Raw genomic sequence first — 576716 nt, 5'->3', positions numbered from 1 at the left:
CAACAGTGGCACAACATACACAGGTCTTCACTGACATCATACAGAGATCCTCATACGAAATTTGAGAGGACCTCTGTATGATGTCTGTGAAACCGCACCTCTCCAAATAAAAATGCCATATCCTCATAAGAAAGCAGAGATGTTGTACTAGGACCTCTGTATGTTGTCAGTGGTGGAGCACATTGGCCAAAACTTATGTTTGTACTGCAATGCAAGCGTTATTTTTTTGAGAAGGTGCAGTACTACTGACAACATACAGAGGTCCTCATAATAATTCTGAGAGGACCTTTGTATGTTGCATGTGGTACTGCACTTCTCCAAAAATAATGCCATACTGAGATCCTCAGAAGAAATCTGAGATTTCTTATGAAGACCTCTGTATGTTGTTATTGGTAGTGAAAATACAAGAGACACCAGGAACAATACTAATGTAGTGTCAACCTGAAGTGACCAAAATGTATGAACAAAAATACCCTAAATACTTAGCACTAGTTAAGTAAGTGGCTAGATACTACCTCCAGATTCACCAGAGGTTTAAACTAATAAAAACTCGTACTTCAAACAGCAATCAATAAGTCAATAATGAAACTATCGAAAGAGCTGAATTTTTATAAACAATGTTTAACTAATATACAATATACATTCAAAACAGCTGTACCAAAACATGTAAATCATCTTCATCACAATACAAGAATTCATCATCATAAAGTGACCAGTGCAACCAAAGAAAGTGACAAGTGCGAAGTACATTGGACAAATAGGTACAATTATCTAAAATTAAAACTGAAACAGAAAGTAATAGCTTGCTAATATCTGCTACCCAACATAAAGGATCTAAATTTAGAGACCCATTCAGATCTGTACATCGGGTCAGTAAGGAAAGGTTTCAACTACACCGAGAGCTACCAATATATAGCCTCCTAAAACATTTAGCGCCCGATTCATTGAATTTTATGCACGGTTCAGAATGACTTTGCACTGCTGAAAAATGACTTTGCATTGCCGAAACAAAAATGACTTTGCATTGCTCCATGAAGCTGTGCAAAGTGTATTTTTTCAGTGCAAAGTCATTTTTAAGTCATTTTTGCAGTACAAAATTACTTTGCACTGACTTTGCACTGCAAAAATACACTTTGCACAGTTCCATGAATCAGGGTTTGTGTCAGCAGTGCAAAGTCACTTTTCAGCAGTGCAAAGTCATTCTGAACTGTACAAAAAAATCCATGAATCGGATCCTCAATGTATAAATAGTAGGATTGTTCATTGAGCACAGTACAATAATGCCAGACATGTTTCGTTCTTCCAAACACTCTGATAACAGTTGAAGAACTTCTTCAGGGGATGAAACTTCTTTGGCAGTAGAATAGCTTTCCATAATAACTCTTCAGGGTCAAAAGTATACATAATAACACTCAACAACACGGAGTCTGGACTCCAGGCGTCAATAGTCACCATAGTGCAAAAACAGCCATTATAAGCGCTGTTCTATATAATCAGTATATTTGGAAATTAAATTTAAAAAAGTGTGTGCTCTGCTAGTGTTGTGTATGTCGTTCAAGCATTTCTATCTCTGTTGGAGGGATAGAAATTAAAAATTGCATAACTGGCTCATGAATGACCACGATTGAAACATAATTTATGGGCATTTCAAAGTCCATCCTGTTTCTGAATTCGAGATGCACTTTGAAATGGGTATGTATCACTTTCAAAGCAGGGGTCCTGGAGTGACCTTTCTTTTCTGATGAGCCAGAGAGAGTTGGGCTACATTTGCACTACTTTCCTGGCCCTGTTGGGCTACAGATAGGTTTCCCTTTCTGGATACTGTCACAATACAAGCATTATTTTTTGGCGGGGTGCAGTACCACTGACAACGTACAAAGGTCCTCATAAGAAATCTGAGAGGACCTCTGTATGTTGTGAGTGATACTGCAACTCCTCCAAAAATAATGCCTGTAATACAATGTCATGCTCAGTTCCAAGGGTTTTCATATCTGCCTTACGTTTTCATTGTTGAAAAAAACGTTGTGCTCTTAGGGCCTGATTCATGGAATTATTTGCTTTGGAAATAGGGGACTTGCGTGCCAAATCCACATTCGTTGAATCATGGAACTAACTGCACTGGACTTTTGGGACTTGTGTAGAGTTCCTGCAGGCCCAGAACGTCTGCATGAGCCATCGAGCAGCTTGCATGAGACACCACGCAGAGCATGGGCGTGTCTTGCGCAGAGGGCTAGGAAGGGGGTGGAACTCAGAAAATGGGGAGAACAGGGGAAAATGTAGGTGTTATGAGGTATGGCCCCTAGGCAGTCCCTCGCACGCCCACATTTGCGCTAAACGACACGTATTCATGAAAACACCCACGTAGCCTCTCGGCATAGGAATGGCAATGCAAATCCCTCGATCACTATGCCACCCAAAGGCAGGGGTAGGTACACTTGCGCATAGGATTCGCAGTGTGAAGGTGGGTTTGCATGTCATATTTAGGGGTTCGTGTATACAACCAGAGTTCTGATCTAACTTAGTCGTGCACATAAGCATTGTAGCGGGGTGCAGGATCGGGTTACAGGGGTTTGCACGCAGATTTTCCGAGATTAGACGAGTTACGATTTTCCATATGCATGTGGTTGGGGTGCCAGCACAGTAAGGGGGGACCCTGCACAGGGTCTCTGAGATGCAGACCTGCTTGCAGGTGACCCCACGCAATGTTTGAAGGTTGCATGGATTCGCGCACAGGTGAGAAACAAGCGTGAAAAAAGGTAGCTGTTCTGACTGTTAGTGATTTGCGTGTGGGTGTGTCGGGGGCATTCTGGGTGCGACTAGCGAATACTGTTACTTTGCGCAGTAAATTCCATTAATACTCAGGGCGCACATTTTTTATTCTGCACGCAGGCTCTTGCAGTGTCCTTCTTGGCATGCAGCCCTTGTGGGATTTCTGCGCACATTTCCATGAATCAGGCCCACAGTGTGTTGAATACGTCGTTCAAGCATTTCTAACTCTGTTGGAGGGATAGAAATAGCATCACAGGGTCATGTATGACCTGTATATGCATTGTGCGTTTCTCATCTCCGGATCGAAACATGATTTAAGCGCATTTCAAAGCACATCCCATTTCGGAATTTTGGATGCACATTGAAATGGGTAGAAATGCCATTTGACCTACTGCTTTGAGCAATTGCATAAAACGTGGTCAAAAGTGTATCAAATGTTTTCATCTAGGACTATGAAGAAATGTCAGATTTCTTTTGAGGACACATGAACCGGGCTGAAAATGAGCTGAATTGAGAGCAAAATCACAACATGGGAGAACTACCACCAGGCTGAAATTATGCATACAACCAACAGATATACTCCCCACTTGCACTGTTGTTCCTTCCCCCTTGTGCTGTCCCTGCTCACCCTTTGCACTGTCCCTGCTCCCCCTTTGCGTTGTCCCACCTTCCCTTTTGTGCTGTTCCTTCGCCCTCACTTTCACTGTCCCTGCTCCCCCCTTGCACTGTCGCTCTGTCCCTTTTGTGCTGTCACTTCTTCCCTGTGCCCTGGTGCTCCTTCCGCTGTGCGCTAGTGCTCCTTCGCTGGTGTGCTGTCCCTCCTCGCCCTGTGCGCTGTAACTCCTACCCCTGTTGTTATTTCCTCCATTGCGCTGTTGCTCCTTCTCCCATTACGCTGTTGCTCCTTCACCCCATGATGCTGTCGCTCCTCCCCCTTGTTCTGTTGCTCCATCCCCTTGCTCTGTCATTCCTTCCCTTTCATGCTGTCGCTCCTTCCCCCTTGTACTGTTGCTGCTTCCCCGTTGTCCTGTCTCTCCTCCCTTGTGCTGTCGCTCCTTCTGTCTTGTGCTGTCAATCCTTCCAACCCATTTGAGCTGTCACTCTTCTCCCCATTTTCACTGCCACTCCTTTCTTCAAATATAGTACAATACTTCTGTGTACTGTGGCTGGCCTAGCTTTCATTGATTGGATTTTGTTTTCGGCCTTGTGTTGCCATTTATTTCTTATTCCTCCTCCCACAGTGCTTCCCTCACCAACCTGGCACTGCCCTTCATTCCTCATTGCTTCCCTCCATGCTAAATGTAAAATGCAATAAACAACTTCAAACGCCAAAACTATTGCCACTGCCAAAACTTGTTTGATTTGGAACACTAATTAGGTATTATCGAGGCACCTATCCATGAGAGTCAATACGTGCACAATTACTGCTGTATGTAGTTGATGTCTATTGATTTAAAACGAAGATGTTGCAACATTAATGGCCTAATTCACAGAAGCATTTTTATGGAAAGCCCCATTAGAAAATGCTCTGTGAAGAAGGACCTAAGGTCCCAATTCATGGAATTATTCATGTGGAAAATAGGGTACATGGAATCGAATGTGTGTTACTTTCCTGGTTTTACATGGAGTTTGCGCAGGCTCTGCACGTCTCTGTGAGCCGTCGAGGGCCTTGCACGAGACTCCACACAGAGCGTGGGCGTGGCTTGCGCAGAGGGCTGGGAAGAATGGGGAAGAACTTGCTAAGAAATGGACACGCCCACAATTGCACGGCACAAGGCGTTTTCATGGATTCGATCGTTCAGCCTCTCAGCAATGGCCACGCAAGTCCTTCATACTATCCGCCACCCGAAGGCAGGAGTAAGTACACTTGAGTGTAGAAATCGCAGAATGGAGGTGGGGTCGCATGTCGGATATAGGGGTGCGCGTGCACAACCGGGTTTCCACTCTAACTTAGGGGTGCACATATGCAGTTTAGCGGGGTGCAGGAACGGTTTATGGGGGTTCATTCGCAGATTTCCCAAGTAATTACTGAGTTACTTTTTTTTACACGCATGTTGTTGGGGTGCCGGATACAGTTACGGGGGACCCCACGGAGGGTCTCGAGATGCAGGCCTGCTTGCGGGGGGCACCACACAGTATTTGAAGGGTGCATGTTTTCGCACCCAGCGGAGCGTGCAAAAGTAGCTGTTCTGGCTCTTTATGCTTTGTGTGTGGGCGTGTCAGCCGGTACTTGCGATAGTGGTTACTTGCGCTGTAAATTCCATGAATACGCGAGGTGCGCATTTTTCATTCTGCACGCAGGCTCGCCCAGTTTCCTTCTTGGCGCGTGGCCCTTGCAGGATTTCTCAAATTGAATACAATTGTACGCTTATGTAACAGGTAGTTATTTAAAATGTGTCTGCATTTCATTAAATCCACATGCAATCTTTAACAAACTTTTTTTTAACGCACATGGGATTACAAGGTGGGCATTAGAGGTGTCCACGTTATCTCCTTTGTGGGAACCCAAGGAGAAGTGTGTCTCTTGCTCTGAAGATAAGTGCATTTGATTTACTTTACTGCAAGAACAATTATTTTAAGACCTTCATGGAACCCTCTACAAAATGTGATCACTACCTTTGATTGCACAGTGGAATACCACCAAGTAGCATGTAATATTGCCAATATGTACCTTCCTCTCTAGGGTGGAGGTGAAAGGATTACCCCTAGACTGCAATATGCAGCGTGCCAAAACAGTAATTGTTTGTATAATAGTGTCTTTTTAAAGTTACCACCAAAGCTTCAACTAGGAAGTATGAGTGAACCTTGTGAAAACCTAACTACTAATCTCAACGGGCCCAACTGTTGGATTCTGGTGTGTACATGGGAGCCCACAGGTGAGTTGGAGTACTTTCGAGGATTCAGATGAGATTGTGATGTTCACATGGGATTTTGGTACTCATGCCAGGATTCTGGCGAGTTACTCAGCTTAAAACAGGTGGGAAACGTATAGAAGAAACTTGAAACGTCCTTATTCCTCTGCGGGCTATGTTTTGCTGCAGGAAGGCGATGTCAGGCTCATACACACCACAGAATAGGAGGAACTGGAGAGATTTTGTTAGCTTGAGACATGCTGCCAAGTGTGAGGGCACAGTATTAGCTGGGGAGAACTGGTAGGGGAGATGAAATTGGACAGTGGGCTTCAGCCTTCTCTGATGCAGGAAAAGTACCGCTCATTTGATTCCATGAATCGACGAAGGCGGATTTGCACGCAGTGCACATGCAAGTACCCTATTTTCCGTGCAAATAATTCCATAAATCAAGCCCCTACTTGTGAATAGTTGCCATAAATCCCGCTACTCAGTCTCCTGGTGTTGCAAGGGCATGGAATGCTAATTGGGAAACCCATCACCAGCAAAAGCTGGGTTCCACCTGGTGCGATGGCTGATGGAGTAAAAATGGGCACATTCTACCGTCGAACCAGAATGTCAAAACATATTTTAAAAACCTCCACGATTTTCACACAAGCAGTTGAGTGGTATCTCCAAAATGCTGATGCTGGCTGATTTTAAAACTATAAAGGAAACGCAACCTTTCTTTGCAACTCCTAAAAATGGAAGATATCCTTGCCTCATGTGTTTCTGTTGTACTAACATCATCAATAGTGACCATCTAAAACAGGGTATTACCTATCCCAGGTACTGAAATCACACTAAAGATCTTGCACTTTCTGACATTTAATGCCCCTGTGGGCTGGTGTGCAAAAAGCTACATGTAAAATCAAATAGATATTAGCGGAACATCAAAGTGATGTTCACGCTTTCAACACCATGTCCAGTGTGGGAAGGCACTTAAATGTGCATAGATATAATGTCAGTCAAATGCAAGCTTTAGGAGCGCGAACAATAAAATAACATCAGCAATGTTGTGATAGAGAACTGAAACTTCTCAAGAGTAAAATGTTATCAATCCATTATTTAAAAACTGGATCTCAAGAAGGCCTGAGGAGTCATCTAACTGGCAAATATGTTTCAGATATAGGTTTATTTGTTTATTTTTCAATTTATTGATTGTACCCTTCAGTCCTTTTTAGCCTTCATCATACTGCATGTAACGTTTTAGCCCTTTCTTTATTTTCAATACAAAAACATCACGTGACTGTGACTCAAGCAGTGTATTGAGCATCATCAGGATTGTTACATTGTTACAACAGTGAGAGCAACATGTTCTAGTTTCAGTTGCTTCAAGATGGACCAGTGAGGCTCATTACGGGTTTGACTGTAATCCACCCACGATTCTGGTGGGTAGCCGGCCAACCTGCCTTAACGTTACCCGCACCCGATATCTCAGTATTTATAGGAAAGTCAATTTTCATACATACAACAAATGAAAAAAAAAAGAAAAGGGAATGCAATTGTAAATCCGTTATCAGAAGACAGTAGGCGAAGAGGAATGGACCAGGAAAAAAATGGTTATAAATCGTTAGAAAAACAAAAATGTAAATCACACTCAATTTTCTAAGGCAAGCTCTAGGCAATGGAAAAGAAAGGAAAAGCAGGAAAAGCAATTGAAATCGTGATCAAAAGATGGTAGGGCAGGATGGATATATTAGGAAAGATGGTTTTTAAAGGATGAAGCAAAATATTTTGAGAAAGGAAAATGTAAATCACACTCGTTTTGGCTGAGGCTGAAAATGACAGGCACGATTGGAACAATGGGGAAGGGACATAGGAAAAACGATTTTCAGTTAAAATGACAGGGGGACATAACAGGTAGACTCAGGGAAAAGGGATTACTCGCAATAATAAAATCGGTTTTGGTTGCAAATGACAGATGCAAATTGAAGTTTGTTTGGTAACACACATTTTACACACACGAGCAAACTCGTTTTAGCCCATACTTACTTAAATTCTTTGGGGAAGGCACTTTAAGACTTTATAATAACTCACGAGGCGCTGGGAAGGGATAGTTAGTTTTGAATGCCAACTGTCCTGATGGCGTGAAATAATGTGGGAATTAATAGATTTACTGATCAAAATATACTAGGGATCTACACATGCAAGAGAGGATCTTTCCTCTTAAAGTGACTGAATTGCACGGACGTGCAAGGGATTCTTGAACAGGAAAATTACTTCAATATGCAGTCAAACAAAGGACTTTTCAAGTGGAAAAGGACTACAGTCAACAGGCAAACGTGAGATGATTTTGTTCAATGGAAAAATGACTTAAATGCATGGGCAAACAAAAGGATTTGTCAATGGGAGAGTTACCACAATACACAGACAAGTCAAATATTTTTCAATAGGGAAATGACTGAATTTCACAAACAAATAAAATAGAGTATTTTTCCATGGGGAATCTCTATGGTAGTGCTAAAGATGATAGGGCTTGTTTAATCTATTGCGGTGGATGTCTATACTTACAGGAGAGGGTTGTGTGGGGCAGCAGGAAGCATCATGTCATCACTGCTGAGACAGCTAAGGTCAGTCAAGGATTCTCTCTGTCCACCAAAGGGTCCCAAGTCAGCTTACTCCAGATCCTGGCTTCACTGCAAGGTATAGGCCTCACTCTGTAAGGACGGTTCCCATTTTTGACACCTGCACACCTCAGGATTTAGAAGAAGAGTCCTCTTTTGAGGCAGAGTGACCTATTTATAAGCCAAATGACATCACAAATGTGCCATCTTTCTCGCAGGATGGATTGGACAATTTTCAGAGGTTCACTCCCATATGCCCATCAATAGGTCCAGAGAATGGGGAAGTGCTTTGAGAAGCCAGGGAAGGAAACCTCATCCATCATATGACTTGGACAGTGGTCTGGGTCTGGATTTTACACATGGAAATCTCACTGCCTGACAAATGGCCTTTCTCATCATATTTGGACAGCCCGATACATAGACTGTGGCACAGAAAAAGGGTGCAAGCGTCACGCGCTGAGAAGGAGGGTGCACCAGCCGTGGTGCAGAGAAATGATTGCGCGGCACACATATTCATGGATTTCTCAAGACATCAGTAGCCGTGGCATAAGGAACAGCAAGCTGTGCCAGTAATGCCCCCAACACGCCCCCACACGCAGTAAAAAGCAAAATAAACACCAAACAAGGGCAAGGCTTCGTGCCATCGCTGGGCCAGCATAAAGCCCCCCTAGCAAAATTGTGTTAAAACTCAGCGCGATCCCCGGCCGCACCCCAGCCAAATTGCATGAAAACTCTGTGCGATCCCTGGCCGCACCTCAGCCAAACCGCGTGGAAACCTGCGAGTTCCATTGCCGCCCCCCAGCCAAATCGCATCAAAACTCTGCATGTCCCCCGGCCGCACCCCAGCCAAACCACATGAAAACTCAGCTGGATCCTCAGCCGCACCACAGACAAATAGCGCATCTGCACCTTGCAATCCTCGGGAAGCAGATCCCTCCTGACGCGACACCCTCATCCGGCCCCTATCACCCGTGACCCCCACCCTGCAGGCAGCCCCCTCCACCTGGGACACCCCAGCCCTATCACACATCACCAAACCCTGCAGGCAGCTCCCTCCACATGGAACACCCCCACCCCAGCCTCCATCACCCCACCCTGTAGGCAGCCCCCTCCACATGGGAATGGGACACCCCCACCCCAGCCCACATCACCTGTGACCCCACCTTGCAGGTATTCCCCCTTCACAACGGATACCCAAGCCCCCATCACCCATCACCCTACCCTGCAGGCAGCCCCCTCCACATGGGACACCCCAGCCCCCATCACCCATCACCCCATCCTGCAGGCATCCCCCTCCACATGGGATACCCCAGCTTGCATCACCCATCACCCCACCCTGCAGGCAGCCCCCCCACATGGGACACCCCAGCCCCCATCACTGTCACCCCACCCTGCAGGCATCCCCCTCCACATGGGATACCCCAGCCCCATCACCCGTCACCCCACCCTGCAGACAGCCCCTGCCACATGGGACATCCAGCCCCCATCACCCTTCACCCCAATCTGCAGGCATCCCCCTCCACATGGAATACCCCAACCCCATCACCCGTCACCCCACCTTGCAGGCATCCCCCCTCCACATGGGATATCTCAGCCCCCATCACCCATGACCCCACCGTGCAGGCAGCCCCCTCCACATGGGACACCCCAGCCCCCATCACCCGTCACCCCACCCTGAAGGTAGCCCCCTCCACATGGGACACCCCAGACCCCATCACACATCACCCGAGCCTGCAGGCAGCCCCCTCCACATGGGACACCCCCACCCCACCGACCATCACCTGTGACCCCACCCTGCAGGCAGCCCCCTTCCACATGGCATACCCCAGCCCCATCACCCATCACCCCACCCTGAAGGCATCCCCTTCCACATGGAATACCCCAGCCCCATCACCCATCACCCCACACTGCAGGCACCCCCCTCCACATGGGATACCCCCACCCCAGCCCCTGGCACCCGAGACCCCGCCCTGCAGGCATCCCCCTCCACATGGGATACCCCAGCCCCATCACCCCACCCTGCAGGCATTCCTCCTCCACATGGGATACCTGAGCCCCCATTACCTATGACCCCACCGTGCAGTCAGCCCCCTCCACATGGGACACCCCAGCCCCCATCACCCGTCACCCCACCCTGCAGGCAGCCCCCTCCACATGGGACACCCCAGCCCCCATCACCCATCACCCCAGCCTGCAGGCAGCCCCCTCCACATGGGACACCCCTCCCCAGCCACCATCACCCGTGACCCCACCCTGCAGGCATCCCCCTTCCACATGGGATACCTCAGCCCCCATCACCCGTCACCTCACCCTGCAGGCAGCCCCCTCCAACTGGGACACCCCAGCCCCCATCACCCATAACCCCAGCCTGCAGGCAGCCCCCTCCACATGGGACACCCCCACCCTAGCCACCATCACCCGTGACCCCACCCTGCAGGCAGCCCCCTTCCACATGGGATACCCCAGCCCCCAGCACCCATCACCCCACCCTGCAGGCAGCCCCCTCCACATGGGACACCCCCACCCCAGCCCGCATCACCTGTGACCCTACCCTGTAGGCATCCCCCTCCACACGGGATACCCCAGACCCCATCACCCCATACTGCAGGCACCCTCCGCCCCATGGGACACCCCCACCCAACCCCCATCACCTGTGACCCCATCCTGCAGACATCCCCCTCCACATGGGATACCCCAGCCCCCATCATCCGTCACCCCACCCTGCAGGCAGCCCCCTCCACATGGGACAACCCAGCCCCCATCACCTGTCCCCTCACCCTGCAGGCAGCCCCCTCCACATGGGACACCCCAGCCCCCATCCCCGGTGACCTCACCCTGCAGGCAGTCCCCTCCAGACCGGCCATCACCTGCATGCTGGACGATCCATCAATGGTGTGTTCTGCACCTTGGCTGCTGTGTTGTGACACCACCCTGAATATCCACTGCAAACACAAATAAATACATACACCTGGCCCTCATCCTTGAGTGTGGCAGCTACTCAAACACAATTGCTGTCCGCAACCATCTCCCAACATATACATGTAACAGGTTCATCGTAAAGTGAGGCCCTGCTGGCCATGTGAAATGTCATGTCGAAAACCCCATGGAGAAATAGCCAGACAATGACATACTAAAAAGCAGCCTCAATCTGTGCCACATGAACAGACACTGTCCAGGCGTGTCATGGCCTGACCCTCAATGAGCTGCTATTACCAGAACAGATTTCCCAGTAAACACATCACTGTACCTCCCATGTGTGAAGGATATGATATGAAATCAAAGACAATGATATAGCATTCATAATGCACCTATACACAAGTGTTTGAAGGTGCAACGAGTCAGGGGAGGGGGAACAGAGTGAAGACAGAAACAGCGATCTTGCTAGGCCAGGTGACATTGAGATGGCGCAGGGGCATGGGACGTGGGGAAGGTGAGAATTGCAGGGGAAGGTGGATGGGGCAGTGCAGGACATGGGAAGGACATCATAAGAAATACAATAACAATTAAAAGCATCAACGTGCGGGCAGCTGGTGGCAAGTGCAAGCCTAAGTGCAGACATCAGGTGTCAAGTGCAGGTAGGGGGCTGTAGGAAATCAGAAAAACAGTCCAAGTGCGGGGGATGCAGGGAGGCTGTGCGGGTGTGCAAGAGGCGGGCGAGGGGACCTTGCCCGAGGTCAGAGGGTAGCCAGGTGACCAGTGCAGATTCAGACAGTTCAGCAGAGTAGAGGAGGACAGAAAGCACAAGCAAAGAGGAATGACTTGAGTCCTGATTGAGTACATGGCAATAAGACAATGTGCCATGCACCAAGACTGCTGCATTGGTCTGCCAATGTGTAAATCCAAACGAATGCCAATATTGCATGGCAGTGTAAGAGGCAGACCAACACCAGAGACAATGATAACTGCGCAAACACATGCTGGTAAAGGGGAAGGCACGACATGTGTGTTACACAGCATCAAGCAAATCATGTGCCAATATCCTGAACATGTAACACTACCACAGTCACCCCACCCACCTCCCTCACAAACACAGTGAGGGCCAATACACAGTGATGCTGCACATGTGAAAGCAAATGGCATTGTACAGTGCACACAAAAACTCACCCTTCACACTCCTCCACCGGTCAGCCACGTTTGTATATTCACCACGTAAATGGATAGCAAACATGACACATGCATGCAAGCAACCACACACATGAACAACGATGGTCAGAACCAGGGACACTAAACAGACTAACAAACCAGCGCACTGCTAAAAAGAATATGAGAAACAATGGGCCTCATTACGGGTCGGGCGGTCTGGAAATAACAGTGGCGGTAAACCCACCACCACTGTTAATTCTGGACTGCCCGATCTTGAGTCCTGCAGGCGGGAGGTGGCCTTCCCGCCAAGTCTGACCTGGCGGGTTTAACACTGCCCGCCTGCAGGCGGACGTGGAAACACCAGCACCATCACGAGATGGTGCAGTGTTTCCACTTCCCCATTCCCATTGAGTCCTATGGGACTCAATGGAAATGGGGATTTACCGAATTCCACCTCCGGAATTCCCAGGACACCAGGGTCGTAATGCGTCATAGGACATACACATGTCATGCACACACATCACCTGACAGTCCTGAAGCATTGCACTGAGCTATCACATCAGAGTCCCCTCAACCGGTCAATCAGGCAGAAAGAGTAGGGCACACACTGAAATGCACAAATTACATCCATCTAGGAGTGATGGCCAGTCACACAGTCACATCTCAGATACATACACATGTACACCATGCCTGTTCATGATGTTGACAACACCCATGTGTCACACCTCTCACACAGGCACGTCTCTGACACATGTAAGAAACCATGTGCATTTCGTAATATGCTGCAGTACAACACACATTGCAAAAGTAAAACAGTTGGAATCATACATGCTTCATTGAACACATGTGCAGCACTGTCTGGGACATGCACACAGACATCCATACAAGAGGCATACTTGCCATAAGGCCAAGGTGCACACTCCCACCATACATCAACATGCACATACACAGTGGAGGACAGCAACACATGCACACTCACCTGACGACTGCAGACGGTGCTGCAAATCGCTCACCTGGGTGTGCAGCGCCGGATAAAACCTCTCCAGGACCTGCATGTCCATGGTGTTCAGCCGGCCCCAGCGCCACCCTTGGTTGTCACCAGCCTGGAGGAAGCGTTGGGCCTTGTTGTGGGTCCTGGACTTCAGGTCCTCCCAGCGCTTGTGCACATGGTGGTAGTCATGATGTGCCACACCCTCTGCATTGAAGGCACCCAAGTTCTGATCCCAGATCATTTTCTGTCCTTCCTTGCTGCGTTGCATCTGGGGATTGAAGAGGGCATCATAATGCCCCAGGACATGCTCCTCCAGGATGTCAACTTCCCTGGCTGTGAAGTTGACAGCCCTCTGCCTCGCTGCCATGGGTTGCCACTGACCTCTGAAGATGTTGGTTGAGACATGGCAACCCCCGAGGCAGGTGTGGGTGGGCAAGGTGGTCCTGGGGCTGGGCTGTGGAGTGGTGGTGATCTTCTGGCACGTTGGGAGTCTTCTGAATCAGCTGAGGTGGTCACAGGGCCAAGGACAGGAGCACTGGCAATGGCTTGACAGCAAGCACTGAAAATGCAGGCAGGTGGGCAGCAGGCACACACAGTAGGCAGGCAGCAGCAGATGGCTCGTAGGAGGCAGCTCAGGGCAGTAGGAGGCAGGTAAAATGGCTCACAAGTAGGTACGTGGGTCTTCCGTGTTACTTGAGTGGGCAGCTGGAAACAGAGCCACGGTTACTTTGCGCATGTACAATTAGTGTATACATGTGAAATCAGAGGAAAGGGCCTAATCGCATAAATTACATGACACGCGCTGGCCGTTGGGCGTTGACACGTGCTGGTCGTTGGGCGTTGGCATTCAGATTCAGGATGAAGGAGTGCGTAGGAGAATATCACACAGCTTGTGCGAGTTGAAGAGGACGGGCGTGTGGATTTCAGAGATTTTTGGGGTGCCACGTATTTTGTTCACTACTGTGACAGTGCAAACTTCTTATTTTGGCGGGGGATTTGCCTCTGCGAACACGTGTGTGTATTTTTATTTTTTTTAGGCTAACAGTGAGTCGCTTCCACATTAGTCATACTCTGGCTGCCCCATTGTTAACATCACAGTAGCTTTCGTGGGCTTTGCGTACGCATTTTCTGTGTTGCAGGGTGCCACAGAGTACCGTGTAACACTTTTTCTTTTCACGTGAGCTACTGAGGGGTCACGTACACGCTTCTTTGATATTTGGGGTGCCTGTGCATTACGTGTCACATTTATTTTTTAACCAGGGGTAATATTTAGCCTTGCCTGTCCATACTAGTATGTTTTACATTACGTGCCTTGCCCCCTCACTGCAATTGCCCAGGTCAATTGCTTGTTGGGCCTCCCATTGTACTAATCCATCTGTACCATGGTTGGGAATGCTCCAAGAGGAAAAGGTGGCAGAGGTGGCCGAGGTGGCCATGGTCGGGGTGGTGCAGGGAGAGTTGTGTACCACCCCCAACAGGATCAGGGAGCTGCAGATGATGCTGCTTTCCCCAGCACCCTGGGTCAGGGAGCTGCAGGGTCACCTTCTCTCCCCTGCTCCCTGGATGATCCACCTGCAGGGGCAGCTCCTATCCCCAACAACCAGGGTCAGGGAGCAACAGCAGTATCTGTTGTCTCCCGTCCCCAGGGACACAGACACGCAGGAGCAGCTGATACCCGTGTGTCCAAGGGTAAGGGAAGGCAACGCAAAACACCTGGACCCAGCTCTCACGTTGAGGAACATGCAGGGGCAGCTCCTGTCCCCAACAACCAGGGTCAGGGAGCAACAACAGTATTTGTTGTCTCCCCCCCAGAGACACGGACACGTAGGGGCAGCTGATGCCTGTGTGTCCAAGGGTAAGGGAAGGCAACGCAAAACACCTGGACCCAGCTCTCAGGTTGAGGGACCTGCAGGGGCAGCTCATGTCCCCAACAACCAGTGTCAGGGAGCAACAGCAGTATCTGTTGTCATCCCGCCCCCCCAAGGACACAGACACACAGGGACAGCAGATGCCCATGTGTCCAAGGGGAAGGTCAGAAAGGCAAAACACCTGACCTCAGCACCCTGGGTCAGGGACCTGCAGGGCCAGTAAATGACCCAACATCTGTGGGTGATGCCATGGCCCAGGCCACTAGTGGTCCAGCCCCTAATGCCCTGAGTGGTCCCAGCCACACAGGGTCGGCACCACCTTCCAAGAGGCAGAAGCGTGCAGAACAGGGAAAGGCTCAATCCCATAACAACGGCAAAGGAGACTGCCTCAGAGAGGAAGAGGAGCTTCAATGATGATGAACTCAAGATTCTCGTGGACTATGTGCGTGACCACCACCGTGACATTTGCATGGGGCCAGGGAGCACCCATACGCCTGCTCAGCGTATGGTCCACTGGCAGCGAATCCTGGATGACATCAACTCCTTGGGGAATGAGAGGTGCACTGCTCGTGAGGTCATGAAGCGGTGGAATGACCTCCACCGCCAAACCAAAGGGAAGCTGGGTGCCAACCTTGCTTCTGCTATGGTGACTGTAGGTGGGTCACCACAGGAGGAGGAGCTCACTCCACATGAAGAGGCCATGTGCAAGTTGATTCATGTGGATCAGATCCAAGGTGTGGGAGGCCTGCCAGAATACGAGGAACCATCCGGTGAGAGAAGAAACGTGTGCATCCAGAATATGTGTATGTAGATTGAATGAATTGGTATGATTGTGTGTCACTTCTGCATGCATTTGTATGACTACCATGGGTGAACCATGTCATGGTCTACTGACTCGAGCTTAGTGTACTGCAGAGTGCATACAACACATGTGCTGCACATCGGTTGAACATGGCTTTGTGACAGTAGTCATCCACAACCGTCAGATACTAATACACATTTCCAGCATGCCAACACAACATGGCATCTGGCTATGTACAGTGATGTTAGTGACTCAGCTATGTCAGTCAAGTGCTTGTGCCTGAAGCATGTGATATTCATCATGCACTGCATGTAGTAGAGGTTCCATTCACACATGTCCATAGGTGGCTTCATGCTACACATACCTTCCATGCACACTGTCAGCGTGCAGGACATTGCGCCATGAGTGTCCGAGCATTTTGCTACACCGTGCAAATCCCTGTCGCAGGTATGGCACTGAGCCCCTTTTAAGAAATCAGTCTGGTGTCAGCCATGTTGACCTTACTTTCACTTAACTTTAATATACTTGTAACGCGCATCCATGAACCCTGAGGCGTGAGGGCGCAGACAAAGACAGACAGGAACGAAGAACACGAAGATGGCCCAAGCAGAAGCAGGAGGCTTAAGAGCTAGAATGTACCGGTTAGAACTCCCTAGCCTGATCAATGGAATAAATGGAAGCCAGTGCAGTGAACATCTAGCCTCAGTGACGTGAGCTTGATGGACAAGCCCAGTAACGACTCTTACTGCACCATTTTGTACTACTTGAAGTCAATTCATTGCTGCTTTACTGACTCCTGCAAGAAGACTGCTGCAGTAGTCGATTTTTTTGTTCCTATTATGGCTCGTGCAATTGTTTCAGCATTAGCTTGGGAAATAAACGGCCCATGATGTTCCAGTAATTTGACATAATATGTAGCAGCTGATACTGTGTTTCCCACGTAGGATTTCATGTTTAGCAGCTGATCAAGAGTTACGCAGAGAATTTTAACTTTGGACCCCAAGTTAAAAGAGCTTATGAGTTGGATCTAACTTGGCCAGAGTCCCTGGCGAGCCTAGAATCATAAACTCTGTTTTCCCTCTGTTTAGTGCAAGATTGTTGTGCTTCATCCAGGTCTAAATGATGGTGAAAATTATGTTGAGTTCAAGTTCGTCTTGACTGTCAGAACCTGTGAGGGGGATAATACACTGGGTGTCTTCAGCATAGTTGGAGAATATGACTCCTTCCTGTTTCAGATGGGCAAGAAACGGGGCCATGAAGACATTGTAAATGCACGGAGAGGTGCTGGCTCCCTGCGGGGCCCCATCCTGGATTAGGATGGGGGCCATAGTTTTGTTAGCACAAACTCTACTAATCCCGTTAGTAAGAAAGGAGTCAACCCAACTCACTGCGGAAGGCGAGAAGTTTGCAACTTCTGGTAGTCAGTCTGCAAGAACAGCATGATCCACAAGATCGAATGCTGCAGATTGATCCAGAGAGATGAGAAAAGATGTAAGACCATTATCTATGCATCCCAATAACCTGGACTTCAGCTCCAGCAAAGACGTTTCTGTACCGAAACCCTGTCCAAATCCAGATTGAAGAGGATTCAGAATAGGATGTTGATTAAGATGCTGGGCTATCTGCAGATAGGCAACCCAATCTAGAATTTTAAGGAGGAAGGGGGTATTAGTTATGGGTCTGTAGTTTAGTGGGTTATCTTGGACCTGACCTGGTTTTTTCAGGATAGGGGTGTTCCATGCTTGCTTCAGATCGTCTGGGATGATGCCAAAGGATGTGTTAATGAATTTACGAATCCCCTCCAAAAGTAAAGGTGGACAAGTCTTAATAATACTGCTCGTCTCTTTGTTAGCCTGGTGAGGCAGATGAGTTTTGGCCTCTGAAGACCCTCCTGGGCCATATTTTCATCTTTTGTGCCCTGGTTAGCCCCGTACCGCTCCTGTTTCTTTCTCTGTTGCCTCCCGCTTCCCTCTTCCTGATTCCCCCCTCCTCCCTCCTCCTTCCCCGCCTCCCGCTCTGATTGGCCGCTTGACCTGCTGTGTCTGGTACTATGTTGGGCTAACTCCCTGCTTGCCTCTTTGTTAGCCTGGCGAGGCAGGTGAGTGTTGGCCTCTGAAGACCCTCCTGGGCCGTATTTTTATCTTTTGTGCCCTGGTTAGCCCTGTGCTGCTCCTGTTTCCTTCTCCGTTGCCTCCCGCTTCCCTCTTCCTGATTCCCCCTCCTCCCTCCTCCTTCCCCGCCTCCCACTCTGATTGGCCACTTGGCCTGCTGTGTCTGGTACTACATTGAGCTCACTCCTTGCTTGCCTCTTTGTTAGTCTGGTGAGGCAGGTGAGTGTTGGCCTCTGAAGACCCTCCTGGGCCGTATTATAATCTCTTGTGTCCTGGTTATCCCCGTGCCGCGCCTGTTTCTTACTCTGTTGCCTCCCTCTTCCTTCTTCCTGATTCCCCCCTCCTCCCTCCTCCTTCCCCGCCTCCCGCTCTGATTGGCTGCTTGGCCTGCTCTGTCTGGTACTTCGTTGAGCTCACTCCCTGCTCCCTTTAAATGTAAAATGCAATAAACAACTTCAAACGCCAAAACTATTGCCACTGCCAAAACTTGTTTGATTTGGAACACTAATTAGGTATTATCGAGGCACCTATCCATGAGAGTCAATACGTGCACAATTACTGCTGTATGTAGTTGATGTCTATTGATTTAAAACGAAGATGTTGCAACATTAATGGCCTAATTCACAGAAGCATTTTTATGGAAAGCCCCATTAGAAAATGCTCTGTGAAGAAGGACCTAAGGTCCCAATTCATGGAATTATTCATGTGGAAAATAGGGTACATGGAATCGAATGTGTGTTACTTTCCTGGTTTTACATGGAGTTTGCGCAGGCTCTGCACGTCTCTGTGAGCCGTCGAGGGCCTTGCACGAGACTCCACACAGAGCGTGGGCGTGGCTTGCGCAGAGGGCTGGGAAGAATGGGGAAGAACTTGCTAAGAAATGGACACGCCCACAATTGCACGGCACAAGGCGTTTTCATGGATTCGATCGTTCAGCCTCTCAGCAATGGCCACGCAAGTCCTTCATACTATCCGCCACCCGAAGGCAGGAGTAAGTACACTTGAGTGTAGAAATCGCAGAATGGAGGTGGGGTCGCATGTCGGATATAGGGGTGCGCGTGCACAACCGGGTTTCCACTCTAACTTAGGGGTGCACATATGCAGTTTAGCGGGGTGCAGGAACGGTTTATGGGGGTTCATTCGCAGATTTCCCAAGTAATTACTGAGTTACTTTTTTTTACACGCATGTTGTTGGGGTGCCGGATACAGTTACGGGGGACCCCACGGAGGGTCTCGAGATGCAGGCCTGCTTGCGGGGGGCACCACACAGTATTTGAAGGGTGCATGTTTTCGCACCCAGCGGAGCGTGCAAAAGTAGCTGTTCTGGCTCTTTATGCTTTGTGTGTGGGCGTGTCAGCCGGTACTTGCGATAGTGGTTACTTGCGCTGTAAATTCCATGAATACGCGAGGTGCGCATTTTTCATTCTGCACGCAGGCTCGCCCAGTGTCCTTCTTGGCGCGTGGCCCTTGCAGGATTTCTCAAATTGAATACAATTGTACGCTTATGTAACAGGTAGTTATTTAAAATGTGTCTGCATTTCATTAAATCCACATGCAATCTTTAACAAACTTTTTTTTAACGCACATGGGATTACAAGGTGGGCATTAGAGGTGTCCACGTTATCTCCTTTGTGGGAACCCAAGGAGAAGTGTGTCTCTTGCTCTGAAGATAAGTGCATTTGATTTACTTTACTGCAAGAACAATTATTTTAAGACCTTCATGGAACCCTCTACAAAATGTGATCACTACCTTTGATTGCACAGTGGAATACCACCAAGTAGCATGTAATATTGCCAATATGTACCTTCCTCTCTAGGGTGGAGGTGAAAGGATTACCCCTAGACTGCAATATGCAGCGTGCCAAAACAGTAATTGTTTGTATAATAGTGTCTTTTTAAAGTTACCACCAAAGCTTCAACTAGGAAGTATGAGTGAACCTTGTGAAAACCTAACTACTAATCTCAACGGGCCCAACTGTTGGATTCTGGTGTGTACATGGGAGCCCACAGGTGAGTTGGAGTACTTTCGAGGATTCAGATGAGATTATTATTGTGATGTTCACATGGGATTTTGGTACTCATGCCAGGATTCTGGCGAGTTACTCAGCTTAAAACAGGTGGGAAACGTATAGAAGAAACTTGAAACGTCCTTATTCCTCTGCGGGCTATGTTTTGCTGCAGGAAGGCGATGTCAGGCTCATACACACCACAGAATAGGAGGAACTGGAGAGATTTTGTTAGCTTGAGACATGCTGCCAAGTGTGAGGGCACAGTATTAGCTGGGGAGAACTGGTAGGGGAGATGAAATTGGACAGTGGGCTTCAGCCTTCTCTGATGCAGGAAAAGTACCGCTCATTTGATTCCATGAATCGACGAAGGCGGATTTGCACGCAGTGCACATGCAAGTACCCTATTTTCCGTGCAAATAATTCCATAAATCAAGCCCCTACTTGTGAATAGTTGCCATAAATCCCGCTACTCAGTCTCCTGGTGTTGCAAGGGCATGGAATGCTAATTGGGAAACCCATCACCAGCAAAAGCTGGGTTCCACCTGGTGCGATGGCTGATGGAGTAAAAATGGGCACATTCTACCGTCGAACCAGAATGTCAAAACATATTTTAAAAACCTCCACGATTTTCACACAAGCAGTTGAGTGGTATCTCCAAAATGCTGATGCTGGCTGATTTTAAAACTATAAAGGAAACGCAACCTTTCTTTGCAACTCCTAAAAATGGAAGATATCCTTGCCTCATGTGTTTCTGTTGTACTAACATCATCAATAGTGACCATCTAAAACAGGGTATTACCTATCCCAGGTACTGAAATCACACTAAAGATCTTGCACTTTCTGACATTTAATGCCCCTGTGGGCTGGTGTGCAAAAAGCTACATGTAAAATCAAATAGATATTAGCGGAACATCAAAGTGATGTTCACGCTTTCAACACCATGTCCAGTGTGGGAAGGCACTTAAATGTGCATAGATATAATGTCAGTCAAATGCAAGCTTTAGGAGCGCGAACAATAAAATAACATCAGCAATGTTGTGATAGAGAACTGAAACTTCTCAAGAGTAAAATGTTATCAATCCATTATTTAAAAACTGGATCTCAAGAAGGCCTGAGGATTCATCTAACTGGCAAATATGTTTCAGATATAGGTTTATTTGTTTATTTTTCAATTTATTGATTGTACCCTTCAGTCCTTTTTAGCCTTCATCATACTGCATGTAACGTTTTAGCCCTTTCTTTATTTTCAATACAAAAACATCACGTGACTGTGACTCAAGCAGTGTATTGAGCATCATCAGGATTGTTACATTGTTACAACAGTGAGAGCAACATGTTCTAGTTTCAGTTGCTTCAAGATGGACCAGTGAGGCTCATTACGGGTTTGACTGTAATCCACCCACGATTCTGGTGGGTAGCCGGCCAACCTGCCTTAACGTTACCCGCACCCGATATCTCAGTATTTATAGGAAAGTCAATTTTCATACATACAACAAATGAAAAAAAAAAGAAAAGGGAATGCAATTGTAAATCCGTTATCAGAAGACAGTAGGCGAAGAGGAATGGACCAGGAAAAAAATGGTTATAAATCGTTAGAAAAACAAAAATGTAAATCACACTCAATTTTCTAAGGCAAGCTCTAGGCAATGGAAAAGAAAGGAAAAGCAGGAAAAGCAATTGAAATCGTGATCAAAAGATGGTAGGGCAGGATGGATATATTAGGAAAGATGGTTTTTAAAGGATGAAGCAAAATATTTTGAGAAAGGAAAATGTAAATCACACTCGTTTTGGCTGAGGCTGAAAATGACAGGCACGATTGGAACAATGGGGAAGGGACATAGGAAAAACGATTTTCAGTTAAAATGACAGGGGGACATAACAGGTAGACTCAGGGAAAAGGGATTACTCGCAATAATAAAATCGGTTTTGGTTGCAAATGACAGATGCAAATTGAAGTTTGTTTGGTAACACACATTTTACACACACGAGCAAACTCGTTTTAGCCCATACTTACTTAAATTCTTTGGGGAAGGCACTTTAAGACTTTATAATAACTCACGAGGCGCTGGGAAGGGATAGTTAGTTTTGAATGCCAACTGTCCTGATCGCGTGAAATAATGTGGGAATTAATAGATTTACTGATCAAAATATACTAGGGATCTACACATGCAAGAGAGGATCTTTCCTCTTAAAGTGACTGAATTGCACGGACGTGCAAGGGATTCTTGAACAGGAAAATTACTTAAATATGCAGTCAAACAAAGGACTTTTCAAGTGGAAAAGGACTACAGTCAACAGGCAAACGTGAGATGATTTTGTTCAATGGAAAAATGACTTAAATGCATGGGCAAACAAAAGGATTTGTCAATGGGAGAGTTACCACAATACACAGACAAGTCAAATATTTTTCAATAGGGAAATGACTGAATTTCACAAACAAATAAAATAGAGTATTTTTCCATGGGGAATCTCTATGGTAGTGCTAAAGATGATAGGGCTTGTTTAATCTATTGCCGTGGATGTCTATACTTACAGGAGAGGGTTGTGTGGGGCAGCAGGAAGCATCATGTCATCACTGCTGAGACAGCTAAGGTCAGTCAAGGATTCTCTCTGTCCACCAAAGGGTCCCAAGTCAGCTTACTCCAGATCCTGGCTTCACTGCAAGGTATAGGCCTCACTCTGTAAGGACGGTTCCAATTTTTGTCACCTGCACACCTCAGGATTTAGAAGAAGAGTCCTCTTTTGAGGCAGAGTGACCTATTTATAAGCCAAATGACATCACAAATGTGCCATCTTTCTCGCAGGATGGATTGGACAATTTTCAGAGGTTCACTCCCATATGCCCATCAATAGGTCCAGAGAATGGGGAAGTGCTTTGAGAAGCCAGGGAAGGAAACCTCATCCATCATATGACTTGGACAGTGGTCTGGGTCTGGATTTTACACATGGAAATCTCACTGCCTGACAAATGGCCTTTCTCATCATATTTGGACAGCCCGATACATAGACTGTGGCACAGAAAAAGGGTGCAAGCGTCACGCCCTGAGAAGGAGGGTGCACCAGCCGTGGTGCAGAGAAATGATTGCGCGGCACACATATTCATGGATTTCTCAAGACATCAGTAGCCGTGGCATAAGGAACAGCAAGCTGTGCCAGTAATGCCCCCAACACGCCCCCACACGCAGTAAAAAGCAAAATAAACACCAAACAAGGGCAAGGCTTCGTGCCATCGCTGGGCCAGCATAAAGCCCCCCTAGCAAAATTGTGTGAAAACTCAGCGCGATCCCCGGCCGCACCCCAGCCAAATTGCATGAAAACTCTGTGCGATCCCTGGCCGCACCTCAGCCAAACCGCGTGGAAACCTGCGAGTTCCATTGCCGCCCCCCAGCCAAATCGCATCAAAACTCTGCATGTCCCCCGGCCGCACCCCAGCCAAACCACATGAAAACCCAGCTGGATACTCAGCCGCACCACAGACAAATAGCGCATCTGCACCTTGCAATCCTCGGGAAGCAGATCCCTCCTGACGCGACACCCCCATCCGGCCCCTATCACCCGTGACCCCCACCCTGCAGGCAGCTCCCTCCACCTGGGACACCCGAGCCCTATCAAACATCACCAAACCCTGCAGGCAGCTCCCTCCACATGGAACACCCCCACCCCAGCCTCCATCACCCCACCCTGTAGGCAGCCCCCTCCACATGGGAATGGGACACCCCCACCCCAGCCCACATCACCTGTGACCCCACCTTGCAGGTATTCCCCCTTCACAACGGATACCCAAGCCCCCATCACCCATCACCCCACCCTGCAGGCAGCCCCCTCCACATGGGACACCCCAGCCCCCATCACCCATCACCCCATCCTGCAGGCATCCCCCTCCACATGGGATACCCCAGCTTGCATCACCCATCACCCCACCCTGCAGGCAGCCCCCCCACATGGGACACCCCAGCCCCCATCACTGTCACCCCACCCTGCAGGCATCCCCCTCCACATGGGATACCCCAGCCCCATCACCCGTCACCCCACCCTGCAGACAGCCCCTGCCACATGGGACATCCAGCCCCCATCACCCGTCACCCCAATCTGCAGGCATCCCCCTCCACATGGAATACCCCAACCCCATCACCCGTCACCCCACCTTGCAGGCATCCCCCCTCCACATGGGATATCTCAGCCCCCATCACCCATGACCCCACCGTGCAGGCAGCCCCCTCCACATGGGACACCCCAGCCCCCATCACCCGTCACCCCACCCTGAAGGTAGCCCCCTCCACATGGGACACCCCAGACCCCATCACACATCACCCGAGCCTGCAGGCAGCCCCCTCCACATGGGACACCCCCACCCCACCGACCATCACCTGTGACCCCACCCTGCAGGCAGCCCCCTTCCACATGGCATACCCCAGCCCCATCACCCATCACCCCACCCTGAAGGCATCCCCTTCCACATGGAATACCCCAGCCCCATCACCCATCACCCCACACTGCAGGCACCCCCCTCCACATGGGATACCCCCACCCCAGCCCCTGGCACCCGAGACCCCGCCCTGCAGGCATCCCCCTCCACATGGGATACCCCAGCCCCATCACCCCACCCTGCAGGCATTCCCCCTCCACATGGGATACCTCAGCCCCCATTACCTATGACCCCACCGTGCAGTCAGCCCCCTCCACATGGGACACCCCAGCCCCCATCACCCGTCACCCCACCCTGCAGGCAGCCCCCTCCACATGGGACACCCCAGCCCCCATCACCCATCACCCCAGCCTGCAGGCAGCCCCCTCCACATGGGACACCCCTCCCCAGCCACCATCACCCGTGACCCCACCCTGCAGGCATCCCCCTTCCACATGGGATACCTCAGCCCCCATCACCCGTCACCTCACCCTGCAGGCAGCCCCCTCCAACTGGGACACCCCAGCCCCCATCACCCATAACCCCAGCCTGCAGGCAGCCCCCTCCACATGGGACACCCCCACCCTAGCCACCATCACCCGTGACCCCACCCTGCAGGCAGCCCCCTTCCACATGGGATACCCCAGCCCCCAGCACCCATCACCCCACCCTGCAGGCAGCCCCCTCCACATGGGACACCCCCACCCCAGCCCGCATCATCTGTGACCCTACCCTGTAGGCATCCCCCTCCACACGGGATACCCCAGACCCCATCACCCCATACTGCAGGCACCCTCCGCCCCATGGGACACCCCCACCCAACCCCCATCACCTGTGACCCCATCCTGCAGACATCCCCCTCCACATGGGATACCCCAGCCCCCATCATCCGTCACCCCACCCTGCAGGCAGCCCCCTCCACATGGGACAACCCAGCCCCCATCACCTGTCCCCTCACCTTGCAGGCAGCCCCCTCCACATGGGACACCCCAGCCCCCATCCCCGGTGACCTCACCCTGCAGGCAGTCCCCTCCAGACCGGCCATCACCTGCATGCTGGACGATCCATCAATGGTGTGTTCTGCACCTTGGCTGCTGTGTTGTGACACCACCCTGAATATCCACTGCAAACACAAATAAATACATACACCTGGCCCTCATCCTTGAGTGTGGCAGCTACTCAAACACAATTGCTGTCCGCAACCATCTCCCAACATATACATGTAACAGGTTCATCGTAAAGTGAGGCCCTGCTGGCCATGTGAAATGTCATGTCGAAAACCCCATGGAGAAATAGCCAGACAATGACATACTATAAAGCAGCCTCAATCTGTGCCACATGAACAGACACTGTCCAGGCGTGTCATGGCCTGACCCTCAATGAGCTGCTATTACCAGAACAGATTTCCCAGTAAACACATCACTGTACCTCCCATGTGTGAAGGATATGATATGAAATCAAAGAAAATGATATAGCATTCATAATGCACCTATACACAAGTGTTTGAAGGTGCAACGAGTCAGGGGAGGGGGAACAGAGTGAAGACAGAAACAGCGATCTTGCTAGGCCAGGTGACATTGAGATGGCGCAGGGGCATGGGACGTGTGGAAGGTGAGAATTGCAGGGGAAGGTGGATGGGGCAGTGCAGGACATGGGAAGGACATCATAAGAAATACAATAACAATTAAAAGCATCAACGTGCGGGCAGCTGGTGGCAAGTGCAAGCCTAAGTGCAGACATCAGGTGTCAAGTGCAGGTAGGGGGCTGTAGGAAATCAGAAAAACAGTCCAAGTGCGGGGGATGCAGGGAGGCTGTGCGGGTGTGCAAGAGGCGGGCGAGGGGACCTTGCCCGAGGTCAGAGGGTAGCCAGGTGACCAGTGCAGATTCAGACAGTTCAGCAGAGTAGAGGAGGACAGAAAGCACAAGCAAAGAGGAATGACTTGAGTCCTGATTGAGTACATGGCAATAAGACAATGTGCCATGCACCAAGACTGCTGCATTGGTCTGCCAATGTGTAAATCCAAACGAATGCCAATATTGCATGGCAGTGTAAGAGGCAGACCAACACCAGAGACAATGATAACTGCGCAAACACATGCTGGTAAAGGGGAAGGCACGACATGTGTGTTACACAGCATCAAGCAAATCATGTGCCAATATCCTGAACATGTAACACTACCACAGTCACCCCACCCACCTCCCTCACAAACACAGTGAGGGCCAATACACAGTGATGCTGCACATGTGAAAGCAAATGGCATTGTACGGTGCACACAAAAACTCACCCTTCACACTCCTCCACCGGTCAGCCACGTTTGTATATTCACCACGTAAATGGATAGCAAACATGACACATGAATGCAAGCAACCACACACATGAACAACGATGGTCAGAACCAGGGACACTAAACAGACTAACAAACCAGCGCACTGCTAAAAAGAATATGAGAAACAATGGGCCTCATTACGGGTCGGGCGGTCTGGAAATAACAGTGGCGGTAAACCCACCACCACTGTTAATTCTGGACTGCCCGATCTTGAGTCCTGCAGGCGGGAGGTGGCCTTCCCGCCAGGTCTGACCTGGTGGGTTTAACACTGCCCGCCTGCAGGCGGACGTGGAAACACCAGCACCATCACGAGATGGTGCAGTGTTTCCACTTCCCCATTCCCATTGAGTCCTATGGGACTCAATGGAAATGGGGATTTACCGAATTCCACCTCCGGAATTCCCAGGACACCAGGGTCGTAATGCGTCATAGGACATACACATGTCATGCACACACATCACCTGACAGTCCTGAAGCATTGCACTGAGCTATCACATCAGAGTCCCCTCAACCGGTCAATCAGGCAGAAAGAGTAGGGCACACACTGAAATGCACAAATTACATCCATCTAGGAGTGATGGCCAGTCACACAGTCACATCTCAGATACATACACATGTACACCATGCCTGTTCATGATGTTGACAACACCCATGTGTCACACCTCTCACACAGGCACGTCTCTGACACATGTAAGAAACCATGTGCATTTCGTAATATGCTGCAGTACAACACACATTGCAAAAGTAAAACAGTTGGAATCATACATGCTTCATTGAACACATGTGCAGCACTGTCTGGGACATGCACACAGACATCCATACAAGAGGCATACTTGCCATAAGGCCAAGGTGCACACTCCCACCATACATCAACATGCACATACACAGTGGAGGACAGCAACACATGCACACTCACCTGACGACTGCAGACGGTGCTGCAAATCGCTCACCTGGGTGTGCAGCGCCGGATAAAACCTCTCCAGGACCTGCATGTCCATGGTGTTCAGCCGGCCCCAGCGCCACCCTTGGTTGTCACCAGCCTGGAGGAAGCGTTGGGCCTTGTTGTGGGTCCTGGACTTCAGGTCCTCCCAGCGCTTGTGCACATGGTGGTAGTCATGATGTGCCACACCCTCTGCATTGAAGGCACCCAAGTTCTGATCCCAGATCATTTTCTGTCCTTCCTTGCTGCATTGCATCTGGGGATTGAAGAGGGCATCATAATGCCCCAGGACATGCTCCTCCAGGATGTCAACTTCCCTGGCTGTGAAGTTGACAGCCCTCTGCCTCGCTGCCATGGGTTGCCACTGACCTCTGAAGATGTTGGTTGAGACATGGCAACCCCCGAGGCAGGTGTGGGTGGGCAAGGTGGTCCTGGGGCTGGGCTGTGGAGTGGTGGTGATCTTCTGGCACGTTGGGAGTCTTCTGAATCAGCTGAGGTGGTCACAGGGCCAAGGACAGGAGCACTGGCAATGGCTTGACAGCAAGCACAGAAAATGCAGGCAGGTGGGCATGAGGCACACACAGTAGGCAGGCAGCAGCAGATGGCTCGTAGGAGGCAGCTCAGGGCAGTAGGAGGCAGGTAAAATGGCTCACAAGTAGGTACGTGGGTCTTCCGTGTTACTTGAGTGGGCAGCTGGAAACAGAGCCACGGTTACTTTGCGCATGTACAATTAGTGTATACATGTGAAATCAGAGGAAAGGGCCTAATCGCATAAATTACATGACACGCGCTGGCCGTTGGGCGTTGACACGTGCTGGCCGTTGGGCGTTGGCATTCAGATTCAGGATGAAGGAGTGCGTAGGAGAATATCACACAGCTTGTGCGAGTTGAAGAGGACGGGCGTGTGGATTTCAGAGATTTTTGGGGTGCCACGTATTTTGTTCACTACTGTGACAGTGCAAACTTCTTATTTTGGCGGGGGATCTGCCTCTGCGAACACGTGTGTGTATTTTTATTTTTTTTAGGCTAACAGTGAGTCGCTTCCACATTAGTCATACTCTGGCTGCCCCATTGTTAACATCATAGTAGCTTTCGTGGGCTTTGCGTACGCATTTTCTGTGTTGCAGGGTGCCACAGAGTACCGTGTAACACTTTTTCTTTTCACGTGAGCTACTGAGGGGTCACGTACACGCTTCTTTGATATTTGGGGTGCCTGTGCATTACGTGTCACATTTATTTTTTAACCAGGGGTAATATTTAGCCTTGCCTGTCCATACTAGTATGTTTTACATTACGTGCCTTGCCCCCTCACTGCAATTGCCCAGGTCAATTGCTTGTTGGGCCTCCCATTGTACTAATCCATCTGTACCATGGTTGGGAATGCTCCAAGAGGAAAAGGTGGCAGAGGTGGCCGAGGTGGCCATGGTCGGGGTGGTGCAGGGAGAGTTGTGTACCACCCCCAACAGGATCAGGGAGCTGCAGATGATGCTGCTTTCCCCAGCACCCTGGGTCAGGGAGCTGCAGGGTCACCTTCTCTCCCCTGCTCCCTGGATGATCCACCTGCAGGGGCAGCTCCTATCCCCAACAACCAGGGTCAGGGAGCAACAGCAGTATCTGTTGTCTCCCGTCCCCAGGGACACAGACACGCAGGAGCAGCTGATACCCGTGTGTCCAAGGGTAAGGGAAGGCAACGCAAAACACCTGGACCCAGCTCTCACGTTGAGGAACATGCAGGGGCAGCTCCTGTCCCCAACAACCAGGGTCAGGGAGCAACAACAGTATTTGTTGTCTCCCCCCCAGAGACACGGACACGTAGGGGCAGCTGATGCCTGTGTGTCCAAGGGTAAGGGAAGGCAACGCAAAACACCTGGACCCAGCTCTCAGGTTGAGGGACCTGCAGGGGCAGCTCATGTCCCCAACAACCAGTGTCAGGGAGCAACAGCAGTATCTGTTGTCATCCCGCCCCCCCAAGGACACAGACACACAGGGACAGCAGATGCCCATGTGTCCAAGGGGAAGGTCAGAAAGGCAAAACACCTGACCTCAGCACCCTGGGTCAGGGACCTGCAGGGCCAGTAAATGACCCAACATCTGTGGGTGATGCCATGGCCCAGGCCACTAGTGGTCCAGCCCCTAATGCCCTGAGTGGTCCCAGCCACACAGGGTCGGCACCACCTTCCAAGAGGCAGAAGCGTGCAGAACAGGGAAAGGCTCAATCCCATAACAACGGCAAAGGAGACTGCCTCAGAGAGGAAGAGGAGCTTCAATGATGATGAACTCAAGATTCTCGTGGACTATGTGCGTGACCACCACCGTGACATTTGCATGGGGCCAGGGAGCACCCATACGCCTGCTCAGCGTATGGTCCACTGGCAGCGAATCCTGGATGACATCAACTCCTTGGGGAATGAGAGGTGCACTGCTCGTGAGGTCATGAAGCGGTGGAATGACCTCCACCGCCAAACCAAAGGGAAGCTGGGTGCCAACCTTGCTTCTGCTATGGTGACTGTAGGTGGGTCACCACAGGAGGAGGAGCTCACTCCACATGAAGAGGCCATGTGCAAGTTGATTCATGTGGATCAGATCCAAGGTGTGGGAGGCCTGCCAGAATACGAGGAACCATCCGGTGAGAGAAGAAACGTGAGCATCCAGAATATGTGTATGAAGATTGAATGAATTGGTATGATTGTGTGTCACTTCTGCATGCATTTGTATGACTACCATGGGTGAACCATGTCATGGTCTACTGACTCGAGCTTAGTGTACTGCAGAGTGCATACAACACATGTGCTGCACATCGGTTGAACATGGCTTTGTGACAGTAGTCATCCACAACCGTCAGATACTAATACACATTTCCAGCATGCCAACACAACATGGCATCTGGCTATGTACAGTGATGTTAGTGACTCAGCTATGTCAGTCAAGTGCTTGTGCCTGAAGCATGTGATATTCATCATGCACTGCATGTAGTAGAGGTTCCATTCACACATGTCCATAGGTGGCTTCATGCTACACATACCTTCCATGCACACTGTCAGCGTGCAGGACATTGCGCCATGAGTGTCCGAGCATTTTGCTACACCGTGCAAATCCCTGTCGCAGGTATGGCACTGAGCCCCTTTTAAGAAATCAGTCTGGAGTCAGCCATGTTGACCTTACTTTTACTTAACTTTAATATACTTGTAACGCGCATCCATGAACCCTGAGGCGTGAGGGCGCAGACAAAGACAGACAGGAACGAAGAACACGAAGATGGCCCAAGCAGAAGCAGGAGGCTTAAGAGCTAGAATGTACCAGTTAGAACTCCCTAGCCTGATCAATGGAATAAATGGAAGCCAGTGCAGTGAACATCTAGCCTCAGTGATGTGAGCTTGATGGACAAGCCCAGTAACGACTCTTACTGCACCATTTTGTACTACTTGAAGTCAATTCATTGCTGCTTTACTGACTCCTGCAAGAAGACTGCTGCAGTAGTCGATTTTTTTGTTCCTATTATGGCTCGTGCAATTGTTTCAGCATTAGCTTGGGAAATAAACGGCCCAAGATGTTCCAGTAATTTGACATAATATGTAGCAGCTGATACTGTGAATCCCACGTAGGATTTCATGTTTAGCAGCTGATCAAGAGTTACGCAGAGAATTTTAACTTTGGACCCCAAGTTAAAAGAGCTTATGAGTTGGATCTAACTTGGCCAGAGTCCCTGGCGAGCCTAGAATCATAAACTCTGTTTTCCCTCTGTTTAGTGCAAGATTGTTGTGCTTCATCCAGGTCTAAATGATGGTGAAAATTATGTTGAGTTCAAGTTCGTCTTGACTGTCAGAACCTGTGAGGGGGATAATACACTGGGTGTCTTCAGCATAGTTGGAGAATATGACTCCTTCCTGTTTCAGATGGGCAAGAAACGGGGCCATGAAGACATTGTAAATGCACGGAGAGGTGCTGGCTCCCTGCGGGGCCCCATCCTGGATTAGGATGGGGGCCATAGTTTTGTTAGCACAAACTCTACTAATCCCGTTAGTAAGAAAGGAGTCAACCCAACTCACTGCGGAAGGCGAGAAGTTTGCAACTTCTGGTAGTCAGTCTGCAAGAACAGCATGATCCACAAGATCGAATGCTGCAGATTGATCCAGAGAGATGAGAAAAGATGTAAAACCATTATCTATGCATCCCAATAACCTGGACTTCAGCTCCAGCAAAGACGTTTCTGTACCGAAACCCTGTCCAAATCCAGATTGAAGAGGATTCAGAATAGGATGTTGATTAAGATGCTGGGCTATCTGCAGATAGGCAACCCAATCTAGAATTTTAAGGAGGAAGGGGGTATTAGTTATGGGTCTGTAGTTTAGTGGGTTATCTTGGACCTGACCTGGTTTTTTCAGGATAGGGGTGTTCCATGCTTGCTTCAGATCGTCTGGGATGATGCCAAAGGATGTGTTAATGAATTTACGAATCCCCTCCAAAAGTAAAGGTGGACAAGTCTTAATAATACTGCTCGTCTCTTTGTTAGCCTGGTGAGGCAGATGAGTTTTGGCCTCTGAAGACCCTCCTGGGCCATATTTTCATCTTTTGTGCCCTGGTTAGCCCCGTACCACTCCTGTTTCTTTCTCTGTTGCCTCCCGCTTCCCTCTTCCTGATTCCCCCCTCCTCCCTCCTCCTTCCCCGCCTCCCGCTCTGATTGGCCGCTTGACCTGCTGTGTCTGGTACTATGTTGGGCTAACTCCCTGCTTGCCTCTTTGTTAGCCTGGCGAGGCAGGTGAGTGTTGGCCTCTGAAGACCCTCCTGGGCCGTATTTCTATCTTTTGTGCCCTGGTTAGCCCTGTGCTGCTCCTGTTTCCTTCTCCGTTGCCTCCCGCTTCCCTCTTCCTGATTCCCCCTCCTCCCTCCTCCTTCCCCGCCTCCCACTCTGATTGGCCACTTGGCCTGCTGTGTCTGGTACTACATTGAGCTCACTCCTTGCTTGCCTCTTTGTTAGTCTGGTGAGGCAGGTGAGTGTTGGCCTCTGAAGACCCTCCTGGGCCGTATTATAATCTCTTGTGTCCTGGTTATCCCCGTGCCGCGCCTGTTTCTTTCTCTGTTGCCTCCCTCTTCCTTCTTCCTGATTCCCCCCTCCTCCCTCCTCCTTCCCCGCCTCCCGCTCTGATTGGCTGCTTGGCCTGCTCTGTCTGGTACTTCGTTGAGCTCACTCCCTGCTCGCCTCTTTGTTAGCCTAGCGAGGCAGGTGAGTGTTGGCCTCTGAAGACTCTCCAGGGCCATATTTTCATCTTTTGTGCCCTGGTTAGCCTGTGCCACTCCTGTTTCTTTCTCCGTTGCCTCCCGCTTCCCTCTTCCTGATTCCCCCCTCCTCCCTCTTCCTTCCCCGCCTCCCGCTCTGATTGCCCTCTTGTTGGTCTTCACTAACCTTCCCAGGGCAGCCCTCTGCCCGGCAGCCCCTGCAGCTTAGGGCCCATTGGTAAAGGGCGGCTCCAACTGAGGCGGCTCCATCCAGTGTCTGCAGGTGTCCGCAGGGGAAGCCAGTTGCTAGCCGTCAACCATCTGCTACTATTGCAGGTAAGTTTGGCCCGGTTTAGGCTTAGAACTGCACCCACCCTTCAGACTTGACCATCTATCATACACTCAGACTTAGACATATTTTTTCCTGTTCAAATTGCATTGTGAAGTAGTTAAAATTGCACTGTGAAACCTAGGCCTTTTTCCAACTATTCAGGACTCTCAAACTTAAGCGTGTTTTTCCTGTTCGAATTGCATTGTGAAAGTAGTTAAAATTGCACTGTGAAACCTAGGCCTTTTTCCCACCATTCAGGATTCTCAAACTTAGGCATGTTTTTCCTGTTCGAATTGCATCGTGAAAGTAGTTAAAATTGCACTGTGAAACCTAGGCCTTTTACTCACTACTCAGGACTCTCAAACTTAGGTGGACCCTTTTCTCCTATCCTAATATTGCATTGTGATAGTCCTTTAAATCGGAATATCTTTCGTCCTGTCCAATTGTTCAACTTGTGTCACGTCTGCCTGCACCCTGCCTTGTGTCCTTCCCCAGTGTTCTCCCTTTCCTCTTCTCTCCCCTACCTACTCTATGCTGCTCTCTGTCTCTCCTATTTTCTCTAACTGCTTCTCTATCGACTATCCTGCTCTCTTCACTAAATCTGGTAGGAAGAAGTTTAAAAAGGACATCCTGGTCTCCAACCCAGGCCTCCTGATCGCTGACACCTATACCAGTGCCTCCTCCAGGCAAACTTTCACCGACATCCTCTTTGTCGTTTCCTCTCCAGACCTATGGACCCTACATTTGGTCTCTGTGCTCTCTCCTTTCTCTTCTTCACCCATTAAAGGTGGCACCTGGTGGGAGGCCCTCCTGTCCTCCTTCCCCTCCTCTAAGGTCATCATGAATGTTTATCTGAATGGCACCGTCTTGGTCCAAGGCCCCCAGGCCAGATTCCTCCTCTTCAATAGATGCTTCCTGTGCTTCTTCAACTTCCTTTCTTCTCCTGCTGTCCCCTCTCCCCCCTCCACAGCCTCCTTGGCTCCCCCTGCTGCTTCCTCCTTGGCTACCTTGCCCTCTCCTCCTTCCCTGTCTGACCCCTCTCGGGCCTCTTCTACACCTCCGCAGGGCATACATCTGATGTGTGCCCCTCCCCTTCTCAATATTGCCACTCTTAACTTCTCCATATTGCCACTCTTAACTCTTGCTCAGCTGTCAAACACTCCTCCAACATCTGCCGCCTTCTTGAGGAACTTGACCTTGATGTCTTCGGTCTCACCGAGACATGGTTCACGGTCAGCTCTGTCACAAGCTTTGACACTCTCCTCCCTGATGGCTACAAGATCCTCTACGTGCCCAGGTACTACCCCTCCGGAGGGTGTGTAGCCCTGATCTTCCCTGAGTGGATTCCTCTCTCTGTCATTCCTACGCAGGCCTGCTCCTCCTTCGATTGCCTCGTTGCAGGCTCTCTCTCTCTCCTAGCCACTCCCTTATTGTGGCAAAAAACTGTCGGCCACCTGGTCAGATCTCCTCCTTCCTCTCTGAGTGGGCAGACCTCTCCTCTTCCCTCCTAGCCTCGACAACTCAACTCCTCCTTCTGAGAGACTTCAACATCCACCTGGATGCTTCCTGTCCTTCCTCAGGACTCTTTCGTGACCTCTGCGACTCTCTCTCACTCTCTATTCTCCCCTCTGGCCCAACTCACTCTGCAGGGCATACTCTGGATGTTCTGATCTCCTCAGACCTTCCCCTCTCTATCCCTCTCACCACTCCTCTCTCCTAGAGTGATCACTTTCTCCTTTCCTCCCAGCTCACCCTCTCTTCCCCTCAGGCCAAGCCTACTCCATCACTGCTTCCCACCTTCTCGGTCATTCGACCCATGAAGCACGTGTCTGTTGAGGCTTTCGCCACCACTTTCTCACCTCCCCCTCCTCCTTTGGCTGGCTCACACCCAGACACAGCCCTTCCATGCTCCATTCTGCCATATCTGACACTCTCGATGTTCTTGCCCCTGTCATGAGGATCCGTCTGAAGCCCAAAACCAAGTGCAACTCCTGGTACGACTCAGACCTCGTCACCCTTAAACGCAAGTGCAGGGTGGCGAAGATGAAATAGCTTTCTTCATGCACATCCTCTGACCTGCCGCCTGCTCCAAAGGTAATACCGGCTCTCTGTCTGCACTAAGAAGAGAGCCCACATCCAATCCCGCGCCTCTGCGGCATCCAACAACTCGGCTGAACTCTTTAAAAACTGCAAGAAATTGCCCAATCCTGCCACAGCCTCTACCTCTCCTGTCCCTTCCCAGGCCCCCTGCACGGCACTGGCTTCTCATTTTATCTCTAAAACTCAGGACATCCTGTCCTCTCTCTCCTCCTCTCCCCTTCCTTCCTCTACTCCATGCTCTTCCTCTGGCCCTTCTTCTGCCTAATCTCCTCCCCCTTTCTCAGCCTTTCCCCTGTTCTCCACAGGTGAGGTCTCTAGACAAGTCCAATCTATGAAAGTCTCGTCAAAACAGGTGCACCCCTGTTCCTCCAAATCTATCAAGGACCACATTGACTCCCTGACCCCTGCCCTGGCCGACTTCTGCAACCACTCTTTCACCACTGGAGTCTTCCCTTCCCCTCTGAAGCACTCCTTTGTGGCCCCCTTCTTAAGAAACCCTCTGCCGGCCTATCCTCTCCGATTAACTATTGCCCAATCTCCATTACTCCTTTCCTGGACAAACTCTTAGAAAAGCTGGCCATCTCCCAGCTCAATCTTCATACTGAATCTGTTTGTTGTCTCCATGATCATCAGTCTGGCTTCAGAGCTGCCAGGAGCACAGAAACTGCTCTCCTGAACATCCGTGAAGACCTGCTCTCTTACCTTGATTCCAACACCCCTTGTGTCCTCATCTTACTTGATCTCTCTTCTGCCTTCGACACGGTCAACCATGCCATCCTGCTCAACCGTCTCCATGATAACCTGGGGATCACTGGTCAGGCCCTAGTGTGGCTGACTTCTTTTCTCTCTGATCGACCCTCCCAGGTTCAACTTGGGTCCTTCCTCTCTTCTATCTCTATCTCTACCTGTGGTGTCCCCCAGGGGTCTAACCTCTCTCCCTGGCTGTTCAACTAATACCTGGCACTTCTTGCCTACTGCATTGCCGTGCTCTGCCCCAACTTCCAGTGCTATGCGGATGACAGCTCATTTTCAGACTACCCTCAGCCACCTCTTCTCAATCTCTCATTTCTGACTGTCTAACATCCAGGAGTGGTGTGCCACCAATGATCTCTGCCTTAATGCCAGTAAGACTGCGATTCTCCTCATCGGCACACCCACACCCTCCTTTCCTGTCACTCTCTGGCCAGCCTCTCTTGGCCCTCTTCCTCCTCCCACCTGTGAGGCAAAAAACCTCTGGGTAATCTTAGACTCCACACTCTCCTTCTCTCCTCACATCTCTGACGTCTCTAAGAAGTCACACTACCAGCTGCACCTACTTAGAGGTATTCTTCCTTTTCTCTCCTTCCCCCAGAAACTCACTGTCTCCAGAGCCCTGGTTCTCTCTGGGCAGGACTATTGCAACAGCCTTTTTCTAAATCTGCCTGCTTCCACCCTCCGCCCTCTGCAACTCATCCAGAACAGGACTGCGAGACTTGCCCTTGGCCTCAGGCCCAGGGATCGTATCTCTCCAGGACTGAAATCTCTGCACTGGCTCCCAGTGGCTGCAAGGATGAAGTTCAAAACCCTTTGCATTGTCCACAAGGCCTTCTGGGGCCTGGGGCCTCAATACCTTCAACTCTCTCTTCCTAAAATCTTCCTTCTCGAGCTCTTTGATCTTCCGCCTCCAACTCCCTCAGGGTCAGTCGCTTCTCCAAGTAACAAGTTGGTGGTAGATCTCTTTCTTTGGCTGGTGCCTCCCTCTGGAACAGCCTTCCTGCCCCCCCTGGAACTTGAGGAAAAACATCTCCAGTTCCGGAAGCACCTCAAAACCTTTCTCTTTGCTTCCGCTTTCTCTCCTCCTCTCCCCTGCTGATTTCCTGGCTGAAACTGACACTGCACTGGCTACCTAGCCATCCTCTGATCTCGGGCCCAGGTCCCCTCCCCTACCAGTTGCACACCTGCACTGCCTTCCTGCAACCCCGCACTTGGGGACTGTTTTTCTGTGTCCCGACAGTCCCTTTACCAGCACTTGACATTTGATGCCTGCACTTATCCTTTATCCCTGCACTTGCCAGCTGCTGGCCGTACTTTTCTTATTGTTATTTATTCTATTATCCCTTGTACTGCACTTCCCCTTCCCCTTCCTATGCACTTGCGTGATCTGAATGACACCTGGCCTAGTAGGACCGTTGATTGTCTTCCCTCTGTACTCTCGTCCTTGCCTCATCACGCCTTGAAACACTTGTGTATAGGCACGTTATGAATGCCATATCATATCATATCATATCAATAAGAGAAGAGCATGGATCACTCTTGCATTTAATGGCCATAAGTTGTGTAATGAACTTCTTAAGTTCCTTCAATAAAATAGAGCACAAATTGAAGACAGGGATGGCAGGGTCTCTAGCGAACGTTTTAGGATCACCCATGCTGATATTATCAGCCAGGAGGTTTTTGCGGTTATACCCTCTCGAATATCCGCACGTAACATGGCCTTTTGGATTTGCAGACACCAATTTGAGTCTTTTATAATAGTAGAGGCTAGGGGGTATGGGGTAATCTCTTCCTCTTTCAGAATTTTAAACAACTCTTTTGAGTCTGAGGTTGCGTGGGAGATAATTAAGTTGTGGAAGTTATTTTTTGCTACTACTATAGTGGCTTTGTAATTTTTGGCGTCTCTTTTATAAGCCTCCAAGGCGATGGGATTTGTGTTTGCTTTCCAGACATAAAATAATTTGACAGGATTTCAGGTTTTGAAGTTCAGGGGAGGACCAAGGTTTGCTTTTTTTCCCTCAAATTGTTTCTTTTTCAGCTTCAGGGGAGCCAGTGCGTTTGCCACATACTCAAAAGTGGCTGTAAAACCAGAAGATATGGAATCTGGTGAGTCTAATTCGGCTAAATTGGGTATGTGCTCCAGGAGGGATTCAATGTTCTATACGGTCAGCTGTTTCAAGTTCCGTGATAGGAAAGCTTGAGGGCTCTTAAGCTTATCTTTAATTGGAAATGGTACTGTGAAGTAGAAATGCACAAAGGCATGATCTGACCAAGGCCAAGGGTAGATCAGAATATAGTGGCAATGGATTTTAATAGTGGAAATCCAATACAGACTATGACCCAATATGTGGGTTGGAGCATGGATAATTAGGAACAGTTCCAATTCTGAGAGCTACTGTTGTATCTCAGCAGCTGAAGAGTCGTCAGGGGGGTCTAACCAGAAATTAAAGTCACCAAGCAGTATGACGCGAGATGATGGCTTTAGAAGGGGGAATAGAAGTTAGAAATGGATGAGATAAAGTTATCGGATGATGCGGGAGGGCGATAGATCAATAGGATGTTAACAGTAGTTTCAGCGTTCATGCCTACTTTGACATAAATTCATAAATTCAGTACCCTCGATTATATGTCCTTGTATTTCCCAAGCTGATAGTGGGTCTTTTATTTCATTTAATTTATTTTTTTATTTGAATTTAATTGTTAATTCACAATTTTTACAAAACTTGAGTTGGTTCACCCTATTCTCCTTAATGTTCCTTGTATTCTATTCTCAATTTGTCCTTTAATATGGTCCTTTTTATCTCTTGGCCTCGTATCCTGTTTCTTGTTTCAGGCTGATACACTGCAAGATTTTTAAATGAAAAAATGGTGTGTCTTTAAGTATCATTACGACACCTCCTCCCACAACCTGTGAGTCTATCTTGTCTTAACATAGTATATCCTACTGGAATAGAGAGGTTAAGAGCTGGGCCCGTGGAGCTAGAACCCCACGGTTCCATCAGCAAACAGATGTCACACTGCCACACTAGACCCCCCCCCCCTCCATGGTGTATGTCACTATCCCCTCTTCCTATCTCCAAGCACATGTCCTCACTCTCTCCACATGTGGTAGCAAGTGCACAGACAACATGATTTCAGGGATTTTTGTAGTACATAGTGTATGAAAGCAAATTATGGCATGTTAACATGTATGTAAATGTGTTTCAGGATAGAATTGTAGTATATGCAATTAACATGATTCTTTATGCCTTTATGTGTCCATATGCAGGTGATGAGCCACCAGATTCAGGGGAGGAGGTAGAGGAGGAATGGGAGGCTGCGCCCCATCAGTGCACCAGTGGAGGACGTGTTGTGGCAGCCCCAGAGAATCCACTTGGGCTACAGTCCATCCGGGGCACGGCTCAGTATGAGTCCACCTCCAAGGCTACCAGTGGCTCTGGTGCTGAGCCGGGCATTCATTCCCCTATGCTGTCGGAGGTGAGTGCATCAAGTGATGGTGCTCATGTAGCCCGTGCATCTGCAGGGGGTAACGTCCCCCCACAGGGCCAGTCAGTGTTGCCATGTCAGTCTGCTGTGGTTACGGCTGCAAGGCCACACTCCACTCTACAGGCTTCCGGTCCTGGGAAGGATGCAGTCCAGCAGCCACAGACAGCGGCTTCACATCAAGGGACACGCTCCCTTGGGTCCAGCAGCGGGGGGGCAAGCACACGTGGCAGATGTGTAGTGGCTGGGGATAATGTTTGGGAGCAGTCAATGTTGCGTGTTGCACAGCAACAGGTCGCTTCCTATGAGGTGTTGGCTCAGGGCATGGATAGGGTGGCCAATTTCACGTTCTCACGAGAAACACAGGTAGCGCGCCAGCTGCAGGCATTTCGGCCCACATGCCACTCACACTGGCTGTACATGGTGGCCTGCAACAGGAGTCGACAGGCCAACCTGAGGTCTGTGCAGGCAGCCCTGGTTGTAGAGGGTAGGGGCCCACAGGGCAGCCCTGAGGTTAGAGTTACTGGCTGTCAGAGCTTCAATGGAAGTACGAGAGGCAGCCTGCAGTACACAGTGTCAACAGCAGATGGAACTGTTGAGTCATACCAACTCGGAGGACCTCCGTGCATCCCGTGAGGTGTTCCATGCGGACCTCTGAGGCTTCATGTTCCAGATGCATTCAACTGGGTCCTGCCTGGCCGCTGCCATGGAGGACCAGTCCAGCGCCTTACGCGGTCAACCTCCCTTACCACCACCACCTTCACATTCTACACAGGAAGATGGCGACAGCAGTGACAGCCCTTCCAATCCATGATAGCCGTGTGGTCCATGTACCCATGGAGCAAATTGTTTTTTCAACTTCCACATGTGGGTGTTGACATACACCCTGCCCCCTCCTGGGTGGACCCGCCCAGGTGCAGGATGGACATTTTTTATTTTTTCCACCCCACCCCCCGGCCAGATGATGGCATGTCATATTTTGTTTTGCCCTTTCCTGGTAGTGGTCTTTGTTATTTTTGCATTCATTGCCCTTGAGGTATGCCATTAACTCCTCAGGGACTATACATGTGCAGTGGTGTGCGTGCAGGCATGCCTGGTGAACTAATCTAGCATGTTTGCATGGGGGTGCACCGAGTGGCATGTGCAGGAAATCATAGCTTTGTTTTTCCATGGCATTTGTGTGCTGTGTCAATTATACTGAACAATGTCTGTTCTGATATGTTCGCCCATGTTGTTCAAGTAATCCGTGATGTGGCGGTGACTGATGTCCCGGGTGAGACATCCTGCACCATTCGATGTCCCACTCCTAATGCCCTCCACCAGACACTGTTCTTCCATTATCAAATTAAGAAACAAACTTACTGGTGAAGGTCAGGTGGGATTTACAGCATACAGACGCCGTTATTTGGTAAGCATTTGCACTGTCTTGCATGTTGTGCATGCTTCATTGTTGGCTATCGTTGATTCATGTGTCTGTTCTCTTATGTGTCCTTTGCATGCTCACATGGCATTAAGGTAATTTCATTGGAGCTCATGTCACTGTGCTACCTACCTATGTGGATACCTGAATGGGCACACCGACAGTGATGTGCAGCATGTCATTGTACATTGGTGAACCGGGCCATGGACTCTTTGATCTGTCATTTCCTTGTTATTCATTCTCTGTGCCACTCTCTCTCTCCCTCCCTCTCTCTCTGGTGTGGTACACTGTACTCCTGTACATATCAATGTCAATGGATATCCACAGTGTTGCTCCTGCACTCTGTGTGTATGCATATTTTCTTTCTGGTGTCAACTGTGATAATGTATGCCCATGTATTTTGTACTGTTACTTTGCATTTCATTCCATGTAGGTGGAGCGTCTCACAATGGTATGCATCATATGGGTGTCCAGGTAAAGTCTCGAAAACAAAAGGATTGAATGCAAAAGGTGAGAGTGCATTTGACCGAAAACCAAAGGATCGAAAAAAAATTTAAAAATGTCTTTTTTTTTTTGTTGCTCTAGTTTAGCTTTAAAAGGCTGTTTTTACAGCAAAACGGGGGTTTGGGGAGGCGGCCCCCCACCCAAAAATAAATAAATAAATAAATAAATATTCAATCCTTTTTTTTGGTCAAATTGACTCGACCCTTTTGTCATTCGATCCTTTTGATTCGGTACTATGACCTACAACCCATCATTTGCAAGGGAGGTGCGTTTCACGGACAGGTCAGTGCATGGCATTTGCTGACATTTTGGTGGTGTTTGCATGGGAACGGGGTGAATGCCCCCCCCACACCTCCCCCAGTCACCTGTGATGTTGTGTATGCCCCCACCCTCCATGGTCACCTGTGGTGGTATGTATGCCCCCCCCCGGTCGCCTGTGATGTTGTGTATGCCCCCCCTTGTCACCTGTGATGTTGTGTATGCCTCCCCCCTGGTCACCTGTGATGTTGTGTATGCCCCCACCCCCCCCCATGGTCGCCTGTGATGGTGTGTATGCCCCCTGGTTGCCTGTGATATTGTGTATGCCCCCCACCGTCCCCATGGTTGCCTGTGATGTTGTGTATGCCCTCCCTGGTTACCTGTGATGTTGTGTATGCCCCCACTCCCCCATGGTTGCCTGTGATGTTGTGTATGCCCCCCTGGTCACCTGTGATGTTGTGTATACCCCGCCTGGGTCACCTGTGATGTTGTGTATGCCCCCGGTCTCCTGTGATGTTGTGTATGCCCCCACCCCCCGGTCGCCTGTGATGTGTTGTATGCCCCCCCATGGTCGCCTGTGTTGTTGTGTACCACTGCAAATTATGTCGAAAATAAAAATGGGACAGTTTATGTGACACACAGGACATTGGATGTCCAGTTTGGCATGGTGGTAGTGGCATAGTCCCTCATCTATGTGTTTCTTTTGGAAAGCCAAAAAAATAATTAGTTTTAGTTCTAAGGGATGCACACAATGTAGCACTTCCAAGGACACAATCTCAGGGTGGTTTGGTGGGCCCAGATGATTGGCCTTTTGTCATCATTGAATGGCACCAGGAATGTGCCAGGGCTGTGTGCACTCCACAGGGGTTGGATTTTAGGAGAAAAATTGTGCCACAAGCTGGCTACGGGCAGCCTCATCACGTGCCCTTTGCCCTACCAAGCACAAGCGGCGTGCATGTGGTTGGGGATGTGGGGGCACACCTTGTCCACTGGTATACCGCGCCGTGTTGCAACATTGTGCAGGACACGTGCTGCCACAATGATCCTGCACACTTAAAAACTTGCTCTACCTACTTTGATGCACACCTAGAAAGTGCACACTGTGATATTCTGTTATGTTTTGCCTCTACCGCTCACTTAGAATTAATTCCTGTTACATCCACTGTGACCTTACATCTTTCCTGTTAAACTAACACACACTAGAAAGTCACATCGACTCTCACCTAGAAATTCCCACTGAGCTAGTACTGTGACCTAATTGCCTGAACCACATATCTGAAACTTCTCTTGCCCATCCAATTCACTTCTTGAACGTGCCCACTGTGATAGTATTGTGATCCGTCACCTGTGCCTCTCTCGTAGAAATTGTTCTTGTTAGATCGAAATAACATCTATAAAACTAGTAGAAAGCTGCTTTGTTTCTCACCTTGAAAGTGCCCTCTGAGATAGCACTATGATTCGCTTGCTCTCATTCACCCTGATGGTACTGTGATTTATTTGCCTTTCCCACACTCCTAGGATTTGTTCTTGCTCTTGTTAGATCGAATCACACTGAGAAAGCTAACAGAAAGCTACTCTAGTTCTCTCCTTGAATGTACCCCTGAGATGGCACTCTGATTTACTTGCCTACGTTACAGAATTGAATTGCCCTCACTCGTTCGACTTACTTCTAGAAAGTGCCGCCTGACATAGTACTGTAATTTACTTGCCTATGTTTTAGGCGCCGCCGCTTCATCTAGACCTCCACCCTACCTCTACCCTCTTTGGCCCACTACCACTGCCCTGGTGTCCAGAACCTAGACACAGGTTGTACATCTTAGGCCTCCACAACTACTACCACTAGCTCATCAATCTCTAGGTCCAGCCCTGACCCCTGGGATGGTGACCCCAGCTCATCTGAATCCCCCTCTCCGACCCGTCCTGATCCCCAACCTCCCCTCACCACACACCCCCACACCACTCATCCCTCGTGGCGCAAGGCACACGATCTAGCACCCACCTTCATGACCCACCTTTTATTCCTTTTAATCACAACCCATGACCCCTCCCCTCATACATCATTAAACCCTGACGCTGCCCGCCCACACTCCTACTATCACTCTGCATACAAATCTAAACTCAGAGGAGCTCTCTGGTGCACCAAACACCTGCCTCCTCAAGCGCCTATTCCTGACCCCCCACCCTAACACATCGACTCCCACCCTCCCTCTGACATCTATTGAGAACACCCTCATACCCCCCGCCCATACTCCACGCCTTTTATCGAACTCCCAAGCAAGGGGATACCTTTGGCGCTCCAAACAGCAGAAATCATCCTCCTCTTCCACTCCATCCTTGTGCTCTCCGAGGAACTCCCCTCCCTCCCTTCCGACCTCCCTTGTCACCCAAGCCCTCCCCATTAGCCCACCGGAGAACTCACCACCCTCTCGGCCATCCTCCCTTGCCACCTTCTCCCTCCCCCTTAACTCCTACTCGACCCCTGCCAACCAACCCCCTTCATATCCTTTCCCCTCTCTGAAAGCAGCGCGTCTCGCTCTTGCTAGAACGGTAGCTTCATCTCCCTCCCCCTCTGACCCTCCCACCCTCTCCCACACCTCTATAGCACCAAAACCCTCGAAATTCAGAAAACGTGGCTAGTCCTCTCCCTCGACCCTCTACTCCTCACCACTTCTACTTCAGCCCATTCTCCCAGTCTCTCCTCCCCCACCCCCACACACTCCCCTTGCCCAGTTTCCGCCCCCACTCTCTTGACTTCTCTCCCTGTACACCAGAACCCCGAGCACCCTCCAGACTCACTCCAAAAGCTACCCGCCTAAACCCCCACCCACCAACTGATCCACCCACCACCCTCCCATCCCCCCTCAACCCTCCCCACGCTTCTCACTTACCCTCCTCCGCCCACCTAGTCTTCCCGGCCTGCATTAACCTAACCCTCTCACCCGTCACTCAAAATCCACAGGCACCCTGCCCCTCCTGTACCCCACCTCAACCTATCTCAACCACCCTCAATGTTCCACCCTCACCCACCACCCTGCCAAGCACCCATGCTCCTCATGCCCCTGCTCCCATGATCTCCACGAAGACCACATCCCCTCACAAAATAACCTGCATCCTTTGTAATGCCCGCTCCGTAGCAAGAAACAGACACAGCAACTTTGACCTCCTCTCCTCACAAGACCGACCTCATCTTTATCACCGAAACCTGGTTTTCTGATGACTTTGCCCCTGTTGCACATTAAGCCTTCCCTCCTGGCTACTCGCTCATCACCCACAATAGAGCCTCCAGAGGAGGTGGAGTGGCAGTCCTCTTTAATCCTCCTTTCGCCATCTCACTCGTCGAATCTCAGACTTGCATTCCCTCCTGCAAATCCCTTCTAGTCAAAACTCTTGCTACCACCGACTTTCTTCCACAGCTTCTTACTCATCTACAGACACAATAGCTACCATTCAAGTAAATCACCCATCTCTCACACTCTTAGGAGACTTCAATATCTAGTTAGATATTCCCAACAACCCCATGACTGTAAGAGGATTCAATTCAGCACTACAGCCAAGTTAACGCCTAGTCTAGAATACTGAATGAAAACCCTTATTGATATATCTTTAGGTCCAGTTCATGCGTTCTGGATGACTACCCTTGTATAACACCCCTCTCTTGGAATCCCCCTGACCCCACTGAGCCAAGAAGTAATTCTGTTTTGCAAGTTTAAAAGGTTTATTTGATAAATTAAAATATATATCACACTTTTTAATAAATTAATAATTGAATATCACACTTAATCTGATATGGTAAATATTAACAACGGAGAATCTGGCACTAGCACACTTCTTTAATCACTAATGAGTTGACATGAAATGGATAAGGTAGCACACTGGTAAATAGGAACAAAAGTGTAATGTGGTAGAGGATGCTTTATGTAGGCTCAGGTGGATGCAATATTCAATGAATGCAGTACAGAAAATACTCAATATGATTTCAACCAAACAATGTAATCACTTTTCTCTGGCTATTCACTCCCCCCCTCTTTATGCAATGCAAGGAAATGGGAGGAAAGCACACAGTTCTCAGAAATGCAATCAATGTAATCAGTTCAATCCAGCAAGCTTAGACAACGGAAAACAGATAGGAGTTTTGAAATCACAGGCCCAAATTGCTTTGATATGTGCTGGCAATGAATGAGAAATATGCTGGAAACGCTTTTAATTCCCTTTCAGAGGTTCGGGGTGAGTGGTATCTAGTTAATATTAGTCCAGGCTCACACTAGCAATGATGCAGGGATAGTTAGCAGGTTAAACGAATTTCTGGCAAATGGAAGGCAAGCAGCAGCTGATTTTACATGTGGAGAAATTTGCAAATCGCGGTAAAATTCGCGGATGCGTGTTCCGCGATTGCGGTAAAACTATAGGGGGTAGGAATGCGGTTCTAGGTTCGTAGGAAAGCCACGATTCTAAGCTCTCAAATAAAAGTTATTGCAAGTCTCTAGCACAAACGGTTGCGGAGATATGAGCGATTTTGTGAAGGTCGTTTTTCAGATTTGAAATTTTAAAGTTCAAAAAGACAAGTGCAGCTTGCAACTAGAAATGACAGGTGACAGCTAGGAGGCAGTTCTACTTAGGTTAAATAGATTGAATTAGATGAATTTAAACTAAGAGATTGGTTCTACACAGTTCTGCTGGGTACTCACACTGTATTCTTGAGTGAAATGGGCCTCGCCATGGATCTGGTCAGGGTTTTGGACTGGGCTCGGGTCTCTCTCTGGGCACAGCACTGCTTTCTCTCTGGGTACAGCACTGCTTTCTCCCTCTGGTCTGGTCTCTAGTTCGGGATAGATTGAAGTCTCTAGTTTGGCTCTCTGGAGGATGGATGGAGGTAAAGTCTGGATTTTTCCGGCAGAGCGTCCCGCTGCAGATGGATTTGGAAGGCCCCTATCTGTCCTGTCTGTCTGCTTTTATGTGTTTAGAATGTGGGTGTGTTCTAGCATCACTGACCCTACCTCTCTCTCAGCTTCTAATTGGTCAAACTTCCATTTATCATTTGATTGGGGAATGAACTGTGAGTCAGCGTGATGTCATTTTACAGCCTGCAGAAAGTCCACTCCTCCTGTCAACTTACACACAAATCTAGATTTGAAACAAATACATATTTGCAGAGGTACATATTGTTTTAAAATCATATGCACCCATCATGCATTACAGGAGGTATCCCCTGTTCAAACTCTGCTCTTCCTGGGAGCTTGCATTCAGAACTGGCACATATTTCACTTTTTAACTGATTTTGCAATTTCTGACATTGACCCAACTTTACATACATGTGTGCAGGGAGTAGGGACATTAACTGATGAAGTTTCAGATTTTTAACATGCATACATTTAGAGTAATATCCACTTTTCCGCTAAAACCCCCCTGAACATGCCACCGGGTCGAAAAACCTCTTAAAATGTGGGCAGAAAAATCACAAGAATTATGGTATCATTTATAAAATTTTCACATGTCCGCTCTATGAGTTATTCATCTTTTTAAAGTTATGTTCTGGCTCCAAAGGGGTGTGGTTTCCCAGGTCACATGGTATAGAAACCAGTCTTTCCAGTTTCTGCCAAGCCAGCTTGCTCTCACAGGCAGTGCTCCTCCCAGCTCCTGCCAAGAGGAAGCTACAATTTACGACTGCGGTAATAAAAACCTTTGCCTGAGTGAAGAGGGCTTTGTTCACTCTCTTGCAGAGCACAGATAATTCAATTATCAGATAGATGGCATATCCTTAGTGTGGGCAGCAAAAGGAAGGTTGGCCTGGGAACACAGCTGTGACTCAAGTTTCCTCCTGATGGGGGTAGTTGCCAGGCAGAATTCAAGTTCCTTAAGCCAAGTTTCAGATAAAATGTCACTTTTTGTTCCCCAGTTTCTGCATTCAAATAAAACTAAACATTTTCACATATGCAGCTAGAAGGCTGATTCTAAGTTTAAAACTATGACATTTAAACAGTTACAACCTATGTGACACTCAAAAGTAGGTCACTCAGTCAATTTAAACATTTAGATTTTAGTGTCTTTAAATCCAGTGCAACTTAAACTGCTGAAATCCACAGCGCAGCCAGTCTTGTTATAAACCTTGTCTTATGATCTTCATTTCCCAGATTTTGTAGGCACACAACACTCCATTCTACCAAATGTCTGCTGGTGTCCAGTGAGTTTTTAGATGTGTTGCAATGTTTAAAATAGACAGTTTGAGCCTGCCTTCAGAGAAACACAGGGTGGTTTTAAACTGCCGGCTTTTGGATAGTGGTGAGTACTGGTACTGCACCCATTTTTGGGATTTAAGAAAATGAATTCCCAACAGTTATGGGTTTGCTTTTGGCAATCAGCATTGCCACTCCCAATGGTTTCAGACTACTGTGCGGGTAGTCCAATGGTGGTTTTAAAGCGCTTTGAAGCTAACCGGCGCTACTGTTTTTCCTTTGGCAACCCATTTCCCTCATGGCAACCCAGCCTTTCATTCTCGCACTGGTGGGTGGCAAGTGAGGCAACCATTTTAGTGTGCGCACAAACTGCGCAGCTTTCCTGGATTTCAGCGCACATGTGGGTTTTCCGCCATCTTGAATTTTCTAAGCCCACAGCACCAAATGTTGCAGCATGATAGCTTAAACGTGGGTCAGGACACCCAACATGACTCATCCACTGGTTGACAGTCTTGATGTGCACAACCTCTCCCATCATACAACTGGTCCACCCCACTCAGGGGGGCACACCCTGGATGCAATTTTCAGCTCCCATGACCTGGTTCATATATCCCGTCCCAAACCACTCATCTGGACCGACCACTATGTCATCCCCTTCTCTATCCACACCCCTGCCCCATCTCCTACAGCTCCCCCTCGTCCCCCGGATCATAAATGCTGGAACAAAGTTAAAATCCTTCCCGACCTAGCCAAGCTTCTTCGACCCCCTGCAATGCCCACCCACCCCCCGATAGAGCCTTTACTTTCGACTTTTTCGACTCTTGGCTTAATGACTCTCTAATTCCTCTCGCCCCCTCGAGCCCCATTTCCTCCCACAATTGTCCATCCCCCAAATGGTTCACGCCCCTCCTGAGGAACGCCAAAAAACAAAATAACTCTCTTGAATGCAAATGGCAAGCATCTAAAACCGATCTCAGATGATCCATGTTCGCCCTGCACCACTAAAACTACAAAGCTGAAAACTGAAAGGCCGAAAAAAAGCCTATTACAATAGATGAATTGTCAACTGTGGCAACCGCAGCAAAGAACTCCACATGATCATAGCAGAATTCCTCAAACCCACTTGCACTTCTACCCATTCCACTCCATCTCATTCACTCTGCGACTCCCTCTCCCTACACTTCTACACCACCACACTTGACAGAACGACATCCCTTAAAACCAAACTGTCCTTCCTCTCCCCTCTCCCACCATCGACCTCCCCTCATCTCATTTTCCCGACACCCAATTCCCCAACCTGCGACTCCTTCAAACCCATCTCCAGAAAGGAGTTCCTTGACCTACTATCCACCAGCAAACCATCCGGGTCGCCGAAAGACCCCTGCCTCACTTCTGTTCTGAAAGAAATATTCTCATCTACCTGCACAGGAGAACATGCAAGAGGCATACTAAATGACTCCCTCACCTCAGGCATCTTCCCTGATGCCTTCAAAATAGTGCATGTCAAGCCTCTTCTTAAAAAGGCATCCCTCCACCTGCTTGACCCCAAAAACTGCAGACCAATATCCAACACCAGATTTCTTGCAAAACTCATTGGCCCTCATTACGACCCTGGCGGAGTGGGTTTACACCAGCGGTAATCGCGGCGGACCCGTCCGCCTTACTACGAGTTCCCGTAGCGCCATGGAGCCTTTTTCCGCCTGGTTTTTCCGGGCGGAGTAATCCATGGCGCTACGGGACCCTGATGTTAATTACGCCACCGTAATTTACGGTGGCGTAATTAACGCCTTCCCCACTCCCATTATACCCTATGGGGCAAAAATGGGAATGGGGAAGGGTAAAATGGGGATTGGGGATTTACCGCCCCGCCAAGGTCGGAATGGGGCGGTAAATCCGCCAACCCCCATGGCGGTATCGGCAGCTTTCCGCCATGCTCCGTGGTGCATATTGCACCATGATCTCCGCCAGGGTCGTAATGAGGGCCATTGACTGATCAGAATACTCCCAGCTCAATGCCTTTGTAGAATCAAACGGTTGGCTCGACCCCACACAATCAGGCTTCAGACCACGACATGGAACTGAAACCACTCTGACCTCGATCTGGGATGATCTCAAGATCACTGCAGACTCCGATGGATGCGCTGCACTAATTCTCCTTGATCTCTCTGCAGCCTTTGACATGGTTAACCACTCAATCTTCCTTGACCGCCTCCACTCCCTAGCAATCCGTGGCGCTGCTCTCAAGGGGATTTCCTCCTTCCTCAGCAACAGGAAACAAATAACCCTCCTCTCCCCTTTTGTCTAAGCTGCTCGCTCTGTGAACACTGGAGTACCGCAAGGCGCATGCCTATCTGCTCTCCTGTTCTCTATATGACTACCCTTACTGGAATCATCTGCATTCACACCATCTCGTGCTACAACTACTCTGATTGTACCCAAATTATTCTAAGAATTCCCAAATCAGGCACCAACCCCCCCCCGACCTTGAAGCCTGTCTTCGCTATATTGATCAATAGAAGATATTAAACCACCTCCTCTTTAACCCTACTAAAACAGAAATCATGGTGTGTAGCAATACTACCCTTCTACCTCATCCGCTCCCATTGCCTCCGTCCCACGGCCCACCTCCGCCCCCCTCTGACACTGTAAAAAAACTAGGCTGCATCAGGGACTCAGGCCTAACCCTCTCCCGTCAGATCAACGATGTGTCAAAATCCTGTCACTACCACCTCAAATTTCTCAGACGCATCTTTCCCTACCTCTCCTTCCCAAACAGACTTGCAGAAGTTATGCCAATTGTGATGTTGCGGCTGGACTATGCTAACTCCCTATACCTAGGATCCCCGGCATACCAAATCAACAAACTCCAAAGAGCCCAAAACGCTGCTGCAAAACTGCTTCTTGCCCTGGGTCCTAGTGTCATGATGCCTACCCCCGGAGCACCAGGCCAGGCCCAGCACCCCCGGGAGCAGGCATCATGCCCCCGGGTAAAAGCCCAGCGGCCCCTTATAGGGGCTCTTTGGACTCTGTCCTGGCGCCTTTGGCGCCAGGCTCATGTTGGACATCAGTCCTGGCGCCATAGGTGCCAGGCTCATAAAGGAAGGTGTTTTGTGCACTTACCTGATGCAGACCATGCTGCAAGATTCAGGCCTCCCTGAGACCTGAAAGGGACTATTTTTTCATTGGGACTATTTTGCCACTCGGGCGTGGCCAGGGAAGGATACTTACCTGGAACTACTTTGGGGGCTATTTAAGCCACGCCCAGACAGTAGCTCACGCTTCGCGTTGTTCTGCATCCAAGCAGCTGAACGCTCACTGTGTCTGCTCCTGCATCTGGTCTCCAGCCACGCCCGCCTCGATCCTGGAACACCTGTACGGAAAGAAGAGAAGAGAAAAGTGAAAACCAAGAATTTTATCAAACTTCTTACCTGCATCCGGAACCTTCACGCCAGCGTTCCTGAGAAAAGACTTTCATTTAAAAGCACCGCGTTGCTCGCTGCAGCGCCGCGCTTCACTCACCTGTCCTCGGGAGTTCTTCTGGCTCAACCGCGACTGTCTGCACCGGTCGCCACATCTCTGCGCCTAGGGGAGAGAAGAAGAGACAAAAGGTGAGCAGAAGGAACATATGAGGAAAGCCTAATTTTCCGCCATAACACTTACCGGTCTTCTGTTGGTGGACCATTCCTCATTTCGGGTCGGCGCCGCTTAGTTGGCAGGTACCGCACCCCGGCCCCTATGGGGAAAGGACAAAAGACATTACTGGAGGAATATAAAGACATTAAGAGGGATCGCCCCCATCGCTAACTCACCTGAGTTTACCATCGGCAATTCAATCCCACAACGCATCGCCTTCATTCTGCACCTGAAATAAAGGACAGATCACAGGTTAGGAAGGCAACAGAAAAGGAGGCTCTACACTTGAACTTTTGTAATCTTCATACTTACGGCGTTCCGCTCGGAAAAGTCAAGTGGATTTTGCCAGCGCCATTCTGAAAACCAGTGAAGTAACTGGACAAACACGCGCCCCTGCACCAGAAGCAGGATGGAGAGTTCATCCTTTCAAACCATAAGGTGAGCTTCAACCGGGGATTTCGGAGAAAGTTAGAGAAGAACGAAGAGGGGAAGGGGGGAGCAAGCACACTATTCTGCAGACTGTTAATCCCCTTTCTCATCTGCAGAAGGATATTCCTACGGGCCAGACAAGCAGGATTTGAGGGTCCTGTTCAGTCGGTGTTCCGAGTTCTGCGCATCACGCTCGAAGAGGCCACAGCAACCCAGACTAGACCAGTGCCTCCGTGGGAGACAGGTGAGCGTTACAGAACGCAAAGCCTTCCTACAAATTCCCACCCAGGCGCTATGGAAACTTCTGAGACTGAGCAGTTGGCCCAACTACTGGGTGAATTACGGGCCGAAGTACACGCCGCTCGTCATGAGACAAATGCTCTCAGGAGGGAAGTGATTGTATCAAAGAAAAGAACTAATGAACTGGCTAGACAGTTTTTGCAAGGTCAAGCTGGACCCACTCCTCTACCCGGTTCCGGGGAGAACCCCGCTCCAGTGGTTCCCAGTAACCCTGTGCAAATTAATCTACCTGGAAACATGCCGCTGGCCCCACCCGAACGCTTTGCTGGGGACCCCAAACGATTCGCCGTATTCATGAATCAGTGTCGTTTGCACTTCCTATGCAGACCTGGGGCCTTCCCTAATGACCAGACCAAGGTAGCCTTTGTATTGTCAAATCTCAGCGGCTGTGCTGCCAATTGGTCAGTTCCACTGGTTACTCAAGATGACCCGATTCTCCGTGATTTTCAAGGATTTCAAGCAAGCATGGAAAGGTTATTTGCTCGACACTCTCAGGGGCAGGCTCTGAATGACGAACTCCTATCCCTGTGACAGGGCAATCAGGACCTCCAATCCTACATTGCAACCTTTAATAGACTAATTGTGGAAACTGGGTGGCCAGAGGATAAAAGAATCACGTTATTTTATCGAGGTCTATGCGGAGAACTTAAAGATGTCCTGGCCCAAGTTGTAAATCCGCCCCAAGAATGCACAGAATATATAGAATTAGTGGTCCAATTGGATCACAGACTTCAAAACAGAAAAGCAGCTCGGTCCAAGTTTGAGACCCGGGTGTTGGTAAAGACCCACGCTAACCCCAAGGGTGCTGATGTCTCTGAGCCTATGCAAATCAGAGGGGTTAAAGGACCTTTAACTCAAAAAGAACGTGAAAGAAGACGGCAGATGCAATTATGTCTTTATTGTGGGTCCTCTGGACACTTTCTACGAGATTGCCCGGCAAAACCGCCCAAGAAGGTGGTAGGAGCCGCTGATAAAAACCATGAAGACTCTGTTTCGGGAAACGACCACGCCCGACAAGCGTAGGGGTCCGCTTGCCGAGCTTGAAAACTAACTCTCAGACCTCGCATTTCATTGTGCCAATGGTCCTCGTAGATCCGGAACAGCCTAAGCGGTTGCATGCAATAAAGGCATACATCGATAGTGGGGCTATAGGAAATTATGTGGATCGTGAATTGGTCTCTAGGATTAACCTCCCTCTGCGTCCTAAAACCAGCAAAGATGTCATCACCACAGTCGATGGAACCGAAATTGCCTCTGGACCGGTAACACATTCCACTGCTGAGGTAACACTTATAGGTCCGGACGGCCATCGGGAGGCAGTTGTGTTTGATGTAATCAAGGCTCCACAGTTTCAGGTTATTCTCGGAATCCCTTGGTTAGAGACACATAATCCTCGAATTGATTGGCAAGCGAAGAGAATAACCTTCCCGGATTGTGCACAAACCTGCTACCCAGAAAATCTGAAGATTAGTCTAGCGTCTGTAACCTTTGTCTCCATGCAACTACCTCCGGAATACCAAGACTTTCAGGACGTCTTCCAAAAGGAACAGGCCAACACGTTACCTCCCCACAGATCGTACGATTGCCAAATCGATCTGGTGCCCAGTGCAAAACCCCCTTGTAGCAGGATTTATGCCCTTACTGAACCTGAGAATCTGCATTTGAGACAATATTTAGATCAATACCTAGCCAATGGTTTCATTCACCCGTCAAAGTCTCCGGCATCCTCGGCTTTGTTCTTCGTGCCCAAAAAAGAAGGCAACCTTAGAACTTGTATCGACTACCGCGCATTGAACCAGATAACTGTTCAAAACCGTTACCCTCTGCCTCTGATCCCTGAACTCCTTGACCAGGTGAAGGACGCTTGCGTATACACCAAGTTAGATCTCCGGGGGGCTTATCATCTGGTGCGAGTAAAAGAAGGCGACGAATGGAAAATGGCCTTCCGTACAAAATATGGATTATTCGAATACCAGGTGATGCCTTTCGGGTTGTGCAACGCGCCTGCTGCCTTCCAATTCTTCATGAACGATGTCCTTCGGGAACTCATCGATGTTTGTGTTGTTGTATATTTCGATGACATTCTTGTGTACTCCTCTTTGGAATCTGCTCACAGAAACCATGTCAGGGCCGTCCTTGAGAAATTGTGCCAGCACAAACTGTTTGCAAAGCTGGAAAAGTGCGTTTTCCATACCACCGAGGTTGAGTTTCTTGGATTCATCCTGACACCTAAAGGGGTCCGAATGGACTCACGAAAAGTGGATGCCATCCTCAAATGGCCATCACGTAGTTCGGTGAAAGGTGTCCAAAGCATGCTTGGTTTTGCTAATTTTTATCGCAGATTTATCCCGGAATTTTCACGTGTGGTACAAACCATCACTGCACTCTTGAAAAAAAATAAACGCTTCGAATGGACCGAGGAAGCCGAACAGGCCTTTCAGGAATTGAAAGCTAAATTCATGTCTGCACCTATTTTGAAGCACCCGCGTCCCGATCTCCCATATATAGTCGAAACCGACGCGTCCAGCTTAGCCATGGAGCTGTCCTGTCTCAGAGAGACCCTGAATCCAACCAACTGCACCCCGTAGCATTTTGGTCCAGAAAGTTCTCGCCGCCTGAGGTAAATTATGCAATCACCGACAAGGAATTATTAGCCATTAAGTCCGCCTTTAAGGCTTGGCGGCATTATCTTCTTGGTGCCAGGCATACCATCACCGTGATCACTGATGACCGAAACTTACAATATTTAAAAACTGCCAAGGCTCAATTGTCACGTCAGCTCCGATGGGCTTTGTTCTTTGCTGAGTTCGATTTTGTAATCACTTACCGCCCCGGCTATAAGATTGGCAAAGCGGACGCGCTATCTCGAATAGGAATGGGAGAAATAGACACAAACTAAGAACCTGTTCCGATAATTCCCGAACAAAGAATTTTGGGGATAACCTCTTTACAAACCCTTGAAGACATTCAAGCACGGGTAAAACAACTCCTGGACTCTACAGCCTTGCAGGATTGGATCCAACGGGGGTCTTACTTTTCGGTCACCGATGGCCTACCTTACTTCCAAGGATGCTTATTTCTGCCAGAAAAGGAATTGCAAGAACTAGTTATTTCCCGTCATCATGATATCCTGATGGAAGGACATCCTGGCATTGCCAAAACTGAGGAAAACATTAAACGACAATTCTGGTGGCCTTCCTGGCGAAAGGATATTAAATCTTTTGTGATGTCCTGTGGAGTTTGCGCCCAAACCAAAGGCCAAAAGACAAAACCCGCCGGTTTTCTTCAGCCTTTAGACATTTCACCAGCACCTTGGCACACCTTGTCACTAGATTTTATCACGGACCTGCCCCCTTGTAATGGATACCATACTATTCTGGTTGTGGTGGATTTATTTTCCAAGATGGCCCATTTTATTCAGTTGAAAGGATTACCTTCAGCTTCTGTCCTAGCCAAGGAATTCCTCGAAAATATCATCCGCTTGCATGGATTCCCATCCATACTAGTCTCCGACCGGGGAAGCCAGTTTATTTCTCATTTTTGGAGAAAGTGTTGTCAACTGGCACAAATCGACGTAAGACTCTCAACCAGCCACCACCCACAGACCGATGGTCAGACGGAGAGAACGAACCAGACCCTTGAACAATACCTACGATGTATGTTGCACCAATCGGAGGGTAATTGGAAGGATATTTTATGGGTGGCCGAATATGCATACAATAACTCGGTACACTCTGGACCTGGACAAAGCCCCTTTTATACCCTATATGGACATCACCCTTGTACTTCAGACCTGGACTCACCTCTGAGCCTTGAAATGCCTGCAGTGGACCATTTGCATTCCACGATAACTCAAGCCTTCAAGGATGCAACTGCACATTTGCAACAAGCGAAAGGGAAATACAAAAAAGAATGCGAATCTGCATCGGAGTGAGGCGCCTCCATACCAAATAGGGGATCAAGTATGGTTGGCTACCAAACACTTATTGCTCAAGGGACCTCAAACTTTTAATCCAAGGTATTTGGGCCCTTACTCGATCAAAGCTATAATTAACCCAGTGGCAGTCAAGCTCGATCTACCAGCTAACATGCGGATTCACCCCGTTTTTCATGTGTCACTTTTGAAACCAGTGCAACCAGGAACCAGATTAATAAAGCCACCAGAATCAATCCAGATAGATGGGGAGCCTGTATTCGAGGTGAAGAACATTTTGGATTCTAAGATCTCAAAATCAAAACTTTTCTATCTAATTGATTGGAAAGGGTACGGGCCTCAGGAAAGGTCTTGGGAACCCAGCAACCACGTACATGCACCTCGGCTGGTAAAAAGGTTCCATCGGAATTTCCCAAACAAACCGAAACCTCCAGAGGGAACGACCTTGGGAGGGGCCTTGGGGGGGGAGTGCTGTCATGATGCCTACCCCCGGAGCACCAGGCCTGGCCCAGCACCCCGGGAGCAGGCATAATGCCCCGGGTAAAAGCCCAGCGGCCCCTTATAGGGGCTCTTTGGACTCTGTCCTGGCGCCGTTGGCGCCAGGCTCATGTTGGACATCAGTCCTGGCGCCATAGGCGCCAGGCTCACAAAGGAAGGTGTTTTGTGCACTTACCTGATGCAGACCATGCTGCAAGATTCAGGCCTCCCTGAGACCTGAAAGGGACTATTTTTTCATTGGGACTATTTTGCCACTCGGGTGTGGCCAGGGAAGGATCCTTACCTGGAACTACTTTGGGGGCTATTTAAGCCACGCCCAGACAGTAGCTCACGCTTCGCGTTGTTCTGCATCCAAGCAGCTGAACGCTCACTGTGTCTGCTCCTGCATCTGGTCTTCAGCCACGCCCGCCTCGATCCTGGAACACCTGTAAGGAAAGAAGAGAAGAGAAAAGTGAAAACCAAGAATTTTATCAAACTTCTTACCTGCACCCGGAACCTTCACGCCAGCGTTGCTGAGAAAAGACTTGCATTTAAAAACACTGTGTTGCTCGCTGCAGCGCCGCGCTTCACTCACCTGTCCTCGGGAGTTCTTCTGGCGCCACGCGACTGTCTGCACTGGCGCCACATCTCTGCGCATAGGGGAGAGAAGAAGAGACAAAAGGTGAGCAGAAGGAACATATGAGGAAAGCCTAATTTTCCGCCATAACACTTACCGGTCTTCTGTTGGTGGACCATTCCTCATTTCGGGTCGGCGCCGCTTCGTTGGCAGGTACCGCACCCCGGCCCCTATGGGGAAAGGACAAAAGACATTACTGGAGGAATATAAAGACATTAAGAGGGATCGCCCCCATCGCTAACTCACCTGAGTTTACCATCGGCAATTCAATCCCTCAACGCATCGCCTTCATTCTGCACCTGAAATAAAGGACAGATCACAGGTTAGGAAGGCAACAGAAAAGGAGGCTCTACACTTGAACTTTTGTAATCTTCATACTTACGGCGTTCTGCTCGGAAAAGTCAAGTGGATTTTGCCAGCGCCATTCTGAAAACCAGTGAAGTAACTGGACAAACATGCGCCCCTGCACCAGAAGCAGGTTGGAGAGTTCATCCTTTCAAACCATAAGGTGAGCTTTAACCGGGGATTTCGGAGGAAGTTAGAGAAGAACGAAGGGGGGAAGGGGGAAGCAAGCACACTATTCTGCAGACTGTTAATCCCCTTTCTCATCTGCAGAAGGATATTCCTACGGGCCAGACAAGCAAGATTTGAGGGTCCTGTTCAGTCGGTATTCCGAGTTCTGCGCATCACGCTCGAAGAGGCCACAGCAACCCAGACTAGACCAGCGCCTCCGTGGGAGTCAGGTGAGCGTTACACCTAGAGACCACATCTCACCAGCTCTCTGAACCCTCCACTGGCTCGCTGTCGGACAAAGGGCCACCTTCAAGACCCTATGCATCACTCACCGAGCAGTTCACAAGCCTGGCCAATTATACCTACATAAAAGATAAAACCATACCACCCATCTCGCACCCTAAGATCAAGCACTGGCCACCTTCTAGTAATTCCAACCTCTAACTCTGTCCGGATCGGAGGGTCCGCCTTCTCAACCATGGCCCCAACTCTGTGGAACTCGCTTCCCCCACATATTCGACACACCCAAGACTATATGATGTTCCGCAAAGTTCTAAAGACGTGGCTCTTTTCCGTAATACCACCCACGACCATCTGAAGCGACTGAACCCTAGCAACCGATGACTAATGACTAATTGCTCAATGAGATCTCGAGCAATGTCACCACCGAATACACCTGATAATTTGCTACAAGCGACCCAATCCCGAAATCCGGAATATCGATCCCCTTAGATCAAAACTCCACCCAAACACTCCCCTACGCATATCACTATGCTTACTCTCTGCTCTACACCATCACTATATCCCATGACAAAACGGCCTAGCTGCTCACATAAGCGTCCTCAAGCCTAACGCAGCCAGAACCCGGTCTGGATGTCTACCCGCCAGACTGCACACATTCAACTGATATCAAAACCACCACACCTAATGCTGGAATGCAGCTACCATCAGGCAATTACATCAGCTCTCAATTGTCCTGCACTACAGTCACCGAGGGCGTTCAACGTACCAGCGCTTTGAGGCCATACCAATGATATATAGAGAACTATATAAATGCCAAATAACATAACATAACATAACATAACATAACATAAGATATTGTCTCAGTAGGAGCCTGCCGCGGTTTGTGTGGCACAGTTGTGAGATCCAGGTAAGTCCCGAACCTTCTATCTGCTCTTTTTTGTCTTAATAGTATTTCTTTAGCTTTTGATGTTACTATTGTTTTTGATTTTAGCACCTGAAAAAGAGGAACAATTCCACAAACTATGTTGTGCATTTTCTGGTGAAATGATGTTAAATGATAACTACATTATTTATTAACTACAGATTATTTGTTCTCTGAAAACACGGTGTGCAGGACTTGGGTTTAAAAAACATTTACCAGTTTGTTTAATACTGATGTTGATTTCAGTATCAATGTCACAGAGCAAAAAGACAGTGGACCTCATTATGACCCAGGCGCTAATGGGTTAACGGCACCGTAAAAGGCTGCGGCGCCGTTAACCTATTAGCGCCTAATTACGAGGTCCCTTTGCGGTACCCGACCTTAACGGCTGGTGTAGACCGAAAGTCCAGAAGGAGGTGCAGGTCAAAGGGAGCACATACAGTTGCCCCTCAAAAGCTCAGTTTAGAGATGATTAAGGTTCAGCATCCAACACATTCACCAGCCAGAGTTCCTGACACGGTGGCAGAAAAAACAAAACTAATGCATGATGGTGACTGGGAGGCTAATGAATTCATTAAAGACATTAAAAAATATATGTTTACTAGCAAAGCCTTGAAAAGTATACAAATCACATAATAAAGTTACCTGACAGTGTATACATTGTAATAGAACCAGATCAAGCACAAAAATGTAATTATATATTTATTTCCCCAATCCTGGATGCAAGGTTTTCATATGTAAGCCAAGAGAATTTTGTGGTGTGCAATGTATTATTATGTAACAGTTCTATAGTTTAGTCACACTCCTTTAATTACATCTGTGACATTCAATTATATTTCGGGTGTGTGGGGTAAGGACAGTGGGGCCATGCATAAAATGGATCTGCATGCTATATGAATTATCCCGTGCTATCACCTCCTGTGATGTCTCTTCCCATTTCCCATGTTAATAATCCCCCTTTTATCGTTCTTTTTTATTTTAAGACTTCATCCTGCCTCTTGCTTATGTATGTCATGAACTTCAGATCACGCCTTTTTTGGACCTCCTGGTCCTTGTCTCAACGGGGCTTACATTCCGTACTACTTCCAACATGGCCGTTCAGAGCTGTAGCCCTTGCTCGCTCCATGCGCTGAGCGCGGCGTGATCCATTTATAGACCACGCCTTCCGCGGCTCTGCGGGTCTCAATGCTATTGCAGAGTAGCCCAGACGTGTGTTCGTAGCTCGCGGTATTGTTTCCTTTGTCCCAGTGCTATTACCCACTCCTGTCCATTTCCCCCTTTCCCCCTTCCTGGTTCCGGGCATTTCTAGCCTTTCCCAGTCTCCCAGATTCCTGGACTCCGCGATCCCGGAACTAAACGCAACCTGGAACCAGACGAGACTCGAGCAGCGCTGTTCAAGACCAGGAGCGTTCGCAAGAAGGCAGCGATTGAAGACTCCGGCAAACACCGGACCCAGGTGAAAAGGGGGTAACTCCTTGACAGTTTGAGACGCCACCCAATCAAACCTAAAAACGAGATGGAAGCCGCCGTGCAGGACTTAATGCGACGCATGCAAGAATTATCAACCGAGGTTCAAAATCTTAAGGCGGAAAACGCAGCGCTCAAACAATTGGTCTTGTCCCGGGATTCTGCTACAAAGGAGGGTGCCCTGTCGGGTGGTATTGTTGACAAGTATGATGGTTCGGCAAAATCACTTTGCGGATTCCTGGATTCATGCCTGGTCCACTTTACCTTTAAGCCCTATTATTTCTCGACTCCTAGGGCTAAGGTGGGTTTCATCATATCCCACCTTTCCGGCACCCCTTAACTTGGGCAACACCCCTTGTTAACTCCGGCGATGCCCTCCTAGACGACTACGATGGGTTCATACAGGCCCTTAAAGGCATGTTTGACCGTCCAGAGCAGGTCTATACTGCCCAAGAACGCTTGCTGGATTTTCAACAGGGCTCCCAAGATATGCTCACTTATGTGACCAGATTTAAACAATTGGCTAAGGAAGCAGACTGGTCCTCTGAGGCTAGTTTTAACCTGTTCAGGAGAGGCCTAAACGATGAGATCAAGGATGAACTGGCCAGGATGGCCAGACCAAATTCATTCCAAGCACTAATGGACCTTGCCTTGCAAATAGACTTTCGCATCCAGGAAAGGAAGGCTGAAAGGAAGAAATCCAAGGGAAACCCACCCAAGACGTCCTTTGAGAGCACAGCCAGCACGGATGCAAACCCAAGTCCAGTCCCTGAAGCTGAACACATGAAAATTGGAGCCTTTCGTGGACCCATATCGCCTCAAGAAAAATTGAGAAGGATCCATACAGGTTTGTTTATGTATTGTGCTTCAGACAAACATTTGGTCAGGGAATGTCCTCTGGCACCCCCTCGGCGTTCGGGAAACGCCAGCTCCTGATCTTAAATGGAGCAGAGATTCGGGAGAGAGATGTTTGCTCCACATCAATTCCATCCTTGAACTCTCCTGGACAAAACAGTTTGGTGATACTACAGGCCTTCCTGTCGCCCTCCAAAGACAAGACCTATCCCATTCTGGCCTTGGTGGACTGCGGAGCTATGGGAATTTTCATTGATCAAGACTGGGTTGTTAGTCATCATATTCCGTATGAGACACGAAACACCATGCAGCCGGTGGAAGAAATTGACGGAAGACCCCTCTCTTCAGGACCCATAAGCCTGCAGACTAAAGAGATCCAACTTTCCATAAACCATCATCAAGAGCGGATTACATTCGACATCATTAAGTCAGCCCATTACCCCATGGTTTTGGGTATGCCCTGGTTACAAAAGCAAAATCTGTATATAAAGTGGACAGCAGGATCATTATTCCTGGGTTCAGAGTTCTGTATGTCCCACTCTCTATCCCTGGATCCCTCCTCGGTAACTCCTAAAGAACTACCAAGAAACCAAGAAACACCACTCATGGTTTCCAATGTCATACAAGTTCCAGAGGCCTATCAGGGATATGCTGATGTATTTTCTACTGCCATAGTCCAGGCCTTACCCCCTCACAGGCCCGAAGACTGTGCCATAGATACGGATCCCTCAGCTGTAATTCCTTTCGGCAGAATGTTCATTCTTTCCGAACCCGAGAAAAAGGCCCTTCGGGAATACCTAGACACTAATCTTGAAAACAGCACCATAAGACCCTCGAAATCTCCAGCGGGTGCTTCATTGTTCTTCGTTCCCAAGAAGGATACCAAGGAACTCAGACCTTGCCTCGACTATAGAGGCTTAAATCAATGCACCCTCAAGGATCAGTACCCTCTGCCCCTGATCTCGGATATCCTGGAAGCTGTGAGAGGAGCCGTAATATTCACCAAATTGGATCTCAGGGGTGCCTACCATTTGATCCATATCCAGGAAGGAGACGAGTGGAAGACCGCCTTTAGAACACCCATTGGTCACTACGAATACCTGGTCATGCCCTTTGGACTAGCCAATGCCCCAGCAGTATTCCAACATTTTATGGATAGGGTGGCCTCTGATATGTTGTTCCTCTTCGTCATTGTCTATCTGGACGACATATTGATTTTTTCCAAAGACCCTCTGAAGCATGAAGGACATGTTAAGGTAGTAGTTCTACAAAGACTTCGGGAACATCACCTCTTAGCCAAGCCTGAAAAATGTTTGTTTCACGTTACCTCTGTGCACTATCTGGGATTTATCCTTAGTCCAGAGGGGATTGGCATGGCCCCTTCAAAAGTAAAGGCCATTCTCGCCTGGCCTACTCCCACATCCGTGAAACAAATCCAATCCTTCCTAGGACTAGCCAATTTCTACCGGACGTTCATAGCCACCTTTTCCGAGATTGTACAACCCATAGTGGCTCTGCTAAAGAAGGACACCCCATTTGTCTGGTCAACATTACAAGAAACTGCATTTTAGCGTTTAAATACTGAGTTCACACAAGCTCCCATTTTGGCTCAACCCGATACAAGTTGACCCTTTTTAGTGGAAACGGATGCCTCTAATTACGCTATAGGAGCAGTGTTGAAGCAGAAGATGGAGGACGATTTGGAACACCCCGTTGCTTATCTGTCAAGAACCTTAACTCCTAGTGAAACGCACTACTCCGTCCTAGAAAAGGTACTCTTAGCCATTCGCCAAGCCTTCACTGAATGGCGACACCTACTTCTGGGAGCCAGACATCCTGTCCAAGTCCGTACTGATCATCGAAACCTTCAGATTCTACAGTCACTGGAGTGCAGGAACAGTCGTCAGGCACGTTGGGCCTACTTTTTTGCCCAGTATCAGTTCCACATTACCCATGTCCCTGGATCACAGAACCTGATCGCTGACGCCTTGTCTCGCCGTCCTGACTACGTGACCACTGAAGATAAGGCATTTCCTAAAATGTTCTCTCCCACGATCTTCGTAGCCCAAGCAGTTGATCACCTGGAAGAAGTCCGATCGCAAACTCAATCCTCGGAATTATGGAAGGATATTTCAACAAGAAATCTCTGGAAATTAAGAGCCAAGGAAGGCTACTTATTCAAGGACAATGCACTACTCATTCCAACACGGAAGTTACAGCAAAAAATAATAACCCTTTGTCATGACACACTCCATTCCGGGCACCGAGGTATCACCAACACCCTCCGTCTTACACAGAGACAGTTCTGGTGGCCTAAAATGAAGTCTGACGTACAGCAATACATCCAGGCGTGTATAACCTGTGCCCAAAATAAACATGATAACAAAAGACCAGCGGATATACTACCATCATGGTCACCATAGATTTGTTTACCCATATGGCCCATTTTACACCACTGATGAAACTACCCTCCTCTTCAGAGCTAGCTGGAATATTTCTGGAACACATATTCCGACTACATGGGCTTCCTTCCAAGATCATATCTGACCGGGGTCCCCAATACATTTCACAATTCTGGAAACACCTCTGTCGGGTACTAGGAATCCAACGTGCCCTCTCTTCAGGATATCACCCCCAAACCAACGGAGCCACAGAACGTGCAAATCAGACCCTGGAACAATATCTCTGATGTTTCTCCACCAAGGTCCAGGATGACTGGTCTCTCCTGATATCCGTTGCGGAATTCGCTTACAACAACTCCGAACACTCAGCGCTACAGACCAGCCCCTTTTATTGTAGCCAGGGGTTCCATCCATCGGTCTTACCCTCGGTTCTTCCTTACCCTACACCAGAACCTACTGTTGACTCCTGGATCGAAACTCTTATCAACATTCACCGGGAGGCCAAAGAACACTTAGAGAAAACCAGATCACAGACCAAGAGGTATGCGGATTCCAAGAGAAGACCAGGTCCTTCCTATACGGTCGGTGACCGAGTGTGGTTGTCATCAAAACTACTTCCCCGACACTTACGACCAAACAAGCTGGCTCCCCGCTACTATGGTCCATTTCCCATCAAGGAGATTATCAATCCTGTCTCATATCGAATCAAGCTACCTGACTCCTGGAAAAGAATTCATCCAGTTTTTCACACATCCCTATTGAACCCCAACATCCAATCCTCTCGAAAATCCAGCAGACCACCTCCTCTACTGGTTGACAACCAACTGGAATATGAGGTGTCCCGGATTTGTGACTCCAGGTATAAGCGGGGCCATCTTCAATACCTAGTAGAGTGGAAAGGATATCCTCCTAGCGAAAGGACCTGGGAACCTATTTCAAATATCAAGGCTCCTCGGTTGCTCAGAAGATTTCACCTAATACACCCGGGTAAACCTGGAGGGAAAGGCCTTCCGAGGAGGCATGCTGTCATGAACTTCAGATCACGCCCCTTTTGGACCTCCTGGTCCTTGTCTCAATGGGGCTTACATTCCGTACTACTTCCAACATGGCCGTTCAGAGCTGTAGCCCTTGCTCGCTCCATGCGCTGAGCGCGGCGTGATCCATTTATAGACCACGCCTTCCGCGGCTCTGTGCGTCTCAATGCTATTGCAGAGTAGCCCAGACGTGTGTTCGTAGCTCGCGGTATTGTTTCCTTTGTCCCAGTGCTATTACCCACTCCTGTCCCTTTCCCCCTTCCTGGTTCCGGGCATTTCTAGCCTTTCCCAGTCTCCCGGATTCCTGGACTCCGCGATCCCGGAACTAAACGCAACCTGGAACCAGACGAGACTCGAGCAGCGCTGTTCAAGACCAGGAGCGTTTGCAAGAAGGCAGCAATCGAAGACACCGGCAAGCACCGGACCCAGGTGAGAAGGGGGGAACTCCTTGACAATGTAGGCTAGTCACCAGCTACAAGATATGTCAGGAAATAGCTGGTCAACAACAACTCAAGATATGAAAGAAAGAGGCTGTTGAGGGGGTTGCTGGGACTGCATTTTTTTAATGATTTGCATCACTATAAATACAAATGTATTATTCTAACCCAATTTGTGTTCCTCTTAATTTATCATCCTTGAAAGAACGGTTAATTCAGCCCTGCTAGAAATGTGCACATGTGATTGCAGGCTTGATGTAGCACTCTGCAAAGCAAGTGTTTAACTCCTCAGGCTATCAGACCACATTTTGAATGCTTTGAAACAAATATACATTTAATTTTCAAATGTAGCACTTGTTCTTAGTAAGAAAGCATATCTTATCCCAGGTGTCTTATCTGTTTTGCATCTGACAGACAGTACCTTGTGAAAGGGTTTGCCTTTTGAAATGTGTCATTATTTCCATGTGTTTGCAATGCCTATTGGTGTACCTGTAAGAATATTGGGAGACCATATCTATACTTCTAACATACACTGCCCTGCTCACCAAATTGACTTGATTCTGGTTCATGTAGCAGAGAACAGAGCCAGCCTAACCACTAAACGTTTCTTTTCTGTCAAACAATCAATGCACACTTAGTTTGCCTTTTCCAATCGCTGCTGGGCTCTTTTATTGACAACACACCTTATTTCTGTTGCCCGAGAAAGTGACTCACTAGCTGCAACAGTATAAGCCCATCTGGATGACATTTGTAACTTTGATGCTCCACCAGACAGCAATGGATTTCAACAAGAGGAATCCTCCAGGACAGTGGAAAATGACAAAAAACAATTTGATGCCATGTGTAGTTCGAGAGTATGGATAAGTACAGCCTTCAACAGCACCTGGCGAGTCACTGGTGTTTGTTGGTTGAGTAGTATATATGTTTTCGGCTGCAATCTTAGATCCACTTTGGCCTGAGGCTGTCCAGGACCCTAATTCTAATAAGACGATGCTCAAATGGATCTTCCTGTGTTGCGCCAAAATGAAAGGTTGTTCAATGATGATAAAACATGATTGTACTTCTTGATCAAAGTAGGTTTATTTTAATCAACATTATTTTTCATATAAATACCTTGTTGTACAATTAGATTGAATTTGATTCTTTCAATATTGTTTTTTTTTGTCAGTTAGATGAGATGAATTATTTGTACCAAGTTCTTTCAAATACTTTATAAATTGTTTTCCTTGATCCTAAATTTGTCTCTTTTTGGAAAAAACAAATTTTCTTCATTTGATACATACCACTTTTAGTTACTTCTGACCTCGCTTCTAACCTCAACACGTGTTTCCCCTTCTTTAAGTTTGACGGTTCATCAGGAGGTTTGATGCTTCTTGAATTAGATTTGTTGCCAGTATCTGGTGTGATACGTGAAATTCACACTTGTGAGTAGTGGTTGGATTCAAATTAGTGCAAATAACCTATGAGAAATTAATTATATCAATAATTGTTATGATCAATATTTTGGATTATGTGCAATTATCAGATTTGTGCTGTCGTACTTACTTATCTGGTGTTTTATTGCCTTGCTTGTGATTAAAGGCTTGTATGGCTGATTTGCAATTCCATATTTCGATTATTAGCTCAATGTTTGTCAGATTTACCTGCATTATAGAAAAATAAATTGCTTATCAGATTCTATGACATCCTGCCATTTTGCAAAATAGTAAGCCTTGGAGTCATTTGGACATATTTGTCTTAGCTGTAATATTAAAGTTGTTTTGCTTTGTACCCTCTTAAATCATCATACTCGAAGTATTGTTTATTTAGATTGATCATTCCAATTTTCATTGTGTTAGGCAACGGGATACATTTTGTACTGTTACCTACAATATATTTAATGCAACTATTAAGATGATTTCTTCCTCTCTTTTGCTTTTACAAAGACTCAAAATTATGAATCTAAGCAGGTTGTTAGTGTTGACAACATGTTGATTCACTTACCTAAATGTTTGTATTTGTCTTGCTCTCTTGATTCCTGTTTGTTGTCCTCGCTGTACGATTGCCGCGGGACAAGTAGTAAAATGGACGGGATTTATACTTACGTGATGACGCGCACGTTGTGCGCGGTCGCGTCAACACATTCCTGCCATTTTAGTTTGGGCTCTATCTAGCTTACTTGCCCACTTGTGCGAATTTCTAAGATTTCAAGAAAAACATATTTTTTTTTTACTTTATTTTATTTTATTTATTCTTAATTTAAGCACACAGTTATGGTGTCTTATTTTCCCCAAAATGTGTACTTTGTTGGGTCACTTAGCTACTTGGTATTTTGTGAAAACATAATTTCTTGTAGTGTTGGACCCAATACCTAGAATTAGAATGCTCATGGTCACTTGCTGAATTTTGCTTTAAAATAAGCTAGTTCAACAAGCAAAGAATTAAAAAAAACCTTGCCATGTGCGATAGCACTGAAAAGCCCTGAGTGAAACTCTTTGGTTTGCTCATTTGAAGGTATTTGATTCCATGATCGAAAACCTTGTGAATATACTTGAGTGCCTTGAGGATGAAACCCATTCCCCAAGGAAGCAATTGAGAGGTTTTAATGAAGGCAAGATCACACCTCTTATAAATGGATTGTGTGTTTTATCTGAACTTGTTGTGGTGGCAGAACGTCCTGGCTGTTGTGGATGCTGTGGCACACATCTTACAGAGTCAATGGACCTATTGTTGGTTGTTAAAACATTCAAAGTGACCATATAAAACCTTCACACTTTAAGGTCAGATGTGGCATACTTTGATTTTATTAAACGCACCAAAGAAGATTGGGACATAATGGGGTTTAAACGTAAGTGTCCCAAGATGTGATGGTGAAACTTTAAGGGAAGTTGCACTTTTAGCTTTTAAAAAACACAAACTAGGATGCTTTGAAGTGTTGGATAATATGTTTGGTGAAATGAGAGAGCAATGCAATAGGTCCAAGAGGTGAGTCAACTGTTTGGCTTCCTATGACCCCAAAGAATATCTGGCTTGAACAGAGTTCATCTAGTGAAACAAATTGAAGTCCTCCTAAAGAAACATTGGGCCTCATTACGGGTCAGGTGGTAACCCTGCCGGTGCTACCGGTGGGTTGCCGCTGGACCTGTAATATTTTACCGGCATCTGACTTTCTAGTGCCACTGGGAAATTACAACTCTGGCAGCCTGGGAAGTCAGGCGCAGTCCCAGAAGCAACGGCACTGTTGCTAGCGGTGCTGGTGCTTCCGTGACCGGTCTGCCGACCAAGGCCGCGGCGCCCGGCAGGGTCAGACTTGTCGGGCACAGCGGCTCCGGCAGGCAGACTTGAGTTTGCCGATCCAGAAACAAGGGTACTGGTGAGTTTACAAGCACTCTTGTTTCTGGACCGGCAAGCTTCTAATGAGGCCCATTCTGTCTTCAGTCAGGAGCTACTGGACAACCTGCTGTTATTCCAGACCTACTACCTTGGTGTTCAAAATAATATAAAAGTGGACGTGCAGTGCCCACGAGTGCAATGCTAGACTAGCTGCAGTTTATAGTCTCCTCTTCTCTGGGAGATGTCTTACCAGCGATGACTGTGCTGTGCAGGACATTTTGGACCCTGCCAATGGGCATTGCAAGCGCAGAGAGGCGTACGAGTACAATAAAGCGCATGAAAAGCTACATACGGTGTACCATGACACAGAAGCGCCTAAGTGACTTGACGCTTCTGGCCACTGCAAAAGATACTGCATATCATTTAAACTACTTGAAACGGATAGAAACATTTGAAAAGACAAAGGCGCAAAGAGGCAGTACATTCCTGTAAAATGGGAAGACCTTTGGTTGGTGCTGGCAATGTTTTTCACTTCTAACATTGCACTTAATTTTTCTATTTATGCATTGGGCAGTGTTTTAAAACCCTTGAAGCTTAGCTGGCAATTGTGTTTTCCCTTTCCTGATTTCACAAAGAATATTGATATCAAGGAGCTATTTTTTGCACAATACTGAATTTATAGTACTGTGAAATGTGTACGTATTAAGAAACATATGTCTACAAGATTTTGTAGTTTTGTGAAACAATTCTTCATTTGTAATTACAAAGGTTGGATCCAAATAGTCTTCTTATAGCCGCTTTTTAGGAAGTTGTGTGATCTTGAAAAGCTGCAAGTAATTCTCTATTGCCCTTGGCCTTGAAACATGTACATTTCCATTTAGTTCCAGGCTTGATCATCCAAGATCACCATTGATAACAAAACCTGCTGAGTTAGGCCCAGCTGTTTCCAACTAGAGTGAGGTCCCTAAACACAGATAACTGATATAAGTACAACTTTTATTTAAAAAGTAGCTTTTGTCCCTAAAGTTCTCCCTTGTGCACTCGGCAGCACACTGAACTCTGCCTCCATGATCTACTCACTTGGGCCCTGCATCAGGTCCTGCCCACGGGGCCCGTTGCCTTAAATCTGCCACGGCCACACTCACTCGCGTCTTAAAAACAAATAAAACAGAGCCACCCTGAATAAGACTCCCTCCATGAAAATGTCACATGTACCTTTGCTAAAGAAACATTTTGTAATGATCTTGGAATTCATAATAAGCATCACAAAAAGAACTTAAAGGACCTAACCAAAAGAAAACCAAAAAACAGGCAACCAAGTGCAAAGCTAACGGCTCCAGAGCCTTCCTAAGAAACATTAAATTGCCTACAGAGGAGGTTGTAGAACCTGTCCCTAAAAAGCCCAGGAGAGAAATAAACCTGTTGAGTGCACTGAAGGAGAAAGCTGTAAACAAACAGAATACACCTCAAGACGGGGAATTGAATACACAGAATGAAAACGATCTGAACACAAGTGACTGTTTGAGTGACCTCATAGAAACAATCGAGGAAATCAAAGAGGACAAACAGTGGGATAATATTAGCTTATCTGAGTGACAAGCAATAGATAAGCAGCTAGATCGTGTCCCGACAGGAAAAAAACAAAAAGAAACAAAAACAAAGGAAGACCCACATACAAAGAAATCTAAGGAAAAAATAACGAAAAACGAAGTGGGCATACAGGGACAAGATCGGTCCCAGCACCCGAAAGAGGAACGTTGGAACGTTAAAAGGAGTCCAAGGGATAGGTACCGAGAAAAAAAGACTCCATTGGAGATTAAAATCTCGAGACCACTTGCCAAAAGATCTTAAAGAAAAAAAGAGAGATGTCAAGAACCAAGACTCAAGAACAACATCTCCGGATGGCAGAAGAAGCACCCACAGTGCAACAAAGAGTCTAGATCTACTAAAACAGCTGGAAGCCAGAAGGAGATCACGACTCAAGATGAGTGTAGGCAACCAGCCGAGCTCGCAAGGGTGCAAGAACTCAAGACACAGGAACTCAGAAAAGCCAACGACAAAACATCAGCAAGGGGAGAGTCGGGGTGTAATGGAGCTGTCCGGATGCTTCCATACACTAAAAATGGAACGAATTTGGAGAGACAAAAAAAGAATAGTGTTGAACAGGACTAGACTGATGGCGATACTTAACGATCTACCACGAACCCTAAGAATCTACAGTGACAATGTGGTAATCGTTGAGTTAATCGATGAACAAAAGCCGGATGTGATTTTATTGCATCTGAGGACAAGCAAACTTAAAGAAAGATTGTGGGGCACATGGAGCAGGCTGGAGGCTAGGGGCAATAGACTTGCGCATCCTGAGCGCAAAAGAGACCGGCGTGAGGCCAAGGTCCCCAGACCCGTAGAAGAGAGGGTTGAAAAAATAATGAAAACATTTGAAAGGAAATCTATTAAGACCTGGCAGGATGAGAGGTGAAACCAAAATTCAAGAACCATACAATACCAGGACGATACAATAGACCCCAGCTTAGGCCAAGCAAACAAAATAAATGGATACCGAAAATCGACGGATAACCTGCTAGCAAAGCTGAGATTTACGATCGACAATTCGAGTCAGAAGGCCAGGGGCAGGCGACATCGATGTGACACAGAAGAAAAGTGAAATGCGACCACGTACCCCAAGTATTATATCGGAGAAAAAGAGACTATAGGTCACTTACAGTGGAGAGGGGAATAAACCTCTCCTGGCCTCATGGAATACACGGGGATTTGGCCACCTATCCTCGGGAGAAAGCAACTTTCTAGGAAAATATGAACTAATCTGCCTACAAGAGAGCTAGATCAGAACAACTCTTGTGTGCGAAGGTTATCAGGTCTACATAAATCCGGCGCAGAAAGGATCCTTAGGGAGACCTTGTGCGGGGCTTGTAACCCTAGTGAAAGATGACTGCCAATTCCAAGTCCTAGAAGATCTGACTCCAAACCCTCTTCTACAGGTTATTAAAATTGTGAAAAACAGAGGAAGGCATGAAAAGAGACTACTCCTATTAAATACATACTGGAGTACCCCGGAATAAGAAACAAGTAAATATCTAGCGGATATCATGGCGGCTATTGATACCTCAATACTAGAGGATGATGAACAACTAATCATCATATGTGGTGATTTGAACATTAAACTGCTGGATAAAAAGGGCCTGCTGAAAAGAAGAAATACCCTGGCATCTAATGGAAAACGTTGGCTATTTGAAATGGACACTAGAGAGTTGTCGATGTTAAACGGTCAAACAACAGGTGATATCCCAGGGTCCGACACTTGGTCTGCGAACTTAACAAGTGCCTGCCTGGATTACTGTTTTGTTGCTAGAAATACTCTGCCATGGATCAGTTCCTTGAAAGTAATTCCTCAGAAAGCTAGCGATCATGCTCTACTAGAAATAGAACTCCTTTGGAAGACAGATGAGCTGAAGTATCGTAATGTCCCCGAAATGGAAGTATCATGGGGAAGAAATAGGCTAAAAATAAAAGCACGGGCAATTCCCGAACTGGCAGAGCGGCTCACTCACAACTTCAAAGAGAACCACGAAACAGTAGAATACGGCTGGTTACTGAAGGAGTTCGAAATCAAGAGAGGAACAATCAAAAACAATGTCCTTGTAAGGAAACACGCATATAGCAAAGCCCTGGTGGAAAAGCGAAGGGAATATCGTTTAGCACTAAGACGCCTTCAGAAAAGAACCCACCCTAATAAAGAGGACTACATAAGACACTGTAAGCCGTCTTACAAAAACTGGTTGAGATCCTCTAGGGTGTGGAGAACACAAGCAGATGCTGAAAAAATGATGGCAGCAATAAGTACATCTAATTCAAAGTCCTTATGGGAGATAATTAACAAAGGTGACGACCTCCAGACAGCCCTATCATCTAGTAATGAGTAAAAGGTGCAATGGGTAACATTTTACACGGACCTCTTCCAGGAGAAAGTGGCAATTAAGACCAAGCAAAGACCTGGGAATGAGTGGCGTATTGACATTGACAAGGAAGACATATTATTAAGGATACAAAAGCTGAGCTCATCAAGAGCAGCCGGCCCGGACGGCATCTCAAACTGTATGTTGAAGAAAAACAAGGAAGAATGGACAGACTATATTTTAGTATTACTTCATCAGATACTAAAAACTAGAACAATCCCACAGTCCTGGAAAGAGGCTCTTATCGTGCCGATATATAAAAAAGGGGACCGTAATAACCCAAGGAATTATAGGCCAATTGCCCTCCTAGACTCCATAGGAAAACTGTTCTGTTCCATCTTGCCGAGAGATTTAAAGAGCTGGGCAATAAGGACGGGAATCCTAGACAAGCGACAAACAGCATTCATGAGTGGTGTCGGAACATCTTTGAATTTATTAATCCTGAATATGCTAAAACTACGGGCACTAAAGCAAAAAAAGAACATATACCTGGGCTTCATCGACCTCGAACAGGCCTTTGATGGGATCTGTAGAGAACTGCTCTGGACGAAACTAAGAAAATGGAAATGTCCGGAGGATTTGCTGAGGCCATCCAAGAACTCTATACAAACACCTCAGTTCAATTACTGGTCTCCAAAGGCGGTGACCTGACAGAAAAGATCCTGACGTCCAAAGGCATAAAGCAAGGCTGTGCCTTGGCACCTTTTCTGTTCGTTCTGTATTTAGCAGACATGAAGGAATCCCAGGAACAAATTCGAGCATTTCCCCCAGTATTCCAGGATGAGGACCTCTCATAGATCTTATATGCAGATGATGTCGTATTTATAGACCAAACCCCAATAGGTTTACAAAGACGAATGGTGGAATTCAAGACCTATTTAAGTAAAAATCACTTGAAGGTCAATGTGAAAAAATCTATGGTCCTAATAATGCAGTCGGCTCGAGGATCCAAAACCAAAAAAAGGATTCACTTGGTCATTGGACAAGCAACCTCTCGAAATAGTCGACTCAACAGTTTATTTTGGAGTCCAAATCAACAAAAATATCAATGAGCAGGCACAACTGAATTGTATCAAAGAAAAACTCACTAAACTATCTAACCAAGCCCGCGCCCTTCATCGACGCTACGTAACCTTTTCAATGATGCCACTAATTCTATTTTATAAACAAAAGGTCATGGCGATTTTGACCTATGGAGCTGAATCCTTGCTAAATCTGCATTGGAAGACGAAGGGGGGTGCTTGAGGCATTCTTCTGGAGGAAGGTACTTAGGCTTCCAAACTGTCTCTCCGTATCTACAATAAGGCATGAACTGAGACTGCAATCGATGGAGTCAGTAGTGTTGTGGAAGACACTCTTGTTATTTCGGAAGTGTATCCTAGACAAACCCCCTATTTCGTTTGAATTGTTGGCAAATAATGAGGTAAGAAATGCAGATCCCAATTTCAACACTTGGAAACAGAATTGCTTTGAAATTCTGGATTACTACAATATCAAAACTGATACCCTCAAAGAAAACCCGGATAAAGCAAAGAATAATCCACGGGAAAAAGACTGGGAAGTAACAGACAATCTAAAGAGGCAAAATACAAACTGTCATAACATCATCTGGGAACGAAAGGCCTTGAATGACCCCCCGCCGTACCTGCGAAGGTTTTCCTCACCGAAATACAGGGACCTCCTGATAAGATGCAGGCTAAACATCTTGCCAACCAGGGAGGTTCAATACTTAAGGAAACAAATCCCAGTGGAAGAGGCTAGTTGTGGATTCTGCAATGACCCAGAGATGCTGGAATCAATAAAACACTGGATGCTTTCTTGTCCTGCATTAAACACCCAAAGGAACCTATATTTAGGAGAGTGGGTGGTTAATATAAATATGTCAACGGACGAGGAATACTGGGAAAGAATTTTGACGGTTTAAAAAATTGGACCCACCATGGAAGCCTTAAGATTCATGGGGCCTCATTACGACCCTGGCTCTAAGGGATTACTGGTACCGGTAAGGGTACCCGTACCGGTAATCCCTTAGCGCCTGATTACGAGGTCCCTTTGCGGGTTGGGGAATTTAACGCCTGCTTTTTGCAGGCGTTAAAAACCAACCCGCAAAGGGACTTTGGTGCTAAGTACGGTGCCGCAAATTTAGCGCCTTCCCCATTCCCATTGAGCCCTATGGGGCAAAAATGGGAATGGGGAAGGGCCATGGCGGCATGGGGAATTACCGCCCCGCCAACCTCGGAATGGGGCGGTAATTCCCCATTCCACCATGGCGGAGTCGGTAAGTTACCGGCATGGACCATGGTGCTATTAACACCATGGTCCAACGCCAGGGTCGTAATGAGGCCCATAGAATCGATTCTAAAGGGACTAAAAGAGGGCAACAATGAATTCTGAGAGCAGGGAGATGTCCTGTAAGAAGGGGGGGCAATGGGAAAGGACACTGACTGAGTTGTTAAAGGTTGAAAATTTGTATTTAACCAATAAAACAAAAGAAACAAAAAAATAACGCTTAGGAGCGGATCCCAATCTCAAGCACTGCACTGGAAAACAAGCTTCTGTGACTGCTGTTACCTAACTGGGGATTTGTGGTTGGTCGACCTACACATCATTTCTTTTTAACTATCGCCCAATCTCCATCACACCCTTCCTGGGCAAGCTCCTGGAGAAACTGGACATCTCCCAGCTCAATCTCCACACTGAATCTGTTGGTTGTCTTCATGAGCATCAGTCTGGTTTCAGAGCTGCCAGAAGCACGGAAACTGCTCTCCTGAACATCCGTGAAGACCAGCTCTCCAACCTTGACTCTAACACCCCTTGTGTTCTCACATTACTTGATCTCTCCTCTGCCCTTGACACTGTTAACCATGTCATCCTGCTCAACCGTCTACCTGATAACCTCAGTATCACTGGTCAGACTCTGGCGTGGCTGACTTCCTTCCTCTCTGACTGACCCTCCCAGGTCCAACTTGGGTCTTTCCTCTCCGATATCTTTGTCTCTACCTGTGGTGTCCCCCAGGGATCTAACCTCTCTCCCTGGTTGTTCAACCAATACCTGGCACTCCTTGCCCACCGCATTGCCGCTCTCTGCCCCAACTTTCAGTGCTATGCCGATGATACTCAGCTCATTTTCAGGCTACCCTTGGCCTCCGCCTCTCCTTCCCTCATCTCTGACTATCTGTCTGCCATCCAGGAGTGGTGTGCCGCCAATGACCTCTTCCTTAATGCCAGTAAGACTGAGATTCTGCACATCGGCACACCCACTCCCTCCTTCCCTGCAGCTCTCTGGGCGGCCTCTCTTGGCCCTCTTCCCGCTCCCACCTGCATGGCTAAAAACCTTGGGGTCATCTTCGATTCCGCACTCTCCTTCTCTCCTCACATCTCTGATGTCTCTAAAAAGTCACATTACCAGCTGCACCTCCTCAGAGGTATTCTTCCCTTCCTCTCCTTCCCCCAGAAGCTCATTGTCTCCAGAGCCCTGGTTCTCTCCAAGCTGGACTATTGTAACAGCCTCTATCTAAATCTGCCTGCCTCTACTCTCCGCCCTCTGCAACTTATCCAGAACAGGACTGCAATACTTGTCCTTGGCCTCAAGCCAAGGGATCGTATCTCGCCAGGACTGAAATCTCTGCACTGGCTCCCAGTGGCTGCGAGGATTAAGTTCAAAACCCTCTGCATTGTCCACAAGGCCTTCTGGGGCCTGGGGCCGAAATACCTTCAACTCTCCCTTCCTAAATGTCTTCCTTCTCGACCTCTCCGCTCTTCCTGCTCTAACTCCCTCTGGGTCAGTCGCTTCTCCAAGCAACAAGTTGGTGGTAGATCTCTCTCTTCGTCAGGGGCCTCCCTCTGGAACAGCCTTCCTGCCTCCCTGAAACTTGAGGAGAACCATCTCCGGTTCCGGCAACACCTCAAAACCTTCCTCTTTGCTTCTGCTTTCACTCCCCCTCTCCCCTCCTGATTCTCCTGACAGTTACGGATACCTGGCCTCCCTTCTGATCTTGGGCCCAGGCACGCCAGTTGCCACCTGCACTGCCTCCCTGGCAACCCCTGCACGTGGGGACTGTTTTTCTGTATCCTTACAGCCCCCCTACCAGCACTTATGTTCTGCACTTACCATACACTGCCACCTGCTGGCCGTTTTTATTTATCTTATTTATTGTACTATCCCTTGTGCTGCACTTCCTCCCTCTTCCTCCCCCCCGCACTTTTCCCCTTCCCCTTCCCATTCACTTGCGCGATCTGAATCTCACCTGGCCTAGTACAATTGTTGTCTGTCTTCCCTTTGTCCCCCCAATGCCTCGTCGCGCCTTGAAACACTTGTGTACAGGCGCGTTATAAATGCCATATCATATCATATCATATCAATTGATGCAACACAAAGACAAGACTGATTTTCAGACTAACTTAAAGAAAGACCCTTTATCGAGCACGTCACACGCCAACGCAGTGGTATACAAACGTGTTTATGCTCAGCCCCTCCTTGAGTACCCCCTAGTTTGAAGACCACTGCCCTAATGGACTGGCTGTCCTTTTGCTGGAGTTCTTATCGGGGAGTCACCACTGGGTGGAAACACTGCGACTACTAACCACCTGACCTTTCGGCCTGCCTTGAAGACTCTTCTCTTTTAAACTGGGTGTACCTCACCTCCTCCTCCTAGCGCCAAAATGTCTTTGGGCATACGTGCGCTTTATAAGATCATATAACATAACATAACAAACAAACTGGACAGGGCTTATGTTTCCTAACGAGAAAAATCACATGTGCTAATAACCCACTACCTGGATGTGCCGCTAGGGGGCGAGTAGGAAAGGGCGTTCACTGGCGTTTTTTTGTAAGGTGTCTACACTGCGCCAAACTTCATGAAGAGCACGCCAGATCTCAAAGGACTGACTGCAGGGACGATATTTCTATTCGGGAGTACGCAGGAGCCGCTGATTTAAATCCCTAAAATAAATAAAGCAAGAATCACAGACGGCCAGCGTAGGTGACCTGATCCCAGTTTAATAGCTTTAAGTGAATACGTTTGCAGTGTTCGACATTAATTCCCGCCTGAAAATCTGTGGTGATTACCCAACGTCTTAAATGTAATCTTTTCGAGAATTTGACCAGATGATCCGGTTTGCCTGAAAAGGTCCATAATAAAATATGTTTCTTTTTCCTGTCTCGGGGTGGCTGCTCTGACTCCCCACCGTGACGTTTAATCCGCTAGTCCAATTTGGCTGGAGCCATTAAGCTCTCCCGTGTACGTTCGCTGGCCCGGCAGGCCGAATGTTCAAAAAATGGGCTCACATCGGCACTCATAAGCAGTATGAGACTCTCTTGCGAATGCATACAAAATAATTCCGAAGGAGGGGTGAGGCAATGGAGATTATTCCTAGCTCATGGTACGCGGCCTTCACTCAAATAATGAAACCACGCCACCAGAATATTTGTTTGTTTAACATTCAGTGTAATTAAGGGGGATTTCAAGAATGTTGCTCACTTTTTGGACCACAGTTTCAATTAATTACACCCCCCCCCCCCACACACACACACACACACGCCGCGACCGTGTCTTGCTTTTGGGGTGACGAGCGCTACTTTGTGGGGTTTGGGATCTCTGTTGTCTGCACGCGGCCACTCTCTGCTCTGCGCGTTACAGCCGAGGTTTTTGGCCTATTTTCGTTGCATCATTACAGGAGTTGGTATGTGAGACTGCAATTCCCATAGATACCAATAGATGGCGCCACGCCGCCTAATAAAAGCAGCAATAATTAATACAATCGCTGAAACGAACAGAAGGGCCCACGTTTAGGATCCGCGCTGTGCAGCCGACAGACATCCATGCGCAGCCGTTGCCTAATATGTGCTTTCCGGAAACCAGTCTTTTGAAAGCCCTTTATTTGTTGTGTTTGGTGGTTGTATCAGGGGGTCAGGGTCGACTCAATTCGAGTTCCTATCAAAAACTCACACAATCGTCATTTACAAACAATCAATGCGAATTACCACCCCAACGAGCAGGTACGGCGCAGGTGGCATGCGGCATCTGTCTGCTGCAGTGCAGGTGGGGAGTGTAAATAGTAGGCGGATCTGGGCTCGTGTAGGCACCGCCTAGTAAACTCGCTCAGGTTTCCAAAACATACACAATGGGCCTCATTCCGAGTTTGGAGGTATTCATGGCGCTATTAGCGCCATGAATACCTCCAAAACCGGTACGGAGTCCGCCCTGGTTCAATGGGGACTTACCGGTCATTTCCGACCTTTGCTGGACCGGTAAGTCTCCTTTGAAAAAGCCATTCCCCTTTCCCATTTGAGCCCCCATAGGGCTCAACGGGAAGGGGGGAGGCGCTAATAACGGTACCGCAAATTGCGGTACCGTTATTAGCTGTAAAGTCCCTTAATGGGTCCCGTCCTTAACGCCTTGAAAAACCAGGCATTAAGGAAGGGACCCGCTAAGGGAACTCGGAATAGGGCGCAAAGGGATTACCGGCAACGATGTCCTTACCGGTGCCCGGTATCCCTTTACGCCAAACTCGGAATGAGGCCCAATGAATGTGTGTGCGCGCAGTTTACGTGCATTTCAGTGGATGCTATTTGCGTACCAGTGTCTTATTTAAGGTGTTTGAATCCGCTTTAGGAGCGCTCTACAGGGAGCGTTTTATAGTACAAGCTGTATCTCGAACGCAAGCCACGTTGCCGTCTGCAGTGATAAAATCACAGCAAAAATGTTGACTGAACAAAAAATCACGGCAAAAATCCTGTGGTTTGACCCGTTAAAGGTGTAACCCATTACAGGGGTGGCGGGGTGGCCCCCGCTCACCTTAAATGGTATGTGGTCCTTTACATGGATTGCGGCGGCAAAAACACTGCCTTTTTGCCACGATATTTTGTGTTCAAGGCCATTTTTGCCGCGATTTTAACACATGGAACCACGTTGCCTGCTGTCTGGTGGAAACCTGGGGATGATGGGCTGGGGTTCGGGTGACCCGATGTCCTGGTTTTGTCAGGACTGTCCTGGAATTTGGGGCTCTGTCCCCCCTTTGTCAAGATTATGTTTCCATTGGAAACTGCAATGGTCCCGGTTTTTGGTGGTAGGTCTTAATAGCTGGCAGGCACAGCTCTTACAGAAACAATACTGCATTTTACAGCTTAAGATAGTGTTCGTTTGTGATAAATTAATTATTATATGTGTTTATTTGAACAGTAACACTTAAACCCTTTCTCCTCCAACTGCTACTGAAGTGTAAGTAGTGCCTAGACAGCCACTTTCAAGAGTTAGTCCTACTCTTTTGTTAGTTTCCCAGCTTTACTTTTTTAACCTGGTCACCCTAGCTGGGGTCCGGGACATCCCCCAAACTCCCTTGAGAAAATATTCGGGCATCTGAAGGAATCCCCGGGCATCTCCAGATTTGCTCGTTTTCAGTGTGGCAAATCACGTGTGCAAGGGAGCAGCAGAAAATAAAGCCAGCTCCGGGCTATTTCCTGGCAGGCTCCAGTGTAAATCTTTGTGAATTAGGGCCCGATTCATTTAGCACAAGTCACTTTGCCCTGCCAACAAATACTCTGATTCACAGAGCCGTGCAAAGTGTATTTTTGTAGTGCAAAGGCACCACTTTTCCACCAATGCAAAAATCACTTGGCACGGCTCTGTGAATCAGGGTGTTTGTTGGCAGTGCAAAGTGACTTTGCACCGGGCTGAACGGCCCATGAATTGGGCCCTGTGTGTGCTTTGGTGGAGTGCTGATGGAGGGTGGATTAGAACCCAGGCTGCGGGGATCCAAAGTCAGCAAACTAGCCAGCGGTGCAGGGTAAACAGCTGTCCAGTCCTACAAACAACAACACTGGAGGAAGCCAGCTCGAATACTTGCTGAGTGTCACACGCTGGCAGCGACCCTCATACATGATCATGCTGCCACATACATAATAATAGTCTTGATAGGATTAAGACATTGACCTTGGTTTTCATTAACACACATAAATATGTCCGGTTGGTTATGGGAATGTTGAGACCGTGGAATCAATATTTGTCTGGGCAACTTCATTATCTGCTGCAGTATTTTCTCAATGGCACAGGTGCACCATTTTGCCTCATTTTGCTTCTTTGTGCCGCAATCAAAACATTTGCCAAGGAAGCCTGACTTCAACACATTGCACATAAATGAGGGCACGATTTTAATTCATTCTCCCCAAGTGGCTTGAATTCATCTAATTTCTTTCCTTCCAGGTATCTGTGACCTTTTTCTATTTCCACATGACTGCTAAAGATTTTTGATATTGGGTGCAACAGGGGGCCGGACTTCATGAATTGTTTGTATGCCGGTCAATTTTTCACCGGTGCCAGGAACTTAAGCACTGAAAAGTGCAATTACCAATGGGTGCAAATTATCTCTGCAGTGGCCAATCTGTATACAATGGTAATTATTGTGAGGGTCCGTTGCTGAAAAAAAAAGTGCCTGAACTAGTGCAACATTGCCCGGCACAAGTGCACAAATTGCACAGCACTGGTGCACTTTGTTTAAGGTGTTGTCACTGATGTTCATTTTACACATGCACCTCACTTTTAGGCTTAATGCAAATATCTCCTCTTCATTGTATACTTCATATTGAGCACTAGCCGTCCTTCTTTGCTCTCTCTTCATGATTCACAAAGCTAAGTGTTTTTCTTTTAAGATGGAGGAGAGGGCATTAATGTGAAATAATGTGATAGATAGCTCAGTGTGTAGTGCAGTGTCCACCAGGCTCTGCTTTGCCTCCTGAAGCCCCAACTACAATCAAACCCCAATGTATTTTGTCATTAGAAAACAGGAGAGCAGTTCCCCTCTGGAATATCAAATGCTCTGATGGGCATTGTGTGGTGCCATTTCCGGTGCGCCAGGTGGACATCATTTCCATGGCGCCCTGCGCGTGCAAATGTGCTTCCCCTGCCAACAGCACCTTTCCTATCTCGGCAAATGCACCCGTGAACCTGCTGAAGACCACGGGGTGCAATTTCCTGAACCATTGACATTTTATTGAAACTACTGTGCCAGAAAAATCTGAAATATAGAATGGCGCCATTTGGAAATACTGCTCTCATCAAATACTGCCCCTCAAACATAGCGCCAAATAATTTTGTTATGCATACCTTGTGTGTCCTTAAACATCTAGTGCCATTTGCACAGAGAGCGAGAATTCAATTAATAATCTTAAACTTTTGTTCGAAAAATAAATTAAGCATTGTGATATAAAAAAAAATCAAGCTTCATGGTGCTAAGCTAATGTGCTCATCAATTCAGACGCAATTTCATAGTATTAACAGATGATCACTCTTTTTACTTTGTAACTAAATTTACATAGTCATCGCCTAGCTACATGTCTGGTCTGCCTTAGCTACTCATCTGCCTTGGGGTCGAAAACACGATCTCATTTTTCAATCCTATCTTGACACATTTGCTGTTAATCAGCCCTTGAGCAGATATGCCATGTTTCAGTCCATCCTCACTCCGGGGCCTTCTTCAGGGCTGTATTCAAACTCTGTTTGATTAGTTCAAACCTGGTATTCTAAAAGATCTTCCCCTATCTGCTCCCCACTTCTTCCATATTGTTCTTGGGTTCCAGAGATGTGTTCTAGTTAACTTCTAAAGGGTTGCTCCTTACTCCATACTGAGTGCACCCAAGCACTTTAATACTCCCCCACTGATCTGGACTACGGTCCCTGAGGGCGTTCAACCCACAGCGCTTTCAGATCATACCAATGGTACATAAGGCGCTATACAAATGCACAATAACATAAGATATCTTCAGTGGCTATGTGCTATAGGGAATCTTATCATACCACTCTATGGAGGTTATTTAGAGTGTGTCGGATTGCGAAATCCTCCAGCTTTCCTTCGGCGTAATGACAGCTATTTAAAGCTAGCTCCCATCAGCGTTACACTGAGGTTCTGCCGGCAGAAAGCTGGTGGAAAATCCGCCAGTCCCCATTACAATGCATGGAGACTGGCAGATCTTCCCAGGGTAGATTCAGTGCTATTTTTAAATAGCCTTCATTCCGCCGACGGAAAGCTGGCGTGTTTCGGAATCCGACATACTCTAAATCAACTCCTAAATGTACAGGTGAAGCCCTTCTTGTAATCTGCTACGCTCTTTATTTTTTAAGCCTTTATTAAGCTCATTACTACTCTTAATCATTTGATCTCTCCATTGACCTGATTCACATGTAGTGAAGATTGAGATTTAAAGTGTAGTTCACATTTTTACCATCAAACCCTTTATTTTCTTGGAGACATTACTCCTTTAAAAGTGATTTGGCATCGGGCGGTTCCCTTAAGCGCATGCTGAGGGTAAAACACATACAGGAATGCCTGTCACATATCTGGCCACGAAATGTCCATCAGTACTTTGGGACAGAGAAATAACTGTTAGTCAATAAATACAAATACAAACAATACAAATGTGGATAGCGAGTGTCCATTTGAAATGACCAATTAATTACATCTGCACAATGAAGGTCCCCTCACATGCTGTACCATAAAATCCCCATCCCATTCTGTGCATTGAAACATTGACATCCTCACGAGGTGCTGGCCATGAAATACTCTGCTGCAAGGTGATGTCATCCGTGTACCCAAAAGCTGTTCAACTGCGAGTTAAACAAATATATGATGTCTTTTTTAACTGTGCTTCTGTACAGTCTGAATAGTGAATCGGGCCACAGCGACACAAAATCATTATTTAATTTGTAGTTTGGTCTATAAGGTGTCACTTGCAACACCTATAAGTCAAAAATATGTATTGGTGTAGAGATATGAGGAGGGACACAGAGTCTGTAGGTGTTGTTTGGTTACTTGCCCGCTCATTGCCTGCCCCTGGCCATGCTCTTCCCTAGGGCGCTTCCCAACCAGTCCTGCCTTTGCCTGCCCAAAACACCCCCTGATGGGAACTCTTTGAGCTCAATTTAATAAAGCCATACCATCATGCTTTGCATTCACAATGTCTGCCAGTGTTTATTTAAAGCAGTCTTCTGAGCATTCATAATGTAATTGTAGTTGTAAACACGTTATTGGTGTCATGTTCAATGCAATTTATGTTAATAGATACACAAATTATAAAGGTTCTTTCTCCTTTTATGTGGACGACAAGTATCCTAAAACAAAACCTCACAGAATCCCTTGCAAGCTTAACATAGTACATACAGCCAATTGTTGTATATGCTCCTCATTGTCTTGGATTCCACTTACATGATGTGGATTCAAGTATATAATGTTGAGGGATGTCAGAGTGGTGCAATTCACGTGCAGCATGATTCGAAGTAGACATGAGATCAAAAAATAAAGTAAATTGAAGTCAAATACATTTTTAAATGTACATGTAGAATATCATTGATATAATAATACATACCAAGAAATATTACAATGAATCATTACATAATACACAAGTACATTAAAAAATAATTTATTTTGTTAGAGAAATAGTGCTTAATCAAATGAAGTTCTGTTTATATGTTTTTTTAATGTATATATATTTTCTTAGTGCATGCAACTGTTAAAGTGGTATCTGGTATCCCTGTCTTGGGCCTTTTCTGCAGCTAATTGTATGTTATCCTTGTTGAAATACACATTTTGTTTGCCTGGAAGATAAACTTGAAGTCTTATTATTGTATAAGTAAGGCCATAGCTCCCTCTAGGGGTTATAACATGAAATACACATTATGTTTACCTGGAAGATGAACTTGAAGTCTTATTGTTGTATATGTAGGGCAACTGCTCCCTCTAGCTGTGATAACAGGCAAAGCAGGCAGGAAGACATCAGACAAACATACATCTGGCCATTTATTATATAGTATGATATGGTGCAAAGAAAGGCTCAGACTTGCACAGCTAATGTGCCAGTCCTATGTTTCACCACCGGGGATGTGTGATACCTAGAAGGTATTGGTTGCTTGGTGTTCTGGCTATCAGAGTTTTTTGGTTTCTGGGGATCCTGGAAGGAGTTTGACTGGGACAAACCAAAGGCCTGTATGTAAAGAAGTGAAGCCGGAAAAAAAGACTATGTACATGTAGTCCTGCATTAGACCTTGTTCTGTGGTGATCTTCCAGTCCAGGACTCATTCTGATGCAGCAAATCTTTTCCCTCTTTCCGCTGTTGGAGGGTGACAGAACTCTGCTTAGTAATAGCGTCCATGGCACACTTTCCTACCCAACCCACAAGAAAGAGTGCAGACGTGCTTTGCTGCAGGGAAGACCAAATGTGCTTGGGGGTGTGGAGGAAGCTCTTGATTGGGTGGGAGAAGACAAAAAGGGACATGTTTGAGCAGTGGTATTGGAAAATGCCCTGGAATCAAGGGCATGAGAGGAAATGACCAACACTAGGAAATGCGGTTAGACTTTTCCATAAACGGGGTGGAGGAGTGTGGAGAAGGCACATTCAGCAGAGGATGTTAGGGTCCATGCTTGGGAAGGCCACACTACCAAGAGGGACATTAATCTGCACTATAGGCCTGTTCCGGAACAGCAGAACATAAGCTTGAGTAAGCCTCACTCAACACATAGCGCAGCAGCTCAACATTATAGGACCCACTTTTTACTGTCCATTGGGGCTCAACCCCACCAATCTTTCATTCCTCAGCACTTGAGGAGCTCATGGGTAAGCTTCACATTCAACAAAGTTAAAGCGCCAGAGCACATGTGATTTACTACAGAATCCTAATTGCACGGCTTGTTCACAGGCAGTTCCTATGTGTTTGCAGAAGGTGAGCTACAAGCGATAGAGAGCACAATACAACCTGCCTTTTCCAAGTTGTCACACTTTGTGCTTGAGTGTGATTGACTGGTGTGTCTGCCCTTTGTGATCCCCCTCAGGTGCAGGCTAATTTTACCTATTGGATGGGAAAGCCGCCATCCCAGCATTCTGGAGAGCTGTGGGGGGAGGGATGCAATTTGCACTCGGTAGTGGGCGGATCACAATGCGGTCGAGTGGTCATGGGAGAACTATTTTGAGCTCTTCTGTTCTAAACAAATCCGTTCCCTGGAATGCTCTAGAATTACTGATCACTAGCCTTACAGTACATGACACTCTAAACTTAAAAGACTTGCAGATAGGTGTCTGACAAGACAATTTGAGTTATTGGATAAAAGGGGTCCTAGCCTTTCAGCCAGCAGAGGTTTAAAGGAGATAGTGCCCACTTACAGGCCTAATACCCTGCAAGTGTTGAAGCAGTGTGTTTCAGACAGAAAGTTGGGTTAGCTTCTGAAGATGCTCTACTATGATCCAACCCCCACCAGTCCAATCCCAAGGAACCTTTCCCGGCGATGCAGACCTTTCAAGTTAGGTTTGTTCAGATTCAGGATAAAAGGAAAGATTGCAGGAAACTGCAGAAAGCCCGTTTCACAATTGCAGATTTCATAAGAGCCTGCGAATCGCTTTCAAAGGATGCCATCCCAGGCCTATCCTTGACACAATCTGCTCTACCATATCTTTGTGTTTCTTGCTGTCCAATTCCAACAGGCCCTCCATCTTGTTTTTTTGTGTCTATGCACGTGCCCCCTTTCCCTCCTGCCTTGCTTCTGTCCAGCTCAGTCTATTAATTGTACAGGTGAAGTGTATCACATGTCTGTCATCTCCGTGTGTGGTGTGTGGACAAACATCAGTGACATTATCAAGCCACTGTGTGGGGCATCAGTGACACAGGTCAGCACAGGATCCTGGATCCACCCCTCACTATTGATAGATGTCCGCTTTCCTGTCACAGGCGTCAACATCTCAATAACCATTGTCTGTTTTCTATCCTGAGTGGAGGCTCTTACCGCCACCCGCAGGGGAAATAGTAAATACTTCCAAATGGAGAATTTTCAAAGACAATGGGTCTGATTTACAAACATGTTTTAACATGGGAAAGTCCCATTGAGAAAGGCCCAATGAAGGCTATAACTGTGCTCAACTGCCCAGCCTTTAGGGAAAAAAAGGTAAACTACTAGGTCGGACGCAAAAACAGTTTTTTGCTAAATACCCCACAGGAAGGTGCGAAAACATAATGCCAATTTAACTGTAATGAGCAGAATAGACATTAAGGTCCTAATTCATGGGAGCGTTTTATAATGGCAAAACCCCACTGGAAAACATTCTGTGAATAAGGGCCTTAGACTGTAATGTAAACACAGAATATTCTAAGGCCTCACATGCTCAGGATCATGGTTTATTTCAGACAAAGCTGTTTAATATGCTTGGCCATGTTTCAGACACACTAAAACGGGATTGGCTGAGGCGGCTGTGATTGCTGCGAAATAAATGCAAAGTTCAAATATTTTTAAGTCCGCTGTTTTGCTGCAGAGTGATTTTGCCTGCTGAAAACAGGGCTGAGTCCGCCGAACATCCGAATATTAAATCCAGCCAGGTTTCCAAGATTTCCACAATGAATATGGATAGGGAAGATTTACATATAGTTATTTTCACAGAAGCTTATTTAGATACTTGTTGGTCATACAGAAATCCTGCCCGGATCTTGGCATTGTGTGGCACGACAAAACCAGCGCTAGGTGAATCTCCGGCCAAACATGTGTCACGCCTCTGTGCACAGTATTGCCCATTACAAATTTGTTGTAAAGGAATCACTCCCATTGGGGGAAATACTCCCCTGATCTGGCGGGTTTCCGAACCAGGTGTGTGAAAAGTTAGACTATGCATGGGTATTTAGCGTCTGATTCATGGAATTTTTCGGCGTGGTGCAGACTTTGCACTGGTGCAAAGTCACTTTACAGGGCCAACAAACACCCCCCCGATTCACAGAGTGGTGCAAAGTGTATTTTTGCGGAAATTGAAATTGAAAACGTCTGGAAAAGAGAATCTAAAAAAATCCCCCCAAAAGCGGTCAGATTTCTTCTCATGAACGCAGCTGCGTCAGAAGATGTTAGTGTGAGCTCCACTCACACCATGCAAGAGAGAGCCCACCACAGTCTGGCATTACAGGCAGTGTTACGTCATGTAATGCTATTGTGATTTGTACCGCGCACTGCCGCCCTTGGTCTCCAGGTGCTTTGGCAGAGTAAGATCATTCTCTTTATTTAGATTCACACATGCGTGGAGATTTGGGGGATCTGAGGGCGCCAACCCAGAGTTCCAAGTTTCCCAGACCAGAGTTCCTCCCTACTATGCTGCGCATCACTTTGACCACTTCCACCCCCGCCTTTCATGCCAGAAAATCCCAGCATTCTTTAAACCCTGATGAATTTCAATCCGCTAGACTAGTCACTAGAACAAATTGGCCTGCCTCTGTGTTCTTCACAGCTGCACGTTTCTTAAGAGTAGGCAGCCTGACCCCTACAATAGCCATCCTGTTAGACAATAGGAGGTCGCCTTCCATTGATTTTATGGGGTACAAGCAGCAGCTTTATTTTTCATGATAATGCCCTACCGGGGATATTTTGGTGCCCCTCTTCCTGACTGGAGCAGTGATGCAGAGCTAGGTGGAATTAGCGGAATGCTGGAAGGTTCTGGAATCTGTCAATGAAAACCTGCAGCCATCTGGAGCAAGACTGAGAAATGTGTAGTGCATCAATATGACCCGAGCATGTAGGCAGCCTTCACACTTTTATATTCGAAGGGCATGGAAAGACCACCTCTTTTGCCTCAGTTGCACATCTTGGCCAATATTGCAGAAACCTTGCACCAGTGCAAGTGCAATTGTTTAAGTTACTAGCAGCAGGACAAATACTGCCCCAGTGGACACAAAACAAATATTCTTTCATTGTATTACTTACTGTGCCGGGGTCAAGGGATTAGCACTGACGCAAACTTTGCTCACTTGCTGCAGTGCTAATACCATGTAAAATTGCACTTGGACTGGTGCACATTTTTGTGCGAAAAGCTGGCATCATTGGTGAATTTAAGTAAAAGCAAAGTATTGCTCTTGGCATCAGTCAGAACTGCACATCCCATTTCAGTATGAATCTACTCACATGATTTTCATTCTAGAAATACTGGAAAAAGTGATTGGCTTTTTTGCGTAGATGATCTATGGAACATTTTTGGAAAGACTCTGCGATCCAACTCTTTGAGAATGCATGCCTGTTTTGCAGTTATCCCTACACAAGTCAAAACACAAGCCATACACTGAGTGCTCAAAACATGTGTGTGTCAGACGTTAAGCGCTGCTAAATATATATATATATATATATATATATATACATAGATATCATTTAACTTTCGTCCACAAAGCCACAGGTGAATAGACGGTGCTCTGCCACAAAGTCATGCATGGGCCTGATTCTCAGAGGAGTTTTTATAATGGCACAATCCCATTAGAACACGCTCGGTGAATCAGGCCTGTGATGTGGAGGGAGCCTTTTTTCCAGCAGAAACTATTGGTTATAAGTGATCTTACCGACCACAAAACACAATTACAAGGTGGTACCTTTCATCGCAGACAAAATACCTGAATTGGTGTTTTTAATTTATTTGGGGGAGGAGGGGGTCCTCACAAGCCCCCTGTTTTTTACCCTCATAATGCCACCCCAACCCCATCCCGACCCATTTTAACCCCTCTACCCCCACTACCCTTTATTTATTTAATTAATGTTTGCAGTTTTGTTCAGCATTATGTTCCACTCTGAAATGTTCCACTCTGAAATGTTCCACTCTGTAATGTTTCAGATATATTGACTGGGTACCAAGCTATTGTTTCAAGGTAAACAGAATTAGCGACATCAAGAAATCAGCCTGTCCCGTTGGAGCTCTCCTCCTCCCATGTAATAGTGAACGTGGCGGCCGGTCCAGGCGCACGCGAGCATGTGATTTAGCCCATTGGATACCTGTAACTCCGCGTAGCCAGAGAAGGCTGGCGAGTTAGCACCCAGCGATCACACATTGGGAGCACTCCCTTAAAGGGAGCTCTGTGCAGAGGGCCTGCTCCTTGATGTGGTATCTGTGGCTCCACAGCCTTGTCCTATAGAATGACGCCCCTGCGTCCCATGCATTCACTTTAAGGCGTGGCCTGGTGCGGCCCTGTGGGCTTTGGGACACATTCCCATCAGTGGTAAAGCATCTACTTCTTCTGGCCTGGCAAACCACTTCTATCAAGGGGTAGAGATGCGTTTTGCTTTCCAACGTGAACACAAATACGTTTTATTGAACTAAAGGTTTGTGACTACAGTTTTTCAAAACTCTTTTCCATCTATGAATATCCTTGAATACATGGGATGATCGATTTGTTACTGTGACCAGAAGTAGGGACTATGCCCAAAATACCATCAAGCCAAGCAGGCTGGTTCAATGTCCCTGTATTTACATATTTATGAATTTGCATCGGATGATTTTGCATATGTACCTTTTTATTTATCTTTTGTTTAAAAAAGCAGGGCGCAAACCCCTATACAAGCCCACCTCTTTATATTGTATTTTTTCTAGACCCATTTATCCCTTTTTGCATCTGTTGTCTGAAAAATAAATAAGACTGATGTAAAAATAGTAGTTGCAAACGCATAAAGATGCAAAGACTATTCGCCAACTGGGCATAAGATCATTTCACAAACGGACCCCGTTATTTGTCAGGCGTGTTCGAGCCGTGAATCGAAGCTCTGGACTCCACAGAAGTGCGGAGTTCAGCTCAACAGAAAGCTCTCTCGTGCCCCCCCCCCCCCCCTCCCTGGAAATCAATTTGCGAGGCGAGGGGTGCATTCAGCGGCACAGGACCTAGGGGGCGATGGGGGCACTGCCAGCTTCCACCCAGCAGCCTTCCAAACAATGAGCTCAAGGCAGAAGACAAGGGCTCTTTTGTTTTAACTCGGTGTTGTGGCCTGGCTGCGTGTATGCCCGCTCCCATGGCGCAGAAACACATTTAGTCATGTCACGGCCTTTATCTCTTTGTGTTCCTAGCATTGGCCGGAAATGTAATAGTCACAACATGCTTGTCGAATTGCAATGACAACAAAAAATGGTTGGCAAGCAGTCCGCAACCCAACATGTGTGAGACACACTAGCTTAGCCGGGTGCAGGAAGCACGACTCAATTCTGTGCTTTGTAACTGAAATAGCAAAGTACAAATACACGATGCGTCCTTTCCGTGCAAACTCCACTTCACCAACTCCTCTGGACGCAAATGGCATTTCCCTCGCGCAAATAACCATGGCACGAGCAACATGTTTCTTGTTAGCCCGCTTCCAGGCATCTGGTTGGCAAGTGGTGACTTTGAAAAAAATGATATTTTCAAACAGGATATTTCCAAAATAGGATTGTTTTAGCCCAAATAACGGTTCTTTGGTTCATGTTATATGTTCCGCTTTATTTACAACAGTTTAATTTGATGACAACTTTTTTTACAGAAGGAAGTAAAAAAAAAAACATTCCCTTTTACTGATTACTTGGTGACTTGCAATAAAGTAGCAAGAGGTGGCTCCCATTTTTGTGCCTCGGGAAACGCAAGGGTAAGTTTAAGAATGTTAAGTTCGGCTTTCACAGAGAATTATGCCAAAAAAATGATGAATCGGCATTAACACAAACATATAGTCCACCCAAAGCACTGCATCCTCAAACCTTCCAATGTCCACCTAACTCATTGTAAACCTCATATAGCCCTATCTCCCAAAGGCTGCAGACACTGTCGCTTCCTCACTCTACTTCACTGAGCCGACATCCATTGCACTGACTAAGATGTGACCGGCCCTGCCTTAAAACTTGAATATGCACGATGATGCTAGCGTGACATCTTTCAATCACCGAAACACTGAAATCATTTGAAATCAAGACCTGCACACCATTCATATACAAACACGAACATCCATTGAAACAACCTGTTTGCTTTGGACTTTACAGTTTAATCCTGAACAATACTGAAATACTATTCTTACCAAATGACACATCCCCAACTTTGACATTTCTATAGCGTTGTCATGCACCTTTTCTTCTTTGTCCACCATGTCAGCAGCCATTGTCTAATTCTCGGTTACAGGTGTGTATTAATGTGGAACTCCTTTCTCATAGAAACAACACAAAGTTGGGCGCGCTGACAGGTGTGCGCGGACACACGCATGCACACTTATTTGCCATACACGCCATTTCCAGCCTAACAACCACAAATCCAAAATAACGAGCAGTTCTACTTGTAGAAAAGGTGAACACAGCACCAAACACACCGAGAGGGCTGAAGTAATAATAATCCTTAGCCATTCAAATCCACAAATCACTTAATAAATAGAGTAGGACAAACATGAATGCTTCTTTCCCATTTGTGAACTGTACATCTTGTTGACTTTCCATGGATCAAGCAAAAGAGTTGGAGAAACCCTTTTAGAAGTACATAATAGTCTTATGTTTTTTGCAAGCAAAGTACAAACATTGGTCATTCAGGAAAGGAGATGTAAGAGACAACTATTGCTGCAGGTAGCAGAACATTGGAAGAAGCGGAGAATAGAAAACTACCATCACCCAAACAGGCATCATCACCGAGGCAAACTCTCTTTGAAGTCTGTGGCTCTTGATTATCCTCCAACTGACGAGAAGCGCTGATATTAGGAAACTGGGATTTCACAGAAGATTAAATACAGCTGCTGGATGGAGGGCAATATGAAATAATACAAAAAAGTGCCTCTACTCACTGTTTGGTGATTCTGCCTCCATATTTCTCTCCATGCCAGGAAAATACAATAAAAAGTATTGATCAGCAGGGAGCATGAAGTCAGGGTCTTTCCAGCCTGCTGCTTTTGGCATAACCCGCCATCCGTTGGTGCTGCCCACAGGAACATAAGAGGCTTAACTGATGGCTACACCCAGTTTAATTGAATTTTACACTGGTTTAACACACTCGGTGTCACTGTCAGAAAGCCAATAAGTTAAAGTTACCCCCCTTTCACAGAACCTCCGTTCCCCCAGACCTCCCAGCCCCCCCTTACTGCATTAGTTAAAAGTTTGAGGCCTGGCTGATCTGATATTGAACTTGTCTCAATGAGTGAATATAATCATTTAAAAAAAAAAACTCTTAAAGCACAGTGAAGTTTCTTTTAAAATCCTCTTTGATGTGTATACATTGATTGGAGATTGTATGTTTTCCTGTAGAGAGCTCTGTCAGTATGATGTTAATTCTGTAAAAAAAAAAACTAACAAACTTCACAAATGATAAATGATGCTAAACTCATGAACAGTATTTTTTCCTTTTTCATTGTTTAACAATCACACATTCTAGCATTTTTACTTTTTCACTTTCTAACATGCAAACATTGTACTCTTTTCACTTCTGGCATTGAAATGTTTTTTGCGATGTTTGCAATATCGTTTTTGCAAAAGCGTTCGATGATTTTGCACTGAAGCGATGCAAGGATGCACACGTGTCCAACATTCATTGAAAGTGGGAACAGGCACAGTTATGAGGACAGCTTTCCACGGCTCCAGATCCTTCGAACTTTGCATCACATAGAGAAAAAAAATAAGATTTAAAACGACCTGTTTGTTTTCTTTGCTAAGGAAGCAAAACCGCATTTGCAAAAAAGGGGAAGTACGTGAATACGAATACACTCAACAATGCAATTTACTTCACAAAAGAATTTCAAAGCAAATGTCATCAGCCGGCCGGTGTGGGGACATGAATGGGGATGAAAATGTGCACTGTATGCATTAAATTGCACACAACACATTTCCTTAGTGGGGACCATTCACATTTTGTTTACCAAACTTTTTTTTTTTATCAGTACTTTTGGCAGAAATACAAAAGTCTTCGATTGTTTTCAATGTAATATATCAACACGTGTACACTAAAATGTTTACAACTGAGCAAAACCAAATTTGTACACTGTTTACAATTGAATTGTGAACAAATGTTTTAACTAATTGAAATGCATGGGACCCTTTATCATAAACGCACATGCCACTTTTGTATTATTTAAGATGCTCAAATAATTATTTTAAAACAAGGATAATAATTCCTTTATACTCTGTGAAATGTTTTGCTTAGCACTGTAGTGTACAGCGTGCTGAAAAAGAGCCGCATTCCATGTGTGATACCAAGGCCTTGAGACAAACAGCCTGGCAACAGGCCTGTTACATTGTGGTAAACTGTCACAATTGCGTTTACTTGTAGCGTCATAGTGTCCACAAAGATCAAATGCTCATGCTGCCATTATTGTTGACTCATCTGTATGTTTTATGATGTTATAATTAGGAACAGCGTGAGGGAATACATAATTTAGAACATCAAATGTTAGAGTAAGTGTATTCCTGGCTCCACAAATTCTGTTACACGTATTTCATTAAACAGCATATTTTGTAACATGTTTGTTACCTTTTAGATATGACATGTTTTAAGTGATACATCGATCAGGTCCAGAAGATAGGCGTGACACATAACATGAGTGAGGCCTACTTCATAGAACATAGGTGTTTACATAGTTCACCTGCAAAAGTGTTTTCTCATTTCCGAACCCCCAGCAGTGAGAATTGATATCATTTGTGAGGGTTTACCTTAGTGTGGCAATCTCTTATTTATACATTAGTTAAGTGTAGTTTAAGATTACCAGAAATTCCTCTGAATAATATGGTTGAAAAATAAAAAAAAAACACAATTCCATGTCATATGCTGGCACCATGACACTAACCAGGAGACTTGTTTCTTGCCGGATATCAATTTAATGAAACATTTTAGCATAAAGCATTGGTATGGGAAGTGTATTCAGGTCATAATGTTTGCGGATATATTAACCACATACACGTCCAATCTAGGAATAACACTCTCTCACACACACTCTCTCTCTCGTGTCTGATCTGGATATGACAGTTCCTTCCACGCATGGAATGACACACACACACACACACGCACACGCACACGCACACGCTCCTGTGCAGTGCACCTAGAAATAAAACACAATGTAGAATGTATGACTGAAGCAATGGGGGAAAGAATAACTTCCCTTTCTTTATTCTGAATTCGACAGTCACGCCATGCTATTGTTTGTTTTATTAAGTAGTGCTGCTTCAGCCATTTTCGTTGCCCCTTTTAAGCCATGGACTATCATGTCCATTTAAGCCCCTTGCACTTTTAGGTAGATAACTACATGTAAAGAAAACACAAACACAATCCCCAGCCAACACATGATTGCTTCAGAAAAGCCCCAGATGGGTTAACACACAACGTGCCATAAAGACCACAGAAACAATACACATGTACACTGCTCTTACTGTTCAGACTATACCTGACACACGGCCATTGCTTTTAGGATAAAATCCTAAGTATGCATCGAGCAGTTTCCTCATTTACACGTCTTTTGATCTATGATATGATTTTGTATTGGTAGTTCATCCGCAATATCTCCGATTGAACAGAGAAGTTATATCCACAGTGGAGACAGACTTCTTTGTGGCTTGATGGCATATCTACGCTTTACACCTCGCTTGCTGTCGCTCTGCAGGATACACATCCATACTTATAATGATGGTTTCGCCCCTGATCGGGAGGATATATGAATCGTGCATGCGTGCCTTGTGGAATTGCTGTATTCCCTCCCACCAGTGAGGCACCAACACTTTTAACACGTGTGTTCGCGAACACCATTACTTCCTCTCGCTTGCTCCCACACTCCATTTTATAGAAAGTGACAACGGGCTAAACTAAACAGGTATGCCGTCCCTTTCTAATTCTAGGCTAGTGACAGCCCCCTGGGTCATTTAGACACTATCACACAAAAGGTATCTGCTCTCATAATCGTGCCACGTAAATTCCGGGCACATATAAAAGCAGACTTTTCAAATGCCCTTCAACCCATCTGTGCAACTTTATACAAATCCTGTACGACAAGGCTTCCCGTACCCCAATATAATTCTCGCCTTTTTGTTGTCACGAGGCACCACAAATGAATACTCCGAGTTGGTTAGTATTCATAAAAGACAACAGAAAACATCTTAGGAACCCAAATTGGCCAGGCCAGATGAATCAGAACGTGATTTGCGTCTGTCCTCCCATATTGAATTCTATCGGGCGCTAATTGTTTTTTTTTCTGTTTCGTTAAGGAGAATAACATTTTAGAGCATCTGTTGTTTAATTCCCACTCCCCCGTTCTCGAATGTGTACATCAAAGGAAATGAAACACTCAGACCTAAACAGCCCCTGACAGCAGCCCGAGACTCGAGTGCTCAATAGAAAAGGCTCTTGCCACCAGTTCTCCTATTTCCACAACAGTGAGCAAACACAAAAACCAGCGCTAAGCGGCCTTTCCTCTCCCCCAGCTCCCCTCGGCCAGTCGTCTGCCTTGTACTGGAGAGAACCCTTGTACACAACTCTGCTGGGAACACAGCACAGGGGGAAGGATTAGCCTCACGAACATGCTGGTATTTGCAAAAAGTGAAGGGGCTGGAGAAAAAAAAGAAAGAGCGGCCCTGTATTTGGTATATGAATAACCAAAATGCATGAGCTGACAGGAGACTACAACAGGGCCCCAGGCTCCCTGGGAGAAAATGTAGCGGTGATGAGTGACAGGGCTTTCAGGAAATATGTTCGCAATCGCAGACAGTGAAGGCCACGACCTGGATGGTTTAAGAGCTTGTCTTGTCAAATTATCAAAAGCTCCTTCGTCTCTGAATAAAGAGTGACATAAGTGAGTGTCAGAAAGCTACGGGCTGACAAGCCAAGCATACAATAGCAATATGCACGTCACATTCTCGCCAAACAACGCCACCGCTCTAGGCAAATCTTAATGAGAGCGCGGGCTGGCCCAGGAGACCCGGGTCCCCCGCTGGCGCAGCTACTCATCTCGCGCGCGCGCAAAAAAAAAAAAAAAAAAAATCGTCAGCTCCAAGTCGGTTATGGTCTGACACGACAGCGACAATTACTAAACACAACTTTTTAACGGAATCCTCTGGTGCTTTGTCAAAGCTGCTGCTGCTGCCGTGGCTTGAGCCGGCCCGCTGCAAGCCACTTGCAGCAAAACAAAGGGTTTAATAAAAACAAGTCGTATTCATTAGCTTTGTATAATATAAAAGCAGCAGAAGAAAGGGAATAATTGCTTTTTTTCCGAGGACTTTAATTAAAGAAAAGATACAGCATGCGCTTACCTTCTGCAACTCACACAAAAGAATTAAAGTGTTTAATCAAAGGGATTAAAAGAGGGTGGGGGTGGGTTGGGGTTGTCTGATGGGTTCATAGCCGTTCTGCAATTTGAGTTAGGAAACTATTGAGGACCAACAAGCATTGGCAAAGTCAATAGGTTTGACGTTGTAAATGGGGACGGTAACATTTTGTTGTAATACACCCACAGGACACAAAGGGCCTAATTCATGGAACGCTCAGCGTGGTGCAAAGTAACCTTGCACTACCAACAAACACGTTGAACCGGGCCTCATTCACAGAGTGGTGCAAAGTGTATTTTTGTTGAGCAAAGTCACTTTGCTCTGCAAATGTACTCTTTGCGCCACGCTAAATGGGCCTAATAAAAAAAAGAGCACTAAGTAGCACATACTTAGTGCTTTTTTGTGTGAAGTAGGTCCATTTAGCGAGATGCAAAGAGTTCTTTTGCAGTGCCAAGTGCATTTGCGGCACAAACATACACTTTGTTTGTTTGTTTTATTATTTATAATGCGCGGATATACCCGGGGGTATCAAGGCGCAGCATTTACAAGAATATGCGAAGCTTAGTTACAGATATAAAATGTACACGTTAGCAATGGAAGTATATACAGAGCATAATGAGGAGAACAGGCAATATGTACAATATAAACACGAGTACAAAGTGGGTGCACAAGGTTTGCACCGCTCTGTGAATTTAGCCTGGTTCAAGGTGTTGGTTGGCAACGCAAAGTCACTTTGCAACCCGCTAAATGATCCATGAATTAAGCCCAAGCCCTCCCCCTCTACAGTCAGACCTGTGGGCTTTAATAATGCTTATTGTTGTAGATTTGCACCTGACTAACATTACCAGTGCCTCCACTTGACAGCATCTGCCCAATGTGATGCAGGTGCTCCTGGGTCCCTTCTCCTCCTCCGCCACTCTCTCTACTTGTGGTGTTCCCGAGAGCTCTAGCCACTCTCCCTGACTTTTTGACATCTACCTAGCTCCTCTTGCTCACCTGATCTTTGCCTTCTCTCCTAATTTCCAGTGGCACGTTGATGACACACAACTCTTCCTCAAGCTCCCCTCTTCCTCCTCCTCCTCCTTTCATCATCCCGACTGCCTGTCTGCTATTCAGTCTTGGAGCACCTCCAATGATCTCTGCCTTAATGCCAGTAAGATCGAGATCCTGCCTATCGGGACACCTGCTCCCCGCTTCCCTCCTGCACTCTGGCCGCCCTCTATGGGGTCACCTCCCTCTCCTTCCACTGAGGCCGGAAATCTCTGGGCCATCTTCGACTCCTCTCTCTCCTTTACCCCTGACATCTTGGACCCTACCAAGTAGGCCCACTTTCAACTTCACCTCCTTTAAGGTATTCTTTCAAGGCTGTCTGGGGCCTGGGACCATGCTGCCTGCATCTCTCTCTTATTAAATACTCTCCTTCCAGATCCCTTCAATGTGCTGGCTCCAACTCTCTGCTGACCAAATGCTTCTCCAAGCAGAGAGCTTGGGGTAGATCTCTCTCCTCAGCTGGCTCCCTCCTATGGAACAGTCTCTCTCTCTCTCTCCATGTTTAACCTGAATAGCGCAAGTTCCGCAAAAAACTCAAGACCTTTCTCTTCCCTCTCCCCTTCCTGTTGTAACGGTTCTATGAGACGGCACACTCCAGCCGGGGACTTCTTCCACTGACAATGAATGTGGCGCACAATAAAAACGTTATTTTAATTTGAACTATGAGTTCTGGGTTTGAGTAGGCACCCAGCCCATCTCACACCCACCTTAACAAATATCCTGTGTCGCAATGGACTATGAACCAGGCCGGTGTGTAACAATGAAATATTTATTAATTTTTATAATTTAATGGAAATCAGGCAAAATCAAATAATAGCGCAGCAGTCACCACTTTGGTGGCAATGCAAATGCAACAATCTTACAACACAGTTAATTCAAATTCCTAACATCACCTACATAAACCTTTAATGGAAAACAGAAGCAACATTGTTTGTTTTTCAGAATGCCAGGGTACACACAGGTTAAGCAACCCCCCTGCAACACTTCCCGAAACATCTAGTAACTAAATTCTTTGCGGATGGTTTATAGTGGCAAGGAGTCAGTAGGAAGAGGGACAAATTGATTTTGGAATCCAGCCCACCACCCCAGGATGGGAGCAAGAAATAAAATTGAAAAACTTCAAAAGGAGCAAAACGGCATACTCAGATTTTACTTGTGATTGGTTCATCAGTTTACAATTGCAGTGGGAAAGCTAGCACAGAAATTTGTGTGGCTGCCCTTAAATAATAAGGAAGCTTACAGACTACTGAACAGGTCACCAATGCAATGTGATCATAGGTAAGAAAATCGACTTTGGGACGAAAACAATGCAGAAGAAAACACACGAAGCAGGATTGCAATTTGTTTTTCACACGGGCTTTAAATGACAATCAGCTAAGAAAAGGGGCTTAGCTGTCAGAAACATAAGCACCGACAGATAGGATTCTGAGGTCAAGGGGTTACTCTTAATAGGATGATAGTGCGGGTTTTTCTATGGAAAATGCAAATTAGAGTTTATAGAAAAGCGCAATACACGGGTAATTTCGGTTTGGTTAGCACAATGACTAGTTCTACTGAGGCTATATTTTAATGGCTATATTATTAAAGACACTGCAAAAAAAGGGGGATCATTTCGAATACTAGCCACCTTGTACTGTGAACCTCTTTATAGGGGGAATTAATAAATATTTTCAAAATGGTACCAAGGACTTACACAGATAACTGAAATAATTATAAAAGGAATATACTAACGATATGGACTAACACAGATTCTTCTAAGGAAAGTTGGACAGATGGTACTGGAAATGTGGGATTCTGTATGGGATTTTAATAGGATTTGAATAGGATGCAAGGGTAAACGAGTGGTATATGCAGTTTTAGGGCACTGGGTGATATGATACTTACAAGATAAGATTGAGTTTGGGAATTTGGACAGCCAGCAAGGTCTCTGGACAGCGGGCCAAGGATCTGGTCACTGGGACAGCAGGGTCAAGGATCTGGTCACTGGGACAGCAGGGTCAACACAATTGGTCACTGGTACAGCTGAGCTCTCCTGGATGGAATGCGGGACAGCTAAGCAAGGTCTGGTTACTGTGGACAGCTGGGCACTCCTGGATGAGACCAGCTGTGCAAGGTCTGGTCACTGGGTTCTCCTAGATGGGATCAGCTGCCTTTCCTCCTTTCTCCCTGGATTATTGGGTATGCCTGGATCTGGATGGTTGTTTCTGCCCGGATGGAAACAGCTGCCTCTGGATCTGGTTTTTGAGTTTTGAATTCCTTGTGTTTCTCTGTCTCCTGCTTATATCGCCAGAGTGAAATCATAGAATTTTACAATCTGGGGGGGAAGTACTTTGAAGTTACTCCTATCCTAGGAGAGGCCAGGCTACTGGTGTTCCCTCCTGCCCCTGAGCTGATTGGTTCAGGGGAAATTACATGATTTTATGTGTGTGCATTTATGGCTTCCTTTGTTTTCCCAAAGTTACTTTTGATAAAAATAAATGTATAGAGCAAAACTTCAAATCTATACTAGTCCCCATCATAAGAAACAAATATGCAGATTCCATATTTCACAGGGAATTGGACAGTTTGATCGCCAACTCTGTGTGATGTTGCATCGCCCTTTGGCACAATTTCATCATTTTAAGGAAAAGTATAATAATTAAAATTCTGCAAATAGCTACACATGTGCCCACTACTATTATGCATATCTTCACCAAGTTTGATGTCTATGAGCCTCATTACACGGACAGCGGTGGACCAAGGTGCTATTAGGACCTTGGTCCATGCCGGTACAATACCGGCACTGCCTTGGTTGAAAGGGGAATTACCGCCCTATTCCAAGGTTGGTGGGGCGGTAATTCCCCATTGCCCTTCCCCATTCCCATTTTTGCCCCATAGGGCATAATGGGAATGGGGAAGATGCTAATTACGGCACCGCAAATTGCGGTACCGTAATTAGCTCCCTGGTCCCTTTGCGGGTTGGTTTTTAACGCCTGCAAAAAGCAGGCGTTAAATTCTCCAACCCGCAAAGGGACCTCGTAGTAAGGCGGTAAGGGTTTACCGGTACCGGTAAAATACTGGTACCAGTAAACTCTTACCGCCTACCGTGTAATGAGGCCCTATGTCATTTATACTTCACCCAGAAATGCATTTTTCCTGACATTCCTGTTCCCCAGGTGATAACAACATGCACTGGGTCTCATTTTGCTTGTTTAAAAATCATGTGAAATACTGGCATAATATCGAATTATTGTTTATTTAGGGGGCTGAAACAAATGTCTTAATGTGCAACAGTTCTTTTAAATTCAATGGGCTGGATTATCCAATGTGTGGGCGATCCTGCCACTCCCACAACCAAATTGTCTTCCCCTGGGTCAGCCTAAACAAAGGGTTTCCATGACACCCTTTGAAGCCATGCAATTTGGGCTGGAAATGGGTTTACGAGGAACTCACACCTCTGTGTCAAAGCACAGGGCCCAGTCACTTCCTTTGTATTTTCTGCCGGCCAGTCTCGCAGAACTAGTAATTATCACACTGTCATTCCCAGCACATGTTCTTGCAGCATCAGTTTACTGGTAGGAGCGAAAAGTGGTAGGCAAGCCTTCCTGCCAAACTGGTGTGGGGGAAGAGCAAAGGATCCATTGCTTTGCAGCCCCACCCACATATACAACAACATTCCTGTGCTGGCAACAGTTGGCATTTGACTTTAAATGTTATTTTTCCTTCGGTTTGCAAATAACAAAACAACACGTGTGCAAAATTTACATTTCCTCTTACCAATGCGGTTTCTGTATACTATAGTTTCATTTCACTTAATCTTCTGGGGGTTTTACATATACAGTTGATTTATGGCCCAAAAGGATGCTGCCCATGCTGTCTTCGATATTGACATGAGAAAAAGAAACACAGCACGACGGTTCATAGCAAAAGAAAACAAAAGCCGTGTTAAGTGGAAAATAGCATTCTTTGCCTTTCAAGTGATTTCCCAGAACATCAGCTGTTCTGGAAATATATTGGGCCTCATTTCACGGATGGCGGTAAGGATTTACCGGTACCGGTAAAATACCGGTACCGGTAAATCCTTACCGCCTTACTACGAGGTCCCTTTGCGGGTTGGGGGATTTGACGCCTGCTTTTTGCAGGTGTTAAAAACCAACCCGCAAAGGGACCCAGGGAGCTAATTACGGTACCGCAATTTACGGTACCGTAATTAGCGCCTTCCCCATTCCCATTGAGCCCTATGGGGCAAAAATGGGAATGGGGAAGGGCCATGGTGGAAGGGGGAATTAACGCCCCGCCAACCTTGGAATGGGGCGGTAATTCCCCTTTCCGCCAAGGCGGTGCCGGTATTTTACCGGCATGAACCATGGCGCTAATAGCGCCATGGTTCTCCGCCATCCGTGTAATGAGGCCCATTGTCTCACTTCTTGGTAATCAGCAGAAATAAAGCATGCAAGGGTGTGTTTCCATGAAGGGCACAATTTTGTGATGTTTTAAAATGAAATCAAGAACACACGCAAAGCCATCTTGGATGTCATGTGTGCAGCTTTAGTATTCAGAAAACAGAACAGTAAATGCGGTGCTGTTCTGCATATAGGTCATTTTCAGATGATTTAAATGGAGGTAAAACAATGCAGAGCACTTCTTTTGGTGGCATTCTTGTGTTTAGTGCTCACCACACATATGCACCATGGAACGAAAATCGCAGCTGTTTATCCAAATTTTTTCTATGTGGTTTTTGTTTGAAGGGAATTTCTGCAAGGGCCTTAAAATGTACCCCACAGGCCCCCTTGCCCCCCCGCTCTGCCGTGACTTTTTGTTGAGGGAGAGTAGAGCAAAGTGGGGATCATTTGGCAGAGCTCTGCTTTACCGGGCAGCGGCACTACAGGATTTCCTTCCATCTTTTGGTTGGATGGTATGAAGCGGCACCCTCTTTCCTTCCTTCCCTATCCAGGTCCCCGGGGAGGTCTTCACCAGGTTAGGAGGTAAATCATCTAATAGAAGATAGATAAAAGACAAGTTTTAGGATTTTTCAATGACAGTATTCCTGGAAGATTTACAAATGTGGGACCATAATTACCGTTTACAATTTTTCTTATCAGGATCTTTCTAATTAATGTGAATGTTATGGTTCCGTTTACCACTGGGGGCACTCTTGGGCTACTCTTCATGGAGTCTTTTGGCTTATTGTTGTCCTGCATCTGCCTTACAAAGTCTGGTTGTTCATTTAACTAATCTAAGAATATATGGCTTGCTTCTTGGGAATCATTATCTTGTGCCTCCACTGCAACATTCCTATCCTCCTTTTTCATGATAAACCCGGGTTGGGTTACTAGCTAATGCCTGGGCTCTGCACAGATCTGTAGTTTGTTATATCAGCATTTTGAGTTTGCGTGAAGTCTTGAGGCCTCTCATTTACTTCGAAGCATGTTGCGACTTCCATTTTGGAAAAGATGGCTGCCCATTACTCTCTTGTTTCTATGTTAGTGAGCTATATTTGTGTATCGTTCAGGTTGCATTCAGTTTATACATTGCTAATGTTAGTATTCTTCATGTCTTTATGGATGCTATGTTAATATTCTTCATGTATAAATGCATATTTTACCTAGTGTTTGCGTTCTTCATGTTGAGTGCACATTTGCTTCATTCTAATGAATGCACATGTGTTGTTTCATTGTTGGTTTGTTTATTCTTGCCATTTTTAGCTTAGATCATGCCCATCTTCTGTTGTACCTTCCTGGGATATGGGCGGGATGGTTGCCTTAATGAGGAATGCTTCTCACCTATGCAGTATTGTGCTGTGTTAGGGACAGTAGCTATGGATGACGCAATCATCTGCATCCCAACACATAAATACTATAGCACACTATCTATCATCAGTGGGATAGGTTGGGTCATGGAGAACATATATAAATACATAGATATGGCTATCAGAAACAAAGTATATGAATTACAATCTTACTTAAGGGAGTCTACGCATATAGTACACATTTTGGAAACTTTCACATGGGAGGAAGACTATACACTGATCACTTTAGATGTGAAGGCACTCTATACCTCCATCAGACATGGCTTAGCAACGAAAACATTACATTTTACATATGCTAAGTCATATGCCTAGCCTATTCAATTCATATGCATAGCCTATTCAAATGTTCAATAAAACCATGTATGAACCGCCCGCCTTGCTACAATTGAAATTGAATGTTTTAAACTATCTGTTTTAAATGAACTGTAATGTTTTATATAACTTTTGATAACCTTTAAGAACCTAATTTCTGAACAATGAGGTGAATTTCAAAGTTGAAATGTGTGGCTATACAGGAATGTGTTGTTGATTTTATGTAATTAAACCATATAAATGAATTGATTGATTGTATGTTTATTGAAGATGAATTATTTGGATTGAATTATTTGATTGACAAAACTATTTGTGTACTGTTGAATTTGAACTAATCACAGGAACGATTATTATTATTATTATTATTATTATTATTATTATTATTATTATGATATGCTAATGATTAAAGAATTGCTTAGATTTACTTTAGGTAACAACCTCTTTGCATTCAATGAGATGCTATACAGATAAACAAAAGGCATAGCGATGGGCGCCAACTATGCTTCATTCTTGGCCAATTTAATTATGGGTCAATTTGAGAGAACTCATGCACTAGATAACAATGAATCTGTATCAAAGTAAGTGCCTGGTACAGATACAGATGAGATATTTATGATCTGGCAGGCCACAGAGTTGAAATTACAGGAATATGTGACGTTTCTCAATAACAATTTATTTTAAATTCAATTAAGTACCACATCCAGCAGAATAGGTATTTGTTTTCTTGTTCTGCATATTTGTGTGTTTTGGGAATAGATTAGAAAGCAGAACATACTGCAAAACAACTGAAGTCAACTCAATAGTGCATGCCACTAGTAGCCACCGTAAACTATCATTAAAACATTTCAATGGGTGAATATATTAGGGCAAGGAGGACTTGCAGCCAACCTACCCATTATAATGAAGAGAGTGACTTATTGCCACAGAGATTTAGGGAAAGAGGACATGCACGGGCTGACCTCTAAAAAGCCAAGCAAAGGACATGTGTAAAGGACAGAGGAGATCTCCTAACTCCCAAAGAGAAAGCAACAAAGGCTAACAGAGGGGATATTAGACTTATCACTAGATATAGAAAAAACAGCAATATATTATTTAAGTATCTAAGGAAGCACTGGCACATGCTTATGATGGTCCAAGTACTCATGCAATTTATCAGTACTAAACCACTATTAACTTATAGTAGATTATCTACACTAAGAACTACCATGTACCCCTCATTCATGAAAAATAGACAGATTCAAAAAGATGAACAAGTGGTTTGGTGGAAATCAGAGAGGAAAGGATTTTACAAATGTGGGCAATGCTCAATGAGTGATTATGTTTGGATGAATACTAAAAAAGCTCACGCTAAGAATGATTTGACAATTGACATACAACAATGTATTCACTGTAAGAATACATTTGTTGTGTCTGCAATAATTTGTGTTTGGGAAGAAATCTACACTGGGAGCACAATTAGAGAGCTAAGAACAAGAATTTGGCAACACCTCAATATGATCGGAAGCCAGGATCCCAAATTGCCATTAGAATCCCATTGGCATAAATGCCACCAGAATGACAACAAGATCAACATTAGTTTTGTTGGACTATACAGAGAAATGACTGATATGATAATGATAACCATGTGTTATTCATATAGCATTCCAGAGACTCAGGGACATGCAAGGTCCTTGTGCTCAAGTTTCCAAAACATGGGGAGGCTGGTACACAGCTGTAGGGGTCTTCCAACATGTTACAGTCTTGGGTACTGCTGTGGCTGGCAGAGAGGCATATTCTGTTCCATCACCAGATGTCAAGATCTGAGGTCCATGTAGATTAGTATACCTCCGTCCCAAAGCACCAGTCAGAGAAGTACAACCAACTCGATGACCGGTTATTGAGGCCACAGGTGGCAGGAACAGAGAACACCGGATCCCAGGTGGCTAAAAGAAAAGCACTGGGTTAGGGAAGCAATGTACAGTGACTATGATAGTGCATGATAAAGTAGTCAGAAGGCACCTACCCGTGGGATGACCGAGGATGACTCTACACCTAACTGTTCCCCCTGAGAGTGTAGAAGAAGGTAAATACAGTAGGTGGAAGTACCTCTAACAGGGTCCACCTGAAGGACGTACTTGAAAGATGCACTTGGTGTCAAAACAGGGTTCTTGATTCGTGATTTAACACAAAAAAAAACAAACAAGGAGAAGACACAATCCGTGAAACGAAATCCAAAAGGTAGCAGCAGTTCAGGTAGGCAGTCCTCATTTACCAAATCCGACAAGGGCAAATCCAACAACAATCCAGAATCCACGAATTCCAGAGGGTAGCAGCAGTTCAGGTAGGCAGTCCTAGGTTTACCAAATCCGATAAGGGCAAATCCAACAACAATCCAAAATCCAAAAAAAAAAACAAGGTTTAGAAATCCCGAGTCCAAGATAGCACAGAATTCAGGAGTTGCCACACGCTGTCAGGACAGCTGAGAAGCGTTTGAATAGGAAAAACAAGTTCCTTTTATGCCTTGACTTCCTGGTCAAGTGATTACTAATTTTTTGTCCCATGATTGCTGGGCTCACCTCACGTGACCCACGCGTGAACACGGTTTGTGTTTTGAAGCGTCACGCGCGCGGTCACGTGAGCAGCCGGGTAGCGTGGAGGTCCATCATGACAACAAGCGCCATGGCCGCCCCAACTAGGTTGGGACCAGCAGCACCATGGATGGTGCAACGGCGGGAGGTCAAGAGGGTGCTGAGCCGCCGAGGACAAGCGCGGCCCACGGCTAGACGTGGTGGAAACTGAAGGTAAGCGCAAACCCCGCCAGCGCCGGGTCGGGCCCCCAGCATGCTGCCGCACTGAGGTACTTGTGACTGGGACCATGACAGAGTCCCCCCCCAAGCGCCCATGTCCCAGTGGGCTAAGAGGGATAACCCTGTGAAAACGAGATACCAGGAGCAGAGCACGAACCTCGCTAGGAGGTTCCCAGGACCTTTCCTCTGGACCATACCCCAACCAATCCATCAGGTAGTAAAGGCGACCCCTGCAAACACGAGATCCAAGGATACCACTAACTTCGTATTCCACAGAGGAACCCTTCAATACCAGAGACGGGGCAGGATGATGCGCATAGAAGCAGGACAAGGTTTAAGGAGAGATGTGTGGAATACCGGATGGATAGGCCATGTACTAGGCAGAGAGACACCATAAGCTACAGGATTGATGAATTTCGTCACTCGATGGGAGACAACAAAATGGGGCAGCAGCTTCCGACAACCCGGTATGGGCAGATGTCTTGTAGAGAGCCACACTCTGTCCCCAACAGCATATAAGGGAGCCGTTGTACACTTCTTATCGGCCGTCTGTCGCATTGAGTACTGTGCCTCTCTAAGGTGCATCAATGTTTGATTGTGGATTGTCTTCATGTCCCTTATACAAGTGGTAATGGCAGGCAGATGAGTGGTGGAGAGTTCTGGGAAGTGCAGGGCTCGAGGGTGTTGGCCATACAGGGAGTAGAAGGGCGAAGAACCTGTGGATGAGTGTGGTGCATTGTTATAGGCAAACTCGGCAATGTGTAGAACCTGATGCCAGGAATGTTGATGTTGCAAGGAGAGACAATGGAAATACTGCTCCATAGTCTGGTTGACCCGTTCGGTCTGCCCGTCTGTTTCAGGATGATATGATGAGGAGTAGCGGGAGTCTATGGCTAGCAGCTTTGTGAGGGATAGCCAGTAACAAGAAGTAAACTGCGAACCCCGATCCGAAATCACGATTGAAGGCAGACCAAAGAGACAGAACACATGACAAAAGAATATTTCAGCTAAGACAGCTGCAGTGGGGATACCGGTACATGGGACGAAACGTGCCATCTTTGTGAATGAATCGACCACAACCCATAGGGTGTCAAATCCCCCCCACCCTGGGCATGTCAGTAACAAAATCCATGGTAATGGTGTGCCATGGTCTGGTCGGGAGTGGTAATGGTTGCAGTAATCCCGTAGGCCGGCTCTTCTTGTTCTTGCATTGTGCACACTCTGAGCAAGAGGCCACGTAAGACACCGTATCTTTGTACATGGAGGGCCACCAACACCATCGGCGGAGCAGAGCCACTGTATGGGTTTGACCAGGATGTCCGTTAATGACTGCATCGTAGGACTATTCAAGAGCAATCGAACGTGTGTCAGGTGTGGGTAGATAAAACTTGTTCTGAATAAATGGTAAACCATCGAGTATGACTCTGTCCCATTCCCTTAGCTGTTCGGGATGTGTGGTAACCCATTGGCGGATCATGGATAAGAGATTGATGGGTGGTGTGCATAGATATATTACGTGCTTATTTTCCAGTAGTGTCTCAGGAAAGACCGGAAGGGAATCAACCCCAGGAATACGGGAGAGAGCATCCGCTTTGCCATGAGCGGTTCCCGGACGATGTGAAATCATAGGCAGAAAAAAAACAAATGCCGTCGGACCTGCCGGCTGTTGGTACGCTTGAACGCGGCCAGGTCCTGGAGGTTACGGTGATCAGTGTAAACTACAACCTGGCATTTGGCCCCGAGTAAGTGGTGTCCCCAGATCTGAAAGGCGTCCTTTACTGCCATGAGCTACTTTTCGGTGATGGTATAATGGCTTTCTGCTGGGGCGAACTTCCAAGAGTGGAAGGCTACAGGGTGCAGTAGCAAACCAATGGACGGACAAGATGGAGACAGTATGGCTCCTAGAGCATATGATGAGGCATCTGCCTCGAGAACATTGGGAAGGTCGGAGTTAGGGTGCTGTAGGATAGGAGCAGTGGTAAACGCTGTTTTGAGAGCCATAAATGCACCCTGTTGTAGCGGCGTCCAGACAAAGGGGACATGAGGGCTCGTGAGTTTAGTCAGTGGTGTAGCGATGTCCGAAAAGCCCGTAATGAATCGCCTATAAAAGTTGGACTGCAATTCTTTGATAGTGTTGGGAACAGGCTAATCGAGAACGGCACGAACCTTAGCGATGTTCGTTGCTAGACCACCAGCAGTGATATGCAAACCCAGAAATTCTACTTACTGGACATGGAACAGGCATTTTTTGGGTTTGGCGTAGAGACAATGGGAACGAAGCTGACTAAGGACTTCCCGTACATGCATGATGTGTTCCTGCAGTGACTGTGAGAAAACAAGTATATCATCGAGATATACCACAACATAAGCGTCAATGATGTCATGGAATATCTCATTCATAAACCTTTGAAATGTAGCAGGGGCGTTGCACAACACGAATGTCATGACAGTGTATTCAAATAAGCCGTATCGGGTACAGAAAGCCATTTTCCACTTGTCGCCCTTTTAGATGCCTATAAGATTATATGCACCCCTTAGATCCAATTTGGTATAGATCGTGGCATGTGTCAACCGGTCCAGTAGAGGTGTGATAAGCGGAATAGGATATCGATTCTTGATAGTGGCCTGATTAAGCCGTTGGTAGTCTATACATGGGTGAAGGTCACCTTCCCTCTTTGGTACAAAGAATATGGGACTGGCAGCAAGGGGTTGGGATGTTCTTATGTGACCAAACCGGACTGAATGTTGCAAATACTCCTTCAGTATGTAATCCTCTGATGTAGATGCGTCCACATGAGATTGAAGCCCCTGGGACTAGATCAATTGGGCAGTCATATGGGGGATGTGGGGGCAAATGTTATGCAGACTTTTTGACGAATACTTCAGAAAAGTCATGATATTCAGGTGGCAACTCGGTAGTAACGAGACCCACCACATGTCCTGGGGCATTGACGTCCATTGCTTGTGGTTCATGTATTGATAAGTGCGCCAGGGCCCCCAGAGCCTGAGCAGGAGTGGTTGCTACTTCCGGGTCTAGAAGACAATGTTCCTGACAAAACAAGGAATCAAAGGCGATGGACCCCAGAATCCAATTGGTGACAAGGTTGTGAGTCCGCAACCATGGGATACAGAGAATAAGGCCATATTGCGGGGTGGTAATCAAGTCAAAAGTGATGGTCTCTTGGTGTGTGTCTTGAATCATGGTTAGAGGAGCAGTTTGTTGTCTGATGGGGCCGAAAACTAGAGGAGACCCATCCGCTGCCTGTACCGGTTCGGTTTGTCTTTTATTTTGTTGGGGTAGATTTAGGGAAGCAGCCAGGGATATGTCTAAATAATTCCCTGTGGCTCTGGAGTCAATGACTAGATGTACATGGTGTTTGATGTTGTCCATGGAAAACAGATATGCCTGTAGATACAAAGGCCTGGTGGCTTCAGGTAATGAGGGGGGACCATAGGATTATGCAGATTCACTCGTGCATGCCCCTTGTCCTAGCGACGAGCCTTCTGAAAACCCGCTGACTTCATTTTGGGCCTTCTGGGACATTCCTTGACAAAATGACCAATGGTTCCGCAGTAAAAACAAGCGTTGGCTTGTCTACGGCGTTCCCGCTCTGTGGGTGTAATGGGACTGCGGATACCCCCAATCTGCATGGGTTCGCTGGTTTCCGTGGATGTTGGGCCTGTTGTGAACAAGGGGGTTGTTTTCCTGGTCTCGGTCTTTCGTTCCGTGTGTCTGGCATCTACCTGGAGGGCGAGATCCACTAAATCGGGGCACTGGGTAGGTAGTGCTGGTACTACCGCAAGGGCGTCTTTCATTTGATCATTAAGACCCCTGTAGAACACCTCTGGCCAAGCTGTTTCAACAGATATCTGATTAAAACGTGTGATGTATTCAATTAGCAGGGTTTTCCCTTGTGTTAACTCAAGCAGCTCTAGGTCACTAGCTTGGGCTTTGTGACGTGTATCAAACACTCGGGTCATTTCGGCTACCAGCCGGTCAAAGTCATAAAGAACAGGACTGTCACCTTCCAATAACGGGTTTGCCCAGGTGGCGGCGATACCGCTTAGATGGGACAAAGTAAAGGCAGCTTTGGTTGTGGAGTCAGGGAAGGCCTGAGGGCAACACAAGAAATGTAACTTACATTGATTCAAAAAGGTGCGGAATTTACGTGGATCACCTTGGAATTTCTCTGGTGTCGCCAAAGCGAAAGTGGTGGGTGCATATACCGGGGCTGGAGCAACCGGCACGGTAGGTGGCTCTGGTTGGACAGGAACATCCCCAAACTCCATGTCGGGTGTTATGCGTGTCTCTCGCTCTGTATGGCGTCTAAGCCTTGGTGTATTCCTGCTGTGGCAGCCGTCATATCTTGCCTAAGGACTGTGATAGCCTGTACCAGAGCAGCCATCGGGTCCCCAGAGGAGGTATCCATAATCCAGTGGAATAAGGCTTCTCAGTCTGTCAAGATCTGAGGTCCACGTAGATTAGTATACCTCCGTCCCCAAGCAAAAGTCAGAGAAGTACAACCAACTCGCTGACCGGTTATTGAGGCCACAGGCGGCAGGAACAGAGAACACCGGATCCCAGGTGGCTGAAAGAAAAGTACTGAGTTAGGGATGCAATGTACAGTGACTATGATCGCGTATGATAAAGTAGTCAAAAGGCACCTACCCGTGGGATGACCAAGGATGACTCTACACCTAACTGTTCCCCCTGAGAGTGTAGAAGAAGATAAATAGAGGAGATGGAAGTACCTCTAACAGGGTCAACCTGAAGGGCGCACTTGTAAGATGCACTTGGTGTCAAAACAGGGTTCTTGGTTAATGATTCTTGATTTAACAAAAAAAATAAAACAAACAAGGAGAAGACACAATCCGTGAAGCGAAATCCAAAAGGTAGCAGCAGTTCAAGTAGGCAGTACTAAATTACCAAATCCGACAAGGGCAAATCCAGCAACAATCCGGAATCCGCAAAGTCCAGAGGGACGCAGCAGTTCAGGTACGCAGTCCTAGGTTTACCAAATCCGATAAGAGCAAATCCAACAGCAATCCAAAAGACAAAAAAAAAACAAGGTTCAGAAATCCAGAGTTGAAGATAGCACAGAATTCAAGAGTTGCCACACGCTGTCAGGACAGCTGAGAAGCATTTGAATAGGAAAAACGAGTTACTTTTATGCCGTGACTTCCTGGTCACGTGATTACCCATTTCTTGTCCCCTGATTGCGGGGCTCGCATCACGTGACCGACACGTGAACACGGTTTGCGTTTTGAAGCGTCATGTGCGTGGTCACGTGAGCGGCTGGGTAGCGTGGAGGTCCATCGTGACAAGCGCTATGGCCGCCCCCAACCAGGTTGGGACCAGCAGCGCAATGGATGCCGCAACGGCGGGAGGTCAAGCGCGGGCCGCGGCTATGCCTGGTGGAAACTGAAGGTAAGCGCAACACGCACCATTACTGAATTGGTTTTAATACATTCTCTAATACGTACTAATATTATACAATTGGTATTCTTTTTATATTTTTTCAGTAATTACAGTATAGGAACACTTAAAGGATATATATACGTTCAAATAGAAAAGTAATATAGAATTAAAGGAGTTATCAACCTCATTTAAGAGGTGAGCAAAATTGCTTATTATACTTGTAACTAAATAACAGTATTCTACAATTCTAATGCAACTTTTAGATCAATCAATTACATGAAATTATTACATAACTTCACTATATTTTCAAATCAGACACGTAATGATTTTAAGTTCATATTTGGTAAGACCTTTGGATGCTTGTTTCAGAAATGAATTTCAATTGAAGTGTGATCTTAAAATTATTTCAAATATTATATAATGATGTTTTACTTCTTCACCCTACGTCTCCTTCCCTTTCCCTTTCTTTCAATAATAATTTTTCTATGCAATTAATGTTCATGACTTTGTTCTTATGCATATGGTTCAAACATGTATGTAATCAAGTATGCTAATTCTGCAGATGCAATAATTCAACAAATCAAATTTTTATTGAAATTTGTCTGTGTACATTATGCAAATTGTATTTGATTGTTACATAATTAGCCTTCAAAAAGACGCTAATGTTCGAAACATGTGTTCAATGCTGAACACATCAGGGATTTAAGTACCCCGCTGAAAAATAAGCATCTACAATATTGGAACACTTAAAGGATATATATGTTCAAAGGGAAAAGGAATATAGGAGTTATCCAACCTCATTCCCGTCATCAATAAATGAGATGAAAGTGTAATATAAATGCACTATATTTTCATCTCAGACACAGAATGAATGTAAGACCATATTAGTTTACTAATTCTGAGGATGGATCAATTCAACAATCAATTATTTCTTTAAATGTGTCTGTATTCACTATAAATATTGCATTTGAATGCACCATGATTAGCCTTGAGAAAGACCCAAATAGCCGAAATACATGGGCTAGGCTTGAGATTATTCAGGTCCATGTTTTCTGCATATAATGCCTCAGGATTTATCATATAAATAATAACATGTACCTCATCAATCTTGAGCTCATCCTCAGGGCTTTGATTTAGTGTTTTCATTCTCTGGTTAGGTTCATGATTGACCAGTTTCCTGATTTCTTTATGAAATGCCATAGGGCTTCGAATGAGTGGTTTGCTTAATTGCTTTAAAGGTGGCGTGCACACTAACATGACTCAGGACATTTAAGAAAATGTTCAAATATAAATGCTCTTAAAATCAAATGCATTGTGTTTGGACTTTCAATAATAAGTTAAGGAATAAAAATACTTAAAATTAAATACATTGGTTGCTGATCAATCAAAAAACATACAGGGCAGCGCGTTGAGCATAGAAACATTGTACACTTTGGTATAACTGAAATCATTGGATTGCTGCCTGTGTGTCTCACTTCTGTCCTAGACCACTCTGGAAACCCTCCTGAGTCTAAGCCTTACTGCTCTGAAAGTCTGCCTTGGAAGAACAGATTTGACTAGACACCAGTGTCTTTCCTGTTCACCAACATAGGTTGGCGTCTCGGAATCCACCGCCAGGGTTGAGTCTGAAAAAACATCTTAACAGTAATAAAGGAAAAACATTTTGAAGCAAAGGGTTGTTTATTATTGCTGGCTTTGGTGTGTCCTGGGATGGAAGATTACATTTCAACATCTGCGGCTTTGAAGATATAAGTGGCATAATACACACTTAACTACCCTTCAAAAATCTGCTGATTGTAAATCTGACAACTGTTTTCAACAATCAATCACTGGAAAGGGTAGCAGGGCAAGTTTCTTTCAATTTGGACACCATCCACTGAGCAGCATTTCTCTTATTTAGCCTGACATTCGATTTACATATGTTTTCCTGCTTGAGTTTAGAGAATTTGTATGATTCTTTTATCACACTTCACAGAGAGGAAAAGGAATACCTCTGATAACAAATGGAGCTTTGGGTATTTCACATTAAACTTAAAGCACCTTTGAATTTATTTCTAATAAAGAATTTGAAACTCTGCCCGTTGACTAGAACTATGGGCCTCATTACGAGTCTGGAGGTAACCGAGGCGGTAAAACCGCCTGCTTACCACCGGACTCGTATTACCATTCTGCCTCCATAACTCCCGGAAATACCAGGCATTACGACCCTGGTGTCCCGGGAATTCAGGAGGTGGAATTCGGTAAATCCCCATTCCCATTGAGTCCAATAGGACTCAATGGGAATGGGGAAGTGGAAACGCCAGCACCCTCTCGTGATGGTGCTGGTGTTTCCACGTCTGCCTGCAGGCGGGCCGACCTGGCGGTAACATCACCTCCCGCCTGCAGGACTTGGGATCGAGCGGTCCAGAATTAACAGTGGCGGCGGGTTTGCCGCCACTGTTATTTCCGGACCGCCCGACCTGTAATGAGGCCCTATGTCTTTTGCTCTTGGGGCACAATAACAGAGATTAACTAGTTTGCCAGTTTCAAGACCAAACTGAATGTAGCCTTCTAAACCCCACCAAAGCTTAACACTTAAGGGCCTGATTCATGGAACTATTTGCACAGAAAATAGGGTACTTGCACATGAAACTATGAGCAAACCCACTTTTGTGAATTGAATGCACAGTACTTTTCCTGGACTTGCGTGGAGTTTGAGCTGGCTCAGCTTGTCTGTGTGTATCACCCTGGTCATGCTGCCACATAATTTAGGCCTTGAGGCTCTGCTGGTACCTGACAAATCAGGTTTCCCAACTTAACCATAATGGGTGATTTTAATATCAGGTATAATGCCCCTCTTGTCCCTATTTTGGCTCAGTTCTTCGATTCCATGATGGACTTTATTCCACACCATATATAGGGCTGCTATCACTGCTCCAACCATTGTTATGAAGCGCAATTGGCGCTCTGCAAATCTCTCTCTTATGGCAGCCTTTATCAATAGAGAATGTCAGAACTCCACACAAATTGACCTTTTCTCCCTATCGAAGGTCATGCATGAAGCCGCAGATTTGGTAGTGCCCCTAAAAAACCTTCTTCTCCATGGTTCTCAGAAGAACCTAGAGCAGTCTGTCTGAACATAAGACAGATGGAGCGTAAATGGTGCTCTGCCTCCAATTCTGAGGATAAACTGGCCTATCGCCACCTCACCAGCAAGTACCATCTTCTTATTTGGGTTGCCAAACTAGCCTTTTTTACCTCCAAAGTGGAGTTGGCACTTTGCCAATCTAAATACTTATTTTCAGTATTTAAGTCATTCTCATCATCCACCGGCTTCTCACCAATAGTGACCCCTAGCCAACAGCTGTGTAACTCGTTCAGCAGACATCTGCATTGTTATTGCCTCAAGTGCCCCGAGTGGGCCAGGCATCATGGAGGCTGATCTGCCAGACTCTGACCATTCTCTTTGGTACCACCTTCCTCATTACTCGGCAGAAGGGGTGTCTAGGGCAGCAACCTCACTGAAGTCAGCTGCCCTGTCGGACTCTGTGCCATTAAAAGTTCTAAATGAAATTCTACCCGTGATCTCTCCTTGGGCTATGGCAGCAGTTAATTTATCTATCCAATTGGGCATCATCCCCACCAACTTTAAGCAAGCATTGCTTATAACGCTGCTTAATAAAAGCATCATTGGACGCTTCAGTTCTGGCTAACTACCGGACCCTCTCACTCCTTCCTTTTTTTAATGAAACTGCTAGAGTTCTTGGTGTCACTTTTGCTTTCCTCCTTCTTGGAGTCGTCTTCTTTCTCTCAGGGGACAGAGAGTGTCCTGGTTTCGGTGGTTGACAACCTTACCATGCTGGTTGACCATGGAGGAGTGGGTGTGCTAATCCTATTAGACCTATCGGCAGTCTTCGACACGGTCGACTACTCCCTCCTTGTGTCCCACATGGCATCAGCAGGTCTCTCTGGCCCTGTCTCAGCCTGGTTTTCATCTTTTCTGTCTGATAGGGGTCAAGCTCTTTCTCTTCCACCTTTTTTCTCTTCTGTTTGTTCACTTTATTGTGGTGTTCCCAAGGGCTCTGCCTCGTCCCCAATGATTTTTAACATCTGTATTCAGCCACTGATTCGCCTTATCCGCTCCCACGGCTTCCTGTGCTACTCCCATGCCGATGACACCCAGATCCTGGTCCATCTAGATCTTGGCCAGGCTGAGATGTCCTCCCGGCTGTGTGAGTGCCTGCTGGCCATGAGGGGCTGGATGGGCAGAAACTGGCTGAAACTAAATGGGGACAAAATGGAGATCCTGGAGGTGGGTTCTCCTACTGATCCTCCTCTCTGGTCTTCATCTTTCTGGCCCTCTGACTTCAGGTTTTACCCATTCCAGTTACGGTGGTCAAGAACTTGGTGGTCCACCTCACCTCATCACTCTCCATGATGGCCCAGATGAGCGCAGTGTGTAAGTCAGGACACTTCTTCTTGCGGGTATTCTGTGGGGTACTACCGTATCTTCTCATCAATCGTTGCCCTGGGTTGTTGCTGCAGTGGCCATTAGACGTATTGACTACTGCAATGCCCGTTTTCTGGTCCAACCATTGGGTGTGATCTCTTAGCTGCAACATGGTCAGAAAGTGGCTGCCAGGGTGGCCATTTGTACTCCTGATAGTCTGGTACTTCATGCCCTCCACTGGCGTACAGTGGTAAGAAGGATTGAGTTAAAATTCATGTGCATGGTGCAAAAGGCATACTTCCAGCAGGCGGCCGAGAATTTTCAGGACAAGTCCAAGCCCTATGTGCCAGGGCGCTCTCTATGACAGGTGATGCTCTCCTCGTGACCATTCCCGAGTATTGTCATCAGAGAATTGGGGGGCGTGCCTTCTCAGCAGCTAAGCTTTGTAATGGTCTGCCTATTCCCCTTAGACAGGTTGAGAACCATCTGAGCTTTCATAAGCTTCTTAAAACCGGACTCTTTTTTAAAAAAATCCTGCCGCTGACCTGATCCCTTGTGTTTTCGGGCGACCGTGCGCGTTACAAGTATTTCTAACAGAGCATAACATAACATAACATAACATAACATAACATAACATATAACATAACATAGCATAACATAACATCTTCACAAGCAGCATACTTCTATTAAACCACTTATTCAAATTTCAATATGAAAATTTAAGAAAATGCTGACTCTGCAACCTTGGACCTTGGTGATGAAAGTTTATTAAATTAGGCAAGCAAGTGGACTGGCGAAATCCAAACAGTCACAGCAAATCTGGTGAAGTTTCATGAATGTTTTCATGCTCTGAAGAAGACAAATTTAAAGGGGTGATTGTGGGGATAGGGGAGGGGCAGCGGACTCTGTGGACGAGTGGATGCCACTTGCTGTGATGCAGCCCCTGGAAATGGCATATGTAGGATCCCCCTTTGTCCTTCTATGTTTCTCAAGATCCGGATGGATTGTAAGAGAGTCCTTCTACAACAGAATCAGTATCCAATGAAGACAACCTCAATTGCTTCTATGGAAATCTCCCTACTGATTCTGGGGAACAAGGGGCAATGTACCCAGACCAGGGTCTTCAGTCATGACAGGATTTACCATTCCCCCATCAGGTGGCAGTCTAAGCCCCATACTCTGTAGGTGGTCTTGTGTAGTGCCCTTCTGTCACTATTGGTTGCCTCCTGCACATCGAAAATAGAGTGGTGGGGTTCATAAGTGGAACGGAGTAGGCAGATGCGAAAGCTGTGGTTTTTATGGGTGCAGGTCAGATTTACTTGGCTTACATGGCTTCTGTGTTTCACTTTGCTTTCTATGGGTTTGGTAGAGAAAATTCTGAGGTTGTTATCTATAAGGAACAGCACAAGATCCGGTAGACAACAGCGATTTGGATCTAGTTAGCCGTTGATGTGGGAGAGTGTGATCATAGGGCTAATGAGGAGACTTTAGTTATGGTTCGGGTAGTGTTGATGTGCTAATGGCTAGATCTATGATCACAGTCTGTGGGGCATTTGTGTGTGTAGTGTAAGGCAGTTTGAGATTTTAGAGGGGAGCTGGCTTGTCATGACTGTATTATCCAGCCAGGAGACACAACTTCACTTTAAGTGGAACCACTAGCCATGCTCTCAGAGCACAGCAGTGAGGTACACCAAACTCCAGGCAGGGGGGAAAGGAAATTACATCTTGATCCTCCAGACATACACAAACAGTACCTCTACCTAACTCAACTAGGAAAGCCAAAGTGGGAAAACCTCCCGCTAGCCATTCCGCAGCAGGGCTTTTCAATACAAGACACTTATTTCCCCTTACCACCGAATGGGAAACACCAATTTGAAATTCCCAAAGAAAATGGAAGTAAGCACATCCCAACAAATTCCTGAGGTTTATACGATGTACCTGCATATAAGGCAGAACAACAAGGAGAGTGGGGATACAGCTACTCTACCCAATAAATTATTCATGAATATTATACATTTTGAGGATGGTGGCCATTCTGAAAATGAGCTCCCAGCCAAATGGTACTAAAAGGGCACAATTGGAAAGGGGAGCAAGGTTTCAATTGCCCCTTAGACTAGCAGGGCTGTAATATATAAACATCAAAAAGAGAACATCCTCCAGAATTCAGTATGTAGTGTTGCAAGGCTTGTTCGACTTTTGTGTAGATGTGGTAAGACACTTACATTGAGTGAGAGGGAGAAGAGCCTCAGTGGCAAGTTCACGTTTATACCACCCACAGCCAATGTGCGTATTTGAATGACAGACTCTGTGATCTTGGATGATAATATTGGCACTGCTTGAGCCCATACACCAATGGTATGTTGCAGTCTTCAGCAGCTTATCTTGATGCCTTGGTGCGAGGAAGTAAGTGCCCAGATCTTATTAGAGTTTGTCTTCAGTTTTAACTTGTATTAGCACCCGGGGCGGGTGACGCAACCAATCAGGTTGCTTGGATCGTGGGTTGAATCTTCTGATCCAAACCCGCGTTTCAAGCAACCCGATGGCTGCTTCCTAGGCACCACAATCTACCCTCCACTCTACATTCCCTTCCCTACTTATTTTCAGTCACAGAGTCCCACTTACCTGATTACTGCAGCAGCGGTGCCCTTCGCTTCCGTTGTTCCTGCTGAGCATTATGGAAATGAAGAGGGGATCCGTATGGAGCCAAGCCTTCCTGATTCATGGTGGCCAAGCCTTCCTTATTCATGGTGGCCATCTGTTGCAGCGTCCCGTTCGTTGAAACAAAATACTCTTCTCTTAGCACCCCAGGTTTCCGGATTGGAAATCTGGGGTGCTAATAGCCATAAGCACCCGTTCCGTGGGCTCGAACGTGTGGTAACGGCACCGGACCCTTGTTAAAAGCCCTCGCTATGCTTGGGCCTTTTAATTCGGGCCCCGGGGTCATACCACCCTTTCTATCCTGTGGAACGGGTGCTTATGGCTAAAAGAATGATCCTCTATGTTGTGGCATATCTCTTGATCATTGGTGAGTTCATTATGAAAAGAGTTTCATAGCACTCAAGTAGCACCCATGGATCGTATTTATATGGTGGTTAGAATAACAGCTGTAGGATTGTTTGTGGTGCAGTGTGGTGCAGACATTCAGGCACAGTTGACAAATACACAGAAAGATGTAAAATGCAGGCTTTAACTATGAATAGACTATACAGTGGGTCTCTGGTAGTTGTTAATTGCATTCTCCATCTAGAACTCTCATGTGAACAGCAGAAGATGCAGATACATTATAAACAACATATACATATGTATAGATTAGGTATGTACCAAATAGCATATTTAGTATTTGTACGAATACCGAATAGTTTGTCAAATATGTGGCTTAAGCCAAACACTAAACTGAATAGTTGTTTAATTTAATAAATCATGCTCCAAACTTGAAAAATACACTTTTAACAAACAGTGATAGCACTGTTTGAAATGTGTTCCCTTGATTCGTGTATTTGTCTTTATTTAAATCATCTCATCCTTATTTAATGCACTCAAACCAGCAAAGAACAAAATAGCAAAACATGTGGGCATGATGTTGGCAGGCTTCACAAATGCAAAGTTCTAGGTTGCAGAGAACAAAATGGATACTGCAAATTAAAACTGGCATTGTGAATCACACACATTGCAATCTACTGCAAGTTAGCTTACATTGAAAGTGAATTTCAAACCATCCTTCCAGCTCAGACATTTATATGTGGTTTAGGTTTGCTCATGCAGGACACAAGTTGAGGGCACATGTGAGGTAAGTGGACTCATCTCTGCACCATTTTAAAGACGGGACTGCCTCCATTATACGATAATAAGTAAACCAAACGAAGGTAATACAGTGCATGTCACAAAGTCTTATGTCATCAAAACTGGGAGGATAGCTCTGGGACAACACACTTGCCTTGGAAGCAAGACAATGCAGAGTAACACAGGTTAAATGCTCAGATCCATTCTTAGAAATCTCTGGGTATTAAGCATGTTATAAATAACCAATTATATTTAAAAAAAAATGGTACCAATCATAATTTGGACCATTGAACACGGCACCATTTTTACCATAAACAAATATATTCAGTTGTATTATACATTTTCACAGACAAAAATATAATGGGCCTCATTACACGGTAGGCCGGTACCGGTAAATCCTTACCGCCTTACTACGAGGTCCCTTTGCGGGTTGGGGAATTTAACGCCTGCTTTTTGCAGGCATTAAAAATTCAACCCACAAAGGGACCAGGGTGCTAATTACGGTACCGCAATTTGCAGTACCATAATTGGCGCCTTCCCCATTCCCATTATGCCCTATGGGGCAAAAAATGGGAATGCGGAAGGGCAATGGATGAAGGAGGAATTACCGCCCCGCCAACCTTGGAATAGGGGGGTAATTCCCCTTTCCTCCAAGGCGGTACCGGTAAATTACCGGCATGAACCATGGCGCTAATAGCGCGATGGTTTACCGCCTACCGTGTAATGAGGCCCAATGTCATAAAACATTACAAATAATGGGTACAACCATAATATGATGCACAGATCTATCCAGAGATCATAAAATATGAAACCACAGTATGATAGTACACATAATTTCAACAGCATGGACGTATGAATCACACTTTTTCCCGTTGCACAAAAAAGCCCATCTCGTACAAGTTTCTGTTATGTGGGTACAATTACTGGCGGACATTCATCAGTGGCACACATGTTCACCTGTGTGTGCCGTGTAAAGACAGATCTGTGTATCTTATTATGATTGGCACCAAACCCATGTCTTGACGAGATAAGACTTTGTGACGCGCCCTGTATCACCTTCCTTTGGTGTATTTTTTGTTGATTACCCACGTGGTAGGAAGGTGATTCCCCCGCCGTGGGGTGAGCTGTTGTGAGAGGAGTCCACTATATGATAATCATAGAACAGGGTTAAGAGTCTGATGACATTGAAGCAGAGGTAACCACACATAGTAAATTCTGACATGCAACTGAATCTGCCCAAACCCTACAAGCTCTAGGAAAGCACTTGCCTGTTGGGCAGTCATTAATTTCCACCACACCTCAGTCAGATGAAGGCTCTACAGCTTTTACTACGCCACTCACTCTTCAACCATCCAGCCCATAGCATCCGCAGATACAATGCTTTCTATTACTGTCCTCTACAATGTTATTTGAGAGATGTCCCATTTAGCAAGTTCTCCCAAGAGGCCACTATGGGTTGCAAAATGTCGGGCACATCTTGCGCTGCCAGACCTGTAATTGACTCGCCCCAGCCCTTGTTGATGTAGAAGTGGCAGCCACCTGTTGGCAGCCTTTGATTTCCAAACATCCTGCCCCTGTATCAATTTCACCAAAGGAGCATGACTCTTTGACTATGTCCCATACATAGTCCTCACTCCTCTCACTCCTGACCCAAAGGGAATCTGGAGAGATTTCCAAACATGACATTTCTCAGAGGCTTCTTAGGCGGGGTGTCACTCTGCATGGCATATAACTGACTGGGTCCTACTGGTCTCCTCTACCCCTTATGAATTTAATTTTCTCCATAGGCATTTCCCAGAAGAACCAACCATGCTCACCTCTCACTCATCCTCATCTCCGCTCTTCAATACACAAGCGTGTGCACCGTAGTCTTATATTTAAACAGGGAAGCTTTCAGTGTTTCATTGGATTCCCTTTTGCAATCTGCACTCCATATTTGCATCTCTGACTTGCTACACTTCATTCAAATGAGAAGACACAAGTATTCGGCTGGAGCCAAATGCCAAAAGATTATTCGTCAGGAGCTGACTAGCTATTTTTCAGCCGGAATTCGTCCAAATACTTACTCGAAGCCGAAGTGCGGTACACCCCTTTTTGCTGCCAGTGGTACAACTTTAGTAATGGAAAAGCAGTCCCACAAACATTTACATTGAGCCACATAAACACTTTGGATTGGCTGATGTATTCAATGGAAACTTTAGAACCTGCAAATGTATTTTACAGTACTGAACATGTATGTGTGTGGTACTCTGCCGGAAATCCCTGACAGCACTCAAAACGGTGCTACTCGTCACTAAATTTGCTCTAACGTTTTCCCCAAGGATATTTGTTTTGTCTCGCAGTGAAACGGCAGTTCTATTTGGAAGTAGGCCGGGCGCAGCATGTATTTCCTGTGACTTTATCATGTGCGCAGGGCATATCCGCAGGGAGAGGGTGAGTCACAGTGAAACTAAAACATATACTTTCCGACCTTCCTCTGACTGCATGTTGTTGAGACTGTAGCTGGTTAATGAGCGACACTGACTTGAATCTACATCTCTCTTGATAATATCAATCCAAGTTTGGTTTGCTCTTGTTCCTTTGCCTGGACAGAATAGAGCGCTTATTGTGAGCGATAGGTCTGTCAGGACCAGCCTCGATATCTTTATTGGTGTGGTTTGCACTATCACAGGTTGAAACAGCACCTTTTTTCACTGAATGTGGCGTGTGTTCTTCAAAGTCGATACTGTCATAATGTATACTCTTAGAAGACCCACAACTGCCGTACTGCAGTTTTTTCTTTGTTTCTTTTAAATGTATTTTTCTGGTTTCTTCAAAAATCGGATTTCAATTGTCTGAGACGTACATTGAACATTTCCATTCAGCGCCCTGGTTATTTTATTTATTTATTTATTTATTTATTTAATGCATTTATAAAGCGCTCCAAGCCCAGAGGCAACTAGGCGCTGTTACAAAAAACTTCGAATTTTTTTACAGGTTATTAGGCAAACTTAGTGGTTACAGGTTACACATTTTGCAAGATAGATACATACACGTATATGGCATTTGAGCAATTAGTACTTGTAGGTCATACGGATGGTAATCCTAGGCCATAGTAGTTACTGCATAAGGTCAGTGTTGAACAGAAATGTTTTTAGGCTTTTTCTGAAGGAACAGAACGAGGTGTCATTTCTGAGGTTGGTAGGGAGGGCATTTGGTTATGTTGGCCTAATGCAGTGATTCCAAAAACCCTTTTGTAAACTCTCCACAGCTTTAAGGCCCCTGCAGGAGCATAGCCATTGGAGCCTGACACCCACTACTGGCTGTTCTTCCTAGTTTGTGTATTGCACAGAGGGCGCTCAGTCAAGGTGACTGGGCATAGAGCCCCTGCAGGGAAGCTTTGCTCATGGCCTTCTGCTGTGGTTCCATCTGGGCTGTAGCTTAGTGTGTTTCAGGACGCACAGTCGTCAGGAGCCAAGTACGACTCAATGACACCGTTGTAGATTACTTTTCTGAGTTCTTTATTGGCTCTTGTCACTCGGGTACAGACTGGCACCCACCAGACCACCGGTGCCTACCACCCAGACTGGACCTCCAGACCACCCGTGCCTACGACCAAGACTGGCCCTCCAGACCACCCTTTCCTAACCCCCAGACTGGCCCTCTCTCGCTAACTGCCACTACTGGGACCTGTATACAAAATATGCCACTAAGGATCCAACTGTGACATCAACTGTGACGTCATGCACCCTGTCACCACTACACATCTTCCCTCTTAAGGGACTTTATCAGGGGACAAATGAGTGATCACTCTTTGCACTCAGTCACTTACCACTACACCTTCCTCGGCCCATTCTTTATGACAGGAAGCTGCTCTGCGCCACACAGAGAGTAATATGGGCGGGGTCGGTGACAGCTGTGCTTACCCCTTTGACCCCAGTTTGCTGGCATTCTCACTGGAACTAAATGATGGAACCCGTGCTGTGTTTCACGAGACTCATGTCAGTGTCGTTGATACCACAGTTTCTAGCTTCTCTGCGTGCACTGCTTACTTGGTTTTCTAAAGGTACCAATGGTAAGGCTTTTCTTTTGGCACAGATCCAGGCAGTGTTTGGTGCTATCCACTCTGTGGGCAGCTAGTGGCAATAATTCTAGAGGTATCTACTGGAAACCAATATTCTGGGTCTCTGGCAGCAATGGTTCTTGGGTGCCAGATGTCACTGAGTCAGACGATGTCAATGGGCACTGGCATTGACACTGTCGCTGCCCGATGGCAGGGATTCAGGGCGTCTGTAACAGCAATGACAGAGTGTAGTGCAGGGTGGCAGTTTCCTGGATGTCACTTAAGGTCCGGGAGCGCTAGAAATGTTAAATATGACTTTCTGGATCAATATGAAATACGAGCCTTGTAAATAATATTACTAATTCATCCTGATTTTCTACCCAACAAAAAAAGCAATTATTATTGATGCTGGACGTCTGGCTGATCTGGATGCTGTAGAATATTCATCAGAGAAAGGTACAAGGCGCGTTGCTATGGTTTCTGGTTATGATTATGAATGTCTGATATGTTTTTGTTCGACTAATTAATCATTTCGAAATATGTATCATTTACTATTTCTGGCACTCGTATATATTATTCATTGATACTTCTTTGAAGACAATGTTGCAAAAAATAGTTGAACACCTCGTCCAAAGTAGATTTGGAAGGCACACGTGAGGTTAAAACCAAGGGCGTGTACGAACGACAAATGCATATCCATAACTGAAGGTCACCGAGCCAGAGAAGATCCTTGAGTTGACACCTCCCAAGGTCATGTGAAAATAATGAATGAAGATGCATTTGACCAACCGATGGAGAGGACTAGAGAAGAAGTCACAAGTGAAGGAGCTTCCAAGGTTTACTGGGCTACAGCAACCGGAAGAGGCTCTTCTTGCTTCCTGCTGAAACAAAAAGCCAATGGAAATTGATCACAAGGTTGACCAAAGCAATCTGGGAAAATGCACTTATGAAGGTTGCACCCAGAAATAATAACAGAAAATTCGATGTACATAGGAAGGGTCTTGCACAGCACCTGCCACGGCAGGCCGGCTGCCACCCCCACGCATGGTACCTGGAGGGCGCACAAGACATTACTATTTGTTTGGTGGAGGACAGAGAGGAAATGTGCAAGAAGGAAACCTCGTAGCTTCTTGAATCGTAATCACACCTGCATAAGTGGGTGCTTCTCCTGAGAATGCCCTGGAGGTTTTACCGCCTGCCCCATCAGATACACAAGAAGAATTAAGTGCTAATGGCATGGTGCTCATCGAAACAGACTTCAGGAGTAAGGGCAACGAATATAAAATAGCATTTAATGATACTCAGGGAGTGCAACACACTCATTCCAGAAATAGTGCAGACAGGAACCACTGCAGAAGCAATGGAAATATTACTGCATTGTAGGTGCGCTATTTTACCTCTTACTGTGCACTAATTCTTCAGATGGTTTGGTAACAAATATGACCATTTTTTTGTGTTTATTGTTATTGTTTGTGTGATTATGCCTTCAAAGCAAAGAAATGCCCGGTGGAATTGGATACATTTGGTTTTACGGCTTTAGTGTTGAAGCCTGTCCTTTTGCTTGATTTATGAACACGAGAGATACAATGATGCTGTTGATGTCTTCGGTCATTGTGCCACAAGCACGATTTGCACTTTTTCTATGTTTACCAAAGAGTTCCCCAATTTGGCAAAGTAAACAAACGTAGGCCAGTTCTCAAAGTTTTATTATTTTATACAGGTTTTACATGCAACCAATTTGGAATTTTAATTTCGTACATGCTCGTTTTTATAGTACTGACATATTTCATTTTCTCAAAAAGTTTGTGCATAAATAAGCATTGTTAAAAGAGTCTTAATTTGCCATGGTGTATTTTTGTAATGGATCCCACCCATTTCTAATGCCACTGCTGGCAACACAATAATGTCCCCAAACTGCACCACCATCGTGACTTCATCAAAGTGTTGAATTTGTTGATGTGAAGCATGACACACTTTTACAATCCTACATACCTTTTCGGTGCAGTGCATGTAATCCAACTTTTATATCAAGACAATTGAAGCAGCTCTTCAAAATGTCAAAAGTACACCTGATGGTATTTCCTTTTCCTGCATTGTATTGTAGTTGTCATTTATATAGCGCCCTTTACCATTATTATAGTCTCAATGTGCTGGTGGTCAGAACAGCCTCAGGGACCGATGTCCAGTGTGTTGGAGGTCAGAGAGCAAGATTAGAATGCGTGTGTTCATTTGGCCGAATAAGGCTTAGCAGGGCTGGCCAGGCTCCGGTAGAGAGCAAACCATGAGGTTAGACATGTGGATGGGTGCTGAGAGGAGTCAGGAGATGGCATGAGTGCTAGAGACTCGCTATGTGTTCAGTGTGGCCGAATTTGTCGTAGGTCTTCTCTGCACACTGATGTCAGAGATGCTGAGGTGTAGTCTGGTGTGAGTAGGTGGAACATTATGTGACCAGCACGACCACATTTGTCATAGTCTTTGCTGTATTCTGAGGTGTGTGGGAAGCCATGCATGTGGCCGGTGTCCACCAGAGTGGTGCGTTATACGCCCCTAGCAGATTCGATGGTGATTTGGTGTATGTGCGCCCGATCGGGTAGTGGCTCCCGATGTTGATTTGTGTGACAATAAGTGGCTCATTTCGATCAGGGTCATTAATGAAATCTTTTACGCTGTATGAGGAGCACTGGGATTCTATTTAATTTTCCGCGGCTACAGTATGTGGATGAAGCAATGATAGCAGAAGCCATTGCTTCATTTGATAAATACAGTCTCCTCTCCAGTGAAGAGATGGGGATTGGTCGCTACCACAGCATAAACACACAACACGGCCCAAACCCAATACCACATGTAGTTTGCAACAAATTAGACTTTTACTGTATCGGAAGTACACACTATTGCTTAGGAACAATGAGATAAATGGATATACACTTAACAGACTAACTCAGGTTCAATAATGTGTTGAGAAAGATGACAGTATCAACACATCAATGTCGGGTAAACATCCAGGGTCATGATATCCTTTTCTCTCCACACTTACAACTGTGAGGCACCACATATGTCAAATACATTGCTCACCAAATAAACAACCAAGGCTATGTTCCAATGATGTCATACTTTTCCAATACTACTACTGCTCATGATAAATGCATTTTGTGCCAAACCTTCAAATAAAAAATAAAATAAAATTGGAATCTGATATTGCACTTCATGCCAGACTTCAGTCCCCAAGCACGGCACCCGATATGAAACCCATGCTGCTCTGCATAGTCTTGGTCCCAAGACCAGCATGTTGCCCCCGAGCTATGCCCCAATTACGATGAAGTTTGTATTACAAGACACATGCACAGTGATGGAATTGGTCAACCTTTTATTCCTCAAGATGTGCTCTTCTGCCTTTGGTGGAACCAGATGCATTAGAGTGATATCACGTGACTCAACCATGTATTGAAATTCTGTAATTTGGGAAAAGCTAACTTTCACCTTCTTGTGGTCCACCCAATCAAGAGGGAAATGTATGTGTTCTTCAATATGTAGAATGAAGTCAAAGTAATTTGTATGATGCTTTGGAAAATATTGATAAGAAAATGCAACTGGTCATTTCACCGGCACAATGAAATGACCCTGTTGCATAGAATGTAATACTGACAACAATTTTATTATTTGGGACACAGCACTGCAAACATCTTATATTTGAGAATGTATTATATGAATATACCCAGAAGTGATTGGTTGCAAAAATAGTACAGTTTCAAGATGAACTCGTCTCACATCGCAAATAAACAATCCCTGGGCCTTTACATATGTGGACTTTGGAAAAGAAAGATATTTTTGTACTGTTGAATAACGTTTTCATCCTTGCAATAGCTTGAAAGTGCCTGCATAACATTTTCAACTTTCCATGCCCTGCAGAAATTAGGCTATCACAGCTACTGTAAAGTTTGCCATCTGTTTAATCTGGCTAATGAGGCATACCTTTATCTTTCAGAATATTGACAGGTGTAACTGCTTGCTAATGTACATCACTCCATTAAATAAAAGGAAAACAAAAACAGCAGATTACTGTGGATAATGAACATGTATTATCTTGTAGTGCTAGTTGCACGCCTCAGCTCTTAAAAGCCAGGGCAACTTTGGAAAAAACGAGTGGGGCCTTGAAAAGGTACTACTTAGAGGATGGAGGAGGAGCAATTAAACTGGCCTTGCTGGTATAACACACGAAGAGGGGGGCATCAGCTCTGTTCGGGTCCAAAGTCTGGGGCTACATGAATACTGCTTCACTCAAAGTAGTAGAAAGTAAGTACCTCAAGCACACCGCAATAAACTTTACTCCTCTGAAGAAAAATAATACTTCTACCCACTAAATATCTCACGAATGTCGGCAGCTTTCGCAAAGGCACTCCACAACAAACTTTGGCCCTCACAGTTGTCCTCCCTCTCTCCTACTGTCCTCCTCATCATCCACGCCCTACCCCCTCCAGGACTTGCCGCGCTGCTCATACTTTCGCTCCAGAGAGGCCACGAATAACGAGACCATTCCGCCCACATTGTACAAAGGAAAAGAACTTTGCAGCCGAACTTCATCAAAGCATACAGTACATATACCTTGCACCACGTCTATGGACACAGACGGAAGGTACGGCCATCCATCCATGCACCAAAGAATGTAGCTCTGGCTATGCCATTGCGGTCTAGCAGCGCACATAGCCATCCACACTGAACCCCCTGACGTACCTCAACACTTCTGCCACTAGCATACAGCGACTGCCAACAAATAAAATTTGGTATCGCTGGGGGCACATCGAATCTTCAGCAATAGCAATCTATCCTAAACCACCATCAGCACCGTGTGTCACTGAAAGAGAACTAAAGGGAGATGTGACTCTCCAAGCTTGCATTACCCCGGACATGTGGCGCAAGCACTTTGAGGCCTTGTACCAGCCCTCACGTAGCACCAGGAAAGATGAGCTGGCACCTGTCCCCATGCTAGATACACATGACAACTTGGGGGGCTGGGAGTCCACACCTGGTACTCACTGTGAGGGAGGTGGATGAGCTAATCAGGTCACAGGTAGGAGGGAAAGCCAGACAAAATCCATGTTGATCTCTTAAAAAGTGAGCCTACGATATGGGCCCCAGTCCTACCATGTGTTTTGCAACAATGCTATCTTGGCCACAAATAGAATCCATGAGACTTGGAATAGTACTGAGACAGTTCCAATCTTTAAAAAGGGAGAAAGGGCGTAACCTTCCAACTACTGCCTGATCTCCCTTTTAGATGCAGCAGGCAAAACATTTGCCAGGACGGTCCTGAAACACCTCCATACTTCGTTAAAACTACAAGTCTGCTAAATCACCTGCAAGCAGGCTTTCAAGCTGGGATGAGTACCATAGACCAGAGTTTCCGTCTGCACCTGATTATACAAAAGCCCCTAACAGTAATGAAGACCAAACTGTATGTGTGTTTGTCAATTTGAAGACAGCATTTGACAGCGGACCAAGAGGCTTACTGTGCTGGAGGCACTTCGGGCTAAAAACATTTCTGAAAAACTTCTAAACCTGATAGAGCTTCTTTGTACTAACAAGACTGCAGGGGTCTGCTGGAGTTTAGTGGGGGATTTCACAAAGCCTTTGGTAGTGGCAAGGGGGGCAGGGGAATCCGACAAGGTTGTGTCTTGGCCCCCTTGCTATTCTGCTTATATATAAATGTGATCATTGACCAACTTCTCATGATCAGTTCAGACCCTTCAAGGATGGGAAATGATTGAATTCCTGCCCTCTTCTTTGTGGACGATGCAGTGTTGCTGTCTAAAACTCCCACAGGGCTGCGTGTGGCCATATCCTGTTTTGCAAATAAGTGCAATAAGTGTAATGATCTCAGACTGGAGATCAATGTCAGCAAGACCATGGGCCTCGTTACGGGTCTGGCGGTAACCCTGCTGGTGCTGCCGGTGGGTTGACACCAGACCCATAATATTTTACTGGTGTCTGACTTCCCGGTGCCACTGGCTCATTACGAGTCCGATGGTCCGGGAAGTCAGGTACAGCAAATTGTAAGACTCCATTCCTCCATTCCGTTAGCAATGGTGCCGGTGCTTCCATGACCAGTCTGCCTACTATTGCCACTGAGCCCGGCAGGGTCAGACCTGTTGGGCACAGCAGCCATGGCAGGCAGACTGAGAGTTTGCCAATCCAGAAACAAGGGTGCTGGTAAGCTTACTGGCACCCTTGTTTCCGGACCGGCACATTCGTAATGAAGCCCCATGTCTATGGTCTTTAGCCCAAGAAACTCAAGATGCAAAGCCCTGAACCTAAGTGTGGGGGGCACTATGCTAGAACAAGTGCTTTGCTATGACTACTTGGGCATACCCTTTGCAAGTGATGCAAGTTGGGATAACCAACTGTTAAAGGCCAAGGCCACTTTGGAGAAGAAAAGTGTCACCCTAAAAAACTATTATTTTAAGCATGGTGGGGGCAATACCAAACCAGTTTTCTCAAAGGCAAAGGCATTAGCCCTTCATGGGTCAGAAAGATGCTGAGCACTGTCTTTGAGAAGATTAAATTTAGAAAGAGACAAGCAGGATGATAGTCAGACCAGTTGGGGTCTAGCAATGTCAGCCGAAGAGAGAGAGTCAGGTTGTGAGACAGAGGGAGAGGGTACGTGCATCCCCTTGGGAAGTCAACAGATAGATAAAGAAGTAAGATGGTCAGATCTGGAACACCTTAAGGAAAGGACACCAGATCCTATACCATATCCTGAGCTTCTCCGAAGATGATCAAGTAGTGAGAGAGGAGAATCTCTACCTTATGTGAGTAGGCTACGGTTGTTACAAGCACGAAGACCAATAGGGATGATTACCCCTGCATTAGGTAAATGAATAAAGGGATCCGAGTATGGGATGGTGTTCTCACAGTTTCCCTTGCTAGAGAAGGGGGGAGAAAGACCGCAATATATTCCATTGCCTCAGATGGATAAGAATATCCTAAAAAATCCAAGCTCCCTAGTTTGACTTCGGGGGCTGGGAAATGGATATACAAACTAGAGAAAATGACTGGCGGAAACACGGTGGCTATAGGAGACATTAAAGGTCTATTGGAAGCAGCCATTGTTGGAGAGAGAGCTGACTACATTTGGAGATGAGCAGGATATGCGGGTGTGACAGCACAAAACACAGTGCATGATGGAGCACCATTTAATAATTGCAGGGCAAATATTTGGAGAGCTCTCAGGGAACATTATCCTGATGCATCAGATATGGGTGCAATTATCACATGTAAAATGAAAGAAGATGAAGACCCTATTGCTTATATTCAGGATATTCAAAAGAAATGGCAGCTTGAAACAAGTGAACCATGGTAAAAAACAGTGGCCCTATTTTATCATATTCTGTGTCAAGGATTGAAAGAACTGGTACAGATACAAATGAAAAAACAAGTAGGGATAGAAGCGAAAAAAATGGGTGAGATACAGTTAACTATTGTGCATCATTGTTGGTTATTGCAAGAGAAGAACAAAAAGAAAGATGAGAACAGAAAGATTGAGGAAGCTAATTTAGTTCAGTAGAAATTGTCAAAGTTTGCTATAGAAGGGGCAGTATTGACAAGTGGAGAGGGAGTAGGAACGCAAGAAATAATGGGTACATCACAGGTGAATACTGCACACCAAATGTATCATAGTCGGTTTGTGCTTTGCACAAAAGATAGAGATGTAGGCTTCAGAGAAAGAGGAGGTGGATTTCAGAACGCCCAAGGTGGATTTCAAAATGCCCAGAATGGATGTCAGAATATTCCAGAGGGCCACCTCCAGTATGTTGGAATTGTTGGATGACAGAGCATATTGCGCGTGTATGTAGAAGCAGAGGAAACGCGCAACAAAATGGACAACTTAAAGAGGGGGGGAAGCTCATCCACCACCATACAGCACACAAACACGAACGGGCTTTGCCCAGGATCACACATTCTATCAAGCACAGGTGCCGCAAGTACAGCAGGCACAACAGTGGTCAGTGCAAATGCACCCACCGCAAGGACAATCGCAACAAGCACCTATGTAAACACAACAGAATGCAAACATAGTGCAAATACTAATGGCTAGGATAGGGGGTGTCACTGTGGTAGGAGGGAACATGTTCAGGGGGACAGGGATACATTTGTACCCTCAGTAGGACAGCTCACAGGGCACCTTGATGTCTTCAGTACTATCAGTAACACCAGACCCCCAAGAGGAACCAAAGGTCGATGTGACGATAGGAGGCACAGCCTTTTCTTTTCTTGTGGGCACTGGAGCGACTTGCTCTTGTATAAGTAAGGGAACATTTCCAACATCAGGTATTGCCATGAATGCTCAGGTGTTATCTGGAGCTACAAATCGAGTTCAATTACTGATAAATTACCTATTTTTATAGGGGAATGTGATATGTCTGTCCCCTTGTTATATTCTCGACAGGAAAACTTTGTGGTGTCGACCCCAGTGGGTGAATGCCGATTTAACGGCAGACTTGGATCCGAACAGGTTTTTTGGCAGCATGGATGACTGCCTCCAGTAGGCTTCGATTACTCGATTGAAACCATAACCACTTGTGCCGAGTTAACACTAATACCGGCCACAGTTGTCCGAATACTGGAATAATTCCAGCTCATCTTCGAGATTCTTGGAATTTGGTTGATTGTCCCTGAGCCACACCTTGTGGTCTTTGATCTTTTGGAGCATATGACATTGGGAGCCCATGGTAATATTGTATCAATTATTTGTCCTGATGAAGACGTTATTTCAATCATTCCACAAAACGTTGAAACCGGTAGAGAAGAAAATCCAGGGATGGAATTTATCATTTATTGCTGAAACTACCCACTCCGTGGAATAGAGCACATTCTCTGGTTAATGGTTGTGCTGCTACACATTACATGTGGATAAAATGAAATATTAAAGACTCACTCTGTGGGGCTAATTTATGAAATGCTACCACTTATGAATTGTACTAAATGTTTTAGTTCAAATGTTTTTCCTCTGAGTGAATGAGGCTGATTGATTTGTGTTGCAAATGATGGTGTGACTGTTGATGAATGATGGTGATGTTAGGATTGTATTAACTGGTGTTTTATGCTCTCCTGCAATGGTAATGTAATTTAATATGTGTGCATTAATTAATGATTAATTCATTATTTGTAAATTATGCATCTCAATAAATACATTTTTGATACCTTTAAAACTAAGAAACAACCTCTGGATAAATGTGTTCAGTATACTATATTCTCGACAGATGCCAGTTAACATACTTGGAAGAGATGTAATGACAAAACTTAACATAATGATTTCATTCACTGATCAAGAAATAGTGTGCCCCACTCCAGGAGTACACTATTTAAATGCAGGATTGTTTATACTGGCATTTACAGGGCAAGTGGCTCTACAAGAAGTCCCGGTAGATCCGCAGGTCTTCATCTATGGAGTGAGCATTGTATTAACATGGCTAGCTTGATTAGTAGGGAAGGTTGTGAGGAAACCTGATGAGTTCCTATTCAGACCACAAGTACCTATGGATGAGGGAGAAGGATAGACTATTCCTATAGAATTGGAAGCAGCTATAGTAAAAGGAGAAATAGCAATGCTTGAAGGAGTAGATGATGAAGGCAGAGCATGGAGGACAGTGATAGCTCTTGGGAATGGGTATACAGATTGACTGACATAACAGATGAAGATATGTTTAGAGATGAACATACAGATGATGAGGTCGTGTTTTTATAAGCATTACGTACTGAATAAAGATTGAGAAAAGGGAAGTCCCACAGCAAATGGCGATAATGCGACAACAACCAGCATTCTATCAGGAAGACCTAGAAAAGGTGCCAAGCTTCCTTTGGACTATGGGCCCATATGACCTAGGCCTATTGAAGGGAATAGGAGAGGTTAAAATAAAACTCAAGCCAGGAGAAATTTTACCACAAGCAAAACAGTACCCTATATCTCGAGAACCTGATGAAGCCATATTTAAGACTATTTCTGCAATGATGAATCAGGGAATTCTAGTGCCATCGGAATTCTCATGCAATACTGAAGTGTATCCGATAAAAAAAATTAACAGAGGGTCATGGAGATTTATCCAGGACTTGGGCCCTCTTAATAAGATTGTATAAACTGAGTTTCCATTAGTTCCTAATCCTGCGACAATATTATGTAGCATCTCAGTTGAAGATAAAGATTTCACGATGATCTATTTGAAGAATTCCTTTTTCTCAATCCCATTGCACAAGGGCTCACTAGACCTTACTTCCTTTACATCCAGACAAAAGAGACTAGTCTTACAGATGGATCTAGGTAACATTGAACTCAAGAGTGTGGTAATTTAGTATGCAGATAACATAATAATTTGCAGTTAAACAAAGGATGTATGTAGACAAGACTCTGTCCAGTTAATGACTATATTAGCAGACAAGGGATGCAAGGTAGACACCGAGAAATTACAGTATTGTCAAGAAAAGGTCAGTTAATTTCACATGAAGGAAAGAAAGTGACACCTGAAAGAGCTGAGGGTATTATGAAAACACCAAAGCCAAACACAGTGAGGCAAATGCAACAGTTTCTGGGTTTATGCAATTATTGCAGGGCCTGGGTGTTGTTTCATTTTTTATTGTTCAGTGTGAAAAGCTCTATCAGCTTAATGTGAAACCATATTTTTTAATATGCATTAAAATATGCAAATTACACAAATGTGGCTATCAATGATTCATTTATCATAGATTCGAGGGCAGCACGCCATCAGGTCTGGATTCTGCATTAACACAGGGATCCCTATCGGAGTTACAGGACTTGAAGGAATTTATCCCAACGTATTGTCACACACAGTGAACCCAGTCCTCTGAGTGACAGGACTACACAAGATTAAATGCCCTGTTTTGATAAAGACCAGCATTGGTCAAAACAGATGTTAACAAAAGGGCACATTTGGAATAAAGGCTCTTTCTTTCAGACTCATATATTATACCTCATTATCTAATATTATAGGACCGGCTATAAACAGAATTCTAGCAGAAAAGCGCTTTACAAAGGCACCAAACTGTACAATTAACAACTAAACTAAGGTTTGGGTAAACCTTATGGTACCTTAGTAAGCAAGTCTTCACCCCAAAATGATCAGCTGATTAGGGCAGATTGAGCATATTTAACCCCCTTCTTTTGCTTTTCATTGATCATATTCTCCGTGCTGGCAAACTGGTTATTCTGATATTGAAAAATATTCTTTGCATAAAAGTATCAGAGTATTAAATGTAAAACTCTGTAACTCACACATAAGATAATGTGCCGAGATTAGAATCACATGATAGGATTCACCTGACTCAGAGTAATGTGATTAACTGATTGGTAACATGATGTTTCAGATAATTACGATTGTTTGATGTAGAAATCTCCAAGATGTTATCACATCAAGAGGGAGGCAAACTGGGTGTAGAAGTTACTCCCATTAGACTGCCCGCTTCATTAATATGCCCAATGAGTTCAAATGGAATGGTTTAGTGTTAGATCAGAGAAAGTATACCCACTTCTAAACGGGGTGGTTTCTGATCTATAAAAGTCCAAACCCATAGATTCTGGGAATGCTCACTCACGGACTGACAGGCTGATGGATTGATCGGAAGAAGGAGAGAATTGAGAACTGATAACAACAGGAAGGAGAATTGAATAGATTGCTTTCCTTTTGGACCCATTTTTGGATTAACAACAGTGCACTGTAAGAGAGGTCAATCTGGTGTTAAAGCCCCAGGCCTTCTTCAATTAACATGTCCACACAAATCAAAACACAAATAGAATACAGAATAGTTATACTACAATATTTTTCTATACACAAACAGAAAATGATGTATCCTTAGCATCAGAAAGATATGGCTAGATTAACTGTCCACTGATGTCAAAATATGAAGTTGCATAATAATAAATGTCAATTTGCAACATGTAGTGAAGTCCCTTTAACCTCAAGGAGATCAAATTAAATGAGATGTCCATAGATAGTATTAGATGTCTACAGATGATAATAATAATAGCCTATTATGTTTCAGTGTAAAATCATTTGCACACCTTCATTAGGACATATTGTTGTGCTTTACACCTATTTAATTTCATAATAAAAAATATAACAAACTATAGTAATTGTTATACCACGCTGTCTAGCTAAAATATATTCCAAAGACATACTGTTTACTATGTACAACAATCATATGTTAAAATTAGAATCATAAGGAGACCACCAAAGTTAGCAATATAGCAAAGGCATGCCATTATTACTTGTTGAGTATGAAAACCTAATAGGAGAGCCCCTATTGGTAAGGAGAAATTAAATGCCACATACCTCATTCTTGTAGGGGATGCCAAAAATCCAACAAGTCAAAAATGAATAATGACTTAGTTAAGGTTACTGACAATTAAATATTGAGTGTCCATTTAAAACTAAATTAATAAATATGTCATTTATCATATAATACAAACAGCAAATATTATGAAAGTGGATTCATATTTATAGAAATGATGTTGTCAAAACAAGACATTTCTCATCATGTTTGAAGGATGTTTGTATACATAGAGGCATCCAAAAATCATCCAAGTAAAGCGGCACCATGTCTTTTCCAGTCCTGCACTGGACAAACATACCAAGAATTTTATTAAACCTACAAACACTAAGCGTGACATCAAGTAATCCGTCGGCAAGACCATGTCCATGTCCAGATACAGTTCAATTTGAAACTGCATGGCCAGCAGCCAGAAATCAATCAAATGTACCAGCAGCAACTGAAGGTGTGGCATCACATTTTACTTCTCTATCTCCATCCACAGTTAGGTACAGTTGCTCAGAATGATCAATAGTGGCATAGGCAACATGTCTGTCCTCCTTATCTATCCAGTCATTTAATGATGGCCTTGTGGGCTAAGTGATGTAACTACCCAAACTCACCCACCTTCTGCTTCAGCACCCCCTCGAGGGATAGCTTTCTATTTACATATTTCAATGTCCAAGCAAGACATGGGCACACACCCTCCATGTGCTCCTTTCTCCAATTTAGCCCCCCCATTCTCTGAACATCTCCTTTGCCGAACCTCAAATTCTCAACACAATACAACAGCTGTAGTCTCTTGCATCTTATTTAACACTTCTCTTGAAATCCTCCCCCAAACAACCATGGGCCATCCCTGACCAAAATGAACAGCAGCCACCTCATCAGTACCTCCACCTTAATTGTTGTAGGTGCACATTCCCACAATTCGCCTATGAGGTGCCACCTCTGCACGTGTTACATTCATGACTGAACTGACAATATGGAGTTCTGCACACCTGTTCTACACCTAAAGAACCACATTTGCTGTGGACCTCCATCCCTCATGGTTGTGATGCCATTAAAAGTGCCTGAAATCCAGCGGGAGGTCTCTGGTCATGAGCAACGATGGTGCAGATCTAGTGGGAGCATAAGCTTGAACTACAAGTAAATTTGCCTCTTGTCTCAAACCATTGTCTCATCCTATCGATCCTAGATCACAACTCATCAACACATGAGCCAGAAGGATAGCTCAGAGGGCAACGTGCTCATCTTGCAAACAAGAGAATGCTGTACAGCAAGGGTTTGCTACCCAGTCCCCTGCTTAGAGGCTAGAGTCTGGCATTAAGCATGGAAAAAAAATAGATTTTTTAAAAATATGTACTACCTGAGGCCAGATCCCAGATTGCACCTGTGTGATCCAGATCACGTCCTGGATAATGTCCATTTCTACAGTCCATTAATGCATAGAAAGTACTATAGATCTACCTGGAAAGCATTCACAGTGCACACTAGCATCAATTAAAAAATCGGAAATTCATTTCTCAGTCATTACTGGGCCTTTAGTTCTCTTACCAGTTCCTTCTTTTACTTCTTGGACTTCTCTTGAGAGCGAACCTCCCTCTGCAGCATTTTAAAGTTCTTGACAAATTCCTTTCTTTCATGGCAGCCTTGAAGTGATGCAGTAATACTCAGATAGACAAATATCTTCACTTTGTTATCACCATTCTCTTTAACAAAAGTCCACCCTTTTGCACCTTTTGCTTCTCTTCTCCCCTCACTCAATTTTCCACCTGCCTCCAAAGTTCCAACAGCCCACTCAGCAACAGGCCATTCTATCCCACTCTGCGGAAGCTAAGTGCCATCTGTCTCACTCCATTATCTACCTTGGCCATGTCAGTGTTAACCCCCTTCAAGAAACTCTTTCCACTTTCCTATATCTTCCCAAAACATCCTCATACTTACCTCCCCCTCTGTTTGCTTCCAACCCCCTTCCAAACGATTAACCAACCGTTTCTGTGCTCACTTATAGACAGCCTGTGACATCCCTCAGCCACCTTCTGCCCTACCATTTGCACCCATTGTTCTGGGCCTCACTTGCTCGCCAATTTGGATCTAGTGGCTCCATCCTTCAGAGTTGCGCCCTCCACTCTCATGTGATGTGGGTTTTTACTGTAGGCAACAACTACTCCCCTTTGCTTGTTTGCACACAGTGCTGGGCTATGCAACCTTCTCATGCTTATAGACACTAGCAAGACCAGCCTCCCTCTCCTTATTTTTCCACCTGACCTCCACTCTAGACGTCTTGCACCAAAGCATTCTTGGAACAAATCTGAACTTCCAACAAAGCACTAGCTCCCACCATACCACCCCCTCTGTACACTCCCCTTGCACAGCCACTGGACCCACGCTCAAGTGCTCCTGAATCTGGCATCTACTGATCATTAGCAAACGAGCCACCGTTCAAGTTCCATTTCTTCAGATGGTTTAGGTGGGTTCCTCCCTACATCCCCCTTTCCCCACATGGCTACCCAGGGCCTTCCCACACCTCATTGCAAATCAAGATCGTTTAGATCATGGACCGCTCCATCCCACATTTCTCTCCAGGCTAATAGGAGAGCCCAATTCTGTTTATATGTATGTATGTTTTAAACATTGTTAGTTTGGATTATAAGCCAAAACTCCTGCATTAGACTACAGAAAGGGAGAAATGGCATATGAGGAGGGACACAAAGTGTGGCGGTGTTGTTTGGTTATTTGCCCACCCATAGACTGCCATTGGCCATACTAATCCATATGGCCTTCCCACCTAGTTCTTGCCCCTTCCCGCCCAAAACACCCCATTATGGGAACTCTTTGAGCTTGCTTTAATCAAGCCCCACCATCAAACTTTGCACTCAAAGCAGTCTTTTGAGAATGAATGACTTAATTGGAGTTGTAAAAGCCCTACTGGTGTAGTAAAAATGTCTAAACAAGGCACTCGATTTATAAGCACTATGAGTGTCATTCACTGAAGTCCTGATAAAAAAGAAGCATTGGCAAAACCAAGAGTTTTGGCTTATGTAGAAGCAGAAGGAGCTGCTATTAGGTGCCCAGATAGTCACAACATTTTGCAGCTACTACCATCGAGGGTCCATTAATATCACTATAGCAGTGCTTGCAAGTACCTTTCCCGCCTCTACAGAAAATCACAAATTGTTGGCATTGCCAATGCTTGTTTACAGTCTGGAGGGGAGGGGGAGTATTGGCAGGATCGACAGGGTTGAACACACTGATTGTCCTTTGCCCTTGTGGGGGTTCCTGCTCTGGCAAGAAAGAGGAGGCAGTGGGAGAACGTGTGCCCCCAATCTCCAACGCCGTGCAAGGAACACAGGGAAGCCATCAGACTAATTTCCTGTGTGGGACTCGTATGACAGGGAGATGTTGCCAGCTCACCCCCCCACACTCATTTTCCACCACTTTGAGCCCTGCAACAGCATAGAGAACTATGCACCTCTGTCCTCTCTGCTATTACCACGCCACGCAACACTGCAGTGCTGCCTGCTGCGTATGTCTTCCAGCCCGCGTGGTAGTTTGCACTGCGTTCAATTTTACACGTGAGCTCCTAGGCGGACGCCAGCAGATGTACTTCATTTCATGGTTTGCAGTGCTTCTTCCGAAGGTGCTGTTTGAACACAAGCATATTGGGGAGGAATGGAGTGATGAATATGAAGGGCTTTGTACCAAAGGCAAGACCCGTTACAACAAATGCAACGGCAGGCCCTGGTCGAGGGGCAAGTTAATAAAACGTGCTTATCTTTTTGCAGAAAGGTCATGGGCGATACACGGGTGCCACTGACTTAATCTCCTTTAATGTAAATATCCTGTTTTTAGAGCTGCGTCACTCAAATTGAACGTTAAACTTAAACTCCACTTTCTCGCTTCTACGGGTGGCACTCCTTCCTTCCTGGCTACATTACAGAACATTTTCACGGATAAAGTGCAATTTTTCACGGAGGCTAAAATTGACCCTGTGCAAGAAAACATTTTACGAATCCATATTTGTGCATGGATAATTTGCTCCATAATAGAGAGCAGGTTCTATGACATGGACCATGGGTTAAACATGTAACTATTAACTGATTAGGAGAAGCCAGAGAAAAGAGTCTGTACAATGCCCAAAAAGAAGAAGACATCCCCGTAAGAGGGTGCTGCCATAAAGGTCGAAGGCATAAAAGAAATATAATCAAAATGTGGTAATTCCAGCCACATCTGATATTTTAGCCTCAAACACATTTCGAATAATCTTAAGAGATCTGCTAATTCGCCAAAGCAGCACTCCCTATCGTCGGACTTTTTCAACAAAAACAGACGTTCGAGTAGCAATTCAAATTATTTTTTCACAATACGGCTTTTTTAAAAATGGGAAAAAATGCTTCCATCAATTGCCAAGAATTGATTTGTCTTCACAATTTGTCTGAGTGAAACTTTGATCAAAGCGTGGGGCTTGAGGGTTGTCTGCAGGTTGAGTAAAAAGGCAAATCTAAAACAATATGCCTATTAATTTTTGAACTGCAAAACAATCTCCTCGCTTTAAAATTCATTGTGGAAAAAATTATTGAGGAGAGCCAAACTGCAGAATTCTTTTTGGAGCTGGCCAGAAAGAATTAAACAGGGTCTCTGCGCAGGCATTGTCTAAGGCGTAGTATTCAATATCGCTTTCTGGGTTTGCTTATTTTTCCTTCCAGTGCTTATTGCTTTGCAGTCCTGGCCACTCATGCTTCCTACGGTGAATTCACAAAGCTAAACGGCTGTTGGGTTTCAAAGCTTAGTGCAACATTTGCAGGACAAAGTATTCTTCTCTCTTCCCCTCCTCCACACCCCTTGCACTCTTTTTGTTGGTCGGCCCAGCTACTGGGACCACAGGAACAGCTCCATCCTGTGCATGCTTGGCCTACCTCACAGTCGGGGGAATTCTTTAACTAAGAGCCTGTCACTCTTTTTTCCTCATCAATGGGATTTCCTTCCCAAACTGCCGATTCATTCAGGTACACCACAGAGGAAATTTCAGTTAACCTTTGTTTCACCCCAGGGGGTGAAAAATTCTGTCGGAAAGTAGAAAATGAATAGATTTAAAAAAAAAAACAGTGTTTAGCCGCAGGGGCTGTTCCGTTCTAGCTCTGCAAGCCGCCAGAGTTTAACGCACTACAGGAAACGCTCTGAAACAGGCACATTCCCAGCTGAGAATAAATGTACTGTACAAAATAGGATTTAGGAATACAGATATCTAACTTTGATTTCCAGGTTAGCGGAGCATAGCCAAAGCGTAACTGTTTCAACACTCCCTGCGCAGAAAGCACCTACCCATGCTTGTATTCACAACAGGGGCATTTTATGTAGAGCTGCCAAGGAATTGCTATATGTATATATTTATATATATACAACAAATATATATATATATATATATGTACGTATATATATATATATATATATACGTATATATATATATATATATATATATATATATATATATATATATATATACGTATAGTTATATATACGTATATATATATATATTCAGTTAAAATATTTTGTTAAAGGAATGTTATGGTTATGGTTAAATTGCAAACAGCATTGTTAAAGGCACCTACATATTGGAATGGATCATGTTGCAAGTGTGCATGTACTGCCAACATATCAAACTTCCACAAGTGCCACTTAAACATTTTCTTCAAATCTTTTCCATCTGCTTTTCATTTCTTTTACAAAAGAGTTACACTCAGAGCTCCTATAAATGCACAATATGCATTTTTTTACTTCATGAAAATGCTCTTAAATTATTTTTTTTTAAATGCTCAGCATTTTCCATCTTTCATTCCATATAAACGTCACACTTTCCAACCTCACTCATTACATCCCTTTCACTACTGCCATTCTCCACCTGCTCACACATACGTGTATACTGCCAAAGAATTTATATAAAACACTTCACATTACATATAAAGTACTCTTCTTTCCCAACCTCTACTATAAGACTCCAACCACTGCTGCAACAACAATCTGCCATTGAATTACCACTACGACACAGTTTCCCTATTCTTTAAGAAAACTGCAACGCATTACAAATACATTGCACCACACACACAGCACTTCTTTTATTAAATTCAGCAGCACAAAAATAACCTAGATATGCACCTTTTTTCACGTCCATTTTTACCCTGTTCCTTCTAATGTCCCAAGCAGCACTACTCATACTCCAGTTGTTCAAACAACATAGTTAACATACTTTAGTACACCACCCAAAAACACAACTTTATTAACTCTTTTTCCCAGCAACTCCTCCTACCTTCACGAATAACAATCTTTCTTACTAAAAATACTTCACCATTACCACATGTACAGACTAACTTTCTTTTACAATTACAGGAAAGAAGAAGATTACCAAAGACAGCTTCCAACAAAATAACACTCTTCACATCCTACGAACTAAGTACATTAATATAACATGTATATATCTCTAATTGTAACAATGTACTTTCACTATATATTAGCCTAGAGAATTCTTTTCGAATCAACATTTATTTCACTCTTACTCATTATATTGCAACATTCACACTCTTTCTAGTCCCATCTAAACACCACCATCATGACAACCACTGTTCTTCTCAAAACATCATAATGTCCTTACTTATTCAATCACAGCAACACTCCCTTACTCACTAACCCAAGCCCATCACACCTGCAACGGCTCTTACTCTTACAAGCTTCCCAACCACACCTCTCATCCCACTACATAATCACACGGCACTCTATTCATCTCTACAATCACACCCACACACCCATGCCTATACGTTCCATAACTTTCAAGCCAAAACTTTCTTTTTTCGCAACAGACTGAACAAAATGCCTATTAAAAACCAACTCTGTAGAAAACAAAGAATAAATAGAGCAGATAAGTATAAAGGCAAGCCATAAAGGTATCCACCTCTAAAACAATGAATAGAAAACATTAAAACAAAACAGCTAGTAACCTCACTGTATAAAACAAAACCAGCCACCACTCAAAAGTAAGGCCTATCTTGCAAAAACTAAAAGTAAAGCAACATGTACAAACAAAAGCAGACCTACCAATGACCCTAACACTATATCTACCAATGTTAACCTAGCCAAAGAAAGGCATTCCAAAACATTTATTTTACAAAACAATGTCCACCGCATAATTTTTCACAATTCTATAAAGAAAGCTAAAAAGTCACGATCCACCCTTAAAAAATACTGCAGAAGACTAATCCTTGAAGGTCTAACTGACAGCGCATTTCTATTAAAGAGAAAGTTGTTTATATTGATTTTAAAGAGAATGAAACCACTAACTAAATTAATCAGTAAATTACAAAAGTACTTCTAATCATGCACAATTTCAATATAGATACCTTTTCAAACTTCTGAGAAGGTGAATGGATTCAAATAAGCGGCCCTGAACTATATTTCAATAAAGGGGCTTAGGAACAAGAACAAAAAAAAACAATTGCCATATACAATAATGGCTGAGGGTATGAAATGGTAGGAGACACTATTATGAGAAAAGAAACCCTTATAGAAAAAACTTCTCCAACAAATTTCCAACCAAATGTTCCTTTTGCCCAAACCATCTATTTTACAAATGGACTTGCAGCTCAAAATGTAACATACGCCAACAATCCTTCAAATCTTTATGACAATTCCTCAATTAATATGTGAAACTAAAAGACAGAAGTAGAATGAAATCTTTACAATCCATATACTCCTGCCCAGTGCACAGCCACACTGGACTGTGAGGACATTCATTAGCTTGCATTTCACGAACTGCTTGCAAAATCACCTTCCACCACATGAAAATGTTAGCAATACTCCATTTTGTAATACAAAATCTTGTGTATAGACTGTACTATGCAAACAGTTCTGCTCTAGAACTCCAAAATGTCAATAACATTCTACTACATGGAACAGCCAACTAACTCCTTTGAGAAATAGAGCACATCCAAAGTAAATATTTTGGAACTGACGTTGACTTACAAAATTCAGTAACTTGAGAATACATTAGTGAAAGCCTCACAAACTCCAACCTCCTGACAAACAATTACAAATAAGCAATGGCTAAGTTTCAAAACATATCTGCTGAAATACCAGACCAAGTATGTGTTTGTTGTTGCAGAACCTATTTTATAAAAAGAGCACACAGGTAGGAGATATGGTCTACAAATTAGAGGTAAATGAGGAATCCCAAGGGTTCCAATTAGCTTTATGTCTAAAAACAGAAAATAAATACAAAATAACTAACCCCTAAATAGTTTGCACAAACTGCAACCAAAGGTTGACAATAACCAAATGCCATCACATGCTATTACTAGCAACTTAGTAATCTTCCCACTTCCAAAAGCTCTCCAACATCTTAACTTGTATGTGAGCATTATAATCCAAAGAGTACACCATTTCAAGCTATAATATGCCATTAACCGAAAATGGCTAAATTGCCTCCATATGAGTACTAAAAGGCATTCATGGCAAAGTAGTATATTTGCCATTAGATCTTAAAGAAAATGTAGAAACTCTAGTAGTACAATGTCCAATAGATCTATCATTGATTGTACTAGTTAATGGTGTACCAACAAAAGACAAAAACATGTGGCAAGAACTAGTCGACTTAAACCAAGTTAGACAAGCCCTGCAGTATCTCAAAGAAAACAATGCATACTACAAAGATATAAACATAGCGGAAAACGTAAGAGAAACCACCCAAATAATTCAAGATTCACCACCAACTGGCTAATTTGAATGTATAGATCATGTTACTCAAGCCAACATTTTAGACCAGTATACAATTCAACCACTACACCCCAAAGACACCATAGAAGATGCATTAGAAACATATCAAATTTGTCAAGCCAAAGGATCGACAATTAGCATATGGGAGAAAAGTATAGAAGCATGTTCTTTTCCTCTACTCTTTCCTACAGGAAAAGGAGGAGGATATAATGAAAGATCCAAACAAATTACTGCATCAGAATATCGCTCTTTACAAATCCATTCTGAAGACCCCAGATTCAGACAAAATGTAGAATACATTTTCCACCCCCTGTTCAAAAGTGAACTAATAGCTGTATGTTATGGAGTTGGACACACATTAAAAACAGGCTCTAATTTTTTAAACATGTCCGCTACCCAACAGCTTCAAAAGATAAAGGACAAAGATTAAGTTTTGCAGTCAAATATCACAAATCTCCTGGCAAACATGCATGGTACAAAAAGGATACTGGTTCCATAACCACGCTGATGTACGTTATATGCTAAGGAACCTAGGCCCACCCACATGGTTTGTTACTTTAAGTTGTGCATAATATACATGGGATGACTTGCACGACTTCTTACACACTGCATACCAAAATAAAGAGGGAATACATATTTTTAAAAAGGAGAACTCTTTTCTTTTGACCCTGTCAATTTGTAAAGGTACTTTCACCATCTCTTCATTGCCATGCTGCACTTCATCTGCAATAAAACTACCCTTCCACTCAGAGAAGTGGAACACTTCTTTTGGAGAAAATAATATAAATCCAAAGATGTACCACACATCCACATGCTTTTGTGGATAAATGATGCTTCCAAATTTGGCCAGGACAGTGATGCCACTGTTTTACAGTTTATTGAAAAATACATTAGCTGTGACATCCCTTCAGAAACCACACATAGTGACCTACGTACACAAATCGTACGCTTCCAAAAACATAAGTGTGTCAAATACTGCCCGCGTAGATATAAAAACAAAGGTAAACACCATATCAAATGTTACTTTGGCTTCCCTAGACCAGTTTGCGCAAAAGGACAAGTAAATAGCCTGTTGTCTTCTGTTAGACAGAGTGTAAAAGACAAATCCACTACAAACACATACAGCATCAAACAGGATGAAGAATTCAAGTACATCAGTGCGTACAATGCAATCATTGCCTTCTTGTTGTATGCAAATATAGACATACAATACATTTTAGATAATTCTACTGCAGTTGGTAGATATGTCAAAGCCTATCTCACCAAAGCTGAGACAACAGAACTAAAAGACCTCTAGGATGACATATCATTTGATAAAACATGGTCACAAAAATTGTACAGCTTCGGTATAAAAATGCTTTACCATAGAGAATGCGGGTGCTATGAAGCTGCAGACCATTTGACAGGTACAGCTTTATACGGCAAATCTGAACATATTGTCTGGCTAAACCTTGGTTCAGCTTCATCCCGAAAAAGATTACTAAAATCCTACCAAGAGATAGAAACAATAGCCACAAATGATCCCAACAGCCAGGACTTTTTAAAAAACTATTTAATTGACACATACTATCTAAACAGAAGTACTGCTTTGGAAAACATGTAGCTGTTCAACATAGCCCAAAACAACCCCTACAAAAACAATGTCACACCAGATGAGACAACTGGAAAATATTCAGTATCAACCTGTGAAGGAAACCTAGCGAAACTTACCCAACCCAGCCTAGTTCATCATATAAAGTTATCATTGAAGTCTCTGCAACATAGAGACCTTTATTGCATGGCCCTACCTCAACTTCTTAAACCTTGGAGAAAAGAAAAATAATTTTTAGTTGACAATGACTCATTTGAAGCTGCATTCAAAGCAAATGAAAGCAGTATAACACATGTCAATTTCAAACAATAAAAAGAAAATTTGGACAATGAACACCAACAAGAGGAAGACATTGAAACTCTATTAGACAAAGACAACCCTGAGGGCAGTCAATCTTTCCTCACAGGAAGCCACAAACCACTTGGAGAACCACTCATTCTAAATGAAGCAGAAATAGCCACGACTGAGGTAGAAAATACCATGTTTCAATCTAAACAATATGAAGATGACTAGTCAGTGCTCAAATGACAGCTAAATGATGAACAACTCACCATTTATCTTGAATGCACTGAAGAAATTGAACATGGTTTTAAACATGCAACTAAAACTTGTAGCTGTACACATTATAAACCTCTGCTGCTGTATGTAATTGGTGAAGCTGGTTCTGGTAAAACTTTCTTATTTAAAATAATGAGCACATTTCTACAAGACTTAACAAACAACCTTTCTTCTGTTGTAACAGCCCCACAGGTTTAGCTGCCTACAGCATAGCAGGTGTATCTTTACACCGACTACTGCTCTTCACAGTAGAACACCAAAACAGATTAGAATACTACACATTATCCACAGAAGCTGCTACTGAAGTGTGCATAATTCTGAAACTAATGAAAGTGATCCAGATGGAGGAAGTAAGCATGGTTTCCAACCTCATGTTGGCTTTAATTCATCTCAGAATACAAAAAGTCCTAAAAACCTACTACGAAGAACTGTTTGGAAGAAAACATGTTATCGTTTTCGGATTCCTTCTACAGTTAACACCAGTAAAAGTTCAATCTATTTTCAAAACATCAGGACACAAACAATTCCATAACATACTCATCAGCTGTCAGAATCCAGTTGCCCACGTCGTGTAGCCGAAGAGTTCTTCCTCCTGATGGAACCCTCTGGCCCCAGGAATGGACAGCCAGAGCGATCAATCAGAGGAAAGAACGGATACCTGATGAGACCCAGAGGACGCAGGAGTTGTAATGTAGATGACGCAAAAGTTGTAATGCAGAAGTCAGGGTGGTACGAGTAGCCGAGGACAGGCGTTGGATCTGTAAGTGAGAAGTTAACACAATACAGATAATATAACAACCGCCCTTCTGACCAAACCCGAACACAACAGAAAGAATACAATACGTTGATCCCAATTCTGATAACAACCCCTAGGCTTACCGTTACTCCGGGGAGAACCAGATGGAACCAGGAAGAGAAGAACTCCGAAGTCCACAATGCAGAATACCAGCAAGGCCCAACCACCTATCCCGCCGGCACGAGGATGCCTACTACACACTAGATAGTGTGCGTCACAAGGAAACCCCAGGTTGGAAGTTCATAAGTTCCAAGTTCAACAATCCAAAAGTTCAAGAGTTCCAAGGTCAACAATCCAAAGTCCAAGAAAAGTTCCAAAGTTCCTCAAAATACCCAGATGCAGTCCAGATGATTGATGATCCAGAAGACAACCGAAGAACAACCAAAACAAATGGGCGAAGGCTAGGAAATCCGTGAGCGGTCCGAGGTCGAAGAATGATGCGGGCAGCAAACAAGAACAAGGCAGTCCAAAATCCAAAGCCAGGTAAACGGTCCGGGTCGGGGCAACGAGGTAATCAGAAATGCTGGAGGGAAGGGGAAGGGAAAGGGACAGAACCGGGATGATAAGGAAAACTGGATACAAGGTACAAGATACGAGGCGCCACCAATTCTCAATCAGAAGCACCGATCTGGAGTGTAGGCGGAGAATATAAAGGTGAGGTCACATGACAGCGTTCCGCGGCTTCCAGCGTCGACCGTGGGAAACGCTGAGAGGACGCCAGCGTTGCCATGCCAACTTCCAAGCCCCTGGTTGTAGTGTTCTTAAAGGGCTATGCATCCGTTTCTTGACACTGCTTACACGCCGGTACATGACATCAGCATTGGAAATGTAAATGTCTGGCAACATTTTTGCTACAGAGAACTAACTCAGCTAACTAACAAGCCACAAATGTCAGGCATTCATAATTAAAAAAAAACCTAAGGCTCATAGCCGTCCCAGTGCAGCGCCTATCTCACACCTTATTGCTAATACAATCAGCGCTAAAGAACTGTCCATCTCTACCTCAACCCAGCCAATAGCACAGACAGCAGAAGCTAATCACCTTGTAGAAGCTCACCTCATCACCAAGGTCCCAGACGCTACCAATGACACCTTATTAAAAGGAGTGCTAATCAACGCCAGATCTATCACTGCCCATGCACTGGACATTGCTGATGTCATTAAAACTAATGACCTGGATATCATAGCAGTCACCGAAACATGGCTTCACACTGCCTCAGGCCCTCTTCTCTCACTAGCCATCCCTGAGGGGTAGTCCATATTTAGGAAGGACAAAATAAAATTGAAAGGAGGCAGAGTAGCCTTAATAGCTAACAAAGCTTTGAACCTAAGAGTCACGCCCGAACTACCCTTCACTGCAGGAGAAATCCTCACACTAAAAATCACCCTTACATATACTGTCACAATCACTCTGCACATCATCTATAGGCCACCTGGCGCCTTGTCCACATTCGAAGATGACATCACATCCCTTCTGGCACATAGAGCCTCATCACGAGTTGGGCGGTAACGCCGGCGCTATTACCACCGGCGCTATTAGCCCTACCGCCAAACCCCCTGGCGCTATTAGCGCCGGATCACAGGCTTGGCGGAACGGTTAGTGCCCATTCCCCATTGGGCCCATTCGGGAATTCCTAATTCCCCATTGGGCCCAATGGGGAAAATTTGCACGATTACCGCCGGCGGGGTAATAGCGCGGAAAATCAGCAAATTTGCTGTGGATTTCCCCCCAGCTCAGCTCAGAGCTGAGGGGAAATCCGCCAAGGCCATGATCTGGTGGACCCTTCAATGCGGCGGTAATAGCGCTAATGCCGCATTTAAGGGTTGTGATGAGGCCCATAATATGAAACCTCTCTCCAAAGTCATCATTATGGGCGATTTCAACCTTGGTTTGAACAACCCATTGGACACCCAGGTAGGCCTCTTGGCCAATTCTATGAAAGCCCAAGGCTTTACTCAAAGAATCTGCTCACCCACTCACGAAAAGGGATGCATCCTAGGTTGTATAGCAGATCCAGCTGTATCACTGACATCCTTTCTAACACCCCTTAACCTTGGTCTGACCACAACACCATCATTTTTACCTCTACTATCACCACTAGAATAGCCAAACACCCTACAACAGTACCGGCGCTACCAACTAGAACAATGAAAAATATCAACTGAGACAACATGCTACCACTCCTAACACCCATGCTGGACCTGCCGCATTCTGACCTTGACCCCTCGATACTGTTCAGCAACTACAATAGAATTATGCTGGCTGCTATTGAAAAAGTAGTCTCTCTGAAAATTGGGAAAGCCAAACCTACTGCACCCATTAACTCTTGGTTCACCCCTGAACTCCACACTATGCGTACAACCAAAAGATTCGCAGAAAACACCTGGCTTAAGTCTCTAAAACCTACGAACAAAGCCCTCTTCCAAACCCTAGCGAACAACTATAAAAAAGAAATAATTAAAGCTAAAAGTGAAGTCTATAACCAAAGAATCTCAAATGCGCAATCTAATACCAGAGAATTATTTATAATTCTCTGTGAATTAGAATAAGCAGCACCCACCCCAGACCACGCCATCAAAAATGAACAATGGTGTTCCAACATCTAAAACGCCTTAGCAGACTTGGGCCTGACCACGACTTTGGCGGTAACGCCAGCGGTATTACCGCTAGTGGAATTAGCCCTACTGCCGAACTCCCCGGCGCTAATAGCGCCGGATCACGAGTTAGGCAGTGATGTTAATCCCCATTCCCCATTGAGCCCATTCGGGAATGACCCATTCTCCATTGGGCTCAATGGGGAATTTTGTGCTCTTACCGCTTTGTGGTGATTGGACCCAAAATGTGGAATGCACTCCCTTCGCAACTTAGAAATGACACATCGTATTGGTCCTTTAGAAAAAACCTAAAAACCTTACTATTTAGGTCAGACCTCCCTGTGCAGTCACCTTGCCACGTTGCCACTAGCACCAATACTGACGACCCCACTACCACTATGACAAACACTAAAGTTATTCAACCAATTCAACAACCATTATCTTCTGAATGTATGTTCCTGAATGTGCAACTGTTGAATTCACTACTATGCAAATGTAATTCTTTTCCTTTAGAACCTTAATTAATTGTAACCAACTTCTTAAGTGCCAGTGCCTAGTTGCCTTTCGGCTTTGAGCGCTTTACAAATGTACAAATAAATAAATAAATAAACTCAAAACATGTATCAGTCTACAGATTTCACCTATGCTAACATTTTAAAAAGCATCATAGCTGGTCTGCTTACTAAAGATGCAAAATCCATATTAAATACTATACTAATCCATGAGCTGTATGGGCAAAACACATCTGCTCCTGATGTCATGGAAAAATGAACTCAAGCAACTATAAAATGCATGTCCTTAATGCCAACCCTTGCAAGCTGTAATCAATTCAATGATTTTAATGTTGAAAAAAGAAATGCAACCCATACGGCATATCAGAGCCACAGGCAATTTAGATTTGCACAGCATGACTCTCCCTGTGTGTCAACAAGCAACAGCATGACAAAATAGCTTAGAAAATGTATCTCCTACACAGATGGATTAGAAAAAGGATTAACTCTGTGTCTAAACTGCAGAGTAATTCTAAAACGTAACCTTGACATAGAACAAGGTTTAGTCAATGGAGCAATTGTTACAATTGTTGGCTTTCAAACATATCCACATGACAACAACATTCAGTTTGTCAACATCCACTTTGACAAACTTGCAGAAGTTAAAAAAATAGGCTGCACAATAACACATTTCCTATTTTTCAAAAAAATGTACGTACACAGAGAACAATTCTATCTCTTGCAGAAGCTGTCACTATTCACAAATTGCAAGGTCTAACACAAGGTCTACATCAGGCTTGATTGTCACTGGCAGCACAGTCTTTAAAGAAGGTAGGAGTTACGTAGCACTTTCGCGTCTGCATACACTTAATAGTCTATTCCTAGTTAACTTTGATGCAAACAAAGTCAACGCTGATATTCCTTGCATCCTAACATACAACAGGCTATGTGCGCAGTACACGCCATCTAGATATGTACCCGGTACCTCAAAATAGAAAGCCTTTAAAAAGAAAATGAATACAAACAGAACCTATAACAGATCTACCAACAATACCACTAAAGAAACAAAGCGTCAACCATTAAATGCAAATAAGGCAATCGCAGTGGCGTTGTGTCAAAATAAAGGGACCTATACTAAGAAAAACCTATTGCCAATTCCTTATGCTAAATACAAAAGAGTGTGGGATAGGCTATTCACAATAAAGAAGAAAGGTGTTCACAAATAATACATCCGGATGTGATTGGCTCGAGGTCTCCCTTCCCCACGTTTTTTGCATGGGGCAAGATAGGACTTTGGAGCACAGCACACACTTGAGCCTTCCCAGCACGAGTGAACAGTTCCATATCAGCTATCAGGTTCTTTGATGGTTAAGACTATTTGTAATGAAAAGTCTCTTGCATTCATGGCCTGATGCTCTCACAAACAAACACAAAGGGCCTCATTACACGATAGGCGGTGAGCCATGGCGCTATTAGCGCCATGGCTCATGCCGGTAAAATACCGGCACCGCCTTGGTGGAAAGGGGATTTACCGCCCCATTCCAAGGTTGGAGGGGCGGTAAATCCCCCTTCCCCCATTGCCCTTCCCCATTCCCATTTCTGTCCCATAGGGCTCTATGGGAATGAGGAAGGCGCTAATTACGGCACCGCAATTTAGCGGTGCCGTAATTAGCTCCGAGGTCCCTTTGCGGGTTGGATTTTAACGCCTGCAAAAAGCAGCCGTTAAATCCCCTAACCCCCAAAGGGACCTCGTAGTAAGGCGGTAAGGATTTACTGGTACCTGTATTTTACCGGTACCGGTAAATCCCTACCGCCATCCGTGTAATGAGGCCCAAAGTCCTTGTTCTATGCACACGTTGGGTGATGGCTTCACCCCTGGGTCAACCTCTTTTGGGCGCAGACACCTTACAAGTTGAGTTCAACAACTTTATCAAAACAGTTCTTTTCTCAATGAGCTTTGGGTGGTAACTTTCCACCCCTGGATCTCTCTCGACCAGGCTCGGACTGTAAATAACAAAGGGGACACTTTGCTTCCCCTTGTGTTGCAATGCTTATTAATTTCACAAATCTTCACCAACAATTCCTCCTGGGCCTCTTAGACTTTGTCACTTTCTATTAGCATCCCTCGGCCTGGTTCACTCTTGCTAATCTTCATGAAACACAGTTCATGTGCTAATTTGTCACCATGCAGGATTCACTTCCGTTAACTTTCACAATCATCTGTCGGTCAAAGACTTTCAACGGTACCTAGGATTTTACAAGACCCCTGTATGACAACTTTGACCTATCTTTGCCTCTTCCCAAGGCCTGCTGGTTACGGTAGTCTTTTACCGTGGGGTAATCACCCAGGGATTCTTGAGTGAGCACCCACGTGGTGCTGGACTCCTCTACTACTGGTTTTCCCCCTTCAAAATATAAACAGTTCTTTGTTCACAGTTCAAATAGCCACTTGCCACTTTTCATTCAACACAGTTCAGTTTCTTTATCGGTTCTCCCCTCGATTCACCAGCTGTGATGAACTGCTTAGCGTTCTTTCTCCTTGGAGTCAAGGTTGGTACTACCAAGACAAGTGTCTCTCCCCGGCTTTGTAATCAGCGGAGGAGAGTCTTGCGTACCATAGATATCTGCTGCAATACACATTGTCTATTGTTGGTGGACTTATCATTCGGTAAGGCTTCATGGGCCTTGGTCGGAAAGGACAAGGTCGACTCTCATCCTTGTCACCCTTTTGCTCTGCACTGTCCTTCTCCTCCTCTTGAACTGGCATGCTGAATTAGCTCTAACATCATGTCGCCTGCCTTGCTCATCCTGTGCTCTTGTGCTCCATCCTTTATCCCTGTGGGGAAGGAAAAGGGCCGTCAAGTATGTGTGATTCTGGTCAATTGCCTGACTTTGCCTGACCCGGGTATTGGGACATGTCAGGTAAACGGCTTTGGTGTTAGTCCATGTTCTTTCATGTTGTGCGATAGTGTTTGTGTAAGAAAAGGTGGGGGCAGTGTTTTGGAATATCCTACGTGGTAGGGTGGGAAAAGGTGTTTAAAGAAGGGGGATATCGCGTCTAACACTTTGGTGTCTCACACCTACTACCCAAAGACCCCCCCCCATTCAGGTGATCCTCCCGCACTAGTCCACCCCCAGGAACTGGATCCAAAAGCGATGGTCAGTCCTGGCCACCTGGATGACGGATCCCCGGGGACTATACAGGGAGACACCTTCAGGTTTCTCACATACCCTTCCTCCATGCGATGCAGCCACATTTGTTTCACAGTGGAACCGGGGAAGAAAATCTACATTTCCTTGATATTTTCCTTTTCATTGTTCCACCGTGAAACAATAGGGTTTTAGGTCTAGAAACCATTGCATGACCCGAGGGTTGGACTCTTTACATTGGCTAATCCAAACTAGAGGTGAGTGGTTGGTGACAAGTGTGAACTTTTGTCCTAATATGTAGTACCTGAGATGGATAATAGCCTATTTGATGGCTAGGGCCTCTAGTTCTAACACTGAGTCATTTTTTTCACATGGGAATAACATGTGGCTGGCATATAATATGGGATGTTCTAGTCCGTCACAAATTTGGGACAGGACGGCTCCTAACCCTGTAAGGGAGGCATCTGTCTGTAACACAAACTTGTTTGAGAAGTCAACTGCCTTCAGGATTGGATTCTGACATAAAGTTTGCTTCAGGATGTTATAGCATATCTCGTCTTCGACATTCCAATGGAGTTTCAGGTGTTCAGTATTTTTAAGTTTATTGGTCAGCCAAGCTGTTTTGTCCAAAAAGTTAGGGATAAACCTACAGCAATACCCTATTAATCCGAAGAAAGCTCTAAGGTCTCTTTTGGACTTAGGTGTTGGTGTATCTAAGACAGATTTTACCTTTTTATGTTGGGGTTGTACGTTCCCATTCCCTACAAAGAAGCCAAGATATTTTAATGCTGATTGGGCCAATCTACACTTAGCCGGATTAGCAGTTAGGCCAGCATTTCTGAGGACTTTCATGATGGTATAAAGGTGGAACAGGTGGTCTTCCCAAGTCTTACTATAAATGACAATATTGTCAATATAGGCTCCACAGAAATCACAGTAGGGCTGTAGGATCCTATCCATGAGGCATTGGAAAGTGGCTGGTGCACTGTGTAGGCTGAAGGGGAGGACTTTAAACTGGAATAGTCCTAAAGGCCCTTGAGAACACGTTTCTTTCCTTATCTGGCCCATATACAGGAACTTGCCAGTACCCTTTGGTTAAATCTAAGGTGGATAAATAGGTGGCTGTTCCGAGTTTATCAATTAGGTCATCGATGCGTGGCATGGGATAGGCTTATAAAGTCCGAGATGGTATTGACTTGACAGAAGTCTATGCAGAATCTCCAGGAACGGTCAGGGTTAGTGACTAACAGAGGACCATGAACCATGGACTTGAAGAGGGCTCAATGATATTGGCTTTCAACGTTAAGTTGACTTCCTCAATCACTATCTGTTTATGGGCTTCTGGTAGTCGATATGGTTTTAGATGAACCACTTTACCTTAGGTGTTCTGATATAATGGGCTGTACCTTTTACTCTTCCTGGTTTCTCAGATAATACATGAGGAAATGAGATCACTACATATTTTAGATCTTCTTGCTGTTGGACTGACAACTCGGATGGAATTAAGTCAGAGTTTTCTATGTCCTCAGGAACCAGACAGGCTAGTACCTTGGCATGGGTGGCTGACGGGTTCTCCTTCCATTCTTTCAAGAGGTTTATATGGTATAAGTGGACTTTCTGTTTTCTGTCTGGTTGGGCTATTTTATGCATACATGTTCCTGTCCGTTCTATTATCTCATAATGTCTGTGCCACTTGGAGACAATTATGTTTTCTGAGGTGGGCAAGAGGACCAGTACTTTCTATCCTATGGAGAATTATCTTAAATATACCTTTTTATCATAAGCTGCCTTTTGTTGACTTTGGGTCTTCCCCATATGTGTACAAACCAAATCTTTGACCATTTTCTTGTTTTCTCGCATTAGAGTAGCGGTTTGTGAAATTGGAATGGGGGCGTTCTCTCGTTCTTTCCAAGTTTATCGGAGCATGTCCAAGACATCCCTGGGTTCTCTTCCATAGAGCAATTCAAAGGGAGAGAACCCTGTGGAAGCTTGGGGGTTTTTCCTTACAGAGAATAAGGCCCATGGGATCATCCAGTCTCAGTCCTTCCCGTCCTTGTCAACTATTTTCCGTAAAATTTGTTTTAAGGTGTTATTGAATTTTCCTACCAGGCCATTGGTTTGTGGCTGGTACACAAACGTTCACAAGGTGGTGATGTGGAGTATCTCTTTGACTTCAGCCATAAGCTTATTCATAAAATGTTAACCTTGGCCTGTAAGTATTTCTTTGGGAAAACCAATCCTTTAGAAATACGGTAGAAGATGCTTAAGCATCTGCTGGGTGGTGTTATTTCGCACTGAGAATGCCTCGGGATATCGGGTTGCATAGTCTACGGTCACTCGGACATATTTGTTGCCCTAATTTAGATGTCTAAAAAAAGGTAGCAGGCGCTCCTCTCCATAAAGAACATGGCATGATAACCTGCTCTGAGGTGAGAGTTTGCTGCACACGCTTTTTGCTCACTGTACCTTTCACAGATGGGAAATATCCATTTGCATATCAGTCTTTGTTCCGCCCACATGGGCAGTCCAGCACCGAAATTCTTTGGCAATTCCTCTCTGAACAAGAGTACTAACAGCAACCCCATACACATGTTTCAGCCTTGTTGGGCCTCATCAGTGAGGTGAAGCTGCGCCTCTCTGAGCACAGTGAGCAGGGAGTCCATGTCTGGTTGCCCCCAGTTAACTTAGGGTGACCAACCCCAAGTTCCTTGTAAATATTTAAGGTCTGCTACCTTTGTTGAATTCTTTGAAGGACCTTGGGGTTGGTCACCCTAGGTTACCTGGGGCAACCAGACGTGGACTCCCTGCTCAATGTGCTTAGAGAGGCTCAGCTTCACCTCACTGATGATGCCCAACAAAGCTGAAACACATGTATAGGGTTGCTGTTGGTTCTCTTGTTCAGAGGGGAATTGCCATAGCATTTCGGTGCTGGACTGCCCATGTGGGCGGGACAAAGACTGATATGCAAATGGATATTTCCCATCTGTGAAAGGTACAGTGAGCAAAAAGCAGATGGCTGCGAACTCTCAATCTGGTTAACAACCACTGAACAGGTTATCATGCCTTGTTCTTCTGAGAGAGGGGCGCCTGCTACCTTTGTTGAATTCTAATTTAGATGTCTCTAGAGGTCCTATTATGTCCATGCCAATTCTAGAAAAGGGGACTTCTTTGATCAGTTACAGCTTCAGAGGGGCTAGTAATGGGATGTGCGTGCTGGTCTTTTGGCATATTTAGCATGTATGGATCCCCGGACAATAATATTTCCCACTAATGTGCGCCTGTGTTTTAATTTGTCATGAATGCCCTCCAGTAAGATGGTAATGCACGACCTCTAGCACAACCTTTCGATGATTCTTAGGTATTACTAGTTGAGTTTTTACCAAACCTTTGGTGGAGGTTTCTCTCCTGTAAAGGAACCCTTGTTTAAAGAAGAAAAAGGGACTTCCCTTTTCTTTGCCTTCCCCTTCTGGAATTGCTTGTAAATAAGTATCAGCAAAGGCTGGATCATTTCGCTGGTCAAAGGCAGGTCAGGGCTCGTCTCCCTTCGTTTTTTCGATGTCAAGAGATTTATCAACTCCCCAAAGCCTAAGTTATCTCTTTCTGTTTTATCTGGCTCCATTTCTTGGAATAGAGCTCTTTCCAAAATTCCCTGGCCAATCTGATCTCCTCAAAGTACCTCAAAAAGGACTTCTCCATGATTCCGTAAGAGAACCTTCACATCTCTCCTGAAGTCGGGATCAATAACGCCTGCTAAGACATCTATTCTGAACTTCAATTCTAAGCCAGATTTTGGGGCTAGTCAGATGTAGCACCCTAGAGGGAGTATCAAGTCTAAATCCATAAGAATCATTCCTGTTTTCCCAGGGGGAATAATAGCTTGCCTACTGCTACAGATATCAAACCCTATTGATTCCTTGGTGGCAATGGAAGGGTTAGAGACTCTCTAACTAGGTTTTTGAAATTGTAGGGTTCCCTAATTCGTTTCAATTGAGTCAAATCCCACTACTGACACCATATTTAAGGAACTCATGGTGGCAACAGTAAAGACAGACACACGTGATCACAGTTCAAGGGTGTTTATTAAATTGTTAATGCAGTGTGGAAAAATGCCTAAACTAAACCTAAATCTAAGATGGGAGAAAGCGTCAACCATCAAATGAAATTAAGGCAGTCCCAGTGGCGTTGTGTCAAAATAAAGAGGGCCTACAGTAAGAAAAAACCTAAAGACAAAAGAGTGTGGGATAGGGTATTAAAAATAAAGAAGAAAAGTGTTCACAAATAATAAATCAGGATGTGATTGCCTTGAGGTCTCCCTTCCCCACCTTTTTACCAAGGGACAAGGTGGAACTTTGGAGCATAGCACATGCTTGAACATTCCCAGCATGAGCTAACAGTTCTGTATCAGCTATCAGGTTCTTTGATGGTTAAGTCTCTTTGTAATGAGAAGTCTCTTGCCTTCGAGGTTTGATGCTCTCATAAACAAACACAAAGTTCTTGTTCTATACACAGGTTGGGTGATAGCTTCACCCCTGGGTTCCTCTCATCTGGGCGCAGACCCCTCGCAAGTCAAGTTCAACAACTTTATCAAAACAGTTCATTTCTCAATGAGCTTTGGGTGGTGACTTTCTACCCCTGCAACTCCCTTGCCCGAGCTCAGACCCCAAATAATAAGGGGGGCGCTTTCCTTCCCCTTGTTTTGCAATGCTTCTTGCTTTCACAAATCTTCACCTTCCTCATGGGCCTTTTATATTTCACCCCTTTCTATTAGCATCCTTTGGCCGGGTTCATTCTTGCTAATCTTCACAAAACACAGTCCATTTGCTAATTTCTCACCATGCGGGATTAACTTCCCTTAACTTTCATAATCATCTGTCGGTCAAAGACTTTCGACAGTACAGAGGATTTTACAAGACCCCTCTATGACCACTTTGATCTATCTTCTCCTCTTCCCAAGGCCACCTGGTTACAGTAGTCTTTTACCGTGGGGTATTAGCCTAGGGATTCTTGAGTGAGCACCCACGTGGTGCTGGACTCCTCTACTATTGGTTTTCCCCCTTCAAAATCATTAACAGTTCTTTGTTTATTCAAAGTTAAAATAGCCACTTGTCACTTCTCATTCAACACAGTTCTGTTTCTTTATCGGTTGTCCCCTCAACTCACTGACTGTGATGAACCGCTTAGCTTTCTTTCCCCTTGGAGTCAAGGTTGGTACCAACGAGACAAGTGTCTCTCCCCGGCTTGGCAATCAGCAGAGGAGGGTCTTGCATACCGTAGACATCAACGCAACACACTTTGGCTTTTGTTTGCAGACTTATCATTCGGTCTGCTGAGGCTTCACAGGCCTTGGTCAGAAAGGACAAGTTTGACTTTACCCTTGTCACCCTTTCGCTCTGCGCCGTCTTTCTCCTCCGCTTGAACTGCCATGCTAAATTAACTCTTACTTAGAAAAAAGAGAGGGTGAGGCATGCACTCTAGTTCCCAGCTTTGTGTACCTTCTGCAGTTCAGTTGCTCATCTCCTCCAAACGCTTTCATGCCTCTTGAAATCTTCAGGGAGGCAGTCTGTTCAGATGTTGCTGATTAGTGCCGATTTTGTCCTCAGGGAATTCTGGTAGCTGTAGTCAATGTTGGTAGCCAGGAACCAACTCCCCTCCAATTGCACAGTATAATTCCCATGGTGGGGGCAAGGGGGCAAAACCAGCATTATGGCTCTCCTAAGTGGGGCATGGGTCACCCCGGTGCTGCACCTCTGGAGCCTGCGACTCCCAAATCAATATTTAGAAAAAAGAGAGGGTGAGGCACTCACTCTAGTTCCCAGCTTTGTGTACCTTCTGCAGTTCAGTTGCTCTTCTCCTCCAAGCGCTTTCATGCCTCTTGCAATCTTCAGGGAGGCAGTCTGTTCAGATGTTGCTGATAAGTGCCAATTTTGGCCTCAGGGGATTCTGGTAGCTGTAGTCAATGTTGGTAGCCAGGAACCAACTCCCCTCCAATTGCACAGTATAAATACCACGGTGGGGCGAGGGGGGAAAACCAGCATTATGGCTCTCCTAAGTGGGGCATGGGTCACCTCAGTGCTGCGCCTCTGGAGCCCAGGACTCCTGAATCAATATTTAGAAAAAAGAGAGGGTGAGGCACGCACTCTAGTTCCCAGATTTGTGTACCTTCTGCAGTGCAGTTGCTCTTCTCCTTCAAGTGCTTTCATGCCTCTTGCAATGTTCAGGGAATGCAGTCTGTTCGGATGTTGCAGATTAGTGCCAATTTTGGTCTCAGGGAATTCCGGTAGCTGTAGTCAATTTTGGTAGCCAGGAAACAACTCCCCTCCAATTGCACAGTATAAATCCCACGGTGGGGGGAGAGGAGGACCAGCATTATGGCTCTCCTAAGTGGGGCATGGGTCACCCTGGTGCTGCGCCTCTGGAGCCTGGGTCACCCGAATCAATATTTAGAAAAAAGAGAGGGTGAGGCGCACACTCTAGTTCCCAGCTTTGTGTACCTTCTGCAGTTCAGTTGCTCTTCTCCTCCAAGTGCTTTCTGCAGCAGGTATACAAAGCTGGGAACTAGAGTGCACACCACACCCCCTCTTTTTTCTACATATTGGTTCGAGAGTCCCGGGCTCCAGAGGCAGTGGCACCGGGGTCACCAGGCCCTACCTAGGAGAACCACATTGATGGTTTTCTCCCCTCCCCCCACCATGGGAAAATAAATTGTGCTATTGGAGGGGAGTTGGTTCCTGGTTACCAGAATTGACTACAGCTACCAGAATTCCCTGAGACCAAAATTGAGACTAATCAGTAACACCTGAAAGACTGCCTCCCTGAAGATTGTAAGAGACATGAAAGCACTTGGAGGAGAAGAGCAACTGAACTGCAGCAGGTATACAAAGTTGGGAACTAGAGTGCACGCCTCACCCTCTCTTTTTTCTAAATTAACTCTTACATCATGCAGTCTGCCTTGCTTGTCCTGTGCTCTTGTGCTCCACCTTTTATCTGTGTGGGGAAGGGAAAGGGTCGCCAAGTGTGTGTGTGATTCTGGTCAATTGCCTTACTTTGCCTGACCCTGGTATTGGGACACATCAGGTAAATGGCTCTGGTGTTAGTCCATTGTCTTTCATGTTGTGTGAAAGTGTTCATGTAAGAACATGGGGGTAGTGTTTTGGAATATCCTATGTGGTAGGATGGGGAAAAGGTGTTTAAAGAAGGGGTATTCCATGTCTCACCAGTCGGTGTCCCGCTCCCACTCCCACTCCCCAAGGACCCCTCATCCAGGTGATCCTCCCGCAGTGGTCCACCCCCAGGAACTGGATCTAAAAGCGATGGCTGTGTCCTGGCCATCTGTATGACATTTACCAAAGAACTAGACAGGGAGACACCTTAAAGTATCTCACAATATAGAGTTTATATACGTCATCTATGATGTCATCCTATGTGGCATTTGGCAAAACCTACTACCGGGAGGGATTGGGTTAGGGGAACATATCTACTTATGGAATCATATAAGTGTTAATATCTCATTGGCTGCCCCTTGTCTGTAGGACACGCCCTGAGCTACTTATACACACGTATTATACTGATTGTAGCAGAGAATATTGCAGCGGATTGCTAACTGCAACATTGTATCTGAAAATGTGTGGAAGACTTTATGATTGGTTAGCAACCCCATCCAACCTTGGATTTTAAGCTTGTTTAGCAGCACGTGAGTAGAAACGAAACCTAGGTGCTCGAGATGCTTCAATTCCTTTCTTGGTTTTCCCAATTAGTCCATTGTATGTCATCAACCTGATCCTTAGCCAAGGTCTTCTGTTTGTAGTTGACCTTGTAGTCTACTCAGTGTTCTGGAACATTGAGGAGGTATAAACAGACCACTATCTCCATCTGGGTATAATGAATAGCCTTTGTTTTCGACTTCTGAGTCGCGTGTTAGGAGGCCACGATTTTGTCCATTTCAGCCTCTTATTTAGGACTATATGATTTTATTAAACGGGTTGCCATTACTCTCTCTGGACTTTAGAAACTTGCTAACTCCACCTCATGTAGGCGTTTGCCCTTGTGATTGTTCAGTACTTGGCACTTGCAAATGTCCTTGTCTCTCCTAATCTTAGCAGAAATATGTCTTAGGCACGTGGTTCATTCCTTCAACTCCCTTTGTGCCTTGCACCCATCTCCTGAAATAGCCTTCTTGATCCTCTGCCAAGGTACTTGCATGCGAAAACAGCATGTTAACCAGTTCTTCGATTTGCAATCCTAGGCTCATCTTTTGAGGCAACAGGTTTGATTCTTAACACAAGCTGCCATTTTCTTCCAATGGCCATCCTAAACGTTGTATGTATACCTCCATTTAGCAAGCTTCCACGTATCTTTTCTACCTTGCATTACAGGGTCTTTACAGTTATTGGTCAGCACGTTATTTCATCTTCTTACATTCACAATTACCTTGTCTTTAGGTACATGTTTCTCTTTGTGATTCAGTTACATTGTCCGTTTTAAGTATTTTCATATTGTTTTGGCATAAGTTTATACATCTCCTTCTGTCGTCTTCAGGCTTTATTTAGAGTTCATCCATATTACTCATAACCGCATTCTGACATCTTGATAGTGGACACCCTTCCTGGTAGAATCCTTCTTCTGCTTCTATATCATCTTTCATACACTCGACACAATATAGGAATGTTACATGGATTTATGCATGAGTTCCTAACTGTAGCTCTTCATCTGCTTCTCCAATACGATGGTGGTGAGGGGGCAGGGACCAGAGTAGAGGCATCACCTGCTCCTCTACATGTATATGTATATATTATATATATATTTATTGAAAAAACTTTACTTAAGGGACAGTTACAAAACACTTGAAATTCAGCAGATGTGGGAAGTGACGATCATCTTTGTGGCCGCTGCACATATTGCACCAATAGGTTTCTTTGTGGTCCACTGACCACGGCCACTGGCATAAAGACCCATTTCACTCTGCCTAGTAGATGTGATCACAACAGATGTCTGCCTATTTTTTTCTTTCTTCTCATTTTCCGTTCCCCCGATAATTGCTATGGTAATCTTTCAGTAATTACTGCAATAACTCTAGAAAATTAAAAGTCCACTTACATCCCTCCTTCCTTTTCCCTAGGTCCCACCCCCTACCTCAGATGATTTTGAACTCCCTGGCCCCCTCCCATTACTCCATATATCTCTCGAGATTCCCCTGGAATTCCCCCAATAATGCGAAAACATTCAAAGTGTAACTGGTTCCCCAGACCACCCTCTTTTCCTCAACTTCACATGATGTCCTCTTTACCCCTCCCCACCTGTAGCCTTATGCGATTTGAACCGTTTTCCTCATCGAAATAGCTTTAGTTCACACTTAGTTTTTCCCTTCCCCCTATGTTACTACAGTAATTGCTCGCATCGAGCAAAATAAAATGGGAACTTTTCATTTCTGAAAAGTCTCTATGCTGCAAAGCACCATGGGAGATATAGCTATATTTTTGTGTGAAGGGGGCACCCCTTACCCTGCCAAATAGTTTAAAAACTACTGAATGGAATAACCCCAAACCTGTAATGGAAAGTAAGTCAACGCTTCGTGCCCATTTTGTTTCTTATTTGGTCCAATTCCCTCCAGCGGATTTTGTGCTTCAGCTTGATAAACTGTGAACTTTTTCTCTATGGAAAATGAATGGGAGTAGGCCAAAAACAGTGTTTTTTTGTTTTATTAATAATCTTTTCATTTTTTAACAAATCTTTGCCATCATTTCCTGTCTGGGCATGGGGGACGTGCCAAACATTTTGTTTTGAAAATGTCAACCAAATCCGCCATGCAAGTCAAACGTTATTAACAATAGATTTCCAATGGCTCATGTAACTCACCTTAACTATAGTGGGGAACTGCCACACTATAATAAAAATATATAATATATATATCACATGTGTAGTTATGGTTACGTTGCTAAACCCATAGTAAGAGCACTTTTTGGGTGGCTTATAACTTTGCTCCCCCAGGACGGATCCTCACCAAACTTTGCAAACTCAAAGTTTGGCGAGGTTTCTTCTGGGGGCATGGGGAGGGGCAGAGTACAGGGGGAGGGTGATGGGGGCAAAGTGATAGGGTGGTCTCAAAACATTTCTTTTTCCATAGACTGAATGGAGAAAATCTTTGCTCACGCCTACAGCCCAAACCGCTGGACAGCTTTTCATCAAATTTGTGGCAGGAGCGGTGGCTTGGTCCCGAAAGCATGCTTTTGCAAATTTGCTGGAAATCTGTCAAGTAGTTTTTTTTTAAAACAACCAAAAAGTAGGTCCAAAACAATGTGTGATATCTGGGTCCTGTCTGCGTTCACACTTCCCATGTTCGCTCTGCGGACATGACTCCGATTGGCTTAGAAGGTGCTGACATGTCCGCAGACACACAACGTGTTCCTTGATTGGTTGGAGTGAAGCGTGAGGTGCGTCTCATTTTCTTGATGCGCCTGCTATGTTGGATCCACGGATATCGGTGGACAGCGCGGCGTGGAACAGAGCAGAAATCAAATTTTGGGGAGTTTTTTGGTGTGGAAAAGGGGTTGGAGAGGGTGGGAGAGTCAGAATGGGTCAAATGCTGTATTTGTTTAGGTGGAAGAAGCCTGTGCTGTGATTGCGCTGTCCGCGGTCACTGCAGCAGTCCGCGGACATACTAAACACTGGCCAGACCATTGGGCATTTTACTATGCTCTGATGTATAGGTGTTGGGTAGTTAGTAGAATTTTGGGTGAAGAGGGCATGTATTGAAGAGTTTGTGCATTGGCTGTAATTAATGTTGTAGTATGTTAACTGAAGTGGATAGGTCTTGAGATGGTTGTGTTATGTTTTTGGATTGTGGTCAGTGGGCAGGTGTTTGTTTGCATGGGTGTGTTATGCTGCGATGGTTGTGGCCAGGGCCTAGAGTCTTGGGTGCATGGCCGAAGACCATAGGCCAAAGGCCATGCACAGAAGACTATAGGCCATGGCCACAACCACTGCAGCATAACACACCCATGCAAGCAAACAGTTTGGGTTGTGGTCAGTGGGCAGGTGTTTGCTTGCATGGGTGTGTTATGTTGCTGTGGTTGTGACTCCAATCATTGTATACTTACTGTTTGCATTTTTGAGGCTGTATGCAGTTTTTTGCATGGCATGGAAAAACGTAGCAGACATTGTTATTTCATTCTCTGTGATAAAAGAAAATATCACATGTTAGGGTAGGTAGTTTGTAATGAGTTATTGCATTGCATAGCAGACATTTCTGTACTTTGTGGACCATCTGTTATGCAATACTAGAACCTTAGGCTAGTTACAATAACTCCCGATTGAATAGGTTTGGAGGTCTTACCTGAGCAGACTGATATGTTCAACGGGAAAGCAAATGCTGAGCTCAAGAATCTCCCCGACCAATGCGTCAACCTCTCAACCGGTAGGGAAACTCAGCGTGAGAGGTACGCACCAGTCAGGGAAACCCTCTGGGGAAGAAAACCCTGGTCGAGCGCAGGATCCGAAGATTGGAGTGTGGTTTGAGTGTGGTTCGCAGGCTGATGACTCCTATTCGATCATGGCGTTGAGTATCGGAAGACTGCTTCTGGAGAGGGGAGAGATGAGAAGCGAAGAGATGAATAGTAGCAGTACAGGAAGGGAAATGGGTAAAAACAGGCAGGAGACTGATTTCCCTGACCTCTTAACCAGCCGGATTAGAAATACCAGGAGAGAAGCCGAGAATACGGGACACAGAGAGTGGTAACTGGAACACTAGTCTGTAAGAAGAAAGTAAAGGTAAGTAGAATCAGATCCTAAAATACTCGAAGAAGGAAGGGACTTGGACGAGAGTTTTTGTTAATACCCAGAATGCAGTAACTCGAGAACTCTGAGGCAGCGTATCAGAATGAGACGCTAGATGAATCCGGGGAATATGTATCTGCCAAGAATGCTGGATAGAGGATCTGGAAGGTCAAGAGAAGAGGGGTTAGTAACGGTAGAGGTAGAGGCTTTACGAAGGATTGAGATTGCCTAGTTGCGAACTCACGGAGCATCCGCTAGCACAGTAGCGACGCGAAGAGCTGGAAGTCTCCATGGCCTATGAAGAGTCACGTGAGCGGTACGCCGTACCTCTGGCGAACGTGAGAGGACTGGAACGGCAATAGCGGAACCGTTCGTACTGCGATCCACCATCTTGGTGGTACCATTCCGAACGGAACCGCAGAGCCGGCTTCTAGACCAAAGGGACCAGCGCTTCGTGAGTGTAACACCATCATAGTTATTACATTTCAAGTACTATGCTTCAAACCAGTGTACGGTGCAATTTGCTCAGTTCCAGTGTTTGTTCGTATAATCATTGGGTCTGTGGGGAAAAAAATACATGTAGGATTTAAAAAAATCTTTCTACATCATGGTACAATCTTTTTTGGTGGTTGATTGTAGTAGGAGGAATTGAATAGGTGTATGGTTTTTGGTTTGGAAGTGGTGGTGCTATTGTTGCATTTAGATACCAGTTGGCATATTCTAATTGTTTATTTCTTGTTGCATTTTAGCATTATTCATTTATCTGTTTGGTTGTTGCAGAATTCTAGGGCAGCTAGATACCTGTTGGCATATTCTATCTCTTGATAGCTTTGAAGTTGTTGAGGGTCTTTTATATGTAATAAGAGTTGCAGGGTTTCCTTAGAAAAATGTATATTGCAGTATTCTGGTTGTAATTAGATACCAGTTGGCGTATTCTAACTGTTTGCAGTTTTTCACTTCTGAAGGGTATGTTTTCAAGCATGTTTTCTCTTGTTGATGAATGTATACTTTCACTGTTAGATAGCTGTTGCCTTATTCTATTAGTTTGTGGATTTAAAGGTTATTGAGGACATTTTGTAGATGCTCATACTCAGATTAGTGAACACATTTTGTTTTTAAGAATATTAAGTACACGTTTAGAAGATTTGCTGGTAATCTCTGTTTTAGAGTAATGGAAGTATCATTACATTCAAACCTTCCACATTTCATTTTTATGTATGCAGTGTAGTGCCCTGCATTGGTTGTGGCTCCTGCGTGGTAGATTATGCCTACTGTTGTGAAGGTTTTCTGCCAAGTGATTCTTGTCCATGTGCGAATACAGTCAGTTTGCAGTTGTTTTTGGTACCATCTGCATTGTAACACCAGAGCATTACTATTACGTATTCCCTATGTGACTGTATTTGTAAGGTGGAACGATTATCCGAATTGTAAGTAGTACATATTAGGTCATCACTGTCCTGACCAAATTTAGGAGCATCTTTAATCCACAAAATCATGTGATGTGTGGTGCGCCTCTGGCTTGGTATTCCTTTCTCCAAAAGAAGTGTTGCACTTCTCTGAGGGGAGGAACTGTTTTATTACAAATGAAGTGTAGCATGGCAATAAAGCGATGATGGAAGTATCTTGATACATTTACAGGTTCAAGAGAGCAGAGTTCTCCTGGTGTTTTCATGTCTATACCTGTTTTGTTTATGCTTGCTATGCGTAGGAAATCGTGCAAATCTTCCCATGCATACTCTGCACAACTTAATGTCACAATGTCACAAACTATGTGGGTGGCTTCTTATCACAAAGCGTACTTCTGCGTGTTGTCGGAACCAGTATTCTTTTGTACCATGCATGTTTGCTAAAAGATTTGTAATGCTTGACTGTAAAACTTCATCTTTTCTTGCACCTTTTGTAGTAATTGCGTACCAGACATATTTTGAAAATTGGTACCTGATTTCAATGTGTGTGCAAGTCCATAGCATAGAGTTGCTGGTTCACTTTCAAAGGGAAGGTGGTATATGTAGTCAATGTTTTGTCTGAGTCTGAGGTCTTCAGAATACATTTGTAAAGAGCTGTATTCTGATGCTGTTATTTGTGTGGGTCTTTCATCGTACCTTCATCCTTTTTCAGTAGGAAAGAGTAGAGGAAAGACTCATGCTTCTATACTTTTTCTCATATGCTGATTGGAGATCCATTGGCTTGCCGCATTTAGTACGTTTCCAGTGCATCATCTATGGTGTCTTTGGAGTGCAGTGGGTGAATTGTACAATGGTCTAAAATATTGGATGCTGTAGTAGGATCTAGAAGTTGAAACTTGCCAGTGCATGACGAGTCTTGAATTATTTCGGTGGTTTCCCTCAGGTTTTCTTCAATGTTTATTTATTTGTAGTATTCATTGTTGTCTTTTAGAGATTGTAGGGCTTCTCTAACTTTATGTAAGTCCACTAATTGCTCCCATTTATTTTGGTCTTTTGTAGGTATGCCATTAACTAGGATAATCAAAGATTGATCTATTGGCCGTTGCACTCTAAGAAGTGTCTACATTTTCTTTGAGATCTAATGGCAAATAAACTACTTTGCCACGAATGCCTTTTAGTAATTCAGAGGGAGGTAGTTTTGCTGTTTTTGGTTGAAGGCATATTATTGCTTGAAATGGGTGCACTGTTTGAGTTATAATGCTCTCATACAAGTTAAGTTGTTGCAGTGGTTTTGCTAGTGGGAATATTTCCAACGTATTAGTTATAGCACGTGAAGGTATTTGGTTGTTTTCAAGTTTTGCAATGCAGTATCTGCTTAGTATTGAGGGGTTAGTCATTTCGTATTTGTTTTCTGCTATAAAATGGAGAGCTAATTGGAACCACTTGGATTATTCATTGTCTTCTATTTTGTACATTATGTCTACAGTTTTTGTGCTATTTTTATAAAACGTCCTGCGGCAACACACACACATGGTTTGGTACTTCATCAGATGTGCTTTTAAACTTTAGTATTTCTTTTTTGTATGTGTGTAGTAGAAGGTTTCCATCTGTAAAGTTGTTGCTACTCTGTTCTAAGGATATTGAATTTTGTAAGTGGGTTTCACTTACAACATGTTTTCTTTGGATGTGCTCTATTTCTTCCAGTAGTTCTCTGGCTGTACCATGTATAAGAATGTTATTTAAATTGTCCAGTGTTAAAGCAGGACTTTTGGCATAGTACAGTTTATGAACGAGATTTCTTACAGTTGAATGATGTGTTCCTAATATTTTGATATGATGGAAGGTGTTTTTGCAAATAGGTCCAGAAATGCAGGCTAAGGAATGTCCTCTTACTATGTATTTGCGCACTGGACAGGAGTCCATAAATTGTAATAGTTTTATTTTGAATTTGTCTTTGCCTTTCACATACTGATTGAGGAACTGGCGTAAAGATGTGAAAGAGTTTTTGCGTACGTTACACATTGATGTGCACGGCCATTTGTAGATTGGACGTATTGGTTCGGTGAAATGGAGAGTTGATGCTAAGTTTGCCGGAGTTATTTTTGTGAGCAGCGTTTCTCATTCCATGATGGTATTGTTAACCTTTTCATACCCTTGTCCACTGCTATGTATGGCAATTGGGTTTGTTTGCTTTTGTTTGTATGCTTCTTCATTGAAATATGGTTCTGTGCTGGTGGTGTGACTCCAATCACCTGCACAGATGTTTGCAAAGCTATCTTTGTTGATATTCCGTTTTTTGAGAAGTCCTTGTTGTAGTTTAGTAATTAGTTTTGTTAGTGGTTTTATTCTGTTTAAAACTAATATAAATAATTTCCTTTTGAGAAGGGTTGCACTTTCTATGATAGCTTCTAGGATTAGTTTTCTGCAGTAGATTTGAAGGGTTGAGCATGATTTGTCCCCTGTTTTTATAGGTTCCGAAAGACTCTGTTGCAGATCATTTTTGTAAAATAATTGTTTTGGTATGCATATTTGTGGCTACATCAGGATTTATGGGTGCAGTGTTAGTACTAGTGGTAGCTGCAGTCTTCTTAATACCTTTCTGTTTAGTTTTACATTTTGAAAGTGGCATCAAAGCTTCTTTCCTGCAAGCTGCTTTAGTTTCGCTTAGTGACTGTATTAGCTGTTTTGTTTGAACTTTTTGTATAAATTCTGCTACAGGCGGATGTCTATTTTGTACACTTTTATTTTGATTTGCTCTGTTTCTGCGTTGCTTTCTACAGAGTTGCTTTTTGGTAGGCATTATTTGGTGTCTGTTGCAGAAAAAGTGTGGATTGGGATGTTGTGCAATGTATGTGTGCATTGTGCATGAGTGTCTGAGTATGAAAGTAGGCATGGATTTAGAGGTGTGTGACTGTGGAATGGGCTGTTAATTCAGGTTGTGAAGGCTATTCTCATATCTGCGTGTTGCTATACTGGTGTTCAGACGACAATACAAAGTGTGCACCTGCTGAGGTGCAATCAGTAATACTGAATCTAATGCTGTAGGGTTGATACAATTGTTTGTTCTACAATACAAGAATACTACACTGTTTGAGTAACAGTCAGAACACTATGACAGTATTGCACTTACTTTGTTGGATGCAAAGAGTAGGTTTCTTCTGGGTTCTGTCTTGTACTTCAGACGCTACTGCTTTCAGGTCTGTGGTCTTCACTGCAATTGTGAAAGAAGGAAGTCAGTACATATGTGTAATAATAGCACAGTAATTTCACTTGAAGAGTAGATTAGTTACATTTGCAGAAAGATTTATTTCCAGGAAGAGGTACTGTATGTGTTAAATTGCATAGCTTTGTATATGAATGGGGATCTTGGATCATCTTCATCATTGCTAAGGGGGTTATAAGTATGTTCTATGAGGTGCACTTTTGAAAGTGTACGTGTTGCTGTTGCACTGTTTAGTGTGGAAATGGATTAGTGGAAGTTGTAGTAGGGTGAGAAAAAAGCTTGGAAAGATGTACAGATTGAAAAGGAGAATGTTTTTGTGTGTGGAATTTCATACATTTTTCTGTGCATAGATGCTTGCTACATGAGTGCAGGAAACCTTTCAGTTATTTGACTTATTTATCCACATTTCTGTTAGCACTGTTCTGAATGTACACATGTATTTGTTTGGTTTTGCAAGAATGGCAGGTGGCAAGCACTCTGTTTAAATGCATTCAATGTATGTACTTGAAATGCTTTGGTAAGCTACAAGCTGGTTTCATGTTTTGTGTGCATTATAGGAATTTCATAATAGTGTGTTAAGGTGTAAATGGTTGTGAAAATGACAGAAGGAAATACGAGAATAACATTTTGGACATTACAATGAGTAATATGGCTAAATTAAAACTTGGGAAAGCAGACAGATTTGTAAGTGAACTTGATTATAAGAGATGGGAGAAATGACAGTATGCTTTTTATGCAGATTTTGCAGGGTCAGTGGCAGGTACCCTATTCATATGCATTTATAAAAGAGTTGCAAATGTAGTGTACACAAAATATTCATACCTGTAGTTTGTATTGATGTATGTAAATGTGGATGAATCTGGAAGGAGAAATCTTGGAGAGCTTTACAGTAGTTTTAGCTGTAGGTGCTTTGCAATCACAGGAGACTTGTACTCAGAGTGATGAACAGTTCATCTAAAGTGCTGAATTGTGATGACAGAGTTAGATGTAGAATTCTTGGATGTGATTGGTGAATGGTTGTGTGACTGCTTATGTGTAGCCAATGAGAGAGTAGTGCAGAGAGTGATGTGGAAAGGGAAAAAGGGAAAAAAGGGCTGCCACCGTGTTACGGGGTCTGTGGACACTGAGGTAGTCTGCGGACAGGGTGTGCCACATACGGGCTTCTCAGCATGCCTGGCATGGAAAGGGGACTGTGGGGATTAGCCAACCAGGTGTTGAAGTTGTTCTTTGTAGGAAGAGAGGCTGTGTGTAGTGAATATGGCAAAGGTGAAGCAAGTGAGGGTGTTGGTAGTTGGAGATCTGTTTGTAAATGTTTTAGAGACTAAAGATACTGGGCCTCATTACGACCCTGGCGGAGTGGGTTTACGCCAGCGTTATTCGCGGTGGACCCGTCCGCCCTACTACAAGTTCCCGTAGCGCCATGGAGCGTTTTCCGCCTGGTTTTTCCGGGCGGAGAAATCCATGGCGCTACGGGACCTTGTTGTTAATTACGCCACCGTATTTTACGGTGGCGCAATTAACGCCTTCCCCACTCCCATTATACCCTATGGGGCAAAAATGGGAATGGGGAAGGGTAAAATGGGGAATGGGGATTTACCGCCCCGCCAAGGTCGGCATGGGGCGGAAAATCCGCCAACCCCCATGGCGCTATCGGCAGCTTTCCGCCGTGCTCCGCGGTGCATTTAGCACCGCGATTTCCGCCAGAGTCGTAATGAGGCCCACTGAGTCTAAAGATATGGCTGCCAATTTTGGTTTTGAAGGAGTGGAGTATTTGTGGTCAACTGTGCCTGGTTCCAATTTGCAGGCAGTGGATGGTGTTTGTAAGGGTTTCTCCATGTGGAATAGTCCAGATGTAGTGGTACTGCATTGGGGTGCTGTCCATTTGGGATATATCAGTGCTCCTACTTTGTTGAGTGCGCTTGAAAAATTGGTTCAAGCAGTGATGGTGGTTCTTCCAAGTGCCAAGATTATTTTTTCTGAAATGCTACCCAGGGTAGTATGGGACAATTGTAATGTCCCCAGCAAAATGGTGCAAGGTGTTTGGTTAGCAAAGTCTTGTCTGTTTTCTTGTTTAGAGCTGGGATGTTGTCTTGTAATAATGACAATACTGATTCTGTTAATGGTCATTATTTCAAAGCAGATGGCGTTACTTTATCCATACTGGGAAATGCCATGTTATTTTAAAATATAAGGAATGCTTTACAGAGGATAATGTGAAGATATCTGGAGGAAAATAAGAGAAAAAAAAGAAAAAAAATGAAAGGTGTTTCTTTAGAAGCACCTTAAAAAAAGAAAAAAAGGCTCTTTTCAGAGCCACCATCAAAGAGGAAATGGCGTAGCCTGCAGCCTGCTTAAATGTTCTTTCCCCATGCTCACAGATTTCACGATATGTCCGCAGACACCGCCATAGTCCATGGATCACACCTGTTACATACAGGGATTTTAAGGCTGGCAGGCATGCGAAAGAGACTGTGCAGGCAAAGGGATTGATCAATAAGGTTTACTGAGTGTGATGTGTAAGGAGAGATTTTTTGCAGAAAGTCTGCTTGCTGAGAGGAGAGCAGATAGCTATGGCTGTGTCTTTCAGAAGCCAGAGTGTCTGGATTTTGGACGACTCTTGGATAAATTGGTTGGAGGTACATGCAGAGCGCTGTGGAGTGGCTACACATCTTGGATTCCCTCATGTGGATGTGCAGTGGCATGGTGTGCGTGGAATGAAGTGGCTGGATTTGGTTCCTCTTTGTGCCACTTTGATGACACACCGTCATCCCGACATTATTATTATTCATTGTAGAGGGAATAGTTTTACGACATATTACTGGAATCTCCTTGCAGTTTGCAATGAAAGAAGGACTCCCGAGTAATTTTTTCTCGTATTGCACAGAGAAAAATGTGGCTGCGTTCTTCTTCATTTGGTCTGCAAATGGAGAAAGCGAGGCGCAATGTCAACTTGGCTGTTTGTGCTTTATTTGAGAGATGTTGGCATGTCCTCTTTTCACAATGAAAATATTACGTTTCATAGCACAAATTTTTTTCGCAGAGATGGAGTCTATGTTACTGATGCAGGGAATCAGATTTTTCAGCGAAATATACAAAATGCATTGCAACCCTTTTTGGAAGTATAGCAATCCTTTTTCCAGTAGGTATTGACTTGAACTTTTCAAAACACAAAAAAAAACTACAAAAAGGCTCTTTTCACAGCCACTGCTTCCTCCTGGAGAAGAGTGAAATGGTTTTGATAGCGCAATACCTCAAAAATGTTAAATGTCTGCGGACTGTCCACAGACTTGAAAAATAACCGGGGCCCTGCACCATTTCATTGGCACTTTTATTTTTAAACTGTGAAAGGTGGCTCTGAAAAGAGCCTTTTATTTTTGTTTTTTGTTGTTTTGTATTTTTTTGGTTTTTCAGACATGACACAAGACGATCTGCTCTCCAACCTTGACCCTAACATTCCCTCTGTCCTCATCCTCCTCGATCTCCCTTTTGCCTTCGACACGGTCAACCATACCATCCTGCTCAACCGTCTCCGTGAAAATCTGGGTATCACTGATCAGGCTCTGGCCTGTCTGACCTCTTTCCTCTCAGATCGACCCTCCCAGGTCCAACTTGGGTCCTTCCTTTCATCTATCTTCCTCTTTACCTGTGGTGTTCCCCAGGGGTCTAACCTCTCGCCTTGGCTTTTCAACCAATACCTGGCAACTCTAGCCCACTGCATTGCTGCTTTCTGCTCAAATTTCCAGTGCTATGCTGACGACACTCAACTCATTTTCAGGCTGCCCTCTGCCACCTACTCTCCCTCTCTCATCATGATTGCCTAACTGTCATTCAAGATTGGTGTGCCGCCAATGATCTTTGTCTGAATGCCAGCAAGATGTTCATCCTTCTCATCGGCACACCTTCCCCATCCTTTCCCCTCCCTCTCTTGCCGGCATCCCTTGGCCCTCTGTCATGATGCCTGCCCCCGGGAAACCAGACCAGGCCCAGCAGCCCCAGAAGCAGGCATCACGCCATTTGGAGCATGCCCAAAAGCCCCAGTTAGGGGCTGTTTGGGTGCAGTCCTGGCGCCTTTGGCACCAGGCTCATAAGAACAAGGTCAGTCCTGGCGCCATAGGCGCCAGGCTCATTTATGAGAACTTACCTAAAGCAGACCATGCTGCTTACTCACCTGATGCAGACCATGCTGCGTGAAGACCTAAACCAAATGCGGCTTAGGAGGGACTATTTTAATGCAGGGACTATTTTCTTACCTGGGTGGGGCAGTGGAAGAATACTTACCTGGAACTTCTTCCAAAGCTATTTAAGCCACACCCGGACAGCCACACGTGCTTCGCGTTATTCTGCAGTAGCAGCGTAACGCTCACCGTGCCTGCAGCAGCTTCCAGTCTTCTGCCACGCCCGTCAACACTCCGGAGCTCCTGAACCCTGCAAGGAAAACAGAAGGAAAGGTTAGAGCAAGAGTTTATTCATACTCACCTGAATCCTGCATCTTCCTGACTAGACCTGGAAGAAAGAATCCATTAGCCGCTCTTGCCGCGCCTCCTGCAACGCCGCGCTGAACTCACCTGTTGCCATTTTCAGCATTCCATCACTCTCATCTTCAGTCCGCGGCTGCTCTTCATCACCTATGGACATAAAAACAATAAGGTGAGCAACAGAGAGTTATCTAAGGCAACAAAGGCAAATATTAAGACTTACTTTAGAACACCAGGGATACTCACCTAATCTCGGGTCGGCGCGACCTTTTCCGCATATCCGCCGCACCCCGGCCCCTATGGGGAAACATTCTGCTACAGACTTACCCGGTTGCGGTAAACGCTTCTATCCACGGATCTTCCTCCGAATGGATGCCTGAAAAGGAAAAAGACCACAGATTAGAGCAAGCTTCCCTCTTTATTCCGAACAGCTTTAATAAACACTTACCTGCGTATCCCTGGTTGCCACGTGAACTCTTTCCAGATCCATAAGGGCAACCTAGGGGAATTGGACAGAGTGAATTCCAGACGTTTTGAACTCTTATAACTATTACCTCTACGGAGTCAACTCTGTCTGCAACTCGCCAACTTCCCACACCAGTGAGGCAACTGGTCATCTACGCGCCCCTGCACTTGAAGCAGGATGGAGAGTTCATCTTTCCAGATTATCAGGTGAGAATCCAAAGGAGTTCCAAAGTAATTCATGGGGAGAAGGTGGGGTTAAGCTTAAACCTCACAGGTGGTTAATTCCCCTTTCTGCATTACAGAAGAGTATTCATACGAGCCACACATACCAAGCTGGGTGGCCCGGTCCACCCCGTCATCTCGGCGCTCCGAGTATCGCTGGAAGAAGTAACATCAGGCCGGTCCAGATCAACGCCCCCGTGGACACCAGGTGAGCGTAACAGAACGCGAAGCCTACCCACAACAAGCCACCTGGGCGTTTTGGAGACCTCAGAGACGGGTCAATTAGCCCAATTATTAGGGGAGCTAAGGGCTGAAGTGCATGCCGCCCGCCAGGAAACTAATGCCCTTAGGAGGGAGCTGATAGTTTCGAAAGAGCAAACGGATGATCTAGCCAGACAGTTATTGCAAAATCAAGCTGGGCAAACGCCACTGCCTGGCCTCGGGGCAGGTCCAGTTCCTGTGTCATCGAGCAACCCTGTTCAAATACACTTACCAGGGGCCGTTCCATTGGCTCCACCCGAACGTTTTACCGGAGATCCAAAAAGGTTTGCCGTATTCATGAATCAGTGCCGCTTACACTTCTTATGCAGACCTGCAGCCTTTCCGAATGATCAAGCCAAGGTAGCCTTTGTGCTGTCATACCTCAGCGGCAGCGCAGCAGACTGGTCCATTCCTCTAGTTAATCAAGATGACCCCATTCTTCGGGATTTCCAGGGATTTCAGACAAGCATGGAAAGACTATTTGCTCGACACTCCCAGGGTCAGGCCCTGGATAACGAACTCTTATCTCTACGACAGGGGAATCAGGATCTTCTTTCCTACATTGCAACCTTTAACAGATTAATAGTGGAAACTGAATGGCCAGAAGTAAAAAGAATCACATTGTTCCATCGAGGGCTTCGAGGAGGACTCAAAGATGTCTTGGCCCAGATCGTGAACCCGCCTCAAGATTGTACCGAATATATAAATTTGGTGGTCCAACTTGATCATAGACTTCAAAATAGGAAGGCCGATAAAGCCAGGTTTGAAAACAGAGTCTTGGCCAGAACTCATACCAGCCCAAAGGGGCAGAGACTTCAGAACCCATGCAAATCGGAGGGGTCAGAGGACCCTTAACTCAGAAAGAAAGAGATAGAAGGTGACAAATGCAGCTATGCCTATATTGCGGGAATTCAGGTCACTTTTTGCTGAACTGTCCCATAAAACCGCCCAAAAAGGTGGTGGGGGCTGCGGATAAAAACTCTGACTCGGGAAACGATCCTGCCCGACAAGCGTAGAGGTCCGCTTGCCGAGCTCGAAGAAGGACACTCAGACCTCGCATTTCACCATTCCAATGATCCTCGTAGATCCGGAACAGCCATCTCGGATGCATGCGGTAAAAGCGTACGTAGATAGCGGAGCCATAGGAAACTACGTGGACAGCGAACTGGCTTTCAGGATGAACCTGCCTCTCGCCCAGAAACCCACTCTAGATGTCATTACCACAGTTGATGGAACGGAAATTGCCTCAGGCCCCGTAACTCACTCCACCACAGAAATGACATTGCTGGTGCAGGATGGGCACCGAGAGACTTTGGTGTTTGATTTAATCAAGGCTCCGCAGTTTCAAGTAATACTGGGGATACCTTGGTTGGAAAAACATAATCCTAGTATCGATTGGCGAGAGAAGAGAATTACCTTCCCAGAATGTGCACACACCTGTTACCCAAGAAAATCTCAAAACACGGTCCTGGCTTCAGTAACTCCAGCTACCATACAACTACCTACAGAGTATCTAGAGTTTCAAGATGTCTTCCAAAAAGAACAGGCAAATACCTTGTCCCCACACAGATCATATGACTGTCAAATAGACCTCATACCAGGCGCACAACCTCCCTGCAGCAGGATCTATGCCCTTACGGAGCCCGAAAATCTTCATTTACGTCAATACCTGGACCAATACCTTGCTAACGGTTTTATTCGCCCATCTAAATCCCCAGCATCTTCCGCTTTGTGCTTCGTGCCAAAAAAGGAAGGCGACCTCAGAACGTGCATAGACTATCGCGCACTGAACCAAATAACCATTAAGAATCGTTATCCGTTGCCTTTAATTCCGGAATTACTTGACCAAGTAAAAGAAGCCCGCATATATACTAAACTAGACCTCCGGGGGGCATATCATTTGGTGCGTGTCAAAGAAGGCGACGAGTGGAAAACTGCTTTTCGCACGAAGTATGGATTATTTGAGTACCAAGTGATGCCTTTTGGATTATGCAATGCGCCGGCAGCCTTCCAGTTCTTCATGAACGATGTCCTTAGAGAACTTATCGATGTTTGTGTGGTCGTTTATATTGATGACATCTTAGTATACTCCTCATCAGAATCTGATCATATCAAGCACGTCCGAGCAGTGTTAGAAAAGCTACGCCAGTACAAACTATATGCCAAATTGGAGAAATGCGTTTTCCACACCACTGAAGTGGAATTTCTAGGATTCATTTTAACCCTGGGAGGAATCAGGATGGATACACGAAAAGTGGATGCAATTCTCAAATGGCCTTCGCCAAGCTCTGTCAAAGGGGTACAGAGCATGCTTGGTTTTGCCAACTTCTACCGCAGGTTTGTTCCAGACTTTTCACAGATTGTTCATCCTATCACAGCACTCTTGAGAAAAAACAAACGCTTTGTATGGACAGACGAAGCTGAAAGCGCCTTTCAAGAATTAAAGGCCAAATTCACATCTGCACCGATCCTAAGACACCCACGTCCAGAACTCCCGTACATAGTGGAGACTGATGCATCCAGTTTAGCAATGGGAGCCGTCCTTTCTCAAAAAGATCCCGAAACAAACCAGATTCACCCAGTGGCCTTTTGGTCAAAAAAGTTCTCGGCTCCTGAATTAAACTATGCCATTACAGATAAGGAGCTATTAGCTATCAAGTCCACCTTCAAAGCTTGGCGACACTATCTACTCGGAGCCAGGCACACCATCACGGTTATCACCGATCATAGAAATTTACAATATCTAAAAAACAGCCAAAGCCCAGTCTTCACGTCAACTCCGTTGGGCATTGTTTTTTGCCGAATTTGATTTTGTAATAACTTATCGGCCCGGTTGTAAAAATGGGAAAGCAGACGCCTTATCCCGAATTGGAATGGGAGAGACTGAAGTGACCCTGGAACCTGTACCCATAATCCCTGACCAGATAATTCTTGGTATAACTTCAGTACAGACACTGGAAGACATTCAAGGGATTGTCCGGCAGCTCTTTGATCCTCAAGCCCTACAAGATTGGGCCAAGAAAGGCCCAGATTTCAGCATCACCACTGAACTACCATATTACCGAGGACGTCTATTTCTGCCACAAAAAGAACTACAAGAACTAGTCATCTCCCATTATCACGATACGTTACTAGAGGGACACCCTGGTATTACAAAGACTGAAGCTAAAATCAAGAAACAATTCTGGTGGCCCACCTGGCGAAGAGATATTAAGTCATTTGTCCTATCTTGTGGCATCTGCGCCCAAAACAAAAGTCAAAAAAGAAAACCAGCTGGGCTATTACAGCCTATGGACATCCCACCGATTCCTTGGCACACCTTGTCATTAGACTTTATCACGGATCTACCCCCGTGTAACGGTTTCAATACTATCCTAGTAATAGAGGACCTTTTTTCTAAAATGGCCCACTTTATTCCCTTAAAAGGGATACCCTCAGCCTCAACCCTGGCCAAGGAATTCCTTGAAAACATCGTTCGTCTACACGGTTTTCCATCTGTGTTAATTTCAGACCGAGGAAGTCAATTCATCTCGCATTTCTGGAAAAAATGCTGCCAACTAGCACAAATAGATGTCAGGCTTTCCACTAGCCACCACCCCCAGACCGACGGCCAAACAGAGAGAACTAATCAGACTCTCGAACAATATTTACGCTGTATGCTACATCAGTCTGAAGGCAATTGGAAGGACACCCTATGGATCGCTGAATATGCGTACAATAATTCAGTACACTCAGGAATTGGGCACAGTCCCTTTTTTACCATATACGGACATCATCCCCGAACCTCGGAGTTGGATTCACCCCAGCATTTAGAGATGCCCGCAGTAGATCATCTTCACACAGTCATTACTCAAACCTTTAAGGAAGCAACAGAACATTTACGAAAGGCCAAGGAAAAATACAAGAAAAACGCTGATCAGCTTAGAAGAGAAGCACCACACTACCAGATTGGGGACCAAGTATGGTTATCTACTAAGCACATTCCTCTCAAAGGAAAATGGACCTTTAATCCCAGGTACTTGGGGCCTTACTCCATCAAAGCCATTATTAACCCGGTGGCTGTCGAGTTGGAACTACCTGCTCATATGCGAATCCATCCCGTCTTCCACGTGTCTCTTTTGAAACCAGTGCAACCAGGAACTAGGCTAACCGACCCACCTGAACCTATCCTCATAGACGGAGAACCCGAATACGAAATCAAGAATATTTTGGACTCAAAAAGAGTGAGATCTAAACTCTTTTACCTAATTGACTGGAAAGGTTATGGTCCGCAGGAAAGGTCTTGGGAACCTAGTGACCACGTGCATGCACCTCGTTTGGTGAAGAGGTTCCACCGGGAATTTCCAGACAAACCACGGCCAAGGAGAGGAACGACTTTGGGAGGGGCCTTGAGGGGGAGTGCTGTCATGATGCCTGCCCCCGGGAAACCAGACCAGGCCCAGCAGCCCCGGAAGCAGGCATCACGCCATTTGGAGCATGCCCAAAAGCCCCAGTTAGGGGCTGTTTGGGTGCAGTCCTGGCGCCTTTGGCGCCAGGCTCATAAGAACAAGGTCAGTCCTGGCTCCATAGGCGCCAGGCTCATTTATGAGAACTTACCTAAAGCAGACCATGCTGCTTACTCACCTGATGCAGACCATGCTGCGTGAAGACCTAAGCCAAATGAGGCTTAGGAGGGACTATTTTAATGCAGGGACTATTTTCTTACCTGGGTGGGGCAGTGGAAGAATACTTACCTGGGACTTCTTCCAAAGCTATTTAAGCCACGCCCGGACAGCCACACATGCTTCGCGTTATTCTGCAGTAGCAGCGTAACGCTCACCGTGCCTGCAGCAGCTTCCAGTCTTCTGCCACGCCCGTCTACACTCCGGAGCTCCTGAACCCTGCAAGGAAAACAGAAGGAAAGGTTAGAGCAAGAGTTTATTCATACTCACCTGAATCCTGCATCTTCCCGACTAGACCTGGAAGAAAGAATCCATTAGCCGCTCTTGCCGCGCCTCCTGCAACGCCGCGCTGAACTCACCTGTTGCCATTTTCAGCATTCCATCACGCTCATCTTCAGTCCGCGGCCGCTCTTCATCACCTATGGACATAAAAACAATAAGGTGAGCAACAGAGAGTTATCTAAGGCAACAAAGGCAAATATTAAGACTTACTTGAGAACACCAGGGATACTCACCTAATCTCGGGTCGGCGCGACCTTTTCCGCATATCCGCCGCACTCCGGCCCCTATGGGGAAATATTCTGCTACAGACTTACCGGTTGCGGTAAACGCTTCTATCCACGGATCTTCCTCCGAATGGATGCCTGAAAAGGAAAAAGACCACAGATTAGAGCAAGCTTCCCTCTTTATTCCGAACAGCTTTAATAAACACTTACCTGCGCATCCCTGGTTGCCACTTGAACTCTTTCCAGATCCATAAGGGCAACCTAGGGGAATTGGACAGAGTGAATTCCAGACGTCTTGAACTCTTATAACTATTACCTCTACGGAGTCAACTCTGTCTGCAACTCGCCAACTTCCCACACCAGTGAGGCAACTGGTCATCTACGCGCTCCTGCACTTGAAGCAGGATGGAGAGTTCATCTTTCCAGATTATCAGGTGAGAATCCAAAGGAGTTCCAAAGTAATTCATGGGGAGAAGGTGGGGTTAAGCTTAAACCTCACAGGTGGTTAATTCCCCTTTCTGCATTACAGAAGAGTATTCATACGAGCCACACAGACCAAGCTGGGTGGCCCGGTCCACTCAGTCATCTCGGCGCTCCGAGTATCGCTGGAAGAAGTAACATCAGGCCGGTCCAGATCAACGCCCCCGTGGACACCAGGTGAGCCTAACACCCTCATCCTACCCCCACCTGTGAGGTTAAGAACCTCAGGGTCATCTTTGACTCCACCCTTTCCTTCTCCGCCCACATCTCTGAGGTCTCTAAAAAGTCAAATTTCTGACTGCACCTCCTCAGAGGTACTCTGCCTTTCCTCTCCTTCCCCAGAAGCTCATGGTATCCCAAGCTCTGGTTCTCTCTAGCTTGGACTATTGTAACAGGGTCTTGCTAAATCTTCCTGCCTCTACTCTCCGCCCTCTGCAACTAATCCAGAGCAGGACTGCAAGACTTGTCCTTGGCCTCAAGCCCTGAGATCGTATCTCTCCAGCTCTGAAATCTCTCCACTGCCTCCCAGTGGATGCAAGGATTAAATTCAAAACTCTCTGCATTGTCCACAAGGCTTTCTGGGGCCTGGGTCCAAAATACCTTCAGCTGTCCCTGCGCAAATACCTACTCTCTCGAGCTCTTCGCTCCTCTACCTCCAACTCCCTCACGGTCAGTCTTTTTTCAAAGAAACAAGCAGGGGGTAGATCTCTGTCTTCGGCTGGGGCGTCCCTCTGGAACAGCCTCCCTCCCACTCTAAAACTTGAGGAGAACCATCTCCGGTTCCCGAAGCACCTCAAGACCTTCCTCTTTTCTTCTGCCTTCGCTCCCCCTTTCCCCTGCTGATCTGTTCTCTCTTGGTACCGTGCACCTGGCCACCCTCTGTCCTTCGGGCACAGGTACCTGCTCACCGTGCCACCCTCCTGCACTGCTTCCGGGCCACCCCTTGCACTGGGGTCTGTATCTGTACCCATACAGCCCCCACCTTTTTCTTCCTGCACTTATCAGACCTACCCTGTCTGCTGCCTTAATCCTAGCACTTGCAAATTGCTGGCTGCATTACCACTGTCTGTTGCCTTTATTATTTACTTATAGTTATTTATCTGTGCTTTTTAGGTGTGCGGGGGCCCGGGCCCTGTCCGCGGTAGCAGGCGTATGCTCAGCGTGGGTGCGGTCACATGATGACATTGCAGACATGTTCGTGAATGGGACGGCTGTCCATAGGACACCTATTGTCCGGGATCAGTTGTATGCATGTGTATGAGTGTTCTACGGACAGGGTTTGGATCCCCGAACGAACTGAAAGTGCAACACACGTGCGGCGGAGAGTTCCGGACAGGTGCAATGTTCGTAGGACCCCGAAAGTGGAATGCGAATGCATTCAGGTGTCCACCGGACAGGGCGAGTGTCCCCAAACTAATTAGGGGTGCATCACAGCTTTGCGGACATGCAGACAGGTTATGTTTTCTGTGGACACCTCCATTTTGATTGTGAACAGTTCGCACAGGTTAAGTGTCCGTAGGACACCCCCATTTTGATTAATTGCGGACATTCCAGACAGTCATGCTGTCCACGGACTCGCAAACAGCTTTTAAAAAAAAAAAAATGCAGACACATACAGGAACAGTATACATATCACTTTATTTATATACAAAAATATTGAAATTATGAAAGAGAGGGGGAAGCCCTGTAGGGTTTTCTACAGGTAGGGTGTTAGTGGAGGAAGGGATTGAGTTCTCATCATAATGTTTTTGGCAATGGGGATTTTTTGGGGATGGTTGACTGGGACGGGGAGAAGGGTACAGGTGCACGTTGGGCAGTGATATTTAACTTTCTCCATGATATGTCTTTCTAAAAAGTCTTTCAAATCAAATCAATGAAATTGGTCAATAATTGATACATTTTTTCTTCTAAGTGCACTAGATGATTTTCCACAGTGTCTGTTTGTTGTTCCATATGTCATTGGAGTACTACATAATGTACTGTTTTTGGAGAATTATTCTTATTTTCTGTAAGTACTGTTAAAGAAAGAAAATGTGTTAGGTACATGCGAAATAATGTGTATTACTTGGCTTACTTCAAAACTGCTGTGTGTACCAGTAGTATCACTGTCTTCACTCATTTCATCAGGGAACATTTTTCTTCAAGCCTCTCCAGGATGCTAGACATTTCTGTGTAAAAAACATAAATTATTTTTTAGTGTATCCTACTAAAGAAAGTGTATAACTATAGGAATTAATGTAGTGTACTTACCAGTTTGTTTTTCAATTTTGCTGTTAGTGTTTTGTAGGTGTGCTGTTGATATTTGATGTGAAGTTTCTGTATAAAGCAGCAGTGAGGTAATTCTGCTGGAGGTATGTTATTTTTGTTTTTGGTATGATACATTATAATGTACATCCTATAGCACTGCATTGTTGGTTTCTTAAGTATACACGTTGTATTTCTAGTTTATTTTTGTTTGCAATTCATTTATGTGCTGCTCTTTGAACATGTTCAGTGTGTTTGTTGTATGCTATAAGAATGTAAGGTACCCCCTTCGCTTTTGGACAGTGTGGATGTTGCCCAGGTCCACAGACAATTGCATAGTCTGCGTACCCTATTGCTATTAGCATGGGCTAGGGGGTTCAGTATGTGGTATGGTATATGTACGTAAGGGTATACTGGTAAAAACTGGCAAAAACCTAGTACATTCAGTGAAAAAACATTGTTAAAGGGACATTATGGTTAAGTTGCGCTACTAAAAACGTATCAAATTCAGTGACAAAACATTTTTAAAGGGACGTTACGGTTACAAGTAAAACCGAAAACCCCCTGAAATTCGCCAGTTATGGTAAGCCAAGCAACCATAACGCGTGCCACCACTGTGTACTGCTAAGACTAATACCCATGACATCAAAGTTCACTAGCTGGGGGTTCAGTATGTTCTATGTTACATGTATATAAAGTAAGGGAATCCTAGTAAATAAATATATATATATATATATATTCAGTAAAAAAAACTTTGTTAAAGGGACGTCATGGTTAAGTTGTGCTTCTAAAAACCTATGAAATTCAGTAAAAATATTTGTTAAAGGGACATTATGGTTCAAACTAAAACCCCTGAAATTCTCTGGTTATGGTAAGCTAAGCAACCATAACTCGCGCCACCAACGTGCATCGCTAAGACTAACACCCAGGACATCAAAGATGACATCACAAATGTCATTGATGACATCACTGATGACATCACATGTCTGGCTCCCTCTTTTTTCCTTTAGTGATATATCTTAGCCAGTAATACTTAGGAACAAAGAAATCAAAAAGCACTATATTTGTAGACTTATACTTCAAATATGTTCTTACAGTAATTCATTTGGGGTTCACTCACAGCATATGAAACATATAAATAGGGAGAATACACACTTGAAAGATACCAATGCTTTCTGTGTATGAAGACAATCAGTAAGGTTATCAACACTTTCTTATTGTTCTGCTGTTTTTTTATTACTGTACTTTCTCTGGATATGCTCATATTTGCTTTCGCATTACTCTCTTCAGGGTGCAGTCACATCATGTGATAGTTATTCATAGGGAACTAGTAGGTTTGAAGCAGACCAATCATTTCTGTGCATAAAGATAATCAGGTAGGTTATGAACAATTTCTGGTTCTACTGCTGCTTTTTTGCGTACTTCACTTAGCCTGTATATACTCATATTTTTATGTGTTGTTGTGTCTTTGTGTTTTGTATGTAATAATGAAATTATATAGGACGTGGGTTTCATTAGCTACTTATTACATGTTGCACAGTCGAAAAAACTCTAATAAGAGAGAATGTATCATTTCACTATTCAACATGGGAAGATCATGAATATTGCACCTCCATCATGTATGCTGCACAAAATGCTTATGTTTATACATGAGTAGATTATACTGTAAAGAACTTCATAATAGAATGCTATTTATATCAATGCATTGCTTAATGCACTACATAGCTCATGACATCTATTCCAATGATCCTTGTCACTTTTTTGTCAACATTATATTAAGAATCCCTTGTACAGACTTTTCATGAAAAGTACATGCACATGTGATGTCATCAGTGATGTCATCAATGACATTTGTGATGTCATCTTTGATGTCCTGGGTGTTAGTCTTAGCAATGCACGTTGGTGGTGCCAGTTATGGTTGCTTAGCTTACCATAACTAGTGAATTTCAGGGGTTTTTGCGGTTTTACTTTGAACCATAACGTCCCTTTAACAACGTTTTTTTTACTGGATTTCATAGGTTTTTAGTAGCACAACTTAACCATAACATCCCTTTATCAAAGTTTTTTTTACTGAATATACATATTCATAGTGTGAATTTACTAGGATTCCCTTACTTTATATACATGTAACACAGAACATACTGAACCCCCAGCTGGTGATTTTGATGTCCACGGACTATGCGTATGTCCGCAGAAGGACGTGGACAACATCAACACTACCCAAAAACTCAGGGGGTATCTAAATTGTTCTATCATGCCATATAAACACGGAAAAAGTTCAAAAAGCAGCACATAAACACATTATATGTAATTATAAATAAGAAGTGGAACCTATATATGTAACACATCAACCGTCCATTTAAATAGCATATGTACTAAAATGGAATATACCAAAACAAAAAATATATGCCTCCACCATATTTACCTCACAGAATCTGCACAGCAAGAAAAAAATAAATATCATTGTCCCACATGCACCTGTTCCTCCTCTCCATGTCCCAGTCAACTATCCCCAAACCCTCACCACCAAGAAAAACGTTATGATGAGAATTCCATCCCTTCATCGCCTCCCATACACCTTCTCCAAACCCCTAACTCCCCTGTATTTGTGTCAGTTTCTGCTTCCCCGTCTCTTTCATAAATTTTATATCTGTATATCATTTTAAAAAATGATGTGTGTATTAATTCAGTCCTTTGTGTCTTATTTTTTTTTTAAAAGGCAGTTAGGGTGTTCGCGGACAGTGCGGGTGTCCGGGATGCTGCAATTAACCAAAATGGGGGTGTCCTAAGGACATTATACCTGTCCGTAATGTCCGCAAGCAAGATGGAACTGTTCTTAGAACACACTCGGTGTCCGGAATGTCCGCAATTAGCCAAAATGGAGGTGTCCTAAGGACACTATACCTGTCCGTACTGTCCGCAAGCAAGATGGAACTGTTCTTAGAGCACATTCGATGTCCGGAATGTCTGTAATTAACCAAAATGGAGGTGTCCTAAGGACAATATACCTGTCCGTACTGTCCGTAGAACATCTACGCACATGCGCACCACACCCATAAGTCCTACGAACATCGCGCCTGTCCGTAACTGTCTGTCTCACGTGAGTTGCACTTTTAATTAGTTTGAGGACCGAAACACTGTCCGTAGAACATCCGCGTGCATGCACACGACCATTCCTACGCATTTGGTGTCCTGCTGACACCCGTCCCATTCGCAGACGTGTTCGCGACGTCATCATGTGACAGCACCCACGTTGAGCATGTGTCCTGATTTGTGGACACTGTCCGGGTCCCCAAACATTTTAAAAGTACTTTTTTGGACAATCCAAAGTATTTTACAGTAAAAATTCACCATTGCACATGTCCCAGAGAATGACCCTGGCGTTCTACATACATTTTGGAACTTTTTGAGCCTTTATGGGGTGTTCGATCTGTCCGCGGACGGCGCGGCTGTCCGCGGAGCGCGCACCAGCTCCCTTATAAAAGGCCACACCCCAGAGCTCATCCTCATTGTGCTTCTGCATACCTGACAGAGCATTGTCTTTTTCAGCTTTTGCTGCTCTTGCTCCTCTTGCTGCTTTCCCATCATCAAACCTAATGGCATTTATGGTTGCTGCTGCTCCAGCAGGTGCTACTTCTGCCTCAGCACCACCCCCAACCCTCCACCACCACCACCTCCCCAAGGGCCTGCAGAGGGGAATAGGCATGAGGATGTTGAGGAGGAGGATGAAGAGGATCAGGTAGTGGAAGTCCCTACTACCAGCACTCGCTGTGACTCATGGGTGTGACGGTTGTTTACCATTCATGGTGGAGTGCCAAAAGCACATGCAAATAAGGTCACCTGCAACCAGTGCAAAATGGTGCTGAGTCGTGGGAGGCCTGGTTCGTACAGCTTTGGTACGACATCCATGAAGCAACACCTAAGGTCGTTCCACAGTGGGGCTATTCACAAGGTTGTACCTTGGTAGGTTGAGTTCCTCTACATCATCCTCCTTTTCTGCTCCTGTCACCACAAAAGACATTCCTGTGGGACAGCACATCCCTCCAGCTGCCCAGAGGCCATCCATGATGCTGTTGACCCTTACCTTTTGAGGGTCACAATTTTGTGTATGTACTGCAATGCAGTACTCTGCAGGGGGGAGAGTCTTTGGAGTGCTTTCGAGACTGCGGTCACAGAGCATGAGAAGGTCTGCTATCTACCTAAATAAGGCCCACCTTACATCTTCCTCTCTCCACCTGCCCTTTCTTATCCCCGTGGTTGGTGTCCCTTCCTTACCCTCCTTTCCCCTCCTTTCCTTGTGTGTCGTGTTTAAAAAAATATATATATAAAACAACAAAACCCCTCCCAAAAAAAGGTTCTTTTCAGAGCCACCTTTTACAGTTTAAAAACAGAATTGGCAAATAAATGGAGCAGTGCCCTGTGCATTTTTTAGAAGTCCGCGGACAGTTCGCGGACATATCCAATTTTGGGCAGCTGGCCTATCAAAACCATTGCACTTTTCTCTGGGAAGAAGTGGTGGCTCTGAAAAGAGCCTTTTGGTGGTGTTTTTTTGTGTTTGAAAAACTTCAAATGGTGAACACCTACTGCAAAATGGATTGCTGTAATTCCAAAAAAGGTTGCAATGCATTTTGTACATTTCTCAGAAAAATCTGATTGCCAGCATAAGTAAGATGGACTCCATCTCTGCGAAAAATGTATGTGCTACGAAACATAATATTTTCATTGTGAAAAGATGACATGCCAACATCTCTTAAAAAGGCAAAAACAGCCTTATTCACATTGCGCCTCGCTTTCTCCATTTGTGGACCAAATGAAGAAGAACGCAGCCACATTTGTCTCTGCGCAATACGAGAAAAAATTACTTGGGAATTTGGAAACATGTCCATGACCTTCCCAAGTCTTTCTTTCATTGCAAATTGCAAAGAAATTCCAGACACATGTCCTAAACTGTTCCCTCTACAATGAATTATAATTATGTCTGGATGATGCTGTGTGTCCAAAGTAGCACAGAGTGGTACCAAGTCCAGCCACTTCATTCCATGCACTCCATGCCAATGCACTTCCACATGAGGGAATCCAAGATGTGCAGCTACTCCACAGCGTTCTGCATGCACCTCCAACCAATGTATCCATAACTCTCCCAAAATCCAGATAATCTGTTTTCTGAAACACACAGCCATAGCTATCTGTTCTTCTCTCAGGAAAAAGACTTTCTGACAAGCTCTCTCCTTACACAACACACCTAGTAAACTTTATTGACCAATCCCTTGCTCTACTCTTTCTCATTTGCATGCCTCTCCACCCCAAAATCCCTGTATGCAATACACAGTGTATGTGGACTACCGCTATGTCTGCGGACATATCGAACATCTGAGCGTGGTGAATTTAAATTTAAATAGTGAGCCCCATTTCCCCTTTGAGGTTGGCTCTGAAAAGAGACATTTTTTTTGTTTTTTATGTAGATGCTTGTCAGACACTTGTGATTTTGTATTTATTTTTCTTTTTTATTTCTTACTTTACTCCAAAATTCCTCACATAACCATCTCCAAAGCAACCCTACATTCCAAAACAGCATGACATTTCCCATAACAGATAAAGAACTGCTATCTTCTTTAAAATAAACAGCATTACTTGAATCAATATTCTCATTATTACAAAAGAACATACCAGCTCTAAGCATGAAAGCACACATGCCTCGGTTGATTGTAGACCTAGCAATGTTTTGCTGAGGACAAAAAACATAAATATTGTCCCTTATTGCTCTAGGTACTAATCTAGAAAAAATAACTTTGGTATTTGGAAGGATGTTCATTACTGCTTGAACCAAGTGTTCTAAATCTGCCGACAAAGTAGGGGCACTGACATAACCCAAATGCAAAGCACCTTAGTGCAAAACGAACACATGGGGACTTTTCATCCTGCCCATATCTCCACAAACTTTTACCATTCCCTGTAAATTGCAATCAGGCACAGTGCTCCACACCACCTCCACTCCTTTAACATCAAAATTGTTTGCCACATGCCTGCATTAGGCATACTGCTGTAAATCATGCACAAATATATCTCCAACCACCAACACCCTGACTTTCTCCACCTCTGCCATCTTCACTACACACAGCCTCTTTCAACACAAATCCAAACCTCAACACCTGATTGGCTAAACCCTACAATCCCCTTTCCATGCTGGATTTGCTGGAAAACCCCGGATGTGGCACACCCTGTCCGTGGACAGCCGAGGTGTCCGCAGAGCGCGTTACTCTTGGACAGCCCTTATACCCTTTCCACTTCACTCTCTGTGCCATTCCCTCATTGGATACAGCTAAGCAGTCACACAACCATCCATCAATAACATCCAAGAACTCTACATCTAACTCCATCATCAGAGTTCAGCACTTCAAATGTACTGCTGATCACTCTGAGTACAAGTCTCATATCATTGGAAAGCACCTACTACAAAAACTACAGTAAAAATGTCTCCAAGATTTCTACTTGCAGCTGCATGCATATCCACATGCATGAATACAAACTACAGGTATGCATATTTTATGCAGAGTACATGTACAACTCTTATACATGCATATAAACAGAGTAAATGCCACGTAACCTGTATAACCTATAAAATGAACCTACTATTATTTTTCCCATCTGCTATAATGAACTGTCACTTCCAAACCTGTCTGTTATCTAAATTCTTTTTTTATACACACAACTATCTAAAAAAGTATAATATTAAAAGATGGGAGAAATAACAGTATAATTGTAGAAGAAAACCTTAGTAGTATATTATAAAATTACACACAGCCAGGATAAGTTCATGCATCTTTATACACTCACACAGATAGACACTATAATTGAAAAGCTCCCAGCTGAAATAACACCACTGTCTGTACATCACATCCTTCTGCTTTATTACCCACACCTTCACAAACGTATACATTCTATGCTTTTCTATACAGTTTCTGCCATTTACCTTATAAAAATTGCAAAACAAGTATATCATTATTTCTTTTATCTCCTAATATGCAATAACAAAGCCTTAAGAAACCAAGTGAGTTTCATACACTTAGCATTCTACACATTTGCAAAGCATGTTGAACTAACATGTTGTAAGTAAAATATAAAGGCTGCACATAGTCAAAGGAAACTGCATGCACACACTATGTTCAGTTATCAAACAACAATACTACTACAAAAACATAAAAATCAACGTCTAAATTAACAGCAGTGCTAGAAACACACAACATTACTAACTTCTTTCTTTTACAATTGCAGTGAAGACCACTCTCCTGAAAAGCAGCAGCATCTGTTGTTCAAACAACAATTCAGAAGAAACCTGCTCATTCCAAACAAAAAAAGTAAGTACAATACTACCATAATATTCTCACTGTTACTGAAACACAATGTAGGGTTGATTCATGGAATTTGTGCACCGAAAAACAGGGATTTGTGCACCATTCTGCCCACAAATCCCCATTTGTTAAACAGGGATTTGCAGGCAGATTGGCGCACAAATCCCCATTTTTCGGAGCACAAATTCCATATATCAGCCCCTAGAAGGTTAGTATTGCAGAACAAAGAATTGCTTTAATTCTATACCCTTTCGATTTAGTATTAGTGCTTCTCCTCACCACTAGCTTACTTTCTACTGTCATCTGAACCCCAGTATAGTAACACACAAATACATGAATAGCCTTCCAAACTAGTTGTAGCTGCCCAATGCAGAATCACACACCACCACATACATCCTTACCATCATACTCAGACACTCATGCACAAAGCACACATACATTGCAGAACAGCCCAACCCATACCTTTTGTTTTTTCAACAGACCCCAAAGAATGGCTACCAAAAAGCAAGTCCGTAGAAAGCAACGCAGAAGTAGAGCAAATTAAAATAAAAGTGCCCAAAATAAGCATCTATCTCTAGCAGAATTTTTAGAAAAAGTTCAAACAAAAGATCTAATAGAGTCATTAAGAGAAACAAAACAAGCTTCCAGTACAAACACTTTGCCTCCTCTTTTAAAATGTAAATGAAAGAGAAAGTGATTAACAATAATTCATCTACTACTACTGCTAACACTGCTCCTATCAATCTTGATGTAGTGGCAAGTAACCATACCAAAAAAAGTATTTTACAAAATATGTTCCGCCACAGAGTCCTTCAGAATCTTATAAAAACACGAGAGAAATCATGCACAGCCCTTAAAACCTACCGTAGAAAATGAATCTTAGAAGCTCTCATAGACAGTGCAATCCTTCTCAAAAGGAAGTTATTTATTTTAGTGTTAAACAGAATGAAACCACTAACAAAACTGACTACTAAATTACAAAAAAGACTTCTCAATAAACGGAATGTCAACAAAAATAACTTCTTAAATATCTGTGGAGGTGAATGGAGTCACACCACAAGCACAGAACCATATTTCAATGAAGAAGCACACAAACAAAAGCAAACAAACACAATTGCCATACATAGCAGTGGACGAGGGTATGAAAAACGTAATAATACCATTATGGAACAAGACACGCTGCTCACAAAAATATCCCCAGAAAACTCAGTATCACCTCTACATCAGACTGAACCAAAACGTCCAGTGTACAAATGGCCGTGCACGTCAGTCAATGTGTAACATTGACAAAAAATCTTTCAAATCTTTACGCCAGTTCCTCAATCAATTTGTAAATGAAACTTCTGCAAAATATGGATACCTGTCCAGTGCGCAAACACATAGGACTACAAGGACATTCATTAGCCTGCATTTCAGGACCTAATTGCAAAAGCACCTTCCATCATATCAAAATGATATCAACACATCATTCAACTATAAGAAATCTAGTCCATAAACTGTACTATGCTAAAAGTCCAGCTTGTCTAATGTTAAATTTGTAAATTTAGCATTAGACAATTTAAATAACAATCTTCTACATGGTACAGCCAAAGACCTACTCGAAGAAATAGAGCATATCCAGGGAAAATATTTTGGAAGTGAAACCCACTTACAAAATGCAATAGCTTTACAACAGAATAGGAACAATTCTACAAATGGCAACATTCTACTACACACATACAAAAAAGAAATACAAAAATTTAAAAGTACATCCGCTGAAGTACCAAACCATGTGTGTGTGTGTTGCTGCAGAACTTTTTTATAAAAGTAGCACAAAATCTGTCGACATAACATACAAAATAGAAGACAATGAAGATTCCAAATGGTTTGAATGAGCTCTCTACCTTATAGCAGAAAACAAATACGAAATAAATGACCCCTTAATACTTGGCAGTTACTCCACTGCAAAACTTGACAACAACCAAACTCCTTCACGTGCTATCACAAATAACTTAGAATTATTCCCACTACCAAAACCCTTGCAACAACTCAATTTATATGAGAGCATCATAATTCAAACACTGCATCAATTTCAAGCAATAATACGCCTTCAACCAAAAACAGCAAAATTACCTCCCTCAGAATTAGTGAAAGGCATTTGTGGCAAAGGAGTTTATTTACCATTAGATCTGAAAGAAAATGTACACACTCTAGTAGTGCAACGTCCAATAGAGCAATCTTTAATTGTCTTAATAAATGGTGTACCTACAAAAGACAAATAAATTTGGCAACAACTCGTAGACTTACATAAAGTTAGACAAGCCTTGCAATATCTAAAAGACAACAATGAATACTACAAAGAAATTAATATTGAAGAAAACCTGAGGGAAACGACTGAAATAATTCAAGAGTCACCAGAAACTGGTCAATTTGAACTTCTAGATCCTACTACAGTATACAATATTTTAGACCATTATACAATTCATCCATTACACCTTAAAGACACCATAGATGATGCCTTAGCAACATACCAAATGCGACAAACTAAAGGATCACCAATCAGCATATGGGAAAAAAGTATAGAAGCACATGCTTTTCCTGTGCTCTTTCCAACTGGGAAAGGAGGAAGGTACGATGATAGACCCACTCAGATCACAGCATCAGAATGCCGCTCGTTAGGAATGTATTCTGAAGATCCTAGATTTAGACAAAAAAATCTGTTAGCAAACATGCGTGGTACTCAAGGGTACTGGTTCCGATGTCACAGAGATGTAAGTTGTATGATAAGAAACCTTGGCCCACCCACTTGGTTTGTTACATTAAGTTGTGCAGAATATGCATGGGAAGATTTACATGATTTCCTACGCATATCAAACAAAAACAAAACAAACATAGATATACTAACACCTGGAGAACTTTGTTCTTTAGATCCTGTTAATGTTTCAAGATATTTCCATCATCGCTTCATTGCTATGCTACACTTTATTTGTAATAAAACTGTTCCTCCCCTTGGAGAAGTGCAACACTTCTTTTGGAGAAAAGAAAACCAAGCCAGAGGAGCACATAATACATAATATAATATAAACAATCAATGCACCTGTCCAATGTAATGATAGCCTCCGAAATTGTAAACAAATTGTGGTAAATCAATAAATAGAACCCTTTTTTTCTTTCACTTTTTTAGTGTTCTAAAAAATGTTATTTTTAAATAAAACTATAACAAGCTTATGACATTGAACCCGTTGTAGGCCCTTTTAAGCGAGGTAGCGCTATATGGGATGGGTTGGGATGCAGATCTTACTCTTGCACCAATAATCAGACCGACTTAGGAAAGTGACAAATCTGTAGCTGTTTTATTAACAAGTATATAAAACACGGAGTACAACGGGCATCAACGGACGCCGCTGAAGCATTCTCGATGCATTTAATAAAAACATTGTATTCATAGCAAACCCTTGTCATACGTGATGTCATACTACGTGGCAAAATAAGAAAACCTAAGTTGGATTGTGGTTGGTCTTCGGGGAACATCTAAGTATACTTTCTATGGCGGGTAGGTCTGTGATTGGCTCCCTAGGGTCAGGTGGACAGATAAACCCACCCCTGGTGCCAGTCATCTTCCGTGTCATAAAAATACACAACGTTTCATTGGCTTTCAAACTATAGGGCCCTTTTACTACGTGGCCCTGTACAATTGGTTGGCATGCTTGTACCCTTCTGCAATATTCCACTCACTAGCAGCACACAAGCGGGTACCTCAGTTGCTGGAGGGTTGGACTTGACCATGCCTACCCACCCAATTAGGCCATCATCCATCATCATTTCCGCTGTCTGCTATTCAATGAGTCCTTTAGACTAGGCCTTGCAAAGGATCACTGTGCCTGAGAATAAAAGGGAGTGTGAGCATGGCCTTATCATCTGGTCTCGGTCTAGCTTGCCCAAAGTCTATTTTCATATTGACCATGTAACAGGAGATCGTGTTTGAGCTCCTTCTTCACATTTAACACTATAAATGAATAAGACCTGGCACTTCTAGTTCCATTACACCTCAACAGGAGCCTGCCTTGCTTCTCACGTTTATTGTATCTCCTCAAATAGATAACCAGTTTCTTGGCTGCCCCAACCCTTGACACTGGGCCAAAAAAGCCTTCTCGAATCTTCCTTCGGCGTGAGCTGTTTTCTTCAACTGCGCCAGCCCTTCTATTCATGGGATACTAGTTTGCTAAAATGCGTGTGGAACATCCAGATTCTATACACTCATATTACAAGGACACGGTAGTTATGGTTAAGTTGCTGTTTCCATAGGAAGAGCACTTTTTGGGCGGCCTATAACTCTGCTCCCCCTGGACGAATCCTCGCCAAACTTTGCAAAAAAAGTATTTTGTTGCCAATTTTGGTGAGGTTTGGTCCGGGGGGGGGAAGTTATAGGGGGAGTCCCAAAACTTCTTTTTTTCCCATAGACATAATGGGAAAAAACTTTGCTCAAGCCTACAGCCCAAACCGCTGGACAGATATACACCAAATTTGCGGCAGGAGCAGCGGCTTGGTCCCGAAAGCGTGCTTTTGTTAATTTGGTTTAAATCCGTCCAGTAGTTTTCTTTGAAAAGACCAAAACGTAAGGCGCAAAAATTAGTGATATCTATGTCCGCTCCGCAGACACACTTCCCTGTTCGCTCTGCGAACAAGACATGGATTGGCCAAGCGGCTTGCGTGATGCCCGCGGACATATGACGTGCTCTCCGATTGGCTGGGGTGAAGCGTGAAGTGCATCAGATTTTTGGAGACGCCCGCCGTCTTGGATTCTCGTCCGGTGTCCACGGACATCGCGGCAAACATATTAAAAAAAACAACATTGCACTCATCAAACTGATCAAATAATGTTTGGGAAGGTGAGGGGTGATGAGGATGGGATGGAATATGGCTGCAAGAAGCACAAAAACCTGTTAACTAAACAACATCTGAATGTGAAGAAAGCATGTAGCGGTGTAGACCACGCTCACACAGTAAAGCGCATGCGCAGAGCTACTTCACCCGCTCTTGACATATAACGTGCCAGTCAAAATGCGCACACACTTTCTTTTTCAAACTCACACGTGCGCCGCATCCGAACACGCTTTTAAGAAAACGTGAAGAAATGATGACCACGCACAGGAGTGAACGGAAAACACGTAGCAGTCAAAACTGCACACACGCGCTGTAGAAAATGCGTACCTGCAAAGACTGCACACACGCAATGTACATAACACATAGCTGCGAAGACCACGCACATGCACTGTAGATAACACGTAGCTGCAAAGACCATGCACACAGGCTGGCGCTGTAGATAACACGTAGCTGCGAAGAGCACACACACGCGTTGTACAAAACACGAAGAGCACGCACACACGTTGTACAAAACAGTAGCTACAAAAACCACACACACGCATTTCCGAGCTCACACACACCTTATCTGAATACGCACACGCGCTGTACAAAACACGTAGCTGCAAAGACCATGCACACGCACTGGCGCTGTAGATAACACATAGCTGCGAAGAGCACGCACACGTGTTGTAGAAAACACGTAGCTACAAAGACCATGTACACGCATTTCCGAGATCACACGCACCTTATCCGAACATGCACACACGTTGAACAAAACCACGCACAGGAGTTAACGGAAACATGTACTAGTCAAGACTGCGCACCTGCGCTGTAGAAAACACATAGCTGCAAAGACCACGCACATGCCCTGGCACTGTAGATAACACGTAGCTGTGAAGACCATGCACACGCACTGCACATTACACATAGCTGAGAAGACCACGCACACACGTTGAAGAAAAACACGCAGAAATGACATGAATCCAAGCTCACACGCACCTCATTTGAACATGCACACGCGTTGTAGAAAACACGTAGCTGCGAAGACCGCGCACACGTGCTGTGAAGTGAAAAGGGGCACTGTATGGAACCCCAACTTCCATTTCCATGGTGGACATCTTGTTAAAGGATTTTCCTTCCTACACCGGGATGCCGCAGGCGTACTGGTTTGGGAAGAAAATTCTTTTTTTTAGCACCCCGGCTTCCCGCTTTGGGAACATAGAGTGGTAATGGTCTTCATCCATTTAAAAGGACGTTATGGTTATGTTGTAAGACTAACACCCAGGACATCAAAGATGATATCACAATTATCATTGATGACATCACTGATGACATCACATGTCTGGCTCCTTCTTTTTTGTTTGCTGACATATCTAGGCAAGGTGGTTTTCTTCACTGAGTCACGAACAGAAAATTCAAAAAGGTACTACATTTGTAGACATTACCCTTCTCATATGTTCTTACACTACTTTCCTTAGAGTTCAGTCGCATCATATGATGCATATACATAGGGGAAGAAGCAGGACTGAAACACAGCAATCATTTTTGTGCATGAATACAATCATGTACATAATACACAGTTGCTAATGATACTGCCTCTTGTTTGCTTATTGTACTCTCCATATATATGCCCCATATTTGTATATATTATACTCTATTAATGTTTTGTGTGTATTAGTAGAAATATGTAGTAAGTGATGCATTATTAGCTAATTACTACATGTTTCACAGTACGGAAAAGTCTAATACAGAAGCATTCACCGTTTTTTAAATAACTTTGGAAAATTACAAATATAACACCTCTGTGGTGTATGCTGCAGCCGATACCTGCATTTCTGTATGAATAGGTTCCTGTACTAGAAAGCACACTGCAATGGAATGTTCTTTAGAACACTACATTGTGTAAAGAACTATGTAGTGTATTACACATCTCCCGATAATCCCTGATACTTTTTTGACAACATTACATTCACAACCCCTTGTATGAAATGTAAATGCACATGTGATGTCATCAGTGATGTCATCAATGGTAATTGTGATGTCATCTTTGATGTCCTGAGTGTTAGTCTTAGCAGTGCACGGTGGTGGCACGAGTTATGGTTGCTTAGCTTACCATAACTGCCAAATTTCAGGGGGTTTTCGATTTTACTTGTAACCATAACATCCCCTTAACAAAGATTTTTTTACTGAATTGCATCGGTTTTTAGTAGTGCAACTTAACCATAACGTCCCTTTAACAAAGTTTTTTTTACTGATATATAGATACAGTGAAAAAAACTTTGTTAAAGGGACGTTATGGTTCCAAGTAAAACCGAAAAACCCATGAAATTTGCCAGTTATGGTAACCTAAGCAACCATAACTCACGCCACCACCATGTACTGCTAAGACTAACACCCAGGACATCAAAGATGACATCACACATGTCATTGATGACATGACTGGTGACATCACATGTCTGGCTCCCTCTTTTTTCCTTTACTACATATCTATGCCAGTAACAGTCAGGAACTAAAAATTCCAAAAGTACTATATTCGTAGACTTATACTTCAACTAAGTTCTTACAGTAATTCACTTGAGGTTCACTCACAGCATATGAAACATATACAAAGGGGAAAACACAGTCTTGTAAGACAGCAATGCTTTCTATGTATGAAGATGATCAGTAAGGTTATCAACACTTTTTTAGAGTTCTGCTGTTTTTTTATTACTGTACTTTCACTGGATATGCTCATATTTGTATACATTTCACTCACAATACTTTCCTTAGGGTCTAGTCACATGATGTGATAGTTATGCATAGGGAAGTAGTAGCTTTGAAGCACAGCAATCATTTCTTTGCATGAAGATAATCAGTTAGGTTATGAAGATTGTCTGGTAATGCTGCTGTTTTTTTGTTTACTTTTTTCTCCCTGTATATGCTCATATTTGTATGTGTTGTTCTCTGTTTGTGTTTTGTTTGCAATAATGCAATTATGTAGTAAGTGGATTTTATTAGGTACTTATTAAATGTTTCACAGTATGCAAAACTTTAATGCAAAAGCATTTATCATTTTACTATTCAAAATAGCAAGATTATTAATATTGCACCTCCATCATGTATGCTGCACACAATGCCTACATTTCTACATGAGTAGCTTACTATCCTGGATAAAACTTAGAAAGCGATTTGTATGAATGCATTGCTTAATGCACTACGTAACTCATGACATTTATTCCAATGATCCTTGACATTTTTTGTTATCAACATTACAATAAGAATCTCTTGTACAGACTTTTCATGAAAGGTAAATGCACATGTGATGTTATCAGTGATGTCATCAATGACATTTGTGATGTCATCTTTGATGTCCTGGGCGTTAGTCTTATCAGTACACAGTGGTGGCGCAAGTTATGGTTGCTTAGGTTACCATAACTGGTGAATTTCAGGGGATTTTCGGTTTTACTTGGTTTTAGTAGTGCATCTTAACCATAACGTCCCTTTTAAAAAGTTTATTTCACAGAATTTTATAGGTTTTTAGTAGCACAACTTAACCATAATGTTCCTGTAACAAAGTTTTTTCACTGAATATAGATATAGAGATAATGTAAATTAGATAAATGTTTACTAGGATGCCCTTAGTATATATATATATATATTACATATCCACGGTAGTGGCCATGTACTTATGGTTAAGTTGGTGTTTCCATAGGAAGAGCACTTTTTGGGCGGCTTATAACTTCGCTCTCCCTGAACGAATCCTCACCAAACCTTGGAAAAAAAGTATTTGGGTCACTCTGAATTTTTTTGCAAAGTTTGGTGAGGATTCGTCCGGGGGGGCAAAGTTATAGGGGGGGTCCCAAAACGTTTTTTTTTCCCATAGACATAATGGGAAAAAACTTTGCTCACGCCTACAGCCCAATCCGCTGGACGGATTTACACCAAATTTACGGCAGGAGCGGCGGCTTGGTCCCGAAAGCGTGCTTTGTTTTATTTGGTGTAAATCCGGCCAGTAGTTTTTAAAAAAATGACAAAAATGTAAGTGAAAAAAATTAGTGATATCTGTGTTCGCTTCACGGACACACTTCCCTGTTCGCTCTGTGGACAGGACGGTGATTGGGCAAGCAGCTTGCGTGATGTCCGCAGACATCTGACGTGCTCTCTCATTGGATGCGGTGAAAGCGTCCAGTGAGTCTGGCTTCAGAGACGCCCGCCATCTTTGTTCCTCGCCGCCTGCACAGTAAGTCTTGTGTCTGTCTCCTGTTCCTCCCTCCCCCACTCATGCCCCGTGTGTCCTTCTTGTCCCCCTCACCCCCACTCATGCTCCGTGTCTCCGCTGTTCCTCCAGCCCCCCGCTCACGCCATCGGCACACGGTGGCCAGCGGAGGGCCGAGGAGCGGGATCTGCCGCCTGCAAACGAACGCCGTGTGTCTCTCTCCCTCCCCCCACCCCCTGCTCATGCCCCGTGTGTCTCTCTCCCTCCCCCCACCCCCCGCTCATGCCCCGTGTGTCTCTCTCCTTTCCCCCACCCCCCGCGCATGCCCGTGTGTCTCTCTCCCCTTCCCCCCAACCCCCCGCTCATGCCCCGTGTGTCTCTCTCCCTCCCCCCACCCCGCTCATGCCCTGTGTGTCTCTCTCCCTCCCCCCCACCCCCGCTCATGCCCCGTGTGTCTCTCTCCCTCCCCCCACCCCCCGCTCATGCCCCGTGTGTCTCTCTCCCCTTCCCCCACCCCCCGCTCATGCCCCATGTGTCTCTCTCCCTCCCCCCCACCCCACTCATGCCCCGTGTGTCTCTCTCCCTCCCCCCCACCACCACTCATGCCTTGTGTGTCTCTCTCCCTCCCCCCACCCCCGCTCATGCCCCGTGTGTCTCTCCCCCTCCCGCCCACCCCCGGCTCATGCCCCGTGTGTCTCTCTCCCCTTCCCCCCACCCCCCGCTCATGCCCCGTGTGTCTCTTCCCCTCCCACCCACCCCCCGCTCATGCCCCGTGTGTCTCTCCCCCTCCCACCAACCCCCCGCTCATGCCCCGTGTGTCTCTCTTCCTCCCCCACCCCCCGCTCATGCCCCATGTGTCTCTCTCCCTCCCCCCCACCCCACTCATGCCCCGTGTGTCTCTCTCCCTCCCCCCCACCACCACTCATGCCTCGTGTGTCTCTCTCCCTCCCCCCACCCCCGCTCATGCCCCGTGTGTCTCTCCCCCTCCCGCCCACCCCCGGCTCATGCCCCGTGTGTCTCTCTCCCCTTCCCCCCACCCCCCGCTCATGCCCCGTGTGTTTCTTCCCCTCCCACCCACCCCCCGCTCATGCCCCGTGTGTCTCTCCCCCTCCCACCAACCCCCCGCTCATGCCCCGTGTGTCTCTCTTCCTCCCCCCACCCCCCGCTTATGCCCTGTGTGTCTATCTCCTGTTGCCCCCCACCCCCCGCTCATGCCCCGTGTCTGTCTCCTGTTCCCCCCACCCACTCATGCCCCGTGTCTGTCTCCTGTTCCTCTCATCCGCTCATGCCCCGTGTCTCTCTCTTGTTGCCCCCCCCGCTCATGCCCCATGTCTGTCTCCTGTTCTCCCCACCCCCCGCTCATGCCTCGTGTCTGTCTCCTGTTCCTCCCACCCCCCGCTCATGCCCCGTGTCTGTCTCCTGTTCCCCACCCCTCGCTCATGCCCCGTGTCTCTTTCCCACTCCCACCCACCGCTGCTCTTGCCCCATGTCTCTTTCCCCCTCCTGCCCACCCCCGCTCTTGCCCCATGTCTCTTTCCCCCTCCCGCCCACCCCCGCTCTTGCCCCGTGTCTCCTACCCCCTCCCGCCCACCCCCGCTCTTGCCCCGTGTGTCTTTCCCCCTCCCACCCACCCCCGCTCTTGCCCCGTGTGTCTTTCCCCCTCCCGCCCACCCCTGCTCTTGCCCCGTGTGTCTTTCCCCCTCCCGCTCATGCCCCGTGTGTCTCTCTCCCTCCCCCCACCCCCCGCTCACGCCCCGTGTGTTTCTCTCCCTCCCCCCACCCCCCGCTCATGCCCCGTGTGTCTCTCTCCCCTTCCCCCCACCCCCCGCTCATGCCCCGTGTGTCTCTCTCCCTCCCTCCCACCCCCGCTCATGCCCCGTGTGTCTCTCTCCCTCCCGCCGACCCCCGCTCATGCCCCGTGTGTCTCTCTCCCTCCCGCCCACCCCCCGCTCATGCCCCGTGTGTCTCTCTCCCTCCCCCCCACCCCAACTCATGCCCCATGTGTCTCTCTCCCTCCCGCCCACCCCCCGCTCATGCCCCGTGTGTCTCTCTCCCTCCCGCCCACCCCCTGCTCATGCCCCGTGTGTCTCTCTCCCTCCCGCCCACCCCGCTCATGCCCCGTGTGTCTCTCTCCCTCCCGCCCACCCCCCGCTCATGCCCCGTGTGTCTCTCTCCTTCCCCCCACCCCCCGCTCATGCCCGTGTGTCTCTCTACCTCCCCCCACCCCCGCTCATGCCCCGTGTGTCTCTCTCCCCTTCCCCCCACTCCATGCCCCGTGTCTGTCTTCTGTTCTCCCCGCTCATGCCCCGTCTCTGTCTCCTGTTCTCCCCACCCCCGCTCATGCCCCGTGTCTGTCTCCTGTTGCCCCCCACACCCCCCGCTCATGCCCCGTGTCTGTCTCCTGTTCTCCCCACCCCCCGCTCATGCCCCGTGTCTGTGTCCTGTTCCCCCCACCCCCCGCTCATGCCCTTTGTCTATCTCCTGTTGCCCCCCACCCCCCCGCTCATGCCCCGTGTCTGTCTCCTGTTCCCCCCACCCGCTCATGCCCCGTGTCTGTTTCCTGTTGCCCCCCACACCCCCCGCTCATGCCCCGTGTCTGTCTCCTGTTCTCCCCACCCCCCGCTCATGCCCCGTGTCTGTGTCCTGTTCCCCCCCACCCCCTGCTCATGCCCTGTGTCTATCACCTGTTGCCCCCCACCCCCCGCTCATGCCCCGTGTCTGTCTCCTGTTCCCCCCACCCGCTCATGCCCCGTGTCTGTTTCCTGTTCCCCCCACCCGCTCATGCCCCGTGTCTCTCTCTTGTTGCCCCCCACCCCCCGCTCATGCCCCGTGTCTGTCTCCTGTTGCCCCCCTAGCCCCCCTCTCATGCCCCGTGCCTGTTCTCCCCACCCCCCGCTCATGCCCTGTGTCTGTCTCCTGTTCCTCCCACCCCCCACTCATGCACCGTGTCTGTCTCCTGTTGCCCCCCTAGCCCCCCTCTCATGCCCCGTGTCTGTTCTCCCCACCCCCCGCTCATGCCCCATGTCTGTTGTTCCCCCACCCCCCGCTCATGCCCCGTGTCTGTCTCCTGTTCCCCCCACCCCTCGCTCATGCCCCGTGTCTGTCTCCTATTCCCCCCACCCCCTGCTCATGCCCCGTGTCTCTCCTGTTGCCCCCCACCCCCCGCTCATGCCCCGTGTCTCTCCTGTTGCCCCCCACCCGCCGCTCATGCCCCGTGTCTGTCTCCTGTTGCCCCCAAACCCCCGCTCATGCCTCGTGTCTGTCTCCTGTTCTCCGCACCCCCCGCTCATGCTCCGTGTCTGTCTCCTGTTCGCCCCACCCCCGCTCATGCCCTGTGTCTGTCTCCTGTTGCCCCCCACCCCCTGCTCATGCCCTGTGTCTGTCTCCTGTACCCCCTACCCCCCGCTCATGCCCCGTGTCTGTCTACTGTACCCCCCCACCCCCTGCTCATGCCCTGTGTCTGTCTCCTGTTGCCCCCCACTCATGCCCCGTGTCTGTCTCCTGTTCCCCCCACCCGCTCATGCCCCATGTCTCTCTCCTGTTGCCCCCCACCCCCTGCTCATGCCCCGTGTCTGTCTCCTGTTCCCCCACCCCCCGCTCATGCCCCGTGTCTGTCTCCTGTTGCCCCCACCCATGCCCCGTGTCTGTCTCCTGTAACCCCTACTCCGCGCTCATGCCCCGTGTCTCTCTCCTGTTGCCTCCCAGCCCCCGCTCATGCCCAGTGTCTGTCTCCTGTTGCCCCCCACCCCCACGCTCATGCCCCATGTCTGTCTCCTGTTCTTCCCACCCCCGCTCATGCCCCGTATCTGTCTCCTGTACCCCTCCACCCCCCGCTCATGCCCCGTGTCTCTCTCCTGTTGCCCCCCACTCCCTCGCTCATGCACGTGTCTGTCTCCTGTTCCCCCATCCCCCGCTCATGCCCCGTGTCTGTCTCCTGTACCCCCCACCCCCCGCTCATGCTCTGTGTCTCTCTCCTGTTGCCCCCCACTCCCCTGCTCATGCACGTGTCTGTCTCCTGTTCCCCCACCCCCCGCTCATGACCCGTGTCTGTCTCCTGTTGCCTCCACCCATGCCCCGTGTCTGTCTTCTGTACCCCCCCACTCCGCACTCATGCCCCGTGTCTCTCTCCTGTTGCCTCCCACCCCCCCGCTCATGCCCTGTGTCTGTTTCCTGTTGCTCCCCACCCCCACGCTCATGCCCCGTGTCTGTCTCCTGTTCTCCCCACCCCCGCTCATGCCCTGTATCTGTCTCCTGTTCCCCCCACCCCCCCGCTCATGCCCCGTGTCTCTCTCCTGTTGCCCCCCACCCCCTGCTCATGCCCCGTGTCTGTCTCCTGTACCCCCCCGCCCCCCGCTCATGCCCCGTGTCTCTCTCCTGTTGCCCTCCACTCCCCCGCTCATGCACGTGTCTCTCCCCTTCCGCCACCCCCCACTCATGCCCCGAGTGTCTCTCTCCCTCCCTCCCACCCCGCTCATGCCCCGTGTGTCTCTCTCCCTCCCGCCCACCCCCGCTCATGCCCCGTGTGTCTCTCTCCCTCCTGCCCACCCCCCGCTCATGCCCCGTGTGTCTCTCTCCCTCCCCCCACCCCCGCTCATGCCCCATGTGTCTCTCTCCCTCCCGCCCACCCCCCGCTCAAGCCCCGTGTGTCTCTCTCCCTCCCGCCCACCCCCCGCTCATGCCCCGTGTGTCTCTCTCCCTCCCGCCCACCCCCCACTCATGCCCCGTGTGTCTCTCTCCCTCCCACCCACCCCCTGCTCATGCCCCGTGTGTCTCTCTCCCCTTCCCCCCACTCCCTGTTCATGTCTGTCTTCTGTTCTCCCCACTCATGCCCCGTGTCTGTCTCCTGTTCTCCCCACCCCCCGCTCATTCCCCGTTTCTGTCTCATGTTGCCCCCCACACCCCCCGCTCATGCCCCGTGTCTGTCTCCTGTTCTCCCCACCCCCGCTCATGCCCCGTGTCTGTGTCCTGTTCCCCCCACCCCCCGCTCATGCCCTGTGTCTATCTCCTGTTGCCCCCCACCCCCCCGCTCATGCCCCATGTCTGTCTCCTGTTCCCCCCACCCGCTCATGGCCCGTGTCTGTTTCCTGTTGCCCCCTACACCCCCCGCTCATGCCCCGTGTCTGTCTCCTGTTCTCCCCACCCCCCGCTCATGCCCCGTGTCTGTGTCCTGTTCCCCCCACCCCCCGCTCATGCCCTGTGTCTATCTCCTGTTGCCCCCCACCCCCCCGCTCATGCCTGTGTCTGTCTCCTGTCCCCCCCACCCGCTCATGCCCCGTGTCTGTTTCCTGTTCCCCCGCCTGCTCATGCCCCGTGTCTCTCTCTTGTTGCCCCCCACCCCCCCCGCTCATGCCCCGTGTCTGTCTACTGTTCTCCCCACCCCCCGCTCATGCCCTGTGTCTGTCTCCTGTTCCTCCCACCCGCCACTCATGCACCGTGTCTGGCTCCTGTTGCCCCTCTAGCCCCCCTCTCATGCCCCGTGTCTGTTCTCCCCACCCCCCGCTCATGCCCCGTGTCTGTCTCCTGTTCCCCCCACCCCTCGCTCATGCCCCGTGTCTGTCTCCTGTTGCCCCCCACCCCCCGCTCATGCCTCGTGTCTGTCTCCTGTTCTCCGCACCCCCCGCTCATGCTCCGTGTCTGTCTCCTGTTCCCCCCACCCCCCGCTCATGCCCCGTGTCTGTCTCCTGTTGCCCCCCACCCCCCGCTCATGCCCCGTGTCTGTCTCCTGTTGCCCCAAACCCCCCGCTCATGCCCCGTGTCTGTCTCCTGTTGCCCCCCACCCCCTGCTCATGCCCTGTGTCTGTCTCCTGTTCCCCCACCCCCCGCTCATGCCCCGTGTCTGGCTCATGCCTCGTGTCTCCCTCGTGTTCCCCCCATCCCCCGCTCATGCCCCGTGTTTCCCTCGTGTTACCCCCCACATCCCCCCGCTCATGCCCCGTGTCTCCCTCGTGTTCCCCCCACCCCCCGCTCATGTCCCTGATCTCTCTCCTTTCCCCCCCACCCCCGCTCATGTCCCGTGTGTGCCCTGTACCCCCCGCTGCTCATGCCCCGTGTCTCTCTCGTGTTCCCCCCACCACCGCTCATGCCCCGTGTTTCCTTCCTTTCCCCCCCGACCCCCTGCTCATGCCCAGTTTGTACCCTGTTCCCCCCCACCCCCGCTCATGCCCTGTTGTGTTCTTTATACACCCCACCTTCCCTTCCCATGGTGGCCATCTTTTTGTTTTTTTTACCACCCCGCGTTCCCACTTTGAGGACATAAGATGTTAGTGGTCTTCATCTATTGAAAAGGATGTTATGGTGGCGTTGCACTAATAAAAACCTTTAAAATTTAGTTAAAAGAAATGTTACAGGGGCGTTATGGTTAAGTTGCACTAATAAAAACCTATGAAATTCAATGAAAAACTTTGTTAAAGGGACGTTATGGTTAAGTTGCGCTACTAAAAACCTATGAAATTCAGTGAAAAAGCTTTGTCAAAGGGACGTTATGGTTCCAAGTAAAACCAAAAAACCCTTGAAATTTACCAGTTATAGTAAGCTAAGCAACCATAACTCGCGCCACCACCGTGCACTGCTAAGACTAACACCCAGGACATCAAAGATGACATCACAAATGTCAAAAAGTTTTTTCACTGAATATATATATATACATATATATACATATATATACATATATATAACATACAACATACTCAATCCCCTACATGTGCTAGTGGGTCTGATGTCCGGGGGCCATGAGCCTGTTCGCGGACAGACTTGGGTAACATCAACACTATCCAAAAACTCACGGGGTATATCACATTTTTATATCATCCAAAAAAAAACACTAAACATGTTCAAAAAGCAACACATAAATAAATTACATTCAATAACAAATAAGAAGTGAAACTGTGTATATAAGACAGTAACAGTCCAATTACATAACATATGCAACATAGTGGAATATACCAAAACACAATAAATATGCCTCCAACAGAAATACCTCACAGAAATTCCACAGCACAAATCAAAAGGACACCTACGCAGCAGTAACAGCAAAACTTAGCAAGAAACTAGTGAGTACACTACATTTATTGCATATATGTATAAACTTTCTGTATTACGTACACTAAAACTGATATTTTTTCTTTTTACACAGAAATTTCTAGTACGTTGGAATGGCTGGAAGAAAATGTTCCTCGAGAAGAAATGAGTGAAGACAGTGATACTAACGGTACACACTACACTTCTCTATGTAAGCCAATTTATAACCATTACCTTATGTGTACTTAACACATATTTTTTTAACAGACCATGCAGACATTAAACATAATATACCAAGAGAGACATTAGAAGATCCTCTGAAATGAATGGAGCTAAAAATGGATCTGTTAATGAAAAATGTAATTCTTGTAAAAAACTTTATGGAGGACTAGATATGAAAAAAATCAGATATCACTATCCCACGTGTACCTGTACCCACTCTCCATTTCCCACCCAACTATCCCAAAACAGTCCCCAGTAAGAAAAAGTTATGATGAGACTTCATTCCCTTCCTCCACTACCATCCATCATGTCCAAACCCCTAATTCCCCTGTTTTTGTGTCCGTTTCTGCTTCCCCCTCTCTTTCTTAATTTTTATATTTTATACAATAATAAAATATTAAGTGTGTTGTTAGCATATTCCTCTGTGTCTTATTTTTTTTATAAAGCAGTTAGGGTGTCCGCGGACAGTGGGGATGTCCCGGAATCTCCTCAATTAACCAAAATGGGGGTGTCCTGTTCGTATTGTTGACAATCAAAATGGAGGTATCCTTACGACACACAAGATGTCCGCCTGCCCTCAATTAACCAAAATGGGGGTGTCCTAAGGACACTATACCTGTTTGCACTGTCCGCAATCAAGATGGAAGTGTCCTTAGGACACACAAGATGTCCACCTGTCCGTAATTAACCAAAATGAGGGTGTCCTAAGGAAACCATACCGTAGTCAAAATGGAGGTGTCTGTAGAACACTAAAGACGTCTGCATGTTTGTAGATATACAAAATAAAGTGTCCTAAGAACATCCCCAGTTCTTATTGTCCGTAACCAGAACAAATATGTCCGTAAAACACATAGCCCGTCTGCCGGTCTGCAAAGTTGTGATGCACATTTGTTTTCTTTGGGGACCTGAAAACTGTCCATAGAACATCCACACACATGCGTAGCACACCCTTGCCCCTACAAACATCTTGCCTGTCCGCAACTGTCCGCCGCAAGTGTGTCGCATTTATAATTAGTTCGGGGACTGGAACACAGTTTGTAGAACACCTGCTTGCATGCGTAGACCTGACCACGTGCATTTGGTGTCCTACGGACAGCCGTCCCATTCGTCAACTTGTCTTCGATGTCATCATGTGACCACACCGGCGCTAAGTGCAACTATCACTGTCCGGGCCCCCGGACACCTAAAAAGTGTTTTTTCACCAATCCAAGGTATTTTCCTGGGAAAGTTCACCCTTACACATGTCCCACACTATGTTCCTGGCGATCTGCATACTTTATGGAATTTTTGTAGCGCTTTCTTGGTGTTTGAAGTGTCCTGGGACAGCGCAGGTGTCTACGGACACATCGAAAAATCAGAGCGCAGGGAATTGAAATTTAAATAGTGTGCCCCATTTACCCTTTGAGGTTGGCTCTGAGAAGAGCCTTTTTTTTTTACTGCAGGTGCTTCAGAAACATCTTTTATTTTGTATTTTCTTTTGTGTTTTTTTCCTTATTTTCCTCCAAAAATCTTCACATTTGTTTCTTCAAAGCAACCCTTAGGTTCCAAAACAGCATGGCATTTCCCAGAAAAGATAACAACATGCCATCTTCCTTAAAGTAATCAACATTACCAGAGTCAATGTTGTCATTTTTGCAAAACAACATGCCAGCTCTAGTCATAAAACCAAACATGCCTCGGTTGACTAAGCACCTAGCAACATTTTGCTGAGGACAGAAACAGAACTATTGTCCCATATTGCCTTAGGTATCATACCAGAAAAAATAACCTTGGCATTTGGAAGTACTTTCATGACTGCCTGAACCAAGTTTTCCAGATCTTGCAACAAAGTAGGGGCACTGACATAGCCCAAATACAAAGCACCACAGTGTAAGACAACTACATGTGGACTATTAAACCTAGCCATATCCTGACAAACTACTAGAATTGCCTGAAAATTCAAATCAGGCACAGTGCTCCACAGCACCTCCACTCCTTTTGTGTCAAAAAGGTTAGCCACATTCCTAGATTTAGCATACTGCTTCAAACCATTCACAAACATATCTCCAACCACCAACACCCTGACTTTCTCCACCTCTGCCATCTTCATTACACACAGCCTCTCTCAATACGAAGCAGAACCTCAACACCTGATTGGCTAATCCTCAAAATACACTCCCACTTCATGCTAAGGAAACCCCAGATGTGACATGTCCTGTCTGCGGAGCGCGTAAGTAACACTAGGGCAGCCCTTCTACCCTTTCCAATTTACTCTCTGTAACATTCCCTCATTGAATATTGTTAAGCATTCACACAACCATCCACCAATCGCATGCAAGACCACTACATCTAACTCCATCATCACAATTCAGCACTTTAGATGTACTGTTGATCACTCTGAGTACATTTGCGCTGTGACTGCAAATGTGACTGTTCATGCGGTCGAACCACTTTTCTCCCCTGTACCTCCACACTCTCCTCACCTGAACTTCGCGAGTTGTCTGTGTCTTGTAGGTTCCGCCGACTCAGGTAGTCTCTTTCCTTTTTTGGGGGCACTTGCCTGTCACGGAGAGAAGCCACAGTGACTGCTGAATGGACAGCCGTCCCGGGGCTCCTCTTCCGGGAACAAGCCGGAAAAAAGGGAAAAACCCACATGGGGAAAAAACCCATGATGATACGGAGCGACAGTAGCAGTCAGGAGGATCCTTGGCAGGCAAGACCGGAGAAGATACAAGTCCAACTTGCAGGTAAGATGAAGTTCACAGAAGATCCTACGAGGATGAGACAGGCAGCTCAAGAGTCGAGATGATCTCCGTAGGAAGGCGGGGAAGCCCTACGAAGTAGGAGCGGGCAGCTGAGAAAAGATGGCTGAGTGGTACAATGTGTACCGAGGAACACGGCCCAGAGAAAAGAAGCACACAGTTCCCAGAGAAGGAGAAAGGAGGAGGGATAAGAATGCAGGAGATCCGTACCGCTTATGGAGAGAGAAGCGGCAAGGGGGGGAAGGGAAAACCTGCACGCCGCCGAGGCAGCGACCGCGAGAGAAAAAAGCGTAAAACAGAAAAAAAAACGCTGACAAAGCAGCGAGAGAAGAAGAGAGAGAAAGTGTACCGCAAAGGGAGCGGCAGCGAAGGGAGAATAAACAGGGATACAGAATCGCTAGGAGAGCGACACCAGCAGGCACCAAGATCCGCTGCAGAAGCCGAGGCAAGTGGAGGGATCAAGAGGAGCCAAAGCAGAGCGAAGGAACCAGGAGCGCTGGAGCGAAACCAGCGTGGGTTGAAACGCAGCGACTTCCGGGTTGAGGGAGAAGATAACTCCCGGCAGCCCTGCGTCCGGCCAATGGGCCCGGACCAGAAACAAAGGAAGGACTAAAAACCCTTTCGTCCGGGTTGCAGTCTCCAACGTGGAAGAAGCCGCCAATTGCGGCTGTGGTGGCGGATGACAGCAAAGCACCTACAGCAACTACTAGTAAACTCTCCAACAATTCTACTTGCAGATTCGTGCACATCCACATGCATGAGCACAAAGTACAGGTATGAATATTTTTTGCACAGTACATCCATACATGCCAACATTCCGATCCACCTTGGAGGGACATTTCTTCCGAAAAATCGGGAGACAACATTTGTGTCATAAGAATGCATTTCCGCAAAGGTGTATTTTTGGCGGGACAACATGAAAAATAACAATATTTTCCACGGAAATATCAGGAGTCTCCCGCCAAAATCGGGAGGATTGACATGTATGGTACATCATACATGCCAACATTCCAATCCACCTGGGAGGAACATTTCCTCCAAAAAATCGGGAGACAATTGTGTCATAAGAATGCATTGGGCAAAGGTGTATTTTCGGCGGGGGAACGTGAAAAATAACAATATTTTTCACAGAATAATCGGGACTCTCCCACCGAAATAAGGAGGATTGGCATGTATGCTACATGTACATCTCTTGTATAAATGCATATAAACAGAGTAACTACCACTTACCCTGTGCAACCTGTAAAACAAGCTTACTGTCATTTCTCCCATCTGCTATAATCAAGTGTCACTTACAAAGTTGTCTGATCTCCAAATTTGTATTTCCCCATATTATTAACTGCAATGTGCAAACTGTAATTATCTTCATTCATTCTATCATTTCTATAACCACTGCCATGTATGTAAACACATTTCAACCATGATAGCATTTAATGCATTATAGTGCATAAGATGTACATACAATTTCCTTTCTATACATTATGTATATTTCACATACATTGTATCATTTCAACTTCCTTTACAAATGACTATATTAGTAATCAAACACAACACACACAGCTATCTAACAAAGTGTCATTTCATGTTAAAAGATGGGAGAAATAACAGTATAATTATGGAAAAAGGCTCTCTAGTGTGTTATAAAATTACACGCAGCCAGGATGAGAACATGCATTTTTATTATGCACACAGATAGCCAATATCATTTAAAAGGCTCCCAGTGGAAACAACTCCACTGCCTCTACAACTGTTCTTCAAATCTACACAGCTCTATCATTCTAGCTGGTTGTCCATCCCATTCTAGATTTCACAACAGCATTCAACTATGCACAGGTGCAGTCATATCTATCACATCATCTACAACTATGTACAATGTTGTAAAGCAAGACATACAACATCTCCCCCTTCCCTTCAGTCGGCAACACAAGCACCAGGTCCTTCCTTGAAACCCTTACTTTATTTCAGACTCTCCCATCTCTAAGCACCACATAATCACCCAGTACTTAGTAATCACCTACTGAGTAATAAGCTACTGACCCCATCAAATCCTTCTGATTTATTTCCCACACCTTCCCAAATACATACATTGCATATTTTTCCATACAGTTCCTGCCATTTACCCTTTAAAAATCGCAAACAAAGCATACGATTATTTCTTCTATCTCCTAACATCCAATTACACTGCCTTACAAAGCCAAGTGTGCTCTATGCGCTTAGTACTGTACTCATTTCTAAAGCACATTGAACTAACAGATTCTAAATAAAATATACAGAATGCACATAGGCAAAGAAAAGTGCATGTACATGCTATGCACAGTTATCAGAAACCACTACTACTGCAAAACAAAGAAATCAATGACTACATTAACAACAATGCTATTAACACACATATTTACTAACTTCTTTCTTTCACAATTGCAGTGAAGACCACTCTCCTGAAAAGCACCAGCGCCTGAAGTACGAACGAGAACTCAGAAGAAACCTACTGTTTCCATCCAAAAAAGTAAGTGCAATACTGCCATAATGTTCTGTGACTCAAACACTGTAGAATTCTAGTATTCTAGAACAAACAATTATATTAACCTTGAAACATTAGATTCAGTATTAGTGCTTCCCCTCACCAGCTCCATACTTTCTATTACAATCTGAACACCAGTATAGTAACACACAAATACAAGAATAGCCTTCCCAACCTGATGTAGCAGCCCATTGCACAATTACACACCTCTACATACATTCTAACCATCATACTCAGACACTCATGCACAAAGCACATATACACTGTACAAGATCCCAACCCACACTTTCTTTTTTCTCCAACAGACCCCAAAGAATGCCTACCAAAAAGCAACTCTGCAGAAAGCAACACAAAAGTAAACAAAATCAAACTAAAACTCTCCAAAATAAGCATCCACCTCTAGCAGATTTTGTACAAAAAGTTCAAACAAAATAGCTAATACAGTCATTAAGCGAAAAAAAAAGCAAGCTTCCAGTATAGAAACTTTGCCTCCTCTTTCAAAATGTAAAACGAAACAGAAAGTGATTAACAAGACTGCAGCTACCACTAGTGTTAACACTGCACCTATAAATCTCGATGTAGCAGCAAGTAATCATACCGGATAATTAGTTTACAAAAAATGTTCCGCCACAGAGTCCTTCAGAACCTTAGAAAAACAGGAGAGAAATCACGCACAACCCTTTGAACCTACTCTATAAAATGAATCCTAGAAGCTCTCATAGACAGTGCAAACCTTCTCAAAAGGAAATTATTTATTTTAGTTTTAAACAGAATGAAACCACTAACAAAACTAAGTATTAATCTATAAAAAAGACTTCTCAATAAACAGAATATCAACAAAGATAACTTCACAAACATCTGTGGAGGTGACTGGAGTCACACCACGAGCACAGAGCCATATTTAAATGAAGAAGCATACAAACAAAAGCAAATAAAACCAATTGCCATACATAGCAGTGGGTGAGGGTATTAAAAATCTTAATAATACCATTATGTAAAAAGAAATGCTGCTCACACAAATATCCCCAGAAAACTCAATAGCACCTGTCCATTCCTCTGAACCAATATGTCCAGTCTACAAATGGCCGTGCACATCAATGTGTAACATTGCCAAAAAATCGTTCAAATCTTTACGCCAGTTCCTCAATCAGTATGTAAAAGGCAAAGACAAATTAAAAATTAAACTACTACAAAATATGGACCCATGCCCAGTCCGCCAATACACAGGACTACAAGGACATTCATTAGCCTGCATTTCTGGACCTATTTGCAAAAGCACCTTCCACCATATCAAAATGATATTTACACACCATACAACTATAAGAAATCTGGTCCATAAACTGTACTTTGCCAAAAGTTCTGCTTTAGCACTAGGCAACTTAAATAACAATCTTCTACATGGTACAGCCAAACAAATACTTAAAGAAATAGAGCATATCCAGAGAAAATATTTTGTAATTGAAAGCCACTTACAAAATGCAATAGATTTACAACAGACTATCAACAACTGTACAGATGGAAACCTTCTATTACACACATACAAAAAAGAAATACTAAAGTTTAAAAGTACATCTGCTGAAGTTACCAACTATTTGTGTGTATGTTGCTGCAGGACTTTTTATTAAAAAAAGCACAAAAACTGTAGAGATAACATACAAAATAGAAGAAAATGAAGGTTCCAAATGGTTCCAATTAGCTCTCTATCTTTTAGCAGAAAACAAATACGAAATTACTGACCCCTTGATACTTTGCAGTTACTGCACTGCAAAACTTGACAACAACCAAACACCTTCACATGCTATCCTAAATACCTTGGAATTATTTCCATTATCAAAACCTCTGCAACAACTCAACTTATATGAGAGCATCATAATTCAAACAGTGCACCAGTTTCAAGCAATATTACGCCTTCAACCAAAAACAGCAAAACTACCTCCCTCTGAATTAGTGAAAGGCATTCGTGGCAAAGTAGTTTATTTGCCATTAGATCTCAAAGAAAATGTACACACTCTGGGAGTGCAACGTCCAATAGATCAATCTTTCATTATCTTAGTAAATGGCGTACCTACAAAAGACAAAAGAATTTGGCAACAACTTGTGTACTTACAAAACGTTAGACCAGCCCTGCAATATCTAAAAGACAAAAATGAATACTACAGAGAATTTAATATTGAACAAAACCTGAGGGAAATCACTGAAATAATTCAAGAGTCATCAGAAACTGGTCAATTTGAACTTCTAGATCCTGCTACAGAATCCAATATTTTAGACCATTATACAATTCACCCTTTACACTCAAAAGACGCCATAGATGATGCACTGGAAACGTACCAAATGCGACAAGCCAAAGGATCTCCAATCAGCATATGGGAAAAAAGTATAGAAGCACGTGCCTTTCCTCTACTCATTCCTACTGGCAAAGGAGGAAGGAACGATGATAGACCCACACAAATAACAGCATCAGAATACCGCTCTTTACAAATGTATTCTGAAGACCCCAGATTCCGACAAAACGTGGATAACATATCTTCTCTTTGAAAGTGAACTAGCAACTCTATGCTACAGATTTGCACATGCATTGAAATTAGATACCCATATTCAAAATATGTCAGCTACGCAATTAATACAAAAAGTGCAAGAAAAAGATCAGATTTTACAGTCAAGCATTACCAATCTTTTAGCAAACATGCGTGGTACAAAAGAATACTGGTTCCAACGTCACAGAGATGTACGCTGTATGATAAGAAACCTTGGCCCACCCACTTGGTTTGTGACATTAAGTTGTGCAGAATATGCATGGGAAGATTTACATGACTTCGTACGCATAGCAAACAAAAACAAAACAAACATAGATATAAAAACACCAGGAGAACTCTGCTACCTACATCCTGTGAATGTATCAAAATATTTCCATCATCGCTTCATTGCTATGCTACACTTCATTTGTAATAAAACTGTTCCTCCCCTCGGAGAAGTGCAACACTTATTTTGGAGAAAAGAATACCAAGCCAGAGGAGCACCACCCATCCACATGCTTTTGTGGATGAAAGATGCTCCTATATTTGGTTAGGACAGTGATGCCACTGTTTTGCAGTTAATCCAAAAATATGTCACTTGTGAAATCCCTTCACAAACAAAACATAGTGACCTTCATGCACAAATTTTACAATTTCAAAGACACAAATGTGGGGAATATTCATCGCAAATATAAAAAAAAGGGAAATACTACACCAAATGCCGCTTTGGTTTCCCTAGACCAGTTTCAACAACAGGTCAAGTAAACAACTTAATGTATTCAGTTAGACATGCTGTCAAATGTAAATTACCTAAGAACACATATTACATATAAAGAACAGAAGAATCAAACTACATCAATGATTACAATGCAATCATTGCCCTCCTATAGAATGCAAACATAGATGTGCAGTACATTGCAGACAATTCCACTGCAGTTGCACGATATGTCACAGCCTACTTAACCAAAGAGAGAAAACAGAGCTTCAGGACCTCTGGAATTACATATCATCTGACAAAACACTATCACAGAAATTGTAAATTTTAGGCATAAAAATGCTCTCTCATAGAGAATGTCGCTGCTATGAAGCTGCAGACCGTTTAACCGGTACTGCCTTGTATGGAAAATCTGACAATATAGTATGGCTAGGTCCTGCTAAATCTAGAAAAGGAGTTCTCAAATCATATGAGGACATAGAAACAATATCCAAAAATGATCCCAACAGCCAAGACATTTTGAAAAACAATTTACTAGACACATAATACCCAAACAGGAGTACCACTATGGAAACCATGGCCCTCATTACGACTCCGGCGTTAACCAATGGCGCTAATAGCGCCATGGTTAACGCCGGTAACTTACCGATTCCGCCAATGGTAAATGGGGAATTACCACCCCATTCCAAGGTTGACGGGGCGGTAATTCCCCATTTACCATTGGCCCTTCCCCATTCCCATTTTTGCCCCATAGGGCTCCATGGGACTGGGGAAGGTGGTAATTATGGTACTGCAAATTGCAGTACCGTAATTATCTTGAATGTCCCTTTGCGGGTCCCTACTTTAACGGCTGGTCCAGACCAGCCGTTAAGGTCGGGAGCCGCAAAGGGACCTCGTAATCAGGCGTTAAGGGTTTAACGGCGCCGACACCTTTTACGGCACCGTTAACCCCTTAACGCCGGGGTCGTAATGAGGGCCCATGTGTCTCTACCACTTAATCCAAAACTTCACATACAAAAATAATATTAAATCAGATGAAAAGAAAGGTAGATTCAGAGCAGTAAATTGTGAAGGCAGCTTAGTGAAACCTACCAAATGCAGCTTAATGAATCATATCAAATTGTCATTAAAAACTCCTCAACATAAAGAACTGTATTACATGTCCCTGCTACAACTTTTTAAACCATGGAGAAAAGAAGAAGAGTTACTACATACGTATGACTCCTATGAAGTTGCTTTCAAAGCAAATGAAAGCACTATATGAAAGTACAAATGAAAGCACTATAACAGACGAAGAAGAACTCCAGGCTCAACTAGATGTGGACACTCCTGGCAGCAGTCAACCTTCTGTAACAGGAAGCCAAGAACCACTTGGAAAGCCACTAGTAACAAATGAGGCAGAATTAGCCATGACAGAAGTAGAAAACACTGTGCATCAGTATGAGCAATCTACAGAAGACTTTGCTGTACTAAAATCACAACTAAACAATGAGCAGCGTAGCATTTTCCAAGAAGTAACAAAACAAATTGAACATGGTGTGCAACATGAACATAAAAACTGTACCTGCCAAGATTACAAACCTATACTGCTATATGTGAGTGGTCAAGCTGGTTCAGGCAAAACATTCTTAATCAAAATCATCAGCAAGTTTCTCCAACAATTGACAAACAACAAGCTGTCAGCTGATGTAACTGCCCCCACAGGTTTAGCTGTCCACAACATAGGCGGTGTCACTTTACACCAATTACTACTCCTTTCAGCAGAACACCAAAACAAATTAGACTATTACAAACTTTCTACAGAAGCTGCAATGGAACTACGCAGAGTTTTCAACCAAATGAAAATGCTGCTAATAGATGAGGTTAGCATGGTCTCCAGCCTAATGTTGGCTTTGATTGACCTCAGAATACAAGAGGTCCTCAAAACAGACTACAAAGCGCTCTTTGGAGGAAAACACATTATTGTTTTTAGAGATCTTCTTCAATTAACACCAATGAAAGCTGAACTTATTAGTAAAACCTTAGGGCACAAACTGTACCATAAAACTCTTGGCAGCATAGGAAATGCAACATTTCCAATACAGAGAATAAACTGAAAATATGCGTCAGTCTGCAGACCTCACATAGGCCAACATTTTAAAAAGTATTACAGTTGGTGTACTATCTCAAGAAGCACAATTTATATTAAAAACCCAGCACATCCATGCACTCTATGCACATAACTCATGTGATACTGATGTCGTGGAACAATTAGCACACAAAAATGTCAATTGTATGTCTTTGATATCAACTCTTGCAAGCTCTTCAAAGTTATTTTATGAAACCATGTTAAAAAAAAGAAATGCAACTAATAGTTCAAATTGCCTCCACAGACAAACTGGACGTACATGGTATGACACTACCCATGTGTCAACAAGCCATAACAAGGCTAAACACCTTGGAAAACTCTATTTCTAACACAGCTGGTTTGGTGAAAATATTAACATTATCTTTAAACTGTAGAGTAATGCTCAAACATAACCTTGACGTGGAGAAAGGACTAGTTAATGGAGCACTTGGTATAGTTGTTGGCTTTCAAACATACCCACGTGACAACAACATTCAGTTTGTCAATATTCTCTTTGACAAACTATCCGAAGGATAAGACGCTCAACAGCCTGCTTCCTTCTTTTCAAAGACATGTATCTAGGCAGAGAAACATTTTCTCTAACTCTAGCATGTGCACTCACCATTCACAAATCACAAGGTCTTACCCTAGATAAAGCATTGATAGATATTGGTATCACAGTGTTTAAAGAACGCATGAGCTATGTAGCACTATCACGCTTACGTACACTTGACTGACTATTTCTAATCAACTTTGATGCAAGTAAAGTAAATGATGACATTTCTTGCATTCCAGAATACAATAGACTGCGTTCACTCTATACCCCCCATCTAAAAACCTATCCTGTTCTGTAAAAAGCAAAACGTTGTAAAAGAAAACTACTTCAGACTCAATCTATGCAGGATATCAAGGCAATTCCTCAAAAGAAAGTAAAAGAAGCTAATACTTCATCAAGGACCACAACCAAAGAAGAATCTACTGCTCAAAGTAACACAACTACCTCTTCAAAGAAGCAACACACACTCCCAACAAATGATTTGGACACAGAACTGTCAGGTCCATTCAGATTTTCAAATATAACTGGTGTAAATTGCTACGCAAATGTAGCAATAAATATTCTATTCCAATTGTCACAAATTATTGACAACATTTACTTACACGGTACAGACCAATTGTGTTTGCAAATGTTAGTCCTTCATATAAATGCAACCAACAATCCTGACAACAGTTGCAGTGTTTCTGGAATAAGGCAGGAATTGGAATAGGAATTGTGCTGGAATGGTCGAATTCACGATAAACTCCCAAGAAGATAGACAAGAATTTCTGATGTACTTGCTACAAGTACTAGCAAACAAAAACACACCTATACATGAAATCCTCCAGATTTCATACATGTGGAAACATACATGCACTCTTTGCAAGCATGTAGTACAAGAAGAAGTTCCTAATGAACGCATCGTGTATGTATCCATACCTAACTGTGAATCCTTTCCATTTCAGCAACTTGTACAAAATGCAAACCATGGCAGATTATGTACTACCTGCAATTCCGATAATTGTTCCACCTTACAAATACAGACACATAGTAAATACATAATAATAATGCTTTTAAGTTATAATGCAGATGGTACCAAAAACAACTACAAGCTGACTGGATTCACACATGGTCAAGTATCACTTGGTAAGAAAACCTTCACAACAATAGGTATAATCTACCACGCAGGAGCCACAACCAATCCAGTTCACTACACCGCATATATAATAAGGAATTGTGGATGGTTCGAATGTAATGATACTACCATTACTCTAAAACAGAGATTACCAACAAATCTTGTAAATGCTTACTTAATATTCTTAAAACCAAAATGTAATAACTAATCTGTGTATAAAAAAACAAAAATTGAACTTCAAAACTATAACCAGTTATAATACACCAACAGGTATCTAACTGCCCCAAGATTCTGCAACAAACAAACAGATAAATGAATACCACTAAAATGAAACAAGAAAAAAACAGTTAGAATACACCAACAGGTATCTAACTGCCCCAAAAATCTGCAACAAGCCAACAGATAGAAGAATACCACTAAAATGGAAAAAGAAATAAACAAACAGAATAAACCCACTGTTATCTAATTGCAACAGTGCTGCCACCGCTTCCAAATCAAAAACCACACACCTATTGAATTCCTCCTATTGAAATCAATGAAAGAAATACATTGTACCACAACGTAGAAAGGTTTTTGTTAATCCAGCATGGGTTTTTTTTTCCCACAGACCCAATGATTTAATGAACAAACACAGGAACTGAGCAAATTGCACAGTACACTGGTTTGAACTATAGTACTTCTAAAGTACTAACTATGAGGGTCGACAAACTACAGAAATGTCTACTATGCAATGCAATACTCATTATAAACTACCTACGCTAACATGAGATTTTTTCTTTTATCAAAGTGATTGAAAAAGAATGTATGCTCCAACTACCTATGTCATGAAAAAACTGCATACAACCACAAAACGTCGAACAGTAAGTATATAACGAATGGTCTCACAAACACCACAGCATAACACATCATTTCAAGCAAACACCTGACCATAAACCACATTCCAAAATGTTTGCTTCCATGGATATCTTATGCTGCACCGCTTGTTGCCAAACACTACAATCTTGACTGCATGGCCTGACCAAAACTCTTCATAAAGCCTCAACAAAGGAAACAGTAGGTAAATAATAATTAAACTAACAAACACCGCAACATAACACAGCCATGCAAACAAACACATCACCAATAAATACAACCCAAAATGCCTAGTGTCTTCAGTACCAACAATCTGAACACAATCCAACAAACAAACAAACACACATTATCTCACTATCCTATAAACACTATTACACTACTACCAATCAGTACTCACATTTTTTAAAACATATCCCCTAAGCAGCCCACATACCACAATCAAAATGTTTGGTAGCATTGTAGAGTTATGCTGTAGTGGTTGTGGTCAGGGCCTAGAGTCTTGGGTGCATGGCCGACGGCCTACGGCCTTCGGCCATGCACCCAAGACTCTAGGCCCTGGCCACAACCAATGCACCATGACACACCCATAGAAACAAACACCTACCAAATGACCACAACCCAAAACATAATACGTTCACCTCAAAACTATGCACTTCAATTAACATACTAAAAAATTATTACAACCAACGTCCAAACTCTTCAATACCTACCCCCTTCACCCAATGCTCTTCTAACAACCCATAACCAACATCATACTAAACTAAAATAGCCAGTAGTGTGGCCAGTGTTTAGTATGTCTGCAGACAACCGTGGTGACTGCGAACACCGCGAACATATCACAGCGTTCTCCCACCTAAACAAATACAGCATTTGACCCATCTCTTACTCCCCCACCCTCTCCAAGCACTCATCCACACCAACTCACTCCCTGAAAGAAAAGTGGATTTATACTCACTTCCAGCGAATGTCTGCGCATCCAATATAGCGGGCGCATTGAAACAATTTGACACACCTCACACCTCCTCCCAGCCAATCAGAGAACACGTTGCGTGTCCGCGGAGATAACGCAAGCCGATTATCCAATCGGTGTCCCGTCCGCGGAGCGAACAGGGAAGTATGTCCGCAGAGCGGACATAGATATCATTAATTGTTTTGCCTTATGTTTTGGTCGTTTAAATAAAAACTACTGGACGGATTTACACCAAATTAACAAAAGCACACTTTCGGTACCAAGCCACAGCTCCTGCCGCATATTGGTGAAAATGCATCCAGCGGTTTGGGCTGTAGGCGAGACATACTTTTTTCCATTATGTCTATGGGAAAAAAAGAAATTTTGGGATGCCCCCTGTAACAATATTACTCTTGATTAGTGCTACCTTAGTTTTGAGAACATTATGTATGTATTCCCTGTTTTATTTTTTTCCTAAGCAATGGCTATGCCACAAAGAGGTGGGTATGTTATGTCATGGTAGCGGTACTTGCAAAAAGGAGTGCTCGAATTTCCCAAAATGTGAAAATCAAGCTTTTCTTAGCCGGTCAACCCACCTGTGGGATTCTCACGGAATTCTCCTTAGGTTGAAATCATGATGTGGCTCTAATGGCACAGTTTGAGGATGTATGTTGTTCAGATTCACAGTTGGTGTTAGTTGTTTTTGGTATCCAGCCATTTTGTTCAGACTTAAAGCTTGCATTTCCATGTCATGCCCGGGAGGTTTGCGGATCGTCTTTTGTTCCTTTTAAGACAGTTGTATAACTAGTTTCATTGTCATGTCTCATCCCTGATTAGGGGGTATGTTGAGTTTTGTATTCATGTATCCTGAGTTAGCAGGTCCAGCAATGAAAGCTATTGTACCAGGTCTTTCTCTAATGGATGTAGAACAATGCCTACTTTAGACGGGTTACAGAAGGGCTGGGGTTGTGTATATTTGCTCCAAAGGCATAATTCTGTTACTGTCCTTATTTTGTCTCGAACTCTTCATGGGTAGGAGCTTCCTTCTCCTCTCCTTATGGGTATGTTGGGTTAGGAATTGGGTGCTAACAACGTTTTTTGCCATTTGTGAGTCCATTGTGGTCCTCTACAGATGCTCTGCTCCTTCTCTTGAGCTTTTCTTAGAGTCCCACTCCTGTTTGGTAAGCATTTGTTTTCTTGGTCTAAGAATTCGCTTTTTGGTTGATAGCTGAATCTTTGTAGCAGCATAGTTTCCTTTCTGAGGGGTGGAATTTTCAGGTTAAACGCTACTGGTCGGGAATGAGAAGACAATCAACTCTTGTATGGCCTGTTTCTTGCTTACCAGCAGTCGGTGTTCACTCGCGGTGGTTAGTGACGAGTGCACATTTTGAGGCCTGCCCTTCTGAGTATGGAGAGCTCCCTGTGCTCAGGCACCCACTTATGTATCTTGCTTTACAACAAGTCCTGCATTAAAGGAATGCCCTTTTCTGATCCTGTGGGCTTACCGCAAGATTTTGAGAGCTGATATGTCAGTGTTAGTCCCCATTAGGGCTCCATGAGGATTCTGGCAGATTTAACACAAGCCAATATCAATTTCAGCCAGTACAAAGCCGTTAATTGTTGGTGTTTAAGTAGAAGATATACCTCCACCATCATGCTGAGGTAAATCCTCCCCTTATAGGCCAAACTCAAAGTATGGCGGTGCAGTAAATGCGGTGGTAAATCCGTTACTGCTCAAAAAAGACGTCAGTTACGGAATTACAACCACCTTTTTTACTGCACTGCCAAACTTGTCATGCGGGCCATTTTCTTTTTTATTTCCACGAGTGATAAGACTATACTAATATGATACTTTAAATGCTAATAATTTTCAAGACAGTCAGGCCTGGGTATGGCTTTTATCAAATATTTCACGTTCCCATTGTTTAAATGTTGTAAACATTTCAAGTTCCATGTTCATAAACGTGTCTAGCTACTTCAAATGCAATAACTCAGTTTGATATCATATATTTTATCATTTTACATGGTGATATGCATGGGCACATTTTTGGTCCTAAGTGAAGTGTTTTAAAAAAAAATGACTTAAAAAAAAATCAATTTAGAAAGACTGCTCCGTCACCGTGCGGAGCTTGTCTTTCTGAATCGAACTGTCACGCCCCTGCCGCACACGAATGTGCAGAGTGGCAGACAGGCACACCAGGACCCGGAAGTGGCATCGAGGGAGAAGGGGTAAGGGTATATGTGTGTGTGTGTTTGTGTGTGTGTTGGGTGTTTGTGTATGTTTTAAGATTGGGGGAGTCTTGGGTGGGGAAGGGGCGGCAGAGGCTAACCCCCCCACCCGATTTCGAGTTCATTCCACGAGGGGGTGGGAAGAGTGATGGTGGGGTTTGAAGAAATGTGTTTGTTTAGATTTTTTGTATACTGCCTAAAATTGGTTGAAAAAAAAATCAGTCTTCTTCATTTTTTTAGTATCACACTGTGGTTCAAATATGTTTACATTTATATATGGATGCTATGTATTGCAAAACATTCTTTATGACTGGCTCATACAGAAATACAAAATAAACGGAGGTGCTGACATATTTGCACGCCCTTGCATTGAAATACCTGCCTCTGGTGAAAACAGGAAGTGGTCATTTCTATTTCCTGATAACCATGCCACGGATCCGTGCAGCGAGGCTATTGCACATCTTTTTGTTTGTAAAGGTGTATTATGGGTAGAAATGAGAAGCATGTATTTCAGAAGAATGGCGCTTAGAGGGCTGGCTGCTGAAATCTGCTCCCTACATCCACGTAGGTGGAAGGCTGCTGCCTTTAGCAAGCCCCTGCCATTTCCTCTATGTGTGTGCTGAGAACGTATACAAAATTAGGGGAGGCATTACGTGTTTGGGAGTATTTCCTCTGGTCATACCGCCAAACTTGTTTACCATTCCCGCCACACTGTCTGTTGGCAAATCGCCAAGATTACGAGTGGTTGTAAGCAGAGGCGTTGCTAGCGGGAATAGGGGGGACTGTGGGGGATATAGCCCTGGGTCTTTTGGTTGTAGCCCTGGATAAAAGCTCAGGGGCTACAACCAAAATGCTAGCCCACCCCGAGTCCCGACAGCCCTGACATTAGTGTAGCCCCAGATCTTTTCCAGACTTAGCAACACCCATGGTTGTAAGGTGGGGAATCATGAATGTTGTCCATACGACTCAGTTGGAGATTTGGCGCATTCACCGTGGGTGGTAATTCTGGCCATGGGAAATCGTGCATTTTTTGAGGAGGTAAAGTGAGGAGAAACCTCTAGCAAAGTGCTGGGATCTATTCTTCCACACTACCGCCAACATCTGAATGTGGTTGTGCTGTAAAATAGGTGGTCATTCCATTGCTGCCCCTTTCTCACAGCCCCAGCCGAGCTTGTATTGCCGACCTGAGCAGTGGTTGGCGCCTGATATCTTTCTATTCAAGGATGCTCATGTGTGTTGTGTAGGCTGCTAATACAATTAATTATGCAAGTTGCACATCAAAATGTGCAAACCGGTCCCTTTGTTAGTTATAGCCTACATTTCTCTGTAAACCTCCCACTCTATGGCACTATGAATTTAACAATATAGCGAGGGCATCTTGGACAGCATAACTTTCATTTTAGGGCGCTAGCCAGTTGGGCACCCACTGTGACAGAATACAATCCGTGAGAGTGTGCTATCACGAGTTTTTCAATGCATCACGATAACGAAATGTATGGTGCACATGTGTGTGCTCTTGCTCGACTCACTCTATTGACATACCAGCATTTGCAATGTGATGGCAACACAGCTGTTACAGAGTAACATGTGCATTCCAGAAAAACAGCCTTCTGGAATTCCATTCATTCATTGCAGCAACCATGGGGTGTCTCACATGTGAGTACTTATGATTCAATATATATTTAAATGTGTATCCCCGTGACTGGTGGCAGACCTTTGGCTAATTGTAAATACACAATTATATCTGCTTCGAAAAAGGGACCTTTGAGGAAATACAATTATAATTGCCTAAATCCAGCAGATGTAATTGTATATTCAATTGGTTCCCGAGACTCCTGTAGCTGTCAGAGCCCTTTGTGTATTTTCACATTAAGCTTGAGTTTCACCCACAACAGATGTAGGGCGAAAGCCTTGAATGCCCGTGTGATTTCTGCTGTTAAGGCTTGACCCCTTCCCACGAGGACAGGACAAACCCCCACGAGGCAGAGTGGGAGCTGGGTATTTCAAAGGGATCTACGGAACAATGGGGAAGTCACACCAGGGGGGCAATTACGGTAGTCATTTTGATCTTAAGAAAACAAGAGATGGTGAAGTATATTGTGACTGAGAAGCATAACCGTGCAATTATCAAGAGTCCCTCCATCTGGAAACTGACTTGGGCTCACTTGTACCTGTGATCCATCCTCACTTCCTGCAGTCAAAGAACTCAGGGTGCTGGCAAACCCCTTTTGACAGCAGCAAGGAGTGGCCCCTTAGAGAAGGCTTGGAATGGACCAATCAGCTGTGGCACAATTACTGGATAAGACATGAGACCCCAACTTAATTGGATCACCTTTAAATCACCTTCAAAATGCAATCTAGAAGAGGATTATGCTGAACCTTTGTTGGTTAAAAGAGCGGGCAAAGTCCTCAGCCACTGAGGTGAAGATGAGGATTTCCAAGGAGAGTAGAAACCCTTTCCCTATCCACTTCAGGCACACATATGTTGTGACCCACTGTTAGAAAGCTTGACTGTTGCTTGGACACTGGTACCCATGACTCTGCTTGTTGAAGTGGCAAATATACACAAGTGTCCCAGGCAACCTCCATGTCTAGGAAGGGCAGAAGATGGACTCACCTTTCCTTAGAGACCTAGGCCATGTCTCACAGCATCCCAGGTCCAGAGGAGGCTGCCTATCACTCTCCCTGCACTTTTCTAATCCATTGGAGCCACTGATAGGATCCAACAAATCTGCTTTAGACGCTCAACACTTCAAACAGACTCTCACTGACATCCTCTTTGTCGTTCCCTCTCCAGATCTATGGAACGCTCATATGGTCTCTGTTCTCTCTCCTTTCTCCTCCACTCCCATTAATGGTGGCACCTGTTGGGAGGTCCACTTGGCCTCCTTCTATTTCTACAAAGTCATCATTAATGTGTATCTAAATGGCACCGTCTTGGTCCAGGGCCCTCAGGCCAATCTCCTCCATTTGCGATAGGCGTCGCCTGCACCTATCAACTTCCTTCCTTCTCCGGCTACTCCTACTTGCACCTCTATTGCTCCTCTGGCACCTCCTTCTTCTGCTGCCTCTCTGGCACCTTCCTCCTTCTCTCTGGCTACTATGCCACCTCCTGCTCCCACCTCTGCCCATTCTTGGGCCCCTCTACCACTTACGCTGGGTGTACCACAAGCCTCTACCCCTGCCCGGAAGTCTATCAAATGTGGCCACCAGCGCCATGTCACTACTCTTAACCCTCGCTCTGTTGTCTAACACGTCTCTGACATCTGCCACCTCCTTGAAGAACTTGACCTGGATGTCCTCACTCTCACCCAGACATGATTCACAGCCAGCTCTGGTACGAGTTTTGACACTCTCCTCCATGGTGGCTACAAAATCCTCTCTGAGCCCCGAACCAACTTTCCCGCAGGTGGAGTAGCTCTGATCTTTCCGGAGTGGGTCCTTGGTTCTGTCATTCCTACGCAGGCCTACTCTACCTTTAAATGCTTTGTCTGCAGGCTCTCTTGGCCTCTATCTGACTGTAGCTACCATCTACAGGCCACCTGGCCAGGTTGCTGTCTTCCTCTAAGTGTGTGCTGACCTCTCCTCTTCTCTCCTTGCCTCTACCTCTCAACTTCTCCTCCGCTGAGACCTCAACATCCACCTGGATGCTTCTAATCCCTACTCTGGGCTCTTGCACAATCTCTGCAACACACACACTCTCTCTCTCTCTCTCTCTCTCTCTCCATTCTACCCTGTGGTCCGACACACTCTGACGGACACACCATGGATGTTCTCTTCTCCTCAGACATCCCCTTCTCTAACACTCTCACCACTCCTCTCTCTTGAACTGACCACTTTCTTGTTTTCCTCTCACCTGAAACCCTCTGTCCCTCAGGCAAATCCCACCCCAGCACTGCCACCTACCTTCTCTGTCATTCGACCCATGAAGCGTGTGTCTGTGGATGCCTTTGCCTCTACTTTCTCTGCTCCTCCTACTCCTGCAGCTGACTCACACTCTGACAGAGCCATCTCTAACCTGCATCTTTCTATCTCCAATACACTGGACATCCTGGCCCCTGTCATGAGAATCTGTCTGGAACCTACCTCCAAGTGCATCTCTTGGTATGGCTCTGACCTTGTCGCCCTGAAATGAACGTGCTGGGTGGCTGAGAGGAAGTGTAGGGCTTTGAGGCACATCCTCTGACAAACTTGCCTGCCACCTGCTCCAAAGGCAATACAGACTCTCTGTCCTGTCCAAGAAGAGAGTCCATATCCAAGCCTACTTCTCTGAAGCTTGTAAAAAAACACAGCTGAACTCCTTAAAATGTGCAAGGAGCTGGTCAATCCTTCTGCAGTCTACACCTCTCATGTTCCCTCCCAGGGCCTCTGTATGGCTTTGGCCTCTCACTTCACCACTAAAAATCAGGACATCCTGTCCTTGCTCTCCTCCTCCTCTCCCTCTACCTCTCTGGGCCCCCTTCTGGCCGCCGCTCCCTCTCCTCATCCGTTCACCTCTTTCTCTATGACAATACCTGAAGATGTTTCCAGACAAGTCCGATCTGTGAAATTGTTGTCCAAACAGGTACTCCCCTGCTCCTCCAGAACCATCAAGGACCACATTGACACCCTTGCTCCAGCCTTTGCCGATTTCTGCAATCACTCTTTCGCCACTGGAGCCTTCCCCTCTCTCCTCAAGCACTCCCTTGTGCACCCCCTTCTAAAAAAGCCTTCTGCCGATCCCAACTGCCCAGAAAACTATCGCCCGATCTCTGTCACTCCTTTCCTGGGCAAACTCCAGGGAAATCTACCCATATGCCAGCTAACTCTGCACACTGAATCTGTTGGTTGTCTCCATGACCATCAGTCTGGCTTCAGAGCTGCCAAAGGCATGGAAACTGCTCTCCTGAAGACCTGTGAAGATCTGCTCTCTAATCTTGACTCCAGCATTCCTTCTCATCTTCCTTGACCTTTCCTCTGCTTTTGACATGTTCAATTACGCCATCCTGATCAAGCGAATCCGTGATAACCTGGGCATCACGGATCAGGCCCGGGAATGGTTGACCTCCTTCCTCCTGGACTGACCCTCCCAGGTCCAACTTGGGTCCTTTTTCTCCACCACCTCTCTCTCCACATGTTGTGTTCACCAGGGCTCCACTCTCTCATCCTGGCTCTTCAATGTCTATTTGGGCCCTTTGTCCCATCTGATCTACCTTCTCCAACTTTCAGTGCTATGCAGATAACACTCATTTCTCTTTCAGGTTCCCCTCAGCCTCCTCTCCTCTCTCGCTTATTCCTGACTGTCTATATTTGATTCAGGACCAGTGCGCCTCCAATGATCTCTGACTTAATGTCAGTAAGATGGAGATCCTTCTCATTGGGACCCCTGCTCCCGCTTTCCCTCTCTCACTCTGGCTGCCCTCCTTGGGCCCTCTTCCTTTGCCTTCCTGTGAGGCTAAAAACCTTGGTGTCATCTTCGACTCACTCTCTCCTTCTCTCCTCACATCTCAGACCTCGCCAAGAAGGCCCACTACCAGCTGCACCTGCTTAGAGGTATTCTTCCTTTTCTCACTTTCCCCCAGAACCTCACTGTCTCCAGAGCTCTGGTTCTCTATAGGCTGGATTATTGCAACAGTCTCTTTCTCAATATGCCTTCCTCTACTCTCTGCCCACTGCAACTAATCCAGAACAGAACTGAGAGACTTATCCTTGGCCTGAAGCCCAGGGACTGTATCTCTCCAGCCTGAAATCTCTCCACTGGCTCCCGGTGGCTGCAAGGATCAAGTTCAAGACCCTCTGCATCATCAACAAGGATTTCTGGTGCCTGGCCCTGCACTACATCCAAATCTCTCTTCCAAAATGCCTTCCTTCTCGAGCCCTTCGCTCAGCTACCTCTAAGTCTCTGAGGGTCAGATGCTTTTCCAGGCAGAGAGTGGGGGTAGATCTATCTCCTCTGCAGGTGTCTCCCTGTGCAATGGACTTTCTGCCCCTCTCAAACTTGAGCTGGATCACCTGAAGCTCCGGAAGCTGCTCAAGACCTTCCTTTTCTACTCTGTTTTCTCTCTCCCCCTTCCCTGCTGCCCTACCTGTCTGCTGTGATGACTGGTTGCTTGGCTACCCTCAGATTCTCACTGGGTACAAGGTTCCTCCATGATCAGTCTCCCCTGCACTGCCTCCAGGCCTACTGCACATTTTTGGGGCTGCAAATGCAACCCCTACAGTCCCCTGTCTACTTGTACTTAAACAGAGCCGTGCTGCCCTGGCTGCACTTACTTGATGCCCTGTCCACACTTCCCCCCTTCCCTCTCCCTGGCACCCCCCCCTTGCCCCTGCACTTTGTGTTGTCACACTTGCACGATCTGAGTGACACAAGGCCTAGTAAGATCACTTGTCTTGTCCTCCCTCTGTCTTCCCTCTCTTGTCTTGTTGCGCTTATACACACTTGTGTACTGGTGCGTTATAAATGACATCATATCATATTAAACCGCTGAAAGCTTTTTTGAGCCCCCTCCTCTACATTGCCTGCCTGTCTCCCAGTTTCTACGAGCCTCCAGCTGTTACCAACTTGTGATGCTGTGTTGAAACCATTCAAGCCCGCTCGACACTGAAGTTGAATCTCATCTTTCTATGCAGCTAAGACTTGTTGAGTGTTTGAGCCGTGCCGACTCAACGTTGCCTTCCTGTTTCCCTGCTCCTTCGAGCCTTAAACTGTTGCACTGCCAAACCACACCATTTCTATTGGACCCAGTTGACACAGCTCCCCAAACTCAAACCTGACTCAATGAATCAGAAAGCACTCAGACTACAAGTTCCATGCTTTTAAGTCTACAGTAGAAGGGAAATGTGTAAAACAGTGGTTCTGTCCTTCTGGCCTTATTCTAAGTGCCCGGGTGACATTTAAGAACCTATTCTATACCTGAAAGATGTATTCGTGAACTTGAACTTGCTACAAAGTCAATTTACCTGCAGACTCCTGTTCTTAACTACGCAGTGGCCTCCTTTATTTTTCAAAAGTTTAGAAATATTTGTGCTTTTCTTTAATTGGGTGGGTTGTTGGTGTTTCAATAGTTTGTCCTTTTAGTTAAATGAAAGTTTTATTTTAACTGGGCCTTGACTGTTCATTTCTCATATTTTGGCACTTACCTATTATTGTTGTTTAAAGGCTTCCATGATAGCCCTCACCCTTCTGAAGAGTAAAACCTGCCCTCGGCACATGCTGCCATAAAAGGCAAAGGGGGTATACCATTGTTTTTTCGCCTGTTTTAACTTTATGGTTGAGATCACTGCTGCTTTATTATTAGTGTGGGAACGCATAGAAATCTAGACACCACTACTCATGGCCACAGTTATTCCGTCACACCCACATCTTCCCTGGATTCATATTTATCTCTCGTGCAGAGATCCAGCCGCTGTACAAGTGTCGGCCATGTGTTAGAAAAGAGAAAAGGGTGTTATAATGGAAGTAACTGAACTACCATCATTTTCTGCCACTTTCCAGCATGCCAAATTGAGAGATCGGCGGTGGAGTGGAGGATTTACCTCCAGTATATCCTCAACTTTACCACCACATTTACTCTGGTGGTAAAGTTTACTCCTGCATTTACTCCTGATCATGGTAAGGTCAATTACATCCCTATGTAGTTCATTGGAATCCATAATGGGGACTAAAATTGCTGCTACTCTACATGTAATCCCACAGTGAATTCGCAGGACTGAGTAACAATATCACCAAACTTGTGAAGAGTCCAATTGCACAAAGTGGGAGGACAACTTTGATGTCATTTGGGTGAAACATTCCTATATTGGGATATTTGAATTTGTTTCTTTGAGATTTTAGAGTTATTTTATCAAGTTTATCTTATGAGTGGGGTTGTTTTCAACCCTTGCATAATGTCAATTTCGGTGCCTGTGATGTCATCGAGATCAAATATTTTGTAATTTCACTTGTTTTGATTGCTAGGCCATGGTTGGGTGATTACACGCACACATGCAAACACGCTCATGCCTATGCACACAAGCACACGCCTATGCACACACGCACACACTCACAAACCTTTATCAGACATTTAAGTGTAATGCTCCCTGCTGTCTTTTTTTATTGATTTGTACACATGGATTGAGAGAGATGTCAATCTGTTTTCTGTCTGCATGGATTTGTGAAAAATCTCGCAAATCGAATCTTTTGCTTTGCTCCCCATGTTATCAGTCTGGCCTCGGAGCCCAGCAGCACTGCCATCGCGTAGAGTGTGAAAACATGAGGCCTTTTCCCTGGAATCTACTTGAGAAGATCCCAAAATATGGCTCAGGGCTGCAGCAATCACATATGCAACTGTTTATTGCTTGACCTAATGGGCAGGAGCCGAGGTAAGTTTGCATCCTGGATGAGTAGGTTGGTAGGTTTGTGTATTTGACTTTTTCTTTACAAAGTAAAATCCATGTGTGTTGAAAAAGAAACGATGGAGATTTGCTTGATTGTACCCATTTGTGCCGCACAAAATGTTGCACAAAAAACATATTCTGGCTGATTTAGAATGTGGAGAAGACTGAAATCCGCCGATGGCACCCCACTCGCTTTACAGCGGGTTTCCGCCGACGGAAAACTGGCACTGGCGGAAACCGCTGTAAAGCTGGTGGCATGCCATGTTTAATTAACCTTCATTCCGCCAGCGAAAAGCTGTCGGATTTCATCATCTGCCACACTCAAAATAAGCATGCTGCCTTCTTTTGTAAATGTGTAAATAGAAATTGCCATATTTTGTAGGCGCAAAGATTTTTGTGTATCTCGTGTTTTAGTGCCACCAAATAGTGTCACATGTGTAATGAAGGCAAGCACGGCTACCACCATGCTTGCTACCGGCACCGCCTCCCGTGATTGGGCAATAACCGGCCCATTACGAGATGAATGGGCCGGTAATTGCCCATTCGCGGGTGGCGGTATTGCCGGGCTCGAATGGGGGTGGGGAGCATGGTTGCGCCAGCACCGTTGATAACGGTGCCGGCGCAATTACGAGTTATGCTCGCGGGTGCCGCACAGCCCGACCCATGAGCAAAACTCGTAATGCGGCGGGACGGTATGAACGGTGCTGGTGCCTTACCGGCACCGTTCATACCGTCATTGCCAGGGTCCTAATGAGGCCCACTGTCTTGACCTTCAGGAGGGCCGCTCTGTGTGTGCTTTCAAGGTCCAAACGCCAATTTTTAAAGTTTTTTTATTTGCATAAATGTGGAAACATATTAGTTGCAATTTGAGCGTCAACTTTTCCTTCCCCGATTTGTGTCTGTCTTTTCTACCTAGTAGTACTAGAGGCGATACCCACTAGAGGACAAATGGGCCTCATTCCGAGTACGGCGCTAACCAATGGCGCTATTAACGCCTTGGTTGACGCCGTACCCGGACCGGCAGCGCCTTGGTGGTTGGCGGAATTACCGCCCCATTCCAAGGTTGGCGGGGCGGTAATTCCCCAATCCCCATTTACCCTTCCCCATTCCCATTCTTGCCCCATAGGGCATAATGGGAGTGGGGAAGGCGTCAATTACGCCACCGTAAATTACGGTGGCGTAATTAACATCAAGGTCCCTTAGCGCCATGGTATTTAACGCCTGCTAAAAGCAGGTGTTAAAAGCACCATGGCGCTAAGGGAACTCGGAGTATGGCGGTAAGGGATTACCGCCACCGCTCTCGTTAGCGGTGGCCGCTATCCCTTACCGCCATACTCGGAATGAGGCCCAATGTACTAATATGAAAAAACTGAGAGCACAAAAAAAAGCACAATGGATCGAAAGAAGGGGATCCCTAGCGCCAGAAGGGATGAATGAAGAGTTCGACTTGAGTTGTTTCTTATGAAGCAGTTATTATCATTTCCTGAGAAGATATTTACGAACTGGGTGTGCGCTCTACTTTTACTATTTCTATTATCTCCACTATTGTGGTCTCTCAACTTGTTTTTTTTTGCGTTACATTGTCATTTTTTTATTGTCAGTTTTAGTTTTAATTTTCTGATCTCTTCCTATTTTTGTATCTATTTTCTGAATCGGGTACTCTAGGTGGGAGTTCACACTTTGGAGTCACCTGATTGTATATCCACATTTATACTATGGTTTTTGTTGACTCAATACTTCTTTTCTTTCCACAATTTTACATTATCATATAATTATCCTGTTTGAATTTAGTTTCATTCATCATCATCACCTACTTCTTAGCATTCTCTTATATCTCTCATAAGTATTTGCACAGCGCGTTATTCACATCCCCAACACATTTTTATAGCCTGCATGTTACTATCCGGAACCATTTTAAGATGGTCGCCTGCTTTACTACAACTGATCTCATACCTACCTCACGTTTATATCTATATGATTGATGGAATAACATGGCCGCCGCGCATTCACTTAGGTTACCTGGGCAACGCAACCGTAAACATTATAGCAAGAGGAACGCCGGAGTTGGTGGCAATTGCATTGACGCTTGATAGGGTGTGCGAGTTGGGGTTTGAGAAGGTGGTGGTGTTTTCGGATTCATTGAGTGGGTTGCAGGCGATTGTGGCAGGGGATGGTGATAGGAAGGATGTGATTTTGGACATCAGGAGGAAGATTGATCGGTGTGTGCGTGGGGGGATGGATCTGGAGTTGGCGTGGGTCCCCAGTCACAGTGGCATTTTGGGTAATGAGTTGGTGGATTTTGCGGCGGGTGCGGGTATGAGGAGAGGAGCGGTTGATGTGAGGATACCTTTGAGTGTGGATGAGGTGAAGGCTGTGGTGGTGAAGCGGGATATGGATGAGTGGCAGGAGAGGTGGAAGAGTGGGGTGAAGGGCAGGTGGATGTTTGGTGTTCGTGAGAAAGTGTCTGTGAAGGTGGATGCAGGGAAACTGGAATAGAGGAGGAGGGAGGAGGTAATGTTGAACCGGTTGAGGATAGGGCATGTGGGCCTGAATGACAGTCTGTTTCGAGTGGGGAAGCGTGAGTCGAGGGACTGTGCGGTGTGTGGGGTGCCTGAGACTGTGGGACATTTTTTGCTTGCGTGTGAGATGCATGTTGAGGAGAGAGAGTTGATGAGGGTTCGGTTGTCTGCGCTGGGAGTGGCTGAACTGAGTGGGAAGGCTTTGCTGGGAGGAGTCGGGGTGAGCGGCAGGGAGAGGAGCAGTGTGCTGATAGATTTTGTGGGGCAGACGGGGCGGTAGGAGGAGTTATGAGAATGTGAGGGCTGTGTGTAAGATTGGTGGGGTAGGTGGTGCACATCATCCTTTTGGATGGGGAAGCGCCTGTGTGGGTCTGCCCACGCATTCGATAATTTGAAGAAGAAGAAGAGGAACGCCGTGCACGCGCTTTTCACAGCGTTCTGCAGTAGCAGCGTTAGATGCACTTTCTAACAGGTAAGCAATAGATCCTCAGTTAGGTTCTAATCAGTAAGATTACACACGATTTCAGATCGAGCGGTTAGTATAGACTCCCATGTGCACTTCCCTTCTTTTTTTAGAACAAGACGCCGATCCAATATTGCAACGCTACGCTTCTTGCCATTATCAGTAGCAGAACTCAAACACTTCATGCAGGTCAGTATGACTGACACATTTCCCCACAAACACGCATGAATATCGTGCTTCTCACGAAGTCGAGTAAATAAAGCCTAACGGTTATATATTTCACTCACTATGTTTCCCACATCTTCACTCCCCCTTTTCCTATTATTTTTCGTATCCATGACGATTCTTCATCGAATTACTCATCAAATAGCATGATGGCAATGTATTTGTTAATGTTTTCGGTACATTTTGGAAGTCCATTTTGTGCGCTCTAATAGTATTACTTTGTTATATAATTTCTTTTGATTGTTGATGCTTGAAAATTACGGATATATGTACAATGTTCTTTCATGTACTAATCCGGATGCAACAATTGGTCATCCAATGGTTTATTTGCATATGAACTTAATAACACATGTATTTATGTTGATCTGACCATATGTTAGATTAAAGACAAATGATCACAGGCCCTGAGGAAGGGCATGAATGCCCGAAATGCATAGGCGTACAATGTGACATTTCTGTCATTTAAAATTATATTGAACATTAACCTAACAACCATTTTTGAATTAATTAGTTGAAATAAAGAATAAACATTTTTCTTTAAAAAAAAAAACTACATTTAGTGGAATACGAATTACTTTATTACACCACCTGAGTGTGGTTCTAGGGTGTGCAGCCCACACCGCTGGCCTCACGGCCAAGGTCCTTTTACCATTATTTACATAGTGCTACATCACGGAGGCACTCTTCTTAGTTGCTTTGCACCCCAAATTTTACAAGTTACATCATTTCATAGAACCGAATCGTGTTTGAAGATTGAAGTAGTGCAAAGCTCACCAGCATCAAAGTTATCCTGTCTTTTCTACCTATACAGACACACACAGACACACACATACTTCTCTGACAGCAGATACCCCCTGGGGCATTAGCTTGTTATTCTACTCCTTAACACTCGAACATCTTCACTGAGACGATAAAACAGCTCACACAGCGAGACTCGTGAAGTCACAGGCATTTGCTGTTTTAGATCGCAGCAAGGGAATGGTGCTCAGCCAATTAGGAGGCGGTAAAAGCGGGGGACACCACTAAGTGACCACTAGTTTTTTCCGCCCACTCGAGCCCCTTACCCGGGTGGCACCATCTTGATTGTGGGGAGGCACCAGGGAGTCTCCCTGTTGCCTTCCCATGTCCCCACCATCCCCTGGACCCTCCAAGGCATCTGGACTCTTTTCCCAACCCCTCTATTCCTCCCCATTTACCTGCTGGACTAGAGCCTTGTGGCTCGTCCCTGCACTCCTCCTGCCCGTGGCCGTCATGGAAAAAGAAAAGGGACTACGTCCCTTTTCCTATGGAGGTGGCCATCAATATGGACAGAGCCCATCTCCTATAAAAAAATGAACAAAAAAACATTTGCACCCTATCTTGCGAATAGCCATCACCCCCGCTCAGGGTGAGGTACAGTGCTGGTAAAGGCCTGTACGCATCCCTGAGTGGGGGTTATTGCTACAGATGCTTGTGCGCCTCAGCGGGTGCACTCCTAGTCAAGCTGTCCTTCTGATGCTTTAATGCATTGCCCTGATTGATACTGTTCAAGATATCAATGGGTACACCTGGTAGATGTGCTTAGCGATTAATGGAAGCAACGTGAGTATATCTGCATACAGGCTAACCAAATGAGGCTGGCACGCGCTAGGAAACCAACTCTTTTAAGTGGCATGCTTGTGTCACAGCTACGTCAGGATTATAATTCATACACATAGGCCCTCATTACGACCCTGGCGGTAAGGGGTTTACGCCAGCGTTAGCTGCGCCGACCCCTTACCGCCAACTACGAGTTCCCAAAGCGCCATGGTCACTTTTCCGCCCGCTTTTTGCGGGCGTAAAAATCCATGGCGCTATGGGACCTTGGTGTTAATTACGCCACCGTAATGTACGGTGGCGTAATTAACGCCTTCCCCACTCCCATTGAGCCCTATGGGGCCGAAATGGGAATGGGGAAGGGTAAATGGGTCAATGGGGACTTACCGCCCCGCCAACCTCGGAATGGGGCGGTAAGTCCACCATCCGCCATGGCGTAAACGGACTTTACGCCATGGCCGAAAAGTCCGTCGATGGCGGAAAAAATCCGCCAGGGTCGTGATGAGGGCCATACACAATTATGGGATCCTTTGAAAAAAGTACATACCAGCCATTGTTCTATTTCTCACCAAATAAATATTTTTAAAAAACTCAAATTCCCGAGAAAATCCTTCCTACTCTCTTAATATCAACTTCTCCAACAAGCCTGCCGTCCACCCTACCCACAACATAATTAGCAATGCTGCCTTCCTCCCTAAAAGAAACATCTCTGGCAACCCTGCCATCCCTAACATCAACAGTCCCGTCATATGGTGCCCAGCTTTAAGATTGCACACGCACATGCATCAAGGAGCTTGTTTGCCCTCTCACTTCCTAGGTTGTCTGCCATCCTGACTATCGGTGGGGCCTAAAGGCATCACAGAAATTACTATGTGTAGTATTTGCTGATTAAATGGGGTAGATGGGATCCGGCGTGGATACCAGTAGCACCAGCCTGAATCACTGTGGTCCACAACTACTTAGGATACAGTCCCTTTCCTACAACAACATGCCATCAACAGGGAAATGTTTGTCCGTCCTCCATCGGTTGTGATACATGGAGTGCTATTGTTAGAAATGCATTCATTATATTAGTCCTGAGACAGCTGCAGGTACTGCATGTTGCCAGTGGCGTGGCTGCCACACCACACAGAAACATTTCTGTGTGTGTGTCGTACAGGATTGTGCAGTTGTTGTCAGAGGCCCGCACCGTGGCAGTATCAATAGCAGTGGGTGGTGGTGGAGAACTGTCTTGTCTCCTAGGAAACAGCATCCTGAGTGTGGATGACACCGGGTGTTTGGCTGTTTAGATCTGTGGCCGCACTAGTGGCATGGCAGGAGGTGGCACAGTCAGTCTCCTCCTCCTCTGTGCAGGGACTGGTTGTGCTTCAGAAGAGGTGAGCTATGAGGAATGACAACATAATAAGGAACTCATTGTCGCTCTTCCTTGACAGTGAAGAAATAAAGCTAACTGAACCACAGGGAGAAGTGGAGCAGGAGAAGTCAAGAGATACGATATCAGGGGAGCAGGTACTTCTCCAGGGCTTTGGAGTTTGCCATCCAGTGAAGATTAGGTAGTTGCAGGGTATTCCACATTAAAATTGTAATCTCTGATGCTGTCTCTGCAGTCGTCAAGACTAGAAGGGCAGTAGTGATGATTGTCTTAGAACTGGGGCGCATCCGGAGTAGCTCGATCCAGGAAGGGCGCGGCCAGAATATCCCATCCGCAGGAGTGGACGCCATGCAGTTCCCTGGCTGGGCTTTTGCTCCTAATCTTGGTTGTGTAAGGTGAATGTGCCTGTGTCATGTGATGTGCCTCAGAAAGGGCACCACATCATAACAACTAATTAAACAGCATGCGTGATGTCCTCATTTGCAGTTATATTATGGAGTTCTATGGACACCATTCACATGTAACTATCTACATAAATGCAATGTCACACTTTTCATATCCACCCACGGAATGCGCAGAGCTCTGCAGCCATGTTCAGGGTGTGCACTGCATGCGTCACCTTGATGCTGCCGATTGCTCCCCCACTGACCAAAGGATCAATGCATCAACACCATTGTAGATGAATGACGCGCTTTTGAGGGTTGTTGAGGGTGGAAGGAGCACTGAAACAGCTCTTATAAAGGGGAAAAACAAGCTTGGCGTGCGTGAAACAAGTTGCCGAAGCAGCGACAAGAACACACAATTAAGATGTTTGCAAGAAAAAGGCGGTGCTGTGGGCTTTCAGCATTTTTTTGTGGTCCAATTCTTGATTGATTCCTGGATCATCGATGCACTGCAATGTCTGCTGGGCCGGTCCCAATTTATTCTGTTGTTTGCCTTGTGCGGTACATTTTTCCATTCTACAACCAAGGGGTAATGATGTCAGCCACCACAGAGCGACCATTGAGGAATTCCTTATAGAGAAGTTGAGGGCTACCTGAGTACACCAGAGCAGCCATTGACCATAGACGAGATCGGGGAGGTGACCAGGCCACGCAAGAAGGACACAACATTGCAGCCAAAATGCCTTTGTATAGATGCAAAGCGTGTAGACAAAAAGATTCGCACTACAGCAAGAAATACTGCCCCGACCCTTACACAACACCCCTACTGGCTCCCTGCAGTGCTTCCAAGCAGTCCACCATCGCTGGAAGCCACTTGCTCCATGTTATCTGGAGCTGAGACCTGCTAAATATGTCCTCACTTCATCTGGCCCTCCCTGGTTCTGTCAGGGCCACAGTCTCTCTTCACCTGGGTAAGCCCACTTGCTCCAGTTTCCAGTATTACACCTCTGACTTCTTCATCTACCCCTCCAGGACGATTCTCTCAGCCACCCACCTAAGAGGCAAGCAGACCTCAAGGTGAGGGTGGTATGGCGATGGTAGCAGCCACCACACTCCTCCACTCTTGCGCCTCAGCTGGCATTTCCTCACCATGGCTCAAGAGACTGGCACTATCCAGCATCTTCTCGGCTTTAACACCAGCCTTCGTCACAGGTGAGATCCCAGTGCACACTGTCTTCCCACCAGAGGCCTCTTTCGATGGCCCTGAAGTGGTAGAGGTCGCTGGGCTGTCTCATGGGGATGGGGGGCTTCTCCTCTATATTGTCTCTGTGCTTTCACTTTGTGCAACCTTCCATCTATACCTACCCATGTAACCTACCTGTATGTCTTGGCAATTTCATTTGTTGAAAGAGAAGGCACTTTCAGGATTTAAAGGCGTTTTCCCCCGTTTCAAGTTTTTCAGAAGTAACACACTCACCCATTCAAGCAGCCCTCTGAATCAGTCATTTGCTTTTGACTGTGGTTAAAGAAAACACTGTTCTGAACTTGATGTTCTCTATCTACTGAATGTTTTGCATTTCACCTGTTTTTTATGGCTAGTTTTTAGTGTTGCTGGAGTGGAGAAGATTAGGAATATATATTTCTGTTTCCTCTCTACTTGGCCAGTGGCCTCTTCATAAAATCTATTTAAATTGTCGTTACGTTTGACAAATTCTCCTTCAAAATGGAAAATAGATTCCTCCATCTTTCATAAGGCTGGGATCTAGTGGTTCTCACCTGTCACTGTTGTGCATTTAAGTTTCTCGTGGTGAAAAGATCTGCCCTTGTACCTCCTTTTCTTTTGGTTTTGTTCCTTTGGCATTGTTCTACTGCAAAGAATTTTCTGTCTTGGAAGGCACCTGCTGTGACCATGCTTCTTGAATCTGATCTCCCCAGGAGTGAGTGCATTTATATAATAGCCATAGCATTTCCTGCGTGCATTAGGGGAACCTTTTCTCATCTCCCTTTCATGCTCTCTCTTTCTTTCTCCTTCTTTCTTTTTCTCTCTTTCTCTCTCTCCACCTGTCTTTCTTTCTCTTTCTCTCCCTCACTCTCTCTTTCTCTCTCTCTTTACCTCTCTCTCTCTCTCTCCCTTTCCTTCAGATCATGCATTTGACATATCCCGTGACTGCATACCTCAGCTACTCCTACCATTTCTTATCAACTGGAATGGACTTCAGGCACAGTTCCTCTCCTTTTACACCTCAGGCAGCCGACAGCCTTGTCCTTCAACTTCTCGTGCCCTGGGAGCCTTGAGCCAGGACCTCAGCACCAAGCTTTCTTCCATCTCTCCCTTAATGCTAAGGCAGCGGCAACAACCCAATAAGTGCGCAGAGAGGAGAGGGGAATGCTTGCCACTGACATAACCACACAGTGCCCATTTGCACTCCTGTCACTGCTTACATACCCAGGAGCTGCCTCTGCAGCTCAGAGCAACTGGCTTCTGTTGGCTCTGCTGTTCACCTGTTCCTCTGACGTCCCTCGCCCCTACAGTTAGCTCACGCTCAGTGGGATCTGAAGTATCAGTCATTCCCAGCTCTGATGGTGCAGGGGACCTGAGGAATTGCGAGTGTGGCCGAATGCCCCAGAATCCTCTTAATCTCCAGCAATCCCTGAGTGCAACGATTATTACCACTTGCATATCTGTTTGCTGCACATGATCATGTTCAACTAGTCTAGCACAAACACTCACAGATGTATTGCTCGCCAAGAGTGCACAGACAGTTTTTTATCACCAGTACATTTGCAGAGCAGAGCAAATACTTTGAACGCAGTCAGACAGAACAATAACTCACACCCAGACACGCAGTTAGAGGATAATGAGCACTTATATGGCTATTTAGTCATTAAGCAATAAGTGATAACACAGAAATAAATCACAGAAAAAATAGTGAATTAGAAAGAATACATCACCATGGGCGTAAACAAATCCCTCATCTCGCCAGAAGCGGCTGGAAGACCCCGGTAACAGCCAGGCCGAGAGCACAACAGCCCACAGGTATGTCGGAACAAGGCGTCCTCCCTCCGACTGAGGTCTTTGTGCTTTTTCCCACCTGACCTTTCCAGAGCTCCGCATACATGCACTCCTCAAAAGGGGTGGCAATTTCTCGAACCTTCTGGCATTAGCGCTTGCGCATTGATGAGTGACAGTTGGCTGCTGGCCGGGCCAGCCGACAGTAATCAAGGAGCAAAGCGCTTGCCTCTCCTAAAGCACCACAGAAAACAATTCCATAACTCATCCTGAGGCCTTGGCGCAAGCATAGCAAGACATAACAAAACCTTTTTTTTATATCTGGTACCAGCCGGCACCTGTGGATTCTCGCTTTCCCAGCACCGTGTCGTTGCCCGAGGCCTGCATACCAGGCTCAGCAATGAATAACATTGAAAACATGTTTTTTAGCAAAGCAAGTGCAATTTTCACTGAGGCATGGAATAAATATCCAATATGGCTCTGAGTGCCCCAGAATGCACTGCGCACCAGCGCCATGTTTTAGCTCAAGCATCACAACAGACCATGAGGGACAGTCATAGAGCTTTTCACCTGCCCAGCCGCCACTCACCCACTTCCAAACCCTAGGCCTACAAGCGATCTTTCCACAATTATAAAACATGACTAGTCTGTTCCTCCAGCATGCACATAGAACCTATGCAGTTCAGGAAGATGTCCAATCACAAATCTTCCTGGAAATAAGAGTACTAAACCTTTCCAGGCCTGCGCTTTACAAGATTCTCTTGTGAGAAATTGTAGCAATTCACTCATTGATCACTGGCAGGTGGTTGATCATGAATCTTGCATTCTCGCACAGTTTTGACTTTAGGGCTGGCATCATTAACTGAGGGGTGATCAAAGAGGGATTTCCCATAGCCAGGTGAAGGGTATGGGGGAGCACAACACGTCACTGGATTTAAACCCAGCCCTTTCTCCTCACCCGGTCTCTCAATACTTCCCACCAGTAAGTGATAAGCATAACATTGAACATTACCAGACTTCACTGGCAAAGTCTCGCTAACATGCACATTACCTGTTAACCTGTCAGCGGACCCATGAAGAGGTTAAAAACCAGCAAAAGGAAGCATAGCTCAGGGGCAACGCGCTTGCATTGGAAGCAAGATAACAGATGTAACACAGGTTGGAATCCCGTTCACGTGGTTTTGCGCGTTATAAATGAAAAATTATTATTATTATGAAAGGGCCCTGTTCAACTAAAAATGAGAGCATGTTCAGCACTGCTGAGCTACCATCAATCACAGTTATTTGCTTAGTGCTGATAATCTCCTGCATTACAGCCAAAACACCAGCACTCCCCCTGTGCTCACCCTCCCACCTGGAGCGCTGCACGCCCAGATTCAACCGCAAGCGTGCCGGGGGATCAAGTTTCTGTGTCATGGCGCCGACCAACTGGAACACTCTCCTCGGATACATAATAAATGAAACTTCTCACCTTGCCTTCAGAAAGCTTTAAAAACTCAGTTGTTCAGTAAGTATGCATAACTTGAACTGTACTATAAACTGTACCATCAATACTTTCTCTGCTTTTCTTACCTACTTTGTACCAGCGCTCTGAAACCTTTCCGTTTGGGCGCTACATACATGTATAAATAAAATAATGAATAAATAAATAAATAAATAAATAAATAAATAAATAAATAAATAAATAAAGACTTGACTGCATCAACTGGGAAATGTGATCACAACGCCTCTCAGACTGGAAGACAGCCATGCTGATGGTGACGATAGCTACTGTACCAAGATGGCAGAAGCTGGGTGACTGCTCCTCATGGATCCCCGGCGCTCTCACAGCTTTCCTCGGCCAAAAGCCCATTAAATGTCAGGATCATTCATCATGTGAACAACCAAACCCCAGCCTCATATTGTGCTGAGCAAGCAAGTATAGTGAGCAACCTTAACCACCTGAAGAGTTGTTTGAGGTCGGTGAATAAGGGGTAGGAGGCTGTTCCTTCAAGAATACCTTCAACGAAATGCAACAAATGGTGCATTTCAGAGGACACGTTTCCAAATAGTTTGGAAGAAAACTGTGTTTTTTAAGCAGTTCAGAAAATAAATTAATAAATCAAGCCATCATTTTAGACTCTACCACAGCTGGTGCATTTATATAGCCTTATAGACCTGGGAAGGGGTCATTATCGTGGGATGATGAAACCACAAACAAATAATAGCCCGAAGCAAAGCTGAGGGCCAAAAGTTGGAAAAAGATCATAATTATTAGTGAAAATGACCCTTTCCGAGGTTCATAAGGCTACCGCCACATACTGGTAACAGCAATATAGATTTTGGAGTTGTGCTTGTAAAGTAGAACATTTCTAATAGTCATTAAAATAAATACTCAAACCGTGCTGGTAAATTATATGTGGTTTTTATTTTGTAATATATAAAAATCAAGTGTGTATTTATAAGTTAAGCATTTTAATTGCAAACTTGGTTGAATTGGAAAGCTTTTAACATGAGCATGAATTCGATGTAATGTAAAAAAAAAAACAGGTCCTCTATAAGAATGGGAAAGCTTATCACATGTTTTAGCTTTCCCTTTGGTGTGGTAAGTTTGGTGTTGCAGTTGGAAAAACGATCCTTCCAAAGAGTGAGGATTTTTTAAGCAAAATTATACCTGGAATATGCATGCTTTTGAAGTCAGAATATTCAGAATTCAGTCAATAGCAGTAGTTATTGACTGTACTCCCAACATTCTGATTGGCTGAAAGGAGGTCAATAACAACTTCCCTGTGCTAACTCAGTATTATAGACCTAGGCCCAAACGTTGGCAAGGCATTTAACAAGGTTTACAGGCCATTAACTCCAGGTAAGACCTGAGGGTGAGGTCTCTAATGCTACTATGTCCTGCTGAAATTTTATAGGGGGGTAGAAAAAAGGCAATCTGCCCTGAATGGTTGCTGGGAACTGCCCAGTTTCCAGGCACAATGCAGAAACATGTTGTGAGGGGAGGGCCGGTACTTAGAAAACTGCCAGACTGCGTCTGCCAGTTGAAGTCCGGCAAAGTCATGGAGGTGACCAGGTGGCGCTAGGGTGGAGAAGCTGGGCTGCTTCTGCTAGGTGCTGCCGGGTGAATATTAAGCCAGCAGGGGGTGGAGTCATCTACCCCCAACCAAATTAAGGTAAGGAGTAAGGAGTTGGAAGCCGGTATTTCTGGTGCATGGGCCATAACTGTCAGCTGCTGCACAAGCAAGAGGGGCAATGGTTCTTTGAAACACTGTTTTGCTGTCTAAGCCCTTATAAATATCCAATAAAATAAAATAAAGAAATGGTGTGGGTGTTGTGACTGTCAATGTGGCACACCCATGAAACGCAAAACTGAGAGCCCTGCCGGCAGCATTGACTGGCCGAGTTATGTGAATTATGACTGGTATGGCCCGGAAATTGGCCATGTCATTCCCCTGGGTTATAATAGAGAGTAATTGCTCTGCCAGAGAGGCACGTTGTCACCAATAGCAGGTGTGTATGTTTACCCAGTGGTACCCATTTTATCAACCTCGGAAAGATGAATGGCTGAGTGGATTTGCTGGGATTCAAATCCCTGAGCATGACGTCAGACACGGATCCATGCAGCAAATGCATTAGTCCACTTAGGCACCCAGCAGCATTTTACAGTGTTGTACAAACAAAAACATTCAATCACATCATGACGGTGGTGTTGCCTTATGCCTCAACTAACCCAGCGGCACATATCTGAAATAATCAGATTAAGAGCAAATAACAGAAGCAGAGAGCAGGTAACTCTACTCTTTCAGGTCAACAGAAACATTATGAATAGAGCCATTATTTCAGAATTTGGAATTGGTTTCAACTAGGCTGATTCCGGCAGGTGAGGGTGGGTCCAGATAAAGACCTCTCTAAAGTGTGAGGATAATGGAATCTCGGGTTCAGAAGCCGAAGGGTCCCATGGCTTCCAAGACCCCTGCTTCCCGGTAGAAATATTAAATTTGGGACCAAGTAGCCTGGAGACTGGGCATGGACTAGTTTGTGGGCAGAGACAGCTAAACGGTATCCTCGCCTCAAGTGGCAGCCGGCGCAACTGTTAAGGACAACAGTGATAGCCGCCGGCCATCAGCCTGGCGGCAGGGTAAGGAATTGCCTTCGTGGAAGTGAGTGTGGATTGAGGAAGCCCAGCAATGACAACATTGCAATGACTAAATCTGCAAGAAGCAAGGCCAAAATCAGAAATTGAAAGTTAGAACCAGAAATAAAAAGTTGTATGGTTGTGATTGTGTACAGGAGATCATTTGTATACTTCAGCAGTGCATTTACACGAGGGACAAAGGAACACTTAAGATCCACCAGGAAGCCCATAAAGGTATGTGTTATGTAAATCGACAATCAAAACAGTCCGCCATCTTCTTACCCAATACCCTATAATGAGATATTACTATTTCAAAAGCTATTCGTACTGTACTCCCAGTTTGGAGCTGATCGAGAATTATTAATTCTGGAGCACCTTGTATTGCGCAGAATCTATTGTAAAAACTGCCTCCGCTCATTATGTTTAGAGGGAATCCCTACGTTTGATTGCTGTCTGATGCACCTGTATGTACCCTGATTATTTATTTTGGTATATATGATGTGTATTAATCAATTATTAATCAATCTGGAGCTGTACCTTTATAGTTGATTGACACTTTTTAACAGTCTTATGGAATTTTAGCAAGTTCAATATTACTGTTTAATCCTTGTATATTTTAAGTGTTTTATTTGTATTAAACATGTGTAAAAGGTTTGTAACTAGCCAATAAGCACTGTAACAATTTCTTTTAAAAATTAAAATAATAAGGGTATATGAAAATAGTATCCTTCTCAGGAGAGGTAGTTTGCCACCAGGGACTAAGCGTATGCGTGATCCTAGCGTGACAGTTCCACAAATTGAGTGGGCACATACATTCCATGAAGGGTATCAGGTGCCCACACTGTAAGAATGCGAGAGGCAGGGCTTATAAAGTCCTATCATCATCCTTAAGACAATTATGCCCTTCTTTCATGAACAAAGTGCTGCTGCAAATTCCTGCTGCTTTAGCATCCCTGCTGAAAGCAAGCTTGCAATCTATTGCATACAAATTCCCTGATGTTAATTGGCCCTTTTCCCTATGGTGGATGGCTATCATATCACACAAAGCTGTAGCCGTATCGGTGACAGCAAAGTCAGCTCTGCTGCTTATAACAGCGCCTTGTTTTTTCATTAGGGAAACATCTCCTTCTTCAGGGTACTGCTTCCTATTTCTGATAATAAACACAAAATGCCAGGGAAGACACCCTCTCGCTGTTTCTGCTGTCACGCAGCTTAAGTGCGAAGTGAAAAGTGGGTGATTCGCACTGGAATCGACTTCCCCCGTTCCCCGAAATGAGCATTATGGTCCTGCCGCTACTGAAATTTCGCCGGGTTATGTGCGGTTTTGTGCAGTTTTGTGTGGAGTCTGGTGTTTCGTTTTCATGTTGGTTTTGTGTAGCGAGACGAGAAACTTTGCACAGGGCTTAGGTAAGTGCTAGGTTTGCGCAGCGACATGAGACATTTTGTGTGGGTCTTTTGCGATCCATGCTAATTTCGCACAGGGGGCAGATAAACTTCATGTGATTCATTTTCAACCCCTGGAAGTTTTGCACAGCAACATGAGAAACTTTGCGCAGGCCTTTTATTGACCCGTACTAGCATTGCGCTTCAGCACAAGAAACTCTGCACAGGTTTTTTGATCCGCACTAGGTTCGGGCAGTGGCAAGAGAAAATTTGCACAGTTTTTGTTTCAATTCATACTAGGTTCGTGTAGCTGCACAATAAACTTCATGTCGCTCTTTTCTATTCGTGCTAGGTTTTCTGTAGCGGCATGTGACACTTTGGGTGGCTCTTTTCGATTTGTGTGGGGTACTCGCAATGGTGCGAGAAACTTCGTGCAGCTCTTTACGTTTCAGGCAGGCGGCTGGCGGAAAAGAATTTTACAGTTTCGCCCAACCCTACTACTGACAGTGGTGAATGTCTGCTGGTATTGATGGATCTCTGAGCAGTCTTCAATATAATGGGGCTAAAGGTTTTGACATCCCCCACCATCAGATGTAGGGTCCTTGAATGGGTCTCTACTCTTCTGTCCAACCACTATCAGCTGATAAGTGTAGTATGTTAATAAACTGTGTATGGCCTTTGCCTCATGACTGCTCACAGACAACCATTTCTATTAGTAATCCTGTGTAAATGTAGTCTCTTGCTCAAGGTCTGGCTAGGGCGATGGTAACTAACTGATTCGCGACAGGTAACCTACCATTTGAGGAGAAAAATATTGAAACACTGCCTGTTGTCATGAGTTTGCGAACAGACTCGCCACCCAAAGAGTAAACCATTATCTTTGCCAGGAGAATTAATGGCTGTACTTTATCTGAGGTTAGCCAAAGCCTGCCCTGTCGAAGACTAAATGGTGAGCTTTTCTCAAATCACAAATGCACATTGTTTCATCTAGGGATGTATTCATCAATGGAGTGCTGCTGTGCCAACAAGTGAGATGCACTTTCCGAATTAACCCTTTCACTGCCCTTATGCTGTATATGGAAGTCCTAATTCCATAAGGAAATCATTGAAGCTCTAGCAGCGAATGGACTTAAGACCTGATTACAAGCTGGGTGGACTTTTTTAAAATCAGAAAAACCGCCTACAGAAATTGCCACCGCTGCCAGTGGTGTCTCTGGAGGTTCAGCCTATTCCAAGTTTACCATAGGCAGAGGTGGCCTTTCTGGAAGAGTTCGGGATATATTCCATAATCGCCATCTCCACCAGAGGTAACATTAAAGGGTATTTTTGCAACCTATTGCTTCTTCCCATTCCCCCTTTAATGTGAAGGTAGACATGCACAATGTACAGTGGTTGTATACACCAAGATTGTGCCGTTTTCTGTATAAAAGGGTCTACATTGACACTTTTTTGTATTATATGGGTAAGGTGGGGGGAGGGGGCATCAGAGATGCCAAACCTCTCACCCCCTGCTATGCTCCAAATATGTTTTACTGTATTGAAAGGAAACGTTTGTGGTTACACTGCCTTTCTGCTCATCCTTCTCTCCCATGCAATCCACCCCCTTTCTTCCATCTGTCCTCATCCCCCCACATGCCTTTGAAGATTATAATGTGTTATAAAGCTACCACTATGTTTTTCCTCACCCCTCACTCTTAACACAATTCTATGACAGTTTTTCTATTATGTTTAACTACCTTTTTATCCTATTCTACGGAGACGTGTGTAATAAAATTCTCTATTTGGGCCAAATTGTTGCAGATATTGTTGGGGGAGAACCCCACAAAATCTTACTAAGCGGGGTTCCGCTTGCGTGCACTAACTACATGGAACTCTTGGGAAGAATTCAGGAGAAATTTCAATGATCTCGCACATCTAAACCTGAAAATACTTTTGTTCATGGAGTGGAAGGTAAGTTAATGGGCAGGTGGGTGGAAACCAGTGTGTACTTGCTGTTCACTGAATTTTGTGAGCTGACTATCCACTGCGCTTCTTATAACCTTGAGTTGGGCCCAGCTACCAAAAGGCGCTCATGATGCTGTAGTTCACTTTTCTGAGTAAGGAGCTGCATTCTGGTTTATCAGGGATTTAGTTGTACCGCGCACCCTTACCCTACATTGTGTTGCCCAAACACAAGGGACTATGAAATACTTAGAGCACTAAGAGCCTCATTAAAAGTATGGCAGTGCAGAAGAAAATGGTGGTAATGCAGTGGTACCACTGTATTATCACTGCATTACCACAATCAATGCTACAACTTTGGGGGTGAGATGGAGGCAATTCCGTCGCCTTACTGCCAAAAATTGGCAAAATCTGCAGAATTACCACCAGTGGTAATTCTGCTGAGATCCCATGGAGTCCTATGGACTCCATAAATAGGGACTAATGCCGCCATACCACCACTTGTAATCCAGCAGTAATTCTGCCATACAAAGTTGCAGTAACAGTAATTCCGTTTGGAGGTATTCTGGCGGTTTTATCACCGGAATACCACCAAAGGCTCTAAATACTGTAAAAGTCCAGGGGATGTTTGAAAATAAAAAAAACATTGATAGCAGATCATTTCTGTTAAACTCCCTTAGTCTTGCCGTGGCTTCTGTACTGCACTTCTATGCCTGACATCATAAAATAGGTTTGTGATTGCATATTGCAAGATCTGCATTCGCACATCTGTGCTTGCCAGGGTCTATGCATTTCAAGGGGGAAGGGCATTGCAGAGAGCATGTCTGACAGCTATTGTCCACATCACTGATATATTCTGCAGGCGTAGTCTGACCTCCTGGGCCTGTGGAAGAAAGAAATCAAAGACCCTGCATTAATGAAATAAATAAATAAATAAATACGATGTTGAACAGGGTGGTCAGTCAAAATCTCGAAAACAAAATCTCGAATGACAAAAAGCCTGAAACAAAAATCTCGAAAAAAAAAATATCGAATTTTTTATTTATTTATTTATATGTTTTTGGGGTCAGGTAAGTAAAAAAAAGGGGTAAAATAAAAAAAAAATGAAAAAAGGGGAGTTGGGGGGGGAACCCCCCACCCCCATTTTGGGAAAAAACACTGAAAAAAAATTCGATATTTTTTTTTTCGGCCTTTTGTATTCGAGATTTTTGTTTTCGAGATTTTTGGATTCGGTATTATCACTATGAACCGTTGAACAGAGGCATGACATAAGTCAATGGGTGGGTATAAGAGTTTTCCTTTTCTGGTCAAAGAATGTACCCCCCACTCTCATCATGACATCACCCAATTTCATCAGCCTAGCATTTATTATTTACCTTTTCACTCCTAGCATACTTTGGTTTGGGTACCTATTTCCCCTATTTGCCCGAGGCAATGCTTGCTTATCACAAACTGGACTGCTCATGTGCCCCTAAACCGCTATGAACTTTGTGGCCTGCCTGGAGTTATTGAGACAAGGCTGTTAAACTGAAGCCAGTGGATCTCAGATGCTGAGACCGGCAGAGAGAATGGACCTCTCATCAACGGTGGAAGTCATCAATGGGGTGAAGGCCTACGGCCCTCACCTGAGGAGGATGAGACCGGAAGTGCAAGCGACCAGCCATGTTTACCTGGAACTGCAGCAGCAAATGGTATCCCTCGCCATGAACACAAATGTTGAGCTGCTTTTTATTAGCAATGTGGGGTATTGCGGAAGCGGGAGGTGGGAATAGGGTTCCAGAAGGTATAATAAGTGTCTTTTTTGCATTTTCGGGGTCAAGTGCCCCAAAAGCAGGGCTCAAGTCGAGGGTACAAGCGGGTGGACGGAGTCCACCCATTTTTTTCAGATGGTGGACTCAGTCCCCCCCAGCTAAAATTAGAAACATTGAAGGTCCCTCTTTGAATATATGAAGTCAAGCCAACCTCGGGATCAAACCACAATCGCCAGGTTATGCCAGACACTTTACCACTGCACTATATAATCTGATGAAGAATAACAAACAACTAAAGGTGAAATGTCCCATTTCAGTACTGCAAGTTCCTGGGAAAACATTTGTATTGGTTCTTGAAGTTTAAAACATGCCCACCTTTTAACGTTTTCAAAAACACTATTAGAAGAAAATATCCTCTCTTGGTTTTGTGTGTGTGTTGATTTTATGAAAAGCACATGCCATTCGTCCTATGCAATTTGGGTGGTTATGCAAAGTCAATTTAATGAAATGTGCATATTTCACCTTGAAATGCGGGTTTCTAGCTACGTCACAGGCCATTACGTTTGTTGATGAGTCCCCCCACTTTAATTTTTAGGACTTGACCCCTGCCCAAAAGGTATAAGAATAGCGAATCTGAAGGGTGGGCGTGATAGTTGGTTGGGAATGGGTTAACGGCTAGGATACTGTCTGTATTGTAAACAAACTAATACATGCTTTTGCTTGACTATATCTGAACATGGAGACAACTATTTTACTGTTCAAAGGCACAGGACCATTCGTTATCAAAAAACAAGCTTTGCCTGGCATTGCAAGTTCACTCTATGGAGGATGATGCAACTATGCTAAGCACTGACGGCCCCCTGCAGTTGTTACCACACCGCGCTTGCCAGTCACTGCACACAGCTGTTAAAAAAACATGCATTGTTTTTTCAACTCTGACATATTTCACCTGTGTGACTCATTTGACAAAACACTTTTTCTCCTGACACTTCTGTTCTATTATATGTGCCCATTTAGGGTAATGAGAACAGTCATTTGGAGGAATTACATCTGATTGGCTACCAATTTCCAATGTGCAGGCCTCTCTGACGCTAGACCGTCTGATTGCCAATCTATAGGCCTCGTTATGTTTGGCACCGTGATCAAAAAGTGGAAATGACTACTGCTCTGCAGGAGCACAGGGATAAGTAGTGAATAAAACTAGTACCCAGCCCCTTACTGCTACTAAACCAGCAGTGAACCGAATCATAAAGATGAAAGGCACATCCCGGCAGATATGCCTGCTTTGCCTCTTTCATAATGTGGGTCGAGGACAGGCTATGCACTTCAGGCGCGATGTTAGCTGGCGCAGAGGCAGACCAAACAGTAATAGAACTATGGTACCAAAATAAAAGAATGATCAACCAAGGTTCGTTTTAAAATGGGATACTTCATGTAAACTAGCAAAACACACACAATTAATAAAAACACTAATGAGCCACCCCATTAAGGGAAAAAACAGACAATGCAGACTTGTCAGAGTAACAGAATTACTGCAAATACTAAAGCACTGCTGAATTACAGGTTTGGCCTCTGCACTTCCAGGGCAAAAGTTATCAGATTTACAGTGGCAGAAATAATGCTCACTTTAAATCCAACAAAATCCCCATGGAGTCCTATAGGCACTGTAAATGGGCACTATCAATTACCTCGCGTGTAATCCCCCAGTCACTTCAGGGGACTGAGGGACAGTAACGATAAATATGTATTGCCAGCAATATCAAAATGAAGGTCAATGTCATTTGTTCTTAAATACATTCTGGCCTACATTGACGGTCAACTTTCATTTGTACACTTTCTGTTTTCTTTCATGGAGGGTGCATACGATAACGGACTACCACTTAATCACACCCTGTGCATACTTCTAAATCCTGTACCCCACTCTACATTTTCCTTAAACTTCAAATTCCTTAACGAAATACATTTTTCAGTTTTAAGTAGGGGGGGGGCTACAGAAATTCAGCTTTGAGTAAGAATCCAGCCTAATTCTTGCTGAAAATGAGATATGCGGCTCAAAACTGAACAGTTTCCCCTCCAAAATAAATTAAGTACTGCTTTGACCATGCCTGGAACCATTCATGTCATATTGATCCTTTAAATGTAAAAGTTTAAAAGGATCATGAAACAAATGCTGATGTTACTTTTTTGATTGAGTACAGACAGAGCGGAGGTGTGAAAGTGCAAACTAAGTCCCTGCCCAGCATGTGCTGGATATGGGCCTCCAATGCAAATAGAGTTACTGCTACTCGATCTGGCGCTATTAGCACTGGATCACGCGTAGCGGTATGGCAGAAAATCCCCATTGCCCATTGGATCTATTGGACCCAATGGGGTTTCTCAGCGCTATTAAAACGGGTGGAAAGTTGAGATTTTTAAACTCCAACTCTTTGCCCGACTCATGACTGGGCCAACCCTTAAATCCGATGGTAATAACATTATCGCTGCATTTGAGGGCTACCGCCCGACTCGCAATGTGGCCCACAGACTTTCAACTGGTGGTTTGTTGGGGAGGTGGGAGCTGAAGAAAATCTCTCAATATGTTCAGTGTGCAATGAGATCTCTCTGGTCACCCCTGTATTGTTCAGTTGAAAACCATTGAGATGGAACAATAGTTTGTGAAATCAGTATTGGAAAGTTGTATTGTCATTAGGGGCTTATAGATTTGCTCATGACCTGTGTGAGAAATCTGAAAGTTACAGGTTCCATTCCACCAATTACCAATCCAAGTGATATAATTAAGTGGCTTAATATAACTGTTGAATATATCCCAGAAAGTTCCAAACCGGGTGTAAAATAGCTCAAGAGGTGGAGTGCCTTCAGCAAAGAACTGTATTCACTGCCGGACAAGTTTATGAATCAAGTAAGATGGCTCAATGGGAAGTGTAACTGCGGCAGAGATATGCTTGTAATATCGAAACATTGGTTACATTTCCTTCCCCAACTGTCTCATGTAGCCAAAATGAGTCTAATTGATTGGGTGTTTTACAAAAACACATTTTAACCAAAATGCCCCAACCAGTGGCATCATAAACATTGCTTGCAATATGAGAGAGTTAAAAAAGACAGATATTTATCTGATAAAGATGAGGAGATACAAGTTTACAATTTAGAAACATTGAACCAAATTGATGTACAAGTGAAGCAAATAAGTAAAATAAACAAGCACATGCCAATTAAAGATCTGAAAATCAGCACTGCCCCTTCCTTACAGGCTCATCCGAGAACCATGGCAGACTCGGCATTCCCTGTATATTTTTAGCTGGCGTATTTTACATTGCCCCAAAACACCAAACACATTCCCCACCTGAAAACAAAAATACAATCTATTAATGAGAAGACATTTTTGAAATGCCTCATCTTCTATCAGTACCACATGTAGAAAGCATGACTTTAGTATCCCAAAGGTTTGTATTCAAGAACACTTCAGCAGTCAGCAGGGCGCTAACTGATGTAATCACACCTTTTGTGTTTGAGTGCCTTGCAGGAGCCAGACGGTTGAAGGTGGGCAGACCAAAAAGGAGCATTTGAAAGTAGGAGTAGACACATCCCAGTCTCCCCTCACAGTGATTGCATGCATACTATACTTTTGGGCTAGTCTTAGCTACTTGCGCCATTCCCAACAAACGACACCTGTGAATGCAGAAACATACATGCTATTATTGAACTGTTTATTTTATGATAATGTGTTCCTTATATGGTTTACACAAATATCTTCTGTAGGTCACAAATTAGAGAAATGCAATACAGAATAGATGTATATATTTTAAAGTGTGTTTTTGATTTACAAAATGTTTTTCTAGCCTGCATAACCTTATTTATTAAAAAGGTAACTATTCGGCTCCCTATTTGGCTGCGGCTGAATACTCGTCCAGCTATTCGGTATTTGGCCGAATACTATCTACTATTCGGTACACCCTTAGTTTTAAGGGAGTTTCGCTCCTTTTCGGTTGAGGGGCATAAACCCTTTGATTGCAGAATGCAACACATTGTTTTGCTGGTACACATCTTGAGTTCTCCTGAACATTCAGAGAGTGCTCAACTGTATTTTGTCTGACAACATCACCATTTGACCATTGCACTGCCTGAAAGGAAGCACTTTAGAGTATCAGGCACGCTTTGCATGTGTGTTTTCAGTTAGCCAAGAAGATTTGTTTTAGCATAAAGGTAACCTACTGTACCCATTGTAAACATATGCATAACAAGGCAGTAATATATTTTGGGTCTCATGTTCTATGAGCACTTAACATAAATTAATGACGTACAAAAACCTTATGTAAGCTTTTATACCATTCATTCATGTTACAGCTCATATTCAATCATTTGTCTGGCAGAGAGGAGGGGTGGAACGCAACTTGCATTACCGCCGCCTCCCTTCTTCTCCACCATACAAATGCTCCAGCATTTGCTCCGCATGGATTTTCATGCCGATGCAAATGCCCGAGATACGTATGGGTTCTGCTATCTTTATGCATCAGCATAAAGCAGCCGGACCACGTAGGGATCCATTGTACATGCTGTCTGCCATGCTTAAATGGCAGCCAGCGCGTACAATTACAATGAAACCCTGCCCGACATGTGAGCATGCCGGCCAGGGTTTAATTACAATTGTGAACACTGCTTAGCATATGCACATGGTAAGCAACGTTCAAAATTGAAATTAAACCTTGCACAACAAGCGAGCATGACGGGCAGGGTTTCTTTGTAATTGTGAGCGCCGCTTGCACGCGAGCATGGCAAGCTGTGCACACAATTAAAAGTAAACGATGCCCAGCATTTACTCACTTCGCACATTACAGTGCAAAAGTGCAGGGCAAAAGGCGGCATGCATTTATGCCGCCTTTTGCCCTGCACCTTTGCATCCCACTGTGCAAATAACGAATTTTGTAGCATGGAGCCGCCTACGTGTATGTCAACGTGTAACGGCTCACCACCGTCAAATCATGATTTTCATGAGCTCCTTTGTGAATGTCGCAAGCCTATTTTCGCTGCCCTGCATACACCCAGAGCTCTCTCCCAGGTTAGAATATCTTATACAGTAGCTATGCCTTCCCATCCAAATCACAGGCACCAAAATTAAGTTTATCATTGAGCAACAAAGTATGGGATGTGACACATTACATAGGATTTGGAAAACCTTTTAATTTCGTTGATATAGTTGACAATTGATTCCGTCTTATTTCCTTGTCGAAACTAATGGTGCTGACACATAATTTTATTTTTGGTGTCTTATTAGTCATAGATCATAATGAGTTGTGCACCTTCAGTGCCCGTAGCGCAGGTCTTGCAGCAAAGGCCACTGTTGCTGTCACTTTAGATTGTTCACTGGTCCTTAGATTTTACCACATAGAGTTTCATTACGAGGTTGGCAGTACACCTAGGAACAGACAGTATTCAGGTCACTGCATGTTTTTACCAACTACAAGATTATAACAAGAATATTGCATGCCAAGCCCGGCTCCAGGATTTCTATCTGGGTGACGCAGAGCTGCAATAAGGGGAGCCCACTTTCTGTGTAGTGTGGATGTAGGAGTAATATAAAACCTCAGGAGTTACATCCTAATGGTTTTCAAAGAAGTCCCACAATGCAAATGGTCAAGGGTGGGATTCCACAGAGACAATGAAGCATTCTATGTAGGTCAGAAACCTTCAGGTAGTCATGAATGACTGGAAGCAGGGCCCCTCACCCACTACGTGCCCCTGATTGAGAGGGGGCAGGGCCAACATGGGCAACTTTAAAAAAAAAAGATATATATTTTTAACCGGGCGCGTTAGCACCCCATTGTCATTGAATGAGCCCACCGCTGCGGGTGCATTCAATGACAATGAGGCGCCTGCCACACCTTCTGCCACTACGCCAGCTCAGGGGAGCCCTTGAAAGACTACCTCGAACTGGTGTGGTGAGAGGCTAATGGCGCCTTTTCTTATGAAAATTGCCCGGGGCAGAGGGGCACATTTAAATGAACCCGCCGCTGCGAGCACATTTTACAGTAAAAGGCCGCCTGCCATGCATTCTCCCACAACTCCAGCTCAGGGGAGCCCTTGAAAGACTCCCCCGAGCTGGCGTGTCAGGGGCTAATGGCACCCTCTGGGCCGTGGCACCCCGGGAAGTCGCCCGGCTCACCCCCCCCCCTATGCCGGCTCTGACTGCAAGGGCTGAAAGTGGGGCACACTCGCCATCCTAGCCTTGACATTTACAGGTGCTGCCTTCTTGGACCTAGTCGGTGAGATGCAGCTTGATTCCCTAGGCATATCAAGCAAGGCACCTAAATCTGAGCATTTGAGCATATACTTTGCCATTTAAGGAGGCAAACTAAAATCAACAAGCATTGGAACAAGCATTGGAAAAGCCGACAATTCTAGCTTTTGTGTAGGCATGGGATAGACATTTGCCAGGCACTGCCATAAGGGTACTAACATGGCCATAAGATGCCAACTTCCGGAACATTATGAGAGTAATTGAGCATACAATGTCATTGAGTTGGAGGCATCGAGACCAGAGGTTTTGGTGAGAACAGAACACACAATGCAATTTCAATGCACGAAAATGCATATATGTAATGTAATTTAATTTAATGGGAATTGTATAGCGGCTTTCACCATTGGTATGGTCTGAATGCTCTGTAGGTTGAACGCCCTTGGAGACTGAAATCTAGGTATGAGAAATTTGTCAGAGTTATAGAATGTGTGTGTGCATTTAAGCCAAAACAAACGTAGGTGGCCAAGTCCCTGCGAGTCACCCCTGTTGAGCTGATAATTGGGTGGATGGACATAGGTAGTCTGGAGAGTGTGGTGTTATGTGTGCAGCGAGGCCTCATTTTATCATGGGGATAGCTGCATTGTTATGACAGAGGTGTTGTGCAAAGTGTGTGAAATAGGAGAGACATTTTGTGTGCAGCTAGACCACATTATATCGTGGGGGATAGCAGCATTCTAATGGCAGAGGTGGTGTGCAAAATATGTGTGCCAGGAGAAACATTATGTGGGCAGCTAGACCGAATTTTATTCTGGGGGATAGCTGCATTCCATTGGCAGAAGTGTTGGGAGAAGTGTCTTAGAGTAGTGCATTTGAGATAAGAGCTTGAAAGGATTTTAAAATAATGTTCACTGCTTTGAAAAGTCCTCGAAACAGCTCCCCTTCGGCTCGCTTTTGGAAGATAACAGAAAGGAGGTAGCATACACAATCTGTGGACAATATCAGTTTTATGTGATAGGAAGCAACATCCAAATGATATTTGGCATAATGTGCCATAATTAGAGGACTGGCTAGACATCAACTTCAAAAGCCTGTGAAGCAAGGAGCAGCCCGGTGTGTATTGAACAACTATAGGGAGTGCTGGTGATGGGAAAGTCATCCTTTACAATACAATAGGCTTCCTACAGGCCCTATCATACACACAAGAGAGCATGATCTTTTAGAACCTACCATATTTTCAAACTATTTTTTCACTACCAAAATCCTGATATTTTTTAGCTGTCAGTGATGGCTGCCATCATCTTCAATGCCACTCTTAGAAACCTCTGGCATCACCCCAGAGGTGCAACTTTATTAAACAATACCAGATCATGGTGCTGCACAGAGCCACTGGAGTCAATGATGGTGCTTAAGTGTCCCAAAGTGCCTGTGAGACAACTTCACGCAAAAGCTGCGTTCTTTCTCTACTACGTCTTGCAAATCAAAAGGTTTCTCACAAGTGTGTTGTAAATTCTCCCCTCACTCACTCACCAAAACGACAGAGTCTGCAAAATGCTACTGTTCTAGACCCAGAAGCCAATGCATTTCCGAGCACTCTAATTCCACTCTTCAACCAGCTGTTCTTCGAGGGACTCATGGCAAATTTTAATGCATTTATGAATCTATGGTGAATGTATATCTGTTCATTATTGAGTATTGCGCAACAATATCACCTGCTAGTTTAATTTTACAGTAAATGTTGAAGTCCTAAAATAAATATCTGTATTTTTATATGTACTGCCTAAATTGAATTATTGTTCATTAGATTGTGTGGACTCATTGAGGGCCACTTACCCACTCACGCTCTCCAGGGAATAACCTTAACTGCTTTCCACGTTTACCTTGATTGGGTTTTGGCTAACCTCTCAGAGTTCTCTGTTCACTAAAACTAAGGTGGCCTCCTAAAATATGTCCACCAGGCCAGATTCTATGAATGTCCTGACCTGGCAAGGCAGGAAAAAGGCCAAACAACAATATTGCCAAAAAAGCATGTGATAATCACGAGCCACCTTTTGTACCATATGCAGTACACGCGAATGGGCACACTAAAAATAATGCAGACATTGTAAAAATGTATCCGCTGCCACCAACTTGTCCTTAGGCACATTTGAACGTTACCAAAAATCAAGGTGTAAAAAGCAAAGGTGATACTGAAACAAAACATGCCCACTTCCGAATCAATTTATGCTCAGTGCAGACCGCATCAATCTGCGTCAGCAACTTGGCGCTGCACTGGGTCAACATGATCAAATCCTGTCTCATGGTACCACCTGTCCATCAACCCACAAGTTGGAACAAATATCGCCCTCGCCCCTACACCACTTTGAAGAAACAATGCTTCAACCGCCCACACTGTGTGAATACTGCCATCAATCACAATCCTGGCACACCTCACCAGAATAATGAAATGCTTTTGTTGCACGTGAACTTCCCACTTTATATGACCACCTGATTAACTCATTCCAATCAGGTTTCTACCCCAGCCAAAGGACTGACTGCAACCTATCGCATCCTGGGTGATCTTCAAACCTTCCCAGACAAAATACAGACAGCTCTTCGAGCCTTCCTTGATCCCTCAGCAGTTTGACAAGGTTTACCCGACCATCCTAAGTAACAGGATACTAGGATGGCACTGGTTTCAACCTCCTTAACTCACAGACAGGAGACTGTCAATGCACCAAAACCGGGGTTCCACACTGATCTTCCCCCTACACCTTGAATCCCTCCAACAAACTAAGCAGCCACAACTTCCAGGTTCAATAATGCACACACACAAATCTACGTCAAGATCTTCAGACCATCAAAAACTGTCTCCATCATCACCACCTGAGAATGAATACTTACTCTCCCCTCCCCCACACAAACCAGACTTCACCCCTGAATGAAAACAACGGATAGACCACACATCCCCAAGTAATTCTCATGGGTTCACCATCGACCCTCAGATACCCTCCACAGACCAAATAGCTGCCACCACAAAGGCATGGTATGACGTCAAAAACCCATCCATTTTTTTTTAAAATGGGGGGCTTGAGAGGGAACCCCTCCACCCCCCCCCCCAAAAAAAATTGATGTTTTTTTTCAACAAAAAAAAATCACGGTAAAAAACCCAGCGAAAAAACATCCCGCGATGAAATGACATGGAACCAAAGGCATGCACCCTAAACAATATAAAACAGCCTTCCTCTTGACTTCTGTACCAGTCAAGGCAATAGTACTACACAACACCCCCCCCAGGCCATGAAAGCCATCCAGAATGCACTAGCAAGACTTTTCAGATAATGTCCCTTTTGCCTAGCTAATCCAGTCAAACCTCCTCCCCTAACATCTTTTATCATGCTCTTCGCATTGCATTCTGAATAATTCTAACTTTTTTCACCTTCTCCCGTTAAGTTCAAAGTGCTCGGAGAGCCTCTGTGAAAGGCCAGCTATGCACACAATTGTGTAGACTGCACCGTTAAAACAACAAGACCGTTAGAAGGACTGGCGACGCCTGAGATTATTTTGAACAGTTAATTGATTAGACAAGCTCACTGCTCTCACCCGTCGTGTCTCATTCTGGGTGTGAGTTCATCTCACAACACTGCTTCGTTTCTATAAAGAAGATGGTCTTGTTCTTCTTCTCGGCCATAATCTCCTCCATTAACTGGATCGGCGTGTGATCTTTATATGGTGGCCAAGTTCTGTGTCTCTGCAGAAAAATGGCACAGTTGCATTACAACATGCACAATCAAATTTAAAGGGGTGATCATACATCTGACCATTTTCATTTGGCTTCCTTGCACAAAGTGGGACAGAAGGCTGGAAGCCTGCCTTATGCGTTTCCCCAAACAAATATGCAGGCAATATGGTGCACGTCTGAATGCATCATTTATTAATTTTGTGTATTTTATTTATACTGTGTTTTAGTTCAATGTGAACTTTTCCCATAATTAAATTATATATAATTTCATAAAATCCACACATAAGATAATACTTTACATTCGATCACTTAAAATTAACAATTTTGTCAATTTCATCAACCATATTCATTTCATTAAAACCAATAACTTTGAACACTCAATATCTGTCGATACATCAATCTCGTATATGATATAAATAACCCAACATATGGTATTCAACATTAAAATGTATCAGGTTGAATTAATCAGATTAAATTAATCATATCCGCCAATATCGATTCAACCAATTGCCAAATATTTTAAAATGCTAAGTTTAAGGGTACAGATTTAGAGCTTAAACAATGCTCCCAAAAAGCCTCCTCTTTTATCCAATCAAGACCATGTACACATTTCCCATGATAACCTATATATGTGGCCCCCAAGGTGAGGTACCTAGTAAGAGCACGCCTATTTGTCTCAATGATATAATCAATTGTACATCAAAGGCACGATCTAGAGGAGTGCACAAGGCCCAAATCTTGGACCAACAAGTTGGCAACTGGTTTAGTCTGAGCACCAAGATAAACCTCCTTGGAGACGGGGATGGAGTCATGATAAGATAATTGTACGGCTTCATGTAGCGACGTATCATTCCAAATGTTCAGACACAGTCCTCAACTTGGCTGTATGCATATGAATGCAGCTCAGGTCCCATATGTCAAGCTTTGCTATTAAAGTTTTCTGCAGAATGCCATAGTCACTATTCCAAATTCCTTCAAACAAGATACTTTTGAAGTTACTTTGGAGGATACCATAGTTCCGACCCAAACGTTTTATTACCAAAACCGAGGGCAGCAGGGGTTCTTCATCGCCTTAATGCATAACACACCACTTCTAAACTTCAGAATTTACTGATAAGGATCTCAGCCCAAACTCCAGCCTAATGGATTCTATTGGAATCCATGGCACCAAACCCAAATTTCTCTCCCATATTTTGGCCTTCAATACATCGAGCCAATTTAAATTACAAATACAACTAGCTTCCAGACCATACAATATGGCTGGAACAATGACTGTTTATAAACCAAGTATATCCTGCAGTCTGCTCCACAAACGTTTTAATCATTGCAAGAACAGCAATAGCTCTAGACCGTTTACCAGCAATTAAAGCATGCTTCTTTATATCTCAATGTCCTACTATATAACCTAAATAATTATATGTAGAGACCTGTCCAATAGGGCCAACCGGCAATAATAAAGTGTGAGGATCACCCCTCCGGGTTCCAAAAGACATAAACGTAGTCTTATAATTATGATATTAATTATCAAGATTTAACTCGAACCCGTTCTCCCTTGCACAAATCTTATGAGCGGCTCGCTTTAGCCCAATAAATGTGTGGCTACAGGACCTCATCATCGGCGTATGACAGCCAATTGACATGGGTGCTTCTGATTTTTGGGGGTACGTTTTTTAATTTTTGCCAGTTTTATGAGGAAATCGGTTAGATACATGAGCACCAGCAAACATCCCTTCTTGAGACCCACCGGAGTGTAAATATCCTAAGAGCAGGCACCCATGCTGTTCAACCTGACCTGTACACTAGTATCCTCATGTAGTTGTCTAATGAACCTCAGCAAGCTCTCACCAAGACCCACCTCTCTCATTTTCCCCACAATAACCTTCTCTTTACTGAATCAAACGCCCTTTAAAAGTCAATAAAAAAATATACAAAGGTGGATTACCTTTCCGTAAAGCATCCCAAATGAGTGTGTTTAGGGTCAGTATATTGTGGGTTGTGGCAGAGCCTCCACGAAAGCCTGTCTGAAAACAGCTCCGTATATTCCTTTCTTCTACCGACTGTTGCAATTCCTTAATAGGATGGAGGCGAACAGCTCACCCATGACATCTAAAGGTGACAACAATCTATAGTTCCTGGGATCCTGCCTAGCATTCTTTTTATACACTGGAATTTTAATGGACTTTCTCCATGAGTCCAAGATTGATCCTTGCATGCTTACCTTGGTAAATAATGCGGATAATATCCTTATTTTGATGTGGTTGGAGAAACTTGGATGCCTATGGCCCTGCATGCTTTTTACCATGCGCAAATAGCAGGCGGAATCCATAGGGATGTGCTGAAATGATGATGAACATGTCATATCATGGCGGCCATCATTAATGATCTCTACCACGCATGTTTGCATGCTTGCAAGTCGGAGAAGCAGCAATGTCTGCCTCCATGTTGTGACATGTTGGCCGTCTTTACAGCACATCTCTATGGATTCCACCTGCTCTTTGCACTGCGTAGAGAACATGCAGTGGCCATAGGTTTCAATGTATCCCGGGTCAGGCATACAGACATCGCTGTGAATGCAGAACGACCATCTCTGTTCCCTACTGCTTCCACCACCTGTCCTCTTCAGTAGTCACCAGAGAGCTATGTGTGAAAGCTCAAACACGTGCCTGCTGTTGTATCTGGTGACCCTTAGGAGTAGAAAATAATAGTTAATTGGAATGCTCCAATCTTGTTCAGCAGCCTTTTCCTAAACCCTTTTATGCTACTACCTAACCCTCTTTAACATGTTAGTTGGAGGTTTGGATGTTAGCGCTAGTTGGTTTTTTGTTTACATTATGCCATACTAAACTCCCACCTAGCATGTGTCATGGTTATGATGTTCCAATGGCATATCCTACCCTACCTATCAACTGATGTTGGTTAGGGTTGGAGATTGCAACAACCCAATGGAACGCCCTTCCTCCCAGGCTTAGAAACATTTCCTCCCACCTAGCCTTCCGCAAAGAAATCAAAACACGCCTGTTTATCTGAAACCCTAATACCCACACCTCCCGGACCCCTAGGACTGAAGTACCCCAATTAATGTAATTTGCCATTTATGTACAATGTGACATTTTCCTGTAACTTTTTCCAAACTGATATGATATATATGATATGATATTTTATTTATATCGCGCTCGTACACAGGTGTTTCAGAGCGCGACCAGGCAAAGGGAAGGGGAACAGGGGAAGAAAAAAAAGAAAAAAACAACGATCTTACTAGGCCCAGTGACATTGAGAACGTGCACGTGCATGGGGAAGGTAAAAAAAGGGGATAGTGCATGGGAGGGGGGAGAAAATGGAAAGTGCAGAGCATAGGAGAGAACAAGATAAATAATAAATAAATAAATAAATAAATAAGGTGGTCAAGAACAGTGGTAGTGTAGCCTGTGAGTGGCAAAGTGCAAGGTTAGTCAGATAGGGTGTATCTGATAAGTGCAGAAGAAGAATGGGGGGGCTGTATGGGTACAGATACAGGCCCCAGTGCAAGGAGTGGCAAGGGGGCAGTGCAAGACGGTGGCAGGGTGAGCAGGTACCTGGGCCCCCAGGACAGGGGGTGGCCAGGTGCGACCGTGCTGTGAGAGAAAGCAGATCAACAGGGGAGAAGAGGGGCAAAGGCAGCGGCGAAGAGGAAGGTCTTGAGGAGCTTCTGGAACAGTAGATGGTTCTCCTCAAGTTTCAAGGTGGCAGGGAGGCAGTTCCAAAGGGAGGCCCCACCCGAAGACAGAGATCTGCCCCCAGCTCGTTTCTTTGAAAAACGACTGACCCCAAGGGAGTTGGAGATAAAGGAGCGAAGGGATAGAGAGGGGAAATATTTACGGAGGGATAGTTGAAGGTATTTTGGACCCAGGCCCCAGAAAGCCTTGTGGACAATGCAAAGGGTTCTAAATTTAATCCTTCCATCCACTGGGAGCCAATGAAGGGATTTCAGAGCTGGAGAGATAGGATCCCAGGGCTTGAGGCCAAGGACAATTCTTGCGGTCCTGTTCTGGATTAGTTGTAAAGGCCGGAGAGTGGAGGCATGTACTTTCTATTCCTCATACTCTTGTAACCTCCTCTAGACCATGTACAACTGGAGTGCCCTCCATGCTGTTTTTCCATGTAACTCCTTACAACATTGCTATGCCTAATGTAACCAGTAAGCAATGCCGTGTTCATGTAACCAGGCTACCATGATGTATCAGCGCTTTGAGGCCTAAGGGCTGCAAGTGCGCTAGATAAATCCAAATAAACAAATACATAAATACGTAAGTGTTGAGTGAGACCAATTGTAGGTATTTCGACCCTTCTTTTGCCTGAGAAAACTTCCTTTTCGCACAGTGTTGATGGACCGCCATCCCCGTTGATGCTTGGGAATCCAGGCTGGCAAAGTATGGACTGAGCGCCTGTGGGTGTATCCTGCACAGGACCCATGCTCAGCCCAAGAGTAGCATGTTACCCCTCACCCACTTATCACACGTATTAATGCGATGAGGCATGTGGCATATCAGTATGTGTGTAGAAGCTAAAACATGCTTGGAGCATCAGTCAATGTATGTTTCCATTTGAGTATAATCTAGGTAAGGCCACTTGTGGGATAGAAGAGGAAAAGAATCCCTATTGCCATCCTATGCCAGCAAGTGTCACACACCAAAAATGCCCTAAGGAATCTTGATTCGGTATGGCATGCCACATCAAAGTAGTTTACATGTCCACTCCTGGTGTGACTGCTTTTTTGGATTTCTATCTCTCAAAGGCCAATGGCAAAGCGAGAGCTAAAATTCCCATTTTCTACTAACAAATCACGAAGGAGCAAGCAGATCCTAATGGGAAATGGTGAATGCTTGCAGTTCCTTGGCAAAGGGGTTTGTGCATTATCAGATGCAATGTGATTCACACTAGTGGATAGAGTAAGGTTATTATATATTGGTCCAACAGTGTTTGAAGGACATTGCACCATCAGTGTTATCTTTAGTCGATTTCACACTCACTCAATTGAGACTTTCCCCAAATGTACATGAGTAAATATAGGATATCACATTGTAATGCACAATGTTACATTTCACACATGGAGAACCTGCTAAGAGAGTAGTACCATGTGGGGGAGAGATAACCAATGATATTGGAGGGTTGTTTGACGCCCAAATCATGAATGGATTTTCTGATGTGGACATATGTGGCAAAATGCAAATTCACACTGTACTCTCACTTACAGGGGGTTCACTGGAGACTATAGAGCAGTCCTTTAGGACAATATTTATCACCCTCCAAGTCGCATACATTTAATGAAGTGTTGCCTGGCCCAAAGTCAGTCAGTCACAAAGATGGTCAAATCAGGTGTGTGAAGCCTTTGTGGAACTGTTTTTGTCTTTGCATCATGATATGTGCAGTTTTAAAATAGCCATGTGTAATGTCTAACAGTAAACATTTTTTACAAATGACACCTTTAAAAACATGTTTTTAACTTCAATTGGTGAACCGATGCCCGCACCACCTGCACATTGGCATTGATAGTTTGGCTCACTGTATGGGACTTGTGTGGTACATTCAGCCCTCGAGCAAGCCAAATTGTGCACCCATGCCGTAGAGGAAGCAGCAGGAGACACCAACTACCAGAAAGCAAGATAAATTGGCCCTGCCATGCTGGAGGAGAAATCTGCCCCATAAACCGATATAGTCCCACCCACACATAGCAGCCCACCCATGCTATCACATGCCCATATCCCACCACCAGCACACCACCTACCATTGCATACCACCTGCCATTGCACACTACCTACCATGTCACTGTGGACACTCCAGAAATTGAGGTAGGGAGACATCGTTCGAGTAGTGAACACCAGAGACAGTATGGAGATTTCACCTTTTGAGAGAAGTCTCTTCCCTGTCCAGGCAGGTAGGTTGACTATGCTCCAGCAAAACAAGGGCCTGTCCCACATGAGGCACACCCAGATCCCTCCCACATCATCAACCCCTTCTACCTGCTCCTCAGGCTGCTGTGGTTATCCTAATCATCTGGGAGAGGCACCATGGAGGCAAAGGAGATGCATATTGAGGTGAACGGGAGGAATATGGTGGCTACACGCATCCCCTTGGGGCAGGTCCTGGTGCAAAGGCCCCACTCAGTGGGTCTCATGCAGCTGCAACTGTGGGCCACCAAACAAGAGGTGTAGAGAGGATGTATACATCATCTTTAGTGCCCAACCCCTCACCTCCGACATATTGGAAGAACAACAAGAAGACACTGTCCATGACACCAGGTATAATCCCAATACTGCCTCAGAGATATGTGAGATGTTATGCGCTCAGACAACTGTATCGAATGTACCCTCGAACTAACATGGTAGAAGGATGCCTGCAGACACCATTTAACATAGAAGAGCTCTAAGTGAAATCTGACAAGTGTAAAGTGATTTCATGAAGAGAAGACAAGAGGACACACTGAAACGATATACGAATACTTAAAGAATGAAGATGTGACTGAGGTAACAAAGTGAACATTTATGCGAATATGAACAAATAATATACACTGAGAACATAAGTGAGAAGAGACACAGTAGATGTATAAACGCAGAAACGCAAGGTAAAGGAGATATATAGAAGCTTGCTGCAGTACAAAATATAACACAGGTAAAGCAGCCATGATGAGAAAATGGATGTTGACTCTCTATAAATAGTGAGCGAGAAGTCTGAAGGAGAAAGACCAAGGCTGCAGAGCTGACCGGCACTAAATACAGCTCTGTACAAGTACAAAGAATATCTGCTTTGCTCTGGATCAAGGATGCTAAAGCAAGAAGCAACTGCAAAGCATGAAGGTAGTCGAAGAGGATGAGCTACATACGCATGGCATATTTCTCTTAGATTAAATAAAGGAGTGAACATTTGCAAGTACCAAGTATTGAACAATCATAGATGCAGAAAGCATATATAAGCCAGGGCAGCCAAGTCTCCAGAGGCCAAAACATGTAATAACACCCAGTATAAATGAACCAAATAGCACTATAGAAGGGCAGGATGAACAAAATCATGGTGTCCTCACATGTGGTACAAGATCATGAAACAAGGCCTATTCAGCAATGTCCCTTCACTCTCTTTAATGTTCAGAGGAAGAGAACAGTCAGCAGGGTCAACTACAAAGAAGAAGCCTTGGCTTAGGGCCTAACTGATGAGAGAAGGTAGGCAAATTTGCCAAGTGGGCAGTTGTCTGACGTTGTTGCCAGCACCTGGGTTTAGTTTTGCTTACGTGCTGCTACCGAGCCGAATGTTCAAAGTTGGAAGAGAATGCCAACCAATCATGAGGGCCTATGTTATGGCGGACTATACATTGTTGCAGAAGCCAAACCGCTGCTGTTATTCTGCTATTATCTGTATTATACATAGAGGTAGTTGAAGGCGTGCCTATCAGGTAAGGATTACCCAATGATGTTACTAAAACCTAAATGAACTATAGGTATATATGTTCCCTTAACAGACCCCTCCAACCGATAGGTTTTTACGGTTTTCCACGTAGGATGACATCATAGCTGACGTACAACGAGGTATAAAGCTTTTGTGTAACGGAAATGTATTCAAAAGTGTGTGCTGATAATAAAATAGTATTTTGCCATATTCTTTTAGTCTGTCTGGTTATTTGGGCCTGAGATCATTTATTGGTAATCACATCTGGCACTTGGTACGCTCCAGGTGCTATTGCACATTTTGGTAGAGGTGCGGTTGGTTCTTATCCAGACTCAGAATCAGATCCAGACTCTCCCATTTTTGATGTCACCCACCATTTGCCAGAGGATCGCAGAGTTTCCTGAGGAGAGCAGAATAAAACACACGTTTGAGAACGAGACGGTCGGCAGGTGCCCCTATGGAGAAATTCCTGCTTGGTCCCCACATGCGCCCCGCGGACTAAAGGCGAACTGGTCAATTTTGGGAAGAGTTGATACTGAGGGACTCAAACTGAGCAACGTATGTAAATAGAGCATCAAAAGTGGCAAATAAAAGGGGAGGGATTTTATTGTAAGTGTAAATATATATAATAACGGGATTTGCTTTAAGAAAGAGAGCTACCTCGATTCCTAATCCAAAGGGGACAGAACGGCAAGCATTACACTCCGAGAGGGGCTATTTTTTAGGGATTCCGAAGGCAAGACCAATTTGAAGAATGTATGTCACACTCCAAGATCGTGTAAACTGGAGATGAGATACCTTTACTGGAGAGAGTAAGAGAAGACAATCATAGAAAATTATAGTGCATATTTGTTTGGAGTTATAAAAATGTCAGTGTATAATGTTTTGATTTGTTTAAACTAAGAAACATAAAACAATAGTAATAATCTAGCTGGTTATCAGACTGTAAAAATAAGCGATTGACGTCAATCATAGGAGGATAACAGTTGAGAAAAAATTGTATGTGAAATAAGATTCCTAAAGTGTCAATAATGAAATAGCAGGACAGAAAGTATCGATGGAATGATAAACGAAAGTATAAGGTGAACGTTATTGTATATGCTTGAAAATTGTTTAAAGATTTGATTTTTTTGGGTAATGGGAGGCGATTGATGGTGCGGGCCCGAATTGATTGTTGTGGTATAATTAAAGTAATCACAGAATAAAAACAATAGTAATGACAGTTAAAAATGACTTGTCATTATGGAGGACACTCCCCTACTTCACTTGTGCAAAACATTACTGAGATACAGACCCAAGATTATGAAATACCATGCCGAATGGGTAAAAGGCACAGATGACAAAATGTTCATGCTTTGGCCTCAAGAAGGTTCGCTATTAAGAACAGTATTGCAACACATGACAACATACTTACATGCTGCATAAACAGAGAAGAAGTTACAGAAATGGTTAACCATTTTAGAACTATGGAAAATTATCAGAGCAAGAAAGAAGACCCGCCCAAAAAGGAGTAGATGCTTAATCAGCATAAAACAGAGGACGCAACACCCTCGGCTCCTCTTTCTCCACCTAATAATGATAGTACAACTGAGGACAAGCAAAGATTGTATCCTCTAAAGGAGTTGAAAGCTGCAGCGGGATATGTTAATCTGAAATACGTGCACCCTGCTTATAGTAGTGAGGAAAATATAGAAGAAAGCAAGATTAAAGAATGTAAATATATGTCAGCACACAATTAATATAAAGAGCTTGATGATAGAAGGGACAGACAGATAGAGATAGAAGAAGCCAAGAGACAAAAAGAAGAGAAGGACAAAGCCAATGAAGTGACAATAGTACAGAACGAGTGGATGGGTGGACAGATCCTACTCAGATTAGATGGAAGGGGTATTGATGATGTAGGAGAAAGAGGAGGAGAGAGGACGGGGAAATCAAGGAAAAAGAATGAGAAAGGGCATACAAAGAGAAGAAGGAAAAAGAGAGGAAGTGAAAGGAAGAATGTAGAAGGTATGAAGAAAGTGAAGAAATAGAAACACCGAGATAGAAAGAATGTAGGTTGCAAAGAATACAAAAGGAAGAAGAGAAAAGAGAGATGAGAAGAAGGAAAGAAGAAATTAGAAGAAGTAGGGGACTTAGGGATGATGAAATAGATCACATTGTTAATAGATGTATAATAGCAATCGAAGCGCAAGAACGGTGGGAAGAAGAGAGAGGGTCACAACAGCCTTGCATGGAGCTGCAAGGGATACCAAGAATACAGACATGGGATGATGAACATGAGGCCAAAGGCATAGGGAAAGGATTGGGGATTCATATAGACAAATAAGGGAGAAAGATGGTTGCAAAACCAAAGGCAGCATCAAAGGATCTCCACCAAAAGAAACATCACATTCTGAATGACCACCAGCACGGTCGTGCAGCGCAACGAATATATCCCCATCTTACGTAAGTAGATTAAGGTAATTGCCAGGATGAAGATGAACAGCTGAAACTATTCCCACATGGAAGACAATAAGTGTAGGTGGGTATGATTTTAAGGCCAGGATTTACACAATTCCCAATATTATGGAAAGAAGGAGGATGACCACAATAATGCTGTGGCCACAAATGGACAAAGATAATTTGAGATGTAAATTGCCTAGTTTGACTGCATGTGCAGGAAAATTGATTCATGAGTTAGCATGAATGACAGTGCACTAACGTTAGCAGTGGTTGACATAAAGGCTTTCTAGCAACTATTTTAGGTGAGAGAGCTGATGACATTTGGAGATGAGCATGACATACAAGTGTGACAGCGCGACACGTGACGGAGCATCATTTAATAATTGTAGAGCAGACCTATGGAGGGCGCTTAGTGTGAAATATCCTGATACATCAGACATGGGTGCGATTATGACAAGGAAAATGGGTTAGGACAAATATCCTGTTGCTTTTATTCAAGAGATTCAAGAACATTGGCGTCTTGAGCTGAAAAAAACATGGGGTAGCATTATTATATCATATTTTATGGTAGGAACTGCCCAAGCCAGTGCAATGGCAGATGAAGAAAAAGGTAGGGATAGAAGCGAAGCCATGGCCAGAGATACAGTTGACTATTGTACATCATTGTCAAACATTACAAGAGAAGAATAAGAAAAAAGCTGAGAATAGAAAGCAGGTGGAAGCAAAGGTAGTTCAGAAAAAATGGCCAATGTTTGCCATAGAAGGAGCAGTATTGATGAGTGGTGAAGGTGTAGCTACACAGGAGTTATATCCAGTGCAGCCATGCAATGTAGGCATCCTATAGATCAAGGGGGGTCACATTTTTGGCCATGAGGTGTAGGCAATGGACCTAGAGGAAGAGGAGGTAAATTTCAAAACCCTCAAGGGGGAGGAGGATTTAATGGAGGACAGCCGGAACAATGTTGGAATTGTGGGAGGACAGGACATAGGGCCTGAACGTGTAGAGGTAGAGGCGGCATGCAGTAGAACTGGCAAGCTCCAAAAGGGGGAATGGGCTATTCTCCAAAAGAGTAGTATGCCCAAGATTACACACAGAATCAGACACGTGAGCTGCAAATACAGCAAAGCAACAACTTCTGTTGCAATCACAGTCGCCAAAAAGGCAACTACAGCAAGCGCCTATGCAAACACAACAAGTACAGACTCAGCGAGTACAGACACAACAAGCAATGGTGCCACAATGGAATGCGAATACAAGAGCCCCACAAGCATCCACACCCATGATGTGGAGTGCGACAGTAGTGGGAGGGAATACTTTTATATGTACAGGGATGAATGTATATCCACACCACAATAGGAAGGCCCACAGAGTGACCTGATGTGTTCAGAACTATCAGTAACACCAGACCCCCAAGTGGAACAGAGAGTAAGGGTAACTGATAGGAGGCAAGACATTTTTGTTCCTTGTAGACACTGGAGCGGACTCATTCATGTGAGGAAAGTACCCAATGTCTTGCATTGCCATGAATGTGCAGGGATTCTCTGGGGCTATGAGTTTAGTTCCTTTTACTGGCGAATTGCCAATTTCTGTAGGAGAGCATGACTTGTCTATGCTACCATTGTATTCTTGGCAGACACCAGTTAACATATTAAGACGTGACTTGATGACAAAACTTAACATAAAAATATATTTCACTGACAAAGAGATAGTGTGTTTCAATCCAGGGATACATTATATGAATGTAAGAGACTTCATATTAGTTTTTACAGGCCAAAGGCACAGCAAGGAGTTCCATTAGAGTCGTATTTTTGTATGGAGAAAATATTTTGTTGACATGGCTTCCTGGATTGATAGGTAAACTGTTGAGAATACCTGATGAATTTCTTTTTAGGCCAAACATGCCTATGGATGATGAAGAAGGACAGATTATCCCCATAGAGTTGCAGGAATTGATAGTGAGAGTGGAAAGGGTGATTATTCATGGGACAGATGATGAGGGAAGAACATGGATAACAGTAATAGCCCTTGGTGAAGGATGCAGATTAATGGACTCGACAGATGAGGAGCTGTTTATAGACAAGAATTCAGACAATGAGTTAGTATTTTTCATAAATCTCACTTATTGGATTATAGTAGAGAATAGAGAAATAACACATAGAATGGCAGTGGAAAAAAAGAAACCACCATTTTTTCCAGGAAGGTTTAGAAAAGGTGCCAAGCATCTTATGGACCAACAGTCCATGTGACGTGGGTCTATTGAGTGGAGCAGGAGCAGTTCAAATTAAGCTCAAACCAGTACCCCATGTCCAGTGAAGCAGATGAAGGTATATTTAAAACCATTTCTGCTTTAGTACAGCAGGGAATATTGGTGCCATTAGAATCCCCATGTGACCCAGCTGTGTATCTAGTAGATAAATCAACAGGGGGTTGTGGAGATTTATTCAGGATCTACGTCCCCTATACAATATTGTCGAAGCAGAGTTTCCTCTGGTTCCAAATACAAGAATACCTTAGGCGTTCTGAGTCCCCATCAATCTTTAATACGGTCCTTCAGATGGACCTAGGTAACATACAACTTGAGAGCAGAATAATTCAGTATGTAGATGATATATTAGTCTGCAGCGAGACAGATGAAAAATGCAGAAAACATTCAGTTCAACTAATGGCCATACTATCAGGAAAAGAATACAAGGTAGACAAAGAGAAATTACGCAATATTGCCAGGAAGAGGTCCTTTACATACGACAGCTAATCTCTCAAGAAGGGAGAAAAGTGACACCTGAGAGAGCAGAAACGATCATGAAAACTCCAAAACCTGAGACAGTGAGGGAAATGCAACCATTTTTAGGCCTATGTAATTATTATAGGGCCTGGGTTGTTGATTACAGTACATGTATTCAATCATGTTTAAAAGGACTCATTGAAGTCAGGGATGTCATTTGCAGGCTTGCCAGAGGTCGCAACTGCGACCTCAGAGGTCTCTGTTGTGACCTCTGGGGTCTCCCTTTCTAAAAAAAAAGAAAAAAGATTTTTTTTTTATTTTTTTTTTATTTTTTGGAATGCAAGCTCCTGGGCTGTGACCAGCATCATGTGGCTCTTTAATTCTGGAGTGGCTAGCTTTCTTGTTTAGGCCCCTTAAAAAAGAAGAAAAATAAGAACAGGAGTGCCACAAGTCTAACACTTTCAGCACTGACCCTAAATAAGAAAGAATAGGATTGCCAAATAATGTGTCTTTTTGGAATTCTATACAATAATGCTAGACACATTAAATGTTTATTTCAGTCACACTTTAGGGGGTGAATCACTGATTTAGTCTGTTCTTAAACGCCTCAACTCAGCCTTTCATCCTTCTGAGGTCGATAAATGGGTTCCAACACAGGTTGGGTGATATTGGGTGTACATTTCGTCTATGTAAAGCGCTTAAGCGTAAGTGCTATATAATAACACATCATTATCATTTGGTCATGTACATCTCCTTGCATTCATAGTAATTTGGTAATATGGGCCTATATACACTGATCTTAACGATACATATGGCGATCCATTCTTCTATGAAATGTACATCACATTATAGTGATATCGTAACCATATTTTTTGTAGTGTACAATGCTATGTGATGCCACTTCCTGTTTTGTCAACGAGTGAAAGGTCATGTTTCATCGCTTCCTGCGATATCACTTTGGGGTGGGGTCAAATGACATCACTTCCTGTGATGTCATCAGGGTTCGAGGGTCGTGTGATGTCACTTCTGCTACCCCTGGCATTTTGGTGAAATGACGTCCCTGATTGAAGTACAGATATGTAAAAGTGAGATAATATGGACAGACTGAAGGATTTGAAGAATTAAAAAGGGCAATTTGTACAGCCACTTTGTTAGGGATTGCATATTTTAATGAGGAGTTTTACTTATTCTCACATTGAAATGGGGAAGTAATGACAGCAGTCCTCACGCAGAAGATGACATTAGAACGTGGACATAAACCATTAAAAAAAATAAAAACCATAAACTTTTAGCCTACTATAGTGGGATTTTAGACCCAGTAATTAATTGACATTATATTTGCGTACAAGCATTAGCAGCTGCTGCTGCCTTCACAATTTAAAAAGCTGTGAGTATTACAATCAGGTGCTCAATGACGTTATTCATCATGCATTCCTTATTCGCTATTTTAGAGAAACCCAAAAGTAAATTTACTACACAAAGAGCATCAGGATATGAAGTAATTATTTCGAACCCAGCGATCAGAATTGTTAGATGTAGAGTAGTGAATCCAGTGACATTCACAGCAGAATCAGTAGGGAAGGAGGACTATGTGCATAACTGCACAAGGTACACTGAGTTTTATGACAATATTCCCCATGTTAGAGAAAATGCTCTTGGAGGGTGGAAATTCTATTTATTGACGGTTCTTCAAACATTTACCAAACAACAGGAGAGATATATGGGATTGGCAGTAGTGAAGTTAAAAAAGAATGGTGAATTTGAAGCAGTGACAAGTGCGAGACTGCCCTGACATTATTCGGCACAGGCTGCAAAATTAGTGGCACTTATCTCCGCACTTCAAAGGTATGAGGATGTGAAAGTGACAGTGTACTCTGACTCTGCCTATGTGATGTAAACTCATTAAGGCACTGAAGCTCCCACTGGCTATCGCCATGGTGAAATGCGCAGCCCATACTAAAAGGGAATACATGATTTCTCACAGTAAAGAAGCTGTGGATGTTCAAGTGAAAAGGGCAGCATATTTTTCAAATATTTCTGATAGTAGAAAGTGTTAAGCAAATATCAGGGTGATTTATGATGTTGAAGGAAGGTTTTAATGTGTTATCCATTGTGCAGTTAATTGTGCTACAAGGTCAGGCTCCACAAGAAGAGCAGTATTCATGGAATAGACCGGGTGTTCTTTATCCCCCACAAATATTATATGGAGACAAGATAGTAATGAAAAGCCAGTTATGCCTCAAGCATTATTAAAGGTGGCGCTGGTGCAGTTTCACTATCCAGTACACACAACTAGAGAGAGTCTTGGTGCCATGATTGCAGAAGATTGGTTTTCACCAAATTTGTTAGAACATGTGGCACAGTTTATTGTGAACTGCATTATCTGTCAGACATTCACAGCAGGGCACACTTTTGTGAACAGGCAAATGGCATCTGTGAGAGGCTAAACAGAGTTCTTAATAAAAAGGATAGCTAAGATTAAGATGACTTTGAAGAAGGGATGGCTGCATTGCCTTCCCCTTGCATTATTCGCACTGAGAAACCACCCCGGCTCAGATCCATACCTGAATCCTCATGAGTTGGTGACTGGGTGCTGCATGAGAGTGCCCTTCGCTCCTCCCCCTAGAATAAAAACTGATGCCCATAGTGTAGCAAAAACATTAGGGAATGAGATGCATGATTATTTGACAAATATGACCACTAGTATTTCTTTTATTTCGCAACAGATCAAAAATCGGACTGAAGGGTCGAAGAAGATTGAAGAAGACAGCCACACAGTTGATCCCATACACTTGTTGAAGCAACCCGGTTTGTACCATGGTGACCAAGTGCCTGTAAAGAGTTTTGTCCGTACATGGAATAAGCCCCATTTTAAAGGACTGTACCTAGTAGAGGGGTTCACTCCCACTGCAGTGAAGATCGAAGGAAAAAGAGCTTGGACACACATGAATGAGGTAAAGCTTTACAAAGGAGAGACCCTTAACCCTCCTGCACCCACTGACAGTGATGCATGAGAAGAATTTCCGCGAATGCAGATGAGATTGGTTACCATTTACTAAGGGCCAAAACAAAGAACAGATGAAGTAAAAACAATTTGAACTATTGACTATTGACTATTCCCAAGTTTAAAAGGAAACAAATGAACTATGAAAAAACCCACTGAACAATTCTAGTGAGGCTAAAGATACAAAGCCTTAAAGATAAAACACAAAGATTGCATGTGACACTTTATGTTGCCTATAATGTTGCACACATTTCTGAATGCTGTTTTTGTAACACTACTTCAATCTTATACAGCTTTAGTGAGATGACATGTTGATATTATTACATTTTTGGGGAATCCTAAAAACAGTCGTATTATTTTCAAGATCATCATTGTGTACATTTTACAATTTCTATTATAAAAGAGTGTGGTTGTTATAAAGAATAAAAAGAATTACACTTTGACAAAAGAGAATGGGAATTTTCCAATTTGTGAGAGATACACTGCCAGCAAGAAGATCGATTAATTCTTTTGCAGTACTTCTTGTGACTTCATTTTGTGCAATGTGTTGTCTTTTCATCCTTATTATTATAGCATTTCATCAAATAATGTTCTATAATACAGATGAAGTGTTTAGCAATGAGACATTTACTCATATCCCTAGCAAAAGCACGAGGGATATTTTCCCTGATATTTCCTGGGAAACTATCCGACATAAGAGGGATTGTGAAGAAGATCATGAGGATATAAATACATACCCAGCCCCTTTAAAGAATAACATGTGGTATCAGCATGAGAAGGAGGTGGGGAGAAGTGGTATCAGCATGAGAAGGAGGTGGGGAGAAGACCATTCGATGAGAGCTGCTATGTGTGTTCTCTCATCCCTTATGCCATGAGCACAGCTAGAACATGTATTACAAGAGAAATACCTATACATGATGCAAAGTGTCTCAGCCATCTATCAGCATGCACAACAAGAGGACAATTTGAAGGAAGATGGGCAACCCTACGATGGAGGTCAAAAAAGATGTTCCCATATGAAGATGCATGCATAATAACACAGAACATGGAAAAGGACTCAGATTGGAAAAGCAGAATAATGCTATATTCATTCTGTGGTATGGCTGGAGAACAGATATGAACAGTTGAGCAAAACAGACTGGGTTGTGCAGACACATAGGAAACACCAGGATAGCCAGAATACTGGAAGAGACCTCAGCTATTGGTATATGGACGAGTAGCCACCAGTATAGGTTAGGTAAGAAGGAATGTGAGCATGCAGCACACATTTATTGATGACAGCACTAGTACAGATAGTGCAAATAGTGAAGGACGAATGCCTGGAAAAATGGGCAAAGTATTGGAAATTATTAACATGGGTTGAAAATGAAGCACTACCTGTATCCAAATTGCCCATGAAGAATACAACACTGTGCTTCAGAAACAAGAGTCTGACAAAAGTTGGAGAAAATACAGGATGCAAGCAAATAATTGATGTACCAGGAATGAATGGAGGAACTGCCATGCTAATAGACCACTATTGTACCTGTGGATCCAAAGCTTATATGCAGCTACCTAGAAATTGTGTAGGAATATGTTCTATAATGATCATACATGTTCCTGCACTGGTGATTCCCTAAAGTGATCTCCATATTGACAGGTTTCTGAAAATAGATGCACACTAAAGGAAGAAGAGGTTGTGCATCCTCTGACAAACTGGCCTGCTTTTTGCTCCAAAGGCAATACCGGCTCTCTGTCCGCACTAAGAAGAGATCCCACATCCAAGCCCACGTCTCTGCGGCATCTAACAACTCGGCTGAACTCTTTAAAATCTGCAAGGAGCTGACCAATCCTGCTGCATGCTCTACCTCTCCAGTCCTTTCCCAGGCCCTCTGTACGGCCCTGGCTTCGCATTTAATCTCTAAAACACAGGACATCCTGTCCATCCTCTTGTCCTCTCATCCTCCTCCCCCTACTTTCTCCTCTACCTCTGGCACCCCTGTGGCCACCTCTCCTCCCTCTTTCTCTTGCTTGCCTCTGTTCGCCCCTCACAAGGTTTCTAGACAAGCCTGATCTGTGAAAGTCTTGTCAAAACAGGTTCTTTCCTGTTCTTTCATAACCATCAAGGACCACATTGACACCCTTGCTCCTGCCCTAGCTGCATTCTGCAACCACTCCTTCACCATGGAAGCCTTGCCTTCCCCCCTGAAGCACTCTCTTGTGAACCCTCTTTTCAAGAAACCCTCAGCCGACCGCTCCTGCCCGGCTAACTATGCCTGATCTCCAGCTCCTCCTCCAAGAACATCAGCAGGAAGCAAGGTAAGCCCTGGGGCTTATAAAAACATTTTCCATGATCCAGTGCGTGACGTCGAACTTTCATCAGATTTTACCCTGACATTGTGCCAAGCAGCGCTGTTCCGCTGTCCCAATGACCAGATTGACAGATCTTTGTTTATTGCTGTGCCCTGCCTGAGTCAACTGTGTTGGTGCTTGGATATTTGTATGTATTTGGCCTTTCCATCATGGCCGCCCGCACCGTGTGTTGTCGAGTTCCTGGGCCTCGGCTCCGGATGCCTCCTCTGATTGGTGGGGACTCTAGAGTTAATGGCCAATGGGAAAGCCGGCAGGCTTGGCCGGCCTTCCCACCAAAGGCCCACTCCTGGCCCCTGCCTCTATCCACCACGAGTGCTGGCTGTTGCCCCATCTATTTAAACTGCAGGATACCGGCGATCCTTCTACTCTCCCTCCTCCATCGGGAGACGCTGCTGCTAAGAACATCAGCAGGAAGCAAGGTAAGCCCTGGGGCTTATAGAAACATTTTCCCCGATCCAGCGTGTGATGTCGAACTTTTTATCAGAGTTTAACCTGACATTGTGCCAAGCAGCGCTGCTCCGCTGCCCCAATGCCCAGATTGCCAGATCTTTGTTTATTGCTGGGCCCTGCCTGAGTCAGCAGTGTTGGTGCTTGGATATTTGTATGTCTTTGGCCTTTCTATCATGGCCGCCCGCACCGTGTGTTGACGAGTGCCTGGGCCTCGGCTCCGTTTGCCTCCTCTGATTGGTGGGGACTCTGGAGTTAATGGCCAATGGGAAAGCCGACAGGCTTGGCTGGCCCTCCCACCAAATTCCCACTCCTGGCCCCTGCCTCTATCCACCACGAGTGCTGGCTTTTCCCCCATCTATTTAAACTGCAGGATGCCGGCGATCCTGCTACTCTCCCTCCTCCATCGGGAGACGCTGCTTCTAAGAACATCAGCAGGAAGCAAGGTAAGCCCTGGGGCTTATAGAAACATTTTTCGCGATCCAGCGCGTGATGTCGAACTTTCATCAGATTTTACTCTGAAATTGTGCCAAGCAGTGCTGCTCCGCTGCCCCAATGCCCAGATTGCCAGATCTTTGCTTATTCCTGGGCCCTGCCTGAGTCAGTTGTGTTCGTGCTTGGATATTTGTATGCATTTGGCCTTTCCATCATGGCTGCCCGCACCGTGTGTTGTTGAGTGCCTGGGCCTCGGCTCCGGATGCCTCCTCTGATTGGTGGGGACTCTGGAGTTAATGGCCAATGGGAATGCCGGCAGGCTTGGCCGGCCCTCCCACCAAAGGCCCACTCCTAAGGCCCCTGTCAGCTACCTGTCTGCTAAAGGTACGCGAGGTTGCACCCACCCCTGGTCGCCCACTGTGTGTCTGCTCCTCCTAACACCCCATTGGTAGCCCGCTGTGTGTCTGCTCCTCCCCTAACCCCCTCCTGGTCGCCTCGCTGCCCTCTTGTCCATGCAACCTCCTATGACTAAAACATATTGTATGCCACTGCCGCCCGTAACCAGGGGCTGACACGCATATTTTACTACATACTCCTTCCCTCTGCATTACCTGTTGTTGCCACCCTTCAAGAGGGGGTTGGCCCTCGTCTTATGTCACCGACTTTGACCATATGCATTACTTGTTTCTGTCACCCTTCAACATGGGGTTGGCTCTCTTGTCTTATGCCACCGATTTTGACCATAGGCATTACTTGTTGCTGTCACCCTTCAAGATGGGGTTGGCTCTCTTGTCGTATGCCACTGATTTTGACCATATGCATTACTTGTTGCTGTCACCCTTCAAGATGGGGTTGGCTCTCTTGTCTTATGCCAATGACTTTTACCATATGCACTTATGTAACCAAGCAAATATTCTTAACAGCGCAACGATGCCCGAGCGCAGTTTGTGTGCTTTACAAATGCAAATAAATAAATACATAAATAAATCACTCCTTTCCTGTGAAAACTCCTGGAAAAGCTGGCCATGTCCGAGCTTAATTTCCACACTGAATCTGTTGGTTGTCTCCATGACCATCCGGCTGGCTCCAGAGCAGCCAGAAGCACAGAAGCTGCTCTCCTGAACATTTGTGAAGACCTGCTCTCTAACCTTGATTCTAATCTCCCCTCTGTCCTCATCTTACAAAATCTCTCTTCTGCCTTTGACACGGTCACCCATGCCATCCTGCTCAATCGCCTCCGTGATAAAATGGGTATCACCGATCAGGCCCTGGCCTGGCTGACCTTGTTCCTCTATGATCGACCCTAGTAGGTCCAACTTGGGTCCTTCCTTTCCTCTATCTCACTCTCTACCTGTGGTGTCCCCCAGGGGTCTAACCTCTCTCCCCGGGTGTTCAACCAATACCTGGCACCTCTCGCCCACCGCATTGCCGCTCTCTGCTCTGAATTTCAGTGCTATGCGGATGACACTCAGCACATTTTCAGGCTCCCCTCTGCCAATGCTTCTACTTCTCTCATCTCTGACTGTCTGTCTGCTATCCAGAAGTGGCGTGCCAGCAACAATCTCTGCCTTAATGCCAGTAAGAGAGAGATTCTCCACACCTGCACCCTCCTTTCCTGTGACTCTCTGGCTGGCCTCTTATGGCCTTTTCCTGCTCCCACATATGAGGCTAAGAAACTCAGGGTAAACTTCGACTCCACACTCTCCTTTACTCCTCACATCTCTGATGTCTCTAAGAAGTCAAACTACCCACTGCACCTCCTCAGAGGTATTCTTCCTTTCCTCTCCTTCCCCCAGAAGCTCACTGGCTCTACAGCGCTGGTTCTTTCTAGGCTGGACTACTGCAACAGCCTCTTTCTAAATCTGCCTGCTTCTACTCTCTGCCCTCTGCAACTCATCCAGAACAGGACTGCGAGATTTGTCCTTGACCTCAAGCCCAGGGATCGTATCTCTCCAGCATTGAAATGTCTGCATTGGCTCCCAGTGGCTGCAAGGATTAAGTTCAAGACCGTGGAACATGGGGCCCCAATACCTCCAACTCTCTCATTGTTAATATCTTCTTACTCAAGCTCTTTGCTCCTCCACCACCAACTCTCATGGGGTTAGTTGCTTCTCCAAGCAAAGAGTTGGTGGTAGATCTCTTTCTTCAGCTGGGGCCTCCCTCTGGAACTTGAAGAGAACCATCTCTGGTTCCGGAGCACCTCACCTCAAAACCTTCCTCTTTGCTTCTGCCCTCTCTCTTCCTCTCCCCTGCTGATTTCCTGTCTGATACTGCACTGGTCACCTGGTTACCCTTTGATTTAGGGCCCAGGTCCCTGCCCGCCCAGTTGCACACCCGCACTGCCCCCAAGAATCCCTTGCACTTGGGTCTGTATCTATAACCCTACAATCCCCCTACCTGCACTTTTGGACACCTGCTGTCTGCACTTACCATTGCACCTGCCATATGCTGGCCGCACTTCTTGTTATTGTTTTGATCCCATTCACAGCATTGCCACCTCCCCTTTTCCTTGGCACTTTTCCCCTCCCCCTCCCCTGTACATGCGCAATCTCAATGTCACTTGACCTAGTAAGGTTGTTGTCTCTGTCCTCCCTCTGTTCCCCCTTCCTTGCCTCGTCATGCCTTGAAACACTTGTGTATAGGCGTGCTACAAATGCCATATCATATCATATAACCTCATCGGACAAAAGAGAGAGAACTAATTTTCAGGAAAATCAGTAGAAGCTTATCATGACATTCCTGCTGAGCATAAATTGTTCAGTAGAATGGCAGTGATATTTACAGCCATATTCATGCCAGAAATTTAAACTGCAGTGAAAGTGGTTACAAATAACCAGGACGGAGCTGCTACAAACAATTAATGACAATAAAAGGATTTAATGCAATTATAGAAGAATTAAGGGCCATCAGACTCGAACCTTCAAGAACAGGTATGTCCTTTCCTTAATTACAGCAATGTAATGAGGCGTGTGTGTCAAGATCGGGCCTTCCAGCTGTGCATGCTACCTGCCCACGATGGGGAAAATGGAACCCTGATAGAAGCAATAACTATGCTGTCAGCTTTGCATACGAAAATTGCAGAACTAAATGAGACCGAAGATCAAGACTCGTTTTCGACCCTGTTCTTGTGGGTTACAACCTGGCTGGTGAATGCCTTCAAGCTGCTTGGAGCAATACTAGTGTTAGTATTGCTGGGATTCTGTCTTGTAAGAATAATCGTAGGTCGGTGCAAGAATACAGCAAAGAAAGCTATTGGTATGAAGATATTGATCGACGTAAATGCAGTGACAGACAAGCACGCACACACTGAAAGCACCGCCCGTGAGCAGCTGAACGGAAGTCCCCTGGCACCCCCAGGAATTAAGTTTTATTTCCCCAAAGAACATCAGAGCTGAACCTGTAGTTCCTTTAAGATGAGGTAACAGTATCTGAGATGGATGGGATGCAGATCTTACTCATACATCAATAATCAGACCGACTCAGGAAGTTTGGCAAAATCACGGCTGTTTTATTAACAATTATCTAAAACAGGGAGTACAACGGACATCAATGGACGTTCGCTCAGGTCTCTCAGCGATGTACAAGAAAAAACATAACTTTACACTAAAAATGTGTCACAAGTGATGTCATACTACGTGGCAAAATAAGAAAACCTGCTAGGGGATGTGATAGGCTTAAAGGGAACATCTAAGTATACTTTCTGTAGGGACAAGGATGGTGATTGGGTCTCTAAGGTCAGGTGGACAACTAAACCCACCCCAAGTGCAAGTCATCTTCCGTGTCAGACTAACACACAATGTTCTATTGGCTTCTAAAACTGTAGAGCTCCTTGCTACGTGGCCCTCTATAATTGGTTGGCACGCTTGTACCCTTCTGGAATATTCCACTCGCTAGCAGCACGAAAGCTGGTACCCCAGGTGCTGGGGGGGTTGGCCTGGTCATGCTACCCCACCCAATTAGCCCAACATCTATCATCACTCCTGCGGTCTGCTATTCAATTACTGCATTTGAACTCGGCCTTGTGAAGGCTCACTGTGCCTGAGAATAAAAGGGAGTGAGGGCATGGCCTTACATTCTGGTCCCGCTGTAGCTCGCCCAAAGTCTATTTTCATCTGACCATGTGACTAGAGACCATGTTTTGAGCTCCTTCATTGAATTTAATACTATTAAATGAAGAAACCTTGGCACTTCTTGTGTTTTTCCATTGCACCTCAAACAGTAGCTCAGATCGCGTCTCGAGTAGATAACCAGACTCTTGGCGGCCCGACTCTTGACACTGGGCCAGGAAAGCCTTCTCGAATCTTCCTTCGCCTTCAGCTTCTTTTATTCTGCTGCACCACACTTCCAGCCCTTTCATTCACTGGGTCCAAGTTTGCTAAAATGCGTCATGGAACATCCAGATTCTATACATTCCTAAATATATATTGGCGACACCGCCTGCAGTCTATTCACTACATAGCAAGCCTCATGATTACTTCGTCTACTTGCGTTACTGTGTCTGTACATTTGTTAAAGGGCTTGGCATTTTCTTCAGTGCTTCTCTGCACATGCAATCTTCATTTCACTCCTGAAATCTTGTTTAATTCACTGCTTCGCCATCAGATTCTATAAGGTCTATATTCTTTCTTCATTGGCATCTCTTCTCGGTGTGTCATTTCTGCTTCATGTGATGTCACCAGTCTTCTCTTTCATTCATCTTCACACTTCTTCTGGAACTTCCTACAGAAGACTGTCATTTCTTCGCTGAAACATATAGGGTTTTCTCAGTGGATACCTTGTTTCAAGGACTCTTCATGATATGGTTACCATTATTGGCTTTGTGCATGTTCCATTTTCCAGCTGCCAACATATAGGCAGAATTGGGGTGGGTCATCCGGTAGAGGTACTTGTCTCCTCCTCTACAGAACTATGTGAGATGCTGGGGGTTCTGTCAACTGACTGGGGAGTGTTGCCCTATAACCTGGAGTGTGGAGGAGAACATAAAGAATGCAGGTGACCTGAGCAGGGTGACAAAGATATGGATTCTGAGGAAACAACCTTGTTAAGAAAAGGTGAAAAAAAACAAGCACGTAGTCAAATACTCGACCAGAGGGGGGAATGTACAGAGGCAGATGTATATGTCATCTATAGCGCCCACCCCCTCACCTGTCCCATATTGGAAGAACAACAAGAAAACCCTGTGCATGACACCAGGCATCATTCCAATACTGCCTCGAAAATATGAGAGACGTTATGCACTCAGACTACCGTATCTAATGTACCCTCAAACTAACCTGGTAGAAGGATGTCTGCAGACACCATTGAACATAGATAAGCCATGAGAGAAATCTGACAAGTGCAAAGTGATGTCATGAAGAAAAGACACGAGGACACACTGAAATGATATACAAATACTTAAATAATGAATATGTGAGTGAGGTAACAAAGTTAACATTTATACAAATACAAGAAATCATATACACTGAGAAGCTAAGTGAGAAGAGATGCACTAGATGTATATACGCAGAAGATTTAGAGATCCGGGCTCCTGGTGGGGACCCTACCCAGGAAGGCTACTTATGAAACAAGGATAAACTTGAATAGGTCAGGAATTTCACTCCTGCACTCTCCTTTCTCCTCTCACTGTGGCAACTTGCAAAAAACACTCAATCTGTTGTACCCAAATGTGGTAAATTCCTGGTATTTTTATGAAGTCACATGAGATAAGGTACAAAAAACAAACATCACAGAATTTTCAGTGTTGATCATACAGGACGAAAGGGTACAAAAGCATGAACAATAATTGATCCAATTGCTTGTGCATCAAAACAAAAAGTGAGCCCTTCACTAGCATTAAATGATGGACAGTATCTTACACAAGACAAGTGAACATTTTTATCACAAATAATACAACAAATGACAAATTTTTCTTCCAGATACAGTGACGATACACTGTGGTTAAAAGGTGCGTCTACACCGGGGTGTTTCAGCCGTCTTATAGGGGCTGAATATGCCTCATGTCTTACACGGCCTTCTTCAGGACGGGGGACTGTATGAGATGGATGTTCGTTGAGTACTGTGAACAGGGAAACGGAAATATAATCAGGGGAGTGATCATTATTGGATTATGAACAAATCATTAGCTGTGCCGGTGAAGTTATCAGAAAAAACACAGCTTACCTATGGGATTGAATAGCCACAGGTGCTTGAAAGGAAACACAAACTCATCTGTGAAGGTCCCAGTGGGTTCCTATTGCCAAAGAATAGAGGGGAGACATTTCAGTGTGGTCTCCTCTGTATGTGCGTATTATATCAGTGCACAAGAGTGTGTGGCCACTCTTTACTTAATAAAGCTTACCTCTTCATTGAGGCTGTGGTCTTTTGAAAATGATCTGTGCTGGCCTCCAAGATGCAAGGTAGATGAATTATATAGAAGCTTGCTGCAGTATAAAATATAACAGGGGTGAGGCAGCAACATTGAGAAAACGGACTTCAACTCTGTATAAATAGTAAGCAAGAAGCTTGAAGGAGAAAGACCAAGGATGCAGAGCTGACAGGCACTGGAATACAGCTATGTGCAAATACAAAGAATATCTGCTTGGCTTGCGATCAAGCATACAGCAGCAAGAAGCAACTGCAAGGCGCGAAAGGACTCGAAGAGGATAAGCTACATACGCACAACATATTTCACATTTCTCTTAGATTAAGTAAAGGAGTGAACATTTGCAAGTGCCAAGTATAGAACAATCAAAGATGCAAAAAGCATATGCAAGACGAAGCAGCCAAGTCTCTAGGGGCCAAGAGGAGTAATAGCCCCCATCATAATTGAATCAAATAGCACTAAATAGAAGGGCAGGGTGGACAGAATCATGGTCTCCTCACACGTGGTGCAAGATCTGGAAACAAGACCTGTTCATTAGGTTCCAGGTGAAAATAGCAATGTACCTGCAATCTCTATAATGTTCTGAGGAAGTTAACACTCAGCATGGTCAACTACAAAGAAGATGCCTTGGTTTAGGGCCTAACTGATGAGAGATGATAGGCTAATTGGCCAAGTGGGCAGTTGTCTGATGTTGTTCCCCGCACCTGGCCTTCGTTTTGCTTACGTGCTGCTAACAAGCCGAATGTCCAAGGTTGGAAGAGAATGCCAACCAATCATGAGGGCCTATGTAGTGATGGACTATACATTGTTGCAGACGACAAACTGCTGCTGTTATTCTGCTTTTATCTGTATTATACGTAGTTAGAGGTAGTTCAAGGATTGTCTGCCAGATAAGGGGAAGGCAATGCTGTTACTAACACCTAAACATACTATAGGTATATATGTTCCCTTAACCAATCCCTCTGTCCGATAGGTTTTTACTGTTTTCCATGTAGGATGATGTAATAGCTGACGTACATCGAGGTATAAAGCTTTTGTGTGACGGAAATATATTTACGAGTGTGTGAGCTACAATCTGTTTGTTCACCAGGTTTCAATGCTTTATTGAGCTGCTAATAAAGTAGTATTTTGCCATATTCTTTGAGTCCGTCTGGTTATTTGGCCCTGAGATCATTTATTGGTAATCCCATCTGACACTTGGAAACCTCCTGGTGCTATTGCACAGAAGCAATATTGGAAGAGGTACAGGATGCAAGAGGAGGCAGCTGAAGTTTGAATGCATTCTGCTCTGGCTGGAGCTTCAATGGCTGTGGCCCAGGTCAATGTACATGTGTGAAGACATGAGGACCGGAAGTCTGAGAGCAAGGCTCCAGACACCCTGCTTCTCCAAGCCATGCCTTACACACCATGGTGGCATCCCACCACAGTGCTGCCCCCTCCATTTCCTACTGATGTTAGAAGGTCACTGAGAGCCTGCAGTACACCCAGTTGCATACCTCCTTGGCATCAGGAGCTGGCTGATCTCAGATGGGAGAATGTTCCCCTGACTAGTAGCACTACATCCTCCACTGCCCCCGTCATTGTCCTCCATTACTATGCTTTTCCAGCACGCTTGCCACAGACTATCCAAAGAGACATTTGTACCATAGTAGGAGTGGACACCAAACAACTCCTTCAAAGGTAAACATCTGTGATTTTATACCTTGTCTCTCAGGACTTTTTTCTCTTTTTACCACTGCCCTTCCCGTCTGGAATCTGTGTTTTTATTGAACTCGCACCACAGATTGATTTTTTCAACCCTCCGGCTGGATTCCCGATGGATATCCCTGTGCATATTTCTTGGTCCATCGCTAGGTTTTTTCTTTTTTGCATCCCACTAGATTTCTTTTTTTTATCACAGTAGATTTCTTTTGTTTGGACCCTCCTGGATTGCTATTTCTTGTGTGGTTTGGTTTGGTTTTGTGTATACGAGGCTCCTTCTTACCGTCCGTCCCCACCATTGGGCATTTGTTTTTGGTAAATGCCTCTTTCGTCAAGTAATTTTATAATTTGTCCTGTTCACCAGCACAAACTTTCTTGATTCATTTCTCCAAACTCTAAACTACATGAAGGCACACTTAAACTACGTGCATCAATGCACAAAGGTATGGTTCACATAGCAATTTAGGGGTGCCTTTACTTAATTTGGAGTTAAGGGTGCCTTCACTTAGTTTGAGGGGGGCCTTCCCTTAGTTTAGAGTTAAGGGTGTCTTAACTTAGTTTAAGACTGCTTTCAATCAATTTAGAGATAAGGGTGTCTTCACTTAGTTTAGAGCAAAGGGTGCCTTCCGTGCAATGCTCACCGCCACCTTTTAGGTGGCGGTAAGATCACCAGCTTTGCATGAGATCACCAGTTTTGCGTTGTCCATCTCGCAACTTGAGGTTTGCGCGGTCAGGTCCATGAATACAGTTATGTTTGCGCTTCACTTGGCCTTACATGGCCCATCCCTTAACACTCCCACGTTATTCTTCATTCTTCTTCATTCTGCGCAAAGTATGGGGAATATGAATGTTCCACCCCCTATTTATTTCTTTGCGTAGGCCCGTCCCACACTTTGCAAGGAGTTCCATGCAAGTCGCTCGACTGTATGCAGTGTAGTGACAGACCCACGCACAGTCACTGCAAAGTCCCAGAAAGTCCTGTAAAGTCCTGTGAATCAAGAAAGGGAGTTTTGCACGCTGAAAAGTGCACAAAGCCACTCTTCAGCACGCAAAACAATCCATGAAGCAGGCCCTATGTGTACAGTGCAGAGAGCCAGCCACATTAGGGAATGCAGCCACAGCATAGGATTTTGTTTGCATGCCACTTAAACAGCTGTCTCCATGGGGAATGTGATGTGGCAGTCTATGCAGTACTGCTTGGGGGGGCTCTGTGCTGCATCCCGGGAAGGCTGATGGGTGGAAGTTGTGCTGTTTGGTAGGCTCCTGGGCGAGCCGCTGACTTGGCTGTGGAGGGCAGGGGGGCATATTGCTTACTGCTGCTGCTCCATCAAGGCAGCTGCTATTTCTAGTGCAATAGTCCATGTGGGCAATAATGCGAGCTCCTTCTGCATCCATGGTGCTGTGTTTTACAGAATGTGTCAATGTTCTACTTTTATATTGAACCCATCTCGTTAATTTGTTCTTTTTTTCAGGCGTTGGCTGTTTTCTGAGCTGACCTGACTCATTTTCATTGCTGTAGTGCCACTTTGTCCCTCCCAAAGCACTTGCTTTGAGGAGGTGCCAGTTTCAGGTGGTGTTTCCTGTGTCTGCCTCGTTATTCCATCTTGGGAATTTTCTGTACAGAATCTCTATGTTAAATATCGAAGCCTAATTGCCCAGTAAGCCCTCATGGATACTCTATGCGGTATCAAGAACTGTGGATAGTTGGATTTTCACCAGAGAGGATCCATGAGGGAAACCCTTCCTTTTGTTCATGCGAATTGCCATATGGGTAGGTGGTGGTAAATCATGTGGTAATACGTTTTACCCAAAATTCACCTCCCTCAAATTGAGGACGTTGGAAAGAAGTGTCCTATTGACAAATTCTCCTTGGACGAGCTAAATAAAAGTCCTTATTTGAAGTGGGGAGACAAAGGCTCAAAACTCCTAATAATTGATCCAAAACTCAGGTCATGTATACTTTTTCTTTTAGTATGCATAACAATCCAAAAACCCAATCACCCAACGCACACCAGAGAACGTCAGCCACACACACACACACCACCAAATATTGTTTAAATAGGGACTGATGTCACTTCAGGCCATGGTGTTATTTGAAACCTCTAGTAGTGGATGGACAGTGATGTTAGCAGAGCTACTGGGCCTATCATTCATGCGTGCATTCTAGCAGCGCACCACCGTTACACAGAAAGGATGCACAGCGTTGCAAACGTTTTATCCTGGAAGGCAAACCAGACTTTTACGTAGGCTCTCTGGTTATCTGTAAGCATGACTGAAACACCCAATAAACCATAGAGAGAGAGAGAGAGAGAGAGAGTGGGGACTCTTACATGCTTGCCAGCCGAGGTAAAAATGCCGGAACGCATTCTGCGGTTTGGTTATAGTAGCTACTGTCTCCTTGAAAACGGAATACCCATCTGCTATTGAAATGAACATTAAAAGAATACTTTGCCGTTACCGGGTAGCGTGGATGCATGCAAAACGCAGCAGCACATGCTCAGGCAGCTTTGCCCACGCAATTATGCAGCTGCTGAAGGAAAACGGATTTGCTGGGATGTTTACAGAGGGCGATTAAATATCCAGGTCATACGATTATGGCTGTCATAATGCAGCAGCGAGATCATTAATGCAGGCTGTCGCGCTGTAAAGACCGCCCCCCTGCGCAGGTACCATATATACGGGCCATAATATATGGCCCCACCTCCCTTTCCTGCCTGTGCCTCACTACTGAGGCAGAAGGCAGGGGTGGAGAGCTCGGCCCCTCCGCCCTGTTATCGTTTGGCTCTTCCAGTCCCTTTGGGGCAGCACCATGTGCTTTTCTCGGAAGCGGTTGTGCTGCACTGCCAAGCTACACAAGGAGAAGCACAGGAAGATTGAACAGAGTGTGCTGACAGCCCCTCTGGCCACACACAACACTGAGTGTTGTGGGGCCTCCTCCAGGTCATCGGGCAGGCCCCCATACTCATGTCGAGGTCACCCGGCGGGATTTCTGGATGCGGCGATCGCATTCGAGGGTGGGGGGTCACTCCACCCGCCCCGGGTCATCGGAGCTCCACACGTGGCCAGGGGCACCCGGCTTACAGCAGCCCCGGCTCTGGGAGCACCCAGGCCGGGGTCAGTTCATTAGCCATGGTCACATGGCGTTGGGATCACCCATGGACGGCGTTGCCCAGCAGGGGCACCGTCCTCGTGCTGGGCCCCGTCCTTGGGCCCAGCGCATGGTGCACAAGAACGACATCAGAGCCTCGTGATGGTTAGACTGCCGAGCCGGAAGCGGCTCGGAACTTTTGTTAAGTTGGTCACATGGATAACCATGTGACCACACCAAAACACACTGGGAGATACCATGGCCCCTTACAGGGGTGCCATGCAACACTGAGGGTCTGGTCCTGGGGCAACTGTGACGGTTTTTAACACCATGTTCCCCCGTTCCAAGAAGCTTCTTTGAAACTGCCGAATATTCTAGTATTTAGGAAAAGACACGTTGGAACCTTATCACAGCCCTTCTGATTCCAAGTGCAAGGGCAGCCTCCTGCAAGGGGTAGGCGGTGTAACTGACAGCTTCTTGTGTTGCTGCCAGAAAGAAGGTTCAAAGGCATACTTACACCACTGGGGAACAGCCTGCTTTACACTAGTCTTCTGAATAAACAGCCGAAATGAAGGGAACTCGGATATACCCATTATTCTCTGGACTTAAACATTTCAATTGGTCACATTTTAGGGATCCACCTTTAAAATCTCCTTTCTGTGTTTAATTTTGGAAAATGGTACTGGGTTTTGGTTTAAGAATTATGGTCACCCTAAAGATGTTGTGCCGACACTTGGATTTGGAAGTCACAAATTGCCATTGATGGGGATTTTTGTAACGAATCTTGGGCCATTTTGAATCGATCCCTGTGACAGATCGCACTCTGCACTGGTTAGACGTCTCAAATGCCTTTTCTTTTTCACTGGTCGCTCAGTGCAAATGTCGGTGCAAGATTGCCCTACGTTGCTGCAAAACGCTGGTAAATGCTGTCATTTTGCAAGTCCCCTTTCCCTTTCTTTGCCTTTTCTACTGCAGTCTGAACGCCCTGTTACCTGCGCTAATGTGCCGAGAGCAATCGCCCAGCATATCCAGAAATGGGAACGGCCCTCATTTTTTTTCTCTCCAAGTGATCGCTTTTGCTGCTGCACTCGAATGCCTCTGTACACCACCATCAAAACGTTAGGAGACCCCAAAACAATGGCCACTCTTTAATACTTTCAAAGGCACTGCCTGATGATCACACAGTACTAGCGACACTCTCTTGTTACCCGTGGCAACCCCGATCAGCTGTAACGATGCAGCCCAAACAATAGCTTTTCCCCGGCCAGCTTTCTCTTGGCTGAGCTGAATGCTCTGGGGCCATCTGCGTCGGCTGTATAAAAGGCCAGCCTGCCTGTGGGCCCGTCACTCTCAACACCACCTCCCTGACCCCGATTAAATACAAGTCCGGGTCCTTTTTGTTCCCCCTGTTGACTTCTCCTATTAAGGGAACCCTCCAACAAAGAAAGCGGAAGAGTGGACTAACTGCCCCCAAGAAAGGCGATGTCTGAGGCTGCTCGACACAAGGATTAGCAAGCCCATGCATAACAAAAGCAAGTTTACTTTGGGGGACTGGGGTGCTGGTCGGGGAGGAATGGGCGGGCGGGTCCAAGGCATGCGTGGGCAGGAAAGGGAGAAGAAAGGACGTGGCGCAGCCAGATTTGAAGCAGCAAGTACACAATTTAACAAACAGACATACAAGTGGCCAGCCATGTAGGGAACAAATAGAAGACAACAATCGTTTGTGGAGGTACCTTTCAGCATCCTGACCCTGGGCCATGACATTGACAAGCATAATAGATGCAATGCCGACTCTGCTCTGGGCGCAGCTTTTAGGAAAACAATGCTCTAGAAGACAATAGGGAGTGCGGGGACCTTTAACAACTTCAAATTAAAAGGCTTTTACATGACATCACTTAGGAAAGCATATGGCGGTCCTCCTGAAAGAGGGGGCTAAGCGCAACAGGGCTTACCACGGTGAAGGGGCCAAGTCTCCCCGGCTGCCCCTTCTCCTTAGCAGAAGATAGAAGTAACAGGAAACAGGGGGAGCAGGTACAGTGACTCGGGGGAGTGAAAATAGGTGTATAAACGGGGCTTGCGGGCAGGAAGGGGACCTACGCCCTCTCCCACGTGGAATGATCTGATTGGAGGGCAAATGTATCTTCGCACCTTCAGCAGGTGACATCAGAGGCCATATTGGGGCCTCTAAATAGCAGAGGCCCAGAGGGAGGGGTGTCTTTCACCACGTAACCCCCTGCTGTGCTGCAAGGAGAATTTTGTCCGATCCACCACTCCTTAACTGAGAGAATTGCAGCCCAGCAGTGACAGCAAACGCATGAGGACTGTGGAAGGAATTTGCTGTGCGATATTCAGTGTGCGGGCTGTTACTGACTGCAGGAACAAGCTTCAGATTTGCAAAGATTACTTGCCTAGCACAGGCTACGGAGACTGAGCGGGCACTTGGCTAGACAAGTTGTCACACGTCTGCAGTGAAGATGCTGGCCGATAAAGCGGGTCGGCAGAGCCAGTGGACCGTGTGCTGTAAGGGCGAAAGGACTGGCAGAAGAACTAGCACGCAGCCTAGAGACCATTGCAGTGAGTATCATTGTGGTAGGAGAGGCGGGGCTTTGTGGCCGGCATCCCATTGCAGAGAGGGGAGGCCTCCCTCCACTGGACACCATGATCGGTTATTGAGAGTTGCCCTCAGCGGTCCTTCAGGCAGGCAGCGTGCAAGGAAGTCTGTCAAGAGGAACTACGTCGGCGTGAGTAGAACATAGGGTCCCTTCCTCTAATCTCATGCACCAGAGCACAGTTAAGTACGGAGCTGGGGTGAAGAAGCCTACTTGAAGCACCCTAAAGTGAAGCACCCTAAAGAAGGGAACATAATATTTAAAAAAATACAAAGGGGACAAGAAACATTTGTTTTGCAGCAGTCCAGGAGGAGGCCAGGCGCAACGAACATGGAGAATGCACAATGGATGGCAGACTTATTGAGGAGGATTAAAGCGGCCACCAGGGAAAAAGGGGCTAAGGAAGAAAGAGAACAGGGTGATGTATTGGTTCCAAAGGAAAGAGAAAGGGAAGATTGCATCCCGGATTTGCAACAACAGCAGGCTGAGAAGGAAGAAGTGGGGCCATCAACAAGTGGGCTGTACCAGCCGAAGAGAAAGAAAGGTGAGATCATGGAAGGGTGTACAGAGGTGCCAGGCGTATTAGAGGCAGCTCTTAAACAGAAAAAAACATTGAAGAGGAGCCTCAAGCATCAAAGAGGCCTCAAAGAGTGAAGAAAGGGTCAGTGAAGGTGACGGAAGCTCGTGGGGGAGAATTAGGTGCTAAAGCAGCAACAGCAGGCGAACACCAGAGGAAGAAAGTAGCTTGTGGCCTCAATGTCAGCAGCGGAGACTGATGAATTAGGTGAGAGAATAACTAAATTGGTTTAACTACAGGTGCAAAAGGCACTGCAAGGTTTGCTTGATGAGTTACATGTTGATAACATAAATATCTGCAGAAACAACTATGGTTTACAGGCAACCACCGGTGGGAGGCCAATACGAACATAGCACAGAATGAAAAGGGGGTTGGATCAAAAGCAAAGAAGGACACAGGAGCACCTGCAAGGAATGCACAAGCGCTAGAACCAAAGGCAGCAAGCAGTCTGCAGCAAGAAAATAGTGTAGTTACTGCAGCAAGCAGTCCGCAGCAAGAAAAAAAGGGAGGCTTTTGTCCCATTACAGTTAGGCTTCCCAGGGGAGGCTTGGGGCCTCAAGAGGAGGGGCCCCATGTAGCAGAAGGGCCAGGGGACAAGTTGGCTTCTGCAGTAGGGATCAGAAGGAACCCTGGGTTTACACCTATGGCCACGAGAGCAGCAGGACTAGTATGGCTTGTACCATTAGAAATCAAAGAGAAGATATGCAGTAAGGTTTTCATTGATATGTTCACCTTGCTAGATCTGGCACATATTGGGTTGGACATAGTAAAATAAACTAAGAAGGATTAAAATAGGTGGCAGGGAAAGAAGGGGGTAAGAAAGCAGAGGAACATAATGAATTGAAGGATTTGTGGATTCCCCCCTGGGGGTTGTACCCCCAAAAAAGAAAGTGGTCCATTTAGGCTGGTCCACCATTTGTCGTACCCTATGGAGGCTTCAGTGAACAGTGGGATCGATCCGGAGCAGTCTTCATTCGAATATACATCTTTTGACAAGGTACTGGATCTGGTGAAGCAAGCAGACAAAGAAGCCCTTGTTGGTGAAAGTGGACATTGAGTTCGCAATCCGATTATTGCCTGTTCATCGAGAGAGTTTTAGGCTACTAGGTCTCCATTTCTGAGGAGAGCTTTACTTTGACAAGTCCCTGCCTATGAGCTGCTCAGTCGCATGCCACTATTTAGAGCTATTCGGCACCTTCAGAGAGTGGGCAGTGAGAAAGTGAAATCCAGCAGCAAAAGTAGCACACTACCTAGATGGCTTTCTTTCTGTTGGAAAGGAAGGTGAGGAAGGATGCAAGGTAGCAGTGGGTACATTCGAGCATTTGGCAAATCATCTGGGAGGCCCGCCTGCTCAAGAAAAAACTGTCAGGCCAACAACGAAATTGACATTCTTTGGAATTGAAATTGACTCAACTGAAGGACATTTTAGGCTCCAGGCAGAGAAGGTTGGGCAATGTAAGAAGGTGGTGCAGGAAATGAAGAGAAAGGAGAAAGTAACCTTAGCAGCGCTGCAGAAATAGAAGGGGCAATTTAACTTTGCAGGGAGGGTCATCCCAGCTGGCAGAGATTTTTGCTAAAAGGCTGACCCAGAAGACTGTGGAACTGACGCAGGCTCATCATCGCGTCCGTTTAGGGGCGGCAGTGAAAGGGAATTTGCAGGTCTAGGAAACTTTCCTGGAATTTTTCAATGAGGTTTCAGTATGTAGGGAACCATGGCAGGCTAGCAGAGAGAAAGAGCTTTTCACAGAAGCCTCAGGAAATTTAGGGATTTGGAGCTTATCTGGCAGGAAGCTGGTGTGCCAGCGTATGGCCGGTGGCATGGAAAGAACAGCACCTAATGGGGAACATAACGTTCCTAGAACTGTTTCCCCTTGAAGTTAGTTTCTACATCTTGCAAGAGAGGTTGGCCAAAAAAAAGATCACATTTTGGTGTGATAACCAAGCGGTAATGCAGGTTGTGAACAACAGCGGAGCAAAATGCCAGAGGGTGCTTGCTTTGTTACGATTCTTGACGCCCACTTGGCCGAGACTAAACAGAGAAATCAGGGCTAGGCATATACCAAGTTTACTGAACAACATAGCTGATGCATTGTCTCGTTTGCAGTGTCAGAGATTCCGGCAGCTCACACCAGGGTCAGAGGAGGAGATGCCAACAATACCAGAGTGGATCCAGGGAATAGCAAAGATGTTCTAGGGACAACCGCAGAGAATCTGTTGTCCCCAGGTATGTGGCGACGTTACAAGGGTCAATATGATAACTTCATGAAAATAATGAAACCTGTGGGGGAAAATCATGAACAGCATGTTCTAGAGTTAATAAAAAAAGACCTACATAGTCAAGAAGAGAGGGGGATGAGAAGCAATGGGTTTGGCAACAGTAGCTTCCTTCTGCAGGACCAGCGGAGCCAAGGACCACATAAAGAGTGAGGTAATAAGGGCAGCAATGAAAGGCTGGGGAGGCTGGAATGCAGAGAGCCAGACCAAAGATGCCCCATTACGTTTAAAGAGCTGACAGAGATGGTGAACGAGATTGCACAGGTATGCACAGGTAAATCTGAAATGAAACTCTTCAGAGCAGCTTTCGTGTTAACATTCTTTGGGGCTTTCAGAGTAAGTGAAATCCCTGCGGCCAACAAGGCAGGTGATGGTCAATGGGGCTTGATGAAGGCTGATGTGGAGATACACGGATGGCAGGTTAGACTATTACTGAGGAGATCAAAGACGGACCATGCAGGTAGTGGACAATGGGTGTGGTTGCAGTGCATACAAGATGACAGCTGCTGCCCAATTTGTTTACTAAGGAAATGTATGGGCATCAGACCTGAGGGTGTGAAAAACCCATTGGTCCATTAAAACGGGCTATCGTTAGTGGTTTTCCAACTCCAGGCAGTGAGGGGCATACTGTTGAGAAGGTTAGGTGGGGGCCAAAAACAGTACGGCACCCACTCATTCAGAATAGGTGCAGCCACCATGACAGCAGGGGAAAGCATTCAAGGGATTAAAGCTATTGGGCGGTGGAAATCAGGTGCCTACAGGAAATATATTAGGCATGAAAGGATATAGGGTACGCCAATGATGGTTATTTATTTTCTCCACCTGTGATAGGGGGAAAATAGCATGGGTGATTGGTCACTCATTCGTAGCAAGAGCAGCAGAATGGGCACATTTCAGGAAGAATAAAGGCGTGCCTTCGGGAAGAGCGACATTTGATGGTTCGGTATGTGGGGGATGAGATGGGGCAAACTTAACAGCATGGTGAAACGATTGATGGAAAAGGAAGGTCCTCCTGATATGATGGTTATCTATCTAGGTGGGAACGACCTGGCTCAGATGGGCAGAAGGTAATTGCTGAAAGAAATGCGCTTCACATTTTGATCCTTGAGCAAGGACCGTGGGGCTTGCAAACTGATTTGGTCCAAGATGATACCTAGGTTCTCTTGGAGTGCGGCAAAATCGCATACAGCAGTGGAAAAATCAAGAAAGAAATTAAACATGTCCATGGCAACATTTTGTAGGAGGGGTTTGCTTTAAAATTATTAGGCACAGGATGATAAGCCTGTGCCAGGTTTCTACGAGAAAGATGGGATTCACCTGTCGGAAATTGGGTTGGACCTCTTTTTATTGAATTTAGCAGATTACCTAAGAGAACGAGGTTGTGAAAGAAAAAAAATATAATGTTGGTATGGGCAGCAAAAGGCAGAAACCCCTTTTTCTTTTTTGCTATGTCGGTTACACAGGCGATCAAGCAGTGCCAAAACGAATCTCCTGTCAGAGGACAAGAATGACCAGGAGTGGATAGCCCCCTGTTAGGCTAACATGGTGGAGGGTGGCAAGGTCGGATAAAGAGGTGTACCCCTATTTGGTTGTCAGCTTCCAGCTTTGTCTGGTGTAAAGAAAAGCATAACGTAGCTCCCTGCAGCCCAGAAGCAGGGGCTTTGAACGTGATTCGCACTGAGCGGGAGGCACGCGTAATTGGGGGAGTAAGAGCTAAAGGATGCAAAGTAAATAGGTTAAAATGAGAAGAAAAAGAGAGCTGATTGGAGGTGTATAATAAGAGATTAAAAGTTTAAGAGGGAGTGCTGATGAAGAAGAAGACTAAACAAAAGATGCTGCAGATCGTCTGTGTTATTAAACATTTTAATGTGTTTGTTATTTTGAATTTTATGATTGTAAATATGTACTAATAGACCCCAGTCTTGTTTTTGCCACATTAAGACAAGCTTTGCTTGGCCCCAGTTATTCATTCAAAGTAAGCTAAAGTTGAATGGTTGGTTACGATGGGCGGGGGTTTCAAACAGTACACAACTGGCTGTGTTAACAAGGTTTCTGGTATGTGTTTAGCAAAGAACACAGTGGGTATATTTAGAAACCACAACACTGAAGTTCAAACGATCACCTCCTGTAATGAATCTGACAGCAGGCATGCTCACAAGAAAACCATATGTGCAATTGTGAATGAGGATGTGGCCTACTATAAAAGAATGAGCAATTTATTGGGAAAGAATACAGATCAGCAAAAGATAAAAAGATACAGTGATGCTACAGGCTTGATGAAATATGTTTGCGCACAGGCTCAGACTGGCATTGTCAAAAATGACACAAGGATCACACACTAGTCTCGGGAGGATAGATCAGGGGCAACATTCTCACCTTGGAAGCAAGACGACACAGAGCACCACAGGTTCGATCTCCGGGTCCGCGTTTAGAAACCTCTGAGTATTATGTGTGTTATAAATAACCTATCATATCATATCATAGACTAGACTTGACAAATATTTCAACACACCTTTTTGAGGCAATTCTCTTAGGGTCAAAATATGTTTAAAAGTAACTCAGCCGTGGTCAGGACGGTTGTGCACCAAAGTATATGTAATGGTCTCTAGAGGAGGTCACAAAAAATACTTTTCAGCACCTTTTGGGGCTGAGCTGGGATCCTTTTGGGTAACTTTAACATGTCAAAACCAAATGTACACATGAAGAAAAAAGGATTCAAAGAAAAGTCTTCCTAACAATCTTGTGGATTGGGTCTGTAGGGAGGCCTGCTCTGGTTTTCAAATGTGCACTGCATCCTGATGGTTGCTCTGCAGTGTTATTTTGTATTGGAGCTGGCTTTAATCCAAGGACCGGAGCCTTAGAAAGATAGGAGGTCACCCTCAGCTGTATGCACATTGCTGCAGGGTTGCTTATGGCTCCCCCACACCCCTTCTCAGGGTCCTAGGTCTACAACTCTCCAACCCAAGCTGTCTCTCCTCCTCAGAATCTCACCACAAACTAATACAAAAAAATCTCTTCTTTAATAGCATCATTTCCATCCTCCTTAAACTGCTATGACTGCTGGCGAACCTTCTTGCTATTTCACCACATGCTGTTTCCTCCACCCACATTATTCACATTCATTCTAATCATGAAGTATGATGTTTTCTCACTCTCCTTCTCCTCAAACTGTGGTTACACTTCCTCTTCTATAGCTCTTCCCTTCCTTATCCTTAGCATCCTTTTAAACATCTCCTTAGACATCTCCAGTGCCTGATTATATGCCACCGTTTCCATAACTCCCCCATCACCTCTTTAGCTTCCCTTAGCACCTCCTCGTTGACCTTTCTCACCACCTGGGTCTCGCTTGCCGTCTCTTCCCAACCTCCTGGGATGGTCCCTTCTTAGCCTCATGGATCTTTCTCTTCCCTAGTCACCTGGGTCTCACTATCACCAGCCTCTGGAATATTCCTCTACCAAGCACCCTTTGACTCTTTCTCTCCATCCTCTGCTATATTTGTTTCCCTTGGACTGACCACCCTCTTACTCAACAACCAACAACCGGGCCTCTCCACCCCCCTCTCTCTCTCACTTCCCCTCTCTCTCACCAAACTCTGGGACCTTTCATTTCACAGTTGCCTGGGTCTTTCTCGGTCCAATATCCAGGACCTCTCTCTACCCAACCTCTGGGACCTTTCTTTCCTTGGTAACCTGGATCTTTCTCTCTACAACAACCACAGATTCTCTCTCATTCTCTCCCAACCTCTGGTCCTCCCACTCCCCACCCTCCTAGATCTTTCCATGCTCAGCACATTGAGCTTGTCTCTTCCCAAAAACCTCAGCCTTCCTCTCCCCAACATCTGCGTCTTTCCTCCAGCCTCTCATCTCTTCCTTATGACAACCTCCAGGCCATCAACACAACAACCTGGGTCTCTCTGTCTCCCCTAACCTCTTGGGTATTTCATTGTCCAGGAAGCTAGGTGTTTCTCCGAGCCTCTGGGGTCTCCCACCCAAGCACTTGTGTCTTTCCCTCTCCAGCACACAGAGCCTCTCTCAATAACCTGGGCATTCTTCTGCCCAAACTCTGGTTCTCTCCTCCAGCCTCATATCTCTTCATTACCCCAGCCTCCATGTCCCCTCCTCTGGATGAACTCATGCCTCCTGCTCCAGATCTGTCTGTCATTGTCTTTAAATGCTCTCAAATGAGCCCCTTCACCAATCACCCATACCCTTCTGCCAATGCTCCTTTCTTTCTAGGGCTCTGAACCCGGCGTCCATTTCGCCTCATTCTAAGGAGACTTAGATGTGTAGGTTTGATTTGTGGAATTTGGGATTGGTGGCACTCAGTATCTACTTTCCACACCCTTGTCTCTCCCCCAGGGAGGGTTTAAACAATATGGGGATCCTGTTTATGTAACTTGTGTCCAGAACAAGTATTGGCTAACTCCTTAGCATGGCGGGTTCTCCTTCACTGGACTGATCTTCAATCTGCCCCTTTCCTGTCAGTGTGCCAAGGCATCCTACTGCCAGTCTGCTATCTTGTACTGTGACTCTGGATGTACGTGATTGAGGAGTCCCTGGCACTGGTGAGGATAGAGCATTCTTTGTCTGGTTTGCGTGGGTTGCTTTCATCCAGAGTGAGACAATGTCTCTCAGTGAACAGGGACTCATGAATGCCATTTTATCCTCTGCCTCCTTCCTAGCAGTTTGGTGACTTTGTATATGATGGTTAACTTTGTCTAAGTTTTGACCACTGTAGGATTATTTATATGGCATTTGGGGCCAACGTAGCTAACCCTGATGTTTCCTCGTCTCATAAAACGGAAGCAACAGGAGTTTCTAAGGTGGTAATGTGACAAGCTAGTGCCTTTTGCACCCAGCACAGGGATGGTAGCTAGAGGATATTCTCCAGTCACCCTGGGCCCATTATCACCTACATTGTTGCAGCATCCAGCCCCTTAAGCAATCAGTAATAATATGCAGGGGACTTCATTACCTACCTCTCTTTTGATTCTAGGATTTCCCTCAGGTGCTTTTTGTCATTGCTCTGGGTAAATCATCCCAAAACGTCCTTGTCAGCAGTGGATCTTGCTGCTTTCACAGAATATAGTGACCACTCCCAATTTCCCTCAGTCCTCCTGTGCCAATCATGGATCCATTCTTTCTTTGGTGTTCACCAGGACCCGCCTTTTACTTCCTGCCAACCCGAGGCGTGTATGTGCTGAAAAAACCTTCAGAAGGGTTTCCATCTTCTTTCCAGCTCTTCGTCTGCCTCTTCCAATAAATCCTCTCAATAGGTTCTCGCCTTGATGTAATCTGTACAAATGTCTTCACTGAGGGTGTCTGCTCTGGATGTCTGCCTTTGGTCTTTTCAGATGCCAGGTACCTCCATGGAGGACTGGATTCATTAGTTTTGTGTCCAATTAATAGAGCTTCTTGAAGACGTCTAATTTTTCTGTTACCCAGCTGAGATCTTCTATCAGTAGAAGTTCTAGCAGTTCACTAGTGTTGGAAGGCAGATGAATGCGTCATCTATAGCTTCTGCCCTTCCCCCACACCAATACTGCAAACGTGAGAGACATTACTGAGACAGCCATTCCACCCATATCCCCCATTGGTGCAGCAGGGTTTGGAGACAGTGCAAGTTGAAGATGGTAAAAGCATTCAAAATAAGGCTGTAACAGTTAAAGAGAATGAATTAGACATGAAGCAAACATGCACTCCACATGAAGAACACATACAGTAGGTAATATATCCCTTTACACATGAAGAAAACTAACATTGCCTCCACAGACATGACAAACACCAACAGAACCAATGTATACTGTGAATGCAACCTGAACGAAACACAAATATAGCTTGCTAAACACAGAAGCAAGAGTGTAATTGGGCAGCCATCCTCTTAAAAATGGAAGCCACAGCATGTCTTTCAATTAGCACAGGCCTTAAGACTGTGAGAAAACTCAAAAGGCTGAATCCACAGAAATACATATCCGTGCAGAGCTCAGACAGTGGCTGGCAATTAGTGCTGAGGGTAGAATGAAATAAAGGAGAACCGGAACAAGGGAATGAAGGCACGAGATAGCAATTCCCAAGATGCAAGCAGTATACTCACAGATTAAGGTTTTGTAAGAGAACAACCAGCCTTTGTTAGCCAGGTGCAGTACAACAGTAAGCCAAAAGACTCCATGAAGAATAATTTAAGAGTGTTCCTGGTAGCAACAGAAAACATGACACACACAATAATATTAGCTAAAACCTCAATATATAGGGGGTACATCTATTCCAAACACAGTCCGATTCAATGTGACCCATACTTGGAGAACACTGGCCATTCATTATAAATGAACACACATATAGAACTTGCAATACTCCCTAAAATCACACATAGACACACATTGCTGTACAAGGTCAAATGCAAAGGGATTGCCCAGTCTCATGGCCTGAGAATAAGGGATGGTAACTTTTAACTGAAGAAAGAATGCTCCATGGACCTCTCTCCCCCTACTCCACATCTGTATAAGGTCCCAGCTCCTTCTTCCTGCAGGAATAGACGATTAACCCACAGACCCCATAGGCTTCGCCACTCTACAAACTTTCTGAGCCAAATTGCAAAATTGGCAACCCCCGGGGTAAAGGGGAAGTGAATAAAATAATAAACCAGGTCACTGCTTCCCACTCACGTCAACTCTGCACTGTGCTCGATGACACTGATCTGCAAGGAAACACAGAGATTCTTAAATTAGCCACCTCAGAAGGTCTACTGCCATAATAATCAATCGCCCATAGAGATTATGAAATACCTGTTAAGCCTTTGCCTTAAATTGAAAGGCGTCTGAAGTAAACTGATGCCTTGCCTCCTTCTGTTAACCTCCAAACACAAACTTCTGAATGAATGGATGAAAACTTGACACTTGTGCCTATCTAATGACTTTTAATTTCCTCAAATACTGGTTCTAGAAGAATCACTTTAACTGAAGTTGAAACTGCAGTCCTTGGGCTTTTAGACCAGCAACCAATATCTGCTTCCACTTCACATGCTATTCACTTGCCGTAACGTGTGCTGCTTCTTTTTCCACCCAAACAAAGTTGAACTGATAGACACGACCGCGCTGCTCTACAAAAGGCACCCCACACTACCTTGAACTAATACGCAGGCTTCTTTGACTGCTTGCTGTTCAACGATGCACTGCAATGAAATGCATGCTAATAACAGACTACTGCGACTCAACATTGCTTTTTGGAGGAAGCGTGCATCACCCTCTCACGCACCATCAGGTCCTTTCCTCTAAGGACTTTCGTCTTTCCTTCACTTTTGCTCACAGTGGCCGGCAAATTCAGAATGGCACAGAAAGCACATGCAGAGGCAGATAATCACGCAAATTCAGTTGATATTTACGTGATTCAATATCTCTCTTTACTTATCAGGGTAATTTTTCATACACCCTGGTATTTCCCACTTTAGGCCTGATCACGACTTTGGCAGTAACCCTTAAATCCGGCGGTCGCGATATTACCGCCAGATTTAAGGGTCGGCCAAATCAGGACTTCGGCGGATTTCACCCTAGCTCTGAGCTGGGGGGAAATCTGCTGAGAATTTGCACTATTACCGCTAGCGGTAAATCCGCCAGCAGTAAGAGTTCAAATTTTCCCCATTGAGCCCAATGGGGAATGGGGCATTCTCGAAAGGGCTCAATGGAGAATTACATTAACACCGAACTCATGATCCGGTGCTATTAGCACCGGGGAGTTCGGCGGTAGGGCTAATACCGCCGGCGGAAATACCGCCGGCGTTACCGCCAATGTCGTGATCAGGCCCTTTGTAGGAACAATTTGTTTCCTACCAGGATTGTTTCTCAATTAAGTTGTTGAATTTTACTCTAATTACTTTTGATGTACATACTCCTTTTTGTGAATCTATGTATATATTATGAATGCTTTGTTCTATGTCTTTTTTCTTTTTTCAATATTTTCATTCAATTTTTGTAAAAAGTGATTTGAATATAAAGTGTGTTTTTGCATATTCAATTTATTATTGTACTCTACAGATTTTTCTTTGGTTCCTTTTATGTGACTTTTTTTTCAAAGCACATTCCTTTTGTATCATTTTGGAGATATAACTGCAAATAATTGACAGAAATTAGGATTGTCTACAGCGTGGGCACCTTGTTTGGTTTTGTTTTAACAGAAAGCACATGCAACAGGATTAGTATGTGCACGCAGAGCGTAATTTAATTTACCTTTTGACATTTTTTCGATAAGAACACAAATCTAATTGCGCTTGTGCAGACAAGGTTATTTTGCAACTTTAGAAACAAAACACTTTTGGTTCTATATTTACAGATTATGTACAGTTCCTTATCTTCTGCATTCGTTTCTGAATAAAAATCACTTAGCTTTTCTGTTAGCTGTAGCTGGGTCAATCTTCCCTTCCTTCTCAACTCACTGCTTCACCTTGTACACAGTCTATTTCAGATTTTCTTTAAGGTTCTCTGAGTTAAGCTCTGGAGCTCAATTTGCTGTGACCGTCTTTATTTGATGGCTGAATGAAAGGCAGTTTAGAATATTTTAGAAGATTCCAAACTACCTCATTGCCCAGCTCAGTCAATAAATCCTAAGGATCACAACCTCCATCTTGAATTGGGATAACACCAGACTTATAGATAGAAAGACTAAGTAAAATTGAACTTCCAAATAAACAAAACCCTCACTTTGCTGCAACCTTCTAGTGCTTCACAACCACCTTAAGACCTGAACGTCTCTTTCTAGTTAAGAAACTTAAAAGGGACCTGACAGTACACCCCACCATGTAATGCCATGCCCCAAGGCCTGGTTTCTTGTGCCTAATGTTTTGACCAACCTGGGGCATTCACATTGTCAGCTACTTCCCAAGACCTCTCCTCTTGACCATACCCCTTCCAATCCACAAGATACTGCAATCGTCCTTGCACCCTCCTCAAGTCCAGAATGGCATGAATCTCATATTCATTCTCAGCATTCTCAGCGATCACTCAGCCCGGTACCTCTTGCCACCTAGTCCCCCTCCTACAAGGCTCAAGCAGATTTATTTTGAACTTTGGATGCACCTTCAGCCCTTGCAGCAACCTCAACCTAACTAAGACAGCAGAAATGACTTGCACAATTACAAAATGACCCACAAAATGTGTACTAAACTTGTTTTTGTCCTTCAGAGCTAGATTTTTAGTTCCATCTGATAGTCGGGGGCAGGTCTGTGCTTACGATCAGCAAACTTCTTATAATTTATCTTACTTCTCTGCCACCCCTGGAGAGCCCTTTCAAGATTCTGTCTCATAACTTGGATCCTGCATTCAACATCAGGAACACCTACCACCTTCGAGACCAACCCTCTCAAAACATGTGGGTGTAACGCTTGATTCACAAATAACTGAGATATGTAAGTGGAGTCCTTAGCTGTGTTGTTGTAACAGAATTCCGCCAACCATAACAACTATGGCCAGCTCTCAGCAGAACCCAGGTAGCATCTGAGGTACTGTTCCAACTCTTGGTTCACACTTTCCATTGGGCCATTAGCTTCTGGATGATAACTTGCAGGCAAAACTTAGAGACAAGTTCAGTGCCTCAGTCGGAAATCACCTGTATAGGTAATCTGTGAACTTTTACTACATTCTGTAAGAAGGCTTGCGCCAAAGAAGAAGCTGTGGCCGCACCCTTAACAGAAATAAAGTGGCCCACCTTTGATAAAACGTCCACCACAACCAAAATAGTCGTACATCCCTTATGCAGTGGTAGGTTCGCAATGTAATCCATCGATACCGTGTGCCATGGGCGAGGAGGGATCGGTAAAGGAACTAATAATCCAGCCGGTTTCTGATGTTCTGTTTTGGCCCGAGCACACACTTGAAAGGTTCTCATGTAGTTCAAGGCATCTGCTCACATTCTTTCCCACCAGAATTCTCTCTGTAATAATTTGAGAGTCTTCATGTAACCCGGGTGCCCAGGGAGATGGAAATCATGACAGGATCTTAGTGCCTCCTTCTGCAGCTATTCTGTAGGTAAGTACAACCTTGAATCCACATATGCAAACCGTCTTCAACCTGTCGTACACAGTCCTTCTTTTCCTATTCTAGCAGCTGTTCAGTCGACATTTGCTGGGCAATTAGTTCACTGAAATATTTAGTCTCCTGCACCTCCCTGATCACAAAGTTCTTTTCTGATAACAATGGTGCGGGAGAAGAAGCACCATTCTTTAAACTTACTGGAAAACATCTCGACAATGCATCAGACTTACCATTCTGATGCCCAGGCTTAAAAATTATCACAAAATCATACTCCATGAAAAACAGAGACCATCACAATTGGCTTGGAGTCAAGTGAGAATGTTCAATTTCTGTGATATGTCAATAGTCACTCAATGCCTGGTGTCTAGCACCCAGAAGGAAATGTCTCTACTCTACAAAGACTGATTTAATCCATAGTAACTTCCTTTCAGAAATGGTGTAGTTTCTTTCCTCAGAGGGTAATGTCTTGCAATAGAAAGGTACCAGGTGGAGTTCGCCAGTCTCTCGATGCCTTTGGGCAAACACTGTGCCCAAGGCCACGTCTGATGCATCCTCCTCCACAGAGAAAGGCTGGTCCACATACGGGTGAAGCAAAATGGGCCCTGTGATTAACCTTTTCTTAAGGTAGCAGAAGGCTTCTTCCGTCATATCACTCCAAAAAAATGCCATGCCCTTCTTTAACAGACGTGTAATGGATGCCACCACCTGTGAAAAGTCTTGGATAAATCGGCAATAGACATTTGCAAGTACAATGAAACTTTGAATATCTTTTATGTTGGTTGGGGTAGGCCGCTCCTTAAATGCCTTGATCTTACTCGAGTCCATCTCCAGCCCATCAGGTGAGATGACGAATCCAAGAAATTCGACTCTGGATGTAGGAAACTGGCTCTTTTCTAGCTTCACAAATAAATGATTTTCCCTTTATTTAGTCAACACCTCCTTCCAGACATTATCTTCATGTTGGGTCAGTTCTTTAGAAAAGATGTTGTCTTTTGGACCATGAAAATGTCAAAATACTCCAATAACATCTTGTTGATGAAAAACTGAAAGGCTGCCATGGCATTGCAGAGATCAAAGGGCATTAACTGGTAGTCAAATAACCGAAAACGTGTCCTAAAAGCAGTCTCCTACTAATCACCCTTTCTTATCCTTATGAGATGATAAGCCCCCCTCTCCCCCGAGATCTAACTTGGTGAAAATTCTTGCATCCTTAATCCTGCCTAGGATCAACGAAATCAGAGGAAGAGAGTACTGTTTTTTCACTGTAATCTTATTCAGGGCCCTGTAATTGATACACATTCTCGAGGTGTTATATTTTTTGGACACTGTGTTATATTGATACACATTCTCGAGGTGTTATATTTTTTGGGGACTGTGAGTGGCGAATAAACCCGTTTGCCAAGTTTTCTTGCAGATACTCTTTCAAATGTTAATTCTCAGTCAAGGCATACATTCTACTGCAGAGAATTGGAGCCCCATCCTCCATATCTACCTTACAATCGTACGGCTGATGTGGGGGAAGTTCACTAGCCATTTGGTTGCTGAATACATCCTCAAATCCCAGATAACATTCAGGAAGGACTCCCACAACTACTCCCACCAGATGCTCCAGAGAACCCCCACCAGCAAGACATACTCCCAAAGCCTTGTCCCCACCAAGTTGATCCCCTTCAAACTCCTTCACACTGCATTGTTCCTTGCACCATTCAGACTTAAACTCTACCGTCCTCAATCAACCAACGGATTATGCAAAGTTAGCTCCAACATTCCTGAAATGATTTGTAACTGTGGGGTGTTAATTAGCTCAAAAACTGTCTCTTCTCTTTGCCTTCTGCAATCTTCATTCCTAGCTGACAGGTAGTGTGTGTGATTGGGCCAGACAAGAACTGCGTACCATCTCCAGCTCAGGAAAGTACTTGTGCATCATGTGAACCCCTAATATGCTGGCTAGATTCCTATCCATTAAGATTCCAGTTGCTCCCAAGTCTATTACACATGGACTGCCACACCTCAGCATCCCTACCCAAAGCAAGGATACGTTCAGGGTTATGTGTGGTACCACTGTCTGAATTGTGTTCGCAACCAGCTGACCTCTTCCTGGTGACACTGGGAATTGTCGTGGAGCTCGAGGACATCTATCCACAAAGTGAGTGCTAGCCCCACAATACAGGCAGAGATTCTCCTTTCCCCTCCTCTCCTTCTCCTATTTGGACCTAGTCAGCCTGACGTGACCTTCTCTTCCAGAACTCTTAACCTCTCTGACTCCTATGTCAACCTTAGGCTGTTCACTCCTAACCCAGTGCCTACTCTCAGGAAAACATCTCCTCCTCTCTGACCTTTACTCAGCTAATCTGCCATCCAACTGCACGACAAGCATTATCAATTCCTCGCAAGATGTTGGCCTGTCAACTATTGCTGTCAGGGCATCCTTTAGCTCCTCCCATAAGCCTCAGTAAAAGAGTGACACTCCCTTCTCCTTAGACCAGTCACTTACCATGACTAAGGCCCTAAACTGAGTAATGCAATTTACCAACTCCCTGCCTCCATGTCACAACTCAAAACAGCAATTCTCCATCCGCACTTTGATACAGGGTACACTTATGAAACATCCTACCAAACTCAGCCCTAAACTGAACCCAGTCATACAACTCCAAATCCCCTCTCTCTACCAGCGGAACAGACCACATAGCTGCCTTTCCAGTTAAATATGAAATCAGAAATGTCACCCTGGAAATTCCAGTGGGAAACCCTAGCGGGTCCCTACTAAACCTCTCTGGCACTGCTAAAGACGCAGGTACCAAGGAAATTCCTGGCATCAAACTAACCCTGCTATCCGCTAAGGGGTCCCTCTTCTGCGACCCTATCCTTGACTCTGGATACAATACTGGAGGCTCTCGCTCAAAGTCCTTGCTCAGAAACGATGGCCCAGCTGCCTCAGAGGTCTTGTGCACCTTAACACTCAACTACTCCATTCTGGTCCCTCGAGAGTGAGTTTATTTTCTCATTTCCATCAACATTCTCCTCGGGTAGCTCAAGGTTAACTCTGACTCTGAATCCATCATCACCCAAGCAGGATTAATTATTTGGGCGTTTCATTCTATAAGATCCTAGCTACTTCTTCCTGCAGGAGTGGACGTTGAACCCACAGACCACACAGGCTTCCCCACCCTACAATCTTTCTGAGACAAATTGCAGGATTGGCAACCCACGCAGGAAAGGGGAAGTGGATAAAATAATAAACCAAGTCTCTGCTTGCCACTCACTGCAACTCTGCACTCTGCTTGATGACACTGACCTGCAAGGAAACACACAGATTGTTAAAGTAATCCCCTCAGAAAGTGTACTGCCTTAATAATCAATCTCCCATAGTGATTATGAAATACATGTTAAGCATTTGCCTTTAGCTGAAAGGCTTCTGAAATAAACTGCTGCCTTGCCTCCTTCTGTTAACCTTGAAACCCAAACTTCAAAATGGAAGGATTACAACTTGCCACTTGTGCCTTTCTAATGCCTTTTAATTTCTTCAAATACTGGTTCAAAAAGAGCAACTTTAACTGAAGTTCGAACTGCATTCCCTGGGCATTTAGATCATCAATTAAAGGAATATTGCGCTCTAAAATATTATTGCTTTAAAAGATGGGCAATAGTCTAAAACATACTTTAAACATATTTTTAATGAAAGTTCCTATGTAAACGCTTTGAGCAAACAAAGCTCAAAGCGTTTACATGGGAGCATCCATTTTGCCATTTCAGGCAGCCTCCTCAGCTTTGCCCTGGTGGCACTAAACAATCACTAAAAGCCCCTACTGGGAGCTTTTGCTTACTGCAGGCAGAGCTGAGGAGGCTGCCTTTACTTTCATTTTATGTTTTCGGTGCTCCCCAAGACCAGGGAAGCACAGAAAACGTAAAATAAAGGCAAAAAGCAAAGGTGCAGTAATTACAAATACTTGTGATTGCTGTGGTTGGAAAACCACGGAAATCATAAATACAAGAACGTTGTATTTCTGACTGTGGCAGCTTTTGCTTGTAGTCTCCTGGGCTCCCTCAGGGTTGGGGGAGTACAGATTCCAAGCGTAAGCTGCCGTAGTGAGAAACACTGTGGCATTTCAAAACACACCCGTGTTGCGTTTCTGCCTGCCGCGGCTTTCACTTTAGTCTCCTGGGCTCCCCCAAGGGAGCCCAGGAGACTAAAGTGAAAGCCGCGGCAGGCAGAAACACAACACGGTTGTATTCAAAATGCTGCTGTTTTTCTTTCTAAGTTTCTCGGGCTCTGAGGAGCGCGAGAAACTTAGAAAGAAAACCACAGTGTTTTTAAATACAACGACGTTGTATTTATGTTTGCGGTGGCTTCAGCTTGGAGCCCATGGGGCTCCAAGCTGTAGCCACCGCAAACATAAATACGTTTTTAAAAGCTGTGGTTTTCTTTCTAAGTTTTCTGGGCTCCTCAGCCCGGAAAACTTAGAAAAAAAATGCAACTAGTGCTTATTTAAAAAAAAAAAATAAGCACTTACCCAGATGCAACTTTCCTGCCTGCAGCCTCTGGTCTCTGGCCTGCGGCACCAATGAAGCATAAGCCACCCAGTGGTAGCTTTTGTTTATTACAGCTGGCTGGCTTTTTCTGCATTAGTGCCTCAAGGGCAAGCACAGGAGGCATCCATTTCACAAAATGGATGCCTCCTAGTACTTCACATATCAGTTTGAGCTTCATTTGCTCAATACTTTACATAGGGACTGTTTAAAAATATTTTTTAGATATATGTTTGATTATGGGCCATCTTTTTTAGCCAATAATATTTTAGAGCACACTATTCCTTTAACTTTAATAGGTCTGCTTCTACTTCACAGGCAACTTGTCGTAATGTGCGCTGCTTCTTTTTCCACACAAAACAGGTTGAACTGATATACACAACCGTGCTGCATGCAACAGTTAAATGGATTAGGTCCCCCGTGCAGAGCGTAATTTAGTTTACCTTTTTAAAACAATTTTGAGAAAAACGCATATTTAAATGCGCTTGTGCGAACAATGTTATTCTGCAACTCTAAAAACAAACCACTTCCGGTTCTATATTTACAGATTAGGCACAGTTCCTTATCTTCTGCTTTAGATTCTGAATAAAAATCACTTAGGTTTTCTGTTAGTTGTTGCTGGTTCAATCTTCTCTTCTTTCTCAACTCACTGCTTCACGTTGGTCACATTCTATTTCAGATTTTCTTGGAAGTTCTTTGTGTTAAACTCTGGAGCTCAATTTGCTGTGACCTTCTTTAGTTAATGGCTGAATGAAAGGCAGTTTAGAATCTTTTAGAATATTCCAAACTACCTCACTGCTCAGCTCAGCCAATAGATCCTAAGGATCACAACCTCAAACTTGAATTGGGATAACACCAGACTGCTACATAGAAAGATTAAGGAAAATTGAACTTCCAAATAAACAAAACCTCACTCTACTGCAGCCTTCTAGTGCTTCACACCCACACTAAGACCCCAAAGTCTCTTTCTAGTTAACAAACTAAAAAGGCACCTGACAGTCTGGCTCATATCTCGACAATCTATCAAGTTTCCAAGGTTGGTTAGCAATGTGCCAACCTATCAAAATCTGTAGTGTCATGCTGCCCATCAAGTAGTATGCCAACCAATCCCTTGTTGTCAGGAATCTGATTTGGGGTAGAGGACGGCGCTTCTTGTTTCCCAAGAGGCGATAAACTACATTTTCCATCAGGCGTTTGGATGCGTGTAGTTCCTCTTTCGCGCGGTACGCCAGCTGCTTATTAGCAGTAACTGTTGAAAACTCGCCGCCGCCCGTGCCTCGTGCAGATAATTACAGATTATCAGCATGGGCGATGGCAGCTGAAGAAGAAAGAGCATGCGGGAACGTTTTGGACAGCAAAGGAGTTTTGGAGCTTTCCCCGGACCGCGACGGTCATTAGCAGCCTGAACAGGAGAAAAGCAGTCGCGTGCCACGGCAGTGAATCAGGCTCCTTCCCAAGTGTTGGGCATCGAACTTCAGGGTCCGGATGTCCTCGTGAGGCATCCGGACCATCAGTTAAGTGTTCTACAACATTGTTCATGTTTTGGTGTTTGAGTATGCTTATTTTCGCTTGTTGATTTATGATATGAACACAGCGGTGAGTGTGTGATGAAACACGCCATGTGTAGGATACACGCCATGTGTGAGAAACGCCATGTGTGAGGAAACACGCTATGAATCTCAGAACTGACAATACAGTGCCCTGGGAAAATAGGAGACTATCTTTTAAAGTGCACCTGTTTTGGAATCATTCTTTAGGGGCCACACAGCACAAGGGCATGTGTTTTGTGTATTTGTTCTAAACCCTTGCTTGTTGCTTCATTGTGCCCAGCAGCCATGAGTCTTGTATCTTCATGAAAAGGGACAACCCTTTCTTTGTGCCATTTTGCTTGTATGCAACCCTATGTGTTTTCAAGAAGTATACGTCCCAAGGTGCATTTTATGTTATGTTCAAGTTCTATGTTCAAGTTTATAATCCTATGTATTGTGGTGTGCCAAATGGAGTCTTATAGGGCCACTAATGAGGTACATTACTGTGGGTATGTAGCAGGTTCATTACATGTATAGGAGGTCAGGCTAGGTGTTCAGGAAGTAGAGGTACATGTATAGGAGTATTGCGTAAATTGTATGTACTTGCTTGTTTATGTTCCCTTCCTTTCCTTTGTCACTCCATCCCCTTTCCCTAACTCCATCTTCCCCCCATTGGCTGCCACGTGGCTACCTGTGATATAATTTTCAGGCGCCCGTGCCAACCACGGTGGGAGGGGTCAATCTATTTGGCTTCTGTGGTTCGGGAGAGGGGATTGAGACCCCTATTCCCTTATAAGTTTGACACTTGTTGTAGAGTTGATGAGTTTTAACCTTTTAACCTTCATATATATAGGGCTGGTTCCAGGTGGAGACATTAGGTACTCGTAACCCAATAAACTATTTAACCTGTATGTAATCTATATGTAGCCAAACCCACTAACCTATCCCCATATATTATGTTATAATGTCATTAAGGACATGTTTGTAGTCCTTAATCAATTGTTTTGATGAGCATATCAAGAGTAATGAGATTCCAATGCTTGCATGCTGTCCCAGCTTTGCCTTGATGAGAACAAAACTGGATTTTGCCGTGCCCTTTGTCTACTACGTCATTGAGTCTGGTTTGGACTGATTCCAATTCCCCCAGCCCTATTTGGGATTGTGGGGCCACCTTTGCACTTTACCAAACTGTCAACGCCCATCAGTCCCTCAAACCTCACCCATTGGGCAGGGGTCCAAGGTGATTTGCATTCCTCCAGATCAAGATGCTTGTCAGTCTTGTGGGCTGAGAAGCTCTCAGTGCTTGATGTTAGCTGCTGAATGTTGTCTCCCTGCTCAGATGGCATTCAACTAAAGAGTTCCACGTTCCGCTCACTCATGCACTCACCCCTAGTGAAATCTGCACATCAGTCACAATTGGAGACAAGCTGTTGGATATTCTCTGAAGTTCTGTGAGCCAGTGCTCCCAGCTACATTATAGCTGTTTTGTCCTTCTGACACTCTCTGGTTCTCCCAATGAGAAACCCATTCACTCATAACCATTCTTCTTCCCTTGGTAGGCAGTCTTAACTTTCAACATAGTTTTAATTTGAATGTAAGAGAGACACTTTAATATTAGCTCTATCTACCAAACAATATGGAGCCAGGCTTATGAAATTAATACATAGTCATAGGGGCAAATAGTAATTTCAGACACCACATTATTAACATTTGGGTTTAAGTTTGGACACATCCATTTCTTGAAAAATTGTTTAAAAATTTAAATTTTGGTTGGTTATTGATACTTGATATATTAATTTCAAGATAAAGCATACTTGTTGGAGACCCTTTAGCTAGCACTGAAAACGTCTTTATAAAATTATGTTGAACTGTCGATAGAGCTGTACAATTGGCATACTGCAAAATTGTACTTCCATATACAACATCAAGTGAGCTTCCACATTAAAAATGTTAAGGCATTGATCAACCATGCAGGCACCAAATTTATAACAAAATCAAATGTACCCACCAAGCTGTGTGCAGGCATTTCTTGCAGTTTCCAGAATATAAGATGTCCAACTCCATCTTTTACTGGACAAGTTACCTAAACAAGAATAGGTTTCAGCCACCTCTAGTCATACACCTTTAGGATGATAGAACAATTCCACTATTAGCATGTTCCTCTGCCCACCTTACTCACATACCTCATAGGCCTGGGGTTCATGGTGCCCTCACTTTCCTTCACACCAACTCTTCTTTCCAGTCCTTCACTTCAGAATATATCTTCACCTCCTTCTCCTCATCTTCCCATTACACCACTTTATTATACAACACAATTGCCTGTTTCATTGTCATAATTTCCTTGGCTCCCCTCACCACTGTCTCTTTAGCTTTCATTAACACATATTCCTTGACCACCTTCTCCGAGACTCCTTTCATCCCCTCTTACTTAGCCTTTTTCACCACTTCCTTCGTGACTCCTCTCCCGATCTCCTCTGTAAATCCTTTTTGCCTCCTCCTGTGGCACCTCTACATTTAGTGCAACTTTGACTCTCCAGCCTTTTGGGTCTCTTGCTCTACAACCTCATGGGTTTTTCTCTTACCCAATCCCTAGGGACCCTTCCTCATCAGCACCCTGTATCTCTTCCTTCCTATACTCTGTTGACTTTCCTCCCCCAGTAAACTGGGTCTTTCCCTCAACAACATGGCTTACTCTCTCTCTCTCCTGGGTCTTTCCTCACCAGTAAGCTGGGTATTTCTCTTTTGAACCTCTGGATCTCTGTCTCCCCTTACAACCTGAATCTTCCTCTCCTCAAACTCTGTCTCACTCCTCCAACCACCGATTTCTTCCTTACCACAGACTCTTTGGTCTCTCCTCTGGCCACCTGCCTCTTGCTTGACCTCCTTATGTCCTCCACTATAGCTGCTGACAAATGAGTTCCTTCTCCTACCTCAAATATCCTTCTGCCAAAGCCCCACCTTTCTATATGGCACAGACCCCCCCCCCATTCCAGCCTTGCTCTGGCCTAAGGGAAGCAGGTCTGTATGTTTGGTCTTGGCAGCTTGGGTTTGGTGGTTCGTTAGTGCTTGAATGGGTCAGTCCCTACTTGCAATGCGCCAGTCCTGCACCAGGAGGGTAAATCAATATTGGCAACCTGTGTACATGAGTTTGGTTATAGACCAAGAATTGACTCCTCAACATTGGTGATTCTCCTGACCTTGTGTCAATCTTGGCTTTGTCTCTTTCCTGTCCACGAGACAAGGCATTTTACGATCGGTCGGCCACCTATGATTCTGACCCAGGGCATATGTGAGCACAGATTGCCTTGCATTTGGGGAGGATCATTTGATCTTTGCATGATTCATGAGGACTGCTTTTAACTGGCATTTTTCTGCGCAAGGAGAATTGCGGACACCTGTGGTTTCCCTGTCCACTTCCAACAGGTTTAGTGATAGGTTCTATGATAAGTAACTGTGTGAACGTTTCATACAGGGTTTAGGAACAAAATAGCTTACTTTGAGGGTTACACCTTCCTCTGAAACGTCAGTCCCTTAAAGGGGCAGAAGCTTCTAAGATAGTATTGTGATGAGCCCCTTCCTCCTGCAGGTGGCATAGTGGGGGCAGCCAAGTGATCCCAATGCCATCCCCTTGCACAGCCTCAAATGAATTGTTGTGCCAGCCAGCCCACAAGGTGACCCAACCATGCACTGTTAAGATTAGACAGGGGTCTTTGTTACAGTCTTTAGGACAATAAGACATTGCATGAATGGTTGCCCCTTTGCAATATGAGGGCCACCTTTGCGGCACAATGTTGGTCAGTTTAATGAGTTAATACAATGCACTGCTTGCAGTTCTGACTAATGTTATTGCCGCAACATGCATTAAAATTAAACATTTGCCACTCATTTTCCCATAAATGTGCCTCTAAGTGCAATCTGTGCCAAAAAGTAATGAGAAGTGATTTATGAGGGGGGAAGCATGAGGGTAGCGCGGAGGTCAATTTTAATTGCTATCCAGGTCTATCTTTGCATTATTCCGACCTTGGCAACATTTCAATCTGAGGTTGAAGCTCAGATTCATTTTATTGCTATAATAAGAACTGATTGTGATAAAGTAACCTATCTTATCCCATTTGAAATCTCATCACTGTTATATAGGGGCAGCATCTGTCTATCAGTCGTATGAGTGCTTATAGCCAGCAATCATGCAGCTGATGGAATGGCTTGCGAGTAACAGCATGCATGTGCCCAGGAAAGGAATGTTGCATGCATACTATGAATGAGTGCTCTCTGCATGTCAGTTGGGAGTTGACTGGCATACATGAAAATGATATCTACTGTGGATGGAATATGTTCATTATTACACTGACACTAAGCTTAGCTAGAATATTGTGGAGACCCCTGTGAGTCTGCTATTATCACATTTGCATGGACTGCTGTGGTGATAGGTATTTCCTTCCCTTCATTTTGTCTTCCAGGCAATGTATCTAGTGATTCCATTTTGCATTAAAATTGTTACTTTGTTCCACCATTGCATACAGAGAGAGCTATACTGTTCTGGTATTTATATACACTAGATATCCCAATTTAATGTTTTAGAATGTTGTCACAGATAGCTTTAGGAATTCTTCAACAATCTGAGACAGTTCAAAGGTTTTTATTGAATGGGATCTATGGCCGGTCCATGTGATTTCATCGCCTGCTTTTACATCGCCAGGCTTTTAAACGCGCACATTCCATCGAATGTGCTCATGTTTTTTTTTGGTTTTTTTTTGGGGTGGGAGGCGTTCACTCCTTCGATTCCTTGTGTCTTCCTCCTCTTTCCCTCTGATGTCTCTCGCACTTTACAATTAAAGAAATTCAATTCAATTCTCACTTCTTCTAAGCCTCGTCTCTGCCCTGTGATGTCTCTAGTTTCTCCAGACAATACTGCTCCCCCCACACCCTACTACTCCCTCCTCCTCACATCTATTCCCTCCTCCAAATGACTACTCCATCCTTTATGACACTCCTCCCTGCTGCTACTACTACAACTGTACCCCATCTCTTACTCGGACACCCTCCTTTCACTCACACAAACACTTCACATACACTCCCTACACATTCATTCCTATCCACTTGGGTGAAACCACAGCACCAGAGCAACAGAGATGGAGATGGAGAGACCATGCTATGGTCCTGTTGTGAGAGTGAAGCTTGCTAATGTGGAGTTCCATTGAAATATAAAAGCCAGGGAGAGAGATTTCATATCCGTAGCGTGGGAATTTTGATAATAATGGAGCGTCACCATCCCTATAAGAGATCAGTTTTCTATCTGAAAGGGACTTACTGACTGATCTTTTTTTGACTTTTTAACTCTTGGGACCTTTCTTTGGACTTTTGATTTTTCCCTTGACTTTCCCACTCTATTGCTGGGCCTTAAACATTGTGTGGGAGACAGAGACTGGGAAATCCAGAAGCTAGCTGGGCCTGCCATTTGAGAAGCCAGAGGAAGTCTGGGGGCTAAAGATTACCCTTGACCGAAGCTTTTGACCAGATCTCTGCGGTCCTCAGAGGAGTGCTGCGGTTTCCCTGGATGCCCCAGAATCAAGGCCTCCAATGTAAGTAGACTTATCTGAATGCCAACAAAAGTGTGTGTGGGGAATCTGCCAGCCTTAATCTCCACGTCGCAAAGCAGGTAGGGGAGTTGGAACTGGGGAGACCCTTGGCACATTTAACTAAATCCAGCTCAAATTAATTCCCCTATAGAAAATGACACTATCCATTTAAATTGTGTTGGGAACTGCCTGCCTTAATACCTTCCATTAAATTGTGGGGAGGGAAAAGCTGTGTAGATACTTAGCGCAGTGTATTGAAATAAAATCGATTAATTCCCATATAGAAAATCACAGGATGAGTGCTGTTAGAGTTCAAAACTAACAACGTTCATGCCCAGTGTGTTAGAGCCGGTATAGACAATGAAGTACTTAGATTACTGTACCTTTCTTAAACCCCTGTTTTCTGTACAGAAGCGGGGTGTCCATAATCCCAAAATCAGTAACCCTAAAATGCTGCCATTCCTGTGAATGCAGAGTGAGCAAAACAAAATGTCCCATTTATTTACTTAAATCCCAAAACTATTTTCCCAAAGCCCTGCATTTTATGCACATAAAAAGCCCACAACCATGTTCCCATAGAGTTTCTTTCCTAAACTTTGCCTTTCAAATAAAAACCCCAAACGATTTTTTGTTTCATTGTGTCTATATGTCAAACCCTGCCTATTAATAAAAAGCCAACACGATTTTGCAACTGTATTCCCACTCCCTGTACCTTGACTTCAATTTAAGGCGTCAATTATAACGGGTGCCTGGGGGTGCGAGTTGCTGGGAGAAAAGAGCTTGATAATAGACTAAGCAATCACTGGGTGAATTATATTGTTTGTGGGGGAAATTGAAAGAAATCTGATGTAAAGTGATAACTGTCCATCTCTAAACTTTACCTGTGTGTTCAGTAAGTTCATTAGAAATACATCAGTCTATTGGTGCAAGACATTTGAATTTGTGATATTGTGCAGTGCCACAGCATTGGTGGTTGATGTTTTGGTCGCTATTCTTCTTTGTCAAACCTTAAATAAATATATATTCTTACTATACACCAGACTGGCTCCTAGCTCATTGGTGGTACAGAGGGTATTTGTTGGGGTGGTGTGAGACAGGTTGGAGGCCTCACTAAAGTTGAATTTGTATAAGCGCTTTGGGTGTGTGCCACCTTGCTTGGGGGTGAAAGGAACTCTCTGAGTTGAGAGTGAACACCTAATATATCGTGACACACACTCATTACCCTATCATGCGCAATCACAATGCTGTACCACTTTCACTCACTCACCCACTCCAGAAATTGCCCTCACACTCCACTTCTCATTCCTTCCTCCTGCTGGTCTGCCACCCCCTCCTCCACCAAACTCACCTGAACAATCTGCAACTTCCTTTTTCCTGCTGCCCACCTTATGCTCCCCCACCTTCTGCCATTGGATTACATGTCCTGGCTGAAATGGCCCTACCTTCCCTGCCCGGGTGGGGTTATAAGCAGCAAAGATAAAAACATAGTGTTCCTCTGTAGACAGCTGTTGGCGGCCCAGATTGTTCAATGTCAAAGCTCATGTAAACTGGACTTTGCTCTGGGCTCCCCGATGGTAAGTATACTGCTCATTGAATGCTGGGACCTTTTGATTAGTCCCTGGTGGTCTAGGGGCCTTATCACTTTCCTACGGGTGTTAATTGGTGCTGCTGGGTAGTGTTGCATGGTATGCCTGTCCACTGTGTATGCATTGCCATAGTTTCCTCACTCTCTTTCTCTCATTTCATTGTCCTTCTGATTCACGTGTCTGACCGCTGGCAGTGTAATAAGCAGGAGGGTTTTTCTCCCTTGGGTGGTGCTCTGTTTTCTAAATGCAGATAGTGTGTGTCAATGGATGGCTGCTCTCTCTCCTTCAGTGGTCACACAGTTCCTGAATATTGACTATAGGAAAAACTGGCGAGGATCTTGTTTCATAGGAATGGGGTGAGATTAAGGGGTACTGCACATACGCAGACTGGCACAAAGGCAAGGACATGGATTGGGGCCATCTCAACTGCCACAGTCCTCCTCTGGCTCTGGATTTCCCCTTGGCAGGCTCAGGCGGATAGGGGATCCCAAACATTGACAAGGTCAGCATACTGGCCTTGTCACAATACTCATCCAAGAGTCCAAGGGCCTGAGTCAGAGGTCTGTGTTCATTCAGAAAAGTGTTCCTCCATGGTTCTGTTTAGTTTAGAAAGTGGCAGTTAGGGATGGAAGGTAAGCAAATTGTTTTTTGTGTTGCTACTTTTGAGCAGATCAGTGGTCGAAGTGAACAGGAGCTGGGGTTTGTGGGGAGCAGGGGCAGGCCACCAGGGAACATAGTTCCACTACTTCTTTTCGTACACTTCGACCACTGGAGCAGATGCATTTTGACCAAAACACTAAAGGATTGCGAGTGAGAACATATGCCCACTCCTCGCAAACGTTTGGGGGAATTGATCCAGCAGTTCAGGATATAGGTGAAAGGAACATTTTGTCTAGTAGAACATAATAAGGAAACTTATGTTTGCCCTCTCTTGACATATACTCACAAAGGGGGTCATTTTGCAATGGGCAGTGTGGGAAATGAAAGTGTAAATGCATTGCGGGAGACCATTATGATTTCATTTTGTGCTACATGTCATTGTTGTGCCTTTCCAAGGTGTAGGTGGGACACAAAGCAGAGTTAGCATCTATGCTTTGCTTTGCTCCTCCTCCTTGCAAGAGCACCCAGTTTTACGACATTCCCCTAGTGAATCTTTGGTCTGTGGGGTTCCATAGGGACCTGCTATATCCCCGCTTTTGTTTAACATTTATATGTTCCCACTGGAACACATTCTAAACGAATCAGGCTTTGAGTGCCAGCTCTAGATAGATGACACTGAAATCCTGGTGGATCTCCATGGGCAGCATGGGAAATGCAGCTCATTGGAAACTGTTTGGGAATAGTCCAGCAACGGATGGAGGACAACGGTCTGGGCCTAAATGGAAATAAAACTGAAATACTATTGTGTGGTGGTGCTATGGAAAATTCTCTACCTTTTTCCTGGCCTACTAGTCTAGGTGCCCGCCCCCTTCTCCGGTTAAGGTTCTCAAAAACGTAGGGACCTTATTTGATCACTAATTGTCATTTGATCCTCAAGTATATACTGCAGTGAAAAGTGCAGATATTTTCATCTTTAATAACCTGAATCCCTGCAAGCATCATCTGGATGAAGACCATCTTAATGTTTTACTTCAAGCTGTGGTATTTTCTAGAATACAATACTTCATGTCCATCTACTTTGGCACTTCTAAGAAAAATGTGTCCAGACCCCAAGCTGTGCAAAACCGAGAAATATGGGTTATTTTTGGTCTGAAAAGATGTGTTCATGTCTCTCAGGCCGGTTATTAATAGAAGACCAAATTAAAACTCAGGCCCTTCATCTTAACCGGAAGATTGTACACGGTCTTGCGCCAAGATATCGGTTTGATCTAGCGCGGTTATATGTGCCTTCTCCACCACTTAGATCGAGTACAAAGGGCCTTTCACAGGTCGCTAAGCACTCTTCCCCTCACTAAGGAGGCAGGTCCTTTTGCACTTTGGGTTACCGCTTGTGGAATGAGCTTCCAATCTGTATCAGAAATAGCGGTACCTTATTGACATTTAGGATGCAGATAAAACAGCATCTATTCTCCTATGTACTGTGAGCTGGTATTTTAAGAGGAAATCTGTTGGGAGAGTACTATGGGAATGATGCTAATATGCATTGTATATGCTTTATAATATTTATCTATGTCTACATGTCTGTATGTTTTAGCACCATGAAAATGTCGTGTGTCAGTGGTATGTTCCCCTAAATAAATAAATAAATAAATAAATGAATGAGATTTTCATGCAGGCATTAAAAAAAAAAGATTCCTATGGCATACGCCTTGTATTTGCACCTGGTAAATAGAAGGCAGATTCTATAGGAATCCATTATAAAATGCTGCCTGCAAATCGTAATTTACAGGCAGCATTTTATTTCTCACAAAGGACAGAGTAAAAATGAAGAGTAAAGGAGATTTTGCCTTGATTAACCATTCACAATTGTACTGCGCTTTGCGTGAGTGTTGAAAATGTCATGCAGGGGACCAAACAGCACGTGACTGCACAGAATAGAAGATTTTGCTTGGATTCCTTAGGAATCAACTTATGGGGAGTTGAAGGGTGGGGAGGATTTGGTTGAATACGTCTAGTAGTAGGGAAAAAAAGAATGTAGTATTTTCTGATTTTCATAGACACGCATGTTCAGGTACACATTATTCATTCTAAATTCTATTCATAATATCGGGATGGAATGGATTAACTGTTTGAATAACAAAGCTCTTATTTTGGTTGAGCCCTTGGAGAGGAGTTGAACGTGGGAATATTTCGAAGCTGTTATTGATAGCTTGAGGTTGCATTTGATTGTCACCTAGCCAGTTATTGCAATATGTATTTTTAGCAATTGTGTAATATACCCCTCTCACGTCAAGAGCCAGGGTAGTGTATCAGTATGTGCACTATCTGGTGGCTGCTCTCAACTTTATTCTTCACACGAAATTGATTCTCTGTCATAACTCAAAATGACCAAACTGTTCATTTGACTTTTAGATCAATCAAAACAATAAATCAATATAGTCAAATATTTTTAACATGAATTATCATGATATACAATCTGTTAAATAAATCCGATGATATAAAGGGGATAATTAAAATTTACAAGGCTGACCAAACACATGACATATCCGCATTTGTATCACAATCACTATCTCACCCACTCTGATTTATAATTCACCAAGCTCTCTGATGAATTCATTCTAACATTCAGAATTATTTATCTATTGGATAGTGTTTTTTCCGAATAAGGAGTCCATTGACTTCCCAAGCATGTTCCCTTAAACACTTCTGAAAATATGCAAATTAATAAAGATCTACATGTTCCAACTTGTCACAATTGCTTTGCCTAGCAACAAAGCCTTCTTCAGGATCATGCAATTGAAACCTTTTTGCATCTGAAAAATGATGTTCATCAATAAGTTAAACTCAGTTCATTTGCCAATTTCCAATTACGAATGCACTGACTCTTTATAACTATTCTTCCATGTTGCAATCATAAATGTTCTTGATGCAGGTTTGGGGCCTCATTGTTACTCTTGGATTTCTGCCTCTTTTGAAAGGAAACCGCGTTTGTTTGTTAAAACATGAGCAGCTTTCGAAGATTCGCCAGTTTCACCAATGTCGATCTAATCTCTGAACTGTACGGGACTAGAAACATTCATCGCATCCCAACTCACTTACTCACGTTTCACCCCTTGTTCCCATTTTTAACAGAAATGTGTAGTTGGTGGGTTGAGGTTAGGCCTACAGAAGGGGTGGGGGGCGAGTGAGAAAGCATGTCCCCCCACATTTTGCGGTAAACAACAGTGAAAGAAAATGCAGTTTGTTTGTTTATTTTATTTATATAGCGCGCCAGACCCTGGAGTAAAAGAGCGCTTAAAGACAAGTTACAGAAGGTACATTATAAGTAGTATTTACAGTTATACATTATGTGGAGGTAATATACAATATATACAATCAGCGCTAATTTAGGGTAAACAATTGAAACATTTGAATAGTATGTACAGTATATACATTAATCGTAGTTTTAGTCGGACTAAGGATTAGTTTATTGTTTGTCCAATAGCCAACCAATGACTAACTTCCTGAACAGATGGAATGAGGCGGCAGGCTTGATATTCAGCGGTAGGGAGTTCCAAAGTTGAGGGGCGAGGACCATGAAGCCTGAGCCACAAGCTCCTTTGGAGGTGAATCTGGGCACCATGAGGCAGAGAGTGTTGGCGCATCTAGTGATTCTGGTGTTAGGTTTCAAGGAGAGTTTGTTGGTGAGATAAGGGGGGGCAAGGTGGTTTATATCTTTGTAGGTGAGGCAAAGAGTTTTTAGGTCGCTGTTTTGTTGAATGGAAAGCCATTTGCAAGAAATTCTGATGGGGGAGATGTGCTCTCTCCTAGGGATGTTTAGTGCTGCACACAGCGCCTTGTTTTGGAGAACTTGGAGTTTATTAATTATGGCTTGGTTAGCCCCTAGATAAAGGCTGTTACAGTAGTCAAGCTAAGATTGTATGAGCACCCTCGCCAGTGTGAGGAAGCTATTCGTGGACAGAAAAGATCTGCAAGCTCTGATTAGTTTCCCAGTGTAGGCAGTCGTAGAGGCAGTCATGTTGACTTGTTTTGAAAGGTTGGTGTTGGAGTCAAGATAGAAGCCTAGGGTTTTTACGTATTTAGCGACGGGGATGGTGTTGCCATCAATGGTGATGTTGGTGTAGTCAGGGCTAAGTTTTTGTAAATTATTAGGAGAGCCGACCAGGAGGAGTTCCGTCTTCTCATCATTTCGGCAGAGGCCATGTGTGGCCATCCATGCCTGAATGATGGAGAAAATTTAGTTGATCCTGGTGATGTCAGCCTGGTAGTTGCCAGAGATGGTGAGGAGTATCTGGGTGTCGTCCGCATAGTTAGTGTAGGTGACACCCAGATGGTCCAATTTGTCAAAGAGGGGTTTTGTAACAATATTGTAGAGGGTGGGGGAGACACAAGATCCTTGAGGGACACCACAGGTGATGGGGATGGGGTCTGCTGCAGCTGCCAGCGAAAAGACTCTCATCGTTCTGTTGGCTAAGAAGGATTGTATCCAACTGGCAGCTGAAGGTGAGAAGTGGGCGGCAGATGAGAGGTGGTTGCAGAGTATTTTATGATCGACCAAGTCGAAAGCTGCTGAGAGGTCAAGAAGGAGTAGTATGGCCGCTTTTCCTTTGTCTTTGATGTCATCAATCTGACTTTTGAGGTCAACAAGGGCAGTTTCTGTTCCATGTTGAGGTCGAAAGCCATATTGATGCAGTCCTAATAGTTGATTGGATTCTAAGTATTCCTGAATTTGTAAGTAGGCAACTCTATCGAGGATTTTTAGCAGGAAGAGGACCGTAGTGATCGGCCTGTAGTTTGTGGGTATGGCTGGGTCTAAAGATTGTTTTTTTAGGCGGGGGAGAACCCATGAATGTTTCAGATTGTTAGGTATAGAGTTGGTGGAGAAGGATAGCTTTATGAGTTTGGAGATGAAGGGAGAGAGGTCTCTTGCAGCATCTTTGATGATCTGGGCAGAGCAACTGTCTCCTTTGCAGTTCGAAGGTTTCAGAGATGTTATAATCTTTTGGACTTCCGGTATGGTGACCTGTTTGAATGTGAAACCAGCGGAGGTATTGGTAGGGGTGGATATGCTAGGGGTAGAGGAGTTGCTATTGGATAGTTGTAGTCATTTAGCCTCAATTTTAGTTTGGAGGCCAGTGATTTTGTTGGCAAGGGCATTTTGGATGCTGGTGTACCAAGGTTTGTCTTTCACTCAGGTGTCTGTAGGTGGGTTAGGGTTTTCTAATTCCTTCAAGATAGTGAATAGTTCTTTAGTAGAGGATCCTGCCTTATTAATTGTCACATTGTAGGCTTCCTTCTTAGTACGCATTATCTCTTTTTTGTAATGGGAGGAGATGGTCATCAGATTAGTTTTGTTTTTGGCTGAAGGGGTAGTTTTCCATAAGGTTTCCAGCTTGGCTTTCTTTTTTCTGAGGATTTTGAGTTCAGGTCTGAACCAAGAGTTCATATGCGCTCTAGGTTTGCCTTTACGTGACTTAAGAGGGGTGACAGCGTTGATGGTGCTAGTCATGGCGTCATTGTAGGTGCTGACTAGGAGGCTGAATTCAGCAGTGCCTGGAAGCGAGTTAAGGAGGGGGAGAACTAGTGGTGTGAGGGTGTCTGCTGTGATGTTGCGCTTATTTCTAGTTAGACAGGCAGGCGCGACCGGGGATTGTTTGGGATTGGGATTGTTAATGCTGATGTCGAACAGTATGAGGAGATGGTCTGTCCATATGAGAGGTTGGGGTGTTTTGCAAGTGATGTTACAATTGTGGGCTGCGACCCAGTTGATGGCTCTGCCTTTCTGATGTGTTGGTAGTGTGGTGATTTGAGTACAGTTGTGTTCTGATAGGGTGTTGGTGAGGGATGAGGCGTGCATATCATTAGGGTCATTATACCCAAGGTTGAAATCTCCTAGAATGATGTTTTGTGAAGAAGGCTTGGAATTCTCGGCTATTAATGAAGTAATATCTTACTCGAATGTGCCTGTGGGACCTGGGGGTCTGTATATAAGTTGCATGTTGATTTAGCTCTTGGGGGTGGTTTGTATTTTGATGGTGAGGTGCTCACATGATTCTAGTGAAAGGGAGGTGATGGATCTGAGGTCAAGTGAGGATTTGAAAATGAATGCTACACCTCCTCAGCGAGCATTAACTCTATCCGCTCTGTGGATGGAGTAGTTGTTGGGAACGGCAAGGGTTATATAGGGTCCGGCTGCCTCGTGTAGCCATGTTTCTGTAATAGCAAGGAGGTCGAGATCTGCTGAGAGGATGATGTCGGCAATTTCAGTGGGGTGAGCGACAAGGGATCTGACATTGAGTAGTGCACCTTTTAGGGGTGCAATATTGGTAATGTTGGTATCTTTCTTGTTGGTTTCCTTGATTGTGGGTATGGTGGGCGACTTGCTGGGTATAGTATGGAGTCTCGAGCCTAGTCTGTTGTTGCGGGCGGAGAGGTCCGGGTTGGTTGCTAGCTGATAGCCTGGTAGTATGGGCTGGTTGGTATTGGTAACCATGTAATCATACTTAGGAGGGCTAGGAGTGTTGAAGTGTGTTATCTGGTGTAGGGCTGACTTTGGTTGTATGATGACTGTGGGCAGTAGGGGGGAAGGGTGGTAGGGTGGGCAGGAATGGAGTGGGACAAGGGATTGGGAAGTGTCTTGGGCAACCAGGTTTGGCTAGTCTGTTGCTCAGTGATATGTAGCTGTTAGAACTACAAGGTGTGTTGTTGTTCAGGACACAAAAAGGGAGCATAATGAGAATGAGCCAAGGGAGCATAGTTATGAATAAGGGTGGGTTAAGGGCTGGGTGCAAGCAAGTGGGCACTGTAAGCAATTACAGCTAACTGCGATTTAGCTTTACTGATATAATGCAAGGGAGTAGGCTGCTTCAGATTTGGCTGGTGTAGTGCAGGAATGGGCTAGTTCAGCTTGGTTGTTACAATGCCAGGATGGGCAGATTCTACTTTGCTAGTACAATGCATACAATGAGAAGATCTGTTAGTTCAGCTTTGAAATGGAATTCTGTGAGATGGGATGCGAGCAAATGTCATTGATCCAACTATATTTGCTGTGGTCTCATATGGTATGCTATCTTGCGTCTTGTCAATGACATTATCCACCGAAAAAAAGATTTCCTATCATGGAGCCAAGCCCTTTTCATTGCTGCTACCCACTTTTTTAAGGGTATTCCCTTTCCACTAATGTCATGTTTAACAACTTGGCTTCCTTAAAATAGTCTGATTTATTTATTTTTGTTGTTGTAAAACCAGGTGCCCTTAGCGGGTCCCGCAAGCACACCTCGTAATGGGGCGGTAAGGGGTTAATGGCTCTGGCACCTTTACCAACGCTGTTAACCCCTTACCGCCCTCCTCGTAATGACGCCCTAAGCGTTTTTGGATATTGGCTTTTAAATTCTAAGTTATTTTATTTATCTGTCTCTTTTCTATAATGTGCAGTGTAGAGTTTTTTTTCTGTTTAAATCTGAATGTTTAGAAAAGGTACATTTAAGATTACGATTGTTTGCAGTAAGCCATTCATGAAATTGATTTAATTGGTCATTGTTCTTATGCCTGATCATTAACACATCACCTGTATATCTTTTTTATAGACCTATGTGCCATGATATGTGTTTTCACAGAGTATTTAAACATTTGCATGTTTTATGTGAACCTTTCGTCAAAATCATAGATGTATATGCGTATATGGGGTAGGGAAGTAGGGTGGTAGGCAGTGTGTGGGTAAGAGGGTGGCGGTGTGGAATGGAGGGCTATTGGGGAGTCTTCATTAAAAAAAAATACATCCAATTGATGAATGCAGACTTTTAAATAGCAGTCTATTAAAACACCATCTATATAATCCTCTTCAAAGACTGACATGTATAGCTGTTCCTTTGGTTTGTAAATAGAATTCTCCTTTAAATAAAACAAATATTTTGTCATGCTATCTTTAAACAGGAACGTTACTGGAAATTCTTTTGGGTGTTAAGGTAAGCATGAATGACTGAAATAGCATATCATTAAAAGATTGGCATGACACAGTTGATGTACTATCTTTATTAATTGGGGAGTCTCCTCAAACCAACAAAAGGCAAATCTACAGTGCTTTGTGCCCAAGTTGTTTCTTATTGGCTGTTTTTGCATTACGTATGTTCAACAGAAGAACCTTTTGCTCAATGGGAAAATGAATGAAGCAGGCAGGAAACAGTTTTTATGTTTTTTTAATTAACTTTCGAAACATTTAAGGAGTTTTCCCCAATATTTCCAGCTTGAAGGGGCCTGGAACAGGAATCATCTTTGGAAAATGTCATCTAAATAACCCCTAAATATCACATTTCGAGGGTGACAGGTCCTTGCCTGATTTGTACATGTCAAGAAATGTTTGACCAATCTGAATCTAGGAGAAAATGGTACAACCCTTTAAGTATTATGAAGGGCACTGTAGAACTAGCGAAGAGGGCTTCTCGCGAGGCAGCTGAATTGGAACTTGTCAATTAATGCAATAGACTAGCAATGGGCAAATTATATCTGACCAGGAAGTATCTACTAGGAATTGAAAAATACATGAACATGGTAAATCCGCACTTGGGACGTAGTCTATATATGAAATTTAGACTTATCCTACTGCATTTGGAGTATCGCTTAAGCAATTGGCTCTCAGCTGTGATTTATGTTGAGTATGTGGGTCCTCCAGGGAAACACTGAGCCATTTCCTATTCTTCTGCCTGCCAAGGTTATCGAATGGCTCGAAGTAGGTATCTGAAAATAAACTGTAATGTACATGTGGTACGTAGCATAAATGAATCACTTCTGTTGTTGAAGCGCTCCAATGATATGAATATTGTACATTGTGTAACCAATTACATCCATCAGGCGTGGTGTATAAGATTTAGATCAGTGAACAAGTGGGAAATGGGGAATTAATCAATTTGGTTCTTAAGAATTGTACCAGCTATCTTTCGCACTGTGTCTCTCCTTCCACACTACTCTAAAGTGTGCAAAAGGATTCTTTTCAACTGTTGTACCAATTTCATAGACATCCACAACCTCCGAGACCCCATTCAAGCAGGTTTCCACTCCTATCACTCTACGTAAACTGCTCTCATGAATGTTTCCAAATTCATTGCCTCTGCTAAGCACTCCAACCTATCCTCTATCCTAATTCACCTTGACCAGTCTGCTGCCTTTGTCACTGTTGATCACTCTGATCTCTTTTATACTCTTTCTTCTTGGGATTCACTATCAAGCCCTTGCCTGGATTGAATTCTACCTGGCACCTTGTCAATTATGACTCCTGGAGCGACAACGTCTCTCAACTCACTCCTCTAACTGTTGTTGTTCCACAAGACTCTATCTTGGGTCTGCTCTTCTGTACACCGTACACCTCTGTTCTTGGGGCACTAATCTCCTCCACCGGGTTCTCGCACCAACTCTTTGTGGATGACACCCAAATCTTATTCTCTTTTCCTGGACTCTCACCTAATCTCTCTATAAACATGTCCAACTGTCTCTCTGCCATCAAGTATTATATATCTTTGCACTGTCTAATGTTAAACTATACCAAAACAGAGGTGCTCTTCTTCTCTGCCAAAAGCTCTGGCTCATCTCTTCCGCATCTCTTCCTCTGCCTATCCAGTTCCCACCTGACACTCTCCCCAACTCTTCTTCAGCTAGAAACGCTTCTCACACCTTCTCTACTTTCATCTCCATAATTGGAACAGTTGCTCTCCTCAACTTCCTAAATATTAGGAAAATCAGGCACCTCCTTCCTTTCAACACCACCAAGAATCTCTTAACCACTCCTGTATATACCCCCTGATTTATACAATTAAATCAGCTCTCAAAATATTTGTCTTAATGAAGGTCATATATACACTTTGAACTTAAGAGTATTTTTTAAATTCAATTCAAATCAAGAAAATGACTGCAGAGATCTTTTTTTTAGAGACTATTATGGGCCCAAATAGGTTGTGCCTCTTTACACTTAGTCTAAACTGATATTTTGCACATTCTTTTCACCTCAGGAGCTAACCACTGAGCATTGTTTTTATCATCTGTTCCCCATGGGCTCAGTTATGAGACTTATCCAAACAGATACTCTATTTTATTGGCAAAGAATGGGTTCTTATTGAGTTCAAATTGTTGTTGTACATTGTCTTTTCTTGTAACTGTTTTAAATTATTGTCAAATGTTTTATGATGATTTTTATGCACTGACAATGACGAAAGTCAAATAAAACGCAACTGGACACATACGCCTGGGGAGAACTTAGAACAGGCTAAATAGCAGCTGCACAACATACTTGGCTCTTGGTTAAAATGTTAAGTGCTCAATTTATTTGCGGCCTTGTCCAAATTGAAAAAGTGAGGCACTCCTGTAGATTATGGCCCTCATTACAACCCTGGCGTTAAGGGGTTAACGGCGCCGTAAAAGGTGGCGGCGCCGTTAACCCCTTAACGCCTGATTATGAGGTCCCTTTGCGGGTTGGCGATTTTAACGCCTGCTTTTTGCAGGCGTTAAAATCCAAACCGCAAAGGGACCTTGGTGCTAAGTACGGTGCCGCATTTTGCGGCACCGTACTTAGCGCCTCCCCATTCCCATTGAGCCCTATGGCGGAGTCGGTAAGTTACAGGCATGGACCAAGGTGCTATTAGCACCATGGTCCAATGCCAGGGTTGTAATGAGGGCCTATGTTCCTTCAAGGTTTGCTAGTTAAGTCCTAAAATGCAATCCTTCTGATGTAGAGGCAGTAACAGTGTCCAATGTCGACAGGTCTCCAGAACTCCTTGCCTGTCATTCTATTTTATTGTTTAAAGTGAAGACATAGCTTGAGAGCAATGGAGTGGTGTACAAGGTGTAGGTAGCTAGAGTTTGAGTTGCGGTCTGTACATCAGTATGTGCGACCATCAGGATTAGTCCTTGGTCAGGTATTGTTGAAAAAGCCTCGTATTGAGAGCTTTCTGGAATTCTCGAAATGTGGAAACATTTAGAGCTGATATAGTAATATGGTTCCAGATGGTGGGTGCATGACACAGAAAGGATTGTTTGCTTGTCCTCTCTTTACAGGCAATTAGATTTGAGCCTGTTGGTCATTTTGCTGCATGAGGATCATGTGCCACCAGATATGTGGACCTCAGATGGCAGGCACAGTGTTGTGCTACCTCTGACTGCTTTGTAGATGGTTCGTGCAGTCTTGAATAGTATCCTGTCCTGAACAGGTCATAAGGCTGTGTTCGTGCTGGTAGAGAGATTCCCAGCCCCCCCCCTTGTTTTGCATAAATTAACTTTGGGTCTCACCCTCGATCCAGACGTGGACCCCTTGCTCACTGTCCTTAGAGAGGCACAGCTTCACCTAACTGATGATGCCCAACAAGGCTGAAACACTTGTATGGGGTTGCTGTTGGTACTCTTGTTCAGAGGGGAATTGCCTAGTATTTCGGTGCTGGACTGCCCCTGGGCAGGACAAAGGCTGATATGCAGGGAAATTTCTTCTCTGTAAAAGGGACAGTGAGCTAAAGACTTGGTAGTGTCTCTCCCAGGGGTTATTCACCCAAGAACAGGTCATTGAGCTTTGTTCGTGCTGGTAGAGAGATTCCCAGACCCCTCCTTGTTTTGCATAAATTAACTTTGGGTCATACCCTAAGTTACCAGGGCGATCCAGACGTGGACCCCTTCACTGTGCTTAGAGAGGCACAGCTTCACCTCACTGGTGATGCCCAAAAAGGCTGAAATACGTGTATGAGGTTGCTGTTGGTACTCTTGTTCAGAGGAGAATTTCCTAGTATTTTGGTGCTGGACTGCCCCAGGCCACCACAAAGACTGATATGCAGGGACATTTCTTCTCTGTGAAAGGGACAGTGAGCTAAAGACTTGTTAGTGTCTCTCCCAGGGGTTATTCACCCAAGAACAGGTCATTAGGCTGTGTTCGTGCTGGTAGAGAGATTCCCAGACCCCCCCCCCCCTTGTTTTGCATAAATTAACTTTGGGTCTCACCCTAAGTTACCAGGGCGATCCAGACATGGACCCTTTGCTCACTGTTCTTAGAGAGGCATAGCTTCACCTCACTGATGATGCCCAACAAGGCTGTAACACCTGTATGGGGTTGCTGTTGGTACTCTTGTTCAGAGAATCGCCTAGTATTTCGGTGCTGGACTGCCCCAGGGCAGGACAAAGACTGATATGCAGGGACATTTCTTCTCTGTGAAAAGGAATGTGAGCTATAGACTTGGTAGAGTCTCACCCAGGGGTTATTGGTTATTCTCCCAAGAACAGGTCAATGGGCTATGTTCGTGCTACAGAGAGATTCCCAGGCCCCCCCTCCCTGCCTGATTATAGGACTTCATTCGGGATTGGTTATATTACCACATATAGTAATACTGACAGCACCATTACTGCCATTTTTAGTGGTGGTAATACCATCACTCACAAGCAATACAGTATTCTTGACTATGCTTTTCAAATTCCATTGTCAGGTGCAGTGGTATAAAAGGCAGTGGGCCTCATTCCGACTTTGGGGGTAACCACACCGCTATTTGCGGCATGGCTGCCTCCAAAATCGTTCCGACTCCGCCCTGGTGAATGGAAAAATTACCAGTCCATTCCAAGGTTGGAGGGACCGGTAATTCCCCATTCACTAGGGCCCTTCCCCATTCCCATTTGAGCCCCCATATAGCCATAGGGCTCAAATGGGAATGGGAAAGGCGCTAATAACGGTACCGTAAATTACGGTACCGTTATTAGCACTAAAGTCCCTTTGCGTGTCCCGTCCTTAACGCCTGCTAAAAGCAGGCGTTAAGGAAGGACCCGCAAAGGGAACTTGTAGTAGGGCGGTGAGGGTTTAACGGCACCGGTCTCGTTACCGGTGACCGTTAGCCCTTACCGCCCTAGTCGGAATGAGGCCCAGTATCTGAAAATACCACCTCTTTTACCATTACCAACATATTCACAATAAGGCCCTTGTCTAGCTTCACAAGAAAGGGCACAAGTAAATATTTTCGAACAACACCATAGCCAAACTTTGCAAACATCTTTGGTCCTGGAGCGGGCAAAGACTGTCATGGAAGAATTGCACTGGTTAATTGTTGTCTTTATGTCCTTTAATGAACTGAATGGCAGCTTTTCTAAATATATGCTGTCTTTTTCAAGTACATGGGTGTAGGACGACTGAGCAAAGGGGAGATCTTGGTGGTCTAAGGATAGTCCCAGTGGGTGGAGAAAAAGTGGTTTAAACTTTGTACCTGCAAATTTTAGGCGGATGGAAAATCAGACTTAAATTAAGGCAAATTTCAACTCACGTTGGGGCAGTAATTACTATGCAAAAGACCCAGAATTGGTTAGGCTGTAAAAACAGGTGACATCAGAAATTGCCAAACACCTTTACCATTAATACTTTTCTTATATGGTGCCCATTTTTTCTATCCTGTTCGTATTTTAGGTTTGCTGCAATTTTCTTCATTATTTTCCATCATCTTTTTGTGAAAATTGCTGGAGCATAGGAGGTTAGAATTAACAGTTTTGGGTTCATTTTGGCAATCGCTTAATTTTCACAATGCAAAATCTTTTCTTAAACTGACACTTTTAAGAGTCAGATCTGTGTTTGCTCTACTTATCCCATGTCACACTTCTCGGATCGGTGACAAACACCTTCATTTTTCAAAACAGCTAATATTCCGATCTAGCTTAGGGGTGCGTGTATGCAGTTTAGCGTGGTGCAGGAACAGTTTATGGGGGTTTGCATGCAGATTTCCTGAGTAATTACAGAGTTGCGATTTATTATACTCATAATAATAATAACAATTTAGCATTTATATAGCGCGTGTTGTTGGGGTGCTGGATACAGTTACGGGGGACCACACACAGGGTCCCTGAGATGCAGGACTGCTTGTGGGGTACCCCATGCACTGTGTGCATGTATTCGCACCTGCGGGAGTGAGCAAACATAGATGTTCTGGTTGTTTATGCTTTGCTTGTGGGCATGTCAGCGGCGTTCCGGCAGCAATTTACGATTGCAGTTACTTTGTGCTGTAAATTCCATGAATAAACAAGGCATGCATTTTTCATTCTGCGCACAGGCGCATGCAGTGTCCTTCTCGGTGCGTGGCCCTTGCAGGGTTTCTGCGCACAGATTGAAGTGACTTGGTAAAATGAATAAAAAGAAGAAATTAATTTCCAGAAGCAGGGCTGCACACACGTTTTTTCTCACAGCTATTAATTGTGAGAGGAAATGGTCACATCCAAAGTTGGCGGCATGCACCAAGACGGGAGTTGCAGGTACAAGGGGAGGAATACCAAAGAGCCAATCATGGAGAAGGGATTTTGGTGTTCCGCAGGTTGCAACAAAGTTTTTACTTCACTGATTTCCACTCACTATACTATTTGTCTGTCTCAGTGGGATGCTACAGCCCACACTGTCTCAGGTGTCACTGACCAATTAGGGCACAGCTTTTTTATCAATTGTGCCATGAAGTGTTCCAACCAATGGGAACGCAACATTTTGTGCTATCAAATTATGTCATGTTTGAGGGGTGCTATTTTCAATGGTTACGAGAAGGGACATCTTGAATCATAATGTCAAATGTATAGTGTCCTTTATGGGCTTGATGACAAGCAGCCAATTGAAATGTTAGAATGTTAGAATTAGAATTAATGTTGCCTTTCAAGAATATGTTAATTTGCGGTTTTCCACCTTAAATAGAATTAGAATTAATGTTTCCTTCGGAGAATATGTTAATTTGCGGTTTTCCACCTTAAATATTGTAGCCCAGAATGGGCGTGTTAAGTTGATTCTCAGTTCAGTTTCATGGATCTGTCTGACATTCTCCTGGCCATATTTGCAAATAAAAAGCTGTTTTTCTTGCAAGCTGTGCACTGATCTCTTTCATATTATTTTTGAACTTTATATTTGGATGCACCAGCAAGATCTCCAGTGCCCCCAAAGTGCTGGTGGCTCCCTACTGCACTCCTTGGGGGTGTGGTGCCGGCTTGCAGAGACCAGTCTTCGTGCACATAACTGAGGAGGTGAGCAGGCGCAGAGTTACCCAAATGTATGCCTGATTCCTTAGGTGGGCCACTCACCAGGGATGTGCATGCAGTTGAGAGGAGAGATGTAGCCTCGAGAGGACTCAGAGTTCCCAAATCATGTGAGTGCACTCTTGCATGAAGGCACAGTATTGTTTGATTATAGTAAACAGTTTTTATTTTTTCACATTATAATGGTCAGGTGATGAGGTCTGTCCTAGCCCAGAAAACTTCACAGGGACACAAGCCTTTGGCTTATTACAGTTGTCTTTTAGACGCAGTAATGCAGGGACATTTTGCATATGAGTAGGCACCGGAAGCAGCAGTTTTTACCATTCAAAAATCATCAACAATTACCATGGGCTGCCCAGGGACACTGTCTGTAGAAAATGCAGTGTTCGCTATCATGGATAAATACAAATATACCCTGACTACCCAACAAGCTTGTGGGTATGAAGTGATATTATCCAATCCCTTCATCAATATAGTGAGGTGTCACATTGTTAATCCAGTAACATTTACAGTGCAGCCAGGTGACTATGTACACAATTGCAGCACATATCAGGAGATATTGGACAACTTCACACATGTTAAGGAAGACCCCTTAGAGGAAGGAGAGATACTTTTCATTGATGGGTCATCAATGATTGATCAGAACACTGGCTACAAACACATTGGGCGGCAGTGCTAAGATATGAGGATGGGGAGTTGGAGGTGCGTCAAAAATTGGACTTCCACTGCACTATTCGGCACAAACAGCAGAACTAGTGGCATTAATAACAGCAATAGAAATGTCAAAAGAAAGTTGTTCCACCATTTATTCAGATACTGCATTCATCACATCATAGTAAACTCAGAGTTACTCAGATGGAAGAGGAGAGGGTTTATAAAATCAGATGTCACACCCATGCAACATGCAGACTTACTTTCCAAATTTCTAGATGTGCTGCATTTTCCTTCAGCAATAGCTGTAGTGAAATGTGCAGCCCATACAAAAGGCACAGATTTATTATCTCAGTGAAATGATGTAGCAGACACAGCAGCAAAAGAAGCATCTTATTTACCACACCTTACAGAACAAGTTTCCACATTTACATACATTTTACAACACCAAGTACAAATCACTGAAACCTACAATGCCCTATCGATGGCACAAATAATAGAATTACAGGAACATGCCCCTCAGCCAGAGCAGGAACTATGGACAAAAAGAGGGTGCTCTTTGCTTCCCACAGATTTAATATGGAGACAAAACTTTTCAGCGAAGCCCGTCATGCCGCAGGAATAACTTCAAATTTCCCTTGAACCATTGCACTACCCAGCACACACCTCCACAGACTACATTGCAGCCGACCTACAGGAAGATGGGTTTATCCAAAATTTGCAGCAACACGTGGCAGAGTTCATCACTAATTGTGTGACTTGCCAATGTTATACCCCAGGTCACAAAATAAACATGATTAAGGCAACATTGTCCCACCCTTCATGGCCTTTTTGACATCACCACATAGGCTTTGTAGGTGGGCTTAACAGTGCAATAATGTTTGCTTTTTGATTGTTGTTGTGTTCCCATTCTCCAATTAGCTTGAAGTAGGTCCCTGTGCCCAACCTGATGCTAAATCTGCAGCTAAATTCATTGTGTGCAAGTTGTTCCCATGATGCAGTATTTGCGAGATGTTGAGATCCGATAATGTACCGCATTTTTCAATGACCTCTTCAAAGGAATCACTTCCCTATTAAGAATAAAGCATAAATTATGTTCAGATTACCACCACCAAGCCAACGGTGGGTGGATCACTTTAACGGCTTTTTAAAAGAATGCATTGTGAAAATATGTGAAACCCTTCACAAGAGCTGGCTCTAGTCGCTTTACAGAATCAGCCTGGTTCCGATCCTTACTTAACACCGCACAAGATTGTTACGGGCAGGAGACTGCATGCACTGCTCACTCATGTCCATACAATCACTGACACTCAGAGCTCTGCAGAGGTATTGGGAGTTGAATTTCAGGGCTATCTCAGGAAACTTCCCCATTCTCTCAAATTTATATCCAGGCAGGTCCAATCCCATCGAATTCGGCTAGCTGCATCAACAGCAAAAGCACCAACACAACAAGAAAAAGCATCACTCCTACAGCAACCTCAACTTTACCAGGGCGACAACATTTACTTAAGAAATTTCATCCGCTAGTTGGATCTACCCTTATTTATCAGACCATTCACAGTGGCCTATGCTACACCAACTGCCATCAAGGTGCCTGGTCGCAGACGATGGTACCACCTATCCCACATCCGGAAAGACAAAGGCAACACTCCCTTCCAGGAGAAGTTTTGGCCAGTTAACTGTGACTTTTATAAACATCTTTTCATGTTTTTAAGAGATTAGGCTGCCTTTGTTCAGTTTCACAGCAGAGGAGCAACAGAGGAATGATGACATATGTGCTATGTTCATTCTTTTGTTCTCTTCCTTTCCTTTTCTTTGAACATGCAAGCGTTTTGGTAGATATAGTATTAGTGATGTAGAGGTATTGAAGAATAGTAATGCGTCTGTTGCCAGAAACAAGAGAGATGTTTTGAATTCATAACTCATTTTGGGCAGCATTAGGGATGAACATCATGCCAACATCAACAATATGTGGTATAATCACATGCGAGCAGTGGGGAGAGAGAAGGTAAATGACACATGTTATGTCTGCTCCCTCATTCCACATGCGACAGGCACACACAGGTCCTTTATCACAAAGGAAGTTAGGGAGTTGTTCCAAGGGACACAGGGTCTGGGTAGACAGGGTGGCAGACAGTGATGTTGTTTCCAAAGATACATCAAGCTAAAGAAAGTGGCAGAAATGGAAGAAACAAAGGATCTAGTATTACATTATGAAACCTAGGGACCAAGGAGAGAGGAGCTATCATTTACAACACAGCACACACTTTCTTGTGAAAATGGAAGAGGACATGCGTTACTATCGTGTAGGACGAGACCACAATTATATGGAGAGGGTACTGTTTTCTACCAGGATGAATGGGTCGAAGGGCTCATTGGGTGTTTAGTTCAGAAGGTTTGGTGTGATTTTCAGAAGTGACTATGCACATGAACAAGACTTGTCTTAGTATTTGGGAACACAATGTACAGACACTAACTTGGATAGATGAAAATAAGAAACCTGTTAAAATACATGCACTTACACAATATTCCTTGTGTTTTTAGATTCAGGAGTAGAGTTAAACTGTGAGTCAACAACAAGTGCGCATGAACAGTGGAGCTCTTGAGCCTGTGAGGATGAACAGCAGCACTAATGGACACATATCGTGTTTGCGGCACCCTGGCCTACACCCAACTGACACCACGTTGGGCCAGCGTTTGCTCCCTCGTTACCCTTCATTCACCAGCACTTGCAGTACCGCATTGTGATCTTGTGATGTTTGCTCAACATTCTGTTCTTCAAAATGTGTACCACAAGCAGAATAGGCAGTCCATGAACTTACAAAGAAGCCGTCACAACAGTAACATTATTTCGCAGGAATCCTCTGATAGACTGGCAGAAATACCTCCGGAATTTTAACTTTTCACCAAAACTGTAAAATGTTTCACATCCCTTGTTGCAGATGCATCGAGACAGCAGCCATTGGCAAATGGTTGCAGATCAGTCGTTGGGAGCTGTTGCAGCTGGCAAATGGTACCAAGTGGGGTTTAAATGCCATCAGGGAAGAACTAAGGGCAATTAGGTTGACCACCCTGCAAAATTGTTATGTCCTCGACCTCATAACAGCTATGGAAGGAGATTTTTGCAAAGATCAGTAGCTCCTGCTGCATTTTTGTGCCCTCAAATGACGCAGAAAATGGAACATTGATGGAAGCTATCAGTGCACTACACACACTTCACACTACTATGGAAAATGAATGCGGCAGGGTGGTCAAAGTTGACTGTTACTCAAACATTTTGTCTTGGGTGCCCACATCGTTGAGTAATATTGTAAATTTGCTAGTTCCTGATCTTGTAGCGGTGCTCTTTGTGCATTTAAAATAGTTTGGGTTGCTCCAAGGGAGTTGAGGCTAAGGGAACATCTATGATATCACTCACACTGAAGAATCCCTATGACACTGCCACACCCCTCTCGAGACATGCTCATACACAGATAGATACATGGAATGGTGAGGTTGAACACTGAATTGTTTAGATAATTAATCCCATTGGTTCACCAGAGACACTCTTTAATTCCCCTCCAGACCCTGAGAATTATACTAAACATTGGATAGATTGTAATGCTGATGGTGATTGTTCTGACAAGACCTGTACACCTGAGGAGTATGCAGAACAGGGAGAATGCCTATGTGGTGTCTGTAAAATATGAATTCTAATGGACGATTTGGCGAGGAAGAAGGAGGAGGAGTTATTAGTTGATGAAGTAACTAAAGGGGGGGTATAAATATGCAAATCCAATGCCCTAAAGGTGCACACGTATAAGAAAACTCTTTCAGCCAAGCATTAGACCCCTGGAAGTGACGTAGATGTCAAGTGTTTTTCTTTGTGTGACAATGTATTTAGAGTAGTTTTTGCCACACTTCAGGGAGCTTACAGGTTGTGTGATGCATAGAAAAATATACGTGCAGCAACGCATTTCTTTGCATTCTTTTCATCACATTTATATTATTAGATAAATGTAAGTAGTTTGGATTTATTTGGATTGTGTAAATTGAGCTTTACTAAGTGTAGTTGTTAGTTGTTGTATTGAGCAAGAGGTCTGCCATGTTAAAATACACCATTGTTAAAGCTGCAGAGTTTGCCATTCTAGTGTACTAGGCCGCATTTCTGAGCTATGGACATTTAACTGAATTTTGTTTTGTTGGTTGGCAGAAAGCTGCAAGCAGCCAACGCCAGGATGGAAAGAAATGCCAAACAGTGTTCAGCTAATTGTTGCGACAGAGAAAGTTCTCAGGGGTCTAAAATGCGGATTCAGACAGCAGTTGCCTTCTCAAACAATAGACACAGCAATAAATAATGGTTGTGAAGGACACAGTGGCCCAGACAGCGGCCTTTCTAAATTGTAGAACTAGGATGTGAACCCAGCATCCCCACTAAGAGCAAGGCATTTGGTCTGGAGTCAGAAGTGCCTTGGAAAAATGAATAAATAAAAGAGATTAATTTCTAGAGGCAGGGCTTCCCACACATTATTTCATACAGCTATTCATTGTGAGAAGATAACTAAAAGGTCACATCCAGAGTTGGCAGCATGTACCGAGATGTCAGTTGCAGGTGCAAGGGGAGGAAGTCCAAAGGGCCAATCATGGGGTAGATATTGTGATGTTCCACGGGATACAACAAAGTTTTGACCACTCTGATTTCCACTCACTATACTATTGGTCCATCTCGGTGGAGTGCGACAGCCCAAGCTATCTCAGGTGCCACTGTCCAATTAGGGAAGAGCTTTATTATCAATTGTATCATGATGAGTGCCAACCAATGGGAACACAACATAATTGTTAAATGTATAATGTTTTTAAGGGCCTGATCACGAACAGCTCATCGAAATGTTACATTTAGAATTAATGTTGCTTTTGCATAATATGTTAATTTGCGGTTTTCTGCCTTAAATATGTTTTCTCGGAACGGGCTTGTTGAGTTGGTTCTTATTTCAGTTCCAGTAAGCTGCAAGACATTCTCCCGGACCTATTTGCAAATAAAAAGCTGTTTTCTCCATTTTTACATTGATTACATTCGCATTATTCTTGTGGATTATTTTGGGGACAGCACCTTTACAAAGTCTCTTGCATTACCTGATGAAACCCTCCACCTTCCCAATCAAAAGTAATGTTCATCATATTCAATCGAGGGTGTGATGCCAATACTTTTTTGTTGAGTTGAGACATTTCAAGCCTATGGGACTATGATGCAGTTAGCACTATTTTGGTCAGCCAATCAGGAATAAGGGTTTCTGAGCAATTCCGTTCACTAATGTCCGGTATGCACCCATCATTTTTCATTCCTTCCCGTTGATCCAAATGGAAGGCCTGCAGTGCCTGACCCCACCTCTCACGCTCCCCTACTTGGTCCCGTTTAGTAAATTCACCATCTTTTCCTTAAGCCAGATCACCTGGTGTTGCCCATCTCTTCCCTCCCTCCCATGCTCGCTGCCTTTCTTCCATGTGATGACCACAGACACGCAGTCACATGCTGTTCCATTTGGAGGTGCAGCCAGATTCCTATGACTAAGCAAGGCAGTGGGGATGCTGTGGTCACATAGGTTGCGTTTGGCAGCTTTTTAGACAAAGGCCAGCCCTACAGGGGTGCTAAAAGTCATAGCACCTGTAGGTGGGAAGGGGCTTTCCCAGCCTTTGGGAGCCTTTCTGGGCTCCTAATGGCCGTGAAGGCCACCGCAAGGGTGCTAATGCTTAGTGCTACTTTTATGAAGACATTTGAGTGATACTATGCTACAATTACACGAAGGGATAACTTCACATACAGTAATGAGTGGACTCCCAAGTCATCAACCTGCCACTGAAGCTGCGCTAGTGCATTATGCCAGCTGGAGAAGAACTACATATAGACAAGCCTCTGGAGGTAACTGAAGGGTGCTCACTGCTACCTAGTACGCAGTCTAGATACTCCATACCATCATTTTACCACCAGAAATACTGATAAACTGGCCAACAATCCTGAGGCTCATAAAGATCTTTCCAGTGGCAGACTTCAGCTGCCTGGCGTATAGTCCTGATTAACCTAACTGATCATAAGACAATATTCTACTTCACAGACGCAGTATTTTCCACTGCTTTAAGGAGGGTCACATTTACACCTATCTGTCTAAGACATGCCTTTGTAAAGCCAACAGTGTTTATGGGTCTGTCAAGGGAGGGAGTACTGAGAGTGTAGTAATAAATCAGCTCCATGGGATAAATTAAAACTCTGTTATTCATGTTTATCATTTTAAGGTTGGTGAACTATAATGAACAAGCCCATTAGGAGTTGAATTCATTACTTTGCATGAGGCCATTTACTTTCCTGAAGCTAAACATAAGCTGAACCACTATCATGTCATGTTAGAGGTTGTATGTTCTCTCTCTTGTGGGGTTCCTGAGGTTTGCCCTATCACCTCAGGTGGTGTCACATTTACAATTATCCTCAGACAACTGTTGGTGACTGCCCACTTTCACCAACTCGAGGGTAGAACTTTATCATCTCAGTGGCTTATTCACTGGTTAGGCAGGTTAGATCCCTATGTTCTGTACTCTTCTCCTGTACTCAATGTACACTATGACAAATCTTCGGATGTCGTCCCTTCTCTACTAGAGGGAGACTTTTCTCATGGGGACAGGGTGGTACCTTCACAGTACAATAGTCCCCATTGTGTGGTGCACCGAGGGTGGATCACATAGCAGAGGGAGCCCCTTATGGGATTAGGGAAGTCCATCCCCAGAGAACATGGTATACAACATATGGCTGCACCTCTCCTGCTCCCATAGACGCAGACCCACATGTACTTTTGTGAAGTCAATCCTGCTAACACAATCTATAATAGAAAGCCTCAGGAATATCAGACTCTCCAGTCTATACCTTTAACTATAGTACTAGGAAGATGACGATCATAAATAGTACGAAGATCATTCTGTTAAACTGTGGTGAGCGGTCTAGTCTGTTGCCGTATCTTATTGGAGCCAGGACATACTAAACAGCTGAGGGAAACCAAAGCTGGTCAAGAGATCCTCCAAACAAAAGTTGTCAGGGAATCCGACCTGGCAACCGTGAAGCAGAGAGCGGAGATGCCGTCTACCGAGCAGGGAGAGAGAGTGAGCATAGCTCAAGATCTGGGTATTATGAGAACCTCTTTCTGAGTAGACCACGGGGCATCCCATGGTGTGCACATTAACAGTGAGCTGAGAGGAGACAGTGAGAAGGACGCAGAATGTCGCTGACAGGCGACCAACATAAAAACGAACCAGAACATTACTGGAGCCTTGAGAAGGGGTCCTGAGGCCCATAAAATGCAAACCAAAAGCAAAGGTATGCAGGTTGGTGGGAAGGGACAAGAGGTGTGGGGAAGCCAGCAGAAGCACAGAGAGAACTGAGTGAGAGGGTTGGGAAGTCTGGAAGTCGGAGAGTACCACAGGCTGACACCTTGAGAGAAATTCAGACAGAAATAGGGTCAGATACCCTAGTTAACAGTGAAACAACAGCAAGTGAAAGGATAGCTTGGCAGGAGAGTGAACCAAGCTGTCCAATAGGAGAGTTGTGAGCCTGGGACTTGCACCCACATATAAAGCGGAGAACAAGAGGGTCAACGACCCTAAAAAGAAGAAACAGAAATACAGAAGAAACACAGACTTGGCACGAGAGTGCACCAGACTGTTAAAGCAGCGTTTTATGAGTCTGAGACTTGCACCTACATTTAAACCTAAGAACCAGAGGGTCAAGAACCCTAACTGATAAAGAAGGAAATACAGGCTTGGTAGTAGAGTGAACCAGGCTGCCATAGAACTGTCAGTGACTAACTCAGAGAATAAGAGTGACAGTGACCCCAAAAAGAACAGAGGGAGACACAAAAGAAATACAAGATTGGCAGGAGAGTAAACCAAGCTATAAAAGGAACCAATGGCGAGACAGGGACTTGCACCCCTATCTAGACCAAGAGAGGAGGAGCATCAGGGACCCTGAGAGAGAGAAAAATGGATACTGAGGAGAACCCTTGGTGAGAGAATAAATCCACCTAGCTATACACAGCACAGCAGGTCCCGACCCAACATAACAAACAACACAGTGGTTTTGAGACCCAACAGAGAGGGAGAGACACTTAGAAATAGTGGTATCCCTCTGGATAATAGCTACTGAGAAGAAGAGGGAACCAGAACTCCCCAGAGAATAAATAAGGAACAAGATCAACAAACAGCACAACTGATCTGGGACCCAACACTTAGAGACTGTGATATTCCCTTGAACAATACCTATCAGAGAGAGAGAGAGAGAGAGAAAGAAGGAGATACTATGCAGGACCATACTTGGCAGCAGAGTAAACCAAGTTGGTTACAACCAATACTGCATATCAGGGACCCGCACCCATTTTAGAAACCAGGAGTAAAGGGAACCTTGTTTGTTGTTTCCCATAAGTCAACTTCTGGGCTTGTGAAGTGGAACAAGCCAAGAGCTAGGGGAATGGAGGAATTCCTAGATATTGGAACTCCTCATCCTTGAAAGAAGACATTTCTTTTGATTAATACCATCAATGACATTTAGTACTTTTCCTTTGATAAAGGAGCTTCATCAGCACCTTTTTGAGAACAAAGCATCCTTGCACTTTAGATTTATGTTATTAGTGTTAGGGTCAGAAGTAGGGTTTTGGGACACGACAGTGACTGGTGTTTTATGTTGACATCCTGACAGTTTAACTAGTTTCCTTTGAGGCAGGGAAACCCCTCTTACTACTTAGGGACAGAGAATCATTTTTCCAAACCCTCACTTTTACTTTAATACAAGTCTATGACAATAACTACATCACTTGTGTCTGAGCTTTTCTTCTGCACCCTTATAACACCCATAAGCGGGCTGCACATCATTGAACACTCACCGCGTTCATTTGTTGCTGTCGCAATGACCCTCCTCATGGCTATTTTGGGTAGGCCACACACACTGCTCTTAAATCCCTCGTGTTTGGAGTAAAACAAAAACAGGTATTTGAAACCAATAAAAGCAAAAAAGGAAAACAATAAAAATCAGCATTTGCTGTCTAGAGGTTGTGAACAATGTCTGGCATGCTGACAGATTGAATGACTAATTCCAGCACTCTGTGGAGCAGATCCTGTTGCTATCAACATATTAGCTATCAAAGGCAAAGGGTCATGTTAAGAATGTATATGTATGAACTTAGGGTCTTATTGGCTGAGTTGTACAGAATAACATGTAATATCTTATCCAAAATACAGTCAACAAAATAAGAAGACTGTAGGCTTTGCTTTTGTCAGCCCATTCTCAATCCACACAGTTATTAGATATGATTATGAATTAATTGAAGGGTGTCTTCAAATAAATCAAGGATGTTGTGGTAAACATACAAAAATACTGATGTGTGATTATGCTTATATACACTTGTACATGTTCATAACCACAGCTCGCCGGGCATGGACCGTATATGCCATTTTAATCACATGACCACTGTCAGAGCTAGTAAAGAAAGATTACCTGTATTTGCTGGCTTATTGCAGCTCCCAGCAAAAGAAGACTGCTCCATCACAGAGCATTCAGCCCCTCACAAGCACTCCCTTCCTCTCCAGTCAGCGATCCCATCCAAGGGCTCTACATTACTGGCACTTGGAAAAATCAGAAGCCATCAGAGGGCCAGGCTCAGCCCTAATAGGCCACTTGAATCATGTGACCACTGACAGACCTAACAAAGTAAGATCAGCAGTATTTCCCAGGTTACTGCAGACCCAGCAACAGAGGACCAGTCAACGTCAGAGTGTAAGATGCCTCACCACTGTAGCCTTCAAATAATGCCTGTAAGTCTATCTGAGGGCTCAACATTGCAAGCTAACCTCGCCTGCCTTTGTGATCAGCTGAGGCCTTCTCGTGGCCAAGCTTTTCCCTGGAAGCCAAAGGAGTCACATAATCACTGCCATGCCTAACAAAGAAATACCAGCAGTGTTTACCAGCTGTCTCCAGGTACAGGCAACAGAAGACCGCTCCACCTTGGAGCATAGGTCCCCTCAATATGGTGGTCTACTTCACTAGCTGGAGATCCAATCCAAGGACCCTCCACAGCAGGCCTGCCTCAACGGCTCTTTGAAAAGGCAGAGGCCATCACACAGTCATGAGCAGCCCTGTTAGATCACTTAAATCATGTGCCCAGCTTTATTTATCAGTGACTGAGCCAACCACTGCCTTTGTTTTCAGCTAGGGGCTTCACAGCAACGGGCTAGGTCTGCTTGTTACAGGGTGGGCCTCACACCTTACAATGATATGATATGATAGGGTATTTATAGTCTGCCCCGTCTTCCAGACCAGCACAGCCCAGCCACTCCAATATTAGTTTAGTTTTCCTCAGAGTTGCAATATCTATTTTCCATTTAATCATTGTATTATTCAGGCAGGTTTCCCTTTGTCTGCGCATTCTTGTTGTGATATTAAGCCTGTGTATTTTCGCTGTTGCTTTTAATTAATTTGCCCTTTCGGCCCTACATACTTATAGTACATTTAAAAAAATGCATGTCACCTGTTTTCTTGATGAAATTTAGAACATTAATCTGCCTTTAGGCTCAGTGTTTTTCTTGTGCGTTTAAAAAAATGTCACCTCTTCCTAAGGCCCTGTATGCGTGTATGCATTTAAATAATTGAATATCACCTTTGCCGTCATGGGCATTTACACATGGTCATTCTATTGACACTTGTAGTGCAACTGCTGTTCACATTTGAATAGTTCAAGCTTGCATAGATTTCATTAACCATGAATAGGAATTACTCCAAACTTCATAAACGAATGCCCAAAGCAAAACTGGAAGCTGAGCCAGAGAACTCTACAAAATATTAACTTATCACCTCTGGAGTTCCTGAGCACTATATAAAGGGCAGACTGACACATGCATCCAAACCACCCTCTCTTGCCCTCTTAAGAAACGAGTCACCCCACAGTGTATCCCCATCTCCCCACCCCACCTCACCTTTAGTGGATTCAGTTAACAATCGTAGGGCAACATGGCTAATATCTGCCCCAACATTCTTGGGAATTGCCATTATATAACTTTAACACACGCAATCTCTGCTAAAATTGGAGGAAAAAAACACTGAAAGAATTGTTTCCATGATATCCCAGACACCCCTTATGCTGATTTCAATTGGGGTCATAAAAATAAAGGATGGCGCATGCATATTCTTTCATTACCACGTACATCTTTAACAGCTGTCTTTAAAAACCTTTGACACAAGATCTGAAACTTCACAAATGCTTGACTGCGCTGGGACACAACAATCCCCCCCATATCAAAATATGAACAGATCATAAGATAAACAGCTCTGAAACCATTAGGTTCCAGGCTGAAAAATCACTCTTATTCTTAAATCTCTTAAATCATGCTATCTCTGTCATACATAATTGCCCTCCAAATATCGGAATGGCCAATTGCCCAGTATTAGCCTACGCTGATGATCTAGTTATACTAGATCACACTTTCAGCGGGCTACAGAGGTCGGCAAACGCACTTTGCGAATATGCAGGAATCAATGGTCTAATAATAAATCCTGAAAAAAACACAGTTGATGGTCTTCACGGGCAGAAAGATTGCGCGTCCCAAACTAGTGGTACAAAAACTAGAAATAAAATATACGTCCCAACATAAATATTTGGGGGTGGAGATAGATGAAAAAGGTAATGATATCTCTTGCACCGAACCACGAATATCTCGGGCTGCCAAAATAACAGCGCTGGTACATCGATTTTCAATAAAATACTGTGGTCACACATTATGGGGCGCCCGTCAACTAGATATCCAGGTGCTGGTGCCTATGGTAACATATGGGCTGGATGCGCTCCTTCCGATTGACTTGAAATGGTTGCAAGTAGTGGAGTGAGAATTCTGGAGGAGTATATATATTAGGCCTTCCTGCTTGTATACCAATGGCGATTATTAGACTAGAAATGGGTCTTGCCTCACTGAAATCAAATGTATTGAAAAGATGGGCTGAGATGTATCTTAGGATGAGTAACAACCCACAGAATCTGCTATTGGCATCCATCCATCAAGAAATTTCGAAGGAGGTAACTAATGGCAGCATCAAGGCAAAAATTGAAAGCCTCTATAAAGAGATATGCTGGACCCCTTGGTTGGGGCCAGGGTGGAGGTGGAACAGCGACTCTATGAAATTTTCATTGTGTAAACGGGTGGAGCTTTGGGACTGCACTTACGTGGCTTAACATTCATTGATGATTGCATTTACGTTCCTTTCCTCTCAGCACTTACCCTGAGCACTTCTCTATGAGAACCAAAGTACTTTACCCCTCAGCCTCCACCCCTTCTGCACTTGCATGTTCTGAACACTCACAAGGCATAGTAGGTTTGTCTCCCCTTCCCTCTGTTCTCAATAATAGTTTGTACTATCAATGCAATTTATTTATCCTTGCTGTAATTCATTGTTTGCCTTCCCCTGCCTCCACCCTGTTGCCCTGTGGACGAACTCACATGCAACTCTTCTGGTCTGGCCATCACCTCCTACTAAATGAATGAATTATCCCTAAACCAACCAAAAAGCACACCTTAAAATGTCAGATCCGAGTAAGACAAATGGATCAAGTAAAAAGACACCTTTTAGAAAACTTCACCCTCCCCAAAAATGAAAGGGATGCTGTGAACATTCCCACCACTTACTAGAAAATCCATAACAGGGGCAAACATAGGACCATTAAAAAATACAATGAGCTAACACACACACACACACACAAACACACACACACGCACACACACGCACGCCCCTCTCGCACGCACGCACACACAACAAATGAATAACGAACCCAACTCAACAGAGGAGCTGGCTTAAACACTTGTTTGGTTACTTTAGCTCTTACATTTTAGCATCTCTCTGTAATCAAATCCTTTTTTAAATTGTTTTCTTTTGCAAAGGGCCAATCTGTTTAAAAACAAAAGCACACATTTCAGTCTTTTAGTGTATCTAAAGCAGTTCCAGTAAACTACAGACACCATGTGCAGCCCTAGATGACCGGTTTTGAATATCTATCTAGAACATTGACTGACTGCTAGACCTGGACGAACATATTCATTTAAAGCTTGAATCACCTGGACCTTGAGTGATTCCACCAGTTTGTACTTCAGTCGAACTTTGTAAGACGTTTGGCCAAGGTCTCCCTCATGGGCTATAAAAAGGTTTGAGTTTGCATCCAGCCTTAAGGGGCTTTTCAGAGATGCAGGAGTTTGTTGCTGGAGACAGGATTAGGTAATTTAGGGAGTTGTTAAAAAACTGGAATGGGGATAGAGCAGTTGAATAGGAAGAAGGGAGTGGTGCGACTGTGGAGTCAGTTAGATTTAGGGTAGGGTTTGTTTACACTGTGTGACCATTCCCTTGTGTCATCTAGGACTAGGAAGAGGACATACTTGAGAGTGAGAGAAGTTTGGGTGACCATAAGGCACACCTGCATGTGACCTTTGATTTTGAGTCATGAGGCACTGATGTCATTCTGGAGAAAATGCCAGTGATTGTTGGAGGCAGGAGGAGAATTCATGTCTATTCATGGTTCATCAACAACAGCCAGGTTTAAACTATCCGAGAGTGAACAGCAGTTAAACTGCGAGTGCGAGTGGCTAAAACGGAGTAGGTCAGAATCAATTCTTTAAATCTAGACACATACAGGAACCTAGGAGTTTTTATTTATTTTAATTCTTGATAGAGCGCCAAATCGCGTGCAGGCCTCACGGCACACATGAAACAAACAAGACAAATAGTCAGAAACAAGTAAGGAAATCAAAATCAGATAAGCGCAGAACTAGGGGGCAGTGAATAGGAAGGTCTCTAGGTTCTTTTTAAAGTCGACCAAAGAGGTGGAGGACTTGAGGTGAAGTGGGATAGAATTACACAAAGCTGGAGCGTTAAAATCAAAGTCAGTTTTTCCAAATTTGGCAAGACGAAAGCGAGGCTGGGAGAGTCTGGCCTGTTCGACTGACCTCAGAGGTCATCCTAGGACGTAACGTTGGATACGCACTGAGAGGTAGCTAGGTGCGATGGCATTCAGGCATTTGAACTTAAGTGTGAGTATCTTGAAAGACACCCTGTGCCTGATTGGGAGCCAGTGTAATTTTTTCTGTGCTTCAGTAATGGAATGCCGCCTTGACAAGCCAAGCACAGCTTTGACCGCACCATTTTGGGTGATCTGAAGGGCCGCCATGTTGGTGGAAGATGTGCCAGCAAAAGACTGTTACAATACTCAAGCCTTCAGTTGATTAGAGCGGAGACAAGGAGAGACATATTGTTAAAAGATAGGCAAGGGCGCAGTGAGCAGAGTTGTTTATTAATCCAGCCACATGTGGCACGAGTTTTGGCCACATGAGAGCGCATAGAGAGTTCGGCATCACTGGTGACACCAAGCGTCTGGACGCTTTGGACAACAGGGATGCAAACGTTGGCAATTAGAAATGAGGCACAGTCTGCAGAAAGATTCTTTATCATGTGACTGTAGGCAGCTATAAGGATCTCGGTTTTGTCAGCGTTCAAGGCCATAGAGATCTGAGTCATCCAGGAGTGAATGACAGAGTAAATAGTAGAAATGGCCTTTGAGTCGGCAGAATAAGAGCCAGAGAGTTCAAGGATGACCTGGGTGTCATTGGTATAGTTGGTATACAGGACACCCAGGTCATCAAGCAACAGAAGGAGAGGAAGCATATAAATGTTAAAAAGAGTAGGAGATAAGCAAGATCCCTGAGGAATGCCCTGTGTCAACAAAGATGTAATAGAAGAGGAGTTATGAATAACCACACACGCGTTACGTGGCCCAAAAAGGAAACTAACCATTGCGTGGTTAGCTCAGTGCAGCCAACAAGGGATTGCAGGCCAGATGCCATGAGCTCGTGGTCAACTAAATCAAACGCAGCAGAAAGATCTAACAACATCAGGAGTGCTGGGTGGCCGTGATCGATAATAAAAGACAAATTAGATTTTAAATCGAGCATGGCTGTTTCTGTGCCATGTCGGGCACGATAGCCCAATTGGCGAGATCCTAATATAGCATTCTCCTCAATGAACTTTTGTAACTGAAGGTAGGCCACACGGTCCATAACCTTCAGTAAAAAAGGGATATTGGTTATCGGCTGATAGTGCTTAGGCAGAAGCGGATCGAGATTGGCTTTCTTGAGCAGAGGGGTGATCAAAGCTTCCTTCAGATTGGTGGGTATCAACCCTCAAGAAAGGACTGGTTGATCAGTTTGGTTACTCGAGGACCGATAGTATCAAGACACTGCACCAACAGCCTGGAGGGGCAGGCATCGCCCTTACATGAGGATGGTCTCATGTCGAGAATGATCTTGGTCACTTCAGATACAGTACAGGAGGTGAAAGAGAAGGAGGGCTTATCAGAGGGGGTATTGTGAACTAGGCCTGGCAACGATGGAGGGGAAGGCAGTGACATTGGGCTAGAACAAAGCTGCTCAGAAACTGATGCTGGCAATGAAGGGACTAGAGTGATATTGGTCTGTGGTGAAACACTTGCCTCCAAATGAGAGGCGATTTTTGCAGTGAAAGCATTGTGAATGGTTTGACAGCAAGTAGCATTATGTGGTGCCTGGGCAGAAGTCTGCGTATTAGAGTTGAAGTCCTGCAGGATCGAAAAAAGCTCCTTTGAACTCGATTTTGCTTGGACTATGCGATTATTATGATAGCAGATTTTACCTAAATAACAGCAGTTTTAAACTTTTTTACAGCACATTTGTATCCGGCAAGCACGGTTGGAGATGGTTGTTTCTGCCAGGTGCGCTCTGCTGCTTGCTTGCGATGCCTGAGGGTGAGAATGTCATCATTCAACCACTACTTTGAAAGCATTTCGGGTATAATTAGCCTAGTGCTGATTGGGGAGAGGTCCTCGATAAATAAGTCAAGTGTACTTTTCATATGGGCGAGCTCCCGGTATAATCTATCAGGAGTGAGTTTTTTAAAAGATCTAGCCATGACAAAAAGTCTAGTTTTAACGTCAACTCTAGGAAAGGCAACAGGCATCGTAAGAGAAAAGGTGAGCCGGGAGTGATCAGACCAGGGACATAAGGTACTGATAATTGGGCTTGAGGTGGAAACTTAATGCAGCAAAACCCAGTCGAGGGTATGACGCCCCCAGATGAGTGGATTCAGTGACTTGTTAAATGTAGCCAATGGCAGACAGGGCAGCCAGCAAAGATTAAGCGACCTTGTCAGAGGGAACATTGGCCCAAAGATTGAAATCGCCCAGCAGGACGATGGGGGCTTTGTTGCTGGTAACACTGCTGAACAGATACAAACGTTTTATATGGAGTTGTTTTAAAATTTCAGTTGAAAAATAATTCTGCGAAAACCTGTTCAATGTTATGGGATGTTAAAAGGAAGCGAATGATAAATTCAAATTGAGGTGGCAAATTGATATGCTTTTTGGGAATATTTTGATTATCAAGACATCTGGATAAGTGTAAATTGGTCTTGGAAAAAAAAAACTGTAAAAAGTGAATTGATGTTGAACAGAAGGAAAGGTGCCTCTTTATCATTCGTTGAATAATTGGGGTCAGGAGTTTGTATCCATCTATCGATGTTATGTTATGTTATGTTACTTTGCATTTATATAGCGCCTTATGTACCATTGGTATGGTCTGAAGGCACTGGTAGGTTGAATGCCCTTGGGAACCGGAGTTCAAGTGAGTAGAGAGAGTAGTTAGAGTCAAAGGTGCGTGTGAGCACCAGATATGTGTGCAGCCGGTGTGGCATTTGTGTAATAGCTGCTTATGAGCGGTAGGTGTGGTGGTTGAGAGATCAGGAGTATGTGTTCGTTCTGGCAGGATTTATCCAGATCGAATGTGGCTGCGATAGGCCTGAGGAGAACGCCTGGCTGGGGGGGGGGGGGGTGTAACCAGCAGTGTTTACTTAGAGTGATGGGGAGTATGCGACAAATGTTGGTATGAGAACAGTTATACTGAAAGGTGTCATAGTATCTCTGTGTTCTAGTTGAATGGTGGTGTAAAGAAGAGAGTAAGCGTGGTGATGTGATATGATGGGTTACATGCTCTTTCAAACGTTCCATGCACTCCAATCCATGCACTCCAATCCATGCACTCCAGTCCGCTCAACGCACTCCATCCGCTCAATGCACTCCCGTCCGCCCCACGCACTCCAGTCCGCTTCCAATCCGTTCCACGCATTCCAATCCGTTCCACGCACTCCAATCCGCTCTACGCACTCCAATCCGTTCCACGCACTCCAATCCGTTTCATGCATTTGAATCCGTTCTTTTTGCTCCGATCCGTTCCGTGTATTCTAAGTTGTTTTATGCACTTCATCCACATATTTCACCCGTACCATCTACATACGTCATCCGTTCCATCCACATATTTCACACGTTCCATCACATACATCACTCATTTCACTCACATGCGTTGCGCGTTCCATCCACATACGTCACCCATTCCATCCACATACGTCATCCATCTACATACTTCACCCATTTCATCCACACACGTTACGTGTTCCATTCACCTACGTCATCCATTCTATTCACATACATCACTCGTTCTATTCATATATGTCACCCATTCCATCCACATACTTCACCCGTTCCGTCCACACTACACATTCAGCGGCTCTACATACTCATCCGCTCTACGCATTCTTTCGTTCTAGGCACTCATCCGATCTACATGCTCTACGCACTCATCGGCTCTACGCAACTCATCGGCTCTATGCAACTCGTCCGCTCCATGCAACTCGTCCAGTCTATGCAACTCGTCCAGTCTATGCAACTCGTCCACTCTATGCAACTCGTCCGCTATACGCAACTTGTCTGCTCTACGCAACTCGTCCGCTCTAGGTACTCATCCGCTCTAGGCACCCGTCCGCTCTACGCGCTCACCCGCTCTATGCGCTCACCCGCTCTACGTGCTGACTCACTCTTATGTACCCCTCCTTTCTTATGTACTCATTCGCTCATATGCACTCGTCTGTTCCATACACTCGCCGGCTCTACCCACTAGTCTGTTCTACGCAATCATCTGCTCGACACACTCCTCCGCTCGGCGCACTCCTCCGCTCAGCGCACTACTCTGCTCGGCGCACTCTTCCGCTCGGCGCACTCTTCCAATCTGTGCACTCTTCCGCTCTGTGCACTCTTCCGCTCTGCCCACTCTTCCGCTCTGCTCACCCATCCGCTCCGCTCAACCATCCGCTCCATGCACTCATCTGCTCTATGCACTCATCCGCTCCACGCACTCATCCGCTCTATGCATTCGTTCTTTCTACGCATTCTTCCGCTACATGCACTCATCAGCTCTACAAAGCCGTTCGTTCATATGCAGTCATCCGCTCTATACACTCATCCACTCTATACACTCATCCGCTCTAAGTACTCATCTGCTCTATACACTCGTCCGCTCTATACACTCGTCCACTCTATACACTCATCCGGTCTGTACATTCATCTGCTCCAGCGTTTTACAGTATCTTCCGCACTTCCTCACTCATCCGCTCTACACTCTCATCCGCTCTACACACACATCCGTTCTACACTCATCCGTTCTACACTCATCCATTCTGCACTCATCCGTTCTGCACATTCATCTGCTCTACGCCGTATTGCGTTCTACACACTTCTCTGCACTTACGCACATATCCGCTCTACACACTCATCTGCTCTACACATCCAGCCGCTCTACACACTCATCAGTTCAACATACTCATCTGTTCTATACACTCATCCGATCTACACACTCATTCGATCTACACACTCATTCGATCTACACCCCTATCTGCTCAACGTATGCACCCGCTCAGCGCATTCATCCATTCCACACGCTTCATCCATTCTAAAGATTTCATCCACTCCATTCACTTCGTTCATTCATCATGCATTACATCCATTTCCTTAATTTAAATCTCGTTATTGTTTTCGTACGATTTATTATTATTGTCCACTTCACTGCTTTGATCTACTTTACTCGTTCTATTCTGTTTGTCCTTTTATTTTGTATTAGCAGTTATTGGATGTCAATTTCTCGCATCTAGTAGTTTGTTGGATTGGTGTCATTGAGATGCTGTTATTCTGTTTGGGTTAGTTTGCGTACGGGTTGGTTTTAGGGGAAGAGCCAAGTTTTCAGTAGTTTGCGGAAAGACATTACATCTTCAGTTAGGCAGATGTGGGGTGGGAGTGCGTTCCACAGCGTGGGGGCTAAGGCTGAGAATGATGATCCGCCTAACTTGACTGAGTTTGTCTTAGGTATGACTAGGAGGCCGGCTGAGCTTGATCTTAGAGTGCGTGGAGGGTGATAGGGTTTTAGCTTGTCTTGAAGATTTTGAGGTCCGGTTTTATGCAACACTCGATGGGAGATGCATAAGGTTTTGAAAGTCACCCTTCGGGCCACTGGAAGCCAGAGCAGACTCTTAAGGGCTGGGGAGGTGTGGTCTCTTGGGCCGAGCGCAAGTAGCAGTTTGGCTGCTGCGTTTTGTGCCCTTTGAAGTGTATTCAGTTGGCAAGCATGGACTCCGAGGTAGAGGGGGTTTGCATAGTCCAGTCTTGATATAACAATTGATTGGACCGCGGAGAGTCTGTTGGGAAAGGAGAGATATGGAAAGATGCACCTACGGGTTTTAAGGTGGTAGTGGCAGGACTTTGAGACGTTGTTGACTTGGCGCGAGAGTGTTAGGTCAGAGTCAAGGGTGCATCCAAGGTTTTTCACTGATTTAGAGGGGGTCGGTGAGTTGCCCATGGCGGATGGCCAGGGTAGTGGGTGTGCAAGAAGTTCGGAGTTGCCACATACCATGATTTCTGTTTTGGAGGGGTTTAACAAGAGGTGGCTTTGGGTCATCCAGAGCTCTATGTCAAGGAGGCAGGAGGCGAGGTCAGGTCGGCAGTTGGGTTTTGAGTTCAGGAGTTTTAGAATTAGTTGAGTGTCATCAGCGTAGTTGTAGCACAGGATGTTGAGTGAATGAATTATTGGTGGGAGGGTGATCAAGTAGAGATTGAACAGGAGGGCAGATAGGCATGCTCCTTGTGCGACTCCCGTGTCGACTGGTCGGGCTTGGGAGGAATAGGTGGAGAGTATTGTTATTTGGTACCTATCTTTGAGGAATGAGGCTATCCATTTAAGAGCAGTTCCACAAATTCCTAGAGAGTGGAGGCGGTCAAGGAGGATTGAGTGATTGATTGTGTTGAAGGTGGCGGATAGGTCAAGAAGGATTAATGCGGCGCATCCCTTGGAGTCAGCCGTCATTTTAAGGTCGTTCCAGATTGAGGTTAGGGTGGTTTCAGTTCCGTGACAGGCTCTGAAACATGATTGTGCGGGGTCTAGGAGATTGTTGGCTTCGACAAAGGCATTTAGTTGGGAGTAGGCGGTTTGGTTAATGAGTTTGGCAAGGAACCTGGTGTTTGAGATGGGGCTGTAGTTTTTGGGCTCGAGAGGGTCGAGGGAGGATTTTTTTATTAGAGATTTGACATGAACCGTTTTGAATGTGTCGGGAAAGATACCCGAGGCAAGGGAGTCATTTCTGATGGATCTTGCGTGTTCTCCTGCGCAGGTGGAAGCGAAAATTTCTTTGAGGGTTGTGGCCAGGCAAGGGTCTAGCGGAGAGCTGGATGGTTTGCGGGCAGATAGAAGTTTGAGAAATTGGTCTGGTAATATTGGACTAAAGGATTCGAATGTTGGATGAATAGAGGTCGCAGGCGGTGGGTTGGTCAGTATGGGTGGAGGGTAGCCTGGTGGATGTAAGAGAGCCAGTTTGGTGGTTAGAGCATTTGTTCTCTCGAGAGTCGTGGCGTAAAAGTGGAGAGAGAGAGAGTCACACAGTGATTGTGAGGGGGTCAGGACGGTCATAGTGCATGCCACTTTGGTGAATTTGGAGATGATTTTGTGAAGTTCTTTGCTGGGGTTTTTGCATTTTAGGATGTGGGAGTTGTAGTGTGCTTTTTTTGCTTACAGGCCTGAATTGCAGCTCTGTGAGGAGCCGAGCTCTGGAGACTTGAGCATATTAACTGTTTTATAGTGGGAGAGATCACATTCTGTCCCTATTTAAGGGGACACCAATAATACCACTAAATATGGAAGGGGGCTGAAAGGGTAAGAGTATGCACCGCACCAAAAAACAATACAGTTCAGTCAGGTATGTGGGCTATTGAAGAACTGAAGCTATATACAGGGGCCCTTCAAGATCTGAGTAGGAGTCCAATTAGTTTAGCCTGGGCATGGCTGAAACATGAGAAGTAGATATTGCTGATTACATTGAATGTTGTCCCCACTAGTGACAAACCAAGAAACAGACAGAGACCATGATCTAGTGCTCATTATAGAGGCATACTCAAAGTGTGGAGTGTACAACAAACAATTTGAGGGATAGACAGGCCTCTACAAAGGAGTCTATTTTTAAAGGTAATATTTTCTTTGACCCAGAAATTTACCTTGATAGGATTGAATCATAATACTACAAACATTTGTATTTGAAATGTAGATTATGCATTTTACCCTTGGCAACCTATACCAAATATTGTAGCAGTGGGCATTCAAATACATGTCCGATGTGTAAAAATATGAATGAAAAGGAAATCCATGTTATGTTTCTTTGTCAAATGTATCGGGCAACTACGTGTTTCTGGTTCAACTATCCCCAAGAATAATGGTATAAGACATAACAAGCATGTTAACGTTATGTAAATCAATGTATTATCTCTGTGGTTTTCTGTTATCTAGCAAAAAGAAGTAAATACCTGAAACGGATTGCTTAATTGGTTTGTAACATGGCGTCTTAAAAGTGGAAATCATGATGCATTTTCTATTCTTGCAGTTGGATGTATTTGATAATGTACATTTAAATTGGATTAAATGTGTCTTTAGTTTACATATTTCATTGAGAATATACGCAACACACAATATACTCTACAGAATATGATCATAGCAGAGGAATTGTTCCAGAATATCAAATTCCTCAAAAGATTTGAATACAAGATAAATATTAATCTGATTACAGAAATGCTCTCAAGTTAACGTACAGAAATAACTTTTGAACCTCACAACATTGCTTTACATAAAGAGGAATGAAGAGACATACTGAGCATAGAAGGAGAACAGAGAGTTAGAGTCAGAAACAAAGAACTGTAAGAAAAATAGTACATGCTTTGCTTAAACTGCTCATGTAAAACCTTGTATCATACCATAGTGCCTCGTATTCACTAACCTTAGTTATTCCTACTCATTAACAATTACATGCAGGAGTACAATTTGTAACTGCATTGTCGCAGCAAAGTATCAAAGTACCACAACTCCATGGTCCTGTATTTCGGACCATTCGGAAGGCACTGAGCTGAGCCGTCGGCAAGCTGCACCTCGGGTGAGTCTGATGTGTCAACTTAACAAATGTTCTTCCATGGAAATCACTGTGATCTCATAAAAACTCTTCTAACATGTACCAGGGATTAGACCTTGACAACAGGCACAACGCCTTCTCACATATGTAGGTTTTCAATCGATGCACATACGCCACCTGGTTCCACAATGCCATCACTGATAGCCAGGAGAGATTTTTCCAATTAGATGTGAATACCTTGACAGCTATGGCTATTAGTCCATCAAATAACTTCGCCTGGCCCACAATGCAATCAACTTAGGGCTGAGCTTTTCCGGACATGACTGAGAAAGGGAAGAAAGGCGTGGAGCTGCCATAGATACATGGGATCAAGCGCCATACCGATTCTATGAAACCTTCTAAAATCTTCAAGAGAACATCTATGTTTAAGCATGCCTTCGTCCAACCTGCATGACCAAGAAATAGTGTCTGATGAGGTCCATTCTGGCTCTGCAAATTTAGATGGCGTAAAGAAGGCTTGATTCTTTAGCATATATATATATATGACATCGCTGTGGCTGTGGTTGCCAGCAACGTATGTCGGATTTTCTTCCACAGAGTTGGCTATAGGATATCTGGGACACTAATTCCACTATCACTGTTTCAAGCCAGTTCAATTGTCATATTCGGGTTTAGAGTGCTGGACTTTGAGAGGGTTCTGTAAATGTAATATGCTGACACAGAGGATATTTTATAATAAGAGTTGTTTTACGGGCTTTCATCCATTGATTTACATTGCATCTATACCATTTTAGATGCCTTAAAAATTCCCCCACCATAAAACCAGGTTTTACCCCAATAAGGCAAAGGGTGGCTTGTCCGAGGCAGACCACACTTTCTTTAGATATAAAATAACCCATTCCCTCCAAGTATGTCAGTGTTTTGATTTACTAGCTATTTCACATGATTTTTACACCAGAAGGTAAATTAGTTAGTTGGTTTAACTTTATACTCAGTACCAATTTTCGGATACATGGGGCTTTGCATGGCAATGAAATCGGAGCCACTCCCTGGAGAGACTGTCAGGTATGGTATGTACTGGCTGTCAGGTGTGGTATGCCCCCTATCTTAAATGTGGATGCTAAGCTCACTTCCAGATCATGCCTTATTAGGGGCAAGTATGGGTCTGAATGAGAGTGCCACCCCACACCTTGGTTAATCAGATAAGAATTCAAGTACCTCTTACAATTTGGAAATCCAACACCTCCCCCGATGAATGTAATTGCAGTCTATGGGTAGTGATTTTAGGTCTCTTTCCTTTCTGCAGGAAATTGAATAAAATCTTATTGATGATTCAAAAAAGTAAGGTGACCACTCAAGGGGGAACATTGCAAGGCAAAATTCACATCTTTATTGTCTCTATCTGAGCCCACCAGGAGAGAAGTAGCAGGGACCATTTGCCCATCAAGGTCTCGATTTTAGTTCTAATCATTTCGACATTATGTTTTATTGTGTCACTTATTTGGTTAGCCAAATGAATTCCAAGGTATTTCATTCAATCTGGCTGCCATACGAGACCACACCCTTCAATGTGCAGTTTGAGACAAATGAGCTTGTATCCTGACATTGTCGAGTATTATGTGACTTCTAGGAAGGGTTAGAGGTAGGTAGATGGTTGTTCCAGATAGGCTAGGATATCATTGCATTGGAATTGTCCAATATTTTGACACTAAACACCTGCACCTTTGATCAAATCATTAGTACATACATATGTGTTGTATTAAGGCATCAAAGGATAGCATGAAAAGAAGAAGGAACAGCCGCCTTGTTTTGCACCTCTGAACAGGGTAGAATAAAGAGAATACATATCGTTCATAAATAAGGTAGCTTTGGATGTATATATAGTGTCATGATCACGGATATTAGTTTAGGGCCAAAGTCATGCCACCGTAATAACTCTACTAGGAAAGGCCAGTTCACTCTGTCAAAGGCCTTCTCCACGTCAAGTGTGCCCGCTGCACAGGGTCTATCTGTCTTTTTACCTAACTCTTATACAACACAGAGCAACCAGGTATTGGCAGAAGATACTCTGCCTTTCATAAAAACAAGTTTGGACTTTATCAATCAATTTGGGTAGCCAGGGCCAAATTACATAAACCTTGCACCAGTGTTTGCAGTAGGGAAATGTTTGCCCTATTTCTAAAAACATTGGGACATATTAGAAAACTATTGCACTATGAAAAGTGCAATTCGGCATGTTATAAGCACTAGGACAAAAATTGCCATATGTCATTAAAGATACATATTTACTGCATTTTGTCAACTGGGCAATGTTTGCCCATGTGCTAATATGGAATTGTATTAGCACTAGGGCAAACATTGCAGGAAGGGGGCACCAACATTGACAACAACAATTCTCCAAACAGCACAACACCTGATAAAAACATACACCAAAGTCCTAAAACTGGGCCAAAAGCTGGGTAAACCCTCCAGTTGTGAGCCTGCCCTGCATCACACCTTCACTGACTGACTAGCAAAACCTGTAAAGTACCATGAAGTGAGCTGCTCTTTTTGAGCCTCAAACTTTAGTTAGTAGATTCAAGGGTTCTCACTGACTGACCAAATGTGACCAAGATTCACCCTGAAATCCAAGGCTCCTGACTGGAGCACACATCAATGTCAGAGACCTGAGAGCCTGCCTCAAGTTCAACCTGGGATTCGACTTCACTAAAAGCCCATTGTACACTTGCAAGATAGGTTGAACCATACTAAGAATATTTGAGGTTCCAGTGATCTGCATTTTGGGAAATGTGTCTAGGCTTACCTACCCCACAGAACAAGAGAGCAATTATACCATGTGTCAAGAATGGATCCAAGTATGGAGAAAACACAGGAAAGGTTATTCGGAATACCGCAGGCATTTAGGTAAAGAAACATAACATGGTTTCATGTAGGGGAGGGCAAAAAGTATATCTTTAACTGATAGGGTTGGGGATAATCCCTGAAGGTAGGCTTGAGTTCATCAAAGTCAATGTTCTTGAGGGTTGTCATGACCTCACATGTGGACCTTGAAGATAATTCAACAGTGGGACGATGAGACATAAAAGGTGTGGCCAAGAAAATATTTCTCCAAATAGTTTCAGAGAAACAACACATTATGCAAAATCCAAAATTATGAATTGTGAGCAAACCAAATTGATCTCTCGCAAATTCCAGGTCTAGGCATGTCCTAGCCCCACTCCATTGTGAAGCAAAACAACTTTGTCTTTGGGTTTGGGTTGCTTGTTTTTGTGCCCAAACCCACTTTAGAGAGTCCATGGTAAGGGTTCTGTGAGGCCATTGATCGCAGGCTTTGGCATTTCTCTACCAGACGTCTCAGACAGAGATGGAAATCTCTTTTTCAGGGTTCTGCTCTGTCAGGATTTTAAGAATGGGGTCCTGAAGTTCACTGTCTACTGACCAGCTCCATATTCCAGGGTGCTGATCTGCTGGACACTCCCCTCTGTGCTACCACTGTCATAGGCTCCTGGTGACTGACGTGTGCCTCTTAACATCTCCAATGTCTTCCATGGACTGTTCTAGTCTGTTGGAACCTCCCTGGTCTCTCTTGCTAGTAAGAGTGCCTGCTTTTCTCCCTCCCTCCTCAGGTCTTTCAGCTCCATCTTCTGACCTAGCTTGTATCTGTCCTCCACCCCAGATAATGATGGCACTCTCCTCCTTCCACCTTTTCAACTGCTCCTCTCTAAATAACCCTCCTCCTCCAACCCATTACACAGCATCTCTTTAGATGATAATACCTTTCCTCTAATGCTTTTTCAGTAAGTCTTCATCCAGTCTCCTCAATCTCTCTCTCTATCCAGATGGTAACACTTTCCCTTCCAACCATGTCAATATCCCTTTCTCTCATGGTGTAACAATGCTCCCACTTACATCCCCAAGATTCTCTCTCCAGATGGTTCAGTTCTGCTTTAAACCTCCTCAAGACTGTCTCTCCAACATCCAACACTCTCATACCAGATCTCCCCCATAGACTTCTTGCTCACCAATGTCCTCCACCAATGGCCTCCAAGCACTTTTGTTCAGCTCCTTCTTGAAGACCTCACACTGCCTGACTGAGCTGGCTGACTTTTATAGTGTTTTGTTACCCCCTTGCGTGGGTTCTATGGTGTGGTTCTGCACCTGTGTCCCCTGATTTTGGAAAGGTTTCGATTTTTTAAGCATAAGTAGTACACCTGTAGCTAGTTTGGTATCCAGGGTCTGGTACAAACTGATATATAGCCTATCTGCAATTTTTTTTATCTGACTTTGACCCTTCCTGAAGTGACATGCCTTCACTCTGTCAGTCCTGTTTTACTATCATGTGAATCGGAGGTTGGAAAAGCCTTTGGGAAGTGTAAACAGCATAGTGGAAAAAAACCTGTCAAGATGGGGAAATGTAATTTTGTATCAGCAGCATTTTTGCTACCAGCAAACTCATTTCTGCAATGTCACTTCCATGTTCAGAAAGCTGTGGGCAGGAGAAAATGCATCTGTGTGCCCCATGTGCTCTTCACGTATGTGTTTAAAGGCATTGCCGAACAGTGACACAAGCAGGCAAATGTCACTCACAGTTAATGCTGGAGAGCTGTACTACATTTCCCTTAACGGCAAATGTACCATTTCCTATGTAAATATGTTGGGTCTGGCTAGTGAGTTGGGATAGCTTTCTAGGGGGTACCAATACTATCTTTGGAGCTACCCTCAAGGAGTCAGATCTGACCCTGTGTCCATGATGTTCGTTGGTGTTGGTGGATGTGCACCTGTGACTGTCCCCTGTCATAATGCAGGGTTCCAGGAGTGTGGATCAGTATTTCGCCTGCTGGTGCAACATACACTAGTTGAGGGAGGGCCCCTGGCGCTTTTGATAACCCACTGTAAGTTGCCAATGTTAGGCAGGAGAATTTGTCACGTTACATCGGTTGGATCCATTAAAATCTCCCAACACCTGATGACGCACAGTACTGTAAGGAGAGTGCCCACGCAGATCCAGAGACGGCAGGGGTAGAGATGGACGGTGTAAGGACTGGAAGAAGTACCCATCAGCATTGGCATAACTATTCACGGAATTTGTTCTGTGGGATTTTCATCAAACAATAACTGTCAGATCTCCCACATGCAGCATTCAATAACCATACCCATGCTGTGGCCCAAGGCTCTTTACATGGGTGTAACTGCAATAAGGCACAGATGCACATTAAAAAAATCATAGTGGCCTTGTTGATCGCTTAAAAATATTGTGTCATGCGCTTGACCCTTACTTGCGTAAAGTCTTCTGTTGTGGGAAGTGCTGTGTGGCCCCCTTTTTTGTATGTTCAGGTACACAGCGAGCGCATACCCCTCTCAATCATGATGATGGGAATTGCATGCAGAAGTACCGAGCAAATGTCGCGCGTCACAATGTTCTGTACTGTCTCGTCATTTCTTTGCACAATTCATCCTCCTACTGTCATGGTTCTACACCCTCCTTGTCCAGAACACTCATGCAGGCTTTGTGTTTTTCTATTCATGCACTGCTGTCCTGCCCACCCACTCAACATTATTATGCTTGCTGATGACGTGTACTGTGCAGTGTTACCTGTGAAGCTACAACGGGACATACATTATCCCACACATTCATTTGTCTTCCATGAGGCGGACTACCCTCTTATTCTGCAACTGTGACCAGATTGTAGAGAGTAGGTCCATAGGCTTTTCTTTCCAGCAGTTTGGCAGGGGTATGTGGCAGGGGTGTGTGGCTTTAGCTGTTGTCGTCATTCAGCCACTATGAACAACCGTCGGCTCCCAAGATGCTTCAGCTACAACTCCCATCATTCCTCACCATTAATTATACTGGCTAGGGCTGATGGGATTTGTCAGCCTGAGTGTCTTTGCAGCCAACCTCTACCATCAGTGCTGGCAGATTGGACCATTTCCTATAGTCTGAATTGAGGAGTAGAGCTTTCGCTTCACCCATTTGGTCCTCTTCAATTTACAACGGGCCAGAGCAGAAACAGTAAGGCCAGTGTACCATTGGGTACAGATTTGGGCCAACCCGATACTGAGTAAATAACAGGAGGCCCTGAACTTCCAGATGGCCCTGAACCACGTTATGTTCCTGGATGGGGGTCTAAAGATCTGCTGGTTTTCACATGTAGCAAACTGTCTAGTGATGCTGCAGCAACGTAGCTTTTGGGACGATCCATCCAGCATCACTGGGGGAAACTAAAAGCTCAGGTGAAGGAAGCCGTATATGAGACTAGGTTGAGAGAAATGCAAAGCTCATGCGTTCCCCTAGTCCATGGGATGGATTATCTGTCCGGTGAAACGGAGTGGAACTTCGGTTTGGGTGTCTTAAAGTACAGAAGCACACTTGCCACTGGAAAACCATGTCTGGTCCTAGCTGTCTCTTATGTGGTGCAGAGGAGGAGACACTAGTGCACTTTGTGTTTATTTGTGAAGGGCTCAAATTGCTCAGAGTGAGGTACCTAAAAGTCCTATTACAACTGCATGGCATCCATACCGCGGCAGCCGCCCTTGCTCTTTGCAAATCAACCACTTATCTGACTGTTGTTTATTTTGCATCTCGATATGTGCATCATGCATTGGCTAAAGAGAAATCCGCTAACCTTCGGAACTGGTCAATAACTTGAGCAAAACTTGAGCCAGTTTTAGAAAATTGTCAATTTTTATATTGGCTCTTATGGTTCTTTTTATCACTTGTCTTTTATATGAGCAGAGGCTGATTTATCTGATAGGAATCTCTATTTTTATTCATCAATGTTTTTAGTTGTGTTTGTTGCCTGATTGACGTAAATATTTGCTATGTGTACTTCTTTTGTTGATGAGATGTGTACCAAATGAACTCATGTTCGAATAAAGGTTAAACAAACAAACAAGAAACAATATCGTTAATTTGCCTGCTTAGACTAGTTTATGTGCCAAGAATGACATGGGGTAGGTATTTGACCATTCATGTATTACTCCACAGAAGTCTGAAACTCATGTGGATGGCTCGAGCACCTGGTGTGGGTAGATTGCCTCCACCTGATATCTAGTAATGTCAAGTAATGTCATTTTCTTGATTTCCCACCGCCCTGACCCCTGACAGTCGTGATTATACACACACAGAAACACACACTGTGAATTGTGCACTTATCCCTCCTGCCCTTGCCTGAGTTGAGCGGTAAGATGTACGTTGCACACATATTTAAGCCCCTACATTTTGCACACACATTTCCTTATATCAGCTAAGAAACAAAGGAACTCAAATGTAGGTACTACCAAATCCAAGGGAGCAGCACTAATGGTATAATTATCATAACCAAATTCTCCACCGTATCTAGAAAAACAATCTATCCCATTGTAAATTAGATTTGGTTCTCGAGAACCCTTGGGGGGTCCAAGCATGTGTGCAGCATCCCTATATCAGGCTACGAGACTGGGGAGGAGTTCTACAAGCTTGCGAGAGGCAAGGCGCTCCTCTTTAACATATTAAAAGGGGAACATCATTGAGTTCTCCTGATTCTTACCCAATTTCTTGACTTCTCCTGATTCTTCCTTTCAGATCTCCATGAATATAGGAATGGTTGGTTTGATGTTTACCACACACATCTCCTTCAAGAAGAAGCTTGTTGAAGTCCATGCACACACAGCAGCCAAAGAAACTCAAGATCACAATGATCAAAACATGGATCCCAAACTCACATTTCACCATTTCCCATTGAAATATTTGGTCTACACCTCACACTTCCGTGAGATGGACACCAGCCTCCGTGGGGCTTGGCAGACTCATCACAGGCACTATTCTTGCACATCCACTCTGGAAGACAGCGTGCTCATATTGGGACACCATTGAATAAAAAAGGAGGCCAAACAACCAAATGCTGGGCAAAAGAGGATGGTCTGTGTCACCCAACATTAGCATTAGAGACATTACCCTGATCAAAGATGGACATTACAATGCAAATTTCGCACACCGTTTGAAACTCAACCACTCACAGTTTTGGTACGAAAAGTAAACATACTCCTGTCACTCAAGGAGCCACCCGCAAGGAATATGTTGTAGCTCAAAAGAATCAAGGGCTCACATGACTACGAATGCAAGGTCACTTTGGATATTTGTAGGACATCTTCTCTGTGCCCGAAAAGATCAAACATCCAGCAGAGTTCTGGGATGACAAGGGCAGTCCTCATTGTCAAAGTCCGTAAGAAAATTAGCAGCTAGCAACATCATCCAAAAGTAGGTATTTCAGCATCCGACTTTCTTGTTCGCGTCCTACTGTGGGGCTCAAGGACTAAGACACGGGGGAGGTGGTTAACGACTTCGACAAGTGGTGCAGTCCCTCTATTTACAACCTGTTTTGGCAGGAATATTTTATTAAATTAAATTAAGAGCACCCTGCTTCTGTAAGGAGCAGCTTGCTCGTGCAGGGTGTAGAGTCTTGAATAAATGGACAGTATGACACAGAGTTAAGACTCTTGAAGTGTTGTCCTACTGTTGGATAGCCACTGGGGCAATTCATTTACACTAGTTGTGGGGTGAAGTGAAAGAAGCTCATGAAAAGTGCAATCTTCCAGTGCCAGATTTCACAACTGTGCATTGCGTGAAATTGATTTGACGTCATTGGGGCAAGAGCTTGTGCGGGAAAAGCTGGTTGGAGAACTGCCATGGGTAGATAGGTTCTTTTGGGCAACAACTGTGGTAAGGTCGCACATGATTACAAGAAGGTATTTAGAAAAAGTACAACCAATATTGCTTTTTCATGTCAGTAAGGAAATGAAATAATAAATGTCCCAGTAAACCTCCGGTCGGCGTTTGCGGAGTGTACATCATGGACTGGTCAAGTGCCAGAATATGCATCACAATGATATTGTACATTTGTGTAGGGCTTGAACAGCGAACTATTCATCGATAAGAGGATATCTTTTGCAAAGCTGACTTTTCCAAGAGTGGAATGCAATGAAGGGTTAAATGTCCATCCATGTGGTGGGAGTCTACAGCAGTAGCGACTGGTGAACCGTGGCAGTGTGTTTAACACAGTGAAAACAATATTGTAGGCCAGACTCCAAAAATGTGGACATTTTGAGGATCTTTTTGCTCCTTGTAGTGGGCCGACATTGGGTGAAGCCTGCTGACGGTGCCATGGGGGCGTTCATCGGACTGTGCTGATCCAGGAGGTGTGCCGGGTTGATGGGTGGAGGGAAGGTGACTGGACTCAGTATTGTTGGTTCAGGGTGGTGCACTTCAGTTCCGTCAGGACAGTTGAGTTCCGGGGGCAGAAAGGGTGCATGGCAACATGCATCCCCATGCTCATTTCAAACGTTTGCCCCGGGATCCAGAGCCTGCAGAAGTATGTGTATTAGATGTGTAATGCTGTTTTGATTAGAAACGTTATTAGTGATTTGTATGCTGTCATCCTTTTTTTGTACCAATTGCCTTCTAAATAGAACGGCGTGTTGTAGTTGCAGCTCTTTGGCTTGCACCTTGCAACACCACACAATTCAACCCGCAGTGTGTATGTGTGTTTACTTCCGTGTTCACTGTTTCCAGAGGCCGTTTCTCTACTGAATGCCTGTCGCACCCCTCAGCATGTGTGGTGTTGCCCCTTTAAGTATATGTGTCATGACTTCGTCACGATACAGAAGCACGACAGTAACAGTTCGTACGGTTGGTGGGGTTTGTGGTTCTAGCAAGCGACACCCCCATAGTGTCTGTGTGCGCCTCTTTTCAATAATGAATCGTTCTCGATGCCCCCTGGCCCCCACCTCACGCCCCTGCGAGTCTGCTTTCATTTCGTTCAGCCTGGTCTTAAGCCAAAAGACTGGAACATGAGGGTCACCGAGGTCTGCAGGGCAAATGAACACAGCAACACAAAGCCCCCGCCATGGGGCAGAGAGCAAAGGAATTACAATGTGGGGGTCTTGCACCTCACAAAAGGAAAACACTGCACAGAGCCCTCACAACGTGTAAAATTAGTAAACACCCTGGGGATGCCCTTTGTTTGTTTTGTTTTACAGAACTCTTTCTTCTCGCTGGTACATAATCCCGGCAAAACGCCCACCCTAATTAGAAATGAAAGCCTCGTCGTCGTACATAGGCAGAACAGTAACACGATTTCAGCCCCTGCGTCCAGGAGTCATGTTCTATGATTTGAGAGTCACTGTGGAAAATATCCGTAATTATTTGCCTTTTCCTCAAGGTCTTGGCCTCGGATACTTTTCGATGTTTAAACTCCTAATACTCGTTTATCTCACAAGACTGCTTGGCAACACCAATGCTACTAGCAGGCTAACCTCACCAAGGCGAACAAAAAGCTTCCAGGCCAGGTTGGACATAAAATAACAATGACCCACTTCCTGGTTCCAGACAGTATTGAGTGTGGGGGCAGAGTGACCGCTTTAGCAAACCACTGAGTCGTTCGCAAGCTTCTGTGACCTGTGCGTAATTTGTAGTTATGGGCTCGAATCACTGCAGTCCTGACTCAGCCCTACATACTTTAGCGGTGGATACAATGAGTGCCATTACATTGGAAAACAATAGTACCTATTAGAAACAGAAGGGATAACGCAAAAAGAACAGTACCAAAAATATATAGTAAAGGGCCTGCGGTAGCAGCCTTGTAGTGATGGTTAAGTTGCTCAAATCATAGAGGAAGCACTTTTTGGACAGCTTATAACTTTGCCACACCTGGACGAATCCTCACAAAACTTTGCAAAAAAAGTATATGGTGAAGTTTGGTGTGGTTTCGTCTGGGGTGGGGGGGAGTCAAAGGAATAAATGGGGTGCCAACATTTGTGGGAAACCTCACAGACACAATGGAAAAAAAAATGTGCTAATGACTACAGCCCAAACAGCTGGATGGATGTTTACCAAATTTGCACCAGGATTATCGGCTTGGTCCTGAAAGCGTGCTTTTGTAAATTTGGTGTAAATCCGTCCAGTAGTTTTTTAAAAAAATTGGCAAAAAGTAGATACGTAAAATTTTTGATATCTGGGTACGGTCCGCGGACTCATTTCCTGATTCGGGGTCCGCTGATGCCTCTGGACCAATCAGAGAGCAGCAGAGTGTTCGCAAACATCATAGTTGCTCGCAAATTGAGCAATTAAAAACATGAGGTGCGTCAAAACATTTGAAACATACATCATGTTGGATTCTCAAATAGAGCCAGTAGTCTGCAGACACTGTGGTAAAAATATATTAAAAAACAGAACATTGCACTTGTCAAACTAAACTCTGGAGTGGTGAGGGCTGACGGGCATGGGATATGGCAATAAAAGGCCAAAAATCAGGTGTTTATTCCGCTATGCAGTCTGCAAACATCTCAGTTGTTCAGGGACATCCATGCATATTTCTGCATTACAGGGTCGGTGAAAAGCAGTTTTTGGATGGCTTATAACTTTGCCGCCACTCAATAATACTGCATGAAATGTTGCAATAAGATTTTAGACCTGACCTTGAATGGCTCTACAAGGTTTGGTGCTGTTTTGCCAAGAGGGGGCAAAATTAGAGGGGGGGTCCCAAACTATTTGAAAGGCTTATAAATTTGGTGACGTTTGACGAATCTGCACACATGTTTGCAAAAAGAGTTTAGACCCAGATTTTAATGCTTTTGCAAAGTTTGGTGGGATTTTGTTAAGAGGGGGAAATATTAGGAGGGTCTCTACATTTTTAGATAGCTTAGAACTTTGTTGGTGTTTGACAAATCTGCACAAAGGTTTTCCGGAAGATTATAGACCCAACCACGAATGTTTGTGCAAAGTGTGAATGGATTTTGTGAAGTGGGGGCTAAGTTATGTGACTATTTTTTGTATGTACATTTTGACACTTAAAAAAAAATTAAACGTGGATGAATTTGCAGTCAACCCGTGCAAAGAGCATTGGCAAGGACCGAAACGCATGGTTTTGCAAATGTGTCAGTGTTCTATTTTTTGAAAAGTGTCATAATGTAGGTATAAAAAATAGTGATATACCTTTGGTGACTGAGGTATATATCCTGCGGCCACCGTCAGTGGCCAGATCATCCGGGTCATGGCCAAATGCCATGACCCAAACAACCTGGCTACTGGCCATGACCACTAGAGACCGGCAATGGGGTTACAGTGGGAATTTACCACTATGGGGTAAAGTTTTTCAAAATCTAGATAGGTTTGAATGGGAAAAAAAATTCTGCTTGTGTCTACAGCTCGAAGTGCTGGACAGGATTGCAGCAAACATTTGCAAGGAGCATCAGTAAGGACCTCAAAGCATGTTTTTGCAAATCTGTCTAGCATTTTTTTTTCTAAAGTGTTAAAATGTAAGTAAAAAAAATGTGGTATAACTTTTGTGCCTGGGCAATGGGCCTGGCCCTGAGCAAGGATAAATGTGTACTCTGATTTGCTTATTGGGGCGTGGGGCATAGCCGAAGCCCTACATTGGAATGGGAAAACATATTCTGCTTGCGACTAAAGCCTGAAGTGCTGGACTGGATTACAACAAACCTGCGTGAGGAGCATCAGCAAGGACCTGAAAGCATGCTTTTGCTAATCTGTGTTGTGATTTATTTTTCCAAAGTGTCAAAATGTAGTTACAAAAAATAGTGATATATCTTTGGTGCATGCACAGTGGGCCTGGCCCTAGGCAAGGACAAATGCCTACTCTGATTGACGTATTGCAGCATGTGGCATGGCCGAAGCCCTAGGTTTAAATGGGAAAACAAATTCTGCTTGTGGCTGCAGCCCGAAGGTCTGGACGAAATTGCAGAAATCATGCGCAAGGAGCTTCAGCAAGGACCTGAAAGCATGCTTTTAAAAATCTGTCTTATGTTTTACTTTTTTGAAAGTGTCAAAAAGTAAGTGCAAAAAATGTTGATACAACTTTGCTGCCTGGGCAGTGGGTGTGGCCCTTGCCAAAGACAAATGCATACTCTGATTTGCCCATTGGGGAATGTGGCATGGACGAAGCGCATGCCGCATGGATTTTGGAGACTGCAAGCCATGAGTACTGGCCATTGGTAATATTATGAGAGTATAGTGGAAACTGTACTAAGATACAGTGTAGCTGCAGTGGACAACGGGAGTTGATTGATGGGGCTGAGGTCATGGTTGAGCCTCATGCCCTAGGCAATTCAACCATGACTTGCATCCCCAGCATGCACTGTTGATAATGACACACATCAGTATGTGTTGGCAAAATATATTTTTCTTAAAGGAGGTTTACAGTTCTTTTATATATGTTAAAAGAGGAATTATTAATAACTTATATTCAGCGATGTAACATCAAGAAATATTTTCACTCAATAAAACCTATGAAATTCACAGAAAAAACTTTGTTAAAGGGATGTTATGGTTAAGTTGCACTGATATAAACATATGAAATTCAGTGAATAAATGTTGTTAAAGGGACGTTATTGTAACAAGTAAAACTGAAAACCCCCAGAAATATGGCAGTTATGCTAAGCTAAGCAACCATAACTCGCACCGGCACTGTACACTGCTAAGAATAACACCCAGGATATCAAAGTAAGTACAGAAAATGTCATCAGTGGCATTTGTGATGTCATCTTTGATATCCTGGGTGTTGGTCTTAGCAGTGCACAGTGGTGGCACAAGTTATGGTTGCTTATCTTACCATAACTGGTCAACTTCTGTTTTTGGGGGGTTTTACTTGTAACTACAATGTCCCTTTAGCAATGTTTTTTCACTGAATTTCATAGGTTTTAATTAGTGTAACTGAACCATGATGTCCTTTTAATAATGTTTTTTCACTTAATATATATATATATATATATATATTCAGAGAAAACAAGTGCAAAAAAGAAAAGAAATGTGCCTGTTATGGTCAAATTTGTTTAATGAAAAACTTTGAAATTCAGAGAAATATCTTTGTTACATTTTTTTTATTTGGATAGTTGAAAAAAAACTTTTCAAATATCAAGCAAAAATGTAACAAAATTATTAAAAACAATAAATATGAACATATAGACACATCAATTAACATCAATTAACATTGCAACTCTATACATTTCATTTCAGGATACTCTAATACACAGAGCTAAACAATAGTATACAGTATGGTAGCAAATCAAAAATAAAAATAAACATAAAATAGAGTTTCCATATATATAGAACAACCATACAAGGTTTAAAGGACATGCCAACACAAAGCTAAAATGCAACATCCACAATGGTCCTTACATGATGAATGGAATACCTCCATTTTCACATCAGAGATACATTTCACAGTCAATGAATGGATAATTGGTGATTAAACTGTAATCACTACTTTAGTGACATAGCAGTATCAATGATTATGACATGTCAGGCCTATCCTCCTGGTGGTCCGGAACAATTGCCTCTAAAAAATGGACTATAGTTACTTTCACTCCCAGCCTAGGACTTGAACATATGGATTTCCAGATGACATTAGAGTCTACAGGACTAGACCAAACCATCAACTCTCTGAAGAACCTCTTTCGCATAGTTACCAGCAATGGGAAATCAACAACAAGATGTTTCAAGGACTCAATTTGGGAAAGATCTAGACAATATCGACTGAAGTTCTGATTTATGTTTATTTATTTTCACCTATGCAGTATTTCCCGAGTATGCCAGAGATTGAGACTAAGGGGCCGATTCACGGAACAAACGTGCGCCGAAAAAAGTGGCGCAAGCTGGCGCTAGCGTGAAAAATGAAGCGTACGCGTGTGATTCATGGAAATCCCTGCGCGTGTTTTACCCGAAATGTGTGCCAAACCCGTGCGTGGCACACACGGGCGCACACGTCATTGCAACATCCCGAACGCCGTGCAACGCGCACAGGGAAAGCACACAATGTCTGCACACCCACCAAAAAGGGGGCAGGACACGGGGCGTAACACGTGGAATGGGGAACAACGCGTGAAATAGAAGGCGTAGCTGGGGAAGTACTTCAGGGAACTACACAGAACGCCCACACACATGCGCACAACCCGTATTCATGGATTCGAATACGGGACACCCGCGCATGGCAAAAGACGCGCATAGGCATCAACGCGTCTGCCACACGAAGGCAGGCGGAAGTGTCCCCGCGCACAGTATAAAAGTGCGCGCAAACAACAAACACATATATACAGCTACGATAAATGCCCCATTTGTCGCAGCACTGATCGTGGGACACCGCAGGAGGAGGAGAATAGCCAGGGCCCGCATTTTTTCACCCCGGACAAGCCTTTTTGGGATGCCTGACGACTGTTTCCACCTCGTATCATCCTAGACCTGGTCAGGGAGTGGGAAGATGACCTTACATCCCCCACCCTCTGCTCCCAAGCATTGAGCCCCTTGGAGAAGGTGATCAATGTCCTGCATTTTTTGGCCACTGGGTCATTTCAGCGGACTACTGCCATATTGGGGGGGTCTCACAGGCCACGCAGTCATGCTGCCTACACCAGGTCTTGGCAATCATGACAGCGCGCCCCTCAGTCCGCAGGCCCATATGCATGCCCAGAACACCCGCAGAAAGGCAGGCCGTTGTCCAGGACTTTTACAGGGTGGCACACTTCCCCAAAGTGCTCGGTGCCATAGATTGCACCCATGTGGCCCTACGGCCACCTAGGGCCACTGAGCACATCTACCGAAACTGCAAGCACTGGCATTCCATCAACATGCAGGTGGTATGCGATGCAAAGGGAATCATCACCTCTGTCTATGCAAACTACCCTGGCTCCACCCATGACAGTTTCATATACAGAATGTCTGCCCTGAGCTGGGCCCTGGAAGCTGGTCAGCATGGTGACACATGGCTCCTAGGTGAGTACAAATGCCCGTACACATGCATGCATGTCACACACACACAAATACACAAACCGCAATATTCACAACCATTATCACCTCTCCAGGGGACAGTGCCTATCCTCTGATCAACCACATGATGACGCCAATCTGGAACCCCACCACACCACCCCACGTAAGATACAACGCGGCCCATATTGCAACCAGGGCCATAGTGGAGCGCATATTCAGAGTGCTCAAGTCAAGCTTCCGCTCCCTTGACCGCTCTAGCGGGCAGCTACTCTTTGCACCCCCAGTAGTGTGCAGGATCATTGTGGCAGCATGTGTCCTTCACAATGTTGCAACACGGCAGGGCGTACCGGTGGACATGGTGGTGCCCCCACATCCCCAACCACAGGCACAGGCGCTGCCCATGGGAGGGGATAGGGCACGTGGCGAGGCAGCCCGGACCCAGCTTGTGGCCACATTTTTCACCTAAACTCCCACCCCTGCGGAGTGCACACAGGCCTGGCACATACCAGGTGACAATCGATGATGACAAAGAGACAGTCAACTGTCACAACCTTACCACCCTGAGAATGTTGCCATGCAAGTGCCACATTGTGTGCATCCCTAGCTACTTAAACACAAGCAATCCTGTGTGACCAAAAGGCACACATGCAAGGTGTGAATCACACAGACCTGCAAAACAGGCCATGACCATCACTGGTATGTCACCCAAACCCTCCCAAACCACAACATGACATGGCAAGCAATAGCAAAACACCAACACAGTACCAATAAGGTACATATTGACATGTGAAAAATGTAAAGTGGCATCAGACAATGATGCCTGACATGGAATCAGATGAAATGACTGACCAACAACCTCCCACCCAAAATAAGTCATACCCAAATGCATTCCAATAGTTGTACTTGTGACATAACAATGCATGCCTGTTTACATGCACATTATGCATTGCAAAATCAACACTGCAGATTCCGTGTGCTGTGTCCATATCCTGCAACTGCTCAGCACACAGCATAGTGACCAGCCATTGTGTGTGACGCACACCCTGAGCATCACATCAAAACAACAAACTACATCAAAAAGCAAATTACGCATGTACATGATCCACAAATGGTCATAGATCCTGTGCTGCCGGGACACAGGGGGCCCCAGAAGGCAAACTGAGTGTACATGTGGACATGGAAGGGTGGTTGTACATGTTGTGGATCATAGTGCGAGTGTGTGTGTCAGTAGGGACATGCACTCAATACATGCATGTGCAATCCAGTGACCATCAGTGTCCTCTACACATCACATGTGAACATTGACCAAATGTACACCCCAGCATGTCAAACCACAACTATACCCTCACACCTGAAAGGTAAACATAACATATGAACAGGCATTGATCAGCAGAATACATCATGTACATAGGGTACCACAATTACAATGTCAGGGTGGCCATCACACTGTAGGGCAAGACAACTGTCTACAACAAAATCCCCCCCCCCTCCCTCACAAATCACCATGACCCACTGAACAACTGTGCCTGGGATATGTAGCCTTCATCCTTGAAGTTCACCTGGCCACAGGATCACCCTTCCCCTTTGTCACCATCTTCCACCCTGTGTGTAAAAAGTGTCCAGCACCCTCAGAGGCCACCTTGACTTGCAAAAACACCAAATCAAAGATAACTCAAAGCAGGCCAACACAGAAGCCAAGCAAAAAGCCTGCAGGCAGCAAAAAAAAAACAGAAGAGCCTCCAGTAGATGACTTGAAGTAGCAGTACGTCACAAAGCCCAAGTACTACCACAATGAAGTAACAACCAAGGTAGCACAGTAAAACAATGTCACAACAGGATGTGTACCATGTGTGGTACATAGCATAGAATGATGCACCACAAACTGATGTGTACTGTCACAGCTCACATGTACAGGCGCAGGAGTGGCACAAACCAACCACCCCCACCGTGGTCTGGGTGCCTGCAAGGTCAAACTCACACAGACCTCTGAGACCATGGTGGGGAAGGAGGGTCAGGGATATGCAGTCGGGACAGGCATTGGTATACTGGATAACCGGAATGAGGGGCAGGAGAGGGGAGTAGGATTGACACAGGAAAGTAGGGAATGCACAAAACTGTACTACTCACATTAACACATACACAATCAGACCAAACTTGTTTGTCATGCACATAGTACCAAATTACTCAAATGGAAGTCAAAGAGAAACTTATCTCTGGGGTGAGTGCTGGCCTCCTGCCTGAGCACTCTCCGGTCCAGTAACAGGAGCAGTTCAATGCTGCAAAGAGAGCCACAGTTACTAATCTGTGCGTGCCCATAACACACAAACACACCACCATATATGCCCCAACGTAACAAACGACTCTACAAACAAACAATCTGGTGTGGTGCTTCGTACCCATACGTAACATTCCCCCTGTGATGGTTCATACACAGTCAATGCAGTAAATCAGGGGCTGGTGGTGCGTGGCAAAAGGAAGACCAATGTGTCACGATTTACACAACATGCAATGTTCCCTGGGTAAGCAGCCAGACGCATATAGCAAGGTACGACTTCAGAACAAGTCGTGTTCCACTATAACCGAAATAAAGAAGGTAGTGCATGTGTCAAATTCTACATGGAAATTAAATGCACTGCACACAAGTCTGTCCCTCGCTGTCTGTCCCTGCGAGCTGCTTCCTTCTATGTCTTGGAACGCTACATGGCTAATACAACTGCCTCAATGGACCATGGTCGACCGGAGGGTATGTGCCACTGCCCCTGCAGGTGCCCCAAACAACTTTCCCATCAACTAGCCATTAGTCCACCAACGCATCTCAGCTGTATTGTGCGCTTCGACACCATTTGTCCAAGCTCACCATCAGTGCTGCTACTAAGCATGCATGTGCAACTGGCCTGGTGGAAGGTTGGCTGTGGTGTGGCCCCCCTGTGCTGCTCACCTTGCCTGGAGTCCCTGAAACAAGTCAGCTTTTTTTGGATGTATGAGCGCAATCCCTGTGCCTCTGCTTGCGCACACATGCGCATGTCGGCACCATCAAACTTGTCCAGCTTCCAGACGTCCAATGGGCCATGTCTGCTGGCAAAGGTGGTCTGGAGGCTCATCCCCCTGCAGAAAGGGCATGAAACACATGATTAATGCTTTAAAATCACCTGTGTGTGTCTCTTCATGCATTTCATGACTGGACCATGTCATAGATGTAAATCAGAAATCACACCATCAGTGCGTCTTTCACAGGCAAAGTGTGGTACACACTATCTACAGCATGAATTGCAACAAGCACATGTACAGTAAAGATAACAAACATACTACACAATGTATAGCAAATAATGTACACATGAATCATGAAACCCCCCATCTAGCAAAAGAAGAACAGTGGTCAATAACACCCCTATTATCCCCACTATGGGTGTTAACACAAGTAGGACAGCAGCAGACATGCCACAGATATGACAGTCCAAAGCCCTTGTGTAATAGGCTGTTACACCGAACCATCCTTGCGAGCCCATGGGTAAGGGAAGCAGGAGTGGCATATGTGAGTCAGGACCCCAAGCTGCAAACACATACACAAGACAAGCTTGAAGGGCCCAGCTGGAACAGACAGGGGATTCTTTCAAAAGCCACAAAGCACCACACCGTCACATGAAAGCACAATAGACAAGCAATTTTAAACTATATTAACTAATTACACTAACTATGAAAACCCTACATTACCTAATTAAACTAACTATCAAATAGAAACTTAACTAACTAAACTAAAAGAAAAATCAAAAATGGCCACATACGACCCGGGGGGGGGGGGGGGGCACCGAGGAGGGGGAAGTACATGGTGCTGCTCAACACCCACATGCGATGATGTTGAAGAAAAAAAAACCTCCATTGGCTCAACGCCTGCACAACCCGACCTATGTGGGAGATACATTGTCGTCCAAGTCTGGCTCTTCCTGGAAAGGAGGACGTGACACAGGAGCCTGACCACACCTAGCCGCAGCTTGCCCCTTGTCGGCAGCAAGTCTGCCGGACGGGTGGGCCTGGTTCTGTATGGCAATCACACTTAGGTCTGCATGCAGAACCTCCGTGATACATGTGCTTCCTCTTGCAAGGTAGCACGTGTAACACGGAGTTCCTCCTGCAAGGCCTGGCTGGACAACTGATGCACCTCCCGGCAAGCATGTAGCTCAGCCGAGATGGCACGCTCAAGCTGCGCAAACCTCTCCTCTGACCGCTTCCTCTGGGACATCAGAAGGACACCCAGAGTGGATCTGAGGGAAGCATACTGCTCCCTCAGGGCCTCCATGTGTGCCTCTGCGTGAGCAGCAATTGCTTGACGCAGAGACAACATTTCAGCCTGGCGTGCCCTGTCTGAGGCCGCCATGCCCAGCCTGAGCGAGCGGGCCATGGACCGTGCCACCTGCTGCTGGAGAAGCACCTGCCTAGCAGGGGGGAGCACGGATTGGGTCACATGCTCCATGTTCACAGCGATGTTCTCAATTGCTGCCCCCTGGCGTTCAGAATTGGCAGTCACGCCTTGCTCCCACTCAGTATACTGCGGTTGCGCGCGGCGACCGCATTGCTGGGCTTGACCCCTGCGGGACCCAAGGACCGGGTGTCCTCGTTGTGTTGGCACCACCCGCGGCTGCACGACTACATGCCCCCTTCAACGTGATGTCCCAGGCTCATCAGTGACTGGTGTGAAGGGTGACCCTGTGTCCTGATCCACCACAGGCAGAGGTTCCAACACTGTCTGACCCCTCAGTGCAGGTGTCGCGGACAGAGAAGTGCCCACATCAGAATCACTCACCCCTGACATATGGACCTGATGCACATCCAACTCGACATGGACGTCAGAGTGGTCATCAGGGCTGGACTCATTGCCAGCCAGAGACAAGATGGACTGTAGCACATGTGGGTTTTCGTGGCCTAACACCCCACGACCCCCGCTTGTGCCGGGTTGCTGTAGTGATAACAACCTATTGAAAAGTTGATTTATTTCAACGATATCAATAATAAATAAAAATAAATAACAACCCTGTGCCTGGCATGACAACACCATCCTCTGGCTCCATTGCGTCATCATCTGAAAAGTAGAGAGAAAAAAGGTCACTACACATGTTAGAAGCACACAACACACACACACACAGACATCACACAGACACCAAACACATCAAGCAGACATGTCACACACAAAAGAGAACCTGCCATGCATGCTGGGTCAACTTGACATTGCTTCTGTGATTAGGCATGTAGAATGGTGTCATATTGCTCAGAAGTGGGTCGATGCAGTGCAGCAAATTTGTACATTACTCACTATCTACATGTACAAGTACTTCATGATGTGTATCTAAAAATGTGAAGGCAGTGCAATGGCAACTTCAGGCATCACGTGCAATGTGCATTCAATGGGTAGCATGGCTACAAGCAAACCACCCCTTCCCCCAAGTGCAAATGCAGGGATGCCTTGCATGGTATCAAAAGGATGACCATAGACCTGTGTATTGACAGACAGTGTTGACTAGCATCAACTGCATCATGTGAGTCAAGCGACAACACACCAAATGATGATGGGACAGTAAGCAGGACACATGATGCAACCTCCAGAGTACACCCACGTGTGCAGAAGACACTACACCAGTTGGACAGAGTCATTGGCCATTAAACAGGCTGAGTCCTGTGACCCACACAGACTGTCACACCCTAAACATGTGTGCGACGCAGTACTGAGCCAGAGTGGCCATGGGAAGGCTGATGAAATGCCATGCAAGGTAGGTCACCCTGGACTCGTACTACAATGATCATCCAGTCAAGGACACATAGCGGCATGCGTGGAATACACATGGAGCATGAATGGGCACTCATGTCCCTGCGGGGCATTTGACTACTGCACAGTCCAAGTGAGACACACTGCATCAAGTACAAAGGATGTACCACACAGCATAGGTCTGGCAGATTGGCCGGTGAAAGTTAGCATGTACACAGGACGCATGAACAGACAAGTACTCAACGGCAAAATTGAAGCAGACCAAACCTGGAATTGGGGTGCAGAGGGGGGTTGGAGGGGCAAGGAAGCATGCCTACATGGAGTACCTGCATGCATGTAGAGGACACATGCACGTCTGTCATGCTATGACATAGTCCCTGGGCTGAGAGGAAGGTCAACCCAGGCTACATGCAGAAGGGCCATGGAGCTGGAACATGGACCGGAGGGGCATCCTGGTGACCGGCATGTGAGTAGGGTGCAATAGTGGTGATGCAGACAGTCCCCGTCCGATCCACATATCCACCATCCAGCATAGCAGCCATGCATCAGTGAAGCATTGCATTACTTGCACATCAGAACCATGTACACGTGACATGTAATGGCAGTCATGCACAACACATCACACAAGTAAAACACACATGTCCTCAACAAACATGCAGCAACACTCACGGGACTGGGCATCAAAGTCCGGCATCTCTCCCACTCTTTCGACCGATTCAGGTGGTATGAACTCTGCAACGAGTGACTCATGCGGAGTGAGGTCTTCCTCCTCAGGTGCAGGCCCACTGCCATTCACCAGAGTCAAGTTGTAATTTGAGGCACGCTTAGCCTTAGCGCTGCGTTTGAGGTCATTCCAACGCTTTTTGCACTCTTGCGCCGTGCGCACCTCATGGCCGAATGCACTCACATGTTCCACAACTTGCTTCAGGGGGTATCACGGTGGGCAGCCGTAGTCTGACAATTAGGCCACACTAGCATGTCACGGCTGTGGTCCCGCACGTAGTCCACGAGTTAGTCCAGTTCCTGGTTGCAGAAAGGCTTCTTCCTCGACATACAGGAGGTCGTGGTAGGGTGTGGGGTCCCAGCCTGTGCTGCAGGTGCAACCTTCCTCCTCTTGGATTGTGGCGCAGACCCTGGCTGGCAAATGCCGCCCTGATCAGTATGGCCAGTGGCACCGGTGGATTGAGCCAAGGGAGTGGCAGTTGGAGGGACGACCAAAGGCCTGACTTGCGTCAGTGGCAGCTGGGTGCCCTCTAATGGACCCTGCACAGCAACATCCGCTGTGGCAGGGTCATTGACCGTGACTGTCCTGGTTGGCAGACTCACAACCGGGGTGTTGTTGGCTGCATCTGCCCCTGCACTTGCCAACACCCGGCTGTTCGGGGCAACAGATGACATTACTGCCCCAGGGACACGTGTCTCGGTCAGGGCAGCCCTGCGTGCACCTACGGTTTCCCTCCTGCTCTGTTGGAAATCTCCCAAGGTCTCTTCAAGTGCCAACTCAGCCTGTGCTGGCAGACCCTGAGCCTGGGTGGTGGTGTCCACAGCTGCACCTGCAGCTACCACTACCCTTGGGCCCGTGGCAGTCGATGAAACAGACTGCCGGGTCACAAGGGCGCCAGTGCCAGATGCAGAAGCTGCATCTCCCGGAACCACAGGGGGTGGTGGCATGACTGCACCGACACATGGCACAACATCGTGCTCAAGTGGCGCACCCCTGCCTCTTCCCCCTCTGCGGCCACCCTGAACCCCCTGGAGTCCCCCTACTCCCTGGTCACCCCGGCCACGTCCCTGACCATGCCGGCCACGAGGAGGATGTCCAGATGAGGCGCCCCTCACCTTTGGTGGCCTCCCAACCATGGCACAGATGGAGTAGTGCCGGCACAGATGGAGAAGTGCCAATGGGAGGTGTACACCACAATTATCCTGGGCAATTGGGATGAAGGGGGTGGGATGCAAGATGTTAACAGCCCCCCTGCACCTGCAAGGCTGTATGTGACCCCGGTGATGTAGTGATGGGTCACACAACGCTCAGGCACCCCAAAACTGCAGTAAAACCATGCATGCAACCCTGCAGCCTATGTGCGTGGAATTAACCTCCCGCAGTACGCAGTGGCAGCCAGTAACATGAAAAACGCATACACGTGGGACTTGCAGGCTACTATGACCTCGAAAATGGGTGCGATACACAGGGACACCCGCAGTGGGAAAAATAGCGTGCGCGACTCACCGTCAGACTAGCGTGATGATGAAAAACATGCATAGCCAATACCCCCGCCAAAAGAAGAGATACGTCCTTGATCCGCTGTGAAGTTGTGATGGCGCGCGAAACAACACGAAGTAGCAACACACGTCGGTCTCCACGAAAGGCACGTACAGCAAACTGCTGGCCCGGCTCACCTTTAACCCGTGCTGAGGGAAACGCATTCACACGCGGACGTGCAGTTTTTTCACGCGCTGAACCACTATGCCCACGTCATGAAGGAAACAGCCGCGCGCGTTACGTCACAGACGTGCTTACGCGCTAAGGGCCTTTCCTTGAATTACATGCTGACGTGCAATTTTTTCACGTGCCAAATCACTCCGTATCCAGCTGGCCAAGCAACAACACACGGAAGACCACGCTCCTGCACAGAAGACCATATTCCTGCCCCCCAGGGCCCCGAGCATGCTCCCACCTGCCATCTGCTGCTGCCTGCCTGCTGCCCTTCTGTGGGATGTTTTTACCCATGCATCCGAGCCCTACCTCAAAAACTGTGCAGTACTGACATGGAAAACATCATGATGGCCAGAGCTTCCCAGAAAATGCACAGGGAAATGCATGAAGAATAGGCTGCCACTCATTTTTGCCGATGTTATGGGCACAGAAGGGCACTGCCTAAAACCACCATTGGACTACCCACACAGTAGCCTGAAGCCATTGGGAATGGCAATGCTGATTGCCAAAAGCAACCTAGAATTGTGGGGAATTCATTTTCTTAAATCCCAAAAATGGGTGCATTACCAGTACTCACCACTATCAGAAAGCCGGCGTTTTAAAACAACACCAGACTTTTTTTTTTTTGTGTAAAACTGAATAAATGAACCCAAAGCAGGCCAAAGAAAGACTTACTGAGAGGTGGATACAATCTAAAGTTATATTCTGAAGTGACTTGAAGGTTTATAACAAGACTGGCTGAGCTGTGGATTTCAGCAGTTTAAGTAAATTTGGACTGAAAGACACTAAAAACCTAAATGTTTAAAAGAAATGAGTGACCTACTTTTGAGTGTCACATAGGTTTCAATTGTTTAAATGTCATAGTTTTAAACTTAGAATCAGCATTCTAGCTGCATATGTAAAATGGTTAGTTTTATTTGAATGCAGAAAACTGGGTAACTAAAAGTGACATTAGCTGGGGCTGGCTTAAGGAACTGGATTCTGCTTGACAACTTCCCCCCAATTGGAGTGAAACTGGATCCACAGCAGTTCCCAGGCCTAGCTGCCTTTTGCTGCTCCCACCAAAAGGGATCTGACACTTCTCTGATTGAATTACCTGGGCTCTGCAGGAAATTGAACAAAGCCCTGTCCTGACTCAGGCAAATGTTTTATTGGTGGGAGTCGTAAATGTGGCTTCCTCCTGGAAGGAAAGGGGAGGAGCACTGCATGTGAGAGCAAGCTGGCTGGCAGAAACTGGGAGGGGGAGAAACTGGAGACAGAGGCTGAGCTTGAAGAAAGTGGAAAGACTGGTTTCTGTACCATGTGACCTGAAAAGACACACCCCTGTAGCCAGAATATGGTTTTAAAAAAAGTTGAATAACTCATAGTACGGACTTGTCATAATTATTTAAATGATACCATAATTCTTGTGATTTTTCTGCCCACATTTTAAGAGGTTTTTAGAACTGGTGGCATGATCTGGGGGCAAACTAGCAGTTAAGAGGGTATTACTTAAAATGTCTGCATGTGAAAAGTCTGATACTTCATCAATTAATGCCTGCATGCCTTGCACACATTTGGGTAAATTTGAGTAAGAATCTGATATTGGTAACCTGACCAAAAACTGAAATATGTTGCCATTTCTCAATGCAAGCTCTCAGGAAGAGCAGATTTGAACAGGGTATATCTCATGTGATATGCATGATGGGTGCATGTAATTTCAAACCACTGTGTAGCTATGAAATATGTCTTTTTGATCAAATATAGATTGTGTGTAAAGTTGACAGGGGTGGGTTCTCTGTATCATAAACAGACCTCATCATGATGACACTTCATTTCATTCCCCCAATCAAGGGGAAGAGGAGGAAGTGGCCAATGACAAGTGGAGAGGGGTAGGGCCTAGGAAGCTAGCCTTTCCACCCATTTTCAAAACACATAAAGGCAGACAGTCAGGACAGATAGGGACATTCAATTCCATCTGCTGCGGGACGCTCTGCCGGGAAAATCCATACTTTACCTCCATCAACCTCCAGAGAGCCAACATAGAGACTTCAATCCATCCACCTTCAGAGACCAAGACTTTACTTCAGAATTTGTAGCAGAGAGGTCAACTACAAGCTAAATCCATCTTTAGCAGGCCTCAAATCATTGCCATTATCACAGCCAGGCGAGCTGTTTGAATTCTTTGCAAGAACTCTTGCCATTTGCCAGAGAGCAGTGTTGTATCCAGAGAGAGAGAGAGAGAGAGAGAGAGAGAGAGAGAGAGAGACCGCTGTATCCGGACCCACAGACCTGATCAGAACCAGAGACCCAGACCAGACCAGCAGAGTAGAGCTGACCCCGACGCTGTGCGCAGAAACCGTCCGTGGCGAGGCCTATTTTAAAATATATTGTGAGTACCTAGCAGAACTGTGCAGAACCAATCTCTTAGTTAAAATAATATAATTCAATCTATTTTAATCTAACCAGAACTGTCTCCTAACTGTCACCTGTCATTTGCAAAGCTGTCACCTGTCATTTCTAGTTGCTAGCTGTCACTTGTCACTTTGAACTTTAAAATTTCAAATCTGAAAAACGACCTTTACCATATCGCTCATATCTCCGTGACCGTTTGTCTTAGAGACTTGCAGTAACTTTCCTCCAAAAGCTGGGAATCTTGGCTTTTCAACGGACCTAGAACCGCATTCCTACCCCCTATACATTTGCCGCAATCGCGAAAAACGCATTCGCGAATTTTACCGCGATTTGCAAATTTCTCCACGTGTGAAAACAGCAGCTTCCTTGCTTTCCTTGCTTTCCTTGCTAAAAATTTGTTTGCCTCTTAAGAACCATCCCTGAATCATTGCTAGAGTGAGCCTGGACTAATAATAACTAGATACCACTCACCCTGAAAGAGGGAATTAAAATCATTTTAGCACATTTTCCAATATATTGCTATCACATATAAAAGCGTTTTGGGCCTGTGTTTCAAACTTCTGTAGTCTAAGCTTGCTGGGGTGAACTGAATTACATTTGATTGCATTTCTGAGAACTGTGTGCTTTCCTTCCATTTCCTTGCATTGCATAAAAGGGGGGGTGAATTGTCCAAGAAAGTGATTACATTGTCTTTTGCTGAAATCCTATCAAGTTATTTTCTGTACTGCATTTCATTCCACATTGCATCCATTTGAAACCATCAAAGTATTGTTGCTATCTTATCCATCCTATAACCACTCATCATTGATTATAAAGAAGTGTGCTAGTGCCGGACTATCCATTATTGATTACTGCTCAGATGAAGTGTGATATTCAATTATTAATTTATTATAAAGTGTGATATATATATCTATTGTTTAAATTATCAAATAAACCTTTAAACTTGCAAAACAGAACTACTTCTTGGCTCAGTGGGGTCAGGGGGATTCCAAGAGAGGGGTGTTATATAGGGGTAGTCATCCAGAACGCATGAACTGGGCATAAAGATATATCAATAAGGGTTTCCATTCAGTATCCCAGACTAGGCATTGACTTAGCTGTAGTGTTGAATTGAATCCTCTTACACCACGTGCCCTGCTATTTGGTGCCTGCACGTCAGCCAGGGGTGCAGTTGCTGTGACCACCCCTGCTGGAACTGAAGACTCCCGACTGGGATACCATCGCTCCACAGCCCAGCCCCAGGACCCAGTTGCCCACCCAAACCTGCCTCTGGGGTTGCCATGTCTACACCATCTGGCACCACTGGCAACCCCCAGCCAGAGAGGCAGAGGGCCACCAGCTTCAGTTCCAGTGAAGTTGGTGTCCTGGTGAGCATGTCCTGGGGCAGTATGATGCCCTCTTTGGAAGTTTGCGCGCCGACAATGAAGGACGGAAGAGGATCTGGATGGACATTGTAACTGCCATCAACGCGGAGGGGGCGGCAGTCCGTGACATTCAACATGTCCGGAAGCGTTGGGAGGACTTCAGGTCCAGGAACCTCGAGAAGGCCCGGCGCCTCTTGAAGGCAGCGGATGCCAAGGGGTGCCGGGGCCACCTCTCCCACCACCAAATGAGGGTCCTGGAACGCATACGCCCAGCACTCCACATCCAGGTCCTTGAGAGGCAGACCCGTCTGGAGTCGAGCGGTAAGTGTACATGCCTACTGATTGGACGCTGTGCATGTTGTGGTGTGCCAGGAGTGTGCAGGTTCAACATATGTCTTTGTAGGGCCATGTATGGATGCGTATGTGTAGGGACGTGAACCAGCCACATGTGATTCCTCTCATGTCTGAGACACATCGATGGTCTATGTGTTGGCAAGCACGCTGGCCAAATTCATGTGTCGGTGCGCACATGTGAAAATTATGTGTATGTACTGTGGCATGTTTGTGGTGTCACACATGGATGGGGGTTCCTGCTGCATGTATCTGCACTGTGTACATGTGCATGTGTGTGTATGTGACAAGTGTTAAATTGTGATGCAACATGGATGCATGTGACACTGACATGTAGGAGGCCGACTGCCAGATGTGACATGGATGGTGACATTATCACTGCAGTGGTGGAGATGTACAGATGCATGTCAGTCTGGTGGCATATGTGCATGTGTTGTGCACTCCCTGTGTTTCATGTGATGTCAGGCTCACCTTAGGCTGCTCAAGCTGTTGTTTGTGTATGGATGGTGCTGCCTGGTGCAATATCCCTGTTGATTTGCTCATGTGTGTGAGTTGAAATGACGTGTGTGTTGGGGAGTGTGATGCCAAGTCTGTAGTTTTACACTGCCACTCATGTGCAACTGTCATGTGTGTATCAGTCCATTGTACAGTGCCCTGATGCCTGTGTTCTATCTCTCCATGTATGCAGCGTCAACAGATGAAGAGGGCAGAGAGGGTGCTGTGGAGCAAAGCGGCAGGGATCGCACCACCAGCCATAGACGCAAGGCCCGGCTCCCATCCCAGGTTGTCATCTCGTTGGGGAGTGAGGAGTCTGGTGATGCGTCCCAGGCCGCAGCTGCCGAGGGTATGTCCAAGAGGCAGAGGTCGGAGGTGGACTCCTCAGCAGCAAAGGGCAGCTGAGACCCCACAGGGTCCGATGGAGGAAGATGGCATGGAGTCATCCAGGTTGGTGGGGGGTTTGGTGGAGGAGGAGGCCGTGGAAGGGACACACACGGGGTCTGGAGGTGGGGATTCCACTGGTGCTAGTGGTGCAGGGGCTGGGGCAGGGACAGGAGGCAGCACAGGCCACCGCGGAGGTGCCTGTGTGTAATCCTGTCCCCGATCCTGTGACTGCATCATCCTGCACCAGCAGGGATGCCTACGTCCAGACCCGTTTTCAGGGAGGGGATGAGCGCACAACAACTGGTCTTGCTCTCCCTGCGGACATAGAAATCCGGGACCGGGTTGAGTCTGTCCTGTTTGGGATGGCGTTGCGTCAACGGGGCATGCGAGGTGACCTGCAGTGTTTTCATGAAGATACTGCACGTCATCTCGGATGCCTCGTTGACCGCGTTCACCTACTGGGACGGGTCACCAGGGCTGGATTCCTCCGTATGCTGGGCCTTGTTCCGACCCCCTCCTCACCTGAACCCCCTATGCACCAGTCTTCCTCCATGCCATCTTCCCACCCATGTATCACCTGGGTACCCTGTGGAGCTGCCTCTGACCCTGTGGCCAGGCTGGTGGAGGACACATCGGGCTTGGGTTTTAACATCAAGTGATGGTATTAATGCTGGCCCATTACCTTCGATTGTAAGTAAAGCCATATCAATCTGTCGTAACATTTCCGCTGGTAACTCAGACAGGGGCAGAGGGCCACCAGAGCTTGACATGGGAAGGGAGGACTTAAGGGACAGTGGGTCACATGTGTCATCAACTGCTTTGCCAGACAGCAGCGAAGGCTTACATCTCAAAGCTGTGTTATTGCAACAAAGGTCTACTGTCTGCAAGCAGCCAAGTTTCACAATGGGACCTGAAATCCGCCAAGGTTTGAATACTAGATGCTGATTTTAACTGAGATAAAGTGCATGTCTGTTTACTCAGAGGTGGAGCAGATGGAATTAGAGTGTTTCTGTATGTTTTTTCTACAGGAATGACCGCTGCAATACCTGCCATGTATGCATCAACGGCTTTCCGCATTTCTTGATGATGATGGTCAAGGGATGTCATTTCAGTTCCTTTCTCAAGGTCAATCAGAGGTGACGATTTATTGTCTTTCACCGGCATAGTCTCAATTGTTATATGTGCGTTAACATTTTGCTCAGAGGGTTCCTTCACCAAATCATCCAGCGGTGCATAGGGCAATGGATGTTCTGCTAACAAAGATTTATTTATGTTAGCTTCGACTTGCGATTGCTGTCCATATTATTATGTTACAGCCTGGGAGGCAATTTCCACCCGTTTTTTGGGTAGGTTTATTGCCTTGAGAAATGGATTTGTATTGGATGTAGATATATTAGGTCTTGATGGTTGATTTTTGGGCCGTTTGGGTTGTGCCATTTTTTTATTTTTGTTTTTCCCATTTGGTTTGGAGTAAAAATTGTATAGACATTTGCCTGACTCCCATCTAGGGCAAAATCTGTATGAAATTTTGCTTGCACTCTATCTTTTAAAGGTACTTGAGAGATAGAGTCAGAAGTTTCATAGATGATGTTACTAATACATGGGACCACAGAACCAAGATCCAACTGTTTGTGTGTAGCTTCATTATCGATTGTCTCTATAATAGAGTTTACATCCACAATAGTTTGGCAAGCTACAGGGGTACGCCAAGAGGTTATTTTATCTATGACCCGCGTGGCATCGGCTTTTAAGCTTTGAAATATACCGACATCTTTTTGCCAAGTGAATATTTTACCAATCTCGTTACTTTGCAGGTCTAACTTAGTATCTAATGAATCAAACAATTTACACAAGGAGAGTATAGCCATGTTCAATTTGTTTTGCTAGCGAAATTATTTTTACTACAGGAAGCACACGGGATCTACATGCAATAGGTCTAGTCACAACTATGGAGGACGGTCCATTATGGCATGGTACAATCTGTTTAGAAGATTCCATACCATGTGTTAGATTGACAGCACACTCTTTACAGAATGAGCGAATATGAGTACATTTCACTATGTTTAATGATTGCTTGCACTGCTTTCGAACAGCGCGAGCTATTGGGGTGGAACATGAAAGGCTTACCATTCGTTCCTGCTTAGCCACGAAAGATACACTCTTTACATTGATAACCTCTAACGGAAGTAAGCCCGCTGGGATATCGTTCTTCAACAACCCCACTGCATGATTCATGTTTAATGTGATGAATAACATAATAGCACCTCAGCACCTCGCCTCCTCAGCTAAGAGGCAAAGAGGTACTCAGCAGGTACTCCGCTTGGTGCACGCGCTGGTGCATGTGGGTGCCTGATTTTACATTTTTGTGCCAAAAAGAGGCTTGGCTTAACCAAAAAAAATAGTTTTGTTTTCTCCTTTTTCAAAGTTCTGTTGATCTATACAAAGAAAAATAAAAATAAACACATATAAGTCTTGTATTGAAGCTGATAGAGCTCTCTGATGTTCCTGAGCTAGTGTAGCAGCAGTAAACACCGTGAGACGTAATCCCAGGAGAATATGTCCAACTTGTTTTCCAGGCAATAAAGTCCAGCAGGAAGAGCACGACAGGCAAAGAGGTACTCAGCAGTTACTCCGCTTGGTGCACGCGGGTGCCTGATTTTACATATTCGTGCAAAAAGGGGCAGGGTTCAACCAAAACAAAAAATAAATATATATTTTTTTCTTTTTCAAATTTCTGTTGATCGTGAGACGTAATCCCAGGAGCATATGTCCAACTTGTTTTCCATGCAATAAAGTCCATCAGGAAGAGCACGACAGGCAAAGAGGTACTCAGCAAGTACTCCACTTGTTAAATTGACGTTATGGTGAAGCACAAAATCGAAAACCAAAGAAATGTGATAATTATGGTAAGCTACACAACCATAACTTGAGTCTACACCATGCACTGCTCAGACTAAAACCCAGACTAGACATCAAAGATGACTTCACGCATAGAATCATTGATGACATCACTGATGACATCACATATGATATCACTAATTTGTAACAGTCCTAAAAGAGGTTTGCGCTTAGAGTATTTCTATCCAACATATGATGGGTGGTAGGTAGGCCTCTATTGAACTAGTGCACATATTACAAAATGTACTTATTGAAACAGAAACTCTCTACTGAAGTTCTGTTGACAATATAGTAATTTAAAAATAAAACCCCACCAAAATATCGCAAGTTTGCGATCCTGCTATATGCAGGAAAAACATTTTTTTTTTTACTGCAAAAAACAGCTTTTGAACAAAACACCTGTGAAAATGACACTCGGGCCAGGTTCTAAAAACGTTTTTGGGCACAAGTCATGAAATGCGCAAGCACATCTTATCAATTGCACCAAAAAAGGAGAATCCCAATTCATAAAAAATATCTGAATGGGCGCATCTTATATGCGCCTATTCCTGTGGCCCTTTTAGCCTCATTCTGCAATTGGCCCAATCAGGAGCATTTCTGCAAATTTAAAATCACATTTTGAATTCACAAACAGGTGCTCTTTAAATAGTCAGAAAACTAAGGCAACCCCATGCACCTGTTTGGAATAGGGTCTTTCCTGACCTTGTCATGCAATTTTTTTTAAAGTGTGACAGCAGAAGTTAGAATATGGCAATCACTTGCGCATCGGTGGATAGACATGGCCTGTAACAGCCCGCCAGTCTGAGCCTGGGTATGTGAAAACAAAAATCAAAATATCGAGGCTCAGTACCCCAAAAGGAAATACACCGAACACGGGTTACAAAGGAACATACAAAGTACTTTATTTTATACTGAATCCAGTTACGAAGAACAGAGCAAAATCAGATAGCTATCGGCCCTCAGTGCAACACAACGAACTCCAGCGTGGTTCAGTGTGTTCAGTGAGAGACGCTGTACATTAGAATGCATTGATCTTTTATACTCTTCGTGAGCACAATGTCCAGCCCTACTTCGGGTTAATATTTCGCTAATACATCACCGATCTACGGTTCATGCCGAGTTTCACACATCCACATGTAACTGGTTTGCTTTTAATACATATATCAACAAGCCTATACGGCAACTGTGTATTCTGGGATTTCCCATGCAGGTCTTCTCAAACATTAATGCAATGTAGTTAAACAAGTGTTCTACGTTCAGTACTTGAATACATTGTTCTTAACATATGCTTGTGTATTAGTTTCATTGCACGAGTAATCCTTGACACAGGTCAACGAAGGACAAGGTCTCATTTCACAACCTCAAAAAGTGGCCTGCGGGCAAGTTACATATTAGCTAGGTACAGAGGTCAAGACAGCCATGTTGTATTTCGGAATGACATCGTCCACCATTTTAACTCACAGGGTGACTTTACAAAGTGAACCTAAAATGGCCGATTGACCTAAAATGGCAGCTTACATTGATTTTAAGGTCAGGACCTTGCAACACAGATTTCTTCACAAGCGACTTATAAGCAGCTTGGCGTAGGCCAATATACATATATTTATTGTGATAGGAGGCACAATATAATTTCTCATTTGACAAACCCTCCTTTTGGCCTATGCCAAGTGCTAAAACTACTTTGGATCTCATTGCAAATAACTCCATGCATCATCGTCTGTCAGGGCTGGGGCAATTGGTAGTGTTTTGGGGGTTCTGGGAGGAGTTAAGAGGGCCCTGGGGAGTCCAAACACCTTGTCCAGGCGTGTTCTCCTTCCATTTTGCAGGAAAAAGGCCCAAGGAAGGAGAACCGCCCGGAAACTACATTGCCCAGCAGGCCGTGCGCTTCACGGGCCTGCTGGGAGGAAAAGGACCACACGTGCGCTACTGCGCATGCGCGAGCCGCACCCAGAAAGCACTGCTCGCAATCCTGACCACCGGCAAAAGAGGACGTGTGTATCTCGAGCTCCTGCAGGCACGCCTACGCGGGGCACCGCCCGCCAGCTCAACCCCTGGCCCCGCGTACATGAAAAGCTAAGTACACGTCTTTTTCCTAGAACAGCTGATTTATCCCGTCGGAGGGAAACGCGCTACGTGCTGTGGGATTAATGTGTAGAACAATTTCGGAAGCACGAAAAGACGAGTTAAACTGTTTGCATGCAGAGCATGAATACTAACCCAGAGTTGGAGTTAGCTTGGCGGTGAAGCAACCGCACCTTTAACAATCTTTAACCCTTTAGGGAACGTTCATTAGGAACGACATTTCGCACGCACGTGCACTGACTTTGTTTTGCTATTTCAGCTTGTTGTTTGATCGTATTGGTGAGACATATCACACCCATCAACACGAAAAGGCCGAAGGACCTAGAACTCCCACAGAACCCAGAGCTAAGTGTTTTAGCACCTCATGTGCATGTTATTGTTTGCTACTCTTGTACAGGGTGAGGTGGGGAACTTGTAATCTGCATATTGGTGGGGAGTTACCACGATATGATGTGATGTTGGGAGGGTTTGCCTTCATGAGGAAATGAGGGAGAAGTTCATGTTTGAGAAGGCAGTTTGAAAACCAAAGCAGCACTAGAGAATACCAAACCTAAGGTGTATATTGGTTAGAGGCTCCAATACAAAGGCCTCCATAGGAGGAATTCTGAGAGAGTGATGGTTGTATGAGAGTGTGTGAGAGCGGAGCCACTGCCAACAACCATCAGCAAGAAGGGCACTGGAGTCGAGGAGCATGTTTCCCTAAAACCCCCTTGCCCATCCATTGTGGTTCCCTAAACCTCTTTCCGGTTATCCTGAACTCCCTCTACCCATCCACTCAACGAACCCTAACCCTCTTTCCCCAGAGGGTTGCGGTGGCCTGCGGTTTCCATTTCCCAGGTGCCAAGACCCAATGGGGAGGGAGGAGTTTGTGCTGCCTCTGCGCCTGTCAAGAGGAGTGAGGATCTGACATCGTCCATGCACCCTGAATCGCTGTCGGAAATATCTATTGCCATTAAGTAATTCGCTAGAATTTCTTTCAATACATATTCTTTTGAAGTTTTATCTGGGGCATACACTTTAGGTCCTATTGTACCTATCGCTTGTGCGAAACATCCCCCTAGCATCGAACATACATAGGTAGACACTGAATACAGCAGCAAAGAAACAACAGAATTCCCAAAATAATCAGCAAGACCGAAAGTACCTTCCAACCCCAAGATCGCAAGAAGTCCCAGAACCAAGCGCTATGATCCCAGTTTCCCTCGGGAACATGCACTTCTGAACTAAGCACGTTCAGATTCTGTATTGCCTTGAAGATGGTGGGGGAGGAATCTGGTACGAAAACACAGCAAGCGGACCCCACTAATTTACACACTCCACCACGTTCAGCCAGAGTGACATCTAATGCCATCCGGTTTTGAAGTGCTACTAGTCTTATCGCCTTCTTTTCTAATGTCATATTATAGAGTATGTCCGTGGTCCGGTTGATGGTTCTCTCCAGTGCTCTCGATAATCTTCTGATATCTTCGGAATTCGCTATCTGCCCCCCAAAATGGCACAACTGATTTTGCTATATCTCCCAAGATTTGTGCTGGAGTGTCAACATTCTCGTCCCGCCGTGGACGAGCCTTCGAAACTTCTATTGTACTAGCTATAAACACCCCAGTTAACAGGATCCCTAAATAACAGGTTCCCTGCCAATCCCTGGGCAACCATAGGAATGCTACATTACTGCAGACGAAGTAGACAGGTTCACCTACATACAAAGGTCTGTTTTCCCCAGTCAAATTTGCAACGTTGGCAAAAAGAAACTGAATCGGGGCTATGGTTAACAGTGTAAGAAGGAGGCATGGCATCCTTATTGCCTATCGGAGCCATCTTGAAGGAAATCAAAGATTGAAAAGGACGAGACAGACTATCAGAAGGCCTAATAGAAGCAACGTTAGGTTTACTCCTGTTTGCGAAAAGCGAGCATCCCAGGGGAGTTAAAACACGTTTCTCAAAACTATTCAAATTAGTGCAGTCAAAGTTACCTGAGATGCTATCATTCCAATGGCCAAAGAACAGTGCTCTAAGAGAAGCATAACAAGCAGTTGTCAAAGGTAAAGGATGAATATACCAACCTAGCCCCTTATCCCCGTGTTGCGGCAAATGTGAGCAGACCCAACAGTTAGACTTATTAAAAATGGCATGCATAGCATTCATGATAAGTAGCAGAGTATTATTGTGGTACCTTTGTCTATGCTGGGAGTCCCTAGGGAACAGAGTATGCAGATGTACAAAGGGAGTAGGAACAGTAGGTACATTTTCAGTGGGCAACAAGGATTCTAAAGGATGCATTTCCTCAAGGTACCACAATCCTAAGACAGTGACTATTAAAAACCCAAATATCATTATAAAAACACAGCAATATGTTTTCGGGGCCCAGGCATATTGTCCATAGTCCCGGTTGGTCACCCCCTCGTTTACAAGTCCCATACGAGCGGTAGCGGTGGTAAGCATTGTAGTCTTCAAACGGAAACCCCCAATGTTCATTGCTGGCAACTTCCCAGCCGCACGACTTCTTAGTCCTTCCACAACCCTAGCCAACAGAATCCCCTTTCTCAAATTTGGGCAAAAACAACGCCTCGATGATCCTTTCCTTCTTCGAATGCACAGCCGAACCGTGCCGTAAGTCTAACAGATGCACAGCAAAACCATGCCGTTAGTCTATTTTCTTGGAAGCAGATTGTACCTTGCTTTTCCTGGTACTGACTGATCTGGAAACAATGTGTCGTCACTTCCCGTTGGAAGCAACGTATCAGAGACAAGTGAAGATGCCGAATTTGGAACAGCAGTTTCCGGATGCAAAACTTTTGGAGAGTGTGGAGACAAAATGGCTGTTTCCCCAAGCCTCACGGGCTCTGAAAGATTCTCCGACACACTCTTGGCGCTATTTACTGCTTTGGGATCGTTGGTTGCTGCATTAGCGAGGGGTTCTGTTTCTTCTGTAACGTGTGGCACTGGGTGAGGAGGTTTCTTGACATGGGACGCGTGGATCCAGTTCTTTCTTCCAGAGACCCGCACCGCTGTTTGGGTGACCAACAGGACCTGGAACGGGCCACGCCAGCGAGGTGCAAGGCAGGAAGAGCGCTCAAATGCCTTGATGAGCACCCAACTTCCAGGCCGTATACTGTGGCCCGGGCCCTCGTATCGCACAGGTAAAGCCTCTCGTACCTGGTGATAAATGAAATACAGGTTTTTAGTCAACTGGCTGCATTAATCTGAAAGTAATACATTTTCAACATTTCTTAACAAATTACATTTAGGAAGGTTCCAGATATTGGCAGGTCTCCCCATTACCACCTCAAATGGAGAGAGCCCAGTCTTAGTTTGAGGGGTTGTACGCATGGATAATAACACGATCGGTAAGGAGTCCGGCCATTTTGTTCTTGATGATACCGTTGTGTCTTTCTACTAGTCCGGCGCTCTGAGCGTGTCTGGCCGAATGGAACCGTTTGTCGATCTGTAATGCCGCATATATCTGCAGAATTACAGCAGCGACAAAATGTGGACCATTGTCCGACCAGATGACTCTTGGTAGCCCGAACCGTGGAAAATATTCCCTTAACATGGTTTTCGCAGTAGTCATGGCTGTAGCATCTTTAACGGGGAAAGCCTCAACCCATTTACTAAAAGCACAGATGACCACCAGCACATATTTTTTGTTGTTACATCGTTCCATTTCAATAAAGTCAAAGTGGATAACTTCAAAGGGTACAGAGGGTGGCCCAAAACTTCCCCTTGGAGTTGCTGTCCCCTTTCCCACATTGTGTTGTAGGCAAATCATACAATCCTGGACATAGCGCTGGGCAATTTTTGAAATTTTGTCATTTGCCCAAACTTTTTCTAACATCTTTGTCATCTTCTGGGCACATACATGCATAGGACCTTGGGCCATGATGAACATCATCATTATATACGTGTCAGGGAGTAGTCATTTCCCTTCCGCTATGTCCACCCAACGCCCGTCTTCATCAAGTTTCCCCAAGCCTTCAGCCCACCTCTTGGATTCTTCTAACGTGGCATCAGCTTGGATATCCCGTACAGACCCAACACCCTCATCCATCGCATAAGTATTTACAGTCTCCCTTGAAACATACATCTCCGTAAGGGGATCGGTAGCAGTTTGTCTAGCTATCTGATCAGCGAACGCATTCCCTTTCCCTATGTCATATGTAATCTTTCGATGTGCTGCACATTTCAAAACAGCTAACTGAGTAGGGAGCGCAAGCGCTAAGAGTATTTGTACTATTAGGGAGCCATGTTGAATTTTAGTGCCATGTGAAGTTAGGAACCCTCTCTCTGACCAAAGTCTCCCAAAGTTGTGAACCACCCCAAAGGCATACTGACTATCAGTATATATGTTTACTGCAAGCCCTTCGGAAAGTTCACAAGCTCGGGTCAATGCTATAATCTCTGCGGCCTGCGCAGAGTTATGCGTGATTCTTTTGGTTTCCACGACCGTGCTTAATGTGGTCATTGCATAACCAGCTGTGGATGTACCATCCGGAAGTTTGAAGCAGGAGCCATAACAGAACAGCTCTCCTTGCGGATTATCCAAAGGAGTGTCTTTCAAATCAATTCTACCCTTTGTTTCTTGTTCGGTAGTATACAAACAATCATGTGACTCTTCATCGCTGCAAGTAGTATCTTGCGGGAAAGGTAGGAGTTCAGCCGGATTAAGAACACAACACCTCTTAATTTGAATGTGAGGAGCAAACAAGATCAATTCATATCTTGTCAACCGTGCAGAAGTGAGGTGTTGCGTTTGGGATCGGTTCAGTATAACATCTACAGAGTGAGGCACCATCAGGGTTAGATCATGGCCTAGGACCATTCCCTCACTCTGTTTTACAGACGCAGCAGCAGCAGCAGCGACAGCTCGCAAACATATTTGCAAAGCACATGCTACAGGATCAAGGGCGGAAGAAAAGTAACCGCATGGCCTATTCTTCCCTCCATGTTCCTGCGTTAATACAGCCAAAGCACATCCATCACATTCATGCACAAACAACACAAAGGCCTTTTCATAGTTTGGTGTGCCCAAAACTGGTGCAGAGCATAATGCAGTCTTAAGCAAGTCAAACGATTGCTGGTGTTCCGCGTTCCACGGCAATGGCGAAGAAATGCCCTTCTTTGACAAAGCCAACATTGGTTTGATCAGTAGTGAAAAATTTGGGATCCACAACCTACAGTAAGAAGCCATACCTATCAAGGCTCTAACTTCCTTCTTTGTATTTGGGACAGACATGCCAGAAATGTGTTTTATTCTTTCAGGTGTCAATCTTCTTCCCTCCTTTGACAGGAGATAGCCTAAATAGGCGACCTCCTGGCAACAATATTAAAACTTTTTAAGCAAAGCTTTGTGACCATGCTTAGCTAAATGGATAAGCAATAACACAGTGCCCTTCTTACAGGTGCTCTCAGAGTCAGCAGCTAAAAGCAAGTCATCAACATACTGAAGCAATGTACAAGTAGAGGGCAATTCAAGGGTATCAAGCTGTTCTTTCAAAGCCCTACTACAGATGCTAGGACTCTTTGTGTACCCTTGAGGTGCACGAGTAAATGTGAACGAGCGTCTCCCTAAGGTGAACGCAAACAAGTATCTATTATCCTTGTGTATAGGAATACTAAAGAAAGCATTCTTTAGATCCACAACACTAAAGTAAGTAACTGTAGCTGGAATCATGGTTAAGATTGTTGTCACATCAGGCACAATTGGAAATTGCGGAGCGACAACCTTATTAATGGCACGTAAATCAATTATGAAATGGAATGGAATTGCATTATCGCCTTTCTTGTACACGGATAAAATCGGACTATTGCACAAACTTCCTGAAATTTCCTCAATCACCCCGTGATGCACAAAATCGGAAACAATGCATTTCAAAGCTCGCTTGCCCTCAACTGAAATCTTATACTGGGGAATGCATTGCAGCTCAATTCCATGTTTCAAAACTATCTTAACAGGTTCAATCTGTAAAACACCGACATCATTGTCGTCAACAGCCCATAAGCTCTCTGGTACATCAATGAATTCTGGCGGCAAAGGTCGAGTCAAGAATTGCGAGACAGAAAATTGCTGTAGTGAAATCATCAAGCGCACTCCATCAGAAGAACAATAAATCACTGCATTCAATTCTTTTAACAGATTCAACCCCAGCAAGTTCTTTCCACAATTCAAAGTCAACAGAAATGGACAGTGGTCCGTAAAGGGACCCAGAGAAATGGGTACCGGTGAAGAAACCGGACAAACAACTGGCATGCCAGAAAACCCTACAGAAACATTGGTTTGCCCTGACAGTGGAATGTTTGGAACCCGTGAATGATCAATGGAACACTTCTGTGCTCCAGTATCTATCAAAAACTGATGTTTCCTATTTCCCACCACCATTTCAACGTAGGGACCTTTCTGATTGATGGGAATAGGTGTAGGTTCTAAACCCTGCTTCGGGCAATCCTAAAGAAATACAATGTAATCAAAAGGAAGCTCTTCAGATAAATATGCAGCAGAAGGATGATCAAATATGTTCCTGGTGTCCACACTCGAAGTCTGATTATCCTGTGAAAAAGGTTGCTGAGGATCCTGTGTAAACTGACCTCTACCAGGGCCCCCTACACCCGGGCGACCTCTGGATCGTCTACCCATATTCCCAAATGTGTTATTCGATCTTTGTCGAAGGATGGGGCATTGTGCACGCCAATGACCCTCTTGACGACAATAGGCGCACTGGTTAATGTTCACAGGACCCAAGGGCACATTCCCTTGCGGGACACACTGACCTCTAATCTGAGAACTACCCATTCTGGGGCCTCTAACAATTTGCTGTAATAGCACTTTAGTCTTCAAATCACCTATTCGTTTTTCAACTCTATCTTTTTCATTATTGACACGATTCTCGTAGTACTGAGCCATGTGCAGTACTTCTGATTGGGACTTCGCCTGCCAAGCACTCTCAGAAGACATAATTTGTGACTGGATGTCAGGCAGCAAACCACGCACAAATGTGTCCACAAATAACCTTTTCCCAGACTCTGTGCCTAGGTCTTGTCCGTTGAAATCCGAGAATACCTGTTCGAACCGATTAAAGAACTTGGTAGCACCCTCAGACTTCCCTTGGACACAAGCCGTAAGTTTGTCCCAAATAATTCTTTTCTCTGGAATTATAGTTTTCAATTTTGCGATGATTCTATCGGGCAAAGTTAGTATCACCTGAGGCGGTCTTTCACCAGCTGGCCTTTCTCCATCGAGTCTAGTTATATTCACCCATGTATCTCTCAACCCTGGCACGTCGTCTATAGTTCTAACTTGTTTCCATAAATCTACGGGCAGGAGTACAGGGAATAACAAATCGATATCGCCTAAGGTGAACACTGAAGACTGCAAGACGGACTCTATTTCTTTATAGAATCCTGTCAGATTTTTCCTAATATCAGGAATAGATTGCCTTATAGTATTCACTTCCTGTCTTCAGAACAGGACGTGAACAAACTGCGATACATAATGTGCAGGAATGTTCACAGTGACTACATTTGTTGCAGGATCAGCTGCAATCTCAACCTTTGGGACAAATGTCAGAGGAACCTCTCTCATAGGCAACTGAGAAGTAGGTGACTCTGAACGCTTACTAAGCAACAGAGCTAAGTCGAGCGCTAAAGCAGTCGAAGGAGTGTCAAGTGAAAAAGCTCTCTTATAAATACTCAATAACTCTGTTAGACAACTAATCTTTCTTTTTACACAATCATCCTGTAGGTACTCTATCATTACCTGTATCACTTTCCTCTGCATTTCCGGCATATACTGACTATATGTGTCATATACTTCAACTGGAGTTATCGACATATCTCAAATCCATCTAAGCGCGTCCTTCGTACAAATTTGTGTTTCCTCAGATATCGATTTACGACAAGAAAGGAACCGTTTCTGTACATACATACTTTCCCCCTCATCATCCTCATTCTGCAACTTTTCTAACTCCTTTCTATACCCAAATAACCTCTCGACATGCTCATTTACTTTCTCCACAGTGTCTCTAGAAAACGCTAAAGTATTTAGATCCCTTAACCCTTGCAGGAGATCTGTATTATTTAATTTTCCCCACATTACACATAAATGAATCCCTAAACCTTCAATAAAAACATTTTCCTCAGTAAAATTATCCATATTACAAAGTGTGGCAAAAACATTAGCTTGATCATCCCTATCCATACAATGCTTAGCCCATGCAATCAAATCACGTTTCTTCTCTGGTGGTACAGTATTGCGAGTGACAACCTTCGACCCTGCACCACGATCGACTACAAGCGGCTCAGGACCACTTGGAAGAGAGGGAGCAGGCAAATTCAATGGAGGTACTGTAACTGGTGCGATAAGAAGAGGTGGAGGAGCTGGAGGTAGGGAAACATTAGGAGGAGCAGGAACAACGGGAACAACAGCAGGTAGAGCAGGAATAGCAGGACGAAGAGGCAAAGCAGCAGGAAGAGGAATATACGGAGGTGGCGCAGAGGCACCAGGCCTTCGTTCATTTAACAGTTTGTCTATGAATTCATCGGAAGCATGGAGGTCTTTGGAAGGATAGATTTTCTGAATTCCAAGTGAGAAAGCCCTATCATATTCCTAGTCGATTCAGAATGTTTATCTTGGTCATACAATAATGCTTTTTCGGCATTTGTCTTATGATGGAGCGCATGTTTTTCTCTACTTTTAAGTTGCTGCAACGCTTCTTTTTTCCAATTCTGCAAAACATCAAATGCTGCAGGTCTAGCCTTTTTCTTTAATAGAATTGACTCTAAATACTCAATATGAGGGATTTCAAAACAACCATTGATTGGCCACTGAAGTTCGGAGGCATGTCTGGTTTGTCTGTGCCAAATGTCATTAAATATTATACTTCCAATGCTATGCTTACAGTACATAGTACATGCCGGCGACCCCTCCTGTGGTGCGGGACGGCTAAATTCCAAAGATTGTCTATCGCTGCGGAACAACGCTCTGAAGCAGGTAGACAATTTCCCAGGCATATCAAATTATTGGTGTTACCTGGTCAATAATTGTGTCTGCAGGTACAATGTGCCAAATTCAAATGATCAGGGTTGAATTAAGAGTCGGGTCACGACTCACCTGAACAAACCTAAGGAGGTCCGATCGGATTTCAAAGAATCTTACCTAACTAATCTTACCTCGTGTATGGTGATTTCGGCAAATCTGCCCGCCACGATAAGTGGACCCTCGTCAAGATGCCGTCTCGGACCACAAGCTAATCGTCCAGGGATCGGGTCGTGCAGTGCTGGTGAGGTGTCGCGTCTCCTTCAGTGAGGCCCCTTTTTGTCACACCGTCCGATCCCGGTCCGATAGCCTGCGTCAACCTTCAACAATCCAGCATCAATCTTGAGGGTCCCTATTCGGGCGCCAACTGTGAAAACAAAAATCAAAATATCGAGGCTGAGTACCCCAAAAGGAAATACACCGAACACGGGTTACAAAGGAACATACCAAGTACTTTATTCTATACTGAATCCAGTTACAAAGAACAGAGCAAAATCAGATAGCTATCGGCCCTCAGTGCAACACAACAAACTCCAGCGTAGTTCAGTGTGTTCAGTGAGAGACGCTGTACATTAGAATGCATTGGTCTTTTATACTTTTCGTGAGCACGATGTCCAGCCCTACTTCGGGTTAATATTCTGCTAATACATCACAGATCTAGGGTTCATGCCGAGTTTCGCACATCCACATCTAACTGTTTTACTTTTAACACATATATCAACAAGCCTATACGGCAACTGTGTATTCTGGGATTTCCCATGCAGGTCTTCTCAAACATTAATACAATGTAGTTAAACAAGTGTTCTACGTTCAGTATTTGAATACATTGGGCCTCATTACACGGATGGCGGTAAGGGTTTACCGGTACCGGAATTTTACCTGTACCGGTAAATCCTTACCGCCTTACTACGAGGTCCCTTTGCGGGTTGGGGAATGTAACGCCTGCTTTTTGCAGGCGTTAAAAACCCAACCCGCAAAGGGACCAGGGAGCTAATTACGGTACCGCAATTTCCGGTATTTTACCGGCATGAACCATGGTGTAATAGCGCCATGGTTTTCCGCCATCCGTGTAATGAGGCCCATTGTTCTTAACATATGCTCGTGGATTAGTTTCATTGCACGAGTAATCCTTTACACACAGGTCAACGAAGGACAAGGTCTCAGTTCACGACCTCAACAAGTGGCCTGCAGGCAAGTTACATATTAGCTACGTACAGAGGTCAAGACAGCCATGTTGTATTTCGGAATGACATCGTCCACCATTTTAACTCACAGGGTGACTTTACAAAGCGAACCTAAAATGGCGGATTGACCTAAAATGCCGCTTACATTGATTTTAAGGTCAGGACCTTGCAACACATATTTCTTCGCAAGCGACTTATAAGCAGCTTGGCGTAGGCCAATATACATATATTTATTGCGATAGGAGGCACAATATAATTTCTCATTTGACAGGTAGGCCTGAGCGAAGCGAGGGCCTCGGTGAGGGCTGTGGGCCGTTACCGGCCATGTCCATCACCTGACACGGGAGTGATAGCCATTTGCACCCCAGGGTTCATCCAGGAATCGACTAGTTTATTTTTATTTCATGAGATTGGCTGTGCGTATTGCGCGATGCCAATCTCCTAAGAAAAAACAGAACAAAGAAGATGGCGCTGCCATAGGAAAAGGGACTAAGTCGAAGGCCGTTGGTGGGTGGAAACAGCGGGCAGGGACTGTGTATTCTCACCCACTGTTTCAACCACCTGATTGGCTGAATGCCCTTCCCCGGCTGCAAAAAAAATGTCAAATCCCATTTTTACAGTGACAGGCTCTTTAAGGGTCTATCACAGTGAAATGCTTTGGCAGCCTGTAGAACATTAGTATCGTGAGAGCACTCCTGACAGTAATGCATTCAAGGCATCTGGCCAGCACATAATTTTCCCTACAGTTTATTCCCCTGGGAATGCGCATATCACCTTTAAGAATAAATCCACCTGCTCATTTCCAAAAAATAGTCACATTATGTGGGGGAAAGAAGAGAGAGAGGTGGAAACAATGGGCCAGATTGGGAGTGATGGGCAAGAAAGCTGAAGCAGAGCAGTGATCCAGAATGGGAAGCAGTGGGCAAGAGAGCAGATATGCGTCCATGGGCCCAAAAGTAGAGAGGTAGCCAAGGGCCAGAAAGCAGAGGGAGCAGTATGCCAGAGGGGGAGTGGTGGGCCAGAAAGCAGAGAGGGAGCGTTTGGCAAGTAAGAGGCAGCGAGCTACAGATTGGGAGAAAAGATGAGGGAAGAGTGTGATGGAATAGAAGAAAGGATGAAAGATGCAGAAGGACTGAGAAAGAGTAAAGGACTCTAAACTGTAGGAGGAACTGGGGATTGTAAGGTGTGAGTTGCAAACTGCCAATCTTAAGCACTCCAGTCAATAAAAAATGGGTAATTAAAATGCAGCAATAAATACAATTTTGTTCTGCAAATGTTCCAATTTCAAGCTACAATATACTGAAGGGTATGAACACAACATTAATATAGATGATGGTTTCTCCATGGAACATAGATGTGCTCGATTCTGTATCTTTTAGATTTGTTGGGCCCTCATCATGAGTTGGGTGGAGCAGTAAAATGCTGTGGTAATTATATTGGGCAGAAAGTGGGAGTTTGTTCTCTCCAGCTTTTTGCTGGAGGTAAAAATATCCCCTTTCCACACGTTTTTGGTGCTATTAGCGCAGAGCTAATTGCGCCAGCTCTAATAGCGCCCAGAAAACCCCATTGGGTCAAATGGACCCAATGGGAATGGGGATTTACCTCCCCACCACAACTCGGGATCTGACGCAAATTGCGCCAGACCGAGTTGCGGTAACGCTAATAGTGTTGGGTGGCATCCCAGTGTACCAGCATAAGGAGGCAACCCCATAGGGATCCAATGTACACAGTATCTGCCATGCAAGCATGTCAGGCAGGGTTTAATTGTAATTATGAACACTGTTTACCATGGTAAGCACTGTTCACAATTGAAATTGAACTCTGCCTGATATACGATCATGTCGGGCAGAGATTCATTGTAATTGTGAGCTCTGCTTCCCATGGCAGCATGGTAAGGAGTGCTGACAGTTTTTCCAATTGGCCTTGCAAATGATGAAAATGTGGCCGTGGGAAGCCTTTTTACCTTGCAGTTTAAACGTACTGGCTCCCCACCATCAAATACACATAGGAGCCACGTGATCTCTATAGATATGTATGGAATATGCCTCCATTTATCAACTGATAAAAGAAGGAGGAAATAGGAGATTGAAAGTGAAGAGTAAAGGTGATTTTTCCTGGTTTAATCATCACCTGTAAACTCCATTTCATGTTTTAAAGATTTAAAATTACATGCGGGGAACCCAACAGTATATATGTGCTAATATTGACAGTCCTTTGCATGCACTTGCAATTCTTTCGTAAACGTACCCCCATAGTAAATAAAATATGCTGTTTCATGTTTGCCCCAGATAATAAAGACTGTTTGCTCTATTCCACAATACCTAAGCAGAAAAATGTGTGCAAAATGTATTTGCATGCTTGTTTTTTGCACAGGGTCAAGATGTTGATAATCTGGCCCCTTTTAGTGTAAAATCACTTGCTCCATTTATTGATTATCATCATCAAAAAGCTTTGTAGACCATGGACTCACCTGTTTTATTTAAATGTTACTAATCAGCATCTCCTGTGTACGTGGATAATGTAGCATTTGTGTTTGTGTAGTGACCTATGTTGCCAGGTAAGCCTTCTGACATCGTCTTTATATTAATAGTGCACAGCACATAACTAAAGGCCATTTTTTTTAATTATTCATTGACACTGCTGCAATAATTGTAAAACACGTTCTCACTTCTGACAGATTTTACATATCCTTCATTAGCATCACTGGACAGCTCGCCCCCAAAGCGCAGGCCTGACGCATGTCAGTGGCACATGTTAGCTCCACAAACCACACATCCTGCCTAGGTTCCTGCTGCATCCGGAACGTTCACCAGACAGAAGCAAACGCATACTTGCAACCCAGTGCATCCTCCCATTGTCCTCACATCATGTCCAACTTCAACCATGTCATTGCCTCTGATCCATATTTCGATACTGAACCCTCCATCCTTGGGTCTCCCCCATTTGCCATCGCTATTCCTGAATTGGGGAGAAATAATGAGGGTGAGAAGACATGCCTCCCACATACAATAGGAACAGGAGGAAGTGACTCCAATTCCACAGATCTTGTACAAATCATTACTTTCTTAATTTGTTTCCCTTCAGACCAGTGGTCTTCAAACTGTGGGGCTGGCCCACCTGGGGAACCAAAGGGTGTCCATGGGGGGTGCAAAGCTCTTTCAAAGGGGAGTGCAGTGATTGATTTGAATTGAAAATATACGCAGAAATTACATCTAGAGAGGCCCAGCAACGATATTTCTACTCATGGGAGGCAAGGGGGCAGGGGGGGTGCATAAATATTGTTACTCTAATGGGGCTCGGCATGAAAAAGTTTGAATACCACTGCTTTAGACAGTTGTGTGGAATACTGGCGACACATAATATTTAATTAGCATGTGAATGAACATTGTAAGGTAAGGCTCATCTATTGGTGGACAGCATGGGTACACCCTTGGTTCTTGGCGTATAGACTAAGACAAGTTAACAGGAGAACCAATGAATATTGCTGCATCCCGTTCCCTGTATTCGGTTCCATCACATGTACATCCATCACATGTACATTTATCTCGGGAGTATCCATAAGAGTCATTTCATGTTAGGTGGTAGTTCTATTCAATGGAGTGCCAACATTAGCATGTATGTGCTGCCAGGTCCCCTGCATGCAATATTCAACTTTTGAAAGCCAGAACACAAAAGAAGAGTGAAACCAGGTGAAATCACCTTTACTCCTTCCTTTTACTCTCCGCCATGTAAAAAAGGGGAACGTCCCCTGTAAATTACTCTTTGCACACAGCATTTTACAACAGATTCTGATGGAATCCATCTGCTTTTCGCAGGTGCTAATTGTAGGCGGCTTCCAATGGAGTCCATTTTATTTGTGCCTGCATGAAAATCTCATGCAGGTGTAAAACGAATTATACTTTGAAGGCCGTGAAGGAAGATGTTACATTTTCTTCCAGCCAATTCTACACCCTTTACAGTAATGGAAAATGGGCTGGAGCAGTAAGTAAATCAAGGTGTAAAAGCATTACACCGTGCTTTTACACCCTGATTTAACACTTTCCGACATGTACAACAGCCCCCTTTGTGAAAATCCTAACTACCCAAATTAATTGGGCCCATGACAACTGTCAAACAGTACCCTTGGCAACATGCAAGGTGGCATGGATGATGTGCTTCCGTGTAGTTGCAACGCTATACTTTTACAAGATGAGCGCATAGTTTGATTTCGATAATGGTTTCTTTTTTTTTTAAGTATTGGTGATTTATATCGAACTTAATGCCGGACTCCTCCAGCTTCTAACCTTCTGTGCTCAAACTTCATTTGTTTCATCAATATTGGTCCTGTAGGAACCCTTTGGATATAACAGAGATTTTTCCTTTGTGACAATCTGGGGCGTTGCGCCAAATGAGACCATAAGTCTGACAAGACTTTATGTGTTACTTCTGTGTCCAAAGGGTGATATGCAGCCAATCCATGCCATGTCTGAGATCTTGCTTTTTCCATTTTCTAGGCGCCCTTGCCACATCCGGAGCTCCTAGTAGTCTGGGATACTGCACTGTGGCCAGCTGTCAACCATTGCCCTTAAACTGCTGCTCCCAGCAGGACTCACACCGCACAACAGGTAGACACACACAATGCTGCAAATCCTTCACTGCTTGGTCGGATCAGGAACATTTGCCCACTTTGGACTTTTTACTGGACTTATTGCAGCTTTTATTATTGGGCAGGCCCCCATACCTCCCTCCCATGCCCCCATACACTCCAACCGAAAAAACAATTTTACATGGATCCTAACCAGAGCTTGAAATGAACGTGATCAAGCGGGTGAGTCTCTCGTGGCCTGGAGATAACGCCCAATAAAATGTCCACTTAACATACCCCATTTCGCACTCTGCAGTTGCATTGTCTTCCGAAAGGCTGCCCCATACTATACATATTCATAAGAATCTTTAGCAACAGGACCCTTCCTATGCAGCTTGTGGGTGGCGATGATGGCCCAAAAAAGTGTCGTAGCCTATCCCTTAGAACCCTCGGAGAATAATCTTCATTGTACCCTAATGTGCTTATTCACACAGAAGATGAATATGACTAGGGAATTTGAGAGAAATGCACTGGGCATTACCCATAGCTCAAGAGAAGGCTCCCTATGGCTTTCCAGGTGTTTGACCTGCAGCTCCCATCAGCCCTAGCCAGTGTAGTCAGTGAGAAATCACGGGGTTCATTTTCCAAAACATCTGAAGAGCTGTATATTGTCTACCCCAGCATCCTTTCCCTCAATTTAATAATCACCAGTTTTAATTTCTCCATACATGTTTACACATTTGCGACTAGGGACAGAGTGGCCCTTTCTGTCTACAATGCTGAGGAAGATGCCAAGATCTGCATGCCTGGGGAAAGTATCCTAGTTCTTGCCTTACTGTTGTCCTTACCTTCTAATTCACTGTCAATCATGTCTCTCTTTTACTCTCACACCTCGAATTCCTGTTTACTCTGCCAATTGCGCTCCTTCTCCCTTTCCTACTACTCCCCACTGTTGCCCCTTTGTCCTCTCCTCAACAGCACTTAGAAACAGCATGAAGAGGCAATTAAAGGCTATTGAAAAAAGTAGTATATACACACATACATTGCTAGTTACGGCAAGAACTCCACGTTCAAAATCAAGAAGCATAACTAGCCATGTAAACATTCAAATGCAAACAGAACTTACACAACCACTTGAAAATGCACATTAAAAAGTTATTTAACTTTAAAATATATACATATTTTGGCATCAAAAATCCTACCTTGAAGAGAAAAAGAAGGCATCAGGAGGTCAGCACATAACTCAAAGTCATGAAATCACAAGGTTGGAAACTAAGAGCCACATGCAAACGATCATGTCCGACAGCGACACAGTTAATCCAGCGTGAGGAAAAACCCTCGTCACACTGAGTATTGGCCAATGAGGTTTGCGCATGCTTGCGCTGACGCAAATTGTTTCTGCCATGTGAGGCATTAGGATTAGATATACGCTCTGTGGCTGTGTGTCCCCCATTTTGGCGCTGCTGCACATTGGGGGCATAAAGGGACACATTTAACCTGTCTGGTGTCCACATACATGAAAGCTGGCGAGGATGATGGGATTTCAACAGCCTCCTCTCATAGAGAAAGAAAGATGGGAGAAAATACAGTGGAGGGTGAACATTTGTGAGTCCAACAACAAAGTGCGCAACAGAGGGTGCCTGATTGCAGCAGAATGTTGGCGATCGAGGAAAGAGACAGAGGCAAACAAGTGATGCATCTGATGAGGAAGGGCCAGTGCAGCTGCATTTCGTCGACCAGGCTCCTTTGACATGGGCCATCAACAAACCCTAGAACAGAGATGGGAGGGATGGCTTCGAAGATTCGAGAATTACGTGGCTGGTTATGATGAAAAGGCTCCAGACAAGTTTGCCAGGAGATTACTTATCAACTTGGTTGGTGAGGATGTTGATGACCGCATCCACACATTCCCGGCTGAAGACATTAAAACATATGAGGGCCTCAAGGAGGCTATGTGCACATACTTTGATCCTCAGCGCTAAATAGACCATGAGAGGCACACTTTCAATACAACCTGCCAAAGCCCTGCTAAGTCCTTGGATGCCTTTGTGACTCGATTGCGCAAGTTGGGGGCTCATTGTGACGTTCATAAATGATGAGGCCATCAGCTTAATGATCATCGTAGGGTGCTTATCGTCCACATTCAGAAAGAAATTACTCCGGGAACCATTTCCTCTTGCCACCATTCTACAGGTGGCATGGACGGAAGCGAGAGCAGACTTGCAAGCCACAAAGATGGAACACAGCAAGGGGCTAAGGAAAGAGCAAACGTATTTCTTCAGTCAAGGTGGCAGAAGCAACAACAGTGAAAATGCACCACCGAGAAGGTTTGGCACTGCTGGAAAGTGTTACAGGAGTGGCCTGCCCTTTCCCCACGAGGAAGGCACCCAATGCCCTGCTTTTGTATAGAAATGCACTAACCGTGCGTGGGAAAATCATATGGCGATAGTGTGCAATGCACCGCCGAACAGGGCACAAGGCGGCGGTCCAAGTGAGACGCGACCGTAGCACATCTCACGTGTCCAAGGACTCAGGAGAGACACCTACGCGAGAAGAAACATAGTCAGGCATGTTCTGCAAATCACTGGACGGTCACCATCGCCCCAGCCAGAGCAAAAGAGAAGTTATCATGAGTATGCATATATGATGACTGATGTGGTGAATGCCCGAGGAGGAGATATTGGGGGTCATTCCGAGGTTGGACGTAAGCACCGGGCTTTACCGGCATGGAGCAAACAACGTGTCCGATCTGGTAACAGACCGCTAATTGCGGCCTATTACGACTTCGCGGGCACAAGCTTTTTGCCATGCCGGTAAAGTACCTAGCGCCATGCCACAAAAGGGCCCGAAAAGCCCATACCGGCATGAAGCGCACCGTACTTAACAATACCGCCGTAGAACAAAGTGTAAACAGCGATGTCCGTAAATAATGATAGCCGTAAATTACGGCCACCGTTAAACGACGGAACCGGAAATATCGTCATCACACAGGAATGGGAAGGAGCGCGGCGGCCATCTTTAAAAACACAATCCATTGCCATCCTCAACAGGCAGCAACCCTGGGACCATTTTGAACCTTGGAAAAGGACATCAGAAGCAGCAGGAATGCCAAAAGCACCCAAGAAGACAGCAGACCGGCTCTGCAAGCAGCGATTCAGCCCGGACGAATTGCAGATCATGGTTGACACCCTTGAGGAGCACGCTGACATCGTGTTCAGCGGGGACATGCGCAGAGAGCCACTGCTCCGGAAGAAGAACATCTGGGCCCTAGTGGCCCAGAGGGTGAGCGCAGTCGGCACCACCCCCCGCACCCCCAAGGACTGCCGCAAGCGGTGGGACGATCTGCGGCTGAGGGTGCGGAGCATCCTCTCTGCCAACCGCAGCCAGGCACAGGAGACTGGAGGGGGCCCAAGTTCCCCAATGAAACTGATGCCATGGGAGGAGACGTGTGCTGGCCTGATCGGACAGGAATCAATAGAAGGCGTCGGCAACATAGAGTGTGGGGCACCGTCGTCTGCTGATGGAGGTGAGCATCCAAAGTCAACACTGCCAATGCCAATTCCATGATATACACTCCCAAGGCCCAGCCAAGGAATCACGGCATGGTGCCCTCCCCCCATTAAAATCATGCCGAACCAACTGCGACCCAAGCAAGTTCCAAGTGCAAGGGCATTACGCACATCACACATAGTTTACGAACTGGCACATCCCATGATGCACACTGTGCAGCTGGTGTGGCCAGTGTGCGAGTCAGACTGCACAGTACCCGGCCAGGATGAGTGACACCGACACCTGCATACATATCACACACATAAATAGAATGTAGTGCTGTTGCATACCCAAATGCCCATAAACCCCAAATGACTGAATATGTGAATGTAGCCATGAATGTAAGTTGCGTTTCAAATCATCACTCATGCTGTCCCTCTCTTCTACCCCCACAGGCAGTGAGCATGACAGCGAGGACCACGAGAACAGCTGTCCCACCACCTCCAGGGGCAAAGGCAGAGTCCGGCGCATCCCAGCCAGGAAGGACACACCTACATCGGCTCCGGCAAGGCCCATTGAGGGTGCACCACCCCCACCCCTCCCTGCAGTGGCGGCAGGTACATTGTCAACCCCAAGGTCCGAGAAGTCCAGCATCGCTGGGGAGGTGGCAGCCACGGCCCCCCTGGAAACCGTGGAAAGCCCCTTGTCAACCTGTGGAACTGCAGAGGAGGACATATACCCAGTTGTCCACACCCCAGTGGCCAGCAACTACCCACAGGTGTCATGCAGTGACTCAGGGGAGCCAGACACACCTGGCCGATGTGCCCATGGAGAAGCACAGGAACAGGCCAATCCTGTGCCCAGTCTGCCAGCCGAAGCCCTGTCAGGGCATGTAAGCCCAATCCTCTGCAGGGACGACACCCCATCAGCTGATGTGCAGCGTGCAGCGCAGCTCACTGCCCTCATCACCGAGGTGATGCAAGACACTCGCCAGGGCAGGGAGGAGTGGCAGGAGGAACTAAGGGCAATGTGACAGGTGGTGACGGACAGCACAAACCGTCTTTGTGAAGTCCTCGGACGCATTGCTGATGTCCTTGAGGCTGCGCGTCCTTCTCAGCCGGCTCAGCATGAGGACACCCCCTCGACCAGTCACTCAACCCGGACAAGCCCACTGTGTCATTCACTCCGTTCCCAGCGCCGCCGGGACATGGCTCCCCTGGGCCTCGGGAGCGCAGAGTAATTTGCATACCTGCCACATGTGGCCTAGATGGACACCATTGGACTACTGTTGGGGAGTTGGGGGAAGGGGGAAGAGGGTGAGGGTGTGTTCGGGGGAGGGGGGTGAGGGTGTGTTGGGGAGTTGGGGAGAAGGAGAGGGGGGTGGGGTGGTGGAAGGTTTGTTATACACTTATGCACGTACAATTTCAATACACCGTTTGTGTTGCAAAGGTAAACCTGTGCGGACATTCATCATTGAGCATGTGTATTCTGATGTCTGACAGTGCATGGTGTACATGTATCCCCACACCCAGTGCCCTATGTCCCCATGTCATGACACCCTCTGCTGACTTGTGTTTCGGTTTTACTGTCCAATCAATATTTGCCACACAGCATGTCCCTTCTGTGCATCGGGACCATGATGCTGTCCTGCCCCTTCCTCCTCCTCCTACCCTTCATCATCATCTGGTGGTAGCAGTCCCATGTCAGGGGAAAGGGGCACGTTCCAAGGGATGCACATATTGTGCAGCAGTACACATGACATGGGGGGCTCGGACACCTTCTCATTGCTGTAGATGGGTGCCCCACCCGACCGGCTGAGGCAACTTATTTGTGCCTTCAACAGGCCAAGTGCCTGCCTGATCACCACACGTGCACGGGTATGGGCAATATTGTAGGCCTCCTCAGGCCTGTTCTGTGGGTTTCTGACAGGGGTCTTGAGCCACGGCGTGAAGGGACAGAAGTGTTTGAACTTTCATGGTGGACAAATGAACTAATCTTATATGGCAGCAGGTCATTGCTGCCCATACGCACATGTCCATGGATGCATTGACCCCATTCCTGGCCCCGCTATGTGTCCTGTGCACTGGAATGATGTAGGGGTAGCATCTTTGAGATGGTCTATGGACTATGGCACGCACATCTTGTAGAACAAGCATTGTTTATGCATGCAGCAGTCTTGGGGTAAGATCCTTGAAGTGCTGTGTACTGTGAGATTCGGTAGTTGGGTGCGTTGGCTCATAATGCACTGATCCATACTATGGCGACTTCCAGCACTCGTATGGGTGTGCCGAACCGGTGATGTGGTGTGGTATCCCTGCTGGCCTCAGTTCAATCCACTCCCAGGGATGACTCTCCAGTCTGGTGATATGCTGGAGGCAGCCACATAGTGCATATGCAGTGTATTTTCCTACATGCCCTTACGGTGTGTGCGGGCCGCTGATGAGTGGTGCATGTGTTGTGGGATGTGGCCTTGTCACCTGTTGGTCATGTAGTGTTAGGTGTGGGCCTTACTTCATCATTGTGGGATTCGGTAGTCATGTGCCGTTTCACTGGCTCTGTGGCACAGTGATTGGTGGGGTGCACATTGTGCACTGGCGTCAACATTTCCACCCAGTTGAGTATGCAGGCACCCACCTCATGACACCGATGCACTGCCATGACACAGTCAGGCAACTCACCAAGCAGCCAGGCACGTCGTCCTGCATGTCGCTCCATGTAGCGAGGTAGCGTGGAGTTCAGTAGGACCATTGAGTCATGAGTTGATCCTGGATGTCGGCCCCACCCATGTGTGATGATCTTGCTTGCGTTGCATACCATCTGCACAATGGTGGAGCGGTATTGCTTGTGGTTGCGATACGCCACCTCCATGCCAAGCGGGACCGCCAACTCCACGTGAGTTTAGTCAAGGGCACCTATGCAATTTGGCATGCCTGCCAGTGAAAATGGAGAAGTTTGTATCGTATATCTCCTGGGTAGTTAACCGGTAGGGATTTGTAGTCCCTTGTGTGCTTGAGGAGCTGATCCAGCACTTGGTTCAGTGTCCGTGAAATGAACGGTTCTGATGCCATGCATGTGCCCCACTATGTGCTGGTAGGTGCCTGTGGCATGGAAGTGGAGCACAGACACCATCTTCAGTTGAGGGGGATGGCGGTGCGTATTTCTATGAGGCTCACTATGTCGTCATGTCTCAGATCGACTATGGTGGTGATGGTGTCACAGTCAAGCTCGTACAGGGTGTGGATCTGCTCAGGGGTTAGATTGAGGGACAGGACCTGATGCGTGGGATTGGGGGCTGCACTGGTGGTGCAGGCTGGGCTTGTCTCACCCTCCTTCTCCTCCTGTGTCTCCTCTGTTGTTGGTGTTGTTGTTGTAGTTGAGGCCTTGCAAGCAGGGCCTCCTGCTTCAGTAATGCTACCACTATTGGTATCATCTTGGTGTGGGAGGGGATGTGTTGTGTGGGTGTGATCCTTTTCTGCTGTGGCAGACTCCATTGCCTACACCTGAGCTGATTGTGTGCACCTGTGGCTCTGGGACCACTGCTCACGGTTCTTAACACCTTCTCTGAGGTACTTTACGGGCTTCAGGAGGCCGTTATTTACATGTGCTCATTACTTGTGATCAGCTCCGGTTTACGCCATGCCGCTAATATCGGGATGGCGTGTCACGCGCGCGACTCAAGACCGCTATTTACTGCATTGTACTTTACGGTGCCCCAAATAGCGGTCTGGTTGGTCAGAATAGCCCGTAGCGGTAAACGATGCCGGTAATCCATTACCGGCATCATTTTTCCCTTACCTCCAATCTCGGAATGACCCCAATTGACATCGAAGTAGGGTAACACCCTGACAAATTTGTCATTGACACGGGAGACACACTGTGATGTGGAGTTCTGCAAGATGGCACATCCACCGGAATGTGAACCATCGGATCTGAAGGTATTTCAGTGGGCCACACAGGGGCCAGTTCGAAATCGTGGAAAGTTCTCAATACAACTGAACTACAAAGGGAGTCTGGCCATGGCAGAGCTGCATGTTATTCAAGGAGCGGTGCCAGGAAACAACTTACCAGGCCAACCCACGCCCCTCGAAATTAAGATTGCGGCAGTAAAGTACATGATGCGGCAAGAAAGCCCTGTGATGCAACTGTTTCCAGAACTTTTCAAAGGACTTTGGGTGTTTGAAGGGAGAAACCGTGACACTTCACATTGATGGGTCAATACCTCCAGTGGCAAAACATCCCCAGCGAATGCCCATTCACATGCAACAGCAAGTAGAGAAAGAGATTAAGTGCCTGCTAAAGGAGGACATAATAGAATATGCTTGTGATCCCACTCCATGGGTCTTGCATGTGGTAGCAATGCCCAAGCAAGGCTCCTTCAAAACAATTCACCTATGCATTGACATGCACCAAGCCAACAAAGCAATTCAACGAGAGAGACACCCTGGCATGCATCTAGATGACATGATTAACATGCTCCACACAGCCAAGGTATTCACAAAGATTGATGTGTATAAAGGATACCACCAGATACCGCTAGATGAACAATCATGCTACATAACCACTTTTGCAACCCACAAAGGGCTATTTTGGTGTAAGAAGCTAAACTTTGGGATATCGTCGGCTGCTGAGATTTTCCAGGCGAGCACAAGGAAGGTAATTCAGTACAGAAAGAATTGCTTTAACTACAGCGACGACATTTTAGTTTTTGGAATTGACCCAGAACAACATGATCGGGCGCTATATCATGTGTGCACAGCCCTTTCCCAAGCAGGGCTGACATTGAATGCGGACAAGCGCGCATTTCACAAAAAGAACCTTAAGTTCCTCGGACATGTGTTCTTGCAAGAAGGGATGACCCCTCATCCAGGGAAAGTAACTGCAATTGAAAACATTGTGCCTCCACAAGACGTGAGTGATGTACGGTCATTTCTGGGGATGACCAGCTATTGCAGCAAATCCCTGAAGGACTTTGCTGACATTATTGCACCGTTGCGAGAACTCACAAAGCAAGGGAACGAACTTCAGTGGGACCAGGCATGCAAAAAGGCATTCGCACAGATCAAGAGAGACATTGGGTCAACCGAATGCATGGCCTATTTCGACCCAGCTAAATGTACTGAATTGACGGTGGACGCAAGCATGGTAGGTCTGGGAGCCATCCTGTCACAGCACAAGCCTGACAGGGACAGGCCCAGGGGCATCGTCGCATATGCCTCAAAAAGTCTGACAGATGTCAAAAGAAAATATTGTCTGGGCGTGCAAACTTTTTCAGATGTTCTTACTGGAAAACCATTCACAGTAGTGACAGATCACGAGGCATTGGTCATGATATATGGAAACCCTCAGTGCAAGATGCCCCCCAGGATTGAAGGATGGGGGTTAATATTGCAGGACTTCAACTTCACCATCGTTCACAATCCGGGGAAAGAATATAATCTGGCAGATTTTATGTCCCATCACCCATATACGAAACAAGGCCGTGAACCATCCATGGCAGAGGAATATATTAATTTCCTCACTCAACATGGACCCCAAAGCTGCTTACGACAGCCATGGGGCGAGATCACACTATGAGGCACAAGATACTGCAGAAGTTGAAGAAGCTTATCACGTCGCGAAGATGGAGAGACAGTGATCCAGGAGACGCACAGGGAAACCACAGACGTGGAAGCAAGAAATACAAGCCTTCAGACAAGTGAAAGATGAACTGTCAGTCACAACGTAAGGCCTGGTGATGCCGGGAGGCGGATCATCATATGCACACGGCTGAGGCAACAAGTAGTGGACCTGGCACATGAAGGACATAGATGCATGTTTAACACTAAATGTCAGATAAGAGACACCATGTGGTTCCCAGGCATCGACACAATAGTAGAAGAAACTGTAAAGAAATGCCACCTGTGCCAGTGCACATCAAAGCCCAGTAATCCAGAACCACTCACAATGTCAGAACTGCCAGAAGCAACGTGGACACATGTGGTGGTTGATTACTTTGGGCCGTTTGGTAGGGGCAATGTATTGGATGGTGCTGATGGGCGAATTCTCCCAGATCCCCCTTGTGCAGATGATCTTGTCCATGTCAGCCAGCACCGTAATCCCAGAAGTAGACATCATATTCTCTGTATGTGGCATTCCCAATATGCTGAAGGTGGACAAAAGGGCCTCCATTTAGCAGTGCAGAGTTTGCCCGCTTCATGAGTCACATGGGCATACGCCACTGAAAAATCAGGCCGTTGTGGCCGCAGGCTAACAGAATGACCGAGAAGTTCATGGGGACCTTGAAGAAGGTATTGCAGCAAAATGAGCTGAGCCCGATATCACTGAACCAAGCCGTATATAGCATGCTACAAGGATGCCAAAACTCGCCACATGGGACAACGGGAAAATGCCCCTCCGAGTTGGTGTTCCAAAGAAAGGTGAAGATGAGACTGCCCCACAGAGAGGATCTTCAAGAGACGGACCTTGCAAAGCTGTAGGTGGAGGATGCCACCCGGAAACGTGAGATGAAAAGGTATGCCAACGAGAAGCAGGGAGCACAGTCATCCACACTGCAGCCTGGGGACAAGGTCCTCGTGACTCGAAAACAAGAACAGAAATCAGTCACGATTTGATCCTGGCCATCTGGTTATTATAGAGATCAAGGAACCTATGGTGACAGCCCGATGCCCAGGCAAGGGGACCACACGATATGTGTCACAGTTCAGGCTCTACCGAGAGGCGGAGAAGGAGCTGAATGAAGTGACGATGGGAGAGGAAGCTCACTGAGAAAGATCTGAGAGTGACAAGGCGGCATCGACTGAGAGTGAGCTGCCTGTAGAGAGATGCACGAGACTGAGGCGATGTATTACAAGGCCCATGAACTGATAGAAGAAATGTGAGGCCAACTGTGAGTAACATGATTTTGTTTTGCCCGACAGGGGGAGATGTCATGTCCGGCAGGGACACAGTTAACCCGGCGTGACAAGCCACCCTCATCATGCTGAATATAGGCCAATGAGGTTTGCACATGCTCGCGCATGCGCAAAGAGACTCTGCCGTGTGAGACAAAGTGCAAGTGAAATAAAGGAATTAGATATGCGCTCCGTGGCTCTGTGTCCCTCATTTTGGTGCTGCTGCACGTTGGGGGCATAAAGGCCCACACTTAAGCTGTCTGGTGTCCACAGACAGGAAACACAGGGAAGAGGCCTTCTGTAACTATGTACCTAGAGTTAGGATGAATCTACCACACTCATTCAGGGAAGCTCCCTCCATCCAACACTTCAGGAAGGAACTGAAGCACCTGGTCTCCAGATAATAGCTTTATAATCACTGAGTAGATAGCCGTAGTAGGACATGTGTGAGCGTGTTTTGAATCACCCAATTATTGCTAGTTTCTTTCAGATAAATCATTCCCAAACATCTTTTGGGAATTGGGCAAAGGGGTTAGAGCAGGTTTGGGTCAAAATGGTATAAGTGGGTCATACCCAGTTCAAATTAGTGGTGGATCATGTGGGAAAAGGTAGAGGCTGGATGTTGTAAGACCATTTGTGAGAGGTAGAAAAATAAAAATAGGTTTTAGTTGAGGGAGCGCTAGAAGATAATGTTAGACCTTGACCGTCGTGCAGATATGTGAGACCTCCGTCCCCAACTGTCACACAGGGAGATACAAATCTACTCCCTGTAAAACCCTTGAGGCCACAGGTGGAGAAGTCTGACGCCGCCGAGTGCTGGAAACCCCAAGGAAGCTGAAAAGAAACATAGGTTAAATACCAGGCAAGCAGGAATAACTCGTGCAAAGGTAGGTAAAACAAGAGACCTTACCAAGTGTTGTCAGAAGAACTGAGGGAAACCTGGGGGTGTGGAAGGGTTCCAGGACTCATGCAGACAGGTTCAAGATGCCACGGAAGCAGCAGGAAGGCCAACTGCAGATCCAAGAAACCCCACCTGGGCTCGTTCCTGGAGCGGGTTCCTTAGTACTTGGCAAGAGCACGTGATAGCAGGAGAGTCTGTAGAATTCCGAGTTAGTAGGACGAAGGCCAGGGGCAATCCAAAAGCAAGTCCATAAAATGGTCCGAGGTCGGCAGGCAAAGTAACAATTCCGAAGTTCCAATTCAAAGCCAAGGGTAATCCAAACACAATCCGTGAGACGAAACCGGGTACAGGTTCCAAGAGCAAATACAGGAAGCACAAGAGCCAAACAGAGTTACCGAAAGAAAAACAGCTGTGAAGCGCGGTACGAAAGCGAATTACGGCCTTTGTACTGAACGCTTCCTGGTCACGTGATGTGAGAACGCGTCACGTGACCGAGACTCTGGGTCACGTGAATGGATGGAAACGGCAACGCGACGAGGATGCGTTCCTCGACGCGTGCTTCTTCCTAGTTTCCAGGGCAACTGCCAATGAAGAAAAGGTTGTAGGCGTGAATGCAGGGTGCAAACCTTGGGCCGATGTTGCGCCCGTCCGCGGGCCAAACCGGATTGCCAACGTGTGCCCCGGAAACCGTGAGAATTGCGTGAAGTGAGTTGTGGGGTTGTGGGGTCAGTCGGGCTGAAGGGAACCTGGGTTCACTAGTGGAATGAGCAGAGGGTATGACAGATAAAAATAGGATTTCATTGATGGAGGGGGAGAACATTAAAATAGGATTTAGGTTTTTTTCTCGGGTGAGAGATAATTGAAATATAATATGTTGTGGATATTATGGGAGAGGAGAACATCCATGCGAATACTTTGTATGACATACACACACGTCAGATTTATTTTCAGTAATTTAGGAGTTAAGAGAAATCATAAAACTGTCTAGAGGTCGGCAGGAGATTGTATTCAGGGGCTGTAACTGAGCGTGCCATCTTTTCATGAAGAGGCAAAAGTTGCAAAGAAGAATTCTCACAATTGTTTGAAAGAAGGAGAGTACATTCTGTGGTTGTTCCGAGTTTGATAAAGTTTTGTAAGGGATGAGCAAAATATTAGTTGCAGAGCTTTATTACGAGAAAATGCTAATTGTGAAGAACATTTCTTAGAAATATTTAGTCAGGAGCGCACATTCAGTGACTGAAATTGAATGAGCTAGTGCTATCTTTTTGTGATGAGACAAGTTAAGAATGGCTTATGAGCTGCAATGCCACCATCAGGCTTTTAACCATGTTGTAGGAAACAACATGAGGGTGGGAACCAGTACATCAAAGCATGTCTTACCTATTTGCTTCCTTGAATAGGAATGAAAAGCCAGGAGAAATGACACTGTGATGCTAGCATTGCAGGGCAGTGTTGTGGGCGAGGTTCGAAGTAGGCTCTCTTTTGAAGGGCGGTGCATTCCTCAGAAAGACAGGGTTGCAAATAAGCATTGCCAATTTATAGCACAAGGTGGAATACCGAATTTAAGTCATATCATTATTTCATAGTAAGTCCCATTGTCTGTCTAATTTTAGCATATCATATATACACGCTTATCCTAAGGCATTGTTTGCGATTTGTTTGTAAGATAATTCAATTCTACTGAAGATTTTTTTATGAATATAACAATCTTTATTTCGAAGCATACACACATTTCACAAAGGACAAAAGCATATCAAAAACACACAAAACAAGATATACAGGAATGCAATAATGAAGACTGTAAATACATTAAACAGTTTTTAAAATACATTTAAAGAAAAATCAATATAATTTGTCAGCATTTTGCCTATTGCAGACTAATATGTTCCAACAATTTTCAGTGATAAATGCATTGTTACTTTCAAATACATATACAGCCACTCTAACCTCTCTTGTTGGCAGTGACTATATATATTTAATTTCTTCCTTAACTGATCTACAATTTGATTAGATTAAAATCCTCAACCATGGGTTATTAAAAATCGGAGAGAAAAAAAGAGAATGTGTAGAATCGCTTGTTGGAGTAACACTAAGGGGTCAATTCATGGAAATAATGTGCGCCGAAAATTCGCACGCAGAGGTGCCAAAACGTGCGAATCGCAGTGCAAGTGCGAAAATCGCAGTGCAAGTGCGAAAATCGCAGGGAAACCAGCGCACATCGATTCATGGAAGTCCGTGTGCGCGGAAAACATTGGATGTGCGCTAAAAATGTGCGCCGCGCACGCCGGCGCACAGGTCATCCAACAGCGTGCGCCACGGCCACTGCGAAATCGCACATAGCGCGGCGCACATCACAAAAGTAGGCGGAACACGGGGCGTAACACTCGGAATGGGGAACAACGCATGAAAATATGGGCGTCACGGGGGAAGTACAGGAGGCAAGTGCACGGAACGCCCACATGCTCTCCTACAACCCGTATTCATGGAATCGAATAGGGCAAACCAGCGCACGGTCAAAGACGCGCACAGGGCCAAACAAGTACGCCACAAGAAAGCAGGCGATAGCGCCCCTGCGACTGAAAAAAATGTGCGCCAAAATGTGCGCTAACAAAAAGCACCCATATACAGCCATGATGAATGGGCCATACAGTGGCCCTCTAGGACAAATGAGGTGCAAAGGGGCACCGACAAACACGGACACCCGCTCTGTGAAAAATAGCGTGTGCGCGTGTTCCTGGGTGCGCAGGAAGTTCCACACGCGATTGGCCTGGGTACGTGTACTTCGGGGTGTGCGGGAAGTTCCACACGCAATTAGCCTGGGTACGTGTACTACGGGGTGCGCGGGAACTTCCACATGCGATTGGCCTGGGTAGGTGTACTTCGGGGTGCGAGGGAAGTTCCACACGCGATTGGCCTGGGTACGTGTACTTCGGGGTGCGCGGGAAGTTCCACACACGATTGGCCTGGGTACGTGTATTCCGAGGTGCGCGGGAAGATTCAGATGCGATTTCAGCAGGGTACGTGTATTTCGGTGCTGCCGGGGAATGCTACACATGATTTGGCCATGTGGGTCCTCCAAGGTGTTCCCTCTACACCCTCCACGGCCCCTGCAGGCAGCCCACACCACAGGGTACTACCCTGCACCCCTGCTCATGTCCCACAGGCAACCCATCCACCATGGCCATGCCCACCAGCCAACCCACATGTCACCTTGCACTACTGATCAACAACACATGTCTCCCATCACCCCCACCCCCCAGCAGTGTAGGGGCAGCCTCCACCAGGCCCCCACCCATGTCTACCACCACCCCCACCCCCCAGCCACCAGGGGCAGCTTCCACCAGGCCCCCACTCATGTCTCCCATCACCCCCACCCCCCAGCAGTGCAGGGGCAGCCTCCACCGGGCCCCCACCCATATCTACCACCATCCCCACCCCCCAGCCACCAGGGGCAGCCTCCACCAGGCCCCCACTCATGTCTCCCATCACCCCCACCCCCCAGCAGTGCAGGGGCAGCCTCCACCAGGCCCCCACTTATGTCTTCCATCACCCCCACCCCCCAGCCACCAGGGGCAGCCTCCACCAGGCCCCCACCCATGTCTACCACCACCCCCACCCCCCAGCCACCAGGGGCAGCCTCCACCAGACCCCCACTCATGTCTCCCATCACCCCACCCCCCAGCAGTGCAGGGGCAACCTCCACCAGGCCACCACCCATGTCTACCACCACCCCCACCCCCCAGCCACCAGGGGCAGCCTCCACCAGGCCCCCACTCATGTCTCCCATCACCCCCACCCCCCAGCAGTGCAGGGGCAGCCTCCACCAGGACCCCACTCATGTCCACCTCATGTCTCCCATCACCCCCACCCCTCAGCAGTGCAGGGGCAGCCCCCACCAGGCCCCCACTCATGTCTCCCATCACCCCCACCCCCAGCAGTGCAGGGGCAGCCTCCACCAGGCCCCCACTCATGTCTCCCATCACCCCCACCCCCCAGCCACCAGGGGCAGCCTCCACCAGGCCCCCACTCATGTCTCCCATCACCCCACCCCCCAGCAGTGCAGGGGCAGCCTCCACCAGGCTCCCACACATGTCCCCCTGCACCCCCACTCCCCAGCCATCAGGGGCAGCCTCCACCAGGCTCCCACTCATGTCTCCCATCACCCCCACCCCCCAGCAGTGCAGGGGCAGCCTCCACCAGGCCCCCACTCATGTCCAACACATGTCTCCCTGCACCCCCACCCCCCAGCAGTGCAGGGGCAGCCTCCACCAGGCTCCCACACATGTCCCCCTGCACCCCCACCCCCAGCCACCAGGGGCAGCCTCCACCAGGCCCCCACTCATGTCTCCCATCACACCCACCCCCCAGCCACCAGGGGCAGCCTCCACCAGGCCCCCACTCATGTCTCCCATCACCCCCAGCTCTCAGCCACCAGGGGCAGCCTCCACCAGGCCCCCACCCATGTCTACCACCACCCCCACCCCCCAGCCACCAGGGGCAGCCTCCACCAGGCCCCCACTCATGTCTCCCATCACCCCCACCCCCCAGCAGTGCAGGGGCAGCCTCCACCAGGCCCCCACCCATGTCTACCACCACCCCTACCCCCCAGCCACCAGGGGCAGCCTCCACCAGGCCCCCACTCATGTCTCCCATCACCCCCACCCCCCAGCAGTGCAGGGGCAGCCTCCACCAGGCCCCCACTCATGTCTCCCATCACCCCCACCCCCCAGCAGTGCAGGGGCAGCCTACACCAGGCCCCCACTCATGTCTCCCATCACCCCCACCCCCCAGCAGTGCAGGGGCAGCCTCCACCAGGCCCCCACTCATGTCTCCCATCACCCCCACCCCCCAGCCACCAGGGGCAGCCTCCACCAGGCCCCCACCCATGTCTACCACCACCCCCACCCCCCAGCCACCAGGGGCAGCCTCCACCAGGCCCCCACTCATGTCTCCCATCACCCCCACCCCCCAGCAGTGCAGGGGCAGCCTCCACCAGGCCCCCACTCATGTCTCCCATCACCCCCACCCCCCAGCAGTGCAGGGGCAGCCTCCACCAGGCCCCCACTCATGTCTCACATCACCCCCACCCCCCAGCCACCAGGGGCAGCCTCCACCTGGCCCCCACCCATGTCTACCACCACCCCCACCCACCAGGCGCAGCCTCCACCAGGCCCCCACTCATGTCGCCCATCACCCCCACCCCCCAGCAGTGCAGGGGCAGCCTCCACCAGGCCCCCACTCATGTCTCACATCACCCCCACCCCCAGCCACCAGGGGCAGCCTCCACCAGGCACCCACCCATGTCTACCACCACCCCCACCCCCCAGCCACCAGGGGCAGCCTCCACCAGGCCCCCACTCATGTCGCCCATCACCCCCACCCCCCAGCAGTGCAGGGGAAGCCTCCACCAGGCCCCCACTCATGTCTCACATCACCCCCACCCCCCAGCCACCAGGGGCAGCCTCCACCAGGCCCCCACCCATGTCTACCACCACCCCAACCCCCCAGCCACCAGGGGCAGCCTCCACCAGGCCCCCACTCATGTCTCCCATCACCCCCACCCCCCAGCAGTGCAGGGACAGCCTCCACCAGGCCCCCACACATGTCTACCACCACCCCCACCCCCAAACCACCAGGGGTAGCCTCCCCCAGGCCCCCACTCATGTCTCCCATCACCCCCACCCCCAGCAGTGCAGGGGCAGCCTCCACCAGGCCCCCACTCATGTCTCCCATCACCCCCACCCCCCAGTCACCAGGGGCAGCCTCCACCAGGCCCCCACCCATGTCTACCACCACCCCCACCCCCCAGCCACCAGGGGCAGCCTCCACCAGGCCCCCACTCATGTCCCCCATCACCCCCACCCCCCAGCAGTGCAGGGGCAGCCTCCACCAGGCCCCCACCCATGTCTACCACCACCCCACCCCCCAGCCACCAGGGGCAACCTCCACCAGGCCCCCACTCATGTCTCCCATCACCCCCACCCCCCAGCAGTGCAGGGGCAGCCTCCACCAGGCCCCCACACATGTCTACCACCACCCCACACCCCAGCCACCAGGGACAGCCTCCACCAGGCCCCCACCCATGTCTCCCATCACCCCCACCCCCCAGCAGTGCAGGGGCAGCCTCCACCAGGCCCCCACCCATGTCTACCACCACCCCCACCCCCCAGCCACCAGGGGCAGCCTCCACCAGGCCCCCACTCATGTCTCCCATCACCCCCACCCCCCGGCAGTGCAGGGGCAGCCTCCACCAGGTCCCCACCCATGTCTACCACCACCCCCACCCCCCAGCCACCAGGGGCAGCCTCCACCAGGCCCCCACCCATGTCTACCACCACCCCCACCCCCCAGCCACCAGGGGCAGCCTCCACCAGGCCCCCACTCATGTCTCCCATCACCCCCACCCCCCAGCCACCAGGGGCAGCCTCCACCAGGCCCCCACCCATGTCTACCACCACCCCCATGCCCCAGCCACCAGGGGCAGCCTCCACCAGGCCCCCACTCATGTCTCCCATCACCGCCACCCCCCAGCAGTGCAGGGGCAGCCTCCACCAGGCCCCCACCCATGTCTACCACCACCCCCACCCCCCAGCCCCCAGGGGCAGCCTCCACCAGGCCCCCACTCATGTCTCCCATCACCCCCACCCCCCAGCAGTGCAGGGGCAGCCTCCACCAGGCCCCCACTCATGTCTCCCATCACCCCCACCCCCAGCAGTGCAGGGGCAGCCTCCACCAGGCCCCCACTCATGTCTCCCATCACCCCCACCCCCCAGCAGTGCAGGGGCAGCCTCCACCAGGCCCCCACTCATGTCCAACTCATGTCTCCCTGCACCCCCACCCCCCAGCAGTGCAGGGGCAGCCTCCACCAGGCTCCCACACATGTCCCCCTGTACCCCCACCCACCAGCCACCAGGGGCAGCCTCCACCAGGCTCCCACTCATGTCTCCCATCACCCCCACCCCCCAGCCGTGCGATTTGCCTGGGTACGTGTACTTCGGGGTACGCGGGAAGTTCCACACGCGATTGGCCTGGGTACGTGTACTACGGGGTGCGCGGGAAGTTCCACACGCGATTGGCCTGGGTACGTGTACTTCAGGGTGCGTGGGAAGTTCCACACGCGATTGGCCTGGGTACGTGTACTACGGGGTGCGCGGGAAGTTCCACACGCGATTGGCCTGGGTACGTGTACTTCGGGGTGCGCAGGAAGTTCCACACGCGATTGGCCTGGGTACGTGTACTACGGGGTGCGCGGGAAGTTCCACATGCGATTGGCCTGGGTACGTGTACTTCGGGGTGCGCGGGAAGTTCCACAAGCGATTGGCCTGGGTACGTGTACTACGGGGTGCGCGGGAGGTTCCACACGCGATTGGCCTGGGTATGTGTACTTCGGGGTGCGCGTGAACTTCCACACGCGACTGGGCCTGTGAGAGTGGGGTACGTGTATTCCAGGGGTGGGCGGGAATATTTACTCGTGACTGGGCCTGGGAGAGCGTGCTACGTGTATTCCTGGGGTGGGCGGGAAGATTCACACGTTCGCCTATGACGTGCCGAAAAATAAATGGTTCAATCCTGAAACACGTACGCCAGTATGAAGCAGGCGTACGTTGACCCGCGCAGCATAAAAGTGCGCGCAAACAACAAACAAGCTCATACGCCTGGATGAATATACCGTTCCTAGCAGCAGTGGCAGTGGGTTACCAAAGGAGGAGGAGGAGGAGGATAGTGAGGGCCAGAATTTTCACTCCCAGAACTAGCCTTTTTGGGATGCCTGATTACCAGGTGTATGGGAGGTACAGGTTTCCACCACACATAATACTGGACCTGGTCAGTGAGTGGGAGGATGACCTCACATCACCCACCCTGTGCTACCAAGCACTCAGCCCCCTGGAGAAGGTCCTCAATGTACTGCACTTCTTGGCCACAGGATCATTTCAGCGGACAAGTGCCATAGTGGGTGGGGTGTCACAGGCCACGCAGTCACGCTGCCTACACCAGGTCTTGGACATCATCACTGCACGCCCATCAGTCCGTAGGCACATATACCTGCCCAGGACACCTGCAGAAAGGCAGGCTGCCACCCTCGATTTCTACGGTGTGGCACAATTCCCAAAAGTGCTAAGTGCCATTGACTGCACCCATGTGGCACTACGTCTCCCCAGGGCATCTGAGCACATCTATAGGAACCGCAAGCACTGGCATTCCATCAACGTGCAGGTAGTATGTAATGCTAAGGGAATCATCACCTCAGTATATGCCAACTATCCAGGGTCCACCCACGACAGCTTCATTTACCGAATGTCTACCCTAAGCCGGGACCTAGAAGCTGGGCGGCATGGCGATACATGGCTGCTTGGTGAGTATGAATGCCACTGCACATGCATGCATGTCAGATGCAGAGTTATGTCACTACCCCACTAATGATACCCATCACCTCCTCACCAGGGGACAGTGCCTATCCTCTGAGCACCCACATGATGACGCCAATTCGGAACCCCATCACGCCTCCAGAGGTAAGATACAACACAGCCCATATTGCAACCCAGGGCATAGTGGAGCGCACATTCGGAGTGCTCAAGTCATGCTTTCGCTCCCTTGACCGTTCTGGCGGGCAGCTGTTATATGCGCCCCCAGTAGTGTGCAGGATCATAGTGGCAGCATGTGTCCTGCACAATGTTGCAACACGCCGGGGCCTGGCTGTGGACATGGTGGTGCCCCCACATCCCCAACCACATGCACGGCCCGCTGCGCATGGGAGGGGAGAGGGCACGGGGTGAGGCAGCCCGTACGCAGCTGGTGGCTAATTACTTCACATAGAAATCACACCCCAGAGAAGTGCACACAGCCCTGGCACATACCATCTGATAAGCAATGATGACTCGACCTGACAATTAAGACGAACAAAGGGACAGTCAACTGTCAGAACCATAGCAGCCTGAGATTGTTCATGTGGAAGTGTCACAATGTGTGCTTCCCTACCTACACAAACACCACCAATGCAGTGTCATCAAAAGGCACTTCCATGCTGCAGAAATGAATACCCACTCGCAAAATACTACATGAAAACAGTGCCATGTCACCCAACCCCTCCCCGGCACGGCCACACAATACACCATGGCATGTCATGCAATGTGAGTGGAAAGAAATTAATCCCCACAACATGCCCCAAGTGTCACCAGCTACAGTGTCCCTAATGGAAACATGTCCACACATGAAATGCTCACAGTAATGCAGGACCTACAACACACATTACCAAATACTTACCAAGAATACCAATCACCTACACAACCTCCAACCTACCTTAAACATGACATTACAGACTTAAAAATTTGCAAGCCTCACTACCTGATGATGCCAGCCCTCCGAACACTTCCAAGTATACAGTGTTAGCGCCACGCAAGAGTGTAGTTGCACTGCTTACAACATGGACTCCAGTTCCAAGGTGGAACGCATTGTGAAGACATGAGGAATGGACCTGCAAATTAGGAGGATGAGATGGATGCAGAGGCACATATCAATACACCATGCAGTGTACAATACAACAACAATATGCACTATGAATGTAGCCACAGTATTGACTACAGACTGCCCACACAGCTCATGGGAGTCCAATGTCACCATGTAGGTCAATGTCACTTGGGCACACCCTTTGCAAGCCCATGGAAACGGGAAGCAGGAGGGGTGTGTGTCACAAAAACCCAAGCATCTGAACCAAATTCATGACAAGCATGCATGTGCCCAGCCACAATGCAGCGTATGCCCACGGGAGCCACACAAAGCAACACACTGTCCCAAAAATAAATAAAAAAAAATAAAAAAAATAAATGGCCATTAATGGGCCCGGGGGGGGGGAGTCCACCCAGGAGGTCTGAGGACAGAGTGCACACCAAAACCCACCTGTGTGGATCTTGCTCATGGCCTACACGGCTACCCCATTGTGGGAGTATCACTGCTGTCGCTCTCCTCACCCTCTGCAGCTGCATCAGGAGGTGGTGGCACTATGGGAGGCAGCCCACACAAAGCCCTAGTCTGTTCCTCCATGGCTGCAAGCATGCGGGTGTGGTAGGTCTCGTTCTGGAGGATAAGTGTGCGGAGGTCCCCATGCAACAACTCACGGGATGCCCGTACCTCCGCCCTAGTTGCCTGCATCTCAGCTGAGAGCATACGTGTGAGACGCTCCAGCTGCTGTTCTGTCCTTCTGTTTGTTGAAGCCTCAAGCTCAACAAGAGTCGTCCTGAGGTGAAGGAGTTCCACCCTCAGGGCTTCCCTGTGGCCCTGGGACTCTATGGAAATGGCTTCCTGCAGAGTCGCCAGTGCCGCCCGCCTGTCCCTGTCGGACGCCAACATGTCCTCCCTGTGTGACTGGCAGATGGAGTCGGTTGCTTGCTGTAGTCGCTCCATCAGCCTTTCGGGAGGGACAATGGAAGTGGCCACCCTACCCATGGCCTGAGCCATCATCTCTGATGATGCTGCCTGTTGGGTTGCCATACCGTATATGGATTGCTCCCATGCGGTATTGCCAGGTGGCGGACGGCCACCACGTCGGCGGGCACCACACCTGCCTGGGGCAAGGCGAACTGCGCCTTGCTGTGCCGGCACTGCCTGAGGCTGGAGGACTGCATTCCCCCTCTGATCTGCTGGCCCAGGAACAGGATCAGATGTCGCAGAGTCTGACCCTGCATCCGTAACCACCAAAGGCGTACCTGCCAACACTGACATCCCCATTGAGGGTTCTAACCCTGGTGCAGGTGGGTCGGACAGAACAGAATCCCTCCAAGGAACACTCACCTGCGATGGCACATAGGTCTCATCATCCGAATCGACACCTGAATACAGCTCGAGGGAGGTGCAGCCAGAGACACCCATTGAGAGCACGACCTGCAGCAGTTGTGGGTTCTCACCCACCACCACACCACATCCCTCACTGGTGGTCGGTCGGCCCTCAGACCCCTCCTGGGTCTGCACCATCTCCACAACCCCAGCAGTATCAAGTGCGTCATCCCCTGCAAAGAAATAAAAGAAAGCAAATGGAAATAGGCATTAGCACTATGGCACACAATTAGGGCTGAAAGGCTACAGAACCAGTAATTGATTGACACATGTCCCACATGACTAAAACCCTCCCATGCATGCACCATCACTGCGTGTGAAGGGGAGGCAGATGGCACACATTGATGACACCAAGATGGAAGATGAACACATTTGCTGCATGCTGCCTAGCAGTGGCATCACACATTGGCCAGTGATTGGCAGGTCAAATACACATGCCATCACACAGATGGCATGTACCCTAGCCATGAAGTGAAGAGGGAGAGGAGGTCACCAATTGTTCATTCAGTCCAGTTCGCTCATGTAATTGATTTTTTCATTGAAATGGTTCAAATGTTTAACCTGCAGCTGCCAGTCCAAAATGGTCCTATAGCACAGGGACATGTCTAAACTAATCATGTCCAGGAAACTAAGCCAGTCCACTGTACCATAGCCATGTCAGACATGTGACAATAGGACTGAGAAATCCTGAGTAAAAGTGGTGGTATGCAAAAAATCTGCCTGAATAAACAGAGGTAAATAAGCAACAATTTTGTGGCAAGATGACACTCCAAGGGCAACTGGCGTGGTGTTGGGCTGCATGTCTAATGTTGGCAGAAGGGATGCTGCTATACCCAAATTCTGGTGCCAATAATGTATAGGAAGAGGCACATGGGTGACCCAAACCACTGAGGCACACACACCCTCACCTGGCACCCAAACAGAAGCCCTCCCACACACACTATGCACATGGATGACACACACATGCATGTGCACTCACCGGTCAATGCCTCGTAATCTGCCAGTTCTCCCACGCCTTGGATCTGTTCCTCCGTGACGTAGGTCCCAGCAACCTGCTCATGTGGAGTGAGTTCTATGTTGTCTGCTGGAGACCCACCTCCAGTCACTAGGGTTGCGGCATGACTTGAGGCCAGCTTATTCTTTGCCCTGCGCTTCAGGTCATTCCAGCGCTTGTAGCATTCATTAGCTGTGCACCTCACGATTCCAAGGGCACTTATGATGTCCGCAATGGTCTGCCAGTGTGCCTGACGTTGTGCAGGTGTGGTCTTGGATCCTGCAACAATCACCATTTCGCGGTCATGTGCGGACACATACTCTACAAGTGCATTCAGTTCGGCCTCATTGAAGCTGGGCTTCCTTGACGGGCCGGACTGTGTAGCCGTGTCTGGGGCATCAGCCTCTACTGGACGAGCACTCTTCCTCTTCCGCTTGGAAGGTGGTGGGGATCCTGAGTGTCCTACGCCGCTCTGGACACTAGGGGCAGAGGCGTGGGATTGCACACTCAGCATGGGAGTTGGTGCAGGCATTAGCTCAAGTGTGATGGTGTCAGGGGGAATGTCAGCATGATGGACTTGGACCGACACTGTCCTGGCTGGGTGTGTGAGAGGTGGGGTGGATGGAGCCGCAGCTGCCCCTGCAGCCTCCCCAGCCTGCCTACGTGGGGCAGCAGATGACCTAGCTGCCCCTGATCCACGTGGCCTGATGACACCAACGTTCACCGGCGCACGTGGCCTAGACCTGCTGACCTGGAAGTCAGCCATGGAGTCACCCTGTGCCAGGTCTGGTTCCACAGTGGGCTGGTCCAACAAGGGCTGAGCATGGATGGTGTCAGCCACGTTAACCTCAACCAGGGGGGGGGGATGGGTGTCCCTGACTGCTCCTCCACACATGGGGGGGCTAGGGGTACCCTGCAAGTCACGGCCACGTCCCCTACTGGATCCACCACAGCCACCACTTGGGGCTCGGCCACCTTTGCCACCCTTACCGCTTGGTCGCCTCCCAGCCATGGCACTGATGTTATTGTGCGTATGGGAGTCGATGTGAACTATTGTCCTGGGCAATTGGGGGTCAAAGGGGTTGGGTACCAGATGGTAATCGTACCCTAGTGCTCTAGCAAGGCTGTATGTCACCCCTGGGGAAAGATGACGGGTCACGCAACGGACAGGCACCCCAAAAAAGGCAAGTAAGGTGCACGCAACCCCTCCTAGACCACGTGCGTGGAAAAATAAACCTGCACTACGCTGTGGCACCCAGAAACACAAGAATGAACGTATGCGTGTCACACGCAGCCTAGGATGACCTCTGAAGGGGTACGGGACACACGGGGCAAGCACAGATGTTAAATACGTGCGCGACTCACCGTCTGCCAGGAACAAAAGCGTGAAAAATATGTGCGTGTGCGCGTTGGCAACACCCCCGCCAAAAGAAGAATTGTACGCTGTCTGAGGAGACAGGACAACAGTAGAAGGGAACGCTGTTTGAGGGAACAGGCCCAGGAAAAAGAGGAAAAGAGAAAAAGCTGTCCGAGGTAACAGGGAGTACGAACTGGAAACGCCGTGAAGTAAATCACGTGTGAACTGACAAGAAGTACAGATTTCACCAACTCGCTCTCCGCGAAAAGCACGTACAAGGAAATGGCGTTCTACACGTACCTTTTATACACACGTCACAGACGCGCATACGCGATGAGGCCATTTCCACCAATTACGCGCTTTGACACTCGGACGTGTATCTCTTTTTTTTTACATGCGCCATTCTCTACGGCCATGCACGTGACGTCACAGCTGCGCATGGTGGCCTTTGGGCCAATGAAATCGCATATACGAGCACACATGGTAAAACTGCACGTCCGAGTGTCATCGCGTGTAATCGGAGGGAAGTGAGCGTACACGCGATTGGCCTGGGTACGTATATTTCTGAGGTGCGCAGGAAGTTTCACACGCGATTGGTGTAAATCCACGTGTGCTCTGTCATCACGTGTAATGAGGGAAATACCTGCGCGCGTCACGTCACAGACGCGCTTACGCGCTAAGGGCCTTTGGTCCAATGAAATCGCATATGCGTGCTGACGTGCATACGCACTAAGGGCCTTTCCTCGATTTACACGCAGACGTGCAGGATTTTCACGTGTCAAATCACTCCGTATCAAGCTGGCCACGCGTAAGCACACGGAAGACCACGCTCCTGCCCACAAGGCCGAATTACTGCCACCCAGAGCCCCGAGCACACTCCCACCTGCCATCTGCTGCTGCCTGACTGCCTGCTGCCCACGTGCCCTGCCATTTGCTGCCTGCACATCAGCCAGGGGTGCTGTTGCTGTGACCACCCCTGCTGGAACCGAAGACTCCCGACTGGGATTCCATCGCTCCACAGCCCAGCCCCAGGACCCAGTTGTCCACCCACTCCTGCCTCTGGGGTTGTCATGTCGGGCACTGCAACATCTGGCACCACTGACAACCCCCGGCCAGAGAGGCAGAGGGGCACCAGCTTCAGTGCCAGGGAAGTTGGTGTCCTGGTGGAGCAAGTCCTGGGGCAGTATGATGCCCTCTACGGAAGTGTGCGCGCCGACAAGGAAGGACGGACTCGGATCTGGACGGACATTGTGACTGCCATTAACGCGGAGGGGGTGGCAGTCCGCGACTTCCAACATGTCAAGAAGCGCTTGGAGGACTTCAGGTCCAGGACCCTGAACAAGGCCCGGCGCCTCTTGAAGGCAGCGGATGCTAAGGGGCGTCGGGGCCACTTGTCGGAAGATCAGATGAGGGTCCTGGAACGCATATCCCCAGCGCTCCACGTCCAGGTCCTTGAGAGGCAGCCCCGTCTGGAGTCAAGCGGTAAGTGTACATGCATCATGATTGTAAGCTGTGCGTGTGGTGATGTGCCAGTAGTGTGCCGGTTGCACATCTGTTTGTATGGGGCCGAGTATGGGTGGGGGTGTACAGGACCGTGAGGCTAACACATGCGAGTGCTGTCATGTGTGAGACATGGATGGTGCTTGTGTGTATAGGCTTGCATGCCAAATGCAGTTGTGTGGGCACACATGTTTGGATGAAGGTGTATGTAAGTGGGCATGTTCGTGATGTCACGCATGTATGTTGTTTTCAGCTGCATGTATCAGCACTGTGTACATGTGCATTTGTGTGTATTTGACAAGGGTGCAACAGTGATGCAACATGGATGCATGTGACAGCGGGATGTGGAAGCCTGATTGGCAGGTGTGACATGGATGCCCATCGGAACACTGCGACAGTTGGCTGAGGTGTACACATGCATGCAAGTGTGGTGGTGTGCGTGCATGTGTAGTGCACTCCCTGTGTTGCATGTGATGTCTGGCTCACCTTTGCCTGCTCATGCTGTTGTATGTGTATGGAGGGTGCTGGCAGTTGCGATGTGGCTGTGGTATGGCTCATGTCTGCAAGTTGAAATGACATGTGTGTTGCCGATTGTGATGCAATGTCTGAGGTTTGCCAATGCCATTCATGTGCAACTGTCATGTGTGTATGTGTCCATTGTACAGTGCCCTGATGCCTGTGTTTTATTTCTCCCTGTCTGCAGCCTCAACTGATGAAGAGGGCGGAGAAGGTGCTGTCGAGCACAGCGGCGGGGATCGCACCGCCAGCCGGAGACGCAAGGTCCGGCTCCCCTCCCAGGTTGTGATCTCGTCGGGGAGTGAGGAGTCCGGTGCCGCGTCCCAGGCCGCAGCTGCCGGGGGAGGTCCAAGAGGCGGAGGCTGGTGCTAGTGGTGCAGTGCAGGACCAGGGACAGGAGGTATCACAGGTCGCCGCGGAGGTGCCTGTGTGCAATCCTGTCCCTGATCCTGTGACTGCATCATCTTGCACCAGCAGGGATGCCTACGTCTAGACCCGTTTTCAGGCAGGGGATGAGCTCACGACAACTGGCCTTCCTCTGCCTGCGGACGTGGCTCTCCGGGTCCGGGTTGAGCCTGTCCTGACTGGTGTGGCGTTGCGTCAATGGGCCATGCGAGGTGACCTGCAGTCTTTTCATGAGGAGACTGCACGTCATCTCGAATGGCTCGTTGACCGCGTCGGCCTACGGGGACAGGTCACCCAGGCCGGATTCCTCCGTTTGATGGGGCTTGCTACGACCCCCTCCTCAACTGAACCCCCTATGCGCCAGTCGTCCTCCGTGCCATCTTCCCACCCATCAGTCACCTGGGTGCCCTGTGGAGCTGCCTCTGACGGTGCAGCCAGGCTGGTGGAGGAGGCATCCCTGCCACAGTTGGGAGTCGGACGTCCAGCAGGGGTGGCCACATCAACGACTGCACCCCAGCCAGCGGAGGATGTGCAGGCAGTAGGAGGCAGTGCACGGGCAGAGACGCAGCAGCAGCAGCAGCAGCAACGTGGTGGGAGCCATGATGGCTCGGGGCCTTCCACATCGGAGGGGCAGGCATCGGCCGGAGGGCAGGAGGACCCAGGAAGGGAAGTGTCTTCCGTGTGGCAGCAGTTGGGCCACGCCATAGATGCGGAGCGGCAGCGGGCGGAAGAGGCACGGCTCACGATGGTCAGGGCGGAGAACCCCATGCGGAGGGCCCTGAGGCGTGCAGAGTGCCTTGAGGCAATCCGCAGGGAGTTTGGGGGGAACATGTGGACGGCCCTGTGGACCCTCGGGGCCATGGAGGAGGAGCGCCTCCGGGACATTGAGCAGGAGTTCGATGATGCCCTGGCCCGGAACATCCCAAAGTGAGCCGTCGGACTAGCCCGCTGCCCTTGTAAATAGTTCTATAGTTAGTGTTAGGTTTCCTTTGGTTTAGCATTTTTTTTGGACCTTTTTGGACAATGGGCCACATTTTTGTATATAGTTATTTTTTTTAGGTAGTGTTATTAGATAGGTTTCATTTCTTCGGTGGGGATCATGGACCCTGGATTGTTTATCTGTACATAGTTGACTTTTGGATTTTCAATTTTTATTATGATTTCGCCATGGAGCAATGGTTTTCGATTTTAATTTTCCATTGGATTTACTTTTGTGGACTGTGACTTTGGACACCTTTCCTTTGATTTATGATTTGTGGTTCTGCATTATTTCACGGACCTGCTGTTTTTTTTTTAATTTCTATTATTGTTTGTTTATTTTTGATTCAATTTATGTTGCTTTTAATACATATTTTTTTCTTCAAAGTTCAATGTGTAGTATCATCTCATTGGTTTCATGCATATCATGATATGGGTTTTGACATTCACTGACACCCATTGGGGGGGACATGTGTTCATTTCCAAACTTGCAATTGGGCTTCTATCATGTTTTTGCCATTTCTAAGTGGGTGGATGCAATACTCGGGTGGGTGTTTGGCATTTGGAGGCTGACCATAAGGGCCAGGGATCTACATTGTGGTGACAGGTTGGCTGGGGGACATGAGTGGGGGCCTGGTGGAGGCTGCCCCTGGTGGCTGGGGGTGGGGGTGATGGGAGACATGAGTGGGGGCCTGGTGGAGGCTGCCCCTGCACTGCTGGGGGGTGGGGGTGATAGGGGACATGAGTGGGGGCCTGGTGGAGACTGCCCCTGCACTGCTGGGGGGTGGGGGTGGTGGGAGACATGAGTGGGGGCCTGGTGGAGGCTGCCCCTGCACTGCTGGGGGGTGGGGGTAGAGGTAGACATGGGTGGGGGCCTGGTGGAGGCTGCCCCTGGTGGCTGGGGGGTGGGGGTGCAGGGAGACATGAGTGGGGGCCTGGTGGAGGCTGCCCCCGCACTGCTGGGGGGTGGGGGTGGTGGGAGACATGAGTGGGGGCCTGGTGGAGGCTGCCCCTGCACTGCTGGGGGGTGTGGGTGATAGGGGACATGAGTGGGGGCCTGGTGGAGGCTGCCCCTGGTGGCTTGGGGGTGGGGGTGGTGGGAGACATGAGTGGGGGCCTGGTGGAGGCTGCCCCTGCACTGCTGGGGGGTGGGGGTGATAGGGGACATGAGTGGGGGCCTGGTGGAGGCTGCCCCTGGTGGCTGGGGGGTGGGGGTGATAGGGGACATGAGTGGGGCCTGGTGGAGGCTGCCCCTGGTGGCAGGGGGGTGGGGGTGGTGGGAGACATGAGTGGGGGCCTGGTGGAGGCTGCCCCTGCACTGCTGGGGGGTGGGGGTGATAGGGGACATGAGTGGGGGCCTGGTGGAGGCTGCCCCTGGTGGCTTGGGGGTGGGGGTGGTGGGAGACATGAGTGGGGGCCTGGTGGAGGTTGCCCCTGCACTGCTGGGGGGTGGGGGTGATAGGGGACATGAGTGGGGGCCTGGTGGAGGCTGCCCCTGGTGGCTGGGGGGTGGGGGTGATAGGGGACATGAGTGGGGCCTGGTGGAGGCTGCCCCTGGTGGCTGGGGGGTGGGGGTGGTGGGAGACATGAGTGGGGGCCTGGTGGAGGCTGCCCCTGCACTGCTGGGGGGTAGGGGTGATAGGGGACATGAGTGGGGGCCTGGTGGAGGCTGCCCCTGGTGGCTGGGGGGTGGGGGTGATAGGGGACATGAGTGGGGGCCTGGTGGAGGCTGCCCCTGGTGGCTGGGGGTGGGGGTGGTGGGAGACATGAGTGGGGGCGTGGTGGAGGCTGCCCCTGCACTGCAGGGGGGTGGGGGTGGTGGTAGACATGGGTGGGGGCCTGGTGGAGGCTGCCCCTGGTGGCTGGGGGGTGGGGTTGCAGGGAGACCTGAGTGGGGGCCTGGTGGAGGCTGCCCCTGCACTGCTGGGGGGTGGGGGTGGTGGGAGACATGAGTGGGGGCCTGGTGGAGGCTGCCCCTGCACTGCTGGGGGGTGGGGGTGGTGGTAGACCTGGGTGGGGGCCTGGTGGAGGCTGCCCCTGGTGGCTGGGGGGTTGGGGTGCAGGGAGACATGAGTGGGGGCCTGGTGGAGGCTGCCCCTGCACTGCTGGGGGGTGGGGGTGGTGGGAGACATGAGTGGGGGCATGGTGGAGGCTGCCCCTGCACTGCTGGGGGGTGGGGGTGGTGGGAGACATGAGTGGGGGCCTGGTGGAGGCTGCCCCTGGTGGGTGGGGGGTGGGGGTGATAGGGGACATGAGTGGGGGCCTGGTGGTGCTGCCCCTGCACTGCAGGGGGGTGGGGGTGGTGGTAGACCTGGGTGGGGGCCTGGTGGAGGCTGCCCCTGGTGGCTGGGGGGTTGGGGTGCAGGGAGACATGAGTGGGGGCCTGGTGGAGGCTGCCCCTGCACTGCTGGGGGGTGGGGGTGGTGGGAGACATGAGTGGGGGCATGGTGGAGGCTGGCCCTGCACTGCTGGGGGGTGGGGGTGATAGGGGACATGGGTGGGGGCCTGGTGGAGGCTGCCCCTGGTGGCTGGGGGTGCAGGGGGACATGCGTTGGTGGGCAGTAGTGCAAGGTGACATGTGGGTTGGCTGGGGGGCATGGCCATGGTGGATGGGGTGCCTGCAGGACATGTGCAGGGTAGGCCCCTGTGGTGTGGGCCACCTGCAGGGGCTGTGGAGGGTGTAGAGGGAACACCTGGGAGGACCCACACGTGCAATTCACGTGTGGTGCTCCCCGTGCACCCCTGTAATACACGTACCCTGATGGAATCACGTGTGATACTTCCCGCGCACCCCTGAAATACACGTACCCTGCTGATTTTGCGTATGATACTTCCCGCGCACCCCTGAAATACACGTACCCTGCTGCTTTTGCGTGTGATTCTTCCCGTGCACCCCTGGAATACATGTACCCTGCTGTTTTTGCGTGTGATACTTCCCGCGCATCCCTGGAATACACGTGCCCTGATGGAATCACGTCTGATACTTCCCGCGCACCCATGAGATACACGTACCCTGCTGCTTTTGCGTGTGATACTTCCCGCGCACCCCTGAAATACACGTACCCTGCTGTTTTTGCGTGTGATACTTCCTGCACACCCCTGAGATACACGTACCCTGCTGCTTTTGCGTGTGATACTTCCCGCGCACCCCTGAAATACACGTACCCTGCTGCTTTTGCGTGTGATACTTCCCGCGCACCCCTGAAATACACGTACCCTGCTGTTTTTGCATGTGATACTTCCCACGCACCCCTGGAATACACGTACCCTGATGGAATCACGTGTGATATTTCCCACGCACCCCTGGAATACACATACCCTGATGGAATCGCGTGTGAAACTTCCCGCGCACCCTCTGAGATACACGTACCCTGCTGCTTTTGCGTGTGATACTTCCCGCGCACCCCTGAAATACACGTACCCTGCTGTTTTTGCATGTGATACTTCCCGCGCCCCCTGAAATACACGTACCCTGATGGAATCGCATGTGATACTTCCCGCGCACCCCTGAGATACACGTACCCTGCTGCTTTTGCGTGTGATACTTCCTGCGCACCCCTGAAATACACGTACCCTGCTGCTTTTGCATGTGATACTTCCCACGCACCCCTGAAATACACGTAGCCTGCTGCTTTTGCGTGTGTTACTTCCCACGCACCCCTGATGCACACGTACACAGGACAATCGCGTGTGGAACTTCCCGCGAACCACTGAAATACACGTTCCCCGCTTGGCGTTTGCTGTTTGCCAGCCCTGTGAACTGGTCCAGGGTTAGCGCAGCCCTTTGCGATTATTTGGGGATTTTGAAGGCTTTTCCTTGCGCGAGGGCGTTCTTGTGGGTGTAACTGGCGCTGCTGCAGGGTCGCTGCGCCACGCTGCACCACGGCTGGTTTTGGATGCGAAAATCCATGAATACGCTGTGCGCGGAAATCGATTTTAGCGCACGCGGCTGGCGCAGACATTCGCAAGGGCAGGCTGTGCACCAGCCGCGTGTGCCACTTTTGTGCGAATTTCTATGAATTACCCTGTAAATGTGCACCTAAAGCCGATCTGACTCCTGACCCCACACCATGGCCCTGTATACACACAACACTACGGGCCTAAGTGGATAGATGTCGAGTGTAATGTTGATGGTTAACCCGCCCATCTCTGATCAAGACCTATGTAGAGCACCACAAGTTTGCGAAAATGTCAATGCCGTCTGAGTGATATGGTTGTTCCAATTTGCCCTGCTGTTGAAAGTTACCCCTAATGGGTAAATTTGTGGACGCAGACTAGTTTTTAGCTAGATGCAAAAATATATGGGAGGTTTTTAATAGGCCTGCCAATGCACATGACTTTGGACTTGGCATTTAATGACAGATCCCTGGCTCCCATGTACTCAATGTAGCAACGCGTTTCTGCAGTGCTGACGGAGTACGTGCCAGCAAAACAACATTGTCTGCATAGGAAAGCACAGAGATGTTTCTCCCTGCAACTCTGGCCATGCCCCTGGTTACTTTATTTATTTCCACTCCCAGAGTCCTAACATAAAGATTAAACAGTAGAGGGGCAAAGACAAACTGTGAGGCATCCGAAATGTGAGGCGTACAACTTTGTGAAGGTTTATCAACAAATGCCATTTTATTAAATTTGAAGGTTGGATATACACCTCACTATCCCTAGCCTGACAAGAATTTCCCTGCCTAGAATAACCTGAAGGAAACACTCTAACAAAGGATATGTGTTCCTCACACTTATACATAAAATAAATAAACAAGAAAATGCTTGGCAGTTCAAAACAATAGTGATTGAATTTGTAATTTAACCAGAGTCTTTATTTATAACCTCAGTCAATTCCCCTTACCCAGATATAGACTGGATTCTGCTTCACAGTTTATGAAAAGAAAATAAGGAAATCCTTATTTGCAATAACGTTCCAAAACAGTTCTGTGCAACTTCAACTTGTCAACAGAAAATTCCAACAAAGAACATAGAAGGCTCTTCCTCCTCCATGAACAGGTTCCCAGTTCATCAATAGCAACAATAGTTGTATTGGGAAGGATGATAAGCCATAACTGATAAGTTTTAAAGAAATATAATTTCCTTGTAATAGTTTTACACAGTCCTTCCTTTAGCATCACAAACAACATATATTGTCTCTGTCAGGACCACTTTGTAGCACTTCTTCCACTTCCACCTAGTTTACTTCCATGCCAGGCCTACTACCTCAGTTCACACCTGGTTTACTCCCATGCCAGGCCTACTCCTCCAAAGGTTTTCCATCTGGGTATACTCCCTTGCCCGAACAGTACTTCACAACAACAAGTGCTTTTTTGGTTAAAATCAACTGACAAGAGGTCTCACAACAGCTTCACAGTATTCAACAAATTGCAGCTTCAAAACTTTCAACAACTCTTCATGGAAAACAAGATTCACATTGGTGCCCTTTAATACTCTTCTGTACATAATGCGCCTCTCCTTCTAGATATCCTTTCCAGAAGGGCAGCCATTTTGCCACTCTTGTTTTCCCACTACATAAGTAACCAAAGACTGACAAGGATAAGATCTTTTCCTGCTTCTCCATTGGCTTTGGCAACGTGACGTTATACCAGCTTTTACTCTATGTTGTACATCCGATTTATAGTGAAAGGTTTGAATACAAAATGATCGAATGCAATAGTTTCAAATCAAAAGGATCGGAAAAAAAATTCAAATGCACATTCTTTTTTATTTTTTTTGGGCTCCCCCAAGACCCCTGTTTTTTGGGGAAATTTTTTATTTTTTTCTTATACAAAGGCAAAAAAAAAAACATTTAAAAAAAGGCGTTCACATTTTTTTTTTCAGTCCTTTGATTCGAAACAATTGCATTCGATCCTTTTGTATTCGAACCTTTCACTATAAACCCAAAGTGGTGTCCAGTCAAAGGGTCAAATACAATGTTTCGAACTGGAATAGTTTCGAATCAGAAGGACCGAAAAAAAAAATTTGAATGCACATTTTTTAAATGTATTATTATTTTTGTTGCCTTCGTATAGGAAAAAATACTAGTTTTTCCCCAAACAACAGGGGTTATGGGGGATCCCCCCTCAAAAAAAATGCATTCAAAATGTATTGTGTGGTCCTTTTGATTCGAAACTATTGCATTTGATACTTTTGTATTCAAACCTTTCACTATAAACCGTACAAAGTATGGGCAACAGGCTTGACAGTTTATGGAGCTTTCATTAGCCCCCTGTTGCCATTGGTAATATCTACTGGATTGTATTTGCCTTGGTTTTAGTCTCTCTTGGCTTGGGAAATGCTTGTCGGTGTCAATTGTTAACAATGTTCCCCCCCCCCTCGGGTTGCTGGGCTTTCCATAAACTCACACATTTACGGCTATAATCATTTTGCCTTGTTACAAAAGGTTTGTTCTGCTTTTCACTAGTTCAGTATTAAAAATGGGCTTCAAAACTACTTTCACTCATACGCGAGTGCTTCTTTCGCTGCTTTCCAATTGTTTGGGATACAAAATTGCTCTCAGAACTACTTTCACCAACCTTGCTTGACTCCTCGCACTACGCTAAACGATGTGAATACTTTGCCTCCAGTTGCTGCCATTGCGTACGCTTCCATGCTTTTTTTGCCCTTTTCAGTGCGATTTCATAGAGCTGCTCAAACTGATTTTATTTCTGTTCGGTCCTTGACTATCTCCAGGAGCTTTGTCTTCATGTTTCTACAATCCTGATTATGCCAAGGTGAATTCGAGCTCGCTCAAATCTGTAGCCAATCAGCAGTAGTCAAATCTAACCTGCAAATGTCAATTATGCTGTTAAAGGCTTGCATATCCACAATATCTAGTTCTGTACTAGACAAACAGGTCTCAATAAATGGAAGGCATGCAGCTATTATATTTTGGGGGCTGATTTCCCTATCCGTGGCTGTGCAGTTTAAAGGCCTCCTTCTAGTGTTTATGTGATAATCACAGTCTGGCTGGAATGTGTGATTATTGCTATGGCTGCAGAGCACCGACAATATCAGGGGGTCGTGATCACTTTCAGGCCGGTGTACAATTATTAGATTGTGCAAGAAATCCCAATCGTGTTCATACACTATAAAGAATTTTATTGACAAACTACATCTGGATGTGCGGAAAGTATATTGCCCTGGCCTATCAGCTGGTAGCCTTCCACTTACTGATCGCAGACCAGATTCGACAAAGTTGGCCAGAAGCATAAAACTCGCCCTGTTTGAAGATCTATCTGTCATAATCGGTGGCAAAATATTGAGAGCAGTGTCTATTTTTTGCATTGCATCTATTTCTGACCTGCAATCACCAAGCCTAATATTAAAATCGTCTGCTACGGTTACAAATGGTTTCACAGTATGTTTGGCTAATTTGGCAGCGCTTTGACTATCTAAGCAATTCAATAAGGTGGCTATGTTAGGGCCCTGTAGTATGCACTGTGAGGCATTATAAACATTTATGACGGATATCGTTTGCTTCAAACCATTTGTAATGTTGACCCTTAGCACCGTATTAGAGACCGGTTCCGGGCTACAAATAATACCGGTACGATATGATATGATATTTATAACGCGCTTAATACCCAGAGGTTTCTAAGCGCGGACCGGGGATTGAACCTGTGTTGCTCCATGTCATCTTGTTACCAAGGCGCGCACGTTGCCGCTGAGCTATGGGCTTTAACATATGTTGCAGGGCCTCCTTTGTTTCTATCTTTTTTACTCAGAACTACTGGGACATAGCACCCAAGAAAATTTGAAAGAGCCATGACTGTTAGCGCCCATGTCTAATGTAAGAGCAGTACATCAAAATCAGAGGTACATTCGATGAACTCAGGATCCCCGAGCTTGCTCTTTAGACCAGCTATATTCCAGGATAACACTATTAAAGTTCATTCCCCCAGATCCATTGATGTTAAACCCCCCCTCTGATGATATGATATGGCATTTATAACGAGCCTATACACAAGTGTTTTATGGTGATGGCCGCAAGCTGTATTCTAAAATGAATCCTTGGCCTGCCCTGACAGGTCTGGTCTGGCTGAACTACATAATACTGTCTCCAGAGTTAAGGAGGTCATATCCATTATTTCTTCTGGGCCAAAAAATCCCATATGACCAGCCCTACCACATTGCTTTGTTTGCACGTCTGCGCACCCAGAATTTCCCTCCCTGATCTTCCCGGCCACAGATGGTAGGTACCAGTGTTCGTGAAGATGACATTGCTTTGCTACATTGTCCAAAAAGACCTTGATGCCTGTAGATGAAAAAATGTCATGCTTGTTCCGAAATATATAACATTCATTGGCATCTGCAAGCGTCAGTCTTACATACAATCCAACAGTATTTGCAGTAGCTGTAACATCTGATTGGAATTCCCAACGAGGCCCAGATGTTTCCTCAATACTTTGGGCTGATTCATGGAATAGTTTGCATGGCACAAAGGGACTTTTCATTGGTGCAAAGTGACTTTGCACTGCCAACAAACACCCTGATTCATGGAGCAGTGCAAAGTGTATTTTTGCACTACAAAGTGAATTTTCACTGCAAAAATGCACTTTGCACTGCTCAATGAATCAGAGAATAGCAGTGCAAAGTGGATGTTTGCACTGCAAAGTGACTTTGCACTGCAAAAATGCACTTTGCACTGCTCTATGAATCATGGTGTTTGTTGGCAGTGAAAGGCCACTTTGCACTGTGCAAAAAAAATCCATGATTCAGGCACTTTGTCTAGTCTCCTTCTGTAGGCGCTCTTATTACTGTGGAAGCAACCTTTTAAAAGTACAAATAAGATTTTGTTTTCTCCATCCGTCCATTTGATTCACCTGAGTCACAATCCACACTACCCGACTTTATAGTACTATGCCATCTATAAGTGAATGATGAGATGTTTAAAAAAAATATTCGAACATTTATGTAAATGTTGAGTCACACTTGATTCTATTGTATTGGAATACGCATGTCTGGGTTGCATGGAGTCATCTATGTAATCGAGCCTTGGTAATAGATTAGCAGACTTGTGTTTGTGATGGCCCCATTTCACGTATATATTAGTAGAGAAAAGTATCATCAACACATTGGGCCTCATTACAACCCAGGCGTTAAGGGGTTAACGGCGCCGTAAAAGGTGTCAGCGCCGCTAAACCCTTAACGCTTGATTACGAGGTCCCTTTGCGGGTTGCACTTTTACGCCTGCTTTTAGCAGGCGTTAAAACACCAAACCGCAAAGGGACCTAGGAGCTAATTACGGCACCGTAGTTTACGGTGCCGTAATTAGCGCCTTCCCCATTCCCATTAAGCCCTATGGGGCAAAAATGGGAATGGGGAAGGGCCATGGCGGCATGGGGAATTACCGCCCCGCCAACCTCGGAATGGGGTGGTAATTCCCCATTCCGCCATGGCGGACAACGGCATGGACCATGGTGCTAATAGCACCATGGTCCTCCACCTGGGTCGTAATGAGGGCCATTGAATCGTGGAGTAGACGCTATGTTCTGAATCACGTAGTAGTCATGTAATATCGGAGCACACACGTTATTACGTCAATGCGTAGCACGTGTTGTATTAGGATTTTGCACTCAAACTCTTCGCAGTCAGTTTCCAGACAACAGATGTCGAGTTTTCATCAAGATGTCAGCACCATCAGGAGCATCCAAGGCAAGAAAGACAAAAAAAGGGCCTCATTTCAAGGTAGGCGGTGGACCAAGGTGCTATTAGCACCATGGTTGCCACCGCTACCATACTGGTACCACCATGGAGGAAAGGGGAATTACCACCCCATTCCAAGGTTGGCGGGGCGGTAATTCCCCCTTTCTCCATGGCTCTTCCCCATTTTTGCCCCATAGGGCATAATGGGAATGGGGAAGGAGCTAATTACGGGACCGCAAATTGCGGTACCGTAATTAGCACCAAGGTCCCTTTGCGGGTCCCAACTTTAACGGCTGGTCTACACCAGCCGTTAAGGTCGGGTCCCGCAAAGGGACCTTGTAGTAAGGCGGTAAGGGTTAACGGTCACCGTTACCGTTACCGGTGACCGTTAACCCTTACCGCCTTCCGTGTAATGAGGCCCAAAAACTAGTCTGTGGATTATAACAATATGTACATAAGCCTATGTACTCCAATATTTACAATCATCGGCACACCAGGAATCCTGTGTGCAGAAATGTTCGTATTTAAGACCAAGATGGAGCTGACCTTATATCTTATATTGGCAGCGAAGAATTGACAGGTAAACATATAGCTTAAGCCACTGTTTCAGAATAAATAAGCATAGTAGTGGTTTAAAAATAAACATACATGAACGTCTGGGATATTTCTTCTAGTGCAAAGCATGAATACGCACACAATCAAGTGTGTGGTAACTATTAAGAGATCGGAATAGAGAAACATAATTCAGTCTATATATGTGCTGACATGAATAGTAATCATTTTAGCTATATGTTTCCCTGCATGATAGATATTAAGCTAAATAAGGAAATACATGTACATGTTATTCTCTGGCCTTTTTTGCAGTGGTTTGATAAGAATCTTCAGGGAAAGGCGTGACTTTTATTAAGTAGTACGCGATGATACAGATAATAGATTGGGCATCATTTAATATGCAGACATTAACCATAATCAATATATTTAAGGACAGACATGATTCTTAATATATTTATTCTGATTTATTGTAGTCATTGGCAGCAGGGAGGCTGTCACTGTGTGGGGTGTTTTTCACTGCATTCACCTGAAGTGAGCAGATCTGGCTGTATGAGTGCGGCGACACATGGGGTTGGGAGGCTGGCCAGTCATTGCTTGCATTTTGTCAATTTGTCATGCCTGCCACACAGTATCCTGTTCACTCACCTTTTTATGGCGTGTCTACGAACGCTGGCAGTACACCCCTGGTGCTTCGGCTGTCTCTGGGGTTGCATTCCCCAGACAGCTCCACACCCAGCATGGCATGGCAGGCCATATAGAGGCTTCTCTGTTTGTCGGATAACAACATGGTGGAGGTCCTGCCCCGGATACCAGGCACATGCCATAGGGTTGGTGTTGTTTGCCATGGCAACGCGTACCATGTACGATACCCCAGCAGCTATTGGGACACCTGTTGACAGATGCTGAGTGCATCTCAATGCTCCCTTTAGTTCCAAGCTTATTGGTCGCTCTGAGCTCTGCCTTCCCTTTCTCTTGCCTGTTTCCTGCTCCCTTTTGGGTGCCAGTATCCTTGACCTCCATTTCCCATTCATTTCTCTTGTCTGCATGTCTCCTTTCTGCCTGTTGCCTGTGTGCCATGTCTTCCGTTATGACTGCTGGCTGCTTGCCCAGCAGCCTTCTTCCTGATCCTGTCTTTACTGCAATTGCTGAGAAGTTTTCCTATCCTCATCTTAGACATTCCATCATCGGCTCCCCTGCCATTGTTTCCTGCACTGCCCTGATGCCACGTTAATTAGGGGATGCCAAACCATGGCATTGGGAGGGCTTCCAAGGGGATCCTGGATTTCAAACCTCTCAGTGATTTCTATTCAGGAGTTCTTTCCGTTTCAATCTGACTACAGCCGGATTTGAAGGAACACAATGACCCCTCACTGGAACAAGGTTAAGTGGAACATGTTACTGCGCAGCATGGCACTCAATAGGGCAGGCAGTGGAGGTGTTGTGGGTGGTAATAATGTCGCTGTGTGGGGTGTTTTTCATTGCTTTGGCCTGTGAGGAGCAGGTCCTGCTGCCTGGGTTCAGGGTAGACATGGTGATGGGAGGCTGGCGAGTCATTGCTTGCAGTTGTTGCATGGCATCCAGGGGTCCACAGGGTGCTGTTTCATTGGGTGCATGGATGTGCTATCTGCTCTGACCTTGTGCTGATTTTCTCTACTACGGCATTCTGCAAGGGGAGGTGGTTGCTGCTATTCAATGAACAGTGCTGTGGGATATTTGTAACACCTCAGCAGTGTAGGCTGGTTTGAACAACTACGGAGTGGAGCACAGATACATTCCCGGGTACAGCTGGGGCAGACTCGCAAGGGAAAAGATTTGAGTTGAGAAGTGCATCTTTCTTGAAGTGAGCTTGATATTTTCTCAGTTCATATGACTATTTAGATGTAGATGTGTATTGGGTGCATAATTGTCAGGAAATGGGTTGGCCAGTCCACCTGTAAATTGTTGTGTGACACACATGGGGCGACCCGGGCAGTCATCACATTGGTTATTGGTTCCTTTTGTGCTCTGCCTTTTTACTTGTGCTCTCATGTGCGTTGTTGGTGGTCCTCATGCTCATTAGATGATGGGGAACATGTGAAATTGGTAAGGGATTTGATTGATTGTTTTGTGTGCTTTGGTATGAGAAACATGTATACTGTTGATTCCACTTGATATGACTCTGTCGGTGGATGCTGCATTTGATTTTATGACTAGACACACAATCTCTGTGGATTTGACCCAATTCATCATTGAATGCTACCAGGAATGTGGCTTCACTGTGTGTACTCAACAGGAGCTGCTATTCATGTGAAGTACGACTGCACAAGCGGATTGCTTGCAGCCTCTCCCTGTGTCCTTTGGCCAACCAAGGGCATGGGTGGTGACTGTGGATGAGAGCGATGTCCCTCCTGCATCTCTAATGGTATGCCATGCCTTGTGGTGACATTGAGCAGGACACAAGCTGCGATGTTGATTCTGCATACTACTGGTGGGGCATATAGCAATACCCCCCCAGAGTGGTCGAGGCAGCAGAAATGTGACTTCAGCACTCCGAATGTGTGCTCCATGATGCCCCTAATGACTATGTGTGCTGTGCTGTACCTTACCTCGGCTGGTGTGGCAAGATTCCTGAAAAGCGTGAGCAGGAATGTTGAGTGTTGTTTGTTGTCTTTGATAGTTATGTTTTTTACTTCGGTGTGTCACGTGACAGCATGCATGTGTGTAATAGTTGATACTCACCAATGATCCAGGTGTTGCCAAAGGTTCCCGATGCTAAGGCCTGGTACAATGGTGGCTGTCAGTAAATAAAGCTGTCATGTCAAATTGGAATTGACGTGCATGAAGACTCTGTTTGCTTCGCGGATGACCTGTACATTGATTGAATGCCAATACTTCCGGTTGCAGTAAATGGGCTCCATCAATCGGGGGACGGTAGGGCAACATGCATGCAATCAATGCCACCAAGCGCACATGGGTAGTATGCTATGGCATAGAACTCCAGGCTCACTCTCTGCCTTATCTGCAGTGTGCGTGGCTTGTATATGTGCCTATTGACTGACACACGTGATGTAATGCAGGCCGATAATTGGTGTAGACACCGGGATGGCGTAGCCTGCGATATGCCCCTAATAATGGCAGTGATGCATTGAAATAATCCTGTGGCTAAGAAATGTAGGGCTTTCAGCACCTTCTCCGGGGGGGGATATGGAAGCAGATGGTGGGTGGTGCAAGGTATTCCTCCCACTCCCTGACCAGGTGTAGGATGACATGGGGTGGGAACCTATACCTTGTTTACACCTGGTTGTCTGGCAGCCCAAAGAGCGTAGTACGTGGTCAGGAAATCATGTCCCTTACCATCCTCCTCCTCCTTCAATGGCCATGTACGATGGCTCAGAGTTTACCTGGATTTATCCTGGCTGAGCAACGTTTTATTGGTGTGCATTGCGTGCTTTATGTGCATTGGTTCCTTTGTGTGTTGTACTTTGCGTCTACTATCATGTGGCCGTAAGATCATTAGATTTGCATGTGGCTTTTCCCAATGTGATGTTGCATGTTGAAATCCATGAATTCGGTTATGTTTGCGCTTGATTGGGCATGTGATTTCTTTGTGTGGAGCGTCCCTCAACACACCCACGTTATTGCTAATTTTTCCTCATTTTGTATATGCATGTTCCACCCTCTATTTATTTCTTTGCTCAGACCCATCCTACACTTTGCGTGGAGTGCCGCGCAAAGCGCTCAACTGCACGCAACATCGTAACGGTCCGTGCAAAGTCCAGGAAGGTGATGCAAAGTCTGATCCATGAATGGAGTTTTGTGTGCTGAAAAGTGTGCAAAGTCACTTTTTACCGCGTGAAAAATTCCATGAAACAGCGCATTTGTAGAGACTATATCTGGCCTGTGCTTAAAACAACAGTAGCTAATTTCTATCCCCTTCAAGATATGCCCAGCAGCTTATTTTCAATGCCAAAAACCTTCATTTACGTGTCATATTTTGTTCTGCAATGATATTTACAGTAGAAAGACAATGCTTTTATAATTTTGCTTTTATCACGAGCAGTAATTCTTGACCAGCGGATTGGATTTCACCACATGAGCAGCAGTCGAGACCTCTTTCCATTGGTGTAAATTCAACACCCCTTTTCTGGGATGCACATGAAGAACGTTTACTACAGGAACCCTCTCCTCCTTGGGAGGTGGGGCCGGTGTGGGTGACTGAAGGGGAGCAATGGGGTGGTCACAGGCCAGGTCATATTTCTTCATGGAACCCACCTGTCGAATTTGCATTAAAGCAAAGAGCATATTGGGAGTATAACGATGCCCACACCTTTAAATGTGAAACATGTCTGATAGTGATACCCTTTTGAGCTAGTAATGAAAGTTAAACTCTGCCCTTTTTATTGGTCAGAATACTCATCATAACACAAAAAAGCCTGTGCATTGAGGTACTTACATATACATTTGGACAGCCAATGAGCAGTGTATGAGGCGTTGGCTGGTTTTGCTTCCAGTAGAGAAAGAATAATAAAAATTCACTGTTGCACCAACAGAAAAGATCCAATTGAATGAGGCTATTTCAATGTGATGAAACATGCGTACAAGACAAGTTACTTATTAGATGGCGATCTTAAATAGCACGGAAACACCAGAGCAATTGATTGAACTTTTCCTTTGTTTTATTGTAAGAACTTTTCTAGACTATACATAGTTGTGCAATGCCAAATGCATGCACACAGACTCAAATCTAGGGCAGAATTGGTACTTCATCCAGATTAGGGTCTCTGTGGGACAACATAGAGGCTGTGCCACCTTTCCACAGCCCAGTCATTTGCATATATTTACGCACTACAGTGAAATTGAAGGACAGTGTGTAGAAAATGTTTGAACGCAGTACTTTACTGCAGTAAAATGAGAGAGCAAAACATACATTGCATGTGGAATGGTACAGATGCCGCCTACCATGAGTGTGGGCTAGAGATCAGATAAGACTATAGGCCCCTGTATCCTGTTGCAGGTGTGCGCATTAAAGGAGCCGGGGAAAGCAGCCATCATAAAACATGGTGGGAGAGAAAGAGCTAAATAGGGAAGTATGTTTTGTGCAATTTGCAGCCTGCTCCACAACATGGGGTAAGGGAAAGAGAAAATGCTAGGACACATGTTAAAATGGGGAGAGTCACCTAAGTCTGAGCAAGAAATGCAATGGAAAGGTGCCCTTTTGGGGTAAGCAAAGAAGGAATTATAAGGTGTTTAATACAAACAAATAATAGGTGTAGCTGGGGGAAAGAGCTCTGCAAAAACATGAGAGAGAAAAAAGAAAGAAAAAAGCAGGATGACAGGTGTTGGCTAAAACATTGGCTGTAGCAATACACATGGAATGTGTCAGTCGAAAAGGTTTTAGTACAATCCACATTATCATTCCTTCTCTGCGTACACCGAAAGGTCCAGAGTGTGGAAAAGTGGCACAGCCTCTTTCGGATGAAGTACCAATTCCGCCCTAAATTTTTGTAAGAACTTTCCTGAAAGTGTCCATTCTTCTGATAATGTACAAGATATATTTTTGGCAACAGCCAGCATGTCCCTTCTGTGGGCATTGTTGCTACGATTGCTGTACACGTGCACACACATGTCCACCTGGTGCTTTGTGGAGTTTTTAGGTTATTTGTTTACAGTAGACTATTGTCTACATTGCAGTGAACATTGTTTGCAGTTATTTCTCATTATCTGTCATAGCTCAGATAATGAAATAGCAGGAAAATGTGCCTGAGAACTTCGAAGACATAACGTAGGTCAAATGAATGTAGTTTTAACACCCCTGGACCTCACCCCCCATTGTAGAAGAATTTAGGGAGTCCTTAGGCAAAAATCATGTCAGTGTTAGGAGTGTGTGTGTGTGTGTTTGTGGGTGTGTCTGTGTTGGAATCGTCTCTTTAATGCTGGTGTGAGCTCAAGGATTATGGAGGATAATCCTTTCTTGCTCTGAATATTGAACAAGACCGAGAAACATTCTTGCTGTACCACTGCCTAAAATGAAGCGAACATCAACTGTTTAACCAATGCAACACAAACATCCATTCGCCAATTCATAACTGCAGTAAAATCGCTCACCCTGCCACCGCATCACCCCCTTTGCTAATGATACAGCTGAAGCATTTTTCACCAATCCATACAAATCCACCTGCTGTCCCTTCATTAGGGACTAACCTGCCCTTGGTTGCAATATCATCTCACTGTACCAGTTGTTTGGCATTGCCCTTCAACAATCCCCGAACCGTGCCAATATGCAGGCATCATTTCAATTGTCCAGATAGGTGAAGGAATGCTCCACTGTAAAGCACCCCCGAATCTACCTGCAGCGAAACCCCCCTAATAACTGACCTAGACAAAAACACAGCCTATCCCGATCCCACACATAGCAGCATGTTTCATGTATGCTAAAGGTAAAGTGTCAGGCAATCATTATGGGGAGGTTGGTTGCTTTAGAAACATGTGGCTTTTTAAAAATCTCCCGTTTTAAAAGTGGCATCCACACATAAGTGAGGGTCACATGAGATATTTAAAACTTAAGGAACATATAAAGGACGGCATCGGTTAAACCGTATTTGCCCCTTGCAGTACGTCCTATGCTTCTCATGTGGTACATATTCAATGTGATCCCAACTCATAATTATGTGGTATTTAAAAAATAGGCGGAATTTAAAATACCTCCGGATTTGACCGTTTCTACCATGCTCATATTAAGGACCATAGTCTTATTTGTATTCCTAATTGTATTTTTTTAGGACATGTACCAAATATCATGTTATGCAATGGCAGGTTGTGGTTTTAGGATACCTCGAATTTCCTCAAATCTGCTGCGTTGATGCGACTCCAGTCCGCCTTCAGTGCTGCAAGGCCATGCCAATGAAAGATACAGCACTGAGGAAGTGCACGGTAACATAGCATAACTCACTACGGCCCAGGGGTCAAGTCCTAATAAAACACATGGGGGGACTCATTAACATACCAATTGAATGCTGCACAACCAGAAATTCTCATATCAAGGTGCCCACTGAAAAAGTAGGGGGACTCCGTAAAAGTGTGGGGACTCTGTCCACCAGCGTGTAGCTTTGACTTGAGCCTTGCTTCCCCCCTGCTGCTGGACTTGAGCAGGGAAGCATGGTTTGATGTTACTGTTTCCCGTATCACACGCCACTAACCCTTGCATCACAAACAAGCTGCTCCTTTTAGCAACACCGCCAACTTCCAATTACCCATTTTTGTAACTATCTCACTGCAGGAGCCTGCACTCAAATCATTTTAATAACCCATTAACTTTTCGACTGCAGATTCATTTTTTATAAACCTCGTCCATGGGGAGCAAGACTATCTGGATAAAGATAGTTTTTTTATTTATTTGAAATTAAAAAAGTTAAATAGCGTCATTAATCTGGAAGGTTTCTTTTCTATTATCTGTCGAAATGAGACGTTATTTTATTTGGATTTTCAGTTAATCATCCATCATTCACTAGGCAGAAAAAGGCTGTGTTCTGAAAATTAAAAATATGTCATTAAGTGGAATTTACCATAATGTCATTTATTGTCATATAGTTCATCAGTGGCAGCAATGGGCCAGGGAATCCATCAGCGTTTGCACGGGAAACATTAACACAAATTGGAAAAAAAACGGAATAATGCCAGTCCCTGTTTAACTCAGTCAAAGCCATTTGGGTAATTAAATAGTAGCATTTAGAGTTTTAATTTAGATTCCCCTCTCTGTTCATCTGTAGTCAAATTAGACATTCATATGCATAACTGCTTAAAATAAAGGGGTTTTCTGAAGCAAGCAGGAATATCAAAACAGTTTACAGCGAAGGGAACGTTCTAGAAGCCGAGCAGGTAGTGCAAACAAATGAGGGAAAACTTGAGTTGCATTTCACCCCAAATGCTGAATGACCACAGAGCTTTCATTCGCCGTTCTTAATAAAACATTCGATCTGAGGATTCCTGTCTCCTCCGATATTGTAATGACTATTATCCCTGTGGCCTGACATTTATTTAATGGTAATTCCCTGGACCTCACCAGTAACATAGTTGGCATCCTGCCACCCTTAACAACAGGTATTTATGAATTATACTAGGGCCTCATTACGAGTCAGGCGTTAACCAATTGCGCTATTAGTGCCGTGTTTAACGCCGGTAATTTACCGGATCCGCCATGGTGACATGGGGAATTACTGCCCCATTCTAAGGTTGGCAGGGCGCTAATTCCCCATTTACCATTGGCCCTTCCCCATTCACATTTTTGCACCATAGGGCTCAATGGGAATGGGGAAGGCGGTAATTACGGTACCGCAAAATGCGGTACCATAATCACCTTCAAGGTCCCTTTGCGGGTCCTTGCCTTAATGGCTGGTACAGACCAGCCGTTAAGGTCGGGACCCGTAAAGGGACCTCGTAATGAGGCATTAAGGGATTAACGGTACCGGTACCCTTACCGGTACCGGTACCCTTACCAGTACCGGTAATCCCTTAACGCCAGGGTCGTAATGAGGGCCTAGATGTTGAAGTCCCATATACCTTTCCATTGGGCTAGCTTCTCTCTGAGCCTTATGTGGTGGGGAACGAAGTGTGAGTTAGCACCATGCACTGCAAAGTATACCTAAATTTATATAAATAGTTTAGGATTAGGTTCATGTGTTTGTTATGTGAAGTCAAGGTGTGGGGGAGAAAGATAGCAACCCTGGCATATTGGTTGTGGACAAAGTGACAGCAAGAATTTGATCTATACACTTCAATGCCCATGTGGTAAATTTTACGTGGGCAAAACAATCCGGAAAGCAAAGGAACGCTGGACGGAACACAAATCAAACATGAGGACATGTAACAACAAATCGCCAGTATACAGACATTTTCAAGAGAATGGACATAACATCACTCAATTGAGATGGGCAATACTGGAAGTGATCCATCCCCTCCAAAGGGGTGGAGATTTGGCCAAAAGGTTATCCCAGAGAGAACTGTTCTGGATACATAAACTTGACGCACTAGCACCACGTGGTCTTAATGAGGAATATTATCTAAGCCCTTTTTTTTTTTTTTATAAATTAGACCTTTTTTCAAAAACCACAACAGAGCAATCACATCATGATACACTTGGTTAACATTTAGGGGTCTGTAATGTTATGAATTTCATTAAGAAAAATGGTCACATCATTCTGCTCTAAATAGAAACAATGTACCCACAAAAGGTGTCAATATGTTGCAATATGTTCTGACAATATCGTAAAATATGGATTCGATTTTTTTTGGATAAAACATTTGTCAGTTACAATACATGTGACTAGATTGTGAACTCCATATGAGACAGCAATACTACCTTAAATATGATCTAATTATGTATCCCGAATTATGTATCTAAACTTGAATTTGACTATCACTCATCTTGTTATGTATTCCCCAATTGAACATTTGAGGTTACACTGCTTATTTGATAAACATGAGACCATTATACCAAGTATGGTATTTCCCAAATTTACCAACTGGGTAAAGATATTAACCTACACACACAGGGTTATATAAACATTAACTGAGAGCAAGGTCCAAGCATCAGAGTCCTCCACCCACATATACTTTTTCTGTACCATTCTAAAACATTACGGACAAACTCGCATTGAAATAGCTAGAACACATGCATCTTCGCACATTTCACGTTTCTCTAAAACATTTAAATTAGAAATCATAACATTTTTGAGGGCATTCCCCTTATTCATTTCCTCCTTTTGTATCATCAGGAGACTCTAAATTTGAAGCAATTCTTTACCCGTGCATTCGCACTTTGTTTACATTTGTCATGTCATGCATGTACGCAACGTGATGACGTCACACATACACGCCATAAATACGGCCATCTTGGATGTATGACAACATCCAGTGTTGTACCAGCACTAGAAGACTTACGGAACAGAGAACAGCACCACAACCAGGAGAGGAACTGAATAGAGACTAGTAAGTATCCCTTTAGGACTCTGAATCTGACTCTATCTTACTCGACTACTCTGTAGAACAAACACGCTCTAACATAGGTTTTCTTATTCCCAGATTGTTGGGCGGTTGATCATCTGTAATGTTATTGCCTAAATAAGGGACAATTACTTCAATGCGCTTTCGCCAGCGGTTGATTCCTGTGCTTACAGCAGAGCAACTTCATACTTATTGAGCTAACACCACTTAGTAAGTGTTGTTTTTTGATTCTTAGGAAACTTATGAACTAACACAGAAAGGACTAACACAGGAGTAATTAATAAGGATTGTCCTTTGTATATACATTTTTTGTTTCTTAAATAAATAGGTGTCAATCTATACCATTCTAGAGGACAGAACTACGTTCACTAGATTATATAGTACTATTACCACCAATAATCCTTCTTTTTAAAGTACATTCCAGAACTGGTCATTTTTATTTTTATACATGTTAGGCTGATTTTATTAAAATCTTGTAATATATGGCCTAGATACTCCTGGAGAAACACAGAATAAATTTGTTTCAAATCTGATACTTAACTTGGAGGGAAAAACATCCTTCTACCCAATTTTTTAAGAAAAAAGGAACAGGGTAAGCTCATCTCCAGTCATAATCACCACTAGACTTTAAACTTTAAACCTTATTACTTTGAAGGTCACAAAGGTGGTAGGATATCTTTGGCTATTGAAGTGTTCTCTCAATAATAAACAACCATAAATATCAGCTATTGAGTTGTATTATCAATAGTTAACATCCACAAATATTTGATTTGAATATATATCAAGAAACTTGGTTGTGTTTTGACACTTATTTACTTTATCACACTTTGGTTGATTTTAACACCCTGACTCTAATTGTGATGTGATGACAACTTTGGGCAAACTTTGATGATGTTAAATTTATTTTAATTATGCTTTAGTAACAATGTATGGGAATGTTGAAACAATTAAGTTTGTATCTCCAATCTAATTTAGAATATTGTTTAATTTTCTTTACTAGATTTAAAGCTTGGCTTTTATAAAACAGCCCCTGAAGAAGAGAACTTATCTCGAAACGCGTTAGGCAACTTAGTTTGGACCAATAAATCCTGAAAAATTCAAAAATCAAGCTACAATTTGTCTTCTGTACAAAAGTGAAAAATTATAAAGCTATTGTTATTATACCTGTTGTAACACTCACCTGGTATCCACGGGGACGTCACTCAGCCTGTTCTGACCTCTTATGACCTCAAACCCTTCCCTGGAGTCTACTCGACTGGAGACTGGGCCTTGTTTTCTTGGAAAGTGTGCTCCCCGTCCTGCTTTCAATGCAGTTGCACGTTGATTGATGCAGGCTCGTTGCAGCCTAGCTAATTCACTGGCAAGAGTCCGACAGGTAAGTATGAGTCTTTTGAACAGTTCTCTAACTTCGTTCCTTTCCTTCCTTAGATGATGGCTGGCGTCCGGGGATGGCGACGTGCTGGTTAGATGAGTAGCGGTGAAGGTGAGTGAGAGCGCGATGGGCGATGCAACCCTTTCGTATTTGTATTGAACTGAGTTCTTTTTCTGTGTCTTTTAGGTGCCGCAATGTTTTCAGCGTGGATGCGGTTTATGAAGAAGAAATGCGGTGAGTAAGTGCGGCATGCGGCGCCTCTAGATGTTTCCACGCTAACCTGGAGTGTCTTTTCCCTCTTGCAGATGGATGAGAAGTTCCGGAGACAGAGTTGCCCCAGAGCGGCTGGGATTCAGGTAAGAGTTTGAAGCTTGTATAGTCTTTAAAAATAAGCAAAGATTTGCTGAATGCGTACTAATCCCTTTTCCTTAGGAAGCGGCGTGCAGGGATGGGAATGACACCGCCGAAGATGCCGCAGAACAGAAGAAGCAATGAATGATGGGCAGAAGCGCCGCAAGGTAAGGCTGTTCCTAACAGTGTTCTTGTTCTTGCAGGAGATGAGCGCAGAAGAAAGATGCAGGCCTACTGGCGACCGATCCGAACACGGTGAGTGTCACGCTGCAGGTGCAGAAAACACAAAGCATGTTTCTCAGCCTGGCGTGGTTTAAATAGTCTCTGGGTATCCCAGGTGTCTCTGGGCTGAATCACACCCAAAAGACTAGACTGCACATGCAGTTAAGGGAACCGAAATATGTGGGGGCATCCATCTTGTCCCCATCAATGCACTACAAGTGCAATCCCCAATGTTATCCTACGGGAGTGAGTGAGTCTGGTGCCACAAGCGCCAAGTCTGACTCCAAGTGGGTCTTTGGAGGGATGGAGAGGCCCTTGAGGGCCATGTAGGTGATTGTGGCCTGGCTCCAGCCTGACATCTTGGAGGGCTGGGGACATGAGGGGCAGGAATCATGACACCTGTTGATTAGACTATGTCCAGTCTAATTTTTCTCAAGAAATAGAATTAATATCTAATTGTTTATCTATAAATATTTGGCTACATATCCTTGGATAGTGAGCAGGGGACATGAGTTCCCAAATAGGGACCTTATATGGTGGGGAGCCATGTTACTCATGACTGTATATACAAAAAAGGGACCCCAACACAACCAGGAACTGGTAAAGAGCCATGAAACAATTACACAATGTGAACCTGTTGCTTACTACGCATTCATTGCTTTCTAGGTGCAATAAAGGTGTCATAAAGGGCAATCTAACATCAACCTAGTTCTGCTATTTTCAACTGAGCAATTAATACCTTATCAAAAATGTCAAAGCATTAATATAATGTATTCAATAACAAACATATTGTCAGGAACTGGAGATTGTGGAAGCGCTGGAGGCTATGATCAGCGCGCGCTCCAGTCCTCACCCAAGATGGCCGCCGTACCTTTAAGAGGCTGGCTCCTCCCACAAGCCGGTGCGTTGTATCTGTTTGTCAACGCTCGGTTCGTGTGTTGGAGTTTCCTCTTGGATCCTTCTGTGCCTTCAGCGAATCTACTTACCACCTTGATTCCTGCTCTAGTCACCCTCCTCCTACCTGCCGTGCCTCTTTTGTTTGCTTGCTCTATTTTCTCTCCCGCCTTATAATTCTTCATCTTTCCACTCCTGGTGTCTCGGCGCTGCCTGTTCAGTGCTTTTGCCTTTAGTCAGTCCTATTTGCTCCTGTTCCTTTCGCCACTCAGCTTATCCTTTTTTATTTTATTTTGAACTGTGGGTGCCGGTATCCTTACTTCTATCGGTGCTGCCTAGCCCCTCACAGGTTTGGGTCCCTGTTGCTCTGACCTCACCCTGGGAAACTTTGCCTTTACTCAATCAGACTAGATCCGTTTACTTTTCTATTTTTCTTTTCGGTCAGCCTTGCCTAAACTGTTTAGGATATTCTTTTTGTCATATTTCTTCTTATCACGTGGTGTTGCCTTTTTCACCTTATATCCTTTACTCTTATCTGCATTCTATTAGGAGAACTTCGAGAGTTCTATGCAGTTTATACTCCCAGCAGTCTGAACAATTGAGGAATCTGACTTCTATTCTACAAGTATTCCTCTTTGGTGTGGAGAAGCTACGCCTTCCTTTTCGATTGAGAGGAACCGACTACCCCCCATCTGAACCCATCCGGAAACAGGGTTTTTTCTGCATTTGTGCTTTTTCCCTGGAAATTAGGACTGGCCCTCTGGGGATCCCCGAGGTCAGAGTTACATCTCTGCCAAGGAGGCCTCCGGAGGGGCCAGACCCTAACTACACGATAAGAAGGTCCGAACTCCAAAGGACAAGACTCCCTCAAGGAGAAAGGATCAGAAGAAGCCCGAGGCCAACCCTCAAGAATCCTTCCCAGAAGATCCAGGTGAGGAGTTGGGGGAGGAAGCCTCGGTTCATGACAGCATACAACGCCCAATAACCATCATGGCCTCACTAGAGCAGTATCAGGAATTGGTGGCTGCTTTACAGAACCTTACATTAGAGGTGCAGGCTTTACGGACAGAGAATGTAGCCCTCAGGCAGCAGGTAGTGTTACATCGGGATGATCGTGGAGACCTGCCTACGATGCCCCTTTCCTTTGGTAAATATGATGGTCACCCGGGGGGTCTGAAAGAATTTCTGGATGCCTGCAGAGTGTATTTCGCCTTCCGACCTCACGCCTATGAGACTGACAGATCTAAGGTGGGGTTCATCATAGCCAATCTAATTGGAAACTCCCTTGCATGGGCCACACCCTTGGTTACCAGAGATGATCCCGTTTTGAGTGACTATGATCGTTTTACAGAAGTTTTTGGTGAAAGATTTGATAGACCAGAAGTATTCTATTTTTCTCTGGAAGCAATACTTGATGTCCAACAGGGAAACACGGACATACAGACCTATCTCTCCCGTTTCCAGAGGCTGGCAGCCAAGGCAGATTGGCCTGATTCTGCTCAGCAAACAATCTTCAGACGGGGTCTTCGTGAAGAAATCAAGGACGAGCTAGCCAGAGTGGCTCGTCCGGCATCCTTTCAGGAATTGGTGACTTTGTCACTTCAGATCGAGTTCCGTCTTCAAGAGAGAAGATCCGAAAGAAGAAGAACCAGAGGCTTCCCACAACAGTCCAGTCAACCATCCCCTGCTCCTCCACCTCGAACTACCCCTAGGACTGATGAACCTATGCAGATTGGGGCGGCTCGCGGTCCCTTGACGCAAGAAGAAAGAAGAAGGAGAGAGGCAGGATTATGTATGTACTGCGGCTCCTCGAAGCATTTATTGAGAGACTGTTCTGAAGTCCCACCTAGACGACAGGGAAACTTCCACCCCCGATCGACAGCAAGGGAGGTTTCGGGGGAAGTAACAAGCACCCTTGCTACTACACAAGAGCAGTAAGCACCCCGGAGGATAACAGCCTAATGGTGTTTCGGGTCAACCTGTGGTTGACCGAGGATTCCCCCACTGAGGTGTTCGCTATGCTAGACTGTGGAGCTGCTGGAAATTTCATTGACTCTAAATGGGCAGCTGAGCATCTAATCTCCACCATACCCAAGGCCACCCCGATTCCAGTAGAAGGGGTCGATGGTAGGCCCCTGTCATCCGGACCTATAACGCTGGAGACCATTCCATTAAGGATGAGGCTCGGCCAACATGAAGAGTTTTTGGTGTTTGACCAGATCCGTGCTGCTCATTTTCCGTTAGTTATAGGAATTCCTTGGCTAAGGAGACACAACCCTCACATTGATTGGACTACCAACAGGGTCTCTTTCAATTCGACCTTCTGTGAGTCCCACTGTATCAACCGGTCTGCTTCTCCTAACACCCTAGAACACAGCCAGTGTGGGGTTCAGGAACCTGTCACTGTGGCCTCAGTTCCCGTACATTATCAAGACTTCTCAGAGGTGTGTATGGACACCATACCCAGACAACTACCACCACATAGACCTGAGGATTGCTGCATTGACTTAATTCCGGAGGCTGTGGTACCCTTTGGTAGAATGTACCCCTTGTCGTTACCAGAGAGGAAGGCTTTAAGAGAGTACCTCGACGCTGATTTACAGAACGGATTAATCCAAGAGTCCAGGTCCGCCTGTGGGGCATCCTTATTCTTCATTCCCAAGAAGGATTCGACAGAGCTCCGCCCTTGTATAAATTACAGGGGTCTAAACAAGATTACCATCGGGGATAGATATCCCATGCCCCTAATTCGGGATATCTTGGAGGCAGTACAGTGGGCGGTGTACTTTACTAAGCTTGATCTAAGAGGCGCTTATCACCTCTTAAGAATCAGGCAAGGTGACGAGTGGAAGACAGCGTTCCGCACCCCCTTCGGACTCTTTGAATACTGTGTGATGCCCTTCGGTCTCGTAAACGCACCAGCCATCTTCCAGAGGTACATGGACAAGATATTCGCTGACATGTTGTTTTTGTCGGTAGTAGTGTACCTGGACGACATCCTAATCTTTTCCAAGTCTTTATCAGAGCACCGATCATTGGTCAGATTAGTTCTACAGCGTCTGCAGTTCCATCATTTACTGGTAAAGCCAGAGAAGTGTTCATTTGAATCCACAACAGTGTCCTACTTGGGTTTCATACTATCCAAGGATGGTATTGAGATGGATGCTAATAAGGTAAAGGCCATTAGAGATTGGAAGGAACCTACCAATGTCAAGGAACTACAAGGGTTTCTAGGACTGGCTAACTTTTACAGGAGGTTTATTTCCAACTTCTCCAAGAAGCTACTCCCTTTGACCTCCTTATTGAAGAAGGGTGTGAGGTTCATATTCGGAGTCGAACCTCAAAGAGCTTTCAGTTTCTTAAAGGAATGTTTTTCTACAGCACCCATCCTGGTCCAACCGGATCAGGCCAAGCCTTTCATTCTTGAAACAGATGCTTCTGGAGGGGCGGTAGGGGCAGTTTTACTCCAAAGGACGGAAGACGGCTATGAGCATCCGGTTGCTTACTACTCCAAGACACTTACTAGTAGTGAGTGCAACTACTCTGTAATCGAAAAGGAGCTGTTGGCCATAAAATTGGCCTGCCAAGAATGGAGACATCTCCTACAAGGAGCCACACATCAATTCACCATTAGAACTGACCACCGTAACCTTCGGGTTTTGCAACAGTTAGAATGTTCTAACGCCAGACACGCCAGATGGGCTTATTTTTTCTTACAATACGACTTTATGATTACTTACATACCTGGCACAGAAAACAGGAAGGCCGACGCCTTGTCCAGAAGCCTAGGAGAGTCATCTAGTTCCTATAAGGAACATGAACTGGTTTTTCCGCATCTCACCGTCCTAGCTTCTACAGTTTCGTTCCTTCAAGACCTAATCCCAAAGTATCAGAGGTGTTCCGAAATTCCGTTATCTGTTAACCAGGATAAGGACGGATTGTTCTATCATGAAGGAGCTCTCTACATTCCTACGAAGGAGTTGCAAAAGCTAATACTTTCTTGGTGTCATGACACCCCTCTATCCGGTCATTCCGGTATTAGGAAAACCTTTGATCTTATCCAGAGAGGATTCTGGTGGCCTACCTTAAGAAGAGATGTAGGCCAGTATGTGTCTGCTTGTTCGGTATGTGCTTCCAACAAGAACCGAACAGGAAGGCCGCTGGGGTTGTTACAACAACACTCCCTACCAGACCGTCCTTGGGAACATATATCTACAGATTTTATCGTGGATCTCCCTCCATCATATGGCATGACTACAATCATGGTGACCATTGACTCCTTTAGCAAGCTAGCGCATTTCTCTGCCTTCAAGCAAGTCCCTTCAGCCTCTGAGATGGCCGCAACTTTTCTCCAGGACATTGTTCGTCTTCATGGTGTACCTAAGACCATTGTGTCCGACAGGGGACCCCAATTCACCTCAAAGTTTTGGTCCTCCCTTTGCCAAGCACTCGGAATTCACAAGGCTCTTTCCTCAGGATATCATCCACAGAGCAACGGCTAAACAGAAAGACTTAATGCCAATTTGGAACAATATCTTAGGTGTTTTTGCAGTCCACAACAAGAAGAGTGGTATTGCTTCCTCCCACAAGCGGAATTCGCTTATAACAATTCCCTTCATACCTCGATCCAGATGAGCCCTTTCTATTGTACTTACGGATACCATCCTCAACACCTACCCTGGCTCAGTCCTCCTTCTACCAAGATTCCGGCTCTAGATTCGATTCTACTAGACCTACAGAAGGTGCACAAGCTCGCTAAGGAAGCTCACCAAGCAAGTCAACTAGCGCAGAAGAAGTGGGCTGACAAGGGTCGTCGCGCCCATCCAAGCTGGAAGGTCGGACAATTGGTCTGGTTATCCACCAGGTATCTACCTAGATGGGTTCATAGGAGGAAGTTCTCCTCTCGTTTTCTTGAGCCTTTCCCCATTTTGCAACAAATCAATCCGGTTGCATATAAGCTCCAGCTACCAGACTATCTTAGGAAGGTGCATCCGGTCTTTCATGTATCCCTTCTCAAAGAATACAAGGATGATCCCTTCAAGAGACCTGTGAACCGCTCACGTGCCCGAGTGATCTCGACACCTGAAGAATATGAAGTATCTCATTTGGTGGATTCCCGTTACCGCAAAGGGCGGTTATACTACTTGGTTCATTGGAAGAATTATCCAGTAGAAGAGAGGACATGGGAACCTGTGAGCCATATACATGCCCCACGTCTGGTGCAGAGGTTCCATCGACTTCATCCGGGCAAACCTGGGGGTGCCCCGAGGAAGAAGGGGTATACTGTCAGGAACTGGAGATTGTGGAAGCGCTGGAGGCTATGATCAGCGCGCGCTCCAGTCCTCACCCAAGATGGCCGCCGTACCTTTAAGAGGCTGGCTCCTCCCACAAGCCGGTGCGTTGTATCTGTTTGTCAATGCTCGGTTCGTGTGTTGGAGTTTCCTCTTGGATCCTTCTGTGCCTTCAGCGAATCTACTTACCGCCTTGATTCCTGCTCTAGTCACCCTCCTCCTACCTGCCGTGCCTCTTTTGTTTGCTTGCTCTATTTTCTCTCCCGCCTTATAATTCTTCATCTTTCCACTCCTGGTGTCTCGGCGCTGCCTGTTTAGTGCTTTTGCCTTTAGTCAGTCCTATTTGCTCCTGTTCCTTTCGCCACTCAGCTTATCCTTTTTTATTTTATTTTGAACTGTGGGTGCCGGTATCCTTACTTCTATCGGCGCTGCCTAGCCCCTCACAGGTTTGGGTCCCTGTTGCTCTGACCTCACCCTGGGAAACTTTGCCATTACTCAATCAGACTAGATCAGTTTACTTTTCTATTTTTCTTTTCGGTCAGCCTTGCCTAAACTGTTTAGGATATTCTTTTTGTCATATTTCTTCTTATCACGTGGTGTTGCCTTTTTCACCTTATATCCTTTACTCTTATCTGCATTCTATTAGGAGAACTTCGAGAGTTCTATGCAGTTTATACTCCCAGCAGTCTGAACAATTGAGGAATCTGACTTCTATTCTACAAGTATTCCTATTTGGTGTGGAGAAGCTACGCCTTCCTTTTCGATTGAGAGGAACCGACTACCCCCCATCTGAACCCATCCGGAAACAGGGTTTTTTCTGCATTTGTGCTTTTTCCCTGGAAATTAGGACTGGCCCTCTGGGGATCCCCGAGGTCAGAGTTACATCTCTGCCAAGGTGGCCTCCGGAGGGGCCAGACCCTACCTACACGATAAGAAGGTCCGAACTCCAAAGGACAAGACTCCCTCAAGGAGAAAGGATCAGAAGAAGCCCGAGGCCAACCCTAAAGAATCCTTCCCAGAAGATCCAGGTGAGGAGTTGGGGGAGGAAGCCTCGGTTCATGACACATATAACAATAAAAACTCATATACTTAACATGTATGTAATGTGTGATAACATAAACTGAAGGCCATAAATAATTGATGCATGACAACATAAATCACGAAACATGGATCATTTTTTTCAACAGTAAAATACACCAATATGTATACACACACACACCCCAGTATATAAATCAGATAAAGTTACAATCAAAAGTGACAAATTATAAAATCGTCTCTACGAACTATGGAGATGTGTCATGTTTTTTTCACTTGGATCAGCCATGAGTTCAAGAGTAGAGTATTCAAGCTAAACACAATAGATACTTAAGGATGACAGGGTCAACATCCTTTAAAAATGTTTCAGTATTTCTGAAATTATTCGCCTTCTTCAGGACCTACCATTTGATCAAAAAGAGATAGAGGGACCCTCTTAATATGCACAATAAACATAATTGTATTGAATGATATAGAAGGCGCCACCTATCTTTGGACACTTGCAGGTCCTTTCCAAACGTGTTGATAAACTAGCACCAGCATCCCCCATTAACTCCAGAGCCAATTTGTGCATTTGTGACTTACAAAATAATAATATAATTATACTTGGTACATAAACTGCTAGGATGTAACATATAGTCACTAACCTGGATTAGATGAACCCTTCTGCTGCTCTTAAGGAGTACCCAGAAACCCCTGAGCTTCCCCGGCTTATAGACAGCTAAGGGCCACCCAGGCACCTCAGGGAAACCCTCTGTGAAAGAAAACCCTGGGAGACCGATGTCTTCTTGGTGGTTGTGCTGGAAGTCTGGTCCCGGTTTATTAATGCCATGATACGATAGCAGAGAAGCCTGGAGAGTATGAGAAAGGGAATCAGAAGTCTGCCAAATGGTATCAGTAGAAATGGAGCAAGTGAAAAGCAAGTGTTACCTAGAGGACTAGAGTAGGCCTCAATATGGCTGAAGATGGCTGGAGGAACCGGAATAACAAATCCTGTTTTGCAAAGGAGAGGAGTTAATGCGTGCTGGAGGGAGCGAGAGAGGAAATTCATGCCGTGATAATCCCTACCTTGGTAGAACCCTGTGACTAGACAAGCAGAATGTCCCCACATGGAGTGCTGCACAATTCTGAGAAGGGATTACCTGCATGGGGCTTTAAAGGAAAAGGCAGAGTCATAGCATTTCATGTAAGAATAGCGTGTGCGCGCCGTGTATTGTTATGCGCCGGGCCGTTGCTATGAGAAGAGATTGTTTGTAAGCGGGATTCCCAATTGAGGCAAAGGATCGATGTTTGTGTGCCACAGCTGCTAGAAGTAGAAAAAAGTCATGAGCGTTTGTGTAAGGAAGGGCACACTGCGGCATGAATGACAGTGAAGATTCGTACCTCTGCAGGGCTCGTTGGCAAGCAACCACTTGGCGTTCGGAGCAGTGAGGCTTTGAAAGCTGTTGAGCAGGTTCTACTATGCGATCGGAAGAAGGCGGACTGTAAGGTGAGAACAGAGGGTAAATCCAAGAGTATTGGAATACACAAGGGGAAACAGGACAGATTCTAGGAGAGTTGGCAGCGTACTCACAGAGTGTGCACTAGAGAGAGTAGTACTGCATCGATGGCAGGACTGGAGAGCCTCATAACTCTTTCCCTGCAGCAAAGGGGGCGTGTCCTACACGGAAAGCACTACAGAGACTGGAATGGTGCCTGCAACTACGGGAGCCATGTTGAGAGGAACTTGTTTAACCATACCAATCCTCCTCCAGCGCCTCTAAAGGGAACAACGGAGCCCACGAGGCATAACAAATATGTAGAATGGGTACCAGAGACGTTTTTGAATAAACCAATTCATTGCCTTTAAGTATAAATGTATCTTTGCCATACTTCTTTACCACTGTTTTGGTTTTCTAGATATTAAATTCAACTCATAGCCCTTTTCTTTTATTTCAATTAATTTTCTAGATTGAATAAATAATCATTGTTTTCCTCGTGGTCTTCCCTACCCATGTTGAATTGCAGTATGCTTTTGTAAAGAAAGAGTATTTAGGATTTACCAAATGTATTGTCTTGTTTCGGCATTGGTGGTGCTCGCGGCCCTATACCGGCTTGCCAGCACCATATTTAATACCTAGAACTAATTTGATGTGAGCTACATGAGCAACAAAGTGGTGTCACTGCCTTACTAAATAGGGGTGCCATTTTGGTGGTTTGTTTTCATTTTTTATTGATCAAAGTTCAATACAATGGTTACATTGGTTAGTTTACCAAATGGAGCACATTGTGAAACCATTTTTGGTAAAGATATCTCCAATCAGTGCACTTCGAATACATGTATCTTATTGTCATAACAGCCAATAAATACTTCATAAAGGGGGTACACATTGCTCATTATGGCCATGTGCACATGTCTGCATCCTATAGATCCATTGCACTACTTTCAATAGCAGTGTTTGCTCAACATTACTACTTATGTCCACAACCTCCACAATCCACCATAGGATGCCATCTACTGTGTGGTTGTATTGCATGAAATGCTGTACCAAAGGGGCACTGATATGTTTGCAGAGGATACAAGATCGATGTTCCTATATATGTGCCACTCTGATTTTCCAATGCATTTTAGGTAGCAAGGACATCCAGTACAATAAATCACGTTATTGTTTTTGCAGTTAGTCATCTCTCTTAGTTGCCAGTCTTTATCTTGTGCCTTAAAGTGTGTGATCTTCTTAGTGGATCCAGATACCGATCATGTCCACAGGGAAAATGACCCACCAAAGGCCCAAATTCCAGATAGCTTGTTTTCGGCATCTTTTCAAATCTTTTGAGTGAGCTAATTCATCCTTAATGTTTTTGATCTTTTTAAGTCACACATAGAGCTTTTCTCCTGTGGTAGACATACTTCAATTAGGGGCCAACATTTCTTAATATGTTATGTTATGAATTCTTATATAGCGCATGGTCGCTCAAAGCCATCATGGCGCTAGTGAGGAAGAGGAGGAACCCAAAAATAGAGAAACCAAAGGCCGCCGGTCGCTGCATTCAGAATAGATATGTTTTTAGGGCTTTCCTAAAAGCCAAATGTCTAGACATTTTTTTCATTGCCACAGGGAGTTTATTCCACACTGTGCTGCAGCAAATTAAAAGGCGAATCCCCCAATCCAGAAACGACAGAAGGATGGCACACACAACAGGCCGGCCGAAAAAGATTGCAAGGTGTGGTTTGCGACATACCGCACACATTTGGTGCGAAGATACTCAGCCCCCTGGTCATGCAGAGCCCGGTGAACAATGCACAGCGCCTTAAATTCAATACGCTGGGTAACCGGTAGCCAGTGCAAAAGGCATAGCACTGGAGAAATGTGGCCCCCATAGGGTGACCCTGTAGCCACAAGTGCTGCATGATTCTGAAGACGTTGAAGCCGGTAGACCAAGGCCTTAGGCTGCGCCAGATAGAGAAAATTGCTGAAGTCCACCCGGCTCAACACCATCGCGGCCACAACCGGCGGGCGTGAAGCTGGTGGTATCATATGAAGCACCTTTTTAAAGATTTTTAGATGGAAAAACACGGTCTGGTACACAGCCGATACCTGGGCATCCAAGGACAAGGTAACAGTCATGAACACCCCAACATTTTTCACCTTTGCCATGGGGAGAGGGAGAGAACCCAGAGAAGAAGGCCAGAAACGAGCAATCCAAAGTGAGGGGTCAGGAGGGGAACCCCCCACCAACACCTCTTTTTTGTCCCATTCAACTTCAGACATTTGAGGCCCATCCACTCTCCCACGGCCATCAGGCACCGATGAAGGCACAACTACATCTCAGCCCGATCAAGATCTAAATGGATCAGGATCTGGGTGTCGTCAGCATAAGAATAGCACCTGATGCCGAAGGAGCGGATGAGGCACACTAGTGCCCAGATGTAAATATTGAACAGATTGGGGGACAACGCGAAACCCTGAGGTACACCACAGCTAAGGTGGCAGAGTTTAGAAGAGAAAGGGGGAAGCAGAAGAGATTGAGATCTGTCAGCCGGGAAAGAAGAAAACCAGGCTAATACTGACCAGATATACCAATCTGGCTCAGGCGGGAGAGCAGGGTGGAATGGTCCACCGTGTCAAAGGCCGCTAATAGGTTTAATAAAATCGGAGCTCTGACTCCTACCGCATCCACTAGCCTGGCCATGTCATCGTGGACGGAAACCAGGACGCTCTCAGTGCCCCTGCCAGGCTTAAAGCCTGACTGAGCAGGGTCAAGATGCTCAGATGACTCAAGAAAAGGGGACAAGAGGGGGGAGACCAGTGATTCCAATAGTTTAATAAGAGCAGGAAGGAGAGAGATAGGACGAAAATTGGAAGGTAAAGAAGAGTCCAGCAAGGTTGTTTTTAATAATCAATTTAATATCCTCCTTATTAGGACTCAAGGTGGCAAGGAATGTGTTTTTTTATTATTCACCAAACATATTTTCGGTGTAGAGTTTCTCTCAGGATAGATCTAGCTCTCTTCTTGTAGTTGTTTAAATGCTTTTTTGGGATATCCCAGAGTGGCGAGGCGTGTGTCTAATGTTTTCATGATGGTAAAAAGCTTGGCACTTTGTGTAGTGTCAACATATCCACATGACTTGGCATGGGAAGCACAGGCAGAACTTAGGAAAGCTGACTTCATAAGGGACCGGCCGTGAATCAATATTGTACAGAGGTGGATATCGGGGAATATCCATGTGATTTTTTTTCAGACATTCATTTTAATTGGCTTAGCCTTACGTTGGGCATCAAGGCATCTTCCCACACATCAATAATTATGGGGAGCGGAACCTAGGAATTGATGTAAACAAAAGTAAACCTGCCCTGATCTCATTAACAAAATGTTGCACATGCGTGTCAAGCAACCACTCACTACAGTGAGCGGCAAGCAGAGAGGCAAAACCCATGCAGAAAGCTAGCACATGTCTACGTGAAGCAGCTTATGGTCATGCAAGAATCAAGTTGAATCCATGCCCTATCAGGAATCATTTTACAACACATATATTTGAAGCAGCAGGCAAGTTCCAGAAGTGCTTTATTCAAGATACATCCAGTCATGTGTGAAGGTGCTGAAATCCGGGGAAGAGGTGGGGTGTGCAAACATCATGTAGCCAGTAATGTCTCAAGGGTCTTAAAAGGTAACTATACAAAATGTGGTGCAGATTGGTGAAACAGTGTGGAATTGTATGAGGAACAATGCTTCACCAAGCCACAAACCCACATACAATTTTAGAGTTTTGGTTAAATCCAGGTAAAGGAGTATGGTATCCAAATGTCATGTAGCCAGTGATGTCCAGAGGGTCCTAACAGGTAACTATGCAAAACTTGGTGTAGATTGGAGAAACGGTGTGGAATTGTATAAGGAACAACGCTTTGCAAAGGCACAAACTCACAAACAAATTTTGGCTTTTGCTGAAATCCGGGGAAAGGGGTGGGTTGTCCAAATGTCATGTAGCCAGTAATGTTCAGAGGGTTCTAACAGGTAACTATTAAAAATGTGATGAAACAGTGTGGAATTGTATTAGGAACAATGCTTTGCCATGCCACAAACAAACCCACAAATTTCCACTTTTATAAATATAGATATTGATCTATTACTACGTGTCAAACAGCTCTGGGCGGACCACTTTCCAGTAACGGCCATCATGCCCTAGATAAACTACTAACAAGGCAATCATGTTTAAACCCAACACACCCCTTTGAAATACAGAGTTATTAAAAAGTGTCTACTTGAGTCTTTGCCAAAGCATAATTATCCCCACATAAAATAAAGAAAACATAAATAAAATCTCGATGCCATCAAATACCACTTACTGCAACACTGGTCACAAAACAATTTGTCATCCAAAAAAAGAGAAACTCACCCACAACTCAAAGAATATATGGTTTAATAAGATGCTGGGAGACCAAAAAGCACCATGAGTAGTGACCAAACATAGATGTGCAAAATCTCAATAGGACAAGGAAACAGTGGCTATTCAGATCCAGTCAAGAGGCGATTGAAAGAAAAACAAAGAAAAGATGATCTTTAAGACTGAATTGGTTAAGCATCAAACAAAACAGTGTGAGTTTCAAAATACAGAATTAAATGGCAAAACCTGACATTCATTAGACCTGCTGGTCGGCCCCCGCTCCCCACAAACCCTATCTCCACACCCTTCCAAGTCCAAGGGGACTGCATCAGCCACCTTGGTGGGCACTTGCACACCAGCCACAATTGCACCACCAACTCTGGCTATGTCGTAGGCTGCTTCACCACCCACAACTGAGGCACCTTCCACCACTGTTGGGGACCCAGGGGGGCAACCCTCCTGCCCAAGTACCGATGACAGACAGGCATGGGGCCAGCCCACTGTACACACTGCCTCAGTGCAACCAGAGTCTGTCTCCACTAGCCCAAGTCCTGCAGCTTCCTCTGCGAGGCAGTTGTCCACGGAATCCTCCCCCATGCACAGCATATCAACCGTGCAGTCCTCCCGCTACCCCTTATCATCTCGTCGTGTCCTCCTTTTTGACCACTCTCAGGACACGGATGACCATGGACATGACGACGGGGAGCAAGCACGCCGGCCATCCAGCAATAGGGGAATGGGACACCAACCATGTCCTGGGCCAGTGCAGGACCCCACATTGCATGTCTTATGGGAGCACCTCAACCGAATTGAGCAACGCCAGGAGGCAATGCATTCCATTGCCCAGGAGCAATTGAGGAATTTGCAGGTGATGTGCGATACGGTTAAGTGTGCCTCTAGGAGGGTGGCCACTTCCCTTGACCGTCTGTCCCGGCGTGCACTCGAGTCTAGTTCCAGTAACACCCTCGTCAGTCAGAGGGTGAGGGAGCTTGAAGATCAAATCTTGGCCTCACATGAGACAATGGCCAGGGCCATCAATATAATGATGCACCACCTCCAGGGCTGTGAGACTGCCAGTTCAGTGTCGGCCACCACTATGAGGGATCAGTGACCTGCACGCCACCAAGTGCTAGTGCCGCACAACGTGTGCTCCTTTGGCCACACAAAAAGCAGACCAGAGGAAGAGATAGTGGACTCATGCATGGGACACACTGGAGACCACAGGTGTGTGGAGTGGGTGATGAAGTTAGGGATGCAGGTGTGGGGTGGATGATGTGTTCGGGATGAGGGTTTGGGTTGGGTGATGGTTTTGGGGATGAGGCTGTTACTATATAAATTAAATCACTGTTAAGTCAAGTCAATGTTTACAATGATTATCCAATGCATATGTGTGAAATCAAAAATAGTTGTCCATGAGGTCCTGGCGGACAATGCGTCCTTCCCTCATCTCCCCATGTATGTCCTTATGTGCTCTGTTGTCACCTGCAACGTCTTCGTTATCAATGCCAGGGGGGAATAGTCCTCATCTTAAGGCATTTATATGTTCATGGAATTAAACTGTTTACTGTTCCGATGTGCCTTCTCTACTGCTTGGTGGCCTGTGGGGGCACTAATACCACAGGTGTGGAATCCAAGGCCGCTATGATTTTGGGGAACTCGGCAATGACGTATAAAAATGCTTTGGCTGCGTGGACCTGCGCCTGAATGGTGGGCATGGAGATGTGCTGATGGACATGCCTCATGAGTGCATCCAAGACTTGCTACAGCACCTTCAAGAATGTTGGCTGGGGCATCCCATGCAGTGTGCAACAGTGTGCTGGAATCTGCCTGTTGCACAGAAGTGTAGGGCAGACATAAGCTTTACCGGGGTGGAAGTCAGTACTGATGGCGATGGTACTCTGGAGATCAGCCTCGATCAGAGTCAGCAGGTCTGTGATGGTGCGCCGTCCAAGCGATATAGTGTCACTAATTGGTTGTCCGTCAGCGTCCAAGGGGATGGGCGGACACATGGTATAGATGACCTCTGCAGCACATGCCTCCTGCGACTTTGTGGTGTCTGTTTCCTTCCCTGCTGCTGTAGCTCAATGAATAGTAGCAGGTTGTAGATCCCATAGCTTTCATCTGGTTGTGGCTACATGTTGCTTGGATGTGTGTTTGGGTCATGTGTGGTTCTTTTGTACTCCTCCTGAGTGGCTTCGGTGCAGCTGCGACTTAACTTCTATCACCTGCATGCATTAGGTGGAGGTAACTGCACTGTGTTTCTGGCTTAATTACTGCCGTATAACTTCACTTCAATTTGTATATGAACATGCTCACCTCCATCATGGAGAACTTTAAATTACCATTCTACTTCTTTGCAGACGATTGAAAAAAGTAATGACCACCTCAGCGCAAGCACTCTTTGCTTTACAAAAATCCTGGATGGATAGCAGAAAATAGCTTCTGCTTGAAGACAGTGAAAACACAAATGATAATCTATATAAAGTTCACCATAATGACATTACTCTTGAATTTATTTATTTATTTATTTATTTATTTATTTATTTATTTATTTATACATTTGTAGCAGCACTCTAAACCCTTAAGCATCAAGGCGCTAGTTACAATAGAATTATGTAAACAAGCCATACACAATCGTAGGTCATGGTAAGTAAATGGTAGGGAGTGTTCTTGGGCAGAGGTTCACATAGTACCCTGTGTGAACAGGCAGGTTTTCAAATGTATGCAGAACTATCTGCACAATGTCCAATATGATTGCTCAGCTCTTAGCAGCAGTTGGTTAGAGTGTTTTGCTGCAATGACAGGGAAGCTGGACCCGCCAAGCTTCTCTTAGTTTATCACACTAGGCTTCCTTGCCCCCCCAGATGAGTGACCAAAGCCTTGCCCCTCTTCCCCCAGATGAGTGACCAAAGAAAAATACCTCTGGGCCATCTTTCCGTTGGAACTTTCCTTCAGTGAAATGTAATCACAAAAAACACCCACATTCAACTCAACTTAATAAAAACATTCCTACCTTTCCACAATGGACCTGGCCAGAGATGCAACTCTTCCATATTACAAGGTTCAGAAGTAATAATATGTTTCCAACAAATATCCATCTCTCATAGGACATACAGCTCTTGTCATTGACATTTGAAATATCGGGCAACACAAGAAGCACCATTATTCCAGATACAGGAACCTTTGTCTAAGCAATTGACCCTTTCTATATTTTTTCCATCACTGACAATACTAAAGACAAACTAATGTCAACTCTCTTGACCCCTTGACCCGCTCTTGTATATGTATATGGCGACATATGGTGATGTGTTGATGTTTATAAACTCTACGAAAGGCCTACCAGTTACAATGTTGGTTATCAAATGGTTAGGATGCTTATATCCAAAACAGCGTTGCCATGGGAGTTGGTTTCAAGTTTATCCCACCCTGACACGATTTTAAATTTCTCCTGTTGTTCTTTTTGTGTTGCTTTTATTTTCAATTCTGCAAAAAAGTTTTCAAAAACAGAGTTTGACAATATGTGGTTGTAGATGAATGTATGTTCTCTTCAGGCAGCAATGACCCAATGGCTTGGTAGTCAAGTGGTTTTGCATACTGCTTTGGTGGCCCAATGTAGCCCTTCCATCTAATTAATTGCCCATGACCGCATCTCCATGGTATAGAATACTGTTTTTATTTTTGAGTAGAAAATACAATTATTAGGTGAATTCATATTTATTGAATGTCCATAAATGCATTTAGCAAAACAATAGTGCCAGGCCAACGTGAGAGCTACTATTTACCATCTGGCCTGTGCTCTACCCTTTCCACTTTGTTTTACCCATTACCCATGGAATACATCACACATCCTTAGTCTGTGTAAGGACCTCTGTATATTTTATCTTGCAAGCTCTGATACATTATTTAATGATGTTGCTTTTGTATATCCTTTCAGAAAAATATACATACTGTCGCCTACATGTGGACAGAACTTCTGTATGGTTGGTGCAGCAATGAGCACTATAGCTTGTTGGCAGACGGTCTATGGTGCTGCTTCTGGAATGATGTCAGAGAACAATACGTAATCCCTCCACGGATCAGAGTTTCCAGGATCAGAGCTCTCTGGCATCCACAATTCTTCGGTGCTCTCTCCACAAACAGGCCCCCTGTTCAGATGCAGTGCTACTGCTGGGCCACCTTGGTTATTTTGTTATTTTGAATCTTGTGTTGAGTTTGGGTTATGAGGACTCCCTTACCACTTGCTTAGCTCATTACACTTCTGAAGATACTAATAGTGTCCCTATATTGAAATGAATGCTACTTTGGGGGCCACTTGTTTATTTTCTTTCATTTGAATTTTGGGTTGGGTTGCTCTACGGTGAGGGCACCTCATTCAAATGGAGATGTTAACCTCCTGTCTACTGCAAGTTGTTTCCACCTTATGTGCGAAATGTCTCAATAAGAATGGAAAATGTCAACAGGTGCTGATTAAGGAACCAAACATTTACGGTTGTGCTTTAGATGGTACTCTATGAAATAATTAACCTGCTGACTTTTTCGCACCTTGAGCACCGCTACTTCTCTTCCTCTTGGCATTCTACCCTGTTTGAATAACCTAGCTTTGAAGACAACAGTTATTTGTTTTTACACTGTAATTTGTGAGCCTGCATTGCATAAAATCATCAGACCAAAGATGAGCGCCATGTTAAGGAACTATTCTGCTCTGGATACATATTCCATTATAACATTCCAGCAATGGCTCATAGCTCTCGGGAATTCCCTCATGCAGTCTCTCAAACTCAAATATATTGTCATGTATCATTCTCACTTTGACCCTGTTTTGTGGCATCGAGTTGGTGCAGTGGGTTGGTACATGGTGTCATGGTAGTACTTTTGGCCGTGGAAAGTGAAGGAGTAGCACAGAGGGTACAGGAGTAGGTTCCCCCTAAAATAGTCAGATGATATATGGGCTGGACAGTCCATTGAAATGTATTCTCGTGAGCGCCGACTCAGGATGCTTGACTGATTCAGAGCTCCCGCATAGGCTAAATGAATACCTTCCTTACAATGTTCTAAAAACCATTAAAAGGTTGCCTTTACTGTTTATTTGATATCTGCTGCATTGTAAAGGTGGAATGGGGCGCTCTGACGTTAGCAGGCATTGTAAAAGAATACTTTGTTCTAATGCGGAGGAACCGGTGGCCTTGAAGCATTGACTTGTGTTTGTAAACAGAGCCTGTTCATTCTGTCAGCTGGTCGGCGTGCGTATGGAGCCGCCTTACATGGGGTTGCAGTTTCCCTCACAACAAGTGTTCGTAAGTGTGTGTGTATTTTACATAAAGGAAAGAACACTTTTTAAACACGCGTAATACACGTCAAGCAAATATTTACATTACAAAGACACTTTGCATTACTTTAGAGTTTATTTGAGCAAAAACTGCATACTTAAGGCACTTTTCCCTATATTCTTCTTGCTTCAAGATAAGCCTTATATACCTTTAACCAAGCCTTTAAAAGGAGAGTAAGGTGAATTTGCGAATACCTATTTCTACAACCAGCTCTGAAAATATACTGATATTTAATATCACATTTAGATGGAAGCTTAATTATCAATATAGATACCTGTGTGCCTACTACAATAAATAATGCCAAACTATTTGAAACCAAAATAAAGATATTTGGATGAATACTCCAACAGCAGGTCAAACAGCCTGTGGTATTATATGCAAGATTTTAAGTCTTTTATTAAGGAGTCGCCACACAAACCAATAAGCATTACTTATTGAGGTTAATAAGCCCATTCCACACGCTGGTTCCCCTTTTTATGCCACAACACACAATATAGCACATTTCTGGCCTATTCATCCACCAGTGCCACTTCAATAATCCCATGACCTCAAAAAAGAATATGCTCAAGGACGGGACTTCGACATCACTCAACAATGCCCCTAAAAGACAGAAAAGCAATTCCTCCACACTTTAAGATGATCCACAGAACCCAGTCATGCTTTCCATTCTAGATGTCATTAAATCTCTTATACCCTGCATGAGTGCTACAACTACGAAACTGCAAATGCTTGATGAGAAATGGCCGTCGTTTGACGCTAGAATCCATGAAGTTGAAAGAAGAGCCAGTAATGCGGAAGACGTCACAGGAAGAGTACATGCTCTGGAAAATTCGGTTCTCTCTCTCCAAAAGCAGGCTGAGAATCTAGAAAATAGGATCAGGAGGAATAACCTACACATCGTAGGCCTTCCAGAGAATATAGAAAAGAATAACCCCACCCAATTCTTATATCGTATGCTTGCAACACTTCTGGGCTTTTCTGTGTCCATGCAACTCAATATTCAAAGAGCTCATTGTGTGGGTCCTAAACTCCCATCCAGAAATGCTCCTAGAACTTTGATCTTTGCTGTTCTGGATTATGCTCATGTTCTCCTCATTATGGAAAAAGCTAAGCAAAGGAAGCAATTAGAATGGGAAGGTATCAAGATATTCATCTCTCAGGATGTCTCAAATGCAACTGCAGCAAGAAGAAAAGAACTACTGACGCTTAGACCCACGCTTAAACAACTTAACGCCAAGTACGGAATTATACATCCGGCCTCTCTAAAGGTTACCCTCAATGGTCATGTGTTCACATTCCAAGACCCAGCAGATGTAAGAAGATTTATACAAAACCATAGAAGAGAAGAAATTGATACATCAAGACTGACCACTTAAAACAACTTGTTTATTGGAATTGTCTCATCATGCACGATTCTTGCGCCGATGCAGAGCACCGGGTGAGCCCTCCTGGATCTTGCTCTCCACCCCCTCTACTTATCATTCATTCTATGCATGGTTTGGAGTGGCTGTTTACGGTTAGGCACTACTTTCATCGTTATTTTTGAATTCAAGTATCCATCACAAAATTCCATGTCAATCGTGTTTGTCTTTACCTGCCCCTTTTATCTCCTCTCTGTTTGTCTACACATGCAATTCTCCAATAATCTAGTCTTTATGTGTATTTATGTCTTTTTCAATGGCTTCCATTTCTTTTAATATAACGTCATGGAATGTCAAAGGTCTCCATAACCCTGTCAAGCGTCAGAAAAGACTGGCCCATTTTTATAGGGGTAAACCATCAATAGCATGCCTGCAAGAACATCACTGCTCACAATCAGAAGCAGCCAAATTGAAACGTCTTTGTGTTGGACAATTTTATTCTAGTGCAGCACTTGGGAAGAAAAATTAAGTCATCATTCCTATTAGTAAGCACCTTCAATGTAAAGTTATTTCCACAGAATCTGATGAAGTGGATAGATGGGTTCTAGTTAAACTTCTTATTCAGTCTACTGAATATTCCATTTAAAATGTTTATGGCTCTACCAATGCAGATCCTACTTTCTTGACCCAATTAAGAAATCACATATTTAAATCTGGCCCTAATAATCTTATAGTGTGTGCGGACTGCAGTGAGAACATGGTACCCCTTCCTGATAAAAAATCAAATGCTCCTTTTAAAAATACTAACTCTCATATACAATGTACTAACTTTGTATCTGAATTGGGTCTTATTGATGCATGGTGTTTAGTTCACCCGGCAGATATGAAATACACTTTCTATTCTCCTCCACACAACTAATTTTCAAAAATCGACTATGTTTTCATGTCCAAATTTATGACAAACCACCTGTTAGATGCTAAAATAGAACCCATTACTTTATCAGATCATGCTCCGTCCACATTCAACTTTCAAATTCCCATAACCTGCACCAACATAATAGGTGGAGATTCGACTCTGCTGTCCTGAAAGATAAACTATTTACTGAATTTATACAACAACACACCCACTTTTTCTCTGAAAATTTGAACAAAGACACCTGCATTGACAATAATTGGGACTGCTATAAAGCTGTACTAAGAGGTCATATCATTTCCTACTCAGCCACTAAAAAGAAAAAACTAAGACAAGAATCCGAAGACATTCTTAAAACAATTACATTTCTAGAAACTGAATATATACGTACTAACTCTGATTCAATTCTCCCAAAAATAACTAAACTAAGGATTCAGTACAATAATCTGGCTACACAATAGTCTTGCACTAACCTATCAATTTTCTGATAAATCTAGTAAATCACTTGCTTCGTATCTCAAACTCAAAATATATAGCGCCAGAACTGCGGCTATTAAAGATCAAATGGAAATAGAGTACTTAAGATGAGGATATTTTACTAGCCTTCTCCAAATGTTATCAAAAACTATATTCCTCTGAAGTATCTCATAATAGTATGGATGCTTCAAATTTCCTTAGAAATATCTACCACGATTCATATGCCTCCACCAACTTTCAAACATTAAACGCCCCAATATATGTTAATGAAATGTAAACTGCTATAAAAGATCTTAAAAAAGGAAAAAGCACCAGGTCCTTATGGAGTCCGAATAGATTTATTTGCTCACTTTAATGATCTTCTAGCACCTAAACTTTATGAAATGTAAACTTCCTTTATTTCCAATGAAAAAGCTGCAGGATCTTTTTGGGAAGCAATGCTTATTGTATTCCCCAAACCAAATAAAGATCCTGAATTAGTCCAGAATTATAGACTCATACCCCTAATCAATACTGATTGTAAAATCCTCACCAAAATCCTAGCCAATAGACTGAACCCTTTTCTCCCGAATCTAATTAAAAAGGATCAAGTAGGTTATGTTAAAGGAAGACTGTCCTCAGCAAATGTTGACTATTCACGAAAATCCTTAATATGATTGGAAAATCTACAAACCCGTATGCGGCCATAGCACTTAATGCAGAAAAAGCTTTCGACAGAGTAGAGTGGAATTTTATTTTCAAAACCCTTAAATGTCATTTCTATGGTGAAAGTATTATAGTCTAATCCCAGGACGGCAGTCTTTATAAATGGAAATATGTCTTCCTCCTTTGCTCTTAGTTGAGGTACGCGCCAAGGCTGTCCCCTTTCCCCACTACTTCTTATTCTCACCCTAGAACCATTTCTTGAAGCAATCAGACAAGAAGAGAATATTGCCAGACTTCATTACGGTGACATTCAAATTAAAACTGCTGCATAAGCAGATGATGTATTACTCCTTCTAAATGTAGCTGACTCTTGCCTGAACCATTTACTCAACATTATTACACAATTTTCTCTAGCCTCCGGGTAAAAATGGACATTGACAAATCAGAAATGTTGCCACTGAACCTACACTGCACCGAACATCATTGCTTGAATCTAGGAATGAAATGGTGTCATATGGGTATCAAATATCTAGGTGTTATTATAACTTCCTCCATCAAGAATCTTATAAAACAAAACATTGAGAATGTCTTAGCTAGAGTTAAAGATCTTACTAGTTTATGGTACCCTCTTTCCTTATCTTGGTGGGGTAGGTTGGAATCTATTAAAATGTCAGTTGCTCTAATTGTATTATATTTTTTATATATGCTCCCCATTTCCCTTCCCACGTCGTTTTACATAACTCTTGATTTATATATTCTTAAATTCCTATGGGGAAAGAAGAAACATAGAATCTCACTTTGTAAACTTAAAGCTTCTAAAGCAGCAGGTGGAGTTGGTTTCCTGATTTAAATACCATATTGTGTTTATTTTATGCCAAGCTCAAATGTGTTTTACTCCCATTACTATGAATTCTCCAAATTGGCTTCTTATAGAGAGAGCAATGGTCTTTCCCCACATCCTAACGGATTGCCCATATATTAAAGGGACTAATAGATTTATTACCAGTAATAGCATTAATACCACTATTGGTTATCTCAGACCATACTTATTTCCATCCACCCCAAAATATCACAATTCATATCTCTAAATATTTGGATGAATCACCTGATTAAGATTAATAAGAAAACTATGTGTTGGAAGCCATGGCTCTCTCTAGGTATTAAATATGTAAGACTACTTTTTGTAAAGGGGATTCCTCTCACCCTTAATGAGTTGGTAACCAGAAATCATATTCCCAAGACTTTTATGAACCAATACTTAAAGTTGATTGATGCCATTATGGTAAATTATGATATGCTTATACATAATGATAATATGTGTCAAGTTAACAAAATGCAACACTTGTTTAATCTGAATTTTACTCCTTCAATGTTTTATAAATTACATATATATGTACCAGATGACAATACTCTGTGGAAAAGCCAATTGGAATGGAAAACAGACTGCTCATTGATGGACTCCCAAATAAAGTGGCCTCATACTTAGAAAACTATTTCTAAGGCTATTGTCTCGGCAAGTTTACTCCAGACTTTATATTTTTTCCACAATAGGGACTTTATTAACCCATTGACTCTTTTTAATGGTGGTGTTTCGCAGGATGGAAATTGATAGAGCTGCCTATGTAGGCAAGGTTCGTTCACATATATGATCTTGAGTGTACATATGTTAAAGATTTTTGGAAAATGGTATGAGATAAACTTAAATCTAACTTCCATTTACAACAGGAACTTTCCATTTCTTTTTTATATCTGGGTAGTTCAGCTATTCAACCTGCAATTGATAAAAAAAAGAGGCACCTGCTAGACCTATTCATCGCAGTAGCTATCCAAACTATAACCTCTAATTGGAAAAACTTCAAAAATCTGCACTTTAAAATATGGTGGAACTCTATATGTCACATTCATAGAATGGAACAATGTAATGCCTCATCCCCTTCCTTGCAAGATAAACATGAATTAAAATGGGAGTCATTCATTGACTATTTGGAAAACGTATCACCTAGTTATTAATTTATACTAATAAGGTAACTATGTCCCCTCCCTCTGCCTTTGTTGCTGCCTGGCTTATTTGTTTTGTATGTCTTTTAAAAATATGTTATATCGTATACACCTATTAGTTTATATGAAATCTGCATTCATGCATTAGGATATAGAAGGTTTGTTCCAGCATACTAGGCCTTTCAATATAACAATAATATGTTTTTGAAACTCTGCTATTATTATCATATGTTTGCACTGTACTGATTTCTGTATGTTTTCAATTTGCCTTGTATGCTAACATTTTTAAACAAAAAAAAAAGAAATGTATTCTCGTGCATTGGGGATGATGTCATTGTGCAGGTGCTTGTCTCTTTTGCGGTTAGGAGGAAGTCTTGCAGACAAAATTGAAGGTAACCATTTGGCTTCATGTATGATATGATATGATATGGCATTTATAACGCGCCTACACACAAGTGTTTCAAGGCGCACCGAGGCAAGAGAGGGGAGAATAGTGGAAGACAGACAACGATCCTACTAGGCCAGGTGTCATTCTGATAGCGCAAGTGCGAGGGTAGGGAGAAAGGGAAGAGTGCAAGGGGAAGGGAGAGGGGAAAGTGCAGTGCAGTACATGTAGGAAGAATAAATATGAATAAATAAAACAGCCTGATGGTGGCAAGTGCAAGGTAAGAGCAGACATAAGTGCAGTTAAGGGGACTGAAGGGATTTCAGAACCAGTCCCCAAGTGCAGGGGGTTGCCAGGGAGGCAGGGCAGGTGAGCAAAAGGCGGGACATGGCCCCAGGATCAGAAGGGGTGGCAAGGTAACCAGTGCAGAATCGGCAGGGAATTTCAGCAGGGGAGAGAGGCAGAAAAAGCGTAAGCAAAGAGGAAAGTTTTGAGGTGTTTCCGGAACCGGAGATGGTTCTCCTCGAGTTTCAGGGAGGCAGGAAGGCTGTTCCGGAGGGAGGCCCCAGCCGAGGAGGGAGATCGACCACCAACTTGTTGCTTGGAGAAGCGGCTAACCCTGAGGGAGTTGGAGGCAGATGAGCGAAGAGCCCGGGAAGGAAGGTATTTAGGAAGAGAGAGCTGAAGGTAGTGACGTCCCAGGCCCCAGAAGGCCTTGTGGATAATGCAGAGGGTTTTGAACTAAATCCTTCAGCCACTGGGATCCAGTGCAGGGGTTTCAGTCCTGGAGAGATATGATCCCTGGGCTTGAGGCCAAGGACAAGTCTCGCAGTCCTGTTTTGGATAAGTTGCAGAGGGCGGAGAGTAGAGGCAGGAAGATTTAGATAGAGGCTGTTGCAGTAGTCCAGCTTAGAGAGAACCAGGCCGCTGGAGACGGTGAGCTTCTGGGGAAGGAGAGGAGAGGAAGAATACCTCTGAGGAGGTGCAGCTGGTAATGTGATTTCTTAGAGACGTTGGAGATGTGAGGAGAGAAGGAGAGTGTAGAGTCGAAGATGACCCCAAGGTTTTTAGCCTTGCAGGTGGGAGCAGGAAGAGGGCCAAGTGATGCCGGCCAGAGAGCTGAAGGGAAGGAGGGAGAGGGTGTGCCGATGAGTAGAATCTCGGTCCTACTGGCATTAAGGCAGAGGTTGTTGGCGGCACACCACTCCTGGATAGCAGACAGACAGTCAGAGATGAGGGAAGGAAATATGTAATATCATGATAGGATAAGATTCAAGAAATACAGTTAAATACAAATAATAATATTTTGCTGGAATATGCACATAAAAAAATGAGCAATGCTAAAATAAAACATTCGCTCCACAAACAAGTCTCAGTTAAAAGGTGTGCATTGTTGCTCACTTTGTAGTACACTGTTCATAAAAAATCAGTCTGGAGGATGGGGTGCAAGATAGTGCAATGTACCCTTAACAGATGTCCTAAATACTGCTATATATGCAGCAAATGGTAGAGGGGGAGCTGAAAGTGTGCTTCCAACTTGGCACTCAGCACTCAGTCAGTTGAGAATGAGTGGGGGTGGGGCGGGAGGTGAGCGTAGGTCCGCTTTAGCACAACTGTGATTTTGTAGAAGCTGGTGGTACAGGGAAGGAGGAGGGTGTTAACTGAGAAGTTGAGATTGTTTTTGTGTACAATATGAGGTCACTTTCCAAGCACTAGTACTACTAGCTACTGTAGAGGTTGTACTGTAAAAACAGCAGGTGATAAGTTAAAACAATATGTATTAAATAAGTTTAAACAATTATAATAAACCCTGAACATATTGTAATAGGGCATATAAATATGCAGGTGGTACCCACAGCCCCTACTGAAATGAGTATGCAAGTACCAATTCCAATTTCTGCCCCCCCGCCTGTATCGTCCAGGTGAAAAGTGTTACAAGTTTAGACTGCCAACCACCCCAAAAGTCTAGGGGTGAAACACGAAACTAAGACCATGAAGTTGCTGCTATAAATAAAATAGATGGTGTGACAGGTAAAGTGACAGGTAGTTGTTGCTATATATTTATATCATAGTATTATAGGGCGGTGGTCGTCATCCTATAGTTAAGGTGAGTCAGACTCGCATAGGAACCTCGAAAAATTTGGTATTGGTAATAACTCTACTTGTGTGACATATTTGGCTGAAGTGGTTAGGGATGGGTAGGTCCCTCCAGACTGCAAAGTTTCATAAAGATTTGTTAAAAAATAAGAATTGCTGCCTACTTCCCATTCATTTTCCCATTGACAACCGAGGTCAATTTCTGCCGGACCGCACAGCCCAGAACGCTGGATGGATTTGGACCAGGCCTGAAACAACTTGGGTATTAAGCGTTTAAAAGAGTCCCGTTTGTGGTTTGGGGTATTCTGTGCAGAAGTTTTTTAAATATTTAAAGGAGAAGGGAGTGCCCTCATCACAAAAATAGATGGCTATATCTCGGGTAAATTGGCAAACCCAGGGATTTTTAAATTAATTATCCGCCATCTTTTTTTTTCTCAATGCGGGAGACAATATGGCAAAAAGAGAAGTAGGGAAAAGGCTATTTGCGAGCAAATGCCATCAGCCTATATGTGGGGGGTGGCTAGATGACACCAATTGAAATTTTGAATTTGGAGGGGGTCTTGGGACCGAGAGTGCAACACAAAGCTTTTCTGTAATCCTGGCTATATCCATGAATAGCCGGCATCTCAAAGCAAACTGCGTCACAGAAACAATGTGTGTAGTGGGGGAAAGGGAGAGGACAGGGGAGGCGAGGAGGCCATCTGGAGAGTGAGGTGAGCTGGCACAGATGATGGGGGCACTTGGTGAGGGACTGGGGGCCAGAAAGCTTTTTTGTTGGCTGTTTTTCCGATATTCGTGGCTATCTGTAGTTCATATATACAATGACTACAGATAGCCGATTTGATCTGTAGTTCTGTATCCGCAGCTATAGAAAAAACAGTTTAAACAAAAAAAATGTTTACAACTATAGTGATGTCAGGGGTGAAAACCGTACCTGGGACTCCTATCCATGCAGTAACCAGGACTGACACTATTTAGCTTCAAAGCAAGGTGGCAACTGGCACCCTCAAGACATGTTGCCTTACAAATGAGCAAACGTTAAGAATCCACTTAGAGCAACATGGCCTTCGGGTGCAGGCACCGTCTTTGCTTTGAAGATTAGCAAGGTCGCTCCTTGTTACTTCACGGATGGGAAACAGTCCACAGTCCCGGATCCCATTTGTTTTCTAAGTTTTACATATCTCATAACAAGCTAAGTAAACACACAGCATCTGCATTTAAAAAAAAAAAAAAATTGCTAAGGTCAGTCATTGAAAGTATTGCACTTAGAGACAATTTTTTGGCCTTTAGCTAAATTGCATTCCGGCATTTGTAGTTTCCCAGTCAAGATGGGAGGAATAATGTCAAAGTTGTACACTTTATGCCTACTATAGTTCAATAATGATTTATATGTTTGAGTGACAATATGGTATGTGAACTTTTCAAGTTATCGTTACAAAGCAGAGTATTGTTGAATGCCAAACATGTGGATGAGGAGGGGAAATGATGAGAGGCAAAGTAATCCATGAGCATTTGCCCACGATGTGTCAAGAGTGTTTGCAATCTTGGACACTGGCACAGTTATTTGCCTCTGATTGCAGCTGATTTGCAGAGCACAAGCATGGTTGATCCCGGATACTGCACGGATGGGAGACAGTCCACAGTCCCCGGTGCTGTGTGTTTTCTTTTAGTTTTAAATATCTATAACGCACTAAGAAAACACACAGCATCTGCATTATTTTTTTTAAAACCATGCTATTGTGAGTCCGTGAAACTATTGCACTCAGAGACTATTTTATGGTCTTTTGCTGAATTGTATTCTGGTATTTGTAGTCTCCCAGTACACGTTTTGCCTAACATAGTTCTATAAGGATTTATATATTTGAGTGACACTATGGCATGTGTACTTTTCAAGTTATCTTTATAAAGCAGCGTATTGTTGAACATCAGACATGGGATGAGGAAGGGAAATGATGAGAGGGCAAGTAAGTCATGAGTATTTTCCTACGATGTGGCAAGAGAGTTTTTAATCCTGGACACCTGGTGCAGTTATTCTTCCCTGGTTGTGGCTGCTTTTCAGGGCACAAGTAAAGGACACACGTGGGTGAAGAATGTAACTTTTCTTCAGATAGCAGACCCAACCCCTTGGGTTTTTTGAGGTTGGCAAGCTTGTTCAAGTAGTTGGCTACCAGGATTTTACTCATGTCGTCATGTTCCCAGAGCAGAGGCATACCCACAAGACCACAAGCACTTGTTTTCGTAATGGGATTTTGTTTACCAGGGAATATTTCACTACAGATTCCTGGGTTTAAAAGTTGAGCACCTTTTATAGTTTGCCAGCATATTTATTGGAACATTTCCTCTCTCAGATAATTTTTCTGGTGTTCATTACTATTTGTAAAAGTCCAGTGCTATTTTGTCTTGCACACTTTCTTCTAAGGGGAAGGTCAAATGAACTACATTTGTATATTTCTCTTTAAGATATATGTTCACTTAGTGTGTTCATATTCATGGGTGCCAGCTTTTGATTTTCGCTATTGGGGCAAAAGTATCTGGGCATATGTTATTCTTTCAGCCAGTTATTTTTGACCCTTTTCCGTGCTGCTTAAATGCGACTAGTTGGGGTTGTGCAATGTATCACAACAGTCACCAATAGACCGGCCATAAAAAAGAGGCTTATAGCCCGCAGCTTAACCATAGTGTGTGATTCATGGAAAATAATACAATCTCATTGCGCATTGCCAAAAACATTGTGAGTTCCCAAAACCTGAAATCTTTTATACATAACAATACCACTGTCAAAACAGTTAAAAATCTGCTTTATATTTATTTCTATTAATTCTTTTTGTAATTGTATATACAGATTATATCATAGTGAAAATCTCTTAGATATATTTTGCACAAACAGGAACATTCTAAGCAGTGTACTATTTATAATTCAGATATCATTTTTTACCAACATACTACAAAGGAAAGCTTCACAGGTAGTGATATGATGCATGTGTAGCTGTTTATTGTTTTAAACAATGTACTCATTGTTATGAACTATTCTAAAATGCTAGAAACACATTTGTAGAAAGGTAAGGGTGGTCTAAATATGGGCAAATGCATAGAGTGATCTTATGTCTGATGCCATTAGTTAAATAATCATTTATGTCATTTGTAATGCTATTAGAATGTGATGCCATCAGTGCTGTCATAGAGAATGTCGTTAGTCATGTCACCAGTGATGTCATCTGTGATATAATCATTGTGGTCATAAGCTGGACAACAGGGGGCATGAAGTTAAGGTGTCTTTAGCTGAATTTCAGGGGTTTTGTTGCATTAAGTTCTCACCTTAACGTCCCTGCAACTAAAGTTTCCCTGTAGGTTTTATAAAATGATAAGTGTAATGTGATGTCATGTCTTATGCAATTCTGTAACAAAACTAGCTTGCAATGGTTAGATATATAAGAGCTATGAGAGGAAATGCGTGTATGCTGTTCCAGCTTTGATTCATTGTTTGAATAAAGCAGGGCTTTGACATGCACCTGAGTCCTCCATCATTGTGGATTTTTCCTGACTGATTGTGTGATCCTCAGCCCCTCCTTAACAATATTCTCTGAGGTCCAGTGCTTATTTCCCACTGTGATCTGTCATGAGACCAAACATTTCACTGCAAACATAATTATTTGGAATTATTGCACTGCAATCAATTGTGAAAAGAAACATTTGATAATTCACATGTTTATTCACAAAAGTGAAGTGGACAATGAGAGGTATAGCACCAAAGGTTGGGTGAGGGTCATGACAGTGTTTGGCTTTGCACCATGTGTTTTTCTGCATTTCTGGGAAGTTTGCATGGCAGCAAAGACAGACAGTGGATGGTAAGGGCAGATGTGTGAACAGAGGTTTAGTGGTGCTCAAATGAGTTGGTGAAGTGGTTGTGGAGGATGTGGAGGACAGGGATTAAAGTAGAGACTATCGCTCTAATAAATGAAGACCTGAAAACAGATAGGAGGCAGAGGATCCCTGATGAAACAAGAAGCGGTGGGGACAGCAGGCAACAGACAGGGGAGTGGGCAAGAGGGAATGAGAACAGAGGTGTGAGGGGGGATGGCTATTAGCAATTTAAGGGGAATTCGGAATGAAGGTGGGGGCCCAGGAGCAGCACAAATGAATGTGGGAGGGTTCAGGATGCAGGGACAAATGATAATGGAGCACCCAGCAGAGCTCATGAATGAGTGTAATCAAGATTGTCATGAAAATGGGAAGTTGAATAGATAACAGATAATCTTTCCCACTAGTTGCAAATGATATTTAAATATACTATTTACAGAACACATTCACTGGAGTCCCATGCCTCCTATACTGTAATAGATGTGTAGGACCCATTGAACCCAAAATGTTCAGGTGATAGATACAATCAATAAATAATAACTAAGTAACATTATTGAACACAGTCACTGCATTGTACTGCACATGTACTGTACATTGAGCCAAAACAGCAGCAGTAACTCAAAACAATAAATGATAAGTAACAATAAATACTGAATGAATTCACTGTGATTATTTCCTACACCAAAACAAAGTTTTAGTTTAGGTTAAAACACCCCTGAATATTAAAGCAGTGGTAAATTAAAATGATAAATAAGAAAGACAGAAATAACACCAAATACAGTATGCTAAGTAAAACACACTGTATACAACACAATAAAATAGGTGGAGCAGATTGACATCTGGTGCCCTGTTGATTGAGAGAGCACACAGTTGGTCAGGCATTTAACAGGTTAGAATCCTAATCCCAAATATATTATAGGTAGACCAGCGTGAGGGTAATTTCAGCCTAAGGCAAAAGGAAACTGCATTTGGCTACGTTTGCCCCAAAATGCAGAGAACTGAAAACACACAGAGATGACAGCCAAACTGAAAAAGGCAGCATTTCAATTTCATCTGCCACATAGCACAATGCTGTTTTCAAAGAAAGAGAAGTACACTTACGCAGTGGGCCTTGCATGCAATTGTCAAAGCTGAAAACCCAGGGCTTACTTTCCCTTGAAAGGGATGCATTTGCAAACACAGAAACTGCTATCTTGAAAGTGTGTGCATTTGCAGCCTAAAATAACGAACACATGGAGTAAAAAATGTCCCCTGCCAGAGTAATTTGAACATATGATGATAAAATAAAAATTGATGGCAAGACACAATTATATTAAAAAGAAACAGAAGGCTTTATTTATAATATAATTGTCACATTCCAACACCAGTTTTGGTTTACTGAGAAATGGATTCAGTTCATATTCAAAACACTCAGGTAGTGGCTGAGAAGGCATTTTATGGGGGCATGCTCTTGAAGATAAGCAACAAGATGATGCATTAGCACTGTGAGAAGAAAGCTCTGTTCACTTAAGATTTGCTACCGACTGGTAATATATCTCACTTGTGTATATAAGCTATAATGTACCTGTATTATAATTTGTAAATTGTAATTTGCTTTATTGTATGTATGTAATTTGTTTATATTGTATATATTGTAACCTGTATCTAAGAATATGCGCCAAGTTGCCCAGAGGCCTGGCTGCGCTTTACAAATAAATTAAACTTCAAACTTCAAAGGGTGATGGGTTAATTGCAGGCCAAATTCAAGAAAGGCAGAAGATGCCCAGATCTCATGTTGAGAAGGGAAATTAAACTTAAATGTGAAACTGAAGCATGTAATTATTTTGCCATAGATTTCTATTAGGAATCACATTTTGCACATTAACTTTGGAACTGTGGTACATACAAAAACAGGACATGTATCTTTGAAAAACATATCACAAGGCTTGTCTATTGATGTAATTCCCATTAAAATGTAACCTTGGGAAGCCAGAGTTATGACCTGAAATGTGATTATTGCTCTCCAGAAGATGTTACAGAGCAGCAATACGGGCAGCTTAGTGAATCATGTAACTGTGTGTAAAATTTGGTGATCCTGACATTTATAATTGTGTACAAAATTGTGAAAAACCACTGTTCACACCTGCAACCTTGTACCAACACGGGAGTCACTTCATTAAGTCCACCATGGGTAGATGAATCTAAATATATATACTATTTAGAGCTTATTTGTAAAATAAAAAGTTTTGTAATGTAGAACTTTTTGAGAAAATATTGACCTGAGTAAAAATGTAAATCCCAGTGAGTGGATTGATACTTCCCCTAATCAAAACCTCATAGCTCTAGGAGCCTATCCACAGAGAAAGACTAGTCCTTGGGTGAAGAGAGGACCGTATGTGACCAATCAAAATCAAGAACCAATAAGCTGGCACCTCCTAATGTTAAACATTTGGGAGGATGGCATAGATGTTATAAGGTATCTCACAATGGAAAGAGGAGAGAGCTGCCTAAAATCATCTTGGTGGAAACATAGACATTTTGGTGCAGAATATTACCTTGCCTGGAGAGATGCCTATAATCACCTGTGTGAAAATACTGAAAAATTGGTGCAGAAATCACATTGCCTGGGAGACAGGAATTGGAAGACCAGGAAAAAGCCTGAGGCTGTGTGATATTTGTAAGGCGTGCCAAATAAAGGGATGAATGCTGGTGGCTATATGTGACTGAAGTGCCTGACCAGACCCTTGGTTTTCCCCAAGAAAGGGTCCAGTTATGCTGATGTATTTCATGAGCATCAAAAGTAGAGACATTGTATGTAAGTAATTTGTCCAACAGAACCAAGTATGTTGGGATTTAGTTTGGGGTAATACATTTCCTCTTAATAAGTGGACAGGGAAAACTGGGTAGATACTTAGCATTTTATTAAACAATAATTTAATTAATTGCCATATAGCCAAAATACACATGGCAACTTTGTTGAAATTCAAAATCAACAACATTGTTCCAGTGTGGATATTAATATAGTCTGTAAAATAATTTGTACTCCTATGTATTTTTGTCAACCACAAAATTCCCTAGAGGGAGGGGTGCATTAAAAAATGTAAATTCAATTCCTAATTGTTCACCATTCCTCAGACCATGCCTTTTAGTAGAGGGGTGCTGAGTGTCAACTGAATGACTGGGTTTTTAGTGTTGGGGCACAAAGACGTCTTGCTAAATAAAATGAAGTGAAGTGCCTAATTGAAATGTACACTCTATACAGAGAGTGAGAAAGTAACTCCTGGTAGTAGAGATTCTGCCTTGTATAGGGGAGAAGAAAGAAGGGTTCAATAAATCAAAAGTATTAGCAAAAGTCTGTTGTGTTTTCAAAACTGCTAGCAATTTCAAGTGCGAAGGGAAATTAAATATATAAACCGCTGCATGTGTGAAATTGCTTCTGAAAATAGGAAAATGCTGAATTTGATTTAAATGTAAACCTCCTCAAGGATTGCCAATGCTCATGATCTTGTAATTTTCCACGGTACTGTCTAATATTGACATTAGGGGATTATTGTGTGTGATAGGAGGTTTGAACTGTTTATTTGACCTGTGTTCTATTACCATGAGACCTGAAAATTGAAAACACACATGTGATGTAATTTCAGATTTATTTTCTTAATGTTGATCCCCAAAAAGTGTGTCTTTGCATTGACGTTGTTCGGTGCCACAAAGTGGCGTATGTAGTGATTTTTCTGCCACATATTATATTAATTGGTCATATTGATTAATAAATATATATTCTTTCTGTACACTGGACTGGTTCTTGGATTATCTGTGGGGAAGGATCTCCATGGCTCTATATGTCTCATAGACAGGGCTAGACTGAACATCATAGTATATCAGCGTGGCGCTGTTTGATTGGGGAGGGAAGGAAATCTCCATGTTAAGGCTTGCCCCTAGACATATCACGACACCAGGCAGGTGTTTAACCCCATTTCCACTGATGCTCCAGCAGCCTCAGGCACCTGAATGCCTTTATGCATGAAAGGGTGTCCATATCCCAATCCCATCCTGCTTGAAGTGCGTCTGTGGCCAGTGTGTGAAGGTGCCTTGACCACTGTTGAACACAAGGTGGCCACTAGAGGATAAATGACAAACAGCACCTCAGAAGGCAGTGTCCAGCATGGATCAGAGATACGTTAGTCTAAAAGTAGTGCTGGGATGTGTTTCTGAGATGGCTGATTTGGCCGATAAAAAAAGAGGGGTACATATAAATGCTGCTCTCAAGTAGTATTTTGGCCTCATTCTGGATCAAAAAATAAACAAAGGAATGTTCCTTAGTTTAATATCCTGTGTGACCGTGCCTTGCCCTTCCTGTCTGCATATAACATTGTGACATTTTCACAGATTAAAGGCAATGGTACATGCTGCGGTTCCTACGGGGAGTAACCCTTGGGCCACCTTTCCAATATGCCCCTGTAGGACTGACCTAGCTCACTGCAGGACCATGAAAAACCCTCCTTTTACCACTCATGGATTTCTCATCAAGTGTAGGCATATAATCTTACGGGATTTTTAAAACTACTGATTGAATCTAATCATATCACACATGTTTGTTAAGTTCCATTGTATCCCTTCCTTGATTAAAGAGATATAAACCCTAGTAAAATAAATTACATATTGCTCACATCTCGCTAGGTGCTGATGTGTGCCGTGAATCAGCTGGGTAACTCTCCATCTGAATGAAGCAGGCTGGTTGCCACTTCCACTACCCGAGAATCCCAGGAATCTGTTGTGACCTGAAGCTGAATATTGCCCATAGTGATCAGTAATTCAGGTGTGGACACCCTTTGTGGTTTTGTCAATGTAGTGAAGCCCACGCCAACATGTTATGAGGTATATCACCATGCCACTGGGATTGTCTTTGTTGCAACCCATTATCCCATGAGTTTCCACTTGCAACTCATACTACTATGTCACTCTAATTGCCCTCACAACCTTCTCACAGCATGCTCCATTGCCCCATGCATTTCTATATGTCAATGTTTACAAATGTAGTACTGCCCCCACATCCTATTGTCCCTTGTCCATGCCACTCTTCATTTTTAGAAAGGGCCCCAACTCATACCATATTACCACATTTATTTCCCTTGTCACTCTTATTGGCACAAGAACTTCCACATGTCATATCCCATTGCCACACGCATTGCCTTATTTTCACTTCTATTACTCAAATAACTGCCCAATGTATGCCCCATTGCCACTTGTATTTTCCAATGTCATTCATATTACCCATACAACTACTAAGATGATGTCCATTGCTCTTTATATGGCCTGATGGCACTCGTATTGCCCTATGGACTGCCTTGAGTCGCAGTACATAGCCCCTATATCTCCCCTTGTCACTGTTATTGTCGCAAGCAAGTTTTGCATCCAATTGCCCCTCTATTTCTCCATGTCACCATGTCACTTTATTTGCCACAAGAATGTCCCATCCATTGTCATTGCACCCCTGTATTAACGCATGCCACTCTCACTGCTGCTAAAAGAGCCCAGTGGTAGATCATATTGCGTCCTGCATTGCTCATTGCATCTGTTGTTGGGAGAACTGGACCATGCCACTGTTCGCATTCCCACCATTATTGGCCATTGTCACTATTATTGCTCAAAGAACTGCCCCATGTCATATCCCATTCGCCACTGTATTGCCTGATGTCACTCCTATTGCCCCAAGACATATCCTTTTGCTCCCTTTATTTCCCTGGGTCATAATCATGGCCACCAGCGCCACACACACACACACACACAACCTCCTTGGATACCTCATGAGAAGAGACTGCATAGAGCGTGGCAGGTACTGTTTTGGCGTGCATGGTGCAATGCAGTTCCTTCACCCCAAAGACTCCAAGGACCCAGGAATAAAAGCACCACCTTGTACATGCAGGAACAGCACCATGAAGGCTTGTGGGGTGCAAGGCGTGCATCTATCTATGCATGGGACCATAGGCATGATGCAGAACACCCAGACAGCATGACAGCTCCTCAGCTCAGGCTGTCTGAACAAAAAATGTTGCTTAATTGTCCGTTCCTCAACTTCTCCATATTGGTTGATAGCAAAGCATCCTAACACCTACTATGGACGCTCTACCAGTCTTCTTCAGTCGATCCTGGCATAATATGGTTTGGCACATATGCCATCAATCTATCCAAACACCTGCTGTTGTCAAAACAGACAATGATGGCGGCCTGCTGCTGCCCCAGTAGACACAGATAAAGGTCACTTGCTTCATTTTGATATATAATACAGATCTAGGGATTCAATCAACGAAGCAATTTCTCCAAAACATGCTCTGGTTGGGTGCAGTCTTTTTTTAAAACTCTGCATGCAACGTTGCGTGTGCATGGAAATGTAGGATGCATTATTTAATACCCGAGTATAGCTATAGTATTGGAAGTGGTGGAATTGAAACATGGCCAGTGTGCAGTTACAGTCTTCTTTACTGTCTTGTCCAGGTTAGTTGTTCATTTCAGTGGTTAGGTCCTCCGAAAGATTTCAGGATCTCCAAACTACACTAGAGATGTACAATTAATTTATTCGTTACAACCTGGGTAAAAACTAAAAACATAAGTTTATGTCCCACATATTCTGTTAGAGTGAGTTCATGTAGCGAGGTAAACCTGCCGATATTTGATCATTCAGAAAAGAAAATATGCATTTCCAATCATTCATTCTATCCCTATCTATACACCTCCCATTAACTTGATTAGGGATGGGCACAATTGCTGCTTAATGTTTCATGGAATCAAAAAGCAGAATTGGCGAAAAATGTCTTCAGTTTTTTTGTATTGGGCATAATACTGTCTGGCTTGTCAAAGGTTTGCCTGCTCTAGAAATATTTAAGGCAGCTAATCAGAGGCCGCAATGTCCCACGTCCTGTCACTGGCTTTAAGCCGCCGATCAGAGTGTGGGGTTTCAAAGTGTCGTGAGGCAGGTGGAACATTCGTCCATCTGCCAAGGTTTATTTTGCCTGTGGAAAGGAACGATTTCCACTGAGAGGCAAGAAGCATTAACATAGGAGAAATATGCCTATTCTTCATCTGCCGTGAAAGTAGCAGCCACCACTAATGGTAAACTTGTTTCTCTTTGTCTTTTCACTTTGTGGCAGAAAAGTTAGGAAACTGTTGTGTGGCTGCACCACTTATATAGTAGTGTTGGGCGAGCTTCAACCCCGCCGAACTTGTGAGTCAAAGCAAATCCCGTATCTGGGATAGAGCAGATACACCAATTCTCATGAGATTCACTGGCAGTCTAAAGTTATGATCGAAGTTGCTATGGGTTCGTGGGCAGGCTCGAACCTTGCAGGAAATTTACACCACTAAACATGCAGGGCAGAATGGCAGACTCATCAAAGCCCTAGAATATGTAAATAGGACTGCCATTAAACAAGACCAACTCACTTCCTGCTTCCCTGTGGATTGTTCTTGGTTATTACGGGGAAGAATACGGCTGATCCACACGTGAAGAGAGGAAGAGAGATTCTGTTTTTCTGAATTCAGACCCACTTTTAGCTCTTTTAAACATTTAATTTTCTTTTAATTACATTTTATTTTTTATTTTTTAGTTTAGTCTAGACCCTGTAGTGTGTCCCCCAATCTAGCATCCTGGTTCAACCACAAGGGGTGCCCTAGGGCCCCATCCAAATTCTGTTCTTTGTGCGTGGTGTGGCTGGTGTGTCGGCATCGGCATCAGGCGACCCCGAACATCATTCCTCAGCATTGTCAGACTCACACTGGTTGGCTGCGCAAATACGACATCCTTGTTTGTTGCAGTGTGTCATTTGACCCTTCCAAATGGAGTCCATTTAGTATCACAATTCCACCAGCCACGCACAGGTTCTACAAGGCAAACCCAGAAAAGACATATCAGTGTTGATAATCATTCTCTTAAATAGCATTTGTCTGCGGGTACATAGTCTAATTTCTCCTTGCCATGTTCCATTACCAAAATGACTTGGTCCCTGCCAGACGTATGACATCTGCAGGTACGGGTGGGCCTTTCTACCTACACCTTTCCATCTGGTATCATGCAGACTGATGAGCCAAAACCACAGTCCCCTTTAGTAGTTAACACTATAGTGCGCTCCCCCTTTCTGTTCATGGACAATTTGACAGGTATGACAATCCGCTGGGCTATCCTGTCTCCTACATGCATAGGCAGTATTTGATCTCCACTGTTTATTAAAATGACTTTAATTTCTCCTTGGTAATCAGCATCTATCACTCCTCCCAGTACTAGGATGCCTTTCAATGCTAATCCAGATCTATGGGCAATCAATCCCATGTGTTCAGGTGGAATCTGTACTCCAAAATCCAAACAGCCTACAAACAGTTTCTTGTTCACTGCAGTGCTAAATTCAAGTATCTTTTGTCTGGCTTTCGGGACCATCTCTCTATGGCCATTCTGCCATTGAATTCCCAAAAATACTACCGTCTCGGCTTGCCCTTGAATTGTGTTAGGGTTCATCTCCCAGCCTTCCTTCTTCATGCTCATCAATGATTACTTCCAACAGATTTTGCACACTTCAGCCATCCTTGCCCTAAATCAGAAAATTGTCAATGTAATGTGAGATTTGTAGGTCAGGCTGGTTACCAGACATTTGGTCGAAAAAAAAGGTCGACAGGACAAATGCTCGACACCATTTGGTCGGAAACCAAATGGTCGAATTTTTTTTGTTTTTGTATTTTCACTTTTCTTTTTTTTTGGGGGGGGAGTCCCCCAACCCTCTTTTTTTTCTAAAAAACACTTTTTTTCCCTAAACGAAAACCTAAAAAATATATATATAAATAAAATAAAAAAATCGACCATTTGGTTTTCGACCAAATGGTGTCGACCATTTGTCCTGTCAACCTTTTTTTTCGACGAAATGTCCGGACACTGGTCAGGCTTACATAGTATCTTATCTAAATGTTCTACGACCATCTGGTGACAGAGGTTTGCGCTATGCAAGTACCCCATAGGCAATTTTGTGATGGTATACTGACGCCCACCCCAGGAAAATGAAAACGTCTCCTGTTACTCTTCGGAAATTGGCACAGAGAAAAAGGCATTCGCCAAATGTAACACTGTGTACCAGGTTCCCTCAAACATTTGTATGTTCTCAATTAAGGTGACGGTATTGGGGACTACAGGAACTAAAGGGGGAGTGTATTTGTTCAATTCTCGATAATCGACAGTCATTCTCCAGCTCCCATCACCTTTTTCACAGGCCAGACCAGATTATTCCAAGCAGTAATGACTGGGCGCAATACTCCTGCCTCTACATATTCTTTAATGCTGTCTGAAATGTCCTTATAACCCTGGGGAATGCAGTATTGCTTCTTAGACACAAGCTTCATGGCCAAAGGCACGTGCACTGGAGGGATTTTCAATTTGCCAACAATAACTGGTGTACAAATTAATGCATTCACTCCAAACTGATAATGGTGTCTGAAATGTCCTTATGACCCCAAGGAATGCGTAATTGCTTCATAGACACACGCTTCATGTCCAAATGCACGTGCACTTGAGGGATTTTCAATTTGCCTACAATAACTGGTTTACAAATGAATGCATTTACTCCAAACTGATAGTTTTACCTCCCAGTCAACCCTTCCAAAATGTCAAAACCAATTATATACCTGATATGTCTGTTTTTTCAAATTGGCTATCTTCTTTTCCACTCCTGTCTGTACTGCTGGGGTTTCCCTTGCCTCGGTCCAGTAATGGCATAAAGTGTCGATGTCCATGAATCAATGAGGAGGCCCAACAAGGCCAAAACATGTCTGGGGTTGCTTGTGTTTCCGTGCAGAGAGGACCTGGTCTAGCAGTTTCGGGCTGGGCTGCTACCATTGGTGGCAGTACCGGACTGATTTGCATATGGCTGGACCCCCTTTACAATGTTGCAGACGGGCTAAAAAACGGTGGTGTTGAAGGTTGCCCAGAGCAATGCCAGGGTACAGTTTCATTCAAAACCTTCCACCCATCACTTTTGTGGTCACAGTTTGTCTCACTATGTGAGAGAGGGTATGCCCAGATGTGGGTCCCTTGCTCGCTGCTCCAGAGGGAACCAAGCTGCACCTCACCGAGGAGGCCCGAACAAGGCCGAAACATGTCTGGGGTTGCTTGTGTTTCTGTGCAGAGGGGACCTGGCCTAGCAGTTAGGGCTGGGCTGCTACCATTGGTGGCAGTACCTGACTGATTTGCATGTGGCTGGACCCCTTTTGCAATGGTGCGGATGGGCTAAAAAATGGTGGTGTTTAAGGTTGCCCAGAGCAATGTCAGTGGTACAGATTCATTCAAAACCTTCCACCCATCACTTTTGTGGTCACAGTTTGTCTCACTATGTGAGAGAGGGTATGCCCAGATGTGGGTCCCTTGCTCGCTGCACCATAGGGAACCAAGCTGCACCTCACTGAGGAGGCCCAAGAAGGCCGAAACATGTCTGGGGTTGCTTGTGTTTCCGTGCAGAGAGGACCTGGCGTAGCAGTTCTGGCTGGGCTGCTACCATTAGTGCCAGTACCTGACTGATTTGCATATGGCTGAACCCCTTTTGCAATGGTGCAGATGGGCTAAAAAACGGTGGTCTGGAAGTTTGCCCAGAGCAATGCCAGTGGTACCGATTCATTCAAAACCTTCCACCCATCACTTTTGTTGTCACAGTTTGTCTCACTATGTGAGAGAGGGTATGCCCAGACGTGGGTCCCTTGCTTGCTGCGCCATAGGGAACCTAGCTGCACCTCACTGAGGAGGCCCAACAAGGCCGAAACATGTCTGGGGTTGCTTATGTTTCCGTGCAGAGGGGACCTGGCCTAGCAGTTCGGGCTGGACTGCTACCATTTGTGCCAGTACCTGACTGATTTGCATATGGCTGAACCCCTTTTGCAGTGGTGCAGGCGGGCTAAAAACGATGGTGTGGAAGGTTGCCCAGAGCAATGCCAGTGGTACAGATTCATTCAAAACCTTCCACCCATCACTTTTGTGGTCACAGTTTGTCTCACTATGTGAGAGAGTGTATGCCCAGACGTGGGTCCCTTGCTCGCTGCACCATAGGGAACCAAGCTGCACCTCACTGAGGAGGCCCAACAAGGCCAAAACATGTCTGGAGTTGCTTGTGTTTCCGTGCAGAGCGGACCTGTCATAGTAGTTCGGGCTGGGCTGCTACCATTGGTGGCAGTACCTGACTGACTTGCATATGGCTGGACCCCTTTTGCAATGGTGCAGACGGGCTAAAAACAGTGGTGTGGAAGGTTGCCCAGAGCAATGCCAGTGGTACAGATTAATTCAAAACCTTCCACCCATCACTTTTGTGGTCACAGTTTGTCTCACTATGTGAGAGAGGGTATGCTCAGATGTGGGTCCCTTGCTCGCTGCGCCATGGGGAACCAAGCTGCACCTCACTGAATAGGCCCAACAAGGCCGAAACATGTCTGGGGTTGCTTGTGTTTCTGTGCAGAGGGGACCTGGCCTAGCAGTTCGGGCTGGGCTGCTACCATTGGTGGCAGTACCTGACTGATTTGTATATGGTGGGACCCCTTTTGCAATGGTGCAGACGGGCTAAAAAACGGTGGTGTGGAAGGTTGCCCAGAGCAATGCCAGTGGTACAGATTCATTCAAAACCTTCCACCCATCACTTGTGTGGTCACATGAATCAATGAGACCTCTGCCCTGGTATTTATCAAAGCTCAGACCTCTTGTGTGTTTCCAGGCTTCCAAAATTTCTTAACATTACCATGAGGTCATCTGTCAACTTTTATATGAGCTGAAATGCCTGGGCTTGGCCATAATCCTAGTCAAATTTAGAATGAGTGTATCCAGACTCAGCCTCTAGCATTGCACTCACATATGTCGGCTGGTACTGGGAAAGGATCCCCATTGACCCTTCTCCTGCCTAACCATCAGGAGGCGCTGAAGGTGAAGTGTCCCTTTTTTGCTTGGTTACACATGTCTCTTACCTTGTTTATAGCACTCCTTCCCAGCAAGCCCTCTCTTTTTGTATAACTCATACATCTCCCTGGTTTCAATACCATCAATCTCCTCCTGTGGCACACCATCTTTCAACTGAACTAGGGAACTTCCAGCCCTTTAAGATGAGGTAGCAATACTCTGAGATAGATGAGGATGCAGAGATTACTCAAAACATTAATAATCAAAAATGACTCAGAAAGTAGGCAAAAAGATAACCGTTTTAATATCAATTATCTAAAATAGGGAGTACAACATACATCATCGGACGTATCATAAGAAGATCTCAATGAACTTCACAAAAAAGCACTCTTTTATGCTAAAATCTCGTCATAGGTGGAGTCCAACCTGCGTATTACTAATGTCATCCTATGTGGCAAACTACAAATCCTTCTAACAAGTGTGATTGGGTCTAAGGGAATATCTTTGTATATGTTCCATACTAGTATAATGGGTGTGAAAGAGGTGATAGGTTTCTTAGCATCAGGTGGGGCAGCTAAGCCCTTCCCTTAAAACAGGTCACTACGAACGTCACTAAATACACAACATCCTATTGACTACTTAACTATAGGGCTCTTAATCATGTGGCCCTCTATCATTGGCTGATTTCTAACCTCTGTCAGCCCTCCTCCACCCACGCTAGTGGCACGCAGGCCAGACTGCAAGTTGCTTGGCGAGCTGGTCATGACCATAGCTTCTCACCAATTAGAACATCATCCATCATAACCTCAGTGATCTGCTGTCAATTAGGCCTTTTGAACTTGTCCTTGAAAATGTTCTCTGTTCCTGCAGAATACAGGGGTGTGAATGCACACGCTGCCCTTGTGTGTCGGTGTGACCATCATGCTCGTCCAACTCCTTCTCCGCACATGACTGGAGACCACAAAATTGAGCTAAGGCATATTAAAAAGGACTATTTTCCAATGAGCCTCTGACGTCTTCTTTGTTCTTATTCACGCCTTCATCACAGGTGGTTCATTCCTTCACAAATTGCAACAAATTCCTGAACCTTACAGCCAAAATGACTTTGGCTTCTTGGCTTATTCAACCTCACCTTTCGGAAATTCACCTGCAATTCATTTATTTTCTTACTGCAATACATTTGGAAAAAACGTTTTCCTTCTTTTGGTCCGGCTCTGCTATAATGCGTGGTGGAAGAATCCATTCCTTACTCATACTTCATACACGTATATATATATGGGCGCTCGCTGAAATCTATTTTACTATAAAGCTAGCCTCATGAAAACTTTGTCTGCTTGCGTTACTTTGCATCTGTACACGTGTGAATTAACCTAAATAATGTCATTGTTTCTTCAGCATAAGCCTCTTCATCTTGAGCCAACAATGTTGCTTATCTTTGATACTTTCTTGATGCCTTATAGAATATCCATATTCTCTCATCTCTGCATCTCTTCTATGTACGTCAGCTTGATTCTTGCATTTCGTCACCAATCTGCTCTCTTATGCATTTGTCCTTTTTCTTCTAGGTTTTCATTCAAACAGCCATCATACCATCTTGGATGCAGGTATGGTTTTCTCAATGGGAATCTTGCCTCCAGAATTCTCTTGGGTATGGGTACTTCCCTTAGTATTGCTCGAGTTTCACATTCTGTTACCCAACATATAGGCAATATGGGCGAGGTGGTGGAGGTGGGGGTACTTAGCTCCTTCTCTACACTCACCCCTCTGGGCTATTTATTGACCACTCTTCCCTCATCCTTTACATCCAGATATCCTTGTTTGAAGAAATACCTCTTCGGGACCCATATCTTTATGACCCCCCTCAGGCATCCAGCTGTCTTTACATGCTCATCCTTATTCCCGGTCATAAGCATTGACTGTCCACTTGGACTGCAGTAGATCCAGCTTCTTACAAACTTCCTATGGTCCTTTGGATACAAGAATTTCATTCCCTCAGGCGCATAGATACTGGCCTTTACAAAGTATCTGATTTCTTCATCTGTCAAGTCTTTGACTTTCCATCCTGATTCAACGTTGATCATGATCTTCATCCCTATGGCTTTCTTTGCTGTCTTCCTGCACTGAGAGATTATTATCTTGATCACACAGAATCATAACAACACTAACGAGATCAGTGCTCCAAGGAATTTGAACATATCTGCCATCCATTGCGGATCCAAGAAAAGAGCGATCCAGACCAACTGTCATCAGCAATGTCTTTTAATTCTTGTATCATTCGGCCATGCAGTTTTGTCAGCATTCCTATGGCCACTCTGGTCATGATGCGAAGGTATGAATGTGCAACATGATTCTCCAATTTTTGCACAAAAACCTCCATCCATAGCCGTAATCATATCCAGGACGTTTCTGTTCTGAAGAGTCATAAGCCTTACAGCTCTCAATTCTTCCTTGATAGCATTGAATCTCTTTATGGTCTTGTTGATCGTCTGCAGCAATTCCAATCTGGTAATCTGCAGCCATTTGGTATTTGCTTGAACGTGGATTCATGGCAAAAAGTTTGTCATTAATACTGACGAAGTCTGGCTGAACAGTCTGTGCTCATAAGGGATGGAGTCAAAGGCTTCTATTTTTTTGGCGGAGAAATAGTTCTCTCTGCATTCGATTTATCAGCTCTACAGATCTATTCTTCCTCAAGTGAGCAACTGTTTTTGAAAAACTGTCAATGTTCAGATCACTTTTCGGAATCACTAATGCTGTAACATGAACATTCACCAAGGTGCATATTCTTCCCCAGCCTTCAGGTACCTTCATGTAAGTTTTGGCTCCTCACGCCCAATAGTGATCCATCATCACTGCTGTCCCGATGTTCATTCCTGTTGCTTCGAAGATTCTTCCGCATTTCTGATTCTCTCCAATTTTTCTGGTGCCAGTATTTCGGAAGCATAGCTTCACACTCTTCAAAGGCACTATGTGCAAAGGTCCTCCTCTGTCTTCGACCCAAGTCAGTAGATTAGCAAGTTTTGGCCACAGCAACTTGCATGCCAATTGTGCATTCCACACGGTCAATTCAGGGTGATTAGTTATCATCCAGGCTCTGCAGATAACTACTCCTTCTTCCCATCCATCTAGTGATAACACTGATCCTCAGACCTGCATTTGGCCTCTATTTTTCCATATCCGAATGTCTTCGGCAGTCTTTCATGGACTTCAAGGTCTTCAGTTTCCTTCCTTTCTGATTCCTGCTCCTTTTACTCCAGGCTCTTCATACCTGATTACATGATTCTTGGTATGTGCCCTATTTCTTGTCTTCGTATCCTGGACATAATCATCTACATCTGGATCTGTATTTTCAGTTGCCCATTTAAGATAGGCATCTCGACCCATGAACTGGCCTCTTGTACGACAGAACATAAGGTGTAATAGACAATGTGCAGTCGGAACATCTACTTCTATGGCTATAAAGATTTTAGACTTTCCCATACTATAAGGCAGGAGTGCACATACAAAGCATTCTTTCTTCAAGGGTCTCCTTCCCACTTCTTTCATATGCTGATACATATGTTATTCCCCAAATGTGCTGTACTGTCCAGGTAATCATTTAACTCGTAATCATTCCCCCTTAATGCTTCTTTTCGGTCTCATTTGTCTCTCATGAGCCTCGGTGATCAAATCATGTAGGATCTCAGTGTTTGTTCTTCTTACTGGACGAATTTTCATATTATTTGTCAGTAAGCTGGGTGCTATCAGTGTAGGAGAGAGTTCTAGAAGCCTTTGTCTACTTTGATGCCATTTCCTGGCAGCAGCAAATGATGGCCATAGAGATTCTACTAAAGCCTCCATATGCAACCTTTCCTTAAAGGGGTGCCCTGGCTTTCTAATCTCAGGCTTAACTACCTGTGTCTTTACAGTAGGGATAATCACATAAGGTCTCTGTTGCCTCCTAGTAGTTGCCACACTTGTACCTTCCTTGGGCACAAGAAGAACAGTACCTTTTGCGTTATTGAGATCAAAATAATATGCAGTGCGTACTGTAAGTGAAAGAAGCACCACTACAAACAAAATGCATGAATAAATCAAATACAAGTAGGTCCAATTCTTGCAGCAATGCCTCTTGCGCATCGTGGTCGTCTGTCGATGTCAGTCACTACGTTGATACTACAGCTGCCGCCATTCTTACTCTTTTCAGGGGAGGAAAAAATGACATTTATGGGGCAACATCATAAAGTACTCAGGAAGCTCTTTGATCTTTCTACAAGCTCCTCGATCAGCTGGATAATTACTGGACGATTCACTGGATTTCTGATATACACAAAAGCATCATCTTTTCTCCATATGTAATGTGGATATTTCTCCAGCAGGTAGTAGAAGATAAAAGAAAGTATGTTCTCTGTGTCCACATTCAAAAGCTTCATTCGGGTGTCAGTGTCCTCTCAGAATAACAATTCACCTGCACAACAATGTCTCTTAGCAATTGATTCTGCAATGCATTATTGTTTGGGTCTCTCAAAAAGGTCCGGACATCAATCGATCATCCAACGAGATGTGGGCCTTCCTCTATGAGATAATAGAAGGCCATACCAACCAGTCTCTGCGCATTGTCCTTAGATAGGGGCATCTGTACTGTTTTTCAAACAATCCTCAGGAAGCTGGAACACTTGCTCTATAATAGCCACAAGTATAACTGTGCCTGGGAAATAGCAGGGACACGCCCACTTCGTCATAAATACGAGCCGCCGCACGCTCCTGCGCGCGCGCTCCTGATGTGGCTCTGCAAGTGGCTGTTAGGCTGTGGAAAACTCTCCGTCACGTCGCTGGATACATTGTTGCCGGTATTCCACGCTTATTCTACAAGGACATCCCTGATTATCTGACTACCATCACTTGTGGACATTTATATAATTCCTAATATAATTATACGTGTTGCTGTATAATTATAGGACCTAATCACGTATATTTTATATATTTTTCCTAGGACATGCCCACTTCATCATAAATACGAGCCGCCGCGCGCTCCTAAAGTGGCTCTGCAAGTGGCTGTTAGGCTGTTTGGCTGCTTTGCAAGTGCAAGCGCAACGTTGCCTAGTCAATTGCTGCTTTACTCTTTCCTCGTGACACTAGTGTTATTAATGTCATGACCGCATTGGAAGGAACGGTAAATATGATATGATCTCCTCATCACTTGCTGTAGTAGTCTTGGGGTGAGTCTACAGCTTGTTTGAAAAAATGTCCTGCCTTTTTACATGTTATACTGATTGCTTTATTGTATTATTGCCAGTTCTATTTTTAGCTGAAAGTTTTAATACAAGTAGTTTTAAAATATTTTTTAACTGTTTGTTCCTCTTGCTATTGCTGCTCCCTCAATTGTGTTTATATTGTGTTGTGTGCACGGCAATATCCTCTCTGGCTTTCGTGCCTCCTACTTCGTGTCTATGATAAACCATATGAGGGGCTATACTCTGAAACCACTGTGTCTACAAAACATGAGGGGCTATAATCTGTAACCACTGTGACTGCATCACATTGTGTAGTTGTTTTTTATTGTGGTTGCATTCCGCACCTATTCTGTTATGCTTTCTTATTGGTGTGTGCTCAAGTGCCCTATCCTAGGATTTAACTAGCTTGCTAGCTTGTGTTGTGTGTATTACTGTCGCAAAGATATGGACGACTTTGACAAGGAAGTGGCTATGCATAGAAATTTGCGAAATAGGCGCGTTTGCGTTCCTAAGATAATCACTCGTCCTAAAAAGGGTGCTGTGCTCGGTAATCCTAGTAATCCTATCACAGATTATTTCTCAAAGACCTCCATACCTATTTTAATGGCTTCCCATTTGCATATTGATAAGGATCTTTGTCTTATTGCATCTGAGGATCTGGTCTTAGATTTAACAAATGATCTTGGTTGTGTAAGTGGTAAACTATTGTCTGATGTTTTTTGTGACAATCCTAAAATGCATCATATAGAACCTTCTGTGGCCAAGGGTCTCATGAAAATGTCATGCAAAGTGTTTCCCTAAGTCAACTTGATCCTAAAGTGGCTGACTTTGTGCCAGTCACCCCAAACATAGTTCCTTTACCAACTCCTATGTCTGTGACCACATTTACCAGTGGACTATTAGTTAATGGTAGTACTAACGCCATGGTCCACAAGGAGAAAAACAACTATGGAAAAAGCTCTATTGACATATCAATTTCTGAATTGGATGAACTAGAAATTGAGTACATGGGAATTGATCCTGAAATATCTTTGACTGAGATTGCTCCCACCCCATTATTCTTCACTCCTCCTACTAAGATGACACTGCCATTGGGACCCGATACGTCTATTGTCCCTAACTGTAAACCTGTTTTGAAGAATGAGAGTCGTTTTGATGTTGGTATTCCATCTATATTTTGTTTCAATACAATTAAACCAACCCAGGAGCATGTATGTCCCTCTCAAAACGTAATTACTGAGTATGGTGAGGGCTCACGTACTAACGATGATTCAGACTCTAGTATGAATTCTGATATGTTTAATGCCCTAGAAAATTTGTTGACTATGTTACTTGAGAAGTGTTCACATCTAGAGACTAAAATTGATGTCCAGTCATTATTAATCCATACGTCTCTGAAAGACTACCATTGTAATGTGTGCGCAAATAAGCGTAATACTTCTCCCACTATTCCCCTGCCTGTAGTCATCCCTAAAACAAATTTAAAAGGTAAGGGTGAGTCTGTTGTGAAGAAGAAAACTCTGGTCAATAAGAAATCGAATATCGCCCACCAGGCGATTATGTATAGTAAGCGGAGCACAAAAAAACAGAAAAATCCAGTCCCAGAACTGGATGCTGCCTCTGTGAATGCCGTTCCTGTGGTTGAGTCAGAGGTATCCGCTGATGCTGTTGTCGCTAATGCTAGTGATTTATGATCACTCCTTCTCGATCTAATGAGTTGATCTCTAATAATATTCTGACTGGCCCTAAATCCAATTGTGTGATGGTAGAATCCTTAATGTCTTCAATTGTTGCGATTGAGTCATCAACAAATACTACAAAGCCAGCAGGCATTTCTAATATGCCAGCAGCACCTACTCAATCAACACTGCCAGATTCCTGAGTCCTCAATAATAATGCCAATACCACCTCCTCTAATGCTAACACTAGCAGTGGTGGGAACTGCATTGGAATGCTATCAGCGTTACAAATACAGCAAGTCCACATGGAAAAGTGCTCGCCCCCTTTAAATCGTGCTGCTGTATTGAGCATATTTAAAACTATTGTTCCATTGAGGGTAATTACATCTAGTGATATTTGTTTGGTTGACCAGCTTGAGCTTCATAACAAATATATTACCAATGTGTGTTTCGAGGCTGAAGCTACACTTAACTATGTTATGGTATATGAAGTTGAGCTATTACGTCTTGGTTATGCCATTCATAAAGTGTCAATACCGTCTGTAAAATCACGCCAAAGTCCTAAAGCTCAGAGGCTTAGTAACACTAATACTAGTGGCTCTAATCTGCCCACCAAATCCAATACCGCACCCGTGAATCAGTTGCCTAACCATGACACTAATACTTAGACAATAATAACGATGCCATTCCTGAAGGTTATTGGCAATGGTTGCCATTGAGTTTTAAGTCCCACTTCGCTGACACTCGTCAATGACCAAAATCGATGCAGTTGCTCTATTCGTGGAATACTCGTGGGCACTCGCATCTGTTTCAGATGATGGTTTGATTGTATGTATGTCTCTCTTTAATATTATTGCACTCCAGGAAACATGGCTAACAGCGGAAATACAGATTGACGATAGATGTACTGTCCATCAAATTGCGACAAAGGGCCCTCTTGGTCGCCCGAAAGGTGGCCTGTTGATTTCTGTTCAATCACCATGGTCCATCAACAAACTCTCGTTATCGAATGAACATATATTAGTGGCCAAATTAACATTGATGTCGACCATCCTAATTGTGATTAATGTCTACGATCCTCCTAATCTGGCTAAAACAGCAACTAATATTGAGACTGTTGAAAATGTGTTGAAATTGTTCAATCATCGCTACCCTATAATTCTTTTGGGTGATCTGAATGCGAAAATTGGCGATTATTGTCTGACAGGTGTGCAGCTGGGTACCTCGCTCAAATTTAATATCCACTCTGTGTCTAATAGACAAGGCAAAAAGTGGATGAAAGTTATGCATACCCATAGTTTTATTAAACTTAATGGTTTTACACCTAGCGATGTGCCTATGAACTTCACTAGGGTTGAGAGTAGACCTGCAGCTACCCTTGGCTACATTTTCACCAATCAAATTGGGTTCCATTTTGTCATTGATATGGGTGTAGTTGAGAGAGAGAGATGAGAGTGATCATCTACCCCTGTCTCTGTTATTTGCTGTCACAGACAAAGGTATAGTCCATCATGACTATGATGATAATGGGGTGCTCAGTATTAATGAAGGACATAATAGGATTGTCTGGCATAGTCGTAATATTGAACATGTCTCTCAACTGGTATCCACCCTATTACCGGAGTTCATTAAGGAGGGGGTGTCCGGTATGAATGCCGGTAATCACATTTTGCATAGTTTCACTGAACTTATGCAAAATAGTCAGAAACAAGTGGGTGAACGTCGTACATACAAATCAACTAGGGAACGTTCCAATATCGCTATCCCACAAAGGCCTGGGAATGACAAAAAGATCAATTTGGCTAAAAAGAATTTGCGTAATGAAATTCGCATTGCTCTCAGAAACAATGACTCCCTGTCGTCAGATCGTGAGGTAGCATGTCTAATTAAAAAACTCAAAAAGAATTATAAAGTGTGGCTAAAAATCCATAAACGCGAATGTGAAACCAAACTATGGAAAAAAATTGCTCTCGCTGCCTTTTCCAACAATCAACAAGGGATTTGGCATCTCCTTAGCAAACATAAAAAACGCGATTTAACAATAAACTGTATCCCTGAAGACACGTGGGCCCATTATATCAACGGCACACTGGGAAAAGTTGAACTAGGTACAACGCTTACTCTTTCTCCCGAAGTTACTTGGGTCTGTAAATCCTCCAAACTTGATATTATTAAGATCATTGAAAACCTTAAGAACTCACGGGCCGCAGGGCCAGATGGGGTCTGCAATCTGGTCATAAAAAAGCAGCCTGAGCTGTGGGGTGCTGCTCTTGTACTCTTGTTCAAACAAATAGGGACGCTAGGTGAAATACCCTTATCGTGGAAGACAAGCCACATCCTTACTGTTCATAAAAAAGGGTCATGGGATAACCCAGCTAACTTTCGAATGTTGGCAATGTTAGATGTGTCCTCTAAGATATTTACCAAAGTATTGCTCAAGGAACTTAATGATTGGGTTAGTGAAAATAATATCTTACCTCCCAACCAAATAGGTTTCCGTGACAAATCTAGTACTGTACATAACTTGATGATGTTTATATCTTCGATAGAACATGCCTGGAAAAAACGCAATCTAAATGTTTATTGCGCATATATTGATTTTTCTGCGGCATTTGACACCATACTTCGAAACCGACTCTGGAAAAAACTAAGTACATGGGGGATCCCCCAAGGTCTGTTAAAGATGTTAATGCTGTTACACTCTGATACATCAGTACGCATCAGACTCAATGCAGCTGGTAAACTTTCAAAATGTATGGCCACTAGCTGCGGTGTTAAGCAAGGCTGTATGATTGCTGCCATCCTTTTTAATCTGTATCTATCAGATATGATGAATGCATTCTCTATCGCAGAAGCTAACCCCGTGAGAGTTAATGGAGTAACTATTGGATGGCTTGCCTATGCTGACGACCTGCTATTGTTAGATTATACCCCGGCGGGCCTTCAGCATATGCTTGACTCTTTGGCTATCTACTCTGCTGAGAATGGTTTAACCATTAACATCGATAAGAGCAAGATAATGGTCTTCTCTAATAAATGCAGACCGAAGAAATACTCATGGAGCTTGGAAAGCAAAAAAGTGGAACAGGTCAAATCATATAAATATCTGGGAGTTGTTATTGATGAAAAGTTGAATTGGGAGGAACAGTGGTCATCCATCAAGAGCAGATGTACTGTGGCTGCAAACGCTTTAAGTGTTTTTATTGGTCGCAATTGCTGTTATTCGGTCATTGCAGTTCTCAACATTTACCTTGCAAAAATAAGATCAATGCTGCTCTATGCTGTGGAAATTTGGGGGCATAATTTTGTCAAACGTAGTGTGGTCTTTGAGTCTATTCTCTTAAGAAAATTACTACGTCTCCCTCCGAGAGTGAGTGTGGAATATCTGTATTTGGAATTCAACATTAAAAGTTATTTGTATGCATATATCTGCCAATGTGTTCTATCCTATGAGAAAGCTGCAACACTCCGCACTGAAACTATCTTTGTGCCATTTGTAAAACCATATCTTAGTCTGGAAGGTAATGTGTTGATTGGTACCATTGGTATCATTCAAAGACTACACTGTACATGGACTAATGGGTCTGATCTAGGTACTCTTTCTCTACTATCTTTAAAAATGAGACATAAGGTCAAGGTGCAGGACTTTTGCCATGAACAAACTATTGTAAACTTATCATCTAAAAATCATAGTGGCAGGTTTCTTGATGAATATATGAGTAGAGTGCTGTCTCCCTCTTATATTCTTGCTTATCCCAATGCTGGCATAATTCGCACCTACCTAAATTTAATGTGACTGTTGCACTAGAAACAAATTGTGTGAACATTGGTTCCACACATATGTTGAAGTATTGTCGCCTATGTGGAGTAAATGTAGTTGAGTCCCTTCATCATCTAATCATGTGCTGTGAAAGTCTAAATGATCTGCGAACTACATGTTTTAAATCTTATAACAATGACACAGTGATGACTGAGATCGCTGAGCAATGGATGAATTTCATGCAAGGCAAATGATATTAACTTGATATATTTTATGGTGGTATTTTATTTGAAAATTGTGGCAATTTTAAACTGTATTGTATAGCACATGTGAAAATGTAATATGTTTTTAGATTGTGTGTATTTATGTTGTTTTGTTAATGTGTTATACAAAGCCAATTGGCTATATGTATATCTAATCAATAAATAAATAAATAAATAGCCACAAGCAGCCTCCTCACAATTGGGCCATTTTTAGAATCTTGCAAAAAATTTTGTACATCAAATGTTCTTCCAACGAGTGAAGGATAAGAGTGCAAAATGTAGACAAATATAGCAAGAACCATCCTGTGTGCATTGTCATTCGGTACCACCATGGGCACCTTCAAGGAGAGTTTCAATTGGAAAGGAATCAGGGTACTGTGCCCTATCCCTAGTCATTGAAAACAAAGTTCTTTGAATTTGTTCACTTCTCCTTCTCAATCAAGATGTAAACATGTCTTAGTCCAATATCAGCAAGCTCCTATGGCTCAAGAACAAATAATCTTCCTTAACTCTCTTCCTTTGTAACTTAAAAGAGAGTCCTGCACAAAGCCATAGTACACTGTACTCCTTTTATTTATTTAGCAGCTTCTGCATCCTTCTTCCTTGTCATCGACCTAGTCTGCATCTGCTGAGGTTCTTCCCGATGTTTACTTTTGTTGGGGGTGTGGGTGGCAGGGGTTCTCCAGTGTAGATCTTTTTGTCGCCAAGGAAGATCCAAGCACGTCTGGCTTGTACTTTGACTGCAGACCATGTGACGTCTTCCACAATGAAAGGCCCGTTGAAGTGTGGTTAATGCCACTTCCTCGTAAAGTTGTGAATTAGAATTTCATCTCCAGGGAAGAGTTTCGGAAGACACAGTCCTTTAACTCCGGCCGTTGGATCATCTTCTTCTGTGTTCTGCGTTCATGCAGTCATAAATGTAAGATACTCACGTAGCTCCTTTCCTCACAATTCTGCAGTTGACTGAGCATCACTTCTAGTTCTAGATGGAGGTGTGAGGGGTGTCCTCATTTGCCTCCCTGTCACTATTTCATGGGGGGTAAGATGGTGTTCTGACCCTGGTTGATTTCTCAATGCATACAATGCCAGTGGTAGGCAATGCAACCATCCTTTCTTCAGGGTGAACTTCAATTTGGCTATTCTTTCCTTAAGCAAGCTGTTGAGTCTCTCACAGATTCCATTTGCTTGTGGGTGATAAGCAGATGAGAACATATGCTTTATGCTAAGTAACAAGACTATCTGCTCAAACACTTAATTAAGAAAATGAGCGCCATTCTCTGATCTTAATACTTCACACATTCCCCATCTAGGAAACACTTCTCATACTAAAAATGTAGCAGCGCAGGTGACGTCTGGGTGAGTATATGGTCCAGCTTTGATCCACCTTGAAAAGGGACAAACTACTACAATCATGTATCTGTATCCATTAAAGACTTGCAGCATGTCGACATAGTCGATATGTAAATGCTGAAAGGGGCCATTAGTCCTAGGAATAACTCCTCTAATTGTGTGCAGTGTGTGCCCAGCAGCAAACTTCTGACATACGATGCAGTTTACTATATAAAATGCAACGTGTTCTACCAAATTTGAAACTAACCATTCCTCCGCAATAGTTGCAGCAAGGCTCTTTCTAGTGACTTGCGCAGAGTAGTGCAGCTGTTCCAAAGCTACCCTTAGCAAGGCTACAGGCATCACTGGTTTACCTGTGCTGTTCTGTCGCCATAGTGCATCAGAAGGGGATAAGGAACACCCCCTCCAAGCCCACCGGTCTTTCTCATCCTGAGGCACTTCTCCTTGGACCTCCATGAGCTAGGTTTTAGACAAATTACTATAACACTCAGACACACTCATCAGTACCACAATGTTTTCATTCACATCAGGTGTTTCAAACGTCATTACATCATCTGTGCAGCAATACGTTTAGCTTCCTCATCTGCCTTTCGATTTCCACGTGAAATAAAATCTGCTCCCTTAGTATGTGCTGCGCATTTAACCACTGCAATAGCTACTGTGAGTTACAGCGCTTTAATGAGTCTATCCAATAAAGCTGCATGTTGCACTGGAGTGCCGTCCACTCGGAGATAGCCCCTCTTTTTCCAACATGCTAACCATGCATACACTGTCAACATCACATAGGCAGAGTCACTGTACACCGTTACTTCTTGGTCGGCATGTTTCTCGAGCACGACAATCAGCACCACTAATTCTGCAGCCTGTGCTGAAAAGTGGGATGCTAGTCATACACTTACCAATACTTCAAACTCCCCATTGGCCGTGTGCCTTACCACAGAGGCACCTGTATATCTTTGTCCATCATTCTGATCGATTTGTGAAGAACCGGCAGTAAAGAGAATCTCCCCAGCAGCCAATAGATTCTCTTTTATGCTCGGAAGCTCATCATAGAATTCTTCATAATTTGAGCAATCATGGGCCTATTCTCCTTCTGCCAGTAGTTCTGCTACAAACATGGCAGGATTCATGGTCTATATATAATAAACAAAAAAATCAGGATGACGAGATCCAGACCAAGTTCTGTGTGTGTGTGTTTATTCGCATCAACACAGAAAGTTTTTCAAGTAATCAAAACAATTTATTTTACAGATCTTTCGATAAGCACGAAAGGTACAATGTGAACGGACAAGGTTTAGTGATGAGAAGTGATAACACGTATGTGTGTAGACCTCGCAACTGCAGAGGCCAAAACTACACTCAAAAACAGATTTCCCACAGTTGGACAGGGTAACAACCCTAGTAGGCAGGGAAAGGTGTGCTCTTAGACTTGCGTCAGTCCAAGGCATGATTAACACATGGTGCACACAACACAATTTACATGAAACGTACACAAGGGGGGTGGAGTTGTGACACAGGGATCGACACAGGGTGTGTTTCGGCCAAAAAAGAGGCTAGAATTGCGCCTGTCTTTGCGCTGGCCTTCGTCAGGAGATGCACCTATGGCGGTGCTGTCCGTTGTGTCTGTGAATAAAAACATATTGGTGAGGATCTCGGGAGTCAATTTACTAAGTACTAATTGGTATTTAACACGGGCAAAGTAATGCAGGGGAGATACACCATGTGGTGTCTCTTGAGAACAGCGTACCTGCTGTTTTGGTAGCCGGAGGCTGTTATGAGGGTCATCCATGAAAAATGCAGGATTGACGGTGCACGAATGGCATTTGTTCTGTCGGCTGTCTCGGTGGACGGGCCGATTCGTCTCAGGGTCCCGTGCAACTGAAGTAGGCCGGGATAGGTCCTGAATCTGAGAAAGGACATAAAACGCGGGTAATGAAAACCCGGCTGCGTGTAACGGATACAAACCCATTGGGTGAAGGTGGTCCGAAAAAGGGCTCTGACCCCACTGGTGTGGTGGTGGTACGGTGCTCGGGGCTGCATTAGCAAGACACCTGGGTTCTGTGCTCCTGGGTGTGCCGAGTTGAGTGATGGTCGGCTAGGCAACATGACTCAGGTGGCCCTGGGATGACAGAGGTGTTTGTTGTGAATATACATCTGTCCAGGTGAAAGCTATGCCGGGCACGGGATTAATGGGCGTGGGCTGCGTGTCGGTGCCTGGAATGGAAATTATCAGGGAAGAGGAGACTCGCTGTCGCAGGGGTGCGGTAAAGAGCTGGAGTGGGTAGCTTACCGCAGTGAGCTCGCAGGTGCTGCGCTACGTAGTACCAGGACCTCTGAACGCCGTAGTGGTTGTGAGGAAGACAGAGTAGTGGTGCCTTATTGGCTAAACTGGGCCTGACAGGGACCAATCCAAACTGGCGGAGGGCCTGGACGCGGGGGCCAATCGCGAGGGGCTGGTCGAGTGGGTCACGATCGCGTGGTGTAGTGGGAAATGTAGTTCCCTAATGCCACCAGGTAAGCTACCCACTCCAGCTCTTTACCGCACCCCTGCGACAGCGAGTCTCCTCTTCCCTGATAATTTCCATTCCAGGCACCGACACGCAGCCCACGCCCATTAATCCCGTGCCCGGCATAGCTTTCACCTGGACAGATGTATATTCACAACAAACACCTCTGTCATCCCAGGGCCACCTGAGTCATGTTGCCTAGCCGACCATCACTCAACTCGGCACACCCAGGAGCACAGAACCCAGGTGTCTTGCTAATGCAGCCCCGAGCACCGTACCACCACCACACCAGTGGGGTCAGAGCCCTTTTTCGGACCACCTTCACCCAATGGGTTTGTATCCGTTACACGCAGCCGGGTTTTCATTACCCGCGTTTTATGTCCTTTCTCAGATTCAGGACCTATCCCGGCCTACTTCAGTTGCACGGGACCCTGAGACGAATCGGCCCGTCCACCGAGACAGCCGACAGAACAAATGCCATTCGTGCACCGTCAATCCTGCATTTTTCATGGATGACCCTCATAACAGCCTCCGGCTACCACAACAGCAGGTACGCTGTTCTCAAGAGACACCACATGGTGTACCTCTCTGGCATTACTTTGCCCGTATTAAATACCAATTAGTACTTAGTAAATTGACTCCCGAGATCCTCACCAATATGTTTTTATTCACAGACACAACGGACAGCACCGCCATAGGTGCATCTCCTGACGAAGGCCAGCGCAAAGACAGGCGCAATTCTAGCCTCTTTTTTGGCCGAAACACACCCTGTGTCGATCCCTGTGTCACAACTCCACCCCCCTTGTGTACGTTTCATGTAAATTGTGTTGTGTGCACCATGTGTTAATCATGCCTTGGACTGACGCAAGTCTAAGAGCACACCTTTCCCTGCCTACTAGGGTTGTTACCCTGTCCAACTGTGGGAAATCTGTTTTTGAGTGTAGTTTTGGCCTCTGCAGTTGCGAGGTCTACACACATACGTGTTATCACTTCTCATCACTAAACCTTGTCCGTTCACATTGTACCTTTCGTGCTTATCGAAAGATCTGTAAAATAAATTGTTTTGATTACTTGAAAAACTTTCTGTGTTGATGCGAATAAACACACACACACAGAACTTGGTCTGGATCTCGTCATCCTGATTTTTTTGTTTATTATATGTTTACCTACCTGGGTAAATCAGGACCCCGCCAGGTGCCCTACCACTTATATAGGATTCATGGTCTTACATCTAACTACCTAAATCGCTGGATTTGATATGACCACGTCAATGTACCCTTAGGTTTCTCTAAAATAGCAAACAATGCATGTTCAACAAATAACATCATAGACCATCCCATTACCATGCTGGCAGCCTTCTCAATGGTGAAAGCAGCGGCTGCCAAAGTTTGTTTGCACTGAAAATGACCACTCATCAATGGATCTAAAATTCCACTGTAATAGGCCAGGGCTTGTACCCCAATGTTGTCCTCTGCATAAGCACAGCTGTCATCACTGTACCATTCGTATGCAAGAATAAAAATAATTCCTCTGCATAGTTGGGGATGCCTAAAACTGGGGCTGTGGAAATTGCCTTTTTCAACTCATCAAACCCTTCTTGCATTACCTCAGTCCAGATAATTATGTCCCCATTCACTTGTGCTTTCTTTAAAGCTTGCAACAAGGGCCTTATGTATATATTGTAATCAAAGACCCAAGCTCTGACATAATTACAGAATCCCAAACATTTCTGCATGTGCTTTATCGTGTGTGGCTTTGCTGTTTTCAAAATAGCCTCAGCCCTTTCTGGAGTAATCTTCTTTCTGTCATGTGAAATGAACTGCCCTATATACAGCACTTCCTCCTGACAGTACTGTAATTTCTCCTTTCTCTACTTTATATCCTTTTTCTGCAAGGATAATCATTAGTTGAATTGAATCATGTCTGCACCCTTCCTCTGTGGGGCTACAGACCAATATGTCATCTATGTACTGCAATGCAACACTTTCTAAGTCAATATTGCTCAAGTCCATCTGTAGGACTCTATTAAAAATAGATGGAGACTCACAGTACCCCTGAGGCTAGCGAGGACTTTTCAGTTTAGTCTGTCTGAACGTAAATGACGTTAAATCCTTGGAATCTTTATGCAGTGGGATTGAGAAAAAGCATTTTTCAAGTCAATCACAGTAAAATACTGTGCTTCAATAGGGATATTACATAAGACCGTGGCAGGATTAGGAACTAGAGGGAACTCAGCCTCTACAATCTGGTTAATCGGTCTTAAATCTTGAATTAGATGCCATGACACTCCTTTTGATTTCTTAATTGGAATAAACTGTGGTATTACACGGTGACTCAGACGTTACTAAGATACCTTGATCCATCATGGCAGATATTGGGCCTCATTACGACCCTGGCGGTAAGGGGTTAACGCCAGCGTTAGCTGCGCCGACCCCTTACCGCCAATTACGAGGTCCCCTAGCGCCATGGTGCTGTTAACACCTGCTTTTAGCAGGTGTTAAAATCCATGGCGCTAAAGGACCATGGAGTTAATTACGCCACCGTAATTTACGGTGGCGTAATTAACGCCTTCCCCACTCCCATTATGCCCTATGGGGCAAAAATGGGAATGGGGAAGGGTAAATGGGGATTGGGGACTTACCGCCCCGCCAAGGTCGGAATGGGGCGGTAAGTCCGCCAACCACCATGGCGTAAACGTAGTTTACGCCATGGTGGTAAAGTCACGGCCCAGGCGGTAAGTTACCGCCTGGGTCGTAATGAGGCCCATTGTCTTAAAAATACCTATGTCCGCCTCTCGCGACATAGGATACTGTCGTGCTCAAGGTAAAATTTCTCATGGTTTCAATCTAATCTTTACTTCTCCAACCCCCTTCAATATGCCCACGTCACACGGGCCTGTAGTCCATAATGAACTTGGCACTTTTGCCATGTCTTCATCAAAATACTTGGGACATTTCCATACTACCAACATTTTTTGAGGGACCTCTTGTCTGATAGCTTTTACCCAATAAGTAATATCCAGATATAGCTCAAATAATACTTTGTCATTAGCCGGGTGATCACCAAACATATCCTCATCAGTGACATCAGTTAATCCGTAACCTTCTTCTATGGCAATTACTGTGCACCATCTTCTGCCATCATAGTCAACTCTATCGAGCATAGCTAGTTCTCCCCGTACTATAGCCGCTTCAATATCTAAAGGAAGGACTTGTCCTTCCTCGTCATCCATAGGTATCATTGGCCTGAATAAAATTCAGAAGTCCTCACAGTTTTCCCCACTAATCCTGGCAACCAAGTTAACAAAATGTGCACTCCATAGAGAAAGACTTCTGGTTCTAGCGGTATGGCTCGCATGGCCATTCGTCCTGTAAATGCCTTCATAATTCCACATACATTTAAACAATGCATTTCTGGGCTTCAAACACTCTATGCCCTCATCAGTAAACGAAATTGTCATATTTAACTTAGTCATTCAATCTCTACCTAAAATATTGACAGGTGTCTGCTTTGAATAAAACAACGGTGCAGACATGTCACACTCTCCTATAGAGATCGGCAAGTTTTCAGTAAACGGAACTCTACTTGTAGCTCCTGTGAAACCTTGAGTATTCATGGCATTTCCAGACATAGAAAATGTTCCCTCTCGTATACACAAGCGTGTTGCCCCTGTGTCTACTAAAAACGGAAACGATTTGCCCCCTATATTGACATCAACCGTGGGTTCCTCTTGAGTATTAGGCGTTAATCATAGTACTGAACACATCATGCCTCCTAGTGAGCTGTCCTATTGTGGATACAGTCTCAACCCTGTACCTGTGAAGGGGTTCCCTTCGTTGACAGTGACACCCCCTATCCTAGGAGACATTAACTGTCCTGTATATGTGCTCTGCTTTATCTGCTTGGGGGACTGCTGCAACTGCCTTTGTGGCAGATTTACTGCTGTCTGCTGTGTTTGAAAGCCTTGTTGCACTCTCAGCGCTTGGGTTTGCTGTACTGTCTGATCCTGAACAAACCCATCTCTATTCTGCTGCGAATATGCAGGCAGGTTTGAACACTTGGTTGGGACACCCAGCTCATTTTCAGGCTCCCTTTCACCACCTCTTCCCCTTCTCTCATTTCTGACTGTCTGCTATCCAGGAGTGGTGTGCCACCAGCGATCTTTGCCTTAATGCCAGTAAGACTGAGATTCTCCTCATTGGCACACCTGCTCCCTCCTTTCCTGTTACTCTCTGGCCAGCCTCTCTTGGCCCTCTTCCTGCTCCCACCTGGGAGACTACAAACCTCAGGGTTGTCTTCGACTCCACACTTTCCTTCTCTCCTCACATCTATGACATCTCTAAGAAGTCACACTACCAGCTGCACCTCCTCAGAGGTATTCTTCCTTTCCTCTCCTTCCCCCAAAAGCTCACTGTCTCCAGAGCTCTGTTTCTCTCTAGGTTGGACTATCGCAACAGCCCCGTTCTAAATCTGCCTGCTTCTACTCTCCGTCCTCTGCAACTCATCGAGAACCAGACTGCAACACTTGTCCTTGGCCTCAAGCCCAGAGATCGTATCTCTCCAGGACTGAAATCTCTGCACTGGCTCCCAGTGGCTGCAAGGATTAAGTTCAAAACCCTCTGCATTGTCCACAAGGCCTCAATACCGCCAACTCTCTCTTCCTAAATAACTTCCTTCTCGAGCTCTTCGCTCATCCGCCTCCAACTCCCTCAGGGTCAGTCGCTTCTCCAAGCAATGAGCTGGTGGTAGATCTCTTTCTTCATCTGGGGCCTCCCTCTGGAACAGCCTCCCTGCTTCCCTGAAACTTGAGGAGAATCATCTCCGGTTCCGGAAGCAACTCAAAACCTTTCTCTTTACTTCTGCTTTTTCTCCTCCTCTCCCCTGCTGACCTCCTGGCTGAAACTGAAACTGCACTGGTTACATGGCCACCCTCTGATCTCGGGCCCAAGTCCCTCCCTCCCCTGCCAGTCACACACACATGCACTGCCTTCCTGCAACCCCCACACTTGGGGCTGTTTTCTGTATCCCTACAGTCCCACTACCAGCACTTGATACCTGATGTCTGCACTTACCCTTGCACTTGCCATCTGCTGGCCGTACTTTTTACTTATTGCAATATATTCTATTATCCCATGGACTGCACTGTGCCCTCCCCCCACCCCTGCACTGTCCCCCTTCCACCTTCCCATGCACCTGCGCGATCTGAATGCGACCTGGCCTAGTAGGATCGTTGTCTGTCGCCCCTCTGTTCCCCCTCCCTTGCCTAGTCGCGCCTTGAAACACTTGTGTATAGGCGCATTATAAATGCCATATCATATAATTTCTCATTTTCTCTCATTACAAGAAGGTGTCCCACTCAGGCACAGCCTCACTCTTCCAAGAAATGACGGTTGAGTTTAGATCTTGTTAGGCAGTCAGAGGGAATCTCCACTCCACTAGAACTAGTAGTAGTAAAACAAGATGGCACATTCAGTACCATCACTAAATGTATTCTCCTGCCTCCAAAAATGCAAAGCCTTTTTTCTGCAACAAGTTTTTTGTCTCATCCCAAAATGATGATTCACTGGTTTACAGCCACTGGATATAATCCACTCCAGCACCTAAATAATTCTAAGACTTTCACTCCACAACACATATTTTCTCTCGTCCCAGAAAGATGGCCAATTTAGTTACAGGTTACAGTAACTGAATGCACTGCTGCTGCCAAAGAATTTGTAGACTTTTTATTTCCAACACATATTTTATCTAATGACAAAAAGGAGGAACACACAGAAACAGCCATTGAATAAAATCTCCAAGAGGCCTCCAAGCAATTATGGAATGTTCCTCTACTCACATGGAAAGGAAACATCACTTAAACATCACTGAATTTACATCATGGGGTCTCTGATATTTTCTTCTCCCCTAGTAAGTAGTCAGTTGTCACACAACTATTTGCCTACCCTAGTTTAGTTTCCTAGGTCTCCCTCAACTAAATATTATGTTAATGTTCTTCCTCTCTTTCAACTAAGTCCTATTCTAATTTTCTAGTTCTTCCTAAACTAATTATTTGTTCATTTTCTAACTCTCTCACAACTAAAGTTTATTCTAATTTCCTACTTCACCTTTAACCAAATCCAATTATGTTTTAGCTCTGCCTCAATTAATGCCTATACCCCCCAAGCGTTCTAGCAAAATGGTAAGACTAATCCCTAAGGTGAAGTGTCCGAGCCCTATTTATACTATTTTTTCCTGAACCCTCCGAAATGTTGTGTCTGACCCCTAGAAGACTTTCACAAAAGCCTTATTCTACAAAAACACCCAATAATGGTGAGGTGATTCAGAATGCGGCCAAATATGTTTGCCCAGTCTTTGGGCCTCATTACGACCCAGGCGGTAAGTTACCGCCTGGGTCGTACCTTTACCACCATGGCGTAAACTATGTTTACGCCATGGTGGTTGGCGGACCTACCGCCCCATTCCGAGGTTGGCGGGCCTGTAAGTCCCCATTAACCCATTTACCCTTCCCCATTCCCATTTTTGCCCCATAGGGCATAATGGGAGTGGGGAAGGCGTTAATTACGCCACCGTAAATTACGGTGGCGTAATTAACAACAAGGTCCCTTAGCGCCATGGATTTTAACACCTGCTAAAAGCAGGTGTTAAGTCCTCCATGGCGCTAAGGGACCTCGGAATCAGGCGGTAAGGGTCGGCGCTGTTTACGCCGCCGTAAACCCCTTACAACCTGGGTCCTAATGAGGACCTTTGTCATTAACATAATCTTACATATTCGAACTTGAGAAGATTGTCTGAAGAATATCACAGCAAAATGAATGTTGAAGAGGAAGAAATACGAACTATGTGTTTGGCTAGTGCTGACAAAGAGATGTCTATAATTGTAATCACTGGGCCTAATGAAAGGGCTGTGAAATGGATTGGACAACTAGTAACAATGTAGGAGGATTCACAAGAGCACAAAAAAGAGCTACACGCTCACCTGTTTGGTACTCACATGTACATTAAGAGTGAAAACAATGGGGACAATTACCAAAACAATGCAGTAGTAGTTTTGTGAGGTTAAGATATGATATGATATTTTATTTGTATCGCGCTCGTACACAAGTGTTTCAGAGCGCGACTAGGCAAGGGAGGGGAACAAGGGAGAACACAGCACAACATAAAAACAATCTTACTAGGCCCAGTGACATTGAGAAAGTGCAAGTGCATGGGAAAAAGTGCATGGAAGGGGGAGAGTGGAAAGTGCAGAAGCCGAGGAGCGCAGATAAATAAAATAAATAAAATAAATAGAAAATTGAGGCAAACTGTGGTAGTGCAGCCAGCAAGTGGCAAGTGCTGTGTTTAAGGCAGCAGACTGGGTAAGTCTGAATAAGTGCAGAAAAAGAAGAAAAATGGGGGGGGGGCTGTATGGGTATAGATACAGTCCCCAGTGCAAGGGGTGGCCAGGAGGCAGTGCAGGAAAGTGGCAGGGTGAGCAGGTACCTGGTCCCAGGGGACAGAGGGTGGCCAGGTGCACAGTGCCGAGAGAGCAGATCAGCAGGGGAGAAGGGGAGCAAAGGCAGAAGCAAAGAGGAAGGTTTTGAGGTGCTTCCGGAACCGGAGATGGTTCTCCTCAAGTTTTAGAGTGGCAGGGAGGCTGTTCCAGAGGGAGGCGCCAGCCGAAGATAGAGATCTACCCCCAGCTCGTTTCTTTGAAAAACGACTGAACCTGAGGGAGTTAGAGGTAGAGGAGCGAAGAGCTCGAGAGGGGAGGTATTTGCGGAGAGATAGCTGAAGGTATTTTGGACCCAGGCCTCAGAAAGCCTTGTGGACAATGCAGAGGGTTTTGAATTTAATCCTTGCATTCACTGGGAGCCAATGGAGAGATTTCAAAGCTGGAGAGATACGATCCCAGGGCTTGAAGACAAGGCCAAGGACAAGTCTCGCAGTCCTGTTCTGGATAAGTTGTAGAGGGGGAGAGTAGAGGCAGGTAGATTTAGAAAGAGGCTGTTACAATAGTCCAAGATAGAGAGAACCAGAGCTTGGGATACCATGAGCTTCTGGGTGAAGGAGAGGAAAGGCAGAATACCTCTGAGGCGGTGCAGTCGGAAGTTTTACTTTTTAGAGACATCAGAGATATGGGCCGAGAAGGAAAGTGTCGAGTCAAAGATGACGCCAAGGTCATTATCCTCACAGGTGGGGGTAGGAGGAGGGCCAAGGGAGGCCGGCCAGGGAGTTAGGGAAAAGGATGGAGATGGTGTGCCGAAGAGGAGGATCTCCGTCTTGCTGGCATTCAGACAAAGATCATTGGCGGCACACCAATTTTGAATGGCAGTTAGGCAGTCAGAGATGAGAGAGGGAGAGGAGGTGGCCGAGGGCAGCTGGAAAATGAGTTGAGTGTCATCAGAGTAGCACTGGAAATTTGAGCATAAAATGGCAATGCAGTGAGCGAGAGTTGCCAGGTATTGGTTGAAAAGCCAGGGTGAGAGGTTAGACCCCTGGGGAACCCCACAGGTGGAGAGGAAGATAGATGATAGGAAAGACCCCAGTTGGACCTGGGAGGGTCGAGCAAAGGGGTGTTGCTTGCAGGATAGAGGATAAGCTGTGTGTGCAAGGGCGTTTCTCCATACATAAGTGTTGATTAACACCAGATATATATATATATAAATATTGGACAAACATGGGAGTGGGATGGGATCAAGTCTCACCCTTGTGGGTGCTGAGTTTACATTGGCAGTGATGGGCATCACATGAACTTTCACGTTTCATGCCATTTGTAAGCCTGGCTTACAGCTTTAGCTTTCTGACAGAGTTCTTGATGATACATATTTGGCAGGTACCTGGGTGCCACTAAGCTGCTCCATGAAGCAGAATGTGTATATCCTGAATAAATATGTTGAAGCAGCGTTCATTTGGTAAGAATGTATGGCATTGTCTAAGTTGGGGAGAGTGTTGCTGAATGATCCTTTTAAGTGCATATGGTGCTTTCAAGTTGCTTGCTACACTGATGTTCATTTTGTGCTGAAGTGTTGTACCATCAATGGTGAACATTTATATGTGTATGGATAGGATTACTAATAGGTATAGTAAAACGACTTCTGTCCACGTTTATGTGTGCAAACACTAACTTCAATAGGTTTTGAACCTTTAGGAGTACATTTTAGGTATGCTGGTAAAATGTAAGGAATTGATTCCGAGAACTCATGGGCATCATTTAGGGGTCGCTAGGGGTTGCAACTGCGACCCCTGAGGTCTCAACTGCGACCCCTGAGGTCTCCTTTGCTACCCCTGTGGTCTTCCTTGCTACCCCCAAAACAAAACAAAAAAAAACTTCTGGAGTGGCTGGTTTTCTGATGGGTCAGTGGGTTGAGCGCTGGTTGCTGCAATGTGTGTGTGATCTGCAGGTTGCATGTTCGACTCCCATTTGTGTAAGTAACATCTACTATGATTACACTCACAGACTTTGTTGAACCGTATCCCTACATTTCTATATGGCTAAATTTATTTGGGCACTCAATCTCGACCGGTTTCAGAATGCATTTGTTTGCGTTCCACTTCTCCTTACAATCGTATATGAGAACTTAAGCTGTCATCAAGCTCATGTACTTCTGATACATCTTATTCTGATGTGGTCGCGCCCTTCATCTTAATCATGCTAATTACCGTACATTTGCACTACGCATGCGCACGATGACGTCAGCTCCCGTTGACGGGATCACGCTATGACGTGTGTGACGTAGGACGCTCAATCGTCACCCTAATGACGCTATATTATGTGGACTACGATCAAAATCTTTACATCCAGCAGCGGCGGCGCCTACCCCTGTGAATCTTCGCGTGTCCTGCGGAGAGACTTCTTTTTCCTGTAAATAAGTAAGTCTTGAATTGATTTATATTCTGGGTTACTTTAGATCCGTTCCATTACACCATGAGACTAAGTACTTTTTGTATACTTTTTTTTCCCTCCCATTCAGTTCGCTGATGTGGAGTCTTCTTGATCACTCATAGAAATAGAGTACGGGTTTGATATACATTCCTTTTGAACACTACTGCGGTGGCTGGAGTGTCATCGTGTGACATATACACCTAATAAGGTTAGCACCATCTTTTTAACATAAAATTTCTTTTTGTTAATTGTGCATATTCAACCCTTAATATCCCCGATGACTATTTTTATAGGTAGTTTCCTGTATTCCCTGGGTGATAGCGCCTCTGAAATATGATGCCGGATGTTTCTACATCCTTTTTAAGAAAACGTTCTATTCCAGTTTGAAAAATACAACCTAAACAAAAGGTCAGCAGAATTCATTTCATTTCATTTCTCTTCACATCTTTTAATCATACACTTATCTACAGGTTTGGTTCAAATAAATAGTCCTTAGTCTTCTGGACCGATTGGAGTGTTGAAATTCAAGAATTGAATCTAAAATGTACATCATTAGGTTGATAATAATGTTGATGTCAACATTGAAGTACTACATAGATGTTACCCATATCATGCATTGAAGATGTATATTGTTTTGATTGCTACAAACTGTTGTTGCACAGTAGATTTGTTTAAGTTTTATAATTATTCATTAAAACTTTCTTCCATAATTTGTTTTTGCTTTTGTAGAAACTTTGAAATTTGTGAATTTTGCCCCTGATGAAGAGTGAATACTCGAAACGCGTTGGGCCATCAAATGATGAATTAAATTGAAGCTCTTGTGTTAATCATGAAAGTTTTGGTTTTATTAATACTTATGAAAGAATTCCATTTCAATTATTGTTAATGAACAGTATATAAATACATTTGAAGAGCACTAACTACATATGGTGTTTTGTATATGGTCAAACCATATGGTCAAAAAAATGATTGGTCTGTTTTGACAGATCTTAGGCAGGCTGCAGGGGACGGGAGTTCCCCACTTTGGGAACATCCACTTCTTGTTTTTTTAACATTACATACGGGGACAATATTATCTGATACTGGCTAATCTTCACAAATGTATCTAAATGTGACGCATGGCTAATCTTTACAAATATTTCTAAATGTGAATCAAGGCTTAACTTCACTAATCTATCTAAATGTGACACATTGCAAATCTTCACAAATCTATCTAAATGTAAGGCAAGGCTCATCTTCCCAAATCTATCTAAACGTGATGCATGGCTAATCTTCACTAATCTATCTAAATGTGACGCATTGCTAATCTTCACAAATCTATCTAAATGTGAGGCAAGGCTCATCTTCACAAATCTATCTAAATTTGAGGCAATGCTAATCTTCACAAATCTATCTAAATGTGAAGCATGGCTAATCTTCACAAATCTATCTAAATGTGAGGCAACACTTATCTTCACAAATCTAACTAAATGTGATGCATGACTAATCTTCACAAATCTATCTAAATGTGATGAATGGCTAATCTTCATAAATGTATCTAAATGTGACTCATGGCTACTCTTCACAAATCTATCTAAATCTGAGGCAACACTTATCTTCACAAATTTATCTAAATGTGATGCATGGCTAATCTTCAGAAATCTATCTAAATGAGAGTCAAATCTTATCTTCAGAAATCTATCTAAATGTGTCCAGGGGTGTCATTTGTGGTTCGCCGGAGTCACAGCTGCAACCCCTGAGGTCACCCTTGGTATCGCTGGGGTCTCCCTTACTACCCCTAAAAATAAGAATAAGAAAGAATAGGAATAACACATGATTTGTCTTTCTGGAATTCGATACAATAATTGCTAGAATCATTAAAGGTTTGTTTCAGGCATACTTCATAGGGTGAGTCACTGATTTAGTCTGTTCTTAAATACACCATCTCAGCTGTTCATTCTTCTGGGGTTGATAAATGAGAACCAACACAGGTTGGGTGACATTGTATGTATATGTGTTCTATATAAAGCACTTAAGCGCAAGTGCTATATAATAACACATCATTATCATTTGGCTTTGAATGTCTGCTTGCATTCACAGTAATTTTGTTATATGGGTCTATACACACAGATATTAACGATACATATTGTGATCCATTCTTGTATGAAATGTATACCACAGTATAGTGATATCGTAACCATATTTTTCGTAGTGTATTGAGGAACAATGCTCTGTGATGCCGCTTCCTGTTTTGTCAAGGTGTGAAAGGTCGTGTCCCATTGCTTCCTGTGATGTCAATTTGGTGTGGGGTCAAATTACATCACTTCCTGTGATGTCATCAGAGGTCAATGGTCGTGTGATGTCACGTCCGCTACCCCTGCCATTTTGGTAAAATGACGTCCGTGAAGGCGACGCCTGGCTAATCTTCACAAATCTCTCTAAATGTGATGCATGGTTAATATTTCGGACAGAGTGATAAAGTCAATAGTGTATTTTTTCATTGTGAGCACGTGTGTGTGTAAGTACTCCATTATTGTAAATGCACAGTATTATTTCATAGGAACTACACATAAATGTGCACTTCCCTCCATACACTGTATTTTAGATGCTCTCTTCCTTTCAGATGATAACCACAGTATCAGTGATGTAAAAAGTGATGTCTTATTTGATATCATTAGTGATGCCATCTGTGATGTCCTCAGTGTGATCTAGCTTCCAGTGATGTCATTGATGATGTCATAAGTGATGCCACCAGTGTGCTAACATGCTTCGCAATGGGGGCTCATAGTTAAGGTGGTGAGGCTTCTAATACCTGCCAATTTCAGGAGTGTTAATTAATTAAACCTGCACCTTAATATTATTTTAACAGACGTTTTTTCACTGAATTTCAAGGGGTTGGTTGCACTGAACTTATTCACCATCACTGTTCTTTAATTGCATTTTTTATTTTACTGAATCTTCAATGGTTTTGCTACGTCATGCCTCCTGACACTGGTAACGATACAGGTTTTTTCTTTGACAGCAGAACTAATCCCATATTCAGTGTTATCAGTGGTGTTGTTACGCTATGCACCATGTGTTTTCCCCCCAATGTGTCCCGGCATTTTGCATGGGGCGGGCAAAGGGCCATGCCCCATGCCTTGCTTTGACACACAACAAGGAATATTAAGAGGGAATGGGATGAAGTAAAGAATGAGGGATGTGGACAAGAGAGGTAAATAGGGATGTGGTAGAGGGACTGCAATAAGAAAGAGGGAGAAAGACTATAAGGAGGAAGGAGGATTCCTATGGGAATTAGGACTTTGATGGGGATGAGGGACTGTTATGGGGAAGAGAGACTGTAACAAGAAAGAGGGACTGCAATACGGAAGATGAAGAGGAACTGTGTTGAAGAAGATTAAATGGGACTGTGATGAGGAAGAGTGAAGCTGAGATAAAGATAATGAGGGATTGCAACAAAGATGAGTCAATCCAGGTTTAGAATAATATGGGATTGTTAAAAGGATGAGGTATGCCAGGGTGATGAGGAACTGTCATGAGGATAATTGATGACAGGGGAAAAGAGGGACTGTAATGAGGATGATGAATGCTGGTCTGTGTGGCATTGTGACGAGGATGAGGATTCCATGATAAGAGAAGTGATGGACTGTAATGAGGATAACAGAAAGGGAGTTAATTAAGAACAATGACAAGAATGAGGGATGCAGGTGCTTAGTGCGACTTTGCCAAGGATTGTTGGTTTAGGGATCATGAGCGACTGTGATGAGAATGGGATGCAAGAGTAATTAGGTACTTTGCTGAAGAAGGAGATTGCCCTGGAAAGGGTAGTGAAGGACTACTACTAGGAATTTATATGCTGGGAGTAAGGATAATGAAGAACTGGGACAATGATGAGGGATACCTGTTTGGGTAAGGAGGGGCTGTAAAGAGGAGGGGATGCTGAGGTATTGAGGTGCAGTGATGAGGAGGGGTGATGATAGGGTAATGCAAAACAGTGATGAGGATGGCAATATGGTGTAAATTGGGGACTGTGATAAGGATAAGCAAAGTAGTTGTAATGAGAAATGAGTGACTGTGACACGGAGGAGGGAACCGTTGATGATGATGGACTGTGATGATGATGAGGGATGCTGTAGTAATGAGTACCTGTCACGAGGATGAGGGATGTGGGTGTAATGAAAGACTTTGATAAAGATGAGGGTTGAATGTGTTATGAGGGACTGTGGTGAGAATGAGGGTTTTATGGATAATGAGGGACCCTGATGAGTGTGAGAGATGCTGAGGCGATGGGGGCTGTTAAGATGATGAGGGATGGGAGGGCAATGAGGAATTTGATGTGAGGAGGATAAGAAATGCTGAGATAATAAGCGCTGTGCTAGGGTGAGGGTTTCGGGGTAAGTGGGGGACTTTGACAAGGACACGGATGCAGCATGACGGCTGCTGGATAATGAGCTACAGTGACAAGGCAGTGTGATGCAGGGGAAGGTGGGACTGGGACAAGGAAGGAGATGGTGCGGTAATGAAGGAATGAGATGAGGATAACAGATGCTGTAGTAATGAGAGACTAATGAGGAAGAGGGTAGATTATATATAATCTGTTTCCAATAGTGGAGGGATAATTTCAACATTTGGTGACACCCCGGTACTAACTAACATCTTTCAGCCCCTCCACACTCATCGCCTGCTCCACAAAATGAAGGTCCTGGCCGAAGTGTTACAATTATTGTTTTGAAATAGTTGTATTTTTGCAGAAACACTTTGCTTAGCTGTATCAAACATTTCATAATTCACTACTTATTACTTATAAACCACACATTAATGATCCTCTTTATTCTTTTAAGACCCTTGCACTGTTTCTGGCCTCAGTCTTCTTCTCCTTTCCCTTTCTTTAGGTTTAGTGGCCAACAAGATGAAGAAGACGTTTATGATTTGTGTAGGTGTTTGCTATAAGCGCAGTTTAATGCTTTACAGTGAACACATTATGTGGCCCTAAAGATGTATTGGACGCAACTCCCATAATGCTCACTATGCTGGCTAGGGCTGTTGGGAGTTGAAGTTCGAAATATCTGGATAGGCCGCACAAGGAGGAATTATAAGAATGTCTAACATGAGGCAAAGTTTCTAGGATGTGTGGGCAGATTTCAGAAGCCATACAATGAGGTGGGATGCTGTGTCGTAACAAGTGCAACCCTTTTAGAAGGCATAATGTATAACTGTTTTTCACATATCTACCACATATTTTCAATTTTAGCAATTTCCCCCGAACCACACCATTTTTGGTTGATTGTGAATGCCAGCATTTGAACCCAGGTCTTCATCATTCAAGGTCAGTAATATACATCTAGACCACATCTCCTAATCCTTATTTGAATGAACTGTAAACAGTTAACCGCATCTCTCTCCTGTAAATGGTGGTCACAATCCTAGAAAACAGTGACAGTTCATATTGGAGAGTCAATACTTGTCGACAGACTGCCCAAACAGCTGTGTGGGCCATGGTCAAAGAGGACGAAGGAATCGAGCCAGTACGTAATTCAACAATTGACAATCTACGCATGGTGATGGTGACAGCAGTGCCACAGCCTACTACTGGACCTATCAGCAGCAGTTGACATCATCAATCCCTTCAGTCAGGTCAACCAACTGTCAGAAGTCACATCTCATGCTCTGTCTTCACCTGGTTTTGAGCCTTCAGAACAAATCAACCTAAGTGATCTGATTTTCACTTCTGTGATTCGCCCGCTGACTTGGGCGACTCAGTGGCACACTTTGTTTTACAGTGTTGGACCCCATTCAGATACCCATTACCCTAGCATGTGTATGAGCCAACGGCTAGCCTGGGCATGTGGCCAGTCTCTCTCCTGTTGCTCTCATATGGCATAGATGGATTAGGGAATTTCCGCATGTGAGTTGACAAAGGTGTGGTTGAGCAGGACCAATCCTGTTTTCTAGACCCTTCATTCAATATATGTGGACATTTCTGGGTGATCACTGCCGCGCACACATAATGGCAGGCACCATTGAAGCAATGGTGCCTGCCAATGACTCCTTGATTCATATAGATCTTGCTAGCATGGGAAGAGGTGCATAATGTTTTCAAATCACGCCGTTGCTCTGGGAAACCTACATCGGAATCCTGTGCATTGTGATCACCCCCCACACCCACACCGGTGCTGCAAGTCCTCTGTTCACAGATGCTCAGAAGGAGCAAAAGAGTATTTCGTTTCCAGGTCTGCCTTCAGTCGAATCAGAGTGCTAGCGAGGCCTTGGATAGAGTTTAGCAAGACCTGTTTAGGGCGAATGTGGGTCTCAGTGGTTCAGAATTCTGTTTTCAAAAACTAATGTTGGCCATTCCCGCCCCCTGAATTATGATAAAAGCACATGTCACAGATGAATGCTCATCATCTCACCTCTAGGACCGTGTAAAAGACCTTGCAATGTTCAATGTCGGGCTGTACTCTAGGCCCATATTTAATGCCTGTCACTATAGCGCCTAAAATATAGCTGTTCTTCTTATAAACCTTTCCTACATACGATTAAGTTTCGATGCGTCACAGATGAAACATAATGTGGAGCTGCCAAAAAGCTTTCATTTTGGGTTTTTGTTCGTCTTCAGTATCATTTTAAATGAATTTGCTCGATAAATGAGGCATACCACTGCCCGCTACGCAGTATTGCAGGGGGTGTTTACTTTTCCATAAAGCGGAGTGGAAAATGGGCCAACTCGAGTTTGCCTCGCTTTTACTCTTTCCTTGTCTATTCCGTCTCGTAGTCATGTAAAATTGCATGCAGAAGACCCCGAAGGACGCAGGTGCTAATGTATGCTGTCCCATTCTTGCAATTAAGATTTTTTGTAAAATGGCCCTGGATGTGTCAATCAACATATATCCTAGTTTTGGCCCTTGCCAGATTATATTGGATGATGAAGTTAGTTGGGTCGCTCTACATAAGACAACAACAACACAGACTGCTCAAACTGGCTTTAAAACATGGATGTATATTTTGAATCATATTTCTTCGAATAGTAAACCGTGTCCTTTAGCTTGGACACAGATGTACTGGCCCCGCTGTAGGAAAGACCAGGGCACGATGCACAACGTGGCGTAATAAAGCGCTCTAATAAACAGCGCAGTTCTGCGGTGCTAACCACAAACATAACATTACGCCGCTGTAAATAGCCACAGTAACGGGAGCTTTAAGCTCACCACATTTAGTTAAAACTTCCTGTGGGCATACAGGGTGCAGGGAAGTGAAACTGCAGCCTGTTGTGCTGTCATTACCCTCCCTCACAGGAGCCACGAAGAGAGTGCAAGCGAAGGAGTGATAAGGGCCGCTCTCCCAGGAGCTGAATTCTCCTGAGACACACTGAGGCACCATCTGTGGTCTGCAGACGCTATCTGAGGCAGCTGCACATTCAACGGCTGCTGGTAAGGAGCAGATCTCGGATCTAAAACAGTGGTAGATACGACGCTCAATATTTGTCTATATTATTGTCGAAAAAAGAACCAAAACCTTGTGACCAATGATTTCCCCGCCCTGCTAGTACATACAAAATAAAAAAAATCAACAAAATGTTTGAGCTGCCATATGCCAAGTGCAGCCTGATATGCCCAAGTACACTTTGGAACTCATTTTGATGCATCACGTAATTTGGCCGTTGGGGCGTGGAATGTTTCCTCTGGGGTGTAGCCAGGTCCCTGCCGCCAAATTTTCAAAATATGCACGGCAGAGTGCAAAAGGAAAGGCCAAAATGTTGCGTACGAGCATTACACTGCCCTTTGCCCTGCACCTTTGCACTCTTCTGTGCAAATTGAGTAAATGCCGCCTGCCATGTACGCATGGCAGTCTGCATTTACAATGGATCCCTATGGAGTCTGCTTACTTTTTGCTTGTGCAAAAAAGCTGGCGGGCTCCATTGGCACACCCAGCATTTGTACCACCGGCATGAAGATGTATGTGGGTGTAAATGATGGAGTATTTTTGTATGGCAGAGAGGAAGGGTGCCCCTCCTCTGTGCCATAAAAATTAGTGAAAATGAGGCACACCACCACAAACAAAAGATGTAAAAGCCTTACGCAAAGATTTTACATCTTTCATTTGCAGTACGCCCGGCTCAACATGGGCCCCTTTATGTCCTGACTGCCACATCAAAAAATGTTCACACAATTTACACGTCATCACAATCATTACAGTATTTAACACAAAACAGCCACTCCAAGCAACAAATCCAATGCAAAAATCCAACACAGTTCTGACAATTTTCAGATGTCTGGGAATCTTTCTATCTTTAAAGACACAGTAGAGGCACTCAATCCTAACCAAGACACACGCGGAATGGTCACCTTTTGGTAACTCACAATACAGAAAATTACAAAAGTGGGGAATATGTCACATCACTAGTAGTGTATTCATAAACCTTTTCCATCTACAACTATGTATATTCACTAACAACAACATTGTTAAAGGGACGTTATGATGGTTAAGTTGCGCTACTAAAAACATTTCCCTTTTATTGAAAAAACTACCCTAAAGCAACGTTATGGTTAAAGTGTCCTATTAAAAACTTATGAAATTCACTAATAAAAAACGTTGTTGAAGGGATGTTATGGTTAAGTTGCACCACTAAAAAACCTATGAAATTCAATGGAAAAACGTTGCTACAGGGACGTTATGGTTACAGGTAAAACCTAAAAACCCTAGAAATGTGCAAGTTATGGTACTGTACGCAACCACAACTCGCGCTACCACTGTGCACTGCAAGGACTAACACCCATGACATCAAAGATGACATCACAACATAGTACTCAGTCGCGGAAAACCTAGCATGTACAGCTATGGCACCACCTCCATGCGTCAGCACCTGAAAGCGAACCACAAGGCAGCTATTCCACTCCTATTGGCAAACAGACGTTCTGGCACAATCCGTTGCTACACACCACACCCACAAATTCATATTAACCAATCCTAACCCCTGCACAGTCCCATTTCTATTGCAGCCACCCTCAAACGACCCAGATGAAGTATGTGTGCACGCCCAAAAGGCATGGCTTTTGCCAATATATTGCCCTGTGTACGGGGCTGAACAAACACATTTTAAGCGTCATAGAAAGTGGGGGTGTTCGTAGAAGTTGTGCAAAGTGTTTTTTTCTATTTTTGCTAAAGGGGCGTGTAAAAAAACACCTTTTTGTATGCTCTTGGTTAGGGGTTGCTCCCAGCTTGTCCTCCATACATTACTACACATGTGTCTGCAGCGTACATTGTATATACTGCAACAGATTACTAATAGTAATAGGGGAGAAAAGAAAATGTGCCGCCTCCTACAGTGGTACATGGTGTCAAAGGTTCCATTTGCCCACAACAGGCATTAGTATTTGAAAAAAGGTTACTGTGTTCTTTTGTTCCATCATTTTTACAATGCTTTCCCCCATTGAAGGACCTCCTAGCAAACTTGTACACAAAACTATCAGGCAGCCTTTCTGACCAAACTATGCAAAGTGCATGCAGTTTCCACCCGTACGTCAAGCATAACAACAGCAGCTAAGCAACAACAGTAACATTTGTAAATGTGCATAATGAAATTAAAACCCTGAAGCAATGCCTGCACTCATGTATTAAGCATACATATGCAAAGAACTGCATGCAAATGGACGCCCAAAAACATTGTGCTTTGCACTCTGTACATCTTTCTGCACCTTTGTCTCATCTTTCCACAATGCACAGTACTGCATTTGTCAAGTAAATAGGCCTACACTAATACATACGTTTTTCATAACCAGTGATACGCTAAACTCCCAAATAACCCACCTACTCCCTTAACAAACATGCTTATGCTCCCAAGCGCCCTTCATATTATACACCTTCCATTTATACACGCAGACTTCGTCTTCCAGCCTAGACATTCCCCTATAGTTCGGAAGAATGAAACTTACAAATGTAAACACTATGTAATTAGCCAACATATGTTCTTACCATCTTCTTATACAGGAGCAGTACCCACCTGTCTCTGGAAAGCTACTGGGGTGTGCACGTCAAAATACAGCCTACAATAAACCTACTCTCTGCAATCAATAAAGTAAGTACAGTACCAGCATACTCTTGAGTGCACTACTGTTGTACTGTAACTTATAGATGTGTGCCCATCCAGCAGTATGTACTTCATTGTTACTGATCACACTTCTACAGTTGCTAAGTGTTTGTTATGTCGCCACCATTATAATAATGCCCACATACTAACATAGTGTTCCCAACCTAACCTTACACAGCACTGCACAGCCACACACTTGCACTTAAATAGCTGCCTACCCTCCCATTCACCCGACTGACTTGCAGTCCCATACAAGTATTTCATTCTGAGACAAGACCGACCCAACACTAGAGGAGGGGTGTTGCAATTATACACAAATGTAGCCTTACCATGAGAAATGTAACCACTATCAAAGTGCCCTCTTGCGAACTACTCTCTGTTAAAGTCCCTCTTACCAATGCCCAAACTCTCAATATCCACTTAATCTATCGCCCGCCAGGCCCAATAGGCACTTTTGATGAGGACATTAACACCATACTATCTAGCAACCTTAATAATTCCACCCAAGTACTCACCCTTGGTGATTACAATATGGGCTTCAACGACCCGGAAGACCTTACTGCCAGTACTACACTTAATACCCTTTCCAATTTAGGATTTTCCCAAAGATGTATGGAACCTCTGCATGTTAAGGGCAGAACACTCGATTGGGGGGCTGACTATAACTGTCTAGCTAACATTACCAACATCTCACCAATAGCCTGGATTGAACACCAATTGGTATCATTCACGCTCTCGACCATCTGACCCCCAACCCTGCCGATCAGCAGGGCCCCACCTACACTCACGAGAAACAAGAAGAGTATCACTGTGGAGAGATTCATCCCGAACGTACTCCCTACACTCAACACACTCCCCGACAACTTGAGCCCAGAGACTTTGGTTGAAGAATACAACAAAATCATGTCCACATCGCTGGATTTAATCGCCCCCCTAAAACTTAGACCAAGTAAGCCCAAAACCCATCTGAACAAATGGTACACACCATTCCTGCAAAGTTTAAGACAGCAAAAAAGAAACTGCGAAGCCATTTGGAAAAAAACTCCCTTCAGCAGCCAATAAACTTAATCTCACTAAACTAGCGGCCCTCTCAAAAAAGAAATCTACCTTGCTAAGCATTCCTCCTTCGACTCCTGCATATCCCAAGCAAATTCAAACATGAAGGAATTATTTTCCATCCTTAAAGAAGTAGAAACCCCTACAGCACTACCAGATACATGCACCAAAGATAAAAATTGGTGCTCAGAAATCCAAAATGCCCTAGCAAACAAGATCACCACCCTTCAAAGCAAAATCTCCCACAAAAAAGCTTCCCTGAATGACCCTCTCCCTTCCAAACTGCCCGAGAAGCTCACGTTAAGGGAAACCACCCGCTTCAATTTCTCTAAAGTCACCACTCTTCAAGTAGAAAAAATGATCTTATCACTAAAACCATCCAATTGTCAGGGAGACCTGTGCCCGGCACAGCTCATTAAAGATGCTGCCCGCGACCTCTCCCCTTTTATCACAAAACTAATCAACACCTCCTTTTCCACTGGTTCCATCCCCACCAATTTAAAACAATCCTGGGTACTTCCACTACTAAAAAAACCCACACTCGACCCAGCCACACCTACCAACTACAGACCCATAACGACCGTACCATTCCTTCTAAAGATATTGGATAGGGTTGCATATATACAAATACAGAAGTATTTGGAAGAACATCACTTACTAGGAGCTAGACAATCAGGCTTCCGTCCGCAACATGGGACCGAGACTGCTCTCATTGACCTTAAAGCACAGATCGACAAGCTCAGAGACAAGGGTCAAGCCTCCCTACTCCTACTACTAGACCTCTCTACAGCATTTGACCTGGTCGATCACTCTGTCTTATGCACGCACCTACACACATCAGCTCATTTTTCGGCTGAGGCCATTAAATGGATTAGATCATTCCTCAACGACAGAACCATGAGGGTCTTTTCACCGACAGCTGCAGCGGACCGCATACTCATCACCTGTGGTGTGCCACAGGGCTCTTGTGTCTTCCCCACATTGTACAATATATTTACCAAGCCCCTTTTCGATGAACTGGATCATCTCGGTATCACCTACACAAACTATGCAGATGATACCCAGATCCTCCTTCCGCTTTCAGGAGATTATGGGAATGATTTGGCCTTGGTGAATGGAGTGTACATCATGATCCAGGCATGGATGGCCACACATGGACTATGCCTGAATGATGATAAAACTGAACTCATTATCCTAGGTACTACCACCAGTTTAAAAAAAAACTTGACCCTGCCTATTGCTCCTTCATGATCGACGGCAGCAGTATCAATGTGGGACATGAGGTTAAAACACTAGGCTTCTACTTGGACGCTACCTTTTCCTTCAACAGACAGGTGAACTCCTTGGCATCTTCCACGGTGTACACATGCAAACTGATCCGCACAGCTAAACCCTTTCTGTCCGATACCAGCTGCTTGACCCTCTCTAGAGCCCTCATACTGTCGCGCCTGGACTACTGTAAAGCTCTCTATCTGGGGTCCTCTAAAGCCATCACTAGAAAACTTCAAACTCTCCAGAATAATGCCCTTAGAGTGGCACTGAGTATCTCCAGAAGAGAGCACATCTCAGTATACTGCCAACAGAATAACTGGCTCTCTATCAATGACAAAATTCTCCTAAAAACTGCCTCACTCACTCACAAATCCCTCAAGAACACGGCCCCTATTTATTTGATCGACAGATTTCACAGACAGACTTCCCTGAGACCCATAAGAATAGCCTATAAAGACTGCCTCTCTGTCCCCAACTTCAAACATTCCACTATAGGGGGTAACAGCTTCCCAGTGAAAGCAGCTAAACTGGACCTGCCCTATCTGAACTTCCGATCCAAGGTCGTTTTATGGCTGAAAAAGTAGGCCCCAAACACTTCCAGCTGCATAGTCCTTTTTACTATTACCATCTATACTTATTGTATTGCCTATTGCCTGTACGTACTGCTGCCTACCTGTATATATGTTCATATTCTTGCCTATTGCTTGTACGTACTGCTGCCTACCTGTATACATGTTCATAATCGTGATATTACTTCCACTGTGTGTATCTATATAGTTTTGTTGTAACTAAGTTTCGCAATCTCATGTAAATGTTGTGCACTGTTACCTGAGGGCATGATCGCGCATTACAAATAATAAAACAAACAAACAAACAAACAAACTGACGCACATTGCACACATATACATGTGAAAATGTGCCCACCCACACCTCCCTTTCTTCACCAACAGCTACTACACAATGCCTACCAAACTGCAATTCCATAGAAAGCAACGCAGAGAGAGAGACACGCAACCTACAAACACAGAAAGTAGCCATTCACTGCAATCTCAACGTGAACACAAAGACGAAAGAGAAGAGGTAATTCAGTGATTAAGGAAAACAAATGCATCTACCAGTAAAGACAGTGTAGGTGACCTGGCAAAATGGGAGAATGTAAAGAAAACCACTAAATACACTGCAACGCACGCCACTGCTAAAACAGCACGTACACACTGTAATGTAATCACAAGCAGCCAGTCTAGAAAAGTAATTTTACAAAAAATGTTCCATCACAGAGTCCTTCAGACCCTTACAAGTAGAGGGCAGACATCACGCTCAACCCTCAAAACCTACCGCAGAAAAGTCATCCAAGAAGCTCTTGTAGACAGTGCTCTAAGCGTGAAGCGGAAATTGTTTGTAGTAATTTTGAGGAGGATGAAACCACTAACAAGATTAATTAGTAAATTGCAAGGACTAAACTACTTCGAAACAAACGCAATGTGACCATAGATACCTTTGGCCATATCTGTGCAGGTGAGTGGAGTCATACCACCAACACAGAGCCATACCTCAATGACGAATCATACAAACAACAACAAACTATCCAAATTGCCTTACATCAGAGTAGAAGGGTATCAGGTAATAATATCCCTATATATATGCTCGCCATATATAATGTCGCTGGGAAAAGGTTGTGGTGGCATTATATAGGTGACCATATATATAGGGTCAGGGGCAACGGGATTGCGGGGTGTCCCCCGCATCCCATGAAAAATAGAAAAGGGATTGGCGGTTGAAGGGGTGTCCTCCGCATGTTCCATGTAATAATGTCCCCACAAAAAAACAGACCTTTTTCAGCGATTTATTTGCATTGCGATATTTTTGAGGCTACATTATTATATGGAACCAGTGAAAGAGGGTATGAAAAGATACACAATACCATAATGGAAGAGGAAACACTCTTTTCAGAAATATCCCCATCAAACTTAGATGTCACACTCCAATCCACCAAACCAACACGCCTCACCTACATATGGCCTTGCACATCAATGTGCAATGTTTGCCAATGTCTACTCAAACATTTGCAGCAATTCCTGAATCAGTATGTCAAAGGCAACGTCAAAAGAAAAATGAAAATACTACAAACTATGGACTCCTGCCCAATGCGCAACTACACTTGAATATGAGTACATTCCTTAGCCTGTATTTCTGGACCAACTTGCAAAAGCACCTTCCACCGTATTAAAATGTTAGCAACCCACCATTCAACGGTCAGAAATCTAGTGTAGAAACTGCAAAATTTGTAGCTTAAGCACTCCAACATTTAAATGATATTCTCCTACATGGTACTGCCAAACAAGTGCTCGATGAAATTGCGCACATTCAAAGGAAATACTGTGGAACTGAAGAGCACTTAGCCACTCCAACATTTTCAGACAACAGTACTGACAACAGTGCAGTTATCAACTTTTTATATCACACATAATGATATGATATGATATGATATGGCATGGCATTTATAACGTATCTATACACAAGTGTTTCAAGGCGCGACATACAGAAAAGAAATATAAAAGTTCAAAAGCACTTCTGCTGAAATGCCAAACAAAGTATGTGTGTGTTGTCATGGAACTTTCTATAAAAAGAGCACCAAAACTGTAGATATAATGCAGAAAATAGAAAGAAATTAAGAATCTCAATGGTTTCAATTAGCTATGTACCTTTTAGCAAAAAACCAGTACGACATTACCAACACCTCCATACTACGCACATACTGCACTGCAAAACTTGACAATAACCAAAGGCCTTCACGGGCAATTAGTAATAATTTGGAACTATTTCCACTGCCAAATGCACTGTAGCAGCTTAATTTGTATGAGAGCATTATAATACAAACAGTGCACCCCCCATTTCAAGCAATAGTCTTCTACCAAAAACTGCAAAATTACCTGTCACCGAATTACTGAAAGGCATTTGTGGTAAAGTAGTCTTTTTACCGTTAGATCTCAAAGAAAATATAGACTCTCTACGAATGCAAAGGCCAATGCATGAATCTTTTATTATCCTAGTAAATGGTGTACATACAAAACACAAAAAGAATTGGCAACACCTAGTTGACTTAACCAAAGTTAGAGAGGCGTTGCAGTACCAATGAATACTACAAGGAAATAAACGTTCAAGAAAGCCTGAGAGAAACAACTAAAATAATTCAGGACTCCTCAACAAGTGGCCAATTTGAACGTCTAGAACCTAGTGCAGCCTCCAGTATTTTAGACCATGATACAACTCACCCACTGCACCCCAAAGACACCATTGACGATGCACTAGAAACATATCAAATGTGGCAAGCCAAAGGAGCGCCAATCAGTATATGTGAAAAAAGTGTGGAAGCACAAGCCTTTCCTCTACTCTTCCCCACTGGAAAAGGTGGAAGATATAATGAAAGAAGCACACACATAACAGCATCAGAATACTGCTGTTTACGAATGTATTCGGAAGACCCTAGATTTAGACAGAACATGGAGTACATATTCCACCTGCTCTTTGAAAGTGAACTAGCAACGCTATGTTTTGGAGTTGCCCACACATTAAAAACAGGTTCCCATTTCCGAAACATGTCTGCTACACAACTACTTCAAAAGGTGCAAGTTAAGGATGAAGTTTTACAGTCAAGTGTTATAAATTCTTGGCAAACATGCGTGGTACGAAAGAGTAGTGGTTCAGACGGCACGCAGATGTACAGTGTATGCAACGCAACTTTGGCCCTCGTCCATGGTTTGTCACTTTAAGTTGTGCCGAGTATGTATGGGAAGACTTCCACACTTTCCTACGCATAGCAAACAAAAACAAAACAGGTGTGGACATGAAAACACCAGGAGAGCTGTGCTCTCTTGATCCAGTAAAGGTTTCACGCTACTTTCATCATCACTTCCTTGCCATGCTGCACTTCACTTGCAATAAAGCAGTTCCTCCCCTCAGAGAAGTGGAACTCTTCTTTTGGAGAAAGGAATATCAAGCCAGAGGAGCACCACACATCCACATGCTTTTGTGGATTAGAAATGCTCCTAAATTTGGTGAGGAAAGTGATGAAACTGTTTTTCAGTTCATTCACAAATATGTCACTTGTGAAATCCTTTTGGAAAGTACCCATAGGGACCTACAAGCACACATTTTGCAATTCCAAAGACACAAGTGTGGCAAGTATTGTCGACGCAAATATAAGAACAGAGGCAAATACTACACCAAATACAGTTTGGTTTCCCTAGACCAGTTTTAACAACAGGCCAATTAAACAGCTTCATGTCTTCGGTTCGACACATTATGAAAGGAAAATGTCATAAAAACACATACTGCATAAAAAGGAGCAAACCATCAAACTACATCAATGATTAGGGTTGTTCTCGGTTACTGAGATCCACAAACTTGAAATTAAGTGCTGAACAGTGGTTCCTTAGTATCCAATGAGTATCAATTTCCACGCATGTTAGGTATTTGCAACATTTGTTGATTTATTTTTCCTTCAGTAATTCACACATTGGTTGTCACTCTTGTGACCAACATATTCTTTGCTAAAACTTCATATGCGATACAGAGTATGTGATATACTTTTATTCCATTAGTGCATTCCCGGATGGTTCGAATTGAAATTCTTAAGTTCAGCAATGGTAGAGAGTGACACCTATGTGGAAAGAGATTGAGGTAGTAATGGATTCTTCTATGTTGGTCCTAATGCTGATAATTCCATGGTTGGCTTGGGTTTCTTAGTGCCTCCATTAGGTGCAATTCTACAGATTTATGAGAAAGGGGGGCACAAGGACCGGTCATGCCATGATCGGTGTTGGCTGTGCTCGTGGCTTAGGTGGCTAGAGAAGTAGCGTGCCAAAATAATGCAGTGATAACTACATATCCAATGCTCAGTACATACAATAAAAGGAGAGTCCTCCATAGCGTTCATGGGGTTCAATGGTGCGTTAACCTATTGCTCCTGTGCAGAGGATCTTGTGTGCCCGACCGATGCAGTGAATACTATGTAACCAGCAATCAATATTAGCAATGTGCAGAAGTTCCTTCATGGCGTTTTTTTGCGCGTTAGATCAAATGGTCCTGTGCTGAGGCAAGTGAGTTGCCCACTCCCGTTGGTACGTGTCCAACAACCGCCCCTACAGGATTGGCTGCCTACAACATAGGTGAAGTCACTCTACACATGATTGTTACTCCTTCCAGTAGAACACCAAAACAAATTAGAGTACAATAAACTTTCAGCAGCATCTGCTATGGAGCTGTGCAGAGTTTTGAAACAAATGAAAATGCTCTTGATAGATGAGGTGAGCATGGTCTCCAACCTAATGTTGGCTTTGATTCACCTCAGGTTTCAAGAGGTACTCAAAACAGACTACGAAGAACACTTTGGAGGAAAACATGTAATTGTTTTCAGACATCTCCTTCAATTGCCACCCGTCAAAGATGAACCTCTCTTCAAAACCTTAGGACACAAACAGTGCCGTAAATGTCTTGGAAGCATCGGGAATGTAAATCTTTGGCAACATTTCCAATACTGAGAACAAACTCAAAACGTGCATCAGCCTGCAGATGTCACATATGCCAAAATGTTTAAAAAACATACGGATTGGTGTACTATCAAAGGAGGTGCAGTGTACCTTCAATAGTAGATGCATCCATGAGCTGTACGGGCGTAACACATGTACTACTGATGTCACGGAACAATTAGCTCAGAAAAATGCAAGCTGTATGGCCTTAATGTCAACTCTAGCAAGTTGTGTACAATTTAATGCAACAATGCTGCAAAAAGAAAAACAACCACTAGTGCAAATTTATGCCACAGACAAACTGGACGTACACGGTATTACAATACCTATGTGTCAACAAGGTATAGCACGACTACAAGCCTTGAAGAACTCCATCTCCAACACAGCTGGTTTCAAGAAAATGTTTACTTTATGTGTCAACTGTAGAGTTATGCTAAAGTGTAACATTGACGTAGAGCAAGGTTTAGTTAATGGAGTACTTGGTACAGTTGTTGGCTTCCAGACATACCCAAGGGACAACAGCATTCAGTTTGTAAACATCAAGTTTGATAAACTTTCAGAAATCAAAAATATAGCATGCACAACTGCGAGATTCCTTCTTTTCAAAAACATGTATGTATGCAGAGAACAGTTTTCTCTGTCGCTAGCTTATGCAGTAACTATTCATAAATTGCAAAGTCTAACCTTAGATCAAGCATTGATTGATATTGGCAACACAGTCTTCAAAGAAGGCATGAGTTACGTAGCACTGTCATGGCTACGTACACTAGTAGGACTGTATCTAGTTAATTTTGATGCAACTGCAGTCAGTGCAGAAATTCCTTGCATCATAGAGTACAAAAGACTATGTGCACTGTAGACACACCATCTAAAAATGTACCCTATTCCTCAAAAAACAAAAGTTTTGAAAATATTGCTCATTCAATCAGAAGTACTAAATGATTTCACCAGACTACCATCAAAGAAATGGAAAGAAATGCATACTGCAGCAACTACCAAAAGCAAATACAAAAGGAGTAAAATAGACAAACCATACCCAACTCCACTCACAAAAAGAATTGCTTCTGCAAATAAACCACGTACCCTTCCATCAAAGGACTCAGACAGAAGTACCTGGACCATTCCAATTTTCCAATACAACAGGTGTTAATTGCTATGCAAATGTAACAATCAATGTTCTATTCCAAATAGTGTTTGCAAATGCTCGTCCTTCACAGAAATGCAGTAAGTAATCCTGACACCATTTACAGTGTCTCAGGAATAAGGCAAGAACAGGACTACAGTGCTGAATTGGTGAAATTCACTTTAAACTGACAAGAAGATCCACAGGAATTTCTAATGTACTAACTACAAATACTGGAAAGAAAAAAACTTACTTATGAATGAAATCTTTCACATGTCCTATATGTGTAAATAGACATGCACTCTTTGAAACCATGTCATTCAGGAGCAAGTCCCTAACAAATTATTTGTGTATGTATCAATACCTAACTGTGACTCCATTCCATTTCAGCAACTGGTGCAAAATGCAAACCATAGCATGTGGTGTACGTCGTGCAATTCTGATATTTGTTCGATGCTACATATACACTCACATAGTCAATATGTGACATTAATGCTCTAAAGATACAATGCCGATGGCACCAAAAACAACTGCAAACTTACTGGGCCTCATTAGAAGGTTGGAGGTAACCATGCCGCTTTTAGCAGCATGGTTGCCTCCATACCGCAATCTGGGCCCGGGTTCCTCGAATGAGGAATTACCGGGCCATCGCAACCTTGGCAGACCCGGTGATTCCCCGTCCGAGGAAACCGGACCCGGTCCATCCCCATTCCCATTCGAACCCCCATAGGGCTCAATGGGAATGGGGATGGAGCTAACAACGGGTCCGTTAATGACGGGCCTGTTGTTAGCATCCTGGTCCCCTCGCGGGACCTGATAAGGACGCCTAGTTTTTCCAGGCGCCCATTGCGGGTCCGGTGAGGAGACCTCGTAATAGGGCGGAACGAGTTTACCGGCACCGGCACCTTTACCGGTGCCTTTAAACCCATTCCGCCAACCTTATAGTGAGGGCCACTGACTTCACACACGGACAGGTATCATTTGGCAAAAAAACCTTCACAACTGTAGCCATAATCTACCACACAGGTGACTCCACCAATGGAGGCCACTATACTGCATACATTAGAAAGTATTCGCCATGGTGGGAATGCAATGATACTTCCATCAGCCCTAAGCAAAGACTACCTGAAAATCTTGAAAATGCCTACTTAATATTCTTGAAGCCAAAATGTACTCATTGATGTAGAAACCTACTATACCACACTCCCCAGAACCAACCAGTACTTTTGTAAGTGGACAAAAAATGTTTTTCCTTCCACACTATCGACCTAAAGCAACGTACCATACTGGAAGCATTGACGAAATGCACTACAGTGTGTGTTGGACAATTTTATCCTCAATGAACCCAAGGAGTACAGTCACACAAACAGTACATGTACACAAATCACAGTACCAGTACATTCCACTGGATACGTGGAAGGGAAAATGCTAAGTATGAAAGTTCAAAGGTATCCTCAGTAACCTCTAAAATCACCACTTAAGCAAATCAGTCACCAGCTCTCTGAGAATAGTCATACAACTCCAACACATATGGATGTATCATCACGTAAATCTGCAAATGGACAGTACCATTCAAAAGGTACACAGATGTCTAAGTAACCACAGGAATGCACAAGCTTCTCTATGTACCCTTTACGAATGGGACACTGTAAACCCTTAGACTACGCCACCTGGTATCTAACTGCAACCTGAATATGACAATGTTATTTGCAGCATCACAATTACCCAACTCAAACTTCAACAACTACTGTACTACAAACATAGCGTCAAACACTTCCAAAGTATGAGCAGTTACAGTACGCCAACAGGTACGTAACTGATATCAGAATTCTGCACTAGCAGGGACTCCACCAATGGAGGTCACTATACTGCATACATTAGAAAGCAATCGTCATTGTGGTGGGAATGCAATGATACTTCCATCAGTCCAATGCACAGGCTACCTGCAAATCTTGCAAATGCCTACTTAATATTCTTGAAGCCAAAATGTACTCATTGATGTAGAAACCTACTATACCATACTCCCCAGAACCAACCAGTACTTTTGTAAGTGGACAAAAAATGTTTTTCCTTCCACACTATCGACCTAAAGCAACGTACCATACTGGAAGCATTGACGAAATGCACTACAGTGTGTGTTTGACCATTTTATCCTCAATGAACCCAAGGAGTACAGTCACACAAACATTACGTGTACACAAATCACAGTACCAGTATATTTCACTGGATGCGTGGAAGGGAAAATGCTAAGTATGAAAGTTCAAAAGTATCCTCAGTAACCTCTAAAATCACCACTTAAGCAAATCAGTCACCAGCTCTCCGAGAATAGTCATTCAATTCCAACACATATGGGCGTATCACCACGTAAAACCGCAAATGGACAGTACCACTTCAAAATGTACACAGATGTTCAAGTAACCACAGGAATGCACAAGTTCTCTACGTACCCTTTAAGAACGGAACACTGTAAACAGTTAGAATACGCCACCTGGTATCTAACTGCAATCGGAATATGACAATGTTATTTGCAGCATAAAACTACCCAACTCAAACTTCAACAACTACTGTGCTACAAACATAGCGTCAAACACTTCCAAAGTATGAGCAGTTACAGTACGCCAACAGGTACATAACTGATATCAGAATTCTGCACTAGCAGGGACTCCACCAATGGAGGTCACTATACTGTATACATTAGAAAGCAATCGTCATTGTGGTGGGAATGCAATGATACTTCCAACAGTCCAATGCACAGGCTAACTGCAAATCTTGCAAATGCCTACTTAATATTCTTGAAGCCAAAATGTACTCATTGATGTAGAAACTTACTATACCACACTCCCCAGAACCAACCAGTACTTTTGTAAGTGGACAAAAAATGTTTTTCCTTCCACACTATCGACCTAAAGCAACATACCATACTGGAAGCATTGACGAAATGCACTACAGTGTGTGTTGGACAATTTTATCCTCAATGAACCCAAGGAGTACAGTCACACAAACAGTATGTGTACACAAATCACAGTACCAGTATATTCCACTGGATACGTGGAAGGGAAAATGCAAAGTATGAAAGTTCAAAAGTATCCTCAGTAACCTCTAAAATCACCACTTAAGCAAATCAGTCACCAGCTCTCTGAGAATAGTCATACAACTCCAACACATATGGATGTATCATCACGTAAATCTGCAAATGGACAGTACCATTCAAAAGGTACACAGATGTCTAAGTAACCACAGGAATGCACAAGCTTCTCTATGTACCTTAAACCCTTAGACTACGCCACCTGGTATCTAACTGCAACCTGAATATGACAATGTTATTTGCAGCATCACAATTACCCAACTCAAACTTCAACAACTACTGTACTACAAACATAGCGTCAAACACTTCCAAAGTATGAGCAGTTACAGTACGCCAACAGGTACGTAACTGATATCAGAATTCTGCACTAGCAGGGACTCCACCAATGGAGGTCACTATACTGCATACATTAGAAAGCAATCGTCATTGTGGTGGGAATGCAATGATACTTCCATCAGTCCAATGCACAGGCTACCTGCAAATCTTGCAAATGCCTACTTAATATTCTTGAAGCCAAAATGTACTCATTGATGTAGAAACCTACTATACCATACTCCCCAGAACCAACCAGTACTTTTGTAAGTGGACAAAAAATGTTTTTCCTTCCACACTATCGACCTAAAGCAACGTACCATACTGGAAGCATTGACGAAATGCACTACAGTGTGTGTTTGACCATTTTATCCTCAATGAACCCAAGGAGTACAGTCACACAAACATTACGTGTACACAAATCACAGTACCAGTATATTTCACTGGATGCGTGGAAGGGAAAATGCTAAGTATGAAAGTTCAAAAGTATCCTCAGTAACCTCTAAAATCACCACTTAAGCAAATCAGTCACCAGCTCTCCGAGAATAGTCATTCAATTCCAACACATATGGGCGTATCACCACGTAAAACCGCAAATGGACAGTACCACTTCAAAATGTACACAGATGTTCAAGTAACCACAGGAATGCACAAGTTCTCTACGTACCCTTTAAGAACGGAACACTGTAAACAGTTAGAATACGCCACCTGGTATCTAACTGCAATCGGAATATGACAATGTTATTTGCAGCATAAAACTACCCAACTCAAACTTCAACAACTACTGTGCTACAAACATAGCGTCAAACACTTCCAAAGTATGAGCAGTTACAGTACGCCAACAGGTACATAACTGATATCAGAATTCTGCACTAGCAGGGACTCCACCAATGGAGGTCACTATACTGTATACATTAGAAAGCAATCGTCATTGTGGTGGGAATGCAATGATACTTCCAACAGTCCAATGCACAGGCTAACTGCAAATCTTGCAAATGCCTACTTAATATTCTTGAAGCCAAAATGTACTAATTGATGTAGAAACTTACTATACCACACTCCCCAGAACCAACCAGTACTTTTGTAAGTGGACAAAAACTGTTTTTCCTTCCACACTATCGACCTAAAGCAACATACCATACTGGAAGCATTGACGAAATGCACTACAGTGTGTGTTGGACAATTTTATCCTCAATGAACCCAAGGAGTACAGTCACACAAACAGTATGTGTACACAAATCACAGTACCAGTATATTCCACTGGATACGTGGAAGGGAAAATGCAAAGTATGAAAGTTCAAAAGTATCCTCAGTAACCTCTAAAATCACCACTTAAGCAAATCAGTCACCAGCTCTCTGAGAATAGTCATACAACTCCAACACATATGGATGTATCATCACGTAAATCTGCAAATGGACAGTACCATTCAAAAGGTACACAGATGTCTAAGTAACCACAGGAATGCACAAGCTTCTCTATGTACCTTAAACCCTTAGACTACGCCACCTGGTATCTAACTGCAACCTGAATATGACAATGTTATTTGCAGCATCACAATTACCCAACTCAAACTTCAACAACTACTGTACTACAAACATAGCGTCAAACACTTCCAAAGTATGAGCAGTTACAGTACGCCAACAGGTACGTAACTGATATCAGAATTCTGCACTAGCAGGGACTCCACCAATGGAGGTCACTATACTGCATACATTAGAAAGCAATCGTCATTGTGGTGGGAATGCAATGATACTTCCATCAGTCCAATGCACAGGCTACCTGCAAATCTTGCAAATGCCTACTTAATATTCTTGAAGCCAAAATGTACTCATTGATGTAGAAACCTACTATACCATACTCCCCAGAACCAACCAGTACTTTTGTAAGTGGACAAAAAATGTTTTTCCTTCCACACTATCGACCTAAAGCAACGTACCATACTGGAAGCATTGACGAAATGCACTACAGTGTGTGTTTGACCATTTTATCCTCAATGAACCCAAGGAGTACAGTCACACAAACATTACGTGTACACAAATCACAGTACCAGTATATTTCACTGGATGCGTGGAAGGGAAAATGCTAAGTATGAAAGTTCAAAAGTATCCTCAGTAACCTCTAAAATCACCACTTAAGCAAATCAGTCACCAGCTCTCCGAGAATAGTCATTCAATTCCAACACATATGGGCGTATCACCACATAAAACCGCAAATGGACAGTACCACTTCAAAATGTACACAGATGTTCAAGTAACCACAGGAATGCACAAGTTCTCTACGTACCCTTTAAGAACGGAACACTGTAAACAGTTAGAATACGCCACCTGGTATCTAACTGCAATCGGAATATGACAATGTTATTTGCAGCATAAAACTACCCAACTCAAACTTCAACAACTACTGTGCTACAAACATAGCGTCAAACACTTCCAAAGTATGAGCAGTTACAGTACGCCAACAGGTACATAACTGATATCAGAATTCTGCACTAGCAGGGACTCCACCAATGGAGGTCACTATACTGTATACATTAGAAAGCAATCGTCATTGTGGTGGGAATGCAATGATACTTCCAACAGTCCAATGCACAGGCTAACTGCAAATCTTGCAAATGCCTACTTAATATTCTTGAAGCCAAAATGTACTCATTGATGTAGAAACTTACTATACCACACTCCCCAGAACCAACCAGTACTTTTGTAAGTGGACAAAAAATGTTTTTCCTTCCACACTATCGACCTAAAGCAACATACCATACTGGAAGCATTGACGAAATGCACTACAGTGTGTGTTGGACAATTTTATCCTCAATGAACCCAAGGAGTACAGTCACACAAACAGTATGTGTACACAAATCACAGTACCAGTATATTCCACTGGATACGTGGAAGGGAAAATGCAAAGTATGAAAGTTCAAAAGTATCCTCAGTAACCTCTAAAATCACCACTTAAGCAAATCAGTCACCAGCTCTCTGAGAATAGTCATACAACTCCAACACATATGGATGTATCACCACGTAAATCTGCAAATGGACAGTACCATTCAAAAGGTACACAGACGTCCAAGTAACCACAGGAATGCACAAGCTTCTCTATGTACCCTTTACGAATGGGACACTGTAAACCCTTAGACTACGCCACCTGGTATCTAACTGCAACCTGAATATGACAATGTTATTTGCAGCATCACAATTACCCAACTCAACCTTAAACAACCACTGTACTACAAACATAGCGTCAAACACTTCCAAAGTATGACGAGTTACAGTATGCCAACAGGTATGTAACTACCGTCAGAATTCTGCACTAGCACAGAACAATGTCATAATATTTGCAAACCAGCAGCAGCAACCAAACGCCTAATCAAACAGTGGTAAAAAAAGGAAGCAGGTAAACATTTACAAATCACCACCTGCTATACAATGCCACCCATCCTACCAACATTTCCAAAAAGGTAGCAGGCTCTCCTTTCCAGAAAGAACATAGCATGATAACCCGTTCTGAGATGAGAGTTTGCAGCACACGCAGATGGGAAATATCAGTCTTTGTCCCACCCACATGGGCAGTCCAGCACCGAAATGCTATGGCAATTCCTCTCTGAACAAGAGTACCAACAGCAACCCCATACACGTGTTTCAGCCTTGTTGGGCCTCATCAGTGAGGTGAAGCTGTGTCTCTCTGAGCTCAGTGAGCAGGGAGTCCACGTCTGGTTGCCCCCAGGTAACTTAGGGTGACCAACCCCAAGTTCCTTGCAAATATTTCAAAAAGGTAGCAGGCGCTCCTCTCCAGAAAGAACATGGCATGATAACCCGTTCTGAGATGAGAGTTTTCAGCACACACTTTTTGCTCACTGTACCTTTCAAAGATGGGAAATATACGTTTGCATATCAGTCTTTGTCCTGCCCACATGGGCAGTCCAGCACCAAAATGTTATGGCAATTCCTCTGTGAACAAGAGTACCAACAGCAACCCCATACACATCCTACCAACATGTATAGTCCAGATATCGTACAACATTACATTTCCTCCTACTTCAAGAGTACACCTAAAAAGTCCTGTAACCACTCCAAACATTCATTGTGCACCATAGCAGCAATGAAGTTTCAAAGGTTTTTTTTTAATCCAGCATGGATTTATTTTCCCCACAGACCCAATGATTATGCAAAGAACCACAGGAACTGCGCTGATTGCACAGTACACTGGTTCAAAGCATAGTACTTAGGAAGTACTGGTTATGAGGGTCCACAAAATAAAGAAATGTATGCTATGTAGTGGACTGCAAACTAACGAAATACCTGCGCTAACATGTTCTGTTTTCTTTTCCCACAGATAATGCAGCAACCAGTACCACAACATTTTATATGCCATAAACAAAAACACAGTGCAGGCCTTCCTCAATCCAAACAGTAAGTCTGCAACGATTGCTATTATACTTCTGTACAATATCCACAGTGCAGTAAGTGCACTTATTTCTGCTATGCACATACTAATACCACCATTTACAATGCACACCTATATTACACAATGCAGCGTGTGCCTACGCCCTACACACTTCACTACACCCTTAACATTGTATAGCCTCCAGCCATACACTAAACATTGTACACCCTGCCCACTATTGCCGCTGCACTGCAGAACTATACATACAATCATTTATCCACGTACCACTAACCCCACACATAACACAGCCATCTACCCATTAGAAACTGCAGTTGACATTGGCTGCTATTTCTTTCACAGAATACATAACCTGTTTCCTACATAAACTGGTCACCTAGGCTTATCATAAGTGCACACAATGAAGAACAACACAACAGTAACCTACCCTATAATCTGCACAATACAACTTCATGCATGCAGCAATACATCTTACGGAACTGTCGAAACTGCTGCAACATTTGGCTCCTTGCTTTCCACTGGCACCCTGTAGGCCATTAGGTCCTTTTCATTGTTATGTACACCATTTCCAAGAAACATATCCAACCCATATTTCACTGCAACACATAGATCATAGCTCCCCAGCCATATTGCAACCACTGCCTTACTGCTTAACTTTGTAAACTTCTGTTTCCCTTGTTTATTGTGTAAAGACAACACCATTTAAAGCCCATAACTGCCTTACAATGTTAGACAAACGTTCACACTAACTGCTTTTCTTTACTGAACAGTAGTCCCCAACTAGGTTATGCAGCACAACACCATTGCCACGTTATATATTCCACTATGGCACGCCTCTATATGTTTCCTTTCTACCTTGGGTTACTGTGTATTTATAGTTATTGGCCAGTAAGTTACTTCATCTTCTTTGTTTCCATGATTAATTTGGCTTTAGGCACATGTTTCTCTTGGTGCTTCAGTAACATTGTTACTCCTTAAGTATTTTCATATCATTTCAGCATAGATTCATATATCTTCTTTATGACATCACTGTGCCCTCATCAGATTTCACTCAAGTTAATTTTTTTCCCATAAACCTTTACAAAATTAAAGCCATTACAGATTTAAAAGCATTACACAATTGAAAACAGAAGTAAAATCCATTATTGACATTTCAAGAGTTCTAAAATACAAAGTACAATTCTGATAGCAAACGAAAAAAGAAATCGGGGAACAAGGTAAGATAAGAAAAAAAAGAGAGAACAGAGGTAAATAAGCTTGCTAATACAATTGTAAGATCGTACATACTCAGAGATTATTTCACAGACTTCCTACCACTAAAGATTTTCTTTTCAATAAACACAAATACTTACATTTGCCATGAAGGATAAGAGACATAGATCCTACAGCTTTTACCCCAAATTTGATTTCAAATCAATGTGCCAAAGTCGTATCATTTTAGATTCAAATTTAAATTGATTTTAAATAAAGCGCCTCAATGGAAAAAATAGATGGGCAATTACTTTACAGCATTCAGATATTTCAATTGAACCAGCCCACAAACATCAGACAAAAAGCAGACCACAGCTATCTTTAGGGCCACTGATGTGCCATGGAGCATATCCCACCATATGGAGTCTAAGTCAACTCTCTGTGTGTTGGTTAAAAAAATTCCAAAACTTGAGATGTGATTGGTTCTAATTGTGGCACATTCGAGCAGCAGATGTTTCAGTGTTTCTTTATTATTAGCACTTTTACAAAATCTGCAAGGTATCAATCCTCTTGGCATATCACCTCTAATTTCCTGTATTTCACCTGTCATTAATACGTTGAACTTAAATCTCATATAGCCATTTCCCCAAATGGTGTCCGGAAAACGAACCAAGTAAACTTCTGGAGTACCCATTTTTTTAAGTTACATGCCACTTAATAATACAATTTGATGTTAGCCACTTATCCATCGTATCTGCCCAGTGCGCGTTTTGTAGTAACCTTTTAAATCACATTGGATTACAGAGAGGGATTTCCCTCGACAAACCTATATTTTCTAATGTATTTGTGCTCAAGTCACTTAAATGAGATAAGAAGGATGATTCTGGAGTCCCTTTTCTGAGGCTGGTTCCCAACTCAGAATACAAACTATTTCTCCTGTTCATGAGGAGTTTTCTGTATAACGATAGACATCTCCATTCCACTATACTAACAATTGATTGGAGACAGAGCTCATACCACAGTGCTACAAGAGGGGTGCACTTTGACAAACAATACAGTATTGTTCTCCAGATTCTTGACTCTATTTTATGTAATTCGGCCATCACCCAGACTGGGGACAATTCAAGGCCATAACACAATTGTGGGATTATTTTGGCCATATAAAAGCGTCATAACGGACAGAGGGAATATTTACAGAGTTTACGTTCAACTTTTTTTATTTGCAATATTAGATAACCAGTCTTCTCTGATAGATGTTGGCAATATTGATGTTTTTTTGGGATTATCAAATAATGGAAAACCCTTGTCGCCAATTTGTCATGGTTCAGAGACCATGTATATACAATGGATTTTTTGCGCTTACTCTTTTAGCATTTATAACCAGACCATTAGAATTAATATATTTGATGAATGTCGTTTCAAATGTTGCAGACCTTTTGAAGACCTTTTGGTGTATGGTCAATGAGCAAAAAGTAATCTGTGTACGTAAACCAACATAACTTAAGCCCTTCAATTTTAGGTGAGATGAAAGAGGCACTATCTATGTTTCCCCCTACATCGGACACATAAAGATTGAAAAGGACATGGACGAAAATGCAAACTTGACATGATCCATTCATGTTTTCAATAGGGAGGGATAGGAGACCCTCTCTGTCTAAGCGCACCTGCACAGAGGAACCTTTGTGTAGATGAATAAGAATGGCAATAATTCTCCCCGGCACCCCTAAGCGTGACAGTTTAGACCATAAGAGAGTTTGGTCTACTAGATCGAAAGCTATAGACAAATCCATAGCTGCGATTTATACAGGTGTAGTGTCTCTTTTCCAGGCCTTCTCTTGTAGCAGTGTAACGACTTAACCACCCACCTCTGTCCCCACTGCCTATCTAAAACTAAATTCCTGGGTAGACAAGATAGAATTACATTCTGAACATTCCTCGAGTTGTTTTAAGACAAGCCCTGCAAGCATTTTAGAATCTGCATCCATCAGGCAATAGGGCTGTAATTTAACAGAGAGCTCCAATCGCCTTTTTTATATATTGGCGCAACGAATGAAAGGTGCCAGGAGGCTGGAATACATCTGAAACTGATAACATCTGCAAATAATAAAGCTAGAGCTTTAGCCCACATGTCGGGATTGGCCTTGAATATAACATTCAACAGTCGATTAGGTCCTGCAGCTCTAGAAGTGCTAGACTTCTGTATTTGGTATATGATATCCAATATTGAGAAGTTACAATTCCAGTGTTGTTGCCTAGCGGAATCAGTTACATCAGAAGTCAGATGTCTTGCGGTATATAGGGTGCCAAAATGTCCTGACCAGATTTCCTCAGGGATATTATTAGTTTTTGTTGAAATTTGTGATGACTCCTTAACGTTTATCAAGCACCAGAATTGGCGTAATGAGCCATCTTTTAGTGCTAACAGCATGGATTTACTATCCCTCTGGAGCATGACTGCTCTGTGACCCTTAAGCCAGTTTTTCCATTTTTGTTTCCATTTTCGTACTCCATCCTCCTTTCTCTCCCAGGGGAGGCCACTATTAAGTAGCCTGCGCACCTCTCTATTTCATGTATTTTTATGATACCGGACTAAATTATCATATACATGTGGATGAGTAACTCTAGATTTTTTGCTTTCCGAGCATTTAATTGATTTGGTAATCAACGTGTCAATGTACAAAGGCAAATTAGAATGAGTGAAGATAGAGCGCTTGATGTTGAGGGAACTACTGTTAAATTCTGAAAGAAAGACCATATTTAGTTTGTGCACATTTCCGTTGTGCCAGATTGTTCTGGTTTTAGAACTATTTAATTCCAGATTATTAGAAAATATACTTCTAGAATTTCTTTCCAAATCAAAACACAACATTACTTCCAGAATTCGATGATCGCTCAATGAGGTGTTTCTGATATTAAATGAATGACTGGTTTCAAATAAGCATTGGGACATAGATATATAATCTATTGTCAAAGCCCTACCACCATCGGTCCATGTGGTTGGATCCAGATCTTTACCCAATGTAACATTTAAAGAGGATAATCCCCAATTTTGAAAGAGATTGAGCCAAAACGGACCGTGCAGTTGCTTTCTGCTACTCCCCGGAGGTCCTCCTATTATCTGTTTTTTTCCTCCATTATGGAGAGTGGTCAGGAGACCAAGGTCCAACCCGCCCCATGAGGCAATATTGGTCGCATGTGGAATTTCAGTATTTCGGTCACCCATTATGGCAATTTGCAACCACGAGAATTTTAACATCATTTCTATAATGGCAGACTTAATATTCTCAATTGTTTCCTGAAGATTTAAATTAGCATTCCAATAAATATTTAGGATGGGAATGAATGTAGGGGTGGGGCAAACCTTTACCTCCAATACGACATCCAAAACACATGGAGGAAGATGAAAACAATCGATAATGTGTAAGTGCTCGCAATTTTTAATGGCAGTCAGGAGCCCCCCTGAGGGATGTTCCTGCACACCCTTCAAAGCTGAGATCAAGGCGGGGTCTGAAGATCAAGATGTCATACCCCAGCTTGTTAAATTGGTATGTTTCTGACAGTATAGCGTCCTATACGGTGCGAGAGTGATATACCAGGCGGACATGATCGTAGCGATCGGATGTATGAAGTCTACTCATTTTATATCTGCCAAAGAAAAAAACCTCAGGGAAGGAATCTCATTTAGTAAAGCCAAAACTCTGCATCTATTTAACGGTTCAGGTCCCCCGTACCCTAACATGTAGTACAGGATAATGCTAGGGTCATCTGGATTGCAAAGTTGTCTCCACTGAACAGCTTTTAGTTCACTGTGGAATAGTGAGTTTGGGACCTTCACATTCTTATCTGTCAAAGGCATCAACCTTAGATTCCCCTCATTATGCTCTGTATCACGACACTTGTTTACAATGGCAATTCCAGGAGGAACGGAGGGTCCAGAGCATCCGGGTACGAGAGAGGTCAACAATCACTCAGCCATTTGGGAGTCTGAAATGTTATGAACTTTCCTCCCTGCACCCTCAGGGCCCAATTCCTGGTGAGAATCATCCTTTTTTGTATGGGTAAATGCAGAGACCCCTATGGGCCTCCGCTCCCACAGATTAGACTGCATTGGATCGAAGGGGATATCACCATTTTCAATTGCGACTTCACTAGAGTCCTCAGGCATCACGTCGACTATGTATGCATTCATACCCTGTGAGTTTGGAGGGAGTGAGGACCTCATCTGTTTAGTCATAATCTGCATCTCTGTATTTCTAATAACAGCTTCTAGAGTTGAATTTTGAGGGAAAGCTCCTCCACTTCCAGATTGAGTATTTTTAGAATCCTAGCCCTCCCTGCGGATGCAGAGAGAGAGATGGTTACTGGAGTGATCAAAGAAGTATACGGTTCTTCAACCCGACTAAGGGGGACTAACAAATTTACTGCAGATCCATCGCTAGTGATATTAGCCGATGCTGCTACGCTCTTGCCCAGACCAGGATTCAGTGAAACCTATCCCGCTACTGATGGGACTGTGACATCATTAGAATTACCATAGTGTTTTATTACCTTAACTTCCCTATTAGTTTGGTCTTCACTACTCTACTCAGGGAGAGTTAATGGTTTCTCCTTTCTGCCAAGCCTCTTGGAGAAAGGATGATACAAGCCTCCTACTTTCTCAGTCTTTTTCTGATTTGATCCCTGTTGATATGACCTGTACTTTGCTCCCTTTATTTTTATTTATTTTTCCTTTATGATTCATCTCTTCAGAAAGGGTATTTTTTTAAATAATCCCATCTCCCTGATCGGTAAGAGTCTCATCTTCGATTTCAATGTCTATGCTATAACCTAAGTTTTTGCTATCAGCCACCTCTTCCCTTACTTTCAGCTGGACCACACAGCAACAGAACCTGTCCATCAGTTAGCCCCACACAGAGATTTCACTTAACATTCCAGGTGCGTATTGATATCCATCCATGTGGCATCCTTCCACATTTTCAGTGTGAGGGTACATTTTTTATACCTGTCTGATTGCATAACGTCTCTCATACACTCAAAGCGGTATAGGAACAATACATTGTGTTCCACATATAGCCCTTCTCCTGCTCTTCCACTATTACAGTGATGAGGGGGGCGTGAGCTAGGGCAACTGCATCCACCTGCTCCTTTACATTGTGTTGCTCAAACCTACAATGGTGCTGCTTTTATGAGTGGTGTAAGTGGTTGTGTGCAGGCAAAGTTTCTGAAATACCACCAAGAAGCTATTCATGTTCATTGCTATGCCCGTGAACTTAACTGTGTGTTATGTCACACCTGCAAATCAATAAAAGGTGCCAAAGATTTCTTCAATAAAATGGAAAATGCATATACATTTTTCAGTAATTCTCTTATTCATTCCAATAAATTCAAAGCGGTTCAAAACACTCTGGGATTAAAACAAGGTGAGCTTGTCCAGCATTCTGACACATGCTGGTCTTGTCAGGTACGCTCTGTAAATGCACTGATCACTAACTACACTGCTGTCCATCAGTGCCTTTCAGAAATCAAATCCAGTACAGTAACTGCTTTATTGTTAAAGTTAAAATAAAATGGTCAATAGTATTTTGTCTCTTTATGTTCCAGTCTTTGCTTACCACCACATAAGGCTTCCACACATTCCTCCTCAGAGAAACTCTAGATTTAGCTAAAGCAGTTGATTTGAAGGAAACAGTGTGCAATAGACTAAAATCAATGCAAACTACAGAAAGAGTTTCAGATCTTCTGCAAAAAGCAGAATCCTTGATCATTGATACCAACAATGAAGGTGAGGAAATAGTCGTGGAATGAAGAAAAAAGAGTATGGAAGACTCTGTGGTTGAACAAAGTTCTTCTCCGGAACATGTCAGTACAAAAGATGGCTTTATACCAATGTTTTTTCCTGTGCTTGAATTGGATGATCTCTGTACTAGAACATCAGTTCTCTAGTGTCAAAGAAGAGAAGATGAGAGTAATTTGGGCTTGCAGTTCACTTTGCCCAAACTATCTATATGAGGATTTAGAAGAAATTGCAAACCATTACAAAAGAGAATGTTAAGACGGCCTGAGAAACTACACAGAGGTTCTGGAGCCAGATCAAAGCGGACTCAATAATGGAAATAGACAAAGTGAAAGGCAACACCCAGCTTTATTATCATCCAAATGAAGCAGGGACAGCATACAAGTATAACATTCTTGACACTCTCAATGTGTTTATCAAAAACAACAGCTTATATACTCAATATTCCTTATGACTGACATCATACTATGATTTTAGTTACCAGAACATATGGGGTACGGGGATGCGTTGTGTAACGGTTTATTGAGAAACCGCCCTCAACACATGGAGTTCCTTCCCTCACCACTCACGTGGTTATGCAACAAACTGTTTAACAGATGCTTTTTTTTTTAGCTCTATGTCAGACACATATCATGCCCCTTGGATCCCTTTTCCCTCAGCTAACAAAGAGCCATGAACCAGGCCAGTGTACGGGAAATATATTGGTATTTATTTAAATTAAACATAATAGAAATCATCACAAAAATTCCCAAACACACTTTATCTGTGGCCCAACACAATCAACTTCTCTCAGCATAAACAAATCACAAAAAGGACACAATCACTATTCTTAATTTTATGCAAATTTCACTTCACAAAATAATGACACTGATCATTAATGAAGGAACTTATGTAATGTTGTGCGATTTTGATTTCCTGCAGGCTTCAAAGGGTAGCAGTAGGATTTCAAGTTTGGTAAAAATACATGTGGCAATTATAATTTTGCCCACACTTTTGATTTAAAATAATGTATCGCTTTGTTTTTCAGACCCCCACTTGCTTTGGTCTAGGTTGGGATGTCAGACAGAAAAATGTGAATGTTTGGGAAATTTTGGATGTCAGACCCCCCTTACTGAAAGGCCGGTGTTGGGGAAGCTGGATAAAAAGGTTGGACTGATTTAAGAAAAAAGATACCCCTCTTCCTTAAAGAAGTCAGGGTCAGCTGGACAAGAGGATTACCCGATTAAAGTATAGGCTATAGTTTTCAGCACACACTGGGAAGTGAGCTTTGTTAATTTGGAATTTTAACATAATTCACCCCGTAGTGTTCTGCTAAATGGGGAATTAATTAAATTAATATTTTTGTTTACACAGTTGTATCCCCCCACCCACTATAAAGGGAAAGGGTTCAAGGTGAGCAGACTCTCTGCCTTTTGGTTTCCCAGTGCTCAGTTCTATGGCATAGCAAGCCTCTGTTTAAAGTTCAGGAAAGCCAGCTGCATCTCAGGACACTCTGGAAAGATAGGGCAGGGATCTCATCACTCCACTCTCAAAGATGACAGCTCTACCCAGATGCACTCTCACCAATCTCCTCTGGTGTCTCCTTACAGCTGTCGGGTGGTAAGTTTCAGCAGGCTTCCTGATGGTCTGTTTCTTCTCTCTGTCCTTCTGTCTTTCTCCCTTTTCTGTCTGTCTCTCTGTGTGTGTGCAGTCCCGCTTATATAGCAGCGATGCCATCACCAATTTTACAATCTTGGGGCTGTACCCTGCAATAATTCCTGCCACTAGGATTTGAAAGTTACCCTTCTCTCTTCTCCCAAACCCAGCCTCCAAGTCAGGATTCATTTTGGGGTCTGGAGCAACATTTGGCAATTCCCATTTGTCATCATCCTTTTTTTCTTCGTTCAACTTTTTGGCAAAAAACTAGTTATGTATCCTCACTTCATAATTTTACTATCAACTGTCAGACTAAACATATTTTATGTTTCAGCTAATCATGGGGAATTAGATAAGCCGACCACCAAATATGTATCATGTAGCACGGCCATGTGGCACTTTTCTGCAGGTATCAAGAAATGGGCCGATACTCTCTTTTTTGTTAACGGGGGGCCTGACTCGTGAGGGTGAAATGATTGTATATATGACCATGAACACATTCTGTTACTAACATCACTGATTGAGCACTGTTTCAAAATAACGACTGACCCTGTCATTGATATGTAGATGTCCATTTTTATGTTAGTGTTTTTTATGTTAATATTTTAGAATAAACTTTGTTTTAATTGAGTTTTGTGTCATGCAAGTGTGATCAAACACAGCTAATGGAAATATTGCTTAGTTACATGTACTTCTTTGTCAACACTAACCCAGGGTCAAAGGGAGAGGTAGCCTTGACTCACTCTTGCTCGTACTTACCTTTCTGCAGTTTCTATAAAAAAACACAACAGTTATGAATATGTAAGTTATCATATGCATATGGCTAATTTTATTTTCCACCCGCTCACCAACTCTCACATTTGGAACATATTCATATCAGCCAGAAACCTAGTTTAACTGCCCATTACAGTTCCCAGAGTGACAGGAAGATGAATTTTATATCCCAAAAGTCACCTGGAAATTACATAAAAATGGTACATAGATGGAATCCATCTGCCTTAAGATGGCTGAGAAAAAGGCCTATATGATAATAGTCCTTTGAAATAAATTGTGAATCTTCATGTGGTACAAATGGTCCTGCTTCCTGCCTTCCAGCCATTTGTTTTCACTGGGTCAGCTTGTCCACAGAGTTTTTTTTTACAGTCTCCTTTGTGCTGGAAGCTTGCTCATTGAAGTCGGTGCCCCATTTTCACACATATTAGTCATGCTGCAGCCAAGGGTGACTTTTCTTGAAGTCCATGCTTTCAGAGCCAGCCGGTCTGGAGAACACTGAGTTTTGACGCCTTTAGCAGGACATTTTTATTGTGGTTGGTGATTAGATGGGAGATGTGACATCCAGGCTGAGAGTGTGAGTTTTCCTTGTGAAGTTTTGCCCACAGCCAGCAACAGGGTTTGCCTTGGTCTGACATGTTCCATGAAGACAAAGTGGCTCTTCAAATCTCACTGGAGTTGTGTAGTTTAAACATAATGTGCATTGCTTTTGGTCAGCCCACACAGCATGTTTTGTTTTCCTGACATTTACCTTTGAGCAGTGATATTTTTTCCACTTTTACTTTTAAAACCGTATTTATTTGCATACACATGTGCAGGACGTTTTTGTTTTCAATGTTTATAAATCCTGCTTTCCATGTGACAGGGATATTTGATTCCTCCTTCCTTTGTACATTAAAATGCTGTTTATCAATTGCTAATGACAGGTTGGCCCCTTTCCACACAACTCTTTAATTTTACTTGAAAAACAACAACAAAGGCCTGGTTGTTTTTGTTTCAGTGTTTAATATCTTGCTATTAATGTTAAAAGGGACTTTTGTTTGGGGCCTTTTAATGCACCCCATAGGGTTAATAGTGATGACTACATATATATTCTACAAGGGTTACATTTCTAATTGGGTAATGCTTGTCTGATGGCTCCTCCTGAGACCACCTCTAAATTGTTAACAGAAAAAGACATCATCACTACAATATGCTATTTGTTGGCATAATACGTAATGGGTGGCCTAAAATCAGGGGGTTCCGATTGGTTGGCTTCTACTAACCAACCATGGGCAACTGACAGGTCGTGAAGACAAGAGCCAGATAGGAGTAGGGAGAGAGAGGTCCACGGACTGTTAAAGAATATACCATCCCTCATTTCTAGACTATGAGCCGGGGTGATCCCTTTGTATTTGGCCTTGTGCGGCTTCTCGTGTCTGGTGATATGTGTAAGGACTGAGGCAGATGTCTTATCTGCATTCATTGCTAATGAATAGACAGTGTTCTTAAATTATGGGTCATGTGTGATAGGACCGCCTTTAGAATTATTTCACCCTGCATTTATCAGGATTTTCGCTAATATTGGTGCAAGTTTTATGTTTCTTGGAGACACTCTTGAGTTATTCTTCATGGACTCTTTTGGCTTGTGATTGTCCTGCACCTGGCTTACAAAGGCTGGTTGTACTTTTATAAAACATTAATTAATCTGGGAGTATCTCGTGCGTTCACTGCAATGTTCTGACCTGCCCTTAATTTGCTGTAACCTTTGCTGGGGTTGTCAGCTACTGCCTGAGCTCTGCACAGATCTGTAATTGTTATTTCTGCATTTTGAATTCTCGTGAAGCATTGAGGCCTTCAGTTTACTTAGAAGCATGTGGAAAATATGGGTGCTCATTACTGATCTATTTCTATGTAAGTGCGCTATATTTACATGTCGTTCATGTTGCATTCAGCTCATACTTTGCTTATGTTAGTATTATTCATGTTTTATGGATGCTATGTTAATATTTTTCATGAATAAATGCATGTGTTACCTAGTGTTTGCATTCTTCATGTTGAGTGCACATGTGCTTCATGACTAGTGCTAGCACATGAATTGTTATTACATCAGTTTGGTCTTACTCGTGCCATCTTCAGCTTTAGATTGCATCCATATCCTGCTGTATCTGCCTGGGATAAGGGTGGTATGTTGTTTTTGTGAGTAACATTTCTCACCTGAGCCGAGGGAGGGGAAGAAGCTATGGATGATCTACCGCTCAACATTCCCCACCCTGGTTGAGTCTGGTCCTCAATCACACTCTCCCTTCTGCACTCTCCCACATAGAACTCTTTGGGTATCCATATCTTAGTCACCCCCTTCCCGAGCCTGTATGTCTTATATGTTTGTCTGCACTCCGGGTCATGTTGCAGCATTCCCATTGGAATCACAATATACCCAGCGCTCAGTGTAATTGTGAAGACAAATACATTTTGAACCTGGAGGGACTATTGTGCTATCCAGTGCCTGGGCACGAATGAGGTCTTCTGTTTGGGTATACCCGTGTATGTGAGTATCCAAGTTTATAACTATCCACATTCTGACTGCATTTTTAGCAGTCTTCTTTCGTTGGCTTATTGCAATTCTTGGGAAAACACAGAACTCAAATGGTACTAGTACTAAAATGGCCACCAGTATTTTGAATGCATTAGAAAACCAGAAGGGTAGCCACAAGAACATGTAATTGAAACAGTCATCATCAGCAATATAATCTACCTCATCCATCATTCTTGTGTGTATTTCTATTAATGCGGCTATGGCCTCTGTGAGGGTTCCATTCTCCTCATCGTGGGCAGGTTTGTATGTGCAGCAGGAAGGCCCAATGTTTGCACATATGCCACCTCCATGGCCGTTATCAGATCAAGAACATACCTGTTTTCAGGGTCATGAGTCTTATTGCCCTCAGCTCTTCTCTTATGCATTAAAGCCTTTTACTGTTGTTATTATTGTCTGCAAAAGCTCCCAGTGGGTTATCTACAGCAATTTAGCATTTGTGTTGTCTTACAGCCCGTCTGTAAAGAGAGATGCAAAGAACATCTCAGTTCTGCCAAACAATCTGTGCTCCTCTGGTATTGCATCACATGCCTCTTCCATCTTCGTTGAGTCTTAATTGCCCTTTTTCAAGTGTGAGAGATCTCTTATGTCTTATGTGTGTGTGTTCATTTTGGGAAAGTCACCAATCTTCTATGGGGTACTACCAAGGCTTGTGCACTTAAAATTACCAAGGAGAACCGTCTTCCCCACTTTGGGGGAAGTTGCTTGTAGGCTTTAGAACCGCAAGCCCAATACTGGTCCATTATCACGGCTGTTCCTACTTTCATGCCGCGTACATCAAAAATACACTTACGCGTTGGGTTCATTCCAACACGCGCTGCGCCATTATTTCTGAAGCACAGGTTGGGATCTTTCAAGGGTGTTATGGGTACTGGTCCTTTTTCATCTTCTACCCAGGCAAGCATTTTGGTATATTTGGGCCATTCCCTGTGGCATATAACATTGGCATTTTTCACAACTTCTTCAGGGCACTCTAGGAGGGCTAATGCTTTGCAAACTATTAATCCTTCCTCCATCTTTCTGCCAAAAGTGTCTGCCCTTTTATTTGAAACAGTCCTCTGTCCCAACACCCAGGTACTTCCTTTCCTTGTGCATCATTACACTGCAGTATGGTATGTTCTTCTAGTGGAATCCCTCCCCCATTCATGTCCATTAGAAGGCATTTTACTACTTTGTGTTGTGTATCAGCTTTTATCATAGTGGGCTTCTGTTTTATAATAGTATCCTCCTGTGGAGACTTTGCTTTTGTCACCCATTCTATGGAGGCTGTCTGCCCTTGGAATTGTCCTCGGGTCATAACTATGCAAGGTGTGTGATGCAATCTGCTGCATTCGTGGGTATTTCTGTAGCTATGAATGTTCTAGAGGTGCTCATGGAGTAGGGAATGAGGGAACTGTGAAGAATCCTATGGATCCCTCACTGAAATCCTACCTGGTGGGCAGGGAAAGGCAGACACTTCCTGACCCTGTCCTTGGGGGTGGCTTACTGCAGGAGGATCACCTGGGAGGAGATAGGGCCCATGGTGGTGAGGAGATCCTGTGGGATGAGACGCAGTATTTGTCCTCTGAAAGGAAGTGTCTTTCTGGGTTGCCAAAACAGGTAATGGCATATTGTCATAATAATGTCCCTGACCCACATATAAGATCTGTAACCCGGGGTATGATGTCTATTGAATCTGAGCAAGCCTTATTAACAGCAATATCTTTCAAGGTATCTCAGGGTAAACACTCTCCTTACTCCCAAAGGTATAATGTAAAAGGATCTAGAGAGAATGCCTTTGATCTAATGTCTTCTTCTGTAACAACCAATTCTAACAGTCAATCTTGCATTGCTGTGGTTGCCGTGCAGTGAAAGTGCTAGACCCGAGGAACCGTTGTCAAGCCGTGGGTTTTAGGGGTGAGAGGGGCTCTATAAATGTGTGACCAGTCATGAGGCACATTCACAGAGGAAGGGTGTGGGTCCCTAAGAAGCCAGAAGCAGTAGATGTTGTGGCAGAAGTGGGGAAAGCAGTGCAACTTGAAGAGCAAGTGTTAAAGAAGCCAGTGAGTGAAGTACAGCGTTCCAACACCTTGCATTGCTGGCAACAATATCCAGTTCCCCATTCACTCGCGTATGGTTTAAAGCGAGTAGAAGTTGTTTGTTGAAGCTGTGATACCTGAACAATGGAAATGGAGCACTTGTGTAGAATATGAAAGTTATTTTACTCGTGTGATAAGCAAACACTATTTAAATCCATTGTTCCACCTTTATAAGACTATGGGCCTCATTACACGGTATGCGTTAAAAAACGGAATTTACCGGCATGGCGCTATTGCCGTGTTCGCCCTCGCAGGCGACCATTAATAGCGCCCCATTCCGAGTACGCGGACACGTGCATAGTACCATGCAGGTAAATGACCCTACTGCCATGCCGCAAAAGTCCCCCAAGAGCACCTTACCGGCTTTGACCAAAGTGCTGATAGCACCTCTGCCCTCACGCTACATGGAAATAGTGGTTACCTCTAATAGCGCTTACCGCCTTTAGCGGTCACCGCTATTAGCGGTCACCGTAAAAAAGCAGAACCGGAAATAGCGTCATCGCACAGGAACGGAAACGAGCTTGGCGGCCATCTTTAAAAACACAATCCATTGCCATCCTCTGCACCCAGGACCTGCAGCAACACCACAGCTGGAAAAACTTCTTCCCACGACATCAAAGAATGCCCAAGGCCCTAAAGAAAGGTGATGCGTGCCAGCACAAACAACGCTTCTCCGACGAGGAGTTGACAATGCTAGCAGACACACTAGCTGAAAACGCAGATGTAGTGTTTGCAAGCGACATGCGGCGTCCCGCACTGCTGAGAAAAAAGGAGATCTGGGCAGAGGTGGCGCGGAAAGTCAGTGCGGTGGGCACCACCCCCCGCACCGTAAAGGACGTGCACAAGCAGTGGGACGATCTGCGCCTCCGTGTACGCAGTATACTATCGGCCAACAGGAGTCTGGCCATGGGCACAGGAGGCGGAGAAGGATGAAGGTGCAGGAGTGGGAGGAGACATGTGCCAGCACCATTGAATCCATCGAGGGAGTGGGCCAAATGGAGCGCGGTGTGGCAACAACGTCAGATGGAGGTGAGTGTCCACGCAAAACACTGCAATGCAAAGCATGAGGTCCTCCCCCAAATGTGACATGGGAATTATCTAATGGATGGGGGCATCACACACACATGTATAGAACCCTGCACATATGCCGTGCACATCCCCACACAACCACATGCATGCAGCACCTCACACACGTGTCCCCCTGACTCATGTCTGGATGACCCACCCATCTTGCCAACAACTGCATGTCCAAACTAGATGTCCAAATCCATAGAACTGAAGCAACAACAACATATGCATGATGCACGTTGACCCATCACTGATGCTATCCCTGTCTTGCTCCCCCACAGGCTCACAATCTGACAGTGAGGAGCTGGACTCTGCAACGCAGGCCCCACCACCCAAAAAGCAGGCCAAGGGCAAGGATGCAGGCACCAGGCCCAGTACATCGAGGGGCACTGGGAAATCTGGAGTGGCCCAGCGGTCCAAAGCCACACACACACCGACTACACCAAGGGTTGATATCCCATCCGACACTGTGGTAGCACCCACACCACCCACCCCCACCACTCAGGAGCCAGTGGCAGAAGGCACGCTGTCCGCAGCCAATAGCTCCATCGGGGAAGCAGCTACCACGGCACCCATGAGTGATGTGGAGGACCCATGTCCGACACCGGGAGTGCAGCGTACACCCAGTCCCCAGCTGTCTTCACACCACAGCCCATGCAACACACCAAATGGCAGCATCCATGAGGTGTATGCCGGAGAATCACTGGCAGGGTTATTGAGTCCCGTGGCGAGCTCACCTGATGGCGGCCACATGCAGCAAGCTGCGCCGAGGAGAAACAGGGGCAGGGCCACAGACGAGAGCATAAGCCTAATACGACAGCGCCAGGAGGAGCTCAATGCCCTGGTTGGCCGGCAAGTGAGCGAGGCTGCCTTGTCCAGGGAGGAGATTCGGGAGTTTTCAAGGGACATGAAAGCCGCCATGGACAGCAACACGACGCGCTTATGTAATGAGATGGCCACTGTGAGGCAGGTCCTAACCCGAATTGCTGAGGCGATGGAGAGCATGCATCACACACAGGGACCTGATCAACCAGGCACCTCCTCGTCTGCCAGCTCCGACCAAACAAGGACCGTGCGCAGGTCCAGCCGGTCCTTGCGGCGCCCAGACTCACAACCCCCCAATGGTGGTAGTGGAGGAGGGAAGTAGGGCCAGCCTGTCACTTTTGACACTTGCAGACTAATGCAGCACTGATGTGCACACCATGTTTGTGGGAGTTGTGGAGGAGGGGGGTGAGGGTGTTTGGGGGAGTTGTGGGGGGAGGGGGGTGAGGGTGTTTGGGGGAGTTATGCGGGGAGGGGGGTGAGGGTGTTTGGGGGAGTTGTGGGGGGTGGGGGGGAGGGAGAGGATGTTTGGGGTGGAGGGTACATGCACTTTTGATTCACATAATGCTCAATACACACGTTATGGCATGGATAATCACATGACTGGACATTGATTATTGTGTATGTGTGCTTTATTGGTGAAGGGTGCACAGTGTCAATGTCCTCCCAATACCCAGTGCCCTGAGCTCCACATCAATTGCACCCTCCTAATCCATGTGTATCAGAAACAATGGTCTTTCAGGTGCTGGCGCACAGCACGTCCCTCCTGGGCATCGCCACCTGCATGACCTGCAGCCCCCTCTCCTCCATCCTTATCCCCGTCATCATCCTCAGCAGGTGGTTGCAGTTCAATGTCAGGGGGCATTGGCACATTCCGTCTGATACACATATTGTGCAGCATGACACATGCCATGGTGATCTTGGCCACCTTCTCATGCCCGTACAGGTGTGCCCCGCCCGACCTGCTGAGGCACCAGAAGTGTGCCTTCAAAAGGCCAAATGTCTCCTCAATTACCACGCGGGTACGGGTATGTGCACGATTGTAGTCCTCTTCGTGCCTGTTCAGTGGGTTCTGTACAGGGTTAAGGAGCCACCTCTTCAGGGGATAACCGGCATCACCTGCATGGGTGCAACAATGGGTATGTGTAAGTGTTTACATCAAGTGGAACCTGTACATATCACACAAACAATCATAGCATTGTGAATGACATCCACTGATCCAAGCACGCATGGCAATCAGGGTAACTGCAATGTGGGAAGGTGAGGTAGTCCTTGCAAGTGGACATGCATCATGTATGCATACGGCAGAGATTGCCATGTCCAGGCTGAGTTTAAGTCATTCATGTTTCCCGGCCCTGGCAACGTTTGTACCACACTGCTAGTATACTGCCATTCCTCATTTGAAGTCACCATGCTGTTTAATGGCAATTCAGTAGTGTTGTACGGGTGTGGCTCACTTCAATGGCTACAGGAGATCCATTTGTATGCACTCATGGGCGTGGATCATTTCTGATGTTGTTCAGCGTACATTTCTGATGTGATTTTTCCATGCATGTTGCTGATTTGTTTTATGGGGCAAATGGTGTGTTGTGCGGTGTGCATGTGGTTGGAAATGGCATGTTTAGCGTAATGGATTGATATCTTTGTCCGGCAAATCACAACTTGCATGTGGTTTTGTGTCTGGTCCATTATGGGCTGCCTCACTGGACAGTGATGCTAATATGTATGTCCATTCTTCTCCTGACACCAGTTCACACCCAGTTGGAGTATGCATCTCCCACCCCCTCACTCACACCCAGTTGGATTATGCACCCCCCCCACACTCACACCCAGTCGGAGTATGCATCTCCCACCCCCCCACTCACACCCAGTTGGAGTATGCATCTTCAACCCCCCCACTCACACCCAGTTGGAGTAAGCATCCCCTATCCCCCCACTCACACCCAGTTGGAGTATGCACCCCCCACACTCACACCCAGTTGGAGTATGCATCTCCCACCCCCCCACTCACGCCCAGTTGGAGTATGCATCTCCCCCCCCCCACTCACACCCAGTTGGAGTATGCACCCCCCCACACTCACAATCCACATCACACTGCCATGTGGTTGGCCTGCTACTCACCAAGTAGCCACGAACGTTGTACAGCATGTCGCTCCATGTATTGTGGTATTGTCGAGTTTCGCAGGACCATTGAATCATGGGTTGATCCAGGATATCGGGCACAACAATGTGTGATGATCTTGTTGGAGTCACATACCATTTGGACGTTGATGGGGTGGTATTGCTTTCTGTTACGGTAGACTACCTCATTGGCATGTGGGACCACCAGTTCAACATGGGTACAGTCGATGGCCCCGATGCAACTTGGGATGCCTGTCAGTGAATGGAAGCCAACTTTGGTGTTGGAGATCTCCTGGGCAGTCCGTGGCATGGCTATGTGTTGACTTGTGTGCTTCAGGAGGGCATTGAGCACCTGGTTCAGCATGCGTGAGAATACTGGTTGTGATATGCCATGCATCTGACCTACCGCATGCTGGTAGGTGCCTGTGGCCAAGAAGTGGAGCACAGTTACCACCTTCAGTAGAGGGGGATGGCAGTACGGATGTCTATGAGACTCACAATGTCGTCGTATATCATGTCTACAATGGTGGTGATGGTATCCCGGTCCAGACGGTACAGGGTGTGTATCTGCTCAGGGGTTAGGTTGAATGGACTGGCTCTGATCCTGGGAATTGGTGGCTGCCTCTGCGGTATCCCTAGGTGCACTGATGATGCTTGCTGCGCCTGTCTTGCCCTCCTCCTCCTCCTCCTGCGTCTCCTCTGTGCTGCCTGTTGTTGTAGCTGCTGCACTGCAATCATGTCCTCCAGCCCATGCAATGCTGCTAGTATTGCATCCATCTTGGTGTGGAAATGGGTGTGGGAAGGGGTGTGGTGTGCTCTTTTATGCTGCCAGTCTCCATTGCCTCCACCTGTGCTGATTTTGTCAACCTGTGGCGGGTGGGAACACTGCTCAGGTCTTTTAACGGGTGGTTCGCGATGCCGGTATTAGCGCCTTGCCGGTAAGGGGTTTTTGGGTCTTCGCCATGCCGGTATTGCCATGTCCGCATGGCTTGTGATGGCGTGCTATTAGCGCTATGGCGCTATTTCCGGACTGAGGGGTCGCGCGCCCACGGACTTGCCGCTAATAGCAGTTTGTTCGGGTCGTGATTGTGGAGGGGATTTAACGATACCGGTAATCCCTTACCGGTACCGGTAAATCCCTACCGCCTACCGTGTAATGAGGCCCTATTACTCTCTAAAGGAGTGGTCATGTGTCACTAATTTGGAAGAGTGAACATTGTAAATAGAATTATTGAAAACTTAATCTTGATACTTAGTGAAGTTGTTGAAGTGGAAGCAGCAGCACTGAGAAGTCACCCTGACAAATATATCATTGTGAATTCTAAAATTGTAACCAAGGAAATACTAACCGTTAACCAAGAACTGTGTATCACTGACAGTTGTGGATATTGCATTTCTATTGAACCGTGGCAAGTCTTCTTGAAGAGGTGACAAATCATTGTGGTTTGGATTACGATTGGTGCTATTTGGTGGAGGTGGAAAGTGGATATTTTACCAAGGAGAAGAGATTTGCTATCATTGGAACTTTGGTTAACAAACTTTGAATTTGAAACATTAAGAACTGATTTGAGACATTTCTTTCTTTGGTTTAACGTTAATGGAATTGATCTTGAATACTGCAGAAGGGAAATTATCCAGGACATTAGAAGGTTACTCGGAAACTGAATGTATGTTGTTCATTTCATGTAGTATTGCCATACATTTTCTTGTCTATTTGTTGCTTAGTGTAAGGGCCAGTGAGGCACTTTGTTTTATCATATTCCTTTTGGGAATAAAATGAAATGTGTTGATAAATCATCAACAGTAGTCCACCTCGCATTACTGACCCCTCACAGAACACACAATAAGCTATCATCAGATGTCTCTCTTCCCACTTTACTTAAGTGCTTATACCACATATTGTTGGTAACATGGACCCACGCATAAATATATTTCGTCAGGTGCATTGACTCATCTAGCACATTTCTTTTTAGCCTTTTCATCTGTGTGTTTACTGCAGGGAATTCTTCTGGGGTCATTTCGTTCATCAATGTTACAGTGCTTAAATTCATTTTTACTGGTCTAGCAGTATTATAAATGATAATTTCTCTTGCAATACAAACTATTATATACAAACTACAAAATTTTAAAAATCATTGCTATTATCATTATTGCTACGGTATCTAGTTTCTGCAAACTTCTGTGAGTAAACTCTATTCTAGGTGCAAAGGGAGAATATTTATATTATCCAACATATGCATTCTTGTTGCCGGAGAAGTGGTTCCTTTGTTATGCTTGAGAGCAAGGATTCACCAGAAAAACCTTGTAAATATTGAGAGAACATTTCTTTCCAACACTACGAAAGCCTTTAGGTTGAATAGTAATATTGTTATGCAGAAGTTCCAACCTCCTAAAAAGGGATAGGTGTTCATAAAAAAAGAATAAAACTAAGAAAAATATAATTGCTATAGGAAATATCTGTTACTTCCCTTTACTATGAACGGTCCATCAAAACGTGGCTTGTGCCACCGTTGGATGACATTCTTACCTTATGCCCTGGAAACAGTGTGTTTGGCTTCAATATAGCTTCTGGATCAACTTGTTAATTTGCTTCATCAGTCTTTATCAAACCCTACCCTCCCACAGTATTACCTGTCGAGACATACATTTAAGAGATGCAGTCACAGGTGTCAAATAATCGTGCATTTCACTCCCTAAAACAACAGCTATATTCTCTGCATCAGTTTGAGCTCAAGTCGGAGGAGCAAGGGGTGTGTGCATTTGGCGTCCTCCCACCAGCTCATGTGGAGTAAGGTCATGGTCAGAGCCGGGCTGATTGCGTAAAGCCGTTAGGGCTATAGGAATGCAATGGAAACAACCTTTTTTTCAGTGTCTCTTTTAGTTTGGCAATTTGCTCCTTTAGGAGGGCATTGAGGTGCTTGCAAATGCTGTTTGCTTATGGGTGGTTAGCCGATGATAACTTATACTTAATACCCAAAATGTGGTCCTTGTAAGACCTGAGCACTTTGCACACTCCCCATCTTGGAAATACCTCACATACGAGGAACGTCACAGCTGTGGCATCCGCATGTGTGCATGGACCTGCTTCGATTCATCAGGAAAAGGGACATACGACTACTAACATGTACCTGTAGCCATTACAAATTTGGAGCAAATCTACATAGTTAACATGCAAATGCTGAAATGGTCCAGTCGGACAGGCTATGTCAAAGAATGTACAACAAAACTATTTTCTGCCAAATTTGGGACAAACCACTCCTATGAAATCAGTAATGCAGTCACTCTCTTGATGTGTTTGCTGGGTGATGCAATTGGTCCAGTGCTAATGTAAGTTGCCCTAGGGGCATGACTGGTTTCCCGGGGCTGTCCTGCCACAACATTGCATCTGTGGGGAACAATGAGCACCCCCTTCTTTTCCATAACTCTCATTCTTCTGGTGGTTCTCTTCCCTGTAGTTCAGTTATTTGTGCTATTGATTGTGTATTGAAACCTTCCTTCATTACCATATTACGTGCATGTGTGTATTTGTTCGGTGCAGTCATAATGTCAACTATTTCAGTAACATATACAAATCTTTTTGCTTCAAGGCTGCAGTCCCTGTCTTTCCCTGTGAAACCTCGACCGAGGAGGATGTGCCTTTGAACACCCAGGCATCCCCATGTGCAATCCGACCTGCACTTACTATTGTGGACCGTGTTCTTCATCAAGATGACCACAGCCGAGATGCAGCACCCTGCCTGCTTCTGTCTGCTCACCCCAAAGCACTAGGCAGTAATCAGAAACCTGATTGGGCAAGCCTGACATCAAAAGGGAATTGAGCCTCAAGTCAGGGTTGTGCAGCCCAGCCCTACTCTAAGGACCTGGTCAAAGGCTGCAGCCCCTATCTTTCCCTCTCTGTCCATGGATGGTGTTTGCTGACATTGCCGCACACCAGTCACTGGTGTAAGTCTCCAGTCCTACACTTGCGCAGAGGAATCATCTGCATACATCACAAACCACCATGTGACCTAGCCTAGGTCAGAGGCACTTCAGCTCCCCATGCTCAAAATCTACAAGGTCCTCTTGCCAAGACGTCCGATGATTGCTTCCAAGATGTCTGACGATTGCCACTTTGTTCAACTCCTCCTTGCCTCTCGTTCAGGCTAGACCATCACAATGCTCACTGGTGCTCAGTAATTTGGCTGTCACCACTGTAAAAATGAGACCCTCCCGACCTCTTCAACCTTACTGCCTGCCTTGGTGTACATTGCCCCACCAACACTTGCCTTAGCTCGTCTGTCCACATTTTACACGCACTTCGATCAGCCCGTCGTCTAATGCGACTCCACCTGTGTGCTAATTTGCCAGCTGAAACCTGCGGCACACGCCAGCACAGGCACATGCAATGTTGGACTTCGTTGCAAGTACCTCTGCACAATGGACCCAGCATTTCATGCCTAGAAACACTTGTGTACAGCCGTGTTATAAATAACTTATTATATCATATCATATCATCCGCCACCCCACATTTAGTGCCCTCACTCGCTTGTTAACTACATAGTTGGAATACCATGCCGTCTATCCCCTTATTTTTCTATTCTGTCTCGTGCTGCAATTTTCTCTCTAACTGGCCGTTAAGCCCGACTTCAGCGCTTTATAAAGCCTTGTGTTGCACTTGCACATTACCTGTCTGCAACTACTGATATGGACCCTCTACTGACCCGTTTGCTTCATTTGTATTATCCAACCATAACTAAAACTGCTCTTTTCATATTTATTTGTCTGCACACCTACTGTAGCACCCACACCATGAAGCAAGGTCTTGCCAGTACTTGCACTCACACTTATCTTGTCTTTCCTGCTGGTGGTTCATCAACAGTCACCCTGCGCTGCATTTGACATACTCACCATGCATATTTACTTAGCCCTTTGCACCATGAGATTAGGCAGTCCAATACTGTATTTTACCTATTTGACTATGCATATTGTGTAGCACCTTGCACCATGAGGTGAGGCAACCTAATATTGTATCTTATCTATTTGACCATGCATATTGTGTAGTCCGTTGTACCATGAGGTGAGGCAGCCCAGTACTGTATTTTACCTACTTTCTCATGCATACTTGTATAGCCCCTTTCACCATTAGGTGAAATAGCCTAATATTTTATCTTACCTGGTTTGACTAAGCTTATTGTGTAGCCCCCTGCACCATGAGGCAAGGCAGCCAATACTGTATTTTATCTACTTGACCAAGCATATTTGTGTAGCCCCTTGCACCATAAGGTGAGGCAGCCTAATTTTGTATCTTACTTATTTGACCTTGCATATCTGTGGAGCTCCTTGTACCATGAGGTGAGGCAGTCCAATATTATATATGCATATTTGTACCAGTACACTTGTTGTAGCCCTTCGCACCATTAGGTGAGGCCTCGATAGTTTGTACACACTCACCTATTCTGTCTATAACCAATATGAGTACGAAACACTTCTCTGTAACTAGCTCCTAGATGGCTCTGGATTTTGTGCGCCGAAATAAATGCAATAAAGAAATAAATAATTAAGGTCTGCGGCCTCATTACAGTGAGAAATCAAATCTGCACCTCTGGAGTGCGCTGCACCCTTCACCCTGGCGATGGCCGATGGGAGTTGGAGTGCATCTACGAGCCTGTCCAATAGTACAGTAGTGGTGCATGCTGCACTGGTGTGCTGTCTGTGTGTAAGAAGCTGCGCCTCTTCCAACGTGACAGTCCTACGTGTACTGTTGACATCGCATATGCATAGTACACCGTTACTGTCTCATTTTCATGCACTTTGTGTGCCAAAATGAGCGCTACTAATTCTGCTGCTTCGGTTGAGAAATGCGCTGGCAATCTCGCACTTGCCACTGTCTCAAAGCTGTCATTCTCTTTTGCTTTCACTACTGATGTCCCACTATGTAGTTCACCAGTGCTCTGAATTATCTCCCCATCTAGGGCATGTTATTTATTTATTTTTTTATTTTTTTATTTACTTACTTATAATGTGCCGACAGCCCACGGGCATCAGGGCGCAAACACTGACACAGTAAACATGACACTCAAGACGGGATGGGTAGAGTTAAAAGAACAGCCATAGGGCATAATCTACTGAGTTAAAATGGAAGGTTTTTAAGGCTTTTCTAAAGGATTTTTGGTCAGGGTTAAGTCTGAGAGCAAGTGGCAAGGTGTTCCAGAGACTGGCCGCTTTGGCTGGAAAAGAACTCCCGAGGCCCTTCATGTGGTTTATCGTAGGGCCTTGAATCAGCTCCAAGCTGGAAGCGCGAAGGGATCTGGATGGTTGCTATGTAGGGGCCAGTAATTTGAGATAATCCGGTGTAGAGCCAAAAAGGCAGTGATGGACCAGGGTGCCTGCTTTGAAAGCAATTCGTTCCGAGATCGGGAGCCAATGCAGATTCCTTCTAGGACCTGAGATATGTGATCTTCTGGGGGTATTGGTCACATTTCGGACTGCGTCATTTTGGGTCATCTGACATCTCTTAAGATTGGAGGAGGAAGCACCTACAAGTAGGGAGTTGCAATAGTCTAATCTAGTTACACGGGTGGCACGTGCAATCGTTGCACAATTTCTGACGGAGATGTATTGCTGGATGTTTTTAAGGAGTAGTAGGTAATAATTGCAGGTATGGTTCACATAGGTGGTGTGGGCGTCTGCATTCAGTGAGGCCTCCAAATGGACCCTTGAGGTTTTTACTTTTTGCTGAGCTTTTATTACATTATCTTTCAGAGGAAAGCTCCTGTAATTCATGCTCAGTTTGTCCTTGGCCTGTTTGGATCCAAAAATCATTAGCTCTGTCTTGCTGCTGTTCAGGCACAGCCAATTTCCGTACAGCCAACTGTCGATGTGATCGTAGATGAAGGACAAGGTTTTGGAGTCTTCATCATAAGTCCCAGTGAGTTCCAGGATAATTTGGGTGTCATCGGCATAGTTTGTAAAAGTGACGCCCAACTTCTCAAGGAGGTCACAAAGGGATTTGAGGTATAGGTTAAACAACACCAGATAAATGGATGCACCTGAGGCACTACACAGTGAATAGGTGCAGAGGGGGAGAAGGCAGAATATTCTGTACTCACGTCCCTTAATAAAGGACTGGAGCCAGTTTGCAGTGTTCTTGGAGCAAAGGCATGGGTCCTTTAGGCAGCTGAAGAGATGTTTGTGATCAATAAGATCAAACACTGCAGAGTGATCTAATAAGATCATCATCCCGGCCTTTCCTCTATCCATGATCTCCAACATTTGGGTCTGGAGAGCGACAAGAGCGGTCTCTGTGCTCAAAGTAGGTCGAAAACCTGATTGTCAGTTGTGGAGGATACACTCAGACTCCACAAATGATTGCAACTTGAAGGTGCCAAATTTAACCAATATGTTTAGTAGAAATTGACAATTTGTAATAGGTCTTAGATTGCTGGGTTCTCTTGGATCAATATTGTTTTTTGTTGGGATGGGGTGACTTTTTAACATCATTACGGACATAATTATCCTGAAAGTAGGCATTAACGAGTAGGGTCAGGAAGGGGGCAAACAGGTCCTTGTGGTCCAGGATTCATTTGGGTGGTAGCAAATTGTATGGGCGTGAGGTGGGGCGCATGGAAGACAACACGCTAGGCATGTCCTGGAAAGAGATTTGAGAGAAAGAGAATTCATGAGAGGCCCTGCCAATTGTTTGGGGGAGATCCTGTTCCGTTAGGGGGGGATTGAGGGCTTGAACTGCTATGATTTTCAGTTGGGCATTTATGCTTTTTGACTATAAGGCAGTCTGAATTGTAGCACAATCTGAATTAATGTATGGAAGTGAAGGAGATCTTGGGTTTTTCCAGAGATTTCAAGATTTCAAAATGTTTCCTGGTCTGATTGGCAGAGGACTCAATTTGGGTATTGTAGAAGTTTTTATTGGTTTCCTGGAATAGAGATTTGTATGTTTTATTGACTTCCTTCCAGGCAGACCTGGTATCTTTGGATTGCTGCTTAAGCCACCGGGCTTCTAGTGCCCGCTTGTGTTTTCCCAGTAGTTCTAGTTCTGGAGTGAACCAGGATCAGTGTGAAAGGTTTTCCCTGACCTGTTTTGTTTTCAAAGGAGCTGGTTGATCATGCATCTCGGTAAATAGTTCTGAAAACACAGAGACCATTTAAGTCCTCAG

Source organism: Ambystoma mexicanum, chromosome 6q (assembly GCF_040938575.1).
Source record: "Ambystoma mexicanum isolate Mex_15411 chromosome 6q, UKY_AmexF1_1, whole genome shotgun sequence".
In the NCBI taxonomy this organism is placed as follows: Eukaryota; Metazoa; Chordata; class Amphibia; order Caudata; family Ambystomatidae; genus Ambystoma; species Ambystoma mexicanum.
Note: the sequence above shows the minus strand (reverse complement) of the source record.